General features: G+C 46.9%; 5 protein-coding genes and 2 long non-coding RNA genes across 22 annotated transcripts; 4 read left to right on the top strand and 3 right to left on the bottom strand.

Moving 5' to 3' along the window:
- Positions 1-29,039: 29,039 nt before the first annotated feature.
- On the top strand, positions 29,040-33,794 carry EMILIN3 (elastin microfibril interfacer 3). Its single transcript, XM_028121859.2, has 4 exons — positions 29,040-29,203; positions 30,258-30,380; positions 31,505-31,728; positions 32,008-33,794. Exons 1-4 carry the CDS (start codon positions 29,040-29,042, stop codon positions 33,792-33,794), a joined length of 2,298 nt encoding a protein of 765 aa, XP_027977660.1.
- Positions 33,795-35,026: 1,232 nt separating this feature from the next.
- On the bottom strand, positions 35,027-51,236 carry LPIN3 (lipin 3). Of its 3 annotated transcripts, none has more exons than XM_028121992.2 (21): positions 51,118-51,236; positions 47,301-47,444; positions 46,955-47,173; positions 45,677-45,772; positions 44,476-44,741; positions 44,183-44,275; positions 43,722-43,842; positions 43,209-43,551; positions 42,296-42,395; positions 41,995-42,155; positions 41,447-41,540; positions 41,279-41,348; positions 39,547-39,639; positions 39,427-39,470; positions 38,578-38,704; positions 37,537-37,766; positions 37,264-37,350; positions 36,659-36,811; positions 36,350-36,464; positions 36,167-36,270; positions 35,027-35,985 (listed from the first exon to the last, which is right to left on the bottom strand). In XM_028121992.2, exons 3-21 carry the CDS (start codon positions 47,144-47,146, stop codon positions 35,841-35,843), a joined length of 2,634 nt encoding a protein of 877 aa, XP_027977793.1. In that variant the 5' UTR covers positions 47,147-47,173; positions 47,301-47,444; positions 51,118-51,236; the 3' UTR covers positions 35,027-35,840. The 3 variants fall into 3 exon arrangements, with proteins under 3 accessions (XP_027977793.1, XP_087882901.1, XP_027977792.1); XM_088026775.1 differs by having other exon boundaries at positions 37,537-37,685; XM_028121991.2 differs by having other exon boundaries at positions 46,955-47,154.
- An 849-nt stretch (positions 51,237-52,085) lies between these two features.
- Positions 52,086-182,075, top strand: ZHX3 (zinc fingers and homeoboxes 3). Of its 2 annotated transcripts, none has more exons than XM_088026774.1 (4): positions 52,086-52,256; positions 115,152-115,268; positions 170,844-173,647; positions 175,893-182,075. In XM_088026774.1, the coding sequence occupies exons 3-4, from the start codon at positions 170,996-170,998 to the stop codon at positions 176,184-176,186; spliced, it is 2,946 nt and encodes a 981-aa protein (XP_087882900.1). In that variant the 5' UTR covers positions 52,086-52,256; positions 115,152-115,268; positions 170,844-170,995; the 3' UTR covers positions 176,187-182,075. The 2 variants fall into 2 exon arrangements, with proteins under 2 accessions (XP_087882900.1, XP_027977780.1); XM_028121979.2 differs by having other exon boundaries at positions 170,844-173,867; positions 175,893-175,975.
- A 4,718-nt stretch (positions 182,076-186,793) lies between these two features.
- PLCG1 (phospholipase C gamma 1) lies at positions 186,794-220,425 on the bottom strand. 2 transcript variants are annotated; one of them, XM_028121894.2, is made up of 32 exons: positions 220,174-220,425; positions 200,740-200,892; positions 200,531-200,624; positions 200,314-200,361; positions 197,976-198,060; positions 197,800-197,883; positions 197,533-197,567; positions 197,258-197,330; positions 197,057-197,158; positions 196,713-196,831; positions 196,542-196,627; positions 196,347-196,467; positions 195,752-195,920; positions 195,497-195,619; positions 195,314-195,415; positions 195,047-195,234; positions 194,581-194,781; positions 194,382-194,501; positions 194,112-194,292; positions 193,065-193,142; positions 192,343-192,446; positions 192,065-192,161; positions 191,761-191,830; positions 191,115-191,272; positions 189,758-189,854; positions 189,391-189,615; positions 189,162-189,310; positions 188,520-188,634; positions 188,253-188,414; positions 188,047-188,135; positions 187,771-187,955; positions 186,794-187,591 (listed from the first exon to the last, which is right to left on the bottom strand). In XM_028121894.2, the coding sequence occupies exons 1-32, from the start codon at positions 220,388-220,390 to the stop codon at positions 187,549-187,551; spliced, it is 3,873 nt and encodes a 1,290-aa protein (XP_027977695.1). In that variant the 5' UTR covers positions 220,391-220,425; the 3' UTR covers positions 186,794-187,548. The 2 variants fall into 2 exon arrangements, with proteins under 2 accessions (XP_027977695.1, XP_027977696.1); XM_028121895.2 differs by having other exon boundaries at positions 187,771-187,952.
- Positions 220,426-221,251: 826 nt separating this feature from the next.
- LOC114223212 (uncharacterized) lies at positions 221,252-229,835 on the top strand. 2 transcript variants are annotated; one of them, XR_015769022.1, is made up of 4 exons: positions 221,252-222,321; positions 224,196-224,320; positions 229,477-229,587; positions 229,781-229,835. It is a non-coding gene; the product is annotated as an uncharacterized LOC114223212 (long non-coding RNA). The 2 variants fall into 2 exon arrangements; XR_015769023.1 differs by having other exon boundaries at positions 229,351-229,587.
- Positions 229,836-230,952: 1,117 nt separating this feature from the next.
- TOP1 (DNA topoisomerase I) lies at positions 230,953-321,779 on the bottom strand. Its single transcript, XM_028122040.2, has 22 exons — positions 321,597-321,779; positions 321,092-321,394; positions 320,757-320,781; positions 289,647-289,749; positions 276,135-276,258; positions 274,473-274,528; positions 271,408-271,503; positions 270,348-270,423; positions 266,544-266,656; positions 259,537-259,652; positions 255,454-255,575; positions 254,409-254,531; positions 251,939-252,126; positions 251,531-251,675; positions 240,566-240,709; positions 239,577-239,762; positions 238,442-238,510; positions 237,799-237,913; positions 236,713-236,840; positions 233,656-233,750; positions 233,280-233,429; positions 230,953-232,244 (listed from the first exon to the last, which is right to left on the bottom strand). The coding sequence occupies exons 1-22, from the start codon at positions 321,777-321,779 to the stop codon at positions 232,142-232,144; spliced, it is 2,763 nt and encodes a 920-aa protein (XP_027977841.2). The 3' UTR covers positions 230,953-232,141.
- Positions 321,780-424,508: 102,729 nt separating this feature from the next.
- Positions 424,509-439,708, top strand: LOC114223183 (uncharacterized). 11 transcript variants are annotated; one of them, XR_015769013.1, is made up of 10 exons: positions 424,509-424,596; positions 425,481-425,599; positions 426,032-426,498; positions 426,600-427,322; positions 428,108-428,205; positions 429,829-429,923; positions 432,536-435,490; positions 436,409-436,637; positions 437,803-437,932; positions 438,929-439,708. It is a non-coding gene; the product is annotated as an uncharacterized LOC114223183 (long non-coding RNA). The 11 variants fall into 11 exon arrangements; XR_015769017.1 differs by having other exon boundaries at positions 426,600-428,205; positions 432,536-433,828; positions 434,353-435,490; XR_015769015.1 differs by having other exon boundaries at positions 426,600-428,205; positions 432,536-434,523; positions 435,388-435,490.
- Positions 439,709-486,597: the final 46,889 nt, after the last annotated feature.

The raw sequence follows: 486,597 nt of genomic DNA, 5'->3' as shown, positions 1-486,597 counted from the left end.
CTTCCCAGACTTGGGGCCTGAACGCTCACAGCTAATGCCTCAACTGCGCCACTTTATTAAACCCTGTTCTAAAAGCCCCACCCACCCACCCAATCACACACATGGGACTTCGTGGCGGGGGGCCGGGTACCTCCGTGGGATCGGAACAGGCTCGAAAACACAGGGATGCCTCAGTAGCTGGAGTCCTTAAGGCTTGTTAAGGATTTGGTGGTCCTTAGCTTTGGGAAGCATGACTTCTGGAGCCCCAGAAGGACTGTGAAGTTATCAGTGAGGCTGGCAGGAGACCCACCAGTTTCGCCCTTGTCGGGTCCCTACTAGGTTCCTACCACCAACAGATGGCGGCTGAATGGCGCGGAGGATCCCTGAGGCATTGTTCACTAAGACCTCAGAGTCCTCTGCTGCAGTGTTTCAAGTAAGGATGTACTACAGTCTTTCTAGATCTCCGGTCCAGATGTGTGGAGCCCTCATTCCGGGCAGAGTAATAATTTATGCAGAATGAGCAGTAGAGAGGCTTGGTTTCACTCTTGACCTCGGAGCCTGCCCCAGTAGATTCTGCCTCTGCGAGGGCAGAGGAGGGCAGTTAATTTAGTACGTTGGGCTGGTGTTGCGGTGTTTTGTGTGTGTTTGCCGTAAGTGACCTCATTCGTCTTCAGAGCGTCTTGGTTGCTGAGTAGAGGGACGCTGGCATCCAGGCTGCCAAATGAAAGCCGACAGAAGGCTGCAAGGCTATCTCGTCAATCACAGAGGACAGAGCTGAGGCTAGAGCCCTCGGTCCCACCAGCCTGAGGTTGAACAGGCCAGCCTTTGTGATGCCCATCTGGGACCCCCCACCTCGGAGACCAGATGTGACTGAGTGACACTCGGAAAAATGGGCACCGGGGAAAACGGAACAGTTGTGCCACACCCTCTGGAAAACTTTATGCTTGATTCATTTATAGCGAATTCCTTAAAGTGTTTCTTGCAAGAATTACTGTTCATCCGCCTGGTCTGGAAACCAGAGAAGGATCTCTTTCTTGGCTCAGCAGTGGGGTTCACCGAGCCCAGTGACGAGCACCTTGGTTCCAGACCGTGGCTGCTCAGAACTTGGGCTCGTGCTGCTCCTAGTGCAGACTCAGCGGGGTCAGTGGGGTGAGCTGGGAAGTAAGGGAAAGGGCTGAACTAAGTACAGCCCCCGCGAGGAAGGTGTTCTGGGCGATCGGTTTGGACGTGACTGAAGCTGGGCCCTGTGGAGACTGTCCTGTTGTCAGTTCTGGCTCAGCCCTTGCCTGAGGATGAAGGGACTCCCAGAATGGAGAGAGGAGGCAAAGGGGAGAGATGTGGACGGGGGCTACGTCCCTACTTTCTCTTTCCTCATCTGTAGAGCAGGAAGAAGTCTAACTTGCACCTAAAGCGTTGTTGATGGGGTTGATGGCAATGACCAACATCCAGTGCTGAAAAGTAGGCTTGTACCTGAGTCGTGTGTCTTTGCTGATTTTGAGTCGCTGGTGAGGGGAGGAGCACCAGTCCCCTGGAAAAAGGGTAATCAAATCAAGGATAAGGAAGGTCTTGCTCCAAGCGCCCAGATCCTCCTGGATCTGTGGAGCCTCCTTGAGTATAGAGTTGCCAGATGGAGGGAGAAAAAAAGACACCCAGTTAATTTTAATTTCAGATACACTGATTTTCTTGGTATAAGTATATCCCATGCAGTATTGGGTACATACTTACTAAAAACTTTTATCTGGAGTTTGAATTTAACCAGCCATACTGTATTTTCTCCGGTAACCTCCCTCAATGTAATAGTGCACATTTACTAGGCACTTCCTCGAGTTAGGGCTTAGTTCTAAGTGCTTTGTGGCCATATTCTCAACCCCTTCGATAATTCAAAAATCCCCAATTTACAGGTGAGAGCACTGAGGCCCAGAGAGGTGAAATATTCCAGTCACCCAGCCGGTACCTGGCAGAGCTGGGATTAGGGGACCCAGGAAGATTTCAGAGCCATTAGCTGAGCAGGGGATCGGGATCTAGTCTGAGGCCTGGAGCAAGCCACCCCTCTAAGGCAGCTCTGGGAAATAGGGTGAAAGGAATGATGAGCAGGGGAAGGGGCCATTCTGGTGCCAGCCACGCTGAGCCAGTTACCCCGGGGGAAGGGGTCTCTTTCCCATCCAGCTGCGCTAGCCTAGGGGCATTCTTGGAGTCTCATTTTTGGCTCCGACTCACCCGCCCAGGTGAGAGGGGCCACGTGAGAAGCAGCATCCAGTCTTAGAAAGAAGGGGCAGGGGGTGTGTAACTTCTCAGCTGGAAGGGCCAGAGGGAAGTCCGGGGCTGATTGGAGGGGCAACTCGCCAGTGACAGCAACCCATCTCTAAAGGCTGGCGCCAAATGTCTGCTACAAGGTTTGCGTAAGCAGGACCAGAAATCCCAACTGGGAGAGCTTTAATCCAGCTTGTGGTGTGTAGTCTGCTCACCCCTCGCCGCAGGGTGTCCATGGATTGCCCACCACCACTGCCCTGGGTGCAGCAGGACCCACCTGGGAAGGGGGAGGTGACAGAGCGCCCTGCCCACCGGGCCCCGGGCCATGACCCTCCGCCCAGGGCGGCCTGCCTCCTGGCTGCCCATTCAGTTATGCCCACTGTGCTTGGCCTTGACCTGCAGGAGCTCATCCCACAGCATGTCCTCCACATAAGGACAAGGCTCAGGCGGGCTGTCACCTGCCTTCAGCTGGAATTCAGAGGTGGGTCTGACAGCAGAAGCACAGGCCCGAGACTGGCCCAGCGAGCAGTCCGCGGAGCACAGCCGTCGTCTGTTTCTGCGTAGCCCACGGGCCGAGAGTGGACTTGACGCTTTTCAATAATGGAGAAATCAAAAGATGAAGGCTATTTCATGACGCGTAAAAATCATACCAAATTCCAATTTCAGAGCCCGGAGCACAGCCACACCCATTCCTTTCTGTCCCATCTGTGGTGGCTTATTGAGAGTCGTCACAGAACCACCTGGCCTGCAAAGCCGAAGTATGTACTGTCTGGCCCTGCACAGAAATCGTTGGCGGACCCGTGTCCTAGAGGGTCAGTTTTATTCGTAGGTTCAGTGCAAAAACAGTCATTCAGAATATTATATTTATTTGAACATGGTTTTGCATAAATATGACTGATACAGTAGTTTGTAAGAGTGACATCTACTTTTTTTTTTTTAAGATTTTTATTTATTTATTTGACAGAGAGACACAGCGAGAGAGGGAACACAAGCAGGGGGAGTGGGAGAGGGAGAAGCAGGCTTCCCGCGGAGCAGGGAGCCCGATGCGGGGCTCGATCCCAGGACCCCGGTATCATGACCTGAGCCGAAGGCACACGCTTAATTGACAGAGCCACCCAGGCATCCCAGTGACATCTACTTCTTTTTTTATTCTTTATTTATGTATTTATGTATTTATTTTTGTGACATCTACTTTTAAGATAAAACAGACTTCCAAGTAGCCCTGGACTGAGGGCATGCCTCCTGAGGGGCCGCCTCCCCCTCGAGAGCACCAGGGGACAGATAAGAAGCTAGGCAGGTTTTAGAGAGAGGACCCAGAAAGGGCAGGAGGGGCAGAGTCAGAGAACACGGCCCGACAGACACGTGACATGGGCGTAAGGACCACAAGGCAACACCGCCCGTGCCTTGGGAAGGGGCCGTTGACACAGGCCTCAGCCGGCGGCTGTGAGCCGTCTACCTGCGGAGTGGCCAGAGGGGAGGCCTCCCGGGTAGACAGGCCTGGGGAGGAGCCCACGTTGGTCACGTTGCCACCTGGAGCCAGGCAACAGGAAGGCCGGACGTGGGAGCTCGGAGTGCAAGCAGCAGGGGCTGGGAGCCCCCTCCGTGACTCCTCCGGCCCAGGCTGACTTGCAGCCACGTCTTGGAAGCAGAGTTGAGAAGAACACAGGAATGAGAGCAGTGGGACCAAGGCTGTGCAGGGACGAGTGAGTTTCCATCTCTCCCCCTCCCACACCTGTGACTAACAGGGCGGCAGACACACCTCGTCGGGCCCCAGCCCACGGCCAGCTGGACCTTCGTTTGATCGACAGCTGATGGGTCCCGAACACTGCCCGGGGACCCCCAGCCTCTTCTGCCGTGCACCGAGCGAGGCGGGGCTTGGGGAGACAGATCAGACAGCATTCCGCGGTTGGGGACCTCAGAGTCTGGTTGGGAGGACAGCACTGACCCAAAGAACCACCACATCTGCTAGACGTCGCAGTCTCCCAGCAGCCAGTGGGCTTGCGCACAGGGAGCCGGAAGGAGCCGGGATGGGCCGCCGTCGCTGTGTCCCAGCGGTCGTGGATGGCGGCAGAGGTGTGGGAGACAAGAGGGAGGAAGGGCCGACATTTTCAGGAAAGGAAGGTGGGCAATCTGGCTAACTCCAGCCTAGTATGTTTGACATCAGCCTGAGTGGGCACCATTGTAGAAGAGGTTTTCTTAAGATGTGCCAGGGGTTCATCAAGAACAAGTCAGGCCACACTCCCCTCCATCCTCTTTGGGTGGTTTTCACAGTGATGGGCAAAATGCAGAGCTGTGGGCCTGTTTGTCCCTGCCTGAATGGCCGTGCCCAAAGAGAACTGAGAACTGGTCTGTGTCCGTCTGAGGAGGCGTCCGTGGCCCATGGGCCCATTTCTGGAAAATATGGCAGTGTTTGTAGGCTCCCACACCAACCGGGCGAGGCAGATGACATACATAAGGGACACGGGCCAGAATGCAGGCAATAGGAAGGGGTGGGGATTCTGGAAACTAGAAACCTCTAGTTGGGCAACAGCCCAACGATGTCAGGCGGGAAGGTGGCTGTGTGTTCCCCAATACCCTGACTGGTTTGTTTGTTTTTTTCAACAGAGGATGGAAATTCAGATATTTAAAAACCCCTGATTTTTAAATGTATGCAGTCCGTTCGATTTTCAGAAAACAGAAGCCCCTAGGCAGACGAAGACCTGTGTGCAGGTTGGATCCAGTAACCAGAGCGCATGTTCGCTACGTGAGGACTGGGCACCGGGGGGGCTCCCCGTACGACCAGCGCTGACCTGCGGGATACAGATGGGGAGGCGTCTGAGGAGGTGACGTCCAGCCGGCGCTCAGAGCAGGACGCGAGCGAAGGCTCTGGAGTCGAGGTCAGGGCAGTGCCCACGGCCAGCAGGCCCCAGAGGGGAGAGCTCTCCACCCGGGGGACGTCCCCACGGGGGAGACGCTGGGCGCTTGCCAACAGCAGGTAGGAGGCCCGACTGAAGCAGCCTTGCAAAACCTCCTCAGTCTCCTTATCAGGCCCCTTGACTCTATGGTCTTGCTGGGTGTGTGTGCCTGTTGTACCCCCGCCCCCCTCAGGATGACGCTTGGGCCTCCCCCTTCTCTATCCCCAGTGCATTTGGTCTCACCAAGAGTCCTCAGGGACTTCCGAAGAGTGGGTGACAGCACCTAGGGCCACCCGGCGGGTGTGAGTAGAGGGAGGCAGGGGGTGAGGGTGGTCCGGGTTGAGTAGGGCAGGCAGTGACTCAGGACGGCTGAGGTGTTAAGCCTCTTTCCTGGCTCTGACCAGGAGGAGGCCAGACCAGGAAAACTCTAGACACCGCTCCCACCCAACCCCCCTTACCCCCATCCCCACTCCAGCTCTGATCCAGGCTTTTCCATTCACAGATCCCAAACTTTCCAGGCCAGCAAAGAGCCAGAGGGACTGCCAAGGCCCGGGTGAATGCCTTTGGGGAGGCACACGTGCATGCCTGTTGGGTGGATCACAGGGGCCTCAGGAAGTCCCCAACCCCAGCTCTTGGGGCCCCTGGGGCCCCCAGGTTGGAGGATCCTCCTCCTCTGACTGAGTCAAACGTCCCTATCAGGAAGCAGGATATATGTGTGTAAGGAAGAGGGCCTCGACCCTGGTAGTCCGAGTGTTGGTGTGCATCTGAGACAGGGACAGACGGAGAGGGGGTGGAGGACAGTGGCCTAGCAGCAGGTAGTCTTGCTGACTAAGCCCCTGCAGCCACTTCCTTCCCTCCCCCCGCCACAAGTTGGAGATAATTAGCATCCCATGGAGGAAGGGGACAGAGAGGGTACTCTCAGTGCACAACCCAGCACCCCAAGACAACCCCAGGGCACAGGGGCCATGTTCTACTGCCTGGACCCCACTGACCCAGCCCCCCACCCTCCCAGTGGGACTGGAAAGACAAAACATCCATCCGAAGTGACACTTTCTCTGCAGAGTCAACTGGGGATGCACAATGTTCTCGAAACCGTGACCTTGTTGTTTTTAGTTTTCAGTTACTCCTGTCTCCTTGGTGCCACCACCCACCACCCGACCCCATCCCCACCCCGGTGCTAAGCTGGCCCGTCTGTGCTCATTTCTCAGAGATGAGATGTGGCAACAGGCAACGGGAATAAAGACTCTGCCTGGCTTCTGAGTTCCAAACGCAGTCCCTGGCCTGGACACATGACAGGTAAGAGCAAAGCTTCCCAGTACTGCCCCCCTGCCCCCCGCCCCCCTCCCCATTCTAGAGGAAGATTCCTGAAGGCAAGAGGAGAGGGGGCGCAGGGACTGAGGGGCAGTGGGGATTGGACAAAGGAACCAGCATCCTCAAGCACGTTCTGTCCGATTCCGGGACCCAGGAGCCTCCTGGAGCCGAATCCACACCACTGACATCTGGGAGCGCTTCTGGGCCCCTCTCCTGGGTGGCTCCGGCCTGCCCTTCCCCTAGGCTGTGGTACCTCCTTCGGCACGTGCTCACGTGTCCCCCACGGACAGCCACGGAGAGTGGCTGCCCTCAGTGCTTTGAACTTCACTCGGGATCAGATCTTACCCCATTGGACAACCCTCCTTCCAACGTCCTAGGGCCCCTGGGAACCTTGTGCCATTAGAGAGTGGTGCCCCCCCCCCATTTCAGTGTGGGAGAGCGGGGCAGAAGCTCCCATCCCTGCGCTTCGGTGGGGCTGGGAGAAACCAGCCCAAGCCAGGTGGGTGCCAGGTAAAACCCACCCTAAGAGATCAGCACGGTGCAGACGCTGACTTTCTGATTTGGAGTCTGGAGGCCTGGCAGGCCATGAGCTAGGGGCAGCCAGGCCTCGGAGCTTCCCTCTCAGGCTGTGAGAGACTGGCGACAGCACCCACCTCAGTGAAGGTGGACGAACCCAGGGTTACCCACAGAAGGCTTGCCACGGACCTGGCCAACAGGATGCCTGGAAGGGGCTCTGCTCCCTGAACAGTCTGGGCACATCTCCGGGCCTTACCTTCCCTGTGCTCAGCCCCCTCTGCCAGCCTGGGCATGAGACCCTGAGTTGCTATGTCCCTTCCTTGAGAGTGGGGTGTCCTCAGACCAAACTCAACGTCAGGACCTAGGGCCCCCTCTCTAGCTGAAACTCAGCAGACTGATGCTCCCATTTCATCGTGGGGGTAGGAGCTGGGGTCCTGAGCCCCCTCGTGAGGTCCCCACCTTCCTGTTGGGCTGTTCCCCACAAGCCTTTTTATAAAGAGTCGGCTGGGAGCCAGGGAACTTTTGGAAAGTACATGGGCCAACCAAGCTATACAAACCTGTCTTCCTCCCAGAGCTGAAAGGGGCCGGGTTGTTCCCAGACAAATGCAGAGGCGGGGGTGGAGGGGAGGGGAGGGGAGAAGGAAGGGGGCTACTTTAGGAGGCCTTGCGCACTGGAGATCCACAGCCAGGGATGGGGCAGAGTGAGGAGGCACAGCCGGAGGCAGCAGGGTGGGGGGTCCGGGACCAGGTGTCTCCTGTAGACTCACACACGAGACCTACACACCCCCCAAAAGCACTTGGGTACGGACTCAGTTACACAGATACATAGGCCTGGAAACGTGTACAGGTGCCTGCTGGTGTATACAGAGATCCGTGCAGGTCCGTATCCCCGACAGGCCCACGCAGAGCTGTGGAGACGCGCTCACACGCACAGACCCACCCGGCACGTCTGCACGGGGAACACATGGCTGAAGATGCACACAAAGGACCCACAGAGAGAAACACCAAGCCAGAGCCGGGAGGCCGAGAGGGGGCTTGACCACCCTCACAACCCAGCTCCCTCGGACCCACACACCCGTCCACCCGTGTGCACGGACGCGCGCACACACACACACACAAACACGCACGCACACACACCCTGGGAGGGAACCACTTACTTCATAGGAACTTTTGGATGCCGAGCAGCACACAATCCAGACCTCGTGCTGGGAAAGAAAGCGCCTTTGTCTGCTGGGCCCGGGGCTGCAGCCCCCTCCAGGATGGGGGCCAGGCTGGTTCCTGGCTTCTGGGTAGGAAGGTGAGGCGGGGCCGGGGCTGGGGGGTGAGGGCGTCGGGGGCTCCGGCAGGCCCTGCCGTGACCCCCGGACACTGTCTTCTGCGGACTGCACAGTTGTGCCCGGCCCTGTGGCCTGGCCCTGTCCCCAGAGTGACCTGGAGCTCCATGCATGCCTTGGGCCAGCAGCCTCACTTTTTTTAGCAGAGTGAAAAAAGGTCAGACTCTGGAATTAGAAAGATGTGACATTGAATCCTGGCTCTGTCGCTAGCTGGGTGACTTTCAGAACATACGTGGCCTTTCGGAGCCCTGTGTTCATTCGAGCCCCCATGACAGCGCTCAAAGCCTGGATGGAGGCACACTCTTTACTGAACCCACAGTGGGCTCCTCTCTGAGCCGGGCTGTCCCCAGGCCTGGTCGAGCTGGTCGCACGCCCCACTATCTCCTGCTGGGCCACAATGAGGAGGGGGGAGTCGAGACCCCATCCATCTGCCACCTCTGCAACATCCCTACTCCCTTTGGTCCCTTTCCTCCCTCAAGGTCCTTGCCCTGGTGCCCGGTGCCGGGGACCCCCCCCCCAGCCTCTCCCCTGCACCAGGCCCGGCCCACCCTTGGCTCCTTCAGAGCCCCGTCTTCTGCTGGCCAAACCGCCGAGAACAGTCCCATTTTCTAGCTCAAGAGGACTCAGTCTGGGAAGACCCTCCTGAGGTGACTTCTGCACCATCCCCAGACAGCTCCAGGACCGTTTCCAGTCATTCAGTCAACACATTTACCGAAGGCCTGCTGTGCATTAGACACGATTCCAGATGCTGGACATTCAACAGGAAATCAGTACACCAGAACCTCTGCCCGTGTGGGCTCCAGTCCCCGTTGCCACACCACACGCTGTTGGGGGGTCTCACACATCCTTAGACGTGGTTCCCGGCATCAGCATCCTGCAAGCACGGGCAGCACTTCCCTTATGGGGTCACCACAAAGCAACTCTTGTTGCTCTTTCTCCCCTTCCCCTTGGGTATCTCTCGAGGGCAGGGCAGGCCTGGTACAGCTCCTGGTATGAGGCCATGACTGCCAGACCCAGCAGTTGCTCTCAGAAGTTCAAGTGCATTCAGCCATCGCTGCCCCTCAGTGGGTTTCTTTCTTTTGCTCTTACTGTGACTTGGCCCTTCTCTTTTCATGTATTTCTCATAATTGCAAGACAGTCCAATAATTCGTATCCTTACTGTTAATAAAACTGTACTATTTTAGGAAATGCTTTGACCCTGAGGCTCCACCAAGCAAGGGTGGGGGGTGTCAGTTCAAGTGCTCGGCTCTGTCATTCACAGTAGGGTTCATTTGTGTCGGTCGTATTGCTTGCACGCCTGGTCCCTGCCAGACCTGGAGCAGTGCGGGGTGGGGGGTGGGGAATCCCATGGAGAGCCCTGTCTGGAGAGATCCAGAAGAAGAGTCCAGCAGGGGACAACAACAAGTAAGCAGAAAAGTGTAGTTCGGTGGCTAGAAGCCTGGGCAGGCACTGCGGGAGCCTGAGAGGAGTTCCTTGGGGCAGAGGCGGCTCAAAGATGGTTTGCGCAACAAGGGACATTTGAGCTGAGCTTTCAAAGAGCAGCTGGATTTTTTTTTTTTTTTCTGGTGGAGATGAGAGCGGGTGAGCCAGGCAGAGGGACCGGCATTTAGAAAAGTCATGGGAATGGGAAGTGTCTGATGTGTGTGAAGGAATGGGAAATGTTAGATGTGTCGGGGCGGGGTGTGTGTCAGGCTGGGCTGGAGAAACTGGCACCGGATGGGACTGTCGGTGCCAGGGAGACTGGGGAACCCCTGCCACATGGAGCTGCCCCACTGGGCTATTCGCTCCCGTTCTGAGCCCTCTGGCTCAGCCCCGCCCACCCCACCTGCAGCCTGCCCTGGGAAACTCGGCTTTCAATTGTGCTCACATTCCCCTCTATTCTTGGCTTCGAAAAACAAAATTGTGGGCAGGAGTTTTTGTAAGAGCTCTTTATATATAGAAATTCTTGATTCTTTGTTACAAAGCTATCTTGTCTTTCTGCTCTGTCTCTCTCTGCAGTTTAACCTTAGTTTTATTTTGTTTTGATGGAAAGGAGCCTTATACATTTTTGTTGTCTGATTCTATCCATCTGTTCATTTGACGTTTTCTTAGAAAATTGTTGCTCATCGTAAAATTGTACAGGCGTTAGGATTCTTTATGGTTTAACTTCTGACATGCAAATCTTTAAGCCATCTTGGGTTTATTTTGATGTGAGGCAGGAATCTAACTTTATTTTTTTCCAAATTGTTAGCCAGTTGTCCAGTCCCCGTTCGGTGAGTAATCCATCATTTCCGCACTGGTTTGTTTATTTTGTTCAAAATTCATTCCTCATCTTTTCGATTTTTAAAGTCATACCTGCAACCTAAACAAAAGAGAGAGAGAGAGAAGGTGAGGAAGAAGAAGACAGAGAAGCAGAAGCACGACCAAGACAAGAAGAGAGGTGGGAATCCAGCATTCCCAGGCCCGCTTCCCTGAGAGAACAGCCACCAGCGGCTTGTTCCATAACCTTTTATTGTTAGTGTTAGGACATTTATTAGGTTTCTCTTAAATACAGAGATGTACAAAGGGGAAAAACCTAAAAGGAATCAAGGTCTCTAGAGAACACATCATTGACATAAAAATATGTTGACACTGAAAAAAAAAAATTAATACATGTCAGAAAAGTCAACAGTCCCGAAAAGAGAAAACATGAAAACCAAGCCCTCCTCCCTCACTGGCAAGTCCTTGTCCCCGAAGGGACCTGGTTGTCACTTCCCACTGACTTCGATCTGAAATGCATTTCTTTACCACACTCCACATCCAGGGCTGTAGATGGGCCGGTTTCTGGACTTCCAGTTTTCTGTGCCCTTTCCCTGTCTGCTGTGCTGGGGCTGGTCCCGTCAGTACGGGGGCCGGTCCTGCGGGAAGTGTTAAGAGTTTGACCCTGTGTTGTAGCAGCTTGCTGGGGGCAGTCCTACCTTCTGTGCTTCATTTGCCGAGAGGCCATGACGGTCTCTGTTCAGGCTGCTGGGACAAAGTCCCGCAGACGGGGTGGTGCAAAAACACAAGAAGTGTGTTTCTCACGGTTCTGGAGGCTGGAAGTCTGTGATCAGGGTGCCAGCACGGTTGGGCTCTGGACAGGGTCCTCCTCCAGGTGGCAGACTCCGGGCTGCCCGCTGTGTCCTCACGGGACAGAAGAGGGGCCAGAGCGCTCTGGGTCCCTTCCAACGAGGGCTCAAATCCCGTGCCTGTAGGCTCTGCCCTCTGACCTCATCACCTCCCAAAGGGCTCACCTCCTAATAAGGGGGTTAGGATTGCAGCATATGAATTTGGGGGAACACATTCAGTCCATAGCAATTATTAACTATACTTATTTTCTGTCTCAATTTTTCATTTTCAACAATTTGCAATTTCAATAATTCAATTTTTCATTTCATTTTCAATAATTTCCACTTATATTGTTCCCCCCCCCAGTTTGATTGGAATTTTGTGGGACTCACATTATTTGTATGGGTTAACTTGGGGATGATTACCTTCTTCACGGTAGTGAGTTTTTCTCTTGTGGATAGAGACGTGTGAGTGTGTGTGTGTGTGTGTGTGTGTGTGTGTGTGTGTGTGTGTCTTGTGACTACCTCCAGGTTGTGTGAGCTTTCTTGTCCGGGATCTTGGCCCCCCCCCCCTCAGGACACCTAAACCAGAATCCATCTCTTGTTATAGCTGCAGCCGCCCGAGAGGAGAGGGGTTGGGGGTCTGAGGCCCTGTCTTCTGGCACCCAAGGGCCAACAGGTACACGAGGGAGTGACGTGCTCAGCAAGGCTCCGGAGAGCCAAATTCACACCTCGGGAAGAGTAAATGCAGGGCCACGAACCAAGCCGCCGGCGGAGGTGGTGAGAGCCCTACCAGTGGTACTTTTCCAGTGTTCCTGGGGGAACGTGTCGCTGGTGCTGGCCAGGTGTTCCCTGGCTTGGTGGGAGAGTGGGGGCGTGCTGGGTTACAAGGGCCTGGTCCTTGCCCTGTGACCAAGGGAAAAGGCCCAAGGCTTCCTGGTATCTCCTCTGTGCCCTTTTCCCCTCTTCGCCCTCCCCCGTGACCCTGAGGGTGGAATGGTGTTGACCCGCTTTACCTCAGAGGACAGTGAAGCTCAGCAAAGCCAAGGGACCCAACCAGGGTCACGCAGAAGCTCCGGTGCACCTCAGATTCCAAGGCACTGCACCCCTCAGGCTGCGTTTCTGTGATTGTCCCCTGGGAGCCCTTATTCAGGGACAGGGCTGGCCAACGGGCAGCTGGATGCGCCACCCTCTCCATTCTCTGGTCAGGGCACAGCCGCTAGGCAGGTGAAGGGCCCAGTAGGCGGCGGGAAGGCACGGCCAGCTCCTCATCCATGCCTGGTTCTGCACGTACGTCTGTCTCTCCCGCCCCCCCCCCCACCCCGGGCAGCTCTAGGCTTGGCTCGTGGTGTCCTCAGGGGGCCAATGGGCTTCTTGATTCCAGGCTGCACATCTGGAAGTTGACGCTATTAAAACAAACCCCATTATATAACAAATGGACATCTGGAACCCGTTAGCACTGAGTTTTTAGAAAAAGAAATTGTTTTGGATGTGCTCTCTCCTAAGAATGTGGCAAAGTGCCCTCACTCTGGCTGTCCAGGAACCCAGAGACCAGGCCAGCTCTCCTGGGCCCATTTGTCGAGGTGACTTGGGCCAGGCCAGAGGTGGGCCAGGGCAGAGGCAGGGACAGACTCCCTTAACCGGACCGGAGACTTCACTGTCTCCTGAGGGTCACGTGCTTAGAAGGCCCCTTTCCAATGTCATTCAAATATTTATTCAGTACCTGTGCACCTACTGTGTGCTGCCAACTCCTTACCATTCGTATGCCCACCCCCAACCCATCATGGCTTAATTACTCCATCGTAGCTTGAGAAAACAGAGCTCGGTCTGTCCTGGATCCTAAACAACAAAGCTTGAACAACTCTGCACCTCAGTTCCCTCTGACACCTTAACCAGTTTCTGGAACTCCCTAGGATCCTCAGACCTCTCTCTGAATTGTCTCCCTACCCTTCCTCCCAGACACAGGCATATGGGGACTAAAAACACCGGAGGTCACTGAGCTACCGATGACTTTGGCATGGGATCGTGGTGCTTCTATGGGTGGACCTTGATCTAGCACCGAAGAGGCTTTATGAGAAATATCTGGCACATTTTGAAATGGAAATTAAAAAAATATATATATGTATATATATTTCCCCCAACATTTTATGATGAAAAATTTCAAACATACGGAAAAGTTGAAAGAACTGTACAGTGAACACCCATATAAACCCACCACCTGGTTTCTGCAATTGTCAACATGCTGTTGCATCTATCCATCTATTCACCCATCAATCAGTTCAAAAGCAATTTGCAGACATCACTATATTTCGCCCCTAAACACTGTGCATGCAAATCATTAACTAGAGTTCAATATTTGTTTCTGATTTTCTTTCAGGTGAAATTGACATACAATGAAACTTATGTTTTAAGTGTATTATTCCAGGAAGTCTGATACCTCCGTGACCACTACCCCCATCGCCCGGTACAATTTACTATCAACCCCAGAAAGTTCATCACGCTCCTTCCTCGTCAGCGCCGCCTCCCCACTCCTCCCAGAGCCAACCACCGTTCTGGCTATTTTCACCCTACACTAGGTGGTATGGGAGGAATAGAGTTCTCCCAAAATTCATACGTTCCCAGGGCCACAGAATGTGACTGTATTTGAAGACAGTTTTCCTTAAAGAGGTAAGTAAGCTAAAATGAGGTCCTATGGGTGGGCCCTAATCCAGTATGACTGGTATCCTCATAAGGAGATTGGGACACAGATATGCACACACGGGAGGAAAGACCATGTGAAAACACAGGGAGAAGACAGCCTTCTACAAGCCCGCTGAGCCCTCAAGCCCAGACTTCTGGCCCCCAGAGCTGTGAGAAAGTAAGTTTCTATTGTTTAAGCCGCTTTGTGTCTGTGGTTGCTGTAGCAAACTAATAGGCCAGGTTTACCTTTTCCAGAATGTCATATAAATAAAATCGTACACTAGGTATTCTTTTTTTTTTTAAGATTTTATTTATTTATTTGACAGAGAGAGACACAGCGAGAGAGGGAACACAAGCAGGGGGAGAGGGAGAGGGAGAAGCAGGCTTCGTGCGGAGCAGGGAGCTTGATGTGGGGCTGGATCCCAGGACCCTGGGATCATGACCTGAGCCGAAGGCAGAGGCTTAACGGCTGAGCCACCCAGGCGCCCCGTACACTAGGTATTCTTTTGTGTCTGGCTGAATTTGCCCAGCATGAGGCCTTTGGGATTCATCTGTGTTGCTACATGCATTAGTATTGTGTTCCTTTTTCATAGCCAAGTAGTATTCCGTGATATAAATATCCCACAGTTTAGCCAACGCAATTTATTTTTTAACAGGAGAATTGTTTCAGCACATTTCCCTCTAATGTATGTCTTTTGTGTCATCCCAGCGACAGAGCAGACAGCCAGCCCTACTCAGCAGGCAGCTTCAGAACTATACTCGAACGTCTAATCATCCTAAAATGTACATAAGACACATTATACTTCCTGAAATGAGTTCTTAAACATCAGATTAAAGTAGTAGCACCTTATTTTTATCTCAGCGGATGCAGGCAAATCCATGATGTCAGAGGGATCTCATCCACGGCTTTGGTTACAAATAACATAGTGATTACACTGGCTTTGGTGTCAGGGGCTCTGGATCTGAGTCTCACTTGCTGTGTGATCTTGGGCAGGTCACTAAAACTCTCTGAGTCTCATTTTCTTCACCCAGGAAGTGAGGCTAACAATCCCTTCCCTAAGGATTGCTTGAAGACTGAATGAACTCCTGAGCTCAGCGTGTTCCCAGCAGCTGGAGAAAGTGAGGACTCAGGAAGCATTCGCTGCTATGATTTGTCCCACTCGGCAGCCATCAAACGCCAGAGCCTCTCTCGTGATAGGACAGCAAAAGTGGATTTCTAGGCCACAGAGAGTAGAGAATGAGCTTTCTGCCCTGCCTGGCATGATAGCAGAGACCAAGGAGCGGGGCGGCCGAGATCAAGTAGCCCGAAGCGATCCCAACAGAAGGGGTGTTGGGGTGGTTCATAAAACACTCTCTGAATTGAGGGATCCAAAGTCCTCCCAGGCTACACGAGTCCTGCACGTTTGACCATTTCTGTTCGTTATTTTGTTCCATCTGAATGGGGGGAAGTGCACTTTGTCACAATCACTTCTAAGAAAGGCTACATTTCAATCTCATAATCTAGGAACCCCTCCTTTATGATAGATACTAATTTAATACTTTTCCTCTAAGGAAGCTGAGGAAATGCCCAACCCGAATCACCACCACTCACTTTCTTTCAGAGTTCCTTCCTTCTGAAAGAAGTACTTTTCAACTTTGAAGTCCTCAGGAATTGTTTTTTGGCATAATTTATCCTCTCTGTCCCAAGCGGCTTTGAAATGTTCCTAATTTCTCTCAGATGATGATCTTTTTTGGATTTTAAAGACAAAGAAAGCATCTATAGTTTCACTTTGAAGCTTCGCAGAAAAAAATTCCTAGGACACTTACCATGTGGTGAAGAAATTTAAAACACAAGATAAGTTCAAATTCGGGAACAGGGCTATCCGTTGGACCCACTAACAGCCACAGGACAGGGAGGGCCATTTACGACGACGGGCCGTGGCCTCCCAGCCTCCGAACATTGTTCCTCCCAGCCACGGGTGTTCTAGAGAAGTCACCTCACCTCCTGCACACTTCATCTGCACCCCACTTCCAAAGCCCTGGGAAGTTCCTTCAGGAGGTACACTGTGTCGTGCCAAGAACATAACAGAGGCCATTTGAGGTCTTTCCTTTCCTTACACAACTTCATTATTACCAGAACCAAAAGATGTGCCCAACTCTCAGACTCCCTTCAGTGCCACTCAGTGCGCCGTACCTTCCAGATGCATTGTCATAGACGTGGTAGCACATTCAACTCAATCCCACTTTGCTGTCATTTTTTTTTTTTTTGCAGGTGTATTTTTACAACCCTGCACAAGACCATCAGTCCCAGTTGGCTCATCAAAATCCATGAGGCCCAAGAACCTCTTTTTTTTAAAGATTTATTTATTTATGTATTTATTTGAGAGAGAGAGAGAATGAGAGATAGAGAGCACGAGAGGGAAGAGGGTCAGGGGGAGAAGCAGACTCCCCGCTGAGCAGGGAGCCCGATGTGGGACTCGATCCCGGGACTCCAGGATCATGACCTGAGCCGAAGGCAGTCGCTTAACCAACTGAGCCACCCAGGCGCCCCAAGAACCTCTTTTTAATTAAACCTCCTGGAGGAGAGCTGCCCTCCCTGCTTCCCAACTCCAGGTGTGCTCCTACAGCAAGGCTCCATGCAGGGTGGGCAGGGCCCTAGACTGAGGGCGCTGGTTGCCTCCAGCCAGACAGGAGGCGCCGGCAGCAGAGAGCGTCTTGGGTGAGACTCAGATCTGCCTGGTTCCAGGGGAGAGAGCTTGGTGCAGGGAGCCGCCGGAGAGCTGGGGCCAGCAGCCGTGGGTGGTCTGGGAGGACGTGCAGAATCCTTCCCTGTCCCTTCTGAGGCACCTGCAGGCACAGCCAGCCTGTCCATTGGACCTGAGGCCCGGGGCGGTTAGAGCTGCAAGAATGCTTAGGGACAGACTTCCCTCTCAGCACAGCTTTGGCTGCGACCCCTAAGTTTCGGTACGTTGTGTTTTTGTTTTCGTTTGTCTCAGGATGTTCTTCAAATTCCCTTCTGATTTCCTGTTTGACCCAGTGGTTGTTCATGAGCGTACTAGCTCGTCTCCACATATTTGTGAATTTTCTCATTTCCTTACTGTTACTGATTTCTAGCTCCATTCCACTGTGCTTGGAAAAGATACTTGGAATGATTTCAGATGGATGGATAAAGAAAACGTGGTATATGTATATGCAATGGAGTATCACTCAGCCACGAGAAAGGAGGAAATCCTGCCATTTGCAACAACATGGACAACATCGGAGAGCATTGTGCTAAGGGAAATAAGCCGTAATACAATACGACTTCATGTATACGTGGAATCTAAAAAAAGTTGAACTCCTCAAAGCCCAGAGTAGAGCAGCACTTGCCAGGGGCTGGGGGGGCAGGGGGCGAGGCTGGCCACGGGGTACAAAGTTTCGGTTATACAGCACGGATGAGCCCTGCAGACCTGCCGTACAGCACGGTGGCCCTCGTTAACAATACTATATTGTATACTTGACATTGGCTGAGAGGGTCGATCCTGAGTGTTCTCACACAAAAAACCCACAAACAGCTGTGAAGAGAGGGATGTGTTCATCAGCCTGATTGCGGCGATCACCCCGTCACGACCAGAACATCACCTCGTGCACTTAAATTTGTACCATTCTTATCTGTCAATTATTCCTCAATAAGGCTGAGGAACGTGGAACTTAATAAGATGTATATGGACATTCTGGAGGGAAAAAAGGGCAAAGAGAAGAGATGAAGCACCGGAGGGAACTAGCAGTCAGGAGAAAGCCCGCAAATCGGTCAGAGCCTCGGGAGGAGACAGACCACAGACTCACACAATGGAACAAAGAAAACAATAAGGGCATTAAAAAAAAAAAAATTAGATGCAAAAGAAAATCCTTTCCTGAACAGGGAAGCACGATTTTAAATTTAACATGAACTAGAGGAGAGGATGGGGAGCTGGGAGCAGGTGAAAGAGATCACGTAAAACCCGAGGCAAAAATGGAAGAAGACAGAACTCGTGTGGAAGAAAACCAGAGCCTAGGAGGGCAGAGACCCAGGGGACATGATATGTGAAGCCTAAAAAGCCTACAAGGGGAGAGAAAACCCAGGAAACCGAGGAGAAGCAATAACTTTAAAACAAGAAAGAAAATTTGCCGTGGTTCAAAGGAAGACTCTGGTTTGCAAGGGCTCGTTGTGTTCCAGGCAGGAGTGATGGAAAAAAAGCAGACATCTAGGCACGGCCTGGGAAGAGTCCTGAATTCCATGATTAAAGGGAAAACTCTTACAAGCTTCTCGAGGGAGGGAATGCATTACATGGGAGGAAAAGAGAATCAAACGGAAACCACACATCTCCTTGGCAAAGCGAGAAAAGAGAAAAGCAGCCTATGCTGGCCAAGGTGCCCTTCGCCTCATGGGGACACAAAAGATGCCCGGCTCCAGGGAGGTTCCCTGGACAGGGGGAAACACCAGAGAAAGGAACCTAATTGGGCAATAATCAAATCCGACTGCAGACAAGGGAAATGAAGAAGAGGAAGCCGTCACCCAATAGTGAGCCGAGAGCCTACCAATTCATGTGTAGTTAGCTCCAAATGGGTAAGGAGAGATGAGATGGAGTTTGAGTTATAAACACCAAATAAGCTTTAAAAAAATTTTTTTTTAAAAAGAGAGATGTAATAACACCGACTGATAGCTTGCAGCTAAAAGTGCTATTAAATAGAACTTCTTGAAATTCCAGAAAAGCCAGAAAAAGGGAAGGTCAGCACGAGTGGAGGTCGACCTAGAGTGGAGCTTCCAAAATGGGAAGGGAAAAGAAGAATGACCAGCATCTATTGTCACTTGTTCCAATCATTTCTTTTTTTTAATTAAAAAAATCTTTTATTACGGAAACTTCTAAACACACGCTACAAGAGAGGGAACAACACAAGGAATCTCTGTGGACCCAAAGCTAAGGTTCATTACTCATTTTTTTCCCCCAAAAAAGCCAGGAAAACCTTGATTGTCTCAAAACTCTGTGACCTTTCAGTTTTTATTTTTCCTAGCAATTTACTTAGAATTCGCACACTTTTGTAGAGCTCAGCACTCGTCCTTACTGATGAAAAGGCTTCTTCTCCCTGAGTTCTTCCAATCTCTGGCAAGCCCTGAATGATGCCTCCACAAAAAGACTGACGAAGCATGCTCTCTTCCTGGTAAACTTTTCAGCTTTCCCACCGCTCATTTTTTTTTTTTTTTATGGTCAACAAACTGGCAAAAGTCACAAAATGCAAAATCTCTCTCATTACCAAGACTGAAAAATCCTATCATTTGCACAGAACTTGTGTTTTTTGATGCGTTACATCGGCCAGCATTCACTCAGGAAGCGGCACCTGGCTCAGAATGGTAGCACGCCCTCCCGCACTCGGACTTGGGTGCCAGGTGTTAGTGATTCTGGAAAAGCACATACCATCACTTAATCAGCTGGGCAGCCTCAAGATTCCTGGGGAGTGGGGGTGGGGGGAATGACAACAGGCTGTATTTAAATAATCACAACTAAGAAAGAACCCACAGTCAACTTGGGCCAAGACCTTGGAAACTGAAGAGTAGGAGATGTTTGCCAGTACGGTGAGAAGGAAGCCGGGCAGGTGGGCAGGCTGGTGACACGGGCCAGGTGGGAAGGGCACAGGGAAACGCCAGTCGGGTTCTTCCCAAATATTTATGTTTGCCTCCGTTGTTTCTTTTCTTTCTCATTGAAAATGGGTGATTTTTTTTTTTTTTAACGTTGCCGCAAGACAAAGAGGAGAGCCATGCTTTATAATATACGTAACCAGGTGAGGTAATTTTGGAAGGCCCTGTCATGCTTCTGCTGATCCTAAATTTCTTTTCGTGCAGGAACCTGGGTCCAGGAGCACCCAGTCCCTGCTCCGCGCGGTCCTCCCCTCCCTCCCCCGATCTGCCCTTACAGCCCTGGATAAGCCCCGTGAGCCATGGTTTTGCCCCCACCTTCCGACTAGGGTGTCTCTGCCACAGACACTGTGGTCGAGCCTCGGCATTTCTCCTTGGACTCCTCTAAGTACCCTTCCAACTCCACCCCACCTCTCCACCTCACCTGCCATGTGGCACCAGAGGCCCAGACCAGCAGGTGGGAGCCCTTTCTGCTTCCTGCCACCCCCCCGCCCCCGCCCCCTGCCACACCTGCAGGTGCTCAGCTTCCGGGACCTTCCGGGCCATCCCCCTCCTCCCACCCCTCCTCCCTTGGGCCTAGGTTCCAGACCCCCAGCCCTCCTTGGAACTCACTCCTTCATCTGCCTTTGTTTCCTCACCGCCCTCCCCACCACCATCACCGCCCCCTGCTCCCCCCCCACCCCGTTTCAGGCCAGCTTGGTTGGCTCCAGTAAAGGGTGTCCTGCCTTCTCTCTGGGTCAGGAAAGCCAAGGCCTCCCCTAAGGCTTCCCTGAGTCTCCTGGAGACTTCCTCTCCCTTGTCTTGGCTGGTCTCTCTCTCCCCCTCCCCCACCCTCTGCCCCCTCCGCCTGCCCCCCTCCACCCAGCCCTGCTGCTCTTCTGAGCACATCTTTCTGCTCTCCTTCACTGCCTCTTCTTCCTTAGTTCTCGCCTTAATGTCCCCAGCTTCCTTTCTACACCACACAAACTCCTTGGGATACCTCTTCGTTCCCATGGCCTTGGCTTTGGCCAATGAATTAACTTCTCTCTAAATTCAGGTAAACCAGACAGGGCAGGTTTTGAAACTCCCATTTGTTTTCGGCACAAAAACTTCTTTTTTGGTCTTTATTGCCCCCCTGGGTTAAGAGTCATTCGGTCCATTCTGGGGAGCGTGACCCCCGTCCAGGGCAGAATGTAGACATCTCCCACCTCTTCCTGGGAGTGCCACGTGCCGGGCCCTGGGATGTCTAAAGTCCGAGCTCTCAAGGTGAGGAAAAGGACTTTTTCCCTTGCTGCCAACTTGAGTCCCAGATACAGTAGGCCCTACTGAGGCTCTTCCTAATTATGGGAAAAGGAGGAGGAGGTTTGGGGGAGGAGAGGGGGAGGGCCCCTGGGCAGGGAGCCTGGAGAGACCAGGGAGAGAGGAGGAAGGATGAGGACCTGCCCGGACCCGCCGCTGAAAGGGGGGTTGGTGGGGGAGCAGCTGTCTGGGAGGTGCCCAGTGGGGCGGCAAGGGCAGCAGGGGCACTCGGGGCCTCCGCCAGCTACCCAGACACCCCGGGCCTCTGGGAGGAAAGAGGCGACAGGTACCACGAGTCGGCCCCTTCCCTGTGGCTCTGGTAGGAACCCTTAGACCCCCGTGGAGTGGTACGTGTGGGGCAGACCTCCTGACCTTGCCCTCGAGGGCCCACCGAGCACGTCCCAGCTCCCCAAGCGGAGAAGGGGCTGTGGACAAATGGGACACCCCAAATACATGCATATCATGGACAATCCGTCTCCTCCGGGGTATCTGCAGGCACCTCCAATTCAGCATGGCTTCCCTCCAAACTTGTGCCTCCCGTCTTTCCTTGTCTCTGCACAAAGGACCACCCCACACTGGAAACCTAGAGGCATCCTGTAGCCCCTCGAAAGCCACCAGGGTTTCCCCGTTCTCCTAATGTTTCTGGACACTTTCCACTCACTTCCGTCTTCGCCTCCATGGCATCAGCCCCTGCCAGCCCCCAGGCACCAGCGCAGCCTCCTAACCAGAACTAAGGCCCCTTTCCTTGGCCCCCACCCTCCCCATCATCCACCCAGGCACTCCACGAGGTAGCTGAAGGGACCATGGGGCCCTTGGCCAGACAGAGACACAGGAGGAGGAAGCGTGAGGGAAAGAGGAGCTGGGATTGCAGATGCATTCAGTGGACGGTGATCGGCACTGGGATGGCACAGCGGGGGTGGAGGTTGCCCTCCTCCCAGCACAGCCCTGGGGGGCGGGTGAGGGAAGGAGGGATGAAGTCACACCATGGGAGCCTCCTGCCTGCCCTTTCCCAAAGGAACTGAGGCCAACGCCAGTGTAGCCAGGAATGTGGGAGTCCCTGGCTGCAGAGGCTCAGCTGGGGAAGACCCCATGGGTCCCCTTGTGGGTGGCAAGAGCAAGTGGGTGGGCTGCTCTGGGGAATCAGAGTAGTCAGGCTATGGCAGGGAGCCCTCTGAATAGATGCCAGATATATGGCCTTACACCAAGTGTGAGATGGGCGGGGAGACAGGCGTGGGACCCTGCCGGGGTGTGAGTCCACACTGTGACCTTGGCCCTGACCCATCTTTCTAGCCAGCCCATGAAAGCCTGGCAGCCCTTCTTCCAAATGCATGCCCTCTCTCCTCACCAGCCATCTCTTGCCTTGTTTCCTGCACCAGCCCAGTGTATCCTCCTCGTGGCTCTAGAGTGACTAAAACCTACAGTTCACCATTCAGCAAACAGAGACAGGAGGCGTCCCCCACATCAGCGACTGTCTGTCGGAAGGGGGGCTCTACTCAGAGACAGTGACAGGGCCGTGTAGGAACTGGCGGGTGAGTAGACTCACGGAGCCTGAAGTCTAAGCATCTCTGTGCACACCTCCCCAGTCAGCCTACACACTGGCCTTCCCCACCCCACAAATACCCCTCAGTCTCCTTGCCCCCCTCCCCTCCCCAGGCCCCTTTCCTGACCCCCTCCTGGGACTTCTACCAACTTGCAGCCACCTCTGTGTTCCCACCCCAACCCCCCACCCCCCGGTCTTGGGTGCCTTGAGCACAGCCTGGGACCCACCTGCCCGTGCTTCTAGCACCGAGCGGTAACCTGCAAATGTCCCAGAGATTTAAGGAATTAAGGCACAGCAGGTCTGAGATAAGGACATTGTCTGGGTGGAGGTCAGGTTCTGCCTATCCAAGCATGAGTTTGCCATGGCAACGACCTGCCTCCCCACCCCTGGCCCCCGCCCGGGTGCAGGGTGACCCCCTTCCCCGGGCCCATCGCATGCCTGCCTCCTCTGTTACCAGCTCGTAATCCTGTGTGGTTTTTACTCCTGTGCTTATGAATAGAAGAGCCAGAGGACAGCAGGGTGAGCCCTTTCCAGGGCCCTATGGGCCCCCGACCCTTGCAGGGAGCAGCTCCCAGCCTCCCCTGGAATCCCCCGGCTGTGCCACCACTCATGTTAGCACCTGCCGGCACGGAGGCCTCCCCGTCAAGGCTCTGCCTGACTGGCTGCCTTGGAGCAGGCACAGGGGATGCAGACCCCTGTCCTGGACAGCTCGTGAAGCCCCCTCCCCCACACTTGCCCACACACGGTCATCCCTGCCCCAGGCCTGATGTCTGGTCTCCCCTCTGCCTGGGACCTTCTAAACCCTTCCCACACACATGGCTCCCAAATCAGCCATCAGGGCGGGTCAGCTTTCTGTCCTGAAAGCTTCTGGAATCCACCCCTGCCATCCGCCTCGGATCCTTGTCAGCCTTGTGGCTAACGGTTGCAGCCACGGCCTCCCTGGCACCCGGCCTCCAGGGCCCGCTCTGTGGAGCAGCAGCAGCTAGGGGACATTTTTCAAGACTATTCGTTGTGTGTTGTTACCTTGGTGTTAAGTCCAGAGCCTTCACTGGAGTATCCAAGGCTCCTCTTGTCTGGCCCCTGCTAACCTTTCGTGGGGCCTGCACCCCACCCCTGATCCAGAGCTCGTGGTATTCCCCAAGCACACCAGGCCGTCTCCTGCCTCGATGCCCCATGCAGACCATGCCTACCACTTGGGATGCTTTCTCCCCACAGGTGAGCTACAGTGTTGCTTGATTGGGGAACCATCTCTGACCCTTTCTCCCCACCCCAGACACATCTCCCTGGGCCTCAAGACCCCATGCCTACTGAGGCTCCTGGACCATAACAGTATCACGTGCATCATTCTTCTCTGTTTGTGGGTCTGTCTCCTGTCTTGAGTCAGGTTCCCGAGCAGCAGAGCTGGAGACAGGGATTCAGGACCATGCAATTTACTAGGGAGGGCTCTCAGGGGACACACATGGGGTGGGGGTGGGGGGGCAGAGGAAAGAGGAGGGGACGAGCAAGGCAAGAATGTGATCTCAGGGGGCATCTGGATGTGGCCTGAGCCAGGGGGCTCTGGAACCTGACTGTGCTGCAGAGCTGTCCCCCTGAGGTGAGGAGACCAGGCTTTTGTGTCCTTGTATAGCCCATCATTGGCTCTGAGTGGGGAGGGTGTGTAACTTTCCTGGGAGCTGGCTGTCCTCAGCCAGGGGCAATTTGCAGGAGGGGTGGTCATGAGCATTTGCAGTTGTCACTCCCACAGGGGGAAGATGATGGATGCACAGGCTGGGTAAAGGAGGTCTGGCAGGGTATCAACAGCATCTGCCATACCCCCTGGTCAAGTGGGACCTCTGACAGATATAAACTATGTGGGCTCTTGGCCCATCCTGCACTGCCCTACCCTAAGCTCACAGCTGCCCTGCTGACCCTGGAGGCAGTCCTGCCCATGGCAGTCTCAATTTCAGTGAGTAGAAAGAAGTCCAGACACCCACCCTCTACCCAGGGAGGGACTCTGAGTCCTACCCCCTCACTAAGGGTCCCATAGATGCCTGACCTTGCAGATGGGAGCTTTAACCAATGTTCCCATTTAGTCCTCAGAGTTACCATTTTACAGATGGGAAGACAGAGGCTCAAAGGGGTAAAGTGACTCCACGAAGGTCAAGCAACTCGTGAGCGGAGGAGCTGGGATTGAAACCCAGATCTGAGTGACTCCCTGCCTGGTTTCTTCCCCCAATGTGTGAACTGCCTTGGAGCTAAGCCCTTCCTGCCCACCATAAGAGACTGGCACATCCAGGGCCATCTCTGCCCCACAACAGGGCTCAGCTAAAGTCACGGTCCCTGGGGGCTGCATCTGGTATTTGCAATAGTTGGGAGGCCCATGCATGTGTTTTGCATATAATTTGCATAACGATCGCATCTGGTTTGCATGTGTCCGCATTGAGGCCCCATTAGTACAATTTTTAAGTTGCTTCTAAGCAACTCTCACTCAGTAGAAGTGCATCCGGGCTTTGTAGAGTCCAATTTCCATGATCTCTGGCGTCTCTCCCAGTCCCTCACCTGGAGGACCCACATCTACCCACCCCCCGGGGGCCTGGAGAAGCTCTGCTTCTGCCTTGCTGGAAGGGGTCACTCCAAACCCCTGCCCGAGAAACACGTATGGGCTTGACAGTAACTGTTTTTGATGGTGTGGGTGTAATCAAAACACCAACTGGGCTTTGAGCATGCTGGTGTTTATGTTGGGGAGAGAGTGAGCCCCAGGGAAAGATCCTTGCTACACAGAACTTCCGAAGGTGGCCCCTTGTAGGGAGGCTGTGCACACTCAGAAGAAAGGAGATGGGGTGGGGTGGTGGGCAGGGACAAAGGACTGATGGAGTCAGGAGCCCGTATCCTAGGGTTGGTGGCCCCACCAGTTGCCTGCGGGGTGAGGCATGCCTCTCCCAGTCGCAGGAGGCTCATCTGTGGTGAGAAGGGCTTGTGCCAGAAAATGGGTCATTCCAGTGCTTTCTATTCCTGTCTCTTTTAGGGGAACTACATTCCATAAAGCGTGGTGAGGCTCTCAATGATCTCATGTGGTGGGCCTGGATACAGTAGGGAGAACATCCTGCGTGGGGTAGAAGGAGCCTGGAGAGGGGAGAGGAAACTTCGTGGCCTCAGAGAAATGCACGGAGGTGCGGAAGGGTTGTTCCAGGTGGGCGGAATGCCAAGCACCTGAGTCCCGTGGGGCCTTACCACCAGGAAAGCCCGCATCTCTGCCGCTGCCAGCGACCCACTCTCCCATCTTCTGTACCCCCAGACACCAGTTCTCCCCCTCTGCCCTAGAAAGCTCACAGAGTAAGGAGGGAGGCTACAGTGTCTGGCGGAGGTCCCCACTCCCGTTCACCCACTGGGCCACAGTGGGGGGGGTCCCTAAATGCAAGGCTACACTCATCCCTGTCCAGGGTTATCTTGCCTACCTGATGGCATCCTCTGTCATTCCTGAAGATCGAGGTGGCTCATCTGTCACCAAGGGCCAGTGAAGACTGGGAAAGTATGTTTCTGTCTGTGTGTGTATGGAAGTGGGGGGTGTGTGTGAGAGAGAGACAGACAGACGGAATGTGTCTGCATATGGGCATGCACGTCCCTGTGAATAGAAATTGGGATCCTGTGTGTGGCCCCTCAGCCCGCCTCCATCCAGGTGTAGAGAGACTCCAGGCTGAGTTGGGGTGGGGGCGGGGGAGGCTGGGGACCGGACTGCCTCCCGCCGCTGTCTCCGCCTTCCCTAGGTTTCCTGTCTGGCAGATGCAAAGTGGCCTCATCATCTGTGGGGGAGACCCCAGCCTCTGGCGGGACTGGATCCCGCCAAGACCCTGAGCATCTCCTCTGCCGTTGTCCTCCCCTCAACCCGCCTCCCCCAGGATGCGGCCCCAGGGCTGGTTCCCGAAACTGTTCCAGTTAAAGAGGGTTTTTGATGTCAGCCACCTGGGAAGGGGGGAAGTGGGGACCAACTGTCCTTTTAGCCCCCTGTTATGTGGACTTTTCCAAGTTCAGACGGGGTCCAGCCTCCTCCCTCTGAGTCGTGGGCCCCACATCTGGGCTGGGTAGGGAGTGAGAGGCAGGGCTGGGGCCCCTTGGCAAAGGACCACAGCTTCTGTAGTGTCGGGGTGGGGGGCGTGCAGGGGGGCGGGTTCTTGCAGAACTTCCCGGGCAGTGCTGCCAGGCAGTCAGAACCCAGCCCCGGGGTGAGGAGCCCAGCTCAGTTCCTGTCCCACCAGATGTCTCTCACTTTCTAAGCAGTGGTTACGAGGTCAAGAGCATGTTATGGATACCATGTATCCTGCCCCCAGCAGACGGACTTCTCTGTTAAAGGCCGGAGAATATAAAAGCACATTCAGTGAATTTGTGGCAGAGGACGAAAGCCTGTCTTCGACATCCTTTACAGGCATCAGAAACCCATTGGTGTTAGCTCAAGTGAGGTGGGTCATTGGAAGCAGACAGGGGAAGCCAATTACCAAAAGGCTCCTCCCACACCTCTCCCAGAGCACCATAGCCCCTAGACGCGGCCCTACTCTCCTCTGGCAAACTCCCTTGTTTAGCCTTCCCATCGGTCCCACATAACTATGGCTACAGCACGCCAGGGTCTGTCCCTTCACCAGCCCTCAGGGACCCTGTTGTGGACTGAATAGTATTCCCCCCAAATTCACGTCTGCCTTGAATCTTACAATGTGACTGACCTTCCTTGGAGAAAGGGTCTTTGCAGATGTAATGAGTTAAGATGAGGTCAGACTGGCTTAGATTGGGCCCTAAATTCAATGACCGGTGTCCTTATAAGAAGAGGAGAGGACACAGAGACAAAGGCCCCGTAGAGACCCCTGTAGACACACAAGTCAGAGGGCCACGTGAAGACAAAGCAGACAGTGCGATGAGGCAGCTCCTAGCCAAGGGGCGCCTGTGGCCACTGGAAGACACAAAGGATTCTTCCTGAGAGCCTGGAGGGAACGTGGCCCTGCTGACCCCTTGATTTCAGACTTCTAGACTCCAGGATTGTGGGAGAGTAAATTTCTGTTGTTTCAAGCACCAAGTTTGTGATCATTTGTTACAGCAGCCCTAGGAAACAAATACACCAGGAAATCCCCCACCTGGAAGATGGGTCCCCTCCGCGTGTGTCCCAAAGCCTAAACAAGGCAACAACCAGCCCGCTGGGCTCAGGGGTCTGCTTCCCCCACCAGGGACCCATGAACCACTATGGCTGGGAATGGGCAGGTGGCACAGATGTGAGTCTCCGAGCTGTGCCCCATTTACACCCTTCCATCCTTCACTTTACCCAGAGGGTGTGGGTTCACATCTTGGGTTGGAGGAAGGTCTCTCCAGGTACGCGCCTCCCAGTTCTGTGGATTCCACACTCCAGTCAGCTACTTGGGTAAAGACCGAGCGGGGCGGTCACCTGTGCCCACCAGACAAAGCCACGAAGAAACGCCACCCTGCGGATGAAAGAATCGGGATTCAAGAAGCTCTTTGCAGGTTAGAAAGTCAACAAGATGACCTTGAATGAGAACGGCTGTAAAGGCCAACTCTCAGGCTCGGAGAGTCAGTCTCAGAAGGGAAATAGGCTGAAGCCCGCCTTAGCAGCATTCCTTGTGAGAAAGACCTGAAGGCTGTCGTTGCCCCCGGGGGCTAAGAATGAGCCAGGGCAGTGGCCCAGCCAGCCCAGAGCTTTAGTTGCACAGAGAGAAGCAGAGCCTCTGCTGCTTGGCTGGAGAGGTGCTGGGTGTCTTGGGGCTCCGGGCAGCCCACACCTGAGAGAGGCAGAGAAAACACGGACCTTAGCAGGGAGCCAGAGGGACGGCCTGGCCACACTGGGCAGCAGAGCGTTAGTTGAAGATGCCGCGGAGGGGTCAGCAGTTAGTTACCAGTTGTCCCGGTCACCTCCAGACAGTGACGGTGTGAGGAGGCACATCTAGCCAACAGGGACCTTCTGGGGCCTATTCCAAAGCGGTGGCTGCGGAGGTGTTGCCGCTGCGCCCCCAAACAGGGTCATCTCAGCTGCAGAGCCTGGGCCTCGGTCTCCCCGCACGCCAGGGCTCCTACGAGCCGTGTGCCCCGCGGGTGGGCCGTTCCCCGGGAGCGCCGCGTCGCGGCCCGCTCCAGGCGTCTGGCTCCGCTTCGCCGCCGCGCACGCGGGCGGTCGTGGTGAATGGGTGTGTTTGGGGGCCTCCCAGGGCGCGACGGCCTGCGCCCCTGCCACCCCGGGGCTGCTCCCTCCTTCACCTCTCGCTTGCAGGCGGCCCCTCGGGCGTCGGCTCGGAGCTGGGGCGGGGGGCTGGCGGCCGAGAGGGGGCCGGCAGAGGCGAGCGACGCGGCCCCAAGTTTATGCTAATCCGCGCAGAGCCCGCCTCCCGCCTCCCCTCCGCGGCCCCAGCGGCGAGCAGCGCGGGCCACTCGGCGGGACGCAGCCGCTGCGAAGCGCCAGGCGGCCGGGCCAGCGAGCTCCGGGGGCCGCGAGCGGCGGCGGGACCCCGGCGGGAGGGCGAGCGGCGGGGCGGCGCGGCGGGCGGACGCCGGGCGGGGGCCCCGCGCGGGGCCAGGTGGAGAGAGCCGCGGGCCGCGATGGGCCGCCGCCTGCCGGTGTGGCTGTGCGCCGTCGCGGCGCTGCTCTCGGGGGCGCAGGCCAAGGGCACCCCGCTCGTCGCGCGGCCAGCGCCTCCCGGTGCCCCCCGCTACAACCTCTACACGACGGGATGGCGCCCGCGGCTGCGCCCGGGGCCGCACAAGTAAGCGCGGGCCGCGCCCGGGCGGGAAGCCGGGAGGGATGGGGCCCGGGCGGCGCTCCCACCTGCCCCGACCGCGCGCGGGAGACCGGGGGGACGCGCCGGGCACCCGAGGCCGAGTCCCGGCCCGGGCGGGCGCCCCACGCTCCGGGAGGCTGCGGGGCTGGCGAAGAAAAATAAGCCGAGGGGGCCTGGCGTGGCGGCTGGGACCTGGCAGTGCCCGCGGAAACCTTTCCAGCGAAGTAACATTTTCCAGCTGCGCTGTGTGCAAACTCCCGGCGCAGCGGACCAGGTGGAGGGAGAGGAGGGAGGGCCGTCGGCGCGAGGCACACGCGGGCCTCTCCCATGCATGTCCCCCGCGCGGCCCCCCCTTTTCTCCCCTGCCCCGCCAGGTAGGAGATGGAGCCCAGCGCCCTGCAGCCCGCCCCCTCCCGCGGTCCGCCTGACCCCAGCCACCGCTGGGGAATCCCAGCGGGTTTGGGCCACAGAACTGGTGGGGGCCACTGGGTCCTGGGCCCGCGTTGTGGCTCCAGAGCCCAATAGCATGCCACAGGTGGCTGGCTTATGCCAGGCAGCCACCTCCCCAGACCACTTCCTGTGGTCTGTGAGGGTGGCTCTTGCCTCGCGGAGGCCTCAGCTTCTGGTCTTCAGTAGCCAGTGGTTTGGGAATTGGCCCCAGTCAGGTGAGTTAGGGGCTCTACCTGGGGTGCTGGCTGAATTGTACTGTAGGAGAGTGCTCCGCCCATAGCTGACATTCAGCAGGCTTGCCACATCAAAGCAAGCTTCCTGGAGAAGGCAGTACAAGAAGTGATCAGAGAGTGAGAAACCAGGAGCCAAGGGTTGGGGGGGTGGGGTGGGGGCCTGGAAACAAGGCGGCATGCATTTCCCAAGGAGTCAGGGGAGGAAGGATGGGAGGTGTGGTCTCCCAGGAACAAGGAGAAGGGACAGAAGAGAGATGGGGATCTGGTGCCCTGGGGAGGCCCACAGATGGGGAAGGCAGGTATAGGCTCCTCCCAAGGCCAAATATTCCAAGGATGCCGTCCCTTCTCCCTTGCAGGGCCCTCTGCGCCTACGTGGTGCACAGGAATGTGACCTGTGTCCTACAGGAGGGAGCAGACAGCTACGTGAAGGCCGAGTACCGACAGTGTGGATGGGGGCCTAAGTGCCCTGGGACGGTCACGTGAGTGCACCCCTGTCCCACCCACTCAGGACTGCTGGGCACAAGCCCCAGGCCTGCTTCTCTCCCAGGGCAACAGCCAGCACCACAAGGGGATGGAACTCCTTGGACTCCAAAGAGCCTATTACCCCAGCTCGCAGGCAGGCTGGCTGGAGAAGGCCAGGGAGGAGACATGGCAGGTTCAGTTTAGGGCCCACGGAGGGGCCAAGGGAGGGTTCCCTGAAGACACACAGAAGGAGGCAAGGAAGAAGCAGCAGAGGCAAAGAGGGTTGAAAGTGAACAGAGAGGGCAGAGGGTCACACTGACAACAGTGGACGCCAAAGGGGTCCTGGGAAGACCCAGGGAGGGCTGCGGTGACTGTGGAGAAGGCAGGCCAATGCCGGGGCTTAGGTCGGACAGACGGGGCTGTAGAGGGTATATGGGATGGTGCACAAGTGTGATGCACAGGTCTGTACTTGGAGAGGTTCAAACGCATGTCTGAAAACAATCCCATTTGTTCTAGTGTATCAGTGGGTGAACAGGTACATGGCTGAGCAGGGGAGGGAGTGGGCCTGGCCAGGCCTGCCCTGCACCGCTGGGCCTTCCCTTCTGTGCTCAGATCAGAGGTGCCGTCCACCGGCCTGGGTGGCCAGAGCTGAGTTCCCAGAGTAGGCTAGGAAGGGGTAAAGAGAACTAAGAGGACCGATGGGAGCCAGGGGTGGCCCCAGCGCACTGAGAAGGGCTACCCACCCTGGTTCCTGGGCAGCACCCCCCCACACACCCAAAGGGAAGGGCTGAGGTTGTGTCAGGATTCTTCCAGGTACCGCCAAAGCCAGAGTGGAATTTCTGATGGCAGCATGAGCTAAAGGGGGTCCAAACTGGCCTTGGGGACACTGGGGCTAAATCCCCGCTAGTGTTCTCCCCAAGCAAACCGGATGGCATAGGGCTTCCCCTGCACCTGCTCCTTACCCCTTCTCTGACCCTCTGCAAGGCCTGCCTCCACCCCACCACTCTGTCACCTTATGCACAGAAAAAGGAAAAACTCTGCCGGCGAGCGGAGGGGGGCAGAGAATCCAGATCTTCCACTGGGAGACAGGAGCCTCAGTCCGCAAGTACAGGGCCCTGCCCTCTCCCCCTCTCTGGCCCAGGTACCGCACAGTGCTCAGACCCAGATACAAGGTCGGCTACAAGACAGTGACGGACCTCGCCTGGCGGTGCTGCCCTGGCCTCACTGGAGAAGGCTGTCCCGAGCACCTGACCGACCTCGGGGCCACCCCAGCCCAGCCAGAGCCTGAGCCCCAGATTCCCTCAGGGCAGCTAGGCCCAGGGCCCCGGCCCCCTTCTTCTAGCAGAGCGGCCCCCAGCCCCTATGGTGAGTCTGCCCATGGAGACCCTACCAGGTGATCAGGTTTCTTGGGGGCGGTGGAGAGGGGCCTGACGCAGGCGGGCTGAGCTCTGGCAGGGCTGGGGAGGGTGCATCTCACGCTGGGCTTGAGGCAAAGCTCGCAGACTCCTCCCGAAGCTGAGAGAGCTATATGCTCAGTGGGAACGTCAGCTTAGAACAGAAACTCTCCCGGGTAGCCTGGCAACAGGACAGGTGGAGGGAGGCAGGCCAGTGATGCCCCTAGGGTTCTCTCCTCCTCTTTCCCAGGAAGGAAAGGCCCAGGGCTGTTCGGTGAGCGGCTGGAACGCCTGGAGGGTGATGTCCAGAGCCTGGTACAAGCATATGGTACCCTCAGCGGCCTGGTGGCCAGCCATGAGGACCCCAACAGGATGACTGGCAGCCCAAGGGCTCCTGCCGCCCCTGTGGGCTTCGGGGTCATCTCCGAGGGGTTCATGAAGCCCGGAGACAGAGCTAGAGGGCCACTCACCCCTCCCCTTGACGAGATCTTGAGCAAGGTGACGGAGGTGAGCAACACGCTGCGGACCAAGGTGCAGCTGCTGGACGAGGTGCACGGGTTGGCCCTCGGCCACGAGGCTCACCTGCAGCGGCTGCGGGAGGTGCGTCCGTCTCCGCTCACCTCGCTGGCGCTGCTGGACGAGTACGTGGACCGACGGCTGCACCGGCTTTGGGGGAGCCTGCTGGATGGCTTCGAGCAGAAGCTGCAAGGCGTCCAGAGCACCTGCGACCTGCGGGTGCAGGAGGTGCGGCAGCAGTGTGAGGAGGGCCAGGCGGCCAGCCAGCGGCTGCACCAGAGCCTGGATGGCCGGGAGCTGGCCCTGCGCAGGGAGCTGGCCCTGCTCGGGACCAGGCTGCAGGGCCTGAGCATGGCTGGCGGGAGCAGCTGCTGCAGCCGGCTGCCCTTGATCAGCGCCCGCGTGGACAACCTCGAGAGGAACCTACAGGCAGTCACCGAGGCCCAGCGGGGCCATGGCCCCCTCACCAGGGATGAGCTCGAGCGGCTGTCTGCTGCCATGCTGGACGGGGGTGTGGACGGGCTGCTGGAGGGCCTGGAGACCCTCAACGGGACAGAGGGCGGAGCGAGGGGCTGCTGCCTGGGGATGGAGGAGGGTGGGTGGGAGGCCGGCAGCTTCAGGACCACGCTGGAAGAGCGAGTGCAGAGCCTAGAGGAGCGCCTGGTGACACTGGCGGGGGAGCTAAGCCACGACGGCGCCCCCCCAGGCAGGTCGGCCCGGCCCCTGGTGCAGACGGAGCTGGCAGTCTTGGAACAACGGCTGGTCTCCCTGGAGACCTCATGCACCCCCAGCACCACCTCAGCCGTCCTGGACAACCTGGCGGCAGAGGTGAAGGCCTGGCAGAGCCGGAGTGAGGCTCTCCTCCGCCAGGTGGCCAGCCACGCCGCCCTGCTCCAGCAGCTCAATGGCACTGTGGCCGGGGTCCAGGAGCAGCTGACAGAAGCGACGGGCAGCTCACTTCAAGGCGAGATCACCCTGCTCAAGGTCAACCTGAACTCCGTGAGCAAGTCACTCACGGGCCTCAGCGACTCCGTCAGCCAGTACTCCGATGCCTTCTTGGCTGCCAACTCATCCCTGGGCGAGCGCGAACGCAAGGTGGAGGCTGAGGTTCACGCCATCCAGGAACAGGTCAGCAGCCAGGGGTCTCGGCTTCAGGCTGGCCACAGGCAGGTCCTGGGCCTGAGGGGGGAGCTGGAGCGACTCAAGGCCGGTGTGGCCGATGTGGCCGGCGGGCTGAGCCGCTGCCAGGACACAGCCCAGGAACTGCAGCAAGTGGTGGGCCACTTCGACCGGAGGGTGGCTCAAGTGGAGGGTGCGTGTGGGAGGCTGGGCCGACTGGCTGCTGGCCTGGACCACTTGCCCACTGAGTCGCTCAGGCCCACAGAGGGCCTGTGGGGCTACGTGGACCAGCTGAATCGCACGCTGGCTCAACACGCACAGGACATCGCCCGCCTCCGGGATGACCTCCTGGACTGCCGGGCCCAGCTGGCCGAGCAGGCGCGGCCCCCGCCAGCCGACTAGGCGGGCCAGACGGGACCAAACCCCAGATCCCGCCAACACTGGGGATGCCACTCCAGAGCCCAGCCTCACCCAGCAGTGCCTCCCAGCCTCCCCGGGCCAACGGGGATGCCACTTCAGAGGCCACGGAAGGAATAGCCTTGGTCCAGCTCCATGGGACTGTCCCGACCACGAAAATCAACACTCAGTGCCGTATCAACTGGACAATTCAGGATCATGGTCAAGGCAAGGACATCATGCCTAAAGGCCAGGGCGGGCCTGAGTGACCTCACAATCCAGCGTGCACATTGCTCTTCTGCAGACACACCAGGGAGCAGCATCTGGATGAAGACGCACAGGTCCAGTCACCTGTCTACATCTCCCCTTGTCCTGGGGCAACAGCCCCCAGCCTGTGGAAGCTTCTGGTTCTCTTGTCTCCTTGACTTCCCTCCCTAGCCGTCAGGGCCCAGTTTCTGCGGGAAGGTGGTGGCCACGGGCACTGTCCTCCCACCTGGCAGCTTTGTGGATAGTTTCTGAACCAAGGACCAGAGGTTTCCAGCTCCCCCTGTCCTTTCGGACAGAGCAGAAACACAAAGACTCAGCTGAGAGTTTTTTTATTTCTTTCGACCCTCCCCTCAGGTGAGGGCTTACTTAGGCAGCTGTAGATTCCCTGAGAAAAGGACAGGGTCCAGACCTTCTGTTCAGAGACCCACCTCAATTTATCCTTTCCCTTCTCTTTCCCAAAGATGCTTCAGGGCCTCTGGTCCCCACACCCTCGTCTCCTTTCCATCTGGGGGGAAATCCTGCCCACCCACCCCCCAGGTTAGGGAATCTCTCCAGAGAGTAGATGTCATGGCCTAAGTGAGGTCAGACTCTGAACAGGAAGCCAGGGGAGAAAAAGGGCTCCAGGCCTAGTTTCCAGCATCCTAGCACAACCCCGGCCCCGGCTGGGTGTTTGCTAAGTGGTGAGAAACTCAGGTCCGACAACCTGAAAACACAGTGTTCATCTGGCCTGCAGAGTTCCCAGAGACCCTGATGCCCATCTCTGCTGAGGCTCCTGGCCTCAGTTTCCCCTCAGCAGCACAGGCCTTCCTGTGCTATGTTCCAGGTCTCTATAGCCCTGCCTTCTGGTTTCTTCCCTCCACTGTGGTGCTGCTGGGGGAGGGCAGGCCTGGATTAAAGCTTTTAGCCCGTCTAAAGGTATTTTCTTCCCCAAGGGCGGTAGGCTGGAAGGCTGCAGGGGGCTGCCAGCCCCCCCCCCCCCCCCCCCCCCCCCGCTTCCTACAGCCCCTCAGGCAAGAGCTTGCTCAGCAGCTGTGAGGGCGCCGAATTGACGGCAAAGTCTAGGGAGGGTGGGCAGGTCACCGCCACCTGCGCTGGCAGGGTTTGGGGCTGTGTCCTCAGGGGAGGTGCTCAGAGGAACAGGAGAAGCAGCTGGGTATGGGCGAGGCCCAGGGGGAGCCACACTCCCTCCGCCCTTGCACTGCCCTGGGATCCCTGTTCCTTGATGTTTGAGCACCCAGGGTTGGGGTGTGCTGAGATCCTGGGGCACAAGGGAGAGCAGTGAGGTCTGGCGCAAGAGCTGTGGGAAGGGGCCAGGGTTATGGAAGGGTCTGGCTTCAGAGGGTTTGGTCCATGCTGCCCAGATGCTGCTCAAGCACTCCCCCTGCTGCTGCCAGCCCTCTCCTGTGCGGGCAGGTCTCAAGCCTCACAGGGCTCCCTCTCCTCTCTGTGATGTCAGGAGTTGAGGCATTGTACCAGGGGGACAGGGACAGGGATGTCAAGGGCACGGAGAATCCTGCAAGGGCCCAGGTGATCATCATTTCACTGCTACAGGGCAGAGCCCTGCTGAGGCCTGGAGCGGCTGCCCCACCTCCTTGGGATCAGCTGGAGAAGGCAGGAGAGGGGACAGGGAGGAGGGAGGGTCTCTGTGGCTGCCAATCAGCCCTCAGCCCCCTCCTTCCCTTCAGTGGACCACCCCGTGGCAGCCAGCTTGCAACTTCCCATTCCCTGGGAACACCCAGTCAGTTCTGGGGCCTGGCCAGGGAGGAGGGGGCAGCTGGGCCCGGTTCAGGCCAGGGCATCGAGGTCCACAGTAACCAGTGGCTCCCGCCAGTAGCAGAAGTTGCTGTATTCAGGGCTGGCCAGGTCTGCGCTGGGGCCACGGGCCACAGGTGGGAAGAGGAGCTCAACCACCTCGCCCAGCCGCTCGTAGCTGTGGGCAGGACAGGGTCAGCACCGAGAGCCTGAGCGGCCACCAGGCCCCAGCCCCCACCACATCAGGCAGAGGAGACCGCATCCCGCCCAGGAGACCTGGGTGGAACTGAGGCCCAGGGAGAGGCTGGGGCCTGGGGACTTGGGAGGGGTGGGGGACCCGTGACAGGGTTTGGCCTCACGTGGATTTGTGGTTCTTCATGAGCTCCTGGATGAGCTCTCCCCGGGGGTTGACTGTGAAGATTCGAGATTCAGGGAGGCCCACCTGCTGGTAGGCAGTGACATCCTATGGGAGACAAGGAGGGGCTAATGGGCTGCGAGACAGGGAGGAGGTGGCCCGGCCCGTGGGGAGGGGACACACTCACGTTGGGCCTGTTCCCAAAGGCAGCATAGAAGGGCTGTTCGTTGGGCAGGAACAGTTGCCGGATGTCACTCAGGCAGGCAATTTTGAACACCTCTGGTTTCTTCTCAATCACCTCCCTGGGGCAGCCGGGGCCATGGGCAGGAGAAGGAACCGAGGAGGCGCAGCCATCAGAGGACGGCAGGGTCAGGTGACATGGGGTGGGACTTAACTGACACCCAAGCAAGGGCGGATGCTGGCCTGGCCTGAGCCGGCAGCGAGCCTGTCACTCCCTGCAAGGACCCCTGGGCTTGTATCTCGTAGGGGTGGTTACCTGTGGAGGGCGGAGAAGAGGCTGCTGGGAGACAGCAGGATGGGGCCCTTGGGGAGGCTGCAGCCCCGCTCGCTCACCCACTGTAGGTAGTTCTTGGTGAGGTCAGCCATGCCAATGGCCCGTGCCGAGCAGTACAGGAACTTGTACCCGTTTCTGGAGGTGGGGGATAGGAGTGGCCCAGAGCCATCAGAGACCAGCCATTCCTTGGCTTCAGCCAGCTCAGCCCAAGCCCGGGGCTCTGGCCTTCAAACCCAGAGGCCTTTGCAGGGAGGGGACTTAGGGAGAACATCAGGGAGAGGTGCCCGCCATAGCTGTCCCAGGGAGGAGGGGCACGGACAGTGTCCTGAGGCCCAGGCGGACCAGCACGGACAAAGGTTTGAGCAAGTCTGTAGGCCTCTCCTGCAGCATGAAGACCAGCGGTTAGACTCAGAGGCCAGATGACAGGGGACAAGTGTTTCATGGGAGAACAGAGGACCATCCAGGGACATGCCCGGGGTTTCTTCCCTCATGGGTCCCCAAGCCTGGCTTCCAGGGGCAAGGGCTGTGGTGGCCTCAAACATCCTGTCATTCCCTCCCTGGGGCCCTGCCCCAGCCCAGGCACTCACAGGTGGATTTTGTGGTAGAGACTGGTGATGCCCTGGTGTGTCCAGTCTTTCCCCAGCTGGGGCAGAATATGGCCCAGAGCATCCGACCTACAGCCACAGAAGAGGGGTCACTCTGAGGCAGCCCCATGTAGCCCTCACGTCCCACCACCCCCAGGCCCCAGGACAGTGCACCGGGGGGGAGGAGGAGGGCCTTTCTTGACACCCCCCCTTCCCCCAGCACAGAGGAGGCCAGTCCCAGGCCCTCCCTCTCTCCCCTGGCCAACCAGGCCTCACTTGGTAATGGTCCCGTCGATGTCCGAGATGACCACCTTGTCGTCCCACTTCCACAGATAGATGGTGGCCCTGCAGCGGCAGGTGCCCTGGTACTGGGTGGTCACACTGAAGACCACGTCATTGGCACCTTCTTGCAGGTTCAGGCGCCGCTGGGGCCGGGCAAAGGTGGGGGAAGCTGTGATCTCCATGGGCCTCTCATTCCCCTCTGCCTCCCAACTCAGAGAACCTGCCTGAGTTCATCAGAGACAGCCACACGCAGACACATCCGTACAGGTAGAGGGCGACCTCGGGGAGTGAGGGAGTGCAGGGTGCTGGTCGGGGCCCACACGGGCCCAGACACAGGAGCCCTAACCTCCCTTTCTGCCCGGTTGGGGTGAAGCTCACAGGCAAAGCCTGGCCACCCAGATTTCTCAGGTCAGCCCTAAGGCTGGCACTGCTCCTGGCAGGGAGACACCCCACTCCATAGAGATCCTCACAGGTAGCCTCCTGCCTGGGGCTAGGGTACTCGTGCCATCCAACCAAAGAGACACCTAGCCCTGTCCTTGGTCCATAGAGAAGAATCAGGACAGCTCTCCACCACAGCCAGTGACCAAGGCTATTGGGCCCTGGCTGACCCCAAAGTGGGTGTCACACTGGGGTACCATTCAGATGGTAGCTGCCCGCCCTGGGCACCGCCCTGACAGAGCCCCACTTGGGGGCCAGTGACTAAGCTCAAAGACAGGGCTTGGGGGCAGGGACGGCCAATATCTGAGGGACTGTCATCAGCTTTTGATTCCTTCAGAGTGGCCTCCAAGAGCCGATCCAGAGCCGGCAACCCACTGCAGGTAGAATACTTTAAGACAACATAGGGAAGACTTTTCCCATAAGAGCATCCAACAAAGAAATGGGCTGGTGCATAAAGAAGCAAGCCCCTGACCCTGGAGGTTTTCAAGCAGAGGCTGTTAGAGAGGCTGCCGAGGGGATGGATTCTGGGCTCTGGTAAACTCAAGGCTCCACGGAGCCAAATTATCTCAGCCCCAGCCCCCCACCCTGAACACTCACTATCTGATTAGAGGAGAGGCGGAGGGACTTCTTGTAGGCGGGAGTCAAGGGTGGCAGAGAGGAGGCATCCAGGATCACAGGGCTCTCTGGGGCATCATCTTCACTACTCAGGACATCAGTCTTCTCCCTGCAGGCAGCCCGGCTCTCAGGCCACTCTCCCCAGCCAAGGCCCTACATTCCCCGTAGATGTTCACCCCTCAGCCCAGGCCACAAGGAACCTGGGGCTTGTCCTTGTTCCTCCAGAGGATCAGAAACCCCACCATGGTGCCACCCATTTGGAGAGCGGTGCAGACATAAGGATGCAGCCCAGCAGTATGCACCCAGAAAGGGGCTAGCAGAGCTGGAGCAGGGAGACCCAGGGCTCCTGACCCTCAGCGCCTAGCCAAGGTAGCCTTGGAGATGTTTATCTGTAAAACCTAGGGGTGCATCTTAGGGCTTATTACCAATCCCACCTGCTTTGGCTTCAGCTGACCTGCCCTTGGTCATCCCCCACCCAAGCCTGCGTGTTCTGGTCACTTGAGAGATGAAAAAGGCAAGGTCAGCCTGCCCCTGGCAAAGACGGGAGGCCCTGCCCCTCCTTAAGACAGTAGTCCCTTGTCTGGGTCAGGAGTCTGGGCACCCGGTCCAGCTCTGCCAGTTCCCAGCTCTCGGACTTTTGGTGTCACTCTAGGCCTCAGTTTTCCCATCTGTGAAATGGGGACATTTCTCAAGAAAAAGGGTGTAGAAGTGATTGGGTAGTGACAAAGAACCATAGCTGGGGGAGAGGTGCTGGCGTCACCCCTGCCCCCACAGGGATCTCCCCGAGGCTTGGCTCCAGCTGCAGAGCTCCAGCCATGAGGTCCAGCTCACCCCTGCTGCTCCCGGGCTGTGGTTTTCTCAGTCTGGGCACTGCTCTGTGGGAAGAACATACATTCAGTGAGCCCCGCCTCCTGCCTGTGCTGACCACGCCCTTTGACCGTGACCACTCACCTCCCCGGCAGGGAAGTCCCGGCGTCGCCAGGAAAACCACCACCGTCCACCCTTCCTGGGCATCTTCTCCTTTTCCAGTTTGTCCACGGTGCTCTGTGGGCAGATAAAGGCCATGGCATTTTTCCCTGCACCACAAAAACCTACCTTTCATCGCCCCCATGAACCCAGAGTCTGGGGTTGACCCTAGAGAAAGGTGCTATTAACGTCTGGAGGCTGAGGAAGCATACTCACCTCCATGCTGGGACTCCAAGCAATGACTCATGGAGCTAAGCACAGGAGATCAAGGGCTATTCCTGCCAATCCCCACCCTACCCCAGCCTTGACCCCCTAGCTCTCGCCCAGCCTTGGCCTGGCCTCCAGATCCTACTAAAGTAGCTGAAGGCAGTGTTTTGGGACTTTCTCAGGATCTAGTACTCTCTGCGTGATGCCACCAAGTGACAGCAGGAAGAACAGTCTATAGCCAGTACTCCCTTCAACATCCAAGACCAACACAGGCAACCCCAAAGGTCAATGACTCTATCCCATGCATGGCTTCCCTCTCTGTGTGTTACCACTGCTGTCTGGTGGGGGCAACATGACCTTGGGAAGATGCTGATTAGATTCGTGCTAGGTATTCCCAGGGGGAGCCCCGGAGAGCCTAGGCCAAGGCCCACCCAGGAGACATACGAGCATCCTACAGACAGAAGGGTGGACCCAAGTCAAGAGGACATGACCTGGAAGTGGGTCAGCCAGGGTACCCCCTTGAGCTGGAAACAGGCTGGGGGAATCTCCCAGGGGCCTCAGGTGGTGGATCTGTCTGGGGAAAGTGAGGAGAGCCAAGCAGGAGAGTAACTCTCCTCCTTCCCACAGGCTCTGGTCCTAGCTCAGACCCAGAGCCAGCCAGAGGATAGAGCCGAGTGTCACCAAAGGGAGGCGTCAGCTGTCAAAATCTGGATGGTGATGTTCTTGGGCAAGTCTAATCAATCCAAGAACAATGGGCCAGATCGGGGCAGGGGAGCCAGTGGCGGTGGGTGGGGCGGGGGGGCAGGTGCAGGTCGGTGAGGGTAGAAGTTGTGGGAAGGACTGAAAAGACTGGGTTCCTTCCCACCTCTGAGCGTCAGCACATGCTGGTCCCTGCCCCTCATCTGCTTACGGATTATTCGTTCTTCAGATCTCTGCCCAGGGGGCACGTGCTCAGCAGACCCCTGTTTTAGCCTCTCAAAGCACCCAGCCTCTCCTTCCCAATACTCACAGTTGAATTTTATATTCATCCGGCTGAGTCTTATGGTAACTGTCTTTCTAGGAGGGCATGACTGTCGGGACAGGACAGCCTGTGCCTGGCACACAGTAGGTACTCAACAAATGCAGGCCAGTAAAGCAAGCAATGCTACAGCTCAGCCCGGAGCGCTGCTCGGGGTAAGATAAGGAGTGGGGCCTCTGTCTCCCAAGCCTCGTCTCTCAGATCTAAAAGCCTCCTGTGGAAGGTTATTATCCTCCCCCGGTGTGCCCTGAACTCCCTCGAAGTCAAGTCCAACCCTCATGGGATTCAGCCGGGCCAGGAAGCCAGGGCGGGATGGGGCTTTGTCGGCGCAGCACGGAGCGAGGCTCCAGGGGCCCTCAGTTGCTCCTCTCACGGTGGGTCTCGCAGCTGGTCAGCCCCAGGCCCATCTCTGCCCACTCTCCGCTTCTTGGCCAAGGGCCCCACGGTTGGGCCCACCTTCCTCTGCAGGCCCGGCGGTGCTCTAACCATTACCTTGGGCAAGTTTCTCTGGAAGGCTTGCAGGGAGAGGATCATGGGGGCAGCCACAGCCCAGTTGTAATGCCTGGAGAGACAGAACGGGGAGTCGGGACTGCAGTAGCCATGGGGCGGTGGAGGGCAGGGCCACTCTGGGGCTGCCAGCGGCTCAGGCTTCGTACTCACTTCTCATTGATCTTCACCACCAGGTTTGGGTGCTCAAGGAGGCCAGGGTTTTGGACTAGGTCCTGGTAGGAGACGATGTGCTGGTTGAACTTCTCTGGGCACAGAGGCAGAGAGTAAGGAGTGAGGCTGACACGTCCGATGTGACCTGCTGCCCCAGCCCCTTCCGGATCCCCCCCACCGCCCACACACACACTCTACCACTCAGGCCTCCTGCAGGTTGGGTCTGGGACCCAGCAGGGCTCCTCCCTACCTGTGGTATTTGCACCTGCTGTGCCCACCATCCCCAAAAGTTCTACTTTTGGCACTTGCCATCCTGGATTCACAGGGTAAGTCACAGCTTAGCATTAAGTATTTGCTTCGCAGGGCCTTGAGAATGCCCTGCCCTCGCTGGCTGCATGGGGCTCCACAGAGCAGAGAACAGCAAGGGCACCCAGTCTAGCCTCACACCTCTGCTGCCCGCCCCCCAACTCTGGGGGCCTCCCTGCCCTCCCCAGGTCCCTGGGCTCAGTGCCAATCCTTGGAAGGGCTCAGGCCTTGGTCAGACATACCCAGGGAGATGTCCCGGCTCTCAGCGAGTCCGCCACAGAGGGACAGCTCTATCATATCCACCATGTCCAGAGTGGGTTCTGGTTCCTGTTCAGGGTTGGGGTCTCCCAGGGGCTTCTGGCTGTTGGGTTCACTCCACCTTCTGGGCCCCAGTCCACAGTCACTGGAGGCAGAGGGGCCAACAGTGATGTGACTACAAAGAGGCTGGGGAGAGGAGGGCCTACGCTCTCAGGCCCTTGGTAGCCAACCCCTGGCCCCAAGAACCCCCATCCCAAGACACCCTGGCACCCAGCACCCAGGCACCTCTGGGGGAAGTAAAGGGCTGCATTCTCAGAATCCAGAGAGGGCAAGTCGTCCAGATAGATGTCACTGGGGCCCAGATGCTGGCTTCTCTTCAGGGAGCCTGAGGGCAGAGGGGACACCTCTAGTCCTAACATGTGCTTAGTAGCATGAGCAGGAGGTGTCCCCTTGTCTTTGAACACCCTAAAGCAGCGCTATCTGGTAGAACTTTTGGGGATGGTAGAAATGTCCCCTGCCTGCCTGCCCACCCAATACCGCTAGCCAGACGTCACTATCCGTGCACTGAAAATGTGGCATGATGGAGACACAGAATTGTATATGTTATTTAATTTCAAATAATTTTAACTACATTTTACATAGCCATATATAGCCAGCAACTACTGATTTGGACAGTGAGTCCTAGTAGCTTCCCACACTCTTAGGATAAACCCCAGCTCCTGCACCAGGAATGATCCAGCATCTGCTCATCTTGCTGGCTTCCTCCCCACAACCCTGCCTTGCTCAAGACACACCAGCTGCCTCCCTTCCTAGACATGCAACCTCTCTCCCACTTCATGGCCTTGACACATGCTCTTCCCTCTGCCCAGAATTCTCTTCCCTTGATCCTCACTTGGCTGGGTCTTTATCGTTCGCGTCTCAGCTCACGCATCCCCCACTCGGAGAGGCCTTCCCCGACCACATGATTTAAATAGCCTCCGTGCCCACCGATGATTCTCTCCTGTGTCACGCACGACACGCTCTTCTCTGCTTATGCATGCTTCATCTAGCTCCCTCACTGCAAGCCCATGAGGGCTGGAGCCAAGCACAGTGCCAGGCACACAGTAGGTGCTCAAAACACGCTTGAAGTACCAGAGTCCACCCAGGAGGTTTATGTGAGGCCAGGGAAAACCCTGGGAGAGGGCCAACCATCACTCACCTTTCCTCCCAGAGCCCCCCTCTGGTTGCCTGGTGGCCACTGGGACCTCCAGGGTGGCCCAGCTCCAGGATTTCGAGGGAAGAGGCAGGCCTGCATCCCTGCGGCTCTGAGGTGTGGTCTCCTTTCTCTCAGGAGTGGGGAGAGGGGAGCCCACCAAAGCGGGAGGCTCCGCGTCAGTAGGAGGAAGGTCGGTACCAGCCCCTGCTTGCAGGATTAGGGGTCCCAAAGGGTCCGCACCAGCCACAGAAGCGGAGGGGGTGCTGGGCTCTCCCCGAAGAGGACAGGCTGACCCAGCCCTGCCATCAGCGACCTTCGAGGACTCAGGCCACTCTGCTTTGGCCACCTTCGGTCAAACAAATGGGGTGGGGGAGGGGATGTGAACCAGCGCAGGGCCTGCCTCCCACACCCCACAAGGCCTTGGGGGTCCAAGTCTCAGTCACTGCACTTCTGACCCGCAGGGGACCACCGAGCCCCTGAAAGGCAGGGATGGGAGGCTGACGTGGAGGCACTCACCTTCGGCAGCCTCCCCCAGGCCCACTGTATGTGGGATTCAGCTCGTGGGGGGCTGGGCTCGGGGGTCCGCAGCTCCAGCTCTGAGTCACTCTTAGGGGACGTGAGTCCCCCCGGCGGGAGGCTGCAGGAAGCAAGAACTTAGAGGTCCTCAAGCCAGCCTGTCGCCCACCACTGCCCACCCCAGCCTGTGGAAAAAAGTATTTATCATACATATTCATGCCTCTGTTGGATCCAGAATGTATAAATATACGGAAGACTCCTACAAACCGACAATAATGAGGCAAGCTAGTAAAAAAAAAAAAAAAAAAAAAAAAAAATGGGCAAAGACCTGAAATAAAGTAGAACTGGCTGGTAAACATATTAAATGTGTTCTATGTCATTATTCATCAGGAAGATAGAAATACAAAATACTCTGAGACCTTGGCCTTGGGTCCCTGCCTGCAGGCCACCTAGACTCTCACCTGGCCTGGGGGCCCCACTCGCCATCAGAGTAGGGGTAGATGTCTCTGGCTTGCGGTAAGGACTCCCCTTCTGACCGGATGCTGCTGAGGGGGCTGCAGGGAAATAAATGGTCACCGACAGGACCGGGCACCCCAGGTAGCGCATGGGGGCCTGGGTGTCAGGGGCTCGGGGAGGTGAAGCCCGGAGAAGTCACGGCCCTTGTCCCGGGTCACAGAGCATCAGCAGAGGAAACGGTGCTTGAACCCTGGGTGGTATCCCCACACCCGTAGCCCCCGACCTGGTCCACACACACCCTGGGGGCTCTGGTCTTGGCTTTTCCAGCAGGGACAGCTCACTCTCAGCGCCCATCTCCAGCTCCTCCGAACTAGAATTGGCTGCCACCGTGCCCTCCTTCCGCCTGGGCTTCCTCCTGCGAAGCCTCTTCTTCCGCCCAGTGGAGGGCACCCCGTCAGAGATGGCCTCGGGCTCACTGGCTGTGCTCACCTGGGAGTCTGAGGGGAGCCCAGACAGGTCCCCACAAGGGATGGGCGATGTGCACAGACACGGAGGTACGTGTTCCTGTGAGACAGACCAGGGGCTAGAGCCTGGGGGGCCACCCTCGCCACCCAGTCGTTCTGAGCCCTGCCTGAGTCCCAGGGCCTGGGTGTGAGCTCATTCGGGCTCAGGAAAACAGGCACGGAGGCTGGTCCGAGGCAGCAGCAGCAAGGCCTCACAACTGGGCCTGGGTGCCACACGAACCACCCTGTCCAGGTAGAACCCTGAACCTTGGCTACTCATCTCCTCCTCTGCCCACACCTGCTTTCCCTTTAAGACTCAGCCAGACATCACCTCCTCCAGGAAGCTTGCCCTGACTAACCCCAGCCCCAGTTCCAACCCCCTCCACTGCCATGACCATATAGTCCCATCATCTGTTGTTTATATGTCTGGCTCCCAGGCTGGTCTGGGAGCCCTCTTTGCAGGCAGGGGTGACCCGTCACCCGAGTCCACTGCAGTGTCAGGCATACAGTAGGGGCTTATTTAAAGTTTGTGAAGCTCAGACTGTTGGAACATCTCCTGCTGGCTTGTGCTGGGCTCTGCCTCCCTTCTGAAACACCCCTCTCCTCGTCCCTCCCCCCCATCCTTCCATGCTCTAACTGCACCGAGCCAGCACCAGATCCAGAACAATCCATCTCACGCTTGCCAGCCCCCTCCCAGCCATGCGACAGCACCCTCCTCCTTTTCAGGCCGCCCAGGGAAGGCCTCCTTTTCACCCTCCAGGGGCCCAGCTCCAGTGTCCTCTTCTGAGAAACCTTCCCCAGCTTTCCCCAGGAAGGAAATCAGCTCTTGCTGCCCCCATCCCAATTCTGCTCAGGCTCCAACAGCATGCTGGGAGTGCCAGCCCTAGCTGATCTCCCCGCCCCCATCAGACTTGCTGCTAGGGTGGTTCCCAGGGGCAGGTCAGTGACAGGGCGCAAGGTCCGGCCCAGAGGCACCAGGTGCCGCAAGGCACTTACATCATCGCTCTCCAGCTCCTGGATGAAGAAGGCCTCCCCGCTGTCCCCCAGCTTCATGTGCAAGTCCACAGGCTCCCCGTTGATCTCGATGTCGACCTGTAAAGGGGCATCGTGGTGCACAGTCCCCACCATTGTCCCTCACCCCCACACTCTGTTCTACTGGCCCCCCTGCCCCTCTGGAGCACTGCGCTTGCTGGAACTCCTACCCCCCAGCCCCTGGTGTGCCCGGCTGCTCCCCACCCCAAGGGTCTCTGCTCAGACTGCCCTTTGCAGAGAGGCTGCGATGAGTTCGCCACCCCCCCGCCCCCCATTTTCCTATTCTCTGGACTTTCTTGCACATACCACTGTCTCAGGATTCTTGTCTGCCTTGATTTCTCTTCTTTCTGCCACACCCCATCAGAACAAGACATGACCCATCTTGTCGCCGCTGTGTCCCCAACCCCCAGAGTGCTTACTGACTACATGAACAACGGTATGAAGGACCCCTTTCTAGGCACTGATGGAGAGTTTTATCTGGACTCTCCCCTTTAACCTCCCAGCAACACTGTGCCGTAGCTCCTATCCCTACCCCTACCTTATAGACGAGGAAACCGAGACCCCAGGGGTGTTAAGTAACATACTGGGAGGTGGCCAAGTGCGGCTGTGAGCCACGAAGTCTGCCCCAGCTCTTTACCGCCTCGCTATACAGTCCCCCACAAGCTGACAGTTTCCTGTTAGGATTCTGGCACATTCCCAGGGGCCCCATAGGAAGAGGATTTGGACTCACCAAACCTCTTTTCATACTCCAGACCTCGGCACTAAAAAAAAGCTGTCACGTTCGCCTGGGCCCAGAGAAGACAGCACAATTTTCTGAAGGGAGACAAGCTGACCTTTTGAGTGCCACCCACATACCTGGCCCTGGGACGGTGTTATCAGCTCCTATCTCATTCTCCCAAATCACCCCTCCGGCACCAGGTAGATGAGAGTGTGCATCCATCTGCCCAGGTAGAGAGACTTACCAAGAACGTACAGGTGAGGTCTTAGTAAGCTGGAGCCAGGTCGGACAGCCCAGGTACCAGGGACAGCCCCACTGTGCGGCTCCCACGGGAAAATGGGAACCCTCTGGGACCCAAAGCCCCAAACCAACCCCAAACTGTCAAAGTAAATGCAAAAGAACAGACGCTTGTCCAGAGCACAGATCACCACCTGAGGGAGGTCTAGGCCGTCTCCTGGGACTGCAGGGGCTGCCCTGGCCTTAAGAGCCCACCCTGCCGTGGCCCCTGGCTGGCCAGTGCTCACCACCTTCTCCCGAGACCGCAGGACGCCGAGCTTGCCGAAGCGCACGTGGAAGGGCGAGCATCGGAAGGAGCCGTCCACCTGCTTCACCACCAGCACGTCAATGCCACCACTCAGCGTGGCCGGGTTCAGGCCTCGGTATATGTCCTTCATCGTCCCCAACACCGTCCCTGCCAGTTGCCCCACGTAGTTCATAGCTGGTGCTGGCAAAGGGAGGAGGTGCTGGAACAAAGGCAGGGTCCACCTCCCTCAGTGGGGAGGCTCTGCAGCCCGGGCTCCAGGACCCCCAGGACCCCAAGCATGGGAGCGGCAGACCAGGAGTGGGGGGCAAAGGTCTCCCCAGACTTACGGTGTGTTGCCCTCGGAGCACCTGCGCAGACCGGAGGGATGGGCGGTGTGCCTGCAGGTGTAGGTCCTAGCCCCGGCTCGCCCACCGACCTGCTGTGGGGCTCCTGGACACCTGCCTTCCTTCTCCAAGTGCTGATCTCTGCATCTGTCAAATGAGAGCACCGGGTGAGGTGATCTGGGGTGCCCTGCATCTCTAAATGCTGTGAGTAATGATAATGACCATGGTGTTCGGTGGCAGGGCTCATTCCATCTTTGCAACAACCTGTGAGGCTGGCCGAGCGGGTGTCATTATTGCTGTTTACAGACAAGCTTGCTGAGGCTCAGTGATTTGCCCAGGACCACGACTAGTAAGGAGAGGAGCCAGGTCCCAGACCCAGGCCTGTGTGGCTGCAGACCCCTCAGTGTGAACCACTGGGTGGGCCCGACTGTGGGGACAGGGGCAGGTCAGCACCCCTCCCTGATGCAATGGGCGGCAGCCTCATGATATATTAGGCCCAGGGTCTGGCTGGGTAATGGGTGACAGCCCTAAAGGCTGATCTCTTCCCAGTAAGTAGGGAGGAGAGAGTCTCAGTTCTTCCATCTGAGAAATGGGTTCATCTGTCTTGCTGCTTCCTGGTCTTAGGAGTTGGAAGGGGCCTTGCTGCGCCATCGTGGCTGATCTGTGGAGAACCAGGGGTAGGGTACCTCAGGTACCTAAGGCTCTGCCCAGCTCTGTTTCTGGGGTCAGATACTTGAGGGAAAGCATCTCCTATAGCTGGGGGTAAAATGACCTCCCAGTTTATGGCCCCAAATATCAAACTCCTTCCCAGTTTCCCTGGAACAGGTGGGAATCCTATCCAAGATCCATCACCTGACCCCAGTGTCTCCAGGCCATAGTTCTCAGGCCTGACCCCCACTTCTGAGACCCTGGCTCAGCTGGCCAGGCCTGGAGACCCACATTCAGGCCTCAGGCTGTCCCCTGCCCCATCAAAGCTGCCCCTCCTTCCCCCAGCCAGACCGGTCTCTCCAGCTTTCCCACACCAGGCAGAGCTAGGTAAGCCAGAAGCAGAAGGCTGTGGCAGCCGTGGGGAAGAGCCAGGGCCGTAACGAGAGCTGCTTCCATGCTGGCACGGTGCCCGCCCCACCAACAGCAGCTCGTGGTCCCTTCCCTGCTGGCCGGGCCAATGGCCTGCTGCCCCTCTGGCTGCCAGGAGCCAGGCCATTCCATCTCCGCATGGCACTCCCACCTCGCAGACCCCACATCAGAACACCTGGAGGACCAACTGCCATGCAAGACCACTCCTCAAAGAAGTTAAGTGACATCCATAGGCCATAGATGGGGCAGGGTGGGGAGAGTGATGACTCGTATCCCAGTTTCCTGACCCCATGTCATGGTTCCTGCCACCCCACAGTCCCCAAACCACCCGACAGTTGTCTGCAGGGAGGGCAGCCGCCCCAGCCCACCTCTGCACAACCCTTGCCACTCAAAATGTGGCCCAGCAGTGTCAGCATCGCCTGGGAGCTCGTTAGAAACCTAGAACTTCAGAAACATAAGGTACAACTGGAATTGCCAAAATGAAAACGGGATAAAATGAAGCTTTCTGGACCCTGATAATGGCATTCAAATACAATATACAGTTTATCTGCAAAGCACCCACTATGCGCTAGGTGAAAATTTCCACTTTGGTTCCTTCCTACGCCAAATTCTGTGAATAAAGGTCAGACACGTGATGGGCAGTTCTCTAGATCACTGTGCTCAGGAAAAGCAGAGAAGACTCCAGAAGCTTCCAGGAATAAAGGAGCAAGCATGGGAGGGGCAGACCGGGAGTGGGGGCAAAGGTCTGCCCAGGTGGAGGCTCAGACCTGAGTTATCTGCCCCGCTGAGGATGAAAGAGCTGGGCTGGGTAGTGACAGGCTCGGCTTGACCTAGTACAGATTTTCTCAACTTCAGCATCGTTGCCGTTTGGGGCTAGATAATCCTTTGCTTCGGGGGTATTGTAGGATGTTTAGCGGCATTCCTGGCGTCTACCCACTGATACCAGTATTACACCCCCTCCAGTGTGACAACCAAATTGTCTCCAAACATTGTCAGATGTCCCCCGGGGAACAAAACGGCTCTTCGTAGAGAGCCAATGAGGTAGTAGAGCTGAATGGCAGAGACGGCACCATCTCTGGGGGGCATGGGGTCCTACTCTGCTCCAGCCTTGGGGCATCCTCAGGCAAGTAATGTGCTAGCCTCAGTTTCGCCTTTATGAAATAAGGCCCCCATTTTTCAAACCCTCCTCAGCCTAGAATTCATTCCTCCCCCTGGGACCCCCCACACTACGAGTGGATGCCCCCCACATCTGCCCGCTCAGCATTTGGGGGGACTCCAATGAGCTAAGCCCTGGGATCCCCTCTTCTGTCTGCACCCATCTCTGAAGGCATCTGCTCTCCCCCAGGACCCAGCTCTGCCTTCTTGGTCTTCTGCAAGACCTCTGCTTGGCTCCCTTATACCACCCTTCACCCCAAACTAACATGTCTAAACTCAAACACTTCATCTCTCCCCCAGGGACCCAGATCAGCTGAATTCCTCTCAGGATACATGGGCATCCCTCCCTCCTGAGCCCTCTGAATCCTATCCCCCCATTTCGTTCTCCTCCTGCTGTCCTAGGTCAAGGCGTTATTACCGGATGCCCAGATCCTGGGTGGCAACAGGACACTGTAAGATACTAGACTATCTGGGTTCTTTTTTTTTTTTTAAGGTTTTATTTATTTATTTGACAGAGAGAGACAGCGAGAGAGGGAACACAAGCAGGGGGAGCGGGAGGGGGAGAAGCAGGCTTCCCGCCGAGCAGGGAGCCCGATGCAGGACTCGATCCCAGGACCACTGAGCCACTCAGGCGCCCCTAGACTATCTGGGTTCTAATTCCCTCCCTGACACCTTGGGCAAGTCACTTCATCTCTCTAAGCTTCAGTTTCAGCCTCTGAAATGGGGATAGGGGATGTGTGAGTAATTAATGGGATAACTCACGGAAAGCACTAGTACACAGTAAATGCCCATAGGTGTCACCTATCAACAGCAGCATCTTTTGGGGCATCATGACAGCCTCAGTCACCCTAGGCTGGTCCTGAGGGCACTACAGGTCAGACTGCAATGCACTGTCTCTGTCCACCGTTGAGAGGTTAGACTTCTTTCCATATCATTCCAGGCCCTCTTACACCATGGTGGCCCGCTTTTTGCAAAGTGAGCAGGTAGACTCCAGGCAGGCCTCACAGGGTGCCCAAGCCTCAGGGCCCACTTTGGAACACCCACAGGCCTCCCAGGCCAGCACACAGCTCTACCCCAGGGTCTGAGGTTCCGCCTTTCTGGGCTCCCAGATCTGGGGAAGGGTGAAGGTACAGCAGGACCAGAAGCAGCAGGAGGATAAGCATTCCTATAGCCCTGGAAGGGAGAAAGCTCCACCCCTGGCTCCCCAGCACCCGTCACAGCTACTGGGTCTCACCCCATCTCCGCAGGGTGAGCAAGGGTCAGACCCTGTTTTGCAACACAGGACGCTCAGTACCAGAGAGGGTGGGTGACCTCCCAAAGGCCTGGGGTGAAGCTGGGCCAGCCACCCCCGAGAGGTTTTGGCATCTTATCTCCTGATCCCATATTCTGGATGTCTGGGGTCCCGCAGCGGCTGGGCCAGGGAGGGGGACGAAGTGAGACCGGCCGCTCCACTCACGAGCTACCTTCTGATGTCCAGAAATGGACTCAGGCCCGCGGACAGGAAGAAACGTGGGTCAGATGGCAGGACAGATAGGCAGGGCAGGGCTGGGGAAGGGGTACCTCTTCTCAGGCCGGGGTTAGGCCCTACCTGGGGAGCTGCCCACTGGACCTCCGGGATCCGGAGCCGCCGCCTGAGTGCACGGGGTCAGCGGTAAGTGTCCTCCGCCCCACACTCAGTTGGAGCTTCCGTCTCCTCTAGGACCGGGTGAGATCCCGGCTCCGCCCCTTGAGCCTGGCGGGTGTCTGCAAGCCCCAATCCGCCCAGGCTCCACCCCCAAAAAAGACCCCGCCTCCGCCCAGTCCCCACGCCCAAGGGCGCCCTTTCACCTATAGAGGCTGGGCGGGGCCGGAGTTGAGGCCCCGCCCCGCGCAGGCTCCACCCCGGCCCCGCCCGGCGCCCTAGAGCGGCTAGATGGGACGTCCGGGTGGCCTGCCACCTACACCACAGCCAGGAGCAGCGGAGAAGTGGGGATTTTCGAATTGGGCCGATTTAGGCCCTGCTGGCTTTGCTTCCAGTTCGCTATGTGACCTTGGGTAGGTTTTCCCCAACCTGAGCCTGTTTCCTGCTTTGGCAAAGGGGATAGCCACCTTGTAGGATTTTCAGGATTACATGGAATGACTTTGTGGGGCACCTGGCGCTCACACGTCCCCTCCTGAGGGGCAGCTTTCCCTGACCGTTCCCCTCGCCCCCCATTACACCCCGTAGACAGGACAGGAGCCTCGCGTTATACGCTCATATAGCCCACAGTTGTAATTTCATATTTGCTTGAACGACTATTTGATTATTGTCTGTCTCCTCACTTGAAGCTGAACTTTGTGAAAGCAGGTCGCGTTCATCCTTACACCCCCAGCTCCCAGTTCAGTGCCTGACATACAGCAGGAGCTCGATAAATGCCCGTTCCTTCATTCCATCCCTCTGACGCTCCGGTGGAGCGGCAGCGGGCTCAATACTGCCACCGGCCAGCAGAGGGCAGGCGGCGACCAGTCTTTTGGCCCAGCTGACCGTCCTCTCGGCCGGCAGGCGCCGCGGGAGGGGACAGGTGAGCCAAGGTGCATCCACGTCTGAAGAATCGGTGGGCCCGCGAGCCCCGGGCGAGGAGTCGGGCTAGCGCAAGGCTTTTTCCTTCGGATCTGTGGCTCGCGGCCTGTCCTGGATCAGAGACCTCTCTCACAACCTGTGTGGATGTACGGCTCCTGCAAAGAAGATGAGCTGAGAAGAATCAGGAGGTGAGGGGGTTTGCTGTGAAGGAGGAGGGCACCGAGGAAAAGCTTGGGGGTGGTGGTGGGACACAACTGTAAAGACCCAGGCTTAGAGGGTCCTGGGTGGTGGGGAATGGGAGGTGGCCGCCGTCTTTCTATGACCCTAGATGCCAGGACCTGGGTGGAGTGACCCGCCTCAGTGGTCCTCACTATAGCAAAAGTCATTTAGTGTCAATCCTAAACCCAGGCCAAGTCTGGCTGGTGTCTCGGAAGAGCCCTGCTGGGAGCAGAGCTATCTCAAGGTGGCCCGGAGGGCAGCAAGGCTGCGAACATATCTGTGGAAGCATTATATATATACCCATGATATTTAACCGTGGAAACATAGGAATCCCTCAAGGGAGCCTGGGAGGAAAACAGAGGTCCAAGATTATGGCTACACAAGCTGCAGTCACTGTACCTCTTTGAAACTCAATTTCCTCATCTGCAAAACAGAGGTAACACCTACCTTGCAAGATCATATTGTGAGGATGAAGCAGGATGAACTACATCAGTGGTTCTCAGCCTTGGCTGTGTGTTGAAATCATCATGCCCCGGGGAAAATACCGATACCTGGGGTACTAGGATCACCTGGAAAATCTGCAGGTGTTTGCAATGTGCACCCAAGGCTGAGAACTACTGAGCTAAATAAGCTGAACACAGCACAAGGCACACACTAGGAATTCAGTAATGTTTATCACATTTTTTAAAAAAAAATGGAGCACATATTGTTTTCATTGTTCCTCATTAGAGGAAAAAAAGTTGATATAAAGGTTGTTACAGAAATTGGATTTCCGACAGGCTTGTTTCCGGAATTATGAATCATCTGGGATTTGGTGATTATGGGGCTGGGGGAGAGAGAGGCAGCCTCTGGTACCATGATTTATCCCAATGCCCAACTCAGCTGAAGGAGGTAGGGACCCCCCTGTTCTAGCTTGCAGTTTATATAACCATTCCCATGGCGTCCTGTGAGCATGCAAGCAGTCTGAGCACTTGTGTTGATCATTTCTGGGGTTAAGGATAGAGGATATTTTCTCCTCTCTGGGTACACTCACCAGGTGCACCTATACCATCGACAACTGTTTGTTTCTTGAGTAACCCACAAGTGCAGGTGGCACCTCCTTCTTTATGGGACTTGGTAACCTTAGGTGCTTCATTAAATTACAGACCCAGTGATTATTTACTGTGTGCTTCACTATTTCTTTGCTGGGCGAACCTGGCATGAAGTGGGAGGACCTGCTCACCCAGGCCTGCAGCTGTGACCACTTGTACTGGCAGCAAGACTGGGCCCAGGAGCAGCTCCTCAGTCACTCCTGGTGGCCTCATTGAAAGGGGGGAAGTGAGCCAGAGGAACCTGGGGCTGGTTCCCTCCAGTATGGAGCCTTGGGGTTGGGGCAGGCAGTTGATATCTGGCGTGGATTATCAGATTTAGCAAATGAAAATAAAGGACACCCAGTTAAATTCGAAGTTCAGATAAATAACAAAAGGTTTTTTAGTGTAAGTATGTCCCATGCAATTTGGGACATAATTATACTAAAAAAAAAAATCATTATCTGAACTTCAAATTTAACTGGATATCCTTCATTTTTATTTGCTAAATCTGGCAGCTCTATGCCTGGCCAAACAGGAGAGTAAAACCCAGCACGGGGAATTTGCTGCTGTGCCTCCTGCTCAGTTTTGCCACATTTAGCTTCCTCCTGTCACTGCCCTGCTCCAGAACCGTGCATGGCTCCCATCTGCCTCCATAGCACAACCTGGACTCCCTGGCTACTGTGCTGGGCCTTGCTCTTCTGCCAGCCCAGCTGACCTGCTTGGCCCCTGACCTACCTCTACTGCTCATGTTTTCTCTGTTGGCATCTGTTCCTCCCACTCCCAGTAGCACTTGCACTTATTGAGCACCTACTCGGTGTAGGCACCATGCTTAGTTCTTCATCTGCATAATCTCATTTGATTCTCACAAAACCTCACATGGCAGGGACAGAAGTTATCCTATTTTATTGACGAAGAAACCGATGCCCCAACACAGTGATTCTTAAAATGGGGTTCCTGTGTCAGCATCAGCAGCACCTGGGAACTTTTTAGAAATGCAAACTCTCAGGCCCTATTCCACACCTATGAATCAGAAACTCTGAGGGTGGGGCCCAACCATCTGTATTTTAATAAGACACCCTCCTCCCACCCGCCAGTGTTTCTGATGCACTCTAGTTTGAGACCTGCTACCCTAAGAAGTGAAGTCACTGTAGGGGTTTGTCACCAGGCAGAGGTCTAGAGGATGGCAGAGGACTGCCAGGCAGGGTGTTTATTATCTCACCATACCTGGGCCAGGCACTAGAGATGCTGCAGAGACCCCACAGTCTTGGGGTGGGTGGGGAGAAGGCAAAGGATAGACAGGTAGTCTAGCAATTGCGATGTAAGATGACTAGGCTTAGGGGGGCCAAGCCGGGGAGCCCATAGCAGGATGGGAGGGGGTCAAGGAGGGCTTTCCCAAGTAGATACCCAAGCTTGAAAAATAAGTTGTAATTAGTTAGATGAAGAAGGGTGGAAATGATGTTCCACGCATAGGGACTAGTTTGTACAAAGGCCCTACAGAGCTACCTGGGGGTGGTTCAGTCTTGAAGAAGATGAAGGTGAGGAGAGTCGGGGGCGGAAGAGGTATCAGATTGTGGGGGGAGGGTACTCTGCCCGCAGAACAAAGGAAACAGCTTTAATGCCCTCTGGCTTCCAGGTGGAGCGGGCACTAGGGCAGATGAGGGTTGACGGCAGAGATGCAGGGGGTGGTAGGCCTTCCCCCACCCCTAGATTCAGGCTGCTTCTGCCCTCCAAGGCGTCTGCAGAGACTCAACGCCCAATCGCAGGAGACGGCAGGTACTCAGTTCCAAGACCCGCATCGCGGAGCTCAAGGTCCGCTCCTTCCGGGACTGAGAGGCGGGACTGGGGAAGCAGGGCCCGTCACCGCCCTGCCCCCTGCCGGCCCCACCCACCATCCGACCCCGCCCCTGCTTCCGGTCCCACCCTCTGCCTCCGGCTCCGCCCTCCACCACTGGTTGGAGGAAGCCAGGCCCTGGGCCACGGGCTTGGGTGACTTTTGCCTCCCATGTTCCTTTTTTCCTGCTGATGTGGCAAAGGCCGTCGGGCTACTGGGGTCTCTTCTCCCAGCTTTTCAAGGACAGGCCCTGGATGTGGCCAGGGATTCCTGGGCTGGAGCGCAGGACACTTCGTAGCTCTCTCCTCTTCCAGCCAACGAAGCCTTTGTTGCCAGCCGAGGACTGACCGGCCTGGCCAGGTTGCCTGGCAGTGTGGACTGAGGCTGGGCAGTTCCCAATTCCAACTGTCCTTCCCGGAAAAACGTCAATTTGGCTGGACCTTAGAATCCGTTGGTAATTTCTAGCCTAGGGAAGAATACTGAAAGATCAGCAACCACTGCACGAAGTGGAGCGTTCTGTCATCTTAAGATCTCTGCAGGACTTCCCAGCTGCCCCATGGGCTTGACCTTCAGCAGGGCACCTCCTATTCTTCCTCTTTTTATTTGGGTATACCTTCTGCCCCCACCCACTATCTGGCATTCTGGACCATTTTTCACTATGCTTTGCAATTCAAAAAAGGTCTAGCATAGTGCCCTCTACTTAAATAGATACTCAAAAATATTGTTTAGGGAAGATGAATTTCTACTGGGCTCTGAATTAGATAGATAGATAGATAGATAGATATAGATGGAGTATATATGGTAGGGCAAGGGCAGTCTAAGTGGGTGGAAGTGGTGAGTAAAGGCATAGATGCTAGAGAGAGAAAGTGAATGCAAGGAGATGACCCATCTGGCCTTGAATGTCAGGCAAAACCATGGGCACTGAGGAGCCATGGATGGTTGTTATGCATGAGAGCGATAACACTGCTAGTCATTGTACTAGATCCTTTGTGAATGTTACTGTACTGTCCTGCTTGTGTTCTCGCTACCTAGACAGTTCTCCCCCTGCCCTCTATCTATGTAGTTAATGCCAACTCATTTTTTATTTCTCATTTTTATTTTTAAAAGATTTTATTTGTGTGTGTGAGAGAGAGAGAGAGCACAAGCAGGGGGAGCAGGATGCAGAGGGAGAAGCAGGCTCTCCGCTGAGCGGAGATCCTGATGGCGGAACTCAATCCCAGGACCCTGGGATCATGGTCTGAGCCGCAGGCAGACACTTAACCGACTGATCCACCCAGGTGTCCCACCAACTCATTTTTTAGTTCCCAACTCCACTGTTACTTCCTCAGGGAAACCTTCAGTGGCAAACAGACTCCAAGGTGACCCCCTGTATCTCCATATCCCCACCTCCTGGTATTCATGCCTTTGTGTAATCCCTTCCTCTTGAGTGTGAGTGGGATCTGTGACTTGCTTTTAACTAATAGGATACAGCAAAGGTGATGGGATGTCACTCCCATGACTATGTTATGTAAGAGTCTTGCTAGCAGATAAGCTCTGGAGACTCCCCTTGCTGACTTGATGAGGTAAACCACCATGTTGAGGAAGCCCACAGGGCAAGGAGCTATGGGTGGTCCCTAGGACCTAAGGCAGCCTCCCGCTGATGGCCAGCAAGAAGCCAGGGTACTCAGTCTTGCAGCCACTGGGAAATGAATCCTGCCAACAACCTGAGGGAGCTGGAGCCCCTGAGTGAGAATGTAGTCCTGCTGTCACCTTGATCATAGCTTTAGGAGTCCCTAAGTAGACGACCCAGCTAAGCCATGCCCAGACTCCTGACTCAGAAACTGAGGTAATAAATATGTTGTTCCAAGTGACTTGTTACGGAGCAGAAACTAATACACTTTCTGGCTAGGTTAACTCCTTGATGTAGGCTCTCGTAGCATCATATGCCTTTTCCTTCTTTTTTTAATGTGATTTTTCATCCTCCTCTTTTATGTGACCATTTATTTATATATACCATTTGATGAATGCTATGTCTTCATGAGGGTACTTTTGTGCACCACTTTGCCCCCAGTCTCTCTCAGTGCCTGACACATGGAAGAAGATCTACAATAAATATTAGTTGCAAGTGTTAGTGAGTCAATGCTCTTATTTAATCTTTACTACAACCTGGCTAAGTGGGAACCATTATGACATATGAAGAAAAGGAAACCAGTTATTAACACACACTTAAAAATATACTGAACAAAATCTTATTATCTTATACCTACAAATTTTGGTTTATACATGCCACTATATCATAATTTTTAGTATGACTACAGAATAAATGCTTTGGGAGCAGGGTGTAGATTGCATGGTATGACATCCCTTATGGAGCATTGCGTGTTCTAAAAAGCACGACCATCCAAAAATACTTTGCGGCTCCTTTGGTTTTCCTTAAGACTTAACTCTGACTTAAATCATTCTTTGGAAACTCCTACCTTGTCACTGTCCTTTTCTGACCTGACACAAACAGGCCCTCATTCGCCAGTGCTTTGTGTGATTCTAGCTGTTTGCCAACTTCATGCTCATTGACTTCATAAATTCTACACCTCTGGCAAGATTTCCCGTTTCGTTTTGTACTCCCTGTGTGCCATACTCCCAGGGGTCAAAGCCATCTGACTGCAGGATGCTGTTAAACCCAAAATCTGTTCTGTTGGGGTCTCTGCTCACAAGCCTCCCAGAGCCCCCAGTCTCACACCTCCCATTGCCACTCTCCTCTTCCGCTCCGTCCCCATCCGCCACTCCACAGCCATCCAACCATCACCTCGCGGATCCAGAAGCGCACCAGGCACACACCCCACTTTGCCCTGGTGGTTCCCACACTGCTCTTTCTCCAGACACCCTCATGGCTCACTCCTGCACCCCCCTCAAGATGACTCAGATGTGGCTCACTCCTGCACCCCCCTCAAGATGACTCAGACGTCACCCTTCTGCCCTGACCACTCCCATCCACCTTTCTTGTTCTGATCATTTCCAGGACCACGAGCCACCTTTTTATGTGCTCTGTATTTTACTTATTTATGATATTTGGTGTTTGTCTCCCTCTCCACGAGAATGTAGGCCCCATGAGAACAAGACCTGTCTGTGCTGATATATCCCAAGAATGGTGTCTGGCACATAGTCGGTCTCCAGTGAAGGTTAGTGGGTGAGCGTCCACATCTCTGATGGTCTTGCCTCTAACTCAGACTCTCCATCTCCTTCCAGTCTCTCTCCCCAGGACTCCAGCCCCTGCCTAGGTGATATGACTCGTCACGGGCATCTGCCTGACTCAGGAGGGCCTTCCGGGGGTGCCAGTGTGTCGACCTCGCTGTGTCTCTGCCACGTCTCCAGCAGGCGTGAAATACTAAATTCCTGTTTTTGTTTTATTTAAGGGCAAGAGGGTTAGGGAGGAAGGAGGAAGGAGATGATGAGGAAAGCAACAGGCAGAGTGGAGAGGGTAGAGAGAGGACCGGCACAGGTTTCCCTGGGGCCCCCCCCCAGCCGGCTTTGCAAGTGGCTCCGAGGGCAGCCGGCTGGCAGTGGGTGAGGGCCGTGTGCCGCGTGCCACGTGGCAGAAGCAGTCCCTTTGAGTCATGGGACACACAGCCACACTACTCTGTAGAGTTTGGTGTGTGGAGTATTTTTGTTTTTTATAGCCCAGCTGTCTGTGTAATGACTTCCTTCCCTCGGCCTTGTTCACAGAGGTGTCCCTGAGAGACCAGCTGAGTCACCACATTCCTTGCAGCTTAAAACACTGGCCCCGGCACCAAGGCCCAGTTCCTTCGTGTAGATGGGACCTTTCAAGGCAGCCAGGGAGTGCCCAGAAAGACGGGCTAGAGAGCTCTTTCGAACCTGCACCCTTCCCCCCAAAAACATGATTATAAACCTAGTAAAGATGGAGAGAAATTCCATCTGCTAAGCACGAGGGAATGGCCCCAGCCGTGTGCCGCGGCCTGCAGAATTATTTGTCGGCGACCATGAAGTCAATACCAAATGAGGGGGAGGGAGGGGCAAGGCACGGACATTCGTGCAGCGTGAAGAGTCAGAAACCTGAGTGAAGACTGGGGACTCTCCATGCCCAGCTAGCAGGAACAGAAACTTGCTTAGCCGTTCTGTAAAATAAACAGGTAGTTCTCAGTAACATTAAGTATGCATAGGGCACAGAGGTTAGCCATTTCACTCTTTGTAATGTATTTTGGAAGTTTGCTCAGATACACATAAGACAAGGAGGAGGTTATTTAGAATAGCATTATTCACGTCACCGGTGAACGGGAGGTAGGGGAAGTGCTAAAGGAAAGAGCTAGTGAACCATGGTGGATGCCGAACTCGGAATTCCACACAGCTATGACAAGTAATGAAACAGGAGTGCATACAGCAGCATGGGACTTACAGAGCTAAGTGGGGAAAGCAGTCCAAGAGCTTGAAAGCACAACACTTCTCATTTTATTGAGGTGTGACTGACGTACAGTAAACCACACATATATAAGTTGTACGACTGGAGTCTTGGCCTGTGTAATTACCCATGAAACCACCACCACGATCAAGATAATGAATATATCCGCCACCTCCAAGTAAGAAGTAGATTGATAGGGATTGAAATGGGCAGATGTCTACCGCCCGTCAAGTTTTTTAAAAAATTCAACAGTGTGTTGTATAATCCCATAGTTACATTAATGAAAAATGTTTGGATATCCTGAAAAAAATCTGGAAGAACACACACACACACACACACACACACACACACACACACACACACACAATTATGTTCATTGTTGGGAGTCTTGCGATAACAGCCTAGCCCTATTTGACTAGTGCACCGTGCATTTCAGAAATTGCCCATGATTCTTGTCCCACTTCATGGTCTCCAGGTCTCCTTTAAAGGTTTAATACTCTAGAAATTCATCATTATGGTCCCCTATCTTTGAGTGACTTTATTAAAATGTCACTGAGGTGCTCATAATGAACCCCAACATAAGGGCTGCCTGACTCTTGTTCTCCACCCCACATCAGACAGCTGTGTCAATAACTTCCTTCAGCTCACTTCCAGGACCATTTTCTTTTATCATCCCTCCAGCCTGGAGATACTCCAGCAGTGGGGGGTGGTTGTGGCTGGGGACAAAAGAGTGATTCCCCAACTTGTTTGCAAATCCATCCTTTTTTTAAAGTAATCTTTACACCCAATGTGGGGCTTGAACTCACGACCCTGAGATCAAGAGTTGCATGTTCCACTGACTGAGCCAGCCAGGTACCTTGCAAATCCATCTTTTATTTATTTATTTTTAAAGATTTTATGTATTTATTTGAGAGAGAGTGTGAAGGAGAGAGCCGGGGGAGGGGCAGAGGGAGAGGGAGGAGCAGATCTCTGCTGAGCAGCAAGTCCAATCTGGGGCTCCATCCCAGGACCCTGGGATCATGACCTGAGCTGAAGGCAGATACTTAACCAACTGAGCCACCCAGGTACCCGCAAATCCATCTTTTATTACCATTCTTCACATATCTCATAAGTACAGGAGGGGCAAAGATTGTGGGGGCAGGGGGCATGTTGAATTTTGTCTGGTTATGGGTTTTATATAAAAGCAGTCATTAAATGTGGATGTTCTTTTGTGTCTGGCTTCTTTCACTCCACATTGTTTATAAGAATCTTCCATGTTGTTGTGTGCCGGTATGGTTCTTTTTTTGTGCAGTATAAAGCATTCCGTTGAGCGTATATACCACAATTTATCCTTTCTACCAATTGACATACGGGTTGTTTCCAACTTGGGGCTATTATAAATAATGCTACTGTGAACATTCTTGTACATGTCTACCTGTCTACCTGGGCATGTATTTCTCTTAGGTATATACTTTGGAGCAGAATTGCTGGGTTATAGGGTATTCCTATGCTTAAGTTAAAAAAATAATGCCGACTGTTTCCCAAAATGATTAGACAAGTACACTCTCCCCAGCAATATATGAGAGCTCCCCTTGTGCATTTACCAACAGTTTTCACCAGCAACTGGTCCTATCAGACTTCCTACTTTAGCCATCTGGTGGGTTTGTAGTAGGTGTCTCTCTGCTTCGTTTCCCTGATTACTAATGAGGCTCAGCACCTTTCATACGTTTATTGGCCATTTGGATTTTCTTTGTGTGAAGCCAAGACCCTGTTCTTGTCCATTTTTCTGCTGCTCTGTATTTTTCATTATTTCTTTATAGTTTTTTTGTATATCCTGGATATAAACCCTTTGCCAGTTATGTGGGCTGTTAATCTTTCTCCTCTGTGGCTAATGATGTTTCTTGATGAACAGAAGTTCTTAACTGTAAAGAAGTTCAATTTATCAGTGTCTCACCTGTGGTTAGTGCTGTTTTGATCTTGTTTAAGAAAACTTTTCCTCCCTTGATGTCATAAAGATACTGTATGTTATCTCCTAAAGTTTTATTGGTTTACCTTTTTTATTTTAGTCCATAATCTAATAGAAATTGGCTTTTGAGTATGGTGTGTGATGGGATTCCAATGCCATTTTTCCCATATGGATATTCCATTGACTCAACACTATTTATTCAAAAGATCATTTCCCCATACTGTTCTGCAATGCTATCTCTAGCATTAATCTGTTTGGGGGGGGTCTTTCTTCTCTCCATTGGTTTTTGTCTACTCTTATGCCAATACCGTACTGTCTTAATTATTAGAGCTTTATTATAAGTTTTGTTAGCGGATAGAATAAATCCTCTCCACTTTGTACTTCTTCAGGAGTACCTTAGCCGTTCTTGGCCTTCAGCAGTTTCATATAAATTTTATATTAGAATGATCTTGTCAAGTGCCATGTGAAATTCAACTGGGATTGCTTTGAATCTATAGGCCAATTGAAGAAAATGACAGCTTTACAGTATTGAGTCTTCTAATCTATTAATATGCTGTCTTTCTCCATTATTCATTTATTCTTTAATGTCTATTAAAATGTTCATGGTTTTCTCCATAGAGGTCATACCTGTCTTTTGTTAGATCCATTTATAAGTACTTTTATTTTTTTTGCTATTTCAAAACTATTCTATTCTTAAAACACAATTTTCTGACATTTGCTGGAATATAATGAAGTAAGGTTGACTTTGGTATATTAATTTTGCAACCTGGAAGAGGGTCTTCATCAGAACCTGACCATGGTGTCACCCTGATCTCAGACTGCCAGCCTTCAAAATGGGGGAAAATAACTTTCTATTGTTTATAAACTACCCAGTTTGTGATGTTTTGTTACAGCAGCCAGACTAAGACAATTTATTGGTTCTAAAAGTTTATTTGAGATTCCTTAGGGCTTTCTACCTACACAATTGTGTCATTTTTGAAGAAAGACAGTTTTACTTTTTTCTTTCCTATCTTTATGACTTTTTTTTTCTTTTTCTTGCCTTATAGCCCTGGCTAAGACATCTCATAAAATGTTGATTAGAGGTGATGATAACTGATATTCTTGCTCTGTTCCTGATTTTAGAGAGGAAAATGCTCACTATTTTACCATTAAGAATGCTGTTGGCTCTAGTTTTTTCCCCTGTATCTCCTATATCAGATTGAGGAAGTCGTCTTCCCTCTTTAGGTTGCTGAGAGTTTTTGCTGTGAATAAGTGTTGAATTTTGTCAAATGCTTTTTTAGCATCTATTCAGATAATCAAATTATTTTCCCCTTTTATTCTGTTAATGTGGTTGGTTGATTTTTAAATGTTAAACCAATTTGCATTCCTGAGATAACCTCCACTTGGTTATGATTTCTTCTCCTTTTAATTTGTTGCTCTATTTGATTTGCTAACATTTTATTTAGGATTGTTATATTGATGGTCATGAGAGATAATGGTCTATATTTTTTCTTGTCATGTTCTTGTCAGGTTTTGGTGTCAGCATACAATTATGCTAACCTTATAAGTTGGGAAGTGTTCCCTCTATTTTCTGAGAGAATTTGTATAAGATAGGTATTACTTATTTAAAATTTTGGCTAGAATATTTTCATTCTTTTATCTTTTAACCTATATGTTCTCATATTAAAGTATGTCATAAGCATCATATAGTTGAGTCTTGTATTTTGTTTAAATTTGCTCTGTTGATCTTTTCCTTTTTGTTAGAATATTTAGTCCACTTACATTTAACATCATTACAGATATGGTTAAAAACCATTTACATCTATAATCCTGTTGCCTTCTTTTTGTCCTACCTGGTTTTTGTTCCCATTTTCCTCTTTTTCTTTCTTCTTTTGGATCAAGTATTTTTTATTCCATTTTATCTTCTCCATTTGATTTTTCAACATTGTGGTAAAATAAAAACATTTGCCATCATAACTATTTTTAAGTGTACAGTTTACTAGTCTTTTTTTTTTAAGACTTTATCTGACAGAGAGACACAGTGAGAGAGGGAACACAAGCAGGGGGAGTGGGAGAGGGAGAAGCAGGCTTCCCGCAGAGCAGGGAGCCTGATGCGGGGCTCCATCCCAGGACCCTGGGATCATGACCCGAGCTGAAGGCAGATGCTTAATGACTGAGCCATCCAGGCACCCCTACAGTTTACTAGTCTTAAGTACATTCACATTTTTGTGCAACCAGTTTCCAGAACTCTTTTCATCTTGCAACACTGAAAACTTAAAAAATGTTATTAAACAATAATTTCCCACTCATCCCTCCTCCCAGTCCCTGGCAATCACCATTCTGCTTTTTGTCTCTGTAAATTTAATTATTCTAGGTACTTCATATAAATGGGGTCATACACTCCATCTGTGTTTTGGACCCTTCTGAACTTCGCCCTATGTACCTCTTCATTTGGCTGTTCATTTATATCTTTTACAATAAACTGCAATCATAAATAAATAAATAGGGTCATACAGTATTTGTTCTTTTGTGACTGGCTTATTTCATGTAGCATTATGTCCTCAAGGGTCATCTAGGTGGTAGCATGTGTCAGAATTTCCCCCCACACCTTTTTTTAGAGAGAGAGTGCCCATGTGGTGGGGGGAGGGGAAGAGGGAGGGGGAGACAGAGAGAATCTCAAGCAGGCTCCACACCCAGCACAGAGCCCAACTTGGGCTCTATCTCATGACCCTGAGATCATGACCTGAGCCAAAAGCAAGAGTCGGTGCTTAACTGACTGAGCCACCCAGGCACCCTGAGAATTTCCTCCCTTTTTAAGCCTGAATAATATTCTTTATTTTAAAAAGATATATTTATTTAAGAGAGAGAGAGCATATGCAAGCTCGGGGAGGGGCAGAGAGATAGGGAGAAGGAGAGGAGTAGACTTCCTGCTGAGTGCAGAGCTGGATGTGGGGCTTGATCTCAGGTCCCTGAAATCATGACCTGAGCTAAAATCAAGAGCCAGCTGCTTAACCGACTGAGCCACCTAGGCCCCAAGGCTGAGTAATAGTCTATTGTGTGTATATACCACATTTTGTTTTTCTATTCATCTGTCGATGGATATTTGGGTTCCTTCCACCTTTTGGCTATTGTGAATGCTGCTGCTATGAATAAGGGTATACAAATATGTGTTCCGAGCTCCTGCTTTCAGTTCTTTTTGATATATATCTAGAAGTAGAATTTTTGGTACATATGGTAGTTCTATGTTTAATTTTTTAAAGAACCATCATACTGTTTTCCACAGCAGCTGCACTGTTTTACGTTCCCACAAATGACGCACAAGTGTTCCAATTTCTCTGCATCTACTCCAACATCTGTTTTTTTCTTTTTTGGATAATAACCATCCTAATGATTGTGGAGTGGTATCTCATGATTTTTGTTTGTCTAAGCTTGGCTTTTATCTCCATGAATGTAGTGTGTTTGGCTGTTTTTTGGTCTCTGATAATTTCCTGTATTTGGGGTCATCATGAGTCTGTTTCTTTATTTTACTTGTTTCCTCTTGTGGTGCCTTCTTATATGTCTGGCTGTATTTGTGCATTAGGCATTGTAGTGCATTTAAAAAAACTGTAGGAACTATTTTAATGTTAGAATGATATAAATTAAACCTCTTCCAAAGAGATGTTCTTTTTTTTTTAAGATTTATTTATTTGAGAGAGTGAGAATGAGAGAGAGAGTGAGTACATGAGAGGGGGGAGGGTTAGAGGGAGAAGCAGGCTCCTCGCTGAGCAGGGAGCCGGATGCGGGACTCGATCCAGGGACTCCAGGATCATGACCTGAGCCGAAGGCAGTTGCTCAACCAACTGAGCCACCCAGGCGCCTCTTCTTCTTCTTCTTTTTTTTAATGTATTTATTTGATGGAGAGAGCATGAGTAGGAGGGGGAGAGGGAGAGAGAAAATCTGAAGCAGACCCTGCAGTGAGTGTGGAGCCTGATGTGGGGTTCAATCTCACAACCCTGAAATCTTGACCTGAGCCAAAACCAAGAGTGGGTCGCTTAATGGACTGCGCCACCGAGGCGCCCCGAGAGAGATTTTTCCCCATAGGCCCTAGGAGTGCTAAAAGTTTAGGATCTTTCTGCTCTGTATTCAGAGCTTGACATTATCTAGTCCACTCAGATGACTTGAAACCATCTGCAAAAGGAATGGATCACTTCCAGTTCACATCTTCTCTTAAATTAAAGCTCTTCAGGATCTTAGATTAAAGTAAAGTGTAAAGAGTTTTGTTGGCTCAGGGCTTGAATGTCACACTGAGGAGTCTGGAGAAGGGATGGGCAGCTGCTGTGACATCTGCTTCGTCAGGGGGCAGCATGTTGAATCTTAGTTCTGTGGTCCAGTATGGGAAAAGGAGGAAGGCAAGCTGGGCCAGACTGGGCTAGGGATACAGAACCAGTCAGAGAGCTGGTCTGTCCTTGCTGAGGTGGTATAAGGCATGGGGGCTACCAGGTGGAGTATAGCAGGAGAGAAGCCAAGACTGCAGAGAAGCTGCAGGTCATAGTTCAGCTGGGCCAGAAACAGGTTCTCTTCACTGGTCCTGGGCAAACTTTCTGGCCAGTGACTCCTCCAGGCTAGCCAGTGACCACTTATGTAGTCTTGGCTGAGCCTAGACACCCTGGACAGCTTCATTATTGTTCTCTCTGGGTCTATTCTGAGCCCTCCTTTCTGATCTCCACCCAGCATATTGTCCCTACTCAGTTCAGTTAAGTCTCATTGCTCTTAGGATATGACTTAAATTATTACCATGACCTTCAAAGCTATGCATGATCTGGCCATTGGCCACCTCTCCAGCCTTATCTCCTCCATTTATCTGCCTCAGTGTACATTTTCCTTCTTCTTTGTTTAAACCACCATGTATCCTTGGTGATCACAGGGCCTGTGCATGTACTGTTCCTTCTATAGGGAGTACTCTTCTTGCCCCTATTTGCCTACTGTTATGGACTAAATGTATATATTCCCCCAAAATTCATATGTTGAAGCCCTAACCCCCCAGTGTAGCTGTATTTGGAGTAAGGCAGTAATTAAGATTAATTGAGGTCATAAGGGTGGGACCCTGATCCAGTAGAATTAGTGTCCTTTTAAGAAGAGACACCAGAGAGCTCATTTTCCCTCTCTTCCTGCACACACATACTGAGGAAAGGTCATATAAGGACATAGCAAGAAAGCAGCCATCTGCAAGGCCAGGAAGATAGTTCTCACCAAAAACCAAATTGGCTGCAACTTTGATGTTGGACTTCCAGCCTCAAGAACTGTGAGAAAATTTATTTCTGTTGTTTAAGCCATCTGGTCTATGGTGTTTTGTTATGGCAGCCCAAGGAGACTAATGCATCTAATTTAACCCCTATTTTTCCCTTTAGATTTCATACCAACTATTTCCCTAAACATCTTTGAGCCAAAGCCTCCTATTAGTGGATCTCATGGTACCATGCACTGTGTAAGATTTATGTTTTTGATTATTTGACCAATGTCTGCCTTACTCCCTAGACTGTAAGCTACATTAAGGTCTCTGGTTTTATTCAAGGCTGCATACTCAGAACCTAATACAGGGCCAGGTACATAGTAGGTGCACAATACACCTTTTTTGGGGAAAGAGAGGTGGGTGGAGACAGACAATGCCTTGAGCTGGGAGGGTTTTATGGACATTCAAACTCATCTCTGGTCCAACAGAAACTACATATTTATAATCAAGATGTGACTCTAGGCCCCACCCTGTGATAGACCTCAGGATCCTGCCCATAATATCTGGCTCAGGTCCTGGGCTGGGCTGGGCTGGGCCAGCAGAACCCCAGTTGTAAGGACAGGCAGAAGACTGGCTCTCATGCTGTATGGAGGCCACCATTGTATGTTTTTTTTTTTTTTTTAAGATTTTATTTACTTATTTGACAGAGAGAGACACAGTGAGAGAGGGAACACAAGCAGGGGGAGTGGGAGAGGGAGAAGCAGACTCCTCGCTGAGCAAGGAGCCCGACGTGGGGCTTGATCCCAGGACCCTGGGATCATGACCTGAGCCGAAGGCAGACGCTTAACGACTGAGCCACCCAAGTGCCCCCCATTGTATGTTTCTTACAGTGTTCTCTTGAGGATGAAGTCATGACTTTGTAACTACTGTTATACACACAACTGTACTCCCCCCACCTGCTCCCACAAACCAGTTCCTTTTTAATCCCAGAAATTTGTCTAATTGGCAGTTGGGGCCACTGGTGTATCAGACAGGGCCCACTCAGGAGGCAGAAACCACACCAGTAATTTGAACAAGGGACCTTTTTTATGAAGAATTATTAGCTAATGAAAGGTGGTTAGTGACTAAAAGGGTCAAAAGAGAACTCCAAAGAATATAGGCATAGTAACTACAGACTGTACCTACTATCTCTAGGGCTGGGGCAGAGTGACCAAGGAGAACACAAACTTGCAAATGCCTCTCCCCCAACCCCAAGGTGAGATTTGGGCCCTGTTGGAGAGAGCAGGAATTCAGCCCACTGGACAGTGGAGACGTTTGATGGATGGCCACAGGCTATAGGTCAGAAGCTGGCCATCCAGGTGGCAGAACAGCCCAGTGAGCACCACTGGGTCTCTCTAGACCACAGGAACCATGTGCTATAGGAGCAAGAGAGCAGAGTGGAATTTGGAAGGTTCTGAACCAGGAAGACCCTTATGCTTCTTTTTTTTTCTTTGATTTCTCCAACCTTCTCTAGTGACAAAGCCTAACATCGTGCCACTGGCAAAAGGGAAATGTTTACAGAATTCAGTTCCAGGATCACAGGGCAAGATAAAGAAGAGTGGCTTTAGAGCTGAGAGGCGATAAGTTGGCACAACTGGATTAAGAACCTTTTTTTTAAATTTATTTTTTAAAAGATTTTATGTATTTATTTGTGTGTGTGTGAGAGAGAGCAAGTGGGAGAGAGAGAGCACAAGCAGAGGGAGTGGCAGGCAGAGGGAGAAGCAGGTTCCCCACTGAGCAAGGAGCCTGATGCAGGACTTGAACCCAGGACCCTGGTATCATGACCTGAGCTGGAGGCAGAGGCTTAACTGACTTTTCTTAAAATAATTGACAGGACATCCTTTTAAACCATTGAGTCCTTATAATGCATCACACACCATGTTAATAGTAACATGGAGCATCTCATTCAATTGTTATAACTACATTTAAGTAAGTTACTCAAATTCACACAGCAAGTAAGTGGGGGAGACAGGATTCAAGCCCAGGAGTTTCAAAGTTAAATCCTACTTACATACTGCATGAAACTGCCTCCTGGATTCTTTCACTCCAGACTTTATAAATGCAACATAAAGGTTGATGGAGAGTGACAGAACCCTCTCCATGAAATGAACTATGTACTGTTGATTAAACCAGGGGTTCTGTCACTATCCTGGTTCTATAGGATTCTTCTCCTTCAAATCCTTGGTTCTCAGCTGGTTACTGTTCCTTTTCTGTGCTCTGCCTGCATTGTGATACCTTATTCTAGAAAAGGAGCTGGCATATAAATCACAGAATTTTCAGCTTCTCTTCCTGTGATTGTTCAAAGTTCAGACATTTTCCCCTTGTGATTCCGTAGCGCTGGCTACTGCTCAGAACTGTGCAATGAATACGGTAGGATAGCCATAGTTGGAATGTTTTTGGTTTCGAGTACTAGAAAACCCAACTCAAATTAGAATCAATAATATGGGGAGTTTATTGATTTACCTGACTTTATTCGTTCAGGTAAGCCTTGATCAGCACTACAACTCTGTTTCTCTTTGTTCTGCTTTTGCCTATTCATGTGTTGGCTTCATCTTTAGGCTGGCTCTCTTCATGGTCACAAAATAGTTGCCGGCAGCAAATGGTTCCTCACTGACATCCAGGGAAATAGGATTTTATTCAACTATTGTGACAGGGTTAATATTGGATAATGATAGATGTAGGCCTAGGTAATAGATCTATTCCTGAAGCAATCAGTACAAGGTAGATGAGATTAGTTCAACTGACTTAGCAGAGAATCCACACTCACATGTGAGGAATGGGGTCTATCCCACCCAAATTGCCTCCATGCTGTACAAAGAGCAGTGGGATAGACTGGATGTTAGAAGGTGCATCTGAAGGGATAGGCTAGGTTTTGCTGTGGTAGCTAACAAGCCAAGTTTATTTCTTGCCCCTACTACATGTGTACTGTGAGTCCCCTGGGGGGGCACTATTTAATGTCTCCTCCCTTCAGGACCCAGAATGATGGAGCAATCACCATCTTCAGTGTTGTCTATTGTTGTTGCTGAGGGAAAGAGAGTATACAAAATTGCCTACTAGCTCTTAAAGTTTGGACCTGGGAGTACATCTACTCACATATTATTGACCAAAGCAAGTGGCATGACCACCTCTGACTGTAAGCTGTAAGGAAGTACAATCCTATCATATGCCTGGGAAACACACCAGAAATATTTGGTGGCTAGCATTAATGTCCACTACCACAGGAGGCCATCAGAATACCCACCACAGAGGGCTTATGGAGACCACCCCAGTTTTTGCCCACTTTTTGTTGGGAGAAGAATAACTTATGGTTTTGATTGCTACGTAAAAAAAGAGGCCTCCCTACTCCGCAGAGACCAGGAAAACTCAGTACTCACTTTCTGTGGGACTATCAAATGTCTCCCAGGTGTTTTGCCATTAAGTGGCGTTCATGGTTCTACCAGGGACTTATATTAAGATATCTCAACTCAAAACAATTCCCTTTTTTTGTGGTCTTGATCCACAGAGGTAGGTTCCTGTGAACGACATGACCTGTAAGCTGGCCATGATTGTTCTGGGGGAGAGGGGGACACCTGACACAAGTTGGGTAAATTAGAGCCTCTTCTCTGAGATTTTGGGTTTGGAATGATGAGGAATTTTTAGTCTCTGTGTAGTTGGAATTGTATCATGTACTTGGGAGTAGTTGGTAGACATATTTTCCCAGTGTATTACCTGGAAGGAGAGAAAACAAGTTTGTGGGGGAGAGTCTTACTGGCCCCCCCTGCTCTGCTTCCAATCCATCCAGCAGTCCATCTGGGTTCTTGTCGGCCTGAGAGACTCATCCCTTTGACCCCTAAAATGCCCTAAGATAAATTCCCCTTTGTTTTTCTTTACCTGGCCTGAGAGGATACTGATACTTGCTGCCAGCAAACTCCTAACTGATACATGCTCTTGGCCTCTGGACCCTGACACAAAAAACGGTTGCAGGTGTAGCTTATTCCAGTAAAACAGAGGTCAGGTGGCAATTCTATTGCATCAACTATACTTCTGGCAATTTCTTTCCTGCTTGAGAAAGCTCATCAGAATGTGAGTGAGTTCAGGTGACATTATTACAGGGATCACCTGGAATCTGCTTTTTTCTTAAGGAAAATAATTTGTCTCCTTGGGTAAATACTATTTGTGACATACTTCCCAACACTGGTTATTGAGTGCATGTTATATTCTCTGCCTGGAGTCCTCTCCTCCTCCCTCAATTCTTTACTCAGCTCCAATGTCGGCTCCTGTGGGAAGACTTTCTACACTCTCCTATATTGTATTATGTCCTTCTCTCTGCTTCCCAAAGCAAGTAGCACATACATGTAGTGTTACATATTTTCTTCCATTTTTTAGGGTTTTTTTTGTTGTTTTTGAAGATTTTATTTATTTGTTTGAGAGAGAGAGAGAAAGAAAGAGTGTGCACAAGCAGGGGGAGCAGGAGACCCAGAAGCAGGCTCTCTGCTGATCCCAGCATGCTGGGATAGTGACCTGAGCGGAAGGCAAATGCTCAACGGACTGAGCCACTCAGGTGCCCCACATTTCTTCCAGAAGTACTTCTTTATATGTCTGTCTCATTTGAAATTCTGAGTTCCTTAGTGGTTGGGAGAATGCCTTGTTTACCTGCACATCCCACAGTACCTGGATTGGAATAGATGCTCAGAAAATTTGTTGAGTAAATGAAGTTAAAGTTGAGCAACATATTCCATATATACTCATATTCATTCAAGAAATATATAGCGAGTACCTAACCATATCAGGCCATGTTCCAGATACTGCAGGTGAACAACACAAGTCCCTGCCCTCAGAACATTACAGATGATATTCAGGTCATACGGGCTACAAGGAAAAGTAAAGCAGGATGAGGGGAGAGAGAATGATGTGGGGGGGTGGGACCTGATATTTTAGTAAAGTGGTCTGGGTAAGTCTGAGGCAGTGACTTTTGAAAATTTTGAAATTTGGAGTAAGGGCACATGCCTTGAAACATCAAATGCAAAGGTCTGGAGGTAGGCGTGAACCTGCATGTTCCAGAAGCAGGAAGGCGGCTAGTGTGGCTGGAATGGAGTGAAGGAGTAGAGTGCAAGGAGATGCAGTTAGAAAAGGGGAGGAGTGTTGGGTGGGGGGAGGTCACAATAGGCTCTTGGGGGTCCTTGACAAAAAGAGTTTGATTTTTGCTCTGAGTGAGATAGGAAGTCATTGGAGGCTTTAGAGAAGGGGAGAAATATGTTTTGACTTAGGTTTTAACAGAATCCCTCTGGCTTCTTCAGAACAAGCTCTCTGAGGGCAGAGGTGAATCAGGCAGAGCAGGTAGAAGGTTATTGCAATATTCCAGGAAAACGATGACCAGGGCTCAAATGAGGTTATTTTAAAGGTATTTGCTGTTGGATTACATGTGAGATATGTTGATAGGAAAAGAGGAGTTAATGATGACTTCAAGGTTTGGCCGGAGCCACCAGACCGATGTAATTGATCTTAACCGAGGTGGGGAAGACTGAACGGAGCAAATTGAGGGGCAAGTTCCAGAGTTTGGTTTTGGACATGTCAAGTTTGACACATTGCCCAATACTTTATATGTTCACTGTTTTTCAGAATCTGAAGGTTAAAATGCAACCTGAAGTTAAAGTCAGCTTTATTTATTGAACACCAGGCACTGTGCAGAAAGCTTAATGGGTGCTGTCTTTTAAATCTTCCAGTCGTTTCTACTGGCTTAATTACTAATATTTTCATTGCTCTTTTATGGATTAAAGATTAAATGGCATGTCCAAAGTCACCCAGCCAATTATTAATCTGTCAATATACTGCAGATCCGGGATGCCAACCTAGATGTGTCAGACTGCAGAGCTCTTGCTGTATATTAATCATTGGATTCTAAAGGTGGGGATCACTTTCAGAGCATATCTGCCATAGACTTGGGCTCCATGACAACACAGGTACCTGGGACGTGTGACGAAAAACCAGAAAAGGGCCCAACCCCATCCCGGGTGTTACAAGTGACACAACGGAAGCTGTTAAGAAAGGAAAGCATTATTGTACCTGCAGGGACTGAGGCTTGCAAGTTCTCAAGTACCTGAAGATTTGATGTTAAAACGCCATCAGAAGTTGTTGTTGTTTAGAAACAGAAGAGATTAAAAACGCAGTGGAAGCATTGGTGGGAGGAAAGAAAAACCAACTCCCAGGCGGTGCTTGTTGGGAAAAACCGGACCGCAGGGAGAGGGGCCGCGCAGGGACCAGGATCCATGCTCTGCCTACATCCTTGCGAAAGAGTAGCCTTCTGTGACCTTCCTTAGGTGATCCTCCAGAAAGACCAGGATATGGAGCACAAAAGCCGGGAACTTCTGGGGCCTCAGCATCCGCCCCCAGTGCCCTCCTTCCCCGCCCCCTTCAGTCTCCACGCGGAGAAAAGCGGGACGACGCCTGCGCATGCGTCCGGGGCAAGGTCCGCTCCCCGCGACGTCAGGGGGCTCGCGCCCGCACTAAAACCCCGCCCCCCGGGCGCAAGAGGCGACCTGGGCGGGGGGCCTCGGGCCCCGCCCCCAGCCGAGCCGAGTGGGGCCGAGCGAAGCCGAGTAGCTCCGAGCGTGGCCGAGCCGAGCCGAGCGGCCCGGAGTCGGTTGGTGCAGCTGCGTCCCCGCCGCCCAGCAGTCCGAGGCTCCGGCGTCGCCGCCGCCTCCGCGGGGCCTGCGCCGGCCGCCCGCCCGCCCGCCGGGAGGGAGGCCCGGAGCGCGGGGAGAGCGGCCCGGCCGCGGGCGCCGACGCAGCCGCCGCCGCCGCTGCCAGGTGAGCGCCCGCCGCGGCCCGCCGGCCCCGCGTGCCCCCGGGACTGTCAGTCTCCGTGTGTGTGTGTCTCTCTGCCTGTCAGCCCCCCGTGTCTGCGCGAGCTCCCTCCCGCCACGCCTGACCCCCCGGCCCTGCCCGCGGCGGCCGCCAGCCCCTCCCGCCCGCTGCCCCGGGTCTTTCTGTCAGCCGCCAGCACCCCCATGCGCGCAGGCTCCGCCCCTTCCCCCCAAAGCCCCGCCTTCGCCCCATCTGTCAGCAACCCCCCCCCAGCCCTGGGCTCGGGCGTCCTGGGGCTCGGTGTAGACCCCGCGGGCCGCAGCCACTACCGGAGCGCCAGGGGGCGCGGAGGGGAGGGGGGCGCTTGCAGATGCCCGGCCGGCCCCGCGAGGGTGCGTGTCCCAGCGCGCGGGTGCGGGACTGCGTGGGCGCCCGAGAGCCCGGGGCTGGGATGCCGGGCGGCCCGGAGCCCCTCGCTACGGCTCCCGCGGGCCGCTGCGGGCGTGGGGCAGCCCCTGCCCCTGGCGTGGAGAGCGCCAGCTCCGCCGAGGAGGCAGCTGAGCCGGGGACTCCAGCCGCTTGGGGGTACAGTAGAGCCCTGCACTCCGGGACCCTCGTTTGCCCACGCGAAAACACTCCCCCTGGGCCCCGGGTTCCCGGATTCCGAGAGTGGCGTGTGAGCGGAGTTTGGGATTTCCATTCAGAGAAGCCTGTTGGAAGTGATTGAGGAGCGGGTGGGATGTGGAGCTTAGGTGGAAAGTGTTTGAGAGCTTGAGTCACTTTGAGTTGCGTGGTTTGCATTTTTGAGCAGTGATTGCCCTGGGCTTGTGCCCTGGGAGAAACCGTTCTGTGGTGGGGAGGAGAGGTTAGGTAGAGGGAGGAGGAGGGCATACTCCTGTTTTTATCTGTGTCATGTGAACACATAGTATTTATTCATGAGACTCCACACATCTTCAGTTTAAAAAGGGGCGACAGTAGTTTCCATGTATACGTGTTCTTGTACGTTGTTATGTTGATGTTCTTTATTTGTAGTAAACTTAGCATCGCGGTATTTAGAAACCAAGGGAAAATACGTCCTAAAACAATTGGTATTTTGCCGGATAGTTCTCAACCACGGGGAAAGAGCCAAAAGCACACTTCATTAGCTGGAACAACTTATTCGGGCTTAATTTGTTTCTAAGAGACATACAGTGGAAAAATCCAGAAGCAGCAAAGTAGTATCAAAGAGTCTTAGGACATTAATGAAAGGGCCCTTCTATTGCTGCCTTGGAAAGATGGTATCAAAGTTGCTGTAGAGGACAGAGCTACTATGTAATGATAAACATATTAACCAAGTTGGTTTTGTGACCTTGATACATTGAGCGGCGCTTGATTTGTGCAGTGCTTCGTTAACGGGCAAACATCGCGTGGAAGTGGGGTAATTTTTGGAGAAAGTGTTCCCCGTGTTTTGTTTTGTTTTCATATTTAAGTATGATTTCAGACTAGCGCAGTCTCCTGGTAGGAGTGTTTTTTTTAAGATAACATTAAAAATTACAAAAGTAATTCACGTTTAAAGCATTAAACTAGAAAAACAAAAGCTTGAGAAAAAACCCATAATCCCGCAAACGGTAGGAGACCAGTTAGGTATTTATCTTTTTAGTCTTTTGTTCCTCTGTGTAAGTTTTTTTTTTCTTAACAAAATTCTACCATACTAGGAGATTGTTTTATTTTTTATTTTTTTAAAGATTTATTTATTTATTTATTCATGAGAGACGGGGTGGGGGGAGGGAGAGAGAGAGAGAGAGGCAGAGGGAGAAGCAGGCTTCCGGCTGAGCAGGGAGCCCGATGCGGGGACTCGATCCCAGGACCCCAGGATCATGACCTGAGCGGAAAGCAGAGGCTTAACCATCTGAGCCACCCAGGCGCCCTAGGAGATTGTTTTATTATATGCTTTTTTCCTACTTATAAATAGATTATATAAAATCTTACAGATTCTGTATGCCTCGTTCGTAAAGGCGTGAGAGGAGGATGGTGGATGTAGGGATTCAGTGGTGATTATACATAATTCTTTGCTTAATCTGACTTGCAACTTTAAAGCACTCTGCAGCTGGAGGTATTGTCTCCTCTTCTGTAGGTATATATTTAACCTATTTATTACTCATAAAACTTGTGTATGAGTAAGAACTTGTGTTCCCTTTGTGATACTTTTAAAAACTAAATTGGATCCTCTGCTTAGAGCACTCCAGTAGCTTCTGATTTTTAAAGTAAAATATGAAGTCCTTGCCATGGCTAACCAGGCTACCTCCCTGTTCTCACTTCCAGTTTTGCCAAACATATCTCATTGCTATTCCTTTAAAGCTTTAAGCATATACCAGCCTCAGTGCTTTTGTGTTTGCTATTCCTTCTGCCTAGAACTCCGTTCCCTCGATATCATGGTTCTCGCCTCCGGTCTCTGGTCAGATTTAACTTTATCAGGCTTTTCCTGACCCTTCTGTGTAAAATACACCCCATTCCCCTGTCCTCCTTAACCCTACTTAGCCTTATTTTTCTTCATAGCACTTATTCCCACTGGTGACTACATTATCATTTGTTGATTTATGTCTCTTTTCCCCCATTTCCCCAGAAATGTGAGTTTTTTTTTCACTGATGTGTCCTCAGGGCTCAGAACAGCACCTGACACATTATAGGTGCTTAATATTTGTTGAATGAATGAGTGAATGAATGCTCATTATCCATCCATTCCTGTGACCTTCCTGTAACCTCCTGGCTTTTAGATAGGTCTATCCTGAAGTGGGATAACAATCCGTTAAAAGTCAGGATAGTCCTTTACATATCTGAGAGGAGGAATTTTACAAGTGAGGCTTGTAATCTTAGAATTACAGTCTTGATCTGACTTGAACAATCGAGGGAAGAAACATTTTTGGTAAATGTTACTGGCTTTCTTTTTTATGCATTATCCCTTGTGTCACACTGGAAATCTTTGAAAAGTATAAAGTATCCCAGTTATGTTTACAGCTGTGATTTCAATTTGGGAGTTCTTAGTGATAGTATAAGCCTCAAGAGCATAGTGAGTTTTTTGTGTTAACAGATACCCAGAGATATAATTACAGCTTTAATGTGTTTTCATTTGAGGAGTAGCTGTTATATTTACTTATTTTCCTGGCAATTCTATCCTTTTCAACTCCTTGCTTATCAGTTTTTGGATGGCCTCGCAGGTATACTTAAGTTTGTTTTTTTTTTAACATTTTAAAATAAATCCTTGATCTCTTGAGCATTTTACATCTCTCATGTGACTCTTGAACAGTTTGAAAGTACCAGTTCATCTTTCAGGATGAAATGATATCTGTAGTAAAACATAAAATTGCATTTTCATTATAAGGATGGGAAAAATTGTATCTTGGGGTAGAATTTTTACAAAAAGGAAATAGCATGAGTGTAAGCTTTTTAAAAAGCTTGAATTTCAAGTAGACTACTTTTTAGTGAGTTTTTGGTAAAAAAAAAAAATCCTTGTTTTTTGCTCATAAGGAAAAGGATTCCTTTGTATAGAATCCAAACAGAGACCTTCAAAAACAACCTCAAATATACAAGAACTTGGGGAGAAAATCCTAAATGAAAATTTTCTTTTAAAGGCCTAAAAGGAATGCATTAAGAATTTATTTTTATTTGTTCCATAGACATTTATTGAGCACATAGTTGGGGCAGTTCTGTGTGTTTTTGCATGGGCTACCTGACCATGACAGTCATGTTCAGTTTTAGATTACCAACCTGCTTTCTTTCATTTTTTAAAAAAGATTTTTATTTTATTTATTTGACAGAGAGTGAGAGAGAGAGCGCGTGTGCACACAACAAGGGGAGCAGGAGAAGGAGAAGAAGGCTCCCCACAGAGCAGGGAGCCCGATCCGGGGCTCGATCCCAGGACCCTCAGATCATGACCTGAGCCAAAGGCAGATGCTTAATTGACTGAGCCACCCAGTGCCCACCAACCTGATTTCTTATTATTTCTTCTCTTTTGGCACTTGGCTATCTCCCTTCTGTCCTCATATTCTCTCCCTAAATGATCTCATCTGTTCCCAGGACTTTAATACCCTTTGGATGCTAACTCCCTCCCTCAGTTAGACCTCCTGTTGGACTTTTCTCTGGTTCTAGTCTTGCATTTTTGCCCCCATTGCCTTCCTACTATCTCTCCTTGGTGCCCCACCATGATCTCAAACTTCATATGTCCAAAATATCTTCCTCTCCAACTTCCAGATTTATAGTCCTCATTCCTGACTCCTGTCTTCCCTCTCTCCCAGCTTTCTTCACCCCCTGCCTTCCCTATCTTTGTCCTTACTGTCCTCTCATTGTTCAAGCCAAACTCCTGAAAGTTGTCTTTGTTTCTTCCTGATTCTTCACCCCACATCTAACCCATCAGCACAGCCTGTTGGCCAAGGCTCCAGAATACCTCAAATCCTCCCTTCCCTCCATCCTCCTAATCTAGCCGCTGTCTTCTCAGCTGGATGAGTGCCCCTGCCTGTACTTGGTCTCCTAGCTTCTGCTCTTGCCTTCTTCTAACCCCTGTCCCCATTGCAGCCAGAGTGATGCTACTGAAAAGCAAACCAGATCACGTTACCCCACTGCAGTGGCTTCCCACTGCACTTAGACCCACACCCACTCTTAATCTGATGTACTTGGCCTCTGTCTCCCTCTCCAACCTCTGCTCCTTGCCCAGCCATTCTTCTGTCAGGTTGGAACTGTCAGTTCCTGTAATTTGCCAGTTCTCCTCCTCTTCTGTACAGGCCCTTCTCTCTGCCTGGCACCCTTCCCTATTCTTCTCATAGAAAGATCCTTCTCAAACATTTGCTCTCAGCTAAAATGTCCCTCCTTATAGGGGCCTTTCCTGATCACTCCTTTCACGGTAGCTTCCTCCCTGTTGTCCCCTCTTAGTACATGTGCATTTCCTGCTTAATGCTTCACTAGAATTCTAAGTATCTCATTGATATGTTTCCTTCTTTTTTGTCTGCTCTCCCAGGAGACTGCAAGACCTATGAAGGCAGAGACAGCCTTGGCCTGTTTATGGTGAAGTCCTGGCACCCAGTGCTCTGCCTTGAATCCAATGGGTACAGGTCCTCAATACCTTTTGAATACTAGTTTTTATAACAGCTAACCTTTTTTGGGACTTACTATGTGTCAGGTCCAGAGCTAAGTGCAATCATGTATTGTCTTTAAATCTTTGGGAGAACTGACTAAGGTGACTGTGATTATTACATTGTCATTTCTGCATCCTAGTTGAAAAAAAATGAGCTTAGAGGAATAATTTTAAAGTTATGCAGCTAAGAAAGTGATGGAGCTAGGATTTGAATCTATGTGATCTGACTGTAGAAACTTTCCTCCTATTCATTACTGCCTTCTGATGTGAGTGTAGGGATGAATGAATGTGAAATAGACCATAATAGTAATGTCTGAGGGTTCTAAGCATACACTGGAGTATAAAAATTGGATTAGGGTGCTGCATTTCCTGGGAAGTTGCTGTTAAAAACCACTATGCCAAAGCACATAGATTAGTTTGAGTTCTGTTTTAATTTTGCCTTTGCTGCTTTCTAGCTGTAAGCCTTTGGGCAAATTACTTAACATGTCTAAGTCTGTTTTTTCAGCTGTAAATGGAAAAAAATAATAGTTCTTATCTCACAGGGTCATTGTGAGTAACATAACTATACACAAAAAACCAGTGAATGTTGGCTATTAATATTATAGGGAGGGAAAAAACCCTCCGGAAAAGACTTGCAGCCTCATCAACAAATTAGAGTTTGGGTAAGAGTGAAAAGACCATAACTAACAGTATTGTTTCACTGACTCTGGCTTTGAATTTATAAAAATGATCAGGGAATTAACTGTTTGGCTTGTGATTTATAATCATTCTACTGATGTATGGCAACTTTATGTTTGGATTCAAACTTGTTAAATGCTTGAGGTAAGATAGTTTTCTTCTTTTTAAACTCCTTTTCATCGGGACGCCTGGGTGCTCAGTCAGTTAAGCGTCTGCCTTCGGCTCAGGTCATGATCCCAGTGCCCTGGGATCGAGCCCCGCATCAGGCTCCTTGCTCAGCAGGGAGCCTGCTTCTCCCTCTGCCTGCAGCTCCCCCCTGCTTGTACCCTTGCTCACTCTCTCTCTTGCTCACGCTCTCTCTCTAACAAATAAATAAAATCTTAAAAAAAAAAATAAACTCCTTTTCATCTTAAAGATTCTCAGGTTCTCAGGATAGATCTTTTGAGAGGCTGGCCATTTTTGAGAGTCTGGCTAGTTTTTTCTCTTTCATCAGAAAGATACTCACCAGGGGTGCCTGGGTGGCTCAGTCAGGTAAGCGTCAAACTGTTTCGGCTCAGGTCATGATCTCAGGGTCGTGGGATTGAGCCCGGTATTAGGCTTAGCATGAGTCTGCTTGGGATTGTCTCTCTCCCTCTGCCCCTCACCGCCCTCTAAAATAAATAAATAAAATCTTAAAAAAATATTGGGGCGCAGTTGAATTTTCTGGTGGGATGGGTTAGGATCAAGTGCTTGTTTGGTCGTTTCCAACAACTCTATGAAGTACTGGATGAGGTTGTCTGCTAAGACTAAATGGGAAGAGGTCAGAGGGAAAACAAGGAGATTTGACATATAACTGAGGTCAGGAAGAGTGAACTTGGGGCAATGTCCATGATTTCCTGACAATATACAGGGGCTCTGTTGAGGTAGGAGACCATGGATGGAATGCTATCAGTAGCATTCAGTTGCTGGGTTTTAGGAGCACAGAAGGCATATGGTTGGATTGAGCCAGGGCTGAGGTTTGCTGGCAGAAGGATGGTGGGGCAGAGGCTCTGGATATTGGCCAGGGAGTGATTAACATGACAGATAAGGGTTTTTAGGCTGGATGAGGAGGAGAAAAGGACCAGGGGTGTTGATGAAGTCAAGGAGTGTGTGTATTGGAGTGATAGAATAATAGGAGGTTGTGGTTAGACAGGGACATGTGAGTGGAAGATTTCAGAGCTGGAGCAGTTAATTACTGGCCATGATGGGCTCCTGGGTTTTGCCGCAGGCACGAATGGCTAAAATGAAGTGAACTCAGTGAAGATGAGTGAAGTCAAGGAGGTCAAGTAACTGAGAGGCTGGAGAGTTGTTTGGGTCATCCATGTGGTCAGAATAATCCATCACAGGGATGGCAGGATGTCTGGGGTGGAGAGAAGGAAAGTGTGCAAGTCTTCAGTGAAGGCTACCAGCAAGAGAACAGGTGTATGGCCAGCCTGCAGGAGCCTCAGAAGATCAGGGGATTTTACCTGAGGACAGTGGAAGAGCAATGACCTGGCAACTTTATTGGTTGCAAGGTCTCTCTGGAAGGAGTTGGCCTTGGCCCAGGTTCATTATGCTTCAGAAGGAATCCCAATTCAAGTGGGCAGCACCCATGACATATTATATGTGTTTCTAAACTTGGTCATGAAAATCATCTGAGGGTGTGTGTTAAAAATATAGATTTCAGGGCCCCATACTGGGTCCACTGGATTAGAATTTATAGGAGAGGGGACTGAGAATGTATATTTTAAACTCTCCCACTGCCACCCACATACCTGGTAATTCTTTATAATTAGACAAGTTTGGGGAACACAGCTGTAGTGTTTAAGATTGTGGGGTCTGGAAGCTGACTGGGTATGAAGGAGATGAGGCTGGTAGGAGTGAGCCTTGGCCCATGACTCTTAATAGCTTAGCTTTCCAGGTCTGTCTGATATCAGAAGCAGTAAATTAAGGGACCTGCCATTAGAGATGAACACACTGACCACAGCAAGAAGAGACAGCTGGTGATGACAGAGACAGAAACACTGTACAAAATAATTCAAAGTACAGCAGTTTGGGGACATTCATTTTAGAAGAAACAGTCCTGTTTGCCTCAGCGGTCCCTGGATACATTAATTAATCATAATTGTTGTCCTGTTCAACTGGAATAGGTCAGGTTATGGTTTGGGTGGGAAGGAAGTAATGCAACTTAGAATGCTTAGAGTCCTAAGCTGGCATGTTGTAGTGCTTCAGTTACCCATAAAAATTAACTTATGTGACACATTTCTGTCTCTGAAAATATGGGACTAAAACATTTACTCATTGACAAGCTAAAGACAAGAGTGGTGACTGTATACATGATTAGATACTTAATATCATGATGGCAGCAGCTTACCACCCCATTCTCTCTTTTTTCACCAAGAAAATTCTGTTCCTTTTCATGACAAGGAAGAGGACTCCTGCAAAAGAATAGCTGCTGGGAGGGAACTTCGAGTTAGTCATTCTTGGCTGACCATTTAGAATACCCTGTTGCTAGTAAGGAAGTTTGAGTTGTAGTGTTTAGAATATTTAAACTTTACTTCCAGCCTGGTTTGTCATACCCAAACACTAAAGCTGCAGGAAAAGAATGTTGTCAGCCTTGCTAGAAGTGGTTGCTATGGACCTCAAGCCTAAAACTTGATTTGCTCTGTCATGTGTTCCATTTCTTATTTCCTTTTAGCATGGCTGGTACCGATGAGCCTGGTGTTCAAGCTGCTGAGCTGGGTACCAAACATGGCACAGCATCTTGCTTATATTCCTGGCACTTACTGCCTCATCTTCTTGGTGAACTACAGGGAGCTGCTTGAATGCCCATCTTGAGACCTAGAAAACGTGGCAATGGAGGTTTAGTAATGCCAGTTCAACCAGAACTTTCCATTTTCAAGTTGAGATTTTTTAAAAAGTAATTCCTTTTAGGAAAAAAATAGAAATTCAGAATATTTTTCCCTTTTAGAAAAACATCTTCTAAAGCTGAGAAATACTGAACAGAGGCCAATGAATATTTTAATGATAGTATTTTAATATCACACTTATCTGCCCTACACAGCTCAGGAACCCCTGAATTCTGTTGTATTCTGTATTGTGAAGGCTCTGCTATATTATGGTGCTCTTTATAAAAATGTTTCAATCACTAAGCATGCTCAGTTCGTGAAGTGTTTGTATGCCTACTGTGAACTCTAGGCAGCATGGGGTTAAAAAAGGTCTGTTTTCAAACATTTTTTTAAAAGTCAGACAAGATGCATTTAAATCTCTGACCTCAAGCAGACTATGCTGCATGCTGCAAAGGAGGTATAATCAAAATGTAGGATCACAGGCGAAAGAGAGGTTATTTCTGGTGGTGAGTGGAAGTGGTGAGAGGGGACGGGAGGGTGCTTTCAGGGAGTGTTTTATTCAGACAGGATCTTGAAGATTGGGTAGCATTTGGAACTGTTATATTTGATATTCTCTATTTACTAAGGCATCATTTATTTTAGCAAGACTACAGAGATATTTTGGTGCTTAATGAATTAACTTTCACTCATTCAGAATACCTCACTTCTCAATTATTTTGGGCAACTTGTCTTTGTAATTAAGTATGAAGTATTAAGGAATGTGTGGTGGAGAAGGGCTTTTATGGAAGCCCTTAAAAATAATCTTGGGATCACAGTGGTGTCTCAGATTCCCAAAGAATTGGAAATACAGTGCTATGGTGGTGAGCAGAAAACCACAGTGGTAATGGAAGGTTTATGTTTAGGTATATGGTTTAGGATTTGGGGGAAGAAGGAGCTCTAAGTGAGATTGGTGAGGCCTTTATAGGAAAGGAATAGTACAGTAGGAAAGGAATAGCCATGTTAGGAGACCTCTTGAATACTCACCATCTCATTTCTGAGTGTCTTTCTTGGGAATGGTTGGCAATGAGGGCAGGAGAGCCCTGTGGGCTGGGGCCAAAATAAACTGAAGGAGGCTAGCTCCTTCTCATTCTCCCTTGTTCTAGCGTGGCTAAGCACAGAGGGTTGTACAGAATGGCTCTATCTGCTCCAGGCCTTCGCGTGCCTTGTTTTGGGAGTTGGCCTGCCTCAAAGCCACATATTTCTGCCACAGAGTGAAGGCTATTTGGCTGACGTGTGTCCGTTTGGGTGAATCCCAAATCCCAATCCCAAATGAGCTTTGGCAAGCTCATTTCTTGCCGTGATAGGTTAGCTACAACTGGACCACTGTGCCACCTTTGCAAATGGTCATTGGTTGGTCTGAGACCTTGCGGTCAATTTTTCCTTTCCCACATAAGACTGAATTTTCACTCTTCTCCTTGCCCTGTCAATTCAACACTTAATTTTCCAGGAAGCTGAAAACATACCATTTGCTACCTTTGCTACCTTTTGTGCTGAAAAGATCAGAATTCTGATCTTTTTGGAAATCAGTTTTGAAAAAACTGATTTTTTGAAAAAAAGTAGTATTTTCTTTGTTTATTTCTGCCAGTAGCATTTTAAAAGCTATTTTGCAATATTGTACACTCCATTTTACCATCCAGGTGACTAAAGCAACTCTAAGAAAATGAGTCCAGGGATGCCTGGGTGGCTCAGTCGGTTAAGCATCTGCCTTTGGCTCAGGTCATGATCTGAGGGTCCTGGGATCGAGCCCCACATCAGGCTCCCTGCTTGGCGGGGAGTCTGCTTCTCCCTCTCCCTCTGCCTGCTGCTCCCCCTGCTTGTGCTCTCTCTCACAAATAAATGAATAAAATCTTAAAAAAAAAAAAGAAAGAAAATGAATCCAGTCACTCCCCAGTAATGTACTTATTTTGTGCCTCCTGTGTATCAGGTTCTATGCTAGACACCAGTGGGGAGCATTTAGACATGGTGTTTCTCTGGCCTCATGCTACTTACAGTCTGGTGGATCCATGGCTGGGAAGCCATGATAGATTTATAGATAAATAGGCCTGGAGGCAGAAAGGCCTGGTGTATAGTCCTGCTTTTGCCATTTACCAAATGACATGACCTTAGGCATTTGACTCTCTTTTCTGTCAACTGTAATAAAAAAATCTTTTAACAAGGTTTATAAGAGTTTTATAATAAATGACACTACATAGAAGAGAGATTTGAGGTCAGTTTACTACATATGCAAATATGGGTGGGGATAATCAGCCCTTATGTTTAATAGAAATGGCTAATGGAGGGTTTCCACTACTCTGTGGCTTCAGAGAACACCATGTACTTCAGAGAATCCCCAAATGTAATACTGGGACTAAATATTATTAATATTTCATTAATTTTAATGCTTTTAAATAATAAGAAAACCAGCTAATTTTTTGTGCCTGGGGTTAATATAGGCTCTTTAGTCATCCCTAATGAACTGTAGATTTAATACATACTGGCATTATTTCAGAGAACAGTGCTCCTAGATATTTACTGTTTAACCAGAAATGTATTACTCCAACAATGGATCTGTGATAATACTAATAGTCTAATACATACCATGGACTTACAGAGTAGAAAGACAAAAGTTTCTCTGCATAATAATTAAAATAAAGATATCCTTTGTAAATTGTAGAAGATATCTTTAGTTTTTACAGTTTTAGGTAGATAAGCATCCTAAATCCAAAATCATCCATTTTGGACTGTATGGTTCCTTTTTGTTTGACCTTTCGTTGTTTATGGTCGCTCCTCCTGCATATCCCTGAAGAACTAAGACCTTTCACTGTAGGTATTTTCTGTAGTAACCTAGACAAGACCTTAATCTTTTGGAACCTCAATTTAGTCGTAAAATGTGCCTTTTCTTTGCCATGTCTACTTCACAGAGTTGTTGAGACATTCAGGCAGAGGATTGGAATGGATGTGCTTCTGTCTGTGTGATGGTTCTCATTCAGTCATAGGTGTAGTGGTCAGGTAGTTCTGGCAAATGAATGTCTCAGAAGGGCTGTATTTTGATTTATGGTACAGCTTTATTCAAGTTTCCTAATTATTTCTCATTAAAATGCACAGCCATCCACATCTTTTGGTCCCATCCTCACTTAATAGCATTTCACTTTATGCCTGGTTAGCCATTCACCAACAATTACTAAGCTTCTGCTACGTGTAGGGTGCTGCGGATGTAGAGGCGAGAGGGCCAGACCCACTTCTTGCCTGTTTGAGTGGGGAATGAGCCCAAGACTACAGCATCAATTCTTGTCTGAATTTCCAGCCTCCAGGCCTTCCCTACATATTTCAGACTTGCCAGTTCCTACGATTGTGTAAGCCAATTCCTTAAATCTCTTAATTTGTGCACGTGTGTGTATACCTAACACACATACACACATGTATCCTATTGGTTCTGTTTCTCTGGAGAACCCAGACTGATAACAGTACTTAACAAATGCTTTCATTATTGATGCAGAAAGAGGACGAACAAGCGGGGTAAACAAAATCCTTAGTATGGTTTTAGCTGTGTTGAGTTTGAGGTGCCCGTGGAATCTACATGGAGTTATCCTTAGGCAGATGTAGCGAGGTCTGGACTGAAGATATATGTTTGGAAGTTACCAGCTTGTATCTGTTAGTTGAAGCTATGTTTGTGGATGATTTCAAACAGAGTATGTAAGGTAAGAGGAGGTATCGAGATGGAACCTCAGGAAACACCAGTATTTAGGGGAGAGGCAGAGGAGGAGGAGCCAGTGAAGGACGCCCAGAAGGAGTAGACAAGAGGATAACCAGGAGAGTGCTTTCCTTGTGGAAATCAAGGCAGAGGGGAATTTCAAGGAGGGAGTGCAGCACTGTCAAGCACCTCAAGGTCAAGAGAAATGTTGGTATATGTCCATTGAACTTAGTTCCTAGGAGGGATCGTTAGAGGTGACTTGTTTCAATGTCATAATACATTACAGTGGGTGGAACAGAGAATCCATGGTTGTGAAGTGGAGATGCATATTTGCTGCTCCTGTTTCTTCAAGGAGCTCACTTATGAAGTGTGAGGATAAGAAGGGGCTGTGGGAAAGGATGATTTTAGGATGAGAGAGGCTCTAGCGTGTTCAGAGGCTAAAGAGATGGAAGTAGAAGAAAGGAAGAAGGCAGAGATTCAAGGGAGAGAAGGTCATATTCTTGCTCAAATGTTCCTCTAGTGGTGGAAGCACATGCATAGGGGATGGTCAGTAATATTGCCAGAGGGGGAGGGGTTCTTTCACTTCGTATACAAAGAAGTAAGACTATTTGGGGGATACAGATATGTCTACAGAAGGGAGGAGATTAGAAGTTTTGCCCTCATCAAAGCTATGTTCTTTGCGAAGTGGACCTTGGCAACAACTGATAGCCAGGATGAGCTGGTGCAGGAAGGTCTCTGAAGACAGGAGTGAAGGTATAAACTGATAGCTGTGGGGCTGATTATTGCTCCCCATTGTCTGTTGAATGAAAGTTAAGCTCTGCAGTCTGATGTTTGTACAGTCCTCCACAATCTGCCTTTAACTATTTCTGCCAGGCTGCCTGTCTTTTCTGTGTCATTCCAGTGCCCTTGTACTTCAGCCCCAAGTGTTTCTGCCATAGCACTAGAATGAGGCTTGGAGAGACTGGGTGCTATAGGGAAGATGCCATTGGATTTAGAGTCAGGAGTCCTTTGGTCCAGTCTCGGCCCCTCCATTTGCTAGCTATAGGGCCTTGGACACAGCTCACCTTCTCTAGGTCTGCTTCTTCATTTGTTAACTGTCCGTTATAACAATAGTAAGTGATGATGGTGATGGTTGTGTCAGAGGAGAAAATGTATTTTAGGGGCGCCTGGGTGGCTCAGTTGGTTAAGCCACTGCCTTCGGCTCAGGTCATGATCCTGGAGTCCCGGGATCGAGTCCTGCATCGGGCTCCCTGCTCAGCGGGGAGCGTGCTTTGTCCTCTGATGCTCCCCTCTCATGCTCTCTCTCAAATAAATAAATAAAATCTTTAAAAAAATGTATTTTAAAGTACTATGAAGAGGATAAGTACTATATAAATGGAGCTGGTGTCATGAGGCCATGAGTAACCTTAGCTTCAGGCTTTTGTATAAATGTTCTTTACCACTACAGCCCCCCCATTCTGTCCAACTAGCTAAATTCAGCATGTATTACATAGAAACATCCTAGCTTCTATAACAGATAAACCCTGCTGGAATCTCAGTGGCTTAAAACAGTCGACATTTTCATGCCCATTTCAAATCCAATCAGCTGTGGGGGTGGAGGGGGCCCGGACTGATGGGGGCTCTCCCATCTTCAAAACAGGGTTTCCAAGGTTTCCCTGAGTGCCCACGTCCCACCAGCAGAGTGGGGGAAGAGAAAATGTGGATGACTGTCTGGGAGGCTTTTACGTGCCAGACTTAGGATGGGAGCTGGTGACCAAGGCCAAAAGAGAGAGGGCTGAGGGAGGCATTTACTGGGTGGGAGGTGAATTTGGAGTGTGTGGGTTTTCACATGTGCGGAGTGGTGGCAGGGGCTCTGAGAAGAGTGAGGTGGGCCCTGTGTAGCGCTAGGACAGAACGGACAGGCTGCTCCTCCCGCCTTGATGGACAGAGCATGGGAAGGGCCAAGGGGCCTGGGACTGGTTCCTGGGGAAGGCCAGCACTGCAAAGATGGGAGAGAAACCCCCAGGTCAGGGGACACAGGCAGGTGAGAACTGGTGTTTACACACCTGAGATGAGCTTCCTAACAGCTGGGGAGGCAGACGCTGTTTACCTTTTTCAAGATGAGAAAACTGATGAGGTGGTGCCTTGACAAAAACCGCACAACTAATAGGCAGCAGAGAAATGAGCTAGGACTTGAGTCTGTGACATCAAAGTCCCTGACGGGGAGCTGGAAAAACTGGACTCTGTGGTTGGTTGGAGGCGAAGCCCTGGGCATGGGGTAGAGGAGGACCTCTGTGGTGGCCTCTCCTTTTATGAGTGATTCACCTTTTGGCTACTTCATTTGGAGGAGGGCAGGTGAGACAGGAGCATTCCAGGCAGAGGGAGCAGCCTGAGCGAAGATCCTGAGGTTGCACTGTGCTTACAGGGTTTGGGGACTGAAAAGAGGCCGGGTTGGTCCATGGCAAGCAGCAGGGGGATTTGCCTACGAAGATGCCGGAGAGGGAAGTGGGGCCCACATCACACAAGAGTGTCAGGCCATGGCAAGGAGTGAAGATTTTATTCTAAGGGCTGTGGGAAACCGTTGTACATTTTGAGTGGGGGTAGCGTGGTCCAATTTAGAGTTTAAAAAAGACTGCTCTGGCTGTTGTAGAGAATGGATGGAGGGGAAGCCACGGTACATATTGAACGTAGTGGGTGAGGGAAGAGGAGGAATTTAGTAGAAGTGAGTCTGGAGCTCCAAGCAGAGGTTCAGGCTGGTAAAGAAAATTGGATCCTATATTTCCTGTTAGCTCACTCCCTATTCTTAGCCAAGCTTCCTGCAAGTAGCCTTATCCACAGTGTCTACTTCCTTACCTCAACTCAACCTCTGTGCTCTGGCCTCTGTCACTGCCACTTTCCTGAAATGTCTTGGGCAAAGGGCACAGCCCTCTGTGGTTAGCCAAGTCCAAGCCTTTAGCTCTTGCCTGGCTTGATTTGTGTCCAGTCACACTGTGAGCTATTACTGCCTTGGGATGCTCTTCCCCTTAGCCCCTTGTCTCTCTGGTTCCTCATCCTGTGGCCCCTTTGTTGTCCCCCAACTCCTCAGTCCAGCCCAGAAATGATGGCATTCCCAGGCTTCTGACCTTGGTCCTCCTGGGTTTCCTCTGTGCCACTCTGAATAGAGAGAGCCCTACCCCCTTTCATCCCACCAATGCCTATTTGCCTTTCCAGCTTCATCTCAGGTGCCCCCTCCTCCAAGAAGCCTTCCCTGACCCCTCAGGCTGAGTTAGGTGTTGCTTCTCCTCCTTTTCCATTTCTCCTGGAGCATAAAGTAGAGTGATAGCACTTAGCACCCTGCTTACTTACTTGTCTCCCCAGTATAATTGTGCTTGAAGGCTAGGATTACGACTAAAGGCCCTGTGATCTAGGACAAGATTGCTTTCTGCAGTTTAGGTGAAAGCCACACTTTGTAATGAAGGTATCTATACCTGATTGTATGTCCTTTAGTAGAGCGGTCATTTCTCACTGGGTCTCAGGTCTGTGAATTCTAGTATAATATCTTCTGTGATCAGAAGGAATTGTCTCCTTCTGAAAGGAAAAGAAATCTGAGAATTTAAGAATATGAATTGCTTCAGAAGAGCTTCCAAAGACCTGCACTGCCTGGAAATTTAGTTCCTCACACTCTTGCTCCCACTGCAAAAATTGTCATTATGTGCCTTGTATTTTGGATTCCACAGTTCTGGGTTCGACGCTACAGTTGCCTCTTGTGGTAATGAGCACTAAAGTTCCGGGGCTGAATTGTGATAGCCTTGGAAGGCAGCAACCAGGGTGAATGAAAGACCAGCTTCTGCCTTGATCCCGTCCCTCCTAGCCAGCTCACAGTGTGAGTGAGAAAAGAGAGATGAGCAGAGACCGTGGTGTACACTCAGGCACGCAAGTCACAGCTCTGCAGTTTCAGCAAGGTGGTTAGGGCCACAAAACTCATTTCCTCCAAATGTCTTCTTCTACCCTTCTGAGTTCTTCTGTCTTTTTCTCGGTTCCAAACCCACTTTATCCTTTTTTTTCCTTTGGCAGGTAGAACAAAGAAAATAAAATGTTGAATCACTTTTTTCCCAGTGGCTTGATTTTTAGAATCTTTCTTGATTTTTTTCAGCATTCAGTTTTCTGAGCCTGACTTGAGCAAAAGGCAGAGAGATGCCTTTGACTAACTGCGACTCTTGGTTTGATTACTCAAAATAATGCTATAGGTTCTACTTGTGCCTTGTTGATGGAGTGTGGAGGGGATTAGTTTTTAAGAAAGAACACTATGGGGTTGTTGTCATTTGTTTTGAACTGTAAATTTCTCTCAAATGAAATAAGACTGCCTAAGTATATTTAATAGTGGCTGAATTTGAGCCCCCATCTTATTCTCTCAGGAGTTTGTTATTAGGATGAGCAATGCTTATGCACAAGCCGTGCTGTATTGATTCTGGGCATGTTTACTTCTGGTGTCCAAACAAGACATTAGGATTGTGGAGTCTCAGGTCGGAAGTGACATAGGGTTTTTCCAGTATGCCCACTGGTGAGATGCCAACTCCCCTTTTCATGTGGGAGACTTCTCTGTTAGTTAGCCCAAGAACGTTCTTCTTCACAGAAAGCTATAATCTGTTTTGTGACCTTTGACCCATTGGATTTATTTAGTTTTTCCCACTATATGCACATATACAACCCTTCAAGTATGTGAAGATACCTATCATCACTTTCATCCCCCAGGCCCTTCCCCTCCAGACTGTAGTTGCTGGTTTCTTGGGATGTTCCTTATTGTACATACCTGGATTCTAATAGATCATCCCAAGGTTTTGTTAGTTTTTTCTGGTGGCTCAATCTCTTGTTGAATTTATTCTCAGCTGAAACCCACCTCTAAGTGGAAGTTCTAAAATGTCTATTTAATGGACTCCTTTTATCTCAGTGGTCTTAACCGTAAAACATTTTGTTACATTTGGTAATATTGTAATATGTTCCCCCTAAAAGAAAACAAAGGCTTTTAAGTCCTGGGGTGCAGTAACGTTGCCAGTAAGGCCACAGAAGTTGATTTCTAGCCACAGAAGAGGTAAGCAACTTCATTTGGGTCTGATGATAAAAGCGAATGTTGGCTGAGCCCTCATAGTGTGCCAGCCAGCCACTGTGCCAAGGACTGCTATGCATATCATTTAGTTTAATATAACAACCCCAGTTAATAAAGATATCACTAATACTAGATGCTATTACTGACCTCATGTTAATGATGAGGAAACTGAGGCTTAGAAAAGTTGAGACTTGCCCAGTTTTCCCATGTTTCAGCATGACCCGTACCTTGAGCTCTTAATACGCTACTATACTGCTTCTCTAGCATTTTTTTTGCTGGGTAAAGCTCTGTGTACAATATCCTTCTCCTGTGCCTCATATTTAGCTCTCTGATTTTCTTAAAGTGTAAATTTTGAAAAGAAAGAATTGGATCGTTCTTTGCAACTCACCAGGGCACTTAGAAGAGTGCTCTGCACCTGGTGGGTGCTTACAGTAAACCTGAGGTCCTTAGTTGTAGGTCTCCAGACCCAATAAAAAGAGATTAAACCTCTAAGAATTCTTTGGTCTTGGGTGGTCTCTGGTGCCCCTCTAGATACCATGTGACCATCTTAAACCAATAAAAATCTAATGCCGTCATGGTGGGCTAGAACTAAACCTTTGATTTGCCTTTGGGCAACTGGTTAGCACAGACCAAATGGGACAGAGTATGGCTGTTGTGGTTAAAGTTAGGCTGGCAGGAAGATACCTGTATTCAGTCCTGGCTCTGCCTTACACACCCTCCGTGGGCCTCAGTGTCCTCATTTCCTGGGAGTTGGGAGAGTGAGACAGGCATGAGGATTGGGTGGTGGGGGCGAGAGTAGGTTACTCCACGTTCTTTTCCCACTCTTTCAGAGGTTAAAATAGCTCTTTTGGTATTGGGGATTCAGTTCTTGTGCTGTTTCCCAACTCCACGCTTGGAACAGTGGCACAGTTGGAAGGATGGGACTTTGGGAGGCTACTCTTTCCCCCCACCCCCCAGGAGATTGGTGACTTGGACACCATTATTAACTTGAGATAAAGCTGGACTCATTAACTGCTTGGACTGAGGAACTGAAATATGGGTCTGCCTAGAACTTCTCCCCTAGTTCACAGGGTCCTAAGGGTTTAGGAACTGATGGTCTGTGTCTGTGATCTATATGTATGTGTAGTAGAAGGTGGGGAAAAAAGTATGAGGTGAGCATTTCTTGAGCATCACCATGTGCTAGGGACTTTCTCATGACACAGTCACCTTTTGGGGGTAAGTAGTAGTATTTCTGTGTTACAGATGTGGAAAATTTGACCCCAGATCTCTTGGCCCTGAGTCAGCCCAGTCTTGGTGATCCCTGTGGTGACAGATGGTAGCCAGATACCCTTCAGGTCTGACTGCCTGCAGCCCACCCCAGAAAGCCACAGTTCATGGCATGGCTGGGAGAGCAGGAGAGGACGGTAAAGGAAGGGCTGCACATTTTTTCTTCACATCTGTGAACTTGAAGAGAAGGGGAAAAAAGAGGGAAAAAAACTCAACTTGGCACGAATGATGTTAAGTGAGATCAAATAAGGTGAAAAGCAAAATAGAATCCAGAAATTTAGTTTTGTTTTTACCCGAAGTTCACGGGCGGCTGTTGTACAAAGTCCTTTTTACTTGTCACAACTGTTGAGCCCTTTTCATAACATGAACCTCATTATCTTTTACTTTTGTTTATTTATGAACTTAAATAGCTTTATAAAAGACAAAGGACCAATTGAACACAAACTATGTGTCATCTTTGTCATTTCATTTCTTGCTAATGTATAAATTATTTTTTTAAAGATTTATTTATTTCAGTGAGGGAGAGAGAGCACAGTGGGAGGGAGAGAGGGGCACACAGGGGCAGGGGGAGAGAGAAACTAAAGCAGACTCTGTGCTGAGCGCAGAGCCCCCTGTGGGCCTCGATCTCATGACCCTGAGATCAGACCTGAGCCCAAACCAAGAGTCAACACTTAACTGACTGCCACCCAGGTGCCCCTGATGTATAAATTATTACACATATGAGCTAAAATTATTTTAATTCCTGATATATTCATTGTAAAAGTATTTTTTTGAATAGTCAACAGTGAAGTAGAAATTTTTTCTTCTGTGTTTATTTTAGAGAGAGAGGGAGGGAGAGGAGGGGCAGAGGGAGAGAGAGTCTCAAGTACTCTGTGCTGAGCACAGAGTGTGACACGGGGCTCCATCTCATGACCCTGAGATCATGACCTGGGCTGAAATCAAGAGTTGGACGCTTAACAAACTGAGCCACCCAGGCACCCTGGGAGAACTCTGAGGTAGAAATTTTAAACAAAAGAAAGAGGAATCCCAACACACTAGAAAATAAACTTTAAATTTTTCTTTTTGTCACTAGTTTTTGTTGCATGCATACATAAATTTTATATGGCTGGAATTGTACAAGTTTATATTTTTTTCTTGTCATTATGAGTATGTTTCCATGTTGCCGTCTAACCTTCATAATTATTTATAATAGTTTATCAGTTTACCTTAAACATTCTCCTACTTGTTGGATATTATTTACCCTGTCTCATGTCATGAAACAGATTGGCAGTTTTGTTGAACATTGGTTTATTATTATTCTTTATAAACATTGTTCATTTGCATCTTCATGCACTAGTTTCCCACCTCTCCCTCTTTTATTCTTTCTGGCAGAAGGAAAGGAATTGTTATGTTTTTAGGATAATTTCTCAGATGTGAGATTAGCAACTCTAGGGGCGCCTGGGTTGCTCAGTTGTTAAGCATCTGCCTTTGGCTCAGGTCGAGATCCCAGAGTCCTGGGATCGAGCCCTGCATCAGGCTCCCTGCTCGGCGGGAAGCCTGCTTCTCCCTCTCCTACTCCCCCTGCTTATGTTTCCTATCTCGCTGTCTCTCTGTCAAATAAATAAAAATAAAATCTTAAAAAAAAAAGTGAGATGAGCAACTCAAAGGTATATCAAAGAACATTCAATATGTTAGTTTTAGGGGTTACTGAATCAAGATTACAATTAAAGTGAGTCATTAAGCAAGGTTGTCACTTAAAATGTTAATGCAGATTTCTTATTAAGTCCTATGTTTGAAAAATTATTACTAAAGGAGAAATGAGATATCATTGATGTTTATATACAAAAGTTAGCTGAAACCCTAAGTTGTGATTAAGCTTTAAAAAAATTTTGTTCTTGGCTAAATTGAATGCAGTGTAATTCTGAACAGATCTTGTATTTGATTAATGATATTGGTCCCAGTTATCCTGAAGCCCTGGAATATTAGCATTGGCCTGGCAGCTCCCTGGGCTCTTCCCTGGGAGGTGGTCATTCCCTCCCTAACCCATTCTGCTCAGCCACTTCTGTGTGTCCACTCCTTTGCAAGGCTGGAGCCCTCTGGCCAGAAGGGGTTCCTGGTATGGTGCCATTGCCCTTTTACTTGCCTTCCATGAGCCATAGTTCTGCTTTCTCAAGCAACAGTTATGTTTCTTCCACTGGTCAGGTAACGAGAAAATCAGAGATCAGTTCTGGTTTTTGCTCTCTGTGTCCTTAGCTTCTGGCATAGTTCCTGGCACAGTTCCTGGCACATAGCAGATGCTCAGAAACACATTTGTAGAATGAAATGTCTCGAGACAGTCTTTCAAATATACAAATATAACCATGATGTCCCCACCTAGTCACCTCTTCTTCAGGTTTAATATTCTCCAGTTCAGCCATTCCTCATCATAGAATTTCCAGAGCCTTTTCCCTCTGAGTCAGTTTCTCACCATTGTCTGTGGTCAGTTTGCTGTCCGTCATTCTGCTAGAATATGTGGCCAGATGGGCAGCCAGGTCTCCAGAAGTGGTCTGATTTGCAGTAATGACATTCAAGTGGGCCTTACTTTTTTTTTTTTCCTGTTAGCAAATCCCTAGTTGTTTATATCTTTTCATGTGATCTGCTGTCAAGCGTGGTTTCTTCTAAGAGGTGCTTGTGCAGTTGAGTGTTTCCTTTTAGATTAGTGTCACTTGGGATTTGATGAGGGCTCTTCAATATCCTCATGTGAGTCATCAGTAAAACTGAGAAACGGGGGTGGCCCACGGAAGAGCTCTGTGGAAAACTCCCTTCAAATTGACAGTAATCCCCTAATCCCAGGCTTTTCAAACTGGGGTGTGCATACAGACTATCTGGGAATTTGGTTAAAATGCAGTTTCTGATTCAATGGGTCTTTGTGCAACCCGAGATTCCATCTTTCTAATAAGTTCCAAGTTGATGCTGATGCTGTGGGTCTATCAGGTCATACTTAAGTAGTGAGGCAAGGTTTTTGGAGTTGTTCATGAAAACAAATCCTTTGGTGGCCGCATAGCTCTTTTATACCCATCAGAGCCCCCAACAGACACTCTCTGATGCAGTTACTTGACCCCATACACAGAGGTTCGTCTCTTACCTCACTAGGTAAGTGAGGAAAACAAGAGTGGTACTATTTCACCAGCTTCCAGGTGGTTGTGTGCCTATCCATGCATGTTTAATTGGACACTTTGTTCCAGCACATGCAACATATTTAATATCTTTTCAAGTTTCTTGCTATCTGGACATTTGATAAAGTGATCATGTATATACCAAACACATTTTAAAAATTATTTATCTGGCATAGGTTCGTATACCAGAAAGTTACCCAAAGAGAAACTAAATAGACAGTTTTTTAAACATTGGTTAGAAAGTATAGTGTTACTGATAAAATTCTTTTATAAGAAATGTTATGGAGCACCCAGTTTTTTTTTTTTTTTTTTTTTTTACTCTATTGGAATTTAGAGAAAATGGATGCATTGTTGAAATTCCTGAACTGAAAGATACTTGTGCAGCTGGCAGCCTTTCGGTAATAGATTAGCAAGTGAGTTCTGTGGAACCCAGGTTGGGGAGGTCATGAGCATCTGATCCCCCTTGTCTCCAAGCTTTTTTAATCTTTTGGCTTGGGGGACAGGAGCTTTTCTTTTGCCTTTTTTTTTTTTTTTTTTAAGATTTTATTTATTTATTTGACAGAGAGAGATACAGCGAGAGAGGAAACACGAGCAGGGAGAGTGAGAGAGGGAGAAGCAGGCTTCCTGCTGAGCAGGGAGCCTGATGCGGGGCTCGATGCGGGGCTCGATCCGAGAACCCTGGGATCATGACCTGAGCCGAAGGCAGACGCTTAACAACTGAGCCACCCGGGTGCCCCTTCTTTTGCCTTTTGTACAAAGCGGAGAATGCTAAGTCCAAGACTTTTGGGGGGCATTTTAAGAGATGATTATTATGTAAAAATTTGAATGACAAAGGCATTTACACTTGCTTATTTTGTAGAGCTCAGTATGATCTCAATAGGGTGTGTCTCTGCATTAGAGATTCCCTACCTCTTTGTGAGATAGGCTCTTATTTCCTCAAAGCTGTAGGATGAAAGTATTCTGCTAAAGTTCTTGAAAGAGAAGTTTTGCTTTGAAACATTCTGCAGGTTAAGCACCTTCTGAGCTCAAAGGTTGTGCTTAGAAACTGGCTAGCATTCTCCTTTCCCGAGCAGACCTTTGGGATGCAGTGTTCTTGAGGAGAGAGGATATCAGAGTCACTTTCAAAGTGTATTCCACCCACTGCCCTAGTCAAGGCAACTTATAGCTTGATTGTTGCGGTTATCACAACAGACACACACACACTTCAGTTTTATCTGTGTTGACCATCTTTTCTTTTTGTTTTGAATATAGTAGGTGTGGCCTCCACCCTGGAAAGTATTCTGCCCACCGAATATTAAAAAAACCTCTCTCCGTACACCCTCAAAGCTCTTACGCCTGGAGTTCATCATTTGAGCATATGGGAGACAGGTTAGGAGTGACATTGCTGCTGTAGTTCACCCATTAATTTCCTCCCTTTCCACGGTGATGGTTTTTCATGGTCAGCCAGATCTCCCTGTTCTTTCAGCTGCTCACACGCGAACACAGTTGCAGCAGCAGTCATGCTTTCCCTTTGACAATTTTTTTCATTATAGTAATTTTCAAATATGTATTATAAACCTCCGTGAACCCATCACATAATCTCAACAATATCAGCATCTTTATAATCTCATTTCACTTATTCCCCATCCTTCACCCTCTTCCCTACCCACCACCGTCCCCCACCCCCTCTTCCGGTCTTTTAGAGCAAATTCCAGATATCTTATTTTATCGATGACACTTCAGTATATAACTTAACAGAGAAATTCTTTTACCACCTTTTTATTGAAGTATAATATGCATAGGGATAAATGAACATAAATGTAGAGACTGGTAAATTTTCACAAGCTGAATGAACCTGTGTAACCAGCACCCAGATCAAGAAGCAGAACATTACCAGCACTAAGCAGTGGACTTTATTGGGTGAACTTAATGTTAATCTCCAATTTGTCCTTTACTGAATATTCTGAACCTATTCTGGTGCATAATTGAAGCTTTTATGGTATGTCCACAATTTAATTAGGCAAATATAAATAAATTTTCATTCCAAACATATGAAACACAATTTGACTCTAGCTCTGTTAAAATAAAAAAACAAGTTGCTAGTCTCAATGAGTTGACTACTTAGCCATTGTTGATTAATATGTTTAGATAATTCTGACTCCTAAATAGTAAATACCGTGTCTTCCAGATATGTCACGGAAGTTGAGTACTGTTACTAGACATTAAATTAGGAAAATCCCAATCAGAGGAGAAAGACAACAGCAACAAAAATTAAGCCTTGACACTGATAGTAATTGGGCTGCTTTATTTTCAGTAAAAAAATAAGCGATGATGCCCATATTCAATCCAGCTTGAAAAGTAATGATGAGGATTGAATAGTAGAACTTAAACCGACAACTATTGTGCCATTAACCTAAAAATAACAATAATATCATCTAATACTCAATATATTAAAAATTTACTGATTGCTCAGAATTGTCTTTTAAGACTCATGCTTTATATTTTAATTGATGGTCCATATAAAAATTGTTTAAAACATATATTCTAAATCTCTTACTGTTTTTATATAACCACAGCTTTCATGTGGTACTTATGCTCTGTGCTCGCTAAGTTATTAAAAAAGAAAAATGTAGTTCTTTCTCTCATAATTATTGTATCTTTGGTTAGAAGAGAAAATATTTTAAGATTTTATTTATTTGTCAGAGAGAAAGAGCACAGGCAGGGGGAGTGGCAGGCAGAGGGAGAAGCAGGCTCCCTGCAGTGCAAAGAGCCCAGTGCGGAACACAATCCCAGGACTCTGGGATCGTGATCTGAGCCAAAGGCAGACACTTAAACGGCTAAGCCACCCAGGCATCCCAGAAGAGAAGAAAATTTAAAAATTGATTCAGCCAGACTTTCCAAACCTGTACTAACTTGGTTTAGTATAACACCTACTTATAGATGCTGCCATAACCCTCCTTGTGTAAAGTCATTTGTATTCTAGTTTTGCCTTTCTCTGGCAGAATTTCTCATCCATTTCCACATATTCTTAAATTTTAATGTTAATTTTATTCTCTGATCTTCCCTTTTTCTTGTAGGTAACCCACCTTGTGGTTATGTGGCTCCCCTTTTGGTAGTGGAAGGAGCACTATATGGAGGGAAAAAAAAAAGCCTGGGTTCAAATCTCAGTTCTACCTCTTACTAACTGTGTGATCTGAGGCAGTGTATTTAACTTTCCCAATTATGAGTAATATGTTTAATTCCTTTTTGGTGGCTTGCATCAAACAATACCACAAATTCTTTAAAATATCCTAATGATCCCCAAACTTGTAGGCAGGGAGGAGGCAAATTATGTCACTGCTTATCTTTATTACAACTTAGGGAGCATTGTCTAAGGAGTCAGGTTGGGAAGCCTCTAGATGAAAAAAGGGGGAGAGGAGACATAGGAAAGGAGATGGTAATTAATATTTTCTGAGTGCCTATAACCACTTTTCCACATGCTCATTTGGACCTCACAGCTGCCCTGGCAATTTTATGATTGGAGGAGAAACTTGGCTTTGTCAGCATAGCCGGGTGGTTAAGAGCAGTACTCTGGGTTGGGGGTGCCTGGGTGGCTCAGTCGGTTAACCATCCGACTGTTGATTTCAGCTCAGGTCATGATCTCAGGGTCGTGGGATGGAGCCCTGTATCTGGCTGTGCACTCAGTGGGGAGTCTGCTTGAGATTCTCTCTCTCCCTTTCCCTCAGCCCCTCCCCCTGTTCACGTGTATGTGCCCACAAGCGTGTGTGCGCACTCTCTCTCAAATGAAGAAATAAATCTTAACAACAACAACAACGACAACAATAATACTCTGGGTTGAAACCCCTGCCTTGCCACTGTGTGACCTAAGGCAGGTCCCTTTGCCTCTTTGTGTCTGATTTCTTATCAGTAACATGGAGATAACAAACATCTGTTTCATAGGGTGTGTGTGTGAGGATTAGCTGAAATAAGCATGTAAGGTGCCAAGCACAGTACCTGGCACATAATCGGCATTCAACAAAGCAAACTGTTTTTATCCTCTATCTCTTTTTAGACTTAACAGTCTTTTTAAAGGAAGGCTTTGGAGTTCTAGTAGCTAAATAACATTCAAAGTTGTGAGTACAGATTTAGCAGATTTTCCAACAACCATAACAGAACTTTGTCAAACATATGAGAACTTTTCTTTCATACGGGTCGTCTTGAAACCCTCTTACTTGTTCAAATGTTGCCTTTGCTCAAAATGTGTTTGGAATTTTTATTACTAGTTTTTAGTCTATAGGTGTGTCTTTTTGCTAACATTACAATTAGAGGATAGAGGTGAATATTTACATAATGAAATTTCATTATTTGTTCAACAGACTGTTATTGACCACCTAGCATTTGTCAGACATACTGCTAGGCCCCGAAAAATAGCAGTGAACAAGTAAGACAGGGTCATTTCCCTATGGGATTTGCAATTTAGGGGACAAAAAGCTTTCACCGGTACCCTGGATCATGTCAACAATATGACGACTAAATAACATTTTTAAAACTGCTAAAAGGAAAATGCAAAATTTTGGATGTTTTGTAGGTATATCCAATACTTTTATTGGTACAACAAAATCTCATCCTTGATATGTTACCCAAAGGAAGACAGATGTCTTCTTCATCAATAAAATGATACGTACTGAAAGACACTCTGATCTGTAACAGTGCAATGATGTAAGCAGCCCTTTAAATTCAAATTTGAAATAAAACAAGGAGCTCCTTTATTTCCTGTCTGTTTGACTGTGACTTTGGAGCCACTCACTCATGAACTTGAAATCGGAAGCACAGTTAAATTAAACAACACAATTGAAACTAAGTTATTCACCAGTGGCCTGGTGATGATTGAAAATGGTCATATATTCAGGAATATTTGTTAGGTTCCACTATTTAGCATGTCTAAAAAATGATTTCTTCTTACAACTTTCCAATATTTGTATCTATTCAATTTAACACCTTCATGTTAAATAATTACTAAGTACATATAGTTAAATACAATTATAGAGTCCTGAAATTTAAAGGGGCTTTAAGGATAATTTAGGATAGTCACCCTTATAGTGCAAAAATGCCCTCAGCCTATGCCCAACACCTCTGGTGATGAAGATAGACTAGGGGTCAAAGGCATTTAATATAAAGTAGGAATTTGTCTGTTATAAGATAGGAGTGCTAGTTACCTGTGGGAAACTTCTGGGCCCTCTCTGTAAGTACAGGTTGATTGGCCGGTTTTATTTTTTCCAGGTAACATTCTGGCCAGCTGTAACATGTCCAGTTTCTGCCTATGGACCTCCAGTGTATCACCTTTTTGGTAAACTTTGGCATTGGCTAGGGAAACATCCCAAGATCTTTTTAGTTTTCTAAGTTTATGATTAACATTATAGCATACAATTTTAACCATTTATTTGTACAACAAATATTTATTGTCTCTTGTGTGTCAGTCACTGTTCTAGGCAAAAGCAATGATAGCACTGAGCAAAAAGTCACTACCATTATGGAGATTTCAGGTTCATGAATGAGTGTCTTTAAAGTTGCAGTCAAACATGAAATAAAGGAAACGGATCAGCTCTGAAGGAGATGATGATTCGGGTTTGGGACGTGTTGAGCTTGGGAGACAGAGGGCCATCCAAGAGCAGATATCTGGTAGGCAGCCGGCTCTATGCTTGAGAGGAAGCTGGCTGGGATTTTTGGCAGGGCAGGATTTGAAGCAGTTGGAGCAGAGGAGGTGGGCAAGGGAAGTGAGTGGTCTGAGAGCAGGAGATAGTCTAGGATGGCACTGTGCTTGGTGCCTTTTAAGTACCAAATAAATATTTTAGAATTCATTTATTTAATCAACAACTGTAATCCTTTTAAAGTAATTATGTAATAAGCATTACTTATTATTATATATTTATAATTACTCAGTAATTATAACATGAAGCAAGTACAGATTTCTCATTACTTTGGAGAAACTATTTTCTATTACAAAGGTTTGAGAAGTGGAGGTTTTAGGTAATCTTTCTCCTTTTTTCTTTTTAGAATTATGTAAGTAATACACAAGCATGCGCATACACACACACACACGTAACAGCCAAAATATATGCAAGTATAGAGGGTAAAGTTTGTCCTTTTACCTCTTTCCTTACCCTTTTCCCACCTAAGACCTTTTTCTATGACTTTCTGTACACTGTTCCTAGAGAAGCTATGTTCTGAACAGAGTTTATCTTGGAGATTGGAGAATGCAATTGCTTATGTTTTTGATTCACTGAGACCATAGATAAGATAGAGTAATATTCCATGATGGCCTCCCCAGGGAATGTACTTGCCTTTGCCCTTAGTGGTGGGCCATCTTTAATAGGAAGTCCTTCAACTGCATAGTTAGTGGATAGCTGAAGCTCTATGTTATGGACTTCGGGAAGCACAGTTGGACAGATGCAGGTTGAGGGGAGATCTCATTTCCAAGATATTAGAAAATCACATACACACAAAGATGGGACATCTAAAGAGTTGTGAAGTATCTTTGGTGAGGCACTGAATTTTGAGTGTTATTACATACCAGTTAAGGGTTGATCAAAATAATTATCTTGTGAAAAGTAGTCAAAAGACACTATACATTTTATTAGGTTTCTTGTTTCCCCAGTTTTACTGAGTATAATGGACCTAGGTTTCTAGAGGTGATGTTCGGCTGTCATGTAGAGGTGGACCTCATTAGAAGCATGGAGAGCCTACTTGTGTCTACTGACCTCTGAGGCATTGATCCTACAGTGTTAAATAAATATGCATAAAAATATGTACTTGAGGAAGATTGCTACTCGGTAGGGAAGATGAGAGCGAAATTATGTGATTGCCCTTGGTGTTTGCAGCTTATCATAGGATTTAGAATTTAAATGAAAAATTACTCCAGAGGAAAAGCACCGAAAGGGCATTTCGTATTTTTTGACAACTTGCTGATCTCTAGTCTTCCTCATCTTGGTAAAATGGTACCTTCAAGAACTTATTTGTTAAAGTCCTAAATCTGGGAGTCATCCTTACAACTCCGTCCTTCATGCCCACTCTACCCGAAGGCCTGCTGATCCTACCTACAACATAGAAAGCCCGTCTCCAGTACCAGTACCCTAATGCAGGCCAACATCACCCAAGACTTCTGCAGTCACTTTGTGCCTTCTCTTTCAGCTTCTCCCCCATTTCATTTTACACCCACATCACCCATCCTTTACCCCTCCTGCCCCCCACCCCCTGCCTCTGGCAACCACCAGTCTGTTCTCTGTATCTATGAGCTTTTTTTTTTTTTTTTAAAGATTCCATATATAAATGGGATTCCTGTCACATCTAAGTATCTTTTCCTCTCTCAGTTATTTCACTTAGCAAAGTGCCTTCAAAGTCCATGTATGTTGTTTCAAATGGCAGGATTTCATTCTTTTGTATGGTTGAAATATATTCCATTGTGTATATATACACTAAATTTTCTTTATCCATTCATCCATTGGTGAACACTGAAGTTGTTCCCATATCTTGGCTATTGTGAATAATGCTGCAGTGAACATGGCCGGGCAGGTATCTAGAAAGATACCTGTTAGTCAGTGTTTTCATTTTGTTCAGATAAATACACAGAACTGCAAATGCTGGATTATATGGTAGTTCTATTTTTAATTTTTTGAGGAGCCTCCATACTATTTCCATAGTGGTTACACCAAATTACATTCCTACCTGTAGTACACAGGGTTCCCTTTTCTCCACATCACCAACACTCATTATTTCTTGCCTTTTTGATAATAACCGTTGTAACAGATGTGAGGTGATATCTCATTGTCGTTTTGGTTTGCCTTCCCCAATAATTATTGATAATGAGTATCTTTACACAAACCTTTTGGCCATGTGCGTGTCAATGGCACTTTTTAAAAGATTTATTTGAGAGAGAGAGAGAGCGAGAGCGTGTGCACAAGCAGAGGGAGGGGCAGAGGAAGAGAGACAAGCAGACTCCCTGCTGACCTGGGAGCCCGATGTGATGCGGGGCTCCATCTCAGGACCCTGAGATCATGACCTGAGCCAAAGTCAGATGCTTAACCGACTGAGCCACCCAGGTGCCCCTCAATTGGTATTTTTTAAAAGCTCCCCAGATGATTCTGTTGTGCAGCTTTAGTTGAGAACCCTGGTTGTGTGATCAGAATAGCAACGGTAGCAGATTCCCTCAGCATAGGTGGGAATTGTTCTTGTGGGATTAAACTCAGAGTCCAGGAACCCTGCTCAGTGGCTGGGATATTGCCCAGCTTCCACTGTCTCTGAATTTGGGTTTGTTTTCCCCCCATGGTTCTCTTGGGTGCACTGACATTTTTGGAAGTCTTTTGTTTGATTCAAGTTGAAGGTTCCTTTAGTGGTTAGCACTTGTCACCATTCAGTTCTGGTGGCTTGGGGTGTGGGGAGCAGAATTTCTCACTGTTCTTCTCATGGCATCTTTCCAGTTTATCCTGTGCTGCTGGGGACTTACTCTTCCTCTTATATTTTTATAACATATATTCTTACTGTTATAATAAATAATTACATAGTCTTTTATATTTGTCATTTTAAGGAAGGGGAGAAGTACGTTCTAATGCTCCATTATTTGTCATGAACCAGAAGTCCCCAAACCCTTTTTGGTTGCCTCTGAAAAGTGTCACATATACAAAGGATTAAGCAGACTCTTCAGAGGTGGAGAGCTATAGTGGTTTAACTAAATGAAAAACGACTTCATTCCATTAGTGAAAAATGCATTTAAAGTCGTAAGATACCATTTTCGCTTATCAAATTAGCAAGGTGTGTTGGGGTGGTAGTTATGGTGGGAGGTGTGGTGGGGAGCTTATGAGGTGTGGGAGTGTATGTGTAAGAGACAGAGAAAGAGAGAATTTAATGCCAGCAAGGGTGTGGGAGTACAAACATTCTTATATACTGTTTGTGGAATGCAAATTGATATAATTCTCAATGCAGTTTGGCAATATGGGCCTTAAAAATGTTCATACTTTTGGGTTAAGCGTCCACTCTCTATCTCAGCTCAGGTCTTGATCTCAGGGTCGTGAGTTCAAGGACAGCGTGGAGCCTACTTAAAAAAAAAAAAAGTTCATACTTTTTGACCCAGGGATTTAAATGCAGTCTAACCCAGGAAAATAATCATGGGTTAAGACACTAATTTATATACAGAGATGTTTATCTCCACATTATAAAGTAAATAAAAACAAAACCACAAAGAACATGTTCAAGTGCCTGACACTGAACAGTTGTTAAATTACGTACATCTATGCAGCTAGTAAAATTCTATGAACAAAATGAAGCTAACAAAAATATTTAGACTTTAATGACATAGGGAAAATTTTTATGTGGTTTTTAAAGATGCTAAATGAAAAAAAGATATACTCTGAAACAGATTTGTCCAGAATATCAATTCTGTAAGAAGAACATACGTGCATGGGCACCTGGGTGGCTCAGTCGTTAAGCGTCTGCCTTCGGCTCAGGTCATGATCCCAGGGTCCTGGGATCGAGTCCCACATCTGGCTCCCTGCTCAGCGGGAAGCCTGCTTCTCCCTCACCCACTCTCCCTGCTTGTGTTCCCTCTCTCGCTGTCTCTCTCTCTCTCTCTGTTGAAAAAACAAATGAAATCTTTAAAAAAAAAAACATACGTGCAAAGAGAAGTAAATATGAACAGTAATTGTTTTTACAGCTTGGATTATGTGACTTTCCCCCCTATATTCTTATATTCTTTTGTATTTTACAAATTTTTACAATAAGTATATTATAATAAGAAAAAAATATTTTTTAAATTGCCAAGTTGTCTCACAGAGAAATAAGAATGGCCAATGCTCACATGAAAATATTTAACCTTAGTACTAATAAAAAATGGGAAGAATGCTCAGTGAAAATGCCTGTTCCATATATTTAAGTGGAAAAAAAGTAAGAATATATACACCATGATCCCAATTTGGTTAAAATTGTATGTGTATCAAAATGTTGACAGGGCTTATTTCTGGGTAGTTGATATTTTTCAGATGCCTTTCCTTTTTCTCCTTTATACTTATGATTTGGATTATGTGAGTTTTCTGCCCCTATTCTTCTGTATTTTCCAGTTTTCCTATATTGAATGTGTGTTTTTCTTATAATCGGGAAATTTTTTCACACATTAAAAAATATCAAATTAGTCTTTCCATTCTCTACACCATACTTAATGCTCTTAACACATGCTTAAAATATTTAACTTGGATGTTAGAGTAAGGGAAATTTGAGGGAACATTTATATAATTCAGTCTTAAGAATTATATATGATGATATAAATTTCTATACTACTTTTTAAGTTTTTAAAAAAGATTTTATTTATTTGTCAGAGAGAGAGAGAGAGAGGACGCACAAGCAGGCTCCCTGCAAGGAGCCCGATGTGGGACTCAATCCCAGGGCCCTGGGATTATGGCCTGAGCTGAAGGCAGATGCTTAATCTACTGAGCAACCCAAGCGTCCCTCTATACTACTTTAAAGAGATTTATCTTTGTTTTGTCTAAAGTATATTTGAGTCCTTCAAATATTTTATTATGGTCAGTCACATAAGTGCAACATAATGGAAAACTGTCTTTTTGCCATTTTTTATGAAGACTTTGTAGTTTTTTATTTCTAAAAATTTAGATATAATTGACATACAGCAAAATGTGCAGATTTTAAATGTATAGTCCACAATTTTGACAAATGTTTTATACCCATGTAAATACCACCCCAGTCAATATGTAGATCCTTTTTGTCACTACAGAAGAGTTCCCTCACGCTCCCTTCTTGTCGGTTTTCACCGTCCAGAGGTAATCTTTATTCTGATTTTTACCACCATAGATTAATTACACTTTTTCTAGAACTCCATATAAATAGAATCATATAATATATTCTTTTATGTCTAGATTCTTTTGCTTAACATGATTTTGAGATTCATCCATATTGTGCAATGGAGTTTTTCTTTTTAATTGCTAAATAGTATTCTATTGTATGAATCCCACAATTTGTTTATCCATGTTCATGTTGACAGACATATAGGATGTGTCCAGGCTTGGGCTAGTTTAAAAATCAGGGATGGTTAGTTTGTAGCTGTCTTATAAATCCCTGCTTCTCTTTTCCTGTCTAGAGGTGCTTGCAGATCAGGCATTTGCCCTGCAGTTAAGGGCTTGTTTCTAGGAGCTTGTAACTAAGACCACCACAAAGAGAGCAGAGAACAAAACTAAAGCGGCCAGACAAGTCCAAGGCAGATGCCTCAGGAGTTCAGGTCCTGGGAACAGAATGGCAGGCCTGCAGATTAACTGAAAGCTCCTTTTACAGAAAGAAAAAAAAAAAAAGACAAAAATAAGCAGTGAAAGAGCTCAGGGCACCCAGTCAGGGACAAGAGAGCCACTACCACATTGAGACCAAATCACAGCAGCTGTTTGAGGTTACGCGGAATGCTGAGCATTGAGCACACCGAGAGTGGGGTGGGGTGCGTCCTCACCCCAGCTGGCCCTGCAGCAAGTGTTGCCCAAGTGCCCATCGGGGCTCCGGGGACCTGAAGCGCTTGCTCTGCAGCCTGTGACTGCTCTTCCAATATGAACTATATAAAAAGCCCATGACCTCTTGGGGGCACATGGTCTGATGACTGGAAGAACTCCCCCCGCCCAAGACTCAAGTGGTCATCATACATGCAGGTATTCAGTGTATTACCCAAGAGCAGGAATTGGGAGTTCTAGGTTTGAGAGGTCCAGGATGTGTATCTCTGTGACAGAATAGGGCACAGCACCTCCTCCCCTAATCTCATTCCTTGTAGAGTTCATTTGTCTCTGTGCTGTCTCCAGCCAAGGGGAATATGGCCTTTGTCCCATTTCCTTGGGCATTGCCCCTTTATCCCATCTGTCTCCTGAATCTTGACACAGAGTTCAGGTTAACTGAGTGCAAACAGAGCTGAGGAAATGTGGAGGGAGAAGTACAGTTATTCAGTTAGCTTGTTGAAAATACTCTTAGAGAATGGGATGTTGTGGGGGCCCTCATTAGGCAGTGGCAGAACCAAAGGAGAGGGCGCCCTCCACCTGCCATGTTCTAGAAGAATTTATGGCAAAACTCTTGCCATGAAGGGTGAGTTGATCACAGATGTTATGCTGACCAGCTTTTGCTGAAAGCGTCCTCTGACACTTGGCAGCAGGCTCAGCCAGCAAGGAGTCCACTCCCTGTACACCCTAGGCTGGCTTTCTCCCTCCCTGGACTTTGTCTGTCTGCTACCTCACTGTTCTTATCTGATTATCTTCTGTCCCTCATTTCTTGTTCAGGTCTATTTTTTTCCCTTGCCTCCTTTTTCCTTGCCCTCTTCAACTTAAACTTCCTGGTTAAAAAACAAAACAAAACAAATATGAGACTTTCTAACTTTGCATTAGCTAACATTCCCTGCCAAGGCACTGACCCTGAACGCTTGCCAGAAGATATTTTTATTGCCTTTGGTTTCATTATAGATTACAAAATGCATGGAATTGGGTGTCTTTTCCCCAGGATTTGGTTGCTGGTTGTTTATTTAACAACTAGATAGAAGGAGCGCCAGGGTGGCTCAGGTGGTTAAGCGTCTGCCTTCAGCCCAGGTCATGATCCCAGGGTCCTGGGATTGAGCCCTGCATTGGGCTTTCTGCTCAGCGGTGAGCCTGCTTCTTCCCTCTGCTGCTTGTGCTATCTTGCTTGCTCACTTGCTTGCTCTCTCAAATGAATAAATAAAATATTTAAAAAAAAACCCGGCATTTTCTGATTGAAGTTATTTATAAGCAGTTTGATTCTTAAAACTCTTTTTGATATTATTGGGATCACCATGGACCATGAGTCCCAGGTGACCCATAAATTGAGAGGTGTAAATTGAAACTTTGAAAAGTGGACACAAAACATGGGAACTGAAGTGATCACTGCCTGTCAGACTAATAATCTGTTGGTCTTAAGATGACCTTTACTTGTGGGGGATATATAATTTCCTTGAAATTAGTAGTCTTAGAAAAAGCCACAGTAATTTTTCCTGGGTTACTATGTTATCTTCAGTTATAATTTTGAAATAAGAACAAACAACAGGGGCGCCTGGGTGGCTCAGTTGGTTAAGCGTCTGCCTTCAGCTCGGGTCATGATCTTGAGGTCCTGGGATCAAGCCCCGCGTCAGGTTCCCTGCTCAGTGGAGGGTCTGCTTCTCCCTCTCTCTTTGCCCCTTGCCCTGGTTCATGCGCTCTCTCTCAAATAAATAAAATCTTAAAAAAAAAAAAAAAAAGGAAAGAACAGATTGTGTCCGGCCCAAGTTACATTTATAACTTCAAACAATTGTATTGTCATAGACTTTAGTAAAAAAATTTTAGAGAAAAGACCTTTGGAGTCTTTCTCCTCCCCCTGCCAGTCTTTAAGCTCTAAATAACCAAGTATGTTTGAGCACATTCTTTGGCAAAGTAGTTAATATTTCATAATCAATTTTTTTGGGATTTGAACTATATGGAAGAAAGTTCATGATACCATTCTAATGAAGCCTATTAAACAACTTATTCTTATCAGTGAGCATACAAGTTTCCTGTGTATAAATTCCTCTACTAGGAACTGAAAATGATGAAAATTAATTTTAAATGAGGGAAATGAGATCCTTTTTTTTTTTTTAAAGATTTTATTTATTTATTTGAGAAAGAGAGAGTGAGAGACAGCACGAGAGGGAAGAGGGTCAGAGGGAGAAGCAGACTCCCTGCTGAGCAGGGAGCCCGATGCTGGCCTCGATCCCGGGACTCTAGGATCATGACCTGAGCCGAAGGCAGTCGCTTAACCAACTGAGCCACCCAGGCGCCCTGGAAAATGAGATCCTTGAGTTCTTGCCTTTTCTGTAGGCAAAAGCAAACAATAAGACCCTGAATAACTGACACTCCTTCTCTGGGTTATGAATATTGGGGTTTCCATGGCAAGTGTAAGCTTCATATTTGTGAATTACTCCCAGGTGTTAGTAGATTACCATAGAGATACGGAAGGAAGTTACTACATTACCTTATCAAGGACATTTTAAGATAAGTTAAAATTACATCATAGAACAGAAAGATATTCCATGTTCATGGATTGGAAAACTTGATATTATAAAGATGGCAGTACTATCCAAAGTGATCTACAGATTCAGTGCAATCTCTACCAAAATCCTGGCAGCCTTTTTGCAGAAATGGAGAAGTTGATCCTAAAATTCAGATGGAATTGCAAGGGATTTTTAAAAATTTATTTATTTATTTATTTGACAGAGCTAGAGAGCACAAGCAGGTGGAATAGCAGGTAGAGAGAGAGGGGGAAGCAGGCTCCCAACTGAGCAAGGAGCCCTATGTGGGGCTCGATCTCAGGACCCTGAGATCATGACCTGTGCCGAAGGCAGTTGCTTAACCAACTGAGCCACCCAGGCGCCCCTGCAAGGGACTCTTAATAGTCAAAACAGTCTTACAAAAGAAAGATAATGGAGGAATCATTCTTTAAAGTTTTTAAATTTTAAAAAAGCTATAGTAATCAAAACAGGGTGGTATTGGCATAAGGCTAGACCTACAGATCAATGGAATGGAACTGAGAGTCCATAAATAAACCCATATATCTATAGTCAATTGAGTTTTTTTTTTTTAAGATTTTATTTATTCATTTGAGACACAGAGATACAGAGAGAGAAAGCATGAGCAGGGAGAGAGGCAGAGGGAGAAGTAGGCTCCCCGCTGAGCCAGGAGCCCAATGTGGGGCTGGATCCCATGACCCCAGGATCATGACCTGAGCCAAAGGCAGACAGACACCCAACCATCTGAGCCACCCAGGCGCCCCTATTAGTCAATTGAGATTTGATGAGGGTGCCAAGACCATTCAATGGGGAAAGGACAGTCTCTTCAACAAATAGTGCTGGGACAACTGGACATTGATATGCTAAATAATGAAGTTGGATCCCAACCTCACACTATATACTACAAGTAACTCAAAATGGATCAAAAACCTAATTGTAACAGCCAAAACTCTTAGAAGAAGACATAAGGGTAAATCTTCATAACCTTGGATTTGGTAATGGATTCTTAGAAAGGACACCCAAAGCACAAGCAGCAAAAAAAAAAAAAAAAAAAAAAACTAAACTGGACTCCATCAAAATTTAAAACTTTTGTGCATCAAAGGACACTATTAAGAAAGTGGCAAGAAAATCTAGGGAATTGGAGGGGACATTTGCAAATCTGATGAGGGCCCTAGTATTTATAATATATTAAAAACTCTTACAACTCAACAATAAAAAGACAACCCAATTAAAATATGGGCAAAGACTTGATTGGACAGTTCTCCAAAGAAGATATAAAAATGGCCAACATACCTATGAAAAGATGTTCAGCATCATTGGTCATTAGAGAAATGCAAATAAAAAACCACAGTGAGGTACCACTCCATGCCTACAAGGATGGCTATGATAAACAAACAAACAGAAAAGAAGTGTTGGTGAGGATGTGGAAAAATTGGAACCCTCACGCTTTGTTGGTGAGAATGGAAAATGATGTAGCCATTGTGAACAACAGTTTGGCAATTCCTCAAAAAGTTAAATATAGAATTACTATATGATATGACCCAGCAATTCTGCTTCTAGATATATACCCAAGTAATTGAAGATCTATATTCAAACAAATACTTGTACACAAATGTTCATAGTAGCACTATTTACAGTAGGTAAAGGTGAAAACAACCCAAATGTCCGTCAGTGGATGAATGAACAAAATGTGATATATCCATACAATGGGATATTTTTCATTCTTAAAAAAGGAATGAAGTACTGATATATGCTACAATATAGAAGAACCTCAAAACATCATGCTAGGGATGCCTGAGTGGCTCAGTTGGTTAAGCATCTGCCTTCGACTCAGGTCATGATCCCAGGGTCCTGTGATTGAGTCCCGCATCAGGCTACCTGCTCGGTGGGGAGTCTGCTTCTCCCTCTGTCTCTGCTGCTCCCCCTGCTTGTGCTCTCTCTCTCTCTGACAAATAAATAAATAAAATCTTAAAAAAATTAATTTTAAAAATCATGCTAAGTAAAAGGAGGCAGGCATAAAAGGTCACCTTTTGCCTGATTTACATTTGTCTGAAACACCCAGAATAGGTAAATCCATAGGGACATAAAGCATAGTAGTGGTTGCCAGGGGCTGGAGCAGGGGGGTGGCAGTGACTACTTAGTACAACGTTTCATTTTGGGGTGACTGAAATGTTTTGGAACTAGGTAGAGGTAATGGTTGCACGATACTGTGAATATACTAAATGCCCCTGAATTGTACACTTTAAAATGGTTGATTTTATGTTATGTGAATTTTTAAAAATGACATCATATCATTTTCATGATCTCATAAATAACTGTGGCTTTGCTGTCATGGTTACCTTGTGACTGTTGGAACCCATGTACTTTATAACATTTGTCCACTGGGAAAGTTCTTTCCAGCTGTGGGCAGGAAAACTTGAAGACAGCTGATCCCAAGTGGGTTTCCTTCTAAAATAACAATTAAGAAATATAGTTTTGCTTTTCCTTTTTTATTTGTAGAAGCTGGTAAAACTCCTAAAATGGGCCCTGGGTTGTTTTAAAATGTGATACGGACTAACGTTGGTTAGTTTCTTCATTTAACTTAAGAAACTATGTTTAAAATAACTTTATGTTATTTGGAGATGAAACAGCTTTTGGTTTTATGAAAATTAAGAGTAATTTTAAAAGAGGAGCATCTGGGTGGCTCAGTCAGTTAAGTGTCTCCCTTAAGCTTGGGTCATGATCCTGGGGTCCTGGGATCGAGCCCTGCTCCGGCTCCCTGCTCAGCGGGGAGTCTGCTTCTCCCTCTCCCTTTGGCCCTCTCCCCTGCTCCTGCTCTCATGCAATCTCTGTCTCTCTCAAATTAATAATAATAATAAAAAGACTAAGCCATATACATGCAATTGCAATAAGATTTTTCTAGTGGTTTGCTGTGCTGCACTGCTAGAGATTTTTGTGACAATTTCTGAAACCATCAACCGTCACATATGCTTTATTGTCAGTGGAATTGGTGTCAGGTGTAAGAAAGTTCAGTTTTCAGATCAATCAAGCAGAGCTTGTACAAAAACTAAAAATCTTAGTTTCTTATTTTCTAACTTCTTGAATGAAGGACTTTAGGTTAGATTTTGGCAAAATATCTGGCATTGAGAAGAACTCAAAAATGTAGAAGTGCTTTGCCAATGATCATGAAGTTTTTCTTTATAATGAAATTGGTGCTTCTATCCTATAGTTCTAGTTCTGCCCCTGTGTTATTTGTGGACTTGTTTCTCCAGCAGATGGCTTTATGCTAGTTGTCTTGCACACTCCCACCTGGTTCCTTATAGGATCCAGAATGTGCCATCCAGGCTAAGAGTTTGTAGACATGAAGCAAACAAAGCTAACTGGTTTGTAGTGGATTGAACCCACAGCTTTTGGCATCATTAACATCGTGTCCCACTCAACTGAACTAGAGTGTGGAAGAATAAATGCCTTGCTTGAGCAAGGGCTTCATGATTTCAGTTAGAAGGGATCTGGTAAGCATAGCAAAGTATCTGGAATAAATATAATAAGCTGAAGTTGTGGGTAAATATGAGTATTCAGCTTATGATAATTACTGCTTTTGACTTCCACAAAATTAGGAAGATCTTTTTGTTATGTTCACTGGATAATGTTTTAAAATAAGAAGAGATCAGATCAGTTTTTAAGTTGTGGAGAATTCAAAGTTAAGTTTTTCAATAAATTATTAATTAGGAAAATTTTCCCACAAAAGCAAATTTAACTGGACATGGTGCTATTCTCCCACGACAGCAGTAGAAAAAAGTGAGGTATGCAGAGGACGCTGCTGCTTATTGTGGGTTTCTCTTTGCCCAGGGACCCCACCTTTGACAGCAGCATAATGCATTTCCTTGAACAATTTGCTTAACCTTTCTGTGCCTTAGTTTCCTCACCCAGGCAATTAGTATAATGAAATCTGTTACATATGGGTGTTATAAAGATTGAATGAGTTAATGTAGTTAAAGCTCTTAGTGCCTGACACAGAGTAAAAGCTCGAGATGTGAACATTAAAGACGGAATAATAATGGTGAAGGATGAGTAGGAGCTGCTTTGGTGAGGGGCAGACTTGTTTACAATCACAGACGCTTCTAGTTCTGACCCTCTCTTGTGTGCCAATGCACTGTTCTATCCGAAGTTCTGAGAGCCTCTGGTATACTCACTTTAGGGCCACTCTACTGCTAATGAGCATCTTAACCAAAGAGAAGGCTTTGGGAAAGAAAGAACTCAAAAGCCGTAGTTTTTCAGCTGTTTCCCGAGAAATTTTAAGATTGCATGAAGCTTCTCTAGTGGTTTGTTGAAGACACATAGTTACTGTCTCATGCATTCACTGAGAGTTACTGTGTGCTCATCGTTGGCACTGGGCAGAGTGGGATGACATTGGGGTAAGGGTCAAGACAGGGATGGTGATAACATGGTTCCTTGGCCTGGAACTCACAGTCTGGACCATTTTTTGTACCACTAGAATCCATGCCAGGAAAGGCCCAGGGCTTTGAATGGAAGAGCATCAGAAAACAGCACATTTAAAAAAAATTTTTTTATTGTTATGTTAATCACCGTATATTACATCATTAGTTTTTGATGTAGTGTTCCCTGATTCATTGTTTGTGCATAACACCCAGTGCTCCATGCAGAATGTGCCCTCTTTAATACCCATCACCAGGCTAACCCATCCCCCTACCCTCCTCCCCTCTAGAACCCTCAGTTTGTTTTTCAGAGTCCATTGTCTCTCATGATTCATCTCCCCGTCCGACTTACTCCCCTTCATTCTTCCCCTCCTGCTATCTTCTTCTTTTTCTTTTTTTCTTAACATATGTTGCATTATTTGTTTCAGAAGTACAGATCTGTGATTCAACAGTCTTGCACAATTCACAGCGCTCACCATAGCACATACCCTCCCCACTGTCTATCACCCAGCCACCCCATCCCTCCCACCCCCCACCACTCCAGCAACACTCAAGTTTGTTTCCTGAGATTAAGAATTCCTCATATCAGTGAGGTCATATGATACATGTCTTTCTCTGATTGACTTATTTCACTCAGCATAACACCCTCCAGTTCCAGCCACGTCGTTGCAAATGGCAAGATCTCATTCCTTTTGATGGCTGCATAATATTCCATTGTGTATATATACCACCTCTTCTTTATCCATTCATCTGTCGATGGACATCTTGGCTCTTTCCACAGTTTGGCTATTGTGGCCATTGCTGCTATAAACATTGGGTTGCACGTACCCCTTCGGGTCCCTACATTTGTATCTTTGTGGTAAATACCCAGTAGTGCAATTGCTGGATCGTATGGTAGCTCTATTTTCAACTGTTTAAGGAACCTCCATACTCGAAAACAGCACATTTTTAATGGTGTGCATTCTTGGAGTTATAAGGCCACACGTTGGTTAATTTTCTTATCTCTGTTAAGCCATCTCAAACTTAGCTAGAAGAGGGACAGGGAAACTCACTAGTGGAAAGAGTTAAAATCACTGATTTTATGAATCATATAAAATTACATATTTTATGAATCCTCTTGTTCTGATCTATTATCAGAGAGAATTGAGTTTGCCTTATTTCCATTTATATTTTTTTCAGTTTCTCCTAGCATTTTTATAGTTTCAAATTGCTAGTTTGTATTTGTACAACCCCTTTTACTCTCCTTCCTCTCCGCCCCCAGCCTTGGTTTTTCTGTTTGTGTATAGTTGTGGTGGAAATGAATTAGGAAAGGAGATTGATGAGCTTGGATAACTCCACTTCCTAGAAAGTACTTTATCTCTTCTCATAAAGTAATGGTATGTTCCTTCTTTCTCAGGACTGAACTGCAGCTGCAGAAGCAACACGTGGACCTTTCAAGATGCATACAAGGCTGCAAGAAATGAAGGGAGAAACTGGAGAGACCAATGAAGGGAGGAAGAAGCATGTTTCCTGGGTAAATAGTATGCTTCTGAATTTTAACAAGTTTCTTGCCATATCGGTTATCAGACTTTTTAATACCTAAGTCTTCAGAGCTATATTTAGTCTTTGCATTGTTGTTAAACATTCTTTATTTTCTCCTCCCTCCATTTTTATTTCTGAGCTCTTTGATCAAATGATTCTTCTTTTTGTTAATCTAAAAATCTGCACTGACTATACAATTTAGGTGAGAACTTGTTATATCTTAGGCTGACTGCTGGGTATTACAAAAGTTGAGTTGTGTATCGTGTCTCTGTAATGTAACGGTTTAGTCTGAGGCCAACTTTTAGTGTGAGTGCGAGACTTAAACTTTCATTTTATTAAATGACTGACTTGAAAAAAAAACTAGAATACTAATTTGAATACCAGTTTTCCAAGTCATATGCTCAGGCTGCCCTCTGGAATAGGAAATGTTTTTCAATGCTAAATGTGATACTAAAGACAAAGCAGATTGGCAAATAATCAATGTGAATAGACCTAGCCTTCACTTGCTGAAGTAGATGTGCCCTACTTAAGGTTTTTTTGGGGGTCGTTTATTTATTTATTGAGTTGTGAACTCAATTTATTCTGTTATAAAGCCACTCAGCTTGTGCTTAGACTTTGGGGTTCTGTTGTTGTTGCTGCTGTTGTTAAAACTTTTTAAACAAAGGAAATCTATTGCATTATTTTTCACTATAAAGTTAAGAACTTTTCTTCCATGTGCTGAGTTGAAATTTTTGGAAAGGGAAGAAATGGAGTCAGAGCCATTGATGGTACATAATGCTGGAAGTTCTGTGCACATCATTCTGACTTTGACAACTTCATGGCAACATCACTCCTCCACAAGTCTGGGGCCACACAGTCCATGGATATGTTTCTACTGTTGTCACTTCTGGAACTTCTTGCCTTATGGTGAATTGCCACAGGGCTACTGTTAGATATATGACAACTTCCAGCGTGCTCATTCTTTAATTTTGAGTTGTAGACTGAGTAAAAACTGTTTAGTGGCCTTGTATGTGAATCCTCCAAACTAGAAATGGCATAAGACAAGCTTATTCACAAGTGAACTTTATGCCCATTTTCTAGTGCTCACCTTCCCACCAACTGTTCTAGTCACACTGGTCTCCTTGCTCTCCCAGTCGATCCAGAAATGCTCCTGCCTCAGATCTTTTCTTCTCAGGGGGGCACCTGGGTGGCTCAGTTGGTTAAGTGTCTATCTCTTGATTTCAGTTCAGGTCATGTTCTCAGGGTTGTGGGATCAGGCCCCTCTTTGGGCTCTGTGTGGAGTCTGCTTGACATTCGCTCTCTCCCTCTCCTTCTGCCCCTCCCTACCGCTGGCACTTGCTCTCTCTCTCTCAAAGAAATAAATAAAATTAAAAAAAAAAAATCTTTTCCAGGGCGCCTGGGTGGCTCAGTCAGTTAAGCGTCTGCCTTCGGCTCAGGTCATGCTGCATTGGGCTCTCTGATCAGCGGGGAGTCTGCTTCTCCTTCTCCTGCTCCCTCTGCTCATGCTTGCACGTTTGCTCGCATGCTCTCTCTCTCTCTGTCAAATAAATAAATAAAATCTTTAAAAAAAAAACTTTTCCTCTCAGATAGGCACATGGCTCCTGCCCTCTTTTTCCTTTAGGTTTCTGCTGAGGGAACAAAGTTAATAGGAAGGGCAAAGCCAAATTGGAATCACCAGGAATTCTCTGTTATGTTAGTCTCTGCACTTACTACCTGGTAACACTGAGCCATCTTGTCTCGCTCCAGCTGAGCTCATTTGTCCTGATCCACTCCTACCTATCAAGTAAGATGTTTTATTTATTCTACACATCATGCTTTTTCTATTTCACTTTTAAGATCTTTTGAAATTGACCTTTCACTTTTAAAGGCACATACATTTGACTCAGCAATTGCATTTCTAGGAATTTATCTCACATCTAACCTCATACAGGTATGCAGGTAATCCTGTTCCACCTCAGTCTCTGTTGAATCCTCATACATGCTTCCTATCCTCACTAGCACTTGAGCAGAGACTACCTACCTCTTGCTGCCATTATTTCGTTGTGGCGTGGGTCATGTCCCCCTCCAATAACTTAGGCAACTGCCTGCTTCTTTGCCTGAATTGCAGTGTATTGGAGACATTTGCACAGTAGCTAATTATATCCCCTTTCAGGTTGAACTCCCATTCCCTTACAGCAATGTTTGTCTTTCCATTTGCTAACATCTCAAACGGTTACACTTTTTGCATTGTATTTTTTAGATATTTAGATAATTAAACATATAAGCATGTGCCGGTGATATCTCTACTTGGCTGCACACTAGAATCCTCTCAGAAGCTTTATAAAATACTAATGCCTGGTCACACCCCCAGGGATTCTGAGACAATTTGTCTAGGATGAGGCATAGCATCAGAATTTTATTTTTTATTTTTTAATAATTTTTTTAAATTCCAGTATAATTAACATACAGTGTTGTATTAGTTTCAGGTGTATGCTACAGTGATTCAACAATTCTATATGTTACTCAGTGATCATCATGATAAGTGTGCTCTTACTCCCCATCACCTATTTTACCCATCCCCCTCACCCACCTCCCCTTTGGTAACCATCTGTTTGTTCTTTATAGTTAAGAGTCTGTTTTTTTGTTTCTCTTTTTCTTAGTCCATTTGTTTTGTTTCTTAAATTGCATGTATGAGTGAAATCATATGGTATTGGTCTTTCTCTAACTTCTTTCACTTAGCAGCATACCCTTCTAGATCAATCTATGTTGTTGCAAATGGCGCCCCTAGAATTTTACATTTTTAATAGAAAATCCATTTATTTAGGTTTTTTTTTTTTTTTTTAAGTAGGCACCGTGCCCTGTGTGGAGCCCAACATGGAGCTTGAACCCAAGACCCTGAGATCAAGGGTCAGATGCTTAACTGACTGAGCCACTCAGGTGCCCCTCCAAATTTAATAAACACAATCCACTCCCCTACAACTTTATTGCCTTTCTTTATGTCTGGTTGTTCCAACTTCCTGCATTTCTTTTTTAAAAAATTAAATTTACCATAGTATCACTTTTAGTCTCTTCACGGAAACTTTTAATAGAAATATAAAACTTTTAAAGTAAGAAAAGAGGCAGTGAAAAAGCAGTTTCCTACTCCTGTTCCACAGGCAGGCAATTCCTTCTCCTAAGCAGCAACTCCCGTCTGTTTCTTAAGGTTCCTTCCAAAGTGTTTTGGTTTTTGCTTTCAAAATAACTAACTCCTTTCTTAAAAAAAAAAAAAAAAGTTTCTCTAGGTTTTTTTGGTTGTTTTTCAATGTTATTAGTTGTGTGCTTAGTTTTTATTTTTGTTTCTTGACAATACTCAAAGCAATGTTTGTCCTCTGTTCTTTTCATTGTCCATAGATACCTTGTGTGGTGATTTTGTAACATTTTCTAACTTCATTAATGTCATTTCAGAGCTTATCTTTTTCAAGCAGAATATTGTTGGGTTTTGTCTTCTGTTAAACTAATCCTGAAGATTCTATGACTTATGTCTAAATTTATCCTCTTTAATTCATGGTTGCTGTTGCATTTGTTATATTTTCTATACATAACTTCTTGATTTTTATATTTCTTAGTTGTGTCTTTTCTGTTACACCTTTGTTTTGGGGAAATGTTTTTTCTTTCCTTTTAACTTTTAAACAGATTTTAAAGGTGAACAATCTTTTGAGTTTTCTTAGTGCCAGAAATAACATTTGTTTCTATATTTATTTACTATCATCAAAGCAAAAGCAGGAACTTTCCTTTCCTTCCATATAAGGAAACTCTGTTTCTCCCTGTTTTGGCACCCCCTCTCCCTATTCCTTATCTACCCCCTTATTTTTTCCTTTCACATTTTACATTTGTTCTGTGAGGTGTACTCATTCTTCTGGGGTTCAGCCTGGTACTCATAAGTATTTTGCTATTCCTGAATTCAGTTAATTAACGATCACTGAGGTGTCACTCTGAGCTGGATGGAAGCTGAGGTAGGTGCAGGAGATAAACGAAGATAAAGGTGGTTCTGACCCTGCCTTCAAGGTCCCCTTTCTGGATGAGGAGGTGGCCCCCATGCAAACTAACAATGGCAAAAGATGTGATGTGTCAGGTGTCCTGGAGACATGGAGGGAGGGAAGGGGGGAGGGAGGGAGGGAGTCAGAGTCAGGTTTGGTGAGTCAGTGAAGGCGTCCTGGGAGCTGCTGCTACTGTACCAGTAGAGCTTTGTGAGATAGAGGATAAAGCAAAAGGGGTAGGGACTGAAGGTGCCCAAGTTCATTGCCCAAGTTTTTCAAAGCCTGGCTGGAGAGAGGCTGAACAAAGGGATGTTGGGCCACATTGTGAAGCACCTCAAGTGCTTGACCAACAAGTTTCCATTTGGATCCTGTGGGCTGTGTCACAGAGGCTTTAAAGCAGGAGATTACCATGCTCAAGTTTGTTTTTAGGAAGATAACTCTGGCTATGGTGTGAAGCATGGACTGCAGGAAGTCAGTTAAGCAGCTCTGGCAGTCATGCAGGTAAGAGGTGATGAGAACTGAACAAGGTGGCAGCAGTGGTGATGGAGAAGAGAACATGAGGTGTTTTGAAGCAGTGTCTAAAAATGCTAGTATCTGACTCAGGTGAGATTGAGAATGAGAGGATGACTGTGAGGGGTTTGTTGGTTTGTTTTAGGGAAGGTGATAACAGATGGTGGAAATATTGGCCAACTTACAGAGTGGGGTAAAGGGTCCCGAGGGGATTGCAGAGATTCATTTGGAGAGAGACAAAGAAGAGTTTATTGTAGGATTTGTTGAATTTAAGAACTCCTGAAGAGAGCTAGGGAAACATATCTAGGGGCAGTTGGAAACATGGGTCAAAAAGTCAGGGGTAGGATGTGAGGCCTGGAGATAAAGGGGTGGGAAATGCTTGCTCCAAGGATGTCAGAGTCATGAGAATAGATGTAAACCCACAGGTAGAACATGTAGACAGAAAATAAAAAGGGCTTAGGATGTCTCTGGGCAAAGACCGGTTCTGTATGTGCAGGAAATTGAGATGTACTAAGCACTGTAGTACATGTCCCACATAGGGTGACAAGAGCTTTTTCAGATGGCTTCCTTTATCTTCTCTGTAGCCTGTGTAGGGAAATTATTGCTACTCTACTTTGTGGGCCAGAAAACTAAGACTCCAAGGCATCATTACTAAGCTAGTAAATGGGATTGCAAACTAGACCAAAATGCCAAATTAATGCTAGAGGAAGAGGTGGGGGAGAAGTAGAAAAGAGCCATGTGGAAGAGGTGATTTCCTATGAGGGGCAGTGGCCAGCAATGGCTACCTAGAGGTCCAGTAGGATAAGAAGAAGCCAAGCCACTGGTTTTCTCAATTAGACAACAGGTAGTAATGTGAGCATGCCCAGTTCCCACAGAGTTCCTAAGTCGGCTCACACTGGAGTCAGGAGGTGCTAAGGAGATGCAGGTGGCTGTTGAGTACAGTTTTTGGAGATGGCTCAGTGGCAGAGGAGTGACAGGACACCTGGTCTGTGGGGTGGCATCATTTTTGTTTGTTTACAGATGACAGCTTGAAGTGTTTTGATTTGCTCATCTTTTTTTTTCTTTGGGTCTTATATCTTACATTGCCTTTTTTCTGGGCTTCTGCTACCAAAAAAAAAAAAAAAAAGAGTCAAAACTCTGCTGGATTCCCTTTCACATAATCTGCTTGTTTAACTTGTTTTCTTGGAGTTCTTTTTTTCTCTTTCCTTCTGCACATTGCTTTCAGATATTTCCAGGCTGTGTCTTTAGTGACCCTCTTTGATCACTAATTATGTGAGATCCTGGGAATTTCTCCTGGTTTCTTCTCTGAGGTCTCTCCGTATCTGGAAGTGGTTTTCTTCTGTCATTTGAGTCTTTTGTTCAATTCAGCTTTGTCCAGAACTCTAATTCATGGTGTGTGCCTCTCTTCTGAATGATAATGTGTTCTTGTACTCTTTTGACAACAGGAGAGCCTAGTGCTAAGAGCATGTGCTCTGGAACTAGGTTTGCCTGGGTTCAAATCCTGGCTCTACCAGCTACTAGCTAGCTGAGTGACCTTGGGAGTTACTTAGCCTTTTTATGCCTTAGTTTCTTCACCTATAACTGGAGGCAATAATAATAATACCTACTGCCAAGGATTGTGATGAGGAGTAAATGAGCTAGAGCTTCTGAAGTGCTCAGGAGGAACAGTGTCCACTGCATGTCGTGTGCTCTATGCTTGTTAGCTGCTCTTGTTATTACTGCTGCTGTTGTCCTGGGGGAAGATAGGAGAGATGACCTTTTCCTGATTGTCATTCGGACCACACAAAAAAGTGATAAATTTATAGACTATTGGAGCCTTACTTGAAAAACTAGAAACAGGTAAATTCTGGGAGCCAGGTAGCATTCCCCCAAGTTTTTAAGGAATTCAGCAATGGACAACTTTAACCTTGGTCCCGATGTGGCATCTGGAGTTGCAGACGTCCACTGTGTGACCCCACCCTCCCCATGGCAGTGTTGGATTGCTTTCACTTAAATACAGGCTATAAAATTTTTATTTCTGCCTTACTGAATAGTTCTTCCAAAAAAACTGTTATTTAATTTTGCTTACCCCATCTGCAAATAACATGCTGGCCAACCAGCACACAAAAGTAAGTGACTTGCCTGGGGTCTGTGGTGGGGTTGGGATTTTAGTCCATGGCATCTAACTTCATTGGTATTAAAAGAGGAGAAAAGGTTCACTGGAATATATATATATACACACATACATACATATATATATATGTGTATATATATATGTCAAACTATAATGCTGTGTTAGTTCAGGCTGCTATAACAAAATACCACAGACTCGGTGGCTTATAAACAACAGGAATTTATTCCTCACAGTTCGCACGGGCGGAAGTTGAGATCAGGTACCAGCATGGTCAGGTTCTGGTGAGAGCCCTCTTTTGGGTTGCAGGTGGCCTTTTTCTTGTTATATCCTCATATGGTGGGGAGGAGAAAGAGCTCTTAGAGGTCCCGTCTGTGAGGGCACTAATCCTATTCAGGAGAGCCCCACTGTCATGACCTAATCACCTCCCAAGGCCCTCCCATGTAATGACATTGGGAGTTAGAGTTTCAACATGAATTTTGGGGTGGACACAAACATGTAGTCCATAACGAGTACCAATCTCTAAAAGTACGGTTATGAGCTCTCCATGATGATTTTTTTTTTACAATGACAGCGTGCTATTTTTATAAGCAGAAGAAAAATATAACTCCTTGAACAAACAAAAGAGTAATAGCTAAGTGTTTGCATGACAGAAATAATAAAGTGAAATCATATGAACTAATCTCTTAGAGTTTTTAAGGAAAGTGAGCAGACTTGTGAATGAGGGAGACAGTCCCTTAAGACAGAATTTGCATCATTTCAAACTCTCAAAATGTTTATTAACTATAAAAGAAAGAAAAGGTAGTAACTTTGTAGCCGAGAAACCACCTTAACCAAATGATCAAGGTCAATCACCAGTAATCACCAGTAATAAGACATGTTGCTATCATGAACCCTCTGGTATGATGCACAAAGGAGAACACAACATCATTTCTGTCGTATTTTTGTCAAAAATGCATAACCTCGGGGGATGGGTGAAATAGGTGAGGGGAATTAAGCAGTGCACTTGTCATGATGAGCAAAGGGTGTTGTATGGAAGTGTCAAATTACTATCTTGTACACCTGAAACTAATATAACACTGTGTTAACTGGAATTAAAAACTTAAAAAAAATGCATAACCTCAGTGTAATCGGGAAAACATCAGGCAAACCCAAATCAGAGACATTCAACAAAATAACTGATAAATATTCTTTTTTTTTTTTTTTTAAAGACTTTACTCATTTGAGAGAGAGAAAGAGTGTGAGCACAAGCTGGGGGTGGGGCAGAGGGAGAGGGAGAAGTAGACTCCCCACTAAGCTCAGAGCCAAATGCAGGAGGGCTCGATCCCAGGACCCTGAGATCATGACCTGAGCCAAAGTCAGACACCTAACTGACTGAGCCACCCAGGCACCCCTAAAATAACTGGTAAATATTCTTAAGAAGTGTCAAGGACACAAATGACAAGGAAAGATCAAGGTTCTGTCACAGGCTGCAGTAGACTAAGAAATGACTACATATAGTAGGCATTCTGGATAGCATCCTGGGGCAGAAGAAGGACATTAGTAGAAAAAAGCTTGTGCAATTTGAAGAAGATTTTTGCTTTATAGTATTGAACCGGTGTTAATGTCCTGGTTCCGTTCAATGCACTAGGCTCATGTAAGATGTTAACCTCAGGGGAACCTGGGTCAGGGATATATGGAAACTCTACTATTTTTGCAACTTTTCTATAAGTCTAAAATTAGCTGAAACTAAAAAAAGAAAACTGACAAGATTCGTTACCAAAGTTTTCTGTGTTCTCCCTATCTCATTTTCTTTTCAGTAAAAAGCCATCACAGGTTAGAGAAACAATTTGGTCCTGGGTAGAAACTGGCTTAAGAATAGGAGGCAAGCTTGGAGTTCAGCCCCCCTCTCTGAGTGGGTAAATGAGAGTGGTGGCTTGCCACAGTGTTGCCTTGGGCTCATTTTGTGATGTGTTGAATTACCCAGACCTTTCTAAAGCTATGCTGATGGGAGATTTTTCTGAAATTTTTATGAGGCCAAGTGGGCAGAAAATTAGTGCAAGATACTGCATTTAAGGAAAAACAAAAATCCAAACCAGACTTTGACACAGAGTCATGAGTCCAAAGATATCAATTAGTACCCTTGTGTTCTCTGAGGATATTGCCTCACTCACTGTTTGCTGCTAAGACCAAAATGGTCTTGAAAACTGGTGCCCATCCATGCAGAGATGACCAAACCCAAGCGGTCCTCTGGAAGCATGTGTAGATGAAAGTCTCTCCTTGGTCATGAGGAAGCAGACAAGCTTTAAAGCCTTGTAAATAGAAAAATCATAAAAGCTGGAGGTTTATAATGTGTTCAGATGAAGAATGTTGCAAAGAGGCAGCCTACTGGGAGTCTGCATGGAGTCTAGGAGGATTTGGACTCTGTCAGAGTACAGATTGCTCCATCCACAGGATGGAAGGCGCCCCACCGGCCTGGCACAGACATTTTGGTTGTTACAAAGCTGGGCTTGCTACATATGCAGGTGATAACCTTCTTTAGAAGCTCTACGTTTGTACCTGATGAGGGATAGCCTGATTTAGGGATTCTGTTTCCCAGATGCTCCGATGTAGGGAAAGGACAGCTCTGCATAAATGACAGAACAGAAAGGCTCCTGGATAAAAATGAGGGGGAAGATCTAGTGTGTCTCCATTGAGTTTGGCTGATATTAAACCAGTTCTGGCTGGCCCACCCAATTAAGAATCTCATAATCTCAGTGAACTAAAAAAACATTGTATTTCTGAACTTAGAAAGCTGGGGACTAGACCATTTTTGGTCAACAAGTATTTTGTGAGCACGCCAGGCACTGTGTTAGGCCCTGAGAATATAGCAATGATCAAGAGAGTCATGGTCCCGGGGCGCCTGGGTGGCTCAGTTCGTTAAGCGACTGCCTTCGGCTCAGGTCATGATCCTGGAGTCCCGGGACCGAGTCCTGCATCGGGCTCCCTGCTCAGCAGGGAGTCTGCTTCTCCTTCTGACCCTCCCCCCTCTCATGCTCATTCTATCTCATTCTCTCTCTCAAATAAATAAATAAAGTCTTAGAAAAAAAAAAAGAGAGAGAGAGAGTCATGGTGCCTGCCCGCATGGAGCTCACAGACCAGGAGACTGCACCTCTGAGCCCGAACCAGCCCACCCACCTCCCTCATTCACATAGCTTGGTTTACCCCAAGATAAAAGTTTGCCCTTATATAATCCTAGAATTTAAAAACCTCTTTATGCATACTTTGTTATTTTAATTTCCTTCCAACAGTGCTTAAAAGAAAAGGTGATTTCCTGTATACTTCATACATTTCATTTACATAACTTTGAGGTTGTATTTGGTGCTTTTAATCATAAAGCACCATTTCTCTTCTCTGGACCACTCCTCTCAGGCTCTGATGTTGAAGACACTTTGGGAAGGCTTTGTGGGTTTGCTCAGTGCTTATGGCAAACAGAAATATGTTTACTAAGGCATGGTGAGCTCGGAGAGGTGTAGCTTGGCCAGCTGGCAGTGTCCAGAGGGAACCAACTCTTCTCTGCTGCATAGACATTTCTCCCTTCCTGAATTTAATCTCTCGGGTCAGATTCCAAGTTGAACCTCAAAGCAATGAACCAGCTAGAGTGGTGCTAACTAACTTGATTCCACAACACTGTTGGTAATCTCTTGCCTGGCCCTTCTTCCAGAGGCTCTGGGCTTTCTTATTGAATAGAGGCTTGTCCTCACGCCTTGTGTTGGCAAAATACTAATGATTATGAATTTTTAGTTATTCTATTTAAAAAGTACAGTGGATAAGTGATGAACAGCATTTCTTATCAGAGAAATCAAGGATAGGCTATTGGTTGACAATTTAGAAGGCTCACCTCTGCTAACCTGGTAGAGCACATAAATGGTCATTTTTTCAAACTACTTTTTGCAGAACAAAGTCTACACTCATTAGCAGAGCTTTCCACCATCTGATCCTGATCCTTTCCAGCCACAAATTTTCCAACCCACCCCCACATAACTTCTATTACACCCTACTAGGCTATGTGTACCTCATACTTTCGCACCACCAAGCTTTCTCTGCCCTTTTCTGCCTTTAAGTCCCAGATCATCCAGTTCCTGCTCCCCTCCCCATGAAGCTGCCTTTGATCTTCCTATGGCATTATTTTGTGAGAGAGATACTAGATGATCCCTCTTTTTTTTTTTTTTTTTTTTTACAAATGAGGAAACTGAGGCACAAAAAGGTTAAGAATTTTGCCCAAAGCGACAAAGTGGTAGAATTGGGATTTAGGATGCAAGCAAGTATCTTATACATGAAAGAGTCTTGGTCAGAGATTTCAACTTTGACTTTAACAAAGTTCATTTGTTAGTTGTGTTACAAAAGGGCAAAGGTAATATTTGGTAAAAGAATTTTAAATATTATAAATTGTAAGTATCTAATGGGGGGCCTGAAAATCATTATATCTGCTACTGTCTGCATTCTGTGTTGAATCTCCTTTATAATAATAGATTGGATGTAGAAGTATAGGGTAAGGAAAAATTGAAGATTACTTTGAGGGTTTCTTAAAATACCAGAAAAAGGATTGGGCCTTTTGTGGTAGGAAGGTTATCATAGGGTTTCTGGATAAAGTTAGAAAAGACTGAAAAAGACAAGGAAGTGAGGGTGTTAAATTGATACCAACCTGGCAATTTAAAATAGAAGAATTTCCTCTTCTAGGCTGTTCTGTCATTTTCATTTGATTCTTTATAACTTCTGTTTCTTTGATGAGATTTTCTATTTTTTAATTTGTTTCAGGAGAATTTATGATTGCTTATTGAAGCATTTTTATGATGGCTGCTTAAAAGTTCTCTGTAAGCTAATTCCAACATCAGATTCATCTTGGTATTGGTGTCAGTTGGTTATCTTTTCTCATTCAAGTTGTGATTTACCTGATTCTTGGTATAATGGGTGATTTTCAGTTCTCTTCTGGACATTTTGTCTATTATATTAGGAGACTCTGGGTCCTATTTAATCTTTTCGTTCACCGGACAGTCACCCTATTTAGGTTTAGCTCACAGGTTGGGATCTACTTCTGTGGGTTATGGTTCCACTGACAGTTTCTTTTTAGAGCCTTTGTTTTTACTATTTTGGTCTGCTTGGTTTATCTGATGTAGCTGGGGCTCTCACTGGTCCCTGCTGGTGCTGATGAAGGCGTTTCCCCAGGCCATGCTATCTGGTACCTCTAGGTGAGGGTAGGGAGTCTCTATCCTGCTGGGATGAAGAGTACCTCCTAGGGCCCTGCAGGGAGGGAGAGTGCTTCCCCAAACTGTTCTCTTGTCAGTGGGCTCCTGTTTTATCTTTGTTGGTGCTGCCAGCAAAACTCCCATTCTGTAATGGGAAAGGATGAGCTGACCTGGATTGCCTTCTGTTCCTAGGTTGGGGCTTGGGAAACATTGGGTCTTGGCCACCTTCTTCTGTTGGGCTGCGGGTAGGCGGCAGTCATAAGATGCTCTGCTGCTGCGTTGGTCCTCCAGTCCTGGGGTCACTGTTGGCCTTCCTTTTTCCACCTTTCGGACTTCTCCTTTGGTTGCCTCTCATGTTAATTCCAGGGTTTGTAGTTGTACTTAGCAAGGAGGTTGGGGGAGAAACCATTTACATCATCTTGTCTTAACTCTGATGGTGTTCTGTTTAACCATTTGTGGGTTTTTTTTGGATTATTCAGTGGTTTTAAAGAGTGAGTTCTGTAGACATCATGATGGATGGGGGGGTGGCTTCCAACAGCCTGGACATCTGAAAGGCTTCCTTACCACACAGACCCACAGGCCTGGGCCTGGTTGGCTGCCCAGCACAGGCTGTTACTCATCTGTCTTCTGCTTGCTTGGCTGGTGATGTCAGTTCTTTTTGTCTGCTTTAAAAGCAGGCATTTCTTATTGTTGTTGTTCTTATGCTCACTGAATAATGCAATAGTTTGTTGCACTTCTAGCATGATTAAAACAGATAAACTATTGCCTTTGTAGAGCGTTTCCTTAGCCTATCATTTTGGTTGATTTTGTCTCTCTTTTGGCAAAGATTTTGTATTAAATTCAGCCATGCAGTTATATCTAATTGTGATCTAACTATGAGATATTTAATTTTTGTGTGAACATTTCTGTTTCAGTGCTGCAAAACAATGGCCAAGTTTTATTGTAAATTAGTGTGAAAATTTTTTTGACATTTCCCACTTGTGAATGTGGAATTTGAGGTCATCTCAGTTCTTCCATAGTAAAATGTGTCTTAAAAAAAAATCAGAGTGGGAAATCCTTTATATTAGAAGCCACGGCCCCCTTTGTATAGTTTACCATAATAGTTTTACACAAATAATTTCAGGTTAAAATTGCATACTATTTATTCCCACCCATTTCCTTTATTGGCTGTGACACACAGGAATTACGCCCATTGCTTGACTAACCTTTCTGACCTTTTGTTACTTGGCTATAAATTGACTTGGGTCTTTTGCAAAAACACTGTCAGGGGGGAAAAATCTTTTTGTTAGAACCCAGCCAATTCCTGCTTCAGTGCAGAACAGTTTGTTCTCCTGAAGAAATGAGCCAGTTCAGTGAACAGAAAAACATAGCCATAAACTGGCATCGCCAAAAACTGCAAAAGTGATTGCCCACAATCATTCCACCGAGCAGGGAACTTTATAAAAGAATGAGGCTTTGGGGAGAAAAATGCAGTTTTGAGTTACATGAGGTCTAGGTAAATGTAATGGACATGTTAGAGTTGTAACTTCTTTGGGGCTTCTTTTTCTGAGCTCTGGCAGTCACCAGCATTCGAACAGTTTAAATGGGAATGTTGGATTCTCCCTTTGCCTGCTCTCTGAGTCGCAGACTGCCTTTGGAGCACGTAAGCCCTGCACTTGAGTTGATCTTCCCACTAGGTCTAGGCTGAAAGCTTCTTCTACCAACACAAACATTTCCTGAGTGATTGCTCTGTGCGACACACTGAGTCTTGGATCCATCACCCAAGGAAGACATTTTATAGTGGGCTAGTGAGTTACACGAAAATGTGAAAAACAAAGACAGCGTGGCAGCTGCAGTAACAAAACTGTACAAGACACAGAGTCATTACCTGGCAGACTTCGCTTCATTTGTTTGTAGGTTGTCTAGAAGTTTGCCACATAGATGAGAGGAGAAGGGTGTGGTGGGCAACGTGAGGAGTGCGTGTGAGGTTGAACAGTGATGAGACAGTGTGGGTGTCCATGTACTGTGAGTAGAACTGCTTGGGTACAAAGTATGAGGAGGGAAAGGAGTGGTGGACCGTGGAACTGGAGAGGGAGAGGGACCAGATAGTGTGTGTCTTAAATGCCACGTGAAGCACTTTGGAATTTATACTGTAGGCCGTGGAGCTGTGTCAAGGCTTGAGCAGAGGGTGGCCCTGGCAGAGTTGGAGTGGGAAGCTGTGGGTTTGCAAGGAAGCATGAGCTCAGGAAGAGTGGGTTGGACCAGACTGAGAAAGGACCAGGACCCCGTGCTGAGTGGGTGGACTCTGGCCTGTGGGGCATCACTGAAGGTGATGAACACTGTGTTTTGGAAAGGCAAATGTGAGGGGCACCTGGGTGGCTCAGTTGGTGAAGCGTCTGTCTTCAGCTCAGGTCATAATCCCAAGGTTTTGGGATTGAGCCCCACATCGGGCTCTTTGCTCAGCAGGGAACCTGCCTCTCCCTCCGCCTGCCGCTCCCCCTGCTTGTGTTCTCTCTCTGGCAAATAAATAAAATCTTTAAAAAAGAAAGAAAGAACATAAGAAAGAACGAAAGGCAAACGTGGTTGCGCTGCAGCAGCCCATATGCGTATGCACAGGCTCTGTGTGTCACTGCAGCAGTCTCTGTGTGAGAGGAGAGGGACGGTGCTTAGAAACCACGTGGAGGAGCCACGCTGGTGACTGGGGAGTGCGGGGAGCAAGGATGAAAGCAGGAACCCCAAGACTTCTGCTGAACTCTCTACATGCCTGGCAAGGACACCTTCACATATACTACCTTGTCTCATTTTCCTAGTGAACCTTGCCCTGTATGCGCTGATAACATCCCATTTTATAAAAGAGAAAACTGAGGTTCGAAAGGGTAAATACTTTACTCAAGATCCGAGTGACCTGCACTAGGAAGTTGCCAAGTCTGGGTTGGAACTCCAGTTTATCTGACTCCAACCATAATGACCTGCCACCTTTGTTCTAACTGAACCCCCATTGTTAGCCATGTCTCAAAATGCTTACATCCTCTCTGTAAGAGCTATACCTAGAAATAATAGCTCTACTAATACTTAGACTTTAGTAGTAATGATAATACAATTCATATTTTGAAAGCCTATTTTTCTTTTTCTTCTTAACCTGTTCTGCCATGAAAATATCAGATACATGATTTTATTCCTTAAAATCTCACCATTTTGGAAGAATTGGTATGGGGGAAGGCCCAACCAAATTGGCAAAAAGTATAAATAACTGAATATCCTAAAAGAAATGTAATTTTATAATGTTCAAGTGAGTGTGTATATATATAACAACTCATGTTAAAATAATGAACTATGGCTTTCAGTAATTAGAGAAACTTTTAGGACTAACATAAAGCTGATATGGTAATTTTTAGTAAATGTATGCTTTTAAAGGTTTCAGAAAACATTTTTCAGGTAACCATACTATAGCTGAAGGAGAGGTTTACTAAGTAAAAACCATCTTCAGTCAAGTCCCAGGGCGAATGAATGGTTCTGTCTGTGAAATACTGATTCTACAGTCATGAGTCCTGGATCCAAGGGTTAAGACCTGGGAAGCAGATGGGAAAGAAGCAAAAACAAACCTAGCCTAGTCTGTATCAGAACTATATTCTTGGTTAATGGATCAGCCCCTAGTTAGTTACCAGAGGGAAATACCGTCCCATTTGGGACTGGAGCCTTGAGGTTCCAGCATCAAAGACTGTAATTATGGAGTGTTGCAAGCTGTCTCTTCAGCATCTCATTTCACCCTTTTTTTGCTTTGCGAAGTGGAACCAGAAATAAAGAATGTTGTTGAGATAGAAAAATGCTCAAAATGTGGGGAAAGTATCTAAATGTGAAGCTAAGTCTATATTATGCGTTTGTGGCGTCACTAGCAAAAGAAAATTGCTGGATTTTTTAAGAAAAAATTAATATCTAATGTGACTGAGCTGTAGAACTGTAGTATGCTCCCCTGCCAAAACAGAGATTATATATAGCACAGGAAAAGCCAGCCCTTCTTTCCTCAAGTGGCTGCCGAGCCTAGCATAGCAGGAGAAACACTTATGTAAGCGGCTGTGCTCATTAGTTGGGCTGTAAATTCACACCGCTGGGCCGCGGCGGGTTCTTTGTCTGCCTTGCGTTAGCTCTTGCTTGCTTCCTCCACAACTCTAGGGCCTGTGCCTGGCATATAAGGAAATGCTGGAGACACGGAGCCCAAAACATAGCCCCTGACAGTCTAGTCTAGTGGAGCAGACAGACAGGCAGTTCCAGCTCATGCGGAGCAAGAGGCTATGGGCCCTGGAGCTGAGAGGAGGAGGCACAGTGTGGAGGAAGCTGCCAACCATGCCTTGGGCCTCTGGTCAGATGGGGAGGCCCACCGTCTGTGAACAAATGCACGTCGGTTCCCTCCCTGCACCTCACTTTCCTCCACCATAAAAAGATAATGCCCACACTGTTCACAGGTATCACGTGATACCATGAAACTCGAATGTGGTAGCCCATATGATGTGCCTTACCAGAACTGGCACTCTGTGGGCCTTTTGTGAACATTCCTTTCTCTGCCTCTTTCCTTTCCTCAGACCCCCAGACCAGTTCCACTTCTTCTCCTTACTGAGAAACACTGTCCCCTTCGTGAACTCTGTCAGTCTCTCTCTCTCTCTCACCTCCGGATTCTTCCATCCGCATTTCTCCCTTCTCCTGTTTCCTCCCTGTCTCCCAGGAGTGGGGAGCAGCAGCTCAAGGGGGGAGAGTGCGCGTGGGGCAGGTGGCTGGTGAAAGCATAGCTGACATTGCAGTCATGGCCACATCGCACACCAGCGTTTCTCCTCATCCGGGTCCTCTCAGATCCTCTTCCATGGGTCTTCCTCTCTTGCTCCAGGTTGCTGAGAGAGAAGAGTGAGGATTTGCCCTTGCCAGGTTGCCTGGATCTAGAATCCTTTCCTCCTGCAGACATTCTACTCCCAGCCAGGGTCCTGCTGGGCATTCTTCAAAGGGACCCCATGGTGGGATCACATTTGGCTCCCTTTGTCCGAATGTTGTCAGAGTCCATGCCTGGGGGAGTTGATGGGAGGACACGGGGGATATCTGCTCCCTTTCCTGTGTGGCTCATGGCTCCCCGTCCTACTGTCCAGCCCCACGTACAGCCAGGCCCCAGGGGCTGCCACCCCTTTGTCTAAGGCAGTGGTTCTCGGGAGGGCACAATTGGCAATGTCTGCAGACCTTTTTGATTGTCACAACAGGGGTGCAGGTGCTGTAGGCATCTAGTGGGTAAAGGTCAGAGACATTGCTAAATATCCTACAATACACAGGACAGCCCCCTAAAACAAAGAATTACCTGATCTAAAATGTCAATACCAAGGTTGAAAAAACCTGATCTAAGGGATTTCCCACACAAGTTTCTTTTCTTTTTTTAAAGATTTATTTATTTATTTGAGAGAGAGAAGGAGCATGAGCAGGGGGAGGGGGGAGGGGAAGGGCAGAGGGAGAGGGAGAAGCAGACTCCCCACTGAGCAGGGAGCCCAGTGCAGGGCCATCCCAGGACCCTGGGATCATGACCTGAGCCGAAGGCAGATGTTTAACAGACTGAGGTGTCCCACCACGCGAGTTTCTTTGTGCTTGTCTGCCTCTATGTCTGTGCTTGGGGTCTTTTGTTAACCTCAAAATCTCCTTCTCCCCAATAGGTGGCCTTACCTCTCTGAAGTTTTTCTCCATCCCTGCTCCAGAGTTGGTCCTTACCTTGAGGTTTTGAGACTGCATAAGTCTGTCCATTGCAACACCTAACCACCCTTTGCCTTCTGAAAGTTCCCTTCAGCATGGCTTATTCTTTCTCTTTTGAGGGCGCAGTAAGAGCTTGGTCATAAGGAGGATGACCATCCAAACTCCAGTTTATAGAATGATAATATTTCAAGGCCCCAAATCTTTGGCACTAGGAGAGTCCATGACACAACATGGAATGAACACTGGACTTGGCATTAAGAGGTTTAGTCTGATACCTAACTATAACATTCCAGCTCTATGACAATAGACCTAACTTCCCTGAGCTTCAGCTTCCACACAGGTAGGATCAAGATAATGTCCATTTCCTAAGACTGTTTGAGGCTGCGAGGAGAAGTTAGCATAGAGTCTGGTACACAGTAGTCAGTCAAATGTGGGTTGAAACTGAAAAATGAATCCAAGGTTCCCAGTGTGACTCTGAAAATGAAATTGTTTCCCATTGCCTCGATAACAGCAATCTTAATTCCAGGTAGCACCTCACCATTATACCACTGAGAATGAGTAGAAGCCCTACTGGCACTGGGCCGGTAGCATAGCCTTTTCATTGTAGAAGTACCAGAGTGCTGAAATTTTCACCTGTTTCCACTGAGTCACTGGCTTCTGACTCCCCACTGTTTGATAAGGAGCTATTTCCCTCTCTTGGAACACTGGGGCCCTAGAACCATACCCTGAAGGTTGGGAGGTCACCCTGACCTGAAGTAAGCAAGTCAGCTGCCTGTAAGGAGGCTGCTGAGGCATGAGAGGGACACTGCATCCATCCATTCACTCCCACGACTTTCCGGTACATGGAGACCAACACAGAGGAAGTAGTGGTACATTTTGTTCAGACATTATATTACATTTACCTTTTTCCTCCTCTGCTAAGAGGTTAGTGACAGTTGATCCCATGTGCAAAGGCAATTTTCATATACCCCTAGGGCTAAGGTTATAAAAACCATCTAAATACCCAAACAATGGAAATACCATCTATTATTTGCCCAGAGAATTTCAAACTTACTTTTTCTATATATGGCCTTATCTCTAGAACAGAGAAAGAAGCTTGTGCATATCAAAGAAAGAACTGATTCCATCCTTGGCAAAAGCTATAAAATGTCCTAAGGCCTGCAGAAATGCTGTCGGCCATCCAATTTTTATCAGTGGTTAAATGACCCAGAAATGTTACATGAGTAGGTCATGAGTCAGAGACCAGGGGATGGATGGTGTGTGATCAGCTGGACATCAGCAGGGCTCACACAACTAAGAGCAGCTTATGATGCTCATCCTCACACAACATGCCTTCTCGGGTTTCCTCCGAATCCCGGGGCACTTAACTGTACATCCCAGGACTTAGCTCTTCATCTTCACTTCAGTATACTGTCTTGTACTGTTCACTCTTCCGGGATGTGGGTGTCTGTTTTCGTGCCGACCAGACGTGCCGTGGGGTAAGAGCGTAGCTTTGGAACCAGGAAGACCTGGATTGGAGTCCCAGCTGTCGCCTGTTGTCTGTGTGACCTGAGCGAAGTTACGTAGCTGTCTGACTTTGGTTTCTCAACTTGGTAAATTGATGATACTTAGCTTATGAGGATTGTTGTGAGGATTAAGTTAAATGAGGAAATAAATGTGAAGCCGTTGGCACAGTGCCTGACAGAGTAATTTTATTCGGTCATCGGTGGTGGTAGTGGTGGTCCTCTTTGAAGGCAGAGACACTGTGGATTTGAATTCTCCCATTTCTACCATATTTCTTAGCATGGAGCTGAGCATTTCATAGCACTCAGTTATTTTTTATTTGAAAAAAGTGACAGGACATGCATCTGTATAAAAACACATGCTCAAGGGGATAATCTGATAATGACAATAACTTAAAAACTCTGTCATGTTTTAAAATTTTTTAGCTCATTTTTATTTTTATTTTATTTTTTTTAAGATTTTATTTATTTGAGAGAGAGAGAGAATGAGAGATAGAGAGCATGAGAGGGAAGAGGGTCAGAGGGAGAAGCAGACTCCCTGCTGAGCAGGGAGTCGATGTGGGACTCGATCCCGGGACTCCAGGATCATGACCTGAGCCGAAGGCAGTCGCTTAACCAACTGAGCCACCCAGGCGCCCTTTTAGCTCATTTTTAAAAATTTGATACATGAGGAGGAGTCTAAGGTAAGTCAGTCCCTACTCTTTGTAGTAAGTTAGATCATTTGAATGGAAAGCATCTAGACCATTTCATCTCAGCCCTTTGCTTGGTTAGGACTCACTGGCATGTCCTCTGCCTTTTAGAGGATCAACATAAAGAATGGCTGTTTGAGTGTGTTTTATGGTATCTTTCCAAATACAGCCTGCTTCCTCACCATTACCCCTTTCCCCTTACAGAGAGTTCTGAGACGTGTTTCTCCTTGAGTTTACCTCCAGGAGACTTTGTCTCTGTGTAAGAGTGAATGTCCATCTTTGTTAAATAATAAAGTGCACTCCAAATGCATTTCCACGTTTGCCCTTGATACTAGGGATCTCCAGGTCAAATACAGTGACAGGTAGGATGTGGAGAACATTGTAATTGTCCCTGTCCCCCCAGCACCTCTGCTACATCCCCACTCCCTTCCGTGGCAAAGAGACAACATTTGTTTTTGTCTTCCAGTAGACAGGGGTCAGTCCCACCCTTAGTCCCGGGGGTGGGTTTTGACTGTGTAAACCCAGTCAGGTAACCCCTCGCATGTTGCCTCAGTGATTAACCCAGTGGCAGTCAGTGCCAAGGTTCAGTGCTAGGCAGGTGACCCAGTTCAGGCCATCAGAATGTTTGCTGAGGATTTGGTAAAAAGGCTCACAGTGTTTTGAGAGGCTTCCCAAAGCCAGTCCTGTCTGTGTCCTTCTGGATGGTGTGGGACGTGAAGCCTGGGACTGCCACAGCTGTCTTGCCTTCATTAGGGAAGCTACTCATTTAGGACACAGCTAACAAAGCAGAGAGAAAGAAAATGGGCCCTTGTTTTCATTGTAGAGCAATGGAACCAAACCCAACCTCTGGACTTTCCAGTACACGTGCCGTTATAAACCTTTCTGACGTAAGCCATTCGAGTTGGTGGATTTCATTACTTGTACCTTAATCCAAATGGCACTAGGTAGGGCGCCTGGGTGGCTCAGTCAGTTAAGTGACTGCCTTCAGCTTGGGTCATGATCCAGCCGTCCCGGGATTGAGGCCCACATCGGGCTCCCAGCTCAGCGGGGGGCCTGCTTCTCCCTCTGACCCTCTCCCCTCTCGTGCTGTTTCTCTCTCTCTCTCTCTCTCTCTCTCAAATAAATAAATAAAATCTTTTTAAAAAATGGCACTTGGTAGATAAGTTTCCTTTAATTTTATATATATTAGTGGTTCTAATCTGTGGACCAAGATACTACCTTGGAGGAAGGGGAGCAGGGGTTAGAGTGCTTCATTTTGGAAAAGCATGAATTGCTTATGTATTTTTGCACATTAAGGAAATGTATTGCCTGTATATTAATATTTTTCAAATTTATCTGAAGATTTTGAATAAGGAAATACCAAGTTAGGAAAACTACCGAATGTCTAAGTTTCTGTTGTGTTTTCACATTGAACAGAGGTTAAAAGCATCATGTAAATTTCTGCAAAAATGTTTGTTGGTAGAGAAGGCATTGCTTGGGTAAGTGTTTCCTTCTTCCTCCCTCCCTCCCTTTCTTTCTCTAGTTCCTTCTCTGAATCCTTTATCACCCTTTATCTCCTTCTATTTAGTCTTGTTATCTGAACCTTTGTTAGAAATAGCTGAGATATAAATTCTAATTAATCTAATTTAGATGTCTACATTAAGATTCAGCTCAGCTTTTCAGGCCCTGCACCTGTCAGCTCTACACATAGGCAAACAAATACTGGGTATTGAGCGCTTTAGTATCAAGGGAACTGAACTGAAGTTCAATCTCATGCAAGAAATTGGGTCTTGGATGGGAATGCTTGTAATTATAGCCCCCCCCCCCCCCGTTTTGCTAGTAAAGCAGTACACTGCAGATGAAGTTCTGTAACCAGTGTGTTTAATAGATGTCCGCTATGTACACATCATCATTGCTGAGGTTGAGCGGTCCTGCGTAAAGCCCTTACCTCAGATCTTGGAATTCTTTGAAAAGACATGTACGCCAGATGCTATATGAGCCAGAGCTATTTTTATAGAAGAATGTATCAGTGAATTATTCTGGAACCTCTTAAAATTACCCTACCAGAAGAGCACTCTGGAACCTTGCATTTGATAAATGTCAACCACTGCTATTATGAAATATGCTCTTTGCTATTGCTCAAATGCTCTTTTCTTTACCTTCTCTACTTTGCCACAGATTCTTGACCAGTAATTCTTAGCTTCTTTTTTTTTTGAGCAATATACATTGTTTTTTTTGACATAGAACCAAAATTTTGATGCCCCTCCCTGCCATGCACACACAGGTACACACACACAATTTGTTGCAAGTAGAACATTGTGATAATTCATAACTATAACTTTCAGGGAAAAGAGGCTGCTCTTGGCCCAGCATGGGTGTAAGTGAGCTAGCTGAACCCTATTCATTTTTTTCATATTAAATAAAGTATAGCTGAATGCAAGGGAGAGAGACTTAACATAAGGACAACCTTGAATTGTCTCCTAATTTGTTCAAAACAAAACAGAACAAAACAAAACTTACCAACTCTGGTGTTTCATGTCAGCAGTGACGTAGGCTTCCTGCGCTCCTCAGTGTTGGCCTGGCCCGGTGTGCTGCTTCTAGAAGTCCAGGCTGAGACCGCCAGCTGGCTATGGAACCCTTATTCTAAGACTGTGCTGCCACTTTCTTGTGACACTGGAGTCAGAACCAAAAGGGGCTTGCTGCCAGTAACCCGAAGGGCTGTATTCAAGCACTGACCTATTTTTACACTGTAATCGGGTTGGGTTTCTCTTTTCCCTTGCAACGCAGTACTCGCTCATTCTTTTGAGAGCTCAAGAAACCAATTCTCTGGTACTTCTTTGGCTTGGTTGTTTTTCAGTTTGACATAGGTCACTCTTAACTGGGGACAAGAATATCTACCCCCTTTTCCCAGTGGGAGGATAGGGGTTGCTTTATGAGGGTAAAATGAAAGGATAGGAAAACATGAACCAGGTGAGGATGGGTAGCTTACGAGGAAGAACAGGACAAGATGAACTAGATAGTGGAAGGTATTTGGGATTATAGGTCCAGGGCTCTGCTCTTTACATCCTAATCATGCATATGGATGAATTAGTTTACTCATCAAATTTGGCTTCAGCTCTGTCTGTGCTGAGTGATAGAGGCACCGTGATAAGATATAGCCCTTGCCTCAGCCCGCAGTCTCGTGGGGGAGGGAGCTGGTTCCACAGTTACAGCATATGGTTGCCAGTGCTGCAAGGGAGACGGGCGCAAGCAAGGGTGCTGGCTTATTGGACAGGAGCTTCCCAGCCAGGCAGGCCCCTTGCCTCCCAGTGCTCTCCCCTCTGGGCCGCTCACACCTCCATCAGGCCAATGCCCAGTCTGCATCATTTTTGTTTGTTTGTTTGTTGCTGCTTAGGTATGTGCTTTGTGTAATGTGTAGAGGTCAGCTTGTTCAGGTGCATTTCTCATGTCTCCTCAAGGAGACCTTTGAGATAGGAGGGCAAGCGTGTTACCTGGCCCTATTCTCCCAGTGGTGACATGCCTGGGGGATGTCTTCTCACCCTTTAAGACCTACTCCCATAGGGTGTTAAGTTCTACTCTGATGTCCTGAGGAACACTCAGACAGTTCTCTGGTGTTTCCACTGCCTTTCTCCTGACCTCCGTTAGCACTTAGAGCTTTGAGGTTCAGCTTACCCCTCTATCTATTTACACCTGTATCTCTCTGTTTTCCCCACTGGGTTGTAAATCTTGGACACACGGCCTGTGTTTTCTTCATCTAGGATATCCCAGCTACTTCGCGGGAGTGAGTCACATGAATGAAGTATGCATGTCATGTAAATGAAGTTCCTACCCAGCACCAAAAGGACTGAGGCTACGGAGAAGACCTCAAAACATTCTTGATTGGTTTCCAGACTTTTTGAGCTGGTAGAATATCTTTTATACTTAAAAATAAAGGAAGGGATATGCAGAAAGTTTGGGAGCATATAACCTAGGAGAATGTAAAAAGTGGCCTGTTAGCATTCATGAGACAAAGAGAGACTGGTAAGGAAGGGCTGTGTACCCCATGACAGCTCAGGGGCACACACTGGAAGAGTGTTCCCTAACTTCTTTATTTAATGTCGTCTTGAGTGCAGGGCAGGATACACATGACCTGGTAGAAAGCATTACCATGCCTTGTAATGAAATGCTTGTGTGCCAGCTGATGTGTCAAAGTCTGAATTAGTTCGAAAGTTGATTGAAGATAGCCATGATTAATGTTCACAGAAGTTGAGGCTGCCTGTGTCAGAGCCTTCTTGGTTCCCAAAGGGGAAGTGCCACAAGTCGGTGCTGGAGAAAGATGGAGGTAGCAATGAAAGGAACATGAGGACTAGCCTGGTGTAAGTTTCTCTTGGCTCTTTCCTGGTTTGGACCTTATATTTTGAGAAATACTGTTAAATGTCAAGAATCCTCCTTGACTGAAAGATAGTTCTGTACACCAGAGGGTGCTATGTTTCAATTTCATGTCTTTCTTTCTTTTTCATTCCTAAGGTTGTATATTTGAAGATTAACCAACTGAGGATTTGCCCTCAACAAAAGATTGTTGAAGGCCTAAACACACCCCACCTATTTGCCGCTTTCTTAGCATAATTAAAGGCATTTGAAGTAGCCACACCACAGACTGTCTGGGTTGGCTTTGCTATATACTGCTAGTTCTTAGCTGTTAAGTTCTTTCCTTAAAACTAGACAACTTCTCTTATGCTGCAGCTTAAGTCCATTTTCAGTGTTCTTTTTTTTTGGTGGAAATCAGGACCATCTGGTCGCCATCATCTGTGTAATAACAATGATTGAGGCTGGCTATTAAGGCACCCTTCGGCCTTTTCTCTTGTCTGGGCAGCATTGTCTCTGTTCCTGTGGCCATTCCCCATAAATCTCATTTTCCAACCCTTTAATCATTTTGGTGGCTTTCTGTGGAAACGACATCAAAGGCTCAGTTCTAGTGCCTCTGTTCTGGTGGGATCTGGGCTGTCAGCTAATGGATACAGAATGTGGTGGTTTTAACCATCCACTTTCTGTAGCTAGTCCTCACATTTCCAACATTCAGGATCTGCTAACCATTAGGGCTGGTTTACTACCTCTTAATTGTGACACACTTTATAAATATTATTAAGGTGCTGATTTAACTTAAAACACAAATTTTAGCTTGTGAATAATTCTAGCTTTTTATCCCCCCAGCCTAGTTTATTGCATTTAAGATACTTTTCTGAGCTGTCTGATTATTAAGTGGATATGTTATCTCTCGTTGGAGGGTAACCTGAATTTTGTTGTGTTTCTTTCATTCATTTAGTCACTCAACATCCGTGAGTGCTTACAGAGTGTCAGGCCTTGCGCTAGGGATTGAGGACCCCAAGATGAACAAAACCTCTTCCCTAAGTTCAAGGATAGCTCAAAGATTTTTCTAGAGGAAAAATCAGACACATACTAAAAAGAGAGATAATATAAAGTAAAAAGTGTTATAAAGGTGACTTAAGTGCAGTAGAAATTTAGAAAAGCTTCACTGAAGATGTTCTATTTGAAGTGGGTCTGAGCATGAATTAGTCTTCAGGGTTAAGGGAGTTAGAGAAGGCTCAGTGGGGAGGGGACTCTAGTATATGTGAAGGCAAGGAGGCTGGAGTGTCAGGGTGCAGTGAACCTAGGGGTAGCTGGGCATGAACTTGAGTGGCTGAAGAAGCAGGCAGATGTCAAACTGAAAACTGCCCATACCAAGCCAACAAATATCCAATGGAAATATAATGTGAGCTGCATATGTCATTTTAAAATTCTAGGAGCAACATTTTACAAATAAAAATAAGGGGTGCCTGGGTGGCTCAGTCAGTGAAGCGTCTGCCTTTGGCTCAGGTCATGATCCCAGGGTCCTGGGATCAAGTCCCGCATCAGGCTCCTTGCTCAGTGGGGAGCCTGCTTCTCCCTCTGCCTGCTGCTCCCCCTGCTTGTGTGCACTCTCTCTGACAGATAAATAAAATCTTTAAAATAAATAAATAAATAAAAATAAGAAGTGAGCTCTCGAGCCTTGAAAAGACACAGAGGAAACTTAAATGCATGTTAGTAAGTGAAAGCCATTCCAAAAAGGCTAACACTATATGATTTCAACTAGATGATATTCTGAAGAAGGCAAAACTACAGAGACAGTAAAAAGGTTGGTGGTTGCCAGCGGTTAGGGGGAGGGAGAGATAAATAGGTGGAGCACAGAGGGTTTTTAGGACAATAAAATGATTCTGAATGATACTATAGTGGTAGATACATGTCATTATAAATGTTTCCAAACCCGTAGAATGTATGGCATCAAGGATGAATTGTAATGTAAACTCTGGGTGGTGATGTGTCTGTGCAGGTTCATCAGTTATAACCGATATACCACTCTGGTGGGGGATGTTGATAATGGGAGAGGCTCTACATGTGTGAGAGTAGGAGTGATTTGGAAAATCTGCCGAATCTTGCTGTGAGACTAAAGCTTCTCTCTAAAAAAATCTTTTAAAAATAAAAAACAGGGGCCTGGGTGGCTCAGTTGGTTAAACGTCCAACTCTTGATTTCGGCTCAGGTCATGATGTCAGGGTCATGAGATCGAGCCCCGTGTGGGGCTCTGTGCTCAGCGGGGAGTCTGCTTTGCTTCTCCCTCTCCCTCTGCTTCCCCCACCCTTCTTGTGTGCACTTGCACATGCATGAACTTTCTCAAGTCTTAAAAATTTAAAAAAAAACAAGTCAAACTAATTTTAACATATTTTTATTTAACTCAGTTTATAAAAAATATTAATAGTTCGGGGTACCTGGGTGGCTCAGTCAGGTAAGCATCTGCCCTCAGCTCTGGTGGTGATCTCAGGGTCCTGAGATCGAGCCCTGTGTTGGGCTCCCTGCTCAGCAGGGAGTCTGCTTCTCCCTCTCCCTCTGCCCCTGCCCCCCCACTCATGCTCACTCCCCCTCTCTCTGAAATAAAATCTTTTTAAAAATGTTAGTGGTTCAACATGCAATTAATATAAAGGTTACTAATGAGATACTTCACATCACTTTTTTGGGACTAAGTCTTCGAAATCTAGTCTGAATTTGACACTCAATAGTGCATCTTAATTTGCACTAGCCACATTTCAAGTACTTAATAGGCACATGTAGCTAGTGGCTGCTGTATTGGACAGAGCAGTTCTTGAGGATTGAAGCCTGAGCTTGCCTGATTAAAGAAACCTCAATTCTCAACCACACTACTTTCCTGCTCCCTAGGCACTGTAATGATAAACACAAAAGGAAGGGAGCTTGCAGACTATCATTTACTCCCGTAGTGTCACCTGTTCCCCTCCACATTGCCTGGTCGCCCAAGTTTGAGCATTGAGAACAGCACTAATAGAAATATAATGCAAGCCACATGTGTGATTTAAAATGTTTTAGGAACCACGTTGGAAGAGTAAAAAGAGATAGACGTTAATTTTAAAAATGTATTGAACCCAATATATCTAACATATTATTTCAACATGTACTTAATATTAAAAATTATTGATGATGATGGAATAGAATAGTAAGCCCAGAAATAAACCCTCACACATACAGTCAAATGATTTTTGACAAGAATGCCAAGACCATTTAATAGGAAAAGGGACAGTCTTTTCAAGAAACGGTGCTGGGAAGATTGAAAATCCACACGTAAAAGAATGATTGGCGGACCCTTACCTTACACCATATACAAGAACTAACTTAAAATGGACCAGAGGCATAAATGTAAGAGCTGAAACTCTAAGAGTCTTAGAAGATAGAGGAAAAGCTTTATGACATGGATTTGGCAGTTATTTCTTGGATATATTACCAAAAACACAGGCAATAAAGAAAAAATAGGTAAGTTGTGCTACATCAAAATGAGAAACTTCTCTGCTTCAGAGGACACATTCAGCAGAGTGGAAGTCAACCCATGGAGTGGAAGAAAATATTTGCAAATTATATATCTGATTAAGGTTAATATCCAGAATATAGAAAGAACTCCTACAACTCAACAACAACAAAAACAAAACCTGTTTAAAAATGGGCAAAGGACTTGAACAGACATTTCTCCAAAGAAGTTATGTACATGGCCAAAAAGCACATGAAAAGATGCCCAACATCACTAATCATTGGAGAAATGCAAATCAAAAACACAAGATACTACTTTATACCATTAGGGTGGCTACTATATATATAAAAGCAGCTGCTGTGGGAAACAATATGTAGTTACTCAAAAAGGTGAATGTAGAATTACCGTCTGACGCAGCAATTCCACTTCTGGGTATATGCCCCAAAGAATTGAAAACAAGGCCTCAGAGAGCTCTTTGTATACCCATTTTCATAGCAGCATTAGTCACAATAGTCAGAAGTTGGAAGCAACTCACATGTCCATGGATGGATGCATGTGTACATGTACACACAAGGGAACGTTATTCAGCCTTACAAAGGATTTCTGACAGACGGATGGACCTGGAAGGCATTATGCTAAGAAAAATAAGCCAGTAACAAAAGGACAAATACTGTGGGATTGCACTTATATGAAGTACCTAAGTAGTCAGACTCCTAGAGATAGCAGGATAGTGGCTTCCAGGGGCTAAGGGGAGGGGAATGAGGAGTTAGTCTATAATGGAAACAGAGTTTCTGTTTTGCAAGATGAAAAGAGTTCTGGAGATGGATGGTGGTGATGGTTACATCATGATGGGAGTGTACTTAATGCCACTGTACACTTAAAAATCATTAAGATGGTAGATTTCACATTATGTGTGTTTTACCAGTTTTTTTTTTAAATCCCCCTCCTTCCAAAAAAAGATGTAATTACTTCAGAGACCGTCCACAAACATTTCAAGTGGAAAAAGAGAAGAAGAAAAGAGCCATGAGTAAAGGGACTAAGAAAAATAAGAAGCTACCAAAAACTATAAGTATATTGATTCAAAAAGGTAGTTTAAAGGTGATTTAAAAGATACTAGATAAGCTGCTTTAAATTTGGTCTGTCACTGCTTTAAATAACTCTTTGTATTTAAAAAATTATTAATGATATATTTTACATTCATTTTCTTACCAAGTTTTCAAATCCAGTGTGTATTACCCTTATAATACATCTCTATTTGGACAAGCCACAACTGATGTGCTGAATAGCCCCATGTGGCTAGTGGCTACGGTATCAAGCAGCATATGTGTAGAATCTTCTGACTGGACGCCAGAAGCCAGCAGACATTCTTTAAACCAAGGAGTGACCTGAACAGACTTGTTTTTAAGGATGTTGGACAGAAGGGGAGAGACAGTTAACGGCTGGAAGCGTGAAGGGTTGTTTTGGACTCCCAGCCAGCACAGACAGGAGACTGAATTACAGTAAATACACAAGGATGATGCCAGTAGCCACTGTCTGCGGTGCTCTCGCTGGGTGTCACGCAAATGTTGCACCCCTTACACCTCTGTCTTTATTCTTACAGCAACTCTGAGAGATTGAGACTATCACTTCCACTAAGAGAGAAGGAAACGGAAACACAGAAGGCACAAACACCTTGCTTAGGTTACGAGAATTCATAGGTAGCAGAATCAGGGTGTAAACCAGGCCCTTCTGGCTCAAGAGCTTAAGCCCTTAAGCATTGGACTGTGTCTCACACGGATGTAGACAAGAGGACTGTTTTGAAACTTTCCTAGATTTACAGGATTTGACAGCAGCCAGGTAAGGGGAAGATGGGAGAGGGCTGCATAAAGGATGTAGGAGTGATTTGGAGATCAGATCTCTTGCCTGGAAATCTGGACGGAGGGTGAGAAGTAAGGTGAAGATCTAGGCAGTAAAACATGATGGCTAAATTTTTTGTTTATTTTGTTTCTATTGAGGGGGGAATGCTAAGGTAAGGGGAGGCAGAAACTAAGTGTATAGGGCGCCTGGGTGGCTCCGTCGTTAAGCCTCTGACTTCGGCTCAGGTCATGATCCCAGGGTCCTGGGATCAAGTCCTACGTCAGGCTCCTTGCTCAGTGGGGAGTCTGCTTCTCCCTCTGCCTCTGCCTGCCTCTCTGCATACTTGTGCTCTCTCTGTCTTTCTGTCAAATAAATAAAATCTTTAAAAAAAAAAAAGAACTAAGTGTATAGTTTTTAAAGACCTACAGGGACCGGGGCTCCTGGGTGGCTCAGTCTGTTGAGCCTCCTGATTCTTGATTTCAGCTCAGGTCTTGATCTCAGGATTGTGAGTTTAAGCTCTATGTTGGGCTCTATGCTGGGCATGGACCCTACTTAAAAAATAAATAAATAAAATAAAAAAATAAAGACCTACGGGGACCAATGGCAGTTGGAAGTGAGGGATTTGGAGGTTGGCAGGTAGTTTAGAGCTGGCAAAGGTGATTTGGATGTCACTGGGGTACAGGAGATTGCAAGGTCCTGGGCAGGGGTTTTGTTGCCTTGTGAAGGGCTTATAGAAGCGTGGGTCTTAACCTCCTTTGGGTCCTGAATGACTTTGAGACTGGCTGAGAAGTTGGAAAGAGCCACTTGACCGATGACCTTGGTGCAAGTAGTTTGGGCAGAATGGGAGGAGGGAAAGTGTGCCAAAGACCGAGCAAGGAAGTGGAATAAGCAGGATGGTGGAGGCTGGCTCTGCGGCGGGGGGAGAGAGGGTGGCAGAGGGCCGATTAAAGGGACGAAATCATCCTGTTCTTATGAGCTAAGTGGTATTTTAAGTAAAGTCAGATGAAATTTTATTGTCCAAGATTGTCATAGAAACACCACCACCAACAAACCAACATGTAGTAAAGTAGCCCTTTAAAAAATGGATAAGCAAATATAACTTTTACCACATTTATGATGGTAGGCACATCACATCAGTTCTCATATATGCCACCGAGAGAAGTTCTTAGAAACTTTTGATTTAGGCTCTGGAAATCTCATGGAAAGAACATAAATATGCTTACTAGTTTGCATTGGAAGTTACATGTCCCCAAACACTCTCCTGGGTGTGTCAGTGGTGAGTGTGCCTATATGTGCTCATGTACCGTAGGAAGATGGGTGAGGTGGGAATAGGGAGATGTGTGTACATTATTCCTGGTTTGACAATTGTGAATAAGTAGTTGTTGGAGTTTTATATTTGCACAGTCACGGCCACTCTTATTTTCATGATTTGTCATTGACCTTATTGCTTTATAGACTAGAGACGGCTCAAGTGCTGAGACCGATCTCTCCTCCTTACCCCTGTGTGACCTCAGCACCCTAAGGTTCCTCAAGACAGCTCCAAGAGCTCACAGAAGGCCCTGAATGCGTCTTCCATCTGGCTCTCAACACCTGTGTTCTGCTGCCCCTCAGGACAATAACTTGAAAGTGACTGTGATCCTGAGGAGTTCCAGGAAATTGTGGAACTTGCTGATCAAATCCAATCGGTCCTTCTGGTTGGGCATTGTAAGATCGGAGGTGGATTTATGTGGAACTACCCTTGTTCTAGGTCACAAGACTGATAAACCTAGTGAATGTTATTTAACCTTACGTGTCAAGGGAAACTGATAACTTCCTGAGGGAATACTACATTCAAAAAATTACTCATAAAGTGAACATATTAAAACTGTCCTGGGCCAACTGAGGCAGCACCACAGTCCCATCCCATTCCAGGGACTGGGCCCCAGGCTCCTGTAGCTCTGCTCTGCTCAGGTCTTGGGAGACTGCCCTACTCTGGACAAGGGCCCTGGAGATTTTCCAACAGAGAGGGTGAAGGAAGAGTTTACTTAGCTCCCCTCCCTTTTGGACAAGGAAATCGGTTTGAAGTTTGACCTGTCAAATTCACTTAAAAATAGGGGAACCTGAAGACATCAGAAAGGACTAGGGAATGAGCTTAAGCAGAAGATAATTTGGTGACAAAAGCTGCTGGGTGAAGGCAGACATGACTGCTATGACTGGTGCTATGCTGCTGGCATCACTGGAATGTGGAGAGCTTTAAAAAAAAGTGATCTGGGGCGCCTGGGTGGCTCAGTCGTTAGGTCTTTGGCTGCCTTCGGCTCAGATCATGGGTCCTGGGATCAAGCCCTGCATCGGGCTCCCTGCTCCTCGGGAAGCCTGCTTCTCCCTCTCCCACTCCCCCTGCTTGTGTTCCCTCTCTCGCTGTGTCTCTCTCTGTCAAATAAATAAATAAAATCTTAAAAAAAAAAGTGATCTATATATCCAAGAGAATTAAGCAGGGTCTCAAAGAGATATTTGCACACCCATGTTCACTGCAGCATTATTCACAACAGCCAAAAGGTAGAAGCCACCTGAATATCCATCAGATGAATGGATGAATGGATACAGAAAATGTAGTCTCTACATATAGAGGAATATTATTCAGCCTTAAAAAGGGAGGAGAGTCCCCCCCCCCGATAAATAAATAAAATCTTTTTAAAAAACCCAAAAAACAACAACAAAGAAAGGAAGGACATCCTGTCACATGGTACAACATAGATGATAAACCTTGAGGACATTATTATAAGTAAAATAAGCCAGTCACAGAAACACAAATACTGCATAGTTCCGCTTATAGGAGATATTAAAGTAGTCAGAGTCTTGGAAACAGGAAGTAGAGTGGTGGTTGCCAGGGGCTGAGGGCAGGGGGCGGGGAAAGGAAGTTCAGTGGATATAGAGTTTCTATTTTGCAAGGTGAGAAGAATTCTGGAGATCTGTCACATAGCAATGTCCATATAGTTGATACCACTGTAGAGTAACTTAAAAATGGTTAAGATGGTAAATTTTATGCTATGTTTTTTTACCATAATTAAAAAAAAAAAAAAAAACCCGAGCCAGATAAAACAACTGATGTGCCTTTTGCCGTTACGCTTGTCATCCTCCCGTGGCCGGCCTCTGTGTGGGAGGTGGTAGGGTTAGAGCGGGAGTAGCCGCTGCGGTCACTGGGACTTACCGAGTGCTCACTCTGTGCCAGGAGGCACGCTCTAGCCTTTCATTCCCGCCGATCAATTCAGTGAGCAGCGCGTCAGCCCTGTGAGGTAGGCATCGCTGTCTCCATTTACCAGTGAGGAGTCAGATCATGAGGAATGAAATCGTTTGCCCAGGAATACACAGGTCGTGATGGTAGGGCTTTGGGACAAGCCCAGTTCTGTCCGATATTAGATTCTTAACCGCATTCTCAGCTCCCATGTATTCATCCATTCATTCACTGAAAATCATTACTGTGTGCCAGGCGCTGTGCTGGATGCTAAGGATACTGTGGAGGTAGGCCCTGACCTCACAGAACTTAGAGCCTAGCTGGGGTGAGAGACAGTAAAGCAGGAAAAGATGGAAACAGAGATGCAGATGCAATGACAAAGTCTGATAAATGTTACAAAGGAAATAAATGGAGGGCTCTTCAGCATGGAGGTTGGGGACTGACTTAGACATTTACAAGGGTGTTCAGAGAAGATCTTACAAGGGCTGTGATTCTCAGAGAAGGGAGAGAGGCATGCCACCACCACCAGGGCCCTCTGGAATCTGCAAGAGCCACTGTGCTATGATCCCAGATAACATGGCTAAAATAAAGGATAAGAAAGTAGAATTCAAAGAGGCAAAGGGGAAGAAAGCCCAGAACTCCTTTCTCAGGATTGTAGAATGGCCTATGATGAAAGAATCCCAGTTCTGCCAAATTCTAGCAGTGTTCCCTTGTCCCACCGGCCCACTTCACCTCTCAGGGCCTCAAATTCCTCACCTGTATGGGAAGAAAAAGAAAAAGAACATCTACCTAGATAGATTTCTGGTAGTACTAGTTAGTGGTGGTAGTGGAGTAATTACAAAACTGCTTCTGTTCTCTTCTGATTGGGCTACATCTTGAATGCTTATTCAGCTCTGACTGCCACATTTTGAGAGCACCTTGGACAAATTAGAATGTATCCGAAGAGCAGGTCACTAGGGAAAGTGTGGAATGAGTTTGGGATGCTTACACTGCAGAGACAAGGGCCAAAGTGGGGAATGATCATCTCCAGTGTGTGAAGGCTGGTGGGTGGACCGAGAGGTTGACTGGTCACATGGTGAAGAGTGTTCACTTGTTCTGTGTCCATTCAAAGGGCAGATCTAAAACCTGGGAATCAGGCCCTACTAAGAAAGGAGCTTTGCAGTAAATGGTTATCCGTGATCATGGGCTCCCGGACCATGGACATACTCAAATGAAGACTGGGGAACAGGTTGCTATAGGAGTTTTTAACTGGGAAAGAGGTTGCTCTGCATATATTGTCCATATATATTGTTCCATTCCTTTGTCTCTGATGTTTCTAGGTTACTTTAGAACTATGGCTTTAAGCTGGAGGCAGTGGAATATATTTAAATGTAAGTATTATATTTAGTTGTAGATGAAGTGGCCATATGCCACTACAGAAGTTCAACCAAAAGCCCATCTGTATTTACTAGAAGTTTGAAATGTAAAGGAGCTCCGCATGGCATTGACCTTCATCCACAGATTCTTGTCCTCTGCCCCAACCCCATTAGCCACTCACTTTTTCACTTGTTGCTATTTGTAACAACCCACACACTTTGGGAAATGTGCTCACTTTTTTCCATTTATATACTAATTCAAATTTTAATATTTTGTTTTGAATACATAGCACATTCACATTGAGCATTTTTTTAAAGATTTTATTTGAGAGAGAGTGAGCGAGACAGGTGGGGGGAGAAGCAGCCACCCCACTGAGCGGGGAGCCCAACATGGTGTTCCGTCCCAGGACCTCGGGGTAATGACCTGAGCCTAAGGCAGATGCTTAACTGACTGAGCCACCCAGGTGCCCCACACATTGTTGAACATGTAAAAGGTTTCACAGGGAAGAGCTTCCCTGACTCCTCGTTCCCCTTTCCAGAGGCAACCAGAGTTACTAGTTTCTCATGTATTGTCTAGAGATATTTTAAGTGTGTCTGTGTAGCTGTATATGTACATCTCTGTGTATATACAGTGTACATGACGCATGTACATATGTACATATACTATATGCACACACACACATAGATGTACATATGTACACACATAAACACATGTCTATTTTTTTCTTTCTCACTCTGCTTTTTAAAAAAACAACAGGGTCGGGCGCCTGGGTGGCTCAGTCGTTGAGCGTCTGTCTTCAGCTCAGGTCATGATCCCAGGGTCCTGGGATCGAGTCCCACATCGGGCTCCCTGCTCGGCGGGAAGCCTGCTTCTCCCTCTCCCACTCTCCCTGCTTGTGTTCCCTCTCTCTCTGTCTCTCTCTCTCTCTCTGTTAAAAAATAAATAAAAATCTTAGTAAGCTAACATCTTAAAAAAAACAAACAAACAACAGGGTCAAGATATCTTGAAGATTAAGCCATAGCATAAAAAGTGCTCCCTCGTTCTTTTTCACAGGGTCATATTATTCTATTCCCCTTTTTGTGGGCGAGGAGGTTATTTCCACTCCTGTGCTATTACAGTGTTGACAGTGGATTACTTTATACATACATTACTGCACACGCGCACAAGTACATCCAGAGGCTACGTTCCTGGAGGCCGACTTGCTGAATCAAAGGGAATGAACATTTGTAATTTTGTTAGCTAAGGTTGCATAGTTCTCAGTAGAGGTTTTATCAGTTTTCATTCCTGCAAGCAGTGTGTGAGTACCTTATTTCCTCAAACCCTTGTCAACTCAGTATTTTGTCAAACATTTTGAACTTTTCCAAAGTAAATGAAAGAAAGAGAATCTAAGTGATTTTAATTAGTATTTCTCTTACTGTGAGTGAGATTGGCACCCTTTCACCTGTGTACGATCTTGCTGGGCTTTGTAGTGAGGCCGTTGAAGAAAGTCATCAGTGCAGACTGAGCCTGGAAGTAGGAGGAGGAGCATCATATCCACAGGGGAGAGCCAGTGAGTTCTTTTTTAAATGAATGTTCTTTAGGGGTTCAAGCAGGCTCACTCTCCTGCAAGCTATTTAGCCTGTAAACTTTCTGGCCCACACTGGAAAAATTCAATTAAAACACAACAAATGTAATTCAGAAGTAAAACCACATCCAGAACAAACCATTTATATTGTTTTTTAAAATTTTTAGTTTTAAATTTAATAAAGTAATTTACTTTTGTACTTGAAACAAAATTTAGGATGCAAGTAACATAATGTTTAACTTTGGAAGGAGCTGTCCCACACTTCCAAGGGTGCAGGCTCTGACTAGTTGCCTCTCAAGGTATCCTAGGTTTGCCCCCAGCCACCTCCTGTCCCCAACCCCTCACCCTGACCCCACCCCCTCTCTTTCTGCCTTCCCCCTGCTTTCTACAGTCTCTCTGTGTTAGAGCAGGTTTGGGCACAGAGCAAAATCTTTTCAGTGGGAACGTTGGCCTTGCACAGCCTCGCCGCTCATTAGCAGCCTGACCCATTACTTACCTAAAATGCTTCTGACCAGACCATCCCCATCTACCTTTTCACCGAGACAGGGACCTTCCAGTCTTAGCAGCACAGACTTGCTTTGGCTTTTTGCAGGTTCAAACCTGTCTTGGTTGATGGCAGTGCCATCCTTCCAGTAGCTCAGGTCAAAAACCTCGGAGTACTCCCTGATTGCTGTGCCTTCAGTGTCCACACACTCCATCCAGTCCTTTAGGAAATCTCGTTGGCTCTACTTTCCACTTCTCTTTGCCTCCCGTCCGTGCCATCCTGGTCCCCACTGCTGTCCTCTCCTGCCCGGATTGCTGGCATAACCTCCTGACAGGTTTCTTCCTCCTCCCCTTGTTCTTCCTGCCGTCTGTTCTCAACACAGGCCGGCAGAGGCGTCCTGTGGCACGCAAGTTGGATCCCGTCAGCCCTCTGTTCCAAGCACTCCCCAGGGCTCTGCTGCCTCAGAGAAACCAGGTCATCACAGGGCTCTGCGCAGTGGGCTTCCTCGCCTCTTTGACCCTCTCCTCCTGCTTTCTTGACTACTCCCACCCAGCTTTACTGGCTGCCTTGCTGTCCTTTGAACCAACCGGGCACATTCCCACTTCAAGGTCCGTGCGCCAGCTTGTGCCTCTGCCTCGAATGCTCTTCCCACACATCCAGATGGCTCACTTCCTCACCTCCAAGTCTCTGCTCCAGTGTCACATTCTCAGGGAGGCCAGTTCAAACACCCAGTTTACCATTGAGACCTCATCCCCTCCCCACCCAGTGTGGACTCCTCTCGTTCCCTGCTTTATTTTTCTCCATTGCACTTATTACTCTTTAACATACACTTTCATTTATTTATTTGGTTTACTGTCTTCCCCCTCCCAACTGGAATGTGAACTCCAGGAAGGCAGACATTTTTTATATCTTTTTTTTTTTTTATCTTACCCATACTGTAGTGTGTAGAGTAGTGCCTGACACAAGGTAGGTGCTTAGTAAACAGCTGTTAAATGAATTAGCTCTCTCTCTTTTCTGTTAAATGAATTAGCTATCTCTATTTTCCTTACCAAACTTGTTCCTCAGAGTCTGTCAGACCTAAACTAAAACAAGTATATTTTGGTACTGGTGATGTGAATTAAAGGCAGGAGCACTGATCCATATTTTTCTGAGGAAGCTCACAATATAAATACTCTGACATCATTTGGGTAACAACTTTTATGGAAGGATTAAGTATGACACAAGAAGTGCCATTAAGGAAAGTGATAAATATAAGCAGACTATATCTGGAGGATTTGGTTCAGATTCAGGGGCCACTCCTAAGAAGGCTGTAAACAAACAAGAGCATGTTCAGAGAAAAGCAGTGGGGTGGTGCAGACATTCCAACCTGTGACATGAAGTGTAAGACCAAGGATGGTTGGCTTGGGGGAAAAGAGTACTAGGGAACATTATTCCTTGTTTTAGATGTTGAGAAGGTGTCATGTGGAAGATTAATAAATAGGTCTACAGATCTTCTCTGTAGACCTGTAATCATTTCCTTATTCTCCTCTGCCCCATCCAAAGCACATCTAGCTTTTGTGGAACCTGAACATTAGGAGGGAGGCCCTAGAATATAAGTATAAAGGATATATAAATATAAAGAATAGAAGCATAAATTTATAAAATATGTAGATACAGGCCATTGAAGATGTCCATGCCAGTGAGGGTCCCCAGAGCTTCCGCTTCCTCAGTTTCATGGTAAACCCACCCCATTCAGACTGCATACTCCAGCAAAACCGAGCTCCTTGTGGCTCTCTGAACACGCCATGTTTTCTCTTCCCTTTGTGGCTCCGCAGTGTTGTTCCCTGTCTGGAATACTCGTTTCTCAACAGTATCTGCTCATCCTTGAACTTCTAATTCAAAGACTGACTCTTCTGTGAGGCCTTAGCCAAGTCTTCCAGATAACTGAGATTGGTGGTATGGCTTTTCCTCTCCCCCCACGGAATCTTGTGCATGCCTCCACTACAGCGCTTGGCTTATTGTTTGATTTTGCTTGATTGTTATTCAGGCTTCCCTTATACTGTGTATCAGTCAGGATGGGCTGAATTATGCTGTAGTAACAAGGAACTCCAAAAACCATAGTGGCTTCAAACAGCAAAGGTTATTTCTGGCTCACGCTGTATGTACATTGTGGGTCAGCTTTTGGTCTCACTTTACACTAACAGAGTAGCCACAATCTGGAACATTGCCAGTTGCAGGCCAAAGAGTAAATAGTGAGGCAAACCCTGTACTTTCTCTTAAAGCTTTCTCCTAGAGATGGCACACTTGCCTGCATTTCATTGGTTATATCTGTCTTCAGGTGAGCAGGAAAATCCAGTGTGTCCAAAAGAAGAGCAAGCTCCAGGATACTGGTAGAGAGCCTCATAGTTACAGGAAACAGCATCTTGAGAGCAGGGTGGCATCTTTCTAAAAATCTTTGTATGCCCCGTATCTAGCACATGGTACTTACTAGCACATAGTAAGTCAACTATTTTTGAGTGAAAAATTTAGAGAGCAAAACCTACAAGTAGGATATCTCTCTTTGCTTACTGCAAGGAGCCATTCCCAACATCTTTTTAACCTCAGTAGTACTGATGCTGACCTTCCTGTCTCTGGAAGTATTCAAGCATAGACTTTCCTAACCAGTTAGTGATATTTTCAAGATGATTCATGCAAAGATGCATGGTTGAAATATGTGGTCTCTAAAATCCCTTTAATTCTGATTACTCTGTATTTATATTATAATCACCTTTCTGAGCCTGAGAAAAAATAAATTAGTGTTCACCAAAGAGGTGATAACATCTGACTGGAGCAGGCTATTCTGTTGGTGACTTGACAGAAACAAGAATTGTTGGAGGGAGAAAAACAAGTAGAGAGCTCTGGCCCCGAGCCCTCAGCTGAAGGGTGATTACTAAATGCAGAAAGTATTGTGATCCTTACATATCCAGAGAGTAAAACAAGGCCAGCTCTGGGCTTGGTGTTGCTTTGACACTTGAGGATTCCGGCTTAGAAACAGGCTTGAATTCTTTGTAACTCCTTCCTTTGTTTCAGCAAAACCTGATAATTGTAGCCAGCATATCTGCTGGCCTGCCAAGGGCCTGCCCACACACATTCCTGAGGATGGACGGTTTCCTTGTGTTCTTTTTATTATAGATTCCTGATGTCTGGCTTGGTCTAATCCCTTGGCCCCCCATAACAGAACTCTCTAATGATACATAAGAGTAAATAATGCATCCCCTTGGCCCCCCATAACAGAACTCTCTAATGATACATAAGAGTAAATAATGCATCCCCTCCCTAGAATGATACACATATTAAGGATCATGGTAGCCTTTACAATGTCAAGTCATTGTAATTTTAAAAAATAATAACACTGGAATCAATCAGCTTGTAAAACCTTTGAGCCCTCTGTAAGAAGGCTCAACATAATATAATTAATAATGTAAAACTAATTATAGGTAGTGGGTTTGTTATTCAGTTGGTATTCAGAGTGAATGTGGCCCAAAAAACAACATAGGATTTAGAGTCAGGTTATCAGGCTCATCCATAAATCTACTGTGTGATGTTGGTCACGTCACCTCCCCTTTCTTGTTCACAGCTCCTCAATGCTAAGATGGGGGAAGGGGTAATAATAACCAACTCAGGAGGCTATGGGGATGGAGCAAAAGAAATGAAAGCACTTTGCAGGCTATGAAGCACTTTGACAGATAAAATTGTAGTAAATCCAGTTTCCTAGTTGGTCATGGAAATTTCTCAGCCATTCTTTCCAGCATAGCCGTGGCACCATGGGTGCAAATTGATCCCCTTGTGTGTGGTGTTGTCTTATACTGCAGAAGTCTCTTGAGATTGAATCCATTGATTTAATTCAGAGTTTATAGTTGTGGTTCACAGTACCAGCCACTAATCCCCACTATTGGGATCGCTTGACTCGTGCCAAACAGTGATTCTGAAAGGTATTCACACATTCTATCACTTTACAGCCCTGACTGTGTTCATATGAGAACTGGCTGGGTGTTTTGTTTTGTTTGAACATCTGGCACCAGAACAACTTTTTGACAGTTCTGGTGCATGGGGTGCGGGTGAGGGGGTCACTGATTTTTTTCAAGTACTGTGTGCAACTTCACACAAATGTGTGATATTTAGGATGCTTGTAAGTAGGGTATTTTTAAGTGTCAAAAGTCTGCATTTCCAAGGATTCTGCCTCCATTTGTGCCTTTAAGGATTTCAGGGTGTCAGTGGTTCTACAAAGTGGTCAAATCCATTGATGGATTGAAACTGATATTTGAAAACAGTGAGTGGTCACATTCCCTCCACCTCCCTGGTACAGGTATATCCATGGCAGTTATCATTTATTGTTCCAGTTGAATGACTTCCACAAGGCAAGGTTGCCAAGTAAATGATAAGATAGTGATACCAGGGCGCCTGGGTGGCTCAGATGGTTAAGCATCTGCCTTCGGCTCAGGTCATGATCCCGAGGTCCTGGGATCGAGTCCCGCATTGGGCTCCCTGCTCCTTGGGAGCCTGCTTCTCCCTCTGCTTCTCTCTCTCTCTCTCTCTCTCTCTCTCCCCCCCGCCTCTGTCTCTCATGAATAAATAAATAAAATCTTTAAAAAAAAAAAAAGATAGTGATACCAGGTGGGGGCTCCATTTTGACAAAGCCTGGGCCACCCGTCCTGCGCACACAAGATGGTTCATGTCACATTGAACCTCCCAGCTCTAAATGAGAGCAACTCACAGCTGCCCCATATGCTGGCCACTCCATTTGCAGGGTGTACTGCTCACTGGCACTATTAATTTTATGTATTTTAATTTTTATTGATAGTCTTTAATTAAAAGCAACATATGATTATAACAAATTCAAACAATATAGAAAGCATAAATTTTAAAAAGTAAATGTTCTTCTCCTTCCTAATAAAGTCACTCGCTGTTTAATGGATCAGTATTTATTCTTTGTTCTTTTATTTATTATTTATTTGAGAGAGAGTGCCCACCCAAGAGGGTGGACAGAGGGAGAGGAAGAGCGAGAATCCTAAGCAGGCTCCATGCTCTGCACAGAGCCCAATGTGGGGCTTGATCTCACAACCCCGAGATCACGACCCCACCCGAAACCGAGTTGGTCGCTCAACTGACTGAGCCACCCAGGAGCCCCTATTCTTCATTCTTTTAAATGCTGTTTCTATTCAAACAAATATAAGTCTACAAAGATTGTTTTTTATACAATGAAATGTGTTTTATTATGCAGCATATTACATAGTTTATTAAATATGTCTTGGAGGGGCACCTGGGTGGCTCAGTTGCTTAAGCGTCCGCCTTTGGCTGAGGTCATGATCCCAGGGTCTTGGGATTGAGCTGCCTATCAGGCTCCTTGCTTAGTGGGAAGTCTGCTTTTCCCTTTCCGTCTGCCCCCTCCCTGCTTGTGCATATGCGCGTGCTCCCTCTCTCTCAAATAAATTAAATAAATAAATAAAATCTTCTAAAAAAAGTCTTGGAAATGTATTTGCATCAGTACCCATAGGTCTTAATCCTTTTAAATGGCTGCATTTCATTTCCTAGTGCTAGTTCTGTTGTTTGTTTTATCACCACCCAACTAAGGGACATTGTGCTATGAACTGATGCAGTGGATGACCTGATTGATATCTTTGCAATCACGTGCCTGTTTTTTTGTACTTCATCAGATTCTCTGGTTTCTTCAAAGGGAAATAGCTAGGTAAAGGAGAGACCTTTTCAGGTTTTGATGGCTATTGCTAAATTGACCTCCATAGGGGCACTTGGGTGGCTCAGTCCATTAAGCCTCTTCCTTCGGCTCAGGTCATGATCCTAGGGTCCTGGAATCGAGCCCTGCATTGGGCTCCCTGCTCAGCTGGGAGCCTGTTTCTCCCTCTCCCTCTGCTGCTCCCCCTGCTGCTCCCCCTGCTTGTGCTCTCTCGCTCTGTCAAATAAGTAAATAAAATCTTTAAAAATAATAATAAGTTGACCTCCATAAAAATTTCACCAATTTATACTCTCACCAGTGGTGCATGAATATGGCCAGGTCTGTTTTTCTGATTTTTGCCAATCTGTAGGGAAGGAAGAAGAGCCTCATTTTTTTTTTTTTAAGATTCATTTATTTAGAGAGAGAGTGAGTGAGTGAGCATGTGAGCGGGGGTGGGGCAGAGGGATAGGGAGAGAGAATCCCAAGCCGACTCCCTGCTGAGCCAGCAGGGGGCTCGATCTCACAACCCTGAGATCATGACCTGAGCTGAAATCAAGAGTCCAACAACTTGTGCTTAAGCCTTATTAATGGTTTCCTTTAGTGTTCAAAAATCTGTAGCATTTATGAAGTCAAATCAATCAACCTTTTCTTTTGCAGTTTCTAGGTTTTCAGTCTTGCACAGGAGGAATTTTTCAGCAAAACTTAAGTTTTTTACTGTATTTTTTCTAATATATTTGCAATTTTGCTTGTTATATTTCTCTTAAATTCACCTGGAAATTATTGTTCTTTAAAATGCAAGTTAGGATTGAGCTTAGTTGTCCTTATCCTTATTAATTTGTCTTTCCCAACTTACTGAAAAATAGCACTGCTTTCATACTCTGAAAATCCCATATATGCGAAGTGTAGCTGGATGATCCGTTCATCCGTTTACCATTTCTTATGCTGGTAATACACTATTTTAATTACTCAAGCTTTGGGGAACCTGGGTGGCTCAGATGGTTAAGCGTCTGCCTTTGGCTCAGGTCATGATCCCAGGGTCCTGGAATTGAGCCCCGCATCGGGCTCCTGGCTCCGCGGGGAGCCTGCTTGTCCCTCTCCCTCTGCCTCTCCCCCTGCTCATGCTCTCTCTCTCTGTACCTCTCTGTCTCAAATGGGAAAAAAATACAAAAAACAAAAAAGAAGCGAAAAAGTTACTCAAGCTTTAACATATGTTTTGCTGTCAGGTAAAGCAAGTTCTTCTAAATAGCTCTGTTTCGAAACTTTTAAAGCTGCTTTGTGTTTTTTCTCCTTCCAGAGGAATTTCAGATTTAGCTTGTCAAATTCCATAAAAATCCTGATCCATAAAAAAATTCCTCAAACATTTTTTAATAAAAATTTTCAAACATAGAAAAATTGAAATAATTTTATAATGAACATCCATATACTCACCACCTAGATTTTACCATTAACATTTTACAATACTTGCTTTACCAGGTGGCATTTTGATTGTGATCATAACTGTACTGAACTTAGAGATTAACCTAGAGAGGACTGACATCTACATAATTTTGAATCTTTGCCTCCAGGAATATGCTGTGATTCTCTATTTATTTAACTCTTTTTTGTTCTTGCTGAAGTTTTGTAGTTATTGTCATAAAGATTTTGCACGTCTTACAAAGGTTTATTCTGAGATCTTTTCTGCAGTTGGTTGTTTATGTGAGTGGGCTCTTCTCCCCATCCCTACCCCCCCATTTCTTTCTCTAATTGATTATTTTTGGCATATGGGAAACTTAATGGTTCGTGTGTGTGTGTGTGTGTGTGTGTGTGTGTGTTGCAAATATGTCTCATCATCTTACCCCATCCTCTTATTAGTTACAATAGTTTTTGAGATTTTCTCACTAGACAGTCTCTTCATATGCAAATAACACCAATTTGTCTCATCTTTCTCTCTCTCTCTCTTTTTACTGCTTATCCCTCACATTTTTAAAAACCATATTTTACTGTCTAGGATCCCATTACAATGTTAAGTAATGAGAGTGGAAATTCTTACCTTGTTCCTGACTTGAATATTTCACTATTAGGTGTAATGTTTGTTGGGGTTTCTGATAGAAAACCTTTATCTAAGAAAATTTCCTTCTTTTTTCCTTCATTTCCTTCATTTGCTAAATCTTTTCAAGAAGGAGAGTTTAGACTTGAACAACACTATAGACCAGTTGGACCTAAGAGACATACACAGAACACTCCACTCAACAACAACAGAATAGGCACCTTCTTCTCAAGAGTACCTGGAACATTCTCTGGGATAGATCACATAGTAGGACACAAAACAAAGTCTTAGCAAATTTCAGAAGATTGAGATTTTACCAAGTGTCTTTTCCAAATACAGTGAAATAAAACAAGAAATAGCAAGAACTGGAAAATCCACAAATATTTGGAAATGAACCAACACATTCTTCAATGACCAATGGGTCAAAGAAGAAATCACAAGGGAAATTAGAAAATATCTTAAAGTAAATGAAAACAAAAACATGGGGGCTCCTGGTGGCTCAGTCGTTAAGCGTCTGTTTTCGGCTCAGGTCATGGTCCCCAGGTCCTGGGATAGAGCCCTGCATTGGGCTCCCTGCTCAGCAGGGAGCCTGCTTCTCCCTCTCCCACTCCCCCTGCTTGTGTTCCCTCTCTCACTGTGTCTCTCTCTGTCAAATAAATAAATTTTAAAAAATCTTGAAAGAGAGAAACATAACATACCAGAACTTATGGATGCAGCAAAAGCAGTATTAAGAAGGTCATTTATAGTCATAAATGCCTACATTAAAAAAAAAGGAAGGGGTCGCCTGGATGGCTCAGTCATTAAGCATCTGCCTTCAGCTCAGGTCATGATCCCAGGGTTCTGGGATCAAGCCCTGCATCGGGCTCCCTGCTCAGCGGGGAGCCTGCTTCTCCCTCTCCCACTCCCCCTGCTTGTGTTTCCTCTCTCGCCGTGTCTCTCTCTGTCAAATAAATAAATAAAAATCTTAAAAAAAAAAAAAGATCTCAAATCGACAACCTAACGATACACCTCAAGGAAAAAGAAGAACGAACTAAACCCAAAGTTAGCAGAAGGAAGGGAATAACAAAGATTAAAGCAAAAGTAAAATACAGAATAGAAAAACAGTAGAAAAAATTCAATGAAACAGAGTTCGTTTTTTTAAAAGATCAACAAAATTCCACACACCCTTTATTTATTTATTTTTTAAAGATTTTATTTATTTGACAGAGAGAGACACAGAGAGACACAGAGAGAGAACACAAGCAGGGGGAGTGGGAGAAGGAGAAGCAGGCTTCCTACTGAGCAGGGAGCTCGATGCGGGGCTCGATCCCAGGACCCTGGGACCATGATCTGAGTCGAAGGCAGACATTTAACGACTGAGCCACCCAGGTGCCCCTCACAGACCCTTTAAAAAAAATCGGCACACCCTTAGCCAGACAAGAAAAAAAGAGAGGGGACCCAATAACAAAAGTTAGAAATAAAGAGAAGACAGTACAACGGATGCCACAAAAATAAAAAGGATCATAGGAGACCCTTATGAACAATTATATGCCAGCACACTGGATAACCTAGAAGAAATGGATACATTCCTGGAAACATACAACCTACCAAGATTAAATCATGAAGAAATTAAAAACCTCATCAGACTTATAACTACTAAGGAGATTGAATCAGTAATCAAAAAGCTCCCCAAAAAGCCCAGGACCAGACAGCTTCAATGGACATTTCCATCAAAGATTTAAAAAATGATTAACACCAAACCTTCTCAAACTCTTCTAAAAATTGAAGAGAAGGGAACACTTCCAAACTCATTTTATGAGGTCAGCATTACCCTGATCCTAAAACCAAAGATACTACATGAAAGCTACTGACCATCTCCCTGATGATTATTGACACAAAAATGCTCAACAAAATATTAGTAAATCAAATTCAATAGCACATTAAAAGGATTATGCACCATAACCAAGTGGGGTTATTCCTGGAATGCAAGGATGGTTCTACATATGAAAATCAATGTAATATACCACATTAACAGACTGAGGGATCAAAACCATAATGATCATCTCAACTGATGCAGAAAAAGCACTTGATAAGATTAGCCATCCTTTTGGGGCACCTGAGTGGCTCAGTCGGTTAAGCATCTGCCTTTGGCTCAGGTCATGATCCCAGGGTCCTGGGATCAAGTCCTGCTCAGTGGGGAGCCTGCTTCTCCTTCTCCCTCTGCCATTCCCCCTGCTTGTGCTCTCTGGCTCCTATCTCTTTGTCAAATAAAATCTTAAAAAAAAAAAAAAAAGATTAGACATCCTTTCATGATAACACTCAACAAACTAGGAAGGTAATTACTTCAACATAATAAAGACCATGTATGAAAAGCCCACAGCTAACATTATGCTTAATGGTGAAAACCTGAAAGCTTTTCCTTTAAGATCAGGAGCAAGTGAAGGATGCCCACTCTCACTACTTCTATTTCAACATACTACTGGAAATCTTAGCAGAGCAATTAGTCAAGAAATAAATAAATAAAAGTCATCCAACTTGGAAAGGAAGTCAAATTATCTCTGTTCACAGATGACATGATCATATATGTAGAAAACAGTGTATAAAGATTCCACAAAAATAAATGTCAGAACAAAAGAATTCAGCAAAGTTGGAGGACACAAAATCAACATGCAAAAATCAGTTGTGTTTCTGTATACTAACAGTGAAAAATCCACTTAGGAAAACAGTCTCATTTACAACAGCATCAAAAGAACAGAATAATTAATTAAGGAGTCAAAAGAGTTGTACACTAAAAACTACAGAACACTGCCTAATGAGATTAAAGAAGACAAATGAAAGGGAAGACATCTCATGTTCATGGATTAGAAGAATTAGTATCGTCAGAATGCCCATACTACTCAAAGCCATCTATAGATTCAATGCAATTTCTATTAAAAATCCTAATGGCTTTTTTTCCCCATAAATAGGGGAAAAAAATCCTAAAATTCATATGGAATCTCAAAGGACCTTGAGTAGCCAGAACAATCTTGAGATAGGAAAGCAAAGCTAGAGGCCTAATACATCCTGATTTCAAAATATTAGAAAGGTACAGTGGGCAAAACAGTATGGTACTGGCATAAAGATGGACGTAGACCTATGGAATAGAATAGAGAGCCTGGAAGTAAACTCTTGCATATATGGTTCCATGACTTCCAGCAGCAGGTGTGCCAGGGCTACACAATGGAGAAAGAGTAGTCCCTTCAACAAATGGTACAGGAAAAACTGGATCTCTGTATGCAAAAGAATAAAGTTGGACCATTACCTCACACCATATACAAAAATTAACTCAAAATAGATTAAAGACCTAAGCATAAAAGCTGAAACTATAAAACTTCAAGAAAAAAAACATAAGGGAAAGCTTCATGACATTGGTTTGGTAATGATTTCTTGGATATGACATGAAAAGCACAGGCAACAAAAGCAAAAGTAGACAAATGGGACTACATAAAACTTAAAAACTTATGCACCTTAAAGGAAACAACCAACAGAATGAAAAGGTGACCTATGGAATAGGAGGAAATATTTGCAAGCCATGTATCTGAGAAGGATTAGTATCTAGAATATATAAAGAATTCCTACAACACAACAAGTAACCTGACTGAAAAATGAACAAAGAACTTGAATAGACATTTCTCCAAAGAAGCTATACAAATGGCCAAGTATAAGAAAAGATGGTCAGCATCACTGATCATTAGGGAAATGCACATCAAACCAAGTGAGATATCCCCTCACATCCGTTAAGATGGCCACCATCAAAAAACTTCCAAACAAACAGAAAATAACAAGTGTTGGCAAAGGTGTAGAGAAATTCATTGCAGTGGGAATGTAAAATGGTATAACTGCTATGGAAAATATTATGAAGGTTTCTTAGAAAATCAAAAGTAGAATTACTGCATGTCCACCAAACCTACTTCAGGGTATATATCCTAAAGTAACAAAAGCATGGACTTGAAGAGATTTTGTATACCCATGTTCATAGCAATATTATTCACAATAGGTAAAACATGGAAGCAACATAAATATTCTTCAGTAGATGTGTGGATAAAGAAAATGTGGTATACATGTACAATGGAATGTTATTCAGCCTTAAAAAGGAAGGAAATCCTGTCAATTAGTATAACATGGATGAACTTGAGGACATTATGCCAAGTGAAATGAGCTAGTCACACAAAGACAGATACTGCATGCTTCTACTTTTATGAAGTATCTAAAGTTGTTGGACTCATAGAAGCAGAAAGTAGAATGGTAGTTGCCAGGAGTTAGGAGGGGGAAAGGGGACCCATTTTTGTTCAGTGGGTATAAATTTCAGTTTTGCAAATGAGAGTTCTCAAGATTGGTTGCACAAGGAAGTGCACATAGTTAACTCTATTGTACACTTAAAAGTAGTTGAGATGGTAAATTTTATATTACATGGTTTTCACCACAATAAAAAATTGAGGGTATAATCTTATTAAATGCTGTTTTGGTTTTTCTTCTTTATTAATGAAACTAATTGTTTTTAGAAATTTCCTAATATTGGGGCACCTGGGTGGCTCAGTCAGTTAAGTGTCTGCCTTTGGCTCGGGTCATGATCTCAGGGTTCTGGGATCAAGCCCCACATTGGGCTCCCTGCTCAGCGGGGAGCCTGCTTCTCTCTCTCCTGCTCCCCCCGCCCCCACTTGTGCACACACTATCTCTTTCAGATAAATAAATTAATTAATTTAAAAAATAGTAAAAGAAAGAAATTTCCTAATATTTAAGATGTTCTTGCAATCTTGGTATAAACCACAGCTTCATCTGTGACAGATGAGCCAATTTCCTTAATATATGGAGGACTCTCTACAGTGCTAAACAAAATAAGTCAGAGGAAGACAAATACCATATGATTTCACTCATATGTGGAATGTAAGGCACAAAACAAAGGAAAAAAAAGGACAGGCCAAAAAAATGGACTCTTATGTATAGAGAACAAACTGATGGTTATCAGAGGGGTGGTGGGTGGGGAGATGGGGAAAACTATCGGGAGTGCACTGATGATGAGCACTGAGTCCTATATGGAACTGTTGAATCACTGTATTGTAACCTGAAACTAATAGAGCACTGTATGCTAACCATACTGGAACTAAAAAAATAGATGGAGGACTCTCAAAAATCCCATAGAAAAATGGACAGAAAAAATAATTTATTACAAAATGTCAGTGATAAGTGAAAAGATTCTCAGCCATGCCTGTAAAGAAATGCAAGTTAAAACCATAGTGACCAGTTTTTTTATGTACCAAATTAGCAAAGACTAGAAATAGTAATAGTATGCAGTGGTAGTGAGGGCACTCTCATTCTGTGGTGGTGAGAGTGAAAATCAGCATCTATTTGGAGGGCAACTTTGTATATTTTTTTTAAGATTTTATTTATTTATTTGATTGAGAGAGCAGGTGCACAAGCAGGGGGAGCAGCAGAGGGAGAGGGAGAAGCAGGCTTCCCGCTGAGCAGGGAGCCTGATGCAGGGCTCGATCCCAGGACCCTGGGATCATGTCCTGAGCCGAAGACAGACGCTTAACCGACTGAGCCACCCAGGCGCCCCGGGGAACTTTGTATTTTCCTAACAATATTTTACTAGTCAGAAATTCTTGTTTTGTTTTGTTTTTGTTTAAGTGGGCTCCATGGGAGCCCAGTGTGGGGCCTGGACTCATGACCCTGAGATCAAGACCTGAGCTGAGATCAAGAGCTGGATACTTCACCAGCTGAACCACCCAGGCACTCCCTGGTCAGAAATTCTTGTAAGAAATTCAGAATTTCAGAAATTCTCAAAGGCACAAAAATATATGCGGGGACAGTTATTGAACCATTGCTTGTAATAGTTTAAAAACTGGAGAAATGCAAGTATCTATTAACAGCTAGGTTGGTGAAGTAAATTATGATGCATCCATAAATTAGAACATTGTTTAAAAGAGTGAGATATACTGTAGACTCTGACACTCTTCCCATTGTCGTGGGAGGAAAACGAGCAGAACATGAGTGTAAAAATACAACTCTATTTTTTGTTTTTTAAAAAAATGGTTATAGTAATCTCTGCCTAGAAAACATATTTGAAATAATGGACACTAGATTGTTAACACTAGCTATCTTTGGGGTGAGTAGGGCGGATATTTACTGTTCATCGTTTCTGAGAGAGAGAGATTTCTACATAAAGAGCTATTTTGAAAGAGGAATTAAAAAGGATAAATTTCAATGTAAATTTATATTGCTAACCATTTTTTTATAAAGATTTTATTTACTTATTTGGCAGAGAGAGAGTGAGAGAGGGAACCCAAGCAGGGGGAGTGGGAGAGGGAGAAGCAGGTTTCCCGTGGAGCAGGGAGCCCGATGCGGGGCTCGATCCCAGGACCCCATGATCATGACCTGAGCCGAAGGCAGACGCTTAATGACTAAGCCACCCAGGCGCCCCATCTAACAATTTTTTTTAAAAAGGGAATGCTACCTGCCAGTTTTTGTTTTGGAATGAGTTAAGATTTACATATGGTCTATTATATCACATGACCAACTTCTAGGTATGTTTTATGACTTTTTAAGAGAATATGAAGTTGGAAGACTGTGGGTGTCACTGTTAAAGTTGCAGGAGGCAGCCCAGTCCTCAGTGTAGCCCAGGAAACCTTGAGGGCCCTCCACACTGAGAACCCCCGACTTCTACACAGTTTCCATCCCAGATGCCTGAAGAAGGGGAGGGGCTTGGTGAGTCCTGCCTTGTCATGCACCATCAATAAAGTATACTGTACCCCCAAAATATGAAGTTGATTACTGTAGAATATTCGACTATTCCCACATCTGTCAAACTAGCCTCTGGTAGTAGTCACATTCTCTGCCTCTAGTGTTGTTGTCTACTTGACTTTCAAAACCACAGCAGCATGTTAAAATCTTTCACTGTGGTTATGCTTCTGTAACCCTGTCAGCTGCTCCCATGATTCCTGTTTTCACTGATAAATCGTGGGCTGTTTAGGAGGCCTGTGGCCAGACTTGAAGGGAGTCTGCTGAGAGTCGCATTTCTAAACATTTGAGTCGTCCTGTTGAGCTTACTGTCTTTCCAATTCCTTCCTCAGAATTAAAAAAAAAAAAAAGTTCTTAACTTATCTTTAAGAATTTTATCTATAAGACGATGGACTCTGAAAAACAAACTGAGGGTTCTAGAGGGGACGGGGGTGGGGGGATGGGTTAGCCTGGTGATGGGTATTAAGGAGAGCACATTCTGCGTGGAGCACTGGGTGTTAAACAATGAATCATGGAACACTACATCAAAAACTAATGATGTAATGTATGGTGATTAACATAACAATAAAAATTATTTTAAAAAAAGAATTTTATCTATAAACTCATATTTTTTCAAGCCCCGCATGTATATTTTGTAGTGTTGAAATGTAGTGATTATTAGCTGCAACTTCGCTAATTTAGTGAATTGATCAACTCTCTTTCAATTCCCAAAGACAGATTTTTTAAAGTTATATGCTTTTGTTCTTACTTCATTAAAAAAATTACAAGACAAATTTTCAAGACAGTATAAAAAAGATTATATAAAGAATGATGAACATGCAGTTGTCATTTGGACCTTCTCTGTGAATCTTTGGCAGTGTAAAACCTTGCATGTGTGTCAAGCCCACGTCACTCAGGGCTTGACTTAGGAAACAATGTGTTTCCACATGGTAATTGAGATCTCATTTGTCAGAGTTGGTCCATGAATGTCTTCTGGACGAATGGTTCTCTAGATAAGTGGGGCTTTATCCTTTAAGTACCATTTTATTGGATACCCTTTCAAAAGTGTATGACAAATAAACCCAAACTTACCTAAATGGGTAATGTTGCTAAAAATAGCCCCGTGGTAAGCATCCAGGTGGTAAGTAGATAGGTGTTCCCTGAAGAATTCTTTCAACTTTGTCGTATGTTTGAAAAATTTTGGGGATGGCAGGGTGGCTCAGTCGTTAAGCGTCTGCCTTCAGCTCAGGTCATGATCCCGGAGTCCTGGGATCAAGTCCCGCCTCCTCCAGTACTGAACACTCCACGGTGGCTGTGCTGGCCACTGCCCCCATGACTGTTATCTTCCACAGCCTTCTGCTCCAACCACTGGCCCACTCAGAATCACTAGGAGTGCTACTCTCCTTGATCATTGGCTTGAATGACAGTTTGAGGCTACTTTGAGACTTAATTTTGGATGACATGGGAATTTTTCCCCAAATCAAGTCCATCTTCATGTTGTCTACTTTCTCAGCCTTCGCAAATAAAATACCAGGAACGTGATTTAACGCTTCCTCGGTGAAGCCCAGCCCCATCCCAGACCTCAGTGGTGGCATTCTGGTGTTGGTGCCCTGTCGGCGGGGCCCTGCACTCTCCTGGTCCTGAATTCTGCTGGCAACCCTGCCTCAGGAGAGTGCAGGTCTCCTCGTTTGTGCTGGTGCTGCTTTCAGCTGGCGGCTCTGCTTTCTCTCTCCCCTCCTCTCCACCCTTCTGTTCACAACCATTGCCCTTCACCTCTACCCAGGGCAGAAATAAATCCTACCAGGGTAGGTCAGGCTGTATTACAAATAAATGACGTCCCCTGTATAGGGACCTCACAAGTGGGAAAGATACCCCTCTTGTACAGAACTGAGTGCTTTAGGGCTCTGTCCTCTGCCCCTCTCGGGTTTGACCTTTTAATGGTTTTTAGCATCTTCACTGGTTTTTTGCAGTCATCATGACTAAGAACATTTCATCACCCCAAAAGAAACCTCATACCCATTAGCAGTCACTCCCCATTCTCCCCCACCCTCAGGCCCTGGCAACCACTAATCTATTTTCCGTCACTATGGATGTATCTCTTCGGGGCATTTCTACAAATGCATTTATATAATACGTGGCATTTGGGGGCCGCCTACTTGGAGTTAGCATGTTTCCACCTTAGTTGTAGCATGTAATGATACTTCATTCCTTTTTATGGCTGAATAATCCTCCATTATATAGACATACCAGATTTTGTCTATTCATCCATCTGTTGATGCACATTGAGGTGGTTTCTACCTTTTAGTTATTATTATGATGTCATGAATATCTGTGTACAAGTGTTTGTGTGAATATATTTTTACTTCTTTTGTGTGTATACATAGCACTGGACTTACTGGGTCTTATGGTAACTCTGTATTTAACTTTCTGAAGAACTGCCAAACTGATTTACAAAGCGGCTGTGCCAATTATACATACATCTCACCGGCAACATAGGAAGGCTCCAATTTTACCCCATCTTCGCCTGTGCATGTCATTCATTATTTGTCATCGTGATGAAAGCCATTCTGGTGGGTGTGAAGTGCTAATCCCATTGGGGTTTGGGTTTGCATTTCCCTAAGGACTAATGATGTGGAGCACTTTTATATATGCTTATTGGCCATTTGTAGATCATTTCTGGAAAAATGTTTATTTAAATCCTTTACCTATTTTTTAATTGGGTTGTCTGTTGAGTTTAAGCATTCTTTATATATTCTGGATACAGGCCCCTTATCAGATATATGATTTGCAAATAAACTCTCCCATTCTTTGAGTGGTCTTTTTTACTTCTGTGACAGTGGCCTTTGAAGCACAGCCGTTTTTGATTTGATGGAGTCCAGCTTACCTGTTTTTTCTTACGTCACTTGCACTTTCAGATATTCTATTTGATGTCCTCAGTGACTTATCTGAAAATCTGATTTGCTCACTGGATATATAACTGCATTATTCTTAGTTTTCCTGATTTGGAATCATGAAGCACTTGATTTAAGATGTCTGCCAATAATATACGTATAGAGGCTCTTAGAAATGTTGATACTCGTTGGGCTGGTAAATCCATTTCTGTGCATTTAGCCTCAGGAAATAATTGGATAGAAGAAATACATCCTATATGCCCAGAGGTCATTTCACTGTCACCTGTGCAGTGGGACCCTGGAAGCCTCTTCAGTAGCAGAGGAGGGTGATTATGTTCATAGTGCGACATTATGAGGCAGCTATTGAATATTATCATTATGAAGCGTATTTAATGAAAATGTTTATATTGGAATCTTCAATAAAAAAACAAAACACAAGTATGTGCCCACTATGACTAAAATATGTATAAGATATTTGAAGATACTTGGACTAGGAGGAAGGGTACACAAAATTATAGGTAGTTTTATGTTCTTCCATTTCATTTAATATTGATACTTTATCTTTGCAATTACAATATAAGTAAAAAAAGTGTGCCTAACACTTCAGACGAGTGAGAAAAAAGGTGGTGAGTGGTGGGGTCTGCTGTGTGTATTCTCGTCCCACCCCAACTGGTTTGTAATAGGAACTATTTTTTATCACCATGAGCATCAAGGTGAGACTTGCAAACAGAAAAATAGTTTCTGTGTGTAATTAAGAACTTGAATAGAGGGCGCCTGGGTGGCTCAGTCGTTGAGCGTCTGCCTTCGGCTCAGGTCATGATCCCGGGGTCCTGGGATCGAGCCCCGCATCGGGCTCCCCGCTCGGCGGGAAGCCTGCTTCTCCCTCTCCCCGTCCCCCTGCTCGTGTTCCCTCTCTCGCTGTGTCTCTCTCTCTGTCAAGTAAATAAATAAATGAAATCTTTTAAAAAAATGTGAAGAGAATTAAAATATTTCTATTCAAATTCTTTTTTTTTTTTAAGATTTTATTTATTTATTTGACAGAGAGAGACACAGCGAGAGAGGGAACACGAGCAGGGGGACGGGGAGAGGGAGAAGCAGGCCTCCCGCCGAGCGGGGAGCCCGATGTGGGGCTCGATCCCAGGACCCCGGGATCATGACCTGAGCCGAAGGCAGACGCTCAACGACTGAGCCACCCAGGCGCCCTCTATTCACATTTTCATATCAAATCTGAACACTGATGATAACGTGATTTTGTAATTAGAATTACTATTATTTTAGTCATTATTAGCATTACAATTTGCTAAAAGAAAGGTAATGATAATTATGGTGATATTATGTTAATAATGGGGGCCATAGAAACGCTTTTCTCATGGCATCTCATGGAAGAATATATTTTACATGTAAATAAACCAATCACCCCAGTGTTTGAAATAAATTTCAAACGGATCAAAGATTTTAATTTTTTTTTTTTTTAAGGAATAATAAAGGCACCAAAGGAAATAAAAAGGTCAGCACCATATAAGGTCATGTGTAGAATGCCACCTGGGGTGAGGCCACAGGCTGAAGTGCTGCACCAGAGAGGGAGTGTACAGCTTTGCTCTACCACAGCCTGGGTCTCTGGGTCCCCTGTGCCTCTGACCTGGGGCGCCGCCTGAGGGACAGTGGTTCGGGGTCTAGCCAGTAACTGTCAGGCCGTCCCTCCTCCGTGCCGGGAATGGGTGTGGTAGGGCAGCAGGCAGGGAAAGGCTGCTGAGGGAGGCCCAGCCCCGGTGCCTCCCCCCGCCCTGCACACACTGCAGTTGACTTTGGCCTCTGGGCCTGGCTTGGGAGAGGCAGAGGCGGTGTCTTGTTCTCAGATGTGGGAAGGCTATGAAAAGAAAAACCCTTGTTGGCCTAAACATTTAAACAAGAATTACACTAGGATGTTTTGTTTTCACTCTGACATGGTCAGAATTAATTTGGAGATCCAGAAGAGGATTATTTTGTTGTTATTGTTGTTGCTTGGTTTTTGAATCTGAGTTACTTAATACAAGAATACAGAGGGAAATGGAAAACAAAACATATGTCTTAAGTCTATCAAGTGGTATTGGAACATCCTCAGGTCATTCTTCAGGGCACTACTTTGTTGGTGTTTGAGGTGCTCCACATTCAAGCTGCTGGTGAACTTGTTGAGAAAAGGCCCCGATGATAGAAGGCAAGCTGTGGGCTGTGTCTGGGTGTCTGGAAGCAGAGCCTAAGAGATCATAATCATTTTTCTTCTTCCTCCTAGGTTTAATAGGAAAAACTTGCTTCCTGCAAACACCAGAAAAAACTGCCCTTGGAAACTGTTTCTTTGGCCTGCATGGAGCAGCTAGAGCTTACACTGTGAGGCCCTTGACGGGACGAGCTCTCACCCCCTGATCAGCCAGAGTGATTGTCGCCATGGCCAGCAAGAGGAAATCCACCACCCCGTGCATGATCCCTGTGAAGACCGTGGTGCTGCGGGAGGCCAGTGCGGAGGCCCAGCCTGCCGAGGCATCACCCGAAGGCCCCCAGCAGGAGCTGCCCCCTGAAGTGCCTGCCGGCAGCGGCGACACTGCCCAGACGGCCAGCAGTGCCGACGGCCCCGCCCTGGCCAACGGGCACCGGAGCACTTTGGACGGCTATTCGTATTCCTGCAAATACTGTGACTTCAGAGCCCAGGACATAACCCAGTTTGTGGGACATATGAACTCAGAGCACACAGATTTTAATAAGGATCCAACTTTTGTATGCACTGAATGCAGTTTTCTGGCAAAAACTCCTGAGGGGCTTTCTCTGCACAATGCTAAGAGTCACTTGGGGGAAGCCAGCTTTGTGTGGAATGTGGCCAAGCCAGACAATCATGTGGTCGTGGAGCAGAGCGTCCCCGAGAGCACCTGTACTCCTGACCTGTCGAGTGAGCCCAACGCCGAAGGCACCGACGGACAGGCCGAAATCATCATTACCAAAACTCCAATCATGAAGATAATGAAAGGCAAAGCTGAAGCCAAAAAAATTCATACGCTCAAGGAGAACATCCCCAGTCAGCCTGTGGGTGACACAGCCTTACCAAACCCACCAGCCGGGGAGACCGAGGCGAAAGAGGGGGACCACCACTTTGTCAATGGGGCAGTCCCGGTCAGTCAGCCGGCCACCAACCCGGCCAAAGGGCCGCATGCGGCCAATGGGCCCCTGCTGGGAGCGGTGCCGGTTCTGCCGGCCGGCATAGCGCAGTTCCTCCCCCTGCAGCAGCCGCCCCCACTGCACGCCCAGCACCACGGCCACCAGCCGCTGCCCACATCCAAGTCCCTCCCCAAGGTGATGATCCCCCTGAGCAGCATTCCCACCTACAATGCGGCCATGGACTCCAACAGCTTTCTGAAGAACTCGTTCCACAAGTTCCCCTACCCAACCAAAGCTGAGCTCTGCTATTTGACTGTGGTCACCAAGTATCCAGAAGAGCAGCTCAAGATCTGGTTCACAGCCCAGAGGCTGAAGCAAGGCATCAGCTGGTCCCCTGAGGAGATTGAGGACGCCCGGAAAAAGATGTTCAATACGGTCATTCAGTCCGTACCCCAGCCCACAATCACCGTCCTCAACACACCCCTGGTCGCCAATGCTGGCGGCGTCCAGCACCTCATCCAGGCCGCCCTCCCGGGCCACGTGGTAGGGCAGCCGGAGGGCACAGCGGGCGGCCTGCTGGTCACTCAGCCGCTGATGGCCAACGGGCTGCAGGCGCCCAGCTCGTCCCTGCCGCCCACCGTCACATCGGTGCCCAAGCAGCCCACCGTGGCACCCGTGAATACGGTGTGCTCCAACACCACGTCGGCGGTGAAGGTGGTCAACGCGGCCCAGTCGCTGCTCACGGCCTGCCCCAGCATCACCTCCCAAGCCTTCCTCGACGCCAGCATCTACAAGAACAAGAAGTCTCACGAACAGCTGTCTGCCCTGAAGGGAAGCTTCTGTCGGAACCAGTTCCCGGGGCAGAGTGAGGTGGAGCATCTGACCAAAGTGACCGGCCTCAGCACCAGAGAGGTGCGCAAGTGGTTCAGTGACCGCAGGTACCACTGCCGGAACCTGAAGGGCTCCAGGGCCGTGCTGCCCGGCGACCCCGGCGCCATCGTCATTGACCCCGGGCCCGAGGCGCCCTTCTCCCCGTCGTTGGCCAAGGCCCCCGAGGTGCCCTGCGCCCCGCCGGCCGCCACCCTGGCTGCCCCTCCTTCCACCAGACGCCAGGCCTGGCACCAGACCCCCGACTTCACGCCAACCAAGTACAAGGAGCGAGCCCCTGAGCAGCTCAGAGCCCTGGAGAGCAGTTTTGCACAAAACCCCCTTCCTCCCGATGAGGAGCTGGACCGCCTGAGGACTGAAACCAAGATGACCCGGAGAGAGATCGACAGCTGGTTTTCGGAGAGGCGGAAGAGAGTGAGCGCCGAGGACCCCAAGAGGGCCGATGAGGGACCCGCCCCAGAGGAGGAGGAGGAGGAGGAAGAGGAGGAGGCGGGAGAGGAGGAGCCGGGCGGGGGCCCGAGGGCCCCTGGGGAAGACGGCCCCCTGGAAGGGCTCGGCAGCCGTGGGCTGGCAGAGCGCAAGGTCAGCCCCATCAAAATTAACCTTAAGAACCTGCGCGTCACCGAGGCCAATGGGGCCAACGGCAGGAGCGAGCTCCCGGGGCCAGGGGCCTGCGAGCCTGAAGAGGATGGGCCCGGCCAGCCGGCTGAGCAGCCCCCTGGCAAAGCAAGCTGCAAGAAGACGGCCCAGCAGCGGCACCTCTTGCGCCAGCTCTTCGTGCAGACGCGGTGGCCCAGCACCCAGGACTACGACGCCATCATGGCCCAGACTGGCCTGCCGCGGCCTGAGGTGGTGCGCTGGTTCGGGGACAGCAGGTACGCCCTGAAGAACGGCCAGCTCAAGTGGTACGAAGACTATAAGCGGGGCAACTTCCCTCCAGGGCTGCTGGTCGTCACCCCTGGCAACCGGGAGCTGCTGCAGGACTATTACCTGACGCATAAGACGCTGCGTGAGGTGGACCTGCAGAGCCTCTGTGACAAGACCCAGATGAGCTCCCAGCAGGTCAAGCAATGGTTTGCGGAGAAAATGGGCGAGGAGACCCGGGCTGTGGCGGACGCGGGCAGTGAGGACCAGGGCGCCGGCGAGGCTGCAGCCATTCACCAAGGGATGGGGGATGCGTATTTGGAGGTGTCGGAAAACAGTGAGTCGTGGGAGCCTGGCGCCCCTGAGGCCAGCTCGGAGCCCTTTGACGCCCCGAGTCCCCAGGCTGGACTTCAGCTGGGTAAGGAGCCCACAGGGGCTGGGGCCAACCGCCGTGGGGAGGGCGGGGGGGGGGCGCCTGAGGGGCCACGGGGGCAGCTGCTGTCCCTAAGCTCCCTGGCAGTGGGACCAAGTGGCCGGCTGCTCCAGGGGGCACCTGGCAGCAGAAGCCATTAGGGCATAATGGAATATGACCTACACTATGATGTGTTTCCTGTGTTGTTAGGGGAAGGAACATAGTGGGCCTACAAGGGTGCAAGCTTTTCTAGATATTTCTTAGCAGTGGGAGAATAGGTCAAAGCACCATCAGAGTCAGACAGAACCACAACCCCCCGGTAGGAGAGAGCAACAGGACTGCTGAGGAAATTCAACTCAGAATGGCTGAGGGGCTTGGATTGCCTTTAGATGTGGCAAGTGCTTTTATTTAAATGGTGAAAGTCCTGTAATTTGCCTTTGTTGCTCTTTCTGGTTTGGAGAAATGGAAAATCGTCTTCCCTGTTAGATATGTAATCAAAAGCTTGAGTTTTGTTCCTCAGTTTCTCTGGATCATAGACCTGGTAGTAGCACTTGAAAGAAAACTTTAGAAGATAATTTATCGAAGATAAATTTAAAGCCACAGACAAGTCACTTTGTCGGTATCGGGTCCTGACCCCCCGGGTTCCCAGCCTCCCCTTTCCCTCCCCGTCCTTCGGTGTTTGGCTCCTTAGAGGCCTCATCACAGCATGGCCAGGAGCCCATACAAACTGAGCATCTGGATTCTCAGATTCTCCGATTTTGGGACCTTTAGAAGTTGGTTCTGGGGCCAATATTTCCTGACTTGACCTTGTTTCCCTCCATGACCCCCATGAGTCAGTGAGGCCCTCACAGGCAGCGGTGGGCTCCAGGAAACAGGGTTGGCTTCGCAGGGCTGGTTGCCTCAGGCACCTTGTCCAGCACTGGGCGTGCCCCTGGGGAATGCCCACCCCTGGCTTGCAGGCAACTAGAACAAATTTCTTTTTCTCTTTGTTTAAAATTTCACTGAAGTATATTCTTGGGTAGCTGGAAATAGGGTGGTGGTTACACAACCTTGTGAATGTATTTAAAGCCATTTAATTGTACATTCAAAAATGGTTCAAATGGTAGCTTTTATGTTACATATATTTTATCACAATTAAAAAGAAAAAAGCTAGGGGCGCCTGGGTGGCTCAGTTGGTTGGGCGACTGCCTTCGGCTCAGGTCATGATCCTGGAGTCCCGGGATCGAGTCCCACATCGGGCTCCCTGCTCAGCGGGGAGTCTGCTTCTCCCTCTGACCCTCCCCCCTTTCATCTGCTCTCTCTCTCATTCTCTCTCCCTCAAATAAATAAAATCTTAAAAAAAAAAAGAAAAGAAAAAGCTACCCTGGAAGTGGGGCGAGTGGGTTTGAGTCACAAGCACTGGCCCCTCTGCTCCTAAATCCACCACTAGGCCAAGTGTGATGTCCCTGGCGGGACAGAGCAGGCGTGGCACTGTGGCCTCCCCCTCTTCTGCCTGAAGCAGATAACCCTTGGGTTCAGGAAGTGCTTGTCTGTGTGTCTGTACTTGGTTTCTCCATGGCCAGCCTCCACGCAAGGGCCAGGTCGGCAAGCGTCATGGACCACGGGCCTCTGAACAACCCCGCTGATGTTGAGCGCAGGGGTAGAGGCCATCAGTAGAATGTAGACACTAGCCCCCGCCGCTGTGGTGTTAGAACATGGGTTCTGGAGAGCTGGTGGGGAGGGGCGGGATGGGGCGGTTGAGGACAGGGCTCCAGGCCAGCAGCGGCCTGGGCTTTGGCGGCACTGGGCGGCTGGAGGGTCTGCAGGCCCTGCCCGATGTGACCTGCATCCCGTCCTTACACAGCACGTCCTTCTTCCTGGTCCCTCGGGCTGCAGGGTGGGCGAGGGGCTGGCAGGAAGGCAGGGCTCCTGGCAGTAAGAGGGCCCCAGAGCCAGTGCTACCACCCTAGCGTGGCGAGGACTGGGCTGCCTGAGGGGCTGTACAGGTGTGGTGGCTGATGTGGAGGTGACAGGCCTGTGTTTTCTCCTCAGAAACAGACTGAATTTGAACTGATTACTCCGAAGGACTGGCCAGTCCGGGATGCCGCCTGCCACGTGGAAGGGCTCAACCCGACTCTCCGCTGCCATGTGCTGTTCCCATGCTCGCCGCCGCCGCCACCGCCGCCGGCCGGGCACGCACGAAAGCTTCTGGAGGCCTCGCCGCCAGCCCAGAGCCCGCCGCCACCTCCGGCCTGTCACCACCGAGCGCGCCAGCAGGGAGAGTCGAGTGCTTGTCAGTTCTTCCTCCCACCACGTAGGACCTTTCCTTTGCCTTCCAGTGGATAAAATAGTTCAGATTTCATATTCATAGACACGAAATCAAGTTTTTAACCTATAAATCTGCCTATACACATTTAATAAAACATCAGATCATAAACACTTTCATTACATAGAAACTTTGGTTAGCCAGCAGTACATTGTCTTACATCATCTCTGAAAATGTCCTGTGTCTGTTCTCTGGAGATCATGGGGGCTACATGTCCCCAGCACGTGCGGAACTGGGGCTGAAGCCCTAGACCCCCCCACCCCCCACCCCCTCAAGGAAGGTGGTACGTTTGCCGAGGCAGCTGCCCGCCTTTCCCTGCCCTGGGGGCGAATCGGCCCTGGCGCCCGCCTGCCGTCTGGAAATGGACTGCTCACCTGATAGTGTTTGCTCACCGCGCTCTTAAGTGGTTCCAGCCATCCTGCTTGTTCGTGGGAGTTTGAATCATGGACCAGAACTTTTCAGTTACCAGGTCAACTTCAAGAAGTATTTGCTGTTAAGCCTGATGTACTGACCGATGTGCCCACGTTTTTGTTGTTGTTTTTCAATCTAGATGTTTTCAGAGTGAGAGGAAAATTGAGAAAAGGAACGCGCAGGGCTGAACGTGGAAGTGCACGGCCCCAGCGTGTGGCTTTGGCCACTGTGGTCTTCGGAGCCCTTACCCACACTCCCTTCCAGGCTGCCAGTGGTCTGGGAAGGAAGTCTCCCGCAGCTGGGAGTAAGAGCGAACGCTCTGGGATCTGGGGAGCCAGGAGTGGTCAGAGCTGGGGTGGTCCTTGGCACAGAGACACCCAGAGTGCTCATGGCCCCCGTGCCGAGGGCCTGGCTAGGTGCTGAGCATCGCCAGACAGGCCCTTGTGAAGATGTTTCTTAAGTTCTGCATTTATATCCCCAGATTTGGAAACAAGATCTCTGTCTACTTTAGCCTAATCCTCATACCATTTTTTTTTAATTGAGAAAAATCACAGAAAAAGGTGCTTTTGAAACACTGGGAAACTTGTATACAAAGCTGTACTACTTGGTAAATCCCTATTTCCCCCAAAACTGGCTGTTCTGAGAACAGCAGGTGAAAGTGGGGCAGGCAGAAGTCATGTCCCCGGCAGCTCCGCTCACCTCCTGGAGACCACCTGCTTCCCCAGGCACTAAGGCCTTGTGAGCATGCTTCTCCTGGGCCCAGGCTGGGGGAGCAGCACAAAGCAACACCAGAGAGAGGACAGGGGCTTCGGGCATGACAGACTGGTGGTAGGGTGGGCGCTGTCCTCCTCCCCGACCCCACCCAGGAAATGAACTGGGTGGGGCACCTTGCTGGCTTGGCTCTAAGGGCAAAGATGGTGGTGGCACCTTCTGCCTTCCAGGAGAGGGCTTTCTCTGGAAACCAAAAGATCTTGAGCCCCTGTTCTTCTAAAATGTCTTCTCCCGCTCTCTCAGACCCAGTAGGGACCACCTCTGAGTTGTTTGAAACGTGACGTGTGAGTACTTGGCAAGTTCTGTGCCCTGTGTTTGTGTCCTTTCCATTTGTGAAGCTGTTTAGCCCCAAAGACCTCGTGGCAGAATTGCCAGTGGTGATTGCCTTCCTTCAGAGAACAGACACCTGGACTTTTTCGTTTAGGGTTTATGTACATGCAGATTAATTTATATATACACGTAGATACAGTACAGATAGTCATTTGATACTTTACTGAGAAAATGTCCACCTGAGGTATACACTTGAGGAAGCTCACGGCACAAGGCTGTTAGGGGAAGGAGCCTGTGTTGGAGGGAATGCCGGTACCCAGGGCGCAGCTGAGGCGGCCTGGCTGGAAACCATCTGAGCGTGGGAGACACCAGCCTGCAAGCCTCACTCCCAGAGCCCCGCACTGGCCAAAGGGCTTTAGAGAGGATTTTCTTGTTTATTTAATTTGTACTCATATTTCATTTACAACCCAAACAACAACACAAAAAATACATGGTGGACAAGTTCATGCAGGACATAACGACCCAGCCTCGGCACCAGCCTGTCTTTAGAAGGTGGGGAAGCTACAGGCCTGCCCGTCTGGGCATGTTTTCCTCTGTTAGCCCTGCCCACGAATGGCAAGACTGCCCAGGTAAGGACCCCAGCAGACTAGACAGTCCCTCCTCCTTAACTGTGGTCTTGGACCTGAGCAAATAGTGGGTTTGAAGCCTCACGCTTACAAGAACCACGGTCAGAGGTGATGGTGAGAGAGAGCTGGGTCAGCGAGCCGGTGCCCAGCGCTCTGGGTACTTGGGGAACACAGCTAACCTGGCACGGAGACCCACACTGGCCCGGAATGCATGGGGGTGCGGCACTGCAGCATCCACCCTGTGTCCTGTCACAAGACAGATCACCGTGGTTTTGCACGCCCTCAGAAGGTGTCTGTGATGTTGCCTCCAGCAGGTCCGTGGGCTGCAGAGTTGAGACGTGGGGTTAGTCTCTCCCGAAGGAAAGCCTCGTGTATAAGGTGACTCATCTTTGCCCCTCTTCTCTGTATGCACTCGGACTCGTGAGAGATCGTAAAATATTTCAGTGTTTCTTGTCGCCTATGTCAGGCACATGTTTGGTTTATTCTATTTTTTACATGGGGTTGTAGATTCAGTTGTAGTAGTTGAAACCAGATCATCATTCTGATAAAGGAAAGCCGGATTCATGATACGTATACCTTGCATATTTTGATTACTTATTTTAATTCTTGACTATGAAGGAGCTTTTTGATTTGAGAGGAGAGTTCTCATTTTCAGGAGTCTCAGGTTCCTGAAATAGAGCACCCTGGTTGGATGGCCCTGTTGGCATTTGGGGTTTGGTAGCGCCATGTGAGTTAGGGCTCCTGGCCTGGCCTGGCTGAGTGACTGGCAGCTGTCCCGGTGGACCAGAGCGCCTTGACCGGAGGCTCTGCTCCCTGTTCTCCAGAAGCACGGGTGTGGGAGCTGGGCAGTGTTGGCCCCTAGCTTGTGGGCTCCCATGTGCACAGACGGTGGTGTCCCTGCTGGCCGTGGGAGGCTGTTCCACCAGGAAGTTTCAGCGTGCTTTCCAGGCTGAGATGTGGCTCTTCATCCTGCTCAGTCGGTGGCTCAGTGACAGGTCCTGTGTCTGCTCCCGGTCCCCTCTGGCTCTGGGACATCTGTGCCAGGCTGCCTTCTGTGGAGGCTGGGTGCTCGCGCCCTCTGCACCTCCTCCTGCAGCTCCTGACTGGGCTGCCTGGTCTCTCTCCCTGTAAGCCCTTTGCCATTGGTGCAGCTTTGTCGGTGTAAACCTCACAAGCCCCAGTGGATAAAGGCACTTTGTAGGAGAGGAGAACCGGCCAAGAAGAAAGCGTCAAACCAGACCAAACCTGGATTTGGGCTTTTTCTAATTTTTCCCCCTTTTTCCTTGCTCAGCGTTTATCTGGGGTAGGTTATTGGTTTGACACACACCTTTTGTATTAAGTTTAAATTTTCCTTTTATCCCATCGATGTGCAAAGCTCAGATGCTGGAGAAGACCCTGTAGATGGGTAAGGATCCACTGAATGAACTTCCAGGCCAGAGCTAGTAGCTGCCTGGGCCGGGAGGCTAACAGGCGGGGCTCTCCTCGCTCCTGTCTGGAGCCCTGTCTCCAGGGCTCCGGACACAGCTTCCTTTGTTCTCTTTCCTGAGGAGCCCAGGCCCGCCCAGCCTTCCTGCGCAGACCTCGGGGGCCATCTCTGCATGGTTGGGGGAGCACCTGCCCTGAGAAAGCAGGGAGTGGGGAGCCCGAGCCTTCCTCTGAATGGTCCCCGCCCCCAGCCCGGCTTCGGTCTGAGGTAACCATCATGCTGTTTCTCCGGCTATTTCTAACAGCCAAGCTGTGCAACATCAGGGCTGAGGAGGCCGGAGGCAACTCCTCATCAAAGTGACGAGTTTTGATTTGGGCCGAGTGACCGTGGAAGTGACGACTGTGGGTGCTGCTTGGCTGGCTGCCCAGCCCAGCTCTATGTCCAGATGGAACAGAGAGGCCTCGGTTGGGGTTTGTTTCTGCCCCAGTCTGTGTGGTGTTCCTGGCACCAGGTCGTCCTGGGAAGGGGGTTCTCTGAGCTGACCCAGCAAGTGCACGCGGGAGTGAGGTAAAGGGCTCAGAGCATTTGGTCCTAGGGTGGTCCAGAGCCTGCTTTTCTGTCTTTCAGTCCTGAGTGCACTCGTTAAGACTGGCCGCTAACCTGGCCACTCCTTTGAACGGGGTCCCAGTCCTTCACCAGACTCGAGACCTGACAGCCTGGAGCTGGCAGGAAGCAGCCATTCTATCTGCTGAAGTCCAGAGCAGGGGCGGAAACCCCGGTGTCTGGCACGGATCGGCAGGCCCTGGTCACCACATGGACACGGTGGCAGCAAGCCCCTGCGGCCGTTGATTTTTAAAAACCCTATCTTTCGGTCGGCAGGACTGCCAGGATCCACAAAGAACACGTGGCTCCCGCTTTGCCGTCCCCAGCCCCAAGGCTTCCGCAGCCCTCAGAACCTGGCCCTTGTGGCTGCTCAGGCCGGAGCGAGAGGGAGAGGTGAGCACAGCGAGCGGGGCTTTTCAGAGGTGGTGGTCTTCTCTTCTGCTGGGTGTCTTTCCTGCTGTCCACTGGGGGGCAGGTGGCAAGCCAGGGTGCCTGAGAGTCTGAGTGGTGACCTGCCGTTGGTGCCTCTTCGGAGCCGGGCTGTGCCACGCGCGCACACCTGAGCACTTGAGTGTTAGTGGCTTTTCTTGGCTAATGCTCCGTAACTGCTCTTCCTTTCCACGATAAATGGGTGATTTAGAAGTCTTTCGAGTCTTCGGCTGGAGCCGAAGGTGAATTGTCCAGGGTAGAGGCTGCTCGGAGTCACTGAATATAGAAAGCTGCCAGTGTGTGGTCTTTCCCAAGGGTCAAACCCCAGAGTAGATACACTGGTGGAGGGTAACCATCTACCCCCGTGGTAGCTGTTCTGTAATTTGTGTTTCAAGAGAGATTGTCACTCATCCTTGGTTCCTGCCCATACAGAGGGCTCATTCTGGCAGTTTGCTTGAAACGCTGGCTGGGCGGGAGCCCCAGGCTGACGGGTGCTGGCTGGCGGGGGAGCCAGGCCGCCCTCAGCAGGGACGCAGCATGGTCAGCGGGCACCCAGTGAGGCCAGGCGAGTGCCCGGGGACAAGGGGCGCCCCGTGCAGAGGAGTTCCCGCGGCGCTTCTGGGCAGGCGCGTTGTTGAGCTGTCAGGAGGACCGGACTGTGCCATAATTGTTATGACAAAAAAAACACGCCAACCTTCCTCTCTCCCCTGCCGGCCATTGTTCATTGAAAGTTTACTGAGCACAGTCTTTGTGGATGTCAGGGAGGTTGCCACAGCTGCAGGGTCCTTCCTGACGGGCCTGAACCCTGCTGGTTTTCTTCCCCCCGCTTACCTTCTAGTCTTCGGGGCCACGGGAGGGCCAGGAATGGCTGGTGAGCAGTTTGCCCTGGTGTGCCGCCTTTCTCCCAGAGACACTGGAAAGACAGGATCATCTTGGTGCTAAGAAGCAACTGCCCTGTTTGTCCAGAGGCAAATGGAGACTTTACCGAACTATACAAGAGGGTCCCTACCCCCCTGCGGCTGCCAGGTGTGAGACCAAACTGAGGGGCATACTCTGTGGGTCAGGACTGGGTGGGATGGGAATTCTTTACCCAGGGGTAAGTGTTTTTAACAGAAAGACGTAACTTGCCTTTGGACCGTGGCTGTGCCGAGGCAGTGGAGTGGGCTGCCCTCTCTGGGCTGAGTCTCCAGGCCTCACGAGGTCCCCTGTGGGGATGCTGCTATTTCTAAAATGCAAATTGCACATTTCCTAGATTTTGTATCTGTGGATTTGGATGAGGGAGCAGGGCCAAACTGCTTATACAATTTGATATGGGCCGAAATGGTACTTCAAATCTTTTGATTGTTCCTAAATAAAAACATAAATACGTTTCACATCTGCTGACTTTATTTTGTGGGGGAGCCCGAAAAACTAAAAACACTTCACATCTGCTGATTTATTTAGTGGGCAAGCCCGACCTTAAATGTGGATGGATGAGCAAGGCCATTCCCCTTGGCCCACTTCAGGAAAGTTCCACTGCTGGGTCCACAGGATTGGCTTCTACGTGATGGAACCGTGATGTTTTTAGGAATTACACTCCATAGACAAAGGCAGAGGAGTCAGACCTGGAGTCCTCAGGTGTCTGGTAAGAGGATGCTGGCAAGTCCTTTTCTTTCCCCTTTTTGCCCCATGAGAAGAGTACTCAGAAGCAGAGCTTGTCCTGTTCGCTAAGGAGGGGCTGGTGAATATGCGTAAGGACCCGGGGGCCTCCAACGAACATTAAAAGCCTTGTTTCTAAGATTCAGAGCAATTGCATCTTGTTGGGGTGACCCTGAGGGCCTGTGACAGGAAAAAGGGAGCCCACAAATATCACCTGGGGCAGAGACCTACCAAGGCAGTTCTCGTCCCAGGTGGACACCAGGGCCTGTCCCTGGCTTTGGCCCTTCTGGGGGCCAACTTAAGCCCTGGGAGAGCAGCTCTGCGTCGAATGTAAAGCAAGTCCTTGGGAGCTGGACCAACCTGGCGTGGAGCCCTGAAGCCAACCAGCCGAAGCCCCAGGGTGGGTGCAGACTCAGGCAGTGGCTTCTTGGGACACAGCTGTGGACGGAGCTGGCAGTAGAAGTCAGCAGGGGGTTGCCATGAGCTTCCGTGGGGCAGCTGCGATGGCCTCCAGGCAGGAAACAGAAGGCCTGCCTGACTCCTGGGCATGAGGCCCCTGGGGATTCTCAAGAGGAACGACCCAGTGAGGAGGATTCTCAGGCTGAGACAGGGCGTGAGCTCTTGAACTGAAATGTGAGGCAGGACCTTATTTTGTTCCATGAACTAACTAGTTTGGTGGGATAACCGGATACTGCTTGTAGTGGTTTCTCCCTTCAAAAGAACAGCAATGGTGGGAGATGATGGGCTCAAATGGAAAGACGAGTGAGTTTTTAGCCCCAACCTTCAGGTGTTGTTCGGGATGTGCCCGGTCAGGACGGGGGGCCTGGTGTCCTCTGCTCATGGCCGCAGATCCTCGTGAATGGCACTGGCCCTCAGCTGGGGTCAGAAACTGCTCCTGCCTTCTCACAGGGCAGCCTCGAGAGAGAGGGGTGCTTGGCCCGACTGCTCTCTCTGCAGGGGTGTCAGCCGCCGGCCTCGCAGGTAGTCCTGTGCGCATGCGTCTGCTGGCCGAGAAGCCCAGGCCCGCCACTCGGAGCACGGTCTCCTTGTCCCTGCTCTGCCAGCCAGCCAGGAGTAGTTCCTGCTGGAGACCACAGTAGAGGGGACCTGGCAGGGAGCCGTCCACTGCTTGTCTTTGCCCCTGGTTCCATGGACTTCCTCTCCCTGGCCCTGTTTTTTTGGGTGTCCTCTGCCCAGACTGGTGGGTCTCAACCCTGACTGTTCATTTGGTTCCCCTGGGCAGCTTTTGGAAAAGAGCTGTTAGGGCTCCGGGCACTGGTATTTTTCAGAAGCTTCCCAGGTGATGCCTAACCCAGTGGGTGGGAGGCAGTGCCAGCCCAAGCGACCCCACGGCAGGGACAGGGCCTGCATGCACGGTGAGGCAACTACCCACCACAGGCCCAGACCTTCAGGCTTGAGTGAGGGTCTCCCTTCACCCCACCTGCTTGTGGGGCCTCCCGGGGCAGTCAGTGAGGTCAGGTCGGCCTGGAGGAAGCGGAGGTGAAACTGACCTGTGCATTTGCATGACTGAGGGTTGTCGTGTTTTCTGCTAGGATGAAAGATCAAGACATTGGCGATGAAAGGCAAAGTCGCAGGGGAAGGGGAAGGGGGGTGGGGTGGGGGACAGGCAGGCCTCAGGTCTAGGAAGCCACTGCAAGGACTTCAGAACTGTCTCTCCCCGAGTCACATTCCAGAAAGACACTTGTTCAGTAAATGATTGAACGTATGTTCTGATTAATATAACAGTGGTCAACACCAACAAGCCAAGCCTGTGCCATGACGACGGGGGCCCCTAACCAAAGGACCCGCACAGAACCTCTTCCTCCATAGATTAGAAAAGTCTCACCTGGCCACGGGACTCTGGAGCGGAAAAACACGGCTCGGGAAGTCCAGGTTAACTCGCACCCACCACCTTGTCTGTGGGAAAAGGACTGTCCTCTCTGAGTGGGTCAGAGAAGCTCTAGAAGAAAGCCAGGGGGCCAGCAAGAACCTGAGCAGTAGGTGCTCTGATACTGTCAAACCATCTCAGTGGATAAGAAGAAATATTCTAAACTGGTCCCAGTTCTCCAAGTGGGTGGTGCTCAGAGGGACCTACAGTGAACCAGCACTGGCCCCCAACCTGTAAACTTGGGAACTGTTGTTAGAGGTCTTTGTGGTCTGACTTGTCATACAGGAAGGGGATGCTTGGAACCTCTAACTCTTCATCAGCCTTGGACTTGACTTAAAAATCTTGGTCTCTCCATGCTTTGTGTGGTCTGTGAATTATCACACCAGGGGTATACTCATTACCATTTTAAGAACCAACTGATTATAGTTAACCTGCATCTTTTCAGTGACAGATCTTTTCAGGCTCCCTGGGCTGGCTTTTTAGGCCTGTGCCCACACATCCACCAGGCAGGCAACTGTGTATGTGCGTCATTTCTGATCCACACCGGCATAGACCACGGGGAAGGTAAGGGTATGGCCTTTTCAACCAGGTCTGGGCATGGAGATTGGGTTGCAGGCTGTTGAGGCTTTTCACCCTACTTCGGAATGCTGCATTGTTTTGAAAGGAGAGGCTTCTGTGGGCTGAGAGGGGACTTGGGTTGTCTCCTGCTCACCACCAGAGCTGGCGGGCCACAGAAACCCCGGCTCCCTCACAGGCAGGCCGGTGGCCACACTCGACTCCGACATACCCCAGGCAGACGAGCTGGAGGAGCCCAGAGGGGAGATCTGCTTGAACTGGAAGTTGTGCAAACCACACCCCCCCACCCCGCCTCCACTGCACAATAACCACCCAACAAATGGTCCACAGTTAAGTCTCCAGACAATTGGCTCTCCCGGCCACCCCCGCAAGAGCCCACCAAGGGACCTGGGAATGCTTTATTTGGCAGGCCAATCTTAAGAGGCCAGCACAACGAGCAACTGGCCCACCCCGAGCCCGGATGCGGGCAGCGGGCTTGCATGTGCTCAGTGCTGGCTGCGCCGTGAGGTGCCTCTGTCCTTCAGTGGGGCTGCCTTCCTGACCTTTCCCATCTCCTTTCTGGGATCTCTGCAGTAGCTAGGCAGAAGCAGCCAGCCGCTGAGCAGCTGTCCCCGCAAAGCAGGTAACTCCTTAACCCGCTTCCGTTCCTAAGGGAAAGCATCCCGAGTCATCTTTGCCTTCAAACAAAAACCCACCTGACCACCAGAATGGGCTTTGCTATTTCTTCTCCTCCCATCCCTCTCTACCTGATTCCGACAGCCTTACCGGTCCCCACAGGACAAGGCATGTCGCAGCCAGACCCTCCCCTCCCCCGGACTCTGCCCCAAGGCTTCCCCCCAAAGGGGAGCAGAAGTAGGTAATTTAGTGACTATCCTACTAAGAAGAAAAATAATGATGTTTTTAAAGTCCTTTTCAGAAGGAAAGCTTTTCCAATAAAATTTAAGATTTTTGTTAATATTTAAATTATGAGCCAAACGCTGGCAACCATATATAGATGTGTTTGCTGTGGACAAGACTGTGCGGTCATACTTGCAAAGACGACTTCGGAACTAGTTTAAGTAAACCAGTACATTTTCTCAGAAATCTGTATAATTTTCTTCGGTTTACAATCCATGATATGGAAAGTTTGATAGAACGTTAAATAATTTACCTTCTACCCTAAAAGTAAGCTATAGAAAACGGAATCACTATTAGGATCGAATAATAACAAGGCTTTAACGGCTCAGTGGTTTTTCTTAAGAGTATATAAATATATAAATCTTGAAAAGGTAACACTGTTAGTTGAGCTGTAAAATCCATAAAAATAACAGTTCTGCCACAGTGCAGACAAGTTCACTCAGTTTGCTCCCCCACCCCCACCAAGCAGCTTTCCGGTTAGAAGTGGAAGACCTAGAAAATCATACCCTACGTGAAATAATGAAGATAGTGAGAAACGGGGTGTGCAAAAAATAACCTTTAAAATTTCCATCTCCAACATCACAGATGCCCAGTAACAGGACTTTCAACTGGTTTAATGGACACTCAGGATCATCTCGGCACCCGCCTGCTGTGCTGTCTGCAGGCTCCGATCCCAGGTCTGCTGCTGCAACAGGGAGAGGGGTCTTCAGTCTTAACTCGGATGGGGTGGGGGTGGGGCGGGGGAAGGGGGTCCCCTGGCCGGCCTGCTGGAGGGCGCCCTGAAGGAGGCATGTCCGTGTGTGCAGTTTCCTGAATGTACTAGGGAAAAGCCCCGCTCTGGGCTGCACCCGTCTCCAACCAAGGCCTCCAGTCTGTCGCTCCGGCCGTTAGACCTCCGGCCTGGCGGCGGCCTCTGCGTGAATGCGAGGCACGCTGCGGCGGACCGTGGGGCAGGAGGGGCGGTGCGGTTGGGCCGGCACGTCTGCAAACTCTGGCGGCCCGGTAAGCGGGTCCCGGCTCCAGGTTCGTTCGCATCCACAGCACTCGCCTTGGGCTGTCCCCCACCCCCCACCCCCCCCCCCCCCCCCCGGCTTCGGGCAGCAGGCAGGTGGCGCAGGGCGCCCAGGTCCTTCCCTTCCTCCTCCCCCTCCTCCTCCCCAAGGTCCTGAGGTGCTGCTGGCCGCCCTCCAGGCAGCCCCTCACACAGGGGCCCATGGCAGCCCGGGCCGCCCGCTGCGACTGTCTGACACGATCCCCCGTATCTTGCGGGCTGGGTGGTGGTCCCGGCCGCGGGCAGCGCGCCCTTGTGCTGCGTTCTCTTCCTTGAGCTGGCGGAGCCCTTCTCCAGGCAGGTCCTGTGCTGCCCCGCCCTGGCTCCGCGGCCAGCGACCCTCACCCCTTTCCGGCTGGGGTTGTGAAGCTCCAGGATGATGTAAACTCGGGGCTGCTTCCCTGGCCCAGCGAGGCTGCTGCGGCTCTCTCGGCAAGGTCAGCGGTTCCTCCAAGCCGCCCGTGCTGCGGGCCGAGGCAGCCTCTGTCCCCAAGGGGCTGCAGCCACGGTCCTGGCCCCACGGACGGAAGGCTCCACCCCCAGAAGGCAGGACCAGATGTGTGCTTAATTAATTCGAATCACAGTACGAGTTTCGCCTTCACCCACAGCTGGGGCATGGAGGCCCCAAACAGTACAACTCATCAATGGCTTGGTTTGTCTAGCAGTCACTGCTGGAACCCAGCTCCAGGCCTCGGGGCCAGGACGGCCGCCACGGCAGGCCGCTTCCCAGGGACCCAGCTCGCGGCGCTCCACGAGGCACGCGGCGCCTGCTTCTCTCGACGGGGCTGGCGCACAGCTAGAGGCGGTTGTCTCCGTTGACCCGAGTCCGTCGTGGGGCCCTGGACGGAAGGAGAGTGTGTCCCTACCGGCAGTGAGGCCTTGCAGCCCAGTGGGACAGCCCAAGGCAAGGAAAGCCAGACAAGGGTAACTCCTCCCCAGGAGCAAGAGAAGGACGCCGAAGGGGCCGCAAGCTCTCCTACCCATCTCCCCGTATGCCACCCACCCTCCATCGCCGCACCTCCGTTCCCGACTGTCAGACTGGTCTGCCAGATGCTCGTGGGAGATGCGGAAGTCCTCAAACGGCTGTTGGTAGCGGGCTTCAAAGGAACCTTCCCGGGCCCGGCCATGAAAGAGCTGGCCCGAAGCATCAGAGCCCCTCTCCCGCAGAGACATACTGAAGGGACTGAGGTCCCCGTTCTCCTGCTTCAACAAGGGCAGGGCGCGTGGGGTCAGTGCTTCCCCCAAGGCCTTGTGAGGCTGCAGCCCGCCGGCCCTCCACCCGCGCTGCGGTTACCTTGGCAGGGAAAACATCGATCTTGACGAGCAGGGAGGCCAGCTCCAGGTCCTCACTGTAGTTGTTCTTCAAAGGCACGGCTCTGTATCCTAGGACGAGGAAGGCCTGGCCCTCAGCCTGGGAGGAAGCCGAGCAGGGGGCCCGCCCCCCGCGGCCCCCACACCCCTAGGTAGGCCCCAGGCGCTCTCTCTACGAAGGCTCCTCACCTGTCTTCAGGCCTTTCACTGGAAAGGTAGCCTGAGCCAGGAAGTTCTGGTCACTGAACATGTCTTCCTCATACACCACAAAGCGCAGAAAGGCGAATTCCGGGTTGCTGATCTGGAAGTGGAAGGGCTTGGCAGGCCACACAGGGTTCAGTCCATTGTCCACTGCGAAAGTCAGGGCAAAAGGCCTCAGGCCACCACCTCGAGAGGACAAGAGTTGCTGGTGTGGAGGGGCCTTTGGGGCATGATGAGTGGGGAAGGCAGACGTACCCACAAACTCTGTCTTCTGCTTGATGCTGTCATACTCTGCTCCGGCCACCTCAATCTCCACAAAAGGACACACGATGCCTCGGCCGTTCTTTGGCAGGTGCCGGGCCCCCAGCACCTGGAAGGCAGGCCAAGATGGGCTGGGGACGGTCCTTTCGGCGCCTTCCCAGGCCTCACTATGCAGTGTAGGCTGTGCGCCCTCTGCTGGGCCCCAAGGAGGCGGCCCACTAAATGGCTCCCTGCATCAGGGCCCTAGGAGCAGTGGCGCTGGAAATCTCTGCTTTAGCAGCAGCAGCTTTCACGGGAGTTTTTGCATCTACCTCATTAAATCCGCCCCCCCCCCCCTCCACAGCAGCTTAGGGGCCGGTTCTCAAACAGAGCTGGGGGGCAGCTGAGCCCTCACTGGACAGCCTGACTCCAGTGATTTAGCAACCGAGCGGGCCTTTACCACTCTGGGCCCAGCCCCACAGTGGAGGCCAGCAGCTGCCTTCCTACCTCAGAGGACGGTCCTGCCTTCCTCCAGCTCAGAAAACAGTGCAGTGTGCCCCCCACCCGTCACACGGACACCCTATCCTCGACTCCGGAAAGGGGCCCCGGCAGAGCAAGCCCCACCCACCCTGAAGCCCATAGGTGAGCACCACGCACCTCAATGCAGATGGCACATGGCTCCAGACCTCGGAGGCTGCTCTTGTCAAAGGGATCAAAGGCCTCATCCCGCATGGTGCTTGGCTGCAGCACATAGCCACAGTGGCCGCCGGCCAGGAAGAGGGCCTGGTTCATCTGCATAGGCTTGTCTGGAAGAGCCGAGTTCCGGTGGACTCCAGCCCCACAGCCCAGCAGAGCCCCCTCCCTGCCGCACAGGGCAGCTCCTCACCTGGGGTCTGGAAGTTGAGGGCCACGAGCTGACTGCCGCAGATCCACATGGGCAAGGGGTCGTAGTTGGAGGAGTCCAGCCGCTGGCCCTTGGGGTAGATGCGGGAGAGCTGTAGCCGGTTGTACTGGAGGAACTTCTTGCCTTTGGCCTTGTTCACGTATTTCTCCGCCTTCGTCTCCGGAAAGGATGACATGTCCCGGTAGCAGGCACGTTCCGTGCCAATCTCTGGGCCAAACGGAGAACGCTTACAGGGCCCACCCACCCAGGCGGCTCCCCCAACCCCCATATAAAGGGATGAAATGCTCCTCCATCTTCCACCTGCCCGGGAGGGCACCCAAACCCACCCCACTGGGGCCTCGGCCCTTACTCTCTTCATCGAAGGGAACGGGCCGACAGTAGACAACCAGCTCAGAGAGCTCCAGGGCGATCTTCTTCCTGCGCTCCATCATCTTCCCCTCCGTGAGCTGGTGACACACACAGCCTGTAGCCCCAGGCTGGAGCCCCCGACCCACAGAAGGGCGCACCCACACCGCAGGGGTTCTTCAAGCCCTTCCCTGTTCCCTGCATCTCCCAGACCCCACCGGACACTAAAAACAAGGGCCCTTCTGTCCTCAGGAATAGTCCTTCCTCTTCTCTGCCCTGAAGGCCACACTTGCCCTCCAAGACTCTCAGAGGGTGGGATCCTCGCCACCACCCATGTCTCAATGACAGCTCAGGGTCCTGGGGCTGGCTGTGCTCTCCGGGGATGCTTTGTGACCATCGGGTACGCCGCCTCCCTTAGGCAAAAAAGGCAGCCTCCTCTGACTTCAGTGGGGACGCAGGCCTCTGGCTTAGTCTTTGGTGCCCCGGGGACTCCACCCCACCTCCCAGGCCTAAGAACCTCATCACCTCAGCTCCCCCCTACCCCAGGGCAGCCACCTACCCACCACGGCCACTCGCCAGTGCGCCCCATCCTGTCCTCAACCCCCCGAGGCCTGCTTTCTTCCATCAGGGGCTCTTACACTCACACTCCTCCTCCCTCTTTTAGCCCAGACCCAGAATCCATCCCCTCAACCGGCGGGTCTGCCGGTGAAATCCTCAGCACCTTCCGTTCTCTGCGGGACTTGTAAATGCCTGTCCTCCACAGCAGCCAGAGCTGTGGCCTTCTAGCCCACACCAACCACGGAGGGACCAGCCATCCCACAGAACTCCCTTAACCCTTACAAATACTTTCCTCTCCGCTGCCCCAGGCTCAAGCGGAAAAGGCCTCCCTCCCCCCGCTGGCTCCTCCAGCAGTCAGCACGAAAGCCTGCCCGGGCTCCGGCCCCGCGGAGGCGCTCTGCCTTTGCCACGCCACACTCCCCGATGCCCACTGCCACCCGACCCCGGCCACCACCCTGCCATGGTTGCTGGGAGCAGCACTAGGGCTGTTCGCTGCTGCCAGAGCCGATGGGCACTTGCAGGTTCTTACCGTGCCTGTCGGTACCTCCACAGCCCTCAACACATCAGGCCCCATCCGCCCCCCGCCTGCTTCTAGCTTCTCTGACCCGACCTTCCCGGCTCCTCCTGAAGCCCTCCTCCCGCTTCCAGCCTAGGACTTCTCTGGTCTCTGAGCCTGTGTCTCCAAGTGCCCGCCAGGCAGACCCACGGGGCTGGCTCCTGGCCTGGGGGGGAGGCCTGGTGCCACAGGCCTTGCCCCCAGCAGGCTCACAGGCTGGCCCCGCGCCCCACCCCGCGCCCCTCACCCTGGCGTCTGCCGTCTGGGCCACCTCTCGGATCTTCTTCACCCAGTCCTGCAGCTCCTCCTGGGAGTCAGCAGCGACGTCCAAGGACCAGTGTGCCACCGAAGCCATGCTGATGGAGAAGACGAAGAGCCGGCTGTTCTTGCCCTCGGGGCGGATGGCTGGGAGCACGAGAGGACAGAGCTGGCAAGTCGTTCCCGCAACCCCCACACCACAGCCCAGGCACTGGCTCGGTGTCCCCTCACCACCTGTCCTCCGCACACATCGTGAGGGGGCCGGGGCTGCTCGGCCTAGCCCATGTGACAGCAGAGGACGCGAGGGCTGCCGGGAAGAGGTGGGCCGGGGCTCCAAACCGGTCTGTCTCCCCGGGGTCCCCTGCCCCCGCCCCACCCCGGGACCCCGCCTATGAGGACGGTGGAGGTCGGCGAGCCATCTGCATCTCCCACGGTGCCTGGCTCTGGGCGAGCAGGCAGGGCTCAGAACTGGAGATGAGCAAGAAGCCCAGGGCATCAAGGCGGGAGGAATCCAAGCACTGGGAGAGCTCAGCCGGGGGGCAGCCTCTGGCTTCTTCCCTCGGCACATGCCGAGAGCCACCAAGGACAGCCTGACCCTAAGCAACGAGGGGCTGGAAAACGGGATGGGGGCTCACCTATCTGACAAGCCGGCACATCCAAGACCCCCCGGAGCAAGTCCCCCAGGGGGCTGTTCTCGTCCAAGTGCTGCAGAAGGCAAAGCCCAAGGGCTCATCAGCACGTCCGCTCTACACACGCGTGGGGGGAGGTCTGTGTGCATGCAACAAACGCCCCACACAAGCGCACACATGACAACACACACACAGCACGTGTGTCCCAGAAACCACGGCCCCACAGGTGTGTGTGTGGACCGCAGGTGCCAGAGGCTATTGCGTCACTGTGCGTGACTGGCGTGTCCCACCACTGTGGCTCTGCGCTCACCTCCCTCTCGGGCTCCAGGGCTGCAGGGCTGACCATCTCCTCCACGTAGTTGGACGGAAACCACAGCTGCTTCTTTCCCCCATAGTCCCCCCGCCACCTGTGGAAGCCACATGGTGCTTACCTCAGCAACCACCCCAAACTCCCACAAGGAGGGGAGCCCTTGTCAAGGCCCCACACGGAAGCCAGGCTGCGGCCAGCACTGCCGGTGCCCGTGCGGGGCCCCCACCTCCCGGCCCGCCACACGCCCCACGGGCTCTGGCTCCAGGGACCAGGCTTACCAGCCGCCATCTTGCTTCTCCACATTCTGGATGATGGCGCTCTTCGTGAATGTCAGCTCGTCCTCCCTCTGTGCCTTGTAGTCAAAGAGGGCTTTGACCGCACACTGCAAGGGGGGAGAGCGCTGGTTAGAGGAGGCAGTCCCTCCTCACCACTCTCCTGACCTGCAGCAACCCGCCCTGCTCCAGTCCTCACCACAGGCCTCTGCCATGGAGACTCCTGGAGGCCAGGCCTACAAGGCCCCCCAGCCTAGGAGAAAAGAACCTTCTTCCCAGGCTCCCTGGCTGCTGAGGGAGAGGGCTGAGGAATAGGGCACAACTCCTTTACCCCCTAGAGAAATAAGCAAAAAGAGGAAGATCCTCTCTGACAGATCTTCACAAGGTAAGGGACTCAGTAGCAAAAGTACAAAGTTTTCTGGCCAGTATGGCCTGCCCCTGCCCTGCTGCCACCCAGGGAGGAAACGGGGAGTTACCCTGGGGAGCAATCTGGAAGGGTCAGTGCGGACCCCCCAGGGGCAAGGTCTGGGAGGGGGTCGGCCCAGGGACAGCTGTGGTCGTACACAAACCACACATCTCTCACAACCTCTCAGGCCTCGGAAAACCACAAGCACCACTTCTCCACAACGACCACAGATGGGCCCCTGAGCAGAGCAATGCAAGCCCTGAGCAGCTGGGGACCCCCCCACCCCCCGCCACTTCCTGTGCCCAGAGGCCTGACGCTGTACCTTGAAAGTAGGCATAGGATTTGCCTCCACGTAGAAGCCAGGGTTGCGTCCCTCATACAGGGCTCCATAATCAGGCTCCTGGAAACAGGACCGAATGGGATACGTTAATACCCAGACAACAGTGGCTACCGGCTTCCCTGGGCCCCTCGATCAGTATGGCAGGCCCATATGTCCTGCCTCACCAGGCCACGTCCGCCCCTTCCCTGACATCGGGTCTACCAGCATCTCAGACCTCAGTGGGCACGGCCTGGCCCTCCCCTCTCTCTACATTCTTACCCTGGACACCCACCCCACGATTCTGAAAGTTCTCTGTTCCTGAAGGCCCACGCTGCTGCTGAGCTGTCTGCAGTGGAGTCCCGCAGGGGCCATGCACTCAACTTTCTAGACCAGTGGCTCCTCCCTCCCCCTGGGCGCCCCCGCCCCACACACGCTAATTCACCAGCCCAGCCCTGGGCCCCAGTGTGTGAGGTCCTTTCCCTGGACACCCGTGCCTGCCGAAGACAAGTCTCAAGTGGACCTCCCATCCTAGATGCCTTCTTTTTGTCCAATGCCACAGTTCCAGTCCTGAGCCCTTCCCACAGCCGCCTCCTTCACTTGTCTTACCCCTGTGCCTCCTCCCACCACAGCCACACTTCTGTAGTCAAACGCTCTACCGCTGAGCTATACCCCCAACAGACACACTTCTGTAGCCAACTCTCTTCTCCGCCCGGCGACAGTCTAGTCCATGCCCAGCCGGGTAAGCCTCTGGCCTTGGGCCTACCGCTCCGTGTGAGCTCCAGGACCTCCTCACCCCTCAGCCCAGCTCACAGTCCCTAACCTCGTCACCTAACACATGCCCATCCTTACAGACACACCCTCGTAGATGACATTCCCTCCAGGACACTGTTCTGGCACCTATGCCATGGCCCCTAGCTGGGCAGTGACCTGTCTAGGAGCTCCTATAACATCCCTGGCTTCTGTGTCTCACACAGCCAGACTGTCCCACGACTGCCCAGCAGCTAGCCCAGGATCACTGCCGGCCACGCCCCTCAACCACTGGGCCCTCACCGCAGTGCCAATCTTCTCCAGCGCCTCCTCATTGATGGGATAGCGCAGCTTCATTTTGCGGTACAGTGGATGCTTCTCATAGTAGCTGATGAGGTCCACGAGGCTGTCAAACTCCGAGTTGCCCAGCATCACCGTCTGGCCCTCCTGCTGGACACGGCAATGCTTGATCTTGCCCTCAGCCCTTAACAGAAGAGTCACACGGGGTCAGGGCAGCCCAGACCTGGGCGTAGCCCCACACCACCTAGAGCACCCCGAGGCCACACCCCTCACCGGAAGGAGATGGCGTAGGAGTTGGGCTCATTCCGTTTTCTCACCAGGAAGGCCCCGTCCCGGGGGACACGCATCAGCATGTGCTCGGCCTGAGCTCTGGTCAGGCTAGCGTGGTACCACCTGAGGACAGACCGGAGTCAAGCCCTGGCCTTCCCCACTCAGGGCACCCCCTGCCCCCGGCCCCTGGCCCCTCCCTCACTCTTTGCTCTCGTGGGCATTGGTCTGCGGGACAGGCTCTGAGAGGCGCATCTCAAATTCGTTGCAGCGCAGGGGCACCTGCTGGTAGTGCGTGATGAGGTCATAGAGCGAGTCAAAGACCAAGTTGTCTGTCAAAAAGAACTTGGGGGCCCCAGCGTCCTGCCGGGAGTGGATCCGGCAGTGCTGGACTTTCCCGTTCCTCCTGTGGGCAGATGGGGAGGCGGTGAGAAGCAGGCGTGGCCCAGAACGCTGCTCTCTAGCCCAAGCAAGACACCTGAGGAGCTCGGGTGCCAGGCAGACCCGCAGGAGGGCTTCAAAGCACCCACAAAGGTACGCGTGTGTGCGTGCGTGTGAGGAGATCGCGCTCTGTGTGAGAGCCTGTAACCGAGACCAACTACAGACTGTGGTGGTCCTGGGGCGGCGGGGGGCATGTCGGAGTGGCAGCACACGCGCTGGGAGCGGGTTACCAGAAAGAGAGGGTGTAGTCGCCCACGAAGGTCTCGCTCTCCCGCACGAGGAAGGAGCCGTCAGGGGCCCCGGTCTCGATGCAATACTCGGTGAGCAGGCGCTCGGCGATGTGCCGTCCATCCCGCCCCGCCCCGAGCTTCCCATGGAACCACTTCTCACTGGAGTGCAGCTCCGTGCTGCCACTGGCCTGTGGGGGGAGGGCAAAAGCAAAGACGCTCCGTGACTCTGACCCCAGCCCGACCCCCAGCCCTGGGTCGGCCCCTCACCTCCTTGGGCTCCTCCTCATCCTCATTGCCCTGGTCACTGCTGGTCTCCTCAGAGTAGTAGATCTTGCTGCTGGTCAGAACGAAGTAGTGGGGGTACCACTCCTGGGAGAGACCGAAGTGGGGCCCATGAATGGAGGCCTCCTCCCACCGGGCCCCCCATGCTCAGCCTGGCCCGGCCCTCACGTGGTTCACGGGGTCTTCCAGGTAGAGAATGCCATTCTTGATGGAGTTGCTGATATCATTCTCGGAGTACATCACTGATGTAGGCACCTCTTCGTAGGCACTGCCTTCTGCCAGCTTCTTGTGCTAGGAGGGCAGGCGGGACATGGCAGCGCCAGACCAGTCCCAGAGCCCTGCCCTCCTCACCCAGGCTGAGACCAGCAGCGAGAGCCATGGCCTGGGAGAGGTGCTGGAAAGTGTGGGGCCCCACACTGTTACCTTGATGAGGATCTTCCTCTTGAGCTGGTTGGGTGAGGGGAGCCCATCCGCGGCAATGTCCACGGGCTTGGTAAGGAGTGTGTCCCCAAGCACCTTCTTGAAGTACTGTGCCATGTTTCTCTGCTGGGCAATGCTGCAGTGGTCCTCGATGGACAGGATGACCGGGTACCTGCAGGGTAGGGGACAAGTGCAGTGACACAGACCCAGCAATTCTGAGGGGTCAACACTCAGTCCAAACAGCCCCTCAGAAAAGGTGTTAGGAACCAAGGGCCTCAGGGCCCTGTCCAGAGGGGAGCTAGCCAGAGAAGATGCTGGCCCTGGCTGCTGGAAGGTAGTATTTTTTGAGGATGGGTAGAGCTTTAGTTTGTTCCACAGGCTAGAGAAGAACCCACGAAGAGGGGGGCTGAGGGTGCAGGAAACAGGGAGGAGCTTAGGAAGAATGGCTCGAGCAAGCAGCAAGTAAGGAGGGGAGGCCAAGAAGGACAAAGATAAAAAACGGGGAGTGGGGACGGGGCATTGGAGGGGACCCTCTGTCACAGGAGAGAGCTGGAGCCAGGGTGACCCTTGCCCTCCTCCCCCCCACCCCCCGACTCACTCTGAGGCCACGAAGGCATGCTCCTTGATGGTGTGCAGAACGTCGGAGAACTTGATCTTAGTGGTAAGGGTGTGTCCATGGTAAATGACTGGCATCCCATCTGGGCCATCCCAGCAGTCCACTGGGGAGGAACGTGACAACAGTCAAGAGGGTGGGGCCCCCCAAGCCAGTCCCCCAGCCCCGGCCCCCACGCACACTCAATGCAGCGACAGCCCATTCGCAGGCAGCGAGCGTAGGCTTCTAGGGAGGACTCGCTGGAGAACTGGTCCCCGGTCAGGTACCTGGACAGGGAAGGAGAGGCAGGGGTGGTTGGGTGACTGCCTCCCTCCTAAGGGTGGGCCAGGTAGGGCTGAGGGAGCCACTCACGTGTTGTGGGAGGAAGAGATCCAGTAGTGGGAGAGAGGGTTGTTCATGGTGTCCGGGCACACTGCATCCAGCTGCGAGTTCCACACACTGTTCTCTTTGGAGAACAGAAAGGTAACAAACTGTCCAGGAATAGGAAGGAAAGGACAGAGTAAGCCAGTACCCCAGCCCATTGGCACGGCTGTGGTGGGAAGGAGAAGATGCTCAGTGTCTATCACGGTGGGCAAGGTGGATAGTGTGGGGGAAACAAGGTGGCAGCCCTAAGGAGAATTTGGCTCTTGGGACCCAGGTGGGGTTCTGGTCAGCACCCCTCATTCTGATGGAGGGGTGTGAGAGGTAGGGCTAACCTCGTCCAGGTTGAAGTATGGTTCTTCAACTTCTCGCAAGGGATCTCGAAGGAAGCTGAACATGAACTCCTGCACCTGAAGCCGGTCAACAGCCCACAGCTCCTGGTGGGGGTGGGTTGGGGATGTGCACATGAGAGGCTGCCAGTGACGAGCCCAGCCCCCCTCAGCCAGGCACCCTGGCCCAGTCCAACCCAGCCGTACCCCCTGGTACTCGAGGAGGAACTGCTGGAACTCAGGAAGGGACACACGACAGAGCTCTGGCTGCTCCCCTGCCCTGTGGGAAAGAAGGGGAGCGCCTGGCAGCTGGGTGGCTGGTACAGCCCATAGACAATGAGGGGCCCCCTGGAAGGCAGAGCCCAGCTCCCAGCCAGCACAATTGCCCAAAAGGGTCCAGCATGGCTCACTCCCTCCCACTGCCTCCCACCTGTACCAGGAGCCACCAGGGGAGAACCCCACCGCCCCATTTCAAACCAAACCTCAGGGCACTGGCTTCCAAGAAGGGGAGGTCCATCTGCAGGAAACAGAAGCTGGTCAGAGCGAGAGCCCCTGGGAGGCCACATGGGAAAAGGGCTTTCAGGAAGAAAGGCTGGGGCAACAGAGAGGGGTAGGCCTCCAGAGGAGAAAAGCTGGAGAAATGGCACCCGAAAGCCCTCGAGCAAGGCAGCAGGGCTGAGGCAAGCAGGGCCGAGGCTGGGGTGGGAGGGCAGGGGCAGGGGCCGTGGGAGGGTGGGTGGCTCATGCACCGTCTTCTGGGCGCTGTACATGAGGCTGCGGTAGAGCTGAGCAAACTGCCCATAGGTGATGTCACTGCTGCGCTGCTCCAGGTCCTACACGGCATAGGGCGGGACTCTGGTTAGGTCCAAAGCCAGTGGCTCCCGGGCTGACCCCACTGCCCACAGGTGGCCCAGGAGGTGCTTACCGTCAGACGCTCTCGGAGGAAGCGCATGTTGGGGACCCGGTAGTTGACCTGGGACAGCATGTTCTTCAGGTCCTTGGCTGATATACTGAGGAAACAGGGACATCCCCAGTGGCCTCACCCAACCTCTCTCATGACCTGACTTGTGGGGTGAGTCCACCTGGGGCTGGACAGGTAAATACTACCCTGGCACCTGGAGTCCTGAGGTGAGGCTAAATCAGAACCTTTGGGGTTACCAAGGGAAGTCCCCTCCTTTCTCTAGGGCTCAGTTTCCTCATCTAAGCAAAGACAAAGGCCATGATTCTAGCAAGAAAGGAGTGAACAGGCTCAGTGAAGTGGGTCAGGCATGGAGGAGGGGAGCCAACCTATAGGTCTCAGCACTCAAGCCTGTACCTCTCTCTGGCCCCTAGCAATCCTATGGGCTGCGGGCTCACCCAGACACAGGAGGCACCCTTCCTCTGCTGAGCCTCCAGGCCTCACATAGCTCACTCACATACTCCCTGGGGGGGGGGGAGGGGGGAGTTCGGCAGGGATTCCTGACCAGTGACCCTGGAATGCCAGAAGTGTGTGTCTCAGCACCTGGCACAGGGTGAGGGGTGAGGGGGTGGCCGGAGGGGGTCCTGCTCAGCAAAATACCACTGCTGGTGACTGGACACTCTCCTGGGGTCTGACAGGGAAGTGTCCCTGCCCTCCAGGGGTGCCCTGCCCAGGATGTGGGACTAGGGGACACTGCTGAGCCTGGCAAAAGGATGGAAAAGATGGGGGAAAGGGAGGCCTTCTCTCCTGGAGGCTGGTGTCAGGGAGGGGAGGGTAGGCAGCCCACCTCCTCCTGCCTAAGAGCCTGGCAGGCAGCACCAAAACTCCCTTCCAGGATTCAGTCCTGTACTGTGTGGTCCTGGCTGCTACTGGCACGTGCCGGCTCATCTGACCCCCCGACGCCCAGGAGGAAGGTGGTCAGGGTCCTTGCTTTGCAGGTTGGGAAACTTGCTGCATCACCAAACTCTCTCGACCCTCTGCCGTCAGCATTACAAGGAAGCTATTATCCGTCCCACCAAAACACCTGTCTTGACCCTGCTGACCTCTCCAGCGACCGCTCCCTTCTCTGCTCTCCCTCACAGCAGCACCTTGAAGGAGCCATCCATGCTCCCCTTCCTTCCCTGAACCCCCTTCCCCACTCAAGGTCACCAACAACCTCTGTGCTGTCAAGTCCAAGGGGCACCTGTCTTCAACACACCTAATGAGGCCTTGCACAGCTGACCACTCCCTCCTCCCTGAGCTTCCAAAACTCCACCCTCCAGGTTTTCCTCTTACCTCACAAGCTGCTACTTCCCTTGGCTAGCTCCTCCTCACCTCCCTGATCCTCCCCCAGCGTCCAAGTGGCCTGGGGTTAGCCGCTGGCCCTCTTCCCTTTTCTCGCTACACTTATCAGGTGATCTCCAGCCTCATGGCTTATGGAAGGAACATCTCTATGCTCCCGAGGTAGTATCTCCTACCCCAACTTCTCCCTTAAACTCATTCTACCCACCTGCCAATGCAATGTCTCCACCTGGACATCTAAGGGCATCATAAAACTGAACATGGCCTAAATGTACCCCTAAACTCTCCCAAATGTGCTTTTTCCATGGCCTTCCCATCTTAGTCAATGGCAACTCCACCCTTCCAGACGCTTTAGCCAAAAAGCTTACTGTTACTCTGGACTTCTCTCTTTCTCTTGCACACCAAAATCAATGTTAGGAAATTCTATTGGACTGTTACCTTCAAGATACAGTAGAGTCCAAACCCGACTACTTGCTACCACCCTGCACCCTGAGCCAAACACTCTCATCTTCCACCCAGAATGCTGAAGCAGCTCTCTGCCCAAGCTCACTGGCTCCGCCCCACCCTGGACTCTCCAGCAGGAGCCGGTGGTCCTGTGCAACTGAAGTCGGGTCACGGGACACTTCCTTTCAAAACCCTCCATGGTTTTCTAGTTCTTTCACAGCAACAGGCAGAAGGCCTCACCATGAACTGATCTTTGTCCCCATCTCTCCCTGGCCCCTCTGGCTGTCATACGGTGGCCTCAAAGCTGTGCGCTTCCAGGCAACCCCTCACACACTAAGGCCACCCTTACCCTCTCTGCAGGACCCTGTCCAGGATCCCAGCCAGCAGAGCAGACCCAGAGCGAGTCTGCACCAAGGCCCTCAGAGGGCTTTCTGAAGGAAGTTCCACTTGCCTGGCCCCCAGCCCTACCAGAGGCAGGCCCCCTGGGTCCTCTGGTTCTCCAGGCAGCTGCTCGGGGCATGGCTACTGTTCTGGCTGCCCCAACCCACCGGCTGGGCTACAGCCACAGCCCAGTACCTACCGATCCTCACGATTCCGATCCACTGAGTAGAACTGCTTCCGAAGCCACCTGGAGGGAGAGAAGCCTGAAGTGAGAACCACTTCTCCAGCTGGACGAGGTCTGGGGAGGTCAGGAAGCAGTGCCTGGGCACACAAAGGCCTGTGTCCTTGCTGCTGCTCCCTAGAATCTACTGCCTCTAACCCTACCCATGTCGGTGTGTGTGGGGGGGTGTTCTTACCTCTCAATCTGCAGAGGTGTGGCTGCCTGCAATGTGTCCTCCATCAGCCATGTTAAACCCTTGATCCACATGTTCACTTCATCCTCAGATGTAGCTGTGATCAAGGGGTAAAGAGCTGAGCTGAGGACACACACTTCCTGCTGAGCCAGGAGCCAGTGGATATTTGCCCCCAAACTACCCCCTACTTCCTCCAGCCCCGTGACTCCTACCTTGCAGGCTCAGGGTCTTCAGGCGGAATTCCATTCCATACAGGATGACAAAGCAGTGTGACTGGTCTGGTCGGAAAGCAGGGTCTTCTTGGTAGCGATCAAAATCCCGTGAGGTCTTCCCAGGGCGGATCTCCTTGATTTCGCGAATGTCAACTAGGAAGGTAAAGAGGCCAAGGTCAGGCTGGGGTCTCTGAGTCAGTGCCAAAATGAGGGCAGCCTGGTTTCCTCGCTCCCCCTTAGGAGGGACCACAAAGAGAGACACCTCATCAAGGGGCAGAGCCAAGAGTACTGAGGCCTACTGGGTGATAAAAGAGAGCTAGGCTGAGTCTGAGGACAGACCTCTGCTAGAAGCTGAGCTGTCTGGGGGAGCAGGGAGCCCCATCCCGTGTACCTTCCCTTGCTGAGAATGTGGGCAGGTCACTCTGACCTGGAAAAAAGCTAGATGGACTCTAGAGAGAGAACTGGGGAAGGCTGAAGGCTGTTCCGTGAGGACCATTTCCTGACACAAAGTACCCAAACCAAATTGTAAAGTCCCAGGGTAGGGTGAGGCAGACCCAAGTATGTCTCAGAATCCATTGGAGGAATGAGGGCTCAGGCCCGGAGAACTGACGCACCCCTGAATGGCCCACCACCCCAAAGACATCCCCAAGCAAGTCTCAGCAAGAGGCCTGGTCTCCCAAGGCAGCGGCTATCCAAAGGGATGTCTCCCCACCCTGGCTGTCAAAGGGCCTGCATGTGCTCCCCTGGCCTCACACAGCACAGAGCGGGGAAGTACACAGCACTGAATGGCAGACCACCTGCCCTGGCCACTAACAAGGGAGATGACATTGAGTGACTCATTTAACTTCTCCTAGTCTCAGTTTTACCAAATATAAAATCAAGGGCTTGACTGAATTTTCTCTAGAAGGCAGGGTGGTAGAAAAAACATAACTGGACTCTGGGACCAGACTGCCTGGACTAGAATCCCAGCTCTACCTCCCATCAGCTGTGTGATCTCAGCACAGTGACAACTGCTCTGATCCCACTCCTTCATCTGTTAATGCAGGTAACCAATAATGGTGAGGGTGCTGGAAAGACCGAAAGGTCTAAAAGCCAGAAGTGTCCAGCCCTGTATATGGCACATGGGAGCTCATTCAATGCAGGTTCCCTCCCTCTGCTCCCTCACCAAAGTATGCTAGTGGCACAGGTTCTGACCCCAGGCCAGGAGAGGGCCCCAGCACTGCGCAGCACAGGGAAGGGCTACCCCAGCCACACACCCACACGATCCCCCAGTGCTGGCTGGGATCCTGGACAGGGGCAGACTTTCCAAGGCAGACAAAGAGACAGATTTAGGGAGGAGTTGTTCAAACAGAAGAAGCCAGGCTGAGCGACCAGAAAGGACTCTCCCTGAGCCCCTTGTAATGCTCTCAACCCAGACTGACCCGGGAGATCTGGAGCCAGGAGCAATGCCAGCACACTGCCCGGCTAGCGTCCATCTCAGAGACTTCCCAGTCCAAACTATACACCACCCTGGCCAGAATGTCCCAAAGGGCCCAAATGCCCAGGCTCTCCTCCTACCCCTTCCAGCCACAGCTGTGCCCCATCTGTCCCACCTCAAACAGAGGCACTGCCTAGCCCCAACCCCAGCTCCCTGCCACAGCATTACTGGTTCTAACTGGAGCCCACTCTCCCTGCTCCCTTGCCTTCATCACACCCTCAGGCTTGGTCCTCCCACCAAAAAAGCCCTGCCTTCCCTGCCAGCAGCCCTGCCCCCACCCATCCTATTTATCAATGAGCTACTCTTCTTAAGTTTTCAGAATCCTTATAACACTGTTCTGACCCCTCCTGTGGTTGCTCACTAAGGAGAACATTCTAGGGCGTTCAAGGCCCTTCCTGGTGAGGCTCAGTGATCTACATTCCCAGCTTCTTCCCGCCCATCTTCTCCGGTCAGTCTAAACTAAGCTGGGCCAAGGGCAAGAACAGCCAGTGCTTCCTGTCCCCCCATTTCATCCCGGTCCCTAGGGTGGACTATCTCCCAGGCTCCATTCTCTCCCACCAAAGACCCAACTCAGAAGCGCCCGCTTGCAGTAATCATGCCCTTGACTCCTCATGACACTACGTGTGTGAACATTAGTCATCTCCCCCCAGAAGGGCCCGTGCAGTACTGGCTGGGGGACTGGATGAGCAAATGAAAAGAGCAGGCAAACAGGTGGGGGGAGGGGCCGCAAAATGGGAGTGGAGTTTTAAAAAATAAGTTACACTCAGGTAGAAACAGGGAGGGTGGGGGGAACTGAGTCACAAAAACCTAGCCTGAGAAGACAGTTTCCAAGGATAGAAGGAGGAGGTGAACAGGGGAAATGCCCAGATCAGAAACTGCAGAACCACCACAAACTCTGCCCTTTGAAACAGAAACCAGTACGCTCTTCCGGTGCAGAGCTGCTGTCACCCCCTCCCACACCTCTCACACAGGCACACAACCTCACCAACACAAATGCATCTAGGCCAGGTCTGTGTGCTTCACAGCCTGGGCCCTTCCTCTCAGCTGCCCGCCCGTCATTAGAAGTAGCCCGTGCCGTGGCCACTGCTTGGCAGGCAGCTAGAGGGTCAGTTCAAAGCCTGAGGCCGGACACGTGCAGCCCCGCGCATGCCCTAGAGCACGCTGCCGCCCTCCCCGCCCCCCCCCCCCCAGCAGGCCCCAGGAGAACCTCTGGCCCGCCCTGTGCCCCTGGGCGCATTTCCCATGGAGATCCGGCTGGAGGCTGACTGGGCTCCTGCCCAACCAGGAACCACAGAGGCACAGAGCAGTTCCAGGCCAGGCGCCCAAGCTTCCCAAGCTCCTGCTTGGCCACACCTGGTCCCTTGTACCTTCCCCCTCATAAGGAAGGGCCAGCCTGGTCCTGATGCTCTCCAAGCACAACAAGCCAAGCAGGCAGATGTCAGGGTGAGACTCTCTACTATTTCCTGTGCCACCTCCCAACCCCACCTCCCATCCCCCTGCCTCCCAGACAAACACAGAAGGGTCCCCTTTCCTGAGAGAGCCAGGGCTGGTCCCCCAGGGACTGCCATCAGGGGAGGAGACTCCCTGGGACAGGCCTGGCCTCTGCCCTAGTTGGGGGGAGGGGGAGGCCGAGCCACCCCAGCTGTATGGGTCAGAACTGCAGCGGGACAGGAAGGGCAGGGACAGAGACCCTCCCAGGACCTGGGAGCTTCGGGAGGAGAGGACAGCTGCGTAGAAGAGTGGGAGAGTAGCACCCTGTTCCCAGAGACCCATGACCCAGCACTCATCCCCCACTCAGAACCATGGGAAGACAACGTTCAAGGAACACTGGGGAAAAGAAAAGCCAGGGTACTGAGAGGTCCTTGCTAGGCTGGAGACAGGGAAGTGAGACAGGGGAACTCTTTAAGGGACAAGGGCAGGATCCCACAACCAGGGGGCCAGGCTAGCCTCCTGTGTAGCAGAAGAGTGTAGGGCTTCACCAACGACAAAGGGCCATCTTCAAGCTCACTCCAACCTGAGAGCACCTGAGGTTCCACCAGCACGACCCGGCCAGCTCAGCCTGTCCAGAGGCATGGTGTGTTCATTCCTCCAAGGACCAGGTCCCCAAGGCGCATGCTTCAGGAATGGCAGGAGTATCACCACGCCAAGCATGGCCGTGGTAGACAGTGACAAGATAAGCTGCCTGGGCATTTAATCACCCACACACTCTCATGAAGATACAGAGACCAGCCCTCCTCAAGAGGCTTTGGGGTAATGAGGGATCACCCATGCTTCGCCAGATATTGGCATCACAGGCCAGCTCTGAGGGCTGAGGACCTTCTGAGGGCCAGACTGCCTGCCTGGTGCTCTGGGCAGGAGCCTGGGGGTTCTGGTGGCAACCTGCCCCCTCCCGCTCCTTCAGGAAGCCTGCCCTGACCATCCCTCTTCCTAAAGGCTGCCCACACCTAGCAGAGGAGAACCACGCAGGTCTTAAATCCTAGCTGTGCAGCCCTAGGCAGACCCTCACTCTTTTGGCCTCCGTTTCTCCATTAGTAAACTGGGAATTCCTCTTACCTCACAGGGTTGCAGCAAGGACCCTGTCAGGAACCAGTGATCCCAGTGATGTCTGAAGGAGCCTGACCCCTGGCCTGTGTGCCTAGTGCATCAACTCGAGGCCCAGAGAAGCCAGCAGCAGGGGAGACAATTGCAGCCACCTGGCCAGGGCTTTGCTGGGGTTGGGCCCAAAACTAGGAGAGGTAAAGCTAGGCCGTAGCTGCCTAGGGAAAGAATCCAAGCAGCCATTTCCATAGCTCAAAAAGGGGTCTCGCAGGGATGGGGCACCATGAAGGAGTGGGGCTCCTGGGGCCAGAGTTCGGATCAGTGCATGCAGATGTGCTCTAAGCCAGAGGCCGCTTCCCGAGCCTGCAGCACCGGGCCAGCTGCAGCCACAGCACCCCACCTGCACACTCAGCAGAAGTCTGAGGCATGTGTACCCCACCACCTCACATAGGGTGGGGTATTAGAATGGGAGACTAACAGACTGAAATCACAAAGATCAATTCTCAAATCCTGTTTCCAAGCATATAACTGGGCCTCTCTGGCAGGTCATGGATAAAGTGAAGGTTTTCATTAGGGGTGGGATGGCCATTAACTGTTCACAGGCCAACAGATGACTACATAAAGATATTCACATGGGAGAGTCAAGCCTGGCCTGCCTTGACCACCCCCAACCTTGGACTGGTTTCTGTTTTGATTTTTATGCAGAAGAAAACATGCCCATTACCTGGTGGCAGGGGCCGGCTCTAAGCATTGAGGCAGAATGCCACAAGCCTGAATTTGCAAAACCAAAGCTTGCATGGCCAGGCAAGGAAACCCTCCCTTGTCTCCTCTCTTGGCCCAGGGACAGGCTCCCTGCCGGAGACCATGGAGACTAGAGATCAGCAGTTACTCAAAGCAGAGTGCTCGGGTTAGTCAGGCCTGGAGAGCAACTGACTTCGGGAGGTACCAGCAGTGGTGGTCGCTTTCCCTTTAAGAGCCTCAGTGTCCTCATCTGAGCCACACAACTGATCCCAAGCACTTTGGGAGGTGGGCAGCTAGACAGCAACAAAGAAAGAGTGCTGTGGCTGCTCTCAGGGCCAGATCAGAACTTGCCTTTGCAGCAGAGTAGGTCCCCAAGCCTGGGACAGCACCTACTCCACTGGGTGAGGAAAGGGTGCCATGAAGGGGACAAGTTCAATGGCAGGAAGCCAGTTTGCAGTCTTGGAAGGGACTGAAGACAATGACCCTAGAGGACTTGTCTATGCTAGGTCCTTCTGAGGGTAGGGCTGCTTCTGGTCTTAGAATCCTGCTCCCCAACCCTCCCAGACATCAGGCCGAGCGTCAAGTGCCCTCCCAGTCATACCCCTGCCTAGTGCATCAGGAAAGCCACGGCAGGGAGGTGCAGAGAGGCAGCATCCCTGGAGACCAGGCGGAGTCCCCAGGGAAGAGGAAGGGGGTAGCAAGGGCGGAGCACCAAGCCTTTTCCAGGGTATCTTAGTGAGTATGGCTTCGCTTCACTGTGACCATGGCAGGCTCTGGAAGGGGTAGAAGGGACCCCAGCATCAATCCAAATTCTAAATTAGACCCAAGCTTCCTGGTCAGGAACCAGTGTCCTAGCAGCCCCTGCCGCCAGTGAAGCCACCTTCCAGACAAACCCTACACAGACAGAGGTCCTCCAAACCTCCGGCCAGTTAACCACCCATCAAGCAAGGAGGAGGTACCTAGAAGAACCACGAACACCAAGCACTGGCAAGGCAGGGTGGGAGGCACACCCCACCTCTGAGCCTCATGGTCATCTGCAAAAGAGGATCACCACTCCTGGCCCCTTCTTCATTGAGTGACTGAGATGTCAAGAAGAGATACCAAAGCGATCTCACCAGAAAGAGACAGGAGGACATACTGAAAATCAACCTCCCCACAAATGATGAACATAGAGCTAAGAACACCACCACCAGCACAACAAAAAAACAGAAGCAAGTGGCACATATCACAAATTTCTGGACATGAAACACGCTTTCACTGAAATATTTTTCTTTAGAGCATTTTTCCTTTTACAAAGTACGTAAGCTAACTGATGTACACTGCAGTAAAAGTTACCCATACAGAAATACATGCTTAACATTTTGCAACTTAAAATAATTTCAACTCATGGTAAACTTGAAGGGTTTTGTTTTGTTTTTTAATCTAGAAAGCTTGAAACCCCCCATTCCCCTTTTTTTTGAGACTATAACCTTCCCCTTCCTATCTTCCAACAGAAACCATCAGAAGCAGCTCCCAGATCCCACCAGATAGGAAGTCAAAAGCAGAGGTGTGGGTAGCTATCTACCTCGAATTTATAGACAAGGCTGGAGGCTGGGAGACTTGGGGTCAGAGGGTCATGCAACAAAGAAAAGGTGAGAATGGGGCTTATCTCCTTCCCATGCCTGTGCAGCGGCAGAGGAGAGAGGCCACAGCCCCTTCCCAGGGTGTACACAAGGAAACCCTGGCTGAATCCCGGGAGTCCAGGGCAGAGCTCAGCATCTGCTTCTGGCTGGGGTTTCATCAGTCACTGCTCCCTAAACACCTGACCAAGAAGAGCAGCCAGGCCTGACTGGGCATCTGGCCCTCTCTCACCTTGATAAACAGGAAAAGGCCCTTCAGACAGCTGGATGGAAGTCTGCAGGATCCTCCTACATGAGACCTTGAACCCGTATGTACTAACTGCTTCAGGTTACAGCTGTAAAGGATCCTTGCCAGCACATGAATCATCTAGAATCCAGATTCTAGATGAATCTCCTCTTTGGAGCAATGAGAAAATGGAGGCTCCAAAGGGTCTTATCATGGTCACACAGTGGTTCATGGCAGAACTGGGACCCTCTGCATGGCCCCAGAGCCTTCATACCATCCAAGCAGGCAGCCTCTTTGCCTAGGATGCTAGACTAGTCCCACCCATATCAGAGGTGGGAACAGCATGCCCAGGCCCCAAAGGAAGGAAGGGAAAGGAGGCCCCACCCAGAGAACTCAAAAAGCTGGGAGAGAGCTGAGCAGTTGCCTATTACGCTTGTTCATTCATTCCATCAAATCAAACATGAGGCACCTCTCCCCTCAGTGTCAGGCCCTGGGTTGGGTCCTGGGTAAACAGAAATCAATAAGGCACTGGAATTCCTGCCCTTCAGCAAAGACCCTGGCTGGTGGAGGAAACAGATGGGGAAGTAGATAACTGTGAGGTTGTGCAACGATGGAACAACAGGCAGATGTCTGTGATGTTGGGAGCACAGAGAAAGTGAGCAGTGCTCCTTGGGATTTCTCAGATCACTCTGCAGAAGGCAGGCCTGGAGGGCTGACAGCCCGTGTCCGGCAGAGGGGATCACAGAAGCCAAGGCATCAATGGAGCAGTTTGTTGGGGGGAGTGGGGGGGGGCATTCAGTTTCAGGGAAGAGGGGGAAGGATGCTGGGCCTACAACAGGCCTTTCCCAGGACAGGGAAAAGCTGCAGTATGGACAAGGGCTTGCCCCAACTTTGCTGCCCAGGCCTAAACAACTCCCCAGGTAGTTCATGGGTCAGCCCCCAGGTAGTTCATGGGTCAGCCCCCAGGGCAGAGATCCTCTGCACTCAGACCTCTGCCTCCACTGAAGGCTGCCCAAGTTCTTTCTAGGTGTCTTGTGTGTGCCTGGCCCCCAGCTACAGGAGAGGCTGAGGACCCAGCAGGCCAGCTCCCAGAAGTGTCCAGGACCTTGAAAGTTCAATGAATGGGGTGCCTGGGTGGCTCAGTTGTTAAGCGTTTGCCTTCGGCTCAGGTCATGATCCCAGGGTCCTAGGATCGAGCCCCACATCAGGATCTCTGCTCTGCAGGAAGCCTGCTTCTCCCTCTCCCACTCCCTGTTTGTGTTCCCTCTCTTGCTGTGTCTCTCTATCAAAGAAATAAATACAATCTTAAAAAAAAAAAAGAAAGTTCAATGAAATGTGGTTGCCTGCCCCCCCCCCCCAGTACATTCAGGCTACCTGGGGGGACAAGAACACTGAGTATAAGTCACTTTTCCATCCTCTTCTTTCCTGACCCTCTGAGCAATCAACATGGTTGACCACGCCCTCCCTCCTGCTTGAAGCTCTGCCCTTGGCTTCTCCCTCATGACTTCTGGTTTCCCCCTTCTTCTTGGGCTTCAGGCCTATCTGCATTACATGCTGGCCTTTGTCAAGGCCGAGACCAAGGTCCCCTCTTCCCCTAATGCTCTACCTCCTCCCAGTCAGTCATCCATGCCCACAGATTCCACTGCCGACAGACAACGCAGTCCCCACCTTTAAGCTTCAGGTCCTTTGGTCCAACTGCCTACTTGCCACCTCCCCCCTGCTCACCTCAAAAACATCTCAAAGTCAACCCCTGAAACACACTCCCTCATACTCTCCAACACTTCTCTCACCAAAACCCAGGTCTCCTGCCACATCTCTTGGGAAACTAACAGCATCACCTCCCAATAGGTACATAAACTAGAAACTTTAGAACCATCCTTTTCTCTCACCATCCCCCAACCTAATCCTTGGACAAGCCCTAATACTGGCTTTATTTGTCACAACCATGTTTACTGAGCACTTAGATGAGTGGGAACTCTATGTGTCTTTTAAATCTTCTCCAATGGAGTGTGAGCTCCTTGAGGGCATGGACCATGCCTGTCAGCGTTAAGGTCCCAGGGTTTAGCAAGAAATGGAATGCATCAGAAGACAGGAGAATCTGGGGCTTCCCCCCCCCCCCCGGTAAGAAACAGTAGGAGCCTCTGGCTAGAGATCTAAGAGATGGGCTGAAGTGGGAGGACAGGTGGAGGGGGACAGCAGAGGCCTCCTCTGCAGAGCTCCTTGTGGAGCCCCATGCCAGCCCTGGCTCCCCACCTCTTTGGTTTCCATGTTACCAGCATCACACACCCTGCTCCTTCTTGGAAGCAGGGGGTGGGAAGGAGGCGGGGGGTGGGGGACGGGAGGGAGGTGTGGGGCCAGGCCTAAACCCCCAACAGAGTCAACCTTGACCAGGAGGTTGGAGACGTGCTAAGCAATGAAGGAAGTCATGAAGGCAAGGTCTGTTTGGCCCAGACATCCTCTTCTGTGCACCCCACTAGGCCTCTCCCGTTCTACAGCTGCTGGGCCCAGCCTCCCCACAGCAGCTGGCCACACTCCCTCTGGGCCACACCAGCCCAAGCCAAGGCACTTTCCTTGTCCTCCTTTTGCTTCCCGGGGAGGCAAGGCCCTGATGCATGATCTAGCCCCTGCCTCATTCCAAGGTGATGGGGAACTTGCTGCCTCCCCAGGAAGCCCAGCTGGAATTCTTCAAAGTTGCCTCCCCTGTAAAGAGGAATGGCTACTCTGGGACTTCCCATTCCTGATTTTAACTTCCTACAGTTCTACCCTCTTAAGACAGCTTCTGGCCTCACTTCCCCTAACAGGCTCCTTGCTGCCTCCCACTCCAGCCTGCAGAGTCTCACCCTTCCAGTGTGGGCCAATTCTCATGCCAGGGACCAGGCATCCTTGTGGAAATGGTCCAGGCACCAGGCATTCTGTTGTCACTAGAGGGGATGTTCTCCGTATTTCACTGCTAGCCTCAAGAGGCCCTGAGTAAAATCCTTGACAAAGTGACATATGCTACCCTTTCTAACCTCCTCAGTGGGTTTGCTAGGAGTTTCCAAGAAAGGCCACAGGCACATTATACTCAATTACCGCTTCGAGTAGTGTGACTAGGGTTGGAAGAGGAGAGCTGTCTCTCAACAGGGAAGAGCCATCAGGTGGAACAGGGGGAGGGCGGAGGGTCTGCAGAGCCCCTGCACTGCCCAACCTCCCAGCTGACCTCCTGCCCCCAAGTAGGCTGAAAAGCCTTTGGGACCTGTGGCCAGATTCTCCTCTCCTTCCCAGGGTTAGTCACTCTATGAACTCGGCCCGTATCCTTGGGGCCTGAGGCTGAAGTCACTCAGCCCCATGGGGTTAGAATTCACCCACCACACACCCACAGCTTCACAGCCAAAGGCCCAGTGTGGTCAATGCCCTACTCCCCCTCTCCCCCCCATGGACAAGGCCAAGCCAAGGACACTGTGACCTGGGGGCATCCCTTAAACAACTACTTCCCTCAGGACATTTCAGCTCAGCCATATCCCCAGGTGTCTAAGAAAACAGGAAGCCAATCCCAAAGTGAACGGCCCACCCCTACTGAGTTAGAATTAGATCTCACACAAACAAGTGGTCAAACTTAATGTGGCCCAGCCCCTCACCAGTCTGGTCAGTGTTCACTGCCAGGGCTTGGAGCTTCCGTCAGACCACCCACTCTTCACCATGCCCACGCCTTGCTCCCAGGCACCTCACAGCCTTTGTACAGATTCTCTAACCAATGCTGGCTTCCCAGCCCACAGGGGGAGGGACTCCACAAGGGCAGGATGGGCTGCAACAGAGAGGAAGCTGACTGTGTCTGGACCCTTAGGTTCAGCCTACAGTACTTTAGGCCCAACTGTCTCCTGCTGGCTCTGGGCTTTCATGGTTTTCTGCATGTTCTAGATCGCAAGCTTCCGCGGATCAAAGATCGAGCCACCTCCTTTTCTTGCTTGCTAACCCAGCCTCCTCTGTGCCAAGCATGGGCTCAGAAAAGGAGATGCCAGTCTTCTGCAGGAGAAAGTCCCGCCCACTTATTCTGCATCCTGAGTCCTGCTGAAGCCAGGGCCACCCGCCAACACCGGGAAGGGCCCGGAAGGAAGCAGCAGAGCCTATACACAAAGCCTACATGTGGCTATAAAAAGGAGCCCTCCCTGCTTCCCCCTGGATGGGCCCGGTTCCTAGGAGGTGATGAGTGGGGGAGAGAGCTAGTACTTGTGCCTGGGCACACAGCCACTGCAGCCTCTTAAAGGCTAGCCAAGCACCACCTGGAAAGGAACTGGTGTTACAAGGAGAAGGAGGAGAACGTTAAGAGCTGTGAGGATAGCAAGCAGAGACTCTCAGAGCCCCAGCTCCGGGGACCACAGACTCCCCCAAAGCGATCAACTGCGTGTCCCCAATGTCTCCTCCCCCAGCCCCAGAGTATTCACAGAAGACCCCTCTCCCACACTTCTCTCCCTCTCCTGAGGGCTCCCTGTGGAGGCACCGGCATACCGAGCAAAAGAGCTCTGGGAGCAGCTGTGAGGACGCAGTGAGAGGCTCTACCTCAGGGGTGACAGCAGGAAAGCTGTGGCCGCAACAGACTAGGCTCGGGCCAGCTCCAGGAGGGGCACAGCAGGGAGACGGCAATTAGGCAGGGGCACAGACAGGGTAACCCCAAGTCTGAACACAAGGTACCTACTGCGGAGAGCCCGGCCACACAGGCAGCAGTCTATCTGCCCCAACAGCAGAGCTACCGGCACCACTGCCCATGCCAAAGCCATGGAAATGAATCCCTCTCCAGCCTCTACTGACCAAAGCCTTCTCCGGCCTAGTTTGCCCAGTGTTCAGGCCCTGCACCAGGAGGCTGACCCAGAGCCACCGAGGCCATTCTCCAGAAACAAGTGGAGTGGCCTGTCGTGGTCACACACGTGCAGTGTAAGTGAAAAACGAGCCTCAGTTGTTGTCTACAATGAGAGAGATCTGGATTGCTCATCATCAGAGCCCCTCACCTCAGCTCACCTGACAGAACAGCCTCTGGTGTGTGTCCCCCCCCCCCCAGCACCCCCAGGCCCTGTGATTATTTGTTCTGTCTGATGTCTTTTCTGGCTATACCTATCTTAACCTTTACGTTTTTTACTGGGCTCCACGGTGCTTGGCACGTCAGCAAATGCCAGAGTCCAAAGCCAGGGTAGCACAGTGGGGTCCTGCTTGTTCAGTGTGCCACAAAGGGCGCAAGATGGCCAGGGTTTGGGGGCTTTTTATCATTGTTTTAAGGAAAGAGTAGCTATAGTGATAAAGCACACCAGGGTAGAGACCTACTACCACTGGAACAAGCCAGAGGTTGCAGTTCTCACGTCCAGCTTAGCAGGCCTAACACACAGCAGCATGCCCACAGTAAACAAGGGCAAATGAAGGAACCCATTGGATGAATGCGTGCACTTGAGCTTGTCATCAAGGGTCCTGGAGAAGCCCTTCTCAGAGTACCTGGAGCATGGAGCCCCAGGTCCCCATCTCCCTGCAGAGGCCCAGGTGCGGTCGTCATCATGAGCCAGTCACAACAGGTCAGAGCAGGGCTCTTCTGTTGATCTGATCTAGCAGATCACCTGCTACCTTCACCCCCAGCAAGACTGTGGGAAAGCAATTTGATGGGGGTGCCTTGGCAAGATGAAGGCAGCACATAATCTAGACGGAGGGCCTAGGTCCAATTTGTCCATGGACAGAAGCCTGAGCTGGTCAAACAGCACATGTGGCCAGAGGGCAGAGTGGAGATCAGATCACTCTGCCCACATAAAAAAACACGCTGGTCCTACAGAAGTCTATCTTCTTGTCATTTTCTCAAGAGTGGAAAAATATCTCAATATTGTAGTGGGAATCAGAGATCCTAGGCTCCGATCCTGGCACTGCCATGAACTTGCTGTGTGACCTTACCTTGGGGCCTTGGTTTCTCATCTCTAAGAGAGGCCTAACCATTCTTGTCCTCCTTTGGTTCACAGAGCCGTGGTGGCACTCAAACAATACCACGGATGAGAACTCTACTGCACTGGGAGAAATACCGAATTTCCTCGTGCCCCAGTCCTCTGTGTACAGACTCAGGGAGGGAACAAAGAGCACAAGCAGGAAACAGACTTCCAGCCCGGGCTGCCAGAGCAGCCACCAGTGGCCACACTTGGTGGGCGAAAGAACTGGAGCTCTGCAGTTAGTGAAAGCGAAAACAAAGGGAACAAATACTTCTTAAGTGCCCACAAGTGCCAAATGCCGTGCAGAGCCCTTTCACATAAAATCTCTTACTCTCATACACAACCTCATTTGGCTACTGTAATATACAGCTCTGTGAGGAAAAAATTACCTTTACAGCTGAAAATCAGTTTCAGATAGTTTAAAGTTACTTGTCCAAGGTCACAGGAAGAGCTGAGACTCGAACCCAAATCTGATTCTAGCCACAAATTTTCAGCCCTATGGAGCCCAATTATCAGTGGCCGCTCCAGGCCACTCATCACCTTGGCTCTGCCTAGTCGTGTCATCTGTTACCACATTGCTCTCAAAGAGGTCCCTCCAGGGAAGCATGGGCACCACGCCTCTCTGAACGAAGCACTCTGTACGGAGCACCAGCACAGTCCCCTCCTCCTACCCCGCCTCCATTTCTCCCATGACCCTCCTCAAAGCCCCCACTGACTTCTCCAGTTCTAAGGGAATAAAGAGGGGGGGAAAGTCTCCTATCCCCTAATATCAGGCCTTTGCGACAGTAGGCCTCATTTCCCCCCTCTAACTTAACCATCTCTGACCTCTTTGAAGCCACATCAGAGGAAAGGGCACAGAATGGGAAGAGATGCCATGAATTAATAAAGATTGACAGGAATAGTGACAGGAGAGGCAGAGACAGGCCCCATCATACTGAGGGGGTAGCATTAAAGCACTTCCTAGAGGGGCGCCTGGGTGGCTCAGTCGGTTAAGCATCTGCCTTCAGCTCCGGTCACGATCTCAGGGTCCTGGGACAGAGCCCCATGGGCTCCTTGCTCAGCAGGGAGTCAAGTTCTCCTCTCCCTCTGCTCCTCCCCACCCCTCGTGCTGTCTCAAATAACTAAATAATCTTAAAAAAAAAGGGGGGGGGCGCCTGGGTGGCTCAATTGGTTAAGCGTCTGCCTTCGGCTCAGGTCATGATCCTGGGGTCCTAGGATCAAGCCCCGTGTCAGCCTCCCTGCTCAGTGGGGAGTGTGTTTCTCCCTCTGGTCCTCCCCCCAACTCTCTCTCTCTCAAATAAATAAAATCTTTTAAAAAGAATAAATAAAGCACTTCCTAGAAGAGAGGGGTCTCCAATCAATGTGTTCAGATAGCATTTATCGGGGCAAGGCACATAGAAATAGGCCAGTATGATACCAAACAGCAGCTGCTTTCAGCCAACTGCTCTGTCACCTTGCAAAAGTCAGCAGCAGGAAAGAGCCCTGACAACAGCGGGCTGCTGAGAGTTTGGTGCAAGAGAATGGGTGGGCCTCCTCATCTCCCAATCAAAGGGCCTGGTGGCCAGGCTCCAGCCCCTCAATATGACAGGTACAATGGTTCCCTTCAGCTACTGGGTCCTCCTGGGGAACTTAATCCTCATCCTCCTCGTCAGAGCTCCCACAGCACCACACTCCATGTGAAGCCCTCTATGAAGATCTTCCTCAATCGTCACAAAACCCCTTATGAGACAAATGCAGTTTGTTACTATATCCCCCTTTTGTAGACAAAGAGCCCAGAGAGAAAGTCACACCTCAAGGTCACAGAGCAAGTAAGTGGCACAACCTAGGCAGTCTGAGTTCAGAACCCAAATGCTAAACTACTGTGCTCCACTGGCTCATCCCTCCAGACCCAGCCCCCAACCCTCCACCGCTGCTTCGTCCCTGTCTGGCCTCACCTCCAGAGGAAGTCCTGCCCCCGCTCACCAGCTCTCTCCTGCAAACTGTAGTAGCTTTACTGGTTTCCCTCAACCTCTCCGAGATAAAATGCAAGACAGCCCCACTTCAGCCTCTGCTGACAGGACAGAGCAAAACCCAAGAGCATGGCACCCTGTGGCCCTCCCTAAACTGCTCCCAACCAGCCCCAGCCTTCTCTCTACCACATTAAATGCATACCTGAGCCCTGCACAGGGATCACCCTTGTTCAACCCGGGCACAGGCAAGTTCTTCAATCAGTTAAGGCACAGGTCACCTGACCCCAACCCCCAGAAGCCTTCCCTGGCTCTCTCCTGTCAACCCCAGCTCACTAAGCAGAGCTTGCTACTCTGCACCCACAGAGCTCTTGGTATAGACCTTTATTATGGTACATAGCACACATGGTTATAATTACACGTTCCCAATTCTGTCTCTTCCAGGAATGTGGGAGTTCTTTAAAGGCACAGTCCATGTCTTAACTCACCCTTAGTGCCTAGCACTGGGCAAATAGGTGTTCAAGCAATATTTACTGAATAAATTTCCCTCATTCCAAGAGACTACACAAAACAAGGTTAGTGGCCAAGATCTCTGGCCAATGACTCAAGTCTATGCATCTGTGTGTGCGCGCACGCGCGCGCACACACACACACACACACACACACACACACAGTATCTTGAACCCAAATCGGACTGAGTCTAAAGCCACAAACCTCCAGTTACTGTGGGTCAATTACCAACTGCTGCTCATGTCCATTCCTTATCCCTGGCTCTGCCTAGAATCTTGTCACCTGTTACTATACTGTTCTCAAAGACAACTGCCCCCAAGCAGGGCAGCATGGATGCTTCCCTGAACAAAGCACTCCACAAGGTGCACAAGAACATACCCCTCCTCCAACTGTACCCCCCCTTCTCCTAGGACTCTCCTCAGCTGGAAATGTGTGTTGGGGGGGGCAATGTTGGGTGTGCTCAGCTTCTCCAGTCATTTGTGAAATAGGCCCCTTTCCTAGGTTCACAGGAAAGAGAAAGCCCCAGCTGGACGGGGGGCCTGGCAGAGCTGGTCTGGAAACACATACATCAGGGCAAGCCTCGGGTGCTGAGGAAACACTAAGAGGTCTGACTTCCCCTGGAAAAACTACAGTCAGACAGGAAATACACAGGCAGGGATGGCTAGCTCTGGAGTTCCGGACACATGTTCTTGCCCCTTTCCCATTAGGAGCAATCAACCAGTACAAAGAAAAGCCCCATGACACCCGGCCTGCCTACCTCAGGCACTTCAGGCCCAGTCGGCAGAGCAAGTCGTGGTCTGTGTCACCAGCCTGACAGCCACAGAGGTCGAGCCCCAGACAAGTGGTCCCATTATCACCTCCTCTCTGAGCCTGACTGCCTTGTCTGAGAGGTTTGCTCTATTCTGCCACCACTACCTCCCCACCCCATCAAAGGTACAACCAGGAATTATCATTGTCTGTTTGTTTCCCTGGGGGCAAGGACCTGTTTTCATTCATCACTTAAGGAGGTCTAGCATCTAGAAGAGTAGGGAAGAATCAAAGTGGAAAGCATGAGGCTCCAAAAGTCCCCACAGATGAGCATGGCTGTCATTCAAAGCCCTCCATGGAGCCTCCATCCAGGCCATGATGCCCACAATGACCCTTGACTGAACCTGCTCACCCCAGAAAGGCATCAGAAGGAAAAGTATGGAGCCAGAACCTAGAGGGGCTGAGGGTCAAAAATTTCTCCTTGGAGGAGCAAAAGAGACCACTGGGTACGGAGCCTGAGGCAGGCCCACTGGCAGCACAACCCTGGGGATGAGAGTCCTCTTGGGATGGCCAGCCAGTCAATGATTGGAGAGCTGGGTCCAGCTGAGACTGTCACATACTAGCACTATCACCCCATGGCACAATTCACTCCCTGTATTTCCATTTCCTCCTCTGTAAAATGGGGTGGGACTCCAGACACAGCCCCCCTACCCAGGACCCTTGTGAAAATTAGCCAAGAAAATATGATGAAAAGTCTCTGTAGCACTCAGCAGGAAGTCTGTAACTGCTTTGTATTCATTTATGTATCTGTAACATAAAAAGCCAAACATCAACCTGGTTCCTGTCACATCACCATGACAACTAGTACCAAAGCACTCCCCCACCCCTCTTTTGAGCCACTCTAGAAATCTAGAAACTACCACTCTAGAAATCAGTACATGTCAGCCCCAATTCACAAGTGGCAAAGTGAAAAGGCAGGGAGTTAGGTCGGAATGAGGTCTGATGCATGAGTGCTGTGCATTTTCATTGAACCACAGCATCCATCCTTCAGGTCCACAGACACCCTGCGGGTAGCGGAAGCGCCTCTCTCCTTGGCCGGGCTACAAGCACTACATGGAACCCTGGCAGAGTCAGCAGGAAAAGGCCAGATGGCAGGGGACACAGCTGGCAGCCCAACCTTCCTCGGAGCCTGCAGAAGGGGGCTGCAGGGATCAGTACCCATGAACAAGGTGCACCACGAATGGGCAGAAGTGGGGTAGCTTCAGCGAGAGGCTCCACTTACAAGGTGTGAACTCTACACAACCATCTGCTAGCATTTTTACTCAGACTCCTTCAATCTGGGCCTCTAAAATCAAAGGACCAAGACTCCTATATTCTTTGCCTACACTCCCAGCTGATGAGATCACTGAATCTGTACCTCTCTAGCTGACCTACCCCGGGGGCCGAGGCCATTGGGTCCTCTGCATTCCTGTCACCATCCCCTGAAGACCTGACACACAATGGACAAGACTCTTCCTTCTCCACACACCTCCCTCCTGTTCAGGCCCCAACTTACAAATAAGATAGTCACACCCAGGAGTCAGATGCGCAAATCTCCATAGATTTACTCCATAAATTTTACTCTGTCATGTACAGTGCTATATACGATAGGTGGGAGGGTGAGGAGATGGGTTGAAGCAAAACAAAACCATTTCCTCCCTTTTTCAGGGTAGTGATCTAAGTGAAATGTGAACTTGGTTCCCCTCCTCCTCCCTTTCTATCCCCTCAGGCTCTCCTACAGCCACACTCCACCACCCTCAACACTGACAGTCCAGGATGGAGAGCAGTCATAGTCTATTATTTCTATCATTATTAAAAACAGCTTATATTTATTAAATGTTTACATCGTATCAGGCACTGTGCTAAAGGTTTTACAATTCTCATTTAATCTCCAAAGCAACCATACATAGTGTATATATTACCACTCCTGTTTTACAGATAAGGAAACTTAGCTCAGAGAAAAATAAGTAACTGGCCCACAACTAATATATGGGCTTCAGATCCAGCCTTGCCTTCAACCACGGTGCTGCACTTACTGCCTGCTGATCACATGCACGGTTTGAAGTGCAGTCTGTTAGTTACCCAGGAAATCTCTATCAGGGAACCTCCAGCCAGTGCCACCAACTGAGTAGAGCACAGGGAGCACCATAAAAGCAAGGAAGGGGCTGTGCCTGGAGTCTTGATGCCTGGGTGACGTCCCCAGGACTATGTGATTCCCTGCGGTGTCTGTCCTTCCACAACTTTGGAATCCAGTCTCTCAAATCACTAAGTTTTCTCTCGATAGCTGACAGGGCTGATGGAGGCAGAGGAAGGCAGCTGCCATTTCTAAGTTCAGCAGCCGTATCAGATCTGGAGTTTGTAGTTGAGGATGGCTGCCTCACCACAAGACTTTCCTTCCTCTCAATCTCCTCACCCATCTACACACATGTACACCATACCCAAGGAGGTCTGCAGGACCCTCCCTTGGGGTGTCACTTCCTGACCCCCCGCCTCCACATGGACCTGGTTCTGACCCTGGCTCTAACACCAGTCTCTAGGGGAGTCCTTGCAGAAAGCAACCCACAACCTAGGGTTGCAGACACACTACCTCCCACACTTGAAGGTGGGGGTATGGAAGGCAGAGCTGGGTGCCCATCCGGCCACAGCACAGGCATGCACTAAGTGGCATAACACTCAAAGATCAGGGGTTTCTCAAAATCCCCCAACTCCCTCCTCCCAACTAGACCTGTCCCAAAGCAGCCACGCTCAGGCCTGAGAAGGCAAAGAGGCAGGAAACCAAAAGTAGCTACTCCCGGCTCCCTGCAGCCATGAAACACGGGACGCAGGACACAAAGGGCTTAGACCCCAAACTGGCTGCACAGTCTTGAAAAAAGTACCTGACTCCAAGGCACTGAGGCTGGCCTTTCTGGGCCAAGCTCTTGAGAATGTGCTTCCAAGGGCAAGGGGAGCCTGGCCCCTTTACCAAGAGTCCCTGTCCTGGCTCTGTGTCTGCCCATCCACGCAAACCTCTAAAATTCAGCTTCAAGACAAAAGCAGCAGCGGGAAAAAGCCACTGCCTTCTCTCAGGCTTTTCCAAACCAAACAGGACCACCTTCCACCCTCTCCCCAAGAGACAGATGAGTAGGCCTGGCTCGGATCCAAAACCAACCCTACCCCAACATCTAAGTTCTACTCAGGGAACCCAAAGGTTCCTTTGCAAATAGAGCCCAACCCGGGGGCCCAGAAAGTTTCACCAGGCCTACTCCTTTGGGAAAAAAGGTGGTGGGCGGTGACCGTCTGGTCTGGCCGGATTCTGGGGCTAGGCGGGTTGACGCTGCCTGGGCTTCCCTCGCCTCGGTCAACACCACTCCCGGGACAGGGGGGACCCGATGCCTGCCCGCCGGTCTCCAACGGGCTAGGATTTTTAGGCCTCTGGGCAAAGCGCCTAGAACACTCCCCCCCGGGCGGGGGGGAGGGGGTGTCCTGTCAGGTGACTGAGGACCCGGATGCCCCCCGCCCCCGGTGACCACCGGGGACCAGGCGGGGGCGGGGCCCTGAGGCTGTGGGGGAGGGCCCGAAAGTTTACCCAAGTCACTCCATCGGCGGCCTGGGCGCGCGGGAGCCCAGCGCGGACTCCCGCGGCCCCCGCGCACAGCGGGCCCCGGGGAAGGGGCGCACTTACTGGCCCCCTCGATCTTGTCGGCGCCACGGCTCCACGTGATCTGCCGCGTCTCCAGCTTGACCTGGAAGGTCTTCCGTTCCGGCCGCTGCGACTTCTTGGAGTAGAACAAAGTCATGACGGTGCCCACCTCGAGGCTGCGGCAGAGGTGCAGCACCTCGGCGTCCGAGGGCGCGCCGGGCCCGCAGCCGTTGGCACAGGGGGACGCGGCGCCCGCCATCGCTTCTGCACTGGGGGTGGGGGTGGCGGGAGTGGAGGGGGGGCGGCGGCGGCGCGGCGGCGCAGGCCCGACCGGCGGGAGCAGGAGGCGGCGGCTGAGGCGGCCGGCGAGCGGGCCCGGCGGCGGGTCCTGCGGGCGGAGACGGGGCGGGGCCTGAGCGGGAGGCGGGGCGGCTCTCAGGTCCCGCCCCGGCCCGCGCGCCGGGAACAAAGGCGCCCGCGCGCCCGGGGAGAGGACCCCCGCCCGCCGCCCTCCGCGCCTGCGCCCCGCGACCCCCGGACAGGCCCCGGTCGGGGGCGCGGGTCGAAATGGAGGCGGGAGCGCGCGCGCCGCTCGCGGTCAACCAGCTTGTCGCTCCGTCCCGCACAGCTTCCTCACGCTGCCCCGGCCGGCCCCGTCACGCGCGACAGCCCCGCGTCGGCCCGTCAGTCAGTCGTACACGCACAGGCGGCCGCCCAGCCCACTGTTCCGTACAGGCCCAGCCGCAGCCGTTTTCTCAACCTCGCTCCCCGCGCGGCGGCCGGGAGAAGAGGCGAGGGTGCAGAGCGCCTCCAGGCCCGCCGGCCGAACCCGGTTACCTGGGCGGGCTGCCCGGCGGAGGGAGCCAGCCAGGCCAGGCCAGGCCGGGCCGCCTCACACCCGCGGCGGCGGCGGCGGCGGCGGCGGCGGCAGCAGCAGCGGCTGCGGCGGCGGAGGCGGGTCCTCTGCGCGCCCTCTCCGGGGAGGGGCGGGGGCGGAGCAGCCTGCGGATTGGCCGGTGGGCTCTGATGGACAGCAGGCATGTCCCGCCCCTCCCTCTTGGCAGCGCAGGGCTGGCCTTCAGGCCGCTCCTGCGACGGCCGGGCTCCCGTCTGTCCCTCCCTTGCGGCCGGTGTGGCCTTCGACAGACCCGTCATTCGGAGAAGCCCCCAGGCCTGAGCGTCCGCTGTAGGGCCTTTAGACCTGTGGCCCCCGGTGGCCTCCATCTCTGTGCTTCTCATCAGCCACTGCCCCACCTCATGCTCCGCCTCCACGCGCCCCTCTTGCAAATGCTTTCCGGAGCTTTGGTTTTCGTGGCCTAATTCCCCGTGTTTTCCTCCTGCCTCTCCGGCCGCTGCCTTTCAGCCCCAGAAGTTTCTCTCCCTCTGGGCTAGGTCCCGAGCCAGTTCCTAAGGCGACCCGAACTTTCGCATGGCTTCACCCTAGAGACCCAGGCACACGTAGCCCCAAACCTGTATTTCCCCCGCATCCCACTGTCTGTTCCACGGCCCCGCTTAACATGAGCGTCTCACCTCCCTCCTCAAACAGCTCTTTCCACAGTCTTCACTTTCTCGGAACATGGCACTAAGTCTTCTAAGGTGCTTGGGCCAAAACCCTTGGAGTTATCCTTGATTCCTCTGTCGGCCTCAACCACCCAGCAATCTAGCAAGGCCTTTTTGCTCTACCATCGGCTATCTCCACTCCACCCACAAGCCTGACGTCCATCTTGTCTCATCCAGACTATTTACTCTCCCTGATCTTGCCTGCATCTATTCATGCTTTAATCTTTAAGAGGAAATTAAATCGCGATCCCCTACCTCCGGCCTCAAACCCTCCATGACTTCCCACTGCACTTAAAATCTATACTCCCTCCTCTCCCAGCTGGTCCTGTATGGTCGGGCCCCTTTCTCTCTCTCCCTCCTTGTCTCTCACCACCTCGCCCTCAACCTCCATGCTCCAGCCACAAGGCCTTTTAGTGGTTATTTGAATAATTCACATTGTCTTCTTGAAGCCATCCCCTAGACTTGCCCCTGCAGTGTAGCTGCCCCCGTTCACAAACTGAAGACACCTGTGGTCACAGTGGAGCCGGTCTGACAGATGTTGAGTCAGGCAAAGCAGGACAACTTTTAGAGGCTAGAGGCCCAGCAGAGCACTCAGCTGATGCCAGAAAAGGACACAGGTGTCAGGAATTCGTGAGTATATGAGTGTGTGCTCAGACAACCTACCCCGCTGGGTGGTGACTCGTGTCTGGGGCTGCCTCTGACTTTATCTTGCTGCAGTGGTAATTTGTGTGGGTTTGTGTTTAGATTCCCTCAAGTGTGGCCCCTAGGAAGCTGAGAATCCAGCATGAAGCTGAGACTTTTGTAAGCTTCAGCCACCTGGGGAAGGTGGAGTGATTGAGATGGACTGCCACCTAGTGCCCACCCTTTAAAGTGGGAGGGAGGGCACAAAAGTTGACCCAGTGCCTGGCCTAGCACTACAAGGCTTACAGGTGTAATCACACCTGATCCTCATAATTATCCTCTAATCAGGGATTACTGTCCCCAATTTACTGATGAGGAACCTGAGATTCAGATGAGTTCTGCAACTTGCCCCAAGGCCACACGAGTAACAAGTAGGAATTTGAACCCAGGTCTGTCTTGAGTCCATGCTTTTTTTTTTTTTTGCTTCACAAGAGAGCTTTAAGTTGGTCCTGGTGGTCAGCAGTCAGTGGGCACAGAGGCTAGCTGGCTAGTCATTACAGGTGAGGGGAGGCCCTGGGCATGGCTGGCCCTGGGCACAGGGAACTTCACAGAACGTGAATGCTCACAGAGTATGGCTTGGGCTGCCTTGGGCTTAAAGTGGTGCTGCCCCTGAGCTGCCCCGTGCTGGACCTTAGTGTCCTGGGTTGGGAGAAAAAGAGAAATCCAGCACCAACCGTCCAGGGATTCAGACATTAAACAGATAAATGGTTATGTAGGGACGGTTGTGATGGCGGGTAGGGAGGAAGAGCACAGAGAGCTACCGATAAAACATGAGGGACACCTACTTTAGCTCTCTCTTAGTAGAAAAGGAAGACCTCTCTAGAACTCAGCAGAGGTCTACAGGATGTGAATAGCTGGCCAGGTGAATTATTAGAGGTGGGTTGGAAGATAGTACTTTCCAGGCAGAGGTAACAACATGTACAAAGGCTCTGAGGCCAGAAAGAGCTTAATGAGTGTAGGAATAAAAAGGCTAGAGTTTTATTAAGTGAGGGGGGAACACGGCAGGTGATGAAGCCAGGAAGACAGGTGGGGACTGAATGGGGCCTCTCTATGCTTATCTGATCTTGTCCATTTGTCCTGGACACCCCCTGCAAAGTGCTACAGTCCTCACTGAGCTTCTTGTGCTGACTTGGGCAGCCTGTAGGCTGTGATACACTTTTAAAATTTCTGTCTCCATTTTCTGAGAGCTTTCTAGCACGCAGACCATGTTTCCTTGCTTTTTGCTTTTGCCTCCAGGGCTAGGCCCCCAGGGGCTCCGGAAATCTCTCTCAACAGGAGCTCATGTTTTCAGTCTGCTGCCAGGCCCTTAATCAGAAAAAAGGCCCCATTTCCTCCTGGGACTTCTGAGCTAGCATCTCAGGCCTCAGGTGCCTCCTTCCACCAAGAGAGATTCAGGAAAAGCAGGGCATGCAGAGGGTGTGGCTGGTTTGGGCTTCCCCCAGCTCAGCATATATATGGGTACGTGGGTGTTCCTGGCAATGCATGCAGCTGAGCTGGCTTGGAGGGAGCAGCCCAGAACCCACACAAGATACATGCCCTGACATCACCCAGGCTAGCCCTGCTTGGGCCTGTTTCTGTCAGCACTCGTGCTTCAGCATGCCCTGGCCCACCCCATACCTAGGTGTGCCTGGATTCTGAGTATGGGTCCCAGCTCAGATGCCCCTCTGGCCCTGTGGGCCTGACCTCATAGATGTTTATTTATCGAACACTTAGAACAGCACTTGGCATAGAGTTAAGCCCTATATAACTGCTTTACCCACATTTGGCTCATTTACTTATTACAGCACCATGAGATAAGTACCCTTATTATTTCCAACCTACAGATGAAAAAACTGAGGCAGAGAGAAAGAGACGTGCTTCTGGACACACAGCTGAGAGATGGCAGAGATGGGGTTCAAACCCAGGCAGCCTGGCTCCAGAGTCAATGCTAATGTTGCCTTCCGTGTGGGTATGAATTATTTCATTGTGTATTCTCACCCCTTTCCATAATATCCCTACATGATGTTTTCTATTTTTAGTTATAGATCTTCCTTGCCGTATGATGGGGTTACATCCCAATAAACCCATCATAAGTTGAAAATATAGTGTAAGTCGAAAATGCATTTACTGTAATTGACCTACTGAACATCATAGCTTAGCCTAGCCTACCTTAAATGTACTCAGAACACTAACATTAGCGTATAGTTGGGCAAAATCATCTAACACAGAGCCTATTCTATAATAGGGTGTTGAATGTCTCATGTAATTTACTGAATACTGTAGTGAAAGTGAAAAACAGAATGGTTGTATGGGTGGAGTGGTTGTAAGCGAATGGGTTATTTACCTTCTTGATTACATGGCTGACTGGGAGTCATGGCCGTTGCCCAGCATCACGAGAGGATTGCACTGCATATTACTGGCTGGGAAAAGATCAAAATCCAAAGTACAGTTTCTACTGAATGCATATCGCTTTCGCACCATCGTTAAGCTAAAAAATCGTGAGTCAAACTACCATAAATCAGGGACCGTCTGTATTTGATTAAATGTCACAGATTAGGTTCTTTGGGAAGCAGACTCGGTGGCAGAGGCTAGTGTGCAGAATGTTTGAGAGGGAGGGCTCTTGGGATCAACACTGTGGGAGAGAGAGAAGGAAACAGGAGGGGGCACAGGGAGAAGTTAAGCTGTGATGCAGGCCTGGTGACAGCCTCAGGCAACCTCCAGGGAGCTGTCGTCTGGGGCTGGCTTGAAATGGCTGGGCCTTCATAGTCCCACTTCAGTCAGCCCTGGGAAGAGCAGAGCCTCAGTCACATGGCTCTCTGGAACCGAGGCGATCTTTGAGGGCTGACAGGTCTCCCAGCAGCAGGGGCAACAAGTGCTTCCTTGAAGGAGAATCTCTGTGCCCATCTCAAATGTATTCCATTCCCGTCCTTTAAAAAAATTTAGAGTATTTAAAACAAAGGACAAAAATATTGCATTGTAGAATTGGAATAGGCTATTATAAGAAGGAGGAATATAATACAGTTAGTATGGCTTAACATGACTGTTGTTACTGAGAATCAAATGTGGCTGAGCTTCCTGGTAGCCAAAGCAAAAACTTTTTATTCTGTTAACTGATTCTCCGGGGGAGAAAAATTTTCCTGGGGTGCAATTATAAAAGATGTTTCTCATATGGACACTTATTTGATTGAGATAATAGAGAATGTTCCCAACAGATACGCGGTTTTCTTTTTTTTTAGATATGCAGCTTTCATTTGTTCCTGGTAATGACCTTGCATGAATATAGAAGGGATAATATAAAAGTATAGCTCAATGAAGCCCCTTCCACAACTGAAAGTAGGCAGAGTTATAGGCTTACAGTTTTGTTTCCTCGTACCATTTTCTTTAAAACTGTTCTTTAAAATTTTTGCTTGGTAGTTTCTTATGTTAGGTGTCTGACTAGCTCATCTCTGAGTTTGAACTGGCTAACCTGTACCTCTGTATACAGCTGGTACTTAATACTCACCTCAGTGCACCTTGAGCTCCACCCCACAACCTACAGTTCAGGCTCTTGACCTCTGGCCCCAATATCTATCTATGGCTCCAACTTAGTTGTTGGATCTCACGCTTCTTCTTTTTTTAAAGATTTTACTTATTTCTTTGAGAGAGAGAGAGAGTGAGCACGAGCATGGGGAGGGGCAGAGCGAGAGTGAGAAGCAGACTCCCAGCTGAGTGGGGAGCCCACGTGGGGCTCGATCCTAGGACCCTGGGATCGTGACCTGAGTTGAAGTCAGACACTTAAACGACTGAGCCACCCAGGCACCCTGGATCTCACTTTTTAGGTCATGTTTTTCTGCTTCCCTTCGTACCTGGGATGGACCCTGAGCCCCTCCAGAGCCTCGTGTTTTCAAGGCAAAACCAGGCCTGGCCCAGCCACTGCCAGGACTTCTCTCTCTGCAGACTCTACAGACTCTACTAACCCTTTGCTGATGGGCTCTTGTAGTGGGCTCCAGGTGTTGTGGCAGGAGAGCTGGGCTCCAGATGTACCTTGTTCAGGGAGGTGGGCAGGGTTACTATAATTGTTTCACTGAAGTAAGAGAAGGGGAGAGCCCTTGCTAGCCACTGGCCCAGTCCCAGGCTTACCTGCGGTTTTTCTGCTTTCTCTTTCTTTCTTCCAACAAACTCTCCTGATGCTCCTCTATAGCAGGAAGACAGCAGAGATGAATCAGACCAAGTTCTCACTCCACTTGTGGGTAAAGAAATGCCAACAGACGTTTGTCAACAGATGACAATTCAATGTGATAAGGCCCCTGGAGCACTGAGAAGAGACACCTGTTGGTAGCTGTGAGGGTAGAGCTAAGTGAGAGATAATGTGTATGCCTGGAGATATGGCAACTCCCAGTATAAGGTGATCACTTGTTTTTGCAATAAGGGCACTCCAGATGTTTTGTGGCTTCTTTGCAACTAAAACAGAAACATTTTTAGAGACACATGATTCAAATGGCCAATATAAGTTTATTTAGTTAAACATATTCTAAATCACATATTTAAAACAGTATATTTATGAATATTTATTTTTCCTACATTCACCTTTGCAGTAATAAACTTATGTTCAAATTCTCTATGAATCTTTGATTTCTATGTAGTTGTCACCAGGAGAGCTACTTTTGAGTCATCTAATATAATTTCTGAAAGCACATCACCTTCACTGCTTTCTAAGTTTCAGAGTACTTTTGAAAAATCAGCTTGATTGAGGAGTAACTTACACATAAAAAAAAGTGGGCCCCTTTTTAAGTGTAAAGTTTGATGAGCTTTGACAAATGTATGCCCTCATGTAACCTCCACCCTATCAAGGTACAGGACATTTCCATCACCCTGAACCTCAGTGCCCCTTTGTAGTCAGTCTCCCCTGCCCTCTCGTCCAGCAATCACTAACATACTTCCCATCACTAGAGTAGTTTTGCCTCTTCCAGAATTTAATATAAATGGAATCAAGGGGTATGTAACCGTGGTCTATGTTCAGCATGTTTTTGAGACTCATTCATGTTGTTGAAGAGAATACTTTTCGAGTCAGTATGTGATGCCATTACTAGAAATCTTAATCTAAGCATAATTACCTTTTGTGTAATATCAAAACAACTTTCTTTTCATTTCTTTCATAGGTATATATTAATGATCTGCATAATAACTACTTACTGTATTGCACTAAAAATTATATGGAAAATTTCAAATGTATGTAAGTGTAGACAGGATAGTATAGTGAACTTCCTTGTACCCATCAGCCAGCTTCAATTATTAACTGATGGCCACTCTTTTTTTTTTTTTCTTTAAGATTTTTATTTATTTATTTGACAGAAAGCGAGAGAGGGAACACAAGCAGGGGGAGTGGGAGAGGGAGAAGCGGGCTTCCCGCCGAGCAGGGAGCCCGATGTGGGGCTCGATCCCAGGACCCCGGGACCATGACCTGAGCCGAAGGCAGACGCTTAACGACTGAGCCACCCAGGAGCCCCTGGCCACTCTCGTTTCATGTCAAACTCCACCCACTAACCCCTTCCATATTATTTTGACACAAATCTTAAGTCTGTTTAAGTATGTGTTTTGCTGAAACTGTTAAAATACACACACGTATGTGTGTGTGTGTATATAGACACATATATATACTATCATACTATTGCCAAGCCAAAAAAAAGAAAAATCAATGCTGTCTTGCTATTAAAGTTACCTTTAAGAGGCTTGTTTATATGTAATACTTGGGATTGTGAGAAATAATTACTAAGTCTGTGGTAAATTTCTTTGCCTCGTTTACTGATTTTGTCAGGGGACTACTTATAATCGTCCAAAACTAGCTTGACTGAGGTCATTTCAGGGTAATGTCTTTTCTCCAAAAAGTGCTTTTTGGTTCAAAACAAGTTGAGAGAGCATCCCATTATATGAGGGATTCTGTAAAGACTGACATCTAAGTAAACTCTTTTCTGAGTTTAAAAAAAAAATTATAAAGCTTTTTGCAGGAGAAATACCTGTATTTGATGTATATGGCATTTAGGAGGTGATTTCAGAGTTGGTAATTTACTGGATATGGAGGTAAGAGAAAGAAAGGAGTGAAGGATGGTGGTGGCCCTAGACTCTGGTTGAGGGGCAGAGTGCATGGTGGTGTCTTTCCCTGAGATGTGACACAGCCCAGTGGCCGCAGAGTAGTTGGTACTGAGCTCAGTTCCAGAGATTTGAGATTGAGTAGCTTGGGGACATGTCCTGCAGCTCCAGCATGGGTCTGGAGCTCAGGAAAGGGGCCTAGGCTGGAGATGGGAGGTCTGGGAGTTGTTGCCCTCCTGTGCAAATGAAATCCACTAGCCCCTTTCTTCTGTGCAGAGGAGAGAGCCACAGAGCCAGGACCAGAGAGGGGAGATGACCAAGATGCAGCAGCCTGAGAGAGACAGGAGTAAAACCAGGAGAGGGTGCCATCATGGAAGCTAGAGAGAAGTGCTTGGAGAGGGAAGGGCTCACATGTTGTACCATTCCATTTGTATGTATGTCCACCAGAAAAGACTAATTTATAGAGAAAGTAGATTAGTGGAGGCTGGAGGTGGGAGTGGGGATTAACTTTACATGGGCACGAGGGATCTTACTGGGGAGGATGGTATACATAAACTGGTTTATGGTCATGGCCATAGCCCTCAGTAGTTACTAAGAATATACTTGGAATGGGTGGATTTTATGATACGTAAAGTTTTCAATAGAGCTATTAAATGGAAGAGTGGTTAAGTGTCCAGCGCCACAAAGAACTTAAGATACAAAATGCAGAGCCCATTTGTTAGTTTGGTCATTCATTCGTTGGTGACTGTGGTCAGAATGGAGGGACGATTGAGTCAAGGTGGGACAGAAGCCGGTTGCAGTGGGTGGAGGAATGACCCGGCAGGGCGGGCGACTCACTCCAGGCGCTTGTGCGTAAAATGGGAGACGGAGGGGGTGGGGGCTGGAAACGGCTGGGAGCTACAAGACTTTTTTCATTTTTTAAATATGACATAGGCCCAAGGTGGATTTGACAAAAAAATGGACATGAGCTGCTGAGCAGATGCAGGGGGTAAGGGAAAGAGGAGCCAAGCAAGCAGCCAGATAACCTGGCACATGGAAACCATCCCACTTTGCCCACAGCTGGACTGGAGCATCACAGAAAAGCCTGTTAGGAGGGAGTTCTTCAGACTACACATCAGGCTTCTGCTTCTGGACAAGGCTGAAGTGTGAAGAGGGAACCAACCTACTGGAGTAATAAGCAAGGGGGTGGGGTCTTCTCCCAACTCCGTTCTCAAGCATTTTTCGGGGCCTGTCCTCTCTGGCCCTCACATACCTGTCCAACCTCTTCCCTCATCCCCACTGGCCAGGTCAGCTTCCCATCCTCTGGTTTGCTCGCCCAGGCCTGCCACCACCAAGGGTGACCTTCACGATTTTTTTTGACCAGGATCTAGTTGCTGTGCTCCTGCCCTCAGAGGACTTGTAGGAAGATCCCTGCTGGAAAAGGTAAGCAGGAGTTTCTCCTCATCAGTAAAATCTTATGCCTGCAAGGTCTCCTGCCCCTAATTTCTAGTTCTGGACCAAGGTTTGTCACCTGGTTGTGGACAGTCCTGCTTAAGTCCCAAACCTCAGGTCCAAATTCTCATCACCTACCCCCCAAGCCATTAAGTGTTTCGATTATTTCAAGAGCCTCTGTGTTGCCATTCTTTATGTTCAATGGTTTAGCTACCTCAACAGCACAGAATTTACAAAACTTGGCTGTAATTGCTCCAAAGCACTGATAGCTACATAACCTCCTTTATTCCTGGTGTGAATGTTCCCTCCCTCACGGGCCAGTGAAATGCAGGCTTGCCAAGAAGGACCTTCCAGGGTTCTCTTCTGTGGGCCAACACCAGCCCAGCCCCAGGGAGTTAAGAGACCATCAAGGAGATGGCTCTCCTCCCGAATATACCTGTGCTTGCTAGCAAGCCAGAGGGCCTAGGGCTAAGTGACCTTCCTGCTTCGTTTGGCCAGGATAACTCACCTTTCACCCTGAACCATTTTTGTAGGGACCCTACCAACATGCGTACAGGAGCCCTGGGGAGTAGTGACCACTCCCTTTTTCAACTAACCAATCAACACAGGGAGTCTACTTTGGGCCTCTGGGATCCAGTAAGTACTGGATTAGAAATTGGCTTAGCACCCTTAATTCCTGCCATCCTGACTGTAAGCTTAGCCACACAAGCAAACCCGAACAAGCTCCCTACAGCTTCTGGCCAGCACACACGGAAAGTGGAAAATCTGCCTCCCAAATACGTTCACGCCATCTTGCTCAACAAACATTTCCTACCCTAGGCTCCAAATAGTTGTTGTACCCCACCTGTTCTTACCGATTTTCTATACCCTCTCTTACTTCCTGGGCCTGCTTTTATCCAAGGATGTGGACTCTGGCTCCCCTCTGACCCACATCCACAGCAGCGGGACAGGTACAGCCCCTTCCAGGCCCAGCCCAGCCCCAGTTCCTGGGGAGGGAGCCACCCTTGCTGAGCTGAGCAGTGAGACCACATCCCATACGGGAGTCCCAGCCCTGTAGCCCCAGTCAGGCCAGGGACTCTGGGTAACAAAGAGGCAGACACTAGGTTTCCGTTAAGTTGTAGGAATTTATTTTAAATAACCTACAGTTGATTAAAAGGGAATTCATGATAAAAATAGAAGATACTTGAGGAAAGATGTGGGAAATGGACTCTGCACACACACTAAACTAACAATGCCTCTAAAACTAATGATTATAGCAAAAAATGTCTTCACATTAAAATTCTGCTTTTTATGTTTTTTTTCCATTTTTTACACAATTACAAAAGAAAAAATAAAAGCCCTAAATTCTTGATTATTTTTCCTTTTTTGGACCAAATACTCATTTTCCTCTAAATTATTGACTTGTGGAACTTTTTACACAATAAAATCTTTCAAGTGAAAGACTAGGTTTAAAATGAAAAAGATGGATATCTGAAGAGTACAGAGAATGCTCAGAACAAAGAATGATGGGAAAATGGTTTCAGTCACTGATTATTTCATTATCCTTAGACTCACTCAACCCCTCATCCCTCCCCAACCCCAATCTACACGATCTTTAAGATCAAGAAAAAGGTTTAAATATTTTAAAATAATTAAAAAGAAATAAAAATTCACATTTAAAAAGGAACACTCAAGTCAGGAAATATTTTCCCATCATGCTTTTCTGTGAACAGGTGTCTGAACCAAAACACTGCCGATGTCACGACTGCTTCAAGTTTAATGACAATTGATTCCCATGACAACAGTGACAACTCTCACTAACAGGTGCGTTGGGTTTTTGTTCTACTTAATTTTAAATTCCTGAAATGGGGGAAAGGGGAGGGAGTTTAGGAATTCATTTCTATTAAAATATAGAAGTTATTGCAAAACCCTAACTGTAAAAACGCACCAATATAATCGGACTTCGTATACAGTAGCTAAGAGAATCCAAATGCTTCAGTGAAACAGTGAATTTGTCTGGCAGAACTCTGACAAATTCCCATCCACTTGCCCTCTCGAAAATAAAAACAAAATTCAAAACAAATCATACAGCTAGAATTTTGATATCTGAAATATTTTTAAATAAGTTGTCCATAGGACAACTGGCTCAGCTCTCCCTTATAATATCTCCAAGTTTATCTTTTCTCAAAGATGTTGGTTTGTTAAGACTTGCCGCCTCTCTCCCTCAGGTGTGAGGGTTAGCAAGGCTCACAGTTTATCCATCTTCCCCAAACCACACTGTTCCTTTTCACAGAACCCTGCCCCTCAAGACTGGCTAGAACTCGTAGTCCTCATCAGCCATGTCGATAGCCCAGGCAAACTTCTCCCGCTGGGTTTTGTTGTAAATTTTCTCAATTGGGACCCCCCACTTCTTGCACCTGCACACAAAGGAGAAAGAAGGGGATTAGTGTCTCAGGGAGCAACAGCTCGGACCCAGGGTAGGGGGCTTGAATGTGCCTCCTTCATGTCCATCTGGTGAGAATGAATTTTAAGGGTGTGCAGGACATATTCTAAGAGCATCATGTGTCATTTAAATCATGAGCGTGACCTCTAAAGTTGATGTTAATACAAATGTACTAATGAAAAAGGTACACGTGAAAATAACTAAGAGAGAGAGTTGAGTAATTTGCTTACATTCTCATGCAGCTACAGAGCATGGAGCTGAAAACTGTAACCTAGCTGTCTGGCTTGAGTTCATGCTCTTAACCACTGTGCATACTGCCCCTCAAGCTAACCTAACCTCTAGCACCCAACAGAAAGGGCAGAAAGGGTGCAAGAGCTGAGTGGAACCCCTGACACAGAGGAGCAGGTGCCAGAGAGATGGATTCTTCCACCTAAGCTTAGAACAACTCAATTAATAAGCATCTTCAAAAAAATAAAAGCCGCTTATTTTGGATGTCATTTTAGGACTGTGTGGGGCAAGAGGGGACACAAATAATAGAGAATTTATCGTCTTTGTTGTAAGCTTCCTCTAACTCTTTCTGTAGGTTGCTGAGATCTATATTCTCATTTTTATTTTTTTCTGCTTGTTCCTTTCCTCCTTTGCTTGTAAAAAAAAATTTTTTTTAAAGTTCGAGTGCAGACAGATCGGCTCTTTTATAGTTTTCCTTTAATAAGGGCTAAGAATTCCCATTCCTGTTCTCAAGTTCCACAGAGGTAGGGGCTGCAACTGCCTTTTAAAAACAGACATAAATACATTCCAAGGCAGTATAACATTATTGACCATTTAGTGCCATTCAGCATGTTCTAGTGCATTTGTAGTACGCATAGTAGAAAGGCAGAGGTTTCCCAAAGGACTCAAAGTGTGAAGTGCAGGAATGGCATATGAAGGCCAACAGTGCTCCTCAACTCCCTCCCTCCCCGTTCTCCTTTTCAAGCCAGCAGCAGGAACTCAAGAAGGGCTCAGTGCTTACCAAGCCACTGTGATCCTCGGATCCAGATAATTGAGTTTGGAGGTTCCCAAAGCAATTTGTTTATTCTCTTCTCGGTCTGTGGCCTGAACTTCGAGCTTCATTAACTGCTCCTCCAGTCTCTGCACAGCCTTCTTCTTTGACTCTACCACCCTGGAAGAACGGAAGTCATTCAAGAACCAGGCCTAGCATCTGGGACAAGAACACTGCAACCCCACCCTGCCATGCAGGGGCAGCAAAAACAGGAAAGCCCTAAATACAGAGATTTCCAAAAGACACCACTCAGAAACTCCAGAAAGGCTGGGGCCCCGGGGCCTCTGATACTGTCCCCATTTTTCTGTCAACCAAACCCCAGCTTTGCACAACACCAGGTACATACTTCTTGGTCTTTGCATCCTTTAGGACCTTGGCATCAGCCTTAGCACTTTTTAGGTCTCTCCGGGCATCTGCTAACTGTTCCTTCTTGGCATCAATCTAGGTGAGGAAGAACAGTAAGGTTTAAGAAAATCAGCCCAGAGAGAAAAAAGACAGGCTCCACCAGAGATGAAACCTAAAAGTTGTCTCGGCAGGCAGGCTGTCAGTGGTGTGCCAGGTAAAAAACCCCCAGCGGTGGCTTCTGGAAGGCACAGAGGAGATGTACAGTGACTGCTGAATTCAACTGCTATTTGGCCATTTATGTTCTTTGCTGACCCTTCAAGAAATAAGTGATCCTTCTACAGGGAGTGACCCAGGGCCCCCTTAATGCAGAAGCTCGGGTTAAAAGAACGTGCCAGGACTGGGAATGTGCTAATCTTTCAATCAGAGGACATGTTGGCTTTAGACACCTGGGAAGAGGGCCACAAATGAAAACTGTTTGTCGAATGGATCCTGTGCCAGGGTGTAGTTTCATTCTAAGAATACTACAGGAGAGAACTCTTTATGAAGCTGAGACAGGATCCTTGCATCTACTGAACCCAGCTCATTACTCAGATTCTGCCAGTGCTCTGGGAAGGAGCTGCCAGCTTCTCAAGAAAAAAGTATACGCTGAGTAGAGTACCTAAGGGACTTAAAAATGGCAACTGAAATACCCAGGAAGCAAACAGCTCAGCCAGTCTGTTCAAACCTATGCATGGCTTGGCTCTGGCATTCTGTTTTTAAAAGAGAGAGCTGAGACGGCAAGGAAATTGAAGTAGTTATCACTCAAAAACAGAGGTCTGAAAACATTTTTGGCTATGGAGCGCTTTCTATAAAGGAAGAAAACAAGGGCAATTCCAGCCTTTCTTGCTTATAGAACCCTTGAAATACCTCCAGAAAACCCAAGTTTTTCGTTTCTGCTTAAGGACAGCAGCAGGCAACACCACAAAACCAGAGCCTGAACCAGTCAGCTCATACTGCTGGGGGGCAGAACCTCGGACGTGCTATTGCCTTGCTAACCTGCGAGGTCAAGGGAACCTTTGCGGCGTAAATAAATACTTGCCTGATTCAACACACATGGGGCTGTTACTCTCAGGCTAGAACTGTCTGTTAGGTATACACAGCCCAAGACTAGAAACAGAGGCCACCATTGTGAGAGAATCATTAAATGCATTTTACTATAAATGGCTTACTTCCAACATCTATGTTGTCCAAAGTCAAGCTGAAGGAACGGATTCTATACACAAAAGTATCACAAACATCACTACCCAGATTCTTCTCAGGCTAGAAATGTAACAAACCACAATCTTTTAACCATTTCTGTGGATGCTAAATTGGCAGGCTGTTTCAAATTCTCTCAAAGCATCAAAGACTCCATTGATTCACTTGGCAAACAGGGGCATGTGTTTGCTTTGTGGGCACACAGGAGAGGGTTCCTGGGCTTGGAGGGCTCGTCTGGCAGGCAGCCTGGGCTGCCCAAACAGTGGTTCCAGAGTAAGATCAACAAAATAACTCCTCATGCTCCAGGGAGGAGTAGCCTGAATTGGGTAAACAGCACCTGAATATTCAAGCTTTTACTTTCTGGCTTGGAATAACAACATGGGAAGAGTAAATGATACCAGAAGACCCTTTAACAGAGTGGCAGCAAATGGGAGCTGCTAGGAAGGGTGGTCTATAGGGTTCTTTGCCTGCCAACCATATGGTCTAAGGACCTGAGAGGCCTAGGGATGTATATTCATTTACTGTGCACATGTGCATCCCCCTTCAGGAAAACCAGATGGCTCCTGTAGCATGAACTGTAGGTTGTGGATATTTTTTGACCCAGATGTACTACTACTGGGTATTTATCTTAAAGAAATTTCAATAGAAGGAAAACATGGTGGACCTGGAAATGTATGTAGCCTTACTGTATAGTAGCCATTTTAAACTCCATATGTCCTAGTACAGAATTCTGTGAATGTGGATAGAAAAGAATTGCATCTGTAAGTTCACTAACCTCTATTTGAAATTCACCATTTCTTCTTCAATTATGACTGTGGGCAACAAACCTTAGTAACACCAGTAGTACCTAGGACTTCACCACCAATATATGTACAGATATTTCCATATCACTGTAATTGTGACAGAAACCTTGAAGCATCATTTACATATCCATTACTACGCTTGAGATTTACAGTCATTATCAGACCCATCTTAAGATCTTACTTAATAAGGAAGTACATCACAGACTTTAAAATTTATTTGGTAAGTATATTTCAAGATAATTGGTCCTTTGTGACCCTGTGTGTCTGCTCTAAAGTGAAATATTGCAAATTCTATTACGAGTTAGTGCATTGGAATAGGTTATGTAGCCACTGCTAACACAGAAATGCCAACCACCCAATGTTTCGTGCCTTGTGGCTTACAAGTGCAGTACCAGGCAGAGTCATAGGAGGAGAGGCACATGGAGGAGGAACAGCATCTACTTGTTTGCATGTCAGTCTCTCCCTCTAGGGCAGCAACTCTGGCACAAAGCCAGTATTCAACAGATGTTTGATGATGAGCTACATAAAAATATGATTCATGTGGAATGTGTAAAAATAAAAATAGTTGTGCTAGGATAAGGGGGCAATTAAAGATCATTGTTTCATCATCTTTTCAATTTGAAACAATCTAATTTGGAAATCGTATTTCTGGGCTATGGCAAGAAATTGTAAAGACTCTCTTTATATCCATTATCCTCATTTATAATAAGGACAATAGTTAGCAATATTTCAAAGAAGGTACATCAACTTAGTTTTTCAAAACAGGAAGTGGCCAGTGCAGTACTTCTGTTCACAGAATGGAGATTTTCTAAACAATGGGTACCTGATACTCAGTATCTTGATCAGAGCTAACTCCTAGTATATTTCCATTTGTCTATCTAGCATGGACCTGTCTTCCAGAACAGACCTAGAACTGGCCGCCTCATATCACAGCTCAGAAGGCCTCGTTTGCAAATTATCTATCCACAGTATATGGGGTTCCCTTAATTTTCCTACCCCTCCATCCAGACCCACAATACCTTAGACTGCAAGTTCATCATGGACTTCTCAAAAGTTTTGGGTGGTGCCCTCTGATGGTTACAAAGAATTGCAACAGCTCGGTTGGCACGGTTATAAGATAGGATCTTTGCTGGGATGTTCTCATCCGCTGTGAAGAAAGAAACAGGGAGGGTCAAACAGTATGTATACACGAGGAGAATACACAACATGCTTCCCCAGCTCTTCTTCCTCATGACTTTGCCAGGCCCATCTCACTCTGATGATCACGTTCTCCCAAGACACAAGGTCAAAACCTATGAGTCAAGAATCATCATCTGCTTGTCTCAAAGGCTGCCTCCCCTACCTAGCCACCTAACGTAGCCTGAAGAAAATGTGGAATTGGGACAGAAAAGGTCTGTAGAGGAGGGTAAGACAAAAGGATCACAAGCTTTACATTTTAAAACCACAAGGCAGTTATCTGTTTTAGAAAGAAAACTTAAACTCACATGGCATCCTTTATCCCACCCTAAAATACCAGTCCTCAAAATATCCTCTTTGGATTTTCCAGCTCATATTGTAAGGCCACCTGACATACTTACAGAGGACAGGGGGAATTTAGCAATGACTGGGCTCTAGGAAAAAAAGTTTGTGGATCTTGATTTTACTTCTGCACCTAGTCTTTAGAAGAATATTACCTAGTATCTTAAGGGGGGAAAAATGACAGAAACCGCAGGGGAAGGATGTGCTCTTATTTCTTTGTGTGTGCGTGCTATTTTTAAAAATTAACCTTGACAACCTTATTCTTTCCAATTTAACCAACATCACAGCACTAAGTCTTCACCCTGTGAGTTTTCAAATAACATACATATAAAACATCAAATGTAGGCATTTTCAGAGCAGGTAAAAAGCTCCTGTCAGCATTCCATGAAAATTAATCTTGAAGTTGGGGTAGGAAGGGGGAAACTGCACTGATTTTATGTTTATACACCTAAGCCTAGAGCTATAGAAGAAAAAGTTTCTAGTCATAAAGTTAAGGAGAAAAAGCAGAATGGATCTAGGACTTAGCTGAGCAAGGGCAATGTACACACCAGGAAGGATACAGGCCCATCTGACCAAGCAGTACTTACGGGCTGTGAGTTCTTTTAGCTGTTGCTGTAGCGTGATGGAGGCATTGTATGTACGGAATACTTTGGCTGTCAAGCCCTCCATGAGATCCTGAAGATGCTTATTTAGAATACCAGTCTGGAGGAGACAAAGCAGAGAGAGGATATTGGGATTTAGGCAAAAGCCATACCACTCTGCCCCTTCTGGCAAACTCTAGGACATTTATGCCAGTGTAATCTCAATTTTGCCAAGTTTATGGTCCTGCCAGTGGGAAGTTAAAAAAAAAAAAAAAACGAGTGAAAAGAATTCCAAAACAGGTTTGCATGATACCTCCCTATGAAGTACTTTAATCTTAAGCAGGCCAATAAAGCAAAGTTGTCCTTCCCTATTAAGATCTTCCCTGATAAGATATCAGGGAAAGGCCTTCAGTCTCCAGCAGAGGTGGCTGGGCATCCAGCCAAGAGAAGAAGACTCTGCAAGAGCCAGAAGAGAATAAAAGGCAGGGTTTGTCCACCTGTCTCAGGGCTTTGGGCATGGATTTACTGCGTGCCTACAGGAGGAAGAGTGTTTAGTCCAAGTCACCGCCAGGCAAACCTCTCCTTTAGGAGCTTGTGAGGAGGCTCTGGCTGGGCCCCTCCTTCAACCCAGTGCACTCTGTCCACTCACATTGAGTCTATCAAAAAGATCATCCTCAGGCTGTTTGTTCTCCATAAATAGCTGTAAGTTCTTAAAAACCTAAAGGAAATAAGTAGAACCTATTATTTAAAAAGCCTTTACTTTGGAAATAATTGCAAGCTTACAAAAACTTGGAAAATAAAAAAGCCCAAGACATACTCACATCCTTTACCAGATTCACCAACCATTAACATTTTATACATTATTCACCATTTGCACAGTACATGTCTGCCTCATCTCTCTACATACATGTGTGTATACACCTATTTGTGTCCTGAACCATTTATGTGTACTTGTATTATATAATAGCCCTTTACCCCAAATATCTGTGTATTTCCTAAGAATTTCTAAGGATAGAGATACTCCCTTACATATGCACAGTATCAGCTTCATAAATTTACATGTATATATACTTCAATCTGCTGTTCATATTCCAATTTGGTCAGCTGACTTAATGATGTCCCCTACCTCCCCGGGATGGAACCCAATCTAAGGTTATTACATTATCATGTATCTTTAGCCTTATTTAGTATGGACCACTGCCAGAGCCAGCAAAGCCTTAATGACTGATTAAACATCAGACCGTTAAAGGGCTGGATTATGGAGGCCCGGCACCCTGTAGGTCTCTGGTTCAAGCCCAACACTTGGGGGAAAACGTGGAGTTGCAGTGCCCTCTTTGGCACGGGCTCAGAGATTTGGGGACTAAAGGGCTACTGTTCTGCTCAGTCAAGAGTTGAGAAGTTGAAGAAAAGCTACAAACGTGACAGATGTGCAACATGACCAGGGGATACTGAAACGTGGCTGAATCATTACAGTAAGGTGAGTTAAGTCTTATATTGAAATTTGCCATGAGGGCCAACTCTCTACAGCATGCTCTGTTGAGTATTACTATAGGACACATCCCCCCATCCCCAGGAAGGTGTAGCATTGGGGGGGGGGGGGAGGTAAGGGACAGGGACTAAAAGGAGGTACCACAAGACACCCAACAACACCTCTCCCCTCTCTTTCAAACCATCTTCCTAATGTCCAGCGGAGTGAAGAGCATACAAAAAGCGCTCAATAAATGCTTGCTGAATGAATGAAAGGAAAAAAAAAGGCCAGAGAGCAACAGGCCACAGTAACTTACTCGTTTCTCAACAGGGACTTTGTTATAATATCTGATTGAGTCCTTCCCAAGAAAGTCAAACTCTACCACGTATTCCTGACCATCCAACTCTGGGTGCAGATTGATATGCTCCACACGAAGGGAGCAGCACCCCACGGTGTCCGCTGTTTCTCCTTCCTCCTTCTCATTGCCTGCTCTCAGAGCAAGCTGTCCAGGAAGAGAGGGAAAAATGAGAACAAATGAAAAAACTTGAATCTCACAGGATCTCTAAGGAAACCCACATCAGAAGTCTCCCAACTCTCTCTGGAGACAGGGCATCAGTCTGCAAAGACTTGGGAATTCTGGATTCTACACTGTTGCTTCTAAATGAAGTATGGGGAATCATAGGGATTTTTTTTTTTAAATTAGCAAATGAAGGAGTATTCTTCCTATTCTGAGTAATCAAACTCAACGGTCTCTTAATTTTGCTCAGTTTTTGAGACAATTCAGAATTTGTGCTAGGCAGAGTAAAACTGGGGGGAAAAAACCAGAATCTTCAAAAAGGCATTGACAAACATCTCTAGAGCATGGTCCTTCAAACTGTAGTTGTGATACATTAATGGATTGTTTAACCAATTTTAAGGGTTATAACCATCCTTTATAAAAAAAAGACAAGAAACCAAAATTAAAACGTCAGAATTCACCGCTCATAGAAAGTCTAAACATTGTTTTGTGCAGCTTTTGTTTCAGCTACACACAAATATATTTATGTGTGTTGGGTCGTGATGTAAAATAAAATTTTTTTGGTGGCTTATAGTCAAAAAGAGTTTGAAAATGTCACTGTATTTCCTGCAGATTCAGATTCAGAGAGCAGTATGCTCCAAACGCCTCTCTCTCTCCACTTCTACCTTCCTTACTGGACCAGAGATCGGTCCTCCTCCAGCTCTAACACAAGGCCCAGAGGAGTAAACAAGGTGGGGACACCTTGAATAAGCTGAACATACGAGGTAACGTGACAGGGAGATGCTCACCTTGTCTATGAAGTACAGAGCTACAGCCCTCTGCCGGACTTTCATCTCTTTGGACTTCCAGTCTTCTCGATACTGGTTCCGGATCTTATCCACGCACTTTTTCAGTCGCCGAGCAGTCTCATATTTCTGCCAGTCTTTCTCACCCTGCAAAGACCCAGCCCCAAATGTGGATTGCTTAGGGATGGTAGAGGAAAAATAGACTTTGAATATCCAAGTTCAGAGCTCTGAACCAAAGAGAAGGAACCTGAGCTTAAGCAAGGCAGAAAAAGAAGAGTACTGAAGAGAAGTTTTAGAGCATCTAACCTGATGAGAACTCATGCTGTCCCATTTCATTGTCAAGCCCAACTGGCTCCTGTCTAATTGCTAAGAAAGCCTCTGTAAAAAAAAGCCCACATGACATGTACCAAAAACTGACTTCTGTCAATACAAAGCGTTTAAATATCCCCAATTCCCACATCAGCATCACCACTCTGCTGCAGAGTCTGTGACCCAACAGCAGTTTTCTGCTAGGACTGAATTTCATTAAATCCAAGACAACCATTCAGTCTGATGGACTATCAAGGAAAGCAGAACCAAAGATGACAACACGTAATTACTAAGGAACACAGAGACTTCCAGGAACAGTGGTAATTATTCACCATTTTCTAACTTCTGCATTTAAAATTTTCTTGATTAGACTGAGGGAAACAATGTTACTGGGAAGACTTTTTTTTTAATCATTAAAGAGTTTTTGGTACAAGGTTTAAAAATTGATTCTAATGCCGATGAAATGTTTTTAAAAGGGTGTGAAAAGACTGAATCTAATCAACAGTGACAGGAGACTATTTCTGCTACCATGTTGAATGGAAACAGACTCACAAGCAAGGACTGATACTGTCAAGTGTGAAAGGTAAGAAACGAAAAAACAAAAAACCCCATGAAATCCCAAGGGGGGCAGGGAGTATTCTAAGGACAGAAACAGATTATATGACATGAATAAAGGGATGGAACTTAAGAACCCAAGAATCTCAGCTCTTAATTCCCCCAACCACAAGAGAAAGAGGTAGTGATTAATAATGACATATGCCTACTTCCTACCTGACATGGGACGTGTGGTCCTTGAAGCATAAGAACTGTGGTCAAGGTAACTAGCCTTAGCCTTCTGAGTATGCAGGAAAGTGGGCTATGTGAAAGCAAGAAATATCTTCTACATCTAGCTCTAACAATGCTCAGAAATGCACGCTTACCCGGGTATGCTAAGGATTCATCAGCACTCTCCCACAACTGTGTGTGGCCAAGTTGTATGTACTTGGTTGGCTACAAAACAAGAGGTTCAGTAACTACTTGTTGTGGGTGGGTGATTTAGCATTTGGTGAATCAATATCTAAGAAGAAATATCTAAGTTCTATTTCCTGACAATGGGAAGCTGAAAATTTCTCACTGATTTTTCTAAGTACATATTGACATTTAAGAGGGTGAAGAAAAAGGTGTGATACCAGCTGTCCCCATACAAGTCAACAATAAATTTCCATGACAATCATGTCTCTGACACACACACACACAAGAAAGACTGATCTTCAATAGTACAGTTTCCAGCTCAGGAGCGGGCTGCTGGCCATCACTTTAAAGCACACAGGCCTACCAAAGCCTGACTCCAAGTCTTCAAAGTCCCGTAGATTTACATTTGGGCAATTCCTTACTCATGCCACTGAAACAAAGTTTAGAAAAACCCAACAAATAAATCATTCACAGAGGATACCACAAGACCAACTTTTCTTCACAGGTTGGCTGGGCTCTTGACACAAGGATCCAGGATTCTCTCAAATAAGGACATAGAGATGGGGGGCAGGGGCAGAAGCCACCTTGTCTAGGTCTAGGGGCCTCCAGGAAGTATGCTTATCCCTGCTGCCTTCAGTTTCTCTAAACAGAATCCAGACAGTTAAGTGCACCTGAACAAGCTTTCTCAGACTACTAGAAGGTAAAATACCCATTTCGGTCTTCCAGACAAGGTCCTCATCAAAACTATGATGACTACTAAAGTAAAACAAGGTGACTACTATAGGGGGACTGCCTTTAAGCCTTTCCCATCTTCCCCTACCCATTCAAACCTCTGTTTGGATAAGAATCTAATTTGATTTAGTTATACAGGACATTCTTTGGGTGATTTTTTTTTAACTAGTGGGCTTACCATATTTTGTTTCTAATATAATTACTTACTCATGAAGCACAGTGGGTAAATGGGGTCAGAATCTGGATTCAGGATACAAAGTGGGAGATGAGCTAAATCCTATTCTCTAATCCTCTCTGAGATTTGTCTTGGGGAATGATGACATTTGCCAATATTCTTAAGTGGCTCTTATTTTTTTAAGAATTTTTTTTTTTTAAAGATTTTATTTATTTGACAGAGACACAGCGAGAGAGGGAACACAAGCAGGGGGAGTGGGAGAGAGAGAAGCAGGCCTCCCGCCAAGCAGGGAACCCGACGCGGGACTTGATCCCAGGACCCCGGGATCATGATCTGAGCTGAAAGCAGACGCCTAACGACCGAGCCACCCAGGTGCCCCCCTCCTTTTTAAAGTAATCTCTACACCCAGTGCTGGGCTCGAACTTATAACTCTGAGATCAAGAATCACATGCTCCACTGACTGAGTCAATCAGGTGCCTCTTAAGTGGTTCTTTTCACACAGATGGTGATCCCGATGTGAGTTTGCCATTGTGTAGAACACGAAAGAACGGGCGGCTGGCACTGTGAACTCCAAACACCTACCACTTAAACAAAAGATACAACAAACTGGCCCTATATATTAATACCATGTTTAAAGAGAAAATCCAACTAGCTTTTCATACGTGCCCACTTTTAAAAAGTTTGTCTTTCTATTGCTGATATACAGAGGTCTTTATATATTTAAACTCTTTTCCAGATATAAGTAGTGCATTTTATTCTACTATTTGCTATTCATCTTCCATTCTCAATACATCTTTTGTCATACAGATTTAAAGTGTAAAGTGTCATACAGATATAAAGTGACAATTTATAACCCATGTAACCCACACCCCATCAAGACAGAGAATATTCTCTATCATTCGAGAAAGTTCCCTCATGCCCCTTCCCGGTCAATCACCAACTAAGCCACCACCATTCCTTTAATCTGATTTCTATCATCATAGATTGATTTTGCCTAATTTAGATTATATAAATGGAATCATACAGCATAGACTCATGTGTCTGGGCTTCTCAACATGTTTTTAAGATTCATGTTGGGGTGCCTGGGTGGCTCAATTGGTTGAGCATCCAACTCTTAATTCAGGCTCAGGTCATGATCTCAGGGTTGTGAGATCGAGCCCTGTATCAGGCTCCACACTCAGCGCAGAGTCTGCTTGAGATTCTTACTCTCCCCCTCTGCCCCTCCCCCAACACTCTAAGAAAATCTTAAAAAAAAAAAAAAGATACATCCATGTTACTGCATTTATCAGTAGTTCACGCCTTTCAACTGCTGGTATATATGGTGTAATCTATAACTATCCCTAATGTCTCTGACGAGACCTGTGTTCTGTTGATGTACCCCTACAATGTTTCCAGTTTGAGACTTGCACAAATATAGTGCTGCTATAAGCATTCTTGTACATGTTTTTTGTGGACATAAGTTTTCAATTTGATTTGGGGCAAAAATACCTAGAACCGGAATTAGTATCTCATTGTGGTTTAAATCTGCATTCCACTGATAATTAGTGATGTTGAGAACTCTTTCACGTGCTTATTGGCCATTCCTCTATCTTGTAAACATCTGTTCAAGTCTTTCACTTTTTTATGGGGGATGTTTGTCTTTTATTATTGAGTTATAGAATCCTTTGTATAATCTGGATACAAGTTTTCTGTCAGATAAACATCCTGCCAGTATTCTCTCCCAGCCTGTATTTAACAGTGTCCTCTCTGTTGAACCTAAGTTTTTAATTTTAATGAAGTCCACTTTGTCAATTGTTTTTTTAATCATTAGTGTTTATTTTGTGTCCTGGGAAATCTACACTAAGGTCATGAAAATGTTCTACCATGATATCTAGAAGTTCTAGTGTTTTATTTCTTATACTTCAGAATTTTGCAAAAGTCAGGCTCAGAATTTTTTAAAAATAAGCATATGTCTTATTTTCTCTAATAAAGCACCAAAATCAAGAGCTTCCTAAGCATATAAAGTTTTATAAGGGTATTTTCCTTCAACCTAGCCCTTCAACACAAAGATGGTTACATTTAAAAGGTCTGAAACCTCACAGAATTATAAGATCTAAAGAGAGGAAAGGCAGAAATGGGTATTTCACCCTAAGAATATTTTAATAGGATTGAATACAATGTAATAGCAACAACTGATTCTGAAGTTTACTGTACTTCATTTAAAGAAAAAATGAGGGCACCTGGGTGGCTCAGTTGGTTAAGCAACTGCCTTCGGCTCAGGTCATGATGCTGGAGTCCCGGGATTGAGTCCCACATCGGGCTCCCTGCTCGGCAGGGAGTCTGCTTCTCCCTCTGACCCAACCCCCTCTCATGCTCTCTCTCTCATTCTCTCAAATAAAAAAAAGAAAGAAAGAAAGAAAAAATGACAAATTTTGTTTGTAAAGTTAAGACTGGTTGAAGAACCTCACTTTTACTAAGGGTTACTTTACAGATTATGAGACTAGATAATGTTTCCAACCTTGGCAGTGGGTTGGACTTAGCAGTGAGTACCTTTAACAAGCAGTCCTTTTGTAACCTCTGGATCTATGGTTTATCTGGAATCAGAGAGCTTCACTGGAACTACTGGTTCCAGAAGGCTGACTGCCATTTTCCTGCTATTTCAGATTCTGTGGGCACAAGTCCAGAGTGAAAGAGGAAGGGAATGGAAACACCTGCAAGATGTCTGAATAAAGCAGAACAAACCAGGATGAGCACAGAAAAATGTGAATGAGCTCAGGACAGTCTTTACCTGGAGCACATGTTCCTGTGGCTCTCAAAAGTCCTCATCCTTTCAATGACCTGTGAGGCTATTTGTACTATATGCCCGGCTCTGAATGCAAGTAGACCAACCCAAGTTTCAGAAAGCGGGACATTAAAGGGACACACTTCAGCTGTACTCTTAACTACCCAATTTTTTTTTAAGTTGTCAAAAATCTCTAAGTCATATCATACTTGAGCTAAATTTCTTACTGGAGCAGAGATGGGGTACAATGGTACAATAATATTACATGGGGGAAGTGAGTAAGTAAAATATAGACAGAAAAGCAAGCAAAGAATCTTAGAATAGGAGAAGTCTCTGGAGGCTGAGCAGAAAGGTATATAGAAAGAAGCCCCATGATGGTAGTCTCCCATGTTTTGGATCTAAAATCCGCCAGGAAGTAAAACTACCAATTACCACCCTTCACTCTCTACTACAAAAACTTACCCTTTTTTTTTAAAGATTCTATTTATTTATTTGAGAGAGAGAGAGAGAGACACAGCGAGAGAGGGAACACAAGCAGGGGAAATGGGAGAGGGAGAAGCAGGCTCCTGCTGAGCAGGGAGCCCGATGCGGGGCTCAATCCCAGGACCCTGGGACCATGATCTGAGTCGAAGGCAGACGCTTAACAACTGAGCCACCCAGGCACCCCTATAAAACCTTATCTTTATAGACTTTTGGGTCAGATCAATAAGTGAAATCATGCTTTAATCCTTACACTGTTTCAAACATAGCAATGAAGTGCTCCAAACAAGATGGGGAGAGCTAAAGCCAGTGCACCTGTGTTAGCATGGGCTTAACTGGGCCAGAAGACTCCTCGGAGGAAAGAACAGAGAAGTGCAAAGAGCAGAAGAGAACGCTACATGCACAAAAACTACCTCCCCATCAAAGTTTACAGGTTAAAATACATTAGTGGTCTCACTCATAGTCTAAGTATCTATACAAATACATCCACATTGAGATACAGAATAATAAAGATAAACTCTTTCCTGGAGAAAAGATACATTATAAGGATGAAAATGAAATTTTCAGTGAAGAATTTGCCACCTATAGATCCTCACTAAACAAACTGAATGGGTGTGTTTCAACAAGAAAAGTAAACCTAGAGGGAAGGTATTGAGTACAGAAATTATCTCATTCTGACGACTGCCAACTGGAGAGAGGATTAGGGTTTTATGGGATGATTGTGGGTTCTTTTAAAAGGAAAACTTTAAGCAAAAGATGTATGAGGTAGGGACGCCTGGGTGGCGCAGTTGGTTGGGCATCCAATGCTTGATGATTTCAGCTCAGGTCATGATCTTGGGGTCCTGAGACTGAGCCCTGTGTCAGGCTCTTGGTTCAGCGAGAGGAGTCTCCTTGAGATTTTTCTCTCTCCCTCTCCCTCTGCCCCTCCCCCCACCTATCTCCCTCCCTCCCTTTCTTAAAAAAAGAAGTATGAGGTGTAAGAGTGGAAATGATTTATAGGTAATTTACTTGTCTACACAGAAAATCCAAAAGACACAGACACTTCTAGAGTAAGAGTTCAGCAATGTTATCAGATACAAAATCAGTATTAAAAAAATCAACAGCATTAACAACTCTAGTAATAACAGAAATGTAGTGGGGGAAAAAAATCACATTCAATATAAGCCTAAAAACTATAAGGGTTCTAAGAAAAAACGGTTTTAAGAATGTGTAAACTATGGAGAAAATTATAAAGCAATACTAGAGGGTGTACTCAAAGACATAAATTAATGGAGAAGTAGAACACATTCACAGACTGGAAGACTCAATAATGTCAATTTTTCCCCTATTAATCCATAAATTCAATACAATAAAAATCTCAATAGTTTTCATTAGACCATGACAAATTTATCTCAAAATGAATGCAAAATAGCAGAGCCAAGAATAGCCAAGACAGTTCTGAAGAATGAGGTGAAGGAAACCTGTCCTAGTCAGTAGAGCTCAACAGTTAGGACAGTATGCTAATTAATTAAGAAATAGACAAACAGGACAGAGAGCCCATAAACAGACTGACATATATGTAGAGATCTGATATATAAATAGAGAGGTAATATAACTAAATAGTTCTGGGACAACTGGTTATTCACTTGAAAAAATATATTAGAGCTCAACCTCCTACTATACACAAAAATACATTCTAATAGATCAAAGATCCAAATGCAAAAAGCAAAACTTTAGAAATGTTGGCAAGGATATGGAAGACAGAAACATGTGCACACGGTTGGGGGAATGGTGGTGATGTAAACTGGTTAGGCACTTTAGAAAAAAATTTAAAAATACCTAATGAAGAATCCTTAAGGCAAATTTTTATCCATATATACAAGGAAGATGTATTGATCCAGCACTGTTTATAACAACAAAATATTATAAACAACCTTAAATGTCTCTTGACAAGAGAATAATTTTTTTATAAAACAAAACACCATCTAGCAAATAAAATGGATAAATTACAAGTATATGTCAAGATAAAAATATCAAAACCAAAGCTGAGTGAAATAACTAAGTTGCAGAACGATCTCAATAGCATACCTAAAATTATACCTTGTAAAAACAATGCTACATATTGTTTATTCACAGAGAAACATATTGTAAAAATACAAAAATATGTAAGAGAATGAAAACATTAAGTTCATTATAGTAACCTCTAGGGAAGGAGGTGAATAGTACACAGGGGGCTTCAGTTATGTTTATCAGAATATTCTTACAAGATGAAATAATTAAACAAATAGGACATGATGTTAAAGTTTGACACAGCCAGATGATGGGCATGAGCTTTCACCGTACTGTTATCTATTCTTGTATATCTGAAATATTTCATAAAAAGTAAAACCCCTAATGCTTGTAACTCCCTATTTTTATCAGGAGAATGCTTCTCCTACTGGCAGTGCATTTAAAGACTATTGAAAGCACTGTCAAATCCGGACCTCTGAAGTTCTTACTGCTCTGCTGAGAGAAACAGCCAACAAGTACAGGCAAAAGCTAAAGAAATCACATTTCTTTTTCTCTTAACAGGAAGTACGACTTCCCAAGCCTTTAACCATCTTCATGACTCTTAGGATCCCAACCCAGCTGAGTAGATTCTCTGTCTTGGGTATAAAATTCTAGGCAGGGCCTATATGTGGGTGACTTCTACGTTCACTACCATAACCATCATTCAGAAACCTACACAAATCCCTACAGTATATGGGGGTTATCTGGATATTGTCAGGAATAAATTGGTGGCTCTCAGCCCTGGAGGTCCTCCACCTGCCCTATCAACAACAAAGATGTCAACCCTTGGAGGCTCTCCTATAATCAGCTAGAATCCCAGGTGTAAGAGAATGCAGTATGCATGTATTTGGAATCCGTTCACCTCTCTTCACCCATACTGGCATCATCTTGTCCAAGCCATCACCATTCACTGCCTGAAGGATTACAACAGCATCCTACTGGTAACCCTACTTCTGGTGTGTGTCCGATCTAATCTCCACAGAATTTAGCACTCAGAATGATCAGTTATGTCAAGTTTCTAAAACAAAAACCTGGTACTGTTTCCCTTAGAACCCAGTACCTTCCTATTGGATTTAGGATAATATAAACAATTTTAGGAAGAGTCTGAAGATCTGGGCTGCATCCCCCTCTAAACTCTTCCTCATGCCCCTTTCTTGCTCACTGTACCTCAACTAGGCTGCCCTTCATTCAGTCAAGACCACCAAACTCTCACCTCAGGGATTTCAAAAGGCTATCTTCTTTGGAACACCCATTGCCCTCTCCCTTTCCATGGATAAATCCTATTCATCTTGTCTTATCTTAAATGTTATTTCCTCAGAAAGGCCTTCCTTGAACCCGAGGCCAAATCAGATGCCCTGGTATACTCTGAAATGGTACCCTGCACTTTTCCCTTTGCATCCATCATTTACAAGACTTTATGTTTACTGGTATGACTGCATATAAAGCCTGTGAATCTTGCTGAAGTGGGGTTATGTTCAAGACACTCCTCTCTTCAAAGCCCTTCAATGGTTCTCCACCAGATGCAGAATATGGGCCAGTCTTTTTATTTTAGCAAGACGCTTAAGGCTGCCACAATTTAGCAGTAGGGTGTAACATGAAAGCATCAGGAGGCTAAAGATCTAAGTCAGAGTTACTAACTATTGGATTGTGGGCAAGTTTTCTGGCTTCCCAGAAACCAAGTTTATCTATAAAACAGTGGTATTAGTACATCTGGTATGGTTGCTAAAATAATTGAATGTTAACATACATGAAAACACTTAGAAGTAACCTAATATCCATTATTTTGGTTTTTTTGTGTGTAAAATACATGTAAAATTTACCATTAGTGACATTTATAGCACATTCACAATGTTGTGCAAACATCACCATTTACTAATTCTTTTTGTCACTCCTTTTTACACTTCTCCCTCTCAGCCCATGACACAAAGCTGTTTGGAATACCTAAGACCTAAATGTAATCGAATTTCCTTCATAAATTTATTCCTGATCTGTAAGTGCTGGGAATAACTGCTGTATTTATCTAAAAACACTTAATGCTTACCTTTCTCCTAATACAGTTGAATTGTTACCCAATTTGCCCATTAGCCTAGGAGTTCTTTGAGAACTAAAACCATTATTCATCCACCTTTGTTTATTTCTGAAGAAGAGAATGTTTCTTTAGATGACTTCTGTTCATAAGGGTTTTCTTTGATTCTATACTTACTCTAAACTAGAAAAAGTGATTTTTTTTTTTTAAGATTTTATTTATTTTTCGACAGAGACACAGCAAGAGAGGGAACACAAGCAGGGGGAGTGGGAGAGGGAGAAGCAGGCTTCCCGCTGAGCAGAGAGCCCGATGTAGGGCTCAATCCTGGACCCTGGGACCATGACCTGAGCCGAAGGCAGACGCTTAACGACTGAGCCACCCAGACGCCCCGAAAAAGTGACATTTCTAACTGAATGGCAGAAAACAGAGATGGTCTTTTCCATATTAGAACAAAAAACTCCAAGTTAAGAGAGTCTGTTGTTTAGTGTCGACAAGACACAGCCTTTTGAGGTGCAGCTTTCATGTCTTAACAGATGTTTAAAAACCTGTAAACCAAGATTAAGAAGGTCTGTAAGTCCCAGTCCCCTGCATGTTAACACAAAGAACTAATTCCTTGGCTGTTTTCTTTCGAGCTCATTTCTCTTTTAGGTTGCTACACACATTTCCATGGTACATCTGAGGTAGGAAGTTCATGGGACTCTCCCACGCAGGATATGCCTAGCAGGCTAATAAGAACTTGACTGCCCTTCCAAGAGAGCTTCCCCTTTCAGTAATAGGATTAACAAATAACAACACATGGGTATACAACAGTTTACAATGTGCTTTCACATACATCATCCCATTTAGTCCTCCTGGTAGAACCTACCCATATGAAACCCTAGGAAGCCAGAAGTATGTAAGACTCTAGATTTTACTTCTTTCTGGATTTAGAGCAATCATGTTCCTTTCCTCAGGGCCAAGAAAGGTTGAGGAAGAAAGCTACAGAAGTAAATTTACATTTATTGCATTCTTAAAAAAAAAAAAATGGGGGGGTCCCAAGCAGATTCCACGCTGAGCAAAGAGCTGGACACGGTGCTCGATCCCAGGACCCTGAGACCATGAACCAAGCTGAAACCAAGAGTTGGACACTCAACTGACTGTGCCACCCAGGTGCCCCACATTTATTGTATTCTTTATCACATTCCAACCACCAGACAGTAAGCACCATGAAGGAAGGGACTGCATTTGTTTTGTTTACCAACACATTTCCTAACATCATGCATATACTCTGCCAGGCACATACTGGAATCTCAGTATTTGTGAATTAATAAATGAATCAGATTATAATGTGATGCAGAAAGTGGATATTTCTTAGGAAGGTCACCAAATAATGCTAAGCATGAAGATACTTGCCTTATTTTATGGAGAGTTTGTCATTTGTCACAGTGATTCTAGAGACCAAGAACACTACATTTCAACAAAAGACATCAGCCCCACTAACTGGTATAGCTCTTAGCTACACCTTACCTTGATTCGTGAACTGGGGTTCAGCATGATGTATTTAATGGAACCTTGGATATTCTCTGTCCAGGAGACCAGCCAAGTAACCTTGTTATCATGCCGGACCTCTTTCCATTTATGTCCTGTAGGAGGAGAAGGAACCTTGGCATCTCTGTGGAAATAACAAAGCAGGAGGGCAGTGAAATAAGAAGCGAGGGACAGTTTCACCTTTCATGACCTAAAGTTGATAAATCTGCTGAGCATATATTTCCATGTTTCCTCCTCATTACCAGTCAGTAACTGAAAAGTACTTGGAGATACCATGTTGTTCCCAACAGTTCTGTGTAGCCTGGGAAACAATACCAGCAACAGTACTCCCAAGAACAAAGGAATCCCCCTGCCCCCTTGATTTCTGGCCCAAAGAACTATGCTCACTTGCTACAGTTGATGATGATATCCTCAGGCATGATCCGTCTCTTCAGCATGCCCATCTTGGGGTGGTTGCCACGGCCGCGGAAAAGCCCAGGAGGTTCTATCTTGAAGTTGGCAATCCTCTCTCTGTGGTTATCCATAATACAGAAGCCATATTCTTTCAGTAATTTTTCATTCTCCTCTTTGATTTTCTGGAACACAGCAAGGAAGTACTCAAAATGGGCTCAAACTGCTGTTCCCTATTCATATTTTATCTCTTATTCGAGAACAGCTCAAGGTACAGAAAAGTCTAAAAATCACTAACAAATGCAAATGTGGGTGCCTGGCTGGCTCAGTTGGAAGAGCATATACGACTCTTCATCCCAGGGTCATGAGTTTGAGCCCCACACTGGGTGCAGAGATTACTTAAATAAATAAAACTTTTTAAAAAACTTTTTTAAAAAGAGAGGACTGCAAATAAGGATAACCTCTAATAGAGTTGTCAAACTTTAAGTATAATAAAATTCCCCAAAATATCTACCTTTGAGGACTGACTCCAACTACAGATTCAAAATTGATTTTCTTAAAGGATTTATGTGTGAGAACATGTTACCTACATATTTTTAAATATAACTTTAAAAATTAACATCATTTTGTTGAGTACTGTCAAAATGGCAGATGGGGAAGAGTCTACGATGGGCCTCCTAAAAGAACATCTCCATGTTTTCTAGTAGATTCCAGACACATTTAGTTGAACAGCATTTCAGATGGGTTTTTCAAGCTCTAACATACCTGTCACAGATTCCATCCTAGGTATATGGGTACATACATTGTATACTTTGCAATCCTTGCTCCAAAAAAGGAGTGGAAGTGGAACATGGAGTCTCCTTACCCTCTGCTGACTCTATCTTCATATTATACTTAGAAATTCAACTTAACTAAGTCCTGTTGCCTTATGGGTGGGAACAGATTCAGAACTTGCTGGCAACAGGTGTCCTTGGCCAGGGCTCTGACAAGGGGATACCTGTGAAACCTCCCTATCTTTGGATCGCTATTTACAAGAACAAAGCGGTTTTTAAGTTTTAAAACACCCCTGAAGTAAAGAATAAACCAGGTTTCACTAATTTGGAATACTGAGAAGACTAAACTGAGACTGAAAAGCCTGACGCAATTATCATTCTTATAGTAACTCATAATTTTTAAACTACAGGTCAAATAGGAACCATCAAACAATGAATTACATAATAAATTCAAAGGCCTAAATTGTATGTAAAATGTTTATCAAGTCCCTTAAAATAGTGAAACTATAAGGGTGCCTGGGTGGCTCAGTCGGTTAAGCAGCTGCCTTCAGCTCAGGTCATGATCCCAGGTCCTGGGATTGAGCCCCGCATCGGGCTTCTTGCTCAGCGGGGAGCCTGCTTCTCCCTCTGCCTCTGCCGGCCTCTCCCCCTACTTGTGCTCTCTCTCACTCTCTGTGTCAAATAAAAATAAGTAAAATCTTTTAAAAAAAATAAAAATAAAAAAATAAAATACTGAAACTATAGTTTTGAAATTCCTTAAAATCCATAACTACTGGACCTACAGCTTGGGGAAAAAAAAAAAGATAAGACAAAGACACTCTAGCCTGGATTTCTCTAGATCAAGGGCAGGCAAACCTTTTCTAGACAGAAAATATTTTAGGCTCGAGGGCTAGACAGTCTCTGTTGGAACTACTCCACTCTGCCACTGTCACATGAAAGCAGCCATAGATGATATGTAAACAAGTAGATGTGGCTGTGTTCCAATAAAACTTTTTAATAAAAATAAGCAGCCTATAGTTTGCCTACGGGTACTCTAGAAGAAAATGACATCCCCCTGGATACTGGAAAGATCCTTCTGCAGTGGAGATGGAGATGGATGAACATGGCTAGATTCTAGGGTACAACAGATCAACAACAGGGAGGTACACAGGCAGTATTATTGTAGCTGTCTTAAAACCCTAAAGTCCAGAAGCCACTGTGCAGGTCTGTCCATCCTCAAATACTGTATTACTGGAGTTCCTGACTGGATTTTAGGTCACAAGAGAACCAGGTTCTTACATTAAATAAAGTGCTTATTATTCACAATTTTCAGTCTATGTAAAACCCTTAAGAAAATTTAAACTTTACTAGGCTAAGAATCCTAAATCTTTAGTACAGCGCCATGTGAAATTACTGAAGTCAAATCTCTATTTTAAGAACCAAGAAGAGGGGCGCCTGGGTGGCTCAGTCGTTAAGCGTCTGCCTTCGGCTCAGGTCACGATCCCGGGGTCCTGGGATCGAGCCCCGCATCGGGCTCCCTGCTCCGCGGGAAGCCTGCTTTTCCCTCTCCCACTCCCCCTGCTTGTGTTCCTTCTCTCACTGTGTCTCTCTGTCAAATAAATAAATAAAATCTTAAAAAAAAGAACCAAGAAGAAAATTAGATGAACTAAACACCATTCCAAAGTTCTCCAGAGGTTTATGAAATTCTGTAGTACCAGTTTCTCTTCCTTGCTCATCTGTTTCCGAGCTTCTGACTGGGCTTTGAAATACTGGCTCATCTGGGTAAAATCACATTTGCTTAGGTTGGTGATAATATTCTTCTCTTCATTAGTCATCTCCTAGTCAAAAAAAAAAGGCGGGGGGACAGAAGAAGGTAAATACACTATTTACCCCATAGGTTTCTTTGTGATTACAGCAAAGCACCATTTTTTTCAACTAAAGGTGTCTAGAGAGGTAGTCTAAATTCATGAGTTTTGAAAAAAAGAAACATAACTTTATTACTTTGTTCTATTACAAGATATTTAATAGAAAAATGCTTTACATGATTTTTCCTTGAAAAAGGTTATAGAACTCTTATGTAATTTCTTGGGCTCGTTACACCCTGCCACATCCGCAAGCATATGTATCCCACAGTTTGAGAAACATGAATATATATCATTTGCTTTAGTAATGAGAGAAATATTTCCATACTCATTCTCTCTTAGAAACATTATCCCTGCTCTACTCACTTATTAAATGTTATTTCCAGAGCTATTCAGAAAGTAAGCTTCAGCTCAGCCTCTGTCCACATAATCCAAATTGAGAATGAGATTGTTTAAAATCACCTAGACAGATGTAGGAAATGTGATTTCAAGAGCAGAAAGTACCAAAAGCAAGTAAGACAGAATCAGAATGGAACATCACATTAACATCTCTCTTTGCAATAGCAGATACAGGACAGGAAGTCAGTCCTGCAGAGAGAAACTTTCCTCTGTCAAAAATACAGTTTGACTTTCCTCTGCTCAGCTAAAGCTGAGGTTTTTTTGTGTTGCCTAATAAACTCCCTCCTGCAGCCATATGAGGGTGTGAGAGGAAAGAAATAGAAGTATTCTTGTTGGAAAGAAACCCTATATAATACAGTGAATAGAGAAAAAAGAAAAACTTTAAAAAATTCATAAAGCTCAAATTTTATACCACAGAATTTTTGGTAAAGTTAGTTTATTTAGTCCTTGATTAATATTTCTGCAAGGTGCTAGGATATTAATACATGGGCTACAATACCTTTCTCCAGTCTTTAAAGAAATTTTTCCTAAATATTTCCTTAGTAGTATATTCATGGTCGAGCATTTTTGCAAAGAAGGTAGCTACTTCTTCTGCTTTGGGGCTCAGCTTCATGACTTTACCTAGAGGAAAAAGCGGTTCCAAAAATTGAGGTGTATAATTCATGTTTTGAGTATAAATACTGAGCTCTGGAGAAGTCTTCTAACGGATGGTTTACCTTCCCAAGGTATACAAAGGTCTGATGACACATGGTAACAACAACAACAAAGACAATACAGTGATTTATAACTAGTTGTATAAATTCTCCTTCTCTTTAGCAGATATTTACCTGGGTCATTCTCTGGAGACTATGCCAGTAAACTGTTCCCAGGTGCCTGCTCAGGACAGGGATGAGCTGGGGGAGGCCCAGCCACTCTTCCTTTTCCTTTCAGCAAGCAGGGTCCTTTACACCTCTTCAATGGTTTTTAAAAATCAAATCCTCAGAGGGACTCCTGCCACTGCTAAGCTAAGCAGCCTCTGTTCAAGAAGGGGAGGAAGGGATAGGGCAGGGAGTGGAAGAAAGGAATTGTGGGGAAAAGAAATAGGCATCTTTCTTCTTTCAAGTTAGGTGGGTGGAATATGAATAAAATAATATATATCCATAGCAGGCAAGCCCAGATATCCCACATGAAAAATCTAAATAAGACCTTCCTCTAGAACTTTTGTACTCAAAGTGGGGTTCACAGACCAGCAGCATTGGCATCACGTGGGAGTTCTGTTAGAAATGCAGAATCTCTGGGGCACCTGAGTGGCGCAGTCGACTGGGCATCTGACTCTTGGTTTCGGCTCAGGTCGTGATCTCAGGGTTGTGAGATTGAGCCCTGCGTTGGGCTCCATGTTCAGTGGGAAGTCTGCTTAAGACTCTGCTGCTGCCCCTCCCCAACCATGTTCTCAATCTCTCAAATCAATCAATCTTAAAAAAAAAATATGCAGAATCTCAGGCCCCACCCCAGATCTACAGGTTCAGCAAGTGCATTTTAAGGGACCTTCAGCTGGCACGTGTACATACTAGAGTTTGAGATGACTGTTCCGGAACACAAGCACGTTGAGGCTGCCTCTTTCAAGGAAATAAGACTTCCAGAGCACAAGGGATGATAGGGTCCTTGGTAGTGTGGACATGTTAGTAAAAGTTGTTCTAAAGGAATCCTGATGTTACACAATGAAAACTGCTAACTTGTAAAGTAAATCTGAATGAGGCCTAGGGGTTTTGTGTATACCTAATTAGTAATAAAGGAAAGTACTTGGGAGTTTAATCTACTTTTTAAACAGAGTATTTTTAACAGTACTCTTAGGGCCAATTTCCACTCTTTCTTGACTATCCAACTTTACAACACCATCTGGAACTAATCCATGGCATAATAATTTGAATGTACCTAAAATGACGTTAAACACCATTCCACCGCCTTACTATTACACAGGTACTAGTAATTCACCAAGGATTTTCACTTTCATTACAGAAAACTAAAACTTAACCAGAAACCCATTCATTTCAAAACTCAGAAGACATCTCATTTCATGACGGTTGGGAAGTTACCATCCCTAATTGCAGGGAAGAAGGGAATTGACACAAAACTGAAATTGTCAGGGTAGACAGAAGAACCTCCTTGAAATCCATAACTCAAATGGCCAACAGGTGGCGCCACTTTCCCCTTTGCAAGAAGACACTTTGGGGAGGATAGGGTTATTAGCTTTCAAGGGTTTCCTGTACTTCTTTGGATCTCCCCAACTCAGGTCTGAACTAGAGTTGCCAGTAAAGTTGTAACAGGCTTCTAATATAAAGGAAAACATTTAAGTCATTAAAAATAAATGAAATAAAAGGCAAGAAAGAATTTAACTGTTCTTGGGTTTGTTTGGCATAAACTGGTATCAATATTTGAAAAACAAAAAAATGGAGACTCCTTGGTCAATTTTACTGAATTTTGTACCAACAGAGGAAGCAATTTTGATGCCTCCTGTTTTAGATGAGCCATAAAAAGAGGAAATGACAGTTCCCCCAGCAGTAGAGTGGTGGGAGGATGACTTGAAGGTTCCTGGCAATGGGAGCACTTTGTGGAAAAGGCTGAGCTCCAGGAAGAAGAAACTGCTGAGTCAGAGCTGAAAAGTGGAGGTTCTCAGCAGAGGCAAGTCACTGCTTCAGCCAGCCTGTGCCCCACCTCCCTGGCAGGTCCAAAGGACTCTGGAGAACTCTCTTCCCTAGAGAGTAGGCAGGACTTACAGTATCAATTTGGACTAATAATTCAAATACAACATCCTGACTTATTACAGAGTGGGAGTTTACACAATCAAAGGGAAGAAATCCCAGCAAGAAACAACTGAGAAAATGATAGAGTTGGAGTTCCTATAATGGAGGACTGGGTAAGAATGGAGGAAGGGACCATAGTGACCAGTGATGCCTGGCTCAGGCCTTGGCTTCTCATCTTGAAAAGAGAAACCCAGGGGCGCCCAGGTGGCTCAGTTGGTTAGGTGTCCAACTCTTGGTTTCGGCCCAGGTCGTGGTCTCAAAGTCATGAGACTTGAGCCTTGTGTCAGGCTCTGCGCTCAGTGTGGAGTTTGCTAGGGACTCTCTCCCACTCTCCTTTTGCCCTTCCCGACCCCCACTCTAAAATAAAAATCTTTAAAAATAAATAAATAAATGAAAGAGAGAGAACCCAGAGACTAGAGAACCTAGCTTTCCTTTAAATCATTTTGAACCTCAAAGTGGGGCTTTACTAGTTGAGCTTTCTAAAATTCTTGTTAAGCCCAGACTTGAGCTACAGAATACATGGACTTCCAGGATTGTCTTCTTCAAGGTTCTAGGCTCTTTTTCCTCATCGGAGTTTGGCTTTGGAGTCATATCTGAGCATCTCCAGGAATGACCAACTATGTGTGCTCTGGTCAACACTAGTCAGAATGTTTATCTGATGCAAGCATTTGTCATTGAGGACATGCAATCAGGGTACTGTCCACTGCTGGGTCTTGATGTCTAACACAGGTACACTGAATGTAAACAGTGTTTAAAAAAAAAATGAATTCCAGCTAGCCAAGTTTAACATGTTCATTTGCAAGACCCAGCCTTTCAGTATAAATTACTACCCTTTATCTGTAAGTATCTGCGGCCCTGAGGTCACTGCTGGTGGACAAAGAGATGTACTACAACTCTCTTAAGTGTTCACCACTGATGCCTTTCAGCAGTTTTCCTGCCCAGTATTTCTCAAAGTTTGGTGAGCAGACCACTTGGTTTAAAGGCACCCAATACTATTATTCTACCTCTATTAAATGAGCCCAGATCTACCTGGTGAATCTTAAGCACATAGGGTTTGAGGGAAAATGCTCTAGCCCTTTCTGGGTAGAACTCTTGGAATGAGGGAGGTCATTTGAGCATTCCCATCTGCATAGTGCTACACTGCAAATAGGAAGAGTGTCAGAGACAGACTCTTAAATTCTTCTACTCAAGGACAGAAATACCAATGGCAGTTAATGAACAATTCTGAGTGTTCTAAGAGAACCAAGCAGGGCACTTCTTCATGGCAGCTCCTAAAATTTGACTGCACATAAAGGTAGAGTGTTGTGCTACACTATATAGTTAGTGACAGATACTTAGCAGCCCTACCTAGAGGTTGATGGCTAATTAATCTTCAACCAAATACTAGTACTATTTCTCATCATGAACAGCTTGTGAGCTTACATTGATCGCTAAAGTAAAATATTACCATTTAAGTAAGGCTTTTCTAATAAATCTTACAAAGAGTAGCTCCTCAGAAATGAAGTTCAGATAAAAACATTTAACTTGGGGACCAAGTGCTGTGACCTATGTAGATGGACATTTTTGGGAGCATGTAGTTAAGACATTAACAGCCTCCTTCTCAAGGCACTTCTTCATCACCAAATGGGCCTTTAAGAGTTAAGTGAACACCTGATGACCCTTCCCCCAAACCACACAAGGACAAAACAAAATGAAATAAACAAAAAGGATTATATAGCACAAGATCCTTCCTCATTTTCTATTCCTAAATAGAAGCAGACTCTTTTCTTGGCCAAGAATTAGACAGCCTTGGAACAACTCACCATCATAGTAAAACTTGACACTTTCTGGAAGAGGTTCATATGGTGGAGCAAATACAGGGCCTTTATGTTCTAGGAATTTCCACTTGATGCCTTCAGGATAGCGCTCTTCTTCCCACCTTTAAAAGACAAAGTATAACCTCATTTAGTGATCACCTAATATAGAAATTATCACCTAGTAAATGCCCAAATAATTAATCTGCTCAACTGACTGGTGCTCTAGAATAACTCTGGGCCCCACATTCAAGGCCTGGATCAAAATAGCCATTATTCTTCACTTTGAAAAAGCCAACACTCATAACAAACAGAACGGAATGCTCAGGTGAACATAGGAAAATACAGTTCAACAGTTCAGTTCTAAGACTGGATACAAGGGATCCCCACTCAAGGAGCTTGGCAACAACTGGGGGATATGGAAATGGAAACAGCTGTTTTACCGCAATGGTATATAAGGCAGAGGTATTACTTAGCTGTTGATACACAGAAAAAGGCCTCCTGGGAATGGAGATGGCAGGTGAAGGTAGAGGGGAAAACAACCCTATAAGAAAGGACAAAATACAACAGAAGACTGGGAAATAATAGTTTGGTTGGGGTATACTGAGTTTAAGGTACTTATGGGTTAGCTAGAGCTATCTAATAGCAGACCCTGATAAGTGAATGTAAAGTTTAGTGGAAACAGCTTTTAAAAAACCTTTTTACTTTGGGTGGGGGGATCGGTTAGCCTGGTGATGGATATTAAGGAGGGCACGTGCTGCATGGAGCACTGGGTGTTGTACGAAAACAATGAATCGTGGATCACTGCATCGAAAACTGGTGATGTACTGTATGGTGACGGACATAATAATAAAATAAAATTTAAAAAACAAAAAGTTTTTACTTTAAAAATTAGACATACAGAAAAACAAAGACAAATAAAAGGAACACCATATACCCATCACTTACATTCAACAACTGTTAATATTATGCTAAGTTTCCTATCTTTTGCTGAACCATTTCAGCAATGTACACTGCAGATATGATACCTCACCTAATAGTTCAGCAAATGTCTCTATAAAAATAAGGATATTCTGTCACATAACTACAATACTATCACATCTAATAAAATTAGTATTCTAGGGGCGCCTGGGTGGCTCAGTTGGTTGAGCGACTGCCTTTGGCTCAGGTCATGATCCTGGAGTCCCAGGATCAAGTCCCGCATCAGGCTCCCTGCTCAGCGGGGGGAGTCTGCCTCTCCCTCTGACCCTCCCCCCTCTCGTGCTGTCTCTCATTCTCTCTCTCTCAAATAAATAAAATCTTTAAAAAAAAAAATTAGTATTCTAATACTTACACCATACTAAAAACTTCCAATTCTATTCAAAATATGTTTTATAGGCAGGATCCAATTAAGGATCATGCACTGCCATTGGTTGACAAGTCTTTCTTTTTCTCTAATTAGACCTTCTCACCATCGCCACCATTTTGCTTTTTTGAGTCAGTCAGTTGTCTTACAGATGGAATATTTTAAAAACTTCACAGATTTTAATCTTCACTATTTCTACTTTAAAAGTTAAAGTTCTACAGAATCCTTCTAAAGCCTAATTATGCATATTCTATTACTTCCTATCATCTTCTTACTCCCAATATTTTTTCTAACTCCAATATTTTAAACAAAGTTCAGAAACATTAAATAAAAATTATACATATCAAACTGCTGTAATAAGAGCATCACTATAAAACCAAAGTCAACATAGATGGCCAAATGATTTTTGACAAGGGTGCCAAGACCATTCAATGGAGCAAGGAATCTCTTCAACAAATGGTGTTGGGAAAACTAGATATTCACATGCAGAAGAATGAAGTTGGGCCCCTACCTTATACTATATAAAAAAATAAACTCAAAATGGATCAGAGACCCAAACATAAAGGCTAAAACTATAAAACTCTTAAAAGAAAACACAGGGCAAAAGCTTCATGACTTTGAATTTAGCCATGATTTCTAAGTAAGACACCCAAAGCACAGGAAACAAAAGAAAAAGATCAACTGGACTACAAAGTTAAAAACTGTACATCAAAGGACACAAGAGTGATGAGGCAACCCACGAATGAGAGAAAGATTTGCAAAGCATATATCTGATAAAGGATTAACATCTAGAATAAAGAACTACAACTCAACAACAACCAACCCAATTTTAAAAACTGGCGAAGGATTCGAATACACATTTCTCCAAAGATACACAAGTGGCCAGTTAGCATCTGAAAAAAATGTTCAACATCACCAATCATTAGGAAATATAAAGTCAAAGCTATGAGATACCGCTCACACCTATTAGGGTGACTATTATAAAAGCAAAAACAAACCAGGAAATAACAAGTATTGACAAACATGTGGAGGAATTAGAACCCTTATGCACCGCTGGTGAGAATGTAAACTGTGCAGCCACTGTGGAAATCAGTACAGTGAAAAATTGCTTGAAAATGCAACACAGAACTACCACATGATCCAGCAATTTCACTCCTAGGAATATAACCAAAACAACTGAAAGCAGGTATTAAACAAATACTTGTTCTCCAATGTTCACAGCAGCACTCTTCACAATTGCCAAAAGGTTGAAACAACCTAAGTATCCATCAATAGGTGAATGGATAAACAAAATGAGGTCTCTCCATACAATGAAATATTATTCAGCCTTAGAAAAGAAGGAAATTCTGACACATGCCACAACATGAATGAACCTGGAGGACATTTTCTTAAGTGAAATAAGCCAGTCACAAAAGGCCACATATTGTGTATTTCCACTTACATGAGGTACGTAAAATAATCAAATTCATAGAGACAAAACGCAGAAGGGTAGTTACCAGGGTCCAGGGTCCAGGGGGAATGAGGGAGAGTTGCTGTTTAACAGTTTCAGTTTTGTAAGATGAAGAGAGGTCTGGAGATGGATGGTAGTGGTAAGGGTTACACAACAATGCGAATGCACTTAATAGACTTAACTGCACACTTAAAGATGGTTAATATAGTAAATTTTATGTTATGTTTTACAACAATTAAAAATAATTTAAAAAAACAAAAAACAACACCTCCAAGTCAAGATTTAACAAAATCTTAAACCTAGAAGGAGCATTATCCTCAGTAACCAACCTACCACTCTACATATGAAACTGCCAGGATCTCCCAACTAGACCCTGGCATAGAAAGGCCTAGATGCAGGTACCCATCCAAATCCCAGAGTCTATTACTCTCCAAATCAGAGAAAATTCACATGTATGTATGTATGTATGTATGTACGATGTGTGTAGGCACATACGTACTACAAGAAGCCTATGTAAACAGTCACAGAGTAACTGTGAGGAGATGCAGAGCACCCTGTTTTCCCTTATACTAGGACTTGGTTCCATTCTTCTCATCAACTCCAGTGGTTTTTTAACTAAGACTCCAAGCTGTTTTTATAATTCTTCCTATTCCAACATGTTCATCCTCAGGACTCACAGTTACTTATCATTTAAGCAAAATAAGAGATTCAGTCAATCACTCAACATTAAACCTCAGTTTAAACCGAAAGAGAAAGTATCCTTCAAGAGGCTGATATCAATGGATCAACAACTATTACTATACCAATAAAAACAGTAGCATTGCCCTTCTAGGCCTGCATCAATGGCTCACCAACAAAATTAAGAAAAACACATACTTAGACACTGAAATGACTTCTCTATGGCAGGCTTATGAGTTCAAGGCAGTTATCAATTTGACAGTAAAATATGCTTGAAAAGGGGAAGGTGGAAAAGTGCTAGAAATGTGTTTTAAGACAGAAAGGTAAACATCCATATGCTGTTTGAAATCAAGTTCCTTTGCAGTTAACAAGCACCTCACAGTACACTGTAAAATGCATATTTAATTTTTCAAATTCAGAAATAAAGCTCATATACTATAGCTTTCCTGAAGCTAATCTCTAGAATCAAGGACAGTTTCTCTGGTTTGAGAAGAGTATCAATCCATATCCCATAAATTTCTTATCACTATTACTGACTGTATTTGTGAATCCTGGTCTTTCAACACTAATTCCTTACATTATAACCCCAACTCCTTACAGCATTTTGCCTTTGCTTTAGATTGAAACCTCCATTTAAAAGTCACCTAACACCAGCAACGAATTCCCCAGTTTCTAGGTCTTTTTGTGAAGAATAAACATGGGACTTCTGTTCCAACAGGTCAGCCCTGACACCCCACACACCTATAATGGGTAACCCTTAAAAACAGGGGGATCCGGGTTAATTAGGTTTTCCCAAGCCTGAGCATACCAACACCACTTATAACACTGTTTCTAAAGGGAAAATGTGATACAATAAAGAAACCCAGAGGGGATTTGAACCATTTTCCCTTCTCCACAATTACCAAAGAGTAGTCTCAAGATCAAAGTTTTGCTGGTTTCTTTTTGGCAACATCAACACATCTGCAGACTTTGAGGGGGAAGCAAAAGGTCTGCACCTCTGCCAAACTGAAGAAGTTATGTCTCTTTTAGTGGGAGAGCAAGAGGAATAATTAAAAAAAAGAGAGAGAGAGAGAACATCTGCCACTTAACTCCCTGACTAGGCTGTCAGTGGAAGTCACTGAGAACTGGACCACTGACTTCAGAATATAGCAGGCAGCCTACCACGACAGGAAGAAAGGGCAAACTATCAGCTAAGCGGTCCATCATTCTTGTTCTCTACTTAATAAAAACTTACAGTGTGCCATCAAGCAATGTGCTTAAGAAAGCACAAAATTTAACAATCAGACTTGACGACAGCATGCACTGGAGGCTACAGAAAAGACTGCTGACCCCCAAACCAATCATCTTTAGTTAAAGACTAACCAATCCTACTTAAACCAAAATAAGAATAAAAATCAAAGGTTACGGTCTCTCAGAATTAGTATGTGGCAACACTGATAAGGATTCCAACCACAGAAGCAAAATTAGGTTATTAGACCCTTCCAGGGTATCTAATTCCACACAAGGCTGGACCAGGATAAGAGTATATCTGCTTCAGGGTCCCACAACAGCCAAGGCTACAAAGGAAGGGGGAAGACAGTAGGGAGTTAGTGATAAGGAAATGATCTTGTTCATTCAGCAAACACTTACTGAGCACCCACCATAGAACCCTGACAAACATAAAAGACTGATGAATTACTAACCCACCATTCTCAGGACTCCTAATAACCCCTAACTTACATAATCATTTCATTTTGGGGTGCCTACATGGCTCAGTCAGTCAAGCATTTGATTTTTGGCTCAAGGTCATGATCTCAGGGTCATGAGATGGAACCCCACGACAGGTTCCTTGCTGGGCATGGAATCTGCTTAAGATTCTCTCTCCCTCTCTCTTAAAAAAAAAAAAAAAAAAAAAAGGCATTTTATTTTATCTTCAAAAATTGATTTAGGAGTGCTTGGGTGGCTCAGTTGGTTGAGCGTCTGACACTTGATTTCAGCTCAGGCCATGACCTCAGGGTCATGAGATCGAGCCTTTTGTCAGGCTCCACACTCAGTGGGGAGCCTGCTTCAGATTGTCTTTCTCCCTCCTCTCCCTCTGCCCCTTCCCCTGCTCTCTCTCTAAAAATAAATAAATCTCTAAAAAATTTTTTATTAAAGGTGAATATTCTATCTCTGAAAAACTTTGATTAGTTCCAAAGAAAACAATGGAAAAAAAAAGAGAGAAGAAAATAAAAACACATATCCATTTGTTTCCTGATTCTGACTTTGGAAAGGCCCAGAATTCCTCTGCTCTGTGATTTTCCTTTTCCACACTTTCATTTTAACCCCGTATGTGTTCACACCAACAATGCCAATTACATAGCTGTGTTGAGCATTTCTGCCACTGCAGCTCTGCTCCTCTCAGACACCTCCCTGGTCACTGATCTCTCCCTTTTCCTTAGGCATGCTGTGCTGGGGAGATTACTGTTCTAAATTAAAAAAGCCATAGAGTAACTACATACAAATGGGTCTGGAACTCTACATACCAAACTATGAATAGTGGTTACCTCAAAGCTGTAGTAGTCTAACTTAATACACCTCTGGATCATTTGACTCTTTTCAACACAAATACAAATCACATATAATTTAACTCATACAAAGTTTTAAGAAGTACCAGTATTAAAAATACTTAATTTCAACATTCCAAACACCAAAATTTATTAAATAAAAAATAAAATTCCCCACCTAAACACACACATCTCAAAAGTAACCTGCTATTGCTATTCTCCTCCATAAAGACTGAATCTTCACTCCCAGTGAGGACACCTGTTTTCTCAGTCACAACCCTAGATGTTCTGATATTCACTAATGTTTTCCTAATCTGAGAGACATTACACAAAAAGATTTATCATTCATTAGTTTCTTAGCATTTTTCTTTGCCCATATTTTGTTTACTGATCACTTTTCTAAGACTGTTCTTTTCATTTTTAAAAGACCTTTTTTCAAATTAAGAATCTTAGCCCTTTGTAGTGCAAAAATTTCCCTTTTTTAATGGCATGAGTTTGTTTGCCATATACTACATTTTAATTTTGATGTATCAATTTTGTAAATATTTTCCTATGGCTCTGGTCATATGTCCTGCCTCAAAAAGTCTTCATGATTTTACAATTTTAAAATATTCATCCAGATTTCCTTGTGGAGGTTATTTTTTTAAACAAACAGGCAGTTTCCTGAACATGATTTATAAAATAATCCATCTTTTCCCTATCATTTTAAATGCAACTTTCTTCATATGCCAAATTCACACACACACACACACACACACACACACACACACACACAGTCCACTTCCATAGTTCATTCTGTTCAACAGGGTGGGACCTAGTTTTTAGATCCAATAGGCTTAGAGCTAGTTAGCCTTCTCACTAGCACCTGGAAAACTTATTTCAGAATGTTATTGGAGAGATTTTTTAAAGTACTTCCCTCCTCCTCTAAAGATCAGGCTATTAAATTTTAGTAACACTCTTGCTTAATTAGGCTGTGGAATCTGAGAGCTGACATTGTAACCCAGTGCTGCGATGTTACCATTTCCACTTCTGCTCCTCTTCTTTCTTCGGCTTCTTTTTCTTGCTATCTGGCTCAGGAACTTTTTTATCTTTATCTTTCTCTTTATTCTTGGGTTTTTTCAATTTACCGTCCTACAAAGAAACATGGTGAGAAAGCACTTAAGTACAACCACATTTAAGAAGTTTTGAGGGGCCATTAGGAATAAAAACTGGAATCACAGAATATTAAAACTAGAGAGGTTCTTAAAATCTAATGCTCTCAAATTTGATAGATGAGTTAAAATTTATTGGTCTTTTTCCCTAGGGCCATATTTCCCAAAACTCCCTGACAAATGGTTACCTGAGAAAGTAGTTAAAAACACTCAGTCTGCATGGCAAGAGCCTGGGAAATTATATATATATATTTTTAGCCTCAGAGGAATGTTTGTGAAAGCACTGCTACAGCAACTAATCCCTGCGTGTTATCCTCACTTGTTTTTAAATCTACTCATCTTTAAACCTCTTCAAACGCCATGAACTAATGGGAATAGGAGAACTTGTATTCAGATAATATAGAATTTGAAAGGAAATTCCTGACTGAATCTGAGAGGGGCTGTGGGGGAACACTTCCTATCACTGTTGCTTGCATACACGAAGTCAGGAAGCAGTAAACAAGTGTTGTCACCCATTCCTATAATACTATTTCTTTATGGCTCTTCTTTGAACTGTAACCCCCGATGAGCTGTCATTGTGGCACAAATATAAACAAATATAATTCAGTAACACAGAAGAGCAATCTCAAAACACACACACCCAGACAAAAATTCAACTATTCACAAAAATTCAGCTATTCAACAAGTGGAGGTCCTGCGCCACAGGATCTAAGCTCTTTTAAAGAATATTTTCTGGGGCGCCTGGGGGGCTCAGTCATTGGGCCTCTGCCTTCGGCTCAGGTCGTGACCCCGGGGTCCTGGGATCGAGCCCCACATCGGGCTCCCTGCTCAGCGGGAAGCCTGCTTCTCCCTCTCCCCGTCCCCCTGCTCGTGTTCCCTCTCTCGCTGTGTCTCTCTCTGTCAAATAAATAAATAAAATCTTAAAAAAAAAAATATTGTCCTTTGTCTAACTATCCAAGATCATTTTTTATTCAACAAGTTTTATAAGCCATGAAAAGTGGTTTTGATCAAAAACTAATGATGTAATATATGGTGATTAACATAACAATAAAAAATTTTTAAAAAGTGGTTTTGAGTCATCTTAAAATCAATTACAGAATGACAGAGCTTGAGAGGCCTTTATAATTTTTAGACAGTTTGATTTGACATATCCAGTTATAACCAAGGAAAACTCTGAAATGGAATTTACCTGTTCAAGGTCATATAGTTGCTATTGACCATGATGAGCGCCCAAGTTTACCAGAAAAATCATAGTGTGATTCATGGGAATGACTGGAATATAAAAACATTCTAGGACTATATGATAGGATAACAATCAAGATAAACTGAGGATTTTAAAGCAAATGATCTTTGGGGTAGAAGGAAGGGAAAGACTACAGTACCAGACATATTTTAAAATAGGAATGGAGAATACCAATATATAAGTATTTTGGGGAGGAGAAGTATTAGAGGATCATATTAATTCAGATAATGTTTACTATTTTGCCTGAAACACACCACAGGAAAGGGAAATGTTTTTCAGTTAAGACATTCTCTGAACAGCTTCTGAACAGGCATATAGATGGTTCCATCAGGAAACCACTGGCTACATTGTATGTTTTCAAGCCTCAAAATGGGATAATCAGTCACTGAGAAACTTGAGAACAATTCCCAGAAATGAAAAAAACCATAGCCAGTGAGTGAGGTTTCAGGACTGCTCCTGCCATCTGGGGTCCCAGCCATTAAAGAAGACTGTGTATTAATTCTAAGTCTTTCAGACTGCATTTTTTTCCCCTGCAGGGAGAGGGCTGCTGAAAAGAACAATAAAAAAAGAAAAAGTCAAGTGTTCTTTTTTCCAAATGGTTTAAAATAGTTATTACTAACTCCTTCCCAACTCAGAGAAAGGTTATTATTTTCCATTAATGCAACAAAGGCCTAAAGGCAATATAGAAAGCATGGAAAACTACAGTTTGACATTTCTTTACCTACTAGTCTGTACTGATCATCTACATAAAAGTGGAGTGACTACCACAATCACTCAACATTTCACCCTTAACTCCTTGAGTTGGTGCTCATAAACTTGAACTGCCAAGAACAGACTAGTTGTCAGAACAAAGAGTTCTCTATATGGACCTGATCATCTCTCTATGGCTCACTTACTCATTAATATATATTTTTAAAGATTTATTTATTTGAGAGTGAGAGACCACAAGCAGGGGAAACAGCAGAGGGAGAGGGAGAAGCAGGCTCCCCGCCAAGCAGGGAGCCCGATATGGGGCTCGATCTCAGGACCCTGGGATCATGACCCTAGCTGAAGGCAGACACTCAACTGACCGAGCCACTCAGGCACCCCTTCATTAATATTCTTAATGTGATTTCATTAAAGACCCTTCTCCCTTCCTGTGGAGTTAAAGCCAGCAAAGTCACAGAGGAGACGGAATAACGTGGTAGCTAGTGCACTGGTTCTGGAATCAGACTGCATGGGATCAAATCCTGACTTTACTACGTAGGAGTTGTGTGACTTCAGCCAAATGATCTCAGCCTCTCTATTACCTCAGTTTCTGCATCTCTAAAATGCAGAGAATAGATAGTAGCAATGTTTACCCCTTAATGGCTATTGTAAAGATTAAATGAAGTGATTCATATAAAGCATAAAGTGTTTGGCACACGGTAAGCATCTATTACATTTAATTTTAATTATTATCATTCTTACTACTACTACAATAGATTACACTCTTAAAACTCACTGCTCCCTATCACTATCTTTATGGCTCATACTTCGACGAGCTACTGACTTAATACTTGTGAATCCATTTTGCCCATGACTGTGGCTAACCACAAATGCAGCGTAAGAGCTAAGAACTCACTCAACCCCTTCTCTTAGGAGAGTGCAAGATTAAGACTCCTGTGAATTTCTGACATCCTTCTCTTGAATTACTTGCTAACAACTCTTTAGTACAAGAAATACCACGTGTCAAAAGGAACCATATTATTATATTTTTAAATCTACCACAACCATAAGTATTTGAGTGGAGCTGAGATTTTAAGGAAGGTGATAAGCCAGGAGAAGAAGGGAGGAAGAGCATGTGTGTTCCAGACAGAGGGAACAGCATGTGCTACATAAAGCTCTGAAGCACAAAAGAATCCAGTGTGGAAAAGAAACAAAGGAGGCCAGTGAGGCTGGAACAAGCTCAATTAGAGAAGAGGCACAAGATGAAGGAAGGCACCAGATGCAGGGGTCAGACTGGGAGGAGTTGTGGTAAAGAGCTTGGGTTTCTTCATATGTCCAGGGGCACCCAATTCAAGGCCCTTAAACACACAGAGTTACCCAAAGTGAGTGATGAGCAAGCTTTGTTAAATATGAGAGTGCTAAAAATCAGTCTTAGGGGAAACTTTTCCAGGTTGAAAGCCTGGAAGTTCTTGTTAACACTGCCTCTGCATGTATGAAGATGGTGCGGTTTCTCCAAAAACATCAGCTGGCAGCAGCGCTATGGGTAGACACCCTGGAAGGCTAAGAGAGATCTTAAAACTCACAGTGCCACGGCCACCGCTACACATCTACGAGTTTTTCTTAGCGTTTCCTCTACCACAGACCAATACGTTCCCTAAAACTCATCTGCCTTCAAAAGTTGTTTATGGAAAACTCCCTACTCCAAACCCAAGCCTCCAAGGGCCATAGTCTCTTTACTAACCTCTTCTTCCTCCAGTTTTCGTTTCTTCTCTTTCTTGATATCTTCTGTTTTAATTTTCTTAGGTTTATAATCAGCACTACAAAGGGGAACATGAATATGCAATTAACACAACTTTGACACAGTAGTTCTCACCAACAGGATCAGGACCTCAAACTCCTCTTGGAGGCTTCGAATGCAGGTATGACTATTCTTAGCTGGACATTCTACAGTCAGAACAGGAATGGAGAAAGAAGGCCTGACCAAGGACCAACAGTTACAGTCCTACACAGAACAAAACAAACAATTTATACTACACACAGGCCTGGAAGAGAAGGGGAGTAGAGGGCTATCTGGAAACAGACACCACCAGAAGATGAAAGTCTGGGAACCAAATGCCCAGTGCAACAATGGCTACCACAAGGTAATATCTGGCTGGAAGGGGGAGGAAAGAAATACTGTATGCATTCTAAATGAATACAAATGAGTTCACCAAGTAGTTCTCTCCTCCCTTCCCATCCACTTTCTACCACAAATCCTCTGTAGATTCCTGAAGCATAATAAGCTATACAAGACTGAACATAAGGAATAGAACTTAACCTCACGGAATCTCAGAAAGAGGTACACGTAAGCCTCAAATAACTATTTTAAGAGCAATTTTATTATCTCTATATACGGAAACATCACTTAGAATTCACTGACAGGCACAGATCCTAGGAAAAATTGCTTTAACAGTGAAAAATTATCTGTGGTAGGTGATAAATTAAAAGCAACTTAAATAATTTAGATATTCTTTATGAATTCTGTATTATTTGAAATTCCTACAACAGGCATTACCTTTTAAATATGAAAAAATAATAAAAATACATATTCTCCAGCTAAGCCTCAGATACACTAACTTGCTTAGCAAACCCTGCATCTCATAATTCAAAGATAAATGAATTGCCCAGTCCATTAATTACAAATTCCAGATGACTAAAGTTAATTAATGCAGTTTTTCTGTGTACTGGAGAGACCTATATCCCATTTATTGTTTAAACAAATCCTTTTTGTTTTCAAAAATCAAAGAATAAAAAATACTCACTCATCCTCTTCTCGAGGCCTCTTTAACAGCTTTATATCCTCTTTAGGAGGAGCAAAATAGCCATCATCTTCAGGTTCATCTTTAATTCGTGGTGGACTACAGAGGGAAAAAAACTAATGAGTTTGGGAATGTCTACATTATGTTAAATAATCTAAAGTAGGAATAAATCATCTCACTGAGAAGTAGCTAAGATAAGGATTAACAACATGCATTTGTACTTATTGTAAAAGTTTTCTGTAAGCGCTCCTTTTCACTTAGTATCTCACTACAACCCTGTGAAGTAGATGAACAGGCAGTATCAAGACTGGGGATCAGGACTCCTTAATCTAAGTCAGTATTCTTTTCTACTGCATCTTAGCTGCCTTTGCCAGCATGACCCAAACCACAACAGGAACAAACTTAACTGTTCCCTCACCTTGCAGGAGGGATCTACTATGTATCTAAATCCTCGAATGATCCAAACTGATTATTCTAGTACTCCAAAAGCTAAACATAATTTTACAAGGGAGGGAATAAAAATTTATTTCCCAAGAACCTTAAAGTTCTAATGGAAACTAACCTTAGTTACATGGGAAAATAACTAAGCTGGCATTACAACAAAAGAAGGGAATGTGCTAAATGAGAGAAGAGGCCATGAACAAACTGAAGCCATTCCAAACCAAATCCAGTCATTGTTCAACTTCCTCCCTTGGTTTACTTAGGTTATACACAGAAGAGTGCCTTGCCCTATTTTTAAGACTTTTTGCCTTCTGAATATATAAAAAGATGATTGTTAGACAACTATTTTGAACCAGAAAGAGGAAGGAACAAGTGGGGGGAGGGGAACCCATGGGACCAGCAATCACCACAGCCGCGGGATGTTCCCTGGCCTGACACATCTAGGCAGAACCTCACTGTTGATGGCCAGAAGCACCTATGAAGCTAAGTAACTCAGGACAGAGAACGCCTCCCAACATGAAATTATCCATCTCTAAGGGGTCCAAGGGATAGGCCTCCAGATTCAGCTGCCAAGGACAGTCAAGATATTCGCGGGGTTTCAATGCTACCACACCCCAAACTCCCCAAGCATACTGGATCCCTTTGCTTGACACAGAATCTGAATGTTTAAAGAGATTAGCTTTTCTTCCTTATTTCTGCACATTCCTCAAATGCCAATCTCTATATCTGCTTCCCCTCACCATGGAAATCACTAACATAGCATCAAGAGTCCAGTATCTCCAAACGCTTTGCACCAAAAGGAAAGAAACACTGCCACCGACCCAACTAGTTAAGTAAATGCTAGATCTTAGTACTGTCATGGGTGAAGTTAACAACATGTGGGAAGGGTTACTAGGGCTGAAGGAAGAACTTCTGAAACAATTTATCAGGAAACTGTGTTCCACCCAGGAAAGCATCTGGATTGTCTACAAAGACAAACATGCAAGCTAGCAAGCAGCCCAGCAAGGTGAATATAGAGACCACTGCCTGGAAGACTGTGTTCCTAATCTTCTAACATGGAAAGTCTGAAACTGAATCCTAGACTACACACCAAGTCCAGAGAGTCTATTTATACCTTAGTGTTAGTTTATAAAAGTCCTAGGTGGTCTCTTGGCAGGAAATAGCCACCCTGTACTCACTTTATCTAAGAAATCAGAACACCTAGGGTAGTTTTCAGCTCTAATGCTTCTTGAATTATTATTCCACATTCCTGTAACAGTTACAAAATATGCCTGAAGAGGGCTCCTACTTCTCCTAGTCAAGGGATTCAGAGAACATGGCAGAATTTTCAAAAATGTTCCCAAATGAAACTGAAAGTTCAGAGTTTCAAGGAAGCAAAACTCCTCAACACTTTGTTCTAGTCAATATGCAAACCCTTCCAACAACTCCTAGGAAATCCATTCTATCATTCAATGCAGCAAGTGAGAATATATGATCATAACTAATTATTTTTTGAAACTGGAGGGTTTTTTAGGGAGTTGAGGCAGATGAGGAAAACAATCAAAATGGCAGAAACAGTACAGAAAAACCGACCTCTAGATTGTATGCATTTTCCTCTTCTTGAAAAGAGATAATGTATTCCTACTCAACTCTACACTTATCCTTAAAATGTAGACCAAGTAAGCTTCTATAGCTATAGATGAGCCTCAGAATAGTAGTCCACCTTTTTCTACAGGGCATATATTCCAAGACCTCCAGTGAATGCCTGAAACTATGGCAAGTACTGAACCCTGTATGTACACCATAATTATTCCTATACATACATACTTATGGTAAAGTTTAATTTATAAATCAGGCACAGCAAGAGATTAATAGCAATAAAAACAGAGCAATTTTAATACACTGTAATAAAATTTATGAGAACATGGTCTCTTTTTCACTCAAAATATCTTATTGTACTGTAATCACCCTTCTTCTTGTAATGTGTGATAAATTGCCTACGTGATGAGATGAAGTGAGGTGAATGACACAGGCATTGTTGTGGCATAGCATTAGGCTACTACCGACCTTCTGACAGTATCAGAAGGAGTATCACCTACTTCCTGACCGTGGTTGACCGTGGCTAAATGAAACCACAGAAAGCAAAACTGTGGATTAAGTTGGGGGGGGACGCAAATGGGGGGAAGACTACTGTATTACTAAGGAGGAATTCAGAGTAGGGTTTTCCAGGAAACTCCGTAATTACTACTGACTGAGTATGAGGTTTCTTTTGGGGGAGATGAAAATGTTCTGAAATTAAGATAGTGGGGTAGGGGAGGTTGTACAACCTTGTGAATTCACTAAAAACCAATAAACTGTACACTTTTAAAGGGAGAAATTTCCGGTATGTAAATTGTATCTGAATTTTTAGAAATTTCTTCCTGTTACTCTTCTCCACTCAAAATAGCCTTCTGGAAAATGTGCTGGTCAGTTTCACTAAATGACACTTCAGAGATGCTCAAATTAGCTTAGACCAAGTCCTCTCACTGACAAGCTCCCTGGAAACCTAGAGGGGGCCCGGTCAGTACATTTTAGGTAAGTTCAGGTGACACTACCACATGCACAGGTGGCCAAGAGAAAGAGCAGCCCAGGCAGCAGAAGAGTCTTACCTAGAGAAGCCATTTTCCTTTTCCTTTTTTATTTTTGCATCCCCAGAGGCTCTAACCTGAAAATAATAGTAACTGATTAGTACCTTGAAGGGACTAAATTTAAAAAAGCCTTTCTCTTATTTGAGAACATTTGGCTTCAATTCCTGGAGCATCTTGATCGCAGACTCATTCTTACTATTAGCAAAACTGAACAGGGGAAGCAAAGGTCTTGACATTTTCCTAAGACTCGTTTTTTACAGTTCTTCGGGGTGAATTATCCAATTTACTGAGAAATGTTTCCCCTCAAAATGGCAGCTTTTTACCTTTAAATGATGGCAGGTACCCCTCCCTCAATAAATATACTCTCTCTCAAGTATTTGCCCTTGGCAGTGCAGAGAAAATAAGAAACAAAACAAAATGGAATAGTCTGTTTCCTGCCTTCTCTGATTTAGGCAAAGTATATTCACATTCCCCCAACTTTCCCAGACACACTTGGCCTTTCAAAACTCTTCAGACATATAAAAGGATACACACACATATATATGCACATGCATTCACACACATGCACACACAAATATGGTATCTCTGGAAGAATACAAAAAAACAGTGGATATAGTGGCTGCCTCCAGAAAGAGAAAGATAAAGGACAATGAGTGACAGGTGAAAGGAAGGTGTAATTTTCTTTTCTTTTTTAACTCATGACCCTGAGATCAAGACCTGAGCTGAGATCAAGAGTCAGATGCTTAACTGACTGAGCCACCCAGGCGCCCCAAGGAAGGTGTAATTTTTATTACATTCCCTATTTCATATTGCCTGAATTTACCAAGTACCAAAATTACTTTCTCAAAAACTAAAATAAAAATTTTTTTTAAGTTTTTTATTTACGTAAGCAATCTCCACACCCAACATGGGGCTCAAACTCACAACCCTGAGATCAAGAATCACACAGGCTCTTCTGACTGAGCCAGCCATGTGCCCCAAAATGATTTATTTTTTATTTTTTTAAAGATTTTATTTATTTATTTGATAGAGAGCAGGAGAGCACAGGCAGGGGGAGCGGCAGAGGGAGAGGGAGAAGCGGGCCCCCCGCTGAGCAGGGAGCCCGATGTGGGGCTTGATCCCAGGATTCTGGCATCATGACCTGAGCTGAAGGCAGTTGCTTAACTAACTGAGCCACCCAGGCACCCCAAAATGATTTTTTTTTAAAGTCTATACACCATACCCCTCATTTGTAGCCAGATGAACCGAGAGATTTTGAGAAGGCTTACACTAGTGATGCTGGAACCAAAAGCCACAAAAGCACCAGCATCACTAAGTTTTCACTCAGGAAGGTTCATTCAACAGAAGACCAACATGGCCCTAGGCCTTCTCCCAAAACCAGAATTTTCCCCATGAAAGAACACTGGCATTTCCAGAAACCCTACATTCTTAATTTACCTATTTGCCATTTAAAGTAAGATAATGATATGGATAGATCTGGTCCTGTGAAATTCAGTGGTAAAGGGCTTTGGTTTTCATAGTTGAAGACTGTGACTGATGCTTAAGTCTCCTACAGAGAACTTTTCACTCAAAGGCCAAGGGATCTTACTGTGCAGTGAGGTTACTTTCATTACCTGCTTTTAAAGATAAAGAAAATGAAAAGTACAACCCACAGCCCTTCCTTCCCAATGGGAAGTTCTGTACCTTTTCCTCCTTTCGTTTTTCCTTGTCTCTGTCTTTGTGTTTGTCTTTATGTTTTTCTGAACTTCCATCTTTGTGTTTGGTTTTCTCCTTCTCTTTGTGTTTCTTTTCAGAATCTTTATGTTCACTGTAAAAAAAAAAAAAAAAGAAAAAACAAAAAACAAAACAAAAAAGACATAAAGAGTTAGTGCAGAGTAAGGACCACAAGGGTTTACTTCACAAGATCAACTCACAAGATAGCTTCAGATAACATGAAACCATGGAAACTTACAATGCTTTAAATAAACAGTCCTGACAGAAGGTTCAAGCGGAGGCTCTTGGCAACTGGACTTTATCTTGTTTGATGTTTTTATTTTTTCGAAGGAGCAAAGGAACCAAATAGAGAAACGTGGTCATTCTAAACATACCAGGACTTTTTTTTTTAAGTGACTACGAATATACAGCAAGCCCACTGTTTCTACAACATTCTACCAGCAAAAACTATGACGATGAAAGCTCCAAACTGAGCATTCAAATCTGATGTGAAAAGGTAAAAACAATTCACACAAAAAAATGCATTTGGTGGCTCTGTGCAGTGAACAGCCCAACAACACAGTAGATGATGTTTCCTGCTGGCTTTAACTAGGAAAAGCTAGTCACTTCTAGATAGGGCTTATAAACCCTGCTTGGTCCTTCCTTCACAATAAGACAAGACCTAGCTAAAAGCAAAGACATGTCCTGCGCTAAACATTTAAAAGCCTTGCTTTTAAAGGGGTTTGTGGACATACTGGTAAGCACTGTAAAGGCACTGCTCCCCTAGAAAACTAAACATGACATTAGAAAGCAAGAGCCATTAAAAAGGTTCATACCCTAGTATCTAGCTCCTGGAAATTTCTCTTTGGAAAATAACATTACAAATGATGTTCATTTTGATGTTTTTCCGTAACAAAAAACAAGAACAAACAAAAACCACCAAGAAAGGAGATACAACCTTAGTAAGGAACAAAAGGGGGAACCTGTGATGTGTCAAATTACACAGCTTTTATACTATAGTTTGTGAGCCCTATGAATATATATATGGACAATGTTTATGGCCACACATGGAGAAACAGGAATATATAAAGGGACTGCAACTATACAGAAACATGCCTGTGGACAAAGACTAAAGAGGCAATAAGCAAAAATTACAAGCTATAATTTAGGGTGGCACAACACTGGAGGACTGTTTTCTTCAGTGCATTGGGCAGGCAGTTTAGGAACCTTGTTCACCGCACCAACTGATAAATTCCACAAGTTAACAAAAGGGACTTGAATTCAAGTGCTGTGAACTGGGGAGCCCCCCCCCCACCCAGACGCAGGTGAGCTGGCAGCTACCCCAGCTCACAGACACAGGCCCAGACTCAGCATCAGTTCCTGCCCTTCCCACCACCACAGACTGCATCTCCCATCTGTCATCACATTTAGCCCTCAGCCCAGAAAAAGGAGATTTTACCAACAATGAGCTCCTAAGGTTACGTCTATCCCATGGAGTTTGTTCTAAAGAGATTTCGCCAGCACACCTGGGTACGTCAAAAGCCAAAAAGGGAGAAACGGATGATGGCAACCAGTTAGGCGAGAGCCAGAGAACCTAGATCAGAAAAGTATCTGCTGTCACACACATCTCTGAGCACGAAGAGAGCCTCAACTCAAGATGGGCATTTGGGTAATAATAAGCAGAAGCAGGAGGACAAGGGGCCTAGAAGAAACAGGACTACAGGTTTGGGACGATCCAGGAACCGTCAGTGTCAGACCGAAAGAAAACAATGCCCACTTTCTCTTGTTTATATACTCCTCCCTCTATGTTGCTCTCATTGGGTTTTTATTTAGATGTGCCACACAGCGAAGCAACAAGTTTCTCCATGAGCAAACTTTTCCTTTTAACTCGTAAGGGCTGCACCTAGTTCCCGCGTACATGGAGGCACATGGTCACCAAGTTTCCTACCAGGCTTCTTGTTCTCAGCACGATTATGATGTCACTCTCCACTCCGTGTGTTCTCGGAATCTCTGTTTTTACCAAAATGCAATGTTTTACCAAAAAATTATCCTGTACTTTGTACAAAAATGACTCCCAAACTCGTGAGCACGCTTACTCCCAATTCTCATTAAGCTCTCCAGCTTTATTTATTTATTTATTTATTTAAAGATTTTATTTATTTGACAGAGAGAGAACAGCGAGAGAGGGAACACAAGCAGGGGGAGTGGGAGAGGGAGAAGCAGGCTTCCCGCGGAGCAGGGAGCCCGATGCGGGGCTCGATCCCAGGACCCTGGGATCATGACCTGAGCCGAAGGCAGACGCTCGACAACTGAGCCACCCAGGTGCCCCAAGCTCTCCAGCTTTAGAATGACTGGTGAAACAGCAAAGTTGCCAGACTGCCACAGATTCTTCAGGAGTTTAGACATATGAGATCATAGCTTACACATATGAAATCCTATTACCAGAGAAGTGTATGAGCTTACTATTCCATTTTACAAGCATTGTAGTTTTAGTGCTTTTAAAACATTAATTGTAAGAGGAATTAATGGTCATCTACACAATTTCAAACAATTACATTCACAATACTGATGGATAAATACCTCCCCACACAGTAAGAAAAACTTCCCACTTTATAAGAAAGCCTTGTGCTTGCATTTTCACATACATTATTCCATTCAATCCTCACAACACCCCTATGAGGAAGATTTTATTGTCCCCTTAGACTGATTTAGAAACAGTGATTCAAAGTCTAATTCAAAGTTACAATGTTATTGAAAGAAGGGAAGTTGGGATTTGGATTTAACTCAGTATTTCCATCTCCAAGTTCAGAGCACTTTCTGCTAAATCAGTACCATCACATGTCCATGAAATTGATATCTACCATTTCAAGTAGATTGGTGTTAGAGACAAATGTATGGCCAGTCTGAGATTTGATATATATAAGGTGAAAACTTTGTTTTACCATCAAGTAGAAACTTTCTAGAACAGAGATCTTGGATATCTGAAATGATAAAACCTTTGGGATAGCTGCTCCTTATTTTGTCTTCCCACAAAACTATACACTGTTGATTCAGGAATCTAAGTTTAGGAACGCTTGATCTTCCACTATGTTCTACCTTCCCCTGTTCTCTTTCTCAATGAAAGCAATTCCTAGAAAGAACATTAGTCTGCTTCACTAGCAACTGGCTTTCTGGGGCACCTACCTGTAAGTGTATACACAGCCCTCAAATTTTCAGCTTTGCTATTCACATTATCATACCGAACAGAGATCAGGGAAGAAGTAAGCAAACGACAAATAATGAGACAATACCCAGGCCACCCCCAGGAAAGTGAAAAAAGTCAATTATTTCCTCTGCCTATAACCAGAGAGAAATCTATTCAGGAAATTCAAAGTTCCTGCTAGAGTAGTAACCCTGTCACAGGTCATAATTAATCAAAGACCAGAATGAGATGGAACTATCAACGTGCCCTTCCAAAGGCAATCACTCTCCTCTATTCCCAACGGTTCAGATATAAGAGAGCAGGGATGGGTTTTTATATACTAAGCAAGCTCAGATGATTCAGGACTGAGGACATCTTGTGGTACAAGGCATACTATGGAGTCCTGAACACAATACTAACAAGTCTACTTGTCAAATGCGTTCCTGTCCCTGCCTCCAGAAATAGAGCACAGAGTACTGGGAATCCTATCCCTCATTTGGCAGGAGGGCTGGCAAAGAGCAAGACCCAGTGTCAGTCTTTTCTAGGAAATCTACCTGAAGTTAAGTAGCAAATGCTTTTGGGGGACAAAGCCCTGTGATACAGAAGCATGTCTAAGGCTGTGCGCCATGGAAGGTTAGAGGCAGGATTTGGCCAGTGGTAGAAAACAGAGTCAATCTGGGATCAGTTAGACTGACTCATCATCATTCAGGATTTCCTAACATGTACCTCTTTTTCCAAAAGGCTTAAAACTAGTCTGACTTTCATGGTGGCTTAAAGAGCAGCATCTTTTCCACTGATAATGAGTTGACAGAAAGTCTGACCCATGTAGAAGAGGAGTTCGTATGCTGACTGTTTTAAGAGATGTTACCCTCTTCTTTATACTGATCCTGCCACTTTTCCATACATAATAGACAGAATATGTCAAAGTCACAAAATAAGCTTCAGTAGAACTGAAAGCTACAATAATGGCCAGTTCAGAAGTAGTGCACAGATGACTGAAGCACTAGAAAAGCTTCAGTGGGGCTACAGAAGAACAATAAACCAGAAGAAAGGTTTACTACTGACCACAGCAAGAAACCCAAATATCTTAAGGAAAAATACACTTTAGGGTACCTGGGTGGCTCAGTCGGTTAAGCATCTGCCTTCAGCTCAGGTTATGATCCCAGGGTCCTGGGATCAAGCCCTGCATCAGGCTCCCTGCTCAGCGGGGAGTCGGCTTCTCCCTCTCCCCCCATCCACTCGTGCTCTCTCTCTCTCAAATAAATAAAATCTTAAAAGAAAAAAAAAGAAAAAGAAAAGAAATACATTTTAAGAATGAGTATAGTCTGGGATACACTGAAGGCCAAAATACAGATAATAGCTAGCATTCCTAGAACCTCGGTCATGGTCACATTTTTGGATGAAATACGAATTTCATTGTTAGAACTCTGGGAGAGAAAATACCAATTATTGGCCAGGTTCAGAAGCTGACTCCTTGGCTCAGGGCTCGTGTCTATCTGGGAATAAGATCCACCACACTAGCAGTGCCTGGACAAGCAAAAGTCAATGCCAAAGAGAACAAACGGAAAGATTCAAAGCCATATCTCCAGAGTGTTCATGCCTGTCTTATGCTTCAATCAGCTAAATTCCACTAAGGAAAAAGGTAACCTACACTATTTTTAAAGTGATAGTGAAAGTCTATGACTTCTGCTGAGGCTGAGCAAAGAAGGCTGACCAGGGTTCCTGTAAGACACTGAGGCAGAAGTGTAGAAGTAGGGAGATGGCAGTAGGAAGCGAGAAGGAAAAAATATTTTTCTTTTGGCCCAGGAAGGCAACCCTTTAAGTGGAAAAACAACAACAACAACAACAAACCTGTGTTTGATATTTTGGGAAGCTAGGATATTGGCTGCGGTAAACCATTTAAATTAAAGAAAACAAAAACAGTCTGTCCTCTATCAGCAATAAAAATATTTAACAGATATTTGAATAGCATTAAGTGCCACGCACTCTTCTTAACAGTTTAAATCCTCATAACAAAACTCTGAGGTAAGTATTAATATCTCCCTTTTACAGATGTGGAAACTGAGACACAGAAAGGTTAAGTAACTCATCCAAGGAAACACCTCTAATGAGAGGTAACAAGGATTTAAACTCAGGCAACCTAGCTCCAGAATCATGCACTCGACCATTCTGTTACATAAATTCTCAACAAAACAAAAAAGAAACACTGCCAGAGAGAGAAGGAGGCTTTCTATCTTCTGAGAATAAGACTTAGCCACTAATGCCTAAGAGAATAAACTCATCCTGCTACCAGCCCGCTCCTCAGGGCAGCAGAGCCCAGCAGCATGCAAACCAATGGAATCACAAAGGATTCCTATGCAAGAGCCTCGAAGAGCTTCCAAGCTGTGGAGGAAGGAGAGACTCATGGCCCCTTCAAGGAAAGCAGGCAATTATGGCTTAAATAACATTTGCTAAATTAAAAATTCTACGCAAATTCAAAGGTTGTCCCTGGGAAAAGAACGCAGCAGTCAGTTCCTCAAAGATTCTAAAAAATGAAGATTTCCTAATGCACATCACCATTACAGGTTACTAAATAAAATCACAAGAATTATGAAAACTTTGAGTGGAATGGAATTTTGGAAATTATTTATAGACCCCTCATGCAGTTGGTGGCTAAGTCCTCTATCTCCCTTTCTCAATTATTTTCAATGACTTCTTGCTCCCTTCAGATTCAAGTCCCAACTTTGTGAAATAACATGTAATAGTTTTGCCTCTTGGGCCCCATTTTCTATCCTACCTTCTGTTAACCCAGGGTCCACCTAACTGGATTCTTCCCAGAGCAAAGTACATCACAGAGTGTACATGTTTCTATAATGCTTTTCTCACTGTCTGGAAATGCCATCTTTCTAGCCATCACCTTCCCTTGTCAAGATCTTAACCATCTTGGGCGCCTGGGTGGCTCAGTAGTTAAGCGTCTGCCTTCAGCTCAGGTCACGATCCCAGGGTCCTGGGATTGAGTCCCGTATCGGGCTCCCTGCTCGGCTGGAGGCCTGCTTCTCCCTCTCCCACTCCCCTGCTTGTGTTCCTGCTCTTGCTCTCTGTCAAATAATAAATAAAATCTTAAAAAAAAAAAAGATCTTAACCATCTTTCGGTGGCTAGCTCAAATACCCTTTCTACCATGAACTCTTAAAAAAAAAATTATAGTTCATTATAATGCAGCTAGATATAATTGAAAACTAGGGCTCCAAATTGGATGTTATCAATAAATAACTACTAAATTAGATTCAAAGATTACCAAAATTGACAGCTCTAATTTATCTGAATGACACTCTACCAGGATTTATGGTAATCACGCCACCAACAAACATTTCAATTATTTAGTATGTTACCGTTTCCAAAGAACTTTCATCTGCAGAATTCCACTGAATTCTCCCCAACAAACTTAAAAAGCTTGACCAGACCAATACTGCTATCAACACTTGACCAAAATGGAAAACAAGACCCAGAAGTTAATAAGACACACAACTAGTAAGATGTAGGACACAGTTAGTAAATGATAGTCTGGCCTTTCGACTTCTATTTTTGTGTGCTTTTCACTATATCACAGAGTCCCATGTGAATGGTGATGGTACTTCAGTTTCTTCCTTTCTGAACTACCCAACTTCTCTACCTGCTCAGGTTAAATGTCCATTTCTCCCCCCAGACACGGTAAAATATGGGGATGTGCAGATAAATGAAGGGCTTTGGCAAATAGTTCACAAATAAGGGAGCAAAAATGTCTTTTATTTTATTTTTTTTAAGATTTTATTTATTTGACAGAGAGATAGAGAGAGAGCACAAGTAGGCAGTGTGGCAGGCAGAGGGAGAGGGAGAAGCAGGCTCTCCGATGAGCAGGGAGCCCGACGTGGGGCTCGATCCCAGGACTCTGGGATCATGACCTGAGCCAAAGGCAGACGCCTAACGACTGAGCCACCCAGGCGCCCCGCAAAAATGTCTTTTAAAATTTGATTCTGTTAAGAAAAACTTCTCCTGAGAACTGGTTGCTCAACTCCAGTGCATTTTCCTAGGATCCTATATTCTCTCAATTCTAATTCAGGTAGAATTTGGAACTGAAGGGAAAGCAGAAACCAAAAAGCATCCTTATCCTCAGATGTTTCTCTCATTGACTGTACAGATTAGCACTGCCAACATGGCTGGAAAAGCACTTCTCTTACTATTTCACAGCAGTGCTTTTCTGTCTTCCCTGGCTTTCCACACATTTGTCACTCCAGCCTGAGTGCCAGGCTTACAACTGGCAAGAGACTCACAGTCAAAAACTAGCAGGAGGGGAAAAAAAAAACCTAGCAGGAAGAATCTTATTTTTCACATATGAAGTCCTTTATTTCTAAAGATTCTTTTTTTTTAAATTTATTTTTTGACAGCGAGAGAGGGAATACAAGCAGGGAGAGTGAGAGAGGGAGAAGCAGGTTTCCTGCGGAGCACGGAGGCCGACGTGGGGCTCGATCCCAACACCCCAGGACCATGACCTGACCCGAAGGCAGATGCCCAACAAATGAGCCACCCAGGCACCCCATGAAGTCCTTTATTTCTAAAACTAATCCCCCCCACATTGCTTTTAATAGTGTTGTTTATATAAGTTCTAGTACTGAAGATAATTTATAGCGAAGAATACAACTTTTCAAGAAAAGTATCTGGTGAGATCCTACAACCCCAGTCCAGTGATTCCTTAGCATCTAGAAAGAATATTCCTTTGGTTTCTTTTGGGACGATTTATATATTTTTTACAGACTTGAAGTGCTAAATATTAATGCTAACAGAAAGAAGCAATGTCAGAGACAAAGAAGAAATTATTTTTATTTGACTTTGGTATAAACTCTTCCTGTATTATTATAAGGCCAAAAAGGCAATAATCGGAGATGGGGTTTTCACAGGATCAGAATTTAACGAGATTAATACTTCTACTGCCAAAACCTTCCAGACTCAGGGCCCAAAGAGAAAGAGGCAGTGCCTGAAAGAATCTGGCATTTTATAATCTGAGCTGCTAACTGCATGCATATGAGAAGGAGATGCTTGCATTTACACAGTTTAGCTCCACAACTAACCTTCCTTAGGGCAGATTTTTTTCTTTTTACTAAAAGGAATAATGCAGTGGAGAAAAACGACAACTCAGAAACCCTGGTGTCTCATCCTTGTTCTGCTAACACACCATCATGTGACTTCGGGTATGTCACCTCAGACTCCTGACCACACAAAGAGATAAGACAGAATGATCTTTTAATACCCTCCCCTTATTTTGTACCTTAAGTAAGAACAATACAGGAGAAAGTATATGACTAAGATGGGATCTTTTGAGGGATGGGTCCATATCTCATTCTGTCTCAGCAGAAAGGCTGGTGTCCCATTCTCTGACATTCCAAATATGCAGCACATGTTACTATGTGGAAGAAAGAAGCCTCCTGGATTTGGGTCCTAAGTGTAGCCTAATGAGAAATGATTGATGCTTATATCTGGCAGAGGAGGAAAGACTAGAAACACATTAGTATAAAACCTGTTTTCTTGTAATAGCAACAAAATCATGCCAAACAAATACTGTAATAGAATGAAGCATTTTTTAAAAAAAGATTTTATTTATTTGAGTGAGAGAGAGAGAAAGAGTATGAGCGGGGGGAGGAGCAGAGGTACACTTCTCCCCTTCCCCCCACAGCAGGGAGCCTGACACAGTGCTTGATTCCTGGTACTCCGGGATCACGCCCTGAATCAATGGCAGATGCTTAACCGACTGAGCTACCCAGGTGCCCCTAAAATTAAGCATTTTTGAAGAGAACATGTTAAACCTTAAATATACTGGGCTCCTCAGAGGTGACTTAACAATCTTCAAAGTTTCTTTAATCTGCTACAGAAGGAAAAAAAACAAGCCCAGAACTAATAGAAAGATCAGAAGTCACTTAAAAAGGAACACATTGTATAGGACTGTACTGAAATATAGATATATAACCAATACACTTGCTTTGTTGCAAAGAGGTACTGTGTCAGCAGAGGTCAAAACAGGAAGTATTAAAAAGTCTGTTTACAACACATAATCTGGTTAAACTGTCTTAAACTTACTCACATGTGAATTAGAGATTCAGGGCTAGACTTAGTCATGTGTAAACAGCAACCCAGGCCAGGTTTTTCCAATGCCTCTTGGCAAACAGGCTATTATTTCTTAAGTATTTTGATTAGAAATATTAAAAGGCACAAAATTGTGTTAGAACAAATTCCTCAATTTGCCTATGCTATAATCTTGGAAAAGTATGCCTGATAGAGGTACAAAATACCACCTCATTATTTATGAAACAGTTCACAGTTGAAGAGCTTTTATACTTACTGACTCCCCTAAGTCCCCTCTGAAGCGTGTATTAGTATGCAGGAACTGAAAAGAGGAGCTGAGAAAGGTTAGGCAACCTAACCAAAGTCATGTGGAACCTAAGCTGATGGACCAGGATGAGGCTTTCTTCTAGACAAAGGCCATTAAGCTACAATGGACTTTCCAAGAAAAATGACACCAAACCATATCCTTTATTTTTAAAAAGGACATTTTGGTAAAACACAGCAGGGCCAAAATGATGTCCCAAAGCCTTTTACACCACTTCTACCTAATCTTTTCTCCCACAATTTTGGTTGGTGAAATCAGATATGGCAGAGAAAAAGGGATCTTTAAAGTTTGTTTTAAATATTAACCTTTATTTTTTTAAAAGTTCTTTTGGACAGATTCATGATAACACAGAAATTAGCTTTTTTTTTTAGGTAAAATTTGCATACCATGAAGTTCTTTGGTTGCCTTTTTAAATTGTTTATTGTTATGTTAATCACCATACATTACATATTTAGTTTTTGATGTAGTGTTCCAAGAAATTAGCATTTCTTTATAAGCATTTTCCCCAGATGATGAAGTTCTTCATGGTCAAAGATTACCTCATTTTTTTGGGACTTCACACATCAACCAGCACAGGATAAACATGGCAGGCGGAATAAAAATACTTGTTTGACATGATCCAGCAATTCTACTCCTACCCAAAGAACTGAAAGCAGGGACTCAAATACTTGTATACCCATGTTCACAGCAGTGTTATTCATGACAGCCAAAAGATGGAAACAACCCACGCATCTGTCAACATGGAAAGAGATTTTTAAAATGTGGTATAGACACACAATGGGAGTATTATTCAGCCATAAAAGAGGAATGGAATCCTGATATGTGACAACATGGATAAACCTTGAAAACACTAGATTAAGGGAAATAAGCCAGACACAAAAGGGATAAGTATTTTGTGATTCCACTTATATGAGGTACTAGGATAGGTAACTTCACAGAGACAGAAAGTAGACTAGAAGGCGCCAAGGGTGGGGAGTGGGAGGAGAATGGGAAGGTATTGTTTAATGGGTTCAGAGACTATTTGGGATGATGAAAAATTTCTTGAGATGGACAGTGGTGATGGTTGTACAATACTGTGAATACACTTAATGCCACTTCAAAATGGCAAAACAAAACAACAAAAGCCCCGGCAAAACACGTTATATATATTTTTACCAAAAACACAGTAAAAACTTGTTTCAAAAATGGGATGGCCGGGGATAACAATCCTGTAGAAGATTAAGACTATGTGAAAAGAAGAGAGAAGATGGTAATTGGTGTGTCCATAGGTCATCCAGTCACTGATTTAATACATTTAGATTAGTTAAGTGCCAGCTACCTGCCAGATACTACACGAAGCCTTGAGAATGTAAAACGAATGAAACAGACTTCAACTCTGCTCTCAGAGACCTTAAGAGTCTAATGGGGAATACAGAAATTTCGTAAAGAGACAATCACAACACCAATGCACCTTGGCAATTACTATGGTAAGAATATATTCAAGGTGCCAGAGAACACAGAGGAGTGGCACTCAATATGAGGGGGTGGGCAGAAAGGATACCTGAAAGAAGTCAAGTCTAAGCTGCAACAAAAAGGATGATACTAATCTTCCAGAACGAGTAACAGCATGTTTAAAGGCCTAGGGGTATATGAGAAAACATCTTGTGTTTGAGGAACTGAGAATGAGGGAAGGGTATATGGCAAGAGAGGTAGCAGAAAGAGAGAGCCAAAGACCGAGAACTGCTATGCGCACGGGAAGGAGATGAGAAAGGTGGCCAGAAAGGTGGAGAAGGACAGAGGCATGAAAGGCAAGGGAAGTGGTTTTAAGGAGGGCTGGGCCCAGAATGTGGAGTATCTCGGCAAATGTTCCCTGTGCCAAAAATCTGTATTCTGCTCTTGTGAGTGGAATATTCTATAAATTTCAATCAAATCAAGTTAGCTGGTGATGTTCAAGTCTTCTAACATTGTAATGATTCTCTGCTTATACTATCAACTGAGAAAGAGGCAGTAAAATGTGACTATAAATCTAAATTGTCTATTTCTCTTTGTAGTTCTATCAGTTTTTATTTCATGTATTTTAAGGCTCTGAGATTAGTATATAACCATTTATAATTGTTATGGCCTCCTAACTGGTTCCTTTTTATCTTTACGAAAGGAACTTCTTTATTCTTGGCAATATTCTTTGCTCTCAAATCTACTTTGGTAGGTATTAGTATGGGCTGAACAACTATAAACTGAAGAAGAAAAGATACATGTGAACTGAGGCTGGATTCAACTACTGGTATTAAATTCACCAGAGTAATGAAAATGAAAACTAGATGATCGAGTGGTAAGAAATGAGTGAGTGGTGAGGGAAAAAAAGACCACAGGAGTGGTAGATGATACAAAGAGTAATGTCCCCACTAGAGAAAATCTGGTTATTTTAATGATTCATAAAGACTTATTCATAAAAAGAATTCATTAGAAATATCTTAAAATTTTTAATGGTTCATAAAAAGAACAGACTTAGAAAGCAATTCTCACTTCTAACTTGTCTGCAGACAATAAGCCAAGCTAATGAAGCAGTTTTAAGAGACTCTAGGCTGGAGGCACTCGTTCCAGTGCACGACTGATCTTTACATTCCCCTTTAACAAAACTTAGGCCACTGTGGGAATATCAGATAGCATTCTCCCCAACAACTGCCTTTAACTCAAAACGGAAGCATAAGTCCTTATTTTCAACAAGGGGTCCCATATCCAAAGATACCCTAAGTCTTTGGGTTTAACCACTTGCTTCATATGCCAAAAAATGGGAGCAAACCAAAAAAGAAAACATCTTTCTAAGGCTTGAATCCGAGGGCAGCACTACTGAGTTTCATTTATATTGGTGGTCATTGGCTTCTGTGAGAGCTGAATGCTTCTGATGAAACTAAGAATGCTCTCTCCAGGAAAATCTCATATAACCAACCTTTTGCATATGATTTTAGGGGGTTCACAGACCACAGAAGCCTAAGTTAAGAAGTTTTAATTTATACCCGTTAAAGTACAGAAAGAATAAAAATATATACACATATATCCAGTTGCCAATCTAGTCACTTTTTAGGCAAGTTCTCTGGATATCATGTGTTACAATCAATCCACAGCTGACTTAGTTAAAAATTATATATATGGGGGCACCTGGGTGGCTCAGTCGTTAAGCATCTGCCTTTGGCTCACATGATCCCGGGGTCCTGGGATTGAGCCCCACATCGGGCTCCCTGCTCTGAGGGAAGCCTGCTTCTCCCTCTCCCACTCCCCCTGCTTGTGTGTTCCCTCTCTCGCTGTGTCTCTCTCTGTCAAATAAATAAATAAAATATTAAAAATATATATATATGTATTTTTTGTGAGGGGGAGGGGCAGAGAGAGAAGGAGAGAGAGAATCTTAAGCAGGCTCCATGCCCAGTGCAGAGCCCAACTTGGCGCTTGATCTCACAATCCTGAGATCATGACCTGAGTCGAAATCAACTGTCAGACCCTCAACCAACTGAGCCACCCACCCAGGTGCCCCCCCTACAAATTTTCTTTTTTAACAATTTTATTTATTTGAGAGAGCAAGCAAGTGAGCAAGCACAAGTAGGGAGCCTGATGCGGGTCTCTATTCCAAGACCCCGAGATCATGATCTGAGCCAAAGGTAGAAGCTTAACCACCTGAGCCACCCAGGTGCCTCCCCGCCCAATTTTATTTTTAATGAGCTACATATTGAGAGAAAATTAATCATACTTGCTTTGTACATCTTGATCTGAACAACAGCATCCCCAGTAAGGCCTGAATGATCAAGGTTACTCTTAGCAACTCTGGAATCAAATACAGTCTCTCCTTACTCTGCTAACCATGCTATTTACCTGTGGCTCAAGTTAAGGTATATTCCAGGTGGGCAAGCCAGTCAACCCATTGCCAAATGATGAGGGACTTGCTGGTTTAACCCTTACCTGTTGCTATGTTTAGACTTTTCTCGGTCCTTCTCCTTGTCTTTCTTGTGCTCTTTGTGCCGGTGTTCTCGATCTTTGTGTTTATCTTTGTGTTTATGAGAATCTGCAACCATAAAAGATGAGTCAGTCAAGAGGAGTCATAAGCTATCTCCTGCCCACCTACCTTGACAAGCTGGTCAAGAAGCACAATGACAGGATTCAAATGGCAAGGTAGCCATAATAGCACATTCCACTGGAAGGAAAGATTTCACAAAGCCACTCAGACAAGGCATCCCATTACCTGCCTCTAAAACCAAGACAAGTGTTGCAAACACCAAGAGGAAAGGGGAATTAATTCTACTGTAAAAGGAAGCAACAGTTTGGCACTCTTCTCCCTAGATCTGGTACTACTGACACTAAATCATAAATGATACAAAAGGATAAATCTTGAACAATGACTCTCAAGATCAACTGGTTATCTCTGTAAATTTTGGAAAAATCCAAACCTCGAGATATTTTTTCAAGGATATGTTTTTAAATCAACTATAATAAAGTATAATTTCTATGCAATAAAATATATATATTTCAAAGACACATCATCCAAGAAAGTTTCCCTTATGCCCCTCCCCAGTCAATCCCAATCTTTCACCCCCACCCAAAGCAACCAATAATTTGCTAGCACTACGGATTAGGTTATGTCTAAAGTTTTATATAAATGAAATCATACAGAATTTACTCTTCTCTCTGATTTCTTAGCATGTTATTTTTGACATTCATCCGTGCTGCTGGATGTAACAGTAGTTGGTTAAGATTTTGCAGGTGAGTGGAATCCCACAGTTACGGATATACTGCAGATTACTTATCCATTCACTTGTTGACATACATTTGAGTTGTTTCTAGGCATTGGTTATTATGCATAAATCTGCTATGAACATTCATATACAAGTCTTTGTGTAGTACATGTTTTCATTTCTTTTGGGTACATACTTAGTAATGAAATCACTGGGTCATCTGGTAAGTATAACTTAAACTTTATACAAAACTGCCAAACTGTTTTCCAAAGTGGTTGTACTATTATACATTCCCACCAAAATGCATTAGAGTTCCAACTGCTATAAAGTCTTTAACACGGAGTTATTATCGATCTTTAATTTCAGCCATTCTAGCAGGTAGATAGTGGTATCTCACTGTTGTTTTAATCCAGTTTCCTAATTAAGTAATGGGCATCTTTTCATTTGCTTATTGGCCACTCACGTATCATCTTTGGTCAAGTATCTCTTCGAATCTTTTGCTCATTTTAAAAATATGTCTTCTTATTACTGAGTTTTGTAAGAGTTCTTTATACACTGTAGATTACAATTTTTTTGTTATATTGTGAATTTTTTTCACAAAAAATATTGTGAGTTTTACAGAAGTAAAGGATAGGGTACATTTTTTAATTTATAAAGATGTCCAGTTGTAGCACCATTTTTTGAAAAGATGGCCCTTTCCCACATTGAATTGCTTTGGCCTATTTACTGAAAATGAAGTGGCCATATAATCACAAGTCTATTTCTGGATTCTACTCTATCCTTACACAAACAGACACTATTTTGATTACTGTAGCTTCACAGTAATTTTTTTTAACAGTAAGTTTTGAAATCAGGTTATAAAAGTACTTTAGTCTTGTTCTTTTTCAAAACTGTTTTGGCTATTCTATGTCTTCTGCATCAGTTTGCCAACTTCCAAAAAGAAGAAGAAGAAAAGCCAGCTGGCAAGTTTGTGTTCATAGGACAATTTGGAGAAAAATGACATCAAAACATTGCTGTGTCTTTTGATCCATGAACATGGTATCTCTCCCCATGCATTTATGTTAGTGACTCTCAAATTTTATTGTGTTATCAGAATTATCCCAAGAGCCTATTAAAAATGTGGCTCACTGAGGTCAGGTCACCCCAATGTTGAATATGAATCAACTGGAAGTTTATGTACCCAACACATGTGTGATGGTTTTAAAATTTGTCTAATGGTCCAACAGATTCTTTGATATTCCTCTGTTCAAGGGGTATGGCCTAATTTTCTTCTCCTTGAGTACAGGCTAGGCTTAGAAATTCATTCCTAAAAAAACAGGGTAAGATGGAAATGTCAGTATGTGACTTCTGCCACCAGGTCCTAAAAGGCACTGGATCTTTCTCCTTGCTCGGGGGGAAGCCAGATGCCATACTGTCAGGACACTCAAGCAGCCCTAGTGGAGAGGCCCATGTGGTGAGAAACTGCCATGTGAGTAAACCGTCTTGGAAATAGGTCCTCCAGTTTCAGGTAAGTCTTCAGACAAATGCAATCTCATGACAGACAGACAGACCCTGAGCCAAAACCACCCAGCGAAGCTTCTCCTGGATACCTGGCTCACAGAAACTATATTAGAAAACAAGTGTTTGTTGTTTTAAGCTGTAAACATTGAGGTAACATGCTTTGTGTAACAACAAATAACTAATAAAATGTATAGGCAGTGTATGTGCTCATCCCATTCCTGGCTCACGGCAAAAAAAAGTCCCATTTGACATAATCCACTAAGCATCTATTCTGTGCCAGACCCTAAGGAAACAAAAATTTGATGAGATGTCCCTAGCTATAAGAAATTCTCATCCCACAGAGATGGTAAATATAAAATCATATGGTGTCAAAAAAAAAAAAAAAAAGCAGGACTTAAACCCAATCCTCCATGTAGCATACAGAATTGTAAAATGTTGAGTCAATCCAATACACAAAGGTGGTGACCCCTGTTCTCGTGACAGTAATAAATACTCACATGACATCTGCCCCAAACTAAGGACTTAACCATAATAACAACAAAACATGCCACCAGCTCTACAACCTGGAATGAAATCTGTGTTATTTGAATTTGTTTATAGGTCAGATTTACCAAAAAAGAAACAGAACATCAGGGGCACCTGGGTGGCTCAGTGGTTAAGTGACTGCTTTCAGCTCAGGTCATGATCCTGGAGTCTCAGGATTGAGTCCCGCATTGGGCTCCCTGCTCGGCGGGGAGTCTGCTTCTCCCTCTGACCCTTCCCCCTCTCATGTGCTCTCTCTCTCTCTCTCATTCTCTCTCAAATAAATAAATAAAATCTTAAAAAAAAACAAAACAAAACATCAGGATCTGCTATTATGGCCCAAGAGTATGGCAAGGATATAATATTTTTAAAAAAATTGCTCTGTGCATAATTCAACAAACACATAAAACAATATGAAAAAGACTAGAAGATAGACACCCAAATGTTAAAAGTAGTTATCTGTGGGTGGTAAATTTATGAGCAACCTGAGATTTTGTGTGTATACTTTGCCTTGTTTTCCAACTTTCCCCCATGATGAATCACTTTTACAATAAAAAATAAGTTATTTTTAAAAATTACCAAGATTGGGCACCTGGGTGGCTCAGTTGGTTAAGCAACTGCCTTCGGCTCAGGTCATGATCCTGGAGTCCCAGGATCGAGTCCCGCATCAGGCTCCCTGCTCAGCAGGGAGTCTGCTTCTCCCTCTGACCTTCCCCCCTCTCATGTGCTCTCTCTCTCTCTCAAATAAATAAATAAAATCTTTAAAAAAAATTACCAAGATTTATCAAAGATTTGACAAATACACGTGTATATAAGGAAAAGGTAGTTTCAGTCACTAAATATTTAAAGAAAAAGGAAATTAAGTAAAAGATGAACTGAAAGTAATTCCAGGTAGGTTTCAGATAACTAGTCTGACAATAACATTATCTTTTTAAGGGCACAAAACTTCAAAACTGATTTTAAAGCCAGGTCCCCAAGTCTTGTAAAGCAATTGTTAATCTAAAAACTCAAAACCAAAATGTCTGGTAAGAAACTTAAGGCTGTAGTGGAATAATTCTAGTGATACAAATAAGACGTAGGTCAAAGACCTGAATCCCAAGTGCCCTTAATTTCAAAAGAAGTTATTACATGCCTGTCATATGCTCAAACTGTGCTATGCGTGGTGTGACAGGTACCAAAAAGTTTAATATATAACAACTTCAAATATCTGAATGGCCATAGTACAGCTCCACATCAGACTGGGTCCTTCTTTCTAAGAAGAAACGACAAGTAAAACAAAATGGGGTGCCTACAGAATACCAACTGTGTATAAACAAATAAAATTACCAACTGACAGAGAAATGTAGAGATGATCTACACTAGGGTAAACTGATAGAGAAATAACCTCTACAGATGCACACAGAAGTGCTTCCAGGTGAATGGTGTCTGGAATTTGCTTTAAAACATCCTCAGGCCAAATATATAAATAAATAAATTAATTAATTAATTAATAAAACTAAATCTGGGGGATATGGGGAAAGATAAAACAAGATTGGCAGAAAGTTGGAAGTTACAGAAGTGGGGGTATAAGACACACGGGGAGTTCATTACACTACTCTCTCTACTGCTGTTCATGTTTGAAACTTGTAATAACAAAAGCTAAACACTATCTTCAAGCTTCTTCCCTTCTAATCCCTATTTTTTCTTATTACATAAGGATCCAACAAGGAGAAGACTAGCTTAGTCCAAGAGGGGATTGTGTTAAGGAGCAGTAGAGAAAGATAGTTTGATAGATAACATTAACCCAAGAGCAAGGGTGTCCTACTCTAAGGATGACAGGGAGCCACCTCAAGCAGAAAAGGAACAAAATAAAAGCCATACTTAATGAAGATTAGTTGAAGGGCAGTGTGGGTAGAAAGGTAAAAGCAAAATAACTAGCTAGCAGTTTTTAAGCAGTCTTCCAGAACTCCATAAACTGGCTGTGTATAATAAATTCAGAGGAAGAATCAGACTCAGTCTTTGGGTCCAAGCTATTAGCGGAACAAGGTGCTTTCGCAGACACAGGAAAGCTGTACGGAACAAAGATGGGCGGGAGGAGGAGAAGACTGGAGAAATGATGAAGTATGACTTCAGTTAGCGTCATCATTTCTCCAGTCTTCTCCTTACTTAAGGCAACATCAGAACATCTGACTCAAGATGTTGGTCAGAAGAGAAGCCAGTAAAAGTGAGAAAGTAATGCCAATAAGAACAAACTGATCTATATCCCTCATGGTAAAAACATTTATAGACAGTAGACTAATGGCCTTAAAGATTACTTCAAGTATGTACCCTTTCCCCTTAACTGGAATTCATCTACGAATAGACTGTTAAAATGTTTTGGAGAAAGGATCCTGCCACTTCAAGCATCTGTTAATGCAAAAAGAACTGTGTTGAACTTGACCATAGATTAGAAGTGAAAGATGCAAACCACTGCATATAAAACCACCAGAAAACCTCATTCGTTGTGATTTCAGGTCACCTAATAACCTGACAACACTTGTTCCAAATGCATGCGTTAAAAATTTTGAGATGAAGACATGGGAGAAGACCCCTGAAATAAGGCAGCCCCGAGAAAACAGAAGACATATAACAACTAATTCCTTTCACTCTAACTTAACTGAAGTTACTCCATAAGAATAGGCAGGTCAATGAATAGCTAGAGTAAGAATCAACATCTTTTGTTATTATCTAAGGTGTTCCTTGAGGTTAACAAAGATTTTTAAGTAAAGAGATTTCCAAATGACAAGAGAGGAAAGTATCTGTGTTACCTCAGGACACATTCTCAGGAAAAATTGCTGGCTAGCATAACATAAGGACTTGACAGTTAATGTGCAAGAGAAAAGGAAATCTTTTACTACTGGATTCAGATTTATATTCTTAGGGTTAATTCAGTTTATAACTATTTCTAATATCTTCTTAAATCCAAAGGGCCCTGACAAAGACTCATCAGACGTGAACTCAACCCTCACAGAGCTGACAATCCAGTAAGGTAATTAAGATATGAGGCCAAAGAGCCATGGCCCAAGGCACTCAAGAGAAAAGGGGCACTAATTTATGTGCTAGAACCATGCTAGAGTACTTAGAAACGCACTTAGAAATGCTGTTTTATTCAATTTCCTTACCACTCTTACAATAAGGAAATACTGCCATTTCACAAAAGACAATAGTAACAGCTATCGCCTACTAAATGCATACTGTGTAAGGTAGTATGCTTCCTGGGCCATCTCTGGTTTCCACAACTCCCGGTGGTGCCAATTTCAAATCTGAGACACATTTCTGCCTCTTTTAACATCTTGAAAAAGTTAATATAGTTCATATAACTCCTGTGGAAAGGGAATTTAGCAGTGTCTATAACAAAGGTAACAAACAAAATCTCTTTTGATGACCCAGCAATCCGTAAGAATTCACCCTGAAGACAACTTCCAAGGCAGAAAATTTATGCTGTTCTACGCATACATGAAGGCAGAGAAAAATTAAGTCAACAGAGAAGAAATCTTTCTAAATTTGAGACTTGCTGAAATGTATTAAAATTCCTTTCCTAATCCCAAAATCTCAAATGTCAAATGATTAACATTAAAGTAACGGTTTTCACTGCATCACGATGCTCCAATATTCAGAAACTACACACATTTTTTATAAAGGTAACAGACATTCCTCCAAATGTCTTCACATGAAACATACGGGTGTCAGGACCTCCATTTCTTACACAAGGGCAGAATGTTGTTCTTTTCTGCCCTCCTGCTATTTTTCCGAAAGGATAATAAAACAGAATTACTTTTATGGACATTTTGAAAAAAAGTCTTAAGAGTAAAAATAATTCAATCTAAGCTTAATGCCTCTTTTGTAAAGTAAAAAGTAAAACAATGAGGGGAAACAGCCTGATTCCACCAGAGAACAAGAAATAAAGAGCCTGGGTCCAAGAGGGCAGTGAAGTGTGAACATAGGCTCCCTGAAGGAGGTACTGTTTAAGCTAAGTCTTACCAAAGAACAGAAGGAGTCAGCAAAGTAAGAGAGGGCATTCTTGGCAGATGAGCAATTAAAGTCAACTGTCAATTATTACTTGTTTTATTTTTTTGCTGAAAAATTCATCTTCTCATGATTGAGAAAAATTAAGTGAGATACACTTTCCGCCAGCTAGGAAATGGTAGACTTGATTCTTACAAGGGACAAATTAAAAAATAAGATCCCGGGGAGCTGTGTGGCTCAGTTAATTGTCTGCCTTTGGCTCAGATCATGATCTCGGGGTCCTGAGATCGAACCCCACGTCAGGGGCTCCCTCTCTCTCTGCCTTTGCCTGTTGTTCCCCCTGCTTGTGCTCTTTCTCTCTGTCAAATGAATAAATCTAAGAGGAAGGAAAAAAAAAAAGATCCCAGCATTATATTTATTTGGCCTCTCTTAAAGCCATGTGTCCCAAAAGCAGTTTCTTAAAAAAAAAAAGATACAGATGCACTCCTACTTCTTGTAGCTTTAGAGTCCTAATCCTCAATTAGATAGAAGAGAAACAAAACACCTAAGAATAAGAAACTTCAGTATCAAATAAATCCAGCAAAACTGAATCCAACTATTATAAGGTCCACGAAGCTGGCCTAATCCCAGGCTCACAATGAAGCTGCAGGTTTGGAAACCAGGTACAGGGTCAGCTCCAAGTAGCCAAATCAGTGTCAAACCAGGCATAAGATGAAGAGTTCACTCCCCACTAGGGAAACCAGACACATACACACATTATATGAAAAAAGAAACCAAAACACTTTGTGTTAAATATGTTTAAGAATGGGGGCACCTGGGTGGCTCAGTTGGCTACATGGATGCTTTCAGCTCAGGTTGTGATCCTGGGGTCCTGGGATCAAGCCCTGCATTGGGCTCCCTGCTCAACGGGGAGTCTGCTTCTCCCTCTCCCTCTGCCCCTCTCCCCTGCTCATGCTCACTCACATGGTGCTCTCTCTCTCTCTCTAATAAATAAAATCTTTAAAAAATAAAAATATATGTTCAAGAATGATGCAGTTAGCACAAAAGACCATGCTATACCCTAATGCCAATTACAGACATTACAGAATAGCAGAGAATGCTTTGAAAAGACTTCTGAAGGAAGCTGGAGGAAGCTTTGCTCTGGTTCAACAGAGTGAAAAATACCTGATTCAAATCCTTGTTCACTTACTATGACCCTGGGTAAAAGTCACTTTAACTACTGGGTCTATAAGAAGGCAGCACAGGTCAGTGATTTAGAGCTTCAAATCTCTGTTCATCAGCTTAGATACCTGTGACCTCAGGAAACTCACCTCTCCTGCAGATGAAGAAACCTGGGCTCAGATTATTTAAGTGACCTTAAAGAATTTTCTTTCAAAAGGCAGTCAAAATCCTTGTGTATGGTTGTAATGGAATTCCTGGCTAATTTCCACAAAATTACAAACTGTCAATAAAGTACAACTATTACTGAACCCTCTTCATGATTAATTTACATAGAACTAAATCAAGTCTACCCAATCATTCCAAGTAACTCAGAGTTCAGGTTCTATACATGCATTTAAGGCAGCAACCATGCCAATTCACCTTGCCCAACAAGCCAATGACAAAAGGCTATCTGATTTTCTTACCTGTCTACAGATACAGGAAAGAAAAGCACTTACAAATAAGTGAAACTGGCTTGCTCTAACAATCCTATACCCAGAAGCCTAAAAAACCTATCTACAAGTTTTAAGGGATGCACTGATAACACCAGTTAACACCATCCCCATAGAAACATTTGCATTAGTTTAGCTGCAATCAAGGTGGCTAATAGTATTGCCAAGCTCCCTCTACTCAGGGTCTCTAATGCAATTGCTTTTCAACCCCAGCATAAACATTTACACTTTGAGAATAGGCTATGGGATTGGCAAAGATTACTGATCATTTTATTAACTATTCCATGATCTTAGAGCATTTTGCCACTCCACCATTCTCCTAAACTATTAGAGTAATCAGATCAGGGCAGAAGAGAAGAATCCTCCGCTTACTTGTAAACAAAAGCAGAGATTTTTTTCTGGTATAAAAGAGCTCTGTGCTATGATTTGAGCCAGACCTCATTTACGGTGATGACAAGTTTTGAGACTTAAAACAGCTGTATAAGATGACGGGCTCCTCCTCCTAAGATAGTCACCAAGTGTATGAAGGATAGGGGTGAGGAATAGTTATCCACCAAAAGCTGCCTGCCTTCCCCCAAGGAGGCAACTCTGTCAAAGATAACCTCTGCTCATCTCTGAACATAAATATACAACCACTGCATTAGGAAGGTGGGCACGGGAACCATTTGGGTGAAAGCGCTGGGTGAAGAAATTAATTTTCTAAAGAAGATATTCATCACCTGCTGCTCATTTATTAAATCAAGTTTATTGGGATAAATCCTTGCATCTTCTCCTTGCTCCGACTTTCAAACCCATGGATATCACATCCCCAGAAGCTGGAGTCTGGACAAAATCAACACTTCTACTTAACACTCTATACCCAGTTTGTTCTAACATTTTAAAGACTTTTTGTCTAGGACAGATAACAAGCTGGTTTTGGTGATAAAGACTGGCATCCGGGAGTGTGGTCAGTAACAGGGGTGTGTGAGTCTCCCCAGGAACTCAATGCCAAACTAAAAGCAGTTAGGAAGCCTGAAAGCCCATCACTGGAAGGGAAATTGATTGAGGGGTGCAAGAATTCTACCCTTCCCTCTCCCCCACCACAGCTGTCTAAATTTGGACTTTATCAATTGTCATCAGTTTCAATCTAGGAAACTGCGATCCATCCTAATGGCAGCCGATTTCAATCTGTAGCCCACAGAAAAGTCTTTATCATTATTTTACAACAATTCTCAATAAGCACACTTCCAAAATTCCAGGTCATAGTTAATAGCCTTTCAAAGTAAGCAGGACAGATGGTGTTCTGGCTAAAAACTCAAAAAGCTCTGGAATTTAAAAGAAAAATGTTGGGAGGATTCAGCTCTAAAGAAAATCAAGAATGAGGGAAGAGACTAGTAACATTTCCAATTTTTAAAGTCAATATCATCATTTGTTCTCCCCCAAATGTGTACTATATATAAACAAGACCTACTGTCATAGCGGCGCCTGGGTGGCTCAGTCTGCCTTCGGCTCAGGTCATGATCCCACAGTCCTGGGATCGAGCCCCGCATCGGGCTCCCTGCTCAGTGGGAAGCCTGCTTCTCCCTCTCCCACACCCCCTGCCTGTGATCCCTCTCTCGCTGTGTCTCTGTCAAATAAATAAATAAAATCTTAAAAAAAAAAAAAGACCTCTTGTCACAGACTCACTCATTTATTATTGAAACTAATGGGGTTCCCCCATTAGGGATCTTCTACTCTCAAGCTGATAAAACAAAAACCAACTCCAGCTGAGAAGATGGGCTTCCTTAAGGAAGCTGGGGTTCACAATATTCATTCATTTGAATATTTATTGTCAACTCTGTGTCAGGCATTGTTCTAGGTGTGGGAATATAGCAACAAACAATACCAAGTCTCTGCCCTCATAAAGTTCCATAAAGGGCATAATAAACACCCTAACCCTTCCCAACAGCAGCAGCTGTTAAATGAGTAACTGTGGAAAAGGAGGCAAAAGGGTCTCCCTAACAGCCCAAGCTTCCCTGGACTCGGCTCTGTGAAGTTCCAGAATCAGACTTGAATGTCTCAGCTGGAGAAGACCTTCATAATAGGTTGAGGCCAAGTAAAAGAAAGGGTCAAACTTAATCAAATGAAACTTGCCAATTATTTTGCAAACTGCTTGAGTCTTTGTCCTCAATTCAATACATGGTAAAAACTTCATCATCAGAAACAGAAGTCCACTGCATTAGAAAAACACAGAGTTGCTCAAAGACAGAAACCCAGCATTTTCAATTTTTTTAAATCAGCTCTGCAACACAACTTCAAATTTCTAAAAACTGTCACATTTTCCAAAGTGTCTACATGTTCAGAAGAAATGCTACAAATTGACTTAAAAACCCTGAAGAGAACCTACTTTGGTTCTTAAACATCAGTAACTCTGTGAGAGTAGTGACCATTGTCTCTAAGGACCTTGTAATGAAAAGACACAAATGAAGCAGCCAACTGGTATGTTTTAGGTCTCAGTCCCACACACACAAAAAGGGTTAAATAGTCAGAGGATATTTTCTCTTCCAGTTGTCTACTTCCGCATTTAAATTTCTTGGACTTCTTTTATGCTTTTACAACACTACAATTACCTTAACCTGTCTTTTCAGCCTCTTCCTGTCTATGCACCCTATTTTAACTTACTTTACAACCTTCTCTCCCATCCCACACCTTCCATTATGCTCCTTAAATTCAAGTTCATCTTTCTCTCTTCCTCTGGTTCTCATTCCCAGGGACTAATTAATTACATTAAAATTTTTAAAAAGAACTCAGATTTCAGTGATGGGACCACCAAATTGTCTTAAAAAAAATGTATTTTACCTAATTAAATATAAGGTCTTCTGAGCTGTAGTTTGTAGACACAATTAGGGTCCAGAACAGGCTGCTCACTGTTATATTATTATGCCAGAACTGAACAACGTATTTCTTTTTTTTAAAGATTTTTTTTTTTTTTTTTTTTTTGACAGAGAGAGACACAGCGAGAGAGGGAACACAAGCAGGGGGAGTGGGAGAGGAAGAAGCAGGCCTCCCGCCGAGCCGGGAGCCCGATGCGAGGCTCGATCCTAGGACCCTGGGACCATGACCTGAGCTGAAGGCAGACACTTAACTCCTTAGAGCAATTCTGAGTCTTTTACACAGTGTCCTGATGGGGTCCTTAATTAATATATTTCTCTGCTCTGGTTTGTTTTCCAATCTGTAAAATGACCTCTATTGACGCCTACACTTCTAGTCAAAAGAATCCTAAGACCTTTAAAAATTGTTTTATTCAGGGGCGCCTCAGTGGCTCAGTCGGTTAAGCATCTGGCTCTTGGTTTCAGCTCAGGTCATGATCTCGACATCCTGGGACTGAGCCCTACATCGGGCTCCACCCTCAGCACGGAGTCAGCTTCGGCTTTTCTCTCCCTCTCTTTCCCCCTCTGCCCCTCCCCTTGCTCACAATCTCACTTTCATTCTTACAAAAAAATAAAATCTTTTTAAAAATTTTGTTTTAGGGGTGCCTGGATGGCTCAGTTGGTTATCAACTCTTGATTTTGGCTAGGGGTGTGATCTTGGGGTCCTGAGATCGAGCCCTGTGTTGAGCCCCACCTCAGGTTCTGGGCTCAGTGGGGAGTCTGCTTGAGGATTCTCTTCCTCTCCCTCTGCCCCACCACAAATAAATAAAATCTTTAGGAAAAAAACTTGTTTTAGTTCAAAGTTAAAACAGATTAAGGTAAAAAAAATTTAAATGCTTGAGACCAGTGGTTCTTAACTTTCCTGACACCTGGGACTTAGATCATCCCCATTTTTTTTGGTAACATGAAACTTTTTAATGCCTTTAAGATAATAAACCACCAGAAATAAGGGTGAAAGACTAACTAGAGATTAGAAGAAAAATGTGGAACAAATTTAACAAAGAGTTACTGTCTGTACCAAAGAAACAGCTTCTACAAATCAATAAGGAACAGATAAACAACTCGACAGAAAAATGGGCTCAGGACAGGAGTAGGCAATTTACAGAAAAATACATACAAATGGCCCAAAGGCCAAGAAGCCAGTCATGAGGGATGTGCAAATCAAAAGGTGTCATAATTTTTAAACAAACCGATTTAAGAAAAATGGAATCTGGTCATTGCCAGCACTGGCAAGGGCACGGGAAAGCACATACTTTCACAGATGCCTGGTAGGGTATAAACCAGTGAGGCCTCTTTGGAGGAATTTGTCAGAATATTTTAACACAAACTCTCCACGTGACCATAATCTACACTGTCCAGAATCATATTTTGAAAAACTCTGCCTTGTTGTTTCTTGGTCCTCTAGGCAATAATTAATACCAAATACCAGCCAACTGCAATAATGGACATGCTACTGATTTTATTTCGTTTCTATTTCAGCTGGGTCTCCGTTCCTTTAAAAGGCAGGCACAAGGTGCTGAGTCAGCCCCTGGGGACTTTATTTAATTTATTTTGTACAGCTGAGAATGTTGAGTCTTTACAATTAAGGAAGTAAAGAGGTTGTTTTCACCTGCTACTCTCACAGCCCCTGTTTGAGGGGAAGAAGGAAGAACTACATAAGGGGTAACACAGCTTAGGCAAGGCAACTTGCTAAGGCAAGTGTAGTCAAGTTCTTTAGAATGTAAATTTTCTTTGTTGTTGTTTGGACATCAGTGGGCAGAGCCGTATTTTAGAGACAGGTAACTTGAGTCCAGCCAGTAGGACTCTGTTGGGAAAATGAGTAAGGAAAAAAATGGATTAAGACTCAATGAAACTACAAGCTCACAGTAAACTTTTGACATTTGGCTCATACATATTCCTTTGGGAGCTACAGGCTACCAAGTAATATGAAGAGAGTCTTGTGAGCTTCCTGTAACACATACTAGCACCACTCAGATAAGCAACTGGCACTACTCACCAATCCAAGGGTCAGCAACATTCTTCTGTAAAGGGACAGGTAGTAAGTAGTTTAGGCTTTACAGCCCATTCGATTTCTGCAGCAAGTACTCAATGACCACTGAGCACAAAAGCAGCCACAGATCATATGTAAAGGAACAAGCATGGCTACACTGCAATAAAAATTTAGTTATGGACACTGAAATTTGAATTTCATATAATTTTCCTTTGTCATGAAATAACCGCTTTTTAAAAACTGAGATACAACGGACATATAACATTATAGTTTCTGGTGTATTTAATAACATTCTTTTTTGAAACTAACAAACAATGTACCCTGTGAAGACAGGTGCCTTTCTCAAGCTCAGTGTGTCAATGAAGAATATCCCGCCTGCTTTACCTTTACCTATGGCTCCTAATTCCAAAGCTTTCTCCTAAACATATTCACACTAAGCCCAGCTCCCACCATGCTCCTTCCATCAAAGAGCCCATGAATGGTCATTAAAAAACATAATCTGTTAGTTAAAATCTACTCCTACTCTGCTTAACTAGATAAAGTAAATCGCATGAATGGTAACTGTGAAGGGGAGGCCAATGCTGAGCCCACTGCTATTTCTGCTTCTTAAGCAGCAAGCTAGTTAAATTTGTTATTTATCCCCCTTGAGGTGGGAACAACATTGTACTTGTTCACATACTGCTAACCAACTCTGATGAAATTCCTTTGTAAATAAGTAGACTTCAGAAATCCTTCTAAAACAAGGGGGTGGGAGGGTCTAGTTAATCCCGGGTTAACAAGAAGATCCTTTTTCTTGAGTACTCAGATAAAAGGAGGTTTTAATGATTTCTGGACTAACTGGCTCCAAGTACAAGCTGAACTGCTAAAACAAATTACTCTGGGGTCTTTTTTACACAGGCAGGCAGACTTTCCTTAATAGAAAAAGGATTACACATTAGTTTAAATTTCAGCAGAGGGACACCTGGGTGGCTCAGTCTGTTAAGCATCTGCATTCAGCTCAGGTCATGATCACGGGGTCCTGGGATCGAGTCCTACATCAGGCTCCCTGCTCAGCGGGGACCTGCTTCTCCCTCTGCCTGCCCGTTAAGCGTCTGCCTTCGGCTCAGGTCAAGATCTCAGGGTCCTGGGATGGAGTCCTGCATCGGGCTCCCTGCTCAGCCGGGAGCCTGCTTCTCCCTCTCCCACTCCCCTCTGCTTGTGTTCCCTCTCTCACTGTGTCTCTCTCTGTCAAACAAACAAACAAACAAATAAAGAAATTTATTTCAACAGGGCCTACTAGTCAAAGATATTTGTTTGGTAAAGATCCACTGATCCACTGTAAATGAAGATGAGTGCTCTAAGAGCCTTTAGTCTGATACTACATGGGTAGCTCCACTATAGCCCAGAATTCCCAGGAGGCAACTGAGTCACCCAGGGTTCCCTTTGTTTTGTGTCACCTTTAAGAACTCAGGATGTGGCATCAGATAGGCCTAGATTAGTCTTCCAGCTCTGTGGTTTTCACACAAACTACACAGCCTTGAGTCTCAGTTTCTTCAAAAGTAAAGTGGAAATAGTAAATGTTCAAATATCTTCTATTTATTTCATCCCTACTCCACTTCCTCTTCCCACCTCTAAATGACCATAATTTGAAGCTAAAGCTGGAGGAAAATGGATCTGTTCCTGGTCTTTAAGCAATTCACCCAAGTTGTTTCCTGAGACTTCAAATGTCCACTATGTCAGTGGTCCTCATAGTAGCCAAGGCTACAGTCCCATTTTGGGCCATTAGACTAATACTGTCTGGCTAACTGTGGACCAGAGTACTTATAAGTGAGATGCAGTCAACATTCACTATGAGCATGCAAATGAGAGGAAGACCCCAGGGAAGTTGTAGAAACTGAGTTCTGATCTGCTTTTTTTTTTTTTTAAAGATTTTATTTATTTATTTGACAGAGAGAGAGACAGCGAGAGAGGGAACACAAGCAGGGGGAGTGGGAAAGGGAGAAGCAGGCTTCCTGCGGAGCAAAGAGCCCAATGCGGGGCTTGATCCTAGGACACTGGGATCATGACCTGAGCCAAAGGCAGACACTTAACGACTGAGCCACCCAGGCACCCCAAATCTCAATCATTTTAAAGGATAATGATCCATAAAGGTATATATAAATGTAAGTTAATCTGTTTTGTCAACTACAAAATAGACATGATTTATCTCATAGAGCTGCTGCGATAAAATGAGAATTTATTCAATTCAAAGGACCTTAAATGTTCACCATTGTGCAATACTGAAGGGGTCAAGTAAAATGAAGAACTGTCTAAACTTACACCTGCTCTTAAAAACACAACTGTGCATACCAGTCTTAAGTCCTCTTAGCAGGTCATCCAGGATAAGGCAATGCAGATATACAGAAGGAAGACTGTTATTCAGACTCCCCAAATTCACACCTCTTTTGGATTTTTAAGTTCCAAGTGCCTCAACCACCCATATTCCAAGCAAAATCTAAACCTAAATCTCTCTGCTCTTATCTAAATTTTATCTAGAGCTGTGCTGTCCAATTATAGTAGCCACTAGCCACATGTAGCTACTTTTAAATAAAATAAAAATTGTAAGTTCCTTGGTCACACTAGAAGGGTTCAACAGTCTCATTTGGCTAGCAGCTACCACAAAGGACAGCAGAGATACAAAACATTTCTATCATGATAGAAGGTTCTATCAAGACAGCACTGACTGAAAAGCTTGGATGCAGGTCAACATCTTCCTTTCACTGGTGGGGACAGCATGAGGTACCATGTTGTATGATTCACTCTGGTCACAACTGGCAAAGCCAGGAGTAAGACTTCCCTTGTCCTGACTCTCCACCCCACCACCAACTCCCTTGCTGGAGGCCAGTCAAGGACCTTTTCCCTACATGGCAAGGCACTACGCTGTGTAATTCCTTAAGGCCAGCCAAAAGTTTCCTGGCTAAAATGGCCATCTCAAAAGCAGGCCACTTCTGCACAGAGTCCCTGGAGAATCAGAGCCTCAATGAGTGCTTCCCAGAGAACACTGCAACTAAGGTATTAGTCCAGTGAGGTATCAGTCAAACCTAGATAGAGCAATTATTCTAAGTATCAGAGTATGGCAAAGAAATCCCATTTAACGAACTCACCTTTGTTCTCTAAATATAAGACAAAGGTAGAATGCTTTACTCCTGCCTCTGAGAGTAATTAACCAGTTACAAAACCCTTAAAATGGGCATTTATATTTCATATACTCTTCTGCAAGTGAGTCATGTTTTCACAACGACATCCCTGACTGAAAATGCTTCTTCTTTCCCAGGAGGCAGAACTTAAAAGGGAAAAAGGACTTGTCTAACCTGAAAATGTACCTTCTCAGGCCAGCTCAATTAGGACAGGCCCATTCCTGCAGGCTTGTCCTCCTTTGCTTCTATTAAGTGAGCCCTTAATGCCTGGGAATAGTGAAAGTGACTACAAACCTCCTGTCTATGCTACATAGAAATCCACAGCTCAGCCTAAGCTGCCCTTGTTTTCAACAAGAGCATGGGCCTCAAAATGCCCCCAAGTCTACACCTTGTCTGGCCATATAGGAGTCAAGGATGTTGATGCACTGTTTCACGCATCCTATTACCAATTCAACTAAGGGGACCTCTTTGTCTAGAGTTATCACTACTGACGGTGCTTGAAATGCACAGGCCATTCTCTCGGCAAGTAGCTGGAGAAAGAGTAAGCCTGAACACACATATGTTCTTCAGAAACCTTTCTAGTACTACTCATTTAACAGGCTCCTTTTTATGCTCCAATTATGAATTATTCCAACTTCAAAACTGTAAGGAAGAATAAGTAATTGTACAAGTACTGAGGCCTAGCCATGGGCCTTGTAAAAAAACAAAAACACAACAAAACAAGGAATACTGCTTAAGAGACTGAATTACTACAAAACTAGTTCTAAGTTTCATACGAATGTCAGGACTAAAGTACTGACCAGAAGCTTATTTTGATCAGTCTATTTATCTTATTCTTGTCAATTATTTGACCTTGGGGATACAGCAGTACCAGATACTATTAGGTGCTCTTTTATATGACTCTGAGATAGCTATTATCCCTCTACTTTTTCAGATGAAAACTAGGATCAGGGTTGTGACTTGCTTAGGGCCACCCAGCTAACCAAGTTTATCTAGCTCTAAAATCTATATTGCAATGGTAAGCAAGTGGACTTTTTGTCCTCGGTCTTTCATTCCTACTAAAAATGTGAGGCTCAAAAAAAAATTAAAATTAAAAAATAAAATTAAAATGTGAGGCTCAACAGGAAGAGATGAACTTCAAATCTTACTTTATTCCACTGGTTCTGAAACTTTAGTGTGCATCACATCACCTGGTTGACTTCTTAAAACCTAGCTGACTAAGCCCCCACACTCCCAGAGTTTGGGCCAGTAGGTCCAGATGAGCCCAAGAATTTGCATTTCCAACAAGTTCTCAGGCAATGCTGATCAGGAAAACACACTTTAAGAACCACTGCTCCATGCAAATCCTCCCATGTCAATCGGTGCCATCAGTAGCTAAAGACCCCTAATTTAATCTAAAGGTAGTGAATGCCATAGATAATTAGATCTTCAGCATGCCACTAAACTGTGCCAATACCTCCACTTACCTTCTGATGCTCTGCCTTAACCATTCTAGGGATATCAGTATGAAAAAAACCTCTTGCTCTTTGTGCTCTGTTTAGTCACCCAATCCTAAAAGATGACATCAGGATCAAATAATGGCTTGTTAAACACGAAGGAGAAAGGATTAGGATTCTGATGAGATACATAATAAAACAGCTGCAAAAGCAGTTAACTATCTCTAGTATTTAGGTAAATGCTCATTGAAAGACAGAAGATACTGAGGATAAATATCAAGCTTCTATAAACATATACTGAAAAACACTGTTCTGGTCCTTCAAAAACAAAACCAACCATAAGCTTAGTAATTTAACCAATGGAGTACCTTAACCAAATGAAGCAAAACACACATCTTAGTCAAGTAAGACAGTAAAGTCCAGATGGATCAATTTCTCCAAAGATAATTTGTGGTCAGCTGTATTAATCTGAATCATCCAGGATTGTTAAATATTTAAAAATGCAGATTTCTGGGGCAGCTGGGTGGCTCGGTCGGTTGACTGTCCGACTCTTGATTTTGGCTCGGGTCACGAAATCAGATCTTTCTTAAAAAGAAAGAAAGAGGGGCGCATGGGTGGCTCAGTTGTTAAGCGTCTGCCTTCGGCTCAGGTCATGATCCCGGGGTCCTGGGATCGAGCCCCGCGTTGGGCTCCCGGCTTCGTGGGAAGCCTGCTTCTCCCTCTCCCACACCCCCTGCTTGTGTTCCCTCTCTCGCTGTGTCTCTGTCAAATAAATAAATAAATCTTTAAAAAAAAAAAAAAGAGGGAGAAAGAAAGAAAAAAAAAGGAAGAAAGAAAACTCAGTATAAAGCTCTCACTTTTCCTCACTTGATTTTCAACCAGCTAATGAGCTAGAAGAGAGAGGGGTTCCCATTTCACAATTTAAACATTTGTTGAATGCATCTGTACTATCTGTACAGGATGAGATAGTGTTCTTTTACACTTCCTAGTAAATAAGCAAAACATGTAAATTTCTCCAGTCCAGAATGAAAAATTAGAAGAAGAGGACAAGAAAAGCTCAAAGCCAGAGAAAAGTAGTTGCTTCTGACTTGCGATTAAGTGGTGATCACAGACTTCAGGAAAATGGAAGGGGGGTATCCAAAACTATGCCTTCAATACGGAAATAGATTCTGAGATGTTGCTAATCCTAAAGGAGTTTACAATACTTCGTGCCTTCCTAAATAGGCAGAAAAATCGAGAAGTACCAGGCATACTTATCTAAACTGTACCAAATTCTAAAGACTAAGAGTATTCCAGAGTAAAAAGGAATACTTGAACAGAACAAAACAGGACTATAGACTTGTAGGAGAAGAATACACACTGAACTTTATTTCTGGGAAAGAGTTGCTGCAGAAGGACCTTTATTTTTATTTTTTTTTAAAGATTATTTATTTATTTGAGAGAGAGAATGAGAGAGAGAGAGCACGAGAGGGGGAGGGTCAGAGGGAGAAGCAGACTCCCCACTGAGCAGGGAGCCCGATGTGGGACTCGATCCCGGGACTCCAGGATCATGATCTGAGCCAAAGGCAGTCGCTTAACCAACTGAGCCACCCAGGCGCCCCGGACCTTTTTTTATTTTTATTCAAGTTTTCAAAAAGTGTACTTCACAAAACTATCTTCTCTTTTGTACAGTAGCACCTACTGGCATGCATATTTAGGTATGTGCCACCATTATGGATTCTGCTTAATATTCTGGTAGTCTTGTACCAACATTTCCACTGTTTTCAGTAACTTACGGACCCAAATGAATCATATTGTACTGTAACTTTAAGCTATTGCCCTAAAAACTTGAGCTCAATACAAACACTATCTGACATCTAAATTCCACAGATTAGCTCCAGTCCTAAAGAAGTTCTATAGTTTTGGGGCACCTGGGTGGCTCAGTCATTAAGCGTCTGCCTTCAGCTCAGGTCATGATCCCAGGGTCCTGGGATCAAGCCCCGCACTGGGTTCCCTGCTCAGCCGGGAGCCTGCTTCTCCAGCTTCCCCTTGCTTGTGTTCCCTCTCTAGCTGTCTCTCTCTCTGTGTCAAATAAATAAGTAAAATCTAAAAAAAAAAAAATTCTATAGTATTTTCAGGGCTGTAAGAGGAAAAATTTTGGCTTCTTGTTTTCCTAACTAGAATCGATTTTCTACAGAGCAAACAAGCATATTTCTGCTAATAGACAACTTTCCTGACATTCTGAGATCAGGAAGGTGTTAACATTTGTAAAGGACTATAAAGTTCCACTGAAGTACCTATTTTTCTATCACACTGCATTCAAGGGAGAAAGGTGATCTGATCTTTAAGGGGAAAAAAAGTAGTAATTATGGTCAAACCACCACCAGCTGAACATGCACAAAGGGCACTAACCGGGAGACCTCTCAGAGCTGGGGGGGGACAGGTGTCTGGCCTGGAAGTTTAACAAGCCAGCAGTTACAAAGACTAGACAACTTATGTTCCTCCTCCCTGCTTTTGTTTTCTTTTCTGGCTAACTGGAACCATGAAAAATTAAGAAGTAGATCCTGAGGTATGATCAATTCCCTGAGAGACTCTTGTTTCTTCATTTCTGATGTTAAACAGCAAGAACTAGTGGCATTGCATTCATTCTTGTGAAAATGCACTGATTATAATAAGGCATGTTCAGTCTAATATTAGTCTCGATTACTTTTCCATATTCAGATCACTCTAAGTAATACCACTACATACTCTGAACCTTTCTCTGAGAAGTTTAACAGCTTTCATATCAAGACACTTCATGGATTGGAAGCAGTAACAACAGCAGCATATTTAAACTGCTCCACAAAATTAGTTTCCCAGGATTTTAAGTACTGAGCCTAATCTCTAAGATTTTAGTTCTTCAAATTTATGAAGATGGTGATTTTACACTCTTTATTTCAGGCAATTCAGTTCAAGGATTTAAACCATTTCAGGCAAATACTTAAATTAGCTACTGTCACATGATTTCTCAGACAGAATGTGAACATTTCTAGTAACTGACAAATCTACCTGTTCAGGAAAACCTGAAAACTACTTTTCTAAACCTCATGTAATACTGCTGTCTGATACAGAAAGATAATGGGAAATACACAGAACTTTAAACTTCTATTCCAGGTGAAATGATTTAATGAGCTTACAGATATCCTAAAATTTTTTTTTCTAGAACAATTAGGAATTTGGACATCTCTAGAACTGAAATAAGGTCCTAGGTTTCCAATTTTTGCAAGGAGAAAAAAAAACCCTTTCAGATTGGGAATAAATGGAGACATCACTCTTCCACTGATAGTGAAGTATTAACTGCCAGAAAGTACCTTCCACCCCTATTCAACCTGGTGTATCAGGAGCCTCTGTACTGAGGCCCCATGAAAAATATGGAATCTCAACAGAGGAAGTGAGTGTACAAACCTACAAGTACTAACTTCAAAGTGTTCATTCTGGAAACCATATGGATCTGTCTGGTTCATCTGTATTTAGTCGTTACTGGTATTTACTTTCTCAATGTTTGAATGAATAAATACGGCAGCTTAAATTTACCATTTGCAATTAAACATGAAATTTTTAGTTTCCTGAGTAGATCTACAAATATTGCACCATCCCAAGAGCAAAGGGGGAAAAGTTACTGGCTGCCAAAGATTCTTAAACTGTAATTTAAACATGAGAAACAAAGTGGTTTGTACGCAGTCACAAAGTCTTACCTGTCCTGAGCCTAGCCTGTCCCAATCCACAGCAACAGTTAGGGTATTCAAGGCTCCCTAGTGACCCTCTCCCTTGGGTAAAATCTCACAATATCTAAATTCAAAAATTAAAGTTGTTCCCTTTGTACAAAAGACTAAAAAAGCGGGGCGCCTGGGTGGCTCAGTCGGTTAAGCATCTGCCTTCAGCTCAGGTCATGATCCCAGGGTCCTGGGATAGAGCCCATATCGGGTTCCCTGCTGAGCAGGAAGCCTGCTTCTCCCTCTCCCTCTGCTCCCCGAGTGTGCTGTCAAATAAATTAAAAAAAAAAAAAAAAAAGCCTAAAAAAGCAATCTCCGAAAAAGGTTTGGGTTTGTTTTTTTGTTTTTGTTTTTTTTTTTTAAGGATTGGCAAGGAACTAAAAATTCTGTACTAAGCTTCACCTTTCCTACAGTGATCCTCACATGCTCTTTAATCCTCAATCTTGTGAGTTAAGTATTAGACCTAGTTTACAGGTAAAGAACTAAGGCTTGGAGATTAACTTCTTGCTATTGAGCAGAAGCAAAAGAACTCAAATTCAAATCCCCTTGACTCAATCTCTGTCCTTTCCACTCTACCATAGTTGATTTGGCTGGGACACACACAATCTGGCCAGGACACACAGACACACACACACACACACAGGACCATTCACATTCCGAATCAGAGAAAAATGAGAAGAAAGAGGCCCAAGCTTTCAAGACTTTAAATTCAATTTTGGACATTCTCACACACTGAGGGCAATATGGCCATGCAGTATTAATAAATATTCACTTTCCCACAAGATATTTTTCTCCATATACTTTACAAACCATATGTTCCTGAGATGTTTATCTTTTGAAAACTTTATCTTTGAAAACTCTTTAAAATTAGACCCAATTTTGTAATTTCTCTCTATGGAATTATTTTCTCCAGCCCACCTTTAAGTATTATGTTTGAAATTTGCTCCTACTGTGATGCTTCTATGATAATCCTTTTGATCAATGGTATATCTACTAAGATCCACCTGGTTTAATCTAATGGACATTAGTAAACATAACCCGCAACTGATTTTGGTTTAAGTAGCACTCAGCATTAGCTAGACTTATGAGACATTACTGAAATTTCTGTTTACTAGATAAATTTTTTCATGAAATCTCCCAAATGCCTATACTCATGCATAACTGTTAACATGGAGTTTCCTACTTAAATTCTCATTCCTAAACTTTATTATTTAAGGCAATTTTTTTTTAAAGACTTTATTTATTTGACAGAGAGACAGCCAGAGAGGGAACACAAGCAGGGGGAGTGGGAGAGGGAGAAGCAGGCTTCCCACTGAGCAGGGAGCCCGATGTGAGGCTCGATCTCAGGATCCTGGGATCGTGACCTGAGCCGAAGGCAGAACCAGTATTCTGCTCATAAACCTTTCTAAATCTGGGCATTCATTAAATAGATGCCTATTTAAGGCATTCTTGTTGCCAAGAATTACTATTTCACAGAATACAAGTTGGTCCCTTTAAGCAATATATGACTAAATGAAAAATTAAGGTAATTCTCAGATGCTTTGAGTCTTCTCAGTTTTTAAAAATGTTTTGGAGGGAAAAAATAAAAATAAAAATGTCTTAGGGGGAGAAGTAAAATAGTGGCCTTTGAAAAACCATGCCAACACAAGACATACTGAGTTCTGTCATTTAAAAAAAAAATCACGGGGCGCCTGGGTGGCTCAGTTGGTTAAGCAACTGCCTTCGGCTCAGGTCATGATCCTGGAGTCCCGGGATCGAGTCCCACATCAGGCTTCCTGCTCAGCAGGGAGTCTACTTCTCCCTCTGACCCTCTTCCCTCTCGTGCTTTCTATCTCTCATTCTCTCTCTCAAATAAATAAATAAAAAAAAAATCTTTAAAAAAAAATCATGAATAATGAATTCGGCATTTCACTTACTAAATGCATCTAATAAAGATAAAGCTCTGGGTACCTTTTTTTAAATTGAGATATAATTGACATGTAAGTTCTGGGTATCTTTAAGAGAAAATCCATAGTTCTATTAAAGGGCTGAGAAATTAGCCACAGCAATATAGTTTCTTCATTTCTAAGCCCATCCCCTCTGAAAAGAAGTTTTCAGCAATGACAATCTTGCCTTATTCTTAGAAAAGAAGGAACCAGATACACATTTGGCTCCTACTTAGCCCAAACCTAGATATACCACCTTTCATTTTATAGTGGTTGCTTAATAATCAGAAGAGATCAGTGTAGGCTGTGAAGTTCAGTGAGGTAAAGACTCAACCAACTCTAGTTATATGCTACTGTTCACTGTGTAAATGTCAGAAGATTTAAAAGGTTATCAGGGAATACCAGTGAAGGAAGGAGTCACCAACATCAGTACCTGAAACCTAACGTTCAAAATAAAGATCCATTGCAGAATAGAAGCTGTCTGACCAAAGTTTAAATTTTAAAATGTGGGCAAAGAGGCTCTCTATATACTTATTTAAATCTCAATAGTTTGTGAAGCATAGAAATATCATCCCTATCTATATATGACAAAACAAGGTTTGGCAGCCAGGGTTAAGTTTCATACAAAGAATAGGGACTTATTTAGATTTCTCTACTCGAATTTTCTACTTTACCCCAGCTGCTCAAGAACGTTATCTCCCCACGGCCTCCCTCTTCATCACTTATACCCTTTAGTATCAATCTGGTTCCAGCCTTAACACCAAAGCATCTCTTTAATACCTAGCTCTCCAGATGCAAGGGGTCTAAACTATCTTTACCAGAACATAATTAAGGGCAGGCTGTGACATCTCTTACTAGAAGCTTACCAATTAGTCTGGGATTTCTGGAATCTAGACCAGGCAGTATGCTACCAAAAAGGGAAGCTGAGAAGGTGTAAAAGGCAAAGTTTTCCTTTCTTGGTTGCAGGTTCTCCCATAAACCTATGCAATCTGTACTATTCCCATTAAATTCAGATTTAATGAATACAAAAATGTGATGTCTACTAACCTCTCAAAATTTGTTCCTTTCCTCCTACTTCCCCTTCCACTCCATAGCAAGAGCTCAGATAACAGACTACAAATGAAGAGGCTACCTTACAGGAATTGGATAAAGTAAGAGGTCTTAGCCAGTGAGACCCCCTAATTTACTGATCCTGAAACCTGCTGGGTTTAAGTCTTCTGTCCAACCAGTATTCTGCTCACAAACCTTTATAAATCTGGGCATTCATATATGGCAACAAAATTAAAATCTGGGCTTTTACAAAGTGGCAAAGGGTGCATTTCTTGTGTACTCTAGTGTAGAACTAACCTTAAACTTAAAACATTCTTGGGAGGCGGGTAAACTCCAAACAGCCAAGGATATCTCCTTCAAGAAAGATCCCAGGCATCTATCTTTGCTAGGCTGTACTAAGAAAAATACAAAGAATATTGAGTCCAAGAGTTGGCAGATTTTTGTTCTTAAAACATAGGAAGATGTCAGAATACTCAGGTATCTATGAAACTTGTTCTCAACAGCAAAGACAAGAGAATTAAAGTCCCCAATAATGCTGACTGCTTTAACATCTTTTATTGGAGCCTATCTAGGTGTACTTCAGGAATGCTAATGAATGGAGTTCTTTGGGTCCTTAAATCCACAGAAACAAAGTTAACTTCAAAGGCTCAGAGAGGAATTAACAGCCTGGTAGAGATGCACCTCTACCCTAAATCGAATGGAGGGAGCATGAGGGATATGTAAATAAAAATATCTACTATAAATTTCAGAAAAATTCTCAAGAACAATACACAAAGGTAAAGGTGGCAGGGAGACAACTGAATGGATATAAAAACTTAAGCCAACAAATTGAAAATGAGTACTGTCCAAAAAAGAAATTTAAAACTTAAGTTGCCTCTCTCCCTTAGTTTCTTTCTCTACTAAAATTTAGAGACATAAATGACAGATAAAGATAAACAAGGTTCTAGCTTGATGGTATTACAAACTATATACCCTAAGATATACTTGAGATAATCAGTAAAATCACTTCTCTCCCAATATGAAAAATACTTAAGACTCTTTCTTGAACATACAGAATAAAAATTATGTTAAACAGTATCTATTTGCTGTTAAGTCAGCATACGGTCATTTCCTATAGTCCTACCAAAAATACCATTAATATCTAACATATTTTATAAGCTTTTCCCCACTCAATAATAAAGCCAAGGCTACCAAGATACCCGCCCTCCCTACCCCCAATCTTTATCCCCCTCCACAGTACCCAGGCACTGGTGCTATCAACACAGAGCATAAGACACACACCTAGATAGGCAGGTTGTGGGGGAAGGGCAGGGGCTGGTAAAATGCTAATTATTCCTTGCCTCGTTAGATTTCCTACATCAGTGACTGGTCTGCAGCCACAGGGATGTATCTCAAACTTCATTTACAAGGCATGGAAATACAGAGAAAAGACTTGTTCCAAGTATTACTACTCAAAGTTTGAACACAATCTGAAAGCTTCCTTTAAACACAATACCTCATTCACTTCTTAAAGTCCAGTTAGGAACTTCTCCCATCTCAACCTTTTTACCTTAAGAAGCCATATTCTCAACAGTTTGCCCAAACACCCTTATTATGCAAAGTTATTGGTTCAAAGTAATTAAGGAGCAGATTATCTAAACCATAGGACACAGAAAAGTCACTCAACTGACTCTCCCACAAAGAAATGCAATGAATTAACTATATTTTACCATTCTTTCAAGGTTTTTTTTTTTTTAAACCTCAGGGTCCCACATCAAATATTCATTTAAAGCCTCATTCAAAAGTAAACAATTACATTTGAATCCATTTTTCCAAATAAAGCTAGAACTTTACTGGAGTTCAACAGAGTTTCATATGGGAAGTATGAAATCCCTCACAAAAACACACTTCTGGGGAAAGAACTTTGGGTTTGAAGAAAATTAGTTTTATTTTGCACTGCAAGTATGGCAAATGTTGTTAAAGATCCATAACATACATATGCATTCATACCCAAATAATTGAAATAACACACAATCTCATTATAATCCGAAGGCTCCTAAAATGAAATCTATCCATAAAATACAATAGAATCATTTCCCTTACCCTTAGCAATAGAGGATAACTGTTACTATAATTAATATATCACACAAAGCTTTCTCAAACATATTTACATATTTAAAAGGCTGACAGTTTTTGCACTCCCCCCCATGCTGAAAACAAACAAAAAATCCCATCGGCCTAACTTTGGAATGTAATTTTTAAGACATGTTAAGAATCCCTGGCTCTTGTATATTGTATAAATGGATAACAATTCACTAAGACCCAGAACAAATTAATGAATCACTCTTGCAAACTCTCACAATTCCTCATTTTTATGCTGATGTTAAAGAAAAAAGCCAGACAATTCTTTTTTTTTTTTTTTTTTGCTGCTATTGATTAAAATGAGATTTGGGGACTGATTCTGGCTTTCTATTTTCCATTTTATCTACTTACCAAAGAAAAGTATGAGCTGGAGACCTCAATATTACCTAGTTTTCACCTTTCAAACTATGAGGTATTTCTGATTCCTTTAATAACTCCTGGATATTCTAGTTTTACCGGAAACATCTAAAATTTGTTTGGGAGTTCTGATACGCTAGTAATCTAAAAAGCACATGTTGACAAGCAACTTTGTTTCATGTCTAAGTGTAGTATAAAGATTCCACAGTAGTCACTAATTCTGAAAAGGTGCCCCAAGGAGTTTGGTTGTAGAAGGAAAGAAAATACCAGAGCCCGATGCTTAAGTGTTTCTGGACTGAGCGGGAAGATGTGCCAGATTTCATTTGAAGGTGCCATCAGTTTGCAGTTTTAAAACTGTGATGGGAATTTCCAGATAGCCACATCATCAATCTTTCCACCCCCCACCTCAATCTGCAACTAACACACAGAAATACAACTGTTAGCATCAGAGACAATTTATATTTAATTCCTCCCTATAACCTGAATCCAGTAAGCTAACCAGAATTAACACCAAACATGACGTCAAACTATGATCCCATATAACATTACTTAGACTAACCAATCACTAACTGAATCAAGCCGTATACTTTGCTCATCGCAGGGAGGGAGGAACCCCACAGATCCAGAGCAGACAGGCAAAAACTCCAAGTCCTTGAAACAGCAGAAGGAAGGATCACTAAACCCCAACATGACGTTACCTTTATCAACTCTACAGATAGCTCAGCAGTCTGCACAGTACTGTAATAATGACTTAGCCCCACTACAGTTAGTGCTACCAACACTCAGAAAGAAAAGAGGTAGGTAAAGGATTATGGTTTCTGCTCCTGAAACTCCCAGCTCACCGTCAATATTTTAAATATAAACGCACTTCACAAATAACAGATTTTCTCAGCAGTTGAGTATGGGCCAGAACGTTGTAAATTCCAAACGAACAGCAACAGTTTTAACTATTGTAAAGAATGAGCTCCAAAGGACAAAAAGTCTTTTAGATCTTAAGGGATGAGGGATGTTTGTATATATGAACTTGCACAGTTAATCTGTAAGTTTGGTTAAGTCCACTTAAGATCATGCTTAAGCAAACTCTTCTTAATACAAAGATCAATAATGACATGTCTGAGTATAATTAAACACTGATTTTTATTTTTTAAAAACTGTCTTCCATAGTTACATAAATCAATCACTAGTTACCAGGGTATTACTTAAGAGAGCAAGCACACAGTTGCTAACACTATATCTTTCTTCTAGACAGTATTTACAAAGATAATTACTCCAGTGTCAGACACTTAGGATGGTGGGGAGGCAGTTAAAGTGCTTTTTCTCTTGAAGGAGCAGGTTTAGTTAAAAAGCAAATGACAAACTATCAAATCCTTCCCTCCCACATTTATCAGCTCTGTAAAAAAGTAGAGATGTGTAGCTTTTAATTTTGTCATACTGCAATCATATATATAGCATACTGGCTAAGCTTGGGAGCTTTGGAATGCCAGACTCACCTGCCCATGAGCAAGCTAGTAAACATAGTGGAGTCTCAGTCTCCTCATCTATAAAATAGAAATAATAGTACTTAACTCATAGGGTCCTTCCAAGGATTAAATCAAATTAGATGATCATCCATGGAAAGACCGGAGATTTGTGCCAAGCAGACACTAACCATTCAATGAATATTAACAATCACAAGTGATCACATTCTCAAAGTCAATATACTCAGTTTACTTCGGTTTCTATAAAAATGGCATTAAAGATCAATAATTTACCCAGCTAACAATCATCACATACTCAATAATTCCTTTGCATAATTTAAGTGAGAACCATGGAGATTAACCTTCTGAGAAAGGACTAAACTTTGTTTCACTACTAAATACACCACATACTAAGCCCAATCTTAAAGTCAAAAGAACATTTTTCCTGTGTTAAGCTCCTACCTTCCTCCAAGAGAGGTCAAAAGGACTCTACATTCTCATCTGCCACATCCTTTCTTTGCTCCCACATTCCCAAGAAACATCTATACTTGGGGTGCCGGGGTGGCTCAGTCGTTAGGCATCTGCCTTTGGCTCGGGTCATGGTCCCAGGGTCCTGGGATTGAGCCCTGCGTTGGGCTCCCTGCTCGGCAGGAAGCCTGCTTCTCCCTCTCCCACTCCCCCTGCTTGTGTTCCCTATCTCCCTGTGTCTCTGTCAAATAAATAAATAAAATCTTTAAAAAAAAAAAAAAAAAGAAAGAAACATCTATACTCTTTGCAGCTTTCTCAACTGCAGGGGACTCATCACCCTTTTAAAATCCTGATAGGTTAGCTAAACATAGTTAAGAAATACTCCAACTCCTGACACTCAGCACCTAGTCTTACACAACACTCGACTCAGAAGTCACCTCCTCTGAGAAATTTCCCCACCCGCAGACAAAATTAAGTCCCCTAATTTCTCAAAGCATTTTGGGTATACATACACCTCATCACCTACCTTATAATTAACTAATTATGTCTCTCCCAATAGACTAGACTAAGGGCAAGAAGCATTGTGACCAAAGGTTCAGCTCTAGCACGACGCAATGTTTGGCACTTATTAGGTGGTCAAGAAATGCTACACTTTAATTTAACCACAATCCTTCCTTGCAGAGTCACATCTCTTGTTAGATGCCCACTACAACTCTGAACATAAGGCTGCTCTCAGCAGAGCAGGCTAACACGATGGACTGCTGATTACAACATCAGAAAACCTACTCATCAGCTTCTCCCATTGGAGAGGTTCCCGGAACCCGAACTCAACTGAGCAGGATTATGTACCATCGGAATCAGTGGGAATTCCCAGCACACTACAGAGGATACCTTCTCCTTCAATAAGATTGTTGAAAAGCCCACAGGATGAGCTTTTTATTGGGGGAATCTTCACTGAATGACTAAAGTGGAAATACTCAAAGAATAAATGCCTTGATTCGGCTGATAAGGGGTCAAAAACATAAAGATCTGGGAAAAGCAACCTAGCTCTTGATTCCTGAAAAACAGCGGCTTCTAAAAAAGAACAGGAAACAGGGGTGGGTGCTGGCTACTCTTTGTTTCAATAAGTAAAATCTTTTTCTTCCCCACAGCCCAAAAGAAAAGGCCAATACACCAGAGTCCAGATGAGATGCTCAACAACCTTTCCTCCTGACAAGTACACTAAACTGCGGTTCTAAAAAAACAAAAACACTGCATTAGGAACCTCAGCCACCATGAAAAGTTCTAGTCAGGAATACTTTAATTTTTAAAAAAAAAAATCTATATACCCGAATCCAACATTTACATTGGATGGCCCATAGAGAACTTGCAAACTTTCTGAAGGGAGGTACTGCTACTACCTTTGCAAAGAACACAACTTGAGAAAAACAACCTCAAAATGTGATAAACTCCACAAAGCATGGCTTTAGTTTTAGAACCATAATTCCCATCATAAACATCTTACACCCCCACCCCCACCCCAAATCAACAGTTGCCGAAGGGTATCTTTCATTCTGGAAACAGAAAAGGAAACAAGCAAGAAGCAGAAAGGGAATAACCCCCAAAATAAAGTTCTCCTTTGAAAAAATAGTAACAATTCAGTCTCCCACCCTTCCCTCTCTGGTGAGGTCTGTGATTTATACGGCTTTGCTCTGCAGAAAGCTCCTTCTGGGCAGCTCAAGGAAAGAGCCGAGGGAGGGAGAGAAAGAGACACAGGCACAGAAAGGAGAGGAGAGAAAAAGAAAATGGCGCAGAGACTAAGTCCCGACTGTCGACAAGGCGACTTTCCCGGGAGGAATCCGGGCCAGGAAAGGCTACCCGAAGCCCCGCGGCGGGCGACGCCGGGTCTCCGTTGCCCCCTCTTGGGAGGGCCGCGATCTGGGGGGGCTGGGGTCCCCGGAAAGGGGGTCCAGAGGCGGCCCGATGGGAACAATGGGGCCGGTGAGCGAGGAGCCGGGACTTAGTCTCTGGGACGCCATGTCTGTCCTCTGCCCGGCTCCGGCCGGGCGCGGGGTAGGCGGCCGGCAGCTGGGGGACCCGGGGTCGGGGCGGGGGGCACACTCACCATTCAATCGGAAATCCGCTTCAATCTGGAGAGAGAAAAGGAGGTAATATGAACAAACAGGCTCATTTCACCCCACGAGAGGCGAGCGCGCGGGGCCGGGGGCCTAGCCCACCCTGCGCCCCCGGGATAAGGGGGCCCCGGGAACGGCCATAAGGGGCAACCATCCCCCCAATCTGTAACTTCGAGGCATTCGCCCGAGGCCTAGCGCGCCCAGCTCCGCCGCCCGGCCGCCCCTGGCCGGGGGTTCCGGCCTGTCAAAGCGGCCGGGCCGGGGCCTGCGCCGGGGGTCGCGGAGGGCCGGGGCGGGGCGCCGGGAGGATCCGGCCGAGCCGTACCTGGGAATCGTTGTGCAGATGGTCCCCACTCATGTCGGCCGGAGCGGCGAGTGCGGCGGGCGGCGAGGGGCGCCGAGGAGACGCAGACTGTCGGGACCGGCCTGTGCGGGCGGACGGGGGCTCCCGGAGACTCCCGGAAGCGCGGGTATGCGGCGGCGGCTGCGGGCCTGAGACTCCCGGAACGGCTGAGACGGCAACAGCGGCAGCGACGCTGACTGACTGCCGGGCAGGCGGCGAGAGCGGACCACAGCAGTTGTGTAACAGCCTAAGTTCGCATTTCGGCTTACTGCGCCTGCGCGGCCGCTTTTAAACGCGACGTCGGCGACGTCAGAGACTCGCGGAAAGAGGCTGAGGGTTGCGAGGGCCCGCCCCCCTCGCGCTTCCAAAGGCGGACCCGACTTTGCATCGCGAGCCCCGCCCCCTAGCCCAAGCGCGCCGCTGTGATTTGCATAAGGAGCCGACTCCTCCCACGGCCGCCCACCCAGAACAACCTTTCCTTCCTCACCAGCGCCTTTTCTCGGAACCTCGTACTCCGCTGCGAAGCAGTGCGCAGGCGCAGCCCGGACACCGCCCCCGGACCCCGGCCGGCACCGCGGCCACGTGGTGGGCCTTTAAAGGCCGCGGCGGGACCGCGGCAGCCCTGGGCGGAGTTGCCGTCCTGCTTCAATATCTCTTTGCAGCTGAACATACCTTGGCCACATGAGCCCCAGACCTTTCACCAGCTCCTCTTCGCTCGCTAACCGGACCCCGAGGCCGCCGGGAGGCAGGAGGTCCCTCCCTAGTCTTTGTCCAGGCCTTCCAACATTCTGCATTCTTTCACTCCACTTCTTAAATTTTATTTTAATTTTTTAACCAAGCAAAAATCTGGTTTAGCTCCAGTTTTCAGCCGGGTACGTATAGTCCTGGGTCGCAAGAGCCCTAATTTCATTGGTTCATTCCACAAACATTGAGCATCTACTGTGAGCCAGGAATCGTGCTGAAAAAGGTGATGCAAAGGGCCAAAGGGAATGGGACCTCTGGGTAAACAGGACCTGGCTCTGTCCATTGCTGTATCCCTAGCACACTATGGGGCAGAAGTGAGATGAATAGGCCTGCCGTTTATGGAGCACCTACTGTGTTCTGTACTCTGAATCCACAGGATAGCTCTGCGGGGCTATTTTATTAAACTGTGTCAGGGATGAGTGACCTACAACCTCCTGTCTGACATCTACATTTGGATACCTCACAAGCTTCTTCAGGGCTGAACTCGTCATCTTCTTCCACCCAGCTAGAAAAGCTCCACCATGGACATCTTCCTCCTTCCTTTCTCATTAGTCCAGCTGATTGCATCTCTTAAACCCATCTACCTCTTCTGCCCACGCATCTGTCAAAATCTGCGTTATCTGTTGCTTGGATTATCATAATACACTCCTAACAAGGCCCTCCTTCCACTGTGGCCTTCCCACAAGCTGCTAGCCAACAGTAGCCAAAGTGAACTTTTCAACGTGCAGATCTAACTTACCCCTTCCCACAATACTTCCCATCACTGTGGTATAAAGCTCAGAATTCTTCAAGTAGCCACCGGGGCCCTGCTACATAACCTGCTTCATTCAAGTGTGACCTTTGTGAATTTTGCCATATCTATTAACCACTTCCACTATTTTACTTAATATTTTAATTGATCCCCTTCTTTACTTAGCTTCCTCCTAAGTAATAATATCTATGAAATAATAATGTCTATGAAATCATTTACAGATAAATATGAAAAGTGCCCATCCATGGACCCTTGAAATCATCACATCTAGTGGTGAGCACTTTGGGGTTCACTCTTGTGAATACTTCAAAGTTCAACCTTAATTTCACTTTCTCAAAGTGATCCCCCCTCCCACATTCTCTGACTCCCTCTTTCCTCACCCAGATCAAGTGCCCCTCATAGAGTGTCTTTTCCTTTGTAATATTTATCACAATTGTTAATAAGTTACTAAAGGGGGGGCGCCTGGGTGGCTCAGATGGTTAAGCGTCTGCCTTCCACTCAGGTCATGATCCCAGGGTCCTAGGATCCAGCCCCGCATTGGGCTCCTTGCTCAGTGGGAAGCCTCCTTCTCCCTCTCCTTCTACTGCTCCCCCTGCTTGTGCTTTCTCGCTCTCTCTGTCAAATAAATAAAATCTTAAAAAAAAAAAGTTACTAAAGGGGGTAATGAGTGATTTTATATCTATCTCCCCTATTGAACCCAAGGTTTCTCTTGGTTGATGCTTCATCCCCAGCACCCAGCAACAGATCCTACAGAAGACGCATGCAGGGCGCCTGGGTGGCTCAGTCGTTAAGCGTCTGCCTTCAGCTCAGGTCATGATCCCAGGGTCCTGGGATCGAGTCCCACATCGGGCTCCCCGCTCAGCGGGAAGCCTGCTTCTCCCTCTCCCCTTCCCCCTGCTTGTGTTCCCTCTCTCGCTGTCTCTCTCTCTCTCTCTCTCTCTCTCTGTCAATTAAATAAAATCTTAAAAAAAAAAAAAGCAGGGTAATACAGTGGTCAGGAGCACACACATGGAAGTCAAATAAATCTAGGTGTGAATTCTGCTCTGCTGTTTATAAGCTGTGTAACCTCAGGCATGTTGATTAACTTCTCTGAGCCCCAGTTTTCTTCTCTGGACAATGATGATAATGGTGGAATTTTATTTGACTATGAAAAAAAAATTTCTTGAGAACACACAGCTGGTAGGTGCTGAATTTTGGATTTAAACTCAGGTCTCCCTGACTCCAAAGGTTTGTTCTTTCTCTCAAGCAATCTGCCAGAACCAGTTTCACCTTGCTAGTGGTGTCTTTCAATAGACTTCCCATCTCAGAATCAATCCTAGGCCACCAGGTGCGGCATTTCGATCCTATCTGTCTGTTGCAGTTAGGCCAAGAGAATTCAAGGACTGCCTTAGGGAATAACAGGGCCTCCTAGCCCTACTCTACTGCCAGCCCCCAAAGCCCAGGGAGAATCTGCATTTAATTTCCAGGTCGCTCCAAGGAAGATCTGGGTAGGCATAAAAACAGATTACAGACTTCAAAATGGCATAGCAGGTGTGGTCCCATGCACAAACCTGCAGGTGTGCAGGCATCTTAACACAGGCTGAATTTCTCTGCCATCATGTGTGGCTGGCAGAGTTCAGAGGTTGATTGGCTTACCCAAGCCCACAGGGCCACTCTGACTCTTAATACCCCAAACCAGTGTCCCTGCAATATGGTCCATCTACCCCTAGTACTTGAGAAAATTCTAGGTAGTGCGTGGACAAACACTTTTACTTTAATTGTTATGTATATATTTCCATGTGTATGAGAAAAAAAAATGTAACCACCAAATCAAATCCATGATTTTAAGGATATAACTGTTTAAGATGAGGCTTTTAAAAAGTTAGTTGATTGGGATGCCTGGGTGGCTCAGTTGGTTAAGCATCTGCCTTCAGCTCAGGTCATGGTCCCAGGGGGTCCTGGGATCGAGTCCCTTGTCGGGCTCCTTGCTCAGCGGGGAGCCTGCTTCTCCCTCTGCCTGCTCTGCCTGCTGCTTGCCCTGCTTTGCATGCATGCTCTCTCTCTCTGACAAATAAATAAATAAAATCTTTAAAAAAAAGTTAGTTGATTGAGGGACACCCAGGTGGCTCAGTCAGTTAAGCATCTGCCTTCAGCTCAGGTCATGATGCCGGAGTCCCCAGGATCAAGCCCCACATCAAGCTCCCTGCTCAGCAGGGAGTCTGCTTCTCCCTCTGCCCCTGACCCCATTCGTGCTCTCTCTCTCTCGTTCTCTCTCAAATAAAAAATAAATAAAATCTTTTTAAAAACTTTAAAAAATAAAAAGTTGGTCGATTGATTTAAATAAAAATATCAAATAATAGCACAGAGGGGACATATAAGACCAACTCCAGGAAGGTCATAGACAAATAAATGAGGCTTGGGAAACACTCCTTTAAATCAAGACTGCTCACTCATGGACCATCCCAGCCCCTATAAAAACAACTAGCAGATGACAGCTGATGTTGTAGGCCTGTTTCCAAAGTATGCACTGTGAAAGGTGGATGATTTATAGTTATTCCAACAGAAGAAGGGCTCCATACACACATACGTTGTTGTGATTTAAGGTGAAACAGGTCTTTTCCCATAGGACTTCTCAGATTTGTCAATATTCTAATACATACACGAATCTTAAAGAGAAGGACATGGCATGCAACATCTCCAAAATGTATGTACGCTCAGAAACCCTTTTTTCCACACTACCTTTTGAGACAGGTCTCTTTGGAATGACCAGAACTCAGGCCACCTGGTCTAGGTTGTCACCCAAGATCCAGCCTGCTTTCGTTTGCTTCTGAGTCTCTTGGGATTGTTCTTCTCACCTCGGTCCAACACTTGGCTTCCAGAGCTGAACACCCATAAGGTTGTCTGAACAGCCTCTGCTTTTCAGGGAACTGTCCTTTTGCACCTTTTACACATATGTATAAATATGCAGCTGTCCCTCTGGCTACAGTTGTTTGGCCCAGGTCGATTCAAGATGAGTCACTCGGATCAGCTTCCTTGAGACTTTGGAACTGGGAAGGAGGGAGGGGTTTGGTTTCTGTTCCTGTGGATGGATCTATATATAGTAGGTACACTGGGGAGCTGCCCTGGTGGTATTTTCTGTCAAGAGGGCCAGAAAAAATGGGGAAGGGGGAGAGAAGGAGGAGGAGAAGAGAAGGCCCTGATGGAGTTCAGGGCTCTGGTTCCTACTACCTCCTCAGGCCTTATGTCACTCCTGTTCCTATACCTTTAAATAAATCCCCCCTTTTACTCAATTAAGCACCAATGGGTCACTTAAGACCAAGAGCTCTGAGTAATACTCAGTCCTAATCTACACTTGACCCCTGGGCACTCTTCAAGGCCTGTCACCGTTTGGCCCCAGCTCTGGACCCCTGATGTTATGCCCCCTGGACGCCCTTCCCGGCATTTTGACACTGGATGCTGGCACAGTCTCCACCCCACCAGTTCTCGGGCAGCAGTATCTTCTGGAAGTCCTCCTTGCCTGTGGCACCTTGTCTAAGGACCTGCTGCCTTTTGAGATTTGGACACCCCAGGAAGGAGACTCAGATTAACGATCCCAGTACCAACCGGAAACACCCTCTGACTGCTGGTAATTAGACAGCTCAGCAAAGGTTGACATTTGTGGAATAAAAAGAAAAGAACTAACAGGAAAACTGACAACCCTTGAGTCTAGAACGATAGAACAGCAACAAGGGTGTAGGAGCCTGGCCATGTGCCTCAGGGTGAGGAGGAGAGTCCACTTTCACGTACTTCCTTTTATCTTCCTGCCAGAAGACATCCGTTCTGTGATGAGGACATTTATGCATTCAACCAATATTCCATGAGGAATGAAGGAATGGTGACTAGGTAGTAGATAGGAACTCACTACACCCTGGGAGTATTAATAAGACCTAATCCTCATTTTGGAGGAGTTCCTAGTCTGATAATGAGACAGACATATTCCCCAACCATTACCATAAGGTACAAAGAAGAACAGGGAAGAGGGGGCCGGCTGCCAGTTGCTGTGGGAATGCTCGGGTGGGGAAATCACATCCTCCTCACCAGTGCTGGTAGTAGGGGCAATATTAGGAAAGGCTTCCCGTTGGGTGCCCTTCCTGACAGACGAGGAGGGACCAGCCTGTGGAATAGAAGGGAAGGTATTGTAGCAAGAAGAACAAGCTATGCAGAGGTAGAGAGTCATGGGCATGAGAGTAGCTGTGGTCAGAAGGAAGCAAAGGGTACAGGTGACATACACCAGGGGAGGAGGCTGGGAAGGTGGAGAGGTCTCTCCCAGGGACTGCAGAGCCATTTCAGGGTGAGCAGGTGTGAGAACAACCAGGGGCAGCAGAGTGGGGACAGTCTGGCAGAGCTGGCCCTGGAGACAGGCAAGTCAGGAGGCCCGTGGAGCCTGCAGCAAATGCTTCAGAAGCATCATTAACCATGGTGGATCACTCAGAAAGACTGTGAAGATGCAGACTGTCACAAGGGGACAGCCCAAAGAGAAGCTGTGACAGTGGTTCTCTCTGGCGTTCCCTCTCACAGGGCATGACTGCTGGGATGGCCTGTGGCTGCTCAGGTCCCACGGCTTCCAACCCGAGAACAGCAGGTGTGGGGAGGCAAAGAGGCAGAAACTGGGGCTCCAGGAGATACTGGAAAATTCTTGGAGTGAGAGAAACCCCAAGCTGACCCAGCATGACTCTCTAAGAAAATGGAACAAAAGTAGCAGCCTTGCTTAATAACCAGCAGGTGACAACTTAGCCCAAATTAAAAAAAAAAATTTTTTTTAAGACTTATTTGTGTATGAGAGAGAGAGAGAGAGCGTGCATGTGGCGGGGAGGGGCAGAGGGAGAGGTGGAGAAAGAGAATCTCAAGCAGACTCCCCACTGAGTGCAGAGTCCAATGTGGGACTCCATCTCAGTACTCTGAGATCGTGACCTGAGCTGAAATCAAGAGTGGGACGCTTAACCGACTGAGCCACCCAGGTGCCCCCCAAATCAAGTTTGAAGACCTTTCTGTCTTATTTCCCATCCCTGAAACACTGTTGATCTGACTTCCATTCTAATCAGAGACTTCCTACTTTTCAAATAATATAGCCTTATTCTGCTCTACCTCCTCGCAGCACTCAGTGATGTGGATGGGCACATTCTCTAGGCCCATTCCATTTGGCACCAATGACCACGAATTCTCTTGGTTTTCCTCCTACCCCTGCAAATGCCATTTTCTGCTCTCTTCCTCATCTCCCAGCACTTTGTAAATATCCCCAAGGCTTCTGCCATCAACCTACTCTTCTCTCTCTCTACCCGCCTCCTGGAAACTTTACAGATTCCATATTGACTTCTGTAGATAGCCTCTCAAATGGGTGTCTCTAGTCTTGACTTTTTTTTGGAGCTATAGAAAAATCTCCCCATCTGCCTATTGTATATGTCTGCTCAATGGCCCCCACAGTCCCCTGCCCCTGAGTTCAACTTTTCCCTGAATCTACCTTTCCCTTCTATGGTCAATGCTTGGTGAAATACTCCACCTGCTTCCAGTTGTGCAGGCTCAAAGCCTGGGAGCCTCTTGAATTGATTCTGTCCTCCACATTCATTAATGGCTACACCCTCTGAGAGTTGGCCAAGACCTGTAATTATTTGTCTCTCATTCCCTAGGATTCTCATGGCATCTGCCCCTTCACTGCATCTCTCTTTCTCTCTCTCTCTCTCTTTCTCTCTCTCTCTTTCTCACACACCCACACCCACATATACTCCAACTACAAGCCAGGTACTATGGCTAGTGCTAGGGATTTAGCCATGAAGTAGACAGATGTGGTCCCTGCCCTCAGGGACGTGGTAAGTGGGACAGACAAGAGGACAAGTAATTGCCATCTACCATGATAAGGGCTTTGGGGTTAAAGTACAGTGTGTTTGCTGTAGGAGCCCTTTAGCAGAGCTGTCATCCCAGAGTTAAGGAGACAAGCAAGGCTTCTCAGTGGAAACGACATTTAAACTGAAGCCTGAAGGTGGGAACAGAAGTTGGCCAGGTGAAGGTTAGGGAGGATAAAGAACGCAAGTGGAGATGAGCCCTGGAGGTCAAGGAACAGATGGGCAAAGACTTGGAAACTGGGCAGAGTATGGTTCACTGGCGGAGCTTTTGGCAATTCAGGATGGCTGAGGCACAGAGTATGGCATCGGGGTGAGAGATTGGCTGGGGGGCGGTAAGCAAGGCCTAACTCATGCAGGGTGTTTTGTGTTGGTTAAGGAGTTTGGAATTTATCCTGAGAGCGATGGGGAACCACTGGTGAGTTTTAAGCAACAGAGAGACATAGTCAATATGCATTTAGGAAATGTTACCTACAATATAAAAAAATAGATTTGAAGTAGTCAAGATTGGAGGCTTGTTAAACCACAGGTAAGAAGACTGATATTGTCATGTAGGCAAAAATGATGGTAATTATGCTTCTGATCCAAAAAACCATGAGGACAAAGAGAAGCGTATGCATTTGAGGGATATTCATGACAGAGGGTTGATGTATCAACAATTGACTATACATGTAAGAGAAAGGGAGAAGGGCAGATCAAGATGGAGATGTCATTCACAAAGGCAGGGAACACTTGGGGGTGACCTGGTGTGGGGGAAAGATGATGAGTTCAGCTCTTTACATTAACTCTGAGGTTAGCCAAGTCAAGATGTCTAGCAGGCGGTTAGATATATGGGTTTGGAGTTCAGGAGAGTGTGTGCGTAAAGGTGATACCTGAGGTCATCAGACTAGATGAGATCATCTGGGAGGGCCTAGAAGGAAAGCCTTATTTTAGGGATGGGCCTGCGTTAGGAAGTGAATAGGAGGTGAGGAAGTAGAGCATAGCAAGTTTAGACAAGTTGTTCAAGAGGGCTTAGCCATAAATAGGAGGAGGAACATAATGCAGTAATCAGAATAACCTGGGGTTAAGAGGGTTTTTGTTAGTTTGAGAGAGAGAGCACAGGGGGAAGAGCAGGGGGGAAGGAACGCGAGAAAGAATTTCAAGCTGACTCCACACTGAGACAGAGTCTGACACGGGGCTCAGTCTCAGGACCCTGAGATCATGACCTGAGCCAAAACCAAGAGTTGGACGCTTAACTAAGCCACCCAGGTGTCCCTGTTTGTCTATTTTATGATGCGCAAGACATACTCATATTTAATAAAAGTGTCTGTTGATTTCTAGTTCAGGGTCTTTTGAATCATCCCAACCCCTTTGATAAAGTACTAGCACAATTGAACCGATGTGCTTCCTTATCTTTCTGGATGAGATAAGGAGGCAGGTCCCTTTGGAGGAGACACCTCTTTTTGCCTCTCAGAAGCCACAGACTGCTTCAAACCTCACCTCCAGTATTCTGGAGTCTTTCCCTCCAGAACTCACTCGAGGATTGACTCAGAGAACTTGTTTCTTCAGGATGGCTCATCCAGGCCCCTGGGGATAGTCTCCTCCCAAAGGACAGAGTCCAGTTGTGCATGATCTGTCTCTCCTTTCCAGAATTCCATTGCAGGTGCTAAGGAAGTGGTCTGCCAGATACCAGCTCTGCTGACAGACCTGGAGAAAGATAGCCGCAGCTCAGGGGATGGACGTTCCTCCTCGGATTCTATGATGATGATGTTAAGCTCTACTAACATTTCCTGATGCCTATTTGGTGCTGGGCCCTGGTAGTGCTGTGATGGACTGGAAGAATACAGTCCAGAAGAAGAGATGAATAAGTAAAGCATCAATCACAAGACAGAGTTCTGAGAGCTTTATGAGATGGCCCTTGGGGCTGGGAAGCCAGGCAGACTCTTGCGTGGGAGCCTGGCCTCAAAGGTTTGATGGCAGAAAGTGGAAAACTCTAAATGCCTCTACCAACCCTGAGCCTGGCTCTTCTATTATTTGGGGAGAAATGGCAACGCAATCTATTTCAAATTGATTTTTTTTTCCTCTGCAGACTTTTTCATTTCTGGTGAGTGTGTGTATTCAGAGCTGGGAGACAGAACATTGGGAAAATATTTGCACAAAACCTTACAGAATGTCCAAGTCTAGCCTTGGAACCCCCACATTAAAAGCAGGTGAGGCCACCCTTGCTTGATGTTGGAAGGTCCCTGAGCTCAATCCTCACACCTCTTCATTCCCTTCATTCACTACTTCACCCATTCCTGTGGCTTTAAATAGCAATTATGCATGGAGAAATCCTAAGTTCATATCTGTAATCAGGACCTTGCCCCCCCCCCCCCCCCCCCGCCCCTGCCTTGGACTTGTATATCCAGCAGCATATCCAGGATCGCTGTTTGGATTTCCAACGGGCTTTGTAAACACACTCCTCAAACCAAGCTTCTGTCTTTCTTCCCAAACCTGCCCCTCCCTAGGTCTCTCTTGTCACGGTTAATGGTTCAGGCCAAGCCTTCAGAGTCATCCTCGACTTTCTCTTGCCTGCCTACCCCCATCTCCGATCTGTCAACAAATCGAATGGACACCCACTTCAAATATCCAGATGCTACACATCTCTCCCCACTCCCTCTGCTTGCACTTTAGCCTTCATCATCTCTGGTTTAGTGTAAGAGCCTCCTAACTGGTATCCCTGCTTCCATATTATCTTTCTATGGAACATCCTCAGCACTAGTAATCCTCTTAAAATGTGAGAGCCTGTCACCGCACAGCTCAAAACTCTCCAGTGGCTCCCATCTTACTCTAGGTAGAAGCCAAAAAAACTTACGTTGGCCCCCAAGGCCCCACCTCCATGCCCCTCTCCCTGGCCCCCTGATGTCATCTGGTAGTGCCCTTTGCCTTGACCACCCCTCTCCAGCTACACTGGCCTGCTTGCAATGCCTATCACATACCGCTCACCCTCCCACCTCAGTACCTTTGCATTTGAGGATCTGTTTGCAACATCCTTCCCCCAGACATCTCTTTCAGATCCTTACTAAAATATCTCCTTTCCAGTGAGACTTTTTCCGACTACTGTTTAAAATCACAACCCCCTCCCCTCATCACTTCCCCACCTTTAATCGCTACTTTATTTGTCACCAAGACACTTGTCACCATTTAACCTGCTAAATATTTTACTTATTTGCTTATTGCTTATTTTCTTCCTCCCAGAATATAATCTTGACGAAGGCAGGGATTTTTGTTTGCTTAGTTTAGTGCTGAATTTCTAACATCTACAGCAGTGCCTGTCACACATAGGGTACTCAATTAATATTTGTTGAATAAATTAATTAATCCTGGGGTGCAATGAGCTCCTGATGTGTGTCAAACAGTGGCCTGGAATGTGCCACAAAATTCCTTGTAGTGAGCAACACCATTGTCATTTTGTAGATAAGGAGACAGAAGCTTGGAGAAGTAAGAGTATCTTTCCTCTCTGTTCCCATAGCAACCTGTGCATGTCCCCAGTACCTATCCTTCTGCACTGTCATGGGCCATTTCCCCAGGCAGATATAAGACTTTTGAGGTCAAGGACCATCTCTTAATCATTTTTGCATCTCCAGCACCTAGTAGAGCGCTGGGCACATAGTAGATGCTCAAGAAATATTTGTTACATGAATGAACGAATGAATGAACGAATGAAATCAGGACGCAAACCCCCAACTGTTAGATTGCAAGGTCTCTGTTCACCCTGACTCTGCCCTGGGGTGTCCCTAAGACAGCGACAGAACAGCTAAGTTCCCTTCCTGTGGCAGAGCGCCTGTCTTGCACATCTTTAACCACAGAACCAGAAGTATTTCAAGTGGAGAATGCTGTACAGTGGCTCACAGTTTTTCCCCATCGCACCAGGCAAATGGAAAGTATTTCTCCACTCAATCCCTCTGCAGTTCCCCAGATACACAGTCAAGGTCTCTTTGTTCTACCTCCTACCCATGCCCCCACATCTGCAGTCTGCCCCACTATTTTCCCCACCTTCAGTTGCTGGGTTGGGCTGCCTGCCCATCCATCCACTCAGCTGGCCTTCAGCCAATAGCCTCTGCAAATCTTCTCCAGGCCATGCAGATAATAAGTCAACTGCCTACCCCACTTCTACTCCACTGTGAGTTCAGTAGGTTCTCCGAGTCTCTCCTTTGCCTCTTCTTTCTAGACTCTTCTCCAACCCCCAAACCCATGTCTTAACTTCATGGAGACGGGTTGTCCATCCATGGAAGATTGTAGGCCTCTTCTCCCACCTACTTGGCCTTCTCTAGATCAGTTAATTCTTAAACATCTGTGGGGGAGGGGTCATAAACCCTTTTAAGAAACTGATGTGGGCTATGGGGCCTCTCCCTCCAAAAAACACATATACTCCTAAATGCAGCCATTTTGTATAGGTGTTTAAGTGCACCCAAATTAAGAACTCCTCCTCTAGATGGTGTCTCTACTCCTTCTCCCCTCCGCTCTAGATTTCTGGTTGTCATTGGCTTCTGAATCAATCTACCTAGTCTCCTTTTGGAAGCAGAAACTTCTCCCTACCATATTATTACCAATGCTGTTATTGTTATTAACAGCAGCTACAAGATTTGAACATTTTTCATGCATCACCTAATTTCACCCTCTCAACAACCCCAAGAGGAAGGAACTATTATTGTCCCATCTTTACAGATGAGAGAACTGCTTGGTCACGTGGTTTGCCAACCCCACAGAGCTCTAAGTCCATGGTTTCTTTCCTCTGCCCCATGGTGTGTTGCCTATTTGCTATAAACTGCGATTTGCTTTGACCCTCCCCATCTCTACCATGTGAAGCCTGCCTCCACCCCCCACCCCACGGTGTGTTGTGTGTTATTGTTAACTGCTGTGTGGCTTTATTTTTATTTTTTTACCTCCCCAACTTTACCACCTGAAATATACCTTTTTTTATCACCTCCCCCAGGCCTCTGAAGCTCCCTCTCTCTCTCCCCCATCCACAGCTTCAACTGACCACAGGTGGCTTCTTTGCAGTTGCTTGAGCACATGTGAGCCATGAAAAAGGTTTCATTTCCCCCTCCCACTCTCAGCCCAGCTGTGCCAGCCTCTGTGCTCCTTGCTGGCTCTCAATGGCAGAAGGCCTTAGCACTTCTGGGACTGCCACACCTGAAATCCAGGTAAGAGGAAGGGAGAGGACATGGAATTGATCACCTACTTTGTACCAGGCCTGTGCTTGGCATGGGGACACAGAACTTGTTAACGGCCCTAGCTTCCAGGTACTTCCAGGTATCCTACTGATGGACACCTGGAGGCTCTAAGATGATTGGTCTGAATCCATCTGCTGCCTGCCTATGGATGGTTAAGGGTCTCTCTCCAGCATGGCTAGCATCCAGCTGCCAGCTGAGCCAGCAAAAATGCCACTCAGACCCTACCCGAGAAACACCTGGCTGTTGATTAACATCTTCCTTCTCAGCTCAAATCTCAGACCAGCCAGATAATTTTAGTTGTGTTAATCATAGTCACACTTTTGTTCTTAGTGTGATAAAGTAGTATATCATCACAAAAGCAATTTCTAAAACTGTTTATCAAAGGGCAATATACATACAGAAAAGTTCACCTATCAAAACTATGCAGCTCGTTGAATTTTCACCAACCAAACCTCTGTGTAACCTGCACCTAATCAAGAAACCGAATCTGCCAGCACCCCACACGCCCCTAGTGCTTCCTTCTTGCCGTTACCCCAAGGTAACCACTATCCTGATGACTTCTACAGTGCACATTGGTCTTGCCTGGTTTTGTCCACAGAAACAATTGTACTTTTTTTTTAGATTTTATTTATTTATTTGAGAGTGAGAGCATGCACAAGTTGGGGGTGGGTGCGCAGAGGGAGGAGGAGAGAATCTCAAGCAGACTCTGCACTGAGCCAGACATGGGGCTCTATCTCACTACCCTGAGATCATGACCTGAGCCGGAATCAAGAGTCGGATGCTTAACCGACTGAGCCACCCATGTGCCCCACACAAAAGTACTTTTAAAAGAAATGGACCATCCTCTTGTCTACCCTCCAGGCACACATTTTGATTGATTGAGGACTGATGGATTCAGTTAGTGATTGAACAGATGTTGACTGTATACAAAATGGATCAAGACTCTTCTGAATTGAGGGGCACCTGGGTGGCTCAGTTGGTTAAACATCCAACTGTTGATTCCAGCTTAGATCATGATCTCAGGGTCGTGAGATGGAGCCCTGCATTGGACTCCACCCTCGGTGGGGAGTTTGCTTGGCATTCTCACTCTCCCTCTGCCCCTACCCCTAAATAAGTACATAAATAAAATCTTACTTAAAAAAAAAGAATCTTCTGAATTGAACCAAGGGCCTGTAGCCTCTAAGGGGCTTTAGCTGTAAACTGACCCTCTACTGGGGCTCCAGAATCTCAAAGTATTTTTTTTTAAGATTTTTAATTTATTTACTTGAGAGAGAGAGCATGAGCAGGGGGAGGGGAAGAGGGAAAGGGAGAAGCAGACTTCCTACCGAGCAGGGAACCCAACGTGGGGCTCCATCCCAGGACCCTGAGATCATGATCTGAGCTGAAGGCGGACGCTTAACCGACTGAGACACCCAGGTGCCCCTCAAAATGTTTTCTTAACAAAGGGTTCAGCACATGTCTGATGGTACATCTGATCATTTCCTCTACAGTTCAAGTTCTCATGCCCACTGATGCTCTTTTTCTTTTTTTTCTGTTTAGATCTGAAGGAGGGCAATTAGAGACTCTAGAAAACACTCTGTCCTCCAGAACTCCAGCTGGGATCGCTCCTAGTGGTGGAGAAATCATGAACTCATGAGACTATCTATTGCATTTTTCGGGCAGATCAGACAAGTTAGTTTCAAACTGTTTAAACACACACACACACACCACACCTGGAAAACTTTCTTGTTTGAGCTCAAATATGCTGCAATTTTTGCTCATGGATTCTAGCCCCGCTTTCTGTAGCCTCCCAGAATTAGTCAATTCAGTAATCAGGTTTTGGGTGCTTTCTCTGTGCCAGGCTCGGAGACGCAGGAGGTGGGCTCCCAACACCCCAAGTTCTTTCTGTGGGGATCCTGGAATTTACTGAGTCAGGGATGTGGCTAAATTAGCATTTACCAAAGAACATTCTAGTGGATGCTAATCCCCAGAAATACTTTACGAAAATAGAGCTCTGAGCTCAAATGAGTTGGGTAAATGCTACATGCTCTCTGGTTTGTTTCTAGTATCACATCTTACTTTAGTTCAGATAAGACTCTGGGAGATCCTGAAGCATAGAAACCCTGTTTCACTTTGTCAGTGTCTTCAAGACTTATTTGACTTAGAATCCTTTTTCTATAGAATGCCTATGAATATTTCTGAGGATTAGTGTCCTCCAGAAAAGGACACAGGCCAGGTAGCTTTAAACATCCTCCAAAACTGCACTGTCCTGGGTGGCTCAGTCGTTAAGCATCTGCCTTCGGCTCAGGTCATGATCCCAGAGTCCTGGGATCGAGTCCCACATCGGGCTCCCTCCTCGGCGGGAAGCCCGCTTCTCCCTCTCCCACTCCCGCTGCTTGTGTTCCTGCTCTCGCTGTCTCTGTCTCTGTCAAATAAATAAATAAAATCTTAAAAAAAAAAACCTGCACTGTCCAAACTTGCAGCCACCAGCACATGGGGATATCGAGTACTTGAAATGTGGCTAGTCCAAACTGAGATGTGCTGGGAGTGTAAAATATACACCAGATTTCAAAGTCCTAGTACAAAAAGAATAAAATATCAGTAACTTTATATTGATTATATGGGGGAGTAAGACTGTTTTTGAAATATCAGGTTGAAATGTATTATTAAAATTAATTTCATCTGTTTCTTTTTCCTTTTGAAAATGTGACTATTGGACAATGTATTGTTATCCACGCAGCATGCATTATATTTCCGCTGGGGAGTGCTGCCCCAGCCTTCTCTGTGGTTCATGAAGCCTTACTGGGCCTACACAGGGGCACATGTGAGGGAGGGGCTGGTAGCGTCATGGAGGAAGTACAGGGGAACTGTGGGAATTCATTGAAGGGGCAGCTCATGAAACTTAGGGGGGTTGGTCAGGAAGTGGTGACTAAGCCGAGACCTGAAAGATGAGAAGGAGTTAGCCCGGGGAAGGCAGCAAAAATAGCATGTGCCAAGACCTTGAGGTGAAAGAAGAACTGTGGGTATTCCAGGACATCTAAGGCATGGGAGCAGAGGGTAGGGAGTGACCCAAGATTTGGGGGGCCTGGGAAGCTGTAGTAAGGGGTTTCTCTTGAGGACATTGAGAAGCCACTGAAGGGTTTTTGGTTGGGTGAGACTGGGCAGATTTGCTTTTTAGAAAGATCCCCCTGATGTTAGGGTGGGACATAAATGGGTGTAGGGACAGCCTGGAGGCAGAATGGCTGATTCTGAAGCTATTGGAGTTATCTAGGAGGAAGATGAGAAAGGTCTGGAATTACGGAAACCCAGTGTCTGGGAGATAGGGTCAGAGTTGGGACCACTGGTCCAGGTTGCCGTCTGATAGGACCAGGGGAGAGGGTGTAGTCAAGGTTGATATCCTAGTTTCTGAGTAGTGAGGCCTGGATGGGAACACAGAAGTCTGTGGGAAGGGAGGATGGTGAGTTTAGGATTGTTCCAGTTGATTTTGGGAAGCATGTGGGGTATACAGATGGGGATGCCCAAGGCAAAGTGGATATCCAGGTCTGAGCTCCAAAGAGAGTTCCATGGTGAAGGAGGGTTGACAGGAAACATCTCCTCTGTGAGACTCAGGTTCCTCATCTGCAAAGTGGGGATGTGACCCACTTCCCAGAGAGGATGTAGTGTGTTGAATGTGCCTGGCACTGCACATTCCTGACTCACAGGAAGTGCTCAGAGAGTGCTGATTGTTTCAGAGCGTCTATCATCCCCATTTCCTGTAGAATCAAGCCACCAAAATCTTTGCAGCTCCCATTTTGTCCTCCAGTCCCCATAGGCCTGCACCTGTGTTTTTGAAGTTTCCCATGCAGCAATGGAGAGATGTTGCTGGAAAAAGCTGGGGGCAGGGAGGTGAAGGTGACTCGCCCTCCCTGGGTGGCCCTACAGTTGGAAGGGAGTGAGCAGTAAGTAGTGTGAAATGAAGACTCTGAGCTGGCTCCCGGCCCCCACCCTGCCCCCCAAACCAATCAACCTTGCTCTATGCTAAGCCTCAGTCGCTTCACGGGTTCAAGGAGAGGCCTGTCAGCTGGACCCTCCCCTGGTTCTGTCCCTGCCTTCTTGCTCCCAGAAAGCCTCTTTCCTTCTTTTTTTTTTTAAGATTTTATTTATTTATTCATGAAAGACAGACAGAGAGAGAGAGAGGGGCAGAGGGAGAGGCAGTCTCCCAAGGAGCAGGGAGCCCGATGCGGGACTCGATCCCAGGACCCTGGGATCATGACCTCAGCCGAGGGCAGACGCTTAACCATCTGAGCCACCCAGGCGCCCAGCCTCTTTCCTTCTCTTGACCCACAGAAGATATCACTTCCTTGAAGACTTGGCTCACTGTGGGCCTCTTGGCGGCTCCTTCCTGGGGCAAAGGGCCAAAATCCTGACAAGATTAAGAAGAGGCTTTGGGACTGGGCCAGGCTGGGAAAACAGGAAGGATGACGAACTAAACCCCCCTCCTTCTGGGGCTTGTTTATTCCAGTTTTTCCTCAGCTGAGTTTTCTGGACACACAGTAACCCTTGACTTTTCATCCAGTGTCCAGCCTCTGGCCCCAGAGCACCTAATGCACCCGTTGGTCATGGAGCTCATGGGATGGGCTTGTTCCCGTGTCTGCTTGGCCAACTTCACTGAACTCCTGGAAAGCAGGAAGAACACAGATTTATCTTAACTGAGTGCCTACCACATTCCACAGGAGGAACTGTCCGCTCACACAAGCCTCTCCAGCTCGCTGGGGTAAGCAATGTTCTTCCCGTTTCCAGCCGTGGAAACTGAGGCTCAGGGAGGTGACCCAAGTCACCCAGTGTGTTGGCGTTGGATCCAGAAATGGGGAAAGGTGGAAGGAAGAAAGGCCATCCTAGCAATTAAGAGTGTATCTTTTGGGGCACCTGGCTGGCTCAGTTGGGGGAGGATGGTTTCTTGATCTCAGGGTCATGAGTTCTAACCCCACATTGGCTGTAGAGATTACATAAATAAATAAATAAGTGAACTTTAAAAAATAAAAAAAGAGAGGATATCTTTAGGGGGCTGACTGAACCTTGATTGGTTTGGATTCTGACTCTGCCATTTCCTGCCTGTGGAATTTGGGCAGGTTCCTAGTGAGAGGCCATGTGGGGTAGTGGCTCATAGCACAGGCTCTGGAATCAAATGTCAGTTCCACCATCTGCTTGTTATATGACCTTGGGTGAGTTCCTTTGCCTCTTTGCACTTTACTTTCCACAGCTGTAAAACAGGTTAATAATAGCTCCTACCACATTGACTTGTTGCGTGGATTAAATGTGCTAATCCATGAGGAACACTTAGCACTGTGCCTGGCTCCTGGGCGAGCTCATTGGCATTTATGGTAGGCATGGCTGCAGAGCTCCTGACTCCGGCTGTCACCTATTCCCCAGCCTGTCACCACTCACCCTGGGGGCTCACTCAGCCCTCCACATGTGGTAGGCACCCAGTGGTGCGCTGACAGGAGGAGTGATTGGTAATTAACTCAGTGTTTCTGAAAACAGGCTTCTGACAACGTGTGGGATTAGGATCTGAAGGAAGATAGTTTTTAGGAGTTTCCCAACCAACCAGCAAGTGATGACTTTTTGCACGCTAGTGTGAACTTAAAATATTTCCAGACTCTTTTTCTTTTCTCTCTTGATTGCAGAAGAAACTTATTTTCACTGTGACCTGTTCAAACATTACATAAAGATATAAGGCAGAAGAGTTGAAAGTCCTAAGGAATCCCGCTTCAAAAGAGGTGCCTACTATTTATCTGACCCATGTCCTTCTGGACTTTTCCTTTGCCTATACCTAGTTTTTGAGCTCCACTGTGGGGCCCACCCTGTGTCAGACACTGCAGGGCCCCCACAGAATGGAGATGACTGTCTCTACTTTAGGGGCGGGCACAGCTGGGGCAGGACACAGAATTTCACGGAACACTTAATCAGCAATTAAAGCCATCATATTGTGCTGATGACTCATTCTCTCAGCACGCATTTAACATTCAGGGCTTTGGGACCCGGAAATGATGAATCAAGGTCCTCCTTGGCTTCAGAGAGAGAACTGAGATTGAATCAGCAAGACCCTCTGGTGTATTTGCTCCCTGACTATGTGCCTGTCAAGCAAGACTCAGCGAAAGGGCAGAATGGGTATTAGGACTGTCTCCCCACCCCACCCTGAGAATAGCACACTCCCTCTGTATGGGGAACTGAGCCTAAGGAGCCAGCCAGGCTGGGCTTACCACAGGTGGTTTCTGTGACCTTGGGCAAATCACTTCCCTTCTCTGAGCCTCGGGTTCCTCACTGAGTAAGGAGAATCTTCCTGCCTTGAAAGGTACATTTCTTCATTCATTCATTCACTCGTTCATTCATGTATACACACTCTTATTTTCTAAGAGTGTGAGGGGATTACTCAGTAAACATGGCCATCTAGGGGGAAAAAGAGTTGCGTCCTGCATAGATTGTGTTATTGTTCAGCAAATATTTACTTCCTCCAGCTCTCCTCAGTGTGGAAAGAATATACTTCCGCACTCTGTTGATATTGGACTTAGCCACTTGACTTATTTTGGCTAAAGGCGTATGTATGGAAGAGGCCAGCTCCAAGACACTGAGTACTTCCATTCACCTATCTTGAGCAACTGTTGTTGGCCATGAGAAACATGAGTTCCAGGCCATGGGGTCTTCTCCAGCCTGGACCCAGAGTGAGAAGACACGTGAAGGAGCCTGGAGCCCAGCCAGCCCAGCCGGGAAAGCCCCGATGAACCCCAGCTGACCCGCAGACCCCTGGGTGAGAAGTGAATGTTTCTCAGAAAGCACTGAGTTTCTGGAAGTTGTTTTTTATGGAGCACTGTTGCAGCAAAACCTGGCTGATGCGGATCCCTAGCTCACTCTTTACTCTGACTTTAGCTTGGCTCTGAGGCAGGATTCTCTGATTAGGTGACAATGGACATGAGATGGGGATCTTAAGAAGGAGCTAGGTAGAGAGCATCTCAGGGGAAGTGTTCCAGGCAGAGGGAACAGCAACGCCATGGTCCTGAGGCTGGAGGAAACATGGCCTCTTCAGGAATAGAATTAAGGCCAGTGAGCTGGATTATTTGGTAAGGGAGAGGAAAGAGGTCTGAGCTCTAGACCTGTCTGTCCAATGGGGCACTTCCCATTTCTACCTGGACATCTAGCAGACACTTGGAACTCAAAACATCAGCTCCAAAGCTGAGCTTGTGGTCTTCTCCCGATCCTATCCTTTTTTCATTTCCCTATCTCTGCGAGGGATGCCACCCCCTTCCTACCCAGTCACCCAAGCTGGAAGGCTGTACCTCATCCCTAACTCCTCCCTCTTCCTAAACCCCCTCGTCCAATCCGTCCTCAAGTCTTGCCAGTTCTACCCTTCTCGCTCTCTCAGATCTGTCCACTTCTCTCCATTTCCACGGAGATTATGCCGGTTGAAGCCACCACCATCTCTTGCGTGGATGACAACATTAAGCATTTCCCCAGCTTCCCTGCTCCCCCCCCCCCATTCTTAGTCCTCCACATGGCAGCCAGTGGTCTTATTTAAAAACAAATAATTGGGGAGGGGGTGGTTCAGTCGGTTAAGCGTCTGCCTTCGGCTCGGGTCATGATCCCGGGGTCCTGGGATCGAGCCCCACATCGGGCTCCCTGCTCGGCGGAGAGCCTGCTTCTCCCTCTCCCTCTGCCTGCCGCTCTGCCTACTTGTGCTCTCTATCTCTCAAGTCAATAAATAAAATCCTTAAAAAAAATAAAAAATAAAAACAAATCACCTCTCAGGGCGCCTGGGTGGCTCAGTTGGTTAAGCATCTGCCTTCAGCTTAGGGTTGTGATCCCAGGGTCCTGGGATCGAGTCCCGCATCGGGCTCCTTGCTCAGTGGGGAGCCTGCTTTTTCCTCTGCCTGCCGCTCCCCCGCTCGTGTGCCCTTTCTCTCTCTCTCTGGCATAAAATAAATAAAATCTTAAAAAAAAATAAAAACAAATCATCTCTCAATAAGTGAATGGATAAACAAACCGTGGCACAGCCATACGATGAAATATTACTTAGCAATAAAAAGGAGTGAGTTATGGCGTGCTTGGGTGGCTCTGTCGGTTAAGTGTCTGACTCTTGATCTCAGCTCAGCTCCTGATGTCATGACTTAGGCCATGAGTTTGAACTCCACATTGGAACCTACTTAAAAAAAAGAAGAGTGAGTTAAGTTCTGGAAATAGATGGTGGTGGGGGCACCTGGGTGGCTCAGTCAGTTAAGCGTCTGCTTTTGGCTCAGGTCATGATCTCAGGGTCCTGGGATCGAGCCCAGCCCAGTGGGGAGTCTGCTTCTCCCTCTGCCTCTGCCCCTCCCCTCTGCCCCTGCTCTCTCTCTCTCACTCACACACACACTCTCTCTCAAATAAATAAATAAAATCTTAAAAAAAGAGAAATAGATGCTGGTAATGGTTGTACAACAATGTGAATATATTTAATTCTCCTGAATTGTACACTTAGAAACGGTTAAAATGGCAAACTTTTTGTTATGTATATAACATATAACCCCCCCACAAAAGAATAAGATACCAAACCATGAAAAAACATGGGAAAACCTTAAGTACATATTACTAAGAGAAAGAAACCAGTCTGGAGAGGTTACATACTATCTGATTCTAATCATATGACATTCTGGAAAAGGCGAGACTATTCTGGAAAAGGCGAGACTATGGAGACAGCGAAGAGATCAGTTGGAAGGGGCAGGAGAGGGATGAATAGATCGAGCACAGGGTATACTCTTAGGGCAGTTAAACTGTTCTGTATGATACTGTAATGCTGAACTCGTGTCGTTATGCATTTGTCAAAACTCAATGAGCTATACAATGCAAAGAGTGAACCTGAATTACGCCACGGACTTGAGTCAATCAAAAAACCCACAAAAACAAACACATCGAGTTTCATGACTCCTCTGTTTAGACTTCCCAATGCTTGCTCGTCCAATCTGGCCTAGAAGGTTTGTCCCTCCTTCCCCCTGGCTTATTCCCAGTTATTCCTTAGAACTCAGTTTAACTGCCACTTCTGAGAAGCTTTCCTTCAACCCCCAAAGTAGAGCAGTCCCCCTCATTGTACCAGCCGCGTAGATTCTGATCTTCCACTCTGCAGCATTTGCACATATTTAGTGAGATAGTTAACTGTATTTATTTGAGGAATGGCTGTCTCATAAGCCCCGTGAAGGCAGAGATCTCGTCTGTCTTCACCACCCACTTATTTCTAGTACTTGGCTAGTGCCTGGTCCGTAATAGTGCTCAGCAAACTGTGTGGCTGGACACAGTTCCAAATAAAAAGATCATATATGATTCCATTTCTATGAAATATCCAGAATAGGGAAATCCATGGAGACAAAAAGCAGACAGGCTGTTGTCAGTGGCTGGGGGAAAGGAGGAAATGAGGGACTGCCTAAATGAGTATGGGGTGTCTTTTTGGGGGGATGAAAATGTTTTGGAAATTGACGGAGATGGTGGTTGTACAACATTGTGAATATACTTAATGCTGCTGAACTGTATTTATGTACATATATATATTTAAGATTTTATTTATTTATCTAGAGAGTGTGCCAGTGGCAGGCGGGGCAGAGGAAAAGAGAGAATCTCAAGCAGACTTCCTGCTGAGTTCGGGAGCTGGATGCAGGGTTTGATCTCACCACCCTGAGATGGTGACCTGAGCTGAAATCAAGAGTCAGATGCTTAACCAATGAGCCACCCAGGTGCCCCTGAGCCATATATATATATTTTTTTGATGTAGTGTTCCATGATTCATTGTTTGTGCATAACACCCAGTGCTCCACGCAGAATGTGCCCTCTTTAATACCCATCACCAGACTAACCCATCCCCCCACCCCCCTCCCCTCTAGAACCCTCAGTTTGTTTTTCAGAGTCCATCGTCTCTCATGGTTCGTCTCCCCCTCCGATTTACTCCCCTTCATTCTTCCCCTCCTGCTATCTTCTTTTTCTTTTTTCTTAACATATGTTGCATTATTTGTTTCAGAAGTACAGATCTGTGATTCAACAGTCTTGCACAATTCACAGAACTCACCATAGCACATACGCTCCCCAATGTCTATCACCCAGCCACCCCATCCCTCCTACCCCCCACCACTCCAGCAACCCTCAGTTTGTTTCCTGAGATTAAGAATTCCTCATATAAGTGAGGTCATGTGATACATGTCTTTCTCTGATTGACTTATTTCACTCAGCATAACACCCTCCAGTTCCATCCACGTCATTGCAAATGGCAAGATCTCATTTCTTTTGATGGCTGCGTAATATTCCATTGTGTATATATACCACTTCTTCTTTATCCATTCATCTGTCGATGGACATCTTGGCTCTTTCCACAGTTTGGCTATTGTAGACATTGCTGCTATAAACATTGGGGTGCACGTACCCTTTCGGATCCCTACATTTGTATCTTTGGGGTAAATACCCAGTAGCGCAATTGCTGGATCGTATGGTAGCTCTATTTTCAACTGTTTGAGGAACCTCCATACTGTTTTCCAGAGTGGCTGCACCAGCTTGCATTCCCACCAACAGTGTAGGAGGGTTCCCCTTTCTCCGCATCCCGGCCAACATCTGTTGTTTCCTGACTTGTTAATTTTAGCCATTCTGACTGGTGTGAGGTAGTATCTCATTGAGGTTTTGATTTGGATTTCCCTGATGCCGAGCGATGTGGAGCACTTTTTCATGTGTTTGTTGGCCATTTGGATGTCTTCTTTGGAAAAATGTCTGTTCATGTCTTCTGCCCATTTCTTGATTGGATTATTTGTTCTTTGGGTGTTGGATTTGATAAGTTCTTTATAGATTTTGGATACTAGCCCTTTATCTGATATGTCCTTTGCAAATATTTTCTCCCATTCTGTCGGTTGTCTTTTGGTTTTGTGGACTGTTTCTTTTGCTGTGCAAAAGCTTTTTATCTTGATGAAATCCCGATAGTTCATTTTTGCCCTTGCTTCCCTTGCCTTTGGCGATGTTTCTAGGAAGAAGTTGCTGTGGCTGAGGTCGAAGAGGTTGCTACCTGTGTTCTCCTTTAGGATTTAGATGGACTCCTGTCTCATGTTTAGGTCTTTCCACCATTTGGAGTCTATTTTCGTGTGTGGTGTAAGGAAATGGTCCAGTTTCATTCTTCTGCATGTGGCTGTCCAATTTTCCCAACACCATTTGTTGAAGAGACTTTTTGCCATTGGACATTCTTTCCTGCTTTGTCAAAGATGAGTTGACCATAGAGTTGAGGGTCCATTTCTGGGCTCTCGATTCTGTTCCATTGATTTATGTGTCTGTTTTTGTGCCAGTACCATAATGTCTTGATGATGACAGCTTTGTAATAGAGCTGGAAGTCCGGAATTGTGATGCTGCCAGCTTTGCTTTTCTTTTTCAGTATTCCTCTGGCTATTCGGGGTCTCTTCTGGTTCCATACAAATTTTAGGATTGTTTGTTCCATTTCTTTGAAAAAAGTGGATGGTATTTTGATGGGGATTGCATTGAATGTGTAGATTGCTCTAGGTAGCATTGACATCTTCACAATGTTTGTTCTTCCAATCCATGAGCATGGAACGTTTTTCCATTTCTTTGTGTCTTCTTCAATTTCTTTCATGAGTATTTTATAGTTTTCTGAGTACAGATCCTTTGCCTCTTTGGTTAAATTTATTCCTAGGTATCTTATGGTTTTGGGTGCAACTGTAAATGGGATCGACTCCTTGATTTGTCCCTCTTTCTGTCTTATTGTTGGTGTATAGGAATGCCACTGATTTCTGTGTATTGATTTTATATCCTGCTACTTGACTGAATTCCTGTATGAGTTCTAGCAGTTTTGGGGTGGAGTCTTTTGGGTTTTCCACATAAAGTATCATATCATCTGCAAAGAGTGAGAGTTTGACTTCCTCTTTGCCGATTTGGATGCCTTTGATTTCTTTTTGTTGTCTGATCACTGTGGCTAGGACTTCTAATACTATGTTGAATAGCAGTGGTGAGAGTGGACATCCCTGCTGCATTCCTGACCTTAGGGGAAAAGCTCTCAGCTTTTCCCCATTGAGAATGATATTCGCTGTAGGTTTTTCATAGATGGCTTTTATGATATTGAGGTATGTACCCTCTATCCCTATACTCTGAAGAGTTTTGATCAAGAAAGGATGCTGTACTTTGTCAAATGCTTTTTCTGCATTTATTGAGAGGTCATATGATTCTTGTTCTTTCTTTTGTTAATGTATTGTATCACGTTGATTGATTTGCGGATGTTGAACCAGCCTCGCAGGCCAGGGATAAATCCCACTTGGTCATGGTGAATAATCCTTTTAATGTACTGTTGGATCCTATTGGCTAGTATTTTGGTGAGAATTTTTGCATCCATGTTCATCAAGGATATTGGTCTGTAATTCTCCTTTTTGATGGGGTCTTTGTCTGGTTTTGGGATCAAGGTAATGGTGGCCTCATAAAAAGAGTTTGGAAGTTTTCCTTCCATTTCTATGTTTTGGAACAGTTTCAGGAGAATAGATATTAATTCTTCTTGAAATGTCTGATAGAATTCCCCTGGGAAGCCATCTGGCCCTGGGCTTTTGTTTGTTGGGAGATTTTTGATGACTGCTTCAATTTCCTTAGTGGTTATAGGTCTGTTCAGGTTTTCTATTTCTTCCTGGTTCAATTTTGGTAGTTGATACATCTCTAGGAATGCACCCATTTCTTCCAGGTTATCTAATTTGCTGGAATAGAGTTGCTCATAATATGTTCATATAATTGTTTGTATTTCTTTGGTGTTGGTTGTGATCTCTCCTCTTTCATTCATGATTTTGTTGATTTGGGTCATTTCTCTTTTTGATAAGTCTGGCCAGGGGTTTATCAATCCTGTTAACTCTTTCAAAGAACCAGCTCCTAGTTTCGTTGATCTGTTCTACTGTTCTTTTGGTTTCTAGTTCATTGATTTCTGCTCTGATCTTCATTATTTCTCTTCTCCTGCTGGGTTAGGCTTTATTTGCTGTTCTTTCTCCAGCTCCTTTAGGTGTACAGTTAGGTTGTGTATTTGAGACCTTTCCTGTTTCTTGAGAAAGGCTTGTATTGCTATATACTTTCCTCTCAGGACTGCCGTTGCTGTATCCCAAAGATTTTGAACAGTTGTGTTTTCATTTTCATTGGTTTCCATGAATTTTTTTCATTCTTCTTTAATTTCCTGGTTGACCCATTCATTCTTTAGTAGGGTGCTCTTTAGCCTCCATGTATTTGAGTTCTTTCCGACTTTCCTCTTGTGATTGAGTTCTAGTTTCAAAGCCTTGTGGTCTGAAAATATGCAGGGAATGATCCCAGTCTTTTGGTTCCAGTTGAGACCTGATTTGTGACCCAGGATGTGATCAATTCTGGAGAATGTTCCATGGGCACTAGAGAAGAATGTGTATTCCGTTGCTTTGGGATGGAATGTTCCGAGTATGTCTGTGAAGTTCATTTGGTCCAGTGTGTCATTTAAAGTCTTTATTTCCTTGTTGATCTTTTGCTTAGATGATCTGTCCATTTCAGTTAGGGGGGTGTTAAAGTCCCCCACTATTATTGTATTGTTGTCAATGTTTCTTTGCTTTTGTTATTAATTGCCTTATATAATTGGCTGCTCCCACATTAGGGGCATAGATATTTACAATTGTTAGATCTTCTTGTTGGATAGACCCTTTAAGTAGGATATAGTGTCCTTCCTCATCTCTTATTACAGTCTTTGTTTTAAAATCTAGTTTGTCTGATATAAGGATTGCCACCCCAGCTTTCTTTTGTGTCCATTAGCATGGTAAATGGTTTTCCACCCCCTCACTTTCAATGTGGGGGATGTCTTTGGGTCTAAAATGAGTCTCTTGCAGACAGCAGATTGATGGGTCTTGTTTTTTAATCCAATCTGATAGCCTGTGTCTTTTGATTGGGGCATTGAGCCCATTTACATTCAGGGTAACTATTGAAAGGTATGAATTTAGTGCCATTGTATTGCCTGTAAGGTGACTGTTACTGTATATTGTCTGTGTTCCTTTCTGATCTATGCTGCTTTTAGGCTCTCTCTTTGCTTAGAGGACCCCTTTCAATATTTCTTATAGGGTTGGTTTTGTGTTTGCAAATTCCTTTAGTTTTTGTTTGTCCTGGAAGCTTTTTATCTCTCCTTCTATTTTCAATGATAGCCTAGCTGGATATAGTATTCTTGGCTGCATATTTTTCTCATTTAGTGCTCTGAAGCTATCATGCCAGTCCTTTCTGGCCTGCCAGGTCTCTGTGGATAGGTCTGTGGCCAATCTAATGTTTCTACCATTGTAGGTTACATATCTCTTCTCCCGAGCTGCTTTCAGGATTTTTTCTTTGTCTCTGAGACTCGTAAGTTTTACTATTAGATGTCGGGGTGTTGACCTATTTTTATTGATTTTGAGAGGGGGTCTCTGTACTCCTGGATTTTGAGGAGGCCTGTTTCCTTCCTCACATTAGGGAAGTTCTCTGCTATTATGTGCTCCAATATACCTTCTGCCCCTCTCTCTCTTTCTTCTTCTTCTGAGATCCCAAGTATTCTAATGTTGTTTCGTCTTATCATATCGCTTATCTCTCGAATTCTGCCCTCGTGATCCTGTAGTTGTTTCTCCCTCTTTTTCTCAGCCTCTTTATTTTCCATCATTTGGTCTTCTATATCGCTGATTCTCTCTTCTGCCTCATTTATCCTAGCAGCTAGTGTCCCCATTTTTGATTGCATCTCATTAATAGCCTTTTTGATTTCGACTTGGTTAGATTTTAGTTCTTTCATTTCTCCAGAAAGCATTTCTGTAATAACTTCCACGCTTTTTTCAAGCCCAGCTAGTATCTTTAAAGTCATGATTCTGAACTCTAGGTCTGACATCATACTAATGTCCGTATTGAGGAGGTTCCTGGCTGACGGTACTACCTCTTGTTCTTTTTGCTGAGGTGATTTTCTTCGTCTTGTCATTTTGTCCGGAGGAGAATAGATGAATGAGAGAACAAAATGCTAACAGGTTAACAACGTCCCCAGCAAACATACTCTATACAAATCAGAAAAGACCTGAAAACAGGGGAAAAGAAAGTGAAAGAAAGAAAAGAGAAAGAGAAAAAAAAACAAGAAGAAAAAGATAAAAACAAAAACAGAACATGATCACATATGATCAGGCTAGTGCATACATCAGTGCCACACACTAGATTTTGGGCGTATTTTGGTGTGTTAGAAAAAAGTGCCTCCTAAAATTTTAAAGGAAGAAAGACTTATATATGTACAAAATAAGGGTTGATACAATGAAGGGATGGCAGATGACTGTAAAGATGAAAATTATAAAATATTTTATAAAAGGAGTTGATAAGATAAGAAGTTGTTTGAAAAAAGAAAGAAGAAGATTTAAAAAAAAAAGGGGAGAGAATGTGATCAGGCAGGAGACTAGAACAAAGCCATACACTAGTGATTTAGGGTATATTTTGATCTGTTAGAAGAAACTGTATCTCAAAATTTTAAAGAGAGAACAATGTATATATATATATATATATGCCAAAAATACGGGTAACTACTATGAAGGGATAAATTATGACTCTAAAAATGAAAAATAAAATTTTTTTTTCAAAAAGGGATTGAGAAGATGTTGGTTGAAAAAGGGAAAAAGAAAAATTAAAAAAAAAGTTAAAAAAATTAACTTTGAAAAACTAATGAATCATGGTAAAAAAAGCCATGAATTCTATGTGCAGTATTTCCCTAGCACTGGAGTTCTCCCGTTCTCCTTGATCGGTAAACTTGGTCTTGGCTTGGGGGCTGTTCCTGCTGATCTTCTGGGGGAGGGGCCTGTTGCCGTGGTTCCCAAATGTCTTTGCCGGAGGCTGAATTGCTGCACCCTTGTCGGTCCGGGCTAAGCAAGCTGCTCGGGTTTACTCTCAGGAGCTTTTGTTCCCTGCAAGCTCTGGTACAGCTTTGGAGGACCAGGGTGAAAAAGGTGGCCTCCCAATCTCCACCCGGAGGAGCTGAGAACTCAGGGCCCTCTCCTCAGTGCGCCCCCAGAGAAAAGCATTCAGTCACTCCCGTCTCCCTGGTCTCTGACCGCACTCCGTGCTCACCTGGCCTGTGACTGATCATTTCTATCTCTGGCACCTGACACCGTGTGGAGTCTCCAAACCCAGCAGATCCCTGTGGTGCGCTCCCGCGCCTCTCCTCCTGGGGGAGGAAGGGGAGTCTCCCCGGATCTGCCGCTTGTTGGGTCCCTGCTGGAGGAGCAGTGGCCCGACTGGGCCGCGGATCACAGTTTATGGCAACCCCGAGCTGAGAGCCCGCGCCTCGGCTCCGTCTCTGCAGCCGGCTTCCCTGCTCCGATCCCTGGGAGCTCTGGCGCACTCAGGCTCCCCCGGTCTTTCTGTGACCCCGAGGGTCCTGAGACGGCACTGTCCCGTGAGGGTTCCGCCCCCCGCTTAGCCACTGGAGCGACGTCCCTCAGCGGAACCGGCTTCTAAAAGGTCCGATTTTGTGCTCCGCGGCTCTATCACTTGCCAGAAGCGGCCGACGGAGGCCCCCTCCCCTGCCGTGTATCCTCCCGAATATCGCCTCGGATTCACTTCTCCGCACGCCCTACCTTCCAGTAAGTGGTTGCTTCTCTGTTCAGAGAGTTGTTGCTACTCTCTTCTTTGATCTCCTGTTGAGTTCGTAGGTGTTCAGAATGGTTTGATCCCTATTCAGCTGAATTCCTGAGACCAGACGAAATCTAGGTCTCCTACTCCTCCGCCATCTTGCCTGAAAAGAGCCATATATTTTTAAAGGCTCATTTTATCTTGGATGAACTCCACCTCAATTTAAAAAATAGTTTGTAGTATTAACCAATGTCTTTCTTTTTTTCTTTTTTCTTTTTTTTTTGTATAAAGTCTCATTCCTTTACCTTTCTCAGGTTCAGACTAGTACCTTTGGCCTTGGAGGTAGTTTTGACAGAAGAAATGCAGAAAGAATAAAAATGAATTAATGTTACTTTTTTTTCCTTAAAATTTTTTATTTTAGGGGCGTCTAGGTGGCTCAGTCGGTTGAGTGTCTGCCTTCAGCTCAGGTCATGATCTTGGGATCCTGGAATTGAGCCCTGTGTCAGTCTCCCTGCTGAGCAGAGAGGCAGCTTGTCCCTCTGCCCCTCCCCCCTCTTGTACTCTCTGTCTCTCAAATAAATAAATAAATAACTTTTTATTATCGAAAATTTTAAGTATATACAACAGTAGGAAAAAGAATATAATGAACCTCCAGGTACCCATCACCCAGTTTCAAAAGCTAACAACCCAGGAATAAACTTATATGCCCAACTACCCCTCTCCTTTCTTGGGTTATTTGGATGCAAGTATCAGACATCATATCATTTCATCTGTAAATATTTCCTTATGCCTCTCTAAAAGAGAAGAACTTTAAACATGTAAACACAAAACTGTTATCACCTAAAAAATCAACAACAAATTCTTAATATTATCAAACATCCAAGTCAGTGTCGAAATATACCCAACTGTTGCCTAAGTTTAAAACATATGAAGCATTGCAACATACATTACGTTGCTTGATATCGCTTAAGTCTCTTTTCAATCTATAGGTTTTCCCTCCCTCTCTCTTTAAAATGGAATGTGTGGGAATGAAATAGACAGGCCTCGGAGAGATTCTCCCTTTGTCTTCAATTTACTTATTGAAGAAATGAGGTATTTGTCCTGTGGCATTTCCCACGTTCTGGATTTTGCTAATTGCATCCCTGTGGTATCACTTAACAGACTCCCTAACCCCTTTATTTCACATGACCAGCCTCTGGACAGGACCAGGTCAAATGTCTCTTTTAGCAAAAATACTTCACAGGTGACGTTGTATACCTCTATCAGGAGACACATCACGTATTTGTCTTTCTTTCGGTGAAATTTCTAGTGATTGATGAGCATTGCCCAAGTCCATTGTTTTGCTAAATGTTGCAAAATACAAAATTCTAACTCCTAAACTTTCGTTTTCGTTTATTAACAGAAACATTGTGATCAGAGAAATTTTCTCTAACCAATTGTTTGGTTACAATGAGATTCAGTACACATAGGAAAAATGCTTGATTCTTTCTCTTTACCAATTTTTAAATGATGAGTTTGGCATGTTAACATGTTCAAAGGAAATCCAATGAGGTTTTCTTCTGCCTTTCCTTTTTTTTTTTTTGAATATCAGTATGAATTTACAGATTTTTAAAAAAGATTTTATTTATTTGAGAGAGAGAGAATGAAAGAGAGAGAGAGAGCACATGAGAGAGGGGAGGGTCAGAGGGAGAAGCAGACTCCCTGCTGAGCAGGGAGCCTGATGCGGGACTCGATCCTGGGACTCCAGGATCATGACCTGAACTGAAGGCAGTCGCTTAACTAACTGAGCCGCCCAGGGCCCCTGAATTTGTGGATTTTAAACCTGCTTGATTTTAAACCATATTGTTGCTCAAATTGTCTCATCTTTGGCCAGTGAGAGCCTTTTCAAATTGGCTTCTGAGCCCTTTTGACATGACCCTATAGCTTCCTTACTTTCTGGAATGACATGATGTTCCAGGTTCACCTTGTACATTTTTTTGCCTCAGACCTGGGGCAAAATATTTTGATCTTGCACTGTTTTCTCTAGGGTTGATCATAGCTACTGTATTGGTAATTTTTTCTATGCCTTTTAAGTGGCTACAGACCTTTTTTCTTTTTACTTAATTTTATAGATTTTATTTATTTGAGAGAGAGAGAGACAGCAGCAGAGAGAGTGAGAGAGCACAATTGGGGAGGAGAGGGAGAAGCAGACTCCCCGCTGAGCAGGGAGCCTGACAAAGAGCTTGATCCTGGGACCCTGAGATCAGGAGCCGAGCCGAAGGCAGATGCTTAACTGACTGAGCCACCCAGGAGTCTGGCTACAGGCATTTTTTAAAAGAGATCTTGAATTCACACTGGTGTTTCCTTTTTCAATCTAGATTACAGTTTTTTACTACATTTCTTCCATTTTATATTTGTATTTATTTTCTTGTAGGCTAAGAGTTTTGGTTTCTAATGGCAATAACATTAGATTTATTCGCTTTATCCTCTAATGTATAAAATAGCAATTTTTATTAACAACATGATGACAAAACATTTTAAGAGTAAAAACCTTTTTTTTTTTAGCTGTTCTTTGTGGCCTTTGAGTGTATCCTGATGGGAATAGACAATCAAATTATTTGAAATAATTCTTCTCTAAGTGTTTATACTATGAATTTAAGTCATAGTTTGATACATCTGTTTCATTTTGCTTTTAAGTTTTAGGGATTACTTTATTTAAAATTCTATTTGGTGGGCGCCTGGGTGGCTCAGTTGGTTGGGCGACGGCCTTCGGCTCAGGTCATGATCCTGGAGTCCCGGGATCAAGTCCGGCGTCGGGCTCCCTGCTCGGCGGGGAGTCTGTTTCTCCCTCTGACCCTCTCTCGTGTTCTCTATCTCTCATTCTCTCTCTCTCTCAAATAAATAAATAAAATCTTTAAAGAAATTCTATTTGGCTTTAATAATTACATAAAACATTTTGACCATTCCACAGTCAAGTCTTCAAAATAAGGTATATTCAAGGGCGCCTGGGTGGCTCAGTTGGTTAAGCGACTGCCTTCGGCTCAGGTCATGATCCTGGAGTCCCAGGATCGAGTCCCGCATCAGGCTCCCTGCTCGGCGAGGAGCCTGCTTCTCCCTCTGACCCTCCCCCCTCTCATGTACTCTCTCTCTCTCATTCTCGCTCTCTGAAATAAATAAATCTTTAAAAAAAAAGGTATATTCAAATAAGTATGGCTTGCTTCTATACCTCTGCTCCCTCCTCTCCAGTCTCTTCCTCTCCCATTGGTAATCATTTTTTAAAAAGATTTATTTATTTATTTTGAGAGAGAGAGAGGGAATGGGGGAGGGGTGGGGGTGAGGGAGAGAGAGAGTCTCAGGCAGACGCCACGCTAAGCATGGAACCCAATGTGGGGCTCAATCCCACGACCTTGAGGTCATGACCTGAGGCCAAACGAAGAGTTGGATGCTTAAATGATTGTGCCACCCAGGCTCCTCTGGTAATCATTCAAAAAAATTTTTTTTTCTTTAATTAAAAAAATATATTTCTATCCCCCCCTTTCTTACATAAATTTTAGCATATCATATACACTTCTTTTATTTAATTACAATGTATTCTGAAGTTCACTTTATGACAGTGTATAGAGTTAACTCTAATTCCTTTTTACAGCCACCATGTATTTCTTGTGTAAAGGCACCATGATTTATTTGCCTACTCCCCTGTTGATGAGCATGTTGGTAGTTCCTAAACATTTGCTATTACAAAGAGTGCTATAACAAATGGTCTTGGGCATAGCTACCCTCAGGCTTTTGCCAGCGTATTTTTGGGATCAATTCCCAGAAGTAGTGTTGTTGGGCAAGTGTATCCAGGATATTGGTTTTGAAGTCCTCGCCTGAGAATACTTTCTGTGTGAGCTTTTCCACACTACCTGTCTGTGCCTCAGTTTCTCACCTGCAAAATGGGAATGATAACAGTATTTACCTTCGAGATTGCTGGGAAGACGCTTTGAAGTGCTTAGAATGTGCCTGGTACATAGGAGGTGTTCAGTCACCCTTAACAAGGGATAGGAAGTACCAGAGTGTATGGGGAGGTGGGAACAGTTGGGTTAGATGCTGGGGTGCATCTTCGAGGAGGGATTCTGTACCTGCCTCTCCGGCCCCTGCGGCAGTGGTAGGGCTAGTAGAACACAGAGGGGAAGTTTGGGGATTAAAGAAGGGATTGAATGAATGCAACATGGGTTGATGGCTGGATGCCAGCATGGACAGGGGCTTGCGGTCTCCAAATGTCCCCCCCACACTGCCGCCAGGGCCGTCCTGCCCTGAGACTGAGATGTACTCTGAGAGAAAAGAGGGAGGAAGCCCTCACTTGAGTGCACTTAGCCTGAATGGGTACTTGGGATAGCCATTACCTTCAATTCTAGAAAAATATTTTCTATATTTGTTTTTGTTCATGGCCTATGAAATTCGAACCCATTACAACATAGCTATTGACTAAGAGCTTGAGGCACAAGGTAAAGAGTCAAATGTGAGAAAGAAATCAGGGGGAGGGAGGAAAGCTGGCTTTGCTTATTTTACACCGAGTCTAGAACTATGCTGGCTAGTATAGTAGCTACTGGTCTGTGTGGCTAGTGGCTATCATGCTGGGGAGCCTAGCCATAGAACATTTCCATCATTGCAGAAGTTCATTATTGGACAGTGCTGGCTTACTCTAACCCCCGTGGAGCACCGTATGCAAATGTGATTGGACAGCCGTGGGGCAGTAGAATGAGGACCCTAGTGCTCCATGCTAGTGCCCCCATCTCTGGTGCCCAAGGAAATGGGCCCAAACTGGTCATCTGAGGGTCCAGGATGGCTGCCTGGATCCATGTGGCCATCCAAGGCTCTCACTCTCTACTCCCTCTTCCAGGAAGCATCTGCCTACAACTCCAGCTCTTCATCCCCTTCCCTCCAACCTGTTTCCCCCAAAGTCACGTCTTGCCTCATTCCCCAGGTCTCCTCCCCAGGATCCTAGCAGGCCCCAGTCCAGCTGGTCTATTTGCCCTTTATCATCTGCCGAGGCTGGATTCAAGTGGCTTGGAGGCTGCCGGGAGCTGGAGGAGGGCAGGGCACCCCCAGCTGGCTCCTACTTAATCTCTGCTAGCTCATATTTCCTGTTCCTGTAGCCTGCTCCCTGGGCCTATCAAGGGGTGGTACGGAAGCCTGTCTCTTCCCTCCCCCACCATGTTTACTTTTGAAAAAAGGGAAGTGGAGGTGTGCTACGGACCGTGAGCTAGGCTGACAGCACTATTCTCCTGCAGCCCTCAGCTCGGAAACCTCCAGCTCTCTGATTCAGGTGCCCATATCCACCCCACTCACAGTCCTGCCAGAGACTTCCTCCAGAATCACAGGCTTGGGGAGCTTGGTGCCCTAGACCAGAGGAAGCCCCCTGCTCTGTTCTGCTTGGTTCCACAGGAAACCGTTGGAACCATTTCCATTCAGCAAATATTTGTTGATCATCTACTCGAGGCCAGACCCTGAGAGCACCCAGGGTCTATAAGACAGATGAGGCGGCTACCCTTTTGGACATGTATCCTAATGGGAGAGACACACAATAAACAAGAAAAGAAGGGGATGGTTTGAGCTGAGGAGCTGGTTGGCAGGTAGATGCTAATACTAGGAGTTCTTCTGGGCTTGGAAGGCACTGTGGATTCTGGGCAGGGAGCCGCATTCAGAGAGACCAGGAAGGGAGAGAGGAGGTATGAGTATCCTATGAGTTCTGTGATGACAGGGACTGTGGCCCATTTGCTGTCCTTGAATCCTCAATGCCTGGTCCCGAGCAGGAGCTCAATAATAGTGAATGAATGAATGAATGAATGAATGAGTGAACGAAATCATGTTGACTGAAGTAGGGGACAAAGCTGGGGGCTTCTGAGCTGGCCTTGCCTCTGTGGTCCCCTCTCCTGTGCCCACTGTTCCACAGGACCTGGATCCCAGGCCCAGACTGGCCAGCTCTACTCGACTTGGATTCATTTCCTGGTGTTTCCTGGTCATTCTCTGTGCTGTGGCCGCCAACCTCACCCAGCTCAGGGTCTTTATGGGTCCAGGCAGCCCCGTCCAGCCTGGTCTCCTCATTTAGCAATTTGTGGAGTGGAGACATCCAGTGGTCAGACCCTGGAATGGCCGCGGTCAAGGGAGAGACAGGGAGTGAGGAGTCCTGCTAGGATGAGCCCTGATTCAGCCACAGATGGGTCTTGACCTTGGGTCCACGCTAAACCTTATTGAAGCTGAGCCTAGATTTCAGCCCTAGAATGAGCTCTAACCTTGGTCACAGACTGAGGCCCTGTCCCCCCAGAAACCCCTGATCTTAAATTTGTGCTATAATGACCTGATACCACTTTAAAAAACTTTTTATTGAAGTGTAACATGCATTGAGAAAAGTGCCCATAATATCATACAAATTTTCACAAACTAAGCCCATCCATGTACCGAACACTCACTCTCGCCTCCCAGAGGCTCTCACACTCCCTTCTGGTCACTACTTCCTAAGGTTACTCACTCTCCTGACTTCCAGCAGTGTCTCTTAGTTTTGTCAGCTTTTATACTTCTATGTACTTGAAATCATAAAGTATATACTTTTAGGTGTCTGGTTTCTTTTGCTCAACATTATGTTGATGAAATGCATCCATATTTCCATGTGTGGTTGTTGATAGTTCAAACATATCCAGGTCTAGTGTTTCCCAAGCCCACTGAGAATGTAGCCAAGGGGATTGAACCCAAGTCTTATCAAGCCTCTGGTTCCAACTGTCAACTTGCAGGAAGCACTCAGGCAAAAATTCATACATCTCCCAAATGCATAAACTCATAAAGGACCACCTCCATCACTTAACTACCTGCTCTTAGCCACCCTTACCTGAACAGGATTTTGTAACACTTCACCTTAGAGAATGGACCAGGAAATACTGTTTTTACTAAATGGGGCTTCAGCTTTCTGCTGTGGACCTTCATCAAGAAGAGTTATAAAAAAGAGCTCTAGGAGGGGCGCCTGGGTGCCTCAGTTGTTGAGCGTCTGCCTTCGGCTCAGGTCATGGTCCCAGGGTCCTGGGATCAAGCCCCGCATTGGGCTCTCTGCTTGGTGGGAGGCCTGCTTCTCCCTTTCCCACTCGCCCTGCTTGTGTTCCCTCTCTCGCTGTCTCTCTCTCTCTCTCTCTGTCAAAATAAATAATAAAATATATATATATAAAAAAAGAAATAGCTCTAGGAAACTGGTTGTTGGATTTACTGTCAGGATCCTAATGAGCACAGTGTTCATTTTGTCCACAGTGGCCTCTCCATGAGAACTCCAGAATAACTTTCTTCCTCATTTTAGTAATAGGAATGGGCATTTTCCTCAGGGCAGGGGCAGGGGCAATTTTGCTTTTAGCTGACAGGCCTAATGAGTCATGGGATGGATCTTGTTTCTCTTTTCACAATGGTTGCCAGGAAGCTCATAGTCAGATTTGTGGTCTATGCCTTCTAAGTGCCTAGGACTCTAAGCTATGTTGTCTGCACTAACCTCACCCCTGGTTGCTCTTAGTTTTCCTTTTCCCATTTCCCCTTTGTCCCTATTTCCTCACCTTCCTATTTTTTACCTTTTTACTCTTGAATTGTCAGTTCTTAAGGGACACAGTGAAGATTGCCTTTGAGCATTAAATGCAGGGGTCAGCCCAGCCTGCCTGGAAGCTTCCAGGTGGAGACACAACAGTTTCCAGGCACAACACTTGGTTGTAATCTGGGTGTGAGTCCCTAAACGGGGCCTCCATTCCCCAGCATGGCCTTCTCTCCACACTCCTGACCAATGATTAATAGACTTGGTTCTGATCTTGGTATTTGACCAACTGTCCCTTTCAGACTGTGAAGGCTGACTTTCCTATGTGTGTGTCTCCTGCAAGCAAAGGCAACAATCAACCTGTCACTTGAACAAGAGGAGATTTATGACTTGCGCCTAAAAGAACGGTTTTTTTACAGGAGGGATACTTGATTGGTCCCCAGCTGGGGTGGCTTTCACAGCCTGGGGTCTGGAGGGTCTCCTGAGCATTCAGCCTCATTCACTCCTTCACTGTCTCTGTGACTTGGAGTCCAGAGTCAGAGTCAGCAAGTCAGGGGAAGTGGAACATAGATCAGGGACCATAGGTACTCCAGTACTGTCTTTGTTTGGGTCTGGTTTATAGTTTCTGCAGAGCTGGATAGCCTCTCCAAATGGTCACCGGGCCATTGCTTCTTTGGGTCATCTCAGTTGATAAAGAACTGATGTTTCTAATCAAAAGTGAGCAAAGAGGTGTGGCAAAGTCTTTCATAGCCTGGACATCCCCCAGCAGGTGAAAGCTGATCCTGGGTTTGCTGTCCTTTACTCTTGCCTCTTGGCTGGTGTCACAGGTGAATGTTGGGACCACAGGAGTGAGTATAATGTGCTGTCCAAACTCTAGAAGATCCAAATAGAGGATTCGCCCCTCTCCTCCTTTTTTTTAAATCTTCTGATGGGACATTTTACCAACATTTCTTTGAACTGAGGAGCAGGGCTTTTCCCTGGTTCCAAAGTCCTCCTCACCATAGAGCAGAGAGCAGGGGGCTTCACTGCATCCTAGGAGTTTATAACCCTAGGCTCCTGTGCTAGACAGAATAATGTTCCCCCCCACCCCAAGATGACCCATCCTGATCCTCAGAACCTGTGCATATGTTACCTCACAATGCAAAAGGGACTTTTGTGATGAAGTGAAGGATTTTGAGATGGGAAGCGTATCCTGGATTATCTGGGTGGGACCCAATATCATCGCAAGTTTCTGATAAGAGGGAGACAGAGTCAAAGTTGGAGAAGGGGTTGTGAAGACAGGAATCAGAACCACGTGCTGTGATTGTGGGCTTAAAGATGGATGAGGGCCATGGAATGGGGGCAGCCGCTAGAAGCAAGGAACAGATTCTCCCTTTCAGCCTCCAGAAGGAACACGGTTCTGCTGACACCTTGATTTTAGCTCAGGTCTGACTTGCAGAACTATAGGATACTATGTATTAAGTGATTAAGTTGTTATGGTAGACATGGAAAACTAATATGACCCCAAACACACCCATGCATGTTCTTGTGTGTGCGTGCCCATGTGCGTGCCCGCGTGCCCATGTGTGTGCACAGGTACATACACACATTCAACATCTGAAATATGTCTTGTGGACCTTTCCTCATCTGGCCAAGTATATTCAGCATTAGGAAGAAAAGAGGTGCCATGGGGGCTGGGGTGGGTCTGGCAGAGCCCAACCGGGCACATTCTAAGGAGAGGGGGCCAGAGCCAGTAGGCTTCAGTTATCTCTGAGCTGCTGGTCTGGGCAGCACTGATGGAGTGGATTTGGCCATTCTGGCCTGATGCCATTGAACATCTTCTGGCTCTGATTTGGTGGTGGGGTGCTGCTCACGGGGAAAAGATGTGCTGGGGTGGTCTGTCCCCATGGCTCACTGCACATTCCCAAGAGGCCTTCTGGGTCCACCTCAGTGCTGTGTTCTGACCATAATTGTAAACATTTATGGAGAACTTGCTATGTGCCAGCACTTTGCATGGGTTTAACTCATGGGATTCTTGCCAGACCTCTGAGATGCTGGCTCTGCTCAACCCTGGGCTGTCAGTGTGGACCTCAGAGTGGCCAGAGGGTCCTGGGATTTGATCACTCAGTTGTGGCTCACTGCTGAAAGGGCCCTGGGTGCCAGCATGAATGCCCCAGGCCAGGATCATATTCACTTCCATCTCTCTCTTTCCTGATTTTTGCAGTCCATATTCCTTAAAGTTGCCTCAAGTCGTTCTGGAACAATGTGGTGATAAATAAATACATGGCTAATTTAAAAATCTGACCACTCACTGGCCACAAACTGGTCCCTTAATCCTAACTTCATGCTAAACCAGCTCTCTCCGCCTCCTGACCTCTGACCCTGGCCCGATACTGACCGCGAATCCCACATTGGCTGTATCCTGACCTTAAGCCAACTTCTCCCATTTTACAGGAATAATTTATTGAAGATTTAGCATGTGCCAGCTACTAGTCTAAGCGTTTTATGTTAACTGATTCAATCTTCCCAATGCTCTTCGTGGTAGGCATTAGCAGAACTCCCATTTTATAGTGAAAGATGGTAATTTTATTTTATTTTTTTAAGTAATTTTTTATTGTTATGCTAATCACCATACATTACATCATTAGGTTTTGATGTACGGTTCCATGAGTCATTGTTTGTGCATAACACCCAGTGCTCCACGCAGAATGTGCCATTTTTAATACCCATCACCAGGCTAACCCATCCCCCCACCCCCCTCCCCTCTAGAACCCTCAGTTTGTTTTTCAGAGTCCATCGTCTCTCATGGTTCGTCTCCCCCTCCGATTTACTCCCCTTCATTCTTCCCCTCCTGCTATCTTCTTCTTTTTCTTTTTTCTTAACATATGTTGCATTATTTGTTTCAGAGGAACAGATCTGTGATTCAACAGTCTTGTACAATTCACAGCACTCACCATAGCACATACCCTCCCCAATGTCTATCACCCAGGCACCCAATCCCTCCCACCCCCCACCACTCAAGCAACCCTCAGTTTGTTTCCTGAGATTAAGAATTCCTCATATCAGTGAGGTCATATGATACATGTCTTTCTCTGATTGACTTATTTCACTCAGCATAACACACTCCAGTTCCATCCACGTCGTTGCAAATGGCAAGATCTCATTCCTTTTGATGGCTGCGTAATATTCCATTGTGTATATATACCACTTCTTCTTTATCCATTCATCTGTCGATGGACATCTTGGCTCTTTCCACAGTTTGGCTATTGTAGACATTGCTGCTATAAACATTGGGGTGCACGTACCCCTTCGGATCCCTACATTTGTATCTTTGGGGTAAATACCCAGTAGCGCAATTGCTGGATCGTATGGTAGCTCTATTTTCAACTGAGGAACCTCCATACTGTTTTCCAGAGTGGTTGCACCAGCTTGTATTCCCACCAACTGTATAGGAGGGTTCCCCTTTCTCCACATCCCCGCCAACATCTGTCGTTTCCTGACTTGTTAATTTTAGCCATTCTGAGTGGTGTGAGGTAGTATCTCATTGAGGTTTTGATTTGGATTTCCCTGATGCCGAGCGATGTGGAGCACTTTTTCATGTGCCTGTTGGCCATTTGGATGTCTTCTTTGGAAAAATGTCTGTTCATGTCTTCTGCCCATTTCTTGATTGGATTATTTGTTCTTTGGGTGTTGAGTTTGATAAGTTCTTTATAGATTTTGGATACTAGCCCTTTATCTGATATGTCCTTTGCAAATATTTTCTCCCCCATTCTGTCGGTTGTCTTTTGGTTTTGTGGACTGTTTCTTTTGCTGTGCAAAAGCTTTTTATCTTGATGAAATCCTGATAGTTCATTTTTGCCCTGGCTTCCCTTGCCTTTGGCGATGTTTCTAGGAAGAAGTTGCTGTGGCTGAGGTCGAAGAGGTTGCTGCCTGTGTTCTCCTTTAGGATTTTGATGGACTCCTGTCTCACGTTTAGGTCTTTCCACCATTTGGAGTCTATTTTCGTGTGTGGTGTAAGGAAATGGTCCAGTTTCATTCTTCTGCATGTGGCTGTCCAATTTCCCCAACACCATTTGTTGAAGAGACTGTCTTTTTTCCATTGGACATTCTTTCCTGCTTTGTCAAAGATGAGTTGACCATAGAGTTGAGGGTCCATTTCTGGGCTCTCGATTCTGTTCCATTGATCTATGTGTCTGTTTTTGTGCCAGTACCATACTGTCTTGATGATGACAGCTTTGTAATAGAGCTGGAAGTCCGGAATTGTGATGCTGCCAGCTTTGCTTTTCTTTTTCAATATTCCTCTGGCTATTCGGGGTCTCTTCTGGTTCCATACAAATTTTAGGATTGTTTGTTCCATTTCTTTGAAAAAAGTGGATGGTATTTTGATGGGGATTGCATTGAATGTGTAGATTGCTCTAGGTAGCACTGACATCTTCACAATGTTTGTTCTTCCAATCCATGAGCATGGAACGTTTTTCCATTTCTTTGTGTCTTCTTCAATTTCTTTCCTGAGTATTTTATAGTTTTCTGAGTACAGATCCTTTGCCTCCTTGGTTAAATTTATTCCTAGGTATCTTATGGTTTTGGGTGCAATTGTAAATGGGATCGACTCCTTGATTTGTCTCTCTTCTGTCTTGTTGTTGGTGTATAGGAATGCCACTGATTTCTGTGTATTGATTTTATATCCTGCTACTTGACTGAATTCCTGTATGAGTTCTAGCAGTTTTGGGGGGGAGTCTTTTGGGTTTTCCACATACAGTATCATATCATCTGCAAAGAGTGAGAGTTTGACTTCCTCTTTGCCGATTTGGATGCCTTTGATTTCTTTTTGTTGTCTGATTGCTGTGGCTAGGACTTCTAATACTATGTTGAATAGCAGTGGTGAGAGTGGACATCCCTGCCGCATTCCTGACCTTAGGGGAAAAGCTCTCAGCTTTTCCCCATTGAGAATGATATTCGCTGTAGGTTTTTCATAGATGGCTTTTATGATATTGAGGTATGTACCCTCTATCACTATACTCCGAAGAGTTTTGATCAAGAAAGGATGCTGTACTTTGTCAAATGCTTTTTCTGCATCTATTGAGAGGTCATATGATTCTTGTTCTTTCTTTTGTTAATGTATTGTATCACGTTGATTGATTTGCGGATGTTGAACCAGCCTCGCAGGCCAGGGATAAATCCCACTTGGTCATGGTGAATAATCCTTTTAATGTACTGTTGGATCCTATTGGCTAGTATTTTGGTGAGAATTTTTGCATCCATGTTCATCAAGGATATTGGTCTGTAATTCTCCTTTTTGATGGGGTCTTTGTCTGGTTTTGGGATCAAGGTAATGGTGGCCTCATAAAATGAGTTTGGAAGTTTTCCTTCCATTTCTATGTTTTGGAACAGTTTCAGGAGAATAGGTATTAATTCTTCTTGAAATGTCTGATAGAATTCCCCTGGGAAGCCATCTGGCCCTGGGCTTTTGTTTGTTGGGAGATTTTTTTTTTTTTTAAGATTTTATTTATTTATTTCAGAGAGAGAGAGAATGAGAGATAGAAAGCACGAGAGGGAAGAGGGTCAGAGGGAGAAGCAGACTCCCCTCTGAGCAGGAAGCCTGATGCGGGACTCGATCCTGGGACTCCAGGATCACGACCTGAGCCGAAGGCAGTCGCTTAACCAACTGAGCCACCCAGGCGCCCCTGTTGGGAGATTTTTGATGACTGCTTCAATTTCCTTAGTGGTTATAGGTCTGTTCAGGTTTTCTATTTCTTCCTGGTTCAATTTTGGTAGTTGATACATCTCTAGGAATGCACCCATTTCTTCCAGGTTATCTAATTTGCTGGAATAGAGTTGCTCATAATATGTTCTTATAATTGTTTGTATTTCTTTGGTGTTGGTTGTGATCTCTCTTCTTTCATTCATGATTTTGTTGATTTGGGTCATTTCTCTTTTTGATAAGTCTGGCCAGGGGTTTATCAATCCTGTTAACTCTTTCAAAGAACCAGCTCCTAGTTTCGTTGATCTGTTCTACTGTTCTTTTGGTTTCGAGTTCATTGATTTCTGCTCTGATCTTTATTATTTCTCTTCTCCTGCTGGGTTTAGGCTTTATTTGCTGTTCTTTCTCCAGCTCCTTTAGGTATACAGTTAGGTTGTGTATTTGAGACCTTTCCTGTTTCTTGAGAAAGGCTTGTATTGCTATATACTTTCCTCTCAGGACTGCCTTTGCTGTATCCCAAAGATTTTGAACAGTTGTGTTTTCATTTTCATTGGTTTCCATGAATTTTTTTTTAATTCTTCTTTAATTTCCTAGTTGTCCAATTCATTCTTTAGTAGGATGCTCTTTAGCCCCCATGTATTTGAGTTCTTTCCAACTTTCCTCTTGTGATTGAGTTCTAGTTTCAAAGCCCTGTGGTCTGAAAATATGCAGGGAATGATCCCAGTCTTTTGGTACCAGTTGAGACCTGATTTGTGACCCAGGATGTGATCAGTTCTGGAGAATGTTCCATGGGCACTAGAGAAGAATGTGTATTCTGTTGCTTTGGGATGGAATGTTCCGAATATGTCTGTGAAGTCCATTTGGTCCAGTGTGTCATTTAAAGTCTTTATTTCCTTGTTGATCTTTTGCTTAGATGATCTGTCCATTTCAGTTAGGGGGGTGTTAAAGTCCCCCACTATTATTGTATTGTTGTCAATGTTTCTTTGCTTTTGTTATTAATTGCCTTATATAATTGGCTGCTCCCACATTAGGGGCATAGATATTTACAATTGTTAGATCTTCTTGTTGGATAGACCCTTTAAGTAGGATATAGTGTCCTTCTTCATCTCTTATTACAGTCTTTGTTTTAAAATCTAGTTTGTCTGATATAAGGATTGCCACCCCAGCTTTCTTTTGGTGTCCATTAGCATGGTAAATGGTTTTCTACCCCCTCACTTTCAATGTCGGGGGTGTCTTTGGGTCTAAAATGAGTCTCTTGCGGACAGCAGATTGATGGGTCTTGTTTTTTAATCCAATCTGATAGCCTCTGTCTTTTGATTGGGGCATTGAGCCCATTTACATTCAGGGTAACTATTAAAAGGTATGAATTTAGTGCCATTGTATTGCCTGTAAGGTGACTGTGAATGTATATTGTCTGTGCACCTTTCTGATCTATGCTGCTTTTAGGCTCTCTTTTTGCTTAGAGGACCTCTTTCAATATTTCTTGTAGGGCTGGTTTTGTGTTTGCAAATTCCTTTAGATTTTGTTTGTCCTGGAAGTTTTTATCTCTCCTTCTATTTTCAATGATAGCCTAGCTGGATATAGTATTCTTGGCTGCATATTTTTGTCTTTTAGTGCTCTGAAGATATCATGCCAGTCCTTTCTGGCCTGCCAGGTCTCTGTGGATAGGTCTGTGGCCAATCTAATGTTTCTACCATTGTAGGTTACATATCTCTTCTCCTGAGCTGCTTTCAGGATTTTCTCTTTGTCTCTGAGACTCGTAAGTTTTACTATTAGATGTCGGGGTGTTGACCTGTTTTTATTGATTTTGAGAGGGGTTCTCTGTGCCTCCTGGATTTTGATGCCTGTTTCCTTCCCCACATTAGGGAAGTTCTCTGCTATTATTTGCTCCAATATACCTTCTGCCCCTCTCTCTCTTTCTTCTTCTTCTGGGATCCCAATTATTCTAATGTTGTTTCGTCTTATCGTATCGCTTCTCTCTCGAATTCTGCCCTCGTGATCCTGTAGTTGTTTCTCTCTCTTTTTCTCAGCCTCTTTATTTTCCATCATTTGGTCTTCTATATCGCTGATTCTCTCTTCTGCCTCATTTATCCTAGCAGTTAGTGCCCCCATTTTTGATTGCACTTCATTAATAGCCTTTTTGATTTCGACTTGGTTAGATTTTAGTTCTTTTATTTCTCCAGAAAGCGTTTCTCTAATAACTTCCACGCTTTTTTCAAGCCCAGCTAGTATCTTTAAAGTCATGATTCTGAACTCTAGGTCTGACATCATACTAATGTCCGTATTGAGTAGGTCCCTGGCTGACGGTAGTACCTCTTGTTCTTCTTGCTGAGGTGATTTTCTTCATCTTGTCATTTTGTGTAGAGGAGAACAGATGAATGAGAGAACAGAATGCTAACTGGTTAACAACGTCTCCAGCAAATATACTCTATACAAATCAGAAAAGACCTGAAACCGGGGGACAAGAAAGGCAAAGAAAGAAGAGAAAAAAAAAAAAGGAAAAAGAAAAAGATAAAAACAAACAAAAACAGAACAAAACAAAAAAAAACAGAATATGATCAAATATGATCAGGCTAGTGCATAGATCAGTGCCACACACTAGCTTTTGGGCATATTTTGGTCTGTTAGAAGAAAGTGCCTGCTAAAATTTTAAAGGAAGAAAGACTTATATATGTACAAAATAAGGGTTGATACAATGAAGTGATGGCAGATGAATGTAAAGATGAAAAGTATAAAAGATTTTATAGAAGGAATTGATAAGAAGTTGTTTTTAAAAAGAAAGAAGATTTAAAAAGAAAAAAGAAAAAAAAGAAAAAAAAGGGAGAGAATGTGATCAGGCAGGAGACTAGAAGAAAGCCATACACTAGTGATTTAGGGTATATTTTGATCTGTTAGAAGAAATGGTATCTCAAAATTTTAAAGAGAGAACAACTTATATGTATATGCCAAAAATAAGGGTAAGTACTATGAAGGGATAAAAATATGACTCTAAAAATGAAAAATAAAAAATGTTTTTTTTAAAAAAGGGATTGATAAGATGTTTGAAAAAGGGAAAAAGAAAAATTCTAAAAAAAAACAGTTAAAAAATTAACTTTGAAAAACTAATGAATTATGGTAAAAAAGCCATGAATTCTATGTGCAGTATTCCCCTAGCGCTGGAGTTCTCCCGTTCTCCTTGATCGGTAAACTTGGTCTTGGCTTGGGGGCTGTTCGTGCTGATCTTCTGGGGGTGGGGCCTGTTGCCGTGGTTCCCAAATGTCTTTGCTGGAGGCTGAATTGCCCCGCCCTTGTGTGTCCGGACTAAGCAAGCTGCTCCGGTTTGCTCTCAGGAGCTTTTGTTTCCTGCAAGCTCTTGGTACAGCTTTGGAGGACCAGGGTGAAAATGGTGGCCTCCCAATCTCCACCCGGAGGAGCTGAGAACTCGGGGCCCTGCTCCTCAGTGAGCCCCCAGAGAAAAGCAGTCACTCCCGTCTCCCTGGTCTCTGGCCGCTCTCCGTGCTCACCCGGCCTGTGATCGAGCGTTTGTTATCTCTGGCACCCGACCCCGTGTGGAGTCTCCAAACCCAGCAGATCCCTGCGGTGCGCTCCCGCGCCGCTCCTCCCAGGGGAGGAAGGGGAGTCTCCCCGGCTCTGCCGCTTGTTGGGTCCCTGCTGGAGGAGCAGTGGCCCGACGGGGCCGCGGATCACAGTTTATGGCAACCCCGAGCTCAGAGCCCGCGCCTCGGCTCCGTCTCTGCAGCCGGCTTCCCCGCTCCGATCCCCGGGAGCTCTGCTGCACTCAGGCACCCCCGGTCTTTCTGTGACCCTGAGGGTCCTGAGACCACACTGTCCCGCGAGGATTCCACCCCCTGCTTAGCCACTGGAGCTACGTCCCTCAGTGGAGCCGGCTTCTAAAACGTCCGATTCTGTGCTCCGCGGCTCTATCACTTGCCAGAAGCGGCCGACGGAGGCCCCCTCCCCCGCCGTCTATCCTCCCGAATATCACCTCGTATTCACTTCTCCGCACGTCCTGCCTTCCAGAAAGTGGTCGCTTTTTTGTTCAGAGTGTTGTTACTCTTCTTATCTTCGATCTCCTGTTGAGTTCGTAGGTGTTCGGAATGGTTTGATCCCTATTCAGCTGAATTCCTGAGACCAGACGAAAGCCAGGTCTCCTACTCCTCCACCATCTTGCTCTGCCCCTCGAAAGATGGTAATTTTAAAAGTATTAGTTGAGCCTTGGATTCTGTGTGAAATAAATAAAAAGTGATATATCAAATTCATTCATTCTTTCACTCATTCATTCAACAAACATGTATTGTACTCCTGCTTTCTTTTTAAATTTTTGAGGCAGGGATGGGCAGAGGGAGAAAGAATCTCACGCAGACCCCACACTCAGCACGGAGCCCAGCCTCACAACCCTGAGATCATGACATGAGCCAAAGCCAAGAGTTGGATGCTTAACCGACTGAGCCACCCAGGGGCCCCTGTGCTCCTGTTTTCTATGACACCAAGCACTGAATGCCTGGGACACCAGAAACCGAGGTAGATAAGGGAGGGGTTCTAGCCTGCAGAGCCGAAGACACAGTTTCTTCTCCCCTCCCCCCCACAACCCCGGCTCCACCTCACTGATGGCCCCTTCCCCAGATGAGGTATCAAGGAGAGGTCAAGCTGACCTCTTAGTTTCAGGCCAGGATCTTTCCCAGACCCTCCCTTCTTTCCAGGGGACAGAATAACCTGGGAGGGGTTGAGAAATAGAAGTGAAACTTCATCAGATGGTCAGGTGCAGACCAGTACATTTTCCTGTTCTGAGACTGGAGCAAGAGCGGGTGGGCCCTGTGTAAGGGAGGGGTCCTGGGGCATGCTGAGTTTATTCCCCGAGAGGTGTCAAGACAAGCATTGTTCACTACACCTACACCCACCCTTGCTTGCTCCCTTGCAGGAAGGATGAACCTCAAGGCAGGCTGTTTTACTCAGCTGTTTGCAATTAACTCAGCAGGGGTCTGCAACTGTTTGTCAATGCACAGGTGAAACTGTCTGGGGTTTGGAGCCCAGCTGGGCTGCTTAGCAGCTGTGTAGCCTTTGCAGAACCTCTTTCCTCTGAGTTTTCCCTTCGTCATCCATCAAAAGAGAACAGTGAGACCTTCTAGGGCTGTTCATTCAGTCAGTCATTTTGGTCTTTTTTTTTTTTTTAATTCTTTATTGTAAAGTAAACATGGGCACAGAAAATCACACAGAACAAATGTATGGTTTAATGAGATATCTCACGGAAAGCAGCTTTGTAACCGTGACCAAAGTTAATAAATAGAACTTTGCAAGCACCCCCTTTCCCAACTCCCTCCAGGTGTCCCTTCCCCATCTGAGCCCCTTTATCACGCCCCCCCCTCAGTTAACTATTAGCCTGACTTTGTAATGACTTTCTTGCAGTACTTTGTTTTATCACCTAAGTATGTACCCCTAGATACTATTGTTTAAACTTGCCCACTAAAAAAAGACAACAAGGGGCGCCTGGGTGGCTCAGTCAGTTGAGCATCCAACTCTTGGTTTCAACCTCAGGTCATGATCTCAGGATCATGGAATTGGCCCCGCATTGGGCTCTGTGCTCAGTGGCGGTGGGGGGGGCACCTGCTTGAGATTCTCTCCCTCTACCCCTCCCCCCACTCATGTGCATGAGTGCTTGTGCTCTCTTTCAAACAAATAAATCTCTAAAAAAATAAATAAAATGATACATCTTTGAGGTCTCTTTTAATCCACAGGTCACCCTCTACTTTTTTTTAATTTTTCTTTTTCCTTACAAGCTATTTGTTGAAGGACTTCCATCTGACTTGTAGAGTTTCCCACAGCCTGGATTTTATTGACTTGGTCCTCACTGTGCAGTTCAATGTGTTCCCCCATCCTCTGTGCTTCCTGCATGTTGGTGGCTGGGTCCAGTGGCTTGATCAGATTCATGTTCAATCCCTTTGGCTACATTGCCAGTGGCCTTGTGTTCTTCCATCTGATGGCACATAATGTTGGGTGGTCCCTCTTTCTGTTTTGGCAGGTGTTGATGCTCATTATCAGTGAGTCCATTCATTCATGGAGGGTTGCAAGTGGCAACATTCCAGTCTCAACCTTTCTTTTTCATTTTTCCATCGGAAGGAGACTGTTGGAAAAAAGACACCTCCCCTCATTGACTCTTTGTTACTCTGTGGTACAGTTCAGAGGGGACACAAGGCAGGGCACATGCTTCGTTCTTTCCCTTTATTTACCAGTTTTTAGGAGAACAAATTGGTTCTTTATCATCCTCCAAAGGAGAGCAATTGATTTCAATATCATTATGAATTCTAGGACTTAAACACACTTGATGGTTATAATCAACCACAAGTATTATTCTTTTTGAAGCTCAAATGCTCCCATTCCATTGTGCCAGTGAGCACCTCTTCAAGTTGGCTCTTGAATCCTTTCAAAATAACCCCAATGTCTCTGAAGCTGCCTTACTTCCTGTACAACAGCATGTACCAGACTCACCTTGTCATTTTCTGCTCCAGACCTGGAATCGGCGTTTTCTCCAAGAAGAATTTTATTGTTATTTTTAAAATGGAAAATGGTATTTCACAACCACTCTCTGGGTGCTAGAGATGTATATTCCTCATGGTTTCATTATGAATATATTTTATCACATACACCCTTCAGCCAGAAACCAAGAAGACAGAACCCTGTGTTCATACTGATAATTCCAGTTCATGTTTAGGATTTTTACTTAATGTTTTTTGTATTACATTTCTCCTTTCTTCCATCCTGAGAATTGGGCTCTGAGGGGTCTAAGGGATAATAGAATTAGAATATCTCATAATTGCTTATTTGCTTTATCCTATATTACACACACAATAGTATCAAAATTACAAAAGTAATACCACCACCAATGTACTTACTGAGACCAGTTAAAAACATTTTTTTCTTGGCCTATGCCCTCTGTATTTTTTTTAGAAAAGATTTGTTTATCTGAGAGAGAGAGCAGGGGAAGGGGCAGAGGGAGAGAATTGTCAAGCAGATGCCCTGCTGAGCATGGAGCCTGATCCCAGAACCCTGAGATCACGACCTGAGCTGAAGGCAGATGCTTAAGAGACTGAGCCACCCAGATGCCTCTGCTGTCTGTATTTTAATAGTGGTCTTATAGCTACATGTCAGAGCACCTGACCATTACCACCTTTTGATCCCAGTTTAGCTTTAGTTTTACCAGTAACTGTATATTTCACATTTACTAGCTCCCCTTTGTCTTTCTAGTCATTTAGGCTGTCTGAAGCTTGTTCTCCGGTAGGTTCTTCAGGAAAGGCTCTTGAGAGGGGTGTCTGGGTGGCTCATTCGGTTAAGCATCTGACTCTTGATTTCAGCTTGGGTCATGATCTCGGCTTGGGTCATGATCTCAGGGTTGTGAGATGGAGCCCGCGTTGAGCTCTGTGCTCAGTGGGGAGTCTGCTTTCCCCTCTGCCCCTCCCCTCGCTTGTGTTCTCTCTGTCTCTCTCTCCCCTCTTTCAAATAAATAAATAAAGTCTTAAAAAAGGAGAAAGGCTCATGAGAACAATATACTGAGTCTGTAACAATTTGTCTGAGTCTATTATACTTACAAGTCAGTTTGATGAACATAAATCGATTAACTTACATTTTTCTGTTTTGAATATCTTAAATACGTTACTTCATTTTCTCTTGCCATAAAGCATTACTCTTGAAAAACCTGTTAACAACCTAATTTATTTTCCTTATCAGTCAGTTATTAGTAGTATTTTTGCCTAGATGACCGAAGGATCTTTATCTCTTTCCTCAAAAACAGTAATTCTATTAAAATGTCTCTTTTTTTAAAGATTTTATTTATTTATTTGACAGAGAGAGTTAGCGAGAGCAGGGGAGTGGGAGAGGGAAAAGCAGTCTTCCCGCCGAGCAGGGAGCCCGATGCGGGGCTCGATCCCAGCACCCTGGGATCATGACCTGAGCCGAAGGCAGACATGTAACGACTGAGCCCCCCAGGTGCCCCTCTATTAAAATGTCTTGACTATGTCTGATTATTTTGGGTTGGTATTTTCAGATATGCAGTATGTTCTTCTAATATGTAATTTCAATTTTTGAACATTCTGATAAGTTTTCTTGAATTATAGTTTTTAGTATTTGTTCTGTTCCCTTGCTTTGATTTTCTTTTCAGGGACTCATTATTTGTGTGTTGGAACTTCTTTGTCTGATTTCAATATTTGTCCCTTTCTCTCAAATATTTAAAATATCTTTCTTCATTTCTTGTTGATTCAAACAGCATTTGTAAACAGCATTATCTTAAGGTTGAGTTAATTTGCTCTCGTGTTCTTTCTATTTTAGACTTGGTTCCTGAAAAGATTTATATCGGGGCGCCTGGGTGGCTCAGTCGGTTAGGTGTCTGCCTTGGCTCAGGTCATGATCCCGGGGTCCTGGGATCGAGCCCCACATCGGGCTCCCTGCTCTGCGGGAAGCCTGCTTCTCCCTTCCCCACTCCCCCTGCTTGTGTTCCCTCTCTCACTGGGTCTCTCTCTGTCAAATAAATAAATAAAATATTAAAAAAATAAAAAGATTTATATCTTTGTATTTCTAATTCTTCCTTGACTTTTGCCACTTTATAAGATTTTTCTAATTCCATTTTATGTTGTTCTTTCATCTCTTGCATAATTAAAAAATGCCTTTTAGATAATTTTGAAATAGAAGGTTATGGATTTGATCTGTCCCCAAGCAATGTCTTACTGGAATGTGTTTACTTTTTGTAGAGATGCTATTTTGCTCTTGATTCTTCTTTGGCTTAAACTAAATTTGTATGGGATCTGACCTCAAGACTTTTCTGTTGTTTGCTCTTGTGTGAAATTAGTCTTCCTAAACCTGAAGATGTTCGGGTGGGCATTTCTAACCTCATGAGCTCCCTCTCTTGTTTTCACATGGTGTCCACAGATATGTGGCTGGCGTTTTGAAGTTTCTGGCTCAATTTCCTTCTTCAACTTTTATCTGGATCTTCTCCTTCCTTCCTCTTGATTGTCTTGATTGATCCTCCTCCATTTTGATCCTGTTCCAAGTAATTTGCCCTCAGTAGGGAACCCTGTCCTGGAAGGGAATCCAAGTGGGTCAGTTTGTAGGGCTGAAGAGCTCCAGCCCCTCAGTCCTTCTGGAGGACTCTTGACCTCACCTACTATGGGACAGGGCAAGACCTCTCGCAGTCCTGGTTGCTCTTCTCAGATTGTCTTTTCATGCTTTTCTTAGGCTCATCAGATACCCCCTTGCTTCCCTCTGCTGGCCAGCAGATAGGGTGCCAAGGGCCAGAGGCCAACCCTGGAACGTCCCCCCCACCCCCCGTCCCCGGGGGCATCTAGATAACATGCAGTTAGCTACTGGAGGTTGTGCTCCCCCACTCATCTTTTGGTGTTCACGGGGACACCTTTGCCACCTAATTTTGAAGCAAATGTCTGGGGGTTTTGTTTTTCCTGATTTGCTCTGCTTCTTTCTTTCTTTAAGTAGGCTCTATGCCCAACATGGGGCTTGAACTCACAGCGCTGAGACCAAGAGGTGCAGACTCCACTGACTGAGCCAGCCAGGCGCCCTGCCCTGCTTATTTTTATGTGGAAATTTGGAGAGATTAAAAAATGATGCTGGCATTGCTACTATCCCCAGCCAGTTCACTATTTTTAATGCCAGGTCGCATGCTGGGCCACAGGGAAGATATGAAATAATAAATGCGTAAAAAAGTATGTAAGGTACCTGGCTATCTTAAGTGTCCTGTAAACTAGCTGCCCTTCTCTTCTGCTGTCCTGTGACCAAGCCATTCAACTTGTGCAGGCTTGATCTCTGGTTCTGGTGCCTGGTTCAGGGGATGGGGTAGTGCAGGCCCTCAGACAGGCTGCCCTGAGGCTTGGTGACTCTCTGGACTTTGTGCCCTTGCTCCACCCTGCTGGGACTCCTCTGGGCATTTGCTCCTAGAATGGGTTTTGGAGAAAAGAAGAGAAAGACCTCTACACCTGCCACCCCCACACCCCATAAAAGGGATGGTCCCGGGGACTGAGAAGTCGGCTGTGGGCCTGCCCCGCCATCTGCTGGCCATTTGTGTAATTGCAGAGAAAAGCCACTTTAAATTCAGTGGTGGGAGCGTCATGCCCAACCCCCAACCCTGGCCAATAAGGTAGGTTAATCCTTTCTTCCCCTAGATGAAAAGGAAGTATTTATGTTGATGTGATGTCCATAAAGGGAAATAAAATGAAAGTTTTTGCACATGTTCTCACTGCCTAGACAAGTATGACTTAAAAAAACCAACAACAATACAACACTCCATAAATAAAAGTGGGTATTTATTCTATGGGGCTGGGCTGATGGGTCCTGCCCTTCTGGTTTCTGAAAAGGGGTCCAGAGACCCTGGGTGGTTACAAAGAAAGGCAACAAGGGAGAAGGAGCTCAGCTTCTACAGTCCAAAAGACTTTGGTTTGAACCCTACTTCCCCAGTCATGAGCTGGGAGGGGTGGGCAAGTTAATTCACCTGTGTTTTTGAATCCACATGTGCTAGGTGTGACAACGCCCTCTGCCCCCACATCCCCCAATACATGTCTATGTCATAATCTCTGGGACCTGTGAATATGTTATCTCTCCTGGAGAAAAGAACTTTGTAGATGTGCTTAAGGTTACATATCTTGAAATTGGGAAACGATCCTAAATGACCCTGGTGGGCCCAATCTCATCGCACGAGTCCTTAAAAGCAGAGACTCTTTCCTGGCTTCAGTCAGAGCAATGGGACATTGCTGGCTTTGACGATGGAGGAAAGGGGCCAGGAGCCAAGGCATGTGGGCACCCCCTAGAGGTTGGAAGAGGCAGGGAAATGGGTTCTCCCCTGGAGCCTCCAGAAGGGATCCAGCCCTGCCGAAACCTCGATGTCAACCCATGGGACCTGTGTTGGACTCCTGACCTCCAGAACTGTAGGGCAATAAAATTGTGTCGTTTTAGCCACCAAGTTCGTGGTGATTTGTTCCTGCAGCGATAAGGAATGAATACACTGTAACGTGGGGTATTTACAGCACCCACTCAGTAGGTTGGTAGGGAGAATGAGATACCACTGTGGGAAGTATGGGATGCCTTCTGGGAAGATATCCGTTTATTCTTTTACTTATTCCAGTTACTTTCTGAGCACCTGCTATGTGCTAGGCGCTGTGCTCAGTGCAGGCCTTATATGGGTGAACAAGGCACCTTCTTTTCTGGAGCTTCCTGGTTAGGAGGGCACAGGACAGTAAAAGATCACGAGCATCCACGGCGTGGGATTATAATCAGCAGGCATGTGATGAAGGGATTATGCATGCGGGCAGCTGTGAGCATGCAGCTGGGAACCTGCCCGACCTCAGGCCTCGGACCTCGGGCTTCCAACCAGGCTCTCTCCAGGTTGCAGCTAGTCCTTCCTCACCTTTCCATACAGCCTGGTCTGCCTGACTGGGGAAGGGGATGCCAAGGGCTGGAAGTGAGGCCAGAGACAGTATCCCAGTGGCCATCAGATGAATTGGTGCTGGTTCAGAGATGGAGAGCCTCACGTAGGGCCCTCCTGTGCTGGTGCATAGGGTGTAGGGGTCTGAGGCCAATGAGACCAGGGCTGCCTGGAATAGTGGGCAGAGAAGATGGTAGGCCTTGGGGTGTGGCCACTGACTTCTAGGCTTCTGTCTACCTCCCTAGGGCTGAGCTGCCAGGTCCCCTGCTGGGCCACAGGGAAGACCACCACTGTTTGTGGGAGTGAAGCTGGGCTAGGTTCAAGGCCTTAGGGCCCCAGGGGAAGGGACAGAAACCAGGGCAGGGAGTAGGTATCCTTTGTTGGACTCTGGAAGTCCTCACCGGCGTGAACCTCCTCATGTTGACTCCTGGGTTTTCCTGGGCTGTCCGGTAGCCCTGCCCTACGCTTCCAAAGTGATGGAGCAGAACAGGTTCCTTTGGAGCAGACTCTCAGGGACACAGGAGATTCTCTGTGCGTCAGCTGACTGTAGTATCTTATCCAGCTAAAGGGTTTTTGTGATGGGCCCAGGGGGACCCAGAATGAATGACACAGCTGAGACACGCTGTGGAACCACAAGGCACCGCCTGGAGGCAGATCTGAGAGTCTCAGTGGACCCTCAGTCAGTGAGAGACCCGGGCCAGGAACTGTGCTTCCACCTGGTGGCAGATTTTGAAACTGCTTCTGGATCAGATGCCCTGGCTCCTGGGGTGTGACTTTCTGTTCAGCCTTGCTCAGCTGAGCTCAGCTCCTGACAGAGTAGACAGTAGAGTGCCCAGTGAATGAATCTGGTAAGGCCTAACCACAGAATCTCTTTCACCCTTCGGTAGTCTAATATTGTCCAGGTTTCACCACAGCTCTGAGAATCAGGGGCAATTGCAGAAAAGGGGCTGTCACCCCTCATCCCCCAAACTCCCATCCCCTGCTTCCCACCACCATGGTCTCAAGGTCTCCCTCACACCTGACACTCTAGAAACCTCTAATATGGAGTTTATGCATGCTCCTAGAGCCATGCTTAGGGGATATAACACATGATGGGGATCAACAGGAAATATGGTGCTGGTTAACTCCAGGTTTTCCCATGTACCTGCTCACAGACTGGGCACTGTGCAAATGCTTGAATGGCAGCATGAGCCCTCCTCCCAGGCACCACCTATCTTTAGGTTAGGTATTAAACCATGGGCAGGCCACATGGTATAGCCGCGGTAGGGGGTGGGGAGGTGAGGGGGCAAGGGTGGGTGGGGGAGGTGGGTGCTACCAACCCCTACCAAACTGAAAGCCACAGTACTCAGCTGAAGTCCTGAACTCAGGCTTGCAAAGGTTGGCTTGTTTACGAAACAAGTGACTTAAAAAAATTATTTGAAACCCATTAAGTATGTCTCCAAGCAGTTGTCTCTCTTGGACAAATTATAGATGGAAAGAGAAGAAAGAATGAGGTCTACAGAAACGCGGGAAACATTTTGGCCAATGTTTTCCAGAACCTTAACTTGGCTTCAGCCAGGGTAAATGAAGTAGTAAATGAATGTGTTTTTGTATAAATTTTTCATTAATAGAAACTTGTTTTTTCACTCCCATCAAAATGATGTTGAAATGTCTTTGAAAGAATACGGTCACATACCTCAGGGGAGCTCAAACATGCGTGCACTTTGAGATGCATGCGCTTGGAGGATGTTGGCCGTTTGTAGGAGTGAAAATTTGGAAACCTATCAAGTGTCATCAGCGGGACAAAGATAAATACACTGCAGTGCATGTGGCCGATGCCAATGGTATGACAGCCTCCTTGGTTCAAGCAAATGGTTCTATGTATTGACATGTAAACATCTTAAGAGCAATAAGGAGTTACAAAGTTGCACAAGCATATTTTCAGTATATCAGTTATGGGTTGATAAATGTGTGTAGCAAAAAGTGAAAACGTGGGTGTGTGACACATTGGTTTGCCAATGAAAAAAATGAATGTCTCTCTGCCTGGGTAAGGCCCGGCCATCTTTCAGATCTCAGCTCCATACCTCACTTTTCCAGGGAAGACTCCCCGGACCCCCAGGCCAGGTAGGCACCCGGATGTCTGGTTTTAGAACCCATACTTATCCTTCACATCTTTTGTCACTGCTGTGTATTTATTTGTGTGATCATTTGATTAACTTTCATCTTCCTCACAAAGTTCATTCAGGCAGGGATCCTGGCCACCTTCAACATGGCATCCCCAGTACCTGGCCCAGCACCAAGTGCACAGAGAGCACCTAAGAAGTAAGTTTGTGATTTCTCTTCCCCTGTTAGAGCTTCAGGAGACCAGGGTGGGGGGAGTGTCTGTTTTCTTTCTCCCTGAATCCCTCAAGGCTTAGCGATTAGGAGGGAAGGCTGTAAATGTAAGGCTCAAATCCTGGCCAGCTGTGTGACTTTGGGCAAGTAACTTTGTGTCTCTGGGCCTCAGTGTCTTCATTTGTGAAAAGGATAACAATCCCTTCTTTGGAGTGTTGTTAGACTTCAATGATATGAAAACAACTAATCGAAGTGTGCGGGGCAGAGTGGGGGTGGGTCGGGGGCGGCCTGGAGGATGCGCTGCCCTCCGGGGCCTGCTGGGCCATCCCCAATACTACCACCAGGTGGCGGTATGATCATTCGCAAAGGTGACGCTCAGCCCATCAGCTCTCCAAGCTTCCGAGGGGTCTCCAGACCCCCTCCCACGCGGAATCCTGTTTGTAGAGGTTTCCAGGTGGCCAGCCAGCCTTTGTTGTAACCTCTCAGTGCTGAGGAGCTCACTATCCCAGGCTGGAGACCCTGGCAGGGTAGGTCTCCCAAAGCCTCTGGCCTCTGGGTGGGGGCCTGCCAGACCCGAGGGGACTGGGGAGTCCAGATGCAAAGTTGTGGACAGCTGGGGGTGGGGACTAGGGTGCGACCCATCAGATGCCTGGGGTGCAAAGTTGAAGGACTCACTCTCAGGCTTGTGCATGTGTGGAGTCTGACCACCGCGGGTGGCCTTATAAGGACAGCTCGGGGCCAGGCTGTGGGCCAGCCCCAGAGCCTTAGGGCTGCCAGTCCTCTGCCCATCCACAGTGGTATAGAGTTCTCACGAGTTGCCAGGCTGCGGTGACTCACGTGCTTCCCTGAAGAGCCTTAGCTGATAAGAACTATTATTACTGTCATTTTCAGGTAAGAAAATCGACACAGAGACACATTCAACTTGCACATAGGAAGTGGCCAAGCAGGACTGGCCTGAGCCCTGCTGTTTGGCTCTGGATGCCGCCTCTCGCCCAGAGCCTCCCCTGCTGTGTAACCTGTCGTCCCTGCCTCCTGTGACCGAGCCCCCTTCCACCCATCATGTATTTATTGATCAGTCTCTCCATCCCAGCACCGTGCCAATGGGGGCCGGGGGGCGGGGGGGAGCGAGGCCAGACCCCGCCCCTGCGGACTTTACAGGCTGTCAAGTTGAGTCCATTGTCCCTAGGACATCGCTCGACCTTGGAGTATGGGCACAAGAGCCCTGGCTTTCTGGGGTTTTGGGGAGGATGGTGTGACTCAAACCTATGAGAGCCATGGCTGGTCACACAGGGAAGTGGGGGGCTGTCCCCACGTGAAGCTCCCTCCAACCCACACCACCTTGATCCCTGGAGCCGGGGTGGGGGAGGGGCTGGCTGTCAAGTGGAGAGTGGGAGAAGCAGCCCTTCAGGCCCTGATGCTCCCGGCCTTGAGTCTTGGCTTTGGCACCGTAACTGTCCCAGACGCAGGATTTCGGGCACGCCTTGCTGAGTTCTTCCTCTGCAAACCAGGAATGACGAATATCATCCTTGTGGTGTCCTTGTGGTTGTTATATGAAGTAACAAGGTTGAGCGCTTGGCACAGGAGAGGGGTCTTTGTAAAAATCTCATTTCCTGTCCTCAAGAGGAATCAGAAGTCCACACAAACCCAGGGATCAGCACATCTGGAGTTTTGGCATCTTGCCTTCTCCCAAGGAAGGCGTGGGCCCGAGAGGCTACTTCTTTTGCTTCCTCTCTTTGTTCCTTGAGAAAGAAGGGTGTACTTCCCAGCTGCCGTGCAGGGGGCTCCATGTTGGGTGTCCCGGTGCCCCATGGAGGGCTCTGTCTGGTCTCTGGTCACCCAGGGCACTTTGAGAGTCAGTTGGTAGGTGGGGGGCACTGGGGCTTCCTCTCTGCACCCTGAGACCTCCCCAGAAACTAGAGGGCTGGCGGGGAGCGGGGGGCCGAGTGGCTGTCAAGTGGCTGGGAAGCCCTGTCTGACCCAGCCTCCTCCAAGGTCTAGGGGTGTCCTGGCTCCCTCTCCATCTCCTCCCCTCCCCTCCCTTCCTCTGCCCTGCTGCTCTGGATGCCTCTGCTGTTCCTATCCAGAGGCCAGGGACCAGAATGCGGGCAGCAGGACAGTGAGCAGGGGCTGCTCAGGACTCTGGCTAGCGGGTGACGTCACCCCTCCCCTTCCACTAACTCCCCGACAAGGTCATGGTGCTCGGAGCCTCATATCATGGTCAGCCAATGTTAATGCCTCTCCACCGGGTGCTTCCATGCACATTACCCCCGACACCGTAGTCACAACTGCCCCTCCATTTCAGAGATAGGGAAACTAAGTCTCAGCAGCAAGGTGAGACGGTACCCTACCAAGGTCTTGCAGCAAGATGTCGGAGTCCAGCAGAGATTCCTGCCCAGTTCTGCCTGCCCCTCCCCCTCCCCCTCCCCCTCCCCCTCCCCATCCCCCTCCTCCCCTTCCCCCTCCTCGTCCCCTCCCCCACCTGCTCCTCCAGCACTTAATTTTAATGGCCCTTTGATTGCACGCTTCTTTTCCAGGAGAGACTAATCATTATTAATGAATTTGGGCTGCTCCAGTGGGGCTGGTTGTAGGTAGCAGGAGGAGCAAGGGGGCAGGCAGTGGGCATCTCCCTTTGGGCCAGAGAACCCCACAAAGTAACCTCTAGCTCTTTGCTTCTCTTCCCAGTTAAATCAGACCCTTGGCTGGGAAGGGTGCTGGAGTCTTAATGCCTGTCTCCCCCCGCCCCCTGCTTGTGGCCTTTATACCAGAGAGGGGGTGGCTCACTAAAGACTGCTCTGGGCCCCCCCACCATCCAGCAGCACCCCCTCGGCCTGGGGGGCACATGGGCGGCTGCAGTGGGGCTCCCCTTCTCACCCCACAACACGGGGCTGTTCTCTTGGCAGCAACAGATTTTGGGAAGGCTCACATGGTTTGCGATTTGTTTTCCAACATTAGAAGGAGAGAAATAATCCTAGTGGGGAAACAAAACAAACCAAAATGGAAAACATTGAGTAACAAAACCCCAACTTCTCTTCGGATCTTTCAGTCCTGAGCCCTATCCTGGCTCTGCGTGGACTTCCTGGGTCACATGGAGCCCTCCTGGTGGGCTCTTCAGCCAGCCCCAAAGCCCTCTGAGCCTCGGTTTCTTTAGCCGTGTGTCAAACGGGGATTACACTGTACCCCCGGGTTTGGGAGGCAATCGATGAGATGGGGAGATGGATGCGTTTTGCAAATGAGGCCTTACGATAATAATTTTATCATAGGCAAGAGGCGGACGTGCTCACCCACACGCCCCCACATCACTAATGGGGCCTCCCTCTGAAGGTGCTTCTTGCTTCTTGAGACGGCGTGATTACTCGGTGGGCTCTGTATAATTATTTAATCAAGCCCGATCAAGTCCTCAGCTTGGAGCTGCGTGGCTGACCAGAGCCCGTCCTCCCCGCCTCCCCCAGCAGGTGCAATCAGTTAGAGCTGCTGAGAGGGAGCCAGACCTCAGGCTTCTTTTGTAAAACCGCTGGGGGTGTGGGAAGGAGGGGCCCGGGTCACCTTGGAGCTTGCTGGCTGAAGAGGGCCAAGGGGCTTGTGCGGCCCCTTACTTCAATTTGAGGACATCGAGGACCAGAGAGGACTCCCACAGCACCTCAGCCAGACCTGGCTTCTGGGGTTCCCTCCCTACCACCCCTTCTTCCTTCCTTCCTTCCTCCCTTCCTCCCTGCCTCCCTTCCTCCTTTCCTCTCCTGTCATTGGCAAATATGCCGATAAAACATCAGGTGACGGTCCCCCGTGATCCTCCCCTACGCCCACTCCCCAGAGGCAACCCCAGCTCCTTGTCTAGGAACTTGCCATCCAGACTTCTCTCTATGCCCCCGGAAACTTACCTAAATTCCTCTAGAAATACTAGGTTAGGTGTTTGCTTTTGCTCACATAAACATTCCTGATGCCATCTAGACCAGTGGTTCTCACTCAGGGGTGACTTTACCCCCCAGGGGACCTCTGGCAGTGTCTAGAGACATTTTTTTTGCCATCATGACATATAGGGCAACAGCTCCTGGCATTCAAGGTAGAGGCTGGGGTGCTGCCTAACATCCTGCAGTGCACAGGATGGCCCCACAGCAGGGAATTATCCGGCCCCAAATGTCAGTAGTGATGAGGTTGAGAAACCTGCTCTAGAATTTCCTCAACTTGCTTTTCTTCTGAAAGCAATGTATCATGCACATCTTGGCAGGTTAGTAGATATCTCTTCCCTCTTTTTACTCCAGCAAAGCCTGACGGTATCACTGTCCACTTGCCTAATTCTGTCTTGACAGCTTTCAGAGTGCTTCTGATGTTTTTGGGATTAATGGAACACCCTGGTTCACATAGCCTGTGTGAGTGGAGTGGTTCCTTCTTTAGACGCTGGGAGGGTGATGGCTTTGCCAAAGTGCTGGTTGTTGGTTGGTAGACTTCCAAGTCCTCATCTGAAACTTCTGCGTGCAAGAAGCATGGCTTACACTTACTTCAAATTTAATTTTATTTTCAATTTTAGCTACACCGTGTTCTTCCACAAAGGCTGTGCCGACTTAGCTTCTGACTTTTCCCACCACAAACCCAAAGTTTCAGGAAAGATAACAATAAAAAAGTTTGTAATTAATAAAGCTGTTATTTCCCCAAGAGGACTAAAAGGAACCTGACCCTCTCAGGGTGGATGGGAACCTAGCCTTGACACCCCCGTGACAGCCCCTGCTGCCATGGACCCTCATGGAAGAGCCGTTCAGGCTCTGTGTAGCCCCTGGGGGAAGGCCAGGGGCAGGATGGGGGGGCCCCATTTTACAGATAAGGCTTGGCAAGGTTGAATGGTTTGCCCACCGGCTCTGGGAAGTCACGGCCTCTTGAAGATCCCTGGGGGAGGCCCTCAGGATCCAGGGACACATAGTGGGTGGAGAACAGGTGGGCAGAGTGAGGCTGGCCATGGTTATGGACCCTCGGATTTCTTTCTCTTTTTTTAAAAGATTTTATTTATCTATTAGAGAGAGCGAGAGCGAGAGCGAGCTGGGGGAGGGGCAGAGGGAGAGGGGCAAGCAGACACCCCCCGCCCCCGACTGCGGAGCCCAACACAGGACCCCATCCCACAACCCTGAGATCGTGACCTGAGCTGAAACCAAGAGTGGACGCTCAACCGACTGAGCCACCCAGGCGCCCCTGGGCCCTGGGCTTTCTTGCAGGTCTTGTCAGCTGCACACCCTACCAGCTCCCTCACGGCCCTGGGCACGGGGCTGCCAGATTTGGCAGGACATCCATGCAATATTTGGGACATTCCTGCACTAAACAATTATTCATTGTTTTTCTGAGATTCAGACTTGTGTTTTACCTGCAACCCCACCTGGGGCAACAAGCAAGGGGGGAAGGGGGGTCCTCTGGCAGTGCCCCACTAGCCTGAGATCTCCTCTTTGGGCTGTTGGCTTTTCATCTTTCCTCTCCCCAAACCATCAGTGCCCTACGGATCTTGCCTTAAGGCTCCCTTTCCCTCCAGAGAGCCAGGAGGAAGATGGGGAAGCAGATCGGCTTGCTGCACTTCTTCTTCAGGGACAAGGTGTAAATGGCTGGGACCAGGCAGCCCTTCCATTTCACCCCTCTCCCTTTCTCCTCCTCCCCCTTCTCTCAGAGCCTCGACACCTGAGTCTGGGAACCCCGTCTTGCTTGTGCGTGCGTGGCGAGGCTAGCAGCAGAGGGCGGTGGGCACGTCCAGGGCAGTACCGATGGCCACGCTGACCCCACCTCCCCACGTTGTCCATACTCAGAGCCAGCGGCCACTGCAAGTGTAATTAGTTAATAAATCACCCCGGGTGATAAATAGAATGATAGATGCAGGTTTCACTTGATCACTTTTTTATTAAGGAGAAATAAATCAGCACCACATTGTTGCCATAAACCTTTCAGACTGGTCAGATCCTGGCTGGTAGAAGCTGATTAACATGGCCACATGTAGGGACCATTTATAGCTGATCATTGAGATCAATCAATCCCTGTCATTTTCCCTCCTTGGAGGAGATGGCAGAAGCCAGATGCTGTGCCATCATTCACTCTCCCCCTCCACGTCCTGCTGCATGGGCGGTGGGGGGAGAGAGTGTGTGCCCGGATTATAATTCTAGCTGTACCACTCACCAGCTGTGTGAGCCCCGGGGGGGAGGGGCTGTGGCCCCGTCTCTGAGCCTCCCTAACAGGAGGTGGGCAGCCATAGTTATAGTTTGTCTAGTTGGTATAGGTTGGTTATAGTTAGTGTAGTTGGCATACGTAGTTGTTCTGGGAATCCGAAAGAGCCGTGGGTCTTCCTTCATGGTCTTAGGACCCCTGTACATACTTAAAAATTAGTGAGGATTCCCAAAGAGCTTCTGCTTATGTGGTCTGTATCTATCAATATTTACTGTATTAGAAATTAAAACGGAAAGTTAGACAAATGTGCACTTATAATAACAATAACCAACCTATTACATTGTCAGTGTAAATCACATTTTCGACAGAAAATATCTCTATTTTCCCAAACAAGGAAAATCTGAGAAAAGTGGCATTTTCTTATGTTTTTGCAAATTTAAAAATTTCCGGCTTACCAGGAGACCGCTAGGTTCTCATATCTGCTTCTGCATTTGATCTGTTGTGATAAGTTATTTTGGTTTAAACGCATGAAGAATGCCTCTTTCAAATACGCAGTTGGGAAAGGGAGGGTGTTTTAGTAACCTTTTCAGGGGATTATGGCTTCTTCGCCTAAGTAGCCTTTGGAAGTTCCCACTGTACACTTGTGAGTGAAGAAAAGTAGAAGGACAACATCTTAGTATGAATAGGAAACTAGGCTTGACCTTGTGGACGCCCTGAAGAGATCTCAGGAACCCCTAGGGGTTCCCAGACCACACTTTGAGAACCAATGGGATGAGGCCAGAAGGAGAAGGGGTTGGATGCAAGAGTGGTACTCCTGTCCCTGGCCGCTGTTGTGGCTGATCGTGGAGAGTCTGCTTTCCTCTCCCACAGCCCACCTATCCTCTATGGAGGTGGTGCTGGACGTCTTCCAGGTCCCCCCAGGGTCACTGTCCACTTTCTCCCCTGCTCTAACCCTGGGCAGCTGACCCGTTAGGGACTGCATTCATGGACCTTCTTGCCATCCATTTCCTGGGCGGGTTCAACCTGTGAGAAGTTCTGGCTGGAGACTGGAAGGTGGGAAGAGCAGGACGCTGGGGCATTTATTTCTCCAACGTCTTCCCTACCGTGGTGGTGACAGGAGCCATGGCTGCTGCCAGTTTCCCCTTCCTCCTTCCTGTCCCAGTAACTGCTCCCCTTCTCTTGTCCCTTGGCTCTCCCCACTGCTGCCATCCTTGGGGCATGGTGCTATCCTGGTTGGTCTTCCGGTACCCTGCTCGCTTAAAAAAAAAATTATACTCCCCTCAATTACCATACCTGTTCCCTGTGGGATACCAACTGATGCACAGTTTTCTGGGAAAACCTCCTTTTCTGGATAAAACTGAAGAAAATGCTCAGAAGGAGGACGAGAATAACCCCACCCCATCCAAGTACCTAGGCTTTCTAGTTTACAAAGCACCTCCCCAGATGTCATTTCATGAGCTCCTAGGAAGAACCTCTGGGAGGCCAGGCTGTGGAAACCAGGCTCAGACGGGACAGATCTGTCCAAGGCCACATGGTGGGGGAAATGGTCTTGTGGTTGGTCCAGGACACCCTTGTGACCTAGAGCAATTCCAGGAGTTGTGTGGGTCTGATGGAGGAGCTGTGCTTGCCCCTTATCCCTCCAGCTCTGCTTCTACTTGTCCTGGAGCCCCCCGTCCAAGCCCCTCACCTCATGTCCTGCAACCACGGCAGGGATGCCTCCTTCCTGCTGGGTGCACCTTAGCTGGGTGCCCCACCTTTAGCTCTGCCCCCTTGCATGTCCCAGAAGAGCCTGAAGTTCCCTGCTCTTGACCAAACGCCGCCCCTTTTTATGATTTCCTGCTTTTGCTCATGTTCTTTCTTTTGTCTGGTGGACTTCTCCCACCTGCTCTCCCTGCACAAACATGTGCTCATTTTTTCTCTTCCAGAAAGTCTCCTCTGACAGCAGCTCTTTCCTACAGAACTCACTCTTCCCTCCCAGATGCTCCCATTGCTCCATGCATATCTTGGGTGTGTCAGCACTGCACTGTGTTATAGGCACCCCCCCCACCTTCTCATGATGCCCAACTCCCTCGCCTACCAAGTGTGTATATCAGTTAGCTCCTGCTGTGTAACAAACCATTCTCAAACTTAGCAGCTTAAAACAACAACTATTGATCTAACTCATAATTCTGTGGGTCAGCTTATGGTTGGCTGATCCTGGCTAGGTTTGACTGAGCATTTCTCCTCCTTTCAACGGGGAGCCCCTTCCATGTCAGCTGATTGTTGGTTCATCTAGAATGGCCTTGGTTGGGATGGCTCATTTTCGTTTTCTGTGGTCTCTCCTCCCCCAGCAGGCGACACTGAACTAGTTTTAGTGGTGGCTGAGCAGTGTTCTAAGAGAAGAGGTAGAAGCATGCAAGGCTGCTTGAGGTCTGACTCCGGACGGGCGTGATGTCACTTTCCAGCACATTTTGTTGGGCAAAGTATGTCTCGAGGCCAGCCTAGATTCCAGGAGTGGAGAAATGGACTTCATCCCTTGTTGGGAGTGGCTATAAGGTCACATTGTGAGGGATGTGGATATAAGGAGGGGGGGATTGGGACCACATTCGGCAATAAATCTATCACAACTTTGGTTATCCACACAATGTTTGTTCTTAGCACTAAAATGCTCTCTACATGCTACAGAGAAGCAACATCACTGTATGAAATTCATGCTGTGTATTATTATTCTACACTAGCATCTTAGGTGTAATAATTGAAGTAAATATTTTTTATATAAACATGAACATTCAAAACAAAAAACTGGGGCCTCATTTGCAACAAATGAGAAATAATACTTTTAAGATTCCAGTGCACATGGGTAATTTTTATAGTCCAAACTCTTGACCACGACCTACAAGGCTCTACGTGGACTGGACCTGCCAGCTTCTTTATCTTTAGTCTGCACCATGTTCCAACCACACTGGCCTTTTCTTCAGTACCTTGTCCTTAAAATGTTTCCTCCAGCCACAGGGTCTTTGCACGTGCTGCTTTCCTACTCTAAGAACACTCTTTAGTATTTCCATGAACTAATGTCTCCCCTTTCTTCATATTTCAACTCAACCTTTTCCCATCTTTCCTGACTAGGTTGAATCCTCCTATTCATAGCCTTTCAGGATACTCTATTCTGCTTCTTACTGTTGCAATTTTTAATTTGTATTTATTTACCAAACACTTAACATGGAGCTTCCCAGGCATTGTTCCCAGTGTGCTGTAAATATTAAATCATCTCATCCTTAACACCACTATAAGGTAAGTACTGGCATGAGCTCCATTTTACAGATGAGGAAGCTGTGGCACCAAGAGGCTGAGTGACTTAGTCATGCTCACCCAGCTTTGACATGCTGAAGCAGGGATGTAGACTCAGGAAGTCTGGCTCCCCTACCCCTCCCGTCCCCCCCAACTATTCTGTGACTATTTTGATGTACATCTGTTTCTCCAAGCACAGTATGCCTCCCATGAAGGCAGAGACCACATGCATCGGCTTACTATTTTGCAGCCTCAGGCACACATGAGATGCTCAAGAAACATTTGTGGAAGGAAAGAACTGGAGACATGAGTTGCTTCAAGCCACCGATGAGCAGAACTGGGCTAGAGCCTCTGAATGGCAGGGTTGTGGTGCTTCTGCATCTGATCTGTCCCTTGAGGAGTCCTCGCCATGCCCCGGGGACCCTCCCACAGCCTCCTCTTTGCAGAACCTTGGGACCCCGGGAATCTCCTTTTCCATGCATGTCTCCGGCAGCTGCTTTCTCTGCAGTGGCCCCAGGGACATTTCCACTATGCTGATCCACCCTGGCTTTGCAGTCACCCCTGGATGAATGACCTTGCAAAGAGTGCAGTTTTCTTTCCCTCTTGCCCTAACTTTGATTTGATCAGGCCAAATCTGAAATGATGTGTGAAAGTAATGATATTTTGTAATTAAATCTCTGGTGACGGCCACCGCAATTTGTGCTACATGCATTGTTCATAAGGAAAAAACGCATCAATTCATTTTCTGACTGGCTACTCTAGGGACTGGCAATTAGGAGCAGCTCATCTCTTGTTGCCTCGCATATTAAAGAGCTACTGAAATGCAAAGAGAATTTGGGAGGGTTTTTTTTTTTTTTTTTCCTCCCTCTCAACCTTCTAATAATGTTAGCTTAATTAGGGAGGCTCAGTGATAAAGGGAAAGTTTTGGATGATTTGAGCATATTGCGGTGGAAGGAAAAGAAAGAGTGAATAAAGAGAGGTGAAGGTGTCCAGCAGGGCCTGAGAGTGAAAAGATTGGGAATGTTCTATCCTGAAGGGCTTGATTTTGCCAGAGCAGGGCTGGCTGGCTGACTGGGGCTAAGGACAAGGGCATTCTAAGCCCAGTGCCGTTCCCTTCAGCTTCTGGTTGGACCTTTTCTCTTGGCATTCCTGGTTTTGCAATCAGGAGTCAGACTGTATCTTCATTTCTGGCCCTCCCTCACCCCTGCCAGGAGGTCTGTTCCTCTAACCTGGTTACTGCATGTGCTCTGGACCAAGGTGCTGAAAGACTCCTTTTTTTCCTTTTAAAATAACTTTTGAGAATAGTCTGAAGCTCATAGAAAAACTGAGTGGGACATACAGACTTCCCACATCCCCGGTTAAAAGGAAGCCTCTCTCAACATCAACATCCGTCCCCAGACTGGTACATTTGTCACAACTGGTGAACCCACCTGGACACGTCATCAACACCCAAAGTCTGTAATTGACATTAGGGTTCACTCTTGTAATGTTGTATATTCTATGGGTTTGGACCAATGTATCATGCATGTGTCCATCATTATCTGTATTATTCAGAATACTTCCACTGCCCAAAAAATCTCCTGTGCTCGCACTATTCCTCCTTTCCTCCCCTGAGCCCCCTGACAGCCACGGATCTTTTTACTGTCTCCATGTTTCGTCTTTTCCAGAATGTGATACAGTTGGAACCATGCAGTATATAGTCCTTTCAGATGGGCTACTTTCACTTAGTGACTGTGCACTTAAGGCCACCCCTTTTCCAGGCTTATCTCAGAAAGCCATTCTCCCTGACCCCCCAACTGCCATGTGTCTAAGCCTTTGGTTCAGTCTGTGCAGGCCCCGGGGACTGCTTGATAGTGTGAGCAGAGAGGTGGGTGTGAGAGAGAGACAGAAACCATGGCAGGACTGGAGAGAAGGTGCAGCTAGGGCCCAGAGATTGAAGGGAAAACAGGCAAAACTAAATGCTGAAGTAGACTCGGTCAGCATTATTTGTGCTTCTAGGGTCTACCAGACAAGGGGCTGGTTTAGGTGGTTTCATTTATCACCTTTAAGTTGGCCCTTGGGAGAACCGTTCTGCCCAGGGTGAGATGATTAATACAGCCCATTTTACAGAAGAAGAAACTGAAGCTCGGAGAGGTCAGGTGCCCTGGCCAAATGTTACAGTGAGCAGATGCCATGCCAGGTCTGAGCCCGGGTTTGTCTGACCCTAGGCCAGTGCAGAACTTGCTGTGAAGATGGGGATGTTTGGTGTCTGTGCTGCCCAGGGTGGTAGTGGCTTGGTCTGTTTGGGCAGCTATCACAAAATACCGTGATCAGCTGGCTTACAAATAATAGAAACTTATTTCTCACAGTTCTGGAGGCTGGGAGGTCCAAGATCGAGGGGCTGGCCTTGTGTGATGAGGGTCCGCTTCTTGGTTCATAGATGGCTGTCCTCTCTGTGTCCTCACGTGGTAGAATGGGCTAGGGAGCTCACTGAGGGCTCTTTTATAAAACCGCTAATTCCATTCATGGGGGCTCCACCCTAATGACCCAATCACCTCCCAAACACCCTGCTCCAAATACCACCACACTGGGACTAGGTTTCCACCTATGACGTTTCTGGGGCAGATACAAACATTCAGTCTCTAGCAGGTAGTCATTAGCACTGACTGAGCACTTGAAATGTGGCTAGTGTGACTGAGGGACTGAATTTTATTTTATTTTATTTTTTTTAATATTTTATTTATTTATTTGAGAGAGAGAGCACATGAGAGGGGGGAGGGTCAGAGGGAGAAGCAGACGCCCCGCTGAGCAGGGAGCCTGATGTGGGACTCGATCCCTGGACTCCAGGATCATGACCTGAGCCGAAGGCAGTTGCCCAACAAACTGAGCCACCCAGGCACCCCGAGGGACTGAATTTTAATTGTATTTAATTTTAATTAATTAAAATTTAAATAGCCACATATGATTACTAGCTATGATATTGGACAGCACAGCTGCAGACCCTTGGAGACCTTGGTGCAGCCCTGCTGCTGCCCCCGGCCCACTGGTCAACCAGCACGCTGAATGCAAACATCGAGACTGAATTGATTTCTTACATCTTCTTCCCCCCCCACCACCCGAGCAACTCTGCCTCCCTGCTGTGTCATGCTCTGGGCTCATCCTGGAAAAAATCTTCCACCAAAAATTGTGGGATCAACATCTGCTTGTGCCAAGGGCTTAACCCCGGGTGATTTCATGAGTCTTCTCAACAACCTTGTGTAGTGGGTCCATGATTAGTCCCATTTTATGGTAAAGAAAAGAAAGGCTCAGCAACTGACTTCTTCTAAGTCACACAGCTGGTAAACGTCTGGGCCAGCTTTGGAGCCCAGGTATCTCTGTTCCAAAAGCCCATACTTTCTCCTGTGCAGCATATTCAGAGGCCAGTTTGGGGTGGATCTCCATTATAACTGCTAACCTGATGACCCCAAAGATGCTGTTCTTACCCTCTGTCTTCGTAGACATGGATTCAAATGCAAGTAGATGAACTTGGGAGGTGAAGACAGTACAGCGGGTGAGGAAGTGAGATAGGTAGGGAAGACATCTAATAAAGGTGCATGATCCTGCGAATTCCCAGCCGGTGAAACTGTAGGAAGCTTCCTAGCATACCACAGGCTTATCCGCTCAAGGGACTAGGGAGCCAGGGTATTTATCAACCTACTCTCACTGTTCCTTGGTTGAGAGCTGCCCTGGGGGTATGTGGGTTGCCCCTCTGTCCTGCCAGACAGGTGGACAAAGTGGATGCAATGACCAGAGAAAGTCCTCAGGCAAAGAAGTGGCAGTTGGCATTTGGCAGTGAAAACAGAGTATTGTGCATGTCCATGACACTAGCAAAGATCCTGGGGTCACTGTGTCTCAGCAGCCCCGGTTCATCAGAAGGTAAGGTGGTGCTTCTCCTGGGTCCACAGGTCTCTATTACCCTTAGGGAACAGAGTTACCTTATAAGGGGTTTAGCCATTAACAAAGCAGATGGGTGCTTTGCTGGTGATCTTTGAAAATGGGAATCTATTTGCAATTCAGAAAGCGGGGGTGGGGGGTGGGGGGTGGGGTGCTAGGGATCTTTGCATATGTATAAAGGAGGTGTTTTCTAAGAATCTTAATGGTGTAAATAAGGTTTAGGTGCATCTTTAAACCTACTTTGTGAGCATTTCCAAGGTCTTTAGAAATGCTTGTCAGCATATAAACAACTCCTGGATTACAAATTAGTCTTCTATTTCACTAAAGCATGCCCCCTAATCACTGATCACAGGCAACCCTTAGCTTAGTTTGAGTAACTGCAAGCACTTGAAAAAAATGTGGGTTTTTGTGTATATTCAATAATGCAGATTTGGTTCTAAAGCCAGCATGACCTCTGCATTCTGAATTTGAGTTGGAGCACAGCCCTTTTGACCAGATCATCTTGCCTGTTAAATTGTTCAGATTTAGTTTTCTTCCCAGGTTTTAATGGAGTCAGTAGCTATGGTAAAGGCTTGTTAGACATTTCATCCCGGGTTCTTACTTCTTGCTGCCCTCTATCTGGAAACTAGCATTTATTTAGCATCTATTAAGTGCCTGGCTCTCAATTAGTCTCTCTTAGTCCATTTCATCCTGGTTGCAACCTTGCAAGGGTGGTATTTGCCCTGCTCTTTTGCAGTGAGCCCCCCACCCTTTTCCCGGGGAAATGGGCAGGAAGATTTCAGGGCATGTCCATGGGATAAAGCGTGCTAGATGTTTGGGTGTTAACCCACTGGTCCTCAACCCTGGGTGTACAGTAGAGTCACCTGGACAGCTTAAAGAAAAAAAAAAGCCCATAAAACTGATGCCCAGGCTGCCCCCAGACCAATGAAGTCAGCGTGTCTGGAAGTAGAGCCTGGGGCAGGGATTTGAAAGCTGAGACTCACAGAATCAGAGAGCACAGGGCCTCTTTTTCAATGCTGGGTCCTAACATCGATGTAGGGGAATGCACAAGGACCCCAGAGCAGGGAGGACCTAAGGTGAAATCTTGGCTCTGCTACATATTAGTTGTGATATCAGACAAGGTCACTGGGAATCCTTTTGAACTGATGATGATAATATTCATAATAATAATTAATAATAAGACTTGACTTGCAGGGTTGTCCCGAGGACCAACTGGGATGCTCAGGCACCCAGGAGGCCCGAACGCCGATGGCCCTCTCATTAAGTGTCACGGCACCAGCCTCCTCCGGGCTTGGCCGAGGTGGCCCAGCTCTTGGCCTGCCGGGAAGCCCGTGGCTGAGCCCGAGTCCCCGCGCTGTCCACCGCTTTGGAAGCTGCCCCCTTTGCCGGTGCCCAAGCCGTGCTCAGCCGTGCCCATCCTCTCCCGAGGAGGATGGTATCGACATTTCAAAACAGTTTAATTATTCTGCGGCTGCCTGGCTATTAGCTGCGACAAGAGAGCTCAGGGCTATTTTTCAGCATTAATTTTCCATTTGAAATGAATTCCTTTTGGTTACACTTTTTAAATGTTTCTTTTAATTAGACGCAATTACTTCAGAAGAATTGCTTTTATTCCTCAGCCTGAGATCCCAGTGATAAAGTCACTATCTGGCCCCACCGAACGGCCGGGACGGCTCATTTAGTCGCCGCACTAAAGTATATTGAACTAGGAAATTATACAGCGAATCAACTATTAATTCCTTTTATGATCGCTCACTCTAACATCTTGAATGAGATCTTCAGGGGGAGATTTAGTCACAATAGAGATCATTGTTCTCCACCTCCAGCCGCCAGCCCAGTGTGGAGGGGGTCTGGCAGCTGGGGGGCTACCCTGGCACTGGGCCTGATGTGGGGGGTAGGATGGCACAAGGGCTCCTGGCTCTCCTGAGGTTTGGGGGCTGGGGACAGCGTGGGGCTAGTGTAGCTAAAGCCCCTTGGCCAGGCTGGAGGGGGTGCCCCTGGGCCCCACGCACAGGGAGGGGGCTGTGGCTACGCAGAGGGATCATACAGACAAGTGCTCCGCTGAAGGGTGCATATTTTGAGGATTCTTTGGGTTTTTCAGTGTTCCTGGAGGGAGCCTGGGAGTCAGTAGGTGGCACTCTTCCCTCTGTGTTGGTAACTTGGCTGGGGCCGATGGAAGGCCCTGGAAGAGCTTTTGCAGCCTGAGTCAGAAGAATGCTTTCTTTAGAGGATTTGAGCCCGAACCGCTCTTAACAGATGGGAAAACTGAGTCACAGAGTGGTACACAGTCACATGCAGACCAAGGCTGAACCAGGTCTCTTGCTCCCTGGCCAAGGTATCTGAATATGGCCCCTGGGATTTTCTTGGGGTGGCAAACTTCCCCTACAGTCCTGGTGGCTTCTCCTGGAGGGGGTGGCGGTGGTGAAGGCTGTAGTTCTACTCACCTCGGGCTAGTCTGCCACCCGTGTACCCAGAGGTGCTACACTCCCAGCCTGCCAGATGAGGTAGGGCTGGGCAGGAGCACAGGGTGTCCCTCTGCCCTTGGAAACCATGGGACTGCAGGGGCTTGGGGCTGGGTGGGGCGGAGGAGGGCCTGGAGGCTGGCCGTGACCACAGGGCAGTCATCTCTGCCTTCACAAACCATACTGGCCACCAGCTCTAAGCTAGGCACTGGGGTGGTGGTTGGAGGGTTAGGACAACCACACCCCCTGACCTCTAGAAGACATTCACCCCAAATCACAACATCGTGAATGTGTGGTAGTTCTCGTGGAGGAGCTGGGCTTTGAAGGATGGCTGGGAGTTTGCAGGGGAAAGGGCATTCTGAGTAGAAGGCACTGCAAGCTCAAAGGCGTGGAGGTGTGAAAGCAAGAAGGTTGGGTGCATGTGGGGTGGGTTGGGGAGCAGCAGGAAGTCTGCATGTGACTGCCCACCTGGGCCTTGGGTGCCATGCTGGGGAGTTTGGACTTTATCCCGAGGGCAGTGGGGAGCCACAGAGGATTTCCAGCAGGGAGGAGACATGGTCAGATTTGTGATCTCGACAGACCGTGCTGGCTACTCTGTGGCAGATATAACCGAGGATTTTTGAGGACAGGCTAGGAGGAGACCTGCTGGGAGGCTCTCCCTACTGTCCAGGAGAGAGGCAAACATGGCACGCGCGAGGACAGGGCTGGGGCATGCGGCAAGGCAGGCACCGGTGAGGTTTTGAGCAGGGCTGCCTTATGCCTTCTGTGGGCCCTAGACAATTCTGCCTTTGTGGGCCCCTCCCACAGTAATATATTTTCAGGAGTCCTAAAAATCTCGTTTCTGATGAGAGGAAAAAAAAGTGACACATTTTTGTCTCCTCTAAAAGTTATTTTTTCTGATTTTAATTAATTTTAAGAAATAATTTTTTAAAAGATTTTACTTATTTGAGAGAGAGAGAGAGAGAGAGAGAGAGAGAGAGAGAGAGAGAGCTTGGGGGGAGGGGCAGAGGGACAAGCAGACTCCCCACTGAGTGGGGAGCTTGATGCGGGGCTCGATCCCAGGACCCTGAGATCATGACCTGAGCCAAAGTCAGATGCTTAACCAACTGAGCCACCCAGGCACCCATTTTTTTCTGGATTTAAAAGAAATGTAAAAATATGGTGTATACTCACAATGGAATACTACTCAGCCTTAAAAAAGGAAGGAAATCCTGCCGTATGACAACATGATGACCCTTGGGGACATTATGCTAAGTGACATAGGCCAGTCACAGGAAGATAAATATTGCATGATTCTACTTATAAGAGGTATCTAAAATAGTCAAATTCATAGAATCAAAGAACCGAATGGTGGTTGCCAGGGGCTGGGGAGGGAGAAATGAGGAATTATTATTCAAAGGGCATAAAGTTTCAGTTAAGTACACCTTAAGTTTATGTGATGTTATCTATCAAATATATTTCAGTAAAAAGTTTCATGTTAGTGTTATTACCACAGTAAAATAAGATGAAAAGAAATTAAAACGTTTTTTGGCCCCTAAAATATCGATGCTCCTGAGCCTAATGGAGAAATTGGTGCTGGTTTTGAGGAAGAACAGATCTTGTGCTTTGTGGGGAAGGGAGGGTGTGAGAGCCTGCTTCCCCTCTTCCTCCTTCAGCCCCTCCCCATTGCCTGGTGCCCTGGAGGATAATACTAATGACTATGATGACCACTTATTGAGCACTTACTATGTCCAAAGCATTTTATTTTACTTTTTTAAGATTTTATTTATTTATTTGACACAGAGAGAGAGACGAGAGAGGGAACACAAGCAGGGGGAGTGGGAGAGGGAGAAGCAGGCTTCCCGGTGAGCAGGGAGCCTGATGCGAGGCTCGATCCCAGGACCCTGGGATCATGACCTGAGCCGAAGGCAGACGCTTAACAACTGAGCCACCCGGGCACCCCAAGTCCAAAGCATTCTATGTGCCATATTCCCTTTACAGCCCACCATAGTTCTTTGAGGTTGGGATGAATATTCTCCCCATTTGGTAGATGAGGAAACCAAGGCCACACAACAACAGGGGGCAGGGAGGGCTGCAGTGGGGATGGGAGAGATGGAGCGGAAGGAAGATGAACTAGTTCTGAGTGGGCATGGGTCATGGCAGGCAGAAGCTGCTGGAAAACAGCTAGAGACCTCCCCAAGCACCTTCCAGGATGATCTCATCAGCTCATCGTTTGGGCTTCTGTGCCCCTGCTCTTGTGGTGACCACTGCCTGGGTCAGGCCAGCAGCCGCAGGTGCAGTGGGGTGGCGCTGCCAGCTCAGGAGGCTCAGGACACTTCCCCAACACCTCCCAGCCTCCTCGGCCTGAGAACAACAGAGGAAGCCAGAGATTGGAATCTCAGTGTTGGGCTGTCTTGGTCCTGTCTTGCTGCCCCCACTCCTCCAGGATCGGCCTGGGCTTTATTTCTATCTGAGGAGGAGGTGGGCGCCTGGTGTGGAGTTCCTGCTCCAGAATCATCCCAGCAAAATCTCTCTCGAGTTTGTGTGGGGGAGAGGAGGGTGGTCCACAGGAGACAAGGTCACTGTTCAGACTAGTTTCCTTTCTGCCTCCAAGTACCTTGCAACGGGCTAAAGACTTGCCCCCTACCCTGGCATGTGTTGACGCCTAAATCCCCAATGTTCGGGTATTTGGAGGTGGGGCCTCCGGGAGGAAATTTGGCCCTAAGGGTTGGGCCCTTATGAATGGGATCAGTGCCCTTATAAGGTAATGAAGAGATCAGAGCTCTCTTGCTCTCCATCACGTGGGGATATGACAAGAAGATGGCCATTGATAAACTGGGAAGAGGGCCCTCACCAAGAACCGGACCACACTGGCATCCTGATCTCAGACTTCAGCCTCCATCACCGTGAGAGTTTTCAGCCACCCCGTCTGTGGTATTCTCTTGAGGCAGTTTGACCTAAGACATACGCCTTTCTCAAGGTGCCGAGACACTGGTCCTGGCCAGGATATCCTGCCTCACGGGGAGCCATGGGCCATCTCTCAGAGCCCTGGAGTCAGGCCCGTAGCTGGCTGAAGGGAAGCAGCAACTCCCTCCCATGCATGGTGAGGCAAGCGAAGCATGGTGTCATGAGGGCAACCATTTCCTGGGACACAGGACTTCCTGTGCTAACATCAGGACAGTCCTGGGCAAACTGGGATGGCTTGTCACCCTAGGCTGTCCGTGTGTGGTTGGAACACAGACACACTGATAATTTCTCTGCTAAAGACACCAGCTGGTTATCACCTTGTCTTGGAATAATCTTCATCCTGTAGCATGTTTCCGGGGAACCAAGTTGACCGGTTCAGCCACTTGGGTTGGCTGGGTTGATTGGCTAATTAAAACACCTTTAGATATGAGTCACAGGCTTCCAAATGAGCTGAGTTCCACAGTTTTCACAAAAGAAAAATGCATGACATGTTAGGGCAGTTAATCATTAGTTAGATGATTTTAAGAAGTTCAAAAACTGAACTGAAGGTTTTTAAAAATTTTTATTCTTTTAATGAATGCTGGCTTTAGAAAGCAAATATCTGGGTAGAAAAGGGATGAATGTTAAGATTTCTTTTTGAAGATTTTATTTATTTATTTTGGGAGAGAGAGTGCGCAAGAACAGGGGGGAGGGGCAGGCTGACAGGGAGAAGCACACTCCCGGCTGAACAGGGATACCCTCCCCCCACCAGACCATGTGGGGCTTGATCCTAGCACCCTGGGATCATGACCTGAGGTGAAGGCAGATGCTTAACCGACTGAGCCACCCAGGCACCTCTGTGAGATGTTAAAATATTATGATTGAAAGAGAACAATAAAATGGAGGTATCAGCCATGGCTACCCAAGTGTGAGAGGTGCCTGCAATGTTATTGTTTGGAAAAGGTAGGGTGAGGTGGGGCACAGAGCCCCACCCACCTGGGTTTGTCACTTAACAGGTGGGCAAAAATCCTCAACATCTTTGCATCTTAGCTTCGTCATCTGTAAAATAGATTAAATGAGTATTGGGTTGTTCTGAGGATCAAACAAGATCAGTAATGTACAGTTCCTGGCACCTAGGAAGTCTTGACGAATGGAAGCTAAATTAATTAATTAATTAATTGATTGTTTTTTTTTTTTTTAAAGTAAGCTCTCTGCCCAACGCGGGGCTTGAACTCAGGACCCTGAGATCAAGAGTTACGTGCTCTATTTGTTAACGAAAAAAACCGATACAAATGATCAGAGTTGGGTCCAGAAGAATTCAAATGGTCAACGGACACACTTTCTCTGAGCCAGTAGTTTGTGCATTGGAGAGTTAGCTGGCGTCACCCCGGGTGTGTGTGGGGGTGCTGTTTGTACACAGACGCCTGAGTTCCAACCGCACAGTATTCGGATTCAGTAGGCCCGGGAAATGTGCCCCTGGCTCAAGTTCCCAGGTGAGTTGCATTCCGACATCCGGGGCTCTGTTACAACACTGGGAGTTAAAGCGGGGAGAGGAGTCGGCGGAAACCCCGTGGTCACCAAACACCTGTCAGTTAAAATAGGAACCTGTGTGATGGGGAGGTGTGAGCTTTCACACGCTTCTACCACCCCTAGAAAGGGGCAACTGGAGGCTGTTTTCTTCTTCGGCCTGGGAGAAAGAAGACGACTTTGATTAAAACCGAGTTTGTGAACGGCAGACGTTTAATGGGGGAGGGAAGGACGCACGCCCTTGAATTATTTTAAACCTTGCTCTAATTCATTGCTTCTTCTACTGGGGTTCCCAGGCCAGCAGCATCAGCATCACCTTGTGAGAAACTAACATTTGTGGGGCCCGGCGATCGGTGTCTTCACAATCCGCCCCCCCCCCCCGGCCCCGCCCCGTGTCGGATTCTGGCGTGTGCGGAAGTTTGAGAATCGCCGGGAGAGTCTCAATGGTGTGTCACTTCTTTATACAGAGAAAGCAGAGTCTCTCATGTCGGTTCATCACATTTAAGCAGAGAATTATAAAAAGCATGATGGGCTGATCATACCGCCAAAGCCCTTGGGGAAAGCACTGCAGATGCTGTTTCAGTCCCACCAGCTCATTAGTAACACCTGGGGAATGAAAAACCCGACTGCTGCCCAGGCTCTACCCTCAGATTCTCCTTGAACGTGTCCGGGGTGGGTCCTGAGCATCATACTTTCACAAGCTACCCTGGTGATTCTAATGGGCTGGGAACCACCGTTCTGTGTAATCTGTTTAACATCTGTCTGTCCCCAAGGGCTGGAAGCTACACAATGGCAGGGCCATTGCATATTTGTTGAATCCAAAATGATTGCCCAGAAGCTGACTGATGGAGCTGGCCTCCCTGCTGGAGGGAAAGGCACTTAGGAGGGAGGCGGAGGCTGAAGCGTGTTCATGGAAAATCCTTAGCCCAGGGGGATAAACACAGGTGAAGGGAACAATGAACAATGCTGGAGAGGGGTCTTGAATGCCAGGTTGGGGAGTTTGGGCTTCTGCCTCTGGTTACCTTTTTTGTAATCGTTATTTCTGTTGTCTCACCTCTTCCCTGTTGGAGCTTGGCTTCAGGGTAGAGAAGGTTTTTGGGGGTAGTTTCTCTTATTGGTGCCGAAGCCAGGGCAGAAACGAAACCCAAGCTCCAGCTGGACTCCTGAGAACACATGGGCCTTGGAAATCATAATAAGAGGAAACCATCTTCTTCATTAATTGATTAATGTAATTAAAGAAAGATCAGTACATCGATGCCGACCACATTAGAGTTAATTTGTACAGGCAATTAGCTGTGCTCCCTCCTTCATGCTAACTGCTTCAGATGTGCTTGTGCCCTGGGGGGCGTCAGTAGGTGCTTGGTTCAAGCCTGGCCCTGGTGAGCCTTATTTTGGGCATCCTGATGCTCAAAAGGAGTCCTTGATCCCCCAGACGTGGGTTAGATACAAGCTCTGTGACCTTGGGTGATGTCTCTTGACTTCTCTGACCCTCAGTTTTCTCGTCTGTCCAATGGGGATAATTACACTGATCTCATGAAGGGGCTGTGAGCATTCAATGTGGAGATATATGTCCCAGGTCCTGGGGGATTAGGCCGTCTCCCTCCTTCCAGTGTCCTTGCAAGGATGGCTCCTTTTTCAGGCCTGGTGGCCAGCCCTGGGCGCTACTGCTCCGGCCAGAGATGCTCCTGTAAGGCGTCTGGGGACTGGGTCTGGTTCTTGCCGCCCCCCCATCCTGACCAAATATCCACCCTCATTTGCACTCTGGGGCATCTCTTGAGGCCTTCTGCTTCTCCCGCGCCGCAATCCCTCCACTCCCAGGGAAGCTCTAATTGCCTCTCTCCAGCCCAGATCTCTCCTCGTTCATCCAGGTCCAAAGCTCTCCACCCGATGCCACAGCCCCAAAGCTGACTCCTCCATTTGTCCTGCCCCAACACCCCAAATAGGTTCACTTTCTAGGCTCCTGATTTCTAATAGCCTCTCCGCCTTGGCTGTGAATCCAGCAGTTCCCACAGAAGCCACGGGGTGCTTTTTTCTCCGCTCACCCACCCACTGGCCCTGCAGAAAGATCCCCCTAATGTGACTTCTGCCTTGCTTCTCCACTCCACCCCGCCTACCCATTTCTGCCTTGTCTACTCCCATCTTCTCCCCCCATGGATGCCTGTCTTGGGCTATTCTCTCCTCCCAACTCCCATCCTCCACACCTTGGCTCACTGTCCTTTCTGCACGGAGAAGCTTGTCCCTGTTCTCAAACTGTGACCTCTCCTTTCAGTTACGGACTTATATACACAGCCAACTTCTTTACATTTCCACTGGGATGTCAACCTGAACATGTCAGAACCTGAGTTCTTAACCTTTCTCTCTCCCACCTGCCCACAGTGCCCCCCCACCTCTCCCCCAATCATCTTCTTTCTTGAGTATTCCCAGGTCAGGACATGGCCACTCCACCCACCAGTGGCTGAAGCCAGAGACTTGGGGGTCACCATTGACATTTCTCTTCCCCTCACCTGCCACATCCAATCAATAAGTCCTGTTAATTTTGTAGAGCTTTATTGAAGTATAATTGACATACAATAAACTGAATGTATTTAAAGTGTACAATTTGAAAAGTTTTCACGTATTTATACACGTGGAAACCATCACCACATTCGAGACCATGAACATACCCATCACTCTCAAAAGTTTTCTCATGCTCCTTTGAAATACTCTCTCCTCTCCCTCCCTGTCTCTCTCCTCCCATCCCCAGTCAACCATGATCTGCTTTCTGTCACTATAGACTAGTTTGCTTTTCCTAGAACTTTATATAGACCCACCTGGGTTGTTGTGTGTATCTCTAGTTCATTCCTTCTTATTTTTGAATAGTATTCGGTTGTATAAATATGTTACAACCAGTTTATCCATTCACCTGTTGATGGACATTTGGATTATTTCCAGTTTTTGGCTATTACAACTAATGCCGCCATGCACATTCCTGTACAAGTGTTTGCACGGGCATATGCTTTCATTTCTTCTGGGTAAATACGTAGGAGTGAAATGTCTGGATTGCTTATTGGTATAGGTTTAACTTTTTAAGAAAACTGCTGAAATTTGTCCAAAATGGTAGTATCATCTTACAGTCTTACCAGCATTGTTTTGAGAGTTCACTGTCACCTTTGTAATCCGTTATTCATTCAACAGCCGGGAGGAATTTTTATCAGGTCATTGTCATGCTCAACATCCTTCGATAGCTTCCCACTGTTCTTAAATAAAATGAATGGATGGAAACAACCCAAGTGTCTACTACAAAACCTATATGCAAATGCTCATAGCAGCACTATTCATAATAGCCAAAACATAGGAACAACCCAAATGTCCATTGACTGATGAGTAGACAAACAAAATGTGCTATATCCACAGAATGGAATATTATTCAGCCACAAAAAAGGATGAAGTACTGAGTCATGCTACAACATGGGAAGACCTTGAAAACATGATACTAATTGAAAGAAGCCAGACACAACAGACCACACATTCTTATGACTCCATTTATATGAAATGTCTGGAAGGGACAAATCCACAGAGACAGAAAATAGATCAGTGGTTTCCAGGGGCTGGGGAAAGGGGGGAATGGGAAGGGACTGCTAATATGTCTGAGGTTTCTTTTTGGGGTGATGAAATATTCTGGAATCAGAGAGTAGTAGTGGTTGCACAACCCTGAATTTACTAAAAACCACTACATTGTTAAGCAATTAAAATGGGTAAATTGTATTGTGCGTGAATTTTATTTCTGTAAAAATCCTAGAACTAAATGTGAAATCTAAAACTATAAAACTTTTTTTTTTTTTTTTTTTTTTTTTTACCATGGCCCACAGGCCTGCATGCTTTTTTTCTATTCTTTTTCTCAACTTCCTCTTTGATTTTTTCTTCTGCCATCAACTTTCCCCTTGCTTTCTGGCCTTTTTTGACTTCTTGGGATTGTGGTCTGCCCCTTTTTACCACAGGACCTTTGTATATGTTACTCCCTCTGGTTTTAAAGCTCCCTCCCTACTTTTGCACTCTTATGTGTCTAGGACTTACTAATTTTTCTGTTTAATGTTTCTTTTTCAGAGAGTTTGACGCTCTTACCCTCTCTTATCTACATTGTCTTTTTTTAATAGCCTATCTTCCTGTCTCATTATCTATCATCACATTCTATATTGGTCAGCTATTGCTGTGTAACAAAAAAAAAAAAAAAGAAAAAAGTGGGGGCACCGCATCTCATCTCAGTGGTATTCAATAGTAAACATTTATCTCATTCATGAGATGGTGGCTCTGCTTTCATCCATCTCCTGGGACCAGCAGGCTAGCTAGGGTATGTTCTCATGGCTCTGGCTGAGTGTAAGAGGACAAACCTCATTGTGTAAGTACATTCCAAATTCCTGCTTATGTCATGGCTACTCACATTCCACTGGCCAAAATTTTGCCCCAAATCCATGGACAGAAGGACCGTTGTATGGTCAAATCTTGACATAAAGAAGGGTGGGGACTTGGAGCCAATCTTTCAACCTACCCCATACCCTTCACTTGATCACACTGAATAATTGATTATTTCTTTCTCTTTATTTGATGATTTATTTCTTTATTTGATTATCTGTTATTTGTTTGTCTCCCCCTGGCCTGCATTCTTCATGTGGGCATGGTATGCCTGGCTCATTTACAATTGTATTCCTCAGTGCTTAGCTCTGTACCTGGCACATATTAGACAATCAATATTTAAGTAATTGTTTGAATGAATGAGTGAATGAATGAAGTAACTTTCTTTCTCTTAGCCTCTTTTCCTTGCCTGTAAAATGGGGATTATAATCTTTAGATCACTGAGCTGTTGGGAGGATTCCATTTAATTGAGGCTTTGTTATCTGGAAGGCCCTTAGGATTTGGTAGTTGAAGGTCCAGTTCAAACTTAAGGACCCATCCTGACCCAGGGAACCCTACTGTTTAAGGGCCCAGCACATCCTCCATCCCCTTCACTAGGGAGCACACTTCATGCTCCTTCTGTAGGCCAGTGAACTGCATCCAGGTTCCTGGAAGTCAGCATCCCCAGTCTGAGTGCTCCCAGGTCCCACTGCAGAATGGATGCCTCGACCCACATAAGGAACATCTGTTCTTTCCCATGTAGACTCGCGTGTTTGGGGACTGGAACTCTCACCACACCAGGGGCTGGTTCCACTGCATCCTTGCTGTTCTGGAGGGCTATCTGCAGGGCTTCGGGACAGCATGGTTTTCCAGAATCCCAGGGCTTCATTGGCTACAGGGAAAGAGGAAGCAACCCACCTCCAGGGACTGTTTCTAGGCAGTAAGCTTGAACTTACTTTATTCATATATCACAGAGGCCAAGACACGCCGAGTCTGGGCTCTGGATCTCTCAGAAACACTCAGCCACCTCTGTTGCTGCAAAACTCATGTTTTTAGAGGATTTTTGAAAAAAAATTCCTAATGTGAAAGAAAAAAGCTACGTGATAAAAAAAACCATCTGAGAGGCAGCCGCTACCATCTGCTGTGCATGCAGCTGTTTCTCGATAGCAGACCCCCCCCCCCCACTTCCCCTGATTAGCTTGGGGAAGGCTCCAGGCCCAAGGCTGGTGTGTTGGACTGGACCCAACATTTCTGAGCAGGAAGCCTGAGGCACCCATGCAAAGTGCTTTGAGAACCCCCATCCTGAGCCTAGCTCACCTCTCAGCTCCATAACTGCATGCTCTTGACTTAACATAGTCAAGCCATAATTCTTCCATCTGTAAAATGGCATAATATTTGTATGTGCCATTGGCACAGAGAACTCATGCACAAGGACCAGGTCTTGCTTTTGAGTATAAAGCAAAACCTCCATCTGCCTTCAGGTCTCTGAACCACATGGGTCCATCATTCATTCCCCTAATGTAAGCGACAGAGAGAGGAGATCTATTTTCATCACTACCATTTGGGCAGATTCCTGCTGAAGGAAGAGGAGGCCACAGACAGTGAAAATGGTGATCACTTTTCTTGGCTGGATCTCCTCTGTCTGGAGGGGGGTCTTGATGGAAGGCTCAGTTGCAGATGTGCACCCAGTGGGTGAGCTCAAGGAGGCTAAAGAGTACTCTTTTTGAATTGGGGAGCTTTCAGAAATCCAGAATCCAGGCTCAGCATGTCAGCATGCTGGGGTCTTAGGTTCTGGGACATATGGTTACAGAGAGCTCAAGCCCCCTTTAGCCGGCCTCTGTGTTCCTTTCCCAAGCTGTCAGTGACAGGTACCATGGCAGCCTGTGCCTCATAGATGGAAGAGTTGACCATGGCAGAAAGGATGTCTACAGAGCACAGGAGTGGAATGGGATCTGACCAGAGTAGGAGTCTCCTAACCTCATAGGGAGAAGGAGGACTGAGCAAATAGAATGACGCTTGGGGAAGCTCTCGGCACAATGACTGGGTCAGAGGAGTTGCTTGATGAATGCTAGCTATTTATATTATTATTATTATTATTATTATTATTATTATCCTTAGCATTGGTTAGTATTCTTGTTGTTACTGTCTTCATTGTTATTAGGAGTGGCAAGATGAGGTAGAGATGGCTAGCTGGCCACCAAAAATTTTTGCTTCTTCTGTCACTGAATAGAGTTGGTGCTTGGAGCATCTGTCCAGAGAAGGACTACATTTCCCAGACTCCCTTGCATCTAGGTATGTCTTTATGACTAGTTCTCATCAGTGGGCTGGCTACCAGCAGAAATACTTCGTGTCAGTTTTAGGCCCCCTGGAGTTAAGAAGTGGCTCTGCCTTCTCCAACCTCTTCCTCCACCTCCTGGCTAGAAGCTGAGGACTTTTCTGTGTGCCATGGATCATTTGGTAGACTAGTGATGCTTATGGACCCCTACTCAGCATAATGATTTTCATTGCATGAAGTAAAATCCATAGGATTATAAAGGAAACCAATTATATTGAAATAGAGTTCTCTCCAAGGACTCCTTGGGGTTTGTGGACCCAGGTTAAATCTGCTAGAGCAGGGTTTCTCTGTGGCATCAATACTCACATTTTGGGCTGGATATGTTTTTGCTGTGGGGCAGTCCTGTGCATGGTAAGATGTTTAGCAGCAACTCTGGCCTCTATCTACTAGATGCCAGTAGCACTCTCTTCCCCAGTCAGGACAATCGAATGTCTTTCCAGGCCTTGAAAATGTCCTTGGAAGTGGAGGTAGGGGGACACAATCACTTCAAATTGAGAACCACTGTGCTAGAGGATGATGGGGCCACAAAGAGGAAGGAACTTGGGTCTGAGGCTTACCATAAGGAGGAAAGCTGCCCATTGACCAGTGAAACCTGCCCTGGACTATTGCATGGGTGGGATTATTATGTTGAATCACTAAAACGTGAAAGGAAGAAGTGTACAGTGGACATAATATACCCATCATGTAGACTCTACAATTAACTTTTTGTCTATTTGCTTTATAATATATTTGTCCAGATTGATGGAGTTTTTACATATGTGTATCTCTGGTCAACATACAGAATACTTCCATCACCTCAGGAAGTTCCCTTAAGTCCTTTTCTAGACAATACCCACACTCCCACCATCCACTCAGACTTTGATCACCACACATTAGTTTTGCCTGTTTCTGAATTGCATGGGATTCAGTCATAGGATATGTACTATCCTATGTCTGACTTCTTTCCCTTAGTGTAATAGTCTTAAGATCCACCTGTGTTGCTACATGTATTGATAGTTTTTTCTTTCTTTTATTGCTGTGTAGTGTTTCTTTGTATGGATATACCACAATTTGTTCTTCCATTCTCTTACTGATGAGTGTTTGGATTGTCGCCAGTGTTTGGCTATTATGAATGAAGTCATTATGAATATCTTTATGGATATATGTGCTAATTTCTCAGGGATAAATACCTAGAAGTATATTTGCTAGACTCTATGGTTCACTTGACACCCAGCCATGTGTGTGTTCCAACTGTTCTCATCCTTGCCAACGCTTAGTGTTGTTAATTCTTAAAGTTTTAGTATAATTGCGTGTTGAATTGAAATTGTGGTGTGTGCTACATAGGAGAAGCTCTGGGGAGTCAAGGGCTATGCTGGTAAAGCGATTGGAGAGGGAACAGCTTTAGGAGAGGCTTGGAGGGTGGAGGGAACATGAGATGTTGGAAGCAAGAGGCCAGTGTAGCTAGAGAATGAAGCACAAGGAGCAGAGTGAGGGGAGGTGAGATTGCTGGGGTTATAGGAGCCCGACTAGGGAGGGCCTTGAAGGGTAAGGCAAGGAGGTTTGTTTGTCTTTCTCACTGAGTAAAGGTGGGAATGTAAAATGGTAACCCACTTTGGAAAACAGTTGGCCGTCCCTCAAGTGGTGAAACACAGAGTTTCTGTATAATCCAGCAATTCTATTCCTAGGTAGATATCCAAGAGAAATGAAAATGTATCATCACATAAACTTGTATACATATATTTGCATCAGCAGTATTCAGAATAGTTCAAAATGGAAATTACCCCAAAGTCCATCAGCTGATGAACAAATTGGCATATCCTTACAGTGGAATATTATTTAGCCATAAAAAGAGTGATGTACTGACACATGCTACAACACAGAGGGACCTTGAAAACATTACGGTAACTGAAAGAACCAGTCACAGAAAGACTACTTACTGTATGATTCCATTTATATGAAATGTCCATGATGGGCAAATCCATAGAGATGGAAAGTAGATCAATGGTTTTCAGGCTGTGTGTGAGGTGGCTGGGGAGTGACAGCTAAGGGGCAAGGGGATTCTTTTGGGCGTAATTAAAATGTTCTAACATTGATTGTTGTCATGGCTGCACAAGTCTGTGAACATTCTAAAAACCATTCAATGGTTGAATAGTATGGTGTATATGAATTATATCTCTATAAAGCTGTTAAAAACTAAGCAAACTAAAACAGTAAAGGGAAACCCCATTTAATGGCTTTAAATAGAAGAATGACATGATCTTATTATGTTTTTAAAGCACTCCGACAGCTGTGTGAACTAGGGACAGGGATGGAATCAGGAAGCAAGTTAGGAGAATGTTGCGAGTGCAGTACAAGGTCTTGGACTAGGCTGTGGCAGTGAAGAAGGGGAGACGATTTTGATACCCCATCGGTCTGAGTCCTGCTTGCAGGGCTGGAATGAATGGTCTGGGGAGTCTGCACTGGGGGGTAGGGCCAGGTGGGGCATTCCCCAGAGATTAAAAAATTTTTTTTTATTATGTTATGTTAATCACCATACATTACATCATTAGTTTTTGATGTAGTGTTTCATGATTCATTGTTTGCGTATAACACCCAGTGCTCCATGCAGAACGTGCCCTCTTTAATACCCATCACCAGGCTAACCCATCCTCCCACCCCCCTCCCCTCTAGAACCCTCAGTTTGTTTTTCAGAGTCCATCGTCTCTCATGGTTCATTTCCCCCTCCGATTCTCCCCCCTTCATTCTTCCCCTCCTGCTATTATTTTCTTCTTCTTCTTCTTCTTCTTCTTCTTCTTCTTCTTCTTCTTCTTCTTCTTCTTCTTCTTCTTCTTCTTCTTCTTCTTCAACATATAATGTATTATTTGTTTGGAGGTACAGATCTGTGATTCAACAGTCTTGCTCCCCAGAGATATTAAAAAGAGACCATGACCAGGACAGGTGACCAGGATGTCACCAGCTCTTGTCTGCTGTCTATCATGAGTGCCACGATGGGGTCTTGTGTTCCTTGGTGGGTGTCCCAGCCCACCTGTTGCATGGAACTGTCTCTATGTTATATGGGGGATTTTAACTCCAAATGCAGAAAATTCTCAGACTCAGATGCAATTGCTCCTTATTCCCACTCTTAGCAGAATCTCCACCACTATCTCTGTGGCTCTGTTTATTTCGAATCTCAATGGTAGAAGAATCAATAGGAAACTTTTCTTCCATCAGATGGTGAACAGGACCTGCCTCTAGTTACTTCCACACAAGAATGAGGGCTCTCTCCCTCCTTTCCTCTGATCTGTCTCTTGTATCTTCCTGCTGAGCTGTCACCAAGGGAAAGGGCTTGGTGCCCCAATCTTTTGGTGGGAAGATGAACCTCCAAACTGGATTCAACTTGAAAAAGTTTCCCCACTGTGCAGAGGGCATGGACGTCTGGTGCTTTGTGGGTATCACTCACTATGTCTGCATGTCTAACTCAGCCTCTGTCATGACCACTCACCCTAACCACACACAATCTACTTCCACTGCCACCGCATCTCTCTAGGTGTTTAAGGGAGGCAAATTCTGGGGTTAAAAAGTGAGGGACACACTGGCTAAATAGACTTCACCTGTTTTTTCTTTGCAGGACTCCTCAGAACTTTTAATGTGTTAATGTGCATGGAGATCTCCAATTCTGGGTCCATGGGATCTTTCTTCCTGGGCCATGCTGTGCGACTCTGTTTTGTTGCTCACTCTGGGGAGGTGGACATTCATGTTGGGTGGACCCATGCTGGCAGATGCTGGTACCCAGTAGGGACAGGCTAAATCAGCAGCTCTTTTTTGAAAATGGGCCAAAGGCAGGTCATTTTTGTCCAGGCACAATTTCAGTTATACCAGGTTGGAGGTCTGTCTAGGGTGCCTTGAGAGGGGAGAGGAGGGGGATTACTTTTCTCTGGGGAGTTCAGGGAAGGCTGAACTCTGGGCGTTATGTTTGTTCTGGGTCTTGAATGATGCAAAAGGCTGTATAGGGCAAATTAAAGTGAGGGGGGCATTCCAGACACAGAAAACAGTAAGTGCAAAGGTCCTGAGGTATAAAAAAAGCATGGTGCATTTGGGAGAAGTGAAAAATTCAGTGTGCTTAGAGAGGAGTGTTCTAGGGGTGGTGTGCTAGGAGACCAGACCAAGGAGACTAGGCTCAAGTCAAATCCGAAAGGGCTCTGGGTATTAGGCCAAGAGATTTGATTCTTGGTCAAGAGGAACCAACAGAGGCTACAAAAACCATTACTAATCCATTATAATGGGTTATACAGGCCTATGGTAAACAGTGAACAATGAACCTCCCTCCCTCTTTGTTCCCAGCTCCCAGAACCTTTTCCCCCTCTACGGAACCAAACATTGCAAAGACTGTCATCCTTCCAGAAGGATGCTCTGCATGTATAAGTGTGGATGTATATGTGTCTATATCCTTTAAAAACCCTCACAAAGAGCAGCATTCTAATCACACTGTTCAGCACTTTGCTTTTCTCACTTAACAATATATCTTAGAGATTGTTTCATATCCGTACATAAAGAGCTGCCTCATTCTTTTTTAACAGCCATAAGGATTTCCATTGTATGAATGTATGGCAATTTATTTAAGCAGTCCCCTGTTGATGGACATTCAGGCTGTCTCCAATCTTCTGTTATTATAAACCGTGCTGCAGTGAATAGCCTTGTACATCCAACTTTGCATACATATATGCAAGTATGGCTGTGGAATACATTCTAGAGCTGTAGAATTTATGGGTCAGTGGGTATGGGCATCAAACATTTTGACAGAGGATGCTGAATTGCCATTCATTGCTCTCCAAGGCTGGTGGCTTCTCTGCACTCTGGCCAGTTCAGTGTGTGATCAAACATTTTGATCTTTGTTAATTCAATAAATAAAAAAATCGTTTCTCATTGTGGTTTTCATTTGTATTTCCTTTTTAAAAGCCCAAGATTAAACCCCTTTTTGCATGTTTGGAGGTGATTTAAGCTTTCTAACCTGAGAACTGCTTGTTCACGTCCTTTGCCCATTTTTTTTCGGATTGTTGGCCTCTTTTTCTTACTGGATTGTCAGCACACTGGTTAGAGTGGTGTAACTCCTGCATGTTGGTAAATTTCCTCCAGCCCACGACCCATCCCTGCAGTTATGCCTGGGCACACAAATATCCCTCCCCTGAGTGGAGGCGGCAGGGGCAGTGGCCAGGAATGGCGGAGACTGGGAGAGTGGGGATTCCGGTTAGTTCCTCCACAGAGATGTGACTAATGGCATGGAGCAACTGTACTCCTTGGCAGAGGAGCAGACCCTCCCAGAAGCCTGTGACTGGCGCAGAGCCCCCTCCCTCTGTTCCCCACCAGCTCTCTTCCTTTCTCCCTGGTCCAACCAATCCCATTCTCACTCCCCACGCCCCAGGGTCCTCTCTGCTCAGCTTCCCCTTTCCAAATATTAGCACAGGCACAGCCCTGCCCCCCTGTCACAGGCAGTGATTATATAGCAAATTAACCACAAGCTGTTCGGTCCTCGTCCGGTGGCAGTTGGGGAGATGCTACTCTGAGTAATGACTTGTGTAGTTGATGCTCTCATCTGTAATTTGCGTGTGCAATAAATGCAGAAATAAAAACCCAATCCATATGAAAAAGGGACCAAGTAAAAGGAGCGGGGGTGGGGGAAGAAATCATGAATTTTGTGGACTGCGTCTTACAGTCTGGCTTCAATTTCCTCTTGAGTAATGCAGTCATTGCCTACATTTGATTGATGGCTGTGTTTGCCTAAAGGATGGAGGCTGGCAGAAGGAGAGTCAGAGAGTGGGGCTTGAATACTGACTTCTCAAAGTGTGTCTTTGAGTACAGGATGGTTATTCTCTGAGCCTCAGTTTCTTCATCTATAAAATGGGGATAATAATAATATGTCTCTCCAACCAGATGTTAAAAAGCCTGGATTCTGTGAGAAGGCAAATCCACAGCAAAATGTTACTTTTCTTCCCTACCCGCCCCCCCCCCCCTTCTTCTTCCCTCCCTCTCTCCTTTCCGTCCACCATATCAGGTAGGGGGTTTTATTTTTTATTTTTTTGATTTTTTTAAAAGATTTTTTTTAATTTATTCATCAGAGACACAGAGAGAGAGAGAGAGGAAGAGGGAGAAGCAGGCTCCCAAGGAGCAGGGAGCCTGATGCGGGACCCGATCCCAGGACTCTGGGATCATGACCTGAGCCGAAGGCAGACGCTTAACCATCTGAGCCACCCAGGTGCCCTGGGTAGGGGGTTTTAAAACTAAACTTTTTGTCTTGAGATAATTGTTGATTCATATGCAGTTGTAAGAAATAATACAGAGAAATCCTGTGTACCCTTTACCCATATTCCTGCTGTGGTAGTATCTCCTAAAACTGTAGTACAATGTCACAACCAGGATATTGACACTGGCACAATTTACAGATCTCACTAATACTTCCGCACTTTCATTTGTACTTATGTATGTGTGTATGTATTTAGTTCTGTACAGTTTTAACACATGTGTAGGTTAAGGCATTCACCACCACAATCAAGATAGATCAGTTACCACAAGGATCTCTTATGTTGCCCTTAAATAACCATACCCACCTCCCTCCCATCCCCCAGACCCCAGTTTACAACTCCTGGCAACCACGAATCCATTCTTGATTTCTAACCCCTCCATCCCAAATCTTACATAAATGGAATTATACAATATGCAACCTTTTGGGACTGGCTTTTTAAAAATTCAGCATAATTCCCTGGAGATTCACCCAGATTGTCTATCAATAATTCATTCCTTTTTTTAAAGTTTTATTTATTTAAGTAATCTCTATGCCCCATGTGGGGCTCAAACTCATGACCCCCTCCTCCAAGTGAGCCAGCCACGTGCTCCTACAATTCATTCCTTCTTATTGATAAGTGGTATTCCATGCTGTGGATGTACCAGAGTTTATTCATCCATTGAAGGACATCAGGGTTGTTTCCACTTTTGTGCTATTACTAAAAAAGCTGTCATGAATATTCATGTGTAGGTTTTCATACGGTTTCACATATGTATGAGTGTAAATTTTCCTTTTTCTGGGATAATTACCCAAGGGAATTAATAATTACAATTGCTGGGTCATATGATAATTGTATGCTTCATTTTTTAACAAACTGACAAATTGTTTTCCAGGATGGCTGTATCATTTTACAGTCCCACCAGCAATGTATGAGTGTTCCAGTTTCTCTGCATCCTTGCCAGGCTTTGGTGGTGTTACTATTTTTTATTTTTGTCATTCTATAGATTCCATTGTGGTTTTAATTTGCATTTTCCTAATGGCTAATGATGTTGAACATCTTTTCATGTGCTTATTTGCCACCTGTATATCATCTCCTGTGAAATGTCTCTTTGTATCTTTTACCCATTTTCTAATAGGATTGTTTGCTTTTTTTACTGAGGTATTTTTTGAGCTCTCTTTTTAAAAACAACTGCTTTATTGAGATATAATTCACATATCATAAAATTCACTCTCTTGAAGGGTACAATCGAGTGGTTTTTAGTATATTAACAAAGTGTACATTGATCATCACTCTCTAATTTCAGAACATTTCATCAACTCAGAATGAAACCCCGTGCCCATTCATAGTCACTTTCTATTCCCTTTTCCCTAGTCCCTGGCAAACACGAATCTATTTTCTATCTCTGTAGATTTGCTTGTTCTGAATATTTCATATGAGTGGAATTATACAATATATGACTTTTGGTGTCTGACTTCTTTCATTTATCATAACGTTTTCACGTTTCATCCATGTTGTAGCCTGCTTCAGAATTTCATCCTTTTCTATGCGTGAATCATATTCCATTATGTGGATCTAGCACGTTTTGTTCACCCATTCAACAGTGGGCAGACATTTGTGTTGTTTCCATTTTTGGGCTATGATGACTAATGCTGCCATGAATATCTGTGTGCAAATTTCTGTGTCAACATGTTTTCAATTCTCTTATATATATATACATAGGAATGGAATTGCTGGGTCTTATGGAAATCCCATGTTTGGAAGAAATGCCAAACTGTTTCCCAGAGTGGATGCACCATTTTATATTCCCACTAGCAAAGTCTGAGGGCTCAATACCTCCACATCCTCGCTAACATTTGTTATTCCATCTTTTTGATTACAGCCAGCCTAGAGGACATGAAGTAGTATCTCATTGCAGTTTTGATTTCCATTTCCCCAATGACTAATAATGTCACATAATGAGCATCTTTTATGTGCTAATTGGCAATCTGTATATATTCTTTGGAGAAATGTCTATTCCAAATCTTGCCCATTTTTAAACTGGGTTATTTGTCTTTGTTGTTGTTGAGTTGTAAGAGTTCTTTGGGTATTCGGACCACAAGTGTCTTGTTGGAGATATGATTTTTTTTTTAAAGATTTTATTTATTGTGAGAGAGAGAGAATGAGAGATAGCACAAGAGGGAAGAGGGTCAGAGGGAGAAGCAGACTCCCTGCCGAGCAGGGAGCCCGATGTGGGACTCGATCCCGGAACTCCAGGATCATGACCTGAGCCGAAGGCAGTCGCTTAACCAACTGAGCCACCCACGCGCCCCGGAGATATGATTTGCAAATATTTTCTCCCATTCCATGGATTGTATTTTTACTTTCTTGATAGTGCCTTCTGGTACACAAAAGTTTTTAATTTTGAGGAAATCCAAATTATCTATTTTTTTCTTTGGTTGTTTGTGCTTTTGGTGTCACATCTAAGAAACCATTGCCTAATCCAAGGACATGAGGATTTACTCCTCCGTTTTCTTCCAAGACTGTTATGGATTTAGCTCTTATATTTAGGCCACTGATCAATTTTGAGTTAATTTTCATATAATGTGTGATTGGGGTCCAACTTCATTCTTTCGTGTGTGGAGACCCAGTTGTGCCAGCACCACCTTCTGAAAAGCCGTTCTTGCTCTATTGAATCGTCTTGGCACCATTCTTGAAAATAAATTGACCATAAATGTAAGGGTTTATTTTTGGATTTTGAATTCTAGTTCATTGATCTATACTTCTGTCCTTATGCCAGTACCACGATGGCCTGATTATTGTAGCTATATGTACGTTTTGAAATTGGGAAGTGTGAGTCCTTCCGTCTTGTTCTTCTTCTCCAAGATGATTTTATTTTATTGTTTTTGTCTCTTCTTGCATTTCCATATGTATTTTAAGGGTCAGCTTGTCAATTTCTGCAAAAGAGGCAACTGAAATTTTTGGTAGGGATCTTCTCAATCAATTTGAAGAGTACTGCCATCTTAATATTAAGTCTTACAATACATGAACACCAGCTATCTTTCTACGCATTTAGGTCTTTAACGTTTTTCAATGATATTCTTATAGTTTTCATTGTCTGGGTCTTGTACTTCTTTTGCTAGATTTATTCCTAAGTATTTTATTCTTTTTGATGTTATCATAAATGGAATTGTTTTCTTAATTTCATTTCTGGATTGTTCATTGCAAGTGTATAGAAATACAATCAATTTTTGTATATTGATCTTGTATCCTATAAGATTACTGAACTCATTACTTTTTCGAATTTTTAGTGGACTCTTCAGGATTTTCTACATGTAAGATCATGTTACGTATAAATAGAGATAATTTTACTTCTTGTTTTCCAATCTGGAAAATATGCCTTTTATTTCTGTCTGCCTTTTATTTCTTTTTCTTATTTAATGATCCTGGCCAGAATCTCTAGTACAATGCTGAGGACAAATGGCAAGAGCAGGCATCCTTGTCTTGTTCCTGATCTTAGGAGGAAGACACCCGGTTTGTCACCATTGATTATGATGTGAGCTGTTTTTTTTTTCTCATAGATGGCCATTATCAGGTTGAGAAAGTTCAGTTATATTTCTTGTTTGTTAGGTATATTTTTATTTTATTTTTTATTAAGTATATTTTTAGTTTTTTTTTTAAGATTTTATTTATTTATTTGAGAGAGAGAATGAGATAGAGAGAGAGTGCATGAGAGGGGGGAGGGTCAGAGGGAGAAGCAGACTCCCTGCTGAGCAGGGAGCCTGATGTGGGACTCGATCCCGGGACTCCAGGATCATGACCTGAGCTCAAGGCAGTCGCTTAACTGACTGAGTCACCCAGGTGCCCCACGTATATTTTTAGTTGGTTTATAAAAGGGTACTGGATTTTTCAAATGTTTTTATGCCTCTGTTGAGATGATCATACGGTTTTCGGCTTTGTTTTTTATTCTATTAATGTGGTATCGCATTGACCGATTTTTGTATGTTCAGTCAACCTCGCACTCTGGGATAAATGCCAGTTGGTCACATGTTGCTGAATTTGGCTCACTAAATTTTTATTTTGTTGAGAATTTAGGTGTCTTACTCCTGAATTTTGAGAGTTCTTTTTATATTGTAGGTACTGGCCCTTTCAGGTAGGGTCAGGTCACAAACTAAACTGAATCAACTTTGGCTAACTCAAGCAAAACCAGGAATTTTATGGTGCAGGTGAAGTCAATAGGTTCAGCCCTGAGGATAGAGTCCAGTTATCAGGAATCAAAGACCAGTTGGATCATGGGGCCTCTGTCCTTTCTGTCCTTGCATCACCCATTTGAGACTCAGAGTCCTGGAAGTGAGCATGATTGACGTGGCTGGGGTCACATGGCCAGGAAAGGTGGGACACCTTGAATGACGGTCCCAGAAATGCTGCATGCAATGGGGGCTGTGTGTTTCCCAAGGCAATATTTGATTGCTGCTGTCAGAAGAAGAAATGAATACTTGGCTGGATCTGCCCAGCAGAAAGACGCTGTGATGCTAAGGCGCACATCTTGAAAGAGTTCAACATTTCATAGTAGTTGAGATTATGGTCTTTGAAATCACTGAACTAAGTCTGAGTCCTGGTGCTACCATTATTGTTTGCAAGATCCCAAGTGAGTAACTGGGTCCCTCTGTGCCTCAGTTTGCTCAGCTGTACGATTTATAGAGGCTTTGTCATAGGGTTGTTGTGAAGATCAAATGAGCGAATGGATGTAATGGGCTTAGCAGAGAATGTGGGACAAATGGAAGTGCCAAATAAATGGCAGGTGTTATTAATAAATTTAAAACACTTCTACAGTATAGTAGCTGACTAGGGACTGGAGGAGAGGTGCCCACACCATGTCCTAAGAAAACAGAGGAGGTGGTATCAGGGAGGGCTGCCTGGATGTGGTGGGCTTTGAAGCTTGATGGACTTGGAGGAGCTGCTATAGCTTTCTCCTGGAAATAGAGGTAGTGGTTTTAGCCAAAAACATGTGGGGGAAGAGTTCTAGATGATATCAAGAGGCCAGCACCTCTGTCTTCCTCTTCCCCCAGCCTCACATGAATCCCATGGGACTGATGCATGGCCTCTAATTGGGTTGACTGAATCTTTCACCCAAGATTAGGCTGGGCCCCAGACAATTCCCTACTAGAACTCAGCCTTTTCATTTAATAAAGGTGGACCCTAAGCCCTATAGAGGGTCTAGGGAACCTGGTATCCATCTGAGTGGAAACTGATTTCTTTTTCATATAACATGGGACAGTGAAATTTATCTTTTTTTTCATCAAACATCTAATGCCTTTTTATTATAAAATTAATATTTCTTAATAGGAGATGTAGAATATATAGAAAACATGAAGAGAAGAATATGTTACCTGTGTATCTGCATGGTGGCTAACATGTGAGGGAATACCCTATATATCTCATAAACATTTCTGTGTGTATGTGTGTGTGTGTGTGTGTATGTGTGTGTGTGAGAAAAATCAGGATTCTACTGCATATACTATTTTGTACCTGTTTCTTTTTCACTTAATAACTCTCATGATCATTTTCTCACGCCCTAAGTCATTCTTTATGAATGTGATTTTTTATTAATTTTTTAATATTTTATTTATTTATTTGACAGAGAGAGAGAGAGTGCTCATGAGCAAGGGGGTGGGGCAGAGGCAGAGGGAGAAGCAGACTTCCCGCTGAGCAGGGAGGCTGACACGGGGCTCGATCCCAGGACCCTGAGATCGTGACCTGAGCTGAAGGCAGGTGCTTAATCAACTGAGTCAACCAGGTGCCCCTATGAACATGATTTTTAATGGTTCAAAATAGTCTACCATATGGATATATCATAATTTATTTAAACCAAACTTCTATTATTAGATGTTTCCAATTTTTCACTATTACAAATAATGTTATAATAAATATTTTGGAGCATGAATTTTAGCACCTGTCTCCGGTTAATTCCATAGCATAAATTTCCTTAAATGCAAATGGGCATTTTTTAAATGAAACATTTGTAAGTATTTCATTTTGAAAAGTTACATGCACATGATAAAAAAATATCCAAATGGCTCAAAAGAGTATTCATTAAAAAGTAAGTCTTGTTTTCATCTTTTGCTCCTGGTCTCTATATTCCCTTCTCAGAGAAAATCCACATAACCAGGTTCTTATGCAAATAGCTCCACAATAATAGGATATGGACAGGAAAGGCATATTTATATATCTCCATTTCCTTCCTACCCTCTACACATCTTCGTTTTTTTTTTTTTTCCACTTAACAATATATCTTGGAGATCATTCCTTATCACTGCATGATCTACAGCCATCCCATATTTCTTCACTGCTGCCCACCATGTCTTTTCATGGATGTACCATAATCTATTTAAAAAGTTTGCAGTGGTGGACAGCTAGCTTATTCACAAACTTTTACTATAAACAGAATGCTTTCATGAATAACCTTGTTCATGTATCTTTGTGCCCATACATCTGAGAATATCTGTGGAATAAATACCCATAGTGGTCTTACATATTTAAAATCCGAATACATACTTCCAAAATGCCTTCCAAGGGTGAACCCCATGCACCTGTTTCCAACAACACTGTCCGTCTGTTTCCTCCAACTCTTATCGACAGCACATCATTAAACATTTTGATCTTTGCCCATCTGATAGATAGAAAGAGGTTTAAAATTGGGGTTTTATTTCTGAGTGAGGTTGACCAATCTTCCATGTGTTTAAAGATTATTTATTTATTTATTTGACAGAGAGAGAGAGACAGCGAGAGAGGGAACACAAGCAGGGGGAGTGGGAGAGGGAGAAGCAGGCTTCCCGCCGAGCAGGGAGCCCGATGTGGGGCTCGATCCCAGGACCCTGGGATCATGACCCGAGCCGAAGGCAGACGCTTAACTGACTGAGCCACCCAGGCGCCCCTCTTCCATGTGTTTAAAAGCCATTTGTATTTCTTTTTCTGAGAACTCTGTATTCTTATTCTTTTTAAAACCCAGTGTTCTGTTTTTTTTCCCTCTCTTCATTGATTTGGGAGGACCTCTTTCTGTAATAGAGAAATTAGTTCTCTATTTTATGTTGCTTATATTTTCCTGAGTTCATCATTCTTCTTTTTTTCTTTCTGTCATGTGGAGAGTTAACATTTTTTCAAAAAGATTTTATTTTTTTGAAGAGAAAGACACAGCGAGAGAGGGAACACAAGCAGGGGGAGTGGGAGAGGGAGAAGCAGGCTTCCCGAGGAGCAGGGAGCCCGATGCGGGGCTCTACCCCAGGACCCTAGGATCATGACCTGAGCCGAAGGCAGATGCTTAACGACTGAGCCACCCAGGCGCCCCAAGAGTTAAAATTTTAAACAGGTAGTTGAATCTCTCGATCTTTTCTTTTATTCAATGGGGCCTAGATTTTGTGTCCAGAAGGCGACCCAAAAAGCCTTTCCCATTCTGAAGTTCCAAAAATTATCTGGTATTTTTTTCTAGTATTATTCTGATTTCATTTTTTATGGTTCAGAGTTTTGATACACATGGAATTTATTTTGGAATGAAGAGTGAGGAAGGCATCCAACTTGCTATTTTTCCAGAAGCCCAGCCAGTTTTTACAATTGACTAATCCAAGAATGGATTATTTCTAAAGATGGCTTGAGTCTATTTAGTAATCCCAGTGGCCACAGGAAACTGACATAAGGTCATTCAGGGCCAGACAGTGAAACTCACCTGTTGCCTTTTTGCAGGGGGATTCTGGGCTGGTGTGCTGTGGGCAGGTTGCTGTGAAACGTTTTAGATCAAGCAGAAAACAATGTGGAAAGATGATATTATTTATAATTCTGAAGAGTTGCTTTTGAAAAGTTATGGTGTAGAGTTATGTTCTTAACTCCTTTTGTGGATGTTACAAGAGCTTTCTGGAACCCTCAGCTGCCTTACCTGAAGGGCTATTTTGAGGCCATTAGCACAGTGGTTCTCAATCAGAGGGTTTGTTTGTTTCTGGTAAAAAAAAAAAAAATTGGTCTAACTTATGTGCAAGTTATTTCACAATATTTGGGATATTTCCTATCCTAAAAAAGATAAGAAACAGAAAACAAACTGTTGGTTACATATAAATGAATAGAAGCACTGATGCAAAACACATTTTCACCATTATAACACTTTAAAATATCTGGTATAGGGAGTGGGCACCTTGCAGTGTATCAGGTTTGAAAGGCTCCTGAGGTTCTTGTTCCCACCGGATGATGTTGCCCATCAGGGAGTGTTACTTTATAAAATACTGGATTCTCGGTTATATTTGAGTTTCAGATAAAAAAAAAGAATACTTTTTAGTATAAGTACATCTCAAATATTGCATGGGACATACTTATACTTAAATATTATTCAGTGTTTATTCATTGTGATATCATTCACTGTTTGAATTTTACTAAGCATCCTGAATTTCAATTTCTGAACCTAACAACCCTACCCCGGGGACATTTGACAATGTCTGGAGATATATTTGGTTGTCTCAAATGAGGAGGGTTTGCTATGGGCACCTAGTGGGTAGAGGCGAGGGATGCTGTTAAATATCCTACAGTGTACAGGACAGAACCCCCCAAAACAAAAATTATCCAGTCCAAGATGTCAATAGTGTCAAGGCTGAGAATCATTTTAACTGGTCTCACACATTTCTCACAGTCTCTCATGAAGAACCCTCGAGTATGAAATTTCCTTTAGAATTAAAATGGAAGAAACTCCTAACTGAAGAATCGAGTCCTCCGAGGAGCTGGCTTTTTTTGTTCTTTCACTAATGACAGTAAGACCCAAGGACCTGATTTTATTCCCCTTTTCTCTTTGACTCTCAGGAGATTCAGACCAGATTAAAGGCCCACGCGGAAAGACCATGTGGGATCTTACTTGACTGCATACACATTTTACTTCCACATTTTGGGCTTGCTATTCTGGGCTGATTTGCATTTCCCTGGTCCTAATTTTTGTTCTCTAATCCATTTTTCACAATTTCCTGTAAATCACTCAACTCCCTTGTGGGGTAAAGTGTGACACACACACACACACACACACACACACACACGCACGCACAAATAGACACTTTCATATAAATATTTAAACATGGAGCTTACCAGACGCTTGACAAGGCCCTGTACTGTGCCCGCAGGAACCAGGTAGACAGATGGGGGCTGTCCCGTTCCTTCCCGGCTCTCCTGTAGGTCTCAGGCCCCGCCCTCCAAAACCAGAGCTGCCCTGAGGCTGGACTTCAGGTGTTGGGAGAACGGACAGTGGCTTCCTCCACCTTGATGTTGGGAGGCAAGGAAGGTCTTTCCTGCTGCCCAGAAAGTGAGGGGCCCTGGGCAGAGGCCCGGCAGGCGGGGGTGAGCCGGGCCCTGCCACGGCCCACACAGACACACACACTGGGAAGAGATTGCATCTTCCCCCGGACCAGCGAGATTCTATAAACATAATCAAAATGTAATAGAAACTTTTTGGAAATGCTGTTATGAGGAGAAAGCATCAATCTTGATGGAACTCCGCTCAACAGGCTTTGCGGAGCTAATCAATCATGGTCAGGACTCGGCCTCCCCATCTGTCTGCGCCGGGGACCGCGCGGAGCTTGCCGGCTCCCCGGCTGGGGCTGCGTCCCCTCACCAGGCAATCCATCATGTGGCAGGGGGACGGCGGGAGGGGAATAATAGCACGCTAATAAACTAGGGGCTTTTTTCATTCCCAACTAATTTTTAGTAAATGAGCCCAATCCAGGCAGAGCAGGAAAAAGAGCCCGAGGAGATGGTGCTTCCGAGATGCGCCTGGCTGGCCGGGGACAATGGCTCGTGGGCCCGAGGGGAAGCGGAGAGCCAGCCCAGCCCAGGGATAACTGTCTCAGCTCAGCTGGGGCAGCAAGCAGCCCGTGGAGGCGCAGGGAGCAAGGGGGCCGAGTGACTTCGGGTGGGCGGCAGGGCTTACTGGGGCGGGCCCACAGTGCTGATGCCCCGGGCCGCGGCTGCCATACCAGGCTCTGGTTTGGGGCTTGAGCTTCCCAGAGAAGCCAAAAGCAGAGCGCTAGGTCCGAGCAATGGGGGCAAAGGGCCCGGTACAAGCAATGAACCCCGGGATGAAGAGCAGAGAGCAAGGTGGGCTTAGACAGAGGGGCTGTGAATGATCAAAGGTGCCTGGTGCCCATTTTCATCTGGCAGTACCTGCCTCGGGGGTGAACCTTCCAGGTTACACAGTAGGACAGAGTGTGATATTCTCATAGAGGCCTGTAATTTGGAGGACCATGTCTGTTTTTACTCATCCTTCTGTCTCTACCACTTTGCTTTGTGCGTGGCACATGGTGAGCCCTTATAAATATTTGTTAAGTGAATACATGAATGTGAATTGTCCCCGAGATAGCAGATTTTGAAGATCTGTCTGATAATTTCCTTAAATTCTTTAAGTTCTTTTCCTAAAGTACATTATCAGATCAGCCCCTGGTTTCCTCCCACCCAGGACTCAGTTTTGGACAGGACTGTTTGGAGAAGGCGTACATATTTATCATCTGTTGCTATGTAACAAATTACCCCAAAACAAAATTGCTTTAGACAACAATAAACATATTATCTCTCGCAGTTGCTGTGGGTCAGGGATTCGGGAACTGCTTTCCCTGCACTGTTCCCAGTCCTGGTAAGTCTTTCTGTAGGTATGGTCATCAGCTCTTCACTGGGAATTTATGGATGGCTGCAAAATTTTTTGACATTCCCCTCCTCAAGAGATGAAGTCTCTCTCTTCTCCCCTTGAATCTGAGCTGACTTGTAACTGATTTGGCCAAAGACAAATATGGAAGAAGTGCTGCCGTTCTGGGTTCTGGGTCTAGTTTTTAAAAGGACTGTCAACTTTCACCTTGGTCTCCTGGAGCCTGAGCTGCCATCGAAGAAGAAGTCTGGCCCCTCTTCTGGACACACTTCATGGGCAGGCTCTGCGTCTACACAGAGAAGGGGAGATGCCCAGCTGAGCCCAGCCTTCTAGTCCTTGCCAATGTCCAGACCTGGGAGTGATGCCATCTTGGACCCTCCAGCCTAGCCCAGATGGCTGAATCCCACCAAGTGAACACAGTCAGTGCCACATAGAGCAAAAGACGGTCCAGATGAACCTTGCCACAAAATCATGGGACATAATAAGATGATTGTTGTTTTCAGCCACGAAGTATTGGGATGGTTTGTTCAGAATCAAGAGATAATTGGAAGACCCAGAATTCAAGGAAAGATCATAGACTGTAGCTGGTCCAACTGCACATTCTGTGTTTGAATAATTTGTTTTTTTTTTCTTTCTTTCTAGACATCATTCAGTCTTTTGCTTAAATACGTAGAGGGGCAGGACAATTATTACCTCTGGGGTTAGTTCCTTCTGCAGTATGGTGGTTGTAGTTCTTCTCCCTTCGTCCTGCTCTTCCTCCGTCTTCCTTTCCCTCTGCTGTTTTCCTTCCTTTCTTTTCTTCCCTCATAGTTCCTGGGGAGAGGGTCAGAAAATGGTTCCCAGAGGAGGTGTGTTAGTTAGGGTTTTCTGAGAAACAGAACCAACCAGAGAGACAGATGTGAGAGATTTATTAAAGGAATTGGCTCACGCGGTTATGGAGCCTGAAAAGTCCCACTCTCTGCCTCTGCGAGCTGGAGAACCAGGAGATCTAGCAGTATAATTCGGTCTCAGGCTGAAGGCCTGGGGACTGAGGGGCTGCTGGTGTAAGTCTTAGAGTCCTGAGGCCTGAGAACCAGAAGCTCGATGTCTGAGGTGGGAAAAGATTGATGTCCCTGTCCCAGATCAAGAAGGGGGAGAGAGAGAGAGAGAGAGAGAGAGAGAGGAAGTTCACCCTTCCCTCCTTCCTTTCCTTCCTTCCTTCCTTCCTTCCTTCCTTCCTTCCTTCCTTCCTTCCTTCCTTCCTTCACCTTTTGTTTCGTTTGTGTCCCCAGTGGATTGGCTGAGGTTTGCCCACATTGGTAGGAGCAGATCTCTTTACTTAGTCTACTGAATCAAATACTAATGTCTTCCAGAAACACCCTCATAGATACACTCAGAAATAATGTCTTACCAGCTCTCTGGGCATCCCTTGGCCCGGTCAAGTTGACACATAAAACTAGCTGTTACAGGGAGTGGTACCTGAGCTGGTTCTGGCTTGGAGTGTAGGAGGTGAGCAGGTACATGGGAAGGAGCCTCTTCTGGGGGTGCTAGTGTTGAGTGCAAGGTGTGGGGATGGTAACGGTGGGGCATGAAGAGAGGAGAGGTGGTTATGGCCATATCACAATAGGCCTTAATGCCACTTAGGAGTTCAGACTCTATGGCCAGGTGGAGCTGGAAGAGAGTTCCCCTTCAGAGGCCATCCTCTGGTTGCCAGGGGGGTGGTCGGGGCGGCAGCAGGGAGACCAGGTAGAGGTCGATTGGCTGAAAGATGGTGGCAGCTTGGACTGGGGTGGAGATGGCAGAGTCGCAGGAATGTGGGTGGTTTGGAAAGTGTAATGGGTGTTGACTGTATTACTTGAGACTATGTCATTCTGCTGTAAAGGATAAGAAAAACAAATAGGTTGGGATGCATCTTCTACAAAGCGTTTGGCATAGATTGTACGTAAGCTTGTCGCTTATGCAACGGAGGCAAAACTTAGAGGATGTGTTAAGTACACACAATGAGTAAGCTTCTGAGACTCAGGCAGAATTCATAAGATGTGTTAAATGTAGATAGTAAGAATGTTAGCAACCTGCTAGTCATAGATAGATTGAATGGCTTATATGGTAACACAAAGAAGAGGACTGTAAATAGAAATGGGTGGAAAGATCAAGTCATGATGGTACCACCTCCAACAGGTCATCCCTAAATTGGCCACCCACTGGTGTTACCGACCCTGGGCTTGTTCTGTCCCCACATATGCTCTGTCCAAGAAAGGCGGATGAAACCAAGTGCTGTTCAGAGGTGAGTGGTAAAGCTGCAGCACTGGTTAGACATACATACTTGCCTTGTCTCTTCAATAGAGTATGTGTGTCATTGACCCCAGGTAGCTTCCATCTGTGGGACGCCCTTGCACCAACCACAGCTCTGGTCTTCTGAACCACATAGCAGCAGGGCAGGCTGGGGTGGAAAGGAAAGAGCCAGGACATATGAAAATTACATACCCCAGGGTTCCAGGGCCATTCGGCCATTCTCCTCACTTACACCCCATCTCAAATGTGTCAACCAACCTCATGTCTTTTATTCCTGATTTATATTTATTTATTTTGCTTTGTGTCTTATTTGGTTTAACGAATGACATGATTTGAGCACCTCAGTTTGGTCTGTGAGCTTTCCTACTTTGTAGCCTGTTAGTTGCCTGGTAGTATTTTTGTGATGGGAGAAGGCAGATCGTTGGCTGGGACAAGAGGGGTTATCAAGAGCTCTCTTGGGGCGCTTGGGTGGCTCAGATGGTTATGTCTGCCTTCAGCTCAGGTCTTGGAATCGAGTCCCACATCGGGCTCATGTTCAGCTGGGAGTCTGCTTCTCCCTCTCCCTCTGCCTCTCCCCCTGCTTGTGCTGTCTCTCTCTCAAATGAATAAATAAAATCTTTAAAAAAAAAAGAGCTCTTTTAAGCTAAGAGCCTCCTATCTCTATTTGGAAGTACACATTTTTAAAAAGATTTTATTTATTTATTTGAGAGAGAGAGTGAGAGAGAGAGAGCACAAGAGGGGGGAGGGTCAGAGGGAGAAGCAGGCGGGGAGCCTGACGTGGGGACCCGATCCTGGGACTCTGGGATCATGACCGGAGCTGAAGGCAGTCACTTAACCAACTGAGCCACCCAGGCACCCCACCCATTTTTCTTTAAAGAGATTTCATTTATTTATTAATTTGACAGAGAGAGCGAGAGAAAGAGAGAGAGAGCACAAGCAGGGGGAGTGGCAGGCAGAGGCAGAGGGAGAAATAGGCTCCCCATGGAGCAGAGAGCCCGACGTGGGACTCGATCCCAGGACCCTGGCATCACCACCTGAGTGGAAGGCAGAAGCTCAACGGACTGAGCCACACAGGCGCCCCTGGGAAGTATACATTTAATGCACCCAGAGAGGACTCTGGGCAGGGATGGGATTGCAGGAGAATCACCATCAGAGGCCCCGCCTCAGCTCTGTGGGTCTGGAGCACAGGAAGCCAAGACAAGCTATGCAAGCATTTTTAAGGATCCTCCATGCAGCCGATCCTTCTGCTAACATTTCATTGGCCAAAGCAAGTCACATGGCTAAGCCCAACCCCCAACAGGAAGAGTATTCAGCCCTAAAGAGGAAGGAAATTCCGACCCAGGCTCCAACATGGATGAACCTTGAGGACGCGACGCTGAGTGAAATAAGCCAGTCACAAAAGGACAAGTATGTATGATTCCACTTATATGAAGTACTTAGAGCAATCAGATTCACAGAGACAGAAAATAGAGCAGTGGTTGCTAGGGGCTGGGAGAAGGAGGAATGGGGAGCGGTTGCTTGATTGATGTAGAGTTTCAGTTTTACAAGAGTTTCGAAAGAGTTCTGGAGTTTTGTTGCACGGCCATGTGAATGTACTTAACACCAATGAACTCTACAGTTAAAAATGGTTAAGTTGGTAATTTTGCTGTTGTTAAAGAACTTTAATTCAAATAAAAAAGAAAATTCAATTTAAACACCAGGTGGTATAAAATAAGTGCAAAGACAAAAGTAATGTAGTGTCCACAATCCCACCAAACAAGGATAGACTCTGCTGACCACTGGAACCCCTGGTGGACATTTCTCTGTACTTGAATATTCCGTGGACGCATGTACTAATTTTCTTTAACCGCCGTACATACACTACGGTGTTGGATTCTTCTCAAGCAAAATTGCTTTGAGCAAGTCATTGTTCTGGAGTCGATACACAGAGTCCCATCACCATTTTTAATGGCTGGATGGTATTCCACCTATTGTGTCCCCTAACTGTATCAGTTCATAAGGCCATGTAGCAAAACACCTCAAAACTCAGTGGCTTAAGACAACTAGCATTTATTATGCTTAGGATTATTGGGAACGTGTTTTCCTGTGGGACCACGTTCAGGAGAAGGGAAGCTAAGGAAACACGATAAAATAGAGGAAGAAATATAAGTCAGGATGTGATGTTAGCTGGAGATAGTCTTCAGCCTGGTTCAGTGGAGAGTTTTGGAGCACAAAAGTGCACCTCCCACCTTGGTTCTGCCTTAAGCCCCTTTGATCCACCCCTCCCTTGTCAATCAATCTCTGGCTACAAGCTGACAGATCCTGTTGAGCCAATGGCAATTCTCCAGAGAAGGCTGGAGGTGAAAGCTATTAGCAGCCAATCCTGAAGCAGCCTACTAAACAGAAGATGGTAAATTTTGTGTATTTAACCGTAAGTAAAACAACAACAACAACAACAACAACAAAACCCCCCAAAAATCAGTGGGGTGGGGAAGTACACTCCATCTACAGTGGGAGGCCCTACAAACTTACAAGGCAAAGGATATGGATGTATAATCCTGATATAGTGGAGTAAGAATCGGGATCAATGATCTAATTCATTACATTTGCTCAGATTTGCGTGGTGAGGACACTTCTCTGGCAATCCCAGTGGGGGATGGGCTGGCCCTCATCCAAGAGGCAACAGTCCAGGTGAGGGCAGGGGAGCCCAGTAGATGGAAATGAGGTAGAAGATGTACTCAGAGCCTTGTTTGTTGATGACTTCCTATACCTGAAGTACTGTGCCCAAGACTGTGCATTTGTCATCTCCCTTAAGCTTTCAACAAGCCCACGACATAGGTCTACTATGAATCCCTTTGTACAGATGGGGAAACCGAGGTAGTAGGAGGGGAAGTGTCCTGCTTAAGGATGCACAGCTGGGAGGAACTCAACATGGCATTCAAACCCACATCTGCCTGCCTCCAGGGCCCAGGTCTTTAACCACCACGCCCTACCAACTTGGTTGAGGGTGCAAGGCAAGTGATTTGACCTCTGAGTTTGGGTGACAGGTGGGTGGAGACCCCATCGACTAAGGCTGAGCACTGCCCCTGTGAGATCCACTGGGGACAGTCACGTGGGAGAGGAAAGTGGGGAGGGGGGAGACCAATTTTGAATGGAAAAGGAAAACGCTCATCTCCAAATTAGCAGCATTTTCCTCTGGCCTTGCTTTTCTTCACTTGTTTACCTGTAACTTCTTCCAACTCCGGCTGCTGGGGACAGAGAGAAGCGGAAGACAGGAATCCTCCAGGGGCTCAGACGCTGCTCGGCTCGCGATGTAGCCTGACAAATCAAGTGGGTAAAACCCATTAATTAGCAGTTTTGGAAACAGTTGCAAAGTTAATTATTCCGTTTTCTGATGAAAGAAAGCTAATTTTTGGCATTTACACCGACAGTGACATGAACTAACATTTTTCGAGTTGACATCCCTCAAGATAAATGATGCTGTGAGGCATTTGTGCAAACATCCTGACCCACAGCACTCTGACGAAGACTGTCTGTAACGGGCACCTTCGCTACAGTTTTTGCCTGGCGAGTTTGGGGAGTGGGCGAGCCAAGAAAGGGGGTGTATCTGGTGGGGGCAGTGAAAAGGAGAAAGCTGGTGACATACAGAGAAGATTCAAAGCCAGAGAGAACATTTGCATGTTCAGAAGGCTTTGCCGTAATGGAGAGAGGAGGGGGGCTTGCTAACATTGCTGTCCCTCCGTCTGTCTGTCTGGGGTGAGATTCCCACCCAGAGGAGGCACCTAGTTTTTCCAAGTGGTTGCTTCCAAATTCAGGTCTTCTCCCCAGACCTAGCTTCTGAATACTAGGCTGATGCATCCAGGTTTCTGCTGAACAGCTTCACTCAGCATCCTAGAGGCATCTCAAACTCACTTTGTCCCGAAGGAACTCCCGGCTCCCCTGCCCTTGTCTTCCCACCCCTAAGTCTTCCCGTTCAAGGAAGCGACACCGCCATCCCTCCACGTGATCAGGCCAGAATCGCAGCCAGCATCCCTCTCCCTCACTCATTCCCACCATCCATCATATCAGCAAGATCTGCCAATGAATGCACTACCTCGGACCCATGCCTCAGATACGGCTCCTCCTTTTGCATTTACCACCACTCCTGGGTCTGTGTAAGTAACACCATCCCTTCAAACTCCCTGGCGGCCTGTAGGGACACCGTGAGAGCCACGCGTGAAGGTTTACATTTCCTTGTTGCCACATTGAAGCAAGGGAACAGAAACAGGTGAATTTAATTTAAAAACTTTTTTTAGGCTGACGAATTTTATTTTTTAGAACAGTTTTAGGTTCACAAAAATACTGAATGCAAAGTACAGAGATTTCCCACGGACCCCCTGTCCCCACGCATGCACAGCCTCCCCCATTGGTGCCCATCCCCCAGCAGTGGCACATTCATTACACCTGATGGACCCCCACTGACACATCATCATCTCAAGACCGTAGTTGACATTAGGGTTCACTGTTGGTGTTGTACGTTCTGTGGGTTTGGACCGACACGTAATGACACACATCCATCCTTACAGTATTATACAGAGTAGTTGGACTGCCCTAAAGACCCTCTGTGCTCCACCCACTCCTCGCTTCCTCCGCCCCGGCCCCGCCCCGGCCCCGCCCCGGCGACCGCTTGTCTTTTTACTTGCCTCCATAGCTTTGCCTTTTCCAGTGTGGTTTGAAGTGATGTCCCCTCCTCCTCTTGCCTCTGTACAACCCACTCTGCATGGAGAGAGCTCATACATATGCAAGCCGGACCATGTCCTTTCCCACCAGACTGAGAAGAAAAATGGGACTCCCTCCTTCAGCTGACAATGCTTTGCGGGATCTGGCCCCAGCCTGCTTGCCCACCCACCCCATGCCACTCTCTGATCAGTATATCCAGTGATCTTGGCTTTCCTTTCAGTTCTTCAAACTCGTCCTGCCTGGTCTTGCTGAAGTGTAAATTGCAGAGAGGGGAGTGGAGCCATCCTCAGGCACTGCGCAGGCCAGGTGGTCCTGGGGGTATGTGGGAGCCCCTGGGGATGGGAGTGGGAGGGAGCGGGCGGACTGGGTTTGCACTAACCCTCTGCCTCTCTGGAACGGAGCTTGAATCCTGTGCTCTGGGCAGCATCCTTCTTAACATGGGCAGATTAATTGAAAACAGATGTCAAGTGGTGGAATTTAAACACAGACATCTCACCAAATGTCAGCCTTTCCCCTGGGCTACGATGGAGTTTTTGCTTCTCATCCTCCCCAAGGAACTTCGAAAAAGCCTCTTAGACGTGCTGGTGGTGTGCTTGACCCCAACAGTCTTTTAGGCAAAAACTTCTCAAAAACTCAAGGCAAGTTATGACTCTGAAAATTTGAATCCACGTGATGAATTTATTTGTACGGGCTGCATACAAAGGGTACTCTGAGAACAGCTGACTCTTGTAATAACCACAGAGCCTTCAGATTGTAAGGACGGGAGGGCACAGTCTCATTTCCCCAGTCAGAGGTGGGAAACTGAGGCCCAGAGCATGGAAGGGACTTGTCCGAGGTTGCTCAGCACGTTAGCGTCAAAGCTGGGGCTGGGACTCACAGCCAGAGACTATTTTCTTTTTTTCTTTTTTAAAGATTTTATTTATTTATTAGAGAGAGAGCATGAGTGAGTGAGATTAGGAGTAGAGGGAGAGGGAGAGAATCTCCAGCAGACTCTTAGCTGAGCATGGAGCCAGGTCTGCAGTTCGATCGCACAACCCCGAGATCATGACCTGAACTGAAATCAAGAGTCAGACGCTTAACCAATTGAGCCACCCAGGTGCCCCGAGATTATTTTCTAAAGTACAGATCGGATGCTGTCTTCCTCCATGCCACTCTGTGCCTGAATAAACCTGGACTCCTTGGCAGGGCCTGGGAGGTCCTTCACTGCCTCCCCTGCACCCCAGCCTCATCTCCCCCACTCTCCCAGGGTAAGGGACCTCCCTGCATTCCTCAACATAGGCCTCTGCTGCCTGGCCCATGATGTTTCTTCTGTCTCTCTACCAATCTAGTAAACTCCTATTCGCTCCTCACAAACCAAATCAGATGTGCCCTTCTCTCACAAGAACCCCCAACTCCCCAGCTAGCTGCACATCTTCTGGGATCCCACAGCATCGGACACAGGTCACTGTAATTATCTGAATATTTCTCTGTTCCCCCCTCTCCCTCCTTAAAACCCTGTGTTTTATTTTATCTGCTTCCCTGGAACTCGGCACAGAACCCAGCACACAGTATGCACTCAGCAGATGCCTGCGACTTGGACATTGTCCAAGCCGAGGGAGCCCTGTGTTGGCTTTCTTACTCAGCTTTTCGGTACTATCCGACCCCGCTGAGCTCTCTCTTCTTGAGATACCCCCTGCTGCACCAGGCATGGTTCTCTCCAGCCTCGTTTTCCCTCCCAGGTCTCCGACTGTTTACTTCTGTTTCCTTTCAGGACGTTCCCTCCTCCGCCCATCTCTTCTGGTCTGTGGTGTTCCAGGATTGGTCCCGGCCCTCTCCTCTCCGGAAGCCTTCTCTGCCTGGGTGAACTGTCCCAGGACTCAGGGCCTTTGCCTATGCTCTTCCCTCCCCCTGGGTTACTGTTTCCTTCATTTCTGGTGCGAGCAAGTTCTTCTCAACCTTCAGGTTCCACCCTTGCCGAGAGTCCTTCCCTGACCACCTGAGCACCGGTCCTGAGGTTGGATCCTGAGCAGCTGGCTGGACAGACGGATGGACAGATGGTTGGAAGGAGGAAGGAGTGGGTGGGCCTGGGGTGGAGCCGAGCACAGGGGAAACGGAAGTGTGGGTGTCTGTAGCACCACTGGGAAGAGCTCCCCGACCTCACGGGCTGGGTGTCCCACTGCTCAATCCGTAGACAAACAGGCCACCGTGTTTTTGGGTTATTAACTCTCCTCCGTAAACTTCCAGTGAGTGTGATAAAACACTCCGCAGAATGTAGCAAGAGCTCATAAAAGCAGGATTTAGTGCCATTTTATAGATGTCACGGCTGACTTCCACACTCAAGCTAGTGTATATTTAAAATTCATGCCTGATTCACTGCTTCAGGGAAGAGGCCTGAGGCCTGGGGGGAGGAGATGACATGGCTCCCTCCTGACCCCCCAGGTCTAGCACACGTGGGGCTGGGCGCTGGTGTCTGAGGCCTCCTGTGGGGACCAGGTCAAGATGGATTGGGCCTCTTGCAAACCCCCTTCCTGATAGGCCATGAGGATGGGCTTTGGAGTCAGACAGACCTGTGCTTGAGTTTTGGGTGCAGACCAGCCAGCCCTGTTGCCCAGGATGGATGCGGGACTTTCAGGGCTACACCCAGGAGTGTTCCAGCCAGCCTGGATGAGTTCGTCATCCTAGACCTGGATCTGTTGTTTGCTTTGTCAACTAGGGAGGACCACTTCTCTCTTGGAGCCTCATCTTTCTTAGCTGTCACACAGGAGCAGTTATCCACAGCCAGTGGTGTGGGACCAGCTGCAGTGTTGTGTGTATGCAAAGCTGTCATGCGGTTCAGGATTAACACATAGTTGGGGCTATCCTCGGGGAGCTGTGCTGGAATCATAACCTCTTCCTAAAGTGGACAGAGCCAGTTATCTGGGCTAGAAAGAGCTGGACAATTATAAGTATGGAACAATTAAACCGACTTTGTTAATCAGGTTAATTAATGCAAGAGGGCACGACCAATGATCCCCAAATCTCTGTGGCTTAAACACAATGCAAGTTATTTCTTGCTTCAGTCACAGTACAGTTTGGGTTAGGCAGCGGCTCAGGGAGCTAGGCTCTTCCATTCTGTGGCTCTGTCATCCCCCAAGGCCTCCCCAAGGCTCTCTGCTGAATCCTTTGTATTAAGCCAGGCAAGAATGAGGATTTAGAGGGATGTTTTAGGACAGAGGTTGGCAAACTATACCCATGAGCCAAATGTAGGCTCTGGTTGGTTTTGTAAATAAAGTTTTATTGGAACAGGCACACCCATTAGGTTACTTATTATCAAAGACAGACCGTAGGGCCTGCTAAGCCTTGTGTGTTTACTACCTGGCCCTTCGCAGAAAGTGTTTGCAGACCTTGGTTTTAGGGCTCAGGTCTGGGAGTGGTATCCAGTCCACTGACTACAGCTCCGTCTAATGACCCCAAACTAGCGGCCAGGGTGGAAGAAGTATAGAGGAACACATGGGCATTGGCTCTCAGTGACGGTCGCCACCATACCTACCTCTCAGGGTCATTATGAAGATGTAATAAGATAAGGCCTAGGGAGTATTTCTTAGAAGGGAACTCTTCTGTAATGACAACCATAGATCCTCAGTTCTCAGGAATACATTAAGTGGCTGTGATGCAGGATTTTGTGGGAGGACCCCCTGTCTTCTCCCTTGAGAAGAAAGAATTGGGTTGCTCATGTCTCTTGGTAACGAGGATGTGTGCTGAGTGCCTGGTTCCATTTCATCTGGATTTGGGGTTCTTGCCATGCGACCAGCTGGGTCAGGTATGAAGAAGAACTCAGGCATGCTTATTTGGGCCCTAAACCTAACATGCCCTAACCAGATGTTTTTCTGATGGACAGTGTAGCTACTGTGTGTTCACCAGGCCCAGGCCTCAGGACATTGCTCAGTGTCAGAGTGACCTGGCTAGATGTCCATGATCTGCCTTCTGCTCTCCCCTCCCTTCCCCAGGCTTAATATCATTTAAAAAACAGCAAGCTTGGAAAATTAAAGAAATACTTTCTATTAATCACAGTATCTGAAAGATTATAATATTGAAAATGTTATGTTATTAATGATATTTTTACTTTGTAACCACAATAAAATTTATTTAAAGCATCGATTGAAGGTTAATTAGCAGTTAAGCTTGGTATTTTAAAGTTAATTCATTAATGTGAGGGTGATTATTCATTAATAATAATGAGGTGATTCTTGATTTAGGTTCAAGTTTGCTAAATTTTCTTCTTTTTATATTTGATTTTCATAAGGGTTGAGATCCCTAATGTATAGAAATGTGATACTGAAATCACATAGCAGAATTTTTTTTTTTTAATAATGAGAGATTTCTTTTTGTAACAGAAATCTAGAACTACTCATCAAGAGAGATGCCTGAATGTTTCATCTTCAGGCCATAGCCTAGAGATAGAAGTCAATTCTTGTTGTAAAATAAAACCAAAATTAAAAAGGCACAAAACCCCAAAATCAGCAATACCAGCACCCCAATCATGACTGAGTTCAGGGATTACCTCTCTCAGTCCTCCCCAAGCTGAGTTAGTGGATTTTTTCCCTGCTGTCTCAGTGAAAAACTGTATGAATACCTTGATTATGGGCTTGCCACATTGCATCATAATTGTTTAAAAATCTGTGTCTGTCAGAGTGCCTTTGGCTGCAAGTAACACAAAATCAAATTCAAACTGGGGGAATTAATTATGTCAAGGAACAACACGACTAAAGGAGCTGGACTCCATCTCTGAGGCTGAGTGATACATCAAGGGAGAGAGAAGAACTGTGAGTAGAAAGTTACTGGCTTTCCTCTCTTTAAAAGGTGGGGTCTAATCCTCCCACCCTTGGATGAACGTTGGACTTAGTGACTTGTTTCTAACAACTGGAACACGGTGGAAACGGTGGTGGGACTTCTGAGGCTGGGTCATAAAGGTCATTACAGCTGTCCTCGGTGTCTTGGATTGCTCCCTTTGGAAAGCCAGCAGCCATGCTGTGAGGACACTCAGTCAAGCTCTGTGGAGGGGCCCACGGGGAGAGGAACCAAAGCTTCCCACCAACAGCCTGTACCACCCTGTCAGGCATGTGAGGGATCCTCCTTGGAAGCAGATCTTCCAGCTCCAGGCAAACCTTCGGACGATGACAGCCTCAGTTGACATGAGGCTTCAATCTCACAAGATACCCTGAGCTGGCATGTCCCAATCAGGCCACTTGTGAATCCCTGACCTGTAGAAATCTTGAGACCTAATATATGGTTATTGCTGTTTTAATTATCCCAAAAGTAAGTTTTGGAATAATTTGTTACACAGCATTAGATAGCTAATACACAGGGAAAAAGGGATTGGGCCCAACCTTGGTCATGTACCCATCATCCCTGGACACATAATAGTTGGCAGGAGAATGCCACATGTTGACTAGCTCAGGCTATTCAGCATCTCTTCCTGGAGCCTTCAATGGGTGGAAATCTTGAGAGCTGTTTGCCATAGGGCCTCAGAGATTGGGTTCAGGCCAGCCCTCCTGCCCCTTGATGTTGGCCTCTAGCTTTTTCTGAGTCTGACCTCCTCACCTTCTGTCTGCTTCTTTTGAAGTGGGTACGAGAGGCTGGTCTATGTTTGACAGCCCTCAGGCCTGATCAGGAGGTGAAATAAACCAATGCATGAAATTCAAGCAAACCTCCAGACTGCAGCCCCTGGGGAGATGCTCAGAAGCAGCTACTATTGATGAAACTCTCCACAAGCAAGACTCCTTGGGGGAGATTACGGCAGTATTCAGAATCCACTGTGGTGTCTTCCCCTCTTTCATCCTTTTTCCTTTCCAGACGCAGAGCCGGTTCAATGTCTGTCTTACACCAAGTCCAGAAATGCTCCTTTCTTTCCTTGCTTCTGATGGGGATGGTGTCTGTGTCTCATAAACTCATTCTCACAGTGCCTCAGGAATCAGATGGTCAGGTAACTAGTTTAGCAGTTGGACAAATCCCAGCTCTGCTAGGTGCTGGCTGTGGAGACTTAAGACAATCCACTCAACTTTCTAGAGCCTCACGACCTTGATCTGTCTAATAGGGTAATAATGACACTTACCTAGACTTATTATTGGTAGGCAAGGTGCCTTGTGTATTTCTTTGGAATGTTTATGGTCATTCTGCATAAGAAAGGGCTCGGCAGTCTGTCGAGTGAGTTTGGGAAGCCCTGGGCAGATCAAGTTTGTTTACTGTAGAATTCCTCAGAGCCCTGAATCAGCTAATCTTCATCTCGGCCCTCTAAGAAAGGTATTGTAACAGCTGTGTTTCCTTAGTGTATTTGACCATAGAAGTCTATTTTGGAGGGCATAACGTGGGACTATGTTCATTGCCGCAGCTCTGTATCTGGGAAGACACCAGGGGCCACCCATGTCCGGTGGTAGGCCCATATGTGGTTCTTCTTCTTCTTCTTTTGATTTTATTTATTTGTTTGTTTGTTTGTTTATTTATTTGGAGTGTGAGCAGGAGAAGGGGCAGAGAGAGAGAGAGAGAGACTCTCAAGCAGACTCCATGCTGAGTGTGGAGCCAGACATGGGGCTCGAGCTCACGACCCTGAGATCATGACCTGAGTTGAAAACAAGAGCCGGAAGCTTAACTGACTGAGCCGCCCAGGCTTCCCTTTATGTGGTACTTCTTTTACTTCAGGGGTAGCTCCCCCATTTGAGGCGGAGGGAAGCTCCCCCTTTCCTCCGCATTGTGTGAATTCTGGGGAACAGTAGACTTAGCAATGCTTCACGTGTGCCCTCGTGTATCTCCCACAGTGTACAGGGGTTCATAACAAGCAGACAGTCTCAAGACAAACCCTGGCGCTCTGGTCCCCAGGGCAGGGCGTGGAAACGCAGCTGGAAGGTAGTCTTGAGGGGCCCTGGCACACGTGAGGTTACCATGCCCTTCTCACATCCCGTGCCTTGCAGCTCCATTTGTCACTGAAATGGAAGCCTCTTGAAAGTCATCTCAGTGATGAAATGAGCGGCACTTTTCTGAATGAAAGACACCGTTCTCTTTAACATGCCGATGAGGTAGCTCACTGAGTGGCCCCTGACGTGTGGAGCCTATCTGTAGCCTCCTCAGCTACTGGACTGACGGGTGTTAGGGCTGAAGAGGGCTCTGACAAAGATAGGCCAGCGCATGGCCGTTTTCTGCTGCCAAAGAAGACAGCCTTTCTCCCGGCTACGGGCATGCACCGCAGACATGGTGTTGTCTGTCTCAACGGCATGGCTTGGATACCGCAGTGTGGAGCTAGTGTGGGATTTCCAGTGCTGCTGGGCCCTCTTGGGATGAGCAGAGCCTCTGAGCTGCAATTCTTGGCCCATTTTGGGAAATCTGATGGAGTCTATGGTTTCTCTCCCCCAGAGAAACACAACCCAGACTCAGCCGGATATAAGAGCCTGGCATTTGGGGTAAAGGCCCTTGTGTTAGGGCACTATGACTCTGTTCTCTTCTCACTTACTTTTTGGGCTTCCTGTTTGGTTTTGCCCTCCTTCCCTTTAGGACTGCAGACATGGTGCCGGTGCTGTTGGGGCAGTGATGGCGAGTTCCTGTGTCTGGGGTCAGCTGTCCTGGTGGTGACCGTGTGGACGACAGGGGCAAGAGTGTGAGCTTCCCTGGCCCAGGGCCTGGGATGGGGCGAATCAGGGCTGGAGGAGGGGGATGGGACAGGAGAGGATTTGGGGAGCAGGAGGAGGGGAGGAGAGGGTGGGGGAGGGGAGGGGTGGGCAGGTGGGAGGCGGGGGGGCAGTGGGAGCAAGGGTCTCTGACTGGGGGGCATTCAGGAGAAGGTGACATGTGAGTGACGCCCGGTGGCTTAAGAGAGAAGAAGTTGGCAGCCTGAAAGGGAGGGAGACAGAAAGCAGGGCTCTTCAATATGGGCATTCATGTCCCAGTGACAGCAGCTATTTATCATGCCCTGAATGGGAGTGCAGGGCCCAGTGAGCTGCCAAAGGCCTCTGGTTAAAGTTTTACCTGCGTGTGAAAGGGGCTGGGGCTTCCCTAGGCTGCGGGGGCGGCCCCTGGGGGCCCATCTGTTCGGAGCAGAAAGACTCTGACGCCAGAGGAGGGGCCGTAGAGCAGGACATTCCTGGGTGCGGGGACCCCTCCAGGCGTCCCAGGCCAGCAGGGGAAGGGGTCGGCCTCACACGGGGGCCTGGAGAGGCCTGCTCCAGGCACTGAATTAGGAGCCTGGCCCCAAATCAATCTGTGAGCCTGCCCCAGGTGGGGGTGGGCTGGGCAAGTCGGTACAGGGGCACGTTTTGGCAGGTGATGTCACTGGTGCCCAGCTCAGGGTTTTTTTGGGTAATATTATTTAGTACTTACCACGTGTCAGGCACCTTATATATAAATATACACACATATTTAGTTAGGGTGACGGCCTCTGTTTGTTATCTGGGAAGCAAGGGGTTTGTAGGGTGCAGGACTTTCAGTGCCAAATCTGGGATAGTTTTGGGCAAAACAGGACAGACGGTTATTAACCTGCAGGTTAATTTGAACATTAATTCATTTGTTCTCCAAGCAGCTCTTGGAAGGAGGTGACACATTTACCTCCATTTATGAGTGAGGAGCCAGAAGAAAGAGGAGGGCGATGAGCTGAGGCCACAAAGCCAGGGAGCAAGAGAGCTTGGGTCTGGAGTTAAGTGGTCTGGTTTCCAAGTCCGAGCTCCCAGCCCTCCACCGCGCTGCCCGGGGCCTGGAGGAAACCCCGTGTGCTGAGCGGGTTTTCTGAACTGAAAAACCAGGATGAGGAGGTCTGATGTGTTCACTGTTCAATGTGGTGGTCTTTAGGGTCATGTGTTTAAGAGGGGGCCTGTCCTGGACGTTTTGGTCTGTCTGGTCCACAGAGGGGCTGGCAGTGGGGAGCAAGTCTGTCCTTAAGGTGCATGGTGCTTCCAGGGTGGGGGGCCCTGGTGTTTGTCTAGGAATGTAGCTAATGACCCCAGAGGTACTTGCCAAGATTCCCAGGCTAGTGAGGACCGGAGCGGGAGGTCAGGGAGGATGCACATGTGGGAACTTGCAGCCCAGGACGCTTTGCCAGCAGCCCTGCAGCCCAGCATGAGCAGGCACCAGGGTGATGGCAGATGAGTGAGGACGGGGGAGAAGGCTGTGTTCCTGGGTACTTTGGCCCATTTTCCATCCTGACTTGTGGGACAGGTCGGTCATCCCCTGTGCCCGGCTTCTTGCAGAGAGAGGATGCTAATCCACATCCTGTGAGTCAAACCTGCTGCTAAGAGGCCATTTGGGAGAAAAATGAAATCCCCCCAAATTCTCCCCTTTGGGAGGCCTGTGGGCTGTGCTGATGGAACAAGTATTTTTCTGGATACCAAATTCATACCCAGCACTGTGGGCTGAGGTCTCAGTCCTGGAAAAACAAGAGGAGTGTGTGTGTGTGTGTGTGTGTGTGTGTGTGTGTGTGTGTGTGTGTTGAGGGTGGAGGGGTACAAAGGTGCTGGAGGATCTCTTGTTTCTGTTAAGGGAGTAGCACAGCTAGGAGCATGGGACCATTAGCAGCCCTCTCTTGGCCCATCCCAAAAGCCCAGCCACTGAGGCCTGGCCGGCTTGGGCTTCTACCCCAAGCTGTTACTTCTGTCTCCTGTGATCCAATCTCAGCTCCTGCCGGAGGCCATGCTCACTGGCCCATTCCGGCCCCAACCCAGACCCCTTGCCTCTCCGTATGCTGGTGGGACCTTGCTGGGCTTGGTAATCACACTTGGAGAAGCCACATGGTAATGTCCCAGAGCTTGCTGATGGGGCACAAGTGATGAGAACGCAGAGGTCTTGGGTGGCAGAGAGAAAGGCCTCCCTAAGGGGTCAGGTGGTGGGGTATTCTGAGAACCATGTGATGGAGGAGGTTGGAGGGGGAGCATTAAGCAGGAATGCGGGGCCAATGCCGCTTACTCCCTCTCTCTCCTATAGAATCATCCATTCAACACACGCAAAGCATTTGTGCTGATACCTATTCTGGGCTTTGCTCTGTGTTAGGCTCAGCGTGCACCAGCGGAAATATGACATGGTCCCTGCCGCATGGGGCTTGGGAATAGAACACGTAAGTGACATATTGTGGTTTGTGCTGTAACGTTGATACATGGGGCGCTGGGGTAGGGAATGACACAGGGTCTGGGAAGGCCTCTCTGAGGAGGAGACATGGAAGTGAAACCTGAGGATGGACAGGAGCCAGCCGGGGAGGAGTCCAGGCAGTGTCCAGGGAGAGGGAAGCCTGTGCAAAGCCCCTGAGCGTGTGAGGTTAGAGCCCCGTGAGTGGCCTACGGGGACCATGTCCTTCAGGGCCACGGGCTGTGATGAGCAGGTGGGCTGAGTGGGTGGCTTGTTTCAGTAGAACAGGGCCCATGAATCTCTGGCTGGATCTCAGTGCTGCCATGAAACACGTGTGGTGGAGAGTGAGGGGAGGCATGGGGGGCCGGGTCAGGGCGGCGGAGGGGCAGTGGGATGTGAAAAGGGCCATCTTGGCGGTGGGGGTGGGGGCTGTCCTTGCACCAGCTCTGTCCCCTCGGGACTGGCCCTGCCACGCTCCCGCCCTCCTTGTCCCCCTGGCTTCTTGGAATTGCCTTGGGGGAGCTGAACGGGGGGCCTGGGAGGGGTCTGCGTTTGTGCCTTGCACAGGGGACATGAAGTGCACAGAGTCCCTCTCGGTTTTTCATGTCATTAATTGGTGATCTTCGGACTCTGAAATAGCATTTCCCCTCTCCCATCCCTTATTTCATTATCCTCAGCTCAGTACACACACAGTGCCGCGTGAGGCAGCCTGCTTGGATATATTAGGAATTATTTAAATGAGATGGGGATGTATGGGTAGTTAAAAACGCAGTCTTCTATTCTGCCCTAATTACGTATCAAATTACGTTACAATCATTCCCAAATATAAACTTGCTGAGAACCTCTGAAGGGGAGGTTCTGAGACCATCAGAAGAAAAGTGAAATAGGGCAGAGTGGGGATGATGGTCTTGGGCCGGGAATGGGCTCTGGGCTCTGAAACCCAGGCAGCGTGAGTGTGTGTGTCTGTGTGTGTGTGTGTCCATTTTAGGTGTTACTGGCTCAGCACTGGCCGCCATCATCAACGAGCAGAAGGAAGTCCCATGCAGCTTCCGTGTCAACTGATGTACTGTGACTCTCCCATTCCTCAGCTTGTGTGGCCCTGACTCATGGCTCAGGCTTCTGCAAGGCTCCAGCCTCGGGCCTTCCCTGTGAGACTCAGCAAACACTCACAGAGCGTCCATCTGCGCGGGCACTTTGCAAATGGCTCGCGTGCAATGCTCACTCAATCCTGGGAGAAAGGGGCAGGCCTGCTCAAGGTGTCTTAGCCACAAAGTGGCAGGGTAGGATTCAAACCCAGGTCTGCTTCTGAGGCCAGAGGCCCCAGGAGATGAGGCGGGACCACTTGGTCCCCGGGCTAGTGGGCAGGAGCTAGTGGATGCTAGGAGCCAGCCTCCTCTGGAGCTCTTAGGAGGGATCCAGATTAATCTTTATGAATAACTTAATGATTATTAATCCTCAGGAGGCTACTGATGTGGCAGGGCTCTGAGTTTGGCTGTTTTTCTTCTTCTCCCACACTTGCCTCCCACAGCCACTCGTTCTGGGCCTGGGGATGGGAGGTGGGGGTGTTCCCATCAAAAGAGCCCTCTTTGTGGGGTGCCTGGGTGGCTCAGTCGTTAAGCGTCTGCCTTCGGCTCAGGTCATGATCCCAGGGTCCTGGGATCGAGCCCCGCGTTGGGCTCCCTGCTCCGTGGGAAGCCTGCTTCTCCCTCTCCCACTCCCCCTGCTGTGCTCCCTCTCTCGTTGTGTCTCTCTCTGTCAGATAAATAAATAAAACCTTAAAGAAAAAAAAAAAAAGAACCCTCTTCCTTCTCTCTGGTTGTTGGGCAGGTGGGGTTGCCCAAGGCTGTCAAGGCATTTTCAGCCAAGACCACAAAGCATGCTGGGACCCTGTTGTGGGTTGAATTGTACCCTCTCCCCACTACTCTTCCCGCCAATGTTGAAGCCCCGATTTCCAGGACCTGTAAATGTGACTTCATTTAGACATAGGGTCTTTGCAGATAATCAAGCTAAAACAAAGTTATTAGGGTTGGTCCTGATCCAATATGACTGTGTCCTTGTAAAGAGGGAATTCGGACACAGAGACATGCACAGAGGGAAGATAGTATAAAGGGAGAATGCCAAGGGAGGCTGAAGGCTTGGCATCTACAAGCCAAGGAACCTCCAAGATTGTCAGTAGACAACCAGAAACTGAGAGTGAGAGGCCTGGACCACATTCTCCCTCACAGCTTTCAGGAGGCACATACCCTGCCTGTGCCTTGATCATGGACTCTAGAAGAGAGAAGTTTCTGTTTAAGGCCCTCAGTTTGTAACAGTCCTAGGTAATGAATACAGGACTCAGTGCTGGGGTGTAGGCAGGGCGGAGGAATGGAGAGCTGTGGGTGGCGACCAGGAGCCTCACCCTGGCAAGTGTCCCAGGGGTGGGGGAAGGTCTGGCCTGAGCCAATCTGTCAGTCATCTTTGTGGATGGGTGGAGGTGATCTTGTGGCAGCCAGAGTCCCTAAACAGAAATGACAAGCCTTGCCAGGTGGACAGCCGGCTAAGGAGTTCTCGGAGGAGTCTGGACCAGGAATCCAGCCCATGGATGACTGGGAGAGGGAGCCAACCCCAGTCTATGGGGAGAGGGCTGGAGGATCTGGTCCTGTGCTGAGCCTTGGGGCAGAGACATCTGGGGCTCACCAGTGTCCATCTCCTGTGCTTATCAAGAATGTTCCAAGGCTCCACTGGGAATGTTCTGGTTCTGTTCCCTCTGCCCTTTGGTTCTGACTAGCTGTTGCCAGTGGAATATAGAAGTGATGGAATCACCTCTGAGTCGAGGTTGTTATGAGGGAGTGTGCATTCTGTACACATCCTCTCTTTTCCTTCTGGGGTTCAACTCCCCAACCCCAGAGGTGAGATCGTCTTGGGTGACCCCCTCTTTCCCACATAAGAAACCTCTTCCCAATGAGATCTCTTCTCCAAGAACCTCCTGGATTCCCCCAAGAGAAGCTGGGGTGCCCAAGCCTGACCTTGGAGTCTCTTTGATTTGCAAGATTGCTTATTTTCATTTTAAAGGAAACATTTCTAATTAAGGTAACCAAAACCCATGTGCTATTTTTGGATGCAACTTTTTTTTTTTTTTTTTTGGTAAGACAATTTGTGCTAATTAGATGTAAAAATTATTCCTGGGAAAATTATATAATTTACATGCAATTTACAAAATAGGCCTTTGATATTATTTGTGCTGCTACTTTGCTGTGAAGTTAGTAAACAGCATAAACACTGGACCTGGGTGAATGTGCTCCAAGGGAAAGGGCCCCAGTGGCTCCCGATGTGAGGGCGTGGGTTTCTGGAGGTTGGAGATGCCAGGTTCTCACTGGGGAGGCCCATTCTCCCCAGAGGCAGCCACGGGGGTGCTAGCTGACACCAGCCATGCCCCGCTGGTGCTGGATTGCAGTTTCGGGATGACTCATATATGGCTTTCCACGTGTCTCAGCTCCGGTGTGATTCGTGAGTACCCAGAGGAGAGCAGGGCCTCTTGGAAGATGCTTCGGGGGGAAGGGAGGGAGGTCATCAGGGGTGCACAGAGGCCTCCATCCTGGGTGGTGTTTTGATTAGGGACTTGGATGAGGGCCGTAGGTCAGTGAAGCACACTGGTGGATGATGTGAGACTGGGAGGGATAGTCAACGGGGTGGAAGACAGAATCCAACAATCTCTTGGCAGGCAGGAGCTATGTTCCAACCTCCCAGGAGGAAATCCAACAGGTGCATCTGGAAAATCACCCATTAGGTGCACCGTGGGGGAAGATGACACCTAGCAGTGGCCTATCAGTCAGGTCCAATCGGGAGGCAGAAACCACACAGAGGGTATTTTAAGAGCAAGGGTTTCATAGAAGGGACAGGCAGTCATCAGAAAACTGAAAAGGTAAAAACAAAACACCAAGGCATCACGGTTGTGGGGGGGAGTACCCCAGAAGTTAAGTTAGAAGCTAGGAGAAAGAGCCTCAGGAGTTGGGGGCTCAGACCTCCCAGGAGGAAATGCCAGCCGGTGAGGGTTTGTGGGGGGGGGGGTTAGGCACGAGGAGACCGGGTCTGTAAGTGGGGGAAAAAACCCACAAACTGGAGTGCGTTTTTGTAACTGGGATGAAGGACTGGGGCCGGGGTGAAGCAACATGCGGGGCTATGCTACCAGACAAGAATTAAGGTCTACCGCCATCTTTAGGGAACGCCATCTTTACTCCCCTCAGGCTGCAGGGGAGAGACAGAGCCCACTCGATCTGGGTGGATCCAGGTGGGGAGCCGTCGGGGACGGCTCTGGAAAGGCAGGTTCCAGGTCGGGATAAAGAAGACTTGGTTTCCCTTAACAAAGAAAAAGAAAACTTGAATTTTCTTTCTGATTTTAGAAGCAATGCCTGTTATTGTAGAACACTTGGAACATTCAGGTTACTGAAATGTCAGTTAGGGTGCAGGGAGAGACATTGTCTCTCAGAGTTCCAGGGGAAATGAGCTGGCCCCTTGATCCCCCAAACAGAGGACACTCAAAGCCTCTGTGCGTTCCCCTCTGGTTTATGTCCTCCAAGCCTCCCCTGCTTCTTAGAACCCTGCCCGCATTGCCCTGAGGCACAGCGGGGCCTGGTGTCAGCTTCCCCTTGGGCCAGGCCCTCAAGGATTCAGCTTCTAGCCCACGTAGGCATCAAGGTCTTTCTCCAAAGCCAGATTCTTTCTGAGAGTTTTGGCACCAGCTCTTAAGATAATTACATTTTTTTCCACCTTGTTGCATATAGAAAAGTTTAAAGAAGCAAGTAGAAATCATTTGTAATTATACCTTCCAACGATGGCCACTGTTAACCTTTTGGCGTTCTTTTCCCTTCTGCAAACATATTCATTTGGAAGATAATTGGGATCATAGTGAATATAATAATTTTGTATCTTGCTTCCCCTTCTCCCATCACTTAATACATGAACGTTTTCCAAAGTCCGATACGTGTTTTTAAAAATCTCTTTTTGCCACGGTGACTCCAGGACGTGGTTCTTCGGCTATTGTCACCACGTGTCAGGGGATCTTTTGCTTTAATGGATTTTTTTTTTTCTTTGATGACTAGCTTTCTTGTTGATACATTTGTGCATGAATCTTTTTGCACATCTTTGGACATTTCCTCAGGATGGAACCTCAAAGCAGGACGACTGGTTCAAGTGATATATTAAAACACCTTTTATTACGGAAAAAATTTCAGCTATATGTTGGAGGGCGCTGTGAAGCGGACACCCTGTGTTATCATTCAGCTTTCACGATCACTGACATCCTGACAGTTTTATCTGTCCCCTTCTCGTTTATTTTTTTGTGAACGTTTTAAAGCAGGTCCTGATGTTGTATTATCTCCCCTGTAAAAGTTAAGTTTTACTTCTTTAAATAGGTACAATAACTTCTTGCAGCAAAACCAGGATGCCATTTGCCCACCTAAAAAAAAATTGACAATACTTCCTAAATATCACCTAATATCTGGGTAGGTGGAATTTTCTCCAAGGATCTCAACAACGTCTTCCCCCAGACAACCTGTTTGAATCAGGATCCAAACAAAAGTCCAGGTTTTGCGTGTGGTTGATGAGTCTTGTAAATCTCTCTTTATACTACCTCTCTCTCTTTTTGAAACTGTGCTCTTTGTGTATCAAAGAATCGGGCAGGGCGCCTGGGGGGGCTGAGTTGGTTCAGCGACTGCCTTGGGCTCAGGTCATGATCCTGGAGTCCCGGGATCGAGTCCTGCTTCGGGCTCCCTGCTCGGCAGGGAGTCTGCTTCTCCCTCTGACCCTCTTCCCTCTCGTGCTCTCTATCTCTCATTCTCTCTCTCTCAAATAAATAAATAAAAATATTAAAAAAAAAAAAGAATCGGGCATATGACAAAGTTTTACAGTTCTCAATACATATTAGAAAAGCGGTTTCCAGGAGGGATGTAACAATTTGTGCTTCTGCTATAGCAGCGTGAGGGAGCGCACATCTTTTCTGCAGCATTGAATGTCGTTACCCTTTTTAATAAAAATCAATTTGATAGGTGAGAGCTGACACCTTATGGCTGCTTTAGCTGACATTTCTCTGATTATGAACATGATCGAATGTTTTTTCCCCATATGCATAGTGGCTGTTTGTATTTCTTCTTTTGTGAATCACCTCCTTCGACCTTTGCCCCCTTTAAAAAGTGATATTGATTATCATGCTTGAGTCCATAACATAGAGAAATGCAAAGTTTTTATGCAGTCACATTCGTTATCTTTTTCTTTGTGGATCTTCTATTGCTTGCATGCTTCGAAAACCCTTTCCGTATCCCCAAATTCCATTCGCCTACATTTTTTTTCTTGTTTGATTTTTACTGAGTTTTTAAGTCCATTTGAGATCTCATCTAGTTAGACCATTGAGCTAGTATCGTGGATTGAATAATCCTTCATCCTTCATTTCCTTGCTAGTTTGTGATATGCCTTTATCATGCTCTAAATTCATACACACACACACACACACACACACACACACACACACACACACACACACCCTGGTCTGTTCAAGAAGACCTTGTGCAATCAGGAGTCCTCTGGGGCCTTGAGTGGCGGTGAGTGCCCTGTGATGGTAAGTGTGCAAACGGGTAAAGCACCACATCAGGCTGGGATCTTCTGCCTCTGGCAACTTGGAGGTTTCTGATTTCCCTGCTCTCGAAGAAGGCCCACGCACCCCGCATCAGCTCTGGGAGGCAGTGATAATCCCCCTTCCTTCCCCTACTTCTCCTGCTCTTCCTGCCTCCAGGACGGACCTTCAGACTCCTGCTTCTGTGGGGGCTCACGGCAGGGCACGAGCAGCCAGGATCTTGCCAGGGAGGCTGGCCCCAGAAGACCCAAAGGACCCGAAGGCTTCCCTCAGCTGGTTGCCTATGGCTCACACTGCCGGCCCGCACGGTGCCCACAGTCTGGACTCCTCTCCCAGGAGAAGTGGGCTTTGTCCACTTTCCCAGATATTCTTTGTCCTCTTAGCATCTCCCCCAACTTACAATCACAGCCAATTTTGTCGTTTGCTTCTCCGCTGGGCTGTAAGCTCCCAAAGACAGAGGTCTTGGATTCCCATGTCTGACACATGGCAGGTACCTAGGAGTTGAAAAAAAATGGATGGCCGTCCTTTAGAACTGGAGGGTGACGGCTATGGTGACTTCATAATCTAAGCAAAAATGAGAGCCTGTCATCTGACCAGAGCAAATACTCTTTTGGGAACAAAGGGACAGTGTATCTGAAATTGAGGTCCAACCCGGAAAATCTAGAACGGCTTGCTGTCACAGAGAGGGCTGAGTCTCCCAACTCTCAGGTCTGTGTGGAGCCGTGAAAGTCACCCATTGTGACCCTGCTCTGACATCTGACCTCCAGAGCTGATGATTTCTCCTCTTCATGAGCACATTCCCGACAAAATGGGGTCGGGAGACATTTGCATCCAAACCACCAAGCTCTTTAAATGCTGGGGCCCGGAGGCCCGATGGGTTTATTAGATTATCATTGCGGAAGTTAATAAAGAATTAATTTCTCTTCGTGTGACATCCAAAGGCAGTTATTTCAGGAGCCTGTCCATTTGCACAAAGCCAAGTATTTGTCAAGTGTCAGAGGCAATTCCCAGGTCCCAGCCCCCCCTCAATAATTCTGGATTAGGGACAGCCTGAAATGACATTACACAAATTTTCTTTCAAGATGCATTGAGCTCTGGGGACCACTCAGGAATTTCAGGTTCCTGAAGGTTATACTGTCAGCAAAAGGGCTTGGGGGTGGGGAGAGGGGGGAAGAGCTGGAGCCACTGCAACATTCCAGCTGGCCCGGCTCTGGAGGGGGGAAGCTTGGGGAAGCGGAGGGGGGAAGCCATGGATGGCCATTAGTCTGTGGGGGCCCATTCGCCTCCCGAAAACAACGTACTTATTGCCATTTGTATCACAAACCTCGCGCCCAGCTTGATGGTTTTTCCTTGTTCTTTGCTCAGGGCCAGGGAGGGGCTGGGGCCTGCTGGGGACTGCCCGATTGGCCCACGTCATCTTGTGGCAATATATTAGGGAAGGTCAAGGCACCATCAATACTTGTCTCGGAGTTAAGTGCTGGGAAGGGGAGGGCACTACTGGCCCCTAAAAGCAAGTGGCCCAGCAGCCGGGCGCCCCTCAGACCAAGGGGCCGGAAGTCTCTGGGGCTGGGCAGGTGGGAGGGGAACCTGAGTCCAGTCCAGGCCAGGCTGCTGGAGTGGCATCTGGAGGCTGGTGTGGAACAGCCCAGACGTCTTGCCAGAACTCCTAAGACACTTGCCCGTGAATATCAACAGGCCCCTCAGACTCTGCGGGTCCCAACCTGAACCCTGCATCTCTGGATCACCTCCCCTCCCACGTACCTGATGCTTCAGCCAGATGGAGCTTCTCCCTCTTCCTCCAAGGGCACCAGGCCCTTTCAGACTTCTGTGCCATTCTCTTTGCTAGGAATGGCTCCCCTTTCCTTCCCTGTTTGTTGTTTGAGAGCTAGCCCAGGTGTCACCTCCTCTGTGAAGGCCTTCCTGACTACCTCAGGAAGAGTCCAAGTCTCCTGCCAAGGCCACAGTTTGGTATGCAAATTAAGGACTCCCACCCTACTTCCCCTGGGGTCACATTTTCTTGGCAAATGGAAAGTGCCCAAGTGTAAATTAGAAAAAGGTGTCTTTTCTCTCCTCCGACTCCCCCACGGCCATAGACCCCACAAGGGCTCATGGTTAGGTAAGAGGAGTGTGGGCTAAATTTCAGCCCCAATGACATTCTTAGCTGACTATGTTTGGGTAGTGCATGACCTGGACAACCACGCATGGCAGCCCTGCTCCTTCCTCTGAGACTCTACGTGCCCCTCTGCCTAATTGTGTAACTGTGTGTATTAGTTTCCAGTCGTTGCTATAACAAACTACCGCAAACTGAGTGGCTTAAAACAACACAAGGTTATTCTCTTACAGTTCTGGAGGTCAGAAGTTTGAAATGGGTCTTACTGGGCTAAAATTAAGGTGTTTGCAGGGATGAGTACCCTCTGGTACTCAGCCACCCACCACCTCTGGCAGGTCTAGGGGAAATTCTGTCGCCTTGCCTCTTCCGGCTTCTAGAGGCCACCTGTACACCTCGTCTCGGGCCCCTTCCTCCGCGTGCAAAGCCAGCCGTGTAGCTCTTCATCTCTCCCTGACTCTGACCACTGCTTCTGTCATCACACCTCCTTTTTTGACTCCGATTCACCCGCTTCCCTCTTTTACTTATAAGGAGTCTTGTGGTTATGCCAGGCCCACTCGGATAATCCAGGGCAATCTCTCTATCTCAGAACCTTCATTGAATCCCATCTGCAAAGTCCCCTTTGCCACATGAGGTAACATGTCCACAGGCTCTGGGGATGAGGCTGTGCACATCCTTGGGGGCCCTTATCTAACCCAGCCTAACATGTGATCCCATATATCAAAATGCTTTCTCCTGCTAACTGTAAAATTCCTGAGAGCAGAATCACTGTTTTGCTCAGCGTAAGTATCTCGAGAATGTTTGTGGATCAGATGCATGGGGCCGTTGGACACACAGGACCCCGTCCGGGGTACAGGAGGCCGTCCTGCAGGCATGCAGCTTTCCCGAGAGCGTTGGTGACAGACCTGCATGGCTCTCGGAGCAGTTTTGTCCTTCAGGGGACACATGGCAACGTCCGGAGACAGTTTTGGTTTCCAGAGATGCTCCTCAACATCCTAGAGGGAATTTGGGCATTAAAGACTTACCCAGCTCCCCAAATCTACACGGCTGAGGTTGAGAAATCCTGGTTTACACCAGGACTGCGTGGCTGGAGACCCCTGGAGGGACCTGTGGGCTGGCACCTGGGCTAGAGATCTCAATGTGTCGTCCCACGCTGTTTTCAACGGGCCCAGCCAGCTCCCAGGTGTAGGAGACAAAGCAGAGCATCGGAGGTGCCGCACTCGCCCAGGTTTATAGCCAGTCCCTGATGGGGTCGGACTTCCAAGCTAGGTGGCCTGACCCACCCCGTGGGCAGGTAGAAGAACGACCTGGGTACCTCCCTCCAGCGCACTGGGCCCGCCCGGCTTCCCTCCTCCTTCTCTGCTTTCCTGATCATGCTGCTTCACTGAATCCTTCCTCCTTGGGCCACACGTGTCCCCAGATTCGGTGTCATTTCCCCCTTTTCTGCTTTCCCTCAGTCACCTTGATCGCCTTCCCTGGGGGGCAGTGCTTGAACCTTTGCCATAGCAGACTCCTCTTTCCTGACCTCTGGTCTCCGTTTGGCACCTACTCTGCCTGTCAGGACGGCCACCACTCAGAAACCCTCAGTGGCACCTGGGACTGCCGCCTAAGCCCAGCATTCAAGTCCTGCTCTGGCCAAACGGAAATGCTCACTTTTCTCCAAACCCACTTTGCATGTCCTCGCTCTCTTGTCGTTTCCCAAGCTCCCCCCCCACCAATAACATCCCTCTCGTTCCTCATCTTTATACCCCTGGTACCTTCGGGAGCAGCATCGCTTTGGCATCAAGCCTGCAGGTCAGCTTGTGGTTTTGGGAGAAGCAGGAGGTTGATTCACTAATCAATAATTTTGTTGATTTATTCAGCCAGTGTTTACAGAGCATTGCTGTGTCACCGGCAGGGGGTGGGACCGGGGGCATATAGAAGTGCATGAGAACGTGGTCTCAGTTGTCAGAAAGCTCGCAGCCTCCAGGGGAGACCGACACAGAACAGCTAATTTTGCAATCCATGATTTAGTTTCAGCTGTGCTTAGGGTGCTGCGGAGAGGTTTGGGGTGAGAGCTGCTGTGGGAGCCTGGTCAGCAAAGTTTCCCTGAGGAGGTGACTTCTGGGCCCAGGACCTGGGGGTCGTTGTCTGAGTGGAGCACGGCTTGAGCTGAAGGAGGGGCTCTCTGTCGAGGAAGGCAGTGTGGCCGGGTCGGTATAAATCAGGAAGACCGCTGCCAGGCCCCCTGAGCTCTATGGAAAGGTTACCTCGAGCTGTACTTCCTGGCCAGGCTTGTTCAGATGCTATTAATCCAGCTTCCAGGAAGGGCATCAGGCTGGGAAGGGGGCTGGGGGCGGAAGGACGGGAGGATATGAGGGGAGGGTTGGCTGGACCGAGCAGGAGCCCAGGGACGCCCGGCATGATCTTGCCATTGTCATGCCAGCCCCAACTCTGCTTCCTACTTGCAGTGTGACCCGGTGACCTGCGTTTCTAGCTGTCCACACCTGGGCTTCGGGGCCCTCATCACAGATTGTAACTGTATATTTACTTGTGTGATTGATGAGTGCCTGCCTCCCTAGCCAGTTATGAACTCATGGGGCAGACTCCAGATGTTCACCGTACCCCCAGCACCTTGTGCAGGGCCTGGCAGGCACTCTGTACACATCTGCATCCCCAAATGAGCTGGGACCACTGGGGCTCACCTCTCCTGTGGCCCAAAGTGAGGCTACTGTGGGCTGAATTATGTACCCCCTCATTTGTATGTTGAAATCCTAGCCCCTCAGGAACTCAGAATGTGACTGGATTTGGAGATCATGTCTTCAAACAGGTGGTTCAGTTAAAGTGAGGTCATGACAGTGGGACCTAATCCAATACGACGGGTGTCCTTATAAAAAGGGGGAATTTGCATACACACACACACACACACACACACACAGAGAGCCATGGAAAGTCTGGAATTATGCTGCCACAAACCAAGGAGCCCCAGGAGGCTGGAAGAGAGGCCTGGGACTGACCCTTCTCCGGCATCTTCAGAGAGACCTTGGTCTTGCTGACACCTTGACCGTGGGCTTCTAGCCTCCAGAACTGCGAGACAATGAAGATTGGTTGTGGAAGCCACTCAGGTCTGTGGTCCTCCCCTCTGGCAGCCCCGGCAAGCTCCTACAATGCCATGGCCCTCTGGCCTGCCTCTGGCTGGGGCCTCTGCTGGCTCAGGGTGACAGGGGCTGTATGGGTGAGGAAAGGCTGAGTCCCAGCTCTGGGGAAGTGGAAAGGTCTCATGCCTTCCGCCAAGCGTCCTCCAGGCCGGTGGTCCGAGCAAGGCAGGGTAAGCTCTGGCTGCAGTAGCCTCTCATTCCTAGTATCTGGATTTGCAAATCAAAGGGTCTCTTCCAGGCAAGTTCCTGAGCCATTGGGGCCCAAGTGACAGTGTCATTCTCCAGGCCCTGGGAGGCCTTGCTTGGATGGATTTGGGGGGGGTCAGGAAGGTGGCCGGAACAGAACCTCTGCCAGCAGACAGGAGCCAGGTGCATTTCAAAGGGGCTTGCCCAGGGGCCCTTCCTTCCCTGCATGGTGGCTGTGGGGGACCCCCACAGCCCTACGTCCTGGACCAGGTTAACCTTTAACCAGGCGGCTCCGGGCCTCAGCTGCTGGGCCTGGGTCTCCTGCCGGCCCGTGAGCAGGTCTGCTTTTCTGCTCTTGTCTCCAGCGAACCTGAGTCCCTGATGAATTGCCCACACCCCCCCGCCCTGAGCCCTGCCACCATGTTGAGTGCTGGTGTCCCCAGCAAAGATGAATGGGCCCCACTAATGAGCTGGAGGCGGCGGCACTGTGACCCCTGACCCCGTGCACTCGGAGCCAGCGGCCTGGGGAATGGCTGCCCCAAGTCTGCTTAATGTGTCGGGCTGGCCTCTGAAAGGAAAACACATTTATTGCTACTTAGAGAAAATTGATCTAATTGGGCTGGAAGCATTCTGCTGATGGAACATGGAATTTTTATTAGAAGGATGACTCAAGTTCAGCCAAGGTATCCCAGCTGGGAGGAGGCGTGAGTGTGTTTCTAGGGATTTCACCCAAAACCTTTTCTCTGGCTGTTACCAAATTTCTGGGGCAGGCTGGGTCTGCGTCCCCGCTGCGCTGCCTGCAGTCTGTACCCTGGCAACATTTGGCCGCTTCTCCCAGGCCTGAGGCCCTAACTGCAAAATGAAAAAAAAAAAAAAAAATTCTTGCATCATTTCAGTCTTGTGCGCGAGAGATAAGCTTCCGGGCATCGGGGCTGTGGCGCAGGAGACTGGGTCCGACAGGACCTGCCTGAGCCAAGGTTACATGTGGTTTCAGTTCCTTTGGCTAAATCCCCTGCAGTTCAGAAACGAACCAGCCAAAGCCTCGTTGGCTCTGATTGAGGTGACCCATCTGAGAGTTTTTTAGAGGGAGATCTGGGCCCTGAAATGTGGGGGCGATGCTCCCCGACAGTCTTGCATCTCAGCTCGCCCTCCAGCTTCTTCTCCTCCAGCTCTTATTGCAACAGAGTCTATTCAATAACTTCCCTGGACCCCATTACTGCTGTTCTGGCCTCCATACAGACTGTCATAGTCACTGACCACCTGACCAGGCGACTGTCCCCAGGTCCTCGCTGGCCTCTCAGCTTGTTCTACCTGGGTCAAGCCTCCACCCTAACTCCAAACCAGTCCACGCTGCATCGCAGTTCACCCGGCACACCCGTGCATTCTCTGCAAACGGACCTTTCTGAAACACAACTGGGATCGGGTCACTCCCAAGCTTAAAACCCTTCCATGGCTTCCCAGTGCCTCCAGAGTAAAGCCCCAATGCCTTAGCCTACACACAGGGCTCATCAGCAGGACGATCATATCTAGCTCATAATCATCTGATAGGAGACAATTTTATCTCCGACAAAGAGTACCTTGCATGGGTTGTGTGGGTAATAGGTGTCAGTCAAGACTGTCCTGGGCAGGGGTGCCTGGGCAACTCAGTCGTTTAGGTGTCTGACTCTTGATTTCGGCTCAGGTTATGATCTCAGGGTAATGAGATGGAGGCCGAGTCTGGCTCTGTGCTCAGTGGGGAGTCTGCTTGAGATTCTCTCTCTCCCTCTGCCCCTCCCCCTGCTCGCATTCTCTCTCTCTCTAACTAAAGAAATAAAATCTTTTTTAAAAAAAGGACTGTCCTCAGAATGGCTAAAATTAACAAGTCAGGAAACGACAGATGTTGGCGGGGATGCAGAGAAAGGGGAACCCTCCTAAACTGTTGGTGGGAATGCAAGCTGGTGCAACTGCTCTGGAAAACGGTATGGAGGTTCCTAAAAAAGTTGAAAATAGAGCTACCCTATGACTCAGCAATTGCACTACTGGGTATTTACCCCAAAGATACAAATGTAGTGATCCAAAGGGGTACATGCACCCCGATGTTTATAGTAGCAATGTCCACAATAGCCAAACTGTGGAAAGAGCCAAGATGTCCATCGACAGATGAATGGATAAAGAAGATGTGGTATATATATACACAATGGAATATTATGCAGCCATCAAAAGGAATGAGATCTTGCCATTTGCAACGACGTGGATGGAACTGGAGGGTGTTATGCTGAGTGAAATAAGTCAATCAGAGAAAGACATGTATCATATGACCTCACTGATATGAGGAATTCTTAATCTCAGGAAACACACTGAGGGTTGCTGGAGTGGTGGGGGGTGGGAGGGATGGGGTGGCTGGGTGATAGACATTGGGGAGGGTATGTGCTATGGTGAGCGCTGTGAATTGTGCAAGACTGTTGAATCACAGACCTGTACCTCTGAAACAAATAATACATTATATGTTAAAAAAAAAAGAAGAAGAAGATAGTAGGAGGGGAAGAATGAAGGGGGGGAATCAGAGGGGGAGACGAACCATGAGAGACGATGGACTCTGAAAAACAAACTGAGGGTTCTAGAGGGGAGGGGGTGGGGGGATGGGTTAGCCGGCTGATGGGTATTAAAGAGGGCACGTACTGCGTGGAGCACTGGGTGTTATATACAAACAATGAATCATGGAACACTACATCCAAAACTAATGATGTGATGTATGGTGATTAATATAACATTAAAAAAAAAAAAAGGACTGTCCTGGGCAAACTGAGATGTAGGGTCGCTCTGTCCATCCTGACTTGGCTCCTGTCGTATCTCTAGCCACTCACTATGGTGCTTCCTGTGCTTCCAGCAAAACCCGAAAATACCAGCTCCATGCACTCACCCGTGCCTTAGCACATGCTAAGATTTGTTCCTCTACCTGGAACAAATGCCCTCTCTCTCCCGTTTTTGGCCTGTGTTCTTCCAGCCCTGGCTCCCGTGTCATGTCCGCAGCTTTTTCCTGACTCTCATCAATGGCGAAAACTGTTTCTTTGTATTAGTCATCTGTTGCTGCTGCATAAGGTATACTCCAAAATGTAGTGGCTTAAAGCCACAAACACTTATGATTTGACAGTTTTGTAGAATCAGGGAGCAGCTTAACTGGGTGGTTGTTGCTCAGGAGCTCTTACGAGGTTGCATCAAGGTGTCGGTGCTGGGTGTTGTCAGGAGGTCTCAGCTCCTCCTATAGGTGGTTTTGTAGAATCAGGGAGCAGCTTAACTGGGTGGTTGTTGCTCAGGAGCTCTTACGAGGTTGCATCAAGGTGTCGGTGCTGGGTGTTGTCAGGAGGTCTCAGCTCCTCCTATAGGTGCTGCCTGCTGGTCCTCATGGCACAGCCACTGGCTTCTCCCACAGTGAGTGACCTCAGAGAGAGCAAAGGAGGCAGGACCCCGAGACCACGACCTGAGCTGAAGGCAGACGCTTAACTGACTGAGCCACCCAGGCACCCCTAGCTTCCACCTTTTAAAGGAAAGCGTATTGTGAAATTTGTGGACACATTTTATTTATTTTTTATTTTTTAAATTAAATTTAATTTTATTTAAATTCAATTTATTAATATATAGTGTATTATTAGTTTCAGAGGTAGCGTTCAGGGAGAAAAACCATAAGAGACTCTTAACCATAGGGAACAAACCGAGGGTTGCTGGGGACTGGGGTAACTGGGGGATGGGCATTAAGGAGGGTACATGATGTAATGGGCACTGGGTGTTCTGTGCCACTGATGTGGGCGTTTTAAAACCACCACACTTTGTTTCATCAGATAGTCTCTTAGACGACCATCCTCAGGACGCCTGCATCGGAATCTCCTGGGACACACACAAAAAAATGTAGTTTCCCAGGTCTCCCACCTCAGTGGATTGAACTGGAATCTGAGGGTGGTGGGGAGTGGGGTGAGGCGAATGAGGCCGGGAATCTGTGTTTCTGTGCAAATCCCCCCGAGATTTAGGAGCCACTGCCTTCAGAGGACAGTGGTTAGAAAGATGGAATCGCAGTCTCTGGATTCGAATTCTAGTTCGGCCACTTGTTAGATGTTGTGATTTTACACAAGTTACCTAAGCTCTCCGTAGCTGGAAAATGGGGCTAAACGGTACCTTTTCCCTGTTCCAAATTCTAAATAAGTTAAATGTGTATAGTGTTTAGGATGTTGCCTAGCAACTGGTAAGTAATAGAAATATTTGTTACATTAAAAAAATCAACAAAAAGCAACACCTGGAAAATAGTTCCTTTTAATAATCGGTTTACCTTCCTATTTCCCATATTAGATAGAAGCTTCTGGAAGGCACATCTCTGGTCCTCAACCAGTGTTCCCTATGTGTTGGTGGATCAAATCTCAGTGGTTCTCAACAATGGCTGCTTCTTAGAATCACCTATTCTTTTAAAAAATCAGAGAATATCAAAGCCCAGCCCTACTAGAGGCCAACAGAATCACAGCCCTGGGGTGTGGGCTCTCCAGGAGATTCTCAGGGGCAGCCAGGGTTGAGAAGGATGAGAATGAGCAAGTGAAGTAGAGGCCCCTTTGAACTGAAAGTTTTGGTTTAGATGAGGCTTTTCCAGAACACAGTGATTGGGTGCAGGGCTGCTGGGCACATGGTGGGTGCTAAGCACTGCCCCAAACGCACACTGGGAATCCGTGGCCAACAAAGGACTTCTGCCTATGTTCCCAGAGTTCACTGGGTGCTGGCATGGTGAGATTTCGGAGTTGTTTATGGGGAGTATGGAAATACTTATTCCAAGTAGGGACCGTGGGCATTGTGGGAATCGGGACCTGTAGCTTTAATTGTGTCGACGGCCTGGCCTGGAGTCTTTGTTCTGCCGCTCTGGGGTCCCCACCTGTGGCTGAGGGTTATCACTCCCATCCTACCTGGCTGGTAAAGAAGCTGTGACGATAATGCCCCCAGAAACTCTCTGTGAAGAGAGCCACAGAGGCACAGAGTGATGTTGTTGTTGTTATGACCAGTGGAAATGAAAATAACTGGTGGCCAGGATGCGCTGGGCTCCGCACACTGGGCTGTGGGGCACTGGCTTCTTCCTCTAAGGCTGGTGGAGAGGGCAGGGGGCGTAGTGTGCAGGGCTGTCCCTGCAGTGCCCCGTGGCTCTCTGCTGGCAGGTCTGCAGCTGGCCTCAATCTGTCCGCGGGGCACCCGGGGCTATGTGCATAGCGATCGCCCTTTCCTCTCCCTGCAGCAGGGCCAACAGTTTGGGGTGACCGCTCTGGCCCGGGAGGAAGGAGGATGATGAATCAGGTTGGAGGCCTGGCCTAGGAGGAAGAGGTGGAGAGAGAAGAAGCCAGAGTCAAGGTAAGTCCTGGAGCGAGGGCAGAGGAGACCTGCAGGTGTGAGGGGGCAGCGTCACGGAGAGAGAAGTCAGGGAGGACTTGTTGGGGTTTGGTTCCAGCAGCGGGGTGGTGTTGCTTCCCGAGGGAGGAAACATGGAGAAGATCAGTTCATTTTGGCCACGGTGAGTCTGAGATACCTCGTGGAAGTGCCCAGAAGGATGGAGTCCGGAGTCCGCGGGGAGGCCGCGGTTGGACATGAAAATATCAGAAGTTGCCATTCTGTAGATGATATTCGAACCCTGGGAATGGATGAGATAGTGTAAGGAGAGAACTGCAGGGGGAGAGAAGGAGGGAGGGAGAGGGAGACAGAGAGAGAGAGAGAGAGGAGAACGAGCCCAAGATGCAGGCCTGGAGGGCTCTGACATTTGGAAGTTGTGGGGTGACAGGGACCTTGCAGAGCAGAGAAAGAGCACCAGGGAAGCAGGAGGAGAAGGAGAGGAGGGTGATGGCATGGAAATCAAGAAAAGAAGGCTCTGCGAGGCCAAGTGTCCAGCTGAACAACGTGGGGCAGAGGGCACGTGGGAGCTGAGTACCCCATGGCAGGACGGATGAGGCATGGGGGGAGACAGCCACCAGCAGTGGTCAAATCTGTACACGCGCCATGTGTCCGGTCTGGAGCGCTGCAAATGTTTCCCAGAGCAGGAGAGATGGGAGACATGAGGGAAGATCAGGAGCAGGGTCTGGGGGCAAAGGGCTCCCCCGACTCGGGCTCTGGCTCAACCCTCACTCGGGAGTATCCCAGCAATGGGGTTCCTCTTCTGCTGGCCCCTTGGGGATGCTGACCTGAGCCAGCTGGAGCTAGGGGTGAGGAAGGAAGAGGAAATTCCTAATTTTAATAAACCAACATGATTTCATTTCAAATCTGTTATTTTTAATGAGTTTTATGGGTGTCCTTCCTTCAGGGACTCAGAATCAGAAGGTACCTTACTAGCAAGTCCTCTGGGATAGACCCACTGTTAGTTATCAGGAGACTGGAGCAGCTCAACCTCATGTTCTTTTTTTTTTTTTTTTTAAGATTTTACTTATTTATTTGAGAGGGAGAGAGCATGAGCCAGGGTAGGGGTAGAAGGAGAGGGAGAAGCAGACTCCCTGTTGAACGCGGAGCCCAACACAGGGTTCAACCCCAGGACCCCGAGATCATGACCTGAGCCGAAGTCAGACGCTTAACCGACTGAGCTCCCCAGGTACCCCCTCAGCCTTATGGTTTGTAGCTGTAAGGGAGGGCTTTGTATGTGGGGGCTCTGGTCAGCTGGATAGGCAGGATCCCAGACCCTGGAGGAGCCCTCACTTAGGACCCTGGGTCCCCAAGAAGATTGAGCCTACTTTCTTAGGCATCCTTATCCTTGTTCTGTGATGCTGTGTATGGCAAAAAAGGGTACAGAGGGCTGACTTCATTTGGTCTGTGATTGGCCACATTTCTTGAGTGGCAGGGCCCTTTTTATTCTCAATACATCCCTCACTCCCTCATCCCTGCCTCCTCCATCCCTCCCTCCATCCCTCCATCCCTCCCTTCCATCCATCAATCTCCCCTCCTTCCATCCATCCCTCCATCCCTCCTCCCTCCCTCCCTCCATCCCACTCATCCCTCCATCCATCCATCCCTCCATCCCTCCCTCCATCTATCCCTCCATCCCTCCATCCATCCCTCCATCCATCCCTCCATCCCTCCCTCCCTCCATCCATCCATCCATCCATCCATCCCTCCCTCCCTCCCTCCATCATCCCTCCCTCCATCCCTCCATCCATCCATCCATCCCTCCATCCCTCCCTCCCTCCATCCCTCCATCCATCCATCCATCCATCCATCCATCCATCCATTCCTCCATCCCTCCATCCATCCATCCATCCAACCATCCATCCATCCATCCATCCCTCCATCCCTCCCTCCCTCCATCCATCCCTCCATCCATCCATCCATCCATCCATCCATCCATCCATCCATTCCTCCATCCATCCATCCATCCATCCATCCATCCATCCATCCATCCCTCCATCCCTCCCTTCATCCCTCCCTCCATTCATCCCTCCCTCCATTCATCCACCCATCCATCCATATCCACCCATCCATCCATCCATCCAACACATATCCGATTTCCCCTCCTGCCACTCTTCCTTCTCCTCATTCCAGTCTGTCTACACTGACCTCTTTTCAGTTCCTTGAACTACCAAGCCTTAGGGCCTTTGCATTGGCTATGCCCTCTGTCTGTATTCTCCTTCCTCCAGAATCTCATATGGCCAACTCCTTCAAACCACTTTCTTGAAACCTTGCTTAAATGGCACCTGTCAACAAGGCCTTCTTGACCACCTGGTTTGTTTTCAGTTGGCGCTGTTCTATGCCAGTGCCCAAGCTCCCTTATCCTGCCCTGCCCCTGACCCCTGTACTTTGTCTTCTTCTAGCATCTGTTTACTTATTTGTAGAATGTGAACTCCATAAAGAAAGGACTGTTTATCTTGCTCACTTAGAGCAGCATTACCACATCAGAGGTGTTCATTAAATCTTCATCAATAAGCGAACATTTATTTAGCACCTACCATGTACCAGGCACCATAGACACTGGGCTAGATACCAGGATGTAGCAGAGAACAAGGCAGGCAAGGCTTCTGCCTTCACAGCACTGCTAGTCTAGTGAGTAAGATGGGAAATGAACATGACACATAAGGATAATTATATTTTTGTTATTACTGGTATGAAGGAGGAAGAAAAGATGTGTGATAGAGTAGACAAAGGAGATTGACCTTAGTAAAGGGTTTATTAACTTCCGAGAGCTGCTCTAACAGTGTACCAGACTGTGTGACTTAAAACAACAGAAATTTATTTTCTGTTCCAGAAGCTCACAATCTGAAGTCAAGGTATTGCATGCTCTCTGCAAAGGCTCTAGGGAAGAACCTTCCTTGTCTCTTGTAGCTTTTGGTGGCCCCAGGCCTTCCTTGACATGTGGCCCCGAACTCCAGTCTCTGACCCCCTCTTCACATGACCTTCTCCTCTCTGGGCCCAAAATTCCCTCTGGTTACTATGAGGGAGAAGTCATAGGGTGGGGACCTGCCCGAATTCCCCCGTGATCTGTCTTAACTTGGTTACATCTGCCAAGTCCCCATTTATAATTAAGGTCACCTTCATAAGTACAGAGGGTTAGGACTTGAACCCGTCTTTTGGGGGGACACCATTCAACCCAGAGTAGGGGGTCAGGGAAGCACTTTCTGGGGAGATGACAAGTAAGCTGATACTGAACCTGGAGAATGGGCTGCCCTCAGGACCAGGAGGCCAAGAGTGGAGGCAGAGAAGGGTTTAGGCAGGAGTCCCTGCAGGAACCGAGCCCTGTCGCAGGAAGAGGGGAGCAGGGCTGTAGGCCTCAGCCCCTCGGCCCAGACCATAGTGCCTGCATAGGGTTATCATGAGGAGTAAAGGAGACCCCTCAGCCACACTGATCCGCGTGGGCACGGCAGCCCAAAGCAGAAGGCCCGACACCTGGGAGCACGCCTTTGGTCAGCCTGTGGGGCTGGAGAATCCACGCTCCTGTCCCCACCCTCACACCCTGATGTTTGTCAAACGCCTTTTGCTTCTCCCGCAGCCTCTCCTCTACCCTGGACATACGCTGTTCCAGCTACCAACCCCCGAGGGCCACACAGATGGGGAAAGAACGAGAGGAAGGAAAGCTGGGTGTCACTGGCTAGATCTCTTTTGGTGGCTGGCCCGCGCTTGCTGCGGGCTCCATGTTTGCACCACGGAGGAAGCTGAGACGATAGGGAGACTCGGTCTTTAGGAGGCACCCCTTGGGCTAGTTTGCGGGGCTGGGGGTGATGGAAGTGAGAGCTGGTCCCATTGCACTGTGGGTAGCATCTCATGACTATGCCCCCTGCGGCCTGGGAGCTCTTGGGAGTCCAGGAGTCAGATCTTGGGGGTCCTGGCTGAGTCCCCAGCCCCGAGCACAGGGCTTGGCCCTGAGCAGGTCGGTGTTCCATGGAAGACGGGACTTTCATCTTGTGTCCTGTGATGATCCCCCACCCAGCCATGGCTTTGCCTTAGTTTATGTCCCTGTATTTGGGTGGCGGTCTCAGGGCTGCTTGTGCAGGGTTGGTTGGGAGGCAATCCCAGGGTGGGCTAGCAGGGGAGAGGGGCCGTGAGAATGGAGAGAGGAAGGAAGCCCATAAAGGCTGTGGGTAGTAGGAGCCCAGTCCCACCAGGGGGGACCTCTGCGAGCCAGTGTAGCTCACGCACCCCTGAGTCATCCAACGCAAGGGGCAAGGAAGCTGGGGCTGTGATGTGCCCACTCACAGTCCGTTGTTGAGGGGGGCTTGCTTCAGGGGCACTGGCTCCCTGGCATTTCCAGCTCACCGTGTGCAGGCGGAGCAGGAACCTCTGCGGAGGTGCAGGGGTGTGGGAAGCAAAGGCAGGTGGGTGGGGGCGCCTGAGGCATGTGCAGAGGAGGGAATGGGCTGGATGCCATGAAGGCTCCCAGGCTCTGGTGGCCAGGGACTCCCAAGACTTTGGGTAGGGGGCACTGATGCCACCCGCCTGTCCGCATGCCTCTGACAGCGTGGCTGATGGAGGACACCCTTCCCAGGACTCACCTGGGCCCCAGCTCCCAGAGTCCCTGATGTGGGTCCTCATTGCTTTCCCAGCCCCTGCCCTGTCCGGCCCTGTGCCTGGCGGGGGTGTGGGGAAGTGGGAAGGCGTGAGGGTGCCAGGCTGGTGGACTTGGGCTCTCCCCCAGCCAGGAGCCAGCGTGAGTGCTGAAGTGGGGATGAAAAACGAGCAGCCTCGCGTGCATTAAATATTTAATATTCTCTCCCTGGGAGGTGTCAGGGAAAGGACCCTATAATAAATACGGCATGGGACAATTCCATCACAGAGCTCGTCAGTTAATGGCCTCGTTTGCTCTGACAGGAACATTACGGACACCGGGTGTGTGTCGCGTTCGGGCGTGTGCTTCCTTCGAGCCTCGGACCCACGGTGGCAGGGGCAGGCTGGAGACGACAGGCCTCCAGGGTGCCACTTTTCACTCTATTACTTAGAGAATCCGTGGCGTGATGGTCGTGTGAGCAGAGATTCGTCTAACAAACATATAGCACTTGGTACCGGCCTGGCCGTGTCACGTGGGTTCCATGGGTATCAAGTAGCCGGGCATCGGTGCTGCTACATTATGATGATGATTTCCATCTTACAGGCAGGGAAACTGAGGCTGAACAACTCGTCCAAAGTCCCAGTGCTGGTAAATGGAAAAGGTAGGATTTGAAGTCAGGCAGGCCGGCTCCCCAGTCTGGAGGCAGACTGCTGTGGGTTGGGATTCCAGCTCCATCACTGGCCTGCTGTGTGACCATGGCACTGTGGCTCAGCCTCTCTGGGCTTCAGTTGCTGTGTGTACATAATTGGGATGCCACTAGTTCTGTCTCATGGGAGTTACCAGGAATCATTTATAAAGCTTTAGTTGCTACATTGATAGAGTTGGCTCTTTTCTCTGCTTGAAACCCAACTTTGTCATTTATTGCCTGTGTCATCTCGTGGCAAGTGACTTGACCTCTCTTGAGTGTCAGTTTCCCTCTCTGTAAATGGAAGGAAAAGTCCTATCTCCCAGGGATAACTGGGAGTGCCCTCTGACCTCTAAACCTTGGGCTAAGCCACAAATGTTCTGCTTAGTCTTGGGAATGTCCCAGCATGCCTTGTGGGCCAGACCTGGGTCCGGTGGTCCTAGTGTGTCCCAATGGGTCAGACCTGGGTCAAGTGGTCCCAGCGTGCCTAAGTGAGTCATGTTGAGTTAGGAGAGCTACGGTCACCTGCAGTCTCATCCTAGGCCCATTTGTTGGTACCAAAGTGCCCTGTGCTGCCTTATGGGCAGCTTGCATTCCTTGAATTATAACCAAAGTGATGCGGTGGAGGAGGGGTCAGCCTGACTCAGACTCCTTGAAACGAGAGAATTCACAACCTCATGTGCTCAAACAAACATCCCAGCACTCTGGGCCGCCTATGGTCCCAAGCAACATTCTGGTTTTTCTGGGCACCATGTTGCCAGGCACCATTCTGTTGGTGGCCTTGGCTCTGGGCACAGAGCTGCAAGGCTGCTGCCTCCGTGGCCCGGGCGAGTGTGTGAGATGGGGGAGGCTGGGGTCTGGCCCGGGGCTGAGCTCAGGACACCCCCTGCTCCTGACGGCAGCGATTCTCTGGGTGGCAATGTTCCAAAGGTCATTCCAAAGGTCATGGGCTCTGGGGGGGGGCTGCCCCTGGTCCCAGGGGTGCCATCCCCAGCCTATTTTACACCTCCAGAGCCTGGAGCTGGTGTCGGGGGCAGGGAGGGAGGGAGGGAAGCTGAGGAGGGAGGGAAGAGTGCACGGTCAGCAGCAGCTTTATGGATGGCTGGGTGAATGTGAAGTGAAGGAAACCTCCTTTTTGGTCCCCAGCAGCCCCCTGCTCTGCCTGACTGGGAGCAGCCAAGATGTGCTCAACTAATTTATATTAATTCAAGACCATTAATGATGAGCTATTGTCTCTCTTTTCTTTCTTGTCTCCCTCTCCTAGTGGAACGACAGTGCTCAGATTCAAGTGCCGAGTTTGGCTGGCCCCCACTTCCTTGTATAGTAAACTAAGGATCAGAGAACCAATCAGGCAGCCCCAGTGCCTGATTCCCACCTGGTGCCCCATCTTTACCCCAAGAACCAAGTCCTCAGGTTCTTTTCTTCTCTAAGTTCAACCAGCTATTCTCCCAACGAAGAAAAGAGCCCCCAAACTGTCGTGAAAAGTCCAGTGCTAACGTGGGGGGTGCAGGACCTTCTGAGGTACTCAGGTGCATTTGCAACAACCACACAGTACAGCCTTCAAAACAACCTCAACTCTTCTCCCTGCTTGTGCCTGAAATTGCCGGAGGGGTGAGAAGGCCTCCTGTGGCTCTGTTCTGCAGACACCCAGCCCAAAGCTCTTATTCCTGGCCTGACTGAGATTTTACAGCAGGCCTAGGAGGCAGAGACAGGGATGACGGAATGGTCCTCATTTTACAGAGGAAGGAAGTGAGGCCCACAGAAAAAGACCAAGCTGGGCCCACGACCCGGGACTCCTGAATCCAGCCAGACTGCCTCTTGAAGCCAGAGCAGAAGATTTCCTATAATTATCTGGACGCAATTGTTCAGTTCCCGTGGGACCTGGGACCGTGCCGGGTCGTAGAAACGCCTGGCCACAAGGCCACGTACGACAGGCACCTCATTTGTAGGGTGTCTCTGGAGCCTATGGGTAGGGATACAAACAGTCACTTAGGTGCAGTCTTCAGAGAGTGGAGCAGGTGCCGGAGTGAGCAAGGGCTGTCGGGAGAAGGCCAGTGGGCAGGGCCCAGCCAAGGTCCAGAGGAGAGCAGCGGGTGCGGATGGCTCAAGAGGCCTGACCAGCATAGGACCTTTGGCAGTGCCCCCTTCCCCTTGCAGGCCTCAGTCTTCCCATCTGGACTCTGGGAACTGTCTGAGGGACCTCTGTGAGCATCAGTCTGCAGACTCCTGAGAGAGGCCTTAAGGAAAGAAAGAAGGTCCTTTGAACACTGCCTGTGGGATCCGGGCAGGGGGCTCCGCTACTATCTGATTCTAGGACCCCAGACTCAGCTGGCTGAGACCGCCAGAGCAAGGCCAGGGTGGTTGTGGCCTTCCTCCAGCCTCCAGCTCCCCCTTGCCTCCCCTGAACGGTGGCAGCTTAATTCCACTGCTTTCGCTTTCTTGCTCCTGGTCGAGGATGTTAAACTTGTGGGGCGGCTGAAACACTCACACACAAACCCACACAAATGATTTCTCCCAGCATTAACATATTTCCTTTTGAAACCCTGTGAAGCTTTTCTCCAAAGTAATGGATTTTTTCCCCCACCCCCTTGTCTGGGCCAAATGTATTCAAATCTGGTCAGGAGATTCCTATCAGCTCAGCAGGGCTTCCCTCCTGTTTCCTGGCAAATCAGCATCCTTTTAATTCCACCCTCAGATCTCGGTGCAAAAGGGAGGCTTTCTATGCGAAAGTTTTACTGGGACAGACAGACAGACTCAGTGTTGCTGGGCCTTTGATAGCCAACAACACAAGATCTGACTTCAGGGAGCTCAGAAACTTCATCAGCCGGGAAGGGGGATCAGGAGAACGGGATTCTGCTGAAACGGCCCTTTGAAATCTCCCAAATGATGTTTGATGTGCCGGCGCCTTTCAGCTTAAGCCATACCTTTGGCATCAAAAGCACCTTTTGAAAAAAAAAATTAGCTATTTTTTAAGGCACAGAAGGAGTAAATTTAATATTAAGTCCTAATGGCAGAAGTCTTTGAAAAGACATTTCTGGACTTGGGATCATTTAATACTCCCCCTGATCTAACAGCACAAGCCTCCCCCGCTCCCCCACCGCTTTTCTTTTTTCCCCTCCTCTTTAATTCTTAATCCTCTTCTTTCCAAATCCTGGGCCTCTGTGATGGCAGGTCAGGGCCCGGTGTCCCCTAGGGGTGCAGTGACTTCAGGCAAATGGAGCAAGAGTTTCATTCTTTGGCTACCCAGCTCCCCCAGCTTTTAAAGGACTAGCCAACCCCTGAGACTTTCTGCTGGTTTTTAAAGGGATAGTTTACCCCTGGAGAGGAGTTGATAAAAGGTTTGGTTAGTGCCGGAAGCTGGAGTCACAGCCTGGCTCCCCATGGTGAGAACACTGACCTCTCAAGGTGGCCTGGGGTGGGAGGTGGAGAACCAGCTCTCGATGGGTGCTGGCCCAAGCCCAGGGCCCAGGGGCTCCTCCAGTTCAGCCCAGCCCCGCTCCACAGGAAGTGACTTGTCATACACTGATTCTGGAGGGGAACCCCCTGTCCTTAGGGAGCATCTTTCCTTTCCTCTTCCCCGGATCAAGGCAGGCAGGACCAGGGACTGCTCTGGGTGTGACAAGGTCTGGTTGCAGGGGATGATTTGCATCCTGGTCACCTTCTCAGATTGGTAAGGGAGTCTTGGATTAAAGTGAGCTTAACTTTTTGGGGATGGGACATCATATCTTCCACACAGGGTCCAGGTGGAAGGTAAATGACAGAGTCCTAGGGATTGTGAGGAATGGAAAAGGAAATGTGTGGAAGGACTCCTAAGTTTCTTGCCTGGTGGCCGGGGTGGAGACACTATTGATGAGAATAAGGAGGTTGGGGGATGTCTTCAGTGGGGGTAGAGGGCAGCTGGGATTCCGGGGCAGTGGAGCTGTGTGGTGAGACCACCCTGGCCACCGTTGTAGCTCACCTAAGTCATTCCAACTGTCCCATCCCCACCAACCCAACTTTCCCGGGTGCAATTTCCCTCATACCCATCCAATTTTCCTCATATCCATCCCCTGCTTAAGACCTTCCATGGCTCCCCATTTCTCTTAGAAAAAGGGACAATCTCCTCTCCTGACAAACTGAGACCTTTGAAGATGTGGCTGAGCCCAGCTGCCTCGTTCCATTTCCCGGCTCCGGTTCAGGCATGCTGAGTACTTCATGTGTGCCCTTCCCTGTGATCCTCCATGACTTCGCCTTTGTAGTCCCCTCAGCCCGGACGTCCGCTCCTCTCTTCCTCCCGTGGCAAATACTTGCTCTCTGGTCAAGACCCAGCTCAAGGGTCACTGCCGTGGTGAAGCCCTGTCTCATCCCTCAGGCACTGTTCCCAGCACTGGGTTCAGACATCTCTAACGGCACCAGCATCTTGCACCGTGGCTGTTTCACCTGTTTTCGCCCAGTGGCTCTGAGTTCTTCCAAGACAGAAGCTGAGTCTTATGACTCTTTGCATCCTCACCACCTCGAGATCCAACCCAACCCCCTTCCCCTGAGCACCAATAAATGCTATCACCTCCATTTTACATATGGAGAAGCTAAAGCTCAGAGACCTTAAGTAACTTGCTTAATGTCACACAGCTAATAAGTTGAATACCCCCAAGAAAAAGAGGAGATCTGTAGTAGAAAAGTGGTTTCTTGGAGCTCAAAGGCCATTTGTGAAGCGAGAGCTTTCAGAGATGGTCAAGTGGAAGCTCTTCCAAGCAAAGGCTTCTTCTTTTGGACCTATTTTCCAGTAGGGCAAGCCGCCCCAGCTACCCTGAGTGGGATCCTCTGGATTTGGCGCGTCCCAGGTCCCTGGCTGGTGGAGCTGGGCAAACTGAGGCCGTGGAAGGGAGTGGCACCTACAGACAGCAGAAATGGGGAAATGCATTCGGCATTTTCTGGGTCTTGAAAACACTGCCCATGACTAGTTCTAAGAAGGTGTGGAAGCTCCAGGCCAGGGCTCCCACTGATTCATGTCACTGCCCCCACCCCCCACCCCCAAAGCATTAGGCCTTTATGACTTCATATTAATCTGCAGGCACTTATTGCTCTGCAAGGCTGTTTTGACAAAAGTTCATTATCAAGACTACTAAATGCTTTTAAAGCATTGATTGGGCGAATTATTGCATCACTGGGGTAGACACTATGTTTGAAGATGGATGGTGTTGCTCAGACCATCTGAAATTTTCCTTCTTTTAATTGGATCGATCCCCAGAATAAACGAAGTTTAATTGAATTTTGAGGAAAATTGAGCAGTTGTTTGTGAGTCTCTGTCGATAGGCATTATTTCAATTACATGGTGATAAGTGAGTGGGGGCAGGGATGGGTCTGAGCAGGACTGGATTAAAATTTCCCTGAAGTGAATTCCACCTCTGGTCCCATTCATTCAGTAAATATTTACTGAACATCCACTTTGCGTCCCAGCCCAGGGTCGGGCCAATTCCCTCCTGGCTGCTGAGCTCATTCAGCTCACATCACATGTGGCCAGGAGCACGGGCTCTGGAAGCCCCTGTTCCTGGATCCAAATTCTGACTCTACCACCCACTAGTGATATAGCTCGGGGCAAGGCACACACATTTTCTGAGCCTCAGTTTCCCCACCCGTAACATAGGGATATGATGGCTCCTATCAGTTGGGGTCCATTTAACATGGAATAAGATTATGCAGGTGCTCCCCCTCAGTTATATCTACAAGGTTCTGCAAGTTTAGTTTCACACTAGACGGAAAGCAGTCGGGAACATACACGTATCAGGAGATGAGAAAAACCTAACTTATCATTGCATTGTCTTCTAATTTCTACATTTAAAAGAAAAATTACTGTGGGATTCTTTCTCTTTCTCCTTGTCTCTCTCTTTTTCTTTCCTGGGCCTGCTCTCTCAGGCTTATTTCTTTTTCTCTTTCTCCACCTTTCCCTCAGTCTTTTTCTCCCCCACAGTACTTATTTAATTGTGAACAGCACGGGATTCCATAAAGCGAACATCATGAGACGCTGAAACCCAGGCATCAGGAAAAACATCTATGAGGAGGCAACATTTAATCTGAGACGTGGTGAGTGAGCCAGCTCTGTGTGTGTCTGTGCTTATGGATATGTATGTATATGGGGGGTGAAAGTGTTCTAGGCAGAGGTAACATCATGTGCAAAGGCCCTGAGGTTAAATGTAGGTTGTATGAAATGCTGCCAGCAGACCAGTGTGGCTGGAGCACAGCAAGGAAAGGAAAGTGAGGAGCCTGGGCTCAAACCCAGGTCCCTGCTCATGCTATTACTCTATTCCATCCTGTCAGTTCTCGTTCAGTCTTTTTTGAAGTCCCAGACAGATCAAAACTAAGGGACTCTGTGTCTCCCCCCGCCCCCCCCGCCCCAGGTCCACGGGAGGGCAGTGGTGGCTTTGTTGAGATAAGCTGAGGATCTTAGATTCTTCAGAATGGAGCATTTCTAAGCCCTCAAACTTTTGTCTGACAAACCCTGGACTCCTTCTCCATCTTAACCAAGATTTAGAACTGATCATTGAAGTCTAGGCCAGATGGGTCCAAAATGGGAGTGCTTTATCCCCGTGGGGACATTTGGTAATATCTGGAGCTATTTTTTGATCATTATAACTGGAGGACATGCCCCTGGCATCTAGCGGGTAGAGGTCAAGGATGTTGCTAAACATTTTCCCGTGCCGAACTGTGCATTATCCAACCCAAGGATAATCCAACTCAAAATGTCAGCAGTGTCGAGGTTGAGAAAGTCCACCTTGGGTGATGCTGGACAGGGGACACTGGCCCTTTTACCACTCACGGCTGATGAGCAGGGAAGTCAGAGGCCTCTCTTTTGCCAGCATAAAAGATTTTGCTCAGCGACTGGCCTGGGCTCCCCAGACACCCAGCTTGTCCTGTCCTTGGAGGGAATTTCCTTCAGAGATGTCTTCTACTATCCCAGCAGTCAGCTGCACTTTTTGACTTTGAACAATGCCTCTGCTCTTGTTAGGAGCTTGAAGATGCCATGTCTCTCGGTCTCCTTTCTGGGGGTGCAGGTTCTTCATGGCTGTGTCCCCCGGCCCCCACCCTCCATCAGAGCTAAGTCTTCAGATAACATCACTTTGTGTGATGTGGCGCGATCTGGGTATTTCCCTCACTTGTCGCTAATTGCAAACAATAAAATAAAACATCAGATTTTCACCAAGACTCTATTGCTGTTCAAATCAAGTCCGTGCAAGCACGTTTGCAAAACATGCTCACTGGAGACAATGTGTTCCCTGCATATGGATTCAGATGATGAAGAATGGGTTCTTTATTTTCTGGAGTGCACCCTTCTCTTCACTGGTCACTGTGACTTCTTGTAAGTGCCTTTGTGACCTCTGGAGTCTGCTTGAGGCTTGATTCCATTTCCCCTGGTCCCTTTCCTGGGGACGGAGTCCAGAGGAGGGCAGATTGTGTTAGGGGCTGCAGCCTCCCTGGCCAGAGGGTGGAGTGAACATGACACCAGCGGTGTGTCAGTCGTATGCTCCTAAGGCTCTGTTGACCACAGAATAAAGGCTGAGCTCCTAATGGCACAGGAGGCTTTTCTCCAGATGGCTACTGTCCATCCACTGAGCTTTTTGGCTTCTTCTTTACCCCGCCAGGACTTTCACATTTCCCTGAATACCCTGTATCTTTGTAGATATTATCTCTCCTACCAGAAATGCCCTCGCAAATCATGCCTGTAAGGTGATCATATTCTTCTGGATCCAACTCAAACATTACCTCCTCTGGGAAGCCTTCTTTCCTCTTCTGGGATGCCCTGTTCTTTATATTCTCAAGGTACTGTGTTCACACCTCTCTTGGAGTATGCTTCCCAGGGTATACTAAATCATATTTACTCATGTAACCCAAATAAAACCAAGGCCCCATGGGGTCCAGTCTCAGCTTGGAGTTGCATGCAAAGAGTCACGTATAACAAAGGACTTTAAAGCCATTTAAGTGTTTTATTGGTATCTTTTGGAGTGTCAAAGAGGATCCAAATCAAAAATCACAGCAGCACTTAAAATTCTCTTTCCTCATTCCTCTGGCTTTTCAGGGCACCCTTCCTCTACAGGTGCCTTCATAATGAACGCCCAACTCAAATTCTCTCTAAGCCAAGCCTCTCCTGGCTCTTGACATCCTGGTTATTCTTCTTTCTCTTGCGAGTCCTCCTTTTCTTTTTTTAAAAAGATTTAAAAAAAATTATTTATTTGACAGAGAGAGAGAGCACACAAGCATGGGGGGAGCGGGAGATGGAGAAGCAGACTCCCCACTGAGCATGGTGCCCGATGCGGGACTTGATCCCAGGACCCTGAGACCATGACCTGAGCTGAAGGCAGATGCTTAACCGACTGGGCCCCCTAGGCACCCCAAGTCCTCCTTTTCTACTAAGTGGTTTTACTTTACAGTTTTCCAAATAGAAGTAAAAAAAATGCCAGGGAAATGATTGGTAGACTCTGAATACCCCCAAGAGAGCAGGAGAGAAAAAGTGTCAGAATGGCCAAAGATAGACGTCTCTTCAGCAGTCTGGGAGGTGGTGAGGTTGCCAATGCTTATAGTTTAATGTGGCTTTTCACCCTGGTGCTTATCTGTCTGTCCTGCTAGACTTAAGGCTGGATCTGCACCCCACTCATCTGGGTCTTGAGTCCCCTGCAGAGAGTTTTTCACCAAATATTCACTCAGTGTTTGTCCCCAGCATACCTCTCACACATTGCATCTGAAGCATCAGATTGGGCAGATGGAAAGGGCTGCAGGCTCGGTCCAGACCCTTTGGATCCCACATTGGGGGATGCGGGGCAGGCCGTGCCAGGACACCTGTTCTAGTCCCCATCTACTAGGGCCTGCATCTTGACAGAGTTTGCTTTCTTTTCTCTTTCCCATGGCTCACACTTGTTCGTTTTTGTTTTTCATCTGTGAATGGATAAATTATTTTTACATGTTCTCTGCATTTTGAAACAGATTTTTAATTATACATTTTCAACTGTTTTAATGCGAACATATGAACAGCTACTGAAAGTGCAGATAAATGCACCACATTTCCAATAGTTTGTCACAATATTTGATTTTTGCCAAAACATTCTGGGGACTTGGTCTCTTACATCCACATTTTGTAGGCTGTCTTGGAATTTCTGCCAATGGTATGGCCAGTGTTGTGAAAGCCGAGAAAGAGAGGGTCTGCAGCTTGTCACAGTCTTGTTTGGGTGGGTGGATTCTGGAGTCTGCTATGGTCTCCCCGGCCAAGCTGCGCATACAGCAGGAATGGAGGTGGGATGGGGCTTAGGTAGGGGGCATCCAATAGGCTAGTGGATGTGTCCAAGGGGTGAGCAGAGGATTCATTCATTCACTCAATAGATGATTCTTGCATGTCTGCTATGTGCCTAGAAGCCTAGATTAGGCTTAGGATTTTATGTCGTGACTATCTAAGCCTGGAAACGAGTACTGATGAGGGGCTTTGGGACATGGCCAGCCTGAGTCATCATGGGAGTCAGGTGGGGTGCTGAAAGTTTAATGTGTACACAGAATGGAGGTGTGAGTCCTGGACTCAGATAGTAGAGGAATACTCTATTATACCCAGAGTGCTGGGATATGTAATGAATTACCTAGTGGTCACATAAATATTTCCTCTTTCCCTCCTCTCTCCTTCCCATGTCCATGGAAGAAGTATACTTATCTGTTCTATTGAATTGGACTTTGCCAAAAGCCTTGTTTCAGACCCATGAGGGGTAGAAAACACTTATTTATTTCCTGACTTTGGGCTTGGTTATGTGGCTTGCTTTAGTCAATGGAATGTCTGTCAGCAGAAACCAATCTCTGGCCTGGAATTGCAGCCTAGAGCAGTCAGATTGCAGATCCGCAGACCCACAATTGAAAAATAAGTGATTACCATTGTATATACTGAGATTTTGAAGCTGCTTGTTACTCAGCAGCAGCTGGCTGATGCAAGAATCTGGCAGACACACAAGGCTCCTTGAAGGCTATACCAAAAGGCCACACAACAGTTTTAAACCCAGGTCTCTTTGACAAATATTCAAATCTCTTATACCCCTGACCCAAGCTCAGAGATGAACACATCCTCAAGGAACTGTGCCCTCTTTCTCTGTATGATCATCATTATCTTCTGGACATCTTCACTGTTTTTATTAAGCTTTACTTCCTATAGTTTGTACTATGAAAGGAATAGGTGGGATTTTAAGTTTCTAAGAGATCAAATCATGGTAGGAGATTGAGGATATTTCCAAAACTAGGCAGTTCCCCTGACATGACCTCCCTGAAGGCAAGCTGAGCCCAGGGATTAGCTGGAGGGCAGCTCTACCCAAGGTGACCTCAGTAGGCCCAGATATTTGTGGTTCAGGGGATGGTCTCTACTCTTCCAGCCAGAACCTGTGCATTCAGGGTTAGGGCCCAAGCACAAAGCCTAGCCTCATGTTTGGAGTCAAATAGGGGTCCAACACCCAAGGGATAGATTCACCCTTACACAGATCAAGGCCACACTTGATCATACCACTTCTTACTTGGGCTACCTGTGGCCAGGGTCTCTCTACCTTCCCAGGACCCACTATGGTGAGCATCTGTGGGTCTTCTTTTTCTTCTTTTTTTTTTAGAGATTTATTGATTTATTTTAGAGAGAGAGAGAGCATGAGTGGGAGGAGCAGAGGGAGAGAGAGAATCTCAAGAAGACTCCATGCTAAGTGTGGAGCCCGACGCGGGGCTCAATCTCATGACCCTGAGGTCATGACCTGAGCTGAAACCAAGAGTCGGACACTTAACCCAGGTGTCCCCATCTGTAGGCCTTCTACCTGGACTGAAATCCTCTTAGACGCCTCAGAGGCCTGAGAATAACCTCAGAGGTATAGGCAGAGTCTTTCCTCTCATAGCCTAGAAGAGTCCATGCTCTGATGGTCCCAGAGGACCAAATATGCTCAAATTTTTGAGGTCAGCTTCTTCCAGGAGGCCTTCCTTGACCTCCCTGGTGGGACACATCTCTCCATTTTGTACTTCTCAGTACCTCAATCTCAGCACTTGTTTGGGAGATTATTTAATGTAAATATAATATAACATAAAATGTAATTATAATATTATAATTTATAATAGAATCTAATTAGGTAATCTAGTCCATCTCCCTTGCCATATTATAAACTCCACGACGGTAGGTTTTGGGTCTCTTTTTGCTAGCTATTTTATTCTCCGTACTTGACATGGTAGTTTGTATACAGAAGGTGATTAATAAATATTTGACGATTAGACCAATCTTTAGTTTGGCTATATGTATCTTCTTATCAATTTTATTCTCCCTGGCCAGGTCTCAGGTTGAGCATCGAGGGACAATAATGCCAGCCACAGCTAGAACACTAAGTGCTATTTATTGAGCTCTTACTATGCACTGAACACTGAGCTAAGCCCCTTTCAGGCATTTGTTTAATTAATATTCACAAGAGCCCCAGGAAGTAGGTTCTATTATGCCTATTTCAGAGGTAAAGAAATTGAGGTTCAGAGACGTTCAGTGACTTATCCAAAGTCACACAGCGGGATGTGGTGAGGCCTCGCTGAGAACACTGGGGGACTCTATATTAGTTTCCTGCTAGAGCTGCAACAAATCACCTAGTGGCTTAAAACAGCACAGATTTATTATTTTATAGCTCTGGAGATCAAAGTCTGAAATGGGTCTTACTGAGCTAATATCAGGCGTCAACATAGTTGCTTCCTTTGGGAGGTGCTAGGGGAGAATCCAGTTTATGGCCTTTTCCAGCTTTTATTTTATTTATTTATTTATTTTTTATTAAAGATTTTATTTATTCATGAGAGAGAGAGAGAGTGCGTGGGGAGAGGGGCAGAGGGAGAGGTAGAAGCAGACTCCCTGATGGGCAGGGAGCCCAACTCGGGGCTCGATCCCAGGACCCCGGGATCATGACCTGAGCTGGATGCAGATGCTCAACTGACTGGGCCACCCAGGCGCCCCAGATCCAGCTTTTAGAGGCTGCCTGTATTCCTGACTTGTGGCCCTTCCTCCATCTTCAAAGCCAGGGGTGTGATGTGTAACATCTTCAAATCTCTTTCTCTCTCTCTGGCCCCCTTGCCTCCTTATTGTAAGGACCTTGTGATCACTTTGGGTCCACATGTAAAATCCAAGATAATCTCTCCATCTCAAGATCCTTTTATATCTGCAAAGTCCCCCCTGTCATGTAAAGTTTTGGGGATTAGGATGTGGACATCCTTGGGGGCCCATTAGTCTGCTGACTGCAGACTGCTGTGTTGCCTCTCTTTTGGAGTCTTCTTTCAGGGCCTCAGACAAACCCCAAAGGCCCTCCCTCTCTCTGTCTGGGTCCATAAGGCTTAAATCTCAGAACTACTCAAAACTACTCAAAACTACAAAACTCAGAAGTCTTCAAACATGCTGATAACGTGGGCCAGAAGTCACACGGCAGCCCTTCCCCCTTCTCTGGGAGCCCAGAGTCGATGACAGGAACCAAAGGGCAGTGAGCCCTTCCTCCTGCGTCAGCCGGGTGCAGAGGCTCCCACCCTGGGGCCACAGGTTCCTCACTAGGCCCAGCTGATCTTCAAGGTAATGTCTGATATTTGCTGGCTGGCCCCGCTGGGCTTTACGTCTTCCAGTGTAATTTGGGACGATTAAAATGAAGTGTTAGCAAGCACCGTGTTTCCTTGCAATGATGAGTCTCTAGCATGGTGTAGAGCTGAGCAGCTGGGTCCCGTGATCCATCAGCGGCGACCGATGCCAGCCTCCAACCTCACGGCCGATCTCCCATGCGGAATGAATTAACATGGCAGATATAATTTCCCTGGGTCAACGTGCTTCGCCCTGCAGATCTGTCTCCGTGCAAGCTCGGGGGATGGCTGACTGCAGCCACCTGCTCGCCTGGCCTTGGAGGCCTCGTCTGGGCCTGTCTGACCCCACCCCCAGCTTGTGCTTTTAGCAGAGAATCCCCCTCTCCAGTCTAATCACCAGGGGGAGGGGAACACAATCAACTTGGGTGTAAAATTCTAAAGTCCTTTGAAAAATGCAATTGGAACATAATCCTGCCTGTTAACATTTCCCAGTTAATTATCATCGGCTGTATTTTTGGCATCAGGGCTGAGCTGGGGCAGGGGGTGGGGTGGGGTGGGGCGGTGGCTGGGGAGTGGTGTGTTCGTCACAATACCAGTTTTAGGGCTCGTTTATCTTGTCTTTTAGACTAATTATCCCAAACTCACCACTAGGCTGTCACACTTACATGCTCCAATAAATGTAGTTTTAAATCAGTCGCTGACTTTGCGGCAGGGTAGCGTGTCCCTGGCTCGTGTCTAACTAGGGCCATCCATCTGTAATCATGGTGCTGAGGGGAGGCGGCACCGTTCCGGCCTCCATGAATGATCATGCTTATTTATATGCAAATACGTTTGACAAATCAATAATGTATGATTTAGCTGTACTCTGGCTGGCAATTCCAGGTGGGGGGCCCCCGCCGAGGGTCTCTGTTTTGGCGCCTGCCCCCATGCCACCAGGCCTTTGCTTGCAGCTGCCCTTCCCCACTGACACCAACTTCTAAGGTCTCCCAGTTCAAGGTTTCTTTGTTCCACTCAAGGAACTTGCCCCTGTGAGGGTCTTCGACGCTGTCTCAGGCTCTGTCCCAAGTAGGACCTCACCCCTTTCTTAAACTTAGCACATTGTTAGTTTGTCAAATATTTATTGAGGATCTCCTATTATACCTCTATCTCTCTTTGTCTACACCTAACTAGGTCTGTTCTCAAGCAAACCCTTGTATCCCACTTCCTGTGTTCTAGCACTGTTCTTGAGTGCTTTACATATACTCTCATTTAATCCTCCTAATGAGGTAGGTGCTATTATTGACCCCACTTTACAGAGGGAAAGACGACGATACTCTGCTGTCCAAGGCTATGCAGCTAGAGAGTACCAGTCCTGGAATTCAAACCCTGGTGTCTGGTCCAGACATTCCACTTTATGTCTGCTGGGCTTTGCTGTCAGGTGCTATGTGAGCGCTGGGGCTATAGGAGTAGACAAGGCAGATGGCCCCTGACCTCATGGAGCTTTCATTCTGGCTGATGGACTAAGGGCAGGAACAAAATAAAAATAATACAAAACAACCACAAAGCCCATACAAGTATGTGATTAACTAAAAATTCACAAGTTGTGATAATTGCTGTGAAGGAAAATGACAGAATGAAGAAATAACGGAGACAGGAAACTTACCTAGCTGAGCACAGAGCTGTTGGAGTGTGGTCAGCCCAAAAGGGGGTGTTAGTCTGGCTTTGCACATTTCTGCCAACCTCTGGGGACTTCTAATCTGGTGGGGGGAGGGCTGGTAGTAAGACTCTCAGAAGCAAATATTAGATAGTGTTTAGAAGTTAGGGAGGATGGGGCGCCTGGGTGGCTCAGTTGGTTAAGCATCTGACTCTTGATCTCAGCTCAGGTCTTGATTTCAGGGTCATGAGTTCAAGCGCCGTGTTGGGCCCCACACTGGGTGTGGAACCTACCAGAAAAAAAGAAGTTGGGGAGGAGGTGGTAGGCAGACATGGGGAGTCTATGTCCCAGAGAGAAAACTTTGACACAGGTGAAGGGCTCCTTCACTCCACAAGAATTTACTGAGTGCATACTATGTGCCAGATACCTCATCTCAATCAACATCCACAACAAGTTTATGAAGCAGGTGCTACTATTATCCCCACTTTATAGATTAGAAGACCAAGGCCACTGAGGGTAAGCGACTTGCCCAGGATCACAGAACCAGCAAGTGAGTGTGGGTTGGTGGCATTTGATACAGAACCTCTGTCCAGTTCTCCTGTTCTAACTGTATCTCTAACTTACCTCTAACCCTAAACTGAATCCCCCAGAATATGCTACAGCGTGGGGCTGACTCAGAGTTCTGTCTGCATCTCTCCAGGGCATCTTCTCAAACCCACGCAGACTCACCCGCCGTTGCTTGGGTGCAGCGGACTTGGGGCCCACCATACCCACAGGGGAGTCTCGAACCCTCCAAAGCCTCTCCAAGCCCCTCACAATGGAGCCAGCCATTCAGTGCTCTCTCTGAGCTCCAGCCAAACTGAACTTTGTGTTTTAGTTCCCTGGGCTCCCCATGCCCCTGCCTCCGGGCCTTTGTGTGTTGGGTGTTCCCTCTGCTGGACTGTTTTCCCCCTTCCTCTTTGCTCAGTTAACTTTGTCTTTTAGGTCTCTAACCACATGTCATTTTCTCTAGAAAGCCTTACTGGATTCCCTTATACCAGACTGACTGCCTGTCTTTATGTGTCCACTTGACCCACGTGGTCACCCTCCTCCAAGATGACCCCCAACAATCCTTGTCTCCTGGTATCCATGCCTTTATGTAGTGCCCTCCCACAATGCATCAGGGTTTATCAGGGTGGCCAATAGAATATGGTAGACTGATGTTTTGCAACTTCTGGGGGCAGGCCATAGAAGACATTGCCTTTCCAGCTTCTTCTCTTGGATCACTCAGCCAGCTGCCCTGCTGGGAGGGCACTCAAGCAGCCACCATGTTGGGAGGATGCTTAAGTAGACTTATAGAGAGGTCAGTACTGTGAGGAATTAAGGCCTCTTGCTAACGGCCAGCACTGTCTTTCCACACGTGAGTGAGTTGCCTTGGAATCAGATCCTTTAGCCCTAATCAAATTTTCAAATGACTGCAGCCCAGGTCAACATCTTGACTACAACCTCATAAGAAATTCTGAGCCAAAAACACGCAATTAAACCGCTTGCAAATTCTTGACCTACAGAAACTATGATGGGTAATAAATTCTTATTGTTCTAGGCCACAAAGTTTTAGAGGTAGTTTGTTAGGCACTAATAGACAGCTGGTACATCTGATCAATATAATTTCCCGTTTTGTTTTCTGTCTTCTGCACTTGCCTGTGAGTTCCATGAGGACAGGGACTGTTTTTTTCACAGTTGTATCCGCAGCACTTAGCAAGGAGCCTGGCACATGGTGGAGGACTGTGTGGTAATCAGTAAGTGAAGGATTGCAGGGGTGGGAGATCTCAGAGGCGTTTCAGAGGGCGACCACTGAACTGGGCTCCCTGCCTCCTTCCTGGAGGAACATGCCATTTTCCATCCTCTGCTTACTTCTGCTTCATCCATGTGGCTTGAGAAGTCAGAGTGGGATGGCTTAAACAAAGTCCCTTCTCTGTAGAAGTTTCCAGGAACCACAAGGTAGAGGCAGGAAGCAGATATTTTGCTGACTTGAAAAAGCAGCGGCGGGCTGTGTCCAGATGATAGGGGGCTCATCAATTCCAGTTAGCGGCTCCCCTCCTGGCTCGGGAGATTGTTCTTGCCTCATCTCCCCGACTATTCATGCCAGCTTTCTCTAGCACACGCGGCCAGGCCTAGCTCTGGGCTGGGGACATTTGCTGCCTGCAGGGCTCACAGCCATGAAATATTCAGTGCCAGAGACTTCTCCTCTCATATTTCTTCATATTCAGAGTGGCCACTCAATTGATATGTAAATAAAGTGCACCAGCACTGAGCTTGTCCCGCACTGCATTATTTAAGCCGCAAAACAATGCATCATCCGTCATGGGGCCCATTGGCGGGACCCTGCTGGGCGCCGGGCAATAAAGCCCGCAAGAGCCTCATCAGAAGCAGCGGGTGGCCTAGTGGAAGTTCATTTATGCATGAAATATTCAGCCAGCAACAGTGCCAGCCTTAAACATCAGTAATTGGGGGGTTTCTATTGCTCCTAACTAGTGCCTCTAAATTATTGCAAAAGACTGGCCAATTTTCAAATCACATATATTTGTCATGCTCTTGTACCTTTCCTGAACTAACTGAAATGGCCCCTGTGTTGTGGCTGCTTGCACACTCACCACGGTGAGCCATGCCCAGTAGAGCTGGGATTCTCCGCAGAGTAGAACGAGTAGAGGCTGCATCAGCCCAGCAAGCCCTATGTTGTCTGCCAACCTCACTCCCCTAATTTTTGGCCATGCCCTTCACTCGGGGCCCCTAAGTGGGGCCTTCTTCATGCCTAAGCCAGGTGTCTGAGGCCCTTGGGGGTCAAATATCCTCCAGGGCTCTCCTGGGAAGGGCTGAGTCCAATGTTTGCCCTTGTGGGTACTTGCCTAGCTCTGTGAGGCCAATCTGTCATTCAGCATTTATTGAGCAGCTTCTCTGGCCCTGGACCTATGTGAAACGTTGGGGATACAACCGTGAGCTAAAAGACAGGTTGCCCCAGGCTTTAAGGAACTCACAAGTGTAGTAACTCACAATTCCATTTAGATTCCTAAGTAATCCTGCATACTGTCTAGCTTGGCTTCCCCAGAGGTGAACCCTGACCCTGGGATGTTCATCCAGATGGTTCATCAGAGGTGATCCCAGCAAACAGTGGTGGGAGCAGGAAGGGGCCAGGCGGAGGGGAAGGAAGGAAGTACAGGAAGTGTTCATGAGCTGGGCAACTGGGGTTCAGGGTCACGGGGACCTCTGAGAGATAGCAAACATACTACCTGAGTTATTCTATCCAAGGGGTGAGGGAGCAGGGCTATTTATCCAAAAACTCCTGTAGTCCCTTTGAGGGATGCTTCAGAGAGGTGCCCCTGCCTGTGGCATGGGAGAGGTGTAGGTAGGTTAAGGCAGTTTGCATGGCATCCTCCCCAGTGTCACCACTGGGGACTGCAGCATCATACAACCATCTGGTAAGGGAGTGTCTCATTTCTCCCTCTGAATTCTGGCACAACTCCTCCGTGTGTACCCAGGACAGAAGTGGGGGTGGTCCCCGGGGAGGAGCCAGCCCAACCTACCCAGGGTGTTGCTGACCTTTTGGACAACATGGCTTTGCCTCTTAGTTAAATGACTACCTGCATTGGCCAAAGGTGGAAGGAAGGAGGAAGGAGGAAGGAAGGGGGCACTAATCATCTCATGACCATTTCCGGGTCATTTCTAATTGTCTCAAGAATGCCTTTTCACTTGGCTGGTATCCCTCACCCTTCAGGTGTTGGTAAAGTGCCACCTCTTCAGAGAAGTCTTCCCTGACCATCTAGCCAAGTAGATCCCCATCCTCGTATTCTTTGACATAGTCTGCCATTATTTCATCCACTATCTAGGAATTGTGATAAGTTACTTATCTGCTGCTTGTTGGCTGTCAGTCTCCTCCCACAGGGTGGTAAATTCCAGGAGGGAGTGGCCATATCTTTTCAATTTATTCTTCTACTCCCAGTAATTTGCCTGGCATCTGGCTCACAGAGGGTCCTCAGAAAATGCTGTTGAGTGAGTGAATGAGGAGATGAAAGCTGGGATATGGGTGTTATGAGTCTTCTTGTTACAGATGGGGAAAAGGAGACCAAGAGAATCCAAAGGAATTGTCCAAGCGGTGGAATCTGGGCTGGAACCAGGGCTTGATCCCCAATGCCCTCCAGAATAACTTCCTTTCCAGACCTTTTCCATGCCATTTTTCAGCATTACATCTCCATGAACCATATCTGGGGAACCTTGAGGCCAAATTCAGCCTTGAGATTCACACAAGAGAAGATTCCAAGAGCTGATTGCTTATGCATGGGGCAGGTAGGAAAGAGCTGGTTGAAATTCTGTCCTCCCAGTAGCCAAACCTGGCAAGTACAGGGGAGACTGGCATGTTGGTCAGCTTTGCTTCTTGGCTTTTTTTTTTTTTAAGATTTTATTTATTTATTTGAGAGAGAGAGAGAGAGAGAGAGAGAGAAACAGTATGAGAGGGAAAAGGTCAGAGGGAGAAGCAGGCTCCCTGCTGAGCCGGGAGCCTGATGTGGGACTCCATCCCAGGACTCCAGGATCATGACCTGAGCCGAAGGCAGTCGCTTAACCAACTGAGCCACCCAGGCGCCCTGCTTCTTGGCTTTGCAGGGCCATGATGTTGGGTATCAATTCCCAAGGTTCAGCTACCAGAGGAATTTAAGATCCTGAGGAGAAGAAAATATTCAAATACCCAAGAAACCCTTCAGGGCCAAGACCCTTTTCTGATAATCTCCTTGAAGACATTTTCCATTCCAGTAACAATACTTTCTTTGTTGCCCTTTGCAATGGACTGGGATTTTTTTTGTTGTTGTTCCTCTTTTGAAAAAATGAGGCAGATGAGTCTTCATGGGATTAGGTGATTTTTAAAAACTTTTAAGATTTTGAAATAATCTCAGATTTATAGGAAAAGTTACAAAAGTCATTCAAATAATTGCTATATAACCTTTACCTAAATTCTCACAAACTTAACATTTTACTACATTTATTTTGTCATTGTGTGTATGGGTGTGTGTGTGCACATACATATAACATCTTCTCCTGAACTGTTTGATAGTAAGTTGTGGACATATTTTCCCTTTGCTTTTAACATACTGGTGTGTATTTCCTAAAAACCAGGAAATTCTCATGTGACCATAATCACAGTAGAATTTTCAAAATCAGGAAAGTAGCATTCATAGAGTATTACTACCTACCTGAAAACCTTCTCCAAATCTCACCACTTGTCCAGTTATGTGGATAAAATGCCCTTGAGTGAACAGTATGTGGCTGAGGCTGGGGTTAAGGAGACCTGGTTCCAACCCTGGCTCTTTCCCTCTTTAGTCTGGGGACTTTGGATAAATAATACATTCCACCGAAGCTTTGATTTCTTCCTCTTCAGAATGGTAATGATAATGGGACCTTCTTCATAAGATTGTTTCAGAATTAAATGAGATATATATGGAAAGGACTTACCCATGCATTTGGTAGCCAATACAGATGAAATGAATTATAGCTCTTGCAATTAATGACATAGGAATGCCTTTTTTTTTTTTAAGTAACCTCCACACCCAACGTGGGGCTTGAACTCATGACCCCAAGATCAAGAGTCCCATGCTCCGACAACTGAGTCAGCCAGGTGTGCCAGGAATGCCTTGTTGCAGAGCGCCATGTATTGCAATGAGGGCATTTAACACTGCTTCTGCCTTCTCCAGGTTTAGGATCGTGAATAAGGCACCTGGCTCTACCTCTGGAACCACTCCTGCCTTGTCTGCTCCCTCTGCCCAAGAACACATCCCTTTGTCCTTGTCTCACTTTGGGTATGTTTGCAGTGGGGGGTTCCTAGGCACATGAACAAAATTCCATTTTAAGTCCTCACTGTGTCTCTCAGCTTCCTTGTCTCAGGTCTTTCTCCAAAACCTGGGGGAGTCTCCTCATTCTTTGCCCAGGTAGAACCTAGAAATGTGGGAGAGAGCACATGCTGGGGGGCAGCCTGCAGTACTAGGTGAATGCCAAACTTCCTGTCTGAGAGACATTCAAACAGTTCCTCAGAGAGTCCCCGATGGGAATGAGCTTCATTTGCCCCTAGTGGTAACCAGCTCAGCCACACCTACCATGTATCTGCTCTTCATCCTTCTGTGGCTCACTCTCCTCATTCTTCATTTCAGGGGTTATCGCCTATGCAAACTACCCCACCTAAGTTCTTTTATTTGTTTATTTGTTTATTTATTTATTTATTTATTTATTTAAGATTTTATTTATTTATTTGACAGAGAGAGACACAGTGAGAGAGGGAACACAATCAGGGGGAAGTGGGAGAGGGAGAAGCAGGCTTCCTGCCGAGCAGGGAGCCCTATGTGGGCTCGATCCCAGGACTCTGGGATCATGACCTGAGCCAAAGGCAGATGCTTAACAACTGAGCCACCCAGGCGCCCCAAGTTCTTATTTTTTAATTCTGCTTTGGGGGGAACTCAACCTAAGGCAATAGCCCATTGGCACATTGAAAATATCTGCTATGTCCCTTGTTTTTCAACCAGTTCTCCTAGGACCCAGCTTCCAGCCCCAGGCTTGTTGACTCTGCCCCTCAGATTCTCCTTTCTTCTGTTTTACCTCATCCTATGGATGCCTGGTGGTCAGAGAGGAGTGCCACACCCCAGGTGGGGCCAGACCTTTGGATCTCACTTCAGAATACCACTAGACTCTGCCCCTCCCCTCTAACTTCGGCCCCTGCCCTAGCTCAGGCCTCATCATCTCCCAGGAGGACTGTTCAAAGTACCCCAATGGCCTCCTGTCCTGAACTTCTCCCCTTCAATCTATTTTGTACAAGTTCTCATCATGCAATTCTGTTTTTATGTTTCTAATCTGCTTAAAGCACTCTTGGACCTATAGGCTGAAGCCTCATATTGCATGCAGCCTGGCAACCAGGTTCTGGCCAACCTCTTCAATCCTTCCCACCTCTTTGCCAGATTTGTGTCTTCCAGGACTTCCAAGTTCCTGCAGTTCCCAAATACACCAGCCTGTCTTATGTTCTGTGCCTCTCCATGTACTGTTCTCTCTGCTAGGGAAGTATGTCTACTCCAGTGGGCCCAGAAAATTCTTGTTAATTGACCTTCACATTTCATCTCAAGCATCACTGCCTCTTAGAGGCTCCTGACCATGTCCTCCCTTGCTTGTTTCTAGCATAACATTTATTGCCCTGAACTGAAACTGTGTCTTCATTTGCCTAGACTGGAGTTCCCTAAGGGCAGACCTGATCTTTTTCACACTTCATCTCTCAAACCTAGCACAGTGCTTGGCTCAGATGAGCACCTGGGAAATGTTTATGGGATGAATTCAAATGACAGTCTTTTTGATCCAGCTCAATGATCTGGGCTCCTTTTATTCAAACCTACATGCCCGAGTTTTATGCTTGTTGGTTTGCTAAGAGGTCTAGGGGCTGGAGGGACCCTGTAGGGAGAACGGGAAACTCAGTTGCATTGATCTGATTTGGACAGAACCATTAGTTGTAATTTTCCTCCTCCCCTATTTCTGCAATGTTCACATTTGCTCCCTTTTCGACTGTCCCGGTCCCGATCATGGATGTCTGCTTCTCCTTGATTCCTGAGCTTCCCAAACAAACTTCCCATTAGTGCTTGCCTGATGCAAACGTCAAATGGTCCTGTGTGGATGCTATTAAAATAATGAATGCAGAAGGGGATAGATGAACAAGACTGGGAATCGATCTTGGACCCCTGATGAGATCATTAAGAACTGGGGGGGAGGAGTGGAGGAAGCATCACTCTCACAGGTTGAAATTTCACCAGTGCCTCTTCCCCCCTCCATCAACTCCTTTCCCCTGTCCCATCTCCCCTTTGATTTATGAGCTGGAAACCTACCCCTCCCCCATCCATTACCCTCAATTCAGTGCTAACTCACCATAGAAAATCTATTTGAGTCAAATGGACTTTTTATCTTTGCCTGGGAATTAATGCATTTTGTAAAAGATATTTTAATCATGCCTTCCTTATGGCAAGAATTTTTGCATAAAAATACCTGCCTCAAAGACTCAGGCAGGTGCCATGTAGAAGATGTATCTTGGCTCCTTGATAGGGAACACATAGCAAGGAGTCTAGACTGGTCGTGCCTGAGAACTAGACATTGTGGGGGGCAGAAGAAGCTGCATGGAGGGGGTTTTGATTGGGTGATGGAGAGGGACATGGAGAACACCTTAAACTCTTAAGAACAATTGCCTCTCTTATTTGTCAATATATTCTTCTTGGAATCAAGTTCTCACATTCTTATAAAAATAAAGAAGATTTTAATTGTGGTGATTTGATTCAATTCAAAAGAGGTTGAGGAGGGAGCATAATATGGAGATAAGAGCCATACCTGCATAGGTCCAAATCCCAGCAGTACCACTTTCTAGATGTGTAGGAATGACTCCCTGAGCTGAAGAAGAATGGGAATTACTTTAGTTACTACTTCCACGACACATGAAGATTGAGTGAAAAAATATGCACAAAATTTCACAGCTCATGTCTGGCATATAGTAAGTCCCCAATAAATGCTAGCTTTCTTTTACTCCCTTTCTTCCTCAATTGAAGTTAGAGACATTAGGTCAAGTTTTTATATTGGCACTTTATAGCAGCCAGGCACGTGGTAGGTACTCTGTAGACACATGTTGAGTGAAAGAATAACTTATCTTTTGAATCACTGACAAACTTCGTTCTCTCTTTGGCTTATGGAGATAAAAATTCTGCCAAACTGACCTTTCCAGGTGGGCTATAGATTTGCTATTTTCTCTGCAACCTGCCTGGATTTTTATTTTTCTATTCAATCACTCTCTATTATGTCACCTTATTTAAATTCTTTTATTATCTAATATTTTCTTTTTTTATTTACTTGTTTGCTCACTGCCTGACTCTCATACTTGATTGTAAGCTTCATGATGGCCCATATCTTTCTCATAACCCATTGTATCCCTAGGACTTGGCATAGAGTAGGTACTTAATGAAATATTTGTTGAATGTATTCATAAATAAGAAAGTGGAATAAATAAAATTGCTTTTTTTTCTTTGTTGATCCCTGCTTGATTGTATAAGTGCCAGGAAAGCAATACCAGGCCAATCCATTTCCAGAATAGCTTGTACAAAGGACTTAAAACTGGAGTTTTAACTGCCATAGGAGTTGCAGTGGCTCTGGGGGACACTAGTGAAAAGAGGTGCCCAATAGTCCAGTGTAAGATCTCTGAATGTTGCAAAAATTGCCCTCCTCCTCTCTACTTTGATCTAGGAAGAGAAGATCGCAAAGACCAGCCTCTTAGGGGGAGTGGTAGAAGGGGAGGGGATGACCCCTGGTAGCAAGGTAGGAGAGAGTGTTGCAGAGGTCTTCTTGCGACCAGACAGATGACACACCAGCTCGGAGAGATGGGAAAGAAGACATACTTCTTCCCCATGAGCCTCTGGTTTGATGGGTGAAGGAGAGGAAGCATGTATTGCTTGAGCTCCCCTCCCTCTGCCCACTGGTGCTGGTGGAATGGGGTGGCTGCCAAGACTAAGATGAGGTGCGGCAGGGAGCCCACTTGCAGATGGCATAACTTCCAGAATTACAAAAACTTGTGCTAGAGGCTCTCATTGGCTCCCAGGGCTCAGGTTCTCACGGCTGAGAGAGTGAAGTATCAATTGCTTTGACTTAATCCCTCTGCTGTGAATTGCTTTGGAGAGCAGCTCTGTCCTGGCTATCTGGGGAGTGGGAGAAAAAGGGCTGCAGGAGGAGTGAATGGGGTGCATTCACTTATTCACCCATTCAACCACTCAGCTTTATTAATTCACTCAATGAATTTTTTGAGCACTTCCTATGTGTGAGTACCATGTCAGGTTAAGGAATTCAGTAATGTAAAAGATATTCACGGTATCTGCCAACATGAAGCTTACAGTCTAATGGAGGAAAATGCACGAATAAACATATAATCACAGTTGTGATCAGCTAGGAAGGGAAATTTATCAGTATCAGTTCTCACTTGTCATAAAATGCTGTGTAAAAAGCCATCCCCAAACATGACGCCTTAAAACAAGCATTTACGTAAGTCATGGATCTGTCGGTCAGCACTGTAGGCTGAGCTCAGTCTGCTTGTTCTTCTGGTTGTGGCTAAATCACTTGTGTACCTGGCAGTTGGCTGTGGGTTGGCTGATCTGGATGGCTTCAGCTGGGATGACCGGGGGCAGCCCTTTTTTTTGTTTGTTTTTTGTTTTTTAATTTTTTTATTGTTATGTTAATCACCATACATTACATCATTAGTTCTTGATGTAGTGTTCCATGATTCATTGTTTGTGCATAACACCCAGTGCTCCACGCAGAAGGTGCCCTCCTTAATACCCATCACCAGGCTAACCCATCCCCCCACCCTCCTCCCCTCCAGAACCCTCAGTTTTTTTATTGTTATGTTAATCACCAATATTACATCATTAGTTTTTGATGTAGTGTTCCATGATTCATTGTTTGTGCATAACACCCAGTGCTCCATGCAGAATGTGCCCTCTTTAATACCCATCACCAGGCTAACCCATCCCCCTACCCCCCTCCCCTCTAGAACCCTCAGTTTGTTTTTCAGAGTCCTTCGTCTCTCATGGTTCTTCTCCCCCTCCGACTTACTCCCCTTCATTCTTCCCCTCCTGCTATCTTCTTCTTTTTCTTTTTTAACATATGTTGCCTTATTTGTTTCAGAAGTACAGATCTGTGATTCAACAGTCTTGCACAATTCACAGCGCTCACCATAGCACATACCCTCCCCAATGTCTATCACCCAGCCACCCCATCCCTCCCACCCCCCACCACTCCAGCAACCTTCAGTTTGTTTCCTGAGATTAAGAGGTCATATCAGTGAGGTCATATGATACATGTCTTTCTCTGATTGACTTATTTCACTCAGCATAACACCCTCCAGTTCCATCCACGTCATTGCAAATGGCAAGATCTCATGGGGGCAGCCCATTTCTGTTCAACTGTCTCATTGCCAGCCAGCCTGGGCATATCCTCATGGTGAACGTAGGTGGGCAAGAGGGTAAGTGAACATACACAATGCATCCTGAGGCCTTGGCTCAGTACCAGCACACTGCCACTTCTGCTTCATTCTATTGGCCAAAGAAAGTCCCAAGGCCAGTCTAGATTTTAGCGGTAGGGAAACAAACTTTTTCTCTTTAGTGAGAGAGGCTACAAAGTCGTAGGCGAAGGCTGGGGATGAAGGGAGAGAGGAGTTGGTGAGGCATGGGGGCACTGATGCAGTCAATCTATTGCAGCATATCCTGCTCATGTAGAAGAGAGCACTTGATTTAAACCAGGGGTCATGGGAGGCCCCTCTGAGGATGTGATGTATCAGCTGAGCTATGCAGGTTAAGTAGGAGTGAGCCAAGTCAAGAGAGCTTGTGCTCTCTGAGCTCTGAGGTGGGAGTGAATTAGATAGAACTGGGAAGCTAGAAGCAGGGTGGTATGGCTGGAACATGGCGAGAGAACATTTGGGAAGACATGAGGTCAAGCTTGTTCTGGGGCTGCCCTGCCAGGGGCAGAGGATTTCTTTGACACTGTAGTCATAATAGTCAATCACAAGAGCTCTATTTTATTGAGCATCTACTATGAGCTGAGCCTGGGTGGTTGGATGGAGGACAAGACACTGTCTTTGTCCCTGAAGGACTCAAAGAAAAGTGGGCAGTGACTGGTCACTGAGCAAGTGACGCTGCATGTTGGGGGGTGTGATGAATGGAAGTGCAAAGCACAAAGGGGTCCTGTAGAAGGAGCAGCCTCTTTGCTAGGTGGGGCCAGGG

Source organism: Eumetopias jubatus, unplaced genomic scaffold, assembly GCF_037043125.1.
Source record: "Eumetopias jubatus isolate StellerSeaLion01/CBP00866 unplaced genomic scaffold, mEumJub1_p1.0 scaffold_9, whole genome shotgun sequence".
Lineage (NCBI taxonomy): Eukaryota > Metazoa > Chordata > Mammalia > Carnivora > Otariidae > Eumetopias > Eumetopias jubatus.
Note: the sequence above shows the minus strand (reverse complement) of the source record. Positions and strands in the feature narration are given on the sequence as shown.

Excerpts from the sequence above, each read along its gene's own strand:
- EMILIN3 (XM_028121859.2), top strand. The coding sequence starts at position 29,040 with ATGGGCCGCCGCCTGCCGGTGTGGCTGTGCGCCGTCGCGGCGCTGCTC. Across the intron at positions 29,204-30,257 it reads CTGCGCCCGGGGCCGCACAA|GGCCCTCTGCGCCTACGTGG; the intron begins GTAAGCGCGGGC and ends TCTCCCTTGCAG. Across the intron at positions 30,381-31,504 it reads AAGTGCCCTGGGACGGTCAC|GTACCGCACAGTGCTCAGAC; the intron begins GTGAGTGCACCC and ends TCTCTGGCCCAG.
- LPIN3 (XM_028121992.2), bottom strand. The coding sequence starts at position 47,146 with ATGAACTACGTGGGGCAACTGGCAGGGACGGTGTTGGGGACGATGAAG. Across the intron at positions 42,156-42,295 it reads GCCCTTTACTTCCCCCAGAG|TGACTGTGGACTGGGGCCCA; the intron begins GTGCCTGGGTGC and ends CTCTGCCTCCAG. Across the intron at positions 39,640-41,278 it reads TCCAGAGAAACTTGCCCAAG|AGCACCGTGGACAAACTGGA; the intron begins GTAATGGTTAGA and ends ATCTGCCCACAG.
- ZHX3 (XM_088026774.1), top strand. The coding sequence starts at position 170,996 with ATGGCCAGCAAGAGGAAATCCACCACCCCGTGCATGATCCCTGTGAAG. Across the intron at positions 173,648-175,892 it reads CCCAGATGAGCTCCCAGCAG|AAACAGACTGAATTTGAACT; the intron begins GTCAAGCAATGG and ends TTTTCTCCTCAG.
- PLCG1 (XM_028121894.2), bottom strand. The coding sequence starts at position 220,390 with ATGGCGGGCGCCGCGTCCCCCTGTGCCAACGGCTGCGGGCCCGGCGCG. Across the intron at positions 196,832-197,056 it reads CATACTTCAACCTGGACGAG|TTTGTTACCTTTCTGTTCTC; the intron begins GTTAGCCCTACC and ends ATTCCTGGACAG. Across the intron at positions 192,162-192,342 it reads GAGAAGCAAGATGGCGGCTG|GTGGCGGGGGGACTATGGGG; the intron begins GTAAGCCTGGTC and ends TGGCTTCCACAG.
- TOP1 (XM_028122040.2), bottom strand. The coding sequence starts at position 321,779 with ATGTTCAGCTGCAAAGAGATATTGAAGCAGGACGGCAACTCCGCCCAG. Across the intron at positions 240,710-251,530 it reads ACCCCAGTTCACGAATCAAG|GGTGAGAAAGACTGGCAGAA; the intron begins GTAAGGTGTAGC and ends GGGTCTTTGCAG. Across the intron at positions 236,841-237,798 it reads GCTAAAAGAACTCACAGCCC|CGGATGAGAACATCCCAGCA; the intron begins GTAAGTACTGCT and ends CTTTCTTCACAG.